We start from the raw sequence: 576716 nt of genomic DNA, 5'->3' as shown, positions 1-576716 counted from the left end.
AACAAAGGACAGCGGACATTGGGCTGAATTCTTGGACGGTCCATGTAAGTAGTGGACATGCTGTCATTTTAATTACAACTAAACATCATACAGAAAAGAGGAGTGGAATCATACACAGAGGGTTTATCATTATCAATGCATGTTTGCCTTGAAACAGCTGCAAGTTCAAAACACCCCGACACAACAGCCTTTGACATGAGAAAAACAAATCTGCATGTCAGCAATGCATTAATATTAACTATATGTTTGGGAAACGAAAAGCAGCTTGCTTCTTTTACACAATGAAGAAACATTTTGCATTTCTCATTCTAATAGTTGATGGAAGGTGCAATATTTGGTGATATTTTTGCATCGTGGCTATAAGGGTGTTTCTGCATAACATGCCCTATTACGGCACACATGGTCCATCTGGTGTACGTTCGGTAAGTGCCCCATGTCTGTCACTGGACACAGGTCTCCCGTAGGGGGGGCAGGAGTCTTGCTATGTTCCTGACCCTGTTATCGCACACTTGGGTCAGATGCGGCCATTCACTGCACACGGGTCACGTAGGAGGCAGCAAGGAGTTCACTGGGTCCTTGATGACAAATATGGGTAGGGGCATGTGTGATGGCAGAATCTCACCAGAGAAGGCACGCAAGGGTCACGGGGAGCCAGTAGGAGGCGATAATGGAGTTGGCTTGTGGCCTCGCTCTAGTAATGCACATTTGGCGGTGCCAGACATGAGAAATTAAGGGCAGAGCTGCACTGATCCCCTTAATGAGTGTCTGTAAACATTTACACAGAACAAGATACAAAAGCAACCTCTAAATACCAGACTCACAAATCATGACAGGCTCTGCTCCATGCCAGAAGCCCACAAGAGGTGCACAGCTCATCCAGGATAAGGCAGTCTCAGCGCTGTCGCTCATCGGGTGGTACGATATCTGCAGTCCACTGTCTTGTGTCGGTTGTCTCCTGAGATATTATGACTGTGTTTCCATTTTGCATTAAACACTAATGCATTTGGCTTAATCTAAGTGATCGCTGGCAATAATAGAGTCGCTCAGTCACATTCTCAGGTTTGCATTATTAGGATAGCTAGTAAACTCTGCTATGCGGGAGAGGATGGAGTTTTTTGCCAATCTTTGCAGTCCAAGCCGTACGCGGAGTGGCAAAACTCCATGAACTCTGCTGGCGGAGCGGAGTTCAACGCCCACTCCTAGACCTGGGAAGAACTCTGCTGGAGTAAAGACTGTTGTGTGCCACTTTGCTGTGATGGACTATTCTGAGGAACTGCCTCTCTGCTTTGCTGGGCTGCCCTGCTGCCTGCTGATCTCTGCTTTGTTGAAGACAAGAACTGGACTAATCTCACTTGAACCCAGAATGACGCCAAGGGCTTGCTGGCTTCCCTACTGTTTTCTGAAGTCTCAGGGACACAGAAGACTTCCCACAATCCTGCCGGTGCTGCTGAACTCTGCCATCTGTGAGTCCTACCTTTGCCTGAGGTGCCCACTTTAGTCTTGGGCCTCAGAGGTGGGTTTCTGCAGCTTTTTCAACATCGACGTTGACAGAGCAGCGGCTTTGCACCAATCGGATTTGACACACTGTCCTTCGATGCAGTGGCTGCTCGACTAAATCGGTTCCACAACCGACTCGGCTCAATGACGACGGACAGCACAGCTTGATTATGACGCAGTACCTGCAATGAACAGGAGTTCATCGAGGAAGCTTCCATTGATGCTCGGATCGGCACTCGCCTTCATCCATAGATTGAGGACAACGCAGAGCCTCCTTGACTCCTCGCTTCGAGTCCTTGATGTCGATGTTGTCCTCCATTCAAGTTATTTCTTCAGTGGGACCTGTCTGGGTCCTGTAGCCGGCCTGCCGTCGATCACAGTCAGTCCGAATGTTGACTTTGCATCTGTCCCTTGCAACTTCAAATAACCTTTTTGACCACTATTGGCTCCTAAGCACTATTTTTGGTTAATTCTTTAAAAATTCATATCTCAGCTTCTACTTACTGGATCTTTGTTGTTTTGGTCTTGTTTTACTCAGATAAATATTCTCTATTTTTCTAAACCTGTGTGGAGTCTTTGTCATTGCGTTACTGTAATTAAAGTGTTACACAAATACTTTACACATCGCCTCTTACGTCAAGCCTGAATGCTTTGTGCCAAGCTACTAGAGGGTGAGCACAGGTTGATTTGGGGGTGTATCTGACTTACCCTGACTCTAGTGGTGGTCCCTCCTTGGACAGGATGCAAACATCCGCCAACTAAAGACCCCATTTCTAACACACACATAAAACCAACTCCCTGCTGAGCATGGCCTTTGGCCGTGTTGCAGCAAGTGGTTCACTGCAGGGCCCTGACGCTAAACCTCCTCAGGCAGCCAGCCGCATGCTGAGCACTGCCTTCGGCCATGCACAGCAGAGGTTTGGCTACAGTGGCTAACCCACCCTGAGGCATCCGACCCCAACGCAGGCAGCCAACGTCACAACGCACACAGCCTTTCATAGCACGTCATGCAACGCCAGGCCGTTCATCCAACTCCCCTCAAGCAGCCAACCCCAGGCCGCATAAAGCCTTTGGTTGTTTGTGGCATGGGGTTAGCTGCAGGGCCTGTCTTGCAGCCAAGTGTTGCTTCAGGCTCCCCGCAAGCAACTAATTCTTTGCTGCACACAGCCTTTGACCGTGCACAGCAGGGGATTAGCCATAGCTTGGCCTGCCACCTGGCCCTAAACCCCCATCAGGCTGCCAACACCACACAGCACACAGCCTGTGGCGTGCACAGGATAGGGTTGGCCTTTGGGCACGGGTACCCCATCCCCTAGAGACAAAACATATATATTAACTGTAGGGGCATTCATCCTCCCTCCTCGATCCTTTATTGGCCCCGGGTACCCCATCCACAGGGGCCAGTTCCAACAAAAAGTGGAGGGGGTTGTGTGCCCCACATCTCAAAGCTTTAAAAGGCCCCAGCGATCCCGTCCACTGGGCCATAAACAATTAAACAGGAGATTAGAATATGCAGCCCCCCTCCCTGAGCCTAAATAGACCCTGAAACCTTATCCCCCGGTCCCAAATACATTTTAAAAAGGGGTGTAGGGTTATGCAGCCCCCGTACTGAGCCTTCTTAGACCTCAGCAACCTCATACTCTTGGGCTAAAATCTAAGAGGAAGGGGGCATGCAGCCCCTTACCCTGAGCCTTAATAAGCCCCTGGGACCACATCCTCTGGGGCCACATATAGTAACAAAATGGGGAGGTAGACCTTGCAGCTCCCCTCCCCGAGCCTTCTCAGTCCCCAGGTACCCTATCTCTTGAGTCCACACCCAATAAAATTGGGGAGGAGCTGCATGGCCACTTCCTTGAGCCTTATTATGCCCCACGGGGTCCAATTATAATAAAAAGAGGAGGGGGGCATGCAGCCTCTCTCCTTGAGCCGTCTCTGGCCCCATGGACCCCATGAGGCTGTGCATTTTATTTATATGGACAGAGGGGCTGCTCCCCCCGAGCCTTCTTGGTTAGATTTGATTTCCCACCAGATGGGAGCAAACATTTTCCCCTGGTGCGGGTGGGGAAATGATTGTGTTACAGGTGTGGCTGCCCCGGGACACAGCATATAAGCCAGCCCCGGGGATGGAGTCCCGAGGGCCATTAAAGGCTCTGGGAGGAGGCCCCTCCCTTTTAATTAAGTAGCAGCCCTGTGGCGGGTGGTCCCCAGCACCTTTTTAAGGCTCGGCATTGTCTTTTGTAAATGCTTGCTTCTGATTCATTAATTGGCTTGTTAGTCCCTCCTTAGTACCACCTTATCTTCATTTGTAACCTCCATGAGGACTGGCCCTTTTACTTCTGTTGTTACATGGTATGTCTTATTTAGTCTGTAAGCGCTATTTTCTTTAATGAGTTTCTCCTACTGCAGGCATGGCATGCTTTCCTGCAACATTCAGCATGCCATGCACGCTTTAATTTTCCCAGCAGCCTGGGGCAATGGCGGCCGCTTCTTTGAAATGATATAGGCCTCGCATTGAAAAGAGTTTGAGCTATTGGCATTGTTAAAGACAATGCCTTTTATTTATGTGTTAATTATCAAAACAGATAAGTAAAAGGTATTGTCATTTACAATGGCAATAGCTTAAACTCTTGCAAATGTGAGACCTATTTCATTTAAAAAAAGCATCCGCCATTGTCCTGTAAAAGTTTTCACATGTTGCTGGCAGCCAATCAGAGGGCTTGCTTCGGTGGGAGTCTGACTCCCAAAGGAGCAAAGGAAAAAACTCCCTGTGCCAATCAGAACACTGTATTTTTAAATTGGTGATCGCACAAGAATCTAGCTGTAGTTGCTCGGACCCAGCGATCCAGCTATACAAATAATTTTGCAAATACGTAAAAAAAGATTGAACTGATTTAAAAAAAAACTGAGATATGGCCTATAATGTTTTGAAGTCTACCTTCATAACCAGCCTGGTGTAATTCTGTACAATAGTTCTTGCTGTATTAGAGAGCAAATATTATTATGGGAGTGAAAAAGAGTACTGTTACTTTTAGATCACGCCAAATAAATTTGCTGCCCTACTGATACATTTTAAAACCAATAAAATAAGTTGTAGGTTTGAAATGACAGCCAACTTTTACACACATTCCTTCAAACCTACAATGTTTTCCACAAAACAAAAATCTATTTCTTAGGCAAAAGCAACTTAACCATAACTACAGTTACAAATGTTCATTCAGTAACATTCACTTAAACATAGCTAAAGGAAAGTTTGGGTTCTTAACTGAGATGTGAAAGGGAAAACAAAACATAGAAATCCACCTAAAACAGCTGAAATGACTGCACTTTGTCATCATGCAAAAGAGACCATTTCTCATTGTCTTTGGCTATGCATAATGGCCACTGAGTGCAGTGTGAGCCTTTAGCCATGTCTTTGACCCAGAGTCCATTCTCCCAAAAATCAAACTGCAGATTTAGAGACACTTTGTTTCGGGTTTGTGTTACTTTTTTAATTAAAACTTAATGCAAAGTGTAGTGGTGGGATTTACAATCCAATGTAAATCGGGATTTGAGTTGAATTGTAACCTAAAGTAACACAAAGCTGGGCAATGCGCTCCACTGCGTTACTTTGCATCAAGGGGGCATTCCCTGGGGGTTGCATTGGCTTTCTCATGCAACCACTATTGTTTTTTATGCAAATCCCTATCTACAAGGAATTGTAGACAGGGATTTATGCAAAACCCTCTGCCTCCATGAGGCAGGTATAACAAGGAGAAAGGTTTTTGTTTCTCCTCATTTTTCATTTTTTGCATGTATACTGCATTCTGCATTACACATGCAAATTGATAAATGCCTTAAAGAATAGTTTCTGTACTGGACGGAGATTCTTCCTGTACAATAGTTATGCTTACTACAACACAGACACCCTTGCACTATGGTGCTAGAATGTCTGCATTGGCAAGAGGCTGCCAGAAGTGTGCTAGGGCAGGCAAAGAGCAGACAGTGCCACATCTTGGTAGATATGGAGCTGTTCTGTTCTCTTCTGTTCAAGCAATGCAACACAGCACAGCAACTTTACTGAGTTGCATGATTTCTTTAAATTTAATCTGGGCACCGGTGTACCATGCTTTCCTATATGCACAGCTGACTCTGGACATAACTTTTCACTGTGCAATAATTCCATTCCCCAATCCACCAAAACCCGCTGTGCAAGGACTTCAGTCAGGCTGAGTGGGCCTGGAAGAAGGGTGTAGTCTGCCCAGGACTTGGTGTATCCCAACATCATTTATCAAGTTGCATTAGATGGCAATCTTTAAGAACTTTCTCAAGAAGGCTGACTATGATAGCACTTTTCACAATGCTAATGATGGTGGTGACAGTGAACATGATGGTCACAACCTTATTGCACATATCATAAATAGGGATGAAAGAGCCACACGATCAACATTAACTAGTACAGCCATGGAGAGATGGATCAGAGAAGGCGTATCTTGAATAATCCTGGAAAGAACATCAATTCTTCTTGGGTCATCATAGATGCATGTTAAGGGTATTCTACCAGACTACTGAATACAAAATATCATTCTACAAAAATGCAAAAATATGTATTACCACATTACTTTGTAGGTAAGTAAAGGTTGGTAGGCAGAACTTTACTATTGCTAAAGAGCGCATTTTAAATTTACTATCCTTAACTCCACATGTATGTACCTTGATGGGTGAAATAACATGTATGTGTCATGCTTCTTAACCATATGGCTCACATTGTCAAAGCTATCATTTTCAGTGTGTGTCTGTGAATCCTTTTTATTTCAGCGTCTTCAGCCATCAAAATTTGGCTAGAAACTTTTGGCATATTTACTAGGAACTGGTGAAGCTCGGTGTTATGCCAAAATTGGTAACGCTGCACTCCGTCAGTTTTCAAAATGCAGGGATGCGCTGTATTTACAAGAATGCGGTACACCCCTGCGTTTCCCCTAGTGCTGGCGCTAAAGAAGCTGCCAAGCACCAGCTCAGGAATCCTTGCACTATGTTGCAAGGGAGCCTGCACTGCAGGGGTGATTGTTTATGTGCAGAAAGGGACACCTTCCTGCACATAAACAATCTTTTCAGGTGATTTGCTGTTTCTATGTGTGCTGCAAAATGCAGCACACATGGAAAGAGCAATATACGAAGAGAAATGGAACATTTCTCCTCGTATCACCTGCTTAAGGCCAGGTATTACCTGGCAATATTTGAGGCGGTGCCTCAAACCTTAAAAATATGCAGCAGCATCGAAATGCAATGGATGTTGTGGCGGAACGCCCACTGCAACACCCACTGCACAGTCCTTTCACACTAAGTGCTGCATGAAAAGGGGCATTATTTACAAGGTGGCGTTAAGCGACGTTGGGTGGCCTAACGCCACCAGAACGTCAGAAAAAAGTGACATTCTGGTGGCGCCAACTCCTTGTAAATATGCCCCATTCGTGTCATTTGTCTAACGAGTTCAACTGAACAAAAGGGGAGTATTTTTCAATTGAGCCTCCCTGTAATGTGGCTAGGTAGAGTGTGCAACATCTATGTCTCACAAAGAACTCGAGTTTACTATAAGATTACCTTCAAAACTATGACTCAGGAAGATGTTCATGCCTGTCATAGAAAACAACTGATTATGAATTATTCAAGGATGCAATGGGGTACGCTATTTATCGGTGCAATAAATAACAACTAATATGATTTTATGGGGAATAACAGGTAAATTTTGGTGTTTAACACACCAAAATCTGCATGATAAGGTAAATACCCTGGGCCATATTATCAAGAACGGCGCAAACATTATCTCTGCTTTAGCGGCAGGAAACTGCCGCTAAAGCGGCAATAAGGAGCTTGATAATATGCCCAATAGAATTCCAATAGACGCCCAGGTTTTATGTCCTTGATTATAGAACCTGGGGGCATATCATCAAGGCGCTGCGATAAAATTATTGCCGCTTTAGCGTCCGTTTTCGGGCAAAAAGCGGTGATAATTTTAGCGCAATATCAGCAAGGTCACGCTATCGCGTGAATCCATGCCTCAGCGCCTGTTTCCTTAACGCCCAGCTTTGCATCTCTAATGAGATGCAGAGTGGGCATTCCACGTCAAAATAACATGGGAAATGTAACTAACCGACATTTCTCCTCTCATCAATCTGAATGCTAACCTGCAGAGCAATAAGAAAAGTAGCGCTAACCGCGCTTATCGCTACTTTTCTTACGCCTGCTTTTAATCTGACTTAGCCATTATATCCAATGGAAGGTGGATATAATGGCTAAGTATGCCCTGCCCTATCATCAAGCTATCGGCAAACGTTGTGCGATTATCGCTGGATTTCCAGCGATAATTGCACAATTGGCAGCTTGCAATTGGAATTTTATCGCTTTGGAGATAAGCATCGCTGATAGCGCGCTATCTCAGCGATAAAATCCAGCGATAGCCCGTTATAATTATCCTTGCGCTAAGCGCGCTTAGCGATAATTATCGCCGGCCTTTGCTGATATGCCCCTTGGACTTTTATTCGATTTCTAAAGGGCATATTATCAAACCCCTTATCGACGCTTTAGCGATAATGTTTGCGCCGTTCTTGATAATACGGCCCCCTATGTTTTCCCCTGTTAAATTTCAGCAGGTTTGGCCCGCCAAATTTTAACAAAGGTTGAGTTATCTTCAAACATCAAACTGGTAATTCCGATCCATGTGTTAACAAGGGTTAACGCAGGGGTATGAGCATTAGAGCAACTCGCAATCGGGCCCCAACACTTTATAAACGTTCAGATAAGACAAAATATATGATTTGAGCTGTACTGCCATCTAGAGGCAAGTATTCATACCAGTTTTCAACTCCAAATCAGTTTCACAAAACAAATGAAATACATCGCTAAAGCAGATGAACTTATTTGTAGTTATAATCAGCATTATATTTAGGCGTTTCATTTTTCAGCACAGTTTGAGTGTTCAGCTTTCTACAATTAAAATAAATCATAGCTGATTCCTTACGTTATGGTTCCGTAAAATACAGGAATCCACTTCATTCAAGAAGCTGCTGCCCCGACTTACCTCTCCGTCACCACGAGTGATCAGGGCGCGCCACGGGTCAGATTGGCGACGCTTCTGCAACTCTCCTGACAGAAGGCGTTCAGCATGATAAATCACAGAAAGAACGAAGACTTCTTGGGGCAAATGAAAGATCTTAACATATCCGGTGGGGGCAACATCATGTAAATACAAACAAATGTAGACAAAATTCACAATGCATAACAAAACATTACTCTAATTCTCATCGGAAAGTGAAGAATTCAGTGACTGGTCAGGAGGAAATATTGTTTTACAGTTGTGGACTAAGGCACAAATTAGATGCGGACACCAAAATAAAAATGCCCCCAGTTAGCAAATCAGCGCCCATGCTTTCAAATTGGGACAGTTTTGTCATTGTAAAGACATGGTATATAAGTATATTGCAAGGTTTAAAAAACTGCATGGTTTTGAACTTGTTGCAGGCAATGTTTGTTTTAATATCAGAGAAATGCAAGTTTCCTAGACTGACTAGCCTGCAAATAAACAACGTTTGAGGCCGTAGATAAATCTTTGAAAGATCTAGTCTTAATGTTTGTTTCAGGGAAGGATACTTGAATGGGAACCTTTGCCAAAAAAGTAGGGCAATTCAGGTGCAGTGCTGTGTTGGTCTAGGCGCGCGCAGGGTTACTCATAGTACGGCCCGCGGGCCGCCAGCGGCCCGGCAAGCCTTCCTCGGCGGCCCGCGGACCTTGTAGACACCCTACATGTGTTTTAAAATAAAAATAAAAATAGTGTTAGCAGCCCGGACTCTGAGACTCTGCTCTGTGGGGGCCGGGGGATTCCAGTGATTCTCAAAGTGGAGATGCAGGGGCCTAAGAGGTGAAATACAACAAAGCTTTATTAACATGTAAATGGTCTTTTAAAGACCTGTGAAGTACTCGGGTGCTGGCTGTGTGTGAGTGCTGGGAAGCTGTCTCTGCCTGGGCTGAGGGCTGACACACACGGGATGACAGAGGGTGACGGAGGGAGAGGGAGGGAGATGAAGGGAGACAGAGAGAGGCAGAGAGGGAGAGGGAGGGAGACAGAGGGAGGGAAACGGAGGGAGGGAGACGGAGGGTGACAGAGGGAGGGCGGGAGAGGAAGACAGAGGGAGAGGGACAGGGAGAGAGACAGAGGGAGAGGGAGGGAGACAGAGGGAGACAGAGGGAGGGAGAGAGACAGGTAGAGATAGAGGGAGGGAGACAGAGAGAGAGACGGAGGGAGGGAGACAGAGGGAGGGAGATGGAGGGAGGGAGACAGAGGGAGATGGAGGGAGACAGAGGGAGGGAGGGAGACGGAGGGAGGGAGATGGAGGGAGACAGAGGGAGGGAGATGGAGAGAGACGGAGGGAGACAGAGGGAGAGAGACAGAGGGAGAGGGAGGGAGACAGGGAGGGAGACGGAGGGTGACGGAGGGAGGGAGACAGAGGGAGGGAGAGGAGACAAGGAGAGAGACAGAGGGAGAGAGACAGAGGGAGAGGGAGGGAGACAGAGGGAGGGAGACGGAGGGAGAGAGATGGAGGGAGACAGAGGGAGGGAGGGAGGGAGGGAGGGAGAGGGAGACGGAGGGAGAGTGACAGAAGGAGAGGGAGGGAGACAGGGAGGGAGACGGAGGGTCACAGAGATAGGGAGGGAGACACAGGGAGGGAGAGGGAGACAGAGGGAGAGAGACATAGGGAGAGAGACAGAGGGAGAGGGAGGGAGACGGAGGGAGGGAGGGAGGGAGACGGAGGGAGGGGGAGGGAGACACAGGGAGGGAGAAAGAGAGACAGAGAGGGAGACAGAGGGAGGGAGACGGAGGGAGGGAGACAGAGGGAGGGAGATGGAGGGAGACAGAGGGAGGGAGGGAGAGGGAGGGAGACGGAGGGAGACAGGGAGGGAGGGAGACGGAGGGGGGAGACAGGGAGGGAGGGAGATGGAGGGAGACAGAGGGAGGGAGGGAGATGAAGGGAGACAGAGGGAGGGAGGGAGACAGAGGGAGACAGGGAGACGGAGGGAGGGAGGGAGGGAGATGGAGGGAGAGGAAGGGAGAGGGAGACAGAGGGAGGGAGAGAGAGACAGGGAGGGAGACAGAGGGAGGGAGACGGAGGGAGGGAGATGGAGGGAGGGAGACAGAGGGAGGGAGACAGAGGGAGGGAGATGGAGGGAGACAGAGGGAGGGAGGGAGACGGAGGGAGAGGGAGGTAGAGGGAGACAGAGGGAGACAAGGAGGGAGGGAGACGGAGGGAGACAGAGGGAGGGAGGAAGATGGAGGGAGACAGAGGGAGGGAGGGAGATGGAGGGAGACAGAAGGAGGGAGAGAGACAGAGGGAGGGAGGGAGACAGAGGGAGACAGGGAGACGGAGGGAGGGAGGGAGGGAGGGAGACGGAGGAAGAGGGAGGGAGAGGGAGACAGAGGAAGGGAGACAGAGGGAAGGAGACAGAGGGAGGGAGACGGAGGGGGAGACAGAGAGGGAGACAGAGGGAGAGGGGGAGACAGGGAGGGAGACGGAGGGTGACAGAGAGAGGGAGGCAGAGGGAGGGAGAGGGAGACAAGGAGAGAGACAGAGGGAGAGGGAGGGAGACAGGGAGGGAGACGGAGGGAGGGAGATGGAGGGAGACAGAGGGAGGGAGGGAGAGTTAGACGGAGGGAGAGTGACAGAGGAGAGGGTGGGAGACAGGCAGGGAGACGGAGGGTCACAGAGGTAGGGAGGGAGACAGAGGGAGACAGGGAGACGGAGGGAGGGAGGGACGCGGAGGGAGACAGAGGGAGGGAGGGAGACGGAGAGAGACAGAGGGAGACAGAGAGAGGGAGAGAGACAGAGGGAGAGGGAGGGAGACAGGGAGGGAGAGGGAGACAAGGAGAGAGACAGAGAGAGACAGAGGTGGAGGGAGGGAGACAGAGGGAGGGAGACGGTGGGAGGGTGACAGAGGGAGAGGGAGGGAGACAGGGAGGGAGACAGAGGGTCACAGAGAGAGGGAGGGAGAGGGAGACAGAGGGAGAGAGACAGAGGGAGAGAGAAAGAGGGAGAGTGAGGGAGACGGAGGGAGGGAGACGGAGGGAGGGTGAGGGAGACAGAGGGAGGGAGAGAGAGAGACAGGGAGGGAGACAGAGGGAGGGAGACGGAGGGAGGGAGACGGAGGGAGGGAGACAGAGGGAGGGAGATGGAGGGAGACAGAGGGAGGGAGGGAGGGAGGGAGGGAGATGGAGGGAGACAGGGAGGGAGGGAGACGGAGGTAGACAGAGGGAGACAGAGGGAGGGAGGGAGGGAGACAGGGAGGGAGGGAGACAGAGGGAGGGAGGGAGACGGAGGGAGAGGGAGGGAGAGGGAGACAGAGGGAGGGAGAGAGAGAGAGAGACAGGGAGGGAGACAGAGGGAGGGAAACGGAGGGAGACGGAGGGAGACGGAGGGAGACGGAGGGAGGGAGAGAGAGGGAGGGAGACGGAGGGAGGGAGATGGAGGGAGGGAGACAGAGGGAGGGAGATGGAGGGAGACAGAGGGAGGGAGGGAGACGGAGGGAGACGGAGGGAGGGAGAGGGAGGGAGGGAGGGAGACGGAGGGAGGGAGATGGAGGGAGACAGGCAGGGAGGGAGACGGAGGGAGACACAGGGAGGGAGGGAGATGGAGGGAGACAGAGGGAGGGAGGGAGACAGAGGGAGGGAGGGAGACAGAGGGAGACAGGGAGACAGAGGGAGGGAGGGAGACGGAGGGAGAGGGAGGTAGAGGGAGACAGAGGGAGGGAGACAGAGGGAAGGAGACAGAGGGAGGGAGACAGAGGGGGAGACAGAGAGGGAGACAGAGGGAGAGGGAGAGGGAGGGAGACAGGAAGGGAGACGGAGGGTGACGGAGGGAGGGAGACAGAGGGAGGGAGAGGGAGACAAGGAGTGAGACAGAGGGAGAGGGAGGGAGACAGGGAGGGAGACGGAGGGAGGGAGATGGAGGGAGACAGAGGGAGAGAGAGGGAGACAGGGAGGGAGACGGAGGGTCACAGAGGTAGGGAGGGAGACAGGGAGACGGAGGGAGGGAGACAGAGGGAGAGGGAGGGAGAGGGAGACTGAGGGAAGGAGACAGAGGGAGGGAGACAGAGGGGGACACAGAGAGGGAGACAGAGAGGGAGACAGAGGGAGGAGGGTGACAGGGGAAGGGCGACAGAGAGGGAGGAGGGTGTCAGAGGGAGGAGGGAGACAGAAGGAGGAGGGAGACGGAGGGAGGGAGATGGAGGGAGGGCGACAGAGGGAGGGCGACAGAGGGAGGGCGACGGAGAGAGAGACAGGGGAGAGAGACAGGGGGAGAGAGACAGTGGGAGAGAGACAGGGAGAGAGACAGGGAGAGAGAGGGAGGGAGGGAGCGAGGGAGAGGGAGGGAGGGGAAGAGAGGGAGGGAGAGAGGGAAGAAGGGGGAGGGAGGGGGACAGAGGGAGACTGGGAGACAGAGGGAGGGAGGGAGGGACGCGGAGGGAGACAGAGGGAGGGAGGGAGACAGAGAGAGACAGAGGGAGACAGAGGGATAGAGACAAAGGGATAGAGACAGAGGGAGAGGGAGGAAGACAGGGAGGGAGACGGAGGGTGACAGAGGGAGGGAGACAGAGGGATGGAGAGGGAGACAAGGAGAGAGACAGAGGGAGAGAGACAGAGGGAGAGGGAGGGAGACAGAGGGAGGGAGACGGAGGGAGGGAGACGGAGGGAGACTGAGGGAGACAGAGGGAGGGAGGGAGAGGGAGACAGAGGGAGAGTGACAGAGGGAGAGGGAGGGAGACAGGGAGGGAGACGGAGGGTCACAGAGAGAGGTATGGAGACAGAGGGAGGGAGAGGGAGACAGAGGGAGAGAGACAGAGGGAGAGAGAGGGAGACGGAGGGAGGGATGGAGACGGAGGGAGGGGGAGGGAGACAGAGGGAGGGAGAGAGAGAGACAGGGAGGGAGACAGAGGGAGGGAGAGAGAGAGACAGGGAGGGAGACAGAGGGAGGGAGACGGAGGGAGGGAGGGAGACGGAGGGAGGGAGACGAAGGGAGGGAGACGGAGGGAGGGAGATGGAGGGAGACAGAGGTAGGGAGGGGGAGGGAGGGAGGTAGGGAGGGGGAGGGAGGGAGGGAGACGGAGGGAGACAGGGAGGGAGGGAGACAGGGTGGGAGGGAGACGGGGGAGACAGAGGGAGGGAGGGAGACGGAGGGAGACAGAGGGAGGGAGGGAGGCAGAGGGTGGGAAGGAGACAGAGGGAGACAGGGAGACGGAGGGAGGGAGGGAGAGGGAGGGAGAGGGAGACAGATGGAGGGAGAGAGAGAGACAGGGAGGGAGACAGAGGGAGGGAGACGGAGGGAGGGAGACCTAGGGAGGGAGACGGAGGGGGGAGACAGAGGGAGGGAGATGGAGGGAAACAGAGGGAGGGAGGGAGATGGAGGGAGAGGGAGGGAGGGAGACGGAGGGAGGGAGATAGAGGGAGACAGGGAGGGAGGGAGACGGCGGGAGACAGAGGGAGGGAGGGAGACGGAGGGAGACAGAGGGAGGGAGGGAGACGGAGGGAGACAGAGGGAGGGAGGGAGATGGAGGGAGACAGAGGGAGGGAGGGAGACAGAGGGAAGGAGGGAGACAGAGGGAGACAGGGAGACAGGGAGACGGAGGGAGGGAGGGAGACGGAGGGAGAGGGAGACAGAGGGAAGGAGACAGAGGGAGGGAGACAGAGGGAGGGAGACAGAGGGAGAGATAGAGCGGGAGACAGAGAGGGAGACAGAGGGAGAGGGAGGGAGACAGGGAGGGAGACGGAGGGTGACGGAGGGAGGGAGACAGAGGGAGGGAGAATGAGACAAGGAGAGAGACAGAGAGAGAGGGAGGGAGACAGGGAGGGAGATGGAGGGAGGGAGATGGAGGGAGACAGAGGGAGGGAGGGAGAGAGAGACGGAGGGAGAGTGACAGAGGGAGAGGGAGGGAGACAGGGAGGGAAACGGAGGGTCACAGAGGTAGGGAGGGAGGCAGAGGGAGACGGAGGGAGGGAGGGAGACAGAGGGAGAGAAAGGAAGACAGAGGGAGGGAGACAGAGGGAAGGAGACAGAGGGAGGCAGAGGGGGCGACAGAGGGGGAGACAGAGAGGGAGACAGAGGGAGGAGGGTGACAGAGGAAGGGTGACAGAGAGGGAGGAGGGCGACAGAGGGAGGAGGGAGACAGAAGGAGGAGGGAGAGGGAGGGAGGGTGACGGAGGGAGGGCGACGGAGAGAGAGAGACAGGGGGAGAGAGACAGGGGGAGAGAGACAGTGGGAGAGAGAGACAGGGAGAGAGAGGGAGGGAGGGAGGGAGAGGGATAGAGGAAGAGGGAGGAAGGGGGAGGGGAAGGGGGGAGGGAAGGGGGGAGGGAAGGGGGGGAGGGAGGGGGAGGGAGGGTGAGAGAGAGAGGGAGATCTGTGTATGCTGGGTCTGGTGGCTCAGTGGACGAAGGCGTCTGCTGCAGGGACCTGTGTTCAACCCCATGGTCACAATTTTTTTTTGCTTTAGCCCTGCCCCTCCCCCTCTGACCCCGCCCCCAACGGTGCGGCCCTTGGCCGCAAACCACACTGTAAATTTGGCCCCCGAGAGAAAGTTTGTGAGTAGACTCTAGGGTGAGAGATCAGAGCAGAGCCATCTCTATTCTCCCGCTCTGACACACAAACAGCCTATCTAGCCCTATGCATACATATTTGCAATAGATACAAATTTGTGAGTATAGGGGCATACTTATGAGCCTCTTGCACCACCGTGGCATCACTTTTTGTGACGCTCCACCGGGGCAAAGCACCAAATCATATTTATGAGGCCACGCAAAGTCAGTTTGCATGGCTTTGAAAGGGAAGGCAGCACAAATCACTGCATTGCCTTACGAGCCTTTCGAAGGGGCAAGACAAGTTTTACCCAAAAGGCTGAAGGAACGGTGAGGCTAGGAGCTAAACAGCTCCACCTATCCTATTATGCATTAGAATCCTGCTTGTGGGTGGGGTCCCCCAGAGTCCCCCGTATAACATGGACAATCCTCCTAGAGAGAGACAAAAGCCATTCAGCCTAAACGCACCCCTGCCACACTGCCATACTGCATAAATAACCAGAGTTTTCATAGGGATTGGAATTACGAGTTACTCTCATCTTTTTTCTGATCGATTCCAGCAGGTCAAACATGCTGCACTCTGTCAGGGGAAAAGGTCTGTAAAAAATGAAAAACATGCAGAATTATGTATGTTAACAGCAGATTATGCATGTTAAGCCTATTTTCCGGTAAAAAACATGCAGAATAGGGGGTATTTACCACAAGTGGAAAATACCTCATCCGGTGGGAATGATATTTACTTCGTAAGTAAGGTAAGAACTCCTCCCTATTACACCCAACCTTTAGTGAGGGCCTATCTGTGACTATGTGAATGCTACAGTTTCCTTTGTTGCCCTGCCCATAGTTCCACTCACATAGGGCTGGGTACAAATATGAGAACAAACAAGTGGTTACTTCTTAGCCCAGTGACATGATGTGTGTGGGGAGCTCTCACAACTGTGGAAAATGCATGAATACCTGAAGCGATCTCTTAAAGATGATCTATTTGTATATAACTGGTAAGAGGGAAATGCTGTGACTACAGATATATGAAAGCTATACACAGTGGTTTGATTAATTTCCTGTGGATTAGCAAACATTGGTGCCTTGCTTGTAATAAACATAACTGCTGTGGCGTAGACCTTTTCTACAAAATGTGTATATCTGATCTTCACCTGCTCGTCCACTGAGGTCGCTGAATTTATTGGGTGCAATAAATAGCATCTATTCCGACTTCTTCTGCAATAATGTCAAACAACATGCACATTTAGATGTTTTGCGCAACAAAGTTTGAAAGTCTTGATAATTTCTGGACCTGCTCCCGTGTTACATCATGGCGGTCTGACCTGCCAAACTTTAACAAGGAGGAATTTATCACATCTGGTAAAGTGTGTACAACTCACAAATCGAGCCCAAGTGTGAACAAGGGTTTGCTCAGAGGTTAAAACTTTTGTTACAATGAGGGACTAAACAGGGAGAGCTGTCAATGTTTAGATTCGTTGCAGAATGATGGGTCACCCAATGTCTGGGCACTGAAGGCCCGATTCACAGAATTCACTTAAGACAAAATCCTAAACTTACTACCATGTTGGTATTCACAGAAGGGACTTACTCATTTTGGTATTCACAGAAGGTACTTACTCATTTCGGTATTCACAGAAGTTAGGAGTCCTAACTTTAGGACTCCTAAATGCCTTCTGTGAATACCGAAAGTCTTAAAGTTAGGATTTTTCTCAGTTTAGGAGTAGTAAAGTTAGGACTCCTAACTTTAGAACTCCTAAATGCCTTCTGTGAATACCGAAAGTCTTATAATTAGGATTTTTCTCAGTTTAGGAGTCCTAAAGTTAGGACTCCTAACTTCTGTGAATACCGAAATGAGTAAGTGCCTTCTGTGAATACCAAAATGTGTAAGTGCCTTCTGTGAATACCAAAATGGTAGTAAGTTTAGGATTTTGTCTTAAGTTAGTTCTGTGAATCGGGCCCAACATGCATGCTGCTTGAATCATATTTGAGCAGGTTGAGGCTTGGTGTGCAGATGTAGGTACAGGCTCTGCTGGTTGGTCTAATGGTGGTTGTGAGTGGGAAAGACCTTCGCCCCTCGTACCATGCTACTGCTTTGCTTCTGCTGCAAACACACTTGGGTTCACAATGAGGTTCCTTCTTTAGCGTACAAATGCAGGTGTTCGTAGCTGAGACTCTGAATTTGTGAGCTGTTGATTAATATTGGCACTAAGCCTACCGCATTATTATGAGAAAATGATAGTAGATAACCCTGGCATTCATTAATGTTTTTATACCAATTTGCCAGAGCAATTTCATTTTGTTTCCCTACCACATTAATCACTTTTTAACTTTAACTGTTAAAACACATATGTCAAGAGAATATCATTCCATGAATACTGTGACAGTTCACGCTTATGCCTCTTCTACTTTGATCCTATGCCTGATTTCAGTCTAGTATATGTTTTTAGAAAATGTGAAGTTCTTAGACACTTGCAGAAATGTTGGCATTATGTTTGTTTCCTATCTAGGCTGACATATTTTATTGCTTTCCATTATGGACGCTGCCATACTATCATGGACGCTCCCTGTATAAGATGACATTTGTTTATTGTTTTTAGTTATAGAAAAATATAATTATTCATCAAGATGATGCATTTATCGCCATGATTGTTTAGTCTTGTTCATACTTTAGTGTCTGCAAGTGCAATTATGTCTCAAAATATATAAGACTTGTGATGAGATACTGTAGGAAAGTAGAATCTGCTTTCATGGTACCACCACGTTTGTGCTGGTGTTCTTCTGTTTTTCTGACTAGTCTGACTAGGATCCTGCTAATCAGGACCCCAGTCACTGTGCTTCCTCCCTGAATGGGTTATGGTGAGTACCTTGGTACTTTCCTATTTTGCTACCGGGGCACCCTTGTAAGTACCTAATATATGGTACTAAGGTACTTATGGCATGGGTACCCCCGGGATCCCCTACGGGCTGCAGCATGGATTATGCCACCCATGAGGGACACTCCAAACTTCCACTACGGGCCTGCCATTGCAGACTGTGCAAGTTGGTGCATGCACCTCTCAAAAAAGATATGTTTCCTTATATCTTACATCTCTGCACTTGAAACCTATACGTCACCCCTCAAGCAGAACTTTCAGTCCCAAAGGCAGGGTATGCGGCTCCAAGTGTGAGGGTGAGCATGAGCAGACCACCCCTACAAACCACAGAGTCCATTCTCCGAACTTTGTAAGTGAATCACCCATTACGATAGAGAGGCCATGCGTCATCAAGATGACCATCTCTAAACTGGCTGGAACGAACCTGGGCATGTTTAGTATCAAACATGTTGGAATCATACCCCAACACCATATCTGATGTTGGAAGTATGATTCCATCCATGGTAGGGCCCCTCCGGGAAGCCCTCCATTCTCTCAGGACCGATCTTACAGAGCCTTACAGCAACCTAGGGCTGCTACCAATCACAGACACAATTCTGCCCTCCTGCTGCTGGGTCAAGCCAGAGCAGGATAAGGTAGGACAATAGGTTTCCTGTCACAGGGAGGTGTTACCACCTCCCAGACAGGATTTAGTGTATTAGGCCGGTGTGGGGGCGCTTGCCAGCACCACATAGTCTGCTAGAAGGGTCCATTTGGTGCCCTCCTTGCGTACTTCATTTCAAACCAGCTCAGGGAGCTGTTGGTTCCCATTCAGGTGCGAAACTGGACAAAGGACATGGGAGTATCCCCCTCCTGTCCAGCTCCTCCTCTGGGAGGAACCCTGAATCATCCCAACCCTCTCCTGAGGGTACTGAGGATACTTAAGGGCTCACATCTGGTTGGGACCCTAGATTCATCGTGGGATTCGATTCAGCTCCAACTCCACTTCAGCTTTGACCGTCTGGACATCCTGGCCCAGTTGTGCTGACCATGCCAGACTGATCGCATCGTCTTTTGTTTTGGGACCGAGACTGCAACTGAGAAGGTTCTGTCTGCTCCTGACCTTGTTGTCCTGCAAACCCGCTGCACCATCAGTGTCCGTGCTCCATACAGGTTCCATCCTTGGCATGTGGTTGTGGACATCTAAAGACATCCAAAGGAATACACCCTGGAGTTAAGGAGTCACTCCTGTGCATCCGCAGGCATCGTAACACAATAGACCGGTCTGCGGAACCTGGGGTCCACAGGTGGCAGTTCTGTATTCCCTTGAAGCCTGGAATGTCCTCTCATTGAGTTGCAGCCAGCATCCCCCCAGCAATTAAACCCCTGTGCGCCACATTGCTGCATCGCTTAATCACACGGTAACTGCATCGGTTACCATGACCAACTATCAACTGAGTCGGACGCATCGAAAGGTTCTGTCTACGAGTCTGTCCTGGCTATAACTGACTCGTGCCGACGCGGTTGGTTGGACGGACGGACTCTTTTGTCTTCAGCATCATGGTAGCTCAGGTAGAGCTACCGATTCAGTGTACCCGTACTTGAAGCCTCTTTACAAACTGACCTGTTCCATTGAACTTGAGTGGTCTTTGTCTTCCGTGCCTCCTGGACATCCTGGAGTTGCATAGACTCTGTCCCCTCTGCTTTCAGGTACTTTTCGACGCAAACCCGCACCCGGGTTCCAACACACCCTTTTGTCCTCCTGCAACAGCGGTCTTGTCCTGAAGTCCTGATTGTGCTTGACAGTGGTTGTAGGTATCCTGATTCAGAGGGTATCCACGGGTGGGGTGGCACCTCAGCATTCTGTCTTCCACAGGGTATCTTCAGAGTCTACTGGGAAGGGTCTTTCCTCTTCAAGACTGCAACCGCAACATACCCTGAGTAGTATTGAGTACGTAGTCATGTCTCCTCTTAGAATACGACTATCGTGGGATACCTAGACTCTCACCTGGGGTGGTATCTTGGTTCCCAGACTCTCTACACCCCCTGGGTCCAATCTCATCTATTATCGTGGTTCGCATTCCACTATTTTGACTTATGGTTGGTCTCCCCCTGGGGACCACTGTGTATTGGTGCTTCTTACTGTACTATTTTGAAGTATGGCGTGCATTGACAGTATATCAAAAGGCAGGAGATGTGTGTAGTGTTAGTGAGTGACTGTAATAAATAACTCTTTTTATAAGTATGCTGGTGGTTCTTTTTCACTTAGCCCATACTAAGTATTGGATATTGGTAAACCGAGCTGCTTTACAGCCCTCCTAGACTAAGCCCTAACCACTAAAAGCACAAGAAGGGTCATCTGGATTAGTGCAGGGTGCTACAATTACATAAGTGAGCATCATATACTAAGCCAGCCTCTCACAGATACAATAAAAAACAAGGTATCTAAATATATGTTGGAGGGACATCGCACTAGGACTATTAATCCAGAGAATGCACAGATATACAGCAGCGATTGGGGGCCCAGCCAGGAACAGTGCAGATAAGTAGTCTTCAGCTATGCACTGTTTGTCATTCCCAGGAGAACACTGTGTTAGAGAATAGCTAGGTTACCACATTTCTAGAGAAAACAGGTCCATCTTAAGAAATTCAGAACACAGGCATGCTATTTACTGTTTTTTAGCATAATACCTAGAAATAGATTTAGGGTGTTAAGATGTTATAACTCATTAACTATGTTAGAAATGGTCTTGTTGTTTCTCTGACCATGACATGCACTGTTTCTACATTTATTTTTGCATGCTGCATGGTTACCATTCATATTTTATGCAATAGACTAGGATTTTAAAATTAACATTTTAAAAGTTTCTCTCCTGTTTCTTGACTGTGTCCTTGTTTCAGGAGTTTGTCAATTACACCCCTGTTGTTTTGGGACAAGGAGCTCACAGAAGGTATCATTTTGATGGTCTTAGCAGTGCCCAGATTATTTGAATATTTAAGAAGTTTTGATGACACGCTCAACAAGCATTTGCAATGCAATAGGACTCGTATTTACGTGAGACCTATTGCATTGCAAACTGGACAGCGGGCAAGAAGGCACTTACAACGCAGTGCAGGGGGTTGCGTGAGAAGGCACGGATTCGAAGTAAAGGGGCCAGTAACCATGGAAGGATACAAATGACGACATGGCAGTCATAAGGAGGGACTAACAGCCCTAAAACCAATCGGAAGGCGGCATTTAGGACCAACCAAAGACACATGCTAATGAAAAAGATGGGCGGAGAGTGGGAAGAGCTTTTTCAGAGCTTTCACTCCATACTGAATACTGCTTGCCTCGCAAAGCGAGCAGCGCATGCGCGCTGCCGCTATAGGCTTGACCTAAAAAGCTGATCATCTGAAATATATAGAGATATCCGTTGTAATATTGGTTACCTCCTTCAAGTTAAATAGGAAACCCGTGTTTACCGTTGGTTTGCAGGCTTTACTCCTAAAGGATTAGTCCCCATTCTGTGGTTTCTAAATTTTGGATCTCTGGTTTATTGAATCTGTTCAATAAATATGGCAACTCTTGTTTCTATGGGAATAAAGTACAATGCAGCAGTAACAGAACATTTAAAAAACAGAGGTGTCCCTGATGTCGGGGTGCAGGAACATTTGTTGTATAAACACATGCTGCATATGCCTTTGACATTTTTTCCCCTCAGGTGGAGTTTGATACTGTAGATGCTGCTACTGGGCACTTTCATCCATGCACAGCTGCAGCAGTACATCAACATTAAAACGGGCTGGTGGTCAATTACCACATACACACCAGAATGTTAGACTGGGTCACCTACGAAATGATGGTGTCACCTGGCCTCTATTGGCTAGGTATAAACCATATCCTAATCTAGCAAATTTGCAGACTGATGCTGTAGTAAGAACATTAAATCAAGTAGTAGCTTTCTTTAAGTGACTCTGACAATACATACTGCAGACAACAGTAGGCAGTGCAGATACAATAAGACCTGCACCATTGGCACACAGGCAATGAGTCTACAGACTATAAACACCACTGTTAGAAAAACACTCCCACACTGGAAGGGTGGTGGTGTTCTCCCAGACATACAATGTGGTAGCTTGGCTCGAGTGGTCAGGAATCAGGCTCCGTGCTAAGCATACGACATACCCATACAATAACCATGCGTGCATCCGTTCCAAAAACGACTCTACACCGTAAAAATTATGAAAATATCTTTCTTTATCTTTTTCTCTTAGTTGCTGATTAGATAAATAAATAACAATCACAATATACAAACTTTTTAAATAGTGCAGGTCAAATAAATACTGGCTTAATGATTCAATAAACAGGGGTGATCATAAATAATGAAGGTATAAATATAAGTGCAATACATACAGGCAATTAAATATTCTGAGGCAATAAATACTGTAAACCAATAAATATTGTGCATCAATAAATAGGTTAAATACAATAAATACAGTGCCCCTAATAAATAATTAAAAGCTGACAGTGACACTCATAGAATCAGATCACATTTGAATTCCTAAGGGCTGATTTGGCCCAGGCACAGCTTGTGGGGATGTGGAAGGCTTGAGGGTGTCTAATCCCTGGCTTGGACAAGGCTGAGGCCTAAACTGAGGTAGTTCAAGGGGGGAATACCAGAGACCTGGCTCTCTCACTCCACACAACCCCTCTACATTAGTCTCAGCTCACCCCCTGGCACAGTCAGGTTGGTTCCAGCACCTCCCTAGCCCCTTAGAGCAGTCTCTCAGGTCTCCACAGGGCCTTAGGCGCCCTCTACTCCACTTACTGCCCTTTTTCTGATGCTCCGACGCCGCTGGAGTCGTGTCGACGCCGTGAGGTGGTTCCGATTCGATGTCGGCGGCCTCGGCGCAATGTCAGTTCTTGACGACGCCGGTAGGCGGTTCCGGTTTCGATGTCGGCGGCCTCGGTTCGATCTCGACCTCCGATTCGATGGCGTCGGGCAGTCTTTACTCGATGTCGACCTCGGGCGGCTCCGGTCCGATGGCGACCTCAGCTTCGATGACGTCGGCCGGCCTTGGCTCGATGTCGACTTCCGGCGACTCCGGAGTGCGACCTCCACTCCCGACCTCCGGCACGATTCTCTCAGGTTCCGGCGACTCCGGAGTGCGATCTCCACTCCCGACCTCCGGCACACTTCACCTCGGTCTCCGGCGACTCCGGAGGGCGGACTTCACTCCCCCGTCGACGCCGCTCACTCGACCTCGGGTGACTTCCTCCTCGACCTCTGGTACTCCTCACGACCTCTGACGGCGCCCTCTCTCGACCTCTGGCGGCTCCGGGTATGACGTCCGCTTTCCAGTCGGCGCCGCTTCTCCACCTCGGGCTCCAGGTCTCAGGCTACTCGACGTCGGACTCCAGGGAAACCAGTTTCCAGGTCAGGATCTTGCTGTTCTCTGTTTCTAAGGCCTGTTCCTGCTGTCCAGGTCCTTAGGATGGTTTTTCTTGCTTCTTCCCACACAGGGCTCCAGGCTGGGCTCAGTCAGTAGGGACTAGTATCAAGGGTGGGTTTATGGACCCCACTCCAGGCACAAGTTTCCACCCCTGCTGCTTCACTCCTTCCTCCTTCAAGTTTCTGCTGCTCTCTCTTCACCAGTCAGGTGCCAACTGCCAGCTCCAACTGCCAACTCTCTGTCTTAGCTTCCCAACATTCTAAACCGCCTCCAACTGTCACAGGGTTCTGGAACGTTCTGGAAGGTGCTGGTAGGTTCCAGTGGATGCTGGTGATGTCACAGGTGGCCACCATTTTGTGCTCCAGGCCCTCAGACAGAAGTTTCAGGGGTAGCTAAAATGGCTCCCTGAATCTGCAGCAACACGAAAAAGTCTGGTGGTTCCCAAAAAGGAAAAATTCAAACAGGGTTTGAGGCAAAAGTGGGACAAAATAAATAATGATGAGGAGGGACCACCCAAAGGGCTGACAGGTCTAACACGCGTCCCCCCAGCTGAAAGTGGGGAGAGCTACCCAACCCCTTGGGAGTTCTCATCACTAAGGCGGAAATACCTTGAGAGACCGTCTGCATTGGCGTGGTCCACTCCAGGCCGATGTTCCACCTGAAAGTCCATTCCCTGTAGGGAAATAGACCACCTCAACAACTTGGGATTCTCCCCCTTCATTTGCATCAGCCAACGAAGGGGTCTGTGGTCGGTCTGAACCAGGAAGTGCGAGCCAAACAGGTATGGCCGCAACTTCTTCAGAGCCCATACCACTGCAAAGGCTTCACGCTCAATTGCACTCCACTTCTGTTCCCTGGGAAGTAGTCTCCGGGATAGGAAGACCACGGGTTGATCCAGACCCTCTTCGTTGAGTTGCGATAACACTGCCCCAATGCCATGTTCTGATGCATCTGTCTGGACAATGAACTCCTTGGAAAAGTCTGGGGCCCTTAAGACCGGGGCCTCGCACATGGCTTTCTTCAATCTCACAAAGGCTTGCTGACAAGCCTCCGTCCAGACTACCCGTCGAGGTTGTTTCTTGGACGTGAGCTCCGTGAGGGGGGCCACGATGGTACCGTACCCCTTCACGAAGCGGCGGTAGTATCCCGTGAGGCCCAAAAATGCTCGGACCTCAGTCTGAGTCTTGGGGGGTTCCCAGGCCATGATGGCCTCGATCTTCGCCTGGAGGGGTTGCACCGCTCCCCTACCCACCAAGTGTCCAAGGTACACTACCGACCCCTGCCCGATCTGGGACTTGCTGGCCTTGATCGTCAATCCAGCTTGTCTCAGGGCCTGGAGAACAGCTTGCAGGTGACGCAAGTGATCCTCCCAGCTGTTACTGAAGACGGCTATGTCATCCAGATAAGCAGCAGAGAAACTCTCCATTCCGGTGAGGATCTGGTTTACCAGGCGCTGAAACGTGGCAGGTGCGTTCTTGAGCCCAAAGGGCATCACACAGAACTGGTAGTGGCCATTGGGCGTGGAGAAGGCTGACCTTTCCCTTGCTCCATCAGTCAAAGAGATCTGCCAGTACCCTGAAGTAAGGTCAAAGGTACTTAGATATTGGGCAGCTCCCAGCCGGTCAATCAATTCATCCGCCCTAGGGATCGGATGAGCATCAGTTTTGGTCACTGAATTCAATCCCCGGTAGTCCACACAGAACCTCAGTTCTGGTTGGGCACCTGGTGGTGCAGCTTTTGGTACTAACACCACCGGACTGGACCAGGGGCTGCTAGAAGGTTCGATCACTTCTAGCTCCAGCATCTTAGTGACTTCACTATGAATGCTGGCCTTCACCTTGTCTGACATCCGGTAGATCTTGGACTTCACAGGTGGGCTGTCTCCTGTGTCCACGTCATGGACGCACAGGTGAGTCCTACCCGGGACAAGGGAGAACAACGAAGAGTACTGCCCCAGGACCTGGCGACAGTCCTCCTGCTGTTCAGGAGTTAGAGATGGGGAGAGAATCACTCCCTCCACCGACCCATCCTTCTCTTGAGACGCAAACAGATCAGGGAGAGGCTCGCTTTCCACGTCCTCTCCTCCGTCCGTCACCATCATCAAGATGACTTCGGGCCTCTCGTGGTGGGGTTTGAGGCGGTTGGCATGCAGCACCCGCAGGGGCTGACGAGGGGTCTTCAGGTCCACCAAGTAGGTAGCCTTACCCTTCTTCTCCAACACCTCAAAGGGTCCTGACCAGCGATCCTGGAGGGCACTAAGCTCTCCTGGTTCGATCACCCACACCTTCTGGCCAGGCTCCAACTCCACCGGGTGAGCATTGTGGTCATACCACGCCTTCATCACTGCTTGGCTGGCTTCCAAGTTGTCAGAAGCTTGCTTCCACAACTTAGCCATTTGGCTCCGGAAGGCCAGCATGTAGCTCACCACATCCTGGGGAAGCTTTCTGGGAGTTCTTTCCCATCCGTCTCTCACCAGGTTGAGAGGTCCACGTACAGGGTGCCCATACAGAAGCTCGAAGGGGCTGAAGCCCACTCCCTTCTGTGGCACTTCCCTGTAGGAAAAAAGTAAACAGGGTAGGAGGACGTCCCATTTCCTCCGCAGGCTTTCAGGCAGACTTCTGATCATGCCCTTCAAGGTTTTGTTAAACCTCTCCACCAGACCATTGGTCTGGGGGTGGTAAGGAGTGGTGAACCGGTATGTCACTCCACACTCCTTCCACATCGCCCGCATGTACGCTGACATGAAGTTGGTCCCCCTGTCGGACACAACTTCTTTGGGAAAACCCACTCGGGTAAAGATTCCCATCAGGGCCCTAGCCACAACAGGTGCTGTTATGGTCCTCAGAGGTATCGCCTCTGGGTACCGTGTGGCATGATCCACCAGAACCAGGATGAACCTGTGACCAGCTGATGTTGGCGGATCTAATGGACCCACAATGTCGATGCCCACCCTTTCAAAGGGGGTGCTAACGACAGGAAGTGGTTCCAGGGGAGCTTTCAGCTTCACCCCTGTTTTCCCACTGGCTTGGCAAGACACACATGTCCGGCAGTAGGTATCGGACGACACTTTCATCTGAGGCCAATAAAAGTGTGGGACAAGACGGGCGAAGGTCTTGTCTTGCCCCAAGTGTCCTGCCAATGGTATCTCGTGAGCCAACTCCAGAAGGAAGGCTCGATAACGTTGAGGGACTACCAAGGCTCGTGACGATCCGTGTAGGGGTGCCTTGGGTTCACTGTAGAGGAGGCCATCCTCCCAGTAAACACTGTAGTTCCCTTCAACGTTCCCTGCTGCCTGGGCTTCGGCCTGTCGCCTCAGCCCCTCAAGGGTAGGGCACTCCCTCTGGCCCTGGCAGAATTCCTCCCTGGACGGGCCTCCCTCCACGTGCCACTCGGCCGGGATGGGTAGGTCCTCCAGGTTGGTAACGTCCCCCACCGCAGACTCCTGGTCCACCACCTCCGGTGGCCTATCCGTCCTACGGGGTGGGGACGCCGAGGCAGGCTCCTCCTGTCCTCGGTTCTTCCCTTGACTGGCAGCTGGCTGGGCCTTTGTTCCAGGCTCCAGCCGAAATGAACTCCCTCTTCGGGTAGTCGCGGACCTTGTGCTAACACAGGCCCAGTCAGGTGTACCCAGCATCTCAGTGTGAGTCCGGTATTCCACCTCCTTCCAAGCGTTGTGCTCCATGTCATTCCCCAGCAGACAATCGACTGGCATGGCAGGGCTTACGGCAACTCGAAGTGAACCTGCAACCCCCCCCCATTCAAAGGGAACCTCGGCCACTAGATAGTGGCCTGTTCTGCCGTCAGCCATCGCGGCTGGGTGGAGTACATCGGGAATTACCTGCTCTGGAGACACCAGTTGGCTACGCACCATAGTCATACTGGCTCCTGTGTCTCTCAGAGCCTCCCCTCTTTGGCCGTTGATGGTGACCCACTGCCCATACTTTGCGGTATTTGCGGGCACCTGGATCTTGGGAACCATCTCCCGTTCTCCCAGGGACACTAAAGTGACACCCGCCCACTCCCTTCCCTTAATTAAAGGCATCTCCTCCCCGAGCACTACACTAGCTACTCCGGGGGTCTTTCCTCCAATGGGAGGGGGTGGTCGTTTCAGACACTTCGGATCTCCTTTATAGTGTCCAACGCCACCGCACTCGTAGCAATGGACAACCCTTGGCTGCTGACTCTGGCCAGGATTAGGGTTTCTGGGTGGGTTAGCCCTAGGGGTGAATCCTGTTCCCTTCCCTTGGAAGTTATTTTGGGGGCCTTTGGAGAACTCCTTTTTCTTTTCCCCTCCCTCTTTCTTCTGGGGGGCGCCCTGTCCGGCCTTTTGAGTATCCCCTCCAGTCCCCCTTGTGGACACCCGGGTACTAGCCCAAATGTCCGCCTCCTCAGCAAGCTTCCGGGGACTGGTCAGCTTGCTATCCACCAGGTGTTGCCGCAGTTCAGGGAAACATTTCTCGAGCAGGTGTTCCTTCAGTACTAGGTCAAACAACCCCTCGTAGTTCCTCACTTCACTGCCCTGAATCCAACCCTCCAGTGCCTTCTTTGCATAGTCCAGGAAGTCCACCCAATTCTGTGTGCCCAGTTTGTGACTACCCCTGAACTTCTGTCTGTACTTTTCGGGTGTTAGTCCAAACTTTCTTATGAGCACCAGTTTCATGGTGGGGTAGTGGGTCTGCTCATCCTCTTCGAGGGCCAATAAAGCATCCCTACCAGCTGGAGGCATGTACTTGTACAATCCCCCTCCCCAGTACTTCTCTGGAACCCCATGGGCCCTTAACGAGACCTCATAGGCCGCTAGCCACTTGGCGATATCGTCACCCACCCCATAGCTAGCTACTATGTCCTTTGGCAGGTAGGGTTTGGGTTCCCTGGTGTACTCTCGTTCTTCGCTGCCACCGTTAGGTACAGGGTGTGCCCCGATTCTCAGGATCTGAAGATCTATTTCTTTCAGCCTTATCTCATGAGCCATCCTCTGTTCCTCCTTCTCCTTCTCCAGCCTTGCTAAGTCCCATGTGAGCTGTCTTTTCTCCCTCCGGTCTGTTAACTCCACTTCAGACAAGCCACCGCTAGAGGCACTGCTGCCCTTCCTGGAAAGTGTCCTGGGCCCCGATGACAGGTTCCCCACCTCAGGTTGGTACAAACCAGCTCCCTCACTGTCGGGCTCTCTATCCCTGTTCTCCTCCTCAGCCTTGCTTTCTCGGCGTGCCTCCCCCCAAGCCCTTAAGCTGGTTTGGAGTGCACCCTTCTTTGCTCCTGGGGGACAATACACCCCCTCCCGCTGGCAAAACTCCCTGAGTTGGGCCACAGTGTACGTTTCTAGATCTTCCAGTACAAACTCCATCTTGCCCACTCAGGTCAGAGGACAGTTATTTGCAGTAACAATGCAGGGGGGTACCTTTAATAATACCTCCTCCCACCACCAGAGTAAATTTGGAAAAAACAAAAACCCACAATTAGGAAGGCCGCTTTGAGAAAACTCCCGGTGTAGGCCTATGGACTACCCACAGTTATTGTTGAGTATACGTAGGCACAGCTCTATCCCACCGCTGAACACCAATTATGTTAGAAAAACACTCCCACACTGGAAGGGTGGTGGTGTTCTCCCAGACATACAATGTGGTAGCTTGGCTCGAGTGGTCAGGAATCAGGCTCCGTGCTAAGCATACGACATACCCATACAATAACCATGCGTGCATCCGTTCCAAAAACGACTCTACACCGTAAAAATTATGAAAATATCTTTCTTTTTATCTTCTTTTTCTCTTAGTTGCTGATTAGATAAATAAATAACAATCACAATATACAAACTTTTTAAATAGTGTAGGTCAAATAAATACTGGCTTAATGATTCAATAAACAGGGGTGATCATAAATAATGAAGGTATAAATATAAGTGCAATACATACAGGCAATTAAATATTCTGAGGCAATAAATACTGTAAACCAATAAATATTGTGCATCAATAAATAGGTTAAATACAATAAATACAGTGCCCCTAATAAATAATTAAAAGCTGACAGTGACACTCATAGAATCAGATCACATTTGAATTCCTAAGGGCTGATTTGGCCCAGGCACAGCTTGTGGGGATGTGGAAGGCTTGAGGGTGTCTAATCCCTGGCTTGGACAAGGCTGAGGCCTAAACTGAGGTAGTTCAAGGGGGGAATACCAGAGACCTGGCTCTCTCACTCCACACAACCCCTCTAAATTAGTCTCAGCTCACCCCCTGGCACAGTCAGGTTGGTTCCAGCACCTCCCTAGCCCCTTAGAGCAGTCTCTCAGGTCTCCACAGGGCCTTAGGCGCCCTCTACTCCACTTACTGCCCTTTTTCTGATGCTCCGACGCCGCTGGAGTCGTGTCGACGCCGTGAGGCGGTTCCGATTCGATGTCGGCGGCCTCGGCGCAATGTCAGTTCTTGACGACGCCGGTAGGCGGTTCCGGTTTCGATGTCGGCGGCCTCGGTTCGATCTCGACCTCCGATTCGATGGCGTCGGGCAGTCTTTACTCGATGTCGACCTCGGGCGGCTCCGGTCCGATGGCGACCTCAGCTTCGATGACGTCGGCCGGCCTTGGCTCGATGTCGACTTCTGGCGACTCCGGAGTGCGACCTCCACTCCCGACCTCCGGCACGATTCTCTCAGGTTCCGGCGACTCCGGAGTGCGATCTCCACTCCCGACCTCCGGCACACTTCACCTCGGTCTCCGGCGACTCCGGGGGGCGGACTTCACTCCCCCGTCGACGCCGCTCACTCGACCTCGGGTGACTTCCTCCTCGACCTCTGGTACTCCTCACGACCTCTGACGGCGCCCTCTCTCGACCTCTGGCGGCTCTGGGTATGACGTCCGCTTTCCAGTCGGCACCGCTTCTCCACCTCGGGCTCCAGGTCTCAGGCTACTCGACGTCGGACTCCAGGGAAACCAGTTTCCAGGTCAGGATCTTGCTGTTCTCTGTTTCTAAGGCCTGTTCCTGCTGTCCAGGTCCTTAGGATGGTTTTACTTGCTTCTTCCCACACAGGGCTCCAGGCTGGGCTCAGTCAGTAGGGACTAGTATCAAGGGTGGGTTTATGGACCCCACTCCAGGCACAAGTTTCCACCCCTGCTGCTTCACTCCTTCCTCCTTCAAGTTTCTGCTGCTCTCTCTTCACCAGTCAGGTGCCAACTGCCAGCTCCAACTGCCAACTCTCTGTCTTAGCTTCCCAACATTCTAAACCGCCTCCAACTGTCACAGGGTTCTGGAACGTTCTGGAAGGTGCTGGTAGGTTCCAGTGGATGCTGGTGATGTCACAGGTGGCCACCATTTTGTGCTCCAGGCCCTCAGACAGAAGTTTCAGGGGTAGCTAAAATGGCTCCCTGAATCTGCAGCAACACGAAAAAGTCTGGTGGTTCCCAAAAAGGAAAAATTCAAACAGGGTTTGAGGCAAAAGTGGGACAAAATAAATAATGATGAGGAGGGACCACCCAAAGGGCTGACAGGTCTAACAACCACTATGGGTAAAATTCCTTCTGGATTGCTCCAAACAGTTGGAAGCAGTCTCTCCTCTCACAACACCCCAGGATAAGAATAGAATTTTGAATATGTGTCTTTCATTTGGGATGGTGCCATCCGTAGAAGAGTGCAACTCATGCAGGAGCATATGTGTGTGTATATACGCTACCACGCATGGCACACTCTCATTGGTGGGGATATATTAAAATAAGTACAATATTAGAATGGAGCTGTATAAGCTCTAGATTTAGTAATGAAATTAATGGGACATTTTGAATTAGTTTCTTCAACCATTCTGCATCTTCACCTACACCCAGGATTTCCAGAAATGACACCAAGGACTAGTTTACTGGCCTTCTGTTCAGAGCCACAGGGTCATAACCGGCTCCTACCATCCTGAACCTGCACCTGGACCCAGCCTGAGTGAGTTCTGAACCCTCAAGTGGTCTCCATCCACTCTAGAACCCTTGGTTGTGGTGCTACAGGTGCCCATAAGACTAGTTTCCAAAACTAAGGACTTATTCAAAATTTGGCCAAAAAGTGCTCTTAGAACCAGGAGAAGCCTATAACCAACCTGCTCGCCTATCCGTCCGATGTGTGTCGCCCATCAGATTGACTTCGCTGCTTCTCCCACACATTCTTCTCTGCAACAGAAAATCCGTATGAGCGATCCTTCGCCAAAGTGGCTCGTCCCACTGGAGATCTTCAACTTCCATTTCGGCAACTATGTCCAAAGGTGCCACCTTTGGACGCTCCACCGCCATCTGAGGACAACACTCCCTCCTTGGACACTCCTGCAGCCTTGCCCAACTGAACTTCTACCTTTTCAGACATTTTTCTTCAAGAATCTTGCCATGTCTGAGGGTAAGCACTGACCGGGCCCAATCCACTCCTTGTGTCCAAACAGCACTCCATCGTGGTCGGCCTTAACTTTTGACTTTGACCCAGTCTTGCACGACCAGATGTCCGTGGTTGTTTCTTTGATCTTTTAGGAGCTAGATTTCACTTAAAACTTTCAAAAGTCATAGCTCTGGTCTGCTGATTAGATTTTTGTCATTTAGGTGTCAAATAATGTATTCAAATTGACTCTATTATTTCCAAATTGGTTTTGGATTTTTTTGTGTTGTGCTTTCACTTTATTACTGTTTATGTGCTGCATAAACACTTTACACATTTCCTCTAAGTTAATATCGAATGCTGTTTGTGCCAATCTACACAGGATTAAGCACAGGTTAATTTAATGACTTTTTGCGGCTCACCCAGTATGGGATTGTGGCTGGTGCTTGACAAGGCTCACACCCCAGTCAACCAACAACCCAGTTTCTCACAGTATTGTTTCAGCACCCTTAGGTCCCTATTACGATGTCGGACTCAACATGCAATCCTATTCTTTACAATGGGAGCATGCATTCTGAATGGAATGGATGCTCTCATTGTAAAGAGCAGAGGTGCAATTCATCCCTGCACCCGGTGGCTGCCTGCCACTGGGTGCAGGGATCAACAGTGGGGCACCATTGGTGCCCCCTAGGCCGCCATCCGGAGGACTTGCACCCATGGGAGGCCTGCTTGGGGCCCCCAAAGTCGGATTCCCACAGCCTTTCTGTGTTGGAAAGGCCGGAAGAAAAAGGCTGTGGGAATCTTCCATCGTAATCCCTCGGCTGGAAAGAGCCGCCCAAGTGATTGATGGAGGATTCCTGAACGGCAAAAGGGCTCTCCGAGCCCGTCGGAGGCCATTCGGAAATCCGTTTCAGATTCCTTTCCGACTGACCCCATTAAAATGGGTCAGTCAGAAAGGAATCCAAAAGGGACATTTTGATGTGGTCGGAACAACTCTGACCAACAGTCAGAGCCGTTTCCGACCTCATCAAAATTGGCCCCTGAGTCGGGCCCCAATGATCTGAATCTTTAAGGATTTTCAATGACACACTCAAAGAAACCATGTTACAAACATACAGTGATGTCCACTGTGATATTGGTTAAATTATTCAAGTGAAATAAGAAACCCCTGTTTACTGTAGGCCTGTCAAGCTTGAATTGATGGCAGTTTCCAAAGCCATAGTAGATTAAAAAAACAAACGGCTAAACCAAACTCATTAATACATTGGGCAAAAACCAAAGTGGATAGGAAGCTAGAAGAGTGCCTTTGTTCCCCTTTTATTGATAAACTTACACTGCTACCTGAGATCTTGAGTAAAATAGTAGGAGAGGTTAACAATCTAAAAAATAAAAACTCCACCTTTGATCTCATGTAGCCCATGTAGCAAGGCAGCTTAATCCTTACATTTTCCTAGAAAAAACATATCATCCATTACCATTTGCACACATTTGCATGCATGACAATTGTGGATTAGTTTCTTACTGTGTTTACACATCCAGCTTAACACAACATTATCACGATGCCTTGAACATCATGTACTAGGCCTCTCTACACACTAGGTATAAAAGTCATCTATCTTCAGCCACTGTACGACAGCACTATCTACATATCCATAACATCACTAATCTTTTTATTATAAATAATAGGCATCCCAATAGATTGGCAGAGAAGGCACTTCTGCGGACACCGAAGGTCCCTGCATGCTGAGAAATCCTCACTCACCGGTCTGACATTCTGTGAGGGGTGTTCAACTTGAGAACAAGATGGGGTCCTTTACTCTCTCCTATCAGGTATTGGGGTTGGAACATCCCTTGAGGGCATTCTTGGCTCTACACCCATAAACACTCTTGGTACACTCAAAGTAGGGTTCACATCGTAGGAGTACATCAGATTACTACTTTGCATATATGCCTGCATATATTCATTGCTTCAGCACCATGGTAGAAATATATATCTACTGTTTACTCTTTTGGTGCTTGTAATCTCCTTTATTTGCTTCTGTCTCCTAATCATTGCAGCCCATGTATTTTATACAAGAATACCGTTGGTTCAATAAATATATTATAGCACGTGCAACCTTACAAGAAAAAGTAAGAACATCACATTCATGAATGGCTCAGTCTGGGAACAAAGAAAATTCACAAACTGCAATAGCAGAAACGTGATATATATGATCACATGTCCGTGCAGACTGGCGTACGTCAGAATGACGACGAGACCGGTGAGGATCCGCATTGACGAACACAAGAGTAATGTTCGCTGCAAAAAGAGCACCACCAAGATGGCAACTCACTATCTAACCATGGCCCACTGCGTGGATGATTTGAAATGGACTATAATTGAGCAACTCAACAACAAAAATGGCCTACTACAAAAATAACAACGATGGGTGTTCCGTCTAGGCACCCACTTGACTGGTCTTAACGACGACATACCTTGGGCACAACTGTCTTGAATCATGAAGAAATCACCTCTGAGGCCCTGTCTTTAAACAACATTGTCTTTATGGCACACTGCTCGTTTGGTCCCTGAGTCCTGACTACTCCACAACCTTGCGTAATCTTGTCTCCCCATCGACCTATTTTATTGTTGGGTCTGCGATACGCCTCTTGAATTCCTCATCATACCACCCCACACGTGAAGGGGCATTGAAACATAGCCATTGTATTGAGGGCCATTAATAGCACCACCTTGCTATAAGCTAACCTCCACTCTTTCTCTATATATGGGTCCCAGGGGCACGCAGCATAGCCCGCATCACCAGCCACAATCTGGGGACGACGCCACACAGTTGCCGTGAGTGCAGCGAGCGAGGGGGAGGCGGGGTCATCGCGCTTATAGCGCTGTCTCTCCCACCGCGGCACAGGACGTGCGCGGGACAACGTCCAGACGAAGCCCGGACCAAGGGCGGGCCATTCTGAGCCCATCAGAGACCAGAGGAGTCTGGGCTGGGCCACGGTATTGACATTTATATTGTGACATCTGGACGTCATACTGTTTATATTGATTATATTGTGATTTTCCACCTAATTGTTAGTTTTTATACTGTGCAGCTCCCCCCAGAAACTTGGTTAAGTAAAAATCTGAGAACACACCGATCTGCCCCAGGGATATAATATAGTAAGGGGGAGAGGATGAGCAAGCGAAAATCCCTTACGGGGCAGGGGGTGGTTGGGACCCTTGATGCCTTCCTGCAGAGGGCTGAGTCGGTCCTAAGGCATGAAATCACACGTAGTCTATCACTCTGCACCCACTAATTCACCATTCAGAAGCATTAACTACTACTTTAACGGGACCCCCAAAATCCGACCCACTTAAAGAGGCCCCCTTGCCCACATCGCCCCTGGGGGAGGATACCCCGCTAATGCCATCAGTTCCATCCTCGACTGTGCGGGAAGTACCTAACCAGACCATAACAACTAAACCCAATGTTCAAACGAGAGGTCAAAAAATAAAGATCAGTCAGGGCAAAGGATTAGCGCCTTAATCAAAAAAAAGACGTGGGCAGGGACCTACTACTCATAAAACATTGTGCCATAGGCAAAATAACCCAGGGATAGAGCCAGAAAACGTAAGTTTAGCCACTTCAGCAGTGGCCCACGAGAGCATAGGGCCACCCTTGTAACGGGGAGACACCCGACACGATTCAGCTAGATTTCTGGGTAAAACTAGAGGCCATCTTTTCAATCCTAATTAGACCTGTGTTAACTAAGTTATCTGCCATAGAAGAAAGGCTACAGGGTCTAGAAGGGGCTGTCAAACGTTCACTGGAATTTCCACATCCACCTGTACAGTTATGCCGCGAGACAGAGCTCACTGCCAATAACTCTCTGGGTCTCTCTGGCCCGAGCACTCGGCACAACACACATGTAGCTAATACTGCGCCCGTAGTTAGGCACATAGTTAATTCTGAACGTGAAATAGCCCCAATGGCTCCCTACATGTGGTCCTCCCAACAGTCCCATCAACTTCTCTTAGAGATTGGTGGTGTGAGCTGCAGTGAAGTGACCCGCCCTGTGCGCACCACAACTCAGGCAAATCAGGTAAATTCTATCAGGCCACAGACCATGGAACAAACAAGGGAGTTTAATGGGAGACAGAAAGACAGCTATCTATCAGAGCCAACGTTTTTACATCTCCCACCAGAGGCTACACCTTATACTGTTGTTCTAACTAACGTACCCCCTTTACAACAGGGAGTTTTTGAGCATTGGTCTTCCCTGAAAAACAAGGTACTACACGCACTCTCCATCAGGACGGGCCACACTGATGTTTTATTTTCAGAGTTTAAGATGGCTTGTCGAATCCCTTGGGTTGGCTGCGCACCCAAAACGCTGGCAGGGGATTGTGCAGTAATCACTTTTAGATCTCCGGAATAGGTCAGAAGTATCCTTGAACTGTCCAGGCACCACATGGTCAGAAAAGGGGGGATGGGCGTGGTTCCTCTAGGTTTTTTCTACCTACCTTCTCTGCTGTCTAAGCAGGCCCCTGTAACTGATAACATTAGCGGTATTCCATATTACAGATATGGCATCCCAACATTTAATTCCTTTGACCCCCTATATAATTTGGACGGGGTAGATTGACTGGCGCCACCTTCAGATAACATCGAAGGTAAGAGGGAGCTACAAGATATTACTACCTCGGATATCACCCAGTATACGGGTCCTTCATGGAACGAGGAATTAACTAGGGCCCCAACCCTCAAGTACTTAGAGGGATGTACACGTGGGAAGGGAATCGCTGGGGGTTTTGTGTACTTTTTTGAGCAGTATGTGGATACTTTGGGGACACCAACAACAGCCAATCTGGATCTCCCTAATGTAGCAGGGCCGATTAGCAATATATCCTTGACAGTACCAGACCTTACAACTCGTACCGTGGTGTCCTAGAATATTTCTGGGCTGCGCTCAAAGGTTCAGAATCCAGTTTGGGAAGCTTTTGTTGGGAACATAGATATTTTATGTCTACAGGAGACATGGGCAACTGAACCTTTATATATAAACGGATATAAGACATTTAACACACCGGCAGTGAAAGGCCTGGGAGGGAGGCCAAAAGGCAGGATCTCGACATACATCTCAAATAACCTGCCCCTAAGCAAGATCACATTTCACCCGGGGGGAATTCATTTTCATGTTGTTGAGATAGCCACTACTGCAACTCACCGCATACTCTTGATCAATTTATATAATAACACCACCCAAAATGATCTTGAATCAGTAGTAAAAGGTATTCTGGCTACAGTCACAAAAATTTCTAAAGGGAAAAGCAAAGACACTATGACCCTGCTGATGGGTGATTTCAATTGTGGGTTATGTAATCATTCTGATAACAGATTGTGTGGTATCCTTAATGACGCAGATAGTTGTACACATTTCAATCACTCTAAGACGGGGGATATATTCAATGACCTCATCTCCAAACTAGATCTTGAGTTTGCAAATGAGATCTCAACCACCCCAGTTGATTTTCTGCCTACCTTTAATGGGAGAGGCTATGCCACCACCATTGATTTTATACTGATCTCACTCGTACATGCGCACTTGGTCCCTTCCTTTGAGGTTGGTGATATCGCCTTAAGCGACCACTTCCCCCTCCTCTCAAGACACATACGTACTTCCTGAACAAGCCGAAATTACATACCCGTATGTAGGGAACTGTAGAACTGAACAAAGTAAATGGATTCTCATTAAAGTGGTCTAAGGTTGATGCAGATCTACTAATTAAAAATGTTCTAGTGAAATGCAGGTCTGAGATAGAAACCTGTCTAAGTGAGGATGCTTTGGATGCAACGATAGTGAACTGCTCTGAAGATATTACCAGGGTGGCCAGAAATGTATTAACTGTACAATTCAGTAATAAACCGAAACCTCGCGGTTAGTTTAATAAAAAATGCTCTAGGGCGTATTCCAATTTAAAAAAGGCACTGCACACTAAGCCAAGATCATTACCCAATGTCCGCCAAGAAAGACTAGACTACAGAAGGGCATTAAAAGAAAGAAAACAAATCCTTTGTAACGATGCTTGGGACTCTTTACATAACGCTACAGAGCAGAAAGATAGTACTGCTTTCTGGAAGGTCCTGAGAACCCCCTTTCTAGCCCCAAGCAAAGGTCCCTCAGTGGAGATAGCTATTACAGAAGAAGCTTGGATTACCCACTTCTCCACACTATATAATGAACGAGGGAATTCAGGGAGTCATCCAGAGGATTGTAACACAAATAATTGTGAACATATTGATCTAGAAACACCCTGGAGGAGGTTACTAGGGCCCTGGCACAAAGTGCGGGCGGTAAAGCACCTGGGACCGACGGGGCACCCGTTGACCTGTATAAACACAATGTCCCCCTGTGGGGGCCCATATTGACACAGGTTTTTAATGCAAGCATAAGGTCAACCCTCCCTCCAACATGGGCACAATCAATAATAATTCCAATTTTTAAAAAAGGCAATTGTGAAGATCCAGGATGCTATAGACCGATTTCTCTCCTAGATTCTATGACTAAGGTCCTAGGGAGGGTCATACTGGAACATTTAGCAGACTGGGCTGAGGAAAATAAGATTTTATCCGACCTGCACTATGGGTTCCGAGACGGTCTTGGTACCATTGAGCAGTCCTTAAATCTCACAATATTGATAGGCAAGTACTCAAGAGCGAAAAAATGCAGCCTCTATTTGGCCTTTGTTGACCTCACTGCGGCCTTTGATTCAGTCAAGCACAATAGGCTGTGGGAGGTCCTTGAAGGGGTGGGGGTTGATCTACAAATTATCACGCTCCTACGTTGATTGTATAGTGACGCGTCACCAAGCGTCCGTTTTGGCCAGAAGGGAGAATGCACTGAAGCCTTCCCAATCAGGAGAGGGGTCAGACAAGGTTGTGTGCTGGAGAAGATTTGAAAAGATAGAAGCTCACCTACCTGCTGGGGGCCTGGTTTCCTGCATAATTGCCCAGTGTTGGTGCCATCGTTCCTGGGCTTCATCCTGCGCCGTGTCTCCCTCGCTGCCGCCAATACATACTGCGGCCGAGAAGCGGGGGAAGACTACAGCCCCCAGACTCCCTTGCGGGCCCTGACGCCAGTGACGCGCCCGGAGGCGCACAAAAGTCCGCGGCTACTTCCGCGTCACGGGACGCGCGCGGGCGAAGCCCGGGCAAAGGGCGGGCCCTCTGTGGCCCTCAGGGGACAGAAGGTGATGGGACGGGCCACCCCCCTTTCATCGCCATCATCCTGGGACACAGCACAAGGTGACAGAGTCAGTGTTTTCTCTGGTCATATTATTGCATGTGTGGTCTGTTATAGCTGCTAAGCTTAGCCCTTCATAAGTGCTCAGTATCCTATTTGTCCCCCCGGACTTCTCCTACATGATGACTAAAGTAAGAAAGACCCCTGTGGCTACAAGATCGTCGACTAGAAATAAGACTGTTCCATCTACACCATTACCGTCTCTTACAGCCATTGACTTGATGTTACAAAAGACTATAGGTGTAGTTGCAGATGCTATACAAAACACGGAGAGGCGTCTTTCAATGACCCCAAATATGTGCTTTCCTAATCTTTCATTGCATACTACTGCCAATAACAACACTGCGGAGTCCTCTATTAATTTGGAGGAATCACTTTTGCTGCAATCCTTTACAGGGTTACCTAGTGGCCAAAGTAGTAGGAAAAATGCATCATTAGCCTCACCTATACCATCAAATAGCATAAAAGGAAGCCCTTTGTTTATTTCTAATTCTGGGGACAATTTGTGCCTGTCTCAACCAGGAATTATGTCACTAAACTCCCCAGGGGAAGTACTTGCTGAAAGCTCACCTCTTGTAAATATAATAGCAGTAGACAAACCGCTTTCCCCAAAAAAGACGAAACGGCGTTATGGGAAAAAAACCAAATCTATTGTGAGGAAAACATATAGACCTCTAGGTAATCATAAGCCCTCAGCAAAGGATGTTTGGTTAAATTTTAGACTGGCTAAACCAATTACTAGAACACCCAATCTGATTACAACATCTTCTAATCAGGGCGTATTATTGCCCAATGAAACACAGCCAGAGTATACTAAAACCTATACAGACCAGACAAGCCAGACCGAAAGGGCGAGTACGTCAGATAAACTATACCTGACAGAACTGGAACATCTAGTCAGATCTCTTTTGCAGCCTATAAGCGAAAGAATCATTAGTATAGAGCAAACCTTAGTGAAGTTTGAGAAGTCCCAAAAAAAGGACACTACGAGCTTGTTAAAAATTCTTACTGCACCCACACAGAAGGACAGCCTTTTACCGGCCAACGGCAACCATAAGCAAACTAACACTAAAAAGACACAAACTAAGAAAAATACTGAAAATGATAGTTCTAATTCGGCATCTACCCCTTCCCTGGGTGTTATAGATCATAACGTTCCAAATCCGCCTATATGTGTAAATAACGAAACGGCAGTAGCGTCGACTCTGCCCACTATCTCAGATGGTTCCACAACTGGTAGTGATGAAAGTGAATGGGCTGCGGAAGGTTTACCCCCTGCCTCACTTGATGATCAGGCTGAGCCTGGAAGGCCTATATCAACAGAAAATACAGCCATAAATACACGACCAGCACAAAGACCTAAGCTGACACAACTAAAAAAAACCATTCACATTAATCTTCCTCCTGAATCCCACTTATACACCATAGTAATGATAGGTGTACCGCAATTAGAAGTAGGCAAGGTAGAGAGCTATGGGGATTTGAAAAACAAAGTGAGTCACTGGTTAACCGCCCATACACCGATCCCTCCCCACATTAGTGGTAAAATAACAAATGTTAGGAGGGTCGACTGGGTGGGTCACAGATTTAAATCCACTGAGGGTGACTGTATTGTTGTCAACTTTAAGGATAATCGTGCAGCAAGGCACATTACTAGCTGGAAGGATGGCCCGATTAGCAGTTTGATCCATACTATGGATCTAAGTTATTTCTATCCCTCAAGTGATCACAGATTAAATAAAGTGTATCCATACTCCATTTTAGAGCAGGAGAAAATCTATGACAATTGTAATTTATATCACAATGGAGTAACTCCAAGGAACCATGGACATTACACTGTAGGAGATCAAAGACAGTATAGGAGAGACATACCCTGGGAGATCAGACAGGTCAACCATCCAGTAACTTATCATGAGAGATGGGAGGCATTACATGGGTTGTATCATCACCGCGACCACTCTCAACTAATATACCCTAACACCTATTACAATGTACCTACTTCAAACAGGTTTGATGTTTTTTATGAGCAGAATGGCTTGGAGGGGGTCGACTGACTACATGTTGCCCCAGCCATACCAACGCATTCTGGTCACACGCAAAGTAATCCTGTACAGGGGGAAATTAGGGCTACACAAGCAGCAATTGTTCCCTTTTCAACCGTTGAATTAGATAACAACGATCAGGTAGAGCTAGATGTAGACTCTCTTACGGACAGCTCCGTATTACATGAGCACATTAGAACACTGCATGATCTGCCCGAGGCTTTTAATTTTCCTCCAACCCATGTAGAACCAAACTCTTCTACAATAGAAACTATGGGAGACACACACGTAGAACAACTTAATCGGTTATTAGAACCTATAACCACAGAAGTCGTCACTGGAATAGAGTCTGGTGATGCTTGTAATGCGAGTTTAGTCTCCTGGAATATAGCAGGTTTGGCTGATAAAATATGTGACTCTGCCTGGTTGGCATTTGTTAAGAAATACGCAGTTATATGCCTCCAAGAGACATGGATGGAAGATAATAATGCCTTCATTGAGGGCTACCAAAGCTTTCTTAGGCCAGCAGCCCCCTCAATTAGTGGAAGAGCAAAGGGGGGCTTGGCTATTTTTATTAATCTGGCACTTTCCTGCCAAATAAGTAATCGGTATCATGCAAATCGGAATATCCAAGTGCTCGAATTGAAGAGAGGCAAACATGCTCTGACTTTAATTAATTTTTACAATGCTATAAACAGCCAAGGGGAATGTAATATACTGCTTCTGAAAGAGATGCTGAGAGAGGGAGCAGGTACACTGTCACGTAACTTACTGATCGCAGGTGATTTTAATGTACACCCATGTGATAACCCAGGAGTTACCCCCATGGGATCTCTGGGGTGTAATAGTGTGAATCGTTTTCATTTTGACCACTCCAGGCGTGGAACTTGTCTCAACGATCTGTTGAATGAAAATAACCTATCTGTAGCTATGTCCATGGTGCCTGAGTCCAAGGTCTTTGATACCCCAACATTTAAAGGCCCAGGTCAGGGGTCCTTTATAGATCATATATTATTATCTGCTGACCTTGCCAATCAGGCCTCCAGATTCACCATTCAAACGAACATTTACAGTGACCATAATCCCTTAACCATCAGATTGGGTGGGGGAGTATTTGAACAGCGAATGAACTGTGAAGGCCAGGGAACTTTAAAATGTATAAATGGTAAATGTCGATTGAAATGGTATTTGGTAAATCATGAAAACCTGTACACTGAAATCAATAAGTCATGTTGTGAGGAACTTGCGGCTTGTGTGTTACCATCTACGTCCCCAGAGCAAACCTTAGCCATTTTTGAGGTTGTGGTGTTATCAGTAGGATCTATGTTAATAGTTCCAGTGAAGGGACAAGTTAGAAACAATCCTAAATGGTTTGACCACACATGCTCTAAGGCAAGCAGAGACCTGAGAAAGGCTCTAAAAACCAAACCCAGAGATTCAGGTCAAATTAAAAACCTGCGACTGATTTACAAGAAATCACTTGCTAAACGGAAAAAAGAAATTAAGGCTTGTACCTGGGAGTCTCTGCTTGACCCATCAGTCCTGGGCAATAGCAGCAAATTCTGGGAAATTATTAATAAACCCCTGTTTGACAATCCCAGTGACACTGCACTTGGTACAAATATCCCAGAGGAGGATTGGGTCACTCACTTTAGTGCAATCTTTAAAAGCAATGAGCAACAGGCAGAAAATGACTTTTTAACTCCTATGGAGAATCTTTTGTGCTTTTCAGTTAATGAAGTAGAAAAGGGCATTCAAGGGCTAAATAGTAACAAAGCTCCAGGCCCGGATGGCTTGCCTCCGGACCTTTTTAAATCTTGTATCTCATTATGGGCCCCTGTCCTTACTGCTGTAGTAAATGCAGCTGCGGCCTTTGGATGTCCAAAGTCGTGGGGGCTATCGACTATAGTGCCCGTGTTTAAAAAGGGCGATCGTAGTAGCCCGTTATGCTACAGGCCAATATCTTTAATCAATTCTGTAGCCAAAGTGGTAGGGGGTGTAATCCTGAACAGGTTAACTGCATGGGCAAATGAGAATAATGTTATATCCTCAATACAATACGGCTTCAGACCTAGTCACTCGACAGTAACTCAGTGTCTGAACCTATATCTGATTAAAGGTAAATACACCCTGGCCCGGCAGGGAACCATCCACATGGCTTTTATGGACTTATCGTCCGCATTTGATTGTGTGGACAGAGGCAAACTATGGGACACCATGTTAAAGATGGGCGTTGAGCAGAATTTAATTAACCTACTGGCTGACCTGCACTCCGATACAAGAGCTAACGTTCGATATACCCAAGACCTGAAAGTGACGGGGGATATCAGAATTAACCGGGGTGTTCGACAGGGGTGTATCCTGGCTCCATTCCTCTTCAACTTGTATATCAACGAGTTGGAGGAATACTTGCTAAGAACCGGAGCGGATTACCCCTATGTAGGCCGAAAAGGCGTTCCAGTTCTGCTCTACGCGGACGACGCTGTCCTTATTTCAAGGACAGCAATCGGCCTTCAGACACTTTTAAACTCCTTCTTTGATTTCATGGAGTCTTGAGGCCTAAGTATTAACAACTCTAAGTCCTGTGTTATGAAGACGGGCCTAGGGTCACGAAAATCTAATCTTTTTAACATAAATGGGGAAAAAATTCCAACCACCAAAACCTTTTCATACCTCGGGGTCCTTCTTGATCATCAATTATCTTGGGGCCCCGCTGTTCTTAAGAAGAAGGGCGAGGTAACCCGCGTTAACGCAGCCATACTTGGCTCCGCGAGAAAAATGGGCAATAGCCCGGTGGCTGCCTTGCTTAAATTATACCAGGCCAAGAGCGTTGTCGTTGCTTGCTACGGAAGCGATCTCTGGGGCTACAGCCAGACGCGGGACCTGGAGGTTGTAGAAAATAACTTTCTGAAGAAGATACTGAGGCTGCCAAGGGGAACCGGAAACTTCTCGGTACACGAGGAGCTAGGTGTGCCCTACCTTAGCGATAGAATAGCAGCAAATCCCCTATTGTGTTGGATGAACTGTTGGCTAAATAACGACATACCTCTTACCCATGATATACTAAAAGAAGCTTTAACATGGGATGGTAGGTTCAAGGTCCCGTGGCTGAAGTATATTAACGATCGTCTTATTGAAATAGGATGGCCTGACCTGTTTTTAACCCCAAATTTCATTACTAAATCAGATGTCACTTTTGTGAAAAATACATTCATGACAACCAGGTATTTTGCTCGGGAGGAGGTTGAGCTCCAGAAAGACAGTGTTAGGAAACATGTTCTACTTAAAACCTGTCTTCAAATGGAACCATATCTATCATGGCCTATGACTGGCTACGAACGTTACCTATTAACAAGGTTCCGTTTTGACCTGTTTCATCTCTTACTGGCGGTACCGAGTGGGGCCCATCGAGGTCAAGTGTTGCCAGCTTGCGGCTGCGACGGGAAGTCTCCGCAAAATCTGGCACACTTTTTATTTATTTGTCCTTATTACATAGTACCTCGGAGGCTAGATCTAAAACCATGCCTGAAAGAACTGAAATTCGCACAGATCAAACCAGCACTTTATTACCTTCAACTCCTGAAATGTGACTGCACCTTATTTGTATGCAGTTTTCTGAAATTAGGAATTACTTTCAGGAAAAGTATGGAGGGATAATTATGCTGCTACTGCCGTTAGGTATTTTTAACTTTTTTACCTTGTTATAATTATTTATATTCTTAACATGTTTATTCTGCCTGTTACTCTTGTTTTATATTGTTTATGTAAATTTTTGTCTCACAAATGAAATGGATGGTTTGATTTTAACTGTATGTTTATGAATTGCGCTTTTATGATTGTAAGGTTTACAATCTAATAAAGTCATTTGCACTTGCACTTGCACTTGTGTGCTGGCCCCCTTCCTTTTCAACCCCTATATAAACGGACTTGAAGATGCACTGCTTCTCCGGGGCAAAGACTTTCCCCAAGCTGGCGGCCGATTTATTCCCACACTTCTTTATGCGGATGATGCCGTATTGATGGCCCGCACCCAAAACGGCCTCCAAAGAGCCCTGGATATTTTTAGCACATTTATGAGCTATCTTGGTCTTGAAACCAATATAACCAAGACGTATGTTATGAGGTGTAAGCAAGGGACGCAGAAGACCCGTGAAGTGTTCATAGAAGGGAAAAAGTTAGCATCCACACAAAAAAAATCTTACCTAGGTGTACTTTTTAATCACCATGATTCCTGGGCCCCCGCCATATCTGCCAAAAAAGCAGTCTTTGCTAGATCTACTGCTGCACTATCAAACTTTGCTAACAAGTTAGGTAGGAAATCGCCTACAGAATTGCTGCATATGTACAAAGCAAAGTGCGTCACGATGGCAACTTATGGAGCCGGGGTGTGGGGCTTTGTGGACAATAATCTCCTACAAACGATCGAAAATGCGTTCACAAGGTACATCCTCTCTGCTCCTCCTAGTACATCCACCTTTATTTGCCACGAGGAGTTAGCTCTCCACCATATAGCAGACCTGGTGAAACTAGAGCCTATTCTTCTGTGGCATAGAGTCTGGTGTAAGGACCAGACAGAGCTGAACAGAGAGATTTTAAAGATACCCTAAGACAGGAAAGGGCCCTTACAATCCCTTGGGTTGAATTTGTACGTGACTTTATGAATGAACTGGGCCACCCTGAATATTTTTTAACCCCATCTTCAATGATGGAGATCCCAAGAAATTCATTAAAGAAAGAGGGCATCCAGTTTCTAGAAGCTAAAAGATTGCATGGAGAATCTGTAGCAAAAATAGCCATGAGATGTCATCAACTGTTACGTACTACCATAAGAATGGAGCCCTACTTATCTTTTGTCAAAAGAGAAAGGACAGGGTAACCCTACTCACTAACGGAACCAGGGTAATGGTTATATAAGGGGAAACAACGGTTCCTGTGGACTCATAAAAAATTATTAAAGCAATATAATTTGCACAATCGCAATAAAAAGAGGGTAGAATAATGTCAGCGGACAAGGAACCACCAACACATTTGTACAATTATGACTTGTTTTATAAACACAACAGACTTATTATATAAATTGTTAAAATTTACAATAGAACAGATATTTGTGCACTGTGTCCCAAAGTGAAAAATGGAACCTAATCGTAAGTGACAGGGTGTATATTTATATACAAGGTTTCCATAAATCTTAAAGGGCGACCATTCTTGTATTATTCCTTTTTTAAGAAAACTTGGGCTCAGGCAGTGTTGTCAAGCAATGCTTTTACTCCAACTATTAGAGAATGAGCATATAGCATGGAGGGTAGCTCAGTTCTTAAAAGCTGCACTTTATATAAGGAAAAGTATCTTACTGGAATAGTAATGTATGTATTATGTTTCTCCTCTTTTTAATTGTAAGATCATTTGTACTATTTATTATATGTAAATAATATGCTGTGTTTTTAATTTTTGTGCTTTTATTACTGTTTTATATAGCAGCCGAATAAAGCTTTCCTTGACTTGACTCTATATATAGTACTTCCCAAGACTAAGGTTTTCAGAAAAACCCAGACAATTTCCACCTTATTTTGGGGACCGGCTGCATGACCATCTCAGCACACCGCCCCGCGGTGTGAGGGCAAATAGACTGACATGGTACTACTTATTACATCTAAACACCATTGTGCAATATCACCAATATTCATTTTGATGTATTTTTTTTTATGTTTAACCCTTAACTTTTACTTTGTTTTAGTTACAAGGGCATATTCGTTTCGGTCTCCTCCTAATGGTCAAATCGTCAACAGAGATTACCCACTTCCTGTGGGACACCGTTATTGGCAGGTTACCGCTCCAAGGCTCAGCACTCCCTGCCATCGGAGGGGGGCAAATAGACTGCCATGGTACTATAGATTATGACTAACACTACCGTGCAATATGACCAATACTCATTTTTGATTTATTAATTTTAACCTTTAACTTTTTATTTTGGCCTCATTTTTAGTTAGACGGTTATTTCCGTTTCGGATTCCTTCTAATGGTTAAACCACCAACAGAGATTACCCACTTCCTGCGGGACACCCTTATTGGCAGGTTACTGCTCTAGCGCTCGGCACCTCCCTGCCACCGGAAGTGATCAGGCAAACACTTCCGGTTGACAACCAGCATTGACAAAGGTGCAATCTTTCTCCTAGTTGACTGCCAATTACCGGCAACATAAATAGAGCCCACCCCGCGGACTCATTACACCACGGAGCCGCGGGATGGCGTTACCTTGAACGAGGCAGTGTTGACTTCTCTGTAAGTACGGCATAGCCGCTTCTGAGATAACCAGTGATATACCCTTTCTTCAAGACCCCCTTGCCGCTCTTTAGCCACCAGTAATAGACAGTGACTTTTGTCTCCTTTTGTTTTCCATTGAACAGAATGTAGTGGCAACAACCTTCCCACCCGTTTTAGAGGCTCATGGAGCATTGTCTCCTACATATCCTAGTATATATCTACTCATTGTTTATTCTACATACTTAACAACTCTCCTCTCCATTCCTTTAGACGCTAGTATAGAGTGTGGGCTTTCTGTTCTATGTATGTGTGTCCAGTTCGTCTTTTTTTTCCACAGGTCACAGCAGTAATGTTTAAAAAATTCGACTATGGCTAATGACACTACAGTCACCTTGTGGCGCATTGTTCTTACAGGCAACACGTGTTTGCGCATTAGGAGGCGCAATTGTATAATGAATTGTGTTTTCACTTTTCAGATTAACATTTAGAAATACCAGTGGGTATTGTATAAAGTGCATGATAATTTGCATCTTTCACTTTTTTGTATATATCACTAACTTCATTTTATTGATAGCAACATAGTGAGTACTGAAGGGATCATTTTCAGTCCTGATGAAGAAACCCCGATGTTTCGAAACATGTTGACTTGATTAGGAGTATCCGCACATTACACGCAGGACATCTCCGACTCACCGTTTTTAACAGGAAAAGCCTCAGTGACCTATTAAAGTTTTTAAGTCCATGTGGCTAGGTCCTTTTTAATTCACCTTTTGCATTCACCCTTGACCCTTCCTCTCACTACCCCTACACCACACATAGTACTGAAAGATCAGTGCTCCCGCGTAGTCGCGCAGTGGGGCGGGAAGACCCCTATGATGAAGCATGACACCAAGTGCCCTTTTGGTGTGTGAGGGGTATTTAAGTAAACACTGTGTGCGTCTAACCAAGGTAGGAAACACACCTCTCCTGACATAGTGAGAAACTCAATCGATAGAACCCTCCTTACAGGTGGATCCTTGTGTTTTGTTATAGATTCTTAGAGGAGGACGTATCTACCTCCAGTGTCTGCATAGGGCACTACCTCTTCACTCCCTAATCCTGTTTTTTGTAGCAGCTTTGATTTGTCTACATGTTATTTCCTTCCACTTGGCATTTTCCTTATGACTTCTTTTACACCTTCTCCAGCAAGAGTCTTAAGGTACTTGACACTTTTTTGTTATATGCTTCATCTATCGCGTCAATGAAATCATCAAATTTCTCTATCCGGCAGTCCACCTGTCAACTGTATTCAGCTTTCTGGTGGTATCAAATGGCACTGGTAGTTTCAAAAAGGCGGCTGCATTGTAATCATTTACGAGATTGGCTGACACTAAGGGTGGAGTTCTGTCTGATACCATCAGCTTATAGCTAGGACCTGTTTCATCCATACCGTCTCCAAGGCCCTAGTACTTACTGTGCTGGCATCTGAGTCATCTTGGACAGTCTGTGGAACCTTGACCTCCATCTTAGTCTCCATAGGAGCCCTTTGCTTTCAGGAGATCTTTGGAGTTGTTCTGAGCTGCCACCCGGCAGCTTTGATGGTGTGCCACTTCGGGTATGGACAGCTGTGCAAGCACACCCCCAGGTGCTTCTTCTGGAGACACTTCCCCCAGGCTGTGGCACAAAGTCTCTCTCTTGGCTCAGTTCTGGAAAGCAGATGACTGTTTCTTCTATTGAATTTCACTGCTTGTAAGCATCTCTTTGTACTGCCTGACACCTGGCTGATCTCTGCCACGCAGTGCTTCTTCTTGCAGCATTACCACGTCATATGATGTATCGCTTTATGTTGCCTAGTTACGCTGTACCTCTCTTGGTGGCCTTCCTTGCAGGTTTTCAACCAACACTGTGTTAATGTCTTAGTGACGCTTTCGTTATTTTCAAATGTTTTTCACGGACTGGGGCTGCGCTTTGACTCCACATACGCCAAACATCGATTCTGCACTTTAACTGAAACATATTTGACATGCACAAGCAGTTTTCTGGATCACGGTAAAAGTCTCTGGGAGAGCACTGTTGATCTTCAGGTAACTTATCTCCTATTTCATTGCCAGTTGTAGCATCCTCCCCACCCTGGGTACTCAACAATGACTATGCCACACATATAGCTTAGTATAACACGTTTTTATTCTTCTGCGTGTAACTCAACATGTTAAACCAGCATTCACTTCACTACGCTTTAATGCTTATGTCACAGTTCTACAGAGTTCATCAGGTGTCACAAGGGTTCCGTCATTACAAACTCACACACATTACACCGTCATTGATGTGTACCCAACGCTAATATTTCCACTCAAATCTAAAGTTTCAAATAACAACACACAAACAATTTGGGTAGGCAATTACAGCTGCAAAGCTGCTTCTCAAAATAGATCAAGCTTAAAGAATGCCCAAAGAACAAGCAATCACTGTGAAGTGCCCACTCACAAACTTGAGATTAGGTTAGCTCACTCACAAGGCTACTATCACTGGCAGGTGAGAGTTTCAACAGGTGGAAATTCAAGTGGAAGATGGTGCTGGCTTCCTGTTTCTCGAAATTGCCCGAAGAACGGCTGAATAGAGGCCACCTCAATAGAGGTATGCTTGACACACATATGCTTGTGGAAATTAGGTGGCCTTGTATGATACCGACAGGATAGCAACATGGAAACCTTTTGAGAAACTTTTGACTTTTCACCTTTCCTCAAAACATGGTGTAGATCCGATATCCTTCCGACAGTCTTCCAAGCAAGTACAAAACAAGATATGAAAGGTCGTCCAAAGGGTGGCTTGGTCATATACATAAAACTAGACAACAAACTTAAAATCCCAAAATTAACAATAGATCCCCACTATATACAAGCCGTCCTACTTGACAACTGCCATTTAAGTGACAAACCTACAGCTATACTAATTTTCAAAAATGGTAGAAAAATCCCCTGTGTGCAGTTTAAGAGCCAAAGTTTTCCATAACATAGGTGCAGACGTTCTGTAAGTTGCAGCCTTAGGGAAAGTGTTTATCACTTAGTACTTCCGAAGAGGTACTGGAGTGTACTGTAGTGCATTGTAGAACAGGTAGCACACTACACCATTGTGATAGAGCGAAAAAGGACTGCTTGGCTGAAAGCATGTTAGATTGTATTTTGTCCAATGTGGTAAGTGATTCCATGCCCAAGAAGAGTACAGCTCTTATCCTGTTATGTGTTGCTGCGCCTGAATGTGCAGTGTTGTGAAAAGGAGTGAGGAACAGAACTCTTGAACTTTCTGGTGTCTAATCAGAGGGTTGTGGATTGTTAGCATGGGATGTTTGGGAAGTGCTTTGGTGCGGTGTGCAGAGTGTCTGATTGCTCGTGCCATGCTGTCATTGTGTAGCTGCGCTTATGCCTGGAGTGCAGTTGTTGGCTCACAGTTTCTGGCTAATTTGCTGGTTACGGGTCCAAATGATCTGTCGTGCTTACTCTTCCTGAGTGATGACACATTATCTGTTTGTGAAGAGCCAGATCCACATGTCATCTTGGATATAACCTCTCTTTCCCATGAGGGAATTACAAAATTGTGTTCCTCAAAGACAGAATGATGTTTCATCTGTTGTGTTCCTCCCTGCAGGGAGTGGTGGGGCGAGAAGCACGTGTGGCTCTCTGTATGCATTCTTTACAGCTGCTCCTGCGTTTCCGGCTTTTGCAGCATTTAAAAGGTGACAAAAACTAACATTGTAACAATATCACATTCTACCAGCAGATGTCCTCGAAGTAACTGAAGTTGTAATTCCTTTTCAAAGCATCATCGAATTTAATACCTAATTACGTTTTGCGGCTTTTTCTTTATTCTAAGCACTGCCTTCAGAACCATTCATGAGTCACTGTAGAGCTAGCATTGTAACTACCTGCTCCAGACTGCAATTGCTTCCGGTAAACACCATAAGGTAGAGAACATAAAATACAGAACATACACCCAGTACTCACCTGAACAAGTGCAGGCTTTCCATAACGCTCCATTTACGTCGCACACTATGCATCCGGCGGTGGGGTTGCTTCTATGAACTGTTGTGTGTAATTCCAGGTAGTTCAGCTGAAGCAAACAAAAAACTCAGCTTCCAGGATGCACCAAGCAAGCTTCCAAAAATAAGTTTCAGAAGCAGTGTTCGTCATGTGATCTTGAACAGTGAATTATAAAGAACCCCAGTGAATGAAACATGCACGATTAAAGTTCTTTCACCGCTTTATTTCCAGTCTCTATCTCTAATAACAGCCTGAGTGGCGTAATATATAACATGATTTGTGCTCGCAATTTAAAAGAACAATGACTAGTATTTAAATATAATTCCGTAAACCGAATCATACCAATATAAACAAGCACTGTCAACGGCAACGAGTTTGCCATTTTGTGATTGAAAAGATCCTTGGCAATCTTGAGTGACACTCAGATTAAAGTAGAATATGGGTAACAGAAGCAGATGTTTTGTTTTTTTCTCACCCAAAAAGGGAATCTTGTACTACTGCACATGTTGTATCTGTTCTCTAACAGTTTTTTCTTAAGTAGGCTAGCACTATTGATGCCCATGCTGTGCTTGTTTTCTATGTTAGTAAACGCTGATGCATGTACCTATGTAGGTATATGGGGACACATTTATCACCACTTTATCCTTGGTTTGCATCACAAAAGAGACCCAAACAAATTCAAATGCAATTTGTGATTTACTTTCTAGATCAAAACATGTTTTGCACTGGAATGTAGCCGTAAAGCACTACTTTACCCTGCTTTTCATCAAGGAGAAATACCATGGATGGCACATGGGCATGGTTTACTATCATTATTAGGCAGGGATTTGTGCCATAGAATCATGAAATGTTACAGAAAAGTTTTTATTTCTAAAAATGTGTATAACTTTGCATTTTTGCCATACTGCACAGCACAAATACAAAGTTATAAACATTTGAAACTATGTAAGAGTATAGTATTCTGTACTGGAAGAGTCCCCTCCCAGTACACAGCCTATGCTTGACATCACAAACAAGCCCTTGCACTATGATACAAGGGTGTGTACATTGTGGTACGGCAGCCTAATAAACGCCAGCTCAGGGGGAGAGAAAAACAGCACCATATCTTAGTAGATATGGCACTGTTCAGCTCTCCCCCTTTCACACATTTCAGATCAGCAACTTTGGTTGCTGTGCTGTATTGGGTGAATTCTTTGAAAAATTGCACCCTGGTATTTGGATAGGGCAAACCTAGCCAAAAGGCAGAGAAACATTGTACAGTGTCAAAGGCAAGATTACAGAAAATGAGTGTTTGTAGACATAGTGAGATTCTTGGAAAGGAGTGCACTGTTACTGCATCTTAATGAAATGTGTTTTTGAAAAAGGCGTATTTCCAACCTTTTCTTAAACTGGAGCAGACTTGGGGCAGCCCTGAAGGATACAATGATTATGTTCCAAATCCTGGGTGCAGAAATGGAAAATTACCGCTACCTTCCTTTTTTCGTGTTTTACTTCTTTTTCCCCAATCTGATAGAATCTTGACTGCAGGTGCACTGTAAACTACCAGGGATCGTGAGCTTCTCAGCCAGCTAAGCAGGGGTGCTGGTTGTTATGGCTTTGTAACTGAAGGTCAGGGAAAGTGTATTGCACACCAAAGTTTACCTGTGCTCACCCTCTGGTGGCTTGGCACAGAGCAGTAAGGCTAAACTAAATAGACAATGTGTAAAGTATTTGTGCACAAACACACTGTAACACTGTGAAAACACCACAAAAGTACTGCACACCAGTTTAGAAAAATAGGCAATATTTATCTGAGCAACACAAGACCAAAACGCCACAAATCCAACATACACATATCAAGATATGATTTTTTTAAAAATTAAATAAAAAAATGCTTAGAAGTCTATAGCTCTAACTGGGGCTATCTGGTCGCACTTCAGTACCCTGACATCGTGGAAAACCAAAAACACAGTGCTAGACCAAGGAAACAACATCGGAAACCAAAATGTGGCATTGTGCAGTGAAGGTGAGGTGTCACGGTTGCAGGTGAGGCGTCGATTCCTTAAGGTGGGGCAGGGTGATTGAATCTTTTTCCGCTCCAGGGCGATGCGTTACACAGAGGAGGCGATGAATCGGGTCGGTTGCTGATGCGAGAGATCGGTTCCAGAAGGTGATGTGGCATTGAGGCGACGTTGATATTGAGAGTGTGGAGCATAAATTCCTCAGCGTTAAATTCGAACCACTGGGCCCAAGATGCTGCGTCGATCAGGAGTCATGCAGGGTTTGGGATGCGGCAGAGTCAGGATGGGGCACCACAAACATCAGGTGAGCGGTGTCAAATCTCACACTGCTGTAGTTCTTCGGAGGCCCCATGGCAAGGTAGGGGTTATGTTAAAGTCGAGATTGTGGCATCGCACACCCGGTGAGTGTTGTCCGCAGCTTCTGTGCATGCAGCGGCGATGCATTGATTTTGCAGAAGGCGCCGGTTCCAACTGACACCCAGCATTGCGGCATTGATGTTTTTGGTTTGCATCCCTAAATTCACCTCTCAGAGTCCAGGACTAGGTTTTGCACCACTTGGCAGCTCAGGACTCACAGCAGAAGAATGGTTACATACTGCAGGTGAAGTATTTTATGTCCCTGAGACTTTAGCAACAGGAGGCAAGCTCCAGTCAAGTCCTTGGAGAGCCTTTAAAAAGCAGAATGCAGAGAGCAAAGTCCAGTCCTCTCACTCTCAGGCCAGAAGCAGGAGGCCAACACAGGAAAGCAAACAGCAAAGTGGCAGTCCCTCCTGGCTGCACAGCAGCTCTTCTTCCTGGCAGAATGCCCTTAATCCTGAAGTTTTCTGAGTATATGGTGTCAGAAGTCCAGTGCTTACACCCATTTTTGCCTTTGAAGTAGGAAGACTTCAAAGAAAGGTCTTTGTAGTGCACAAGACCCTGCCATTCCTGGCCCTGGCTTCAGACACACTACAGGGGGGTATGCAGCTCTTTGTGTAGGGACAGGTACAGCCCTATTCAGGTGTCAACTCCTCCCACCACTCTAGCTCATGAAGACCCATCAGCCTGGTGATGGGTCATCAGGATATGCATGGCATACCTCAGTTCCCTTTGTGTCTGACTGCCTAGAGTGAATTCACAAAGCCAAACTGTTATCCAACCCAGACGTTTATTCTAGGGACAGGCAGAAGCACAGAATGGCTAAAGTAAGAAAATGCCAACTTCCTACAAGTGCAATTTTCAGACTGGAAATTTAAAAACCAGCTTCACTGCAACAGTGTTTTTACAGTGTGAGTCCAGAGACACCAAACTCCACTTTCTATCTGCTCCAAATTGGAAGTTACAAGTCCATTTCAATGCTAACCTATAGGAGAGATAGGCCTCGCTGTAGTGAAAACCAAATGTAGCAGTTTTTCACTAACAGGACAAGTAAAACTTAAAAGCACATGTCCTATCTTTTAGGTACACTGCACCCTGTCCATGGGCTACCTGGGGTCTACCTTAGGGGTGACTTATATGTAATAAAAGGGAAGGCGTGGGCCTGGCAAGTAGGTGAACTTGCCAAGTCGACATGGCAGTTTAAACTGCACACACAGGCTCTGCAGTGGCTGAGACATTTTTGAAGAGTTACTCATGTGGGTGACACAATCAGTACTGCAGGCCCCTAGCAGTATTTAATTTACAGGTCCTGGGCACTCAATAGTAAATCAAATATACCACTGAAGGAGAAACAAATCATACCACGTTTTAGAGTAGAGAGCTTGTGCACTGATTATGAGTGGTAAAGTGCCCAGAGTCCTACAGCCAACAAAACGAAGGTCAGAAAATAGGCTGAGGGAGGCAAAAGGTTTGGAGATAACCCTGCAAAAAGGGCCATGTCCAACACATCAGACATTATGTGATTACGTTTCTTCGGTCCTTGGATGAGATGTGCTACAGCATGTATGATACCTTTTAAATGTGAAGGGGGCAGTGTGGAGTCGTGGAGGCCATGGAACAGGACATTTCCTCTATTGTGTAAGAGTACACGAGCTTGAATACAGTTCTGGGATCCCACCCTGGGAAGAACAATTTCACTTTCTTTATAAGGGAGAACTGGCACTATGCAGTCTTGGTGATGTTTTTGCAATGTTTTCCTTGAGTGTGAGGTTGTTGTCCAAAATTAAACCAAGTGATTTGGCTTTGGATTGATGAACCCTTTCTATTTGAAACCTAAAATGATTGTCATTATCAAAGAGTGGCATTGGTTGCATAATTGGAGTGAAGGGTGTAAAGAGTAGGAGTGTAGTGTGTAAGAGAACGAGAAAGAGTTCAGGGCACCAAAGATTGTAGAAGAGAGGACAGCAGTGCCAAAACGAGAAGAGAACACGGGAAAGAAGAGGATGGTGCAGGCTGTAATAAAGTGGAAACGGCTGCAAGAGGAGGAGTACAGAGTGCAAAAGGAATGCAGCAGGGGTACAGCACAACATTTAATGGGGGTGAAGGGTGCAGGAAAAATGTGAGGGTGATAAGGGGAGACCATGAAGGAGGGGCACCCAGTCCACTCATACACAGAACAGGTAGAGAAGAAGAAGCAGCACAGCATGTTTCCCTGTGCCACTGGAATCAAGCTATCCTGGCTGAAGAGGGGTGAAACCCCGAAACCGGTCCTAGGATGCTTGTTACCGGTCCAGGGAGGACCTGGCTCGGCAGTTCGGGCTGGACTGTTCCCATGAGGCACAGGGTCAAGACTGATTTGCAAATGACCAGGTCTAAACTGGGGTGGCATGGTGAGCAAAATAATGAATAGATTTAACCCAGATCTCTTGACTGGGGTGAATGTTATGATTTATTCTGCATTCCGTCCATCAATTGTGTGTCTGTTGCTACCTCACCCTAAGTGCGCCGGGTATGCCCAGACGTGGATCCCGGGCTCACTGTGCCACTGGAATCAAACTATTCTGACTGAAGAGGGGTGAAACCCCGAAACTGGTCCTAGGATGCTTGTTTCTGGTCCAGGGAGGACCTGGTTTGGCAGTTCGGGCTGGACTCTTTCCATGAGGCACAGGGTCAAGACTGATTTGCATATGGCCAGGTCTAAACTGGGATGGCATGGTGAGCAAAATAATGATGGATTTAACCCAGATCTCTTGACTGGGGTAGAATGTTATGATTTATTCTGCATTCCGTCCATCAATTGTGTGTCTTTTGCTTCCTCGCCCTAAGTGCGCCGGGTATGCCCAGACGTGGGTCCCGGGCTCACTGTGCCACTGGAATCAAGCTATCCTGCCTGAAGAGGGGTGAAACCCTGAAACCAGTCCTAGGATGCTTGTTTCCGGTCCAGGGAGGACCTGGCTTGGCAGTTCGGGCTGGACTGTTCCCATGAGGCACAGGGTCAAGACTGATTTGCATATGTCAAGGCCTAAACTGGGGTGGCATGGTGAACAAAAGAATGATGGATTTAACCCAGATCTCTTGACTGGCGGTGAATGTTGTGATTTATTCTGCATTCCATCCATCAATTGTGTGTCTTTTTCTTCCTCACCCTAAGTGCCCCGGGTATGCCCAGACGTGGGTCCTGGGCTCCCTGTGCCACTGGTATCAAGCAATCCTTGCTGAAGAGGGGTGAAACCCCAAAACATGTCCTAGGATGCTTGTTTACGGTCCAGGGAGGACCTGGCTTGGCAGTTCGGGCTGGACTGTTCCCATGAGGCACAGGGTCAAGACTGATTTGCATATGGCCAGGTCTAAACTGGGGTGGCATGGTGAGCAAAAGAATGATGGATTTAACCCAGATCTCTTGACTGGGGGTGAATGTTATGATTTATTCTGCATTCCGTCCATTCAATTGTGTGTCTTTTGCTTCCTCGTCCTAAGTGCGCCGGGTATGCCCAGACGTGGGTCCCGGGCTCACTGTGCCACTGGAATCAAGCTATCCTGGTTGAAGAGGGGTGAAACCCTGAAACTGGTCCTAGGATGCTTGTTTCCAGTCCAGGGAGGACCTGGCTTGGCAGTTCGGGCTGGACTGTTCCCATGTGGCACAGGGTCCAGACTGATTTGCATATAGCCAGGTCTAAACTTGGGAGGCATGGTGAGAAAAAGAGTGATGGATTTAACCCAGATCTCTTGACTGGGGTGAATGTTATGATTTATTCTGCATTCCGTCCATTCAATTGTGTGTCTTTTGCTTCCTCGCCCTAAGTGCGCCGGGTATGCCCAGATGTGGGTCCCGGGCTCACTGTGCCACTGGAATCAAGCTATCCTGGCTGAAGAGGAGTAAAACCCCGAAACTGGTCCTAGGATGCTTGTTTCCGGTCCAGAGAGGACCTGGCTAGGCAGTTCGGGCTGGTCTGTTCCCATGAGGCACAGGGTCAAGAATTTCATTTTGCTGTGATATTAAAGTACTTTAATTTTACTAAGATAAGCGCTGGTCTGGACAGTTGGTTATTGTGTCTGTTGTTTGACTGTTGAGTCTAAGTTCTTGCTGTGCCCACATAACGTTGGTTTGACTTCTATCCCTTGCTATTGAGAGTCATGTGTTAGGGGTGAAGTTCATGCAGTTTAAAGAGGTATAGGAAGAGCAGATCCCAGGAGAGCAATGTTTAATGACATCAACCCCCACAGTTGTTTACCCAGCAATGTCTCACTAACGTGTAGCGCCCCCAAAAGTGGTTGACACAAGCACACACCATAATTCTCCTAGAGAAGGACGAAAAAGAACTTGTCAGATGATATTAATAGGTGAGACCATCACATGGACACCTTTTGGGTCTTATAATTGCATAACAATATGAGATTTCTACTATTATAAAAACAGGATTTCATTTTGATCTTGACAAGTATGGAACATCTGCCCCAAACAGCCAAACGTGTGGTACCCCTGACCCACTTAGAAGTGGAGGGACCACAGGATTTCTTCCAGTGGTACCTCTGTTGGCTCCACTGCCGCCAGAAACACTTGACCTGACAGCCGCCAGGTCACAGTGGCTCTCACCCCATCTACATTTCCCTACCCGAGATTGTTGTCCTGTGCAAGGAAATCAATCCCTGGCAGAAACTCTCCTTGCGCAACCGGGCTATTGTTTTTTTTTCTTATTCTAAAACAAACTTTTGCATTTTGAGTTTATTTCGAAAAAAACTAAATGTTTGCAGAGTAATGGCAGAAAAACACGGATAACTAATCTGCTACAGTGGACGCACTGTGGGCAATGAGCTAAGTTAGGCAGACAGGGATCTGAAAATACGGCTGCTGGACACCCACCATGGTTTAAATGACCTACAGAATGTCTTGTCACTTTAATATTGTAGAAGCAAGACTCTCCACAACACAGTTGCTGGGGGTTTTGTGGAAGTAACAGGAGCGTTTCGCTAGGCCTCAGATAGGAACATTCATTTGATTAAACGTTGGTCTGCCTCCTGATAAATGTTTTTATCCGTCTATAAAACTACGCTTTCCTGGGCAGAAAAGACTATAAACTCACAAGTTTCCCAAGAGTGTAGGTAGCAATAAAAAAAATCCTTATTGGCATTACAAGAACTGATATCTGGGAAATCCTTTTAAAAAAGCCCAAACTATGTTTGACTACCATAAAAAGTACATTTGAGAGTCATTGGCTTCAATTACACGGGACGGAAATGCTCTTCAACATAAAAAACAAGCATTTGCAATGCAATAGGACTCGCATTTACGCGAGTTTAAGCTATTGGCATTGTAAATGACAATCCCTTTACTTTATGTTTTAAAAAACAAAAATAATACGCATTGTCTTTTACAATGCCAATAGCTTAAACTTGCGTAAATGCGAGACCTATTGCATTGCACATGCTTGTTATGTTTTTCTGTACTGGATGGAGGTCGCATTTAGTCACTGAAGGTAAGGGAAGAAGGAGACAAGGGGGGGAAGGACGATAGCAGAGGTGTGGAGGAGATGGTGAGGGGTTCAGGAAGAGGGGTGGAACTAAAGATGCGGAGAGGAAGTTTTGGGGGCACAAAGAGTGGGGTGGAACTAAAGATAGGGCGAGGGGGAATGGGCATGTCGAGGAATGAGGGTATCGATCGAGTGATGAGGGGAGTGGAAGAGGAGCAAGGGAGGAGAAAGGGGCGATTGAAGTAAATGGGGAACAGGAGGAAGGACAGGAGTAAAGGGGGGAAGTGGGGAACATGATGGAGAGGTGGCAATCTAAATATGGTGGAGGAGGCAGAAGGGGTGTGAGGGTTAGAGGGGCGTGCAAGCAAAGGTGAGGGTGTGCACCAGAGGGACAGGAATAAAATGAGAAGAGAAGTGAGTGGGGAGTAGGGGGAGGTGAGGAGTTAATGCGGAGGGGGTGGGAGGAGAAGGGGGCTTAGAGGGGCACAGGGAGGGGGTGCAAGCAAAGGTGTTTAGAGAAGGAGCAACAGGGAGGGACAGAAGTAAGGATGTGTGCATGTAGAGGTGGACACACCGAGGGACAGTGGGGTGTGGGTTGGGTGTGTGGCAATGAAAGGGATTGGGGGACACAAGCAGAGTGGTGGAACCAAAGGGAGACGAAAGGATGAGGGACAGGGGTGGATCGTGAAGATAAGGCGAGAAGAAGGGTACCACCTGCGGGATCACAGTAATGATGGGTTAAGGGAGTAGAGGGTTTTTTTGGGGGGGGGGTCAAAACCTGGGAGCTGCCTAGGCCAGTAGACATTCAAAAGCCGTTCTTTCATGACGATCCTCTTGTTTTTGCCCACCCCACATATACCACACACTCTCTGCAAGGTATACAATGCCATTAAGCATATGTAAAACAGATGTGCTCCCTCATATTAATTAAAAAGGCACTGAAATAGCTGGAAAACAATAATTGCATGAGGTAAAATATGAGCAAGGCAAGTTCTGCAAACGAGGCGCTATCAAACCACTGCAGCCCATTCGCTGAAATGTAAATCAGACTCTGTGGCAGAGGTGTCCAAGAGGGCGGGTATCAACGGAGTCAAGGGTTAATAGGCCGTTTATTGATTTCCCGACAGGTGATTAAAGGTGTGCAGAGAAGCCCGGCACCCAGGGCACCACAACTGTCAGAGATCCCCAGCCATCTACAAATGGAAGGATCGCCGCGCCTACTTTAATGAGCCTTAGATCTGATCTAAAAATAATACCCAGCGCAGCTTCAGCTGTGATGATTTGGGATGAGTTTGTAAAGGTTTGAAAAAAGTTGGGAGAAGCTGGGGAACTTTTGGGAAATGTTAGGAACTATTGAGAAGTAATGTTAAAGCTTGAAGAACTATATAATGAGCTGAAGAATTAAAAAACTGCTGTAAATTGGGGCTAGCAATGTTTAAAGAACGACGGTGAACGTCGACGAGCATGTCAATGCAGCCGGCTGGGGTTTTCTTTTTGATGTTCGAACCACTATTGCACGCAGTGGTGCGTAACAAGAAATGCGGGAATATTCAGACACATAATGAATATTGCTAAATTCCTAAATTCTTAAAATAAGATGGAAGACTGAAAACAACTAGCAATTCAAATAGTCAGAAAGTTTTGAGGAGCAGCGTCTGAAGGCTGGGCGGTGCGTCTAAGTTTGTGAATGACTTGGAAGCGATGGGGAACCTCTGTAGAGACAAATAAGAGACGTGAAAATGTAAGAAGCAGGACTCTTCCTTACCAGAGTACTCCCTGGGCGAGTGCACTTCGCTCATGCCGGAAGAGGAATGCGGCGAGTCGGCCTGCAGCACCTTGAAGATGGCAATGGAGAGAAGTGTGTCTGCTCGGAGTCCTCTTCCTGCTCCACCTGATCATTCTTCACAGACTTCCGCCTGCGGGGCTGGTACTTGTAGTCCGGGTGGTCCTTGTGTGCTGGACCTGCAGCCTCTTGGCTTCCTCCACGAAGGGACGCTTCTCCCCCTCAATCAGTAACCTGAGGCAAAACTAGAACAGCGACAGGTCAGCTGACCGCTGGTGGGTGCTACAAAGGCAAGCACATCATGCAACGGCACTGTCCGTGGTACAAGTGCTCAAAGGACACTCCAGTTAGCACACACAGACGAGTTAGAACATGCTCCCTCACTGCTTGCTCCCCCATAGTTACCCAGACATTACATGCCATGTTCTACGGCGTCTTGAAACAGCCTCGTCAGCATGCAGTGCTGCACGGCTAACTTGCATAAAAACAAGGACAACTTTTGAAGGCTGTTTGTTTCCAGTGTTTATTATTCTACTTCTGTCCACACACTCGAACACAAATGCCCCTAAATCCTTCCGACACCCACATGCATGTGTGCCAACTTTGTTCTAGTATTTATCTTTCAAACTGCACAGGGAAATATTTTGCAAGGATGCAGTAAAACCCGTTTAATGACTGAACGGTGCCTCCACCGTTTTCCAGTCCAGGGAGAGGAGGGTGCATTCAAAACAATGTCATAAAAGTAATCACGAGGACACCATTTGAGTCGTAACTGCGGGGTTGGTAGCAGGAGGTGTGGTCTTGAAACACTACGCTCGGTTTCCGCTCGCCATGGGGACCCACCCCGCATTCAAGTCCGCAGTGCAAGACAGAGCGTGCGCTTCTTTCTTTCTGTGCGCGGAGTTCTTTATTAACATTCTGCACAACGAGTGCGGACTGCCTACCTCCGCCACGACCCCCACCTTCCTGCACACTGCGCATGAGTGAATGCCTCACTCTGGCTGAACGTCTGCCTTTACAGTGCCGCTGTTTCGCTGTATATGCTGCCCTCGCACAGTCCTTAGAGTATACAAGCGCTCACCATTCCCGCTGTTTTTTTTTTGCATCACGCTTTCACTTTAAGTGAAAGCGCGATACAAAAATAAACGCACGGTGCCCTGTCTTTATGGGGCCATGTGTTTCTAATTAGAAACACATGGCCCCATAAAGATAAGAAAGTGCTTTGCGACAGCAGCAAAGCAGGCGACCCAGTCCGGATCGGAGGCGAACGGGTGTCACCAAAAAACCCTCATTTCCAATGACAGGCCACCGTTTAGCATAAATGGTGACGCTAGCCAATGGAAATGAGGGGAGGGTCTTCAAGCCCTCTTCTCAACCTCCTCATTCACAATAAATCACGCCGAGCGCGCAGCACATGCGCTGCAACGCTAGGCGAGACCTAAAAACATTTGTGTAAGAAGAGAAACAAAAATCAGCGAAACATTTTTGTAAATATATTATATAGGCATATCAGATCTACATTGCACCCATTGAGAAGCAGCACTCTTAAGCGCTCATTAAGAAATTGCCTTATTTTAATGATGACACACTGAGTCTCAGTCTGCTGTGGGATACTACTGAGTGGATTCTACCGAAAATATCAGGCTGAGACTCAGTGAATCTGTTAGTAACCTCAGGCTGCTGCTTAGTAGGTGATAGCAGTAACACCAGGATTCTGCACAATGATCTGATTGACGCATCATGATCCAACTCAGTCATTACTGCATAGTAAGTAGGATATCCAGTGGATGATGTAAGTTTTATAAATCTCCCCAGAGAAATAGCAACTGTCATAAAAAGGAAGGTGCTGTCTAATAGACGCTTCAGATGCATCAAGGCGCTGTTGCCAAGTGGATGTTTCCTGAAACTTTAGGGTGCTGATAGGTTGATGCTGTTGCTCATTGGGTGTTGTGCGTTTAGAAAACATAGGCACCTGCAGAAGTATCAGAGCTCTTATTCCCTGTAATACTTCCAGAAACTCAGGGAATTGTGCAGTCGGTGGTGCCAGTCATACAGAGACACTGCACCAGGGAAATGCCACTGCAAAGAGGAAATGCTCAAAGAGTGACACCACATACATTCAAATACCATGTTGAATAAGTCTTCAGCCCAAAGAAGGCATCAGTTATCGAATGACGCCTGCATGGACCTATACTACCATGCTCTGCACCATCTTGTAAAGTGTTGGCATGGGAATGCCCTTTGTTTAGTATATGAGAGTGTTCCCTGGCCCTATGTATCTGACTACATATGTATATGGTATCCTGACTTTAATTTTCGGCCTAGTGGCACGCTAATTTGAGTAAGTTAGGCCTGTCACTAACTATGCAAGGCCCTGGACCTGTCATGTGACCTCAAGGGATGCACCAAGAGTGCCATAATAATGGTCGGAAACTACTGCCCCTGTCCTGGGTAAACCATATGAAGCAGTAGTGGAATCATATTGTGTTTTTAGAATGGATAGTATAACCAGACCTTTTTTCTGAGTTACTAAGAGTATGGCCTAAAGGCCCCTCATGTGTATATTTCCGCTGTTATGAGAATGCCCAGAACCTTGAACTGAAGTACTGCATATATATTGAGTGTGCGTGTTCGGTGTGCATGTGGCACAAGTGTAATATCCGGACTCTGCTTGTAAATGAGTGTGAGTACTGAAGTCAGTGAGATCCATTTTGGATGCGCCTGGTTTGCCATGACAGAAGATGAGGATAAAGACAGCTTCCCCCGACAGAGGAAGTGCGTTTCCTGCATTCAAGTGACTGGAGAATGGAGATCCTTGCACTGAAGTAAGGAGAGCAGAAACAGGGCTAGCTTTATAAATTGCATGACGACATTTGTTAGCACAAAGCTGATGATTAGTTGTTCCTGAGCACTGCCATTTTGTTGATGGTAGAGAAATGGGGTTGGAGAGTAGTTTCACAGTTGTAGTACAAGGTGAGGATGTTTTTAAGTCCAGCTTGCTTTTTTGTTTAGCCCTGAATACTGCTCCAGAGAGGCTGCTGCCAGGTTCATACCCTCACACATCATTGCACGTGTGTTGTGGGTGTTCCAGTTTGGAGACAGCAACAGTGCTGTCTCCTGTGAGGAGCATCACTCTTCACAACAGTCTGAGAACACTAAAAAAAGAACAACCCCAAACTAGTTTTGACATTTGAGACAATGGATCCACATCCCCTATCTAGAAAATGCGTATAAAAGTGGGCTCAAACTGCTCCACTTTGATCCAGTTTCCGAATCCTTCATGAACAAGGAAGGGAATGCTCCACAGAGTACTCAAAGGACTGCTATATGAGCAGGGTTGGTGTCTGGCCCGACAGCCAGAGTCTCAGAGGTAAGGGGATATCTCCCGAAGTCTAATTTTCTGCTTCAGGAGCTGAGGGTCTGCTCAGTGCCTAAAAGCCAGCCAGCCTTCTGAGCAAGGGACCTAGCCCTGCCTAGCCATGCAGGAGGAGAGACCGTCCAGGAGAAGCCAACATGTTCCCTAGACAGTGGGACATCCAGGGAAAGTGGACTGCCTGAGAGTGAAGCCGGGAGCAACCACAGCTACAGATGGTTTTCTAATCTCACAGGAAGGTTCCTGGTGGAACCACTATAAGCCTTTGGCAATGTGGCAGCCCGATTGTGGCTGCAACTGCTATGGTGACTACATCAGCCTGATTGGGGATGCCACTGCTGTGATGACTATTCCAGCCCAAACTGAGCTTTAACTGCCCTAATGAGTTCAGCACACCAATCAGGGCTGAAACTGTCAAGGTGGCTATGATGCTGTTATCATCCTGTACCTCTTTCAGTACCAGATGCGTAGCCCAATCATGGCTAACTTCATTTCTGTGGTTGCGGACTCGAACCGGCACACTAGACACAGAGCTAGCGCTCCCACTGAGCCAAGCCTGGGCGGCCGCATGGCATAGCACACAGACCATGCCCTGCCTTCTCAGCAGCCCCCAAGACTGCCCTCAATCACCTGCGAAAGTATGGTGAGACCACCGGATTTGTACTGGATGAGCTCAAGAGTCGTACCAGTTACCCACGACACCACCAAAGGTAAGAACTTGTGAAACGTGATCTGTGTGCACATTTGCCTTGTGGGATACTGAAAACCCACATCTGAGCCTGGTTCATGTTTTTCCCTAATTACTGGGATGGTGGGGAAATCGGAAACAAGGTCATCAAGGGTATCCCAGAAATCATTAACACAAAGGAAAATCATTTGGTGTTGTTCCACAAGAGAGAATCCTAACCAGAATGACAGCAGATCTGCATTTTGAATTGAATTGCATAGTGTTTAGTACTTCTCTGTGATTAAAATGTAATTTGTTTTCTAAAAAGAAAACCACTGGGCTGGACATTGAAGTTATTTTCTCTACATTGAAGTTTTTGAGCCTGTGACTGCTCGCCCTCATTACTCTGAGATTCATGTTCACAAAGGGTTCTACTTGGTCCAGTTTGCACAGCTATAAAAAGAGAGGCCAGAGGGCACCAGTGGCAAATGACTTCCACTCCCACATTGGTGCCTGGAAGCAATGGTTTGCAACATTGCCCCCAGCAGTAAACACCAGCTACCACCACTTTCAAGAATTCAGGTTGCCTATGTGTCACATTTGCCTAAGTTGATTGTGCTTAAGTACAATGCTACTGGGCCTTGCATGTAACAGACTCCGAGTGACACTTTGGCCATGATTATGAGTGGGTTATTGTGCAGAATTTATAGCACCTAGTAATTATCGGGTGTCATAAAGTCTACTCTTTTCATAAAATGTTGGCAGGTCCAACATGCCGGAATTTAACAGAGGAAACGATACAACATTTACCATGTCATCTGGAATTTGTAGTGGTAAGCACCAAAATCTGCATGCTATTCCCCAAAACCTTGGAATAGGTGCAATTTATTACACCCAATAAATTTTGAGCTCGAGGCAGTCAGATTTTTTTGGGTCCACTAAACCGCATCTTTCCTAAGGGGAACTCATATTCAGGTCCTTCATCTGAATCTTAATCAACTACCAGCAGGAAGGCAAACATTTTCAGAAGGCCATGGCTAGGGAGAAGGGCACCATGTGGCTGTATAACTTTCTTGTGTGCAGGGCCGGACTGGCCGTAGTGGGCACCGGGCAATCCCCCGGTGCGCCGCAAGGGTGGGGGCCGGTTTTGGGCTCCTGGGGGCCGCTTTTGTTACAGGGTCGTTTTTGCAGCAGAGCTGCAAAATCGGCACTGTAACAAAATCGGACGAAAACCGGGCCTGGCAAAGAGCTCGACCGCACCCCCAACGGGAGGGTGGGGGGCGGCCGAGCACTTTGCCAGGGCCGGTTTTGGTTCCCAGTCCGGCCCTGCTTGTGTGGTCTCATGATAGTCTTGATTGCAAGAAGCTTCAAGAGGGCAAAACCATCAAAATGAACCTGCTGGGGTCATTTCGTTTTCAAGTAGTCTTGGTTATTCCTGTCCTTCAGAGATGAAACATTTTTATAGACACAACTTTTGAAAAAAAAATCCAGAGCTTTTGTTTCTCCATTTCTAAAGCCACAAAACATGAAGAGCTCCTTCCATCAACACAAATTCCCATGTTTGCAGGACGGCTCCTCACCACTCTCGGTTACATCCAAAGCAAAATGTCTAGTTCCAACTGATTCCTGAGTTTTTGTGCAGCAGTAGAGGATCTTTTGTACTCCTCAATAACAGGGAGAAATTTTCACATGAGCGCGCAGCAAAATTGTCCATTTGTAATTGGCCCGCAGTCTTGGAAAGGCAAAACTTTCTCTGTTTCCGGGCTGGAGAAACATCTCTCCTAATCATTTGTTAGGGAGCTAGTAAAATCTCAGTACAACTAGCATGGATGTTTTCTTTTTATCATCTGTCCCTGTCAGCTTGTTGATATGAGTTTGTCATTAGAGAAGGTTAAAGGCTAATTCCAACCACTGATTGGTGAGAACTATCCTATTCACCCCTTTTAAAAGTTAAAAGGTTTGGAGAGTTTCTATGTAGGAATTGAGGTTCCTGGCACTGAAACGTTTTTCTTTAATAATTCAAGTTCAACATGTAACTTACAATAGGGTCTCCAACTCTGCACCGAAATCTTCTTTTCTGCAATGGATCGTTGCCACCATTTATAATTGAGCATCAATAAAAAACATCTCAATAGACATCATCAATTTAATCATTTAATTCAGTCAATGATGAGAGTTTTGATCAGTTAGAAAACCTTTATTTATCTCCTAGAGTTTAGTATTTGTTTTGTCTTTTTATTCAAATTAGTAAATTGGATAAATCTGTTTAGTGAAATATCAAAAATATTCATAGGACCTTATTACAAACCTGGCGGTCTGGGAACCGCTGTAGCATTTTGGCGGACCAACCACCCACATACCTGGTGGTCCGACTGCCGGATTACAATGTGGGCTGGAAGACCACCACCAGACAGCCCCCACTACCAAGATCCGAGCTCCCACGGCAGTGGGGAAAGCGGCGGTCAATGCTGGCAGTACTGATAGATAGATAGATAGATACTGAGCTTTATTCGATATGTAAATACAATATCAAAAAAGTACACATGAATAAAAATCCTTAAAACAGCTAAAATTACATACAATTAATAACATAAGTAAAATCACAGAGATTAAAAAGATAAGTACAGCTAAGCAACAGAGTGTAAGACAGGTTAGGGTTGCATTGATGACCTCAGCCTCATCGTCATTTTCAGGTAAGATGACATGGCTGCCAGGACTAAAGGGGTTTCCAAGGTTATTAATTTGCAGTATGCCAGTTTGCATGTGCGTATACCCCAGGATCTCAACAGTGGTTTTAAAAAAGTAGTCCTTGGCAGATGATAAAATCTGCAGAAAAGGATGCAATGGATATTGGATTGGGGCGAGAGGCCATCGCAAGGACATTTTTGTAGGTCAGTGTCCCAGCAGTTTGGGTTAGGAAAAGTAAGGAGTCTAAAGAACGTGTTGGTGCGAAGACGGGTCAGGAGCATGCGGGTGAATGGAGATGGTTCTAGTAATAAGTATTGCTGTGTGCCAGTCACAGTGATCACATTTTGGTAATCAACAATGGTGGACGTCTGTGTTTCTAAGAGCCAGCGTTTGCGTTGCAGATGATTTAAAACGAGTCGCTTTAGTTCGGCTTTGGATATGTGAGTTAAGGTTGAAGGATCAGCAAAAAATTCCGGATGCCCGATGTCAGTGGATAACCCTTTTACATAGTTCAACCATTTAATGTTCCTGACCTCTGTCAATTTTAGACAATCTACTATAATTTCTCTATTAAATGGTGTTTCTTCATTAATCCAAATTTTATGCCATAGAATGAGGGGAGAGGAGTTGATTGTGTCTGCAATGTATGTAAGGCCCAGTTCTGTATGCACCATATGGGTAGAGGTGCCGGGGGGAACAGCCAGGAGATAACGTAGAAAAGCATTCTCAAGGCGCTGGAGTTGTTCGGCAGGTTCAATCCCCCAAATCCCTGACCTGTAGGTGCCGGTTGAGGTGCACTTCGCCCGATAAATCTGGAGTAAGGGGAGTATTGGGCGACCCCCTAATTTTTTTGAAAAGTTTGTCAGTGCACCTATTGCTTTAGACATTGCTGAACCTCTGGCTTGGGCCGCGGCTCTCCAGGTACCCCTCTTATTAAAAGTAATGCCCAGGTAAGGGAAACTATCGACATTGGATAATTTGTTGCCATTCAAAAAGATAGTACATGGCTTTTTCCCAATCCCTAGACCACAGGACATGCTATGGGTTTTGGAGGTGTTGACTTTTAGACCTCTCTTTGACATAAAGTCGGAAAATTCAGAAACAGCCCTCTGAAGCCCCATGGGAGTCTGGGACATAATTGCCGCGTCGTCGGCATAGAGCAAGATGGGGATCGATTTACCGTTAATTGTTGGGTAATCGTGGAAAGTTCTAGACAGGTGATGACTGACAGAGTTGATATAAAGGGTGAAAAGTAAGGGGGCTAATATACAACCCTGTCTTACACCTCGTCTAATAGCGAAACTGTCGGAACATTCCCCGTTGGTGCCATATCTCACGCGGGCCGATGCATCCCTATACAGCTCTCTAATGAATAATAAGATGGTAGGGTCTAAGCCAATCTCTGTGAGGGAGTCCCATAGCTGCCCATGATCAACACAATCAAATGCTGAACTGAGGTCAACAAAAGTTATATAGAGGTTTCCTTTTTTTGCCTGAGTATATTTGGCTATTATAAGAGACAGATTTAGACCCTGTTCAATGGTGCCTTTGCCTTGTCTAAAACCATATTGCATTTCAGAAATAATATCTTGGGTGCTTAGCCAGTCGTGTAGTCTATTTAAAATGATTCGCCCGGCTACCTTCATGAGGGAGTCTAAAAGTGAAATAGGGCGGTAATTGGCGGGATTATCCCTCGCGCCTTTTTTAAAAATCGGGACAACAACAGCCGAAGGCCAGGTGGAAATGAAACCGGTGGAATTCAGAGAGTTCAGAGCATTAGTAAGCAGTGGGGCCCATAAATCAGGCTGTGACTTAAAAACGTCTATAGGGACACAGTCAGGGCCTGGGGCTTTCCCGGAGGGGCTGTCGTTTAAAGCTGTTAGTACTTCAACGTGGTCGAAAACGATATTTAGGGGGAAAGAAAAGGAGGCAGTTGGGTCGGGAGGGGAATTGGATACAGAATCAATTTCAGATGATAGAGTGTCCGAATTAGTAGGATTATATAGAGTACTAAAATGAGTGACCCAGGTTTCGGGGGTGATGACTGAGTCCAAAGTCGATGGCTGAGAAAATCAGAAAAAGGGGGCATTGACTGCCCTCCAGAAGGCGGTATTATCTTTCTTTTCGGAGGCTTCCACCAGGGCTGCCCAGGCCAACAACTTCAGCTGGTTTTTCCTTGCCTGACGCTTGGTGCGGTAATTGTGTCTGGCAATCTGGATCTCATGACGGTTTCTAGGGTTGGATTTCAGAGCTGCTTTCAACACGCGCAAGGCTTTAGAGCAGTCCCTATCAAACCAACCGTGGGGGGAAGGGGCAGATTTCTTTGGCGCACGCGCAAGAAGGGTTTTAATTTCTGTCATTATTACGGAAAACGAGCTGGATATTATCTGTGGGTTTTCCGTGGGTGACAAGCAAATTTGAAAGTGATCGTAAGTATTAGTGACCAAGCTTTTGAGGAAAATGGAGGGGACTACTTTGTCCCACTTGAGGAAAAGGCCCATGGTGGTGCCCAGCTGCAGGGGAGGAGAATAAATGGTATTCTGCCTGACCGGGCCGTTAATATTCGGGGTTAGCTTTAAGGTAACCTCGATGGGGTAGTGGTCACTGATAGGAATTTCAAGGGTCTCCCAATTGGTAATCAAGCCTGAGTACCTTGTAGATATGAGTGACTAGTCGATCGTGGTGTGACAACCTCTCCCATTATAAGTGGGTTTAAAGGACTTAGGGGGAAAACATAAATCATTAACAAAGGATAAATTAAAATGGAATAATAATCCGTTTAACAAGTCTCCCAATTTAGAGTGGCAGAAATGGTTAGGGGAATCATCCATTTCAGTCATCCGACCACAAGTGCCTCTGATATTCTGAGAACAAAGCGGGCAGTTGAAATCGCCTACCAGGATAATTAGAGTATCAGAGTTGTTTTGGGACTCTATGTTTATTAGGTCGGATTTTAATCCGTTAAACACCGTGTCCAAGTATACATTTGGGATGTTATTATAAAGATTGACCAGAGCGACATTATGAATGGAGCCGCCGGACAAACTAATTAATTGGTAGTAAGAAGACTGTGTAATATAAGTTGGTTTTAATCGGAGTTCTACAGAGATGTAGGTCGTGAGTCCTCCCTTGTATCTGCCATGGGGACTGGGGGAGGCTGGGGTGTGAAAAGTCTGATAACCTGGAAGATGGAGCTCTGTAGGGGTCCAGGTTTCCTGGAGGCAGATAATACTATATCGGGAGACGATTTGAGTCCATGCAGGGTTAGACAGCTTGTCAAGGAGACCTGCCACGTTCCAAGACAAGAGGCTGTCTCCCTGCAGGGGCTCAATCGTACAGATAGTACCAGTCGGCGAGTCTGTTACAGCCTTGGCAGTTTCTATAAAATGCGGGGAATTTATCGAGAGGTGAAGGTCGCTGTGGGCCAGATGGGGGGAAAGGAGGTTGGTAGTCAGGACCGCCGGCGGAAACGGTGGCTCTGAAAGTGAAGGATGGGAAACGATGGCAGGAGGTGGTTTCCACCCCATGGTGGTACTAGGCAGAGTATGAATCATGATGTTAGAGTTGTCTAGTACTAAGGTGGGTGACAGAATACTCATTTGAGATGGATTGTCAGCCATCAGTCCAGGGTGAGAGAGTCAGTCCTATTCGTTCAAACCCGAGAGGGTAGCGTAGCTGTTAGAGGTGGGAATAGTAAAATGGGATATCTCGGGAGTAGCCCTCGATAATAGGTGTGAAGGTGTGGGATGTGTCAGAAGGGAACGGGGGTAAAAATAACTTAAATCGGCTGTTGAGATTCCAGAGCCCCTACACGGGGAGTACCAGTCCACAATGTGAGGTAGCACTCTATGATCACGAAAATTAATAATGATGACATCTCCCTGTTTGTCCTTGGGTCTAGGGCCCAGCCAATTGAGTCTCCTGACGTGTAGAATTTCGCCATTGATTTCAGGGGGGAGCGGTCTATTCTGAGTCAGCCAGTATACTACTTTATTTTTGAGTTCCTGGTAGCTCTCTTTTTTACCCTGTGCAAGAACTGGGACGCCAATGAGAGTGACTACATAAGGTGCTGCTTCAGGGGGCAAGTCAATGTGTGAGCTTCTATCTAATTTGTGAACTGAGGGGGGCTGCCTATTGAAATTAATGGGAGTTGGATCTTCTATGGTTGCTCCTTTGGCAGTAGATTGTATCTGTAGGGTAGGCAGGGAAGCTTGTGTGTTCTGTGTTTGATTGGATGTGTTAGACTGGGTAATCGTTTGAGTGTGAGGGAAAGAATGGGGGACCGAGGGGTTTTTACGTAAATGGGAATTCAATTCTGTGTTTGAGGCAAGGAGAGAAGCGTGCAAGACTTCCAAAGATGCTAGCTGTGATGCGATGTTCTTAACTCTCTCTATCAGAGGTGAGAGTAAAGATCTTACCAAATGCTCTATATCGGTAAGTAAGTTGGAATAAGGGGAGATAGGAGGCTGCGTGGGAGATACTGGGGGCCTAGTTCGTGTAGGGGACCGTATTAGTTGGGACATATTTTTAAGCGCATCCAAGTGGCCATCCTTTCTCCTTTTTCTTGATGGAGCAGACCGGATGGTTTTTGCTATTGCCTTCGAGTGGCTGGGTCTATTATTTGCCGGTTTTCGCTTAGGGGTCTTAGCAGTGTGGGTAGGTGATAAATCCACGGGAGGGGTGCCGACAGTGGATTGAGGGTTGGGGGGGCAAATTTCAGGCTCGGTGGAGATAGACGCTATATCTATTAAATCGCGGTGAGGCGCAGATGGGCCAGGATCAGGGATTGAATCAAAGTCAGAATCCCTAAGTGGCGGTGAAATGGCCTGTTGAATATGGCCCATTGCAGAGCGCTTCTGAAAGGCGGGGTCCAGTGATAATCGGCGTTCCGTGATGGCGATCTCTTTTTCTAGCACGGAAGCGGCCCTGGTAATAAAGTGGTCAAGTGTCCCCCTGACTGAGCCCCCAACCAGAGAAGGCCTTCGTTTAGTCGTATGAGAGGTCATATTGGTTAACTTGGTAATATCAAAACACAGATCATATATTAGCTAATGCAGTTATACCATATAGGGAGTAAGACGCATAAGCCTGTCGAAAGTCTATAGCGGGCAGTTCCAGTAAACCCAGAAGGAGACAAGACACAAGTCAATCACCTGGATCAGGGAAGATTGACGACGTTGGAGTGGACAGGACAGGGGGGGTGGCCCAGCCCAGCCTCGATCGGCCTTGGACGGCCGTAGACGGCCCGCCCTTTGCCCGGGCTTAGCCCGGCGTGTCCCGCGAAGCGGGAGGCGCGAGGTCAATTTCAAGGCCTGCCGGTGGAAGGGGAGGGGCTGCTGGTGGTGACGCTGCCCCTCGCTGCCTCAGGTCCCTCTGGTCTCTGTAGTTGCTGTAGTGGCAAGTCCGTATGCCGTCCGCTGCGCTGGCAGTACTGGCATGGGCACTGCCATAGGAATTATGACCCACCTTTCTGCCGACCTTTTAATGGCAGGGACACTGCCATGAAAAGGTCAGTGGAAAGGCAGGTAGAGGTTATTTCCCCCCATGCCTGCACTATTGGTGCACACACTCTTTGCCATGCACAACATGCTGCATGGAAACAGTAAGCCTGACTTTCATGAGGCGCAGCAGTGCGTCCGGCATTGGCTTCAAGCTTTCTCCTAGAGCCGAAGCAAGCTACCACCGTGGCTGCGTCACAACACACCGCTAGCCCACAGTGATGTCGTAATGCTGTGATCGGTATGCCGCAGGCTTGGCTGCGTGTATCCGACCGTCGCCTCAGCAGGCTGGTGGTCCTCCAGCCAAACTCCGCCCATAGTTAGAATCAATCAAGTAAATTACAGCATGTTCCATAAAGGAAATTGAGCTGATTCTATCCTACCAAAACCCATAAAGATTCCTTTTGGAAAAGAGCAAGATTTAAATGAGCACTGAAATAGAATCAGATTAAAGCTGAACTCCTCATGAAGAGCAGTTCCAGAAACTTGTCTGAGTCTCTTCTCTCAAATCAGCATAAGCAAATAGTTGTGGTATCAACTGTTCAAAGTTAAGCTAAGAAAAAAGTCACAGCAGTAGCCATAACCGTTAAAGAAAATAAACACCCACAAAGTAGTAGGCAACAGAGATCACCATCAGCAGTAGCTCACAGCAAACAGGGTAAAAAGTGTTAAGGGAGAAAGGGATGGTCACAGAAGAATGGCCTGGACCGGGCTGGGCTGCCTTAATTCTACATAGGAACACCAATACTATAAAACACAAAAATATATGTAACAATCTATAATGATGTTAGGTCATCTTAAACCAATGCGGAAAGATTGTCCAATGGTCTGCTGCTTCTTCCTTCATTCCTACGGTGAACGTACAACAAAGTCGGCAAGGTGCTATTGACAAGTGTCAACTTAGTTGCTAAAAGATTCATGTGCGTTCGCTTCACTCTGAGTTCCCACGAGAACCGTGCAGTCTAAACTATTAGCTATTCAGTATTTCAAGAAATACATTTTTAAAGTCAGCACATTCTACAGGAATGAAACTTTTAAACAAGTTCAGTGTGAATCATTTATCAAATCATATTGCACAGTTCAGCATTCCCTAAAAGCATTAATTTACTAAAGATGAAAATTAACTTAAAGGTAGAAAATGGAAGAGGCCTAGTGTGCCTAGTAGTGTAATTACAATAGGAATGAGTGCTTACTACAAAAATCATGCTACATGTTCATTTTGCACATTTAGGAAAAGGCACATTTTCGTACGTTTCATTCTATTAAGCATTTTTGTGTTAATGTCTAGTGTAAATTATGGCATTTATTTAAACTAAATGTTTCTACTCTCTCAAGGTATAGTGCGTTACCAAAAAATGAATATGTCACCAACAAAGCGTCTACAGAGTATTAAGTAATCTGTACTCGGGGTGCTGTTGTACACATGGTGGTTCTCAAACTACGCCATAAACAAGTTGTCATAGCATGGAGTACTGGCTGATCCCATGAAAGTACTGTTCAGCTGTAGGGAATATACTTTATTGTTTTCAAAATAACTGTGAAGCAAAAAGTATTATTGGCACATTTTGTATTTGTATTTTGGTATTTGTTAGGCGCGTATATCACCCGTAGGTCTCATAGCGCCAGCAGATACTCAGAGAAAACAAGAGAGGTGAATTGGCCGAGCTAGAAAAGCCACGTTTTAAGGGTTTTACGGAACCTCTTATGATCAGGTTCCAGTCGGAGGCATAGGGGCAAGGTGTTCCATTGTTCAAGGGCAATTTTGGAGAAAGATCTACCCCCATTCCTTACTGTACGAACTTTAGGTACTGTTAGAAGTTGTTTACTGGTAGAGCGGAGGGTTCTGTCTGGTTGATATTTTATCAGTTTATTTGCTAGATATTTTGGCCCTTTACCATTAAGGGTCTTATGGACTAGACAGCATAGTTTGAATTTGATCCTCTTTTTGATGGGGAGCCAGTGTAGAGTCTTCAGACTGGGCGCGGAGGAAATGCAGGGAGGGAGGTTTAAGACTAGCCTGGCCGCAGTGTTCTGCGAGACCTGAAGATTTTGTCAGATACTCTTCATTTATGGGTGCAAGTAGTGCATTTCCGTAGTCAAGGCGACTAATGATTAGTCCCTCAACTAGGGGCATGCGCGAGGATAGGAGAATTCATTTGAAGATTTATTGAGATTACGCATTATACCGTAGCTGGAATGTACTACATTATTAATGTGGTCCGCCATGGAGAGTTTATTGTCTATTATTATACCCAGATTTCGTGCTACTGACTTTGGTGGGGTGCAGAGTCTCAAGGCAGGCGGCCACTAGTCCTCTGTCCACAGTTTCTGTGCATGACCGAAGAGCATGATTTTGGTTTTGCTTGCATTATGTAATAGGTGGCTGTTTGTCATCCAATAATTTATGGCCTTCATGCACTGTTTGAACCTAAGTTTAGTGTCAGTGGGATCTGGTCCAAGGGTGATTAGCAACTGCATGTCATCAGCGTATGACACTGTTTTGAACCCATGTGCTTTGATTATTTTTGCCAATGGGGATATATATAGGTTGAAAAGTGTGGGGCTTAATATGGATCCCTGGGGGACTCCCTTATCAATTTTCTGGCTCTTAGGTGAAATGTTTCCAATTTGGACCTTGGAGGACCTTGGTGTTGTATTCTATCATTAGAAACATTCTATGGCCTCCAATGTTTTTTTTGTACATCAGATCAATCTTGAATAATGTGTTCTGTTCAGTCATTTGCAGTAGATATTGAAGTGCTCTTCTTTAATTTAAAAGCCTTGTAACTATTTTTGCTAAGAGGATACTGGCTTCCCATTGTCTATTGTAATAACGTTTCTTCCCATTTCTATGGGTTGGACCTGGCCCTCACTGCAGGATCATCCCCAAACATTTTGCCTGTACCCCTCCTATTTTGCTGGATTTGTTTCTATTGGCCTTAGGGCTCTGAGATCATTATCACTGCTAAACAGTGCTGCAATGCTGGTGCTCTCTCACTAAAGCATGGTACAACTGGCCTACACCTAATTGTCACATTTAATTTACATATAATACATGTACCCAGGGCCTGTAAATTAAAGGCTACTATTGGACCTGTTGCAGTCATTGTGCCACCTGATAAAGTAGCCCTTTAAAACATGTCTCCAGCTTGCCACTGCAGCTTGTAGTGCAGTTTTAAACTGCCATTTCGACTTGGCTAAATGCACCTTTTTCCATGTCTAGCCCTTCCTTTTTAATACTTATAAGTCACCCCTTAGGTAGACTCTAAAGGTTCCTAGGACAGGGTGCATTGTATTTAAAAAGCAGGGCATGTGGGTTTAAGTTCTCCCTGTCCAGGTAGTGAAAAACTCCTAAAGTCGTTTTCCACTGTGGTAAGGCCTATCTTTCCCATGGACTAACACTGGGTTACTTAATGCACACAATACTTGGATTGGGAACAGATAGAGATATGCTGTTTAGAATCAAATGAATTGTAATTTAAACTCCTCTTGTAATGGTAAAGTCAGATTTTAATTCACAATTCTGAAAATGCCACTTCTGCAAAGTTGGAATATTCTCGTCCCAACCATTTGTGCTTTCTGCTAGTGACTGTGAATGGCCCTGCTGTTGGAATTTGTGTAGTCCATCCAGACTGTGACAAAAAGGGCTTGAGTTTGGACAGGATGGGCCATCCTGGCAGGATGACTAGGTGGGACTGTACCCATCCCCACTTGCACTTCAAAGGGCTTTGCTGCACACACACTCAAAGGATTCTGACACATGGCCTGCCTGTCTGCCTTTTGTCACCCCTGACAGCTTGGAGACTTAAAAGGGTAAGGGGAAGAACTTTTTAGTATCATATGTGGGGGTAGTTCAGGGAGTACCCCCACACAAAGGCTGGCACTAGGTATAAATAGTGGACCTACAGGGCCACTCATCAGATCACTTCTGGAACTGGGAAAGACTAGGAAGATGGACTGCCCTGCTGCCCTGCTGTGGAAGGACTGTCTGCTGCCCTGCTGCCTGAGAAACGAAGTCTGGACCGGTTCCCATGAACCAAGGACCACCAGAGTGACTCCAAGGGCTAGCCTCTTGGGTGAGCTATAAGGACACAACAAGCTTCAGAGACCTGCCCAGCATCTTCCCAGCTGACAAGATCCAATTGGACCTGCCTGTGCCCTGCTGCTGGCCTCTGTGGGATTGAGTCTGGATCCTGAAGAGGTGCCTCCCAGGTCCAGGACACTGGCTGGCATAAGAGAGTAATACTCCTTGTCCAATGGAGGGTTCCCTCAAAACCGATACAGCATGATGCAACTCAACACAGGATCTCGCATCGCAGAACTATACAGAACCTGATGGGCAGTCTCATTGAAAATGACACAGTGAGATGCAATTCGATGCAGAACCTTGCATCCCAGAACCTTGTAGATCCTGAATGGTAACCTGATTGGGACAGACTAAGCGTGATGCAGCTTGACGCAGGATCTCACATCTCAGCCCCAAGTACAATCAGGTACACCATCCGGGGGCGTGTCTTGGACGGCAGAGCAGATGGCTGCCTAAGAACGTCGCTCCGTCGGATCGGAGATTAAAACAGCAATCTTGAGAGATCTACGCAAGAGAAAAGTGCTCAAAAAGGTTTTGGGTGCATCGGAACTGTAACAGCAACCGTGGGCACCGAAATATAGCGCCAGCAACCAAGCAATGGCTCAAAATCAGCATAATACGGAGTGAGGAAAGAGCGTCGGGAGGAGCAGTAAGATGGCGGACTGAGGAATCGCAGAACCGAAAACCCCCTCGATAAGGAAGCTCGACTGCTCGCTTGCATTTGTTGGAAAAGTGCCAGCAAGCAGATAACCTAACAAGTAAGCTAAGGCAGCAGACGAGTCAGCGAGCTTATGCCGGTGTAAATGAGCGATCGAGCGGGATGGAGAGTGGCTGCAGCGCGGCATAAGAATCAACACCCCTGTATCAGTCTGTGAAAAAAAGCCCCAACCAGACACGCAAGCATATGGGACTATGACCAAGGGATCCCGAGCAAAATTCCATAGAGCGGAGTGCCCGGGAGGTCCATCGTTCCACCGGCAAAAGGTTAAATTAGTGATTGAAAGCGAAACCTGCGCAGCACAAAATGGCACTGAGCCCAGCGATCCTCAATTAGATGGGAAGACAAAGGAAGTGAAAGCGAAACTCGCAAGCCCCAAAAGGCACTGAGTCCACCATTATACAAGTGGTGAGGGCATCACAGCCTAAACCTTCATACCCACACCCGGGAGCAGCAGGACGTGCGGTGCGTGGAAGGGGGCAGTAAGTGGGATCAGCGGCAGAGGCAGCAAAAGGTGGCTGTGCTCGGGCGGACCCCCCTTCGGGTGCAGGAGTCCGAGTGAGCGCCAAGCGGATGGTACGGTTAATAAAATAAAAAAAGACCTAATCGCACGCCAGATCCAGCGGGCATTCTCAATGGGTGGAAAGCCGGCATATACCACCAATAACAAAGATGGGGTTAGTCTGAGATCACCAACATCGCTAAGAGTAAGAGTAGGAGGGGCCAATAAAAGGTCCATAGAGAACGGTGAGAGAGGATTTGGTGGCAGCAGGAGGAGGAACACCCACTCGCAGGCCAGGGGTGACAAGGTTGCAGTGCTGAGTGAATGCCGGACACGGACACAATATCGACTCACGATAGGAGTCGAGGTGATGAGCCCTGAACAAGTGACCGCTGCCATATACACACAAGCTCGAGGGTAAAGGTATGCCCACGATGGGCAACATCCCGAACTGCTTTTAACTGATCAAGCAAGGCTAAAGGGTGAAATGACAATACCCCACGCCCTGAAGAAGTTTCCGTGAGTTTTTCCAAATGGCAATGAAACATGTCGGCATTTTATATATGAGTGGTCACACAGCATAGAATAAAAAGTAGAAAGCCAGTGTGAACCAACTCAAATTTGTGTACATACACTGTGGGGTCTATTACGGTGCACGGTTCTCTGCACAGCTTTTCTTCTTTCTGTTACACACCCTAGCAGTTTTTGCGTTTTGGGTTAATACCCAGTCTCTTGTCTACACTCTCTTACACACATTTTCTGTCTGCGGAGTGGTGGCAGCTGATGATGAGATCTTGAGGTAGCAGGCGAGTACCTTCCTGCTTTATCCTCTGTGGTGTTGCTACCGTGAGGCGCCATCACTCCTTTTCTACACTTTTTTCCACATGTGGGTGTTTTTTAGACATTATTGTTGGATAAAAAGACAGTCTTTTTCTTATCTCGTTTGAATAACCTTTATCTTTCCTTTGAATAGTGAGCCATACCTAGAAGTAGCATAGATGACATTAAAACACTTGCTCTACAGTTCGTCTAAAATCAGATGACAACTGCAATGGATACATGAACCAGATGCTCGCTGTGGGAACAGGTCCTTTATTGTGTACAGGGGTGACAAGTGACAACCGGATCCACCAGCCGGATAGACCGCACAATAGCTAACAGACCAGCCACACACAAGGGGAGCAATGCAGGGGGTGAAGTAAAGAGAGCGGTAAAGGGAGCTGCTTAACAAGGGCGCTCGCACTGGTGAGACGGTGTCGAGTGCCCCCACTACTGCACTCCGACAACACAGTGAATGCGTGGTGACACACTTCAACAGTGCAGGCCTCCAGCGACCCTCCCGCCAACCAGCAGTCCATCAGGCCAGGGATCAAAAAAATATTAGTGAGGTGCACCAACGTTTTGATTTGTTCAGCATTCCGTCCATCAATTGTGGGTCTTTCCACTGACTTTAAGTGAACACAGGCCAGGGAGGCAAACAGAGCCCACAAACCCATAGATATCGAATGAGAGATTTAATGAGGAGTCTTAGAGGTGCTTACAGAGGCTGACGGGCCCCGCTACCAAATGACCCCCAGAAGCAACAAAGGAAGTACCACAAGGGAAAGCCACAAAACAGTCATCTAAAATGGTTAACACGAAACCTAGGGAGGGAGCGACAACTGGAAGGCATAACACAACACCCACAACAAAACAACAAGAATCTCAGTGAACCAACACAAATTTATGGTAAAGTCGGAAGCCCTTAAGACACAACCATGACGAAAAGAGAGTCAAGGCTACAGCAGCAATTAAAGAAATACAAGGGAGATCCGGTAATATCAGACTCCCCCATTAAACAGAAGCCTGATATCAATAGCACCCTGGAGATGATCTTAAAGAAGCTAGCAGAGGTCCACGACCTGGCTAAATCCACAAAGAACACCACGGACGCTATACAACTTGAGATCGCAGCAGTCAGAGCGGATCTACACACTGTCAATAACAGGCTCGCTGCAGCCGAACAGAGAATCAGCAATGTAGAGGACGCATTACACAGCTCGATGCAGGAGATGAAGGCACTAACAAAAACCACCTCATCACTCCAGAAACAGACAGCGGAACTGGAAGACTGAAATAGGCGTGGGAACATCCGCATACTGGGCCTCCCGGAGGGGTAAGAAGATCCAGCAGGTTCCTGTGTGGCCTTTCTTGAGGATCTGATCCCCAAAATCACAAATCTAAAGTTTGACCGTCAATTTGAGTTGGACAGAGCGTGTCCCCACTTTTAAGTCCTCAACAACACAAGGGGCCCGCCCTATCATCTGCAGACCGCTAAGAGCTCAACACACGGAGGCCATCTTCGACTTTGCACGTAAAAATCACCAGATAACATAGAAAGGCAACAAGATCATCTTTACGCAGGACTACTCAAAGCCCACGGTCAATAACAGGAAAGGCTTTCTTGCCCTGCGCGGCCAAAAACATACAGTTCTCCTTTGTAGCCCCGGCCAAATTCAGGATAGCCGTCTCCAGAAGACAGCACTTCTTCAGCGACCCTAAGGATCTAGCTGCCTACCTAGATGGCCCTACTCCTCAACAAATGGAGAATGCACAACTGGGGTCCAGCAAAAGGAGAGCATCACCAGAACCGGTCATCGGATGAGCGCTGCTTACTAGAACACTCTCAGGGCTCACCCTTATACTGCTTGCAACGGGGTCAACACCACTCTAAGCACACCAACTACCTCGGAAGACCACCTTAGTCAAGACAGTTTATGCAACCTCTATCTACCTCAATTGACAAACTACAATACTCTCAGGGCTCACCCTTATACTACCTGCAAGGGGGTCAACACCACTCTAAGCACACCAACTACCTCGGAAGACCACCTTAGTCAAGACAGTTTATGCAACCTCTATCTACCTCAACTGACAAACTCGTCTACCTCATGGGAGGGTGCCTCAACTATATACAATTGTCTACCTCATGAGAGAATCCTGTACCCACCCGCAAGCCCATCTTGCAACTTGCAACAGCAAGACAACGACACAGGTTTTTCAACGCACAACCTAAAGATGATCCTTTGTATCCTTTTTGATTCAGACTATTTTCAGATATCTGCTGAAGGGCTCGTTAATCAGGTTTATTTTTTGTAATGCACAAAGAGGGGGTTACTTCAAGGAACAGAGTCTAGCGAATTCTATAATCTCTCTTGGGACTACAGATATGTAAGCCACATGATAGTTATTCTCCGAGAGATGGAACAACGATCCTGTCGTCGCACGTCCGATATACGAGATCGAGTAGTAGAGGGGGAGGGAGGGAGGGGGAAGAGCCAGTACTACGGTTTCTTAGTTCTTTGCTATCTTTCTTCTTGGCTTTCCTGTCCTTTTTCACCTCTTTACACTCTATATCCTGGCATGACCTGCTAGAGTATATCCGCAAGAGTTCTGACACAGACACACATCCAGACATGCTTGGTACATTGTTGGCAGATCACTGGGGAAGCACGGTTGCACTGGAGGGAATTGGTACAAATAGGACTGACTAGCTCCAACAAGACCAAGGTGTCTCTAAGAACGAATACATCCGCCACGCTACACCCTAGATGATGGTCAGCAGCAACACACTCAATCTCGCAGCAGACCTTGACATTGTGTCCCTCAATGTGAAGGGCCTTAACCACCCCATTAAACGCAGGAAGATCGTAGACTACCTGGCCAAAACTAAAGGGGATATAATCTTACTACAAGAGACCAAGCTATCCGGGGAAGATGCCAAACTAGTGAGAGGGAATTGGATCTCACAGACGGCATGCTCACCTGCCGTAAAAAAAGGGGAAGGGGTGATGACACTGCTTTCCAAGAGATCCAACTTAACAATAGAATCTTAATCCCACGATAGTGAGGGGAGGCTCTTGGTGACGCACCTGAGAAGGGGGAGGAGCTAATCCACGTGGCTAATGTATATGGGCCCAACACGGATGACCCAGCATTCTGGGAGGAGGTGGCTCGATCGTTAGAGAGCTTCCCCCAAACTGACCTCATGGTGATGGCAGGGGACTTTAATACTCCCTTAGACCACATAACAGATAGGCAATCCACCTGTCATTTTCACCCCACCAAATCACATGCAGCCCTCCAAAATATATGCTCCAAATACAACCTAAAAGATGCATGGCGCCTTCAACACCCGGACACAAAGGACTACACTTTCTACTCTAACCCTCACAATTCTTACACCAGGATAGATTACATATTACTATCTGGGTCCCATACACACCTAATCAAACACTCAGACATAGTCCCAAGACTAGTATCAGACCACTCATGTATCAGTCTAAAGCTGAGCGGATGTCATAACAAAGCCGTCCCCCGGAGATGGCGGTTTAACAGCGATGTGCTGTTAGACCCCGCGGACTAAAAAAGGGTTGAGGTGGCTATATCTGAATATCTCAAATTTAACAACTACCCAGAGACTAGCCCCAATACTCTATGGGATGCCCTGAAGGCGACGGTCAGAGGCACAATAATTGAGATTAAATCAAAAATAAACAAAAACGCAAACTCGAGAATAGAGCATCTGGAGCGGGAGATTAAAAACCTTGAATTATCCCATGCTAAGGCCGTTGAGGATAATAGACTATTAACTAAACTTACGAATACAACAAAATACTGAGTGAGAGGGCAGGACTGTGGATCAATAAATACAAAGCCCTTAATCTGTGCGAGGCCAATAAAGCGGGAAACTTACTGGCCTCCTAATTAAAACACAAACGTAGCCAATTCGCCATCTCTTCCATCACTGACTCAAATAACAGAACTCACACAAAACACAAAGACATCCTTAAGACCTTCCAAGAGTTCTACCGGGAACTATACAAGAAAGACCAGAACCTCAATACAGAGGATTGCTCTAGATACCTCAAAAGTCTCGGCCTACCGCAGCTAAACACAGAGGAGATGCTCAGGCTAGACCAAGAAATTAATATCACTGAAATTGAAATGGCAGTCAAATCTCTGAAAGACAATAAAGCCCCGGGGCCAGATGGGTTCACTGCCGCCTTCTACAAGGCTTTCCTAAACCAATTGAAACCAACTATGTAACATGTCTTTAACCACGCTGCAGCAAATGGGGGGTGTCACAATCCATGTCAGAGGCTAATATTATAGTCATCCCCAAGGAAGGTAAAGACCACTTATCACCAAAAAACAACAGACCCATATCCCTTATTAACGTGGACTGCAAGATATACGCAAAAATACTGGCAGTTAGACTTAATTCCATTCTCCCCAAGCTAATAAGTAACTCACAGGTGGGCTTCTTATGCACACGCATGTCCAATGACAACACACAACTTCTCTGCCATATCATAGAGAAGGCATCAACCAAATTGGAACCAGCTGTGGCCATTACATTGGGCGCAGAGAAGGCCTTCGACAGAGTCTCATTGGAATTCCTGGAGCACTATATGCAGGCCTTCAACCAAGTTAAAGGTTTTGTACGGATGGTGTTGGCCATGTACAGGGAACCATCAGGCCGAATAGTGGTTAATGGGTCACTTTCTGACCCCTTCACCTTACAACAGGGCACCAAACAAGGATGCCCACTGTCCCCCTCGCTTTTACTACTAGCACTAGAATCTCTCATCCAAGACATCCAACTAAACAAGAACATAAAGGGCGTAAATATCAACGGCATTGACATAAAAGTAGCCGCCTACGCTGACGATATTTTAATAGTAACAGAACAGCTGAAGACCTCAATTGTTGGCCTGATGCACACGATAGCAGAATACTCCGGGCTCTCTGGGTATAAATTAAATAAAGACAAATCTGAATGCAAACCATTAAATATTCACTGCACGAGTGACAGTCTAGGGGATCGGGCTTATCCTGACAAGCGGGATACATCAAATACCTGGGCATAAAATTTGGCAATGACCTAATCGACATACTACATCATAACGAGAAAATAATGCTAGAGAAGATTAAGAAACTCCTAGAATTATGGTCACCAAAGTTCATAACGTTGTGGGGCAGAAAAGAAACGATCAAAATAATGATCACGCCAATGATTAACTATCTGATCAGCATGCTCCCACTCCTCCTCACAGATGATTTCCACCGCAAAGTTGATATTCTGATCTCAAATTTCCTCTGGCGTGGAAAGAAAGCACGGATAAGCATTAAAAAACTAAGACTGGAGAAAAAACTAGGAGGTGTCAACCTAGCAGACTTCAAAACTTTCCAATTAGTGTTTCTAGCAAAACAAGGCTCTTACTGGATAGCGCCGCCAGATGGTTACACACCGGCATGGCTGCAGGTGGAGAAAGCCATCCTACACAACCTAAGCCCTCTCGCTCTACTAACAGCAAACAGATACCCCTATACCTCAAAGCCGATCTTTAAAAACACTAAAATCGCCCTACTAAAGGTAGATAAAAAGCTAGAAAACAGCATTATAGGGCCGAAAAGCGAATCACTCTGGGCCAATAGCAGGATTCTATACAAGGGGAAAAGCTTAACCTTTAAATCATTGATTGAGAAAGGGATCTGCTATCCCCTCCAATTAGAAAACGAAACCTACCCCATCACCTTCGCCGCACTTAAGGAAAAACACAAACTAAATGACATTGAATTTTATAACTTCCTAAAAATCAGATCGACTTTGCGCAACACTAAATTTTTAATCTCGCAATCATCAATCTTCCATCTCGTATCTAAAATAAATAAATTAGGTCACCAGGTCTCACACCGCTACAAACTCATCCGCCCTAAATCCACCAAGCTTAACGACAAGACAGTTGCCTACTGGAGTAATCAAAGTAAAGCCACTTTCAATGACCAACAGTGGGCCACACTATGGTCATCAGCTTCACGAAATAAGATTTCCCCAGTGCTATCACAAACTATGTTTTGGTTGCTTCACAAGGCTTTCTGGACCCCTGCACAATTACACTCATTAGTAGGGGTGGGCGGAATTTGTGAAATCCACTTTCGCAAATTATCGCGAAAATGTTTAAAATTATCGCAAACAAGCGGAAATATCGCGAAGATGCAGAAGTTTTTTTCCCGCATGTTCGCGAGATTTTCTGCATGGTTGCGAGAAGAAAGACGTGATCGCGCGACGCATGACGTCACTGCGGGCGCGAACTGTCGCGAGACAGCGCAAATGGCTAAAAACAATACAACATCTCATGGAGAACGCGACCGGACCAAGAAAACTTGTCGGCGAACGCAGGGATTTAGGTATGGCGATCGCGCGCACGCGAGAATGTATTATTTTACAGCGCGAGCAAGAAACAAATTATCGCCAAGCTGCGGAAAGCGGAAATTTTGACATTTTCGCGCTCTCCGCGGAAGGCAAAAATGTCAAATTATCGCAATTTCCGCGAACGGAACGAAATTTTAGCCCAGGCCTACTCATTAGGCCTCAGGGAGGAGGCACTATGCTGGAACTGTAACAAAGAAAAAGGAGATCTAGCACTCCTGATCCTGTACTGTCCAGCTCTTAAAACTTTCTGGGGTGAAATCTTTAGGTTTTTGAATAAAATGTTTTGCACTCTAACAAAAGAATTCTCCACTATCACCACGGGATTTATGAACACTGAATTGAAGTCAGCAGATTACAGGGACCTTCTGGACTTACTTCTGACAGCAGCAGTGAAAATGGTCCTCAAAAACTGGAAAGACACTACTAAGACATCGTAAAAAGGATGATTCAACTGGGTCACGCATCTTAGAGGAGCAGACAATAAGACACTACAGAATTCACCCTGGAAACCAGCCTCCAGAAGGATGTGGGGGTCCCTGGACACGTTCCTAGACTCTTTCGAGCCCCCATGAAAACGTGGCAGGCCGGAGAGACACATCCTGGCACCACATGTGAAGCTCCACCCTAGCAAGAATGTAATCGGGCCCTAATGGTCCTATCCAATGTCAGACGTAATGTATAAGCAATGTAACTCTGAAGTGCCTGTCCTATATCTCTTCTTTCACCCCTTGCTTTCACGCTCCTTTCTTTTTATTTTCTTTCCTTCTTGACTGTTAAGACAGGTAGGAAATGCACAGAATTATTTAGGCAAAAAGGGAGTGTATGAAACGATGCAAACCCTGTTACAGATTTACTAATGTGTTCTTATTTAAAAAATGTAATAAAACATGTTGAAATAAAAAAAAAGAAATAAAAAAAAAAACAATCAGGTACAAAATCCAATGGGCCGAACTCAATCCTGTATCTGTCCGTTACAGGATCGCGGTTGGCCAGATAACCGCAGTTGGCCATTTGTATTTTTGGGTGCTATTTTTCCTGGAAATTTTTAAACTCAATAACTCTGGTTCTGCTGATTGGATGTTAGTTGTTTTTGTGTTATTTGATTTTACTACAATTTACTAAATTTTTCTAAGTTGGTGTGGAATTGTTCTTATTTGGAGAAGGGGACCACTTTATTACTGCTTGTGTGCTACATAAATTCTTTACACATTGTCTCTTAGTTAAGCCTGACTTCTTTTTTTGCCGAGCTACCAGAGGGTTAATCACAAGTTAATTTAGTGACTTTTTGTGGTTCACCCTAACAAGGATTGTGTTTATTATTTGAGTGGGGCATTGCACATCTGTCAAATAATTACCCAATTTCTTACAACCTTTAATTATCCAAACTAAACCACATTTTTAAGGACTCCTCCTTGATAAGAAAAATTTATGATAGCAATTTATTAAGGTAATCAGTGCCGGCTTTTGGGTGGTGCGAGCGGCGCCACCTCATCGGGTGTCAAGGTCAGGGGGCGCCATTTGGGCTCTGAAATCAGCGCCAGTCGCATTGCCTAAAATCCCACACTGTTGAACATCAAGCTTTCTTTTCCAGGACGTTAATCTTCCTAGAAACATAAGACAGTGTTAATTAGATCAGGAGGCACACTTTTATGCCCACCAATGAGCTGCAGTAAAAGTAAACATTTGTTTTGCTTATGAGTCAGAAAATAAAATAAAAGGTTTCGTGTTAACATTTCAGTTTGTCTTCTTGCCGCCTTGATTGCTAGAGATAGTCTATGTCAGCTCAATTTTGTGTAATTCACTTTCAGTTTGTGAATTTAAACAAAGTAAGTTGTAGGCAGGGCTGGCTCTGTGACAGTGCAACATATATTATAGTTTTAAATGCACCTGCTGACGCATTCTTTGCTTCCAGCAATTTTGTAGCAACAATAACCCTGTCACGATAACTCTGGTGATTAATGTTTTTTCTGCAGAGAGAGATCGGAACTTTCACTTGTGAAAGTTGTGATTTATCGTAAGGTAGCACAGAGGGTTAATGTGCCTGCTGCAAAGAACGTGTACCATGCAGATCTCAAAGAACATATCATGTAAATACGTCTACTGCTTTTGTCAGAGACATCCTATTCTTACTTGCAGTTTTTAAGTTAAAATCCTAATGTAGAACAGTGAGCAATTAACTGTCATCAAAGAGCTGCGTGAAAACTGCATGGTATAGGTGAGAGCGTTACGATTTTATCCCCAGTCCTTTATTATCCTAATGTTTCAAAATGGGTTGATTGGGGCAGAAATCAATTCTTATTATTAAAGAGAACCCCCAATCACGGTGTTCAGTTTTATATTCTAATTTTGTCCTTCTCTAGACCAAGCAGTCTTAAACTAAACTGCCTATAAGTATGGATGACATGACTCCTATTGTAGTCCTCTGTCTTATGTAATGTTTCCCATACTGCTTTACACATGTATAATTGATTCAGTGGCATAGCAGGGGGGGGGGGGGATGGTCCGCTCCAGGTGGCATGATTTTTGGCAGCAGCGGCCTCTCCCGCTCTTACCTGCCATCTAGGGGTAGCAATCCCCTCCACACTCTTCAATCAATGCAACAGTGCGGAAAATGCAGTGACCTCCACGGGCAGCCAAAAGGCTAGTTACGGCACTGGATTGATTGTCTCTGTATAATATGTGTGATGTAAAAAGCTCTGACACCCTACACTGGTATGAGTGTTGCTATAAGACTAATTTAATGAATCTGTGAGAAAGTAGTTATGGAGACTCGAGGTGCACTGTTGAAGGGTGGCAGTGAGGGAATCCCTGACGGAGGTGGTCCTTGGGGGGTGCCAACAAACTGTCGCACAGGGCGCCACCAGCGCTAAAACCGTCTCTGAAGGTAATTCACTAATCAATAATTTTCTTGGCTAGCTGGTGCAGATTGAGAGTTTCAGCTTCCACTACATTGTTGAACATTTGGTGGTGTGTCAAGGTAGTCAAGGGGGTGATGGTTGCTATTGGAGGAAAATGGAAATGGCCTGTGTCCATTTCTGTTTTGGGATACAGTGATCACAACAAACAAAATATCTGCCCAAAGACCTCTCTTTAGTTTATTTACAGGAAGAGCTGTCCGTAGTTCTGTTTTTGGCAAAGAATGTCTTTGGAGGAAGTGTTAATTTGGCTTTTTGACAATATTTATGATACGTCTCCTGTTAGGCATGAGTTTCTGCACATGCCCGATTATACTGGGCCCACCAATTTTGGGTGCAGTGTTGCATATAGTACTACTGGGCCTAGTATTACTTGGTCAGTTTATGCACCCAAGCCCAGACTCATCAAGGGCTTGTGTTGCCTTTGCCTCACATAAGGTGGCACAAGGCAAAGCAAGCCCTTAAGTTAGATTTACTATGGCACGTAGAGCCACCTTGAGTGTCTCTGCGTGGCAATATGAATCTGGAGTAACACAAGGCAGTGCAAGCCGCATGGGTAAGGTGTCCCATCGGTTGAACGTGGGTGTTCCCACGCATCCACCAATGTTTTTTGGTGCAGTCACAGATTTACTAAGACATGTAAACCTGGAAATGTATCAAAACCCTACACCTTCCCAGGGGAGGCATAACGAGGAGAAAAATGTTTATTTCTCCTCGTTATTTTCTCTTTTTACATGTGCTGCCTCCTGCAGCACATATTGAAAGAGAAAAATATCTATGGGGATTGTTTTTGTGCAGAAAGGTGGCTGTAACGCAGACTCCCTTTGCACCATGGCGCAAAGGTGCCTGCATTGGCGCTTTGCAGCCACAAGTGCACCAGCGCAGAGAGAGACCAGGAATGCACCATATATTAGTCATTATGGCGCATTCCTGCTCTCTCCATTTGATGCAGTGCAGCATGTTGTCATTGTGCTGCTTCAAATGTTCGTAAATTTGAGCCCCGGTGTTTATGGGGCCAGTGACACAGGACACAATACCACACCCCGTAATTTCCGCACCATGACATCCACAAAAAACTTGAAATTTCAGATCTTGCACTCAGATTTAATTGCTTGAGTTGGCATTTCCAGTGCAGTGCCGCTCCAGTGCAGTATTTTAGTACTCATGTGCCTAATAAGAGGACACGCCCTATCAGAACTATGCAAATAAGTGAAGTGTAGATGCACATGAAAAATCTAAGAACAGAATATTTCTTCATGTTGCAGTACACTTGTAAGTTGTGAGTTCCTCTGAAAACATCATGTAATGAAATAGTATAAAGCATACATATATGCTGCATACCAAACCAAATCAGGAGAATAGGAAAATATCCACCACTGACCACAATCACAAGCAGAAATAAAACGCTATAACACTATTTTAAACTGCATCCTAAGTCCTATAATCTTCCACTATAGCTGCATGTTGTTGTGAAACCAGGTTGCCCCAACACCACTGAAGATTCAGACTATTTTGCTCAAGAGGAACAGGCACTTCATGAAGGAGGAGGCAAACATTGTGATAAACTTTGCAGTGAGGGAAACACAAAGGTGATGTATGGTTTGCAAAAACCTGACTGAGACCAGCCATATACAAATTAGCCCAGGTACAGTTAATCAATCGGATCGCAATACAGTCCATTGTGTTTTTTACCCACTGTGTCAATTCAGATGGAGACCAGCAACAGCAAATTAGTGTTGGTTCTAGTAGTACCAGTCGAGCCCAAACTACCTGGCCAGTTTTCCTATGAACAGGAACAAAAGCAACAAACAGACAACATAAATCAGAGACATAAAAAATAACTTCCTATTATACCTCTTTCATCCATCAGCCCATTAAACTGAAATATGGTGAAAAATATGTACTTGATTTTTATTTACAGCACAAGAGGCTGTGCGGGCTAGTAATGAGTAGGGCTGTACATCCAGTGTCCATATTCAAAATGGAAGAGTATTAAACAAACTCTAGGGAGAAGCCTAGAGGGCAGAATGATTGACGTGCTTCTATGAACCTGGTAGTCTCTATGGGACTCAGTGCCGGCTTTAGGACGGTTCGACCAGTGCTGCCACACCGGGCACCAACCTTAAGGGGTGCCATTTGCCTGATGGGCGGAGGCAAGATGATAACAACCTGCAGAGATCTTTCTGTATCTGACATTTATCAGGGGAGACTAATAGCAGCATGATAACTCTGATGGTTTTGCACTTGATGGAGAGATCTGTGATTTGTCCAGTTACACTTTTGACTCATGGTAAAGTAGCATAGCAGGTTAATGTTCCCACTGCAAAGCACAACGTGTAACAAGCAGAACACAGATTTGTATTTTATGTAGTAGATAGCTCATTGAGTTACTGCTTTTGTCACAGAGATGTTTTGGCAACTTGGAGTTCATAAATTACAATCCTTCTTATATAGCACAGCGAGCTATGAAATGACATGAAGGAGCTGCTATAGTGCATTGAGCTATGAACTGGCATCAAGGAGCTCCAGTCAAACTGCAAGGCATAGATTTAGAACCTTGTTCATTTTTCCTCTACCTTTCGTTATTCTAAAGTTGCTAAATAAAAGGTTCTGTTGGATAGTAATATACTTTTATAAGTATAGACATCCCCAGTCATTATGTCATCTTTAAAATTCTGAGTTTATGGGGTGCATACCTGGTTCACTTTTGTTTTTGAATTTACTTTCCAGCCAAATCCTGCATTGCACTGGAAAGTAGACCTACAGTAATGCGAAGTAGCAGTATGCCCTACTTTACATTAAGAAGGCGTTCCATGGGGAGTACATGGACATTCCCATGCACCCAGTCATCCGATTTATCGCTAATCTCTACCTATTACCTTTGGTAGAAAGGGATTTACATACATAATAGTCCTCTTCTAGGCAGGCGTAAAGTTGAAGAAAAGATGTATTTTCTCCAAACCTTTCCAAAATAGCATGTGCACTGCACCGTACAGGACACATACAAATAAACTTTGTCAAAGCATAGAATTATTTGCTAGAAGGGTACCCTTCCAGTATAAGAGCTGTGCTGGACATCACACACACACACCATTGCACTATGATGCAAGGGTGTGTACATTGATGCCAAGCATCCGAAGGTACATCAGCACTAGGGGAAATCAGCAGCGCCTATATCATTGTGGATATGGTGGTGTTGTGTTAACTCCTTTACACACAATGCAGAGCAGCAATTTTGGTTACTGCTGTGTGTGAAAACCTGTCCCTTTGTTTCTCCACACCAAGCAGTCTTAATCTATATTACCTACCTTTATGGATGAAATGTGACTCCTATATGTTGTAGCACTCATTGTTTTAAGTAACATCTGCTTTACATTGATGTATACACTTGTATGATTTATTGTCTCTGTATGGTATGTTTGTATTGTAAGGCACGCTCACGCTCTACATTAGGATGAGTAGTGCTATAAAATATACAAATGTGAAAGAGGAGCTACGGCGAGGTAGGGCGCATCATCGGAGCGTGGTAGTGAGGGAATTCGTGAAGAAGGGTGTCATGGGGGTAGGGGGCAACAACAAACTTAGTAGTGCCAGACGCATCCAGCGCTAAACCCAGGCCTGATTGTACTTTTATCATAAAACAAACAAAAAACAAAAAACAAAAAAAAAATGAATTGGCGTGGTAAAGTTTTCCAAGGATGCTTTCAGGGAAACAGATTTTTGAATAAACACATGAGCATGATTTTAGGGTAATGGTGCAGTTGCAGTCAGCCAAAAGGATGCCTACATCTATCCAGCTGTTGTAGATTGTGCAATGAACGTTGCTAGGCCGACCGCAAATATGGTTCATAGTTTCCACAAGGCAGTTTTTTCTGCATAAACCAAGCCACGCATGACCTGAGTACCATAACAGCATAGATGGGAAAAATGTGTATATTGATCCAAATTTTTAACGGAAGTAGGACTGTTTTATGATATGTATCTTTTATGGATATTTTTAATACCCGAATAAAGATCATTTGACTTAGATGGGAAAAATGAATTTATGTGTAATATACTTTGCCCATTTTCGTGCTTTATGGTCACTCTAAAAACAACGTACCAGCCGAGGTAACTCCCAGCGCACCATTAAGGAGGGTCACAAACGGCGTTGGTATTCGTCCTTATCAGGGCATCAACAAAAGTGTACTCTGTACTTCTACCATGCCTAATAATTCAATTATCACATGCCTCTGGGTTGCAAGATGAAAATACTTAACCTAAGAGCATTTCTCGGAAGGGACCCGCGTGCTCAGGCCATGCTCTGGTGTGGGCCTCGCTGACATAGGTACAGAACATTCATTTTCTGTCGGTTGTTTCTAATCATTTCAAGCACTGACGCGCTGATCCCTGGGTTCAGGATGAGTCATTAATCAGTGTTACTCCACTCTAAGCTGATTGAGATTCAGGCCCCCTCAGTTATGGGGATTTGGCGCAGGGCGGAGATGCAGGTCAGCTTGTTGCGCTGCTCTACGTCAAAGTGAAAGGGCAGGCAGGCAGGCATGCATCGTATTGATGAAATGCGGTGCATTCCTGTCCTGTCCCCCTTCCTAGCCTCAGCACAGCCCCCTTGCTCCGTGCGGTGCAAGGGGGCCTGTGTTGTCAGCAGAATTGTTTTAAACAATCCTAAGAGGCGTTCTCCTCTTTACATGTGTGCTGCAGAATGCATAGAAATAGGAAAAACAAGGAGAAATGAAGCTATTTCTCCTCATTACGCCTCACCTCGGGAGGCGTAAGGTTTTGCCACTTCCCCAGGTTTATATGCTCTCGTAAATCTGGATAAGTGGCAACATTTATGAGTGCTGCGTTGAAAAACCCACTGCAAAACCCATGGAACGCCTCCCGAGAGCATGGTAAGGCAGCGCAACGATTTGCACTGCTATGCCTTACTCCATATCTATAAGGCCATCCAAAGCCATGCATAGTGGCTTTGCGCAGCCTCATTGATAATATTTTGTGATTTGTGCCACCGGAGCGTGACAAAAAGTGATGCTCCGGTGGCACAAGGGCCTCGTAAATATGTCCCTCAATTTATAAAAGTGGTCTAAACCAGTTAGTCAGATGTGTCTTATTGATCAATTTAGCGTGGGCACTCCAATCAAACCCACTGTGCACGTGAGTTGTTTTTTTAATTTCTCACGGCCTTCTTAATGAGTTTTAACTATGATGAAGGCACAGAGGCACAAGTAAAAAAGAATCCTTTTTTATGAGAAAATATCATTTTGAAATTTAGAATAATAAATCTCGCCTGAAGGTCACTGAAAATTAGATTTTAATCTCAAATGTCAAATATTTACATACATTAAAAAAAATTATATGTAAAGTATCATTTTTGAAAATCATTGTTCTATACAAACACAGAGGAATTAATTAAACTCTTAGGAGCATGTATGAAAAAATATCGTATTATAGTTGAAGTGGTAGACGTATACAGCATAGCCATGACCCTATACTTTGTTGAACACCATTTTGCTTCCATTCAACCCCCTTAGTGCAAAAAGATTGCATCGTCCACAGGTAAAACCATGGTGTGACAGCACCTGCAATGGCTCTTGGCTACTTGCAAAAAGACAGGATTAATTTGTACGATATTTACTTTTCCTGGTAGCACACAGTGATATAAGAGAAACGGTCTCAAGGTCACAAAGTTACCAAGGGTTCCATCCCAGAGTCAGCTTATGTGTAGCCTATTACTTTGAAAGGAACAGAATCCCATGCAGTCACTTATCCCGCCCCCGCCAATGTACTTTCGCCATCCGCTCAAAACGAGCATTGGCACACACAATAGCTCACGCTATTTCAGGTCTATCTGTTTTTAGAGGTATTGCTTCATTTGAGCCGGTGGTTGCTGGTGGGGGCCATTGGCACTCCTTTTTGGAGACGGGCACTTACTTTAACTCATCAGACATTTACGGAGAAAGGAATACAAACAAACAAAGCATACAGATGGAGGAAGAGAAAGACGGGAAAACCCTCACAAAGCAAGAAAGCAGGAACCTGCAAAAGTGAAATAAAGGGACAGGGAGGGCCTGGTAGGCGATTAAAGAGGAATGAGGTGGATTTAAGATTACGCAGCCTTGGTATTCAGCTCACTGACATTTAATTGCACTTGCTGAGAAATTCTGAGCAGAGCTTTGGGCATCAGCACTCATTCATTTACAAATTTAGCACTGCTCTGATGTAACACACAAGGAAGCTTATGAGGTCAGTGAGCAGATTGAATGAATACTCTTAGTTATTGAGTGAGCATGCACTGTGACAGAATAGCTACTGTTACCAAGTGAGCTGACGCGAGGTGAGTAGAGAATAGGCCTTCATTTTGCAGACGACGAAAGAAGGAGAGATACTGTTCTTCATATGAACAAAATCAGAAGACAAGCTGCAAGCTCATGGAAATTTAAACTCATAGTGCCTTTTGCACTAGAATGACTAAACCTTTATTTAAAACAGAAGATTGTTAAAGAGGAAGAGAAACAGAAAAACAAAAGAGTTTGATAAGAGATCTTGGGGCTTATTTACAAGCCCATTGCGCAGCTCCAATAAGCCCCCGTGCTGGGTCACTTTCCTTGAAGGTTTACTGCTGCTGGCTGTAACCTCAGGTCTGAGACATATTTCTTGCAATTTTTTTCTTATGGCCCGACTGTTGACCAGATACCGAACCATGAGTCTTGTTGTGTCCTCAGAGGTATCAGTGAGCAGGTTGAATAAGGCCTCCTCATCTGTCTCTAGCTGTTCTGTCATTAGGATGTGCTTGACCGTATTACCTTTTATCTTTCACAGTGTGGGCAAGACAGCAAGAAATAGTGCGGGTCCTCTGTCTACAGGTGCAGTCAGCGGCTTTCATTTATGAAGCGGGGTCCTCAGTGGATGCTCTTCATTTTGTGCCCGGATGAAGGGTCTCTTCTGACTTGTGTCTGTAAGCATCTTCAAGTAGGGTTGAGCATAATAAAATACAACAAAGTGGCCAGATTGACTGGCTGGTTGAAATGACTCCAGAGCTCTAGACTCAAATTCCCAGTGGCGCTTAAGAAAAGACTTTGAGATTGTTGAATTGAGTCTTCTTTTGGGTTTGAGACTCATACTTTGGTTGGCGGCTGTCAAGATGAAGCTAAGACATTGGGCTTCTTTTTGCCAAGCCAGCGTTTATTTGGCTTTGATGTACAATGAGAAGTGTAACTTTCATGGCGTAAATTAAGTTTATCCCTGTTAATTTAAATATTTTCAGCCCATTTTATTGACGACATTTGACTTCTGTTTGGAATCGAGTTGCAACCAATGTTGTATTCCAAGATGATGGTGGGAAAGACTGCCTGTAGCAAAGTCTCTCAAAACTTTCCTGTCGAAGTGCACATCTTTGATGCATTTTTATACTGACCCCATTGTTGTGACACCTCAGGGACAAAATGCCAAGGATATATATTCATTTTAAATGGCAAAGGTTTATCCATGGATTCCAAGTGGATAGTTTCCTACTGGTGCCTGATATACCTAGTACACTGTTTGCAGATGTAATCTCGGTCGAGCTTTGCTGGTTACCAGTATTCACATAGGATTACAGCATCGTCTTGGCTTGGGCTTAAGCCAATTGTGGTGCAATTTTTATATTTTGCCTTTGCAGTAGTCAGCTATGTATGCAAGAGCATCAAAAAACAAAGTAATTGATGGAATGCTTGAATTAACGTCTGTCCAAGGAGATCACTCAACACCTCAGTTTGGACCCAGCCAAATGGAAATCAGTCTTGATCCTGATCCAATGAGAACAGTCCATCCAGAATAGCCAGGCCCTCTGTACTTGAAACAAGCAAACCAGAACCGATTTTGCCCTTATTATCAGCTAATCAGTCAGGGATAGCTTGATTCCAGATGTACAGGGAGCACGGGGCCCACATCCGAGCATACCCATCACAGTTAGGGCATCAAAAACACAAAGTAGACAATGGAATGCTTGAATACATTTCAGCCACTGGCGATCAATCAGGGCTGCATTCCAATCCATCATTTTTCACCAACCATGCCGTCTCGGTTTGGTCCCAGCCAATTAGCCTTGACCCAGCTCCAATAGGAACAATTCAGCCCGAACTGCCAGGCCATGTCCTCCCTGAACCGAAAAACAAGTAACCCAGAACTGATTTTCATTGAGCTGGGTCCAAACTGAGGTGGCATATTGTGCAAAATGACGCTGGACAGGAATAGGGCCCGAGTAATTACCAGTAGCTGAGGTTAATTCAAGTATTCCATCCATCAATTTATGTACATTTTATTATGTATGCAAGAGCTGCAGTGCTGTCTCCAGCCTCACTGCATACAGCTGTACACTAGAGTTTCCTGGCGGACCTGTGTGCAGAGTGTAGTGGGAGAAAGAGATTTAATAAAGCAAAATGCCAACACTCATATTGGGTGACATTCTGAATTCCAAATGGCTGTCCAGTGGACTGATCCAAAATGTGAATGACACACATGCAATCAATGGCTGGAGGAGGCATACCCAAAGCTCTCTCAGTGTGAGCTTGCATGTATATATGATGTAATTATTATTATTTATTTTTTTATTGTTACATAAGTCTGGATCGATAAAGCTCTCTGTGCACTAGATCTAAAAAAAAGGTCCAACTCAGCAAAGAATATACAAAATCATTGATGCTCTCCCCTCCAGCCTCAACTCTTTAACAGACACTGAGCAACTAGTAATTTACTGGAGGATATTTTTAAGAATGGATGCATATATGTTTGTACCTATGTACAGGGTATAGCTATAGTGTAATCCTAGCCAAAAGGCAGCAGAGCACTCTACAGGGTCAAAGACAAGCTTAAAGTCAACAAGTGATAGGAGAGATAACTGGATTGTAATTAGTCAATGCATTGCAATGTAGTGTTCATTAAAGGGTCGAACCTTCAACTATTTTGTATATTGGAGAAGCTTTAGGGCGATACTAATGGATTCATGGATTTTGCTCCAGATCCTTGGTGCACTTTTTATTCTGCAGTTTGATGGTGTCCTGGCTGCAGGTGTACTGGAACCACCGATGATGGTCTGATTGTCTGCAAGATAAAAGAGGGTTAGTAGTGATAGCTTTGAAAATTATGAAGATCGTTTCAAAGAGGAGAGAGAAAGGAGTTTGCTCAGCATTGTGATTCTCGGTTTAATTCCTCAGGCCCTGGATTAGACGTGCTTTGGCGTGTAGCATGCTATTGAGACTTGCCAGTGTTATTTTTGAGCTTCTGTTGTCTGGGAGGTTGAAGCCACCCGAGAGGCTTGTGAGGGCATGCCAGCTGCAGTAGGTGGTGGGGAGATCTGGAAATTCAGCAATGAAGTCATTGTTCTGCTTAGGAAGTCTGTAATTGAGATGGAAGGTGGTGTTCTGTGTTCCAGAGAGTGGGAAATTTCATGTTACTGTAGTGTCATGAGATTATGTGTGCTAGGTTCCTTGTGGTTCTGGGAGGACTCAACAGAGAAATGATGTAACTTGCTTGTTAAAGTGTGGTTACTAACGGTTATGACATAATGAGAGGGTAGTGTGTAATCGTATGCTGTAGATTAAAGACGTCTGTTACAGAGCTCTGTGTGTGGGGTATGTATTTCCATGCTCCCAGGCTATGGAGGGCGCTACAGAAGTTAGCAGTTCCATGGAGTTGAGAGCTAATTGCTCTCCCAGGGTGCCATTGCATTATTGAGCGAGAGTTGGAATATGGGTTCTATTGTTTGAGGGTGTGTGGAAGCTATTGGGATGTGTATAAGGTTGTGTCTATATGTTGTATAAATGAAATGGGAGTGTCTGGGTCGGCTATTGGGGGGATTGTTAGCATGGGTTACTGGTTTAGGCACAGGATTATTTTGTGCCTTGTACGTTTTAGTGGAACAGGGGTTCTGGTACAACACTGTTCCTGACCTTGACATGCACAAACAGAAGATGCTGTTATTTCTGTCCACCCTTTGCTGGGGAAGCCTGGGCACTGGGATGCCCTAAATTGTTGATTGATTGAAGAAGGGAGAAGAATGGATATGATGAATTTGGCCTGTACTTTGATATTTAATTTTACACCATCTCCCATTATAGAATCATCATTCACTACGTTACTAGAATTCCCCTTTTTGGAAGGGAAGAGGCCCCAAATAATGTGGCACACATCAGCCAACATATACAATTCTGTAGAAAGGTCCTTGCTCAAAGACCAATAATGCTATAATGTACCTTACTTTCCATGATACTTAAATCATTTTGCCAGTGGTTGTACATGTCCCAGTAACAGAAAGTTATCGTGCAGAGCTCAGAATAAATAACAATCCTTCGGCTGGACCGCAGAGGCTAATTATCCTTAATCAATCTTCTAACAACAGAAGTCTAACTCATGCCCTCCGTCCCTAAACATTAGCCCCCCAGAAAGGCTCTATAGCCCTCCCCTTCACCTAGCACATTTGAATTTATTCATCTATGAATCCTGTATCCACGTGGTTAACAACTCCAGTGCTGGGCCCCTTGCAGGACCCGGATACTTTCCTGTTCACTTCCTTGCTCGCCCTGTTAATGCCACCTGGTCTCCTAGCAAGCATCTAAATAGACAACTGCTTTCAATTAATGTCTGTCCTACCCCTTGCATCTTACATCGCCTTTGTGTTATTGTCCTCAATTTTCAAGAACACACGAACGGTAAGGTTAAGCAAGTAATTTACACCCCGTTACATCAAAATAATATTAGGATTTACCCTGCTCGTGCTAATTCCCATCACATGTTCAGCAGATGACTCCACTAATCCCCACTGCCACCTTGCTGTTTCCCAAACCCCCTTGCTGCTCATAAGTGACCAGATAGCTATACTTAATTTCTCCTTCCTGCTATCTTGTATATGCCTGAGAGGAAAGGCAGCCCATTTGTAAGTGACACCTGTCTGCTGCTCTTCGTGCCATTACCCCGATGCTTACCAGGCATTTATCCACCTGAGCCCTTCAGCCTATCCTCCTTCCAGCCCAATCTATGTGCCTCTGTCAATGCCCCTATCCTGAACAAATACATACTAAAACGCTCTTCACTGCTGCAGCCTGCCTCCAGAATGTAAGCATTTACGAAGCACCCCGAGAACCTGGAGGCCATTAAACCTTCCACCGTTCATGAATAAATGCCTTCCCTATTGTTCATACCCCGACTGCTAAGTAGCCACTGTAAGTCCCCACTGGACAGATGCCTTCCTTACCTGACCTGCCCTGTCTTACTCCTGTGCATCTGTCCTCGAAGCCTGCCCCCTGTAATCATATCCTCAGAGGCCCTCATCCCACCACTTCCGAAATTCTGAATGTATAAAAAAACATAACAAAACATATTCAAAAAAATATCTATTTGGGGGCTCACGCTTAACTCTCAGATGATTCATTATTTCTTTCAGTTTCCCCCGTTTGCCTGTCCTCTTAATCTGGTCCACCTTTCCAAATCCCGTTTCACAAATTCACCCCCACTCAGCACATCCCCAAAACATAGCTTAAAAAACTGTTCCGCCATTTCCCCAGTGTTAGGAAGCAGAGACAGCCTTCTGTCCACCACAGTTCGCAACGTTATGCCTCCTTTCCCTCATTCCAGCCATCATGCTTCTCATTCTCCTCTTCTCTCTGCTCCAAATAAGTGCTATCACTGCCATGCTATTTGTTGTCCTTGTCAATAGAGCGATTGAGTCTTCCACCAGACTCAACACTCTGCTCTCTAGCACCCACACACTCTCTGGCACTGTTTCTGCTTTTTGGTTTGCCTTGGAATCCAATCCACAGTACATTGAGCACTGAAAATGAACTAAAGGATCTACCATCTCATTCTCAAAACCTGGTTTGTGTTTGGGATGGAAAAATACTTTTATATGCAAGCATCTAAATGCCAGCTTTCTCAGCAACCTCACTCCAAATTGGCTATTTGCAGACAACTTATTAATCACTTTCACTGTTGCTTTGTTGTCTATCATGAAAGTCACCTTACTCTTGGTCAGTTCACGTCATCACCATTCCATTGCCATAGCCATTGGAAAAAATTCCAAGAAGACAATGCTTCGGTTGCATCTCTTCCTGTTGTCTGCCCACTGTTCAGCTTACCACCATCCTGTCCAGCACAAGGCAAAGGCCCCTAACCCAGACGCGCTTCAGTAAAAATTTCCACGGGCCAAGTTGGGTCTGAAATCATTCACATCATCACTCTGTAGCTGGGAAGGAGCCATATCCACCCATGCATGTGTTGTCTTATGCCCTCCATAACTCTCAACTTGTGGTGCAGCTACATCGTCCTTCTTGTGATGAAAGCCATGTGTTATGAGAATACTCTTCCGGTGCCACTACCTTGCCTGCAAATTTCAAGTACCTCAAGACTTGCTGCAGCTTCTTGAAGTCACATCATATCCTACCAGCCGCGTCCATACGTACCAACATTTTAAAACAGGAAACAGGAAGATTTAAAAAAGAAAATCTGGGGAATGTATTTTCCCGTAGACTTCTATCGAAGCATATGAAGTTTTAGGGGGGACATAGCTTAAATAAATAGATTTTTGGCTTAAAAGCTTGGGAGCCTCCTGCCTTAATTCGATCTGTTGGCTTGTATTCACCCCCTGCAGCTGGGCTTCCAATGTTGTCAGTTAATTATTTGGCAACCCGGATGCCATTGAATCTAGTGCGTTGCTTAGGAAGATAAGCGTTATTACCAGCCCCACTGTCTCTATCACGACACCAATTACTGGCCCACTTGCTCCATCACTCTCTTTAGGTGAGAACACATGAATGGTCCGCTTATCCAACTCACAAAAAAGAAGGTGTTGAGATAAGGTAGTGCAGCACCTGCTTAGACCCTACTACTGACTTTATCACCCGTTCCACGAAGAAGCTGACGGTCTTAATCCCCACAGAGAGCACTGAACTGCCTCTAGGCATGCCCCTGTCAACAAAAAAACTCCCCTCTAACTGTATCACAACAGATGAAAACCATGTGGGTCGGCTGGCAGGAGGTGGAATGCCAACTGTATGTCAGTCATCTCTCTTTTCAAGTCAACTGAGAAGATAAGTACTATTTGAGATTTGTTATGTACTGAGAATATTTGTTAGAGATATTGAGCTGTTTGTTTGTTTTGGCTTCTAATTTTCAGAAGCGATGTGGGTGCTTGTCTTAAAGCATATTCAGAAATGATATTTTGAGTATAGTAAAGATGCACAATGTTTAAACGTGTTTAATTCACAGTCAAAGTGTGTGTGTTTCAAATACATAATTAGTATTCCATTTTGTCTGTAGCAGGACTTTCTATTTCGATAGATTTATGGCCAATTTGTGAAATTTGCGGATTAGCTGCATTCGGAAAGGCTCTGTTTGAGCTCATGGAGCAGGTAAAGCAAAATTTTGTATACCTTCTCTATTTGCATAACAAAATACTAATGACGTAACTATTCTAAATATAAACCTGTATTAATTGTTGTAAGTGTTACTACTAATCAACCCTGCACCTTAATAAACACAAATTACACGTGGGACTAAATTTCTTATTGCATGGCTAATAATTCTAATGATGAACTGTGGAACGTATATTAACTGTAGGACGTGTTTTGATTGCATGATTTATGTTGCTTTTGTAATGGTTTGCGTTCCCGGTATGGCGGAATGGTGAGTATTATTGCTTTAAATGTTGCTATAAGCTAGGAAACTATTATTACATATTGGGATTAGTGTGGGTTTAAACATTAGAATCTTCATTTCCGTTTATTAATACTTTTATGTTTGTTTTGCTTAAGTTGGCATTCGGGGCTACTAGGCCACGATATTCAAAATGGAGTTCGGAAGTGGCCACCGTCGTGTGAGCACGATGTCTACTGAGCAGACTCGGATGGCTCTGAAGATCTCCAGGTGACCTCCAGTTTGGGCACTGTGTTCCTCGTCAAGGATAGGAATGTGGAGGATTGCCAGAATTCAGCTAGTGTCAATGACAGATAAGACAATAAGCAACCTGTACTCAGAGGTCCACATGTTGTTACTTCGGGACTTTTCGCATGAGAACTGTACAAACTAAAAGATGACATATTCGATTCCCTGAGAACCAAAAGAACCTGGGAACAACATCCAATATTTCAATTTTTAGGGATTTAGCCAATCAGAATGTTTCGATTGTTAGAGAATGTTGCCGAACATCTTAGAATTTACTATAAAAGGGAAACTTAGAAGAGGTTATAGAGGTGCGTTTGGAGTGCGTTTCCGAGATTCCGTTGGTGACTGCTGATCAACTTGCTTGCACGATCGCTTGGTCCTTTGGATACCTTTGGGACTGTGGCGTGCTGAGTGAAAGAACTTTTCCCGGACTTACGTGGGTTTTAGCCTGCATTCAATTGAGAATTTCACCAGAGGGAATTGATTTATGCAGGGCTGACAGGTTTTGGAAATGATCACCGATATCAAAAATGTTGGTAAATATACTTGTATGTCAATTTGTGCCAAATATTTAATGAAATTATGCAGATTTGACTAAATGCTGACTATGCCAATGAAAGTGAATTAATTAGATAAACTAAACATTGATTAACAAAAAATTAGTTTGTGATTCTTTAAATAAGGTATTGATTAGAGGTTCCAAAGCTTTAAATGTGTTTTAGCTGGTTCTAAATCACCATCAACCAGTCCAACTAATTGGTCCATCAACCAAGTGGTGGAGTGCCTTGATGTTAAAGTTAGGATTCTATAGGTACTAATGTAAATAATAGATATTGTAAAGAATTTTCCCCCCACATGTCCAGCGCTTCTGTCCTCCTGTGTGCAGATTTGGAATGAGACGTATGAGTGTTGGTGTTATGGGCCCCACCATTGAATGAGTGTATGAATGAATAAGCGTGATGACGGGTCTGTGACGCAGGGAGGATATGTAAATTAGCCCTTTCCGCTGGAGCAGTGCCACAGCCCTGCGAACCAGCATGTAACCTGCATGGGCTTCACAAGAATGGGAGTGCCTCGCCACGAGCTGAGCCATGCCGCACGTGAAAAGTCACGCGCAGTCGGAGACTGTAGATAGGAAAAGAAAATAAAGGGTGGTGTGAGTTCAATGTGAACTCACGCAAGACTTGGCAGCCATTTTACATAGGGATAGATTAGGTAACAAATAATGTAAGCACGTTAGCGCTCAAAGAAAGAAGACCCCGTTAAAATGACTGCGAGTATCAGACAGCGGATCGTATTATCTGGAGTTTGGATAATTGAGGTTTAAGAGGGATAATATGCATTTTAGCTTGGTTGACATTATATTAAGACTAGATTTTTAATTTAATAAGTTTATCCTATAATAATGGATTCAGAGCAAGGAAATAGTATCGAAATTTCTGTGGGAGATATAGGTGAAGGAGAATAATACAGCTGGAAATGAATGCACAGGTTAAGGAAACATTAGATAACTTGTTAGAGGACAAAAAAGGAAGAATTTGGTATCGGGTGTTGAATTGGTTTCAATGTGCAAGGAGGAGGAAATAAGAGGTGAAAGAGGTTAAAAAAGACTTAACACGTGGATTGGCTGGGCACCAGACAAGATGGCCGCATAACTTAAGAGCTCCGTGCTGTCCCTCTCTCCTCCACCCGAGAACCAACATTTTTCTGTCCGGTCTTGAAGTTCAAGACACTCTGGAATGTCCCCAACAACGAGGTGAGCCCCGCAGCAAAATCGCAGCACGAGGAAGACAAACAGTGGCGCTGACAACGCTGAGGCCTACACTGCCAAGGGCCGGACGACTGTGGGCGAGCCTGCCTAGCAGCCGGGATCAGCACTCCCAAGGTAGAGAGCCAGGGACGTGGAAGTGACTCAGAGCTGATCACAAGACAACGGCTGGGGCCGTCGCCGGAATAAAGACTCTTGAACGACAGGAGGGGTGCCCTGAGACCTCCTTTTGCTTCCCGGAGGTGAGCGCAGACTGCGGATCGGCTGGAGACGGCGGGAGGATTGGGACAGTGCGCAGCTCCAAACATCGGACTGGAGAAGGACGCCCTGCTCCAGTCCCTAATGCGCCCGCCGAGGCTCACACATCGCAAATGTGAGTGGGCGGTAAGTCGAGCACGGTGGGGCGTAGAGGAGAGGACGTCGGTTGTAGGAACCTCGAGGAGGCAGAGGAGGGGGGGACAAACTAAAGGACACAAGCAAGGGATCCAGTGAAGAAACTCCGAAGAAACTGAGGGCCCTGGTCAAAATCAATGCAGGAAAGACATAAGCTGGCCAAAACAGAACAGAAGGGGGAAGGGACTAAAGAGGCTGAGTGAGGGCAACAGAGCATCAGGTGCAGCTAACTGCATGTAACATCCTGGCTACGTGCAACAGAGGAAGCAGGCCAAGCCATACCAAGCTTACCCACTGAGAGGCTAGTGAGGAGAGGGCATGACTCCCAAGACGCCAGCGATGCCTAGAAATGACTGAGCATACCCAGAGAGGGACTGTACCAAGGACATCCGGAATAGCCCAGGGTTCTGGAAGTTGGCAAACAAAGGTTGCAAAACAACCCCACAGAATAGACATAATGCGACCAAAGGGGGCACCGGTTCCTCAGAGTAACAAACTAGACAAATATGCAGTACCCAGGAAGACAATGGCAGACGGAGCTAGGGCATCTGGGAACCTGGAGACAGAGGAGCCTTCATTGGGGCTATAATGACAGCGATCCACAGTCGGGGAGCGTCACTTGAAGCGTCACTTGAAACAAAAATCGCCAAAGTCACCATAGACGTAAATCTCCTCTGGACAGACATGAATAAAACCGGAGAAGGTAGAGATAGCAGAAACTAATATTGGGGATCTGCAGGCCATGACTAGAAGACTAGAAGAAAAGATGCAACGATCATCGCAACAACAGAAAGTAATGGCTGCAAAGCAGGAAAACCAGAAAGGGAGGGCCCGCAGAAATAACATCATGATGGCTGGGGTGCTGGAGGGAATGGAGGGACCCTCGGTGGATCTCTTTCTGGAGGACTTATTTTTAAAACATCTGAAACCTAACTGTCTCTCCAGATTCTTTTCCATCTAGAGAGCCCACAGAGCACCGGTACCTCCGCCTAAACCAGGAGCACTGCCAAGAACTATAATAGCCCGAATATTAAACTATCAATATCGGGATGCCATCTTACAGGCTGCTCAGACCGGTGTGACCTGTTCCATGAGAACACAACAATAAGGTTCTTTTCGGACTATACCCTGCTGGTGCAGCAGCAATGAAGGACCTTTGATGAGGTCAAGAGAACACGAAGAGAAGAGAACCTCTAATATGCAATGCTGTTACCTGCTAAACTAAGAGTAATGGAAGACAGCAAATCATGGTACTTTTCCTCGCCAAAAAAGTATGGGACTGGCTTAAAAGAGGAAAGAAAGGCGAAACAAGAAGTTGGCGAAACCGTGACAGAAGCCAACATGGAGAGCAACACGACAACCCATCTGGAGATGGGCAAGAACTTACAGCAAACAATGGGTTCACGTACGGACGAGGCCTGCCAGAAATGCAACCAGCTACTAAATAGGGGGCGGGGATAGCAAGATCGTTAACCCCTTCGATGCTGCGCAGATTCCGCCGCTGTGCTGACGGAATCTTGCGCGGGTGTGGTCATGACGGAATGGTTCCGTCATGAGCACAGCTCAACCGTGGGTCATGACGGAACCATTCCGTCATGAGCACCGAAGGGGTTAAAGCCGGAATTGGACTGACAACGTGACACTGTACTGATTCCTGAGCTGGAAAGACACTGAGGGGGGAGAGGTCGGAGACCGGACCTGGCTGTCCTGCCAGGAAGGAGTACTGTAAGTGCTGATTGCATAGAGACATAAGATAGGACATACATGATAGCATATGAGGGGAGGGTGGGAGGGGAGGGACGGCATGGAAACAAGAGACACGGTGTCAACCGACCCCATTAAGTAGAATGCTCATGAATGGGCGACAGGAGCTCTGCAAATTGGGCCAGTGGATAGTTTCAGATCACCGTGCAGGGCGTTCTTGTTGTTTCTACATCTGTTTGGCATATATAATTCGTGATATGTTCGAGTTAGAATTGGGGACACCAAAGAACACGATACACAAATCACAGACACAGTGGGACGGGGGGATGGAAACATACATTAGCAATGGCAACATGATCAGTTAACACAATGACAATCCTGTATAGAATGTCAATGGTCTAGGTAACAAAATCCTCCAATATTTGTGTAGACACTCCCCAGACCTAGTGCTGCTTCAAGAGACACATTTAAAAGGCAATCACCATAATTTGCATTGAACCGGTTTGGTTACACGCTAATAGCCCACACGGGATTCACATTGTGTTCAAGGGGAGTGGAGATACTAAGTAAAAATACGACCCCTTTTGTGGTTGGCCACGCCTGGCGCGACCCCAAGGGCAGATATGCAGCTCTGGCCGGGACATGGGAGGGCAGTACCATCAATGTATGCTCCAGTTATATACCGCCAAAACTCCACTCATAAACCTTTCAAGAGCTTAATAAAACACTGCTTGATATGCCCCAAGGGCTCCTTATACTGGAAGGAGCCATGAACGCAGTGATGTCCCTGGAGACAGACAGAAGCACAAGACCGGAAAGGGTCACAGGACCAGGACCGCTATGAACATTCGCAGTAGCAATAGGGCTAACAGATCTATGGAGAGCTCATAACACTAGGCAGTGCACACACATATCAGCAGCACACGCCAGCGGGTCACACCTACACTACATATTTACACAAAGTATATACGCAGACTTATTCAAGGAAGTGTGACACAAAGATAGAGGAATATCTTACCACTCACTGGTAGAGGTAGTGCTCAGGGGTTCTGTTAGGGATTGCACCCTCCCACCATGAGTACAAGCCTGGCAATTCAGGGACAAAGAGTTTGTGGACAAATTTAGGGAAAGAACGGAACAATACTTCGAAGAGAATACTGGGACTTTCAGCGCTCAATGTACTCTGTGGGAAGCATATTGGCTAGGGGACATGCTCATGCACTAGCTGGGGGCTAAAGAAAAGAAAGACGTGCTAGATATGAGGAGTTGGAGCAGGAGATAACAGATCTAAAGGAACAAATAGGGCGAGAGGACGCACTAAACCTCACCCTAGGTCACAAACTGCGGTTACGGCAATCCGAACTCAGAGATCTAGAAGAGAGCGCAGCCAGATTTCAATCAATAGCCACACAAAGGCTCATATACGATGTAGGGGACAAATCAAAAAAACTAATAGCATGGCTAGAGAGGAGAGATCAAGACCGCAACTGGGTTCTAGAAATACAGAAACCTAATGGCTCAATAAGCAAGTCAAATGGGGAAATAGCTGAGGCCGTCGCATCTCACTACAAGGCGCAATACCAGTCGGTCATGACCAGAATGGCAGGTGACAGTGCAGAGCTTTTAAGAGGGATATCCGACTAACGGAACTCTCATTAGAAGACAGGGACGATATAGACAGAGATCTGACAGTGTAGGAAATCGCAAAGACTGGAGTGTCCTTGGATTGAAAGGACTAACTCCATTGTGCATGGACTGAATTCAGCAGAAGAGTGGCGAGGGTTAATGGCTGCGTTACTGAATTGAATAGTGAATGCCAACACTGATACTGGACTGATTCTTCCATCTACTATTTGAAAGCCTGTGGTACCTTACCTAAAATGACTACCGTAATTTGTAAAACCATGTAAAAATCCCCTGGATTGTGTATTTATAACTGAATATTTACATGATGCATTTAAATATTGTGACTAGTTTGTGAATCGTATTTATTTTCGTTTCTTGAAATGCACGTGTGTACGACATTCATTATGATTTTTACTGTGGTTAAATTATTCAATATTGACCTGCCAGCACCACTATATCCAGAAGTGACAGCCGGCCTCATCCCTTGTCAGTTTCGCTCTACTTCACATTCCATTTTCCTTTACTTCCTTGCTTGCTCATCCTTATCTTACATCCTTTTACTCATGCCCCCATAGAATACATGGCTCTCTCCTCACGTGCACTGTATTATTTAGAAGTATGGTCCGGTTCCTCCGACTGTTTTCTATTTCCATTCTGCAACCTTGCAATAGAAGAGAGATAACCGGATCACACCGTCAGGCAGATATCGTCAAGTGATGTCTGCCGTGACAACCGGTTTTCGCAGGCAAACACACCTATTAATTTGCCAAAAGAGTTCCGGCCCCCTGTCACAGTACTGGGTAGTCGGACTCATATAGTTCTACCAGAGCGCGTAGCGGACGCACGCAGTTTCCACGTGCGCTTTAGGAACAAGGTTTCCTCATCACCGGTAAGAATTATTCTTCGTCTGCCATCCAGCCCACCACGCCAATATACTAGAGAGTATCCCTTGTGGCACTCTCCCCTTAACCACAGGTAATTAGGATATGGGCTAATTCTCCCATGGGCTATCTTCCTTATTCTGACCAAATAGAAAAAGGGAGGGCTAAGGGTCCCTTAGTTTGATCTAAGACTATACACTGGGTGTGGTGACCTATGGTCACTCAACACTAAGAGGTTGGACGTATAATCTACAGGTGATTCCGTGGAGAGCGCACCTTGACGAAAGTTTGACTACAGGGGCTCTCCTCATTCTAACTCCCATGGGGCAAGTAGGTTTAAAGAGCAGGGTTAATGTACCCTCTTAGTGTTGAGTGACCATAGGTCACCACACCCAGTGGATAGTCTTTGATCAGACTAGGAGCCCTCCCTTTTTCTATTTGGTCCTGATGAATGCCACGTACCTTTTTGGACAACTGGCAGAAACATGTCGACCTCTAACACAGCGGCGATGGGATAATTAAGGTCCCTATTCACCGCACTTACGTTTTTATTTCCATCTAGTCACCACATCAGAATAAAAAGTTGTCAGGTGCACTATTATGGCTTTTTAAACTCACATTACCCTCCGGGCCCCCACTTAGTTTAGAAGTGCATCCCTATCTTTAGGTGTATGCCCGCCCTCCACCAAACGTGGGTTTTGGAGGGCGAGGACTGGCAGATGATGAAGCATGACACCAGGTGGTGTGTGATGCCAGTCCATCACTTTTTGTAATGTGCCCACTTTAGCACTTTTCACGTCACATATACTCGGTCATACTCTAGAAGCGGTCTTCACTGTGTTATACATCTTTTACAAAGCATCCCTTGCAAGCCTCAAATTTTGTCTAAACAAACACATTTCCCTCACATTTCTGTAATGGAAAGTTCTGGAATCTTGTGGATCCACAAAATTCCACACACCCAGCATTTCAAAAAGTCTCCTGATAAAAATGGTACCTCACTTGTGTAGGCAGGCCTAGTGCCCACGGCAGGAAACCGACCAAAACGCAACATGGTTACACAATTTTACAGTGAAAACTGATCCTTTTTTTGCAAAGTGCCTAGCTGTGGATTTTGAACCCTAACAATGCCGGCACCTAGGGAAACCTAGCAAACCTGTACATTTTTGAGAAACAGACACCAAAATGAATCCAGGATGGGGTGACGTGTGTGGCTCTCACCAGGTTCTGTTACCCAGAATCCCTTGCAAACCTCAAACTTTGTCCAAAATCACATTTTCCTCACATTTCTGTGATGGAAAGTTCCGGAATCTGTGTGGATCCACAAAATTCACCTCACCCCGCATTCCCAAAGTCTCCCGATAAGAATTGTACCTCACTTTTGTGGGTAGGCCTAGTGCACGTGACAGGAAACAGGCTAAATCACAACATGGACACACCACATTTTTAACGTGAAAACTGACCCTTTTTAGCAAAGTGCCTAGCTGTAGATTGGGAACCCTAACTCTGGCGGCACCCAGGGAAACCGAGCAAACCTATACATTTTTGAGAACTAGACAACCAGGGCAATACAATGTGACTTGTATGGCTCTCACCAGGTTCTGATACCCAGAATCCCTTGTAAATCTCAAACTTTGAGAAAAAAAATAAGAAAACATTTCTGTGATGGAAAGTTCTGGAATCTGCGTGGCCCAAAAAAACTTCCACCCACCCCGCATTTTCTAGAGTCTCCCGATAAAATTGGTACCTCGTTTGTTTGAGTGGGCCAAGTGTCCGCGGCAGGGAAGGGCCCAAAATGTATCGTAGAGACATCAAATTTACCGGGAAAATATAAGGCCACATGCTACATACACACATACCACTAACACACTATTCCCAGAACACCAGGACAACTGTAAATAGATAAAGCAGAGTACTGTGTCTCAAAATAAAGGGTGTGCTTAGATCACCCTTTATTCACCAGGTCACCTAGAGCCGAGATATCTGAGAAGAAGTCAGATCTGTATACTCTTGACAATGGGAGAGGAAGTAACGGATACTGGGTTTAGTGAAATGTGAACAACATATACCTATTTCATGACAGTGCTTGAACTTTATTTAATGCCTTGCATGCATACCCCTTCTAGGATTCCAAAGCACTGCTTCTTTCAGTGAATGTTTTGAATAAAAGATGCACACTTTTCATTCATTCAAAAGAATTGTCTAAAATATTAATGCCATTGACTAAAAGCCTTAGCACATTTTACTTGTGGTACATGGTTTAAAACGATGGTATTAGTATTTCAGACATAACGGCGATAAACTTGAGACTGGAGAGGGTAGTATTACAACCTTGTGTTGATGTTTCAAGAACATGGGCAGCACTTTTTAGATCTGTGCCAATCATATGCTCACCTTGAGGCCAAGGTTTCATGTACCTCTCAATCGTTAAATCTCCCTTGTTCGTGGGTAGAGATTTTGTTGTTTGTAAGACTGCGCTATGCTGTCCTGCTGACAAAGAAGTAGAATACCCCCAAACAGGCACCTGCCTTTCTTTCCTAGCGGTCTGCTCTCCCTCTCCGACGCTACCCTCCGACAGAGAGGACACTACCCCTTCTCAGCACGCACATTAAGGTACCAGTTCCTTTTAATTTCATGTGCTTGGTTGAATACAATTATTTATTATATGAGATGTGCGGTCCAGGCATCTCACTTTTGGTCTCCCAAGCCACGGCTCCTAGCATGAATGCCAGCAGAAGACCATGTTCATTTTAGCCACATTGAGGCAGGGTTTCCCACTCCACCTCCACCGATGGGCATTTCCAGCACTCAATCACCTCTCCCTGAGTAAACTATGGAGCTGTAGTTCGATCCTGCTGCAACCACCTAAGCTAGCCACAGTGCATCCACTATAGAAGAATTATTTTCCCCTTTTACAAAGCGACCTTGCAAACCTCACCGCACTGGGTGCTCACAGGCCAATCAGAGCCCTGTAGGTTGGGAGCACACTGTGGAGTTGATGTCTGTGTGAATGGTAGTTCGGGCCAGGGCTTTGACATGCTAAAAAACTGGTGGGTGCCGGTACTCCGTAACATGGCGGTTCACAGAATTTGTACTGTGCTCCATACTCCAACTAGAGCGCGTAATAGCAAAACTCCACGAACTCTTCCAGCAGGGCAGAGTTTACCATGAAGGCCTAGCCACAATTCCTCAGTTAACTTCTTTTGCAATGTTGATTGTCCTTTCTTTGCGTCTCCAGGCTGGGAGCTTGTTGAGTTTTCACCTGTCTGTGCATTTGATTGTCTTACCTTTTAGATGTTCTTAAGGGTGAAGATTGATGCACACTTAAAGCATCGTCAGCACCAGTTACTCCAGGTTAACACATTTACTGTGTTATTTTTTAAGTTATGGGCTAGCCAATGGTGCTTATCTTAACTGTACTTGTGAAAGGGTGGGACAAGTGGAAAAAAGAATTGTCTGTCTGACGAAGGGATAAGCCAAACAGGTTCAACACAGTAGAAATGTGAGTCCTCCTGCTCCTTTGACTGCTGAGGTCCCCTGACATCCTGACCCTGTGCTAGTTCCTGCACCCCCAGTCCTTACTGCTCCATACCCCTTTTACAATATACAAAGTCCAAAAGCATTGACCTTTTCAGTGCTTGTTTTAGCAACACTGCACTCAGTAGTAATGTGAGAGCGGTGTTTGTTGGAGAGGTTTGTTTCTTCATGGAAAGGAATTTTGTCTAAAAATACACCTCATGCCAAAGTCAGTAAACCAGTTTAATGTCCTGCTGATAAACCATTGTCATGGATAAGAACATAAGTGCATACAATGTAAAAACAAGCATTAGCAGAGCCAAATTGTATGGTGTTGGCTGACAGCCTTTAAGCTTTGACTATGCTTGCTTTTTCATGGTTTTTGCACAACTTTATTGTTGGGTAAGCTTCCAGGCCCACATCAATCTGGATTGTTTTTGGGCTAAGAGCAAAAGTATATTTTTGGTCTCAGAAAGTAAGGAACTACTTAGGGTCTCATTATGATGTCGGTTGGAGTTCCCTCTGACCCACATCGTCGCAGATGAGGAACCGACCGACCTCTGGTCGTCGGTCATGAAACCACAATTAGGATGCGACCACACATTGTGCGGTTGCAAACTTCCATTTTACAATGGGAGCTTGTGCGGCCTTTGAAACCGCCCGCAGCACAAGCGCCCATTGTGAAATGGAAGTTTTTACACATCCATGCACTGTGTGACAGGCCCTCATGGTGCCTGCCACATGGTGCAAGGATGTGAAAGGGGCACCATATGTGCCCCCCAAGGCCTTAACCATAAGGTGAGGTGGAAAGGGAGCCTTCAAAGTTGTTCTGCACAGCCTTTCCATGTTGGAAAGGCTGACATGGGAAGGCTGTCGGAAACCGACATGATAATTTCAATGGCGCAAACACTGTCCGTCAGGGATTATGTGTGGCTTCTGACTGGCCAATGGGCTCCTTCAGCCTATCAAAACCCAGTCAGCTTGACCGGCTGATTTACACTTCAACCGCTCACATTATAATTCGGGGGTCAGAATGTAAACCTACAATGTCGGTCTGTAAACCTCCGACTAGCAGTCAGAGGCTTACCGCCCGACATCATAATAGGTTGATGTGCTCCTTGTGAGTGAGAAGAACACCATTACTCACAGTTTATTTAGCCAATGGCTGAAGTATATGGTCTATAATGTAATGGGTGGAGGACAAATGTAACTGACACAGTTACATGCCAATGGATTAAGACTGCTGACTGAAAGCCCCTTTAAGTATATTATACTTACAATTTTAGTAAGATTCACAGATTTTGGTGAACGATAATGCTATCCAACAGAATCACTGTAGCATTACAAACTTAGAATACATGTCAGATATAAGTAATGAAATACACATCAAAATCGCATGACAGTAGCATAATATGTAAAAACCAACAGCGCAACGTTTTAAAAATGTACTGCGTGTAAATTAACTGTAAAATACCTACCTTTCTCTTTCTCTTTTCTATAACACATTGATTGCCGACTTTATTAAAAACCTCAGCTCGCCCTTGATAGGCATTAGCACGTCACTGTGCATGACTTGCCGGTGTAGGTTACAAATTCCAGCTTACCCAGGCCATAAGTCGGGGATACTATAAATAGGACCCTGCTCTGCTAAAGCCTCCATCGCATGCTGCATGTAATGGTTCTCAGAGCGGATCACGGCCCAGAGGAGGAATGCTAAACGCTGTGCAATGAAAGCCAAACCGGAATCTCTTTAGGATTACCACCTCATAGCAATGGCGCATTTCCTGTATTTCTCATTTTGTCAATAATGCCTTTCACTGTCTGTTTTACTAATGAAATGCTCTCGTCGAATGCCCTTATTTTACTCAGGAGCGATACCTCTGGGTAGGGTTGAAACCTTTCTTGCAAATATTTTGGCTACAATTGTCAGAATACTTTATAATATGGTAAATATTCATCTGTTCGCTCTAATAAGCATTCTAAAGAGATTTAGACAGCTCTTTACCTGCTTTCTTTGCGTGTTGACTGTTTTATGGTTTGTTTCCGGAAAGAACAAAATACTGGATTTCACTGCTGTTCCCAATATGTTACGGACTGCATTCGAAAATACCGATCAGAGTCCTCATGGTGGCAGACTGGAATTGTTGTGTTTGAAAAGTAAGGACCTATTAATTCCGGAAACACAAGCCCTGTGAGAACTGGATGTGGCATAACGACCAGAGCTCCCGACTTTGCATCATGGGAACCAGGTTCGCGTCTCGGCGTCTGCACAACATCCTGCGCATGTAGTATCTGATCAAATCATTTAATATCCCCAGTGCCTGCACAACATAAATGTCTAATGTAACTGGTGGTCATGTAACTGCTGGGACTCCGGTCGAGTTCATGCTATATAAAACTGTTAAAAAAACATGGAGTCAGAGCAGGAGTTGTTGGCAGAAGGATTGCTGTCTCTGGGGTTGACCCTGAAGTAATCAAAACCTGGGTGTACGTCAACAGCTACAAAAAAAATGGTCGTGTTGGATTTTTATTAGAAACAATTAATTGAAGAGATCAACCAGTTACTCAATAACTGTCTGGATACTGCATTAATTGCTATATGGTACACATATATACATACAACATACAAATGGAAAGAACAGATGTACACGAGTCCGTTTTCAACCAATCCCAGACACTAGGACGATTACAGAATATCCCATTGCCTCTTATGCATCATTATCCGAGGCCCTTTGGGCAGGCCCAACGTACCTTGTACAAAAGACTGCCTCTGTGAAGTCTATATGTTGTATATACATTTCTTCTCTTGCTCCGATGCACTTAGATCACTGCACAAGCACTGTTTCACTGTCTTCACATATGATGCATCCCAATTGTCATGGTTCATCCTGTCCCAAGCTGAATGATAAATTATTTGAATATACTTTATGTTGACATCGGACCCATGTGTACGTCCTTTCTTTCCATTTGTTTGTCCTACATATCGTGTACCGTATAGCATTTAATGCAGATCCCGGATAGTTTTCAGTAACTGGTTGATCTCTTCAATTAACTCTGGTATCGCTGCAGCAAAGGTGAACCAACTAGTAACGAGCCCCTAAGTCACCTTACAAAGAACCTAAAGAGAAACGACAAGGAGTGTAAATGTGTACAATTATTTTGTCTGTTTGAGAGTTACATATATTTTAGTGCAGCAAGATTGTTTTGCCAGGATAGAGTTGAATTTAAAATCCATCAATACAATGAAGTTACTTGACTAACTATGACACTTGTCTCATTTCACCTCAGGCTGATATTTTATAGCTGATTTGTTTATAGTCAGAGGTTGAGGCTTCACATGAAAGCTTCTGACTCGCATTGTGTGATCCTCGACAACTCACTCAACTGGCCTATTTAGTAACTATGACAATTAGAGAGTCATTAAACAAATGGTGGTCGTTCTGGTCAGTGCTTGATGGGGCTACACCTAATCATAGGTTACTACTGGTCTTCGACCACTGACAGAGACCTTGTTGACAAGGGCTCCCTCTGCACCTGGTACGGGAATTTCGTATATTTCCGGAGAAAACATTGAAAACATCGCTATTTCACTTCAGGCCAAAATGTCGGATTGACTATGACTGTATCATATTTCTGCAGTGTGCGCTTCGGCACTGAGTGGTCTTCTAAGCTCATGACCAGGGTACAGGTCCTAAAAAACATAAGTGGGGGGACTAACCTAGTTAATCAGTATGCAAGTGACATCACAGCGCATGACATCACGGTGTGTGACATCACAGGAAGTGGCATCATAAAAAGTGACATCAGATCTTAAGCCCTCGCATATATGTTTAACATGTCAATCATGAGTACATTGGAGCAAATTTAGTGTATACATGCAAACCCCCTCCTAATTTAGGCAGAAGATTTACATTTTTTAAAGCTAAATATTAAAGCAATGTTGTCTTTTGTCAACGTAAACTTCCTCCACCCTTAGTGCTTTACAAGAAAAAAATAGTGATATTTAAATTATTACAGCAAAACCAAAGGGGAAGTTATGTGCCCAGAAAGAGCTAACGGAGTCCCTTAAAGCACAGCGCGAGGATACACGTTGGAAGATTTCTGACCTTGAAAATAGGTCTAGACGTAACAACTTGAGGGTGCTTGGGATACCAGAGGGAAAGGAGGGTTCAGACACGCTAAGGTTTATGGTGGGGTACTAACGGAGGCTTTCTCGGAGCTGGGGCACTGGGAGTGGCAAAAAGAGGTTCAAAGGGCACATAGATTTCCATTCGTGCAGAAGAAGGGCCAGGCAGAATTTCCCAGGGCTATCTTGATATCTTTGAATAATTTTAGGGCAAGGGAGGAGCTATACGATCTGGCCCTTCCGAATAAAAGAAGAAGTTCCGGGGGGTGTGAGTTTTTTGTACGGCCAGATTACTGTCAGGATACTGTTGAACGGCGCTGGAGGCTAAGACAGCTTATTTCAGGTTTTCAGGCAAAAGGGGCTCAGGCATTTCTACAGAATCCAGCTAAACTAAAAGTTATTAAGGGTGGTCACAGTCAGTTTTTTACGTCGGAAATTAAGGCAAAAGAATATCTCCAGTCAATCTGATCGTATTTTTGCACTGTATAGTTTCGGAGATATTGGGGGGAGGGCATGCTGTTGGAGGTATAAGCGAGGTATAAGCGAGATAAATTTGAGATAAATTGAGGATTACTGGTTATTATGCTTATAGCGATATAGCGATATAGCTATAGTTATAGTCATATGGTGAATTATGTTATGCGCTTTTTTACAGCTTGCCTGTATTTTTTTTTGTTTGTTTTTTTGGAGTACGGGGGGGCGGAAGAGGTGGTGCTTAAGCACGGGCTTACCATCAATAGGGAAATCCTTTTTCCCAATGCCCGATGAGGGAGGTTCAGGGTGGGTTGGGGTGGGTCAAGCTGGTGGTGGGGGGGGGGAAAGGGGGTGTTGGGGGTGGGTTGTAATCAATTCAGTGGGGTATAAGGAAAAAGATAGTATATTGTCCTTAAAAAATGTCGATTGTATCAAATATAAGCAGAGCAAGCTATCTGTTGATATTATAGTGCTGTTCTTTTGTAAGAATTCTTTTTTTCTTTTGAATGGTGAAATTAACTTGCTGCTCATTGAATATCTGTGGTCTAAATGACTTTAAGAAAAGGCGAGTATTAGCCAGAATTGTGTATGCAAGTTCATGGGACCTGCTCTTTTTACAAGAAACGCATATAGCATGGTCTAATAGGGCCTGGCTCGGCTCTTTAGGGCTCGAACTGTTGGCTTGTACTTCGCAGGCAGTTAATCAAAAGGGAGTTGCAATTTTGGCTAAAAGGGGATTGTTGGAGGTCAAAAAATATAAAGTGGATAAATTTGGTAGGTGGGTTGTAATGGAGGTAGCAATTTCACAGCAAGTAATGACACTGTGTTCAATATATGCACCAAATGAGGATGACCCAGATTTTTTTCAGGTAATTAATACAGAGTTATCTCATTATCCTCAGCCTATGTTGGTCTGTGGGGATCTAAACATACATATATATTCGCAGCTAAATATAAGGACAGCCAAATCCTATATGGGTAGGAAACCGAGAGCTTTTAGGAGCCTGCAGGCATTGGCTCAAGATCAAGGCCTCTATGATGCTTGGAAGGAGCTAAAATCAGGGCAAGATGGGTTTACGTATTTTTCTGCCCCACACAAGAAGATGGCACGACTTGATCTGTTTTTGGTCTCTGATGCTATACTAGTAAGTGCCTCTATAAACGTACCCCCCAAGATAATTTCAGATCACAGCCCAGTAGTATTAGAGTTTGAATGTGCTGGGTTAAAGGTCAAGGGGAGGAAATGGGCCTTTGATAGGAAGTTACTGATGAATCATGATTATTGTAGCTGGATGGAAAAATGGATCCCTGAGTTTATTCAGTTGAATATTGGATCTGCTAGGACGGAGATTGTGTGGGACGCTTTTAAAGCTGGTATAAGAGGCGAGACAGTAAGGTTTGCAGCAAGGAAGCGGAAAAAGGACCCTTTGAAATCTTTAAATGATCTGGTGGCCCTCTCTATGTTAGAGCATAAACTAGTCTCTGAGATAAAATCAGCTGGGAGGGTCAGTGAGGCTCAAGCGGAAGTGGCCACTTTTCGTTCAACTATATACCAAGGGTATGCCGAGGAAGCGGCCGCTAAATACCAAGTACACAGAAGGGAGTTTTATGAATATGGGGAAAAGGTTGGGAGTGTCCTGGCTAAAAGGCTACGACAAAAGGAGGTTTATTCTAGGATCCTAAAGATTAAGGATAGAGATGGAAATGTATTAGAGACTCCCTCCTTGATTCATGATTCTTTTAAAAAGTATTATGAAAAACTATACACAGCAGAACCGGTCAGAGGAATACAGCAATATTTAGAGGAAATGAGCTCTCTCGGATTAGAACAGGTGGATAAAGATGAATTGGTAGAAAGGATTTCTTAGGAGGAGATCGAGATGGCTATGCTCTCACTAGCCTCAGGGAAGGCGATGGGGTCTGATTCAATTCCGTTGGAGTTTTATACCAAGTTCAGGAAGAGCTTAGCTGGGCTACTGACCTCGGTTGTCGAGGCTGCATTTAGGGGGTCTCCTCCAGCCTCCTGGTCGGAAACAGTAATAATAATCTTTAAGAAGAAGGGAAAGGATCCCTGCGAGCACTCCTCATACCGCCCAATTTCCCTTATAAATGCCGACAACAAAATATATTCGAAATGCTTAGCAAAGAGATTGGGGGTGGTTATCACTCCCTTAGTCTCACTACGACAACATGGATTCATAGCCGGGAGAGGTACTACGGATCACGTTAGGCGGCTTATTTCTGTCCTCGACTGGGCGCAGGCAACGGGGGCTCCCGCTGGGGTGGCCCTGTTGGACGCCGAAAAGGCATTCGACAGGGTCTCCTGGGAGTTTTTATGGGCAGTGATGAGATGGAAGTCTTTTCCTAATGATTTTATACGAGCAATACAATCTATGTATTGTATGCCGAATGCAATAGTACGACTAGGGGGAGAAGAATCACAGAGGTTTATGGTTAGCAGGCGCACGAGGCAGGGGTGCCCCTGCTCCCCACTTCTATTTGCTCTGTATATAGACCCTCTTATAAATAGGTTGGAGGCTGACTTCGAAATCTGTCCGGTTAAAGTGCATATGTATTAAGTGAAAGTCTTGGCATATGCGGATGATCTCGCGGTGTTGTCTGCGGATATGTATAAGGCTATGGAAAGAATTGTGGTTGCTACTAGCAACTTCGGTACAGTATCGGGCTATAAATTGAATTTGGACAAGACACAGGTGTTACATACGGAGGCTGGCTTACCATTAGGGATGGACGTATCCACGGAGGCAATGTATTTAGGTGTGCTTATTTCTATTAAAATTCAAGATATACCAAAGATTAATGTTGAACCACTGATTATATCAGTAAATAACACTCTGGAGCAACTAAACAGGCTCCATCTATCTATATATGGAAGGGGGAATGTACTAAAAATGTCAATCTTTCCGAAATTTTTGTATCTGTTTCGGGCGATCCCAATTATGTTCCCTAATATATTTTTTAAGAGAATAGAGCGAATGTGCTCACGGTTTCTCTGGGGGTATAGGCGCTCTAGAAGGGCGATGAAATGGTTATATCTGCCGGTAGAGCGGGGAGGTCTGGCTATTCCTAACTTTTACGCTTACTATTGTGCTACGCTGCTCCAATTTATGGGTGTGTTGGTATGTGGGAATACTGAGGTACAGGAGGCCGCCTTTTCCCCTTCAATTTATGAGTGGTGTTTGGGTGAATCGGCGCGAGGATTGTTGGTAAAAGTACTGGAGCCAAGTTACTATAAAAAGACTAGATTTAAGATCATACAGGCAGCATATGCAGTATGGAAGAGGCTCAGGAAACAATTAGATATCCCTACCATCATGTGGTGTACACCTTTTGACTCGTATATTTTGCCTTCTACTGTATGTCATGATTCAGTTATGAGAAGGTGGTCACAGCAAGGTATAAGAGTAATAGGGGATCTATTAGAGACGGGCAATATTCTTTCTTTTTTAACATTACAAGAGAAATTTGGGGTTGGTAGGGCTGATTTTTTTAAATATCTGCAACTTAGAAGTTTCTTACAGGCTGAAATTGCGAGGGGGAATTGTCAAGTGTCTCAGATCCGGATATTGGAGTTGATAAAAGGGAAATCTAAAATTGGTCAATTATATAAAGAACTTATTTTGAAGGAGCCTGATGACATCCGTAAATTCGAGGTAATGTGGGAGGGAAAATTATTATTGACCAATATCGATCTTCAGCTTGTATGGAGGACTGCTTATGCTATTTTGCTTTCTGGCAGTTTAAGAAGTCAAGCCTATATGGCTATGTTTAATTTATATTATACGCCAGCAAAGATTACAAAGTGGAAGGCCGGAAGGGGGACGAGATGTGCTAGATGTGGGTTATATGGGGCAGACTCAATACATATGTTTTTCTCTTGCCCCTCGCTCTTCCAACTTTTATCGGATATTGAAGGTTTTATTTTAGGGTCTCTGGGTATTCCGATCTCTCTGACTGCACATTTGGTTTTGTTTGGGATAGAACATGGTACGGACTCGGGGAGGAAGATGGTACCGCACAGAGGCTTAAAGTTTATATGTATGGCAGTTCTGAGGCTATGTATAACATCTCAGTGGCTTGATCCCGAACCCCCGTCATTTGTTAACTGGAGGTCTAAGCTTATCTCATTGTATAATTTGGAAACGGCCCTATATAAATTAAAAGGTAGGGCAAGAAAGAAATTGGGGGTTGCAATTTGGGAGCCGATCGCTAATTGGGTATAGTAATATACTTTGATGATCAGTTTCAGTTTAATGTCTGTAAATCACGGATCATCTATGTTGTATATGATTGTATGCTTGTATATGTCCCTGATTTAAGGCTGTTTTCTGTATGTTATGAATTTTGTTTAGTATCTTGGCCTCACTGAATTGCACAAAAAATTAAAAAAATTAAAAAAACAAAAAAAAACAAAGGGGACGATGGACGGAGTGTTGAACATTGCAAGCACTCACCCCCAGTCAGCTGATCTGGGTTTAATCCATCATCATTCTTTAGCTCACTCCAGTTCAGACATGGCCATATGCAAATAAGTCTGACCATGTGCCTCATGGGAACAGTCCAGCCCGAACTACCAAGCCATGTCTTCCCTGGACCGGAAAGAAGCATCCTGGGACTGGTTTCTGGCTAATCAGCCGTCATCAACCAGGCTAGCTTGAATCCAGTGGCAAAGTGAGCAAGGGACCCACGTCTGGGGTGAATGTGTGACATTGTTCTGCATTCTGTCCATCAACTGTTTTTTTTGCATTTGTCACCCCGAGTGGGAAGGGTATGCCCAGGGGTGGGTCCCATGCTCTCCATGCCACTGGAATCAAGCTATCCTGGCTGAAGAGGGGTGAAACCCCGAAACCGGTCCTAGGATGCTTGTTTCCAGTCCAGGGAGGACCTAGCTTGGCAGTTCGGGCTGGACTGTTCCCATGAGGCACAGGGTCAAGACTGATTTGCATATGGCTGGGTTCAAACTGGAACGACATGGTGAGCAAAAAAACGATGGATTTAGGCCCAGATCTCTGTACTGGGGTGAATGTATGACATTGTTCTGCATTCTGTCCATCAACTGTTGTTTTTGCATTTAAATTATTACAACACCTTCTACGGCGTAGTAAGCACTATATAAATGCTATTTATTTTGTGTAAATACTGGGAAAGATCAACACATCTGATATTCTTACAGCGCATGCATATCTCCTAAACAGAGCCTGTACAAATAGAGAGGCGGGGCGGCCATCGGCCACGGCAAAGGTATGGCGGTTGTGCCGGCCCTGATGACCACACAGGGGCGGGCCTGTCGCGCACATTGATGACGCGACAAGCGCGCCCCTGCCACCATTGGTCAGGGTTCAGGAATGCGCCCTGGAAGTGATTACGATCACTTCCGGGTCGCACGATTGCCCAACGCCAGGCCTGTTGGGCGCTCCCGGGGGCATGTAACAGCAAGCATTTGGAGGTAACTGGGAGCGTCTGGGGGCAGGGCGGTAGAGAGTTTGCTTAATCTGGGTATTGTGCTAACGGGGGTGATTAACAGCAAGCTTTTGACCAGGGCCCAAGGCTGTAAGGAGGTTGCAGTGATCGATTATATTGTGCTACCAGGGGTGAGTGACAGCAAGCTTTTGACCGGGGCCAAGGCTGTAAAGAGTTTGCGGTGCATAATCTAGATATTGTGCTATCGGGGGTGATTAACAACAAGCTTTTGAGATAAAAGGAAGCGTGCTGCAGCGCGATCAAGGGCAATGCTGTAAGGAGTTTGCTGTGCTTAATTTCGCTGCTATATGTGAGTTTTAACATTAAGTGAATCATTGTGGCCAAGTGGCTATGGTCTGAGACTCTCACTCAAAGTTTAAAGTGTTCAATTCCTTGAAGTTGAGTGTTATGGTAATTTGTTAACAGACTCAAGTTGGGGAAGAGGAAGGCAGGACTGTAGCAGTTTCTTAGCCTTGGTTAGAGGCTTCACTTGATCTGTTTTTGAGTTACAGGCAACAAAGAAACTTCCTGGATCAGCAGTGGAGCAGTAGTGTGGTGTTTGGGATTTCTTGCGTTGATCTACAATACGTGGAAGGACCTCGAAGGGGACACGGACAGGCCAGCATTCCAGCGCTTCCGGGAGCAGCGCGGGTTTGAGTTCATCACCCGGCCCACTGGATTAGCTGGTGTGGAGTGGCTCTGGTCACGTTGGTGCTTGTGGCCTGTTGTGTATCTCCTGCGTTTTTAAGGTAAGGGCTTGGACAGTGTCCAGGCCATGCTGTGCAGTGGGGTGTGCTAAGCTAGACTGCTTGACGGGTTCCTCTGCTTAGTAGGGGTAGGCATTGCATGTAAATTGGGAATAGTAGCTCATACATTTTGGTAACTAGTGTTACAGTAACTGGTAAAGATAATGGCCAGTAAGGCAAAACGGGGGGAACAGCGTCCTCGCATGGAGAATATGCTGGAGTCTATGATATGCAAAATGATGGATATGGAGGATAGATTGAAGAAGGTGGACGAGATGAGGCTGGCTCTAACAGAACTCAGGGAAAAAATTGACAGTGATGGGGTAGAAGAAAGGCCTAGGCATCTAATGGTTGCTCCTAAGGCGGCCTTCCCTCCCCTTCCCAAGAAGAGTAGAGTGAAGAAGGGGGTGTCAACTGAACCTGTTATACCTGTGGTCCCTGTGCCAGTTCCCCGCCCCAGGGAGGAAAGGGGGAAATCCAGGTCCCTCTGGTACTGTCCCTCCGTCAGGAGCAGGTGGACATCCTGCACCAAGTGGGAGTAGCCCACAGGAGCCAGTTGCTCCCGCGGGTGATGCCCCTATGGGTAACAGTCCACAGGCCCCAGTGACCCCTATGGGTGGGACACCATGGGTAATAGTCCACAGGCCCCAGTGGCCCCTTTGGGTGGGGTCCCAACTGGTAGTAGCCCTCAGCCTCCAAGTGACCCCATGGGAGGTGGTCCAGTGCCACTTAATTTAGTGTCCAATTTAGCAGCGGTCCTCCCCTGGTTAGGGAAAATGGGGAGCTAGTCTTCAGCAGTGGGGACATCTGGTAATGGGGAGCATTTGCTTGCTAAAGCAAGACAAATCGTGGCCCAGTTAGACGTGGCATCGGGGGAAGAGCCAGGGGGGGAAGCGGGAGTATCATCCCATGTCATCCCAGTGGGTGGGGCCATCCCGGTGGAGACCAACAAGGAGCTGCCAGTGAACAACCCAACTATGGACATTACGAAGGAGAAGCCGACAGAGCCAGCTGGGGCAGCTCCATTAGGTAAGCAACAGACGTTGCCTGTGTTAGGGGTGGGGGAAGAACGCACCCCTAGAGAGCACTTGGCTAGACATGTCACACAAGAAGTTAAAGTAAAAGTGTGGAGAGGGAGCTACATCAGTATGTTCTCTTTGCTGCTAGATGAAACTGAAAGGGAGGAGGCCAAGAAAAAGAAAGATTGGATGCTCTCGAGGGAATGGGCGAGCGAACTGAAGTATAGGATTGAGGAGAACTTGAATAACAGGGTCAGAGGCTTCTCAATTTACATGGCAATTATGGCAGAACGTTTTCCCAATATGCAAGCAGAAATGGCATGCTATTAGAGCAGGATCACTGGGGCGCATGACAAATATGGTGGGGTAGGATGGAAGGAGTATGACAAGAGTTTCAGGAGAGCAAAGGCATCTGATCCCTCCCTCTCTTGGAATCAGATTGATATGATTACCTGGTTAGACCAGTTTGGCTGTGGGTCTCAAGATAATCCCAAGGGATAGTCCTTTCAGTCCTTTCGGTCACACACCCCCGAAAGTTCCCACAATAGTTCCAGCGGTGGGGGGGAGAAAAGGGACCTGTTGGGACTTCAATAGACGCATATGTACTAGAGCGGCAGGCACGTGTAAGCTCAAGCATGCATGCTCTTTCTACGCCAATACATCACACCCTGAGTCCAGGTGTCACAAAAAGTCAAAGGATAAAGGGAGAAAGAAACCAGAGTAAAAGTATTGCGCTGCAGATTGCATCCTCGTCCATTAAGGTAATGGCATTGACACCGTGGTTAAACAGATACCCTTATCCTTCAACCACCAAGTTGTTGTTAGATGGTTTCAGGTATGGTTTCAGGATTCCCGCCCCAGATTATGTTGGGACCCCAGAATGCAAGAACCAGCTCTCTGTAAGGGTTAACCCCAGTGTGGCGGCCACAAAGATTGAAAAAGAGCTACGCTTGGGCAGGATAGCAGGGCCATTTGAGTGCATCCCGGTGCAGAATTTTGTCTGTTCACCTTTGGGCGTGGTCCCTAAAAAGGAGAAGGGAGAGTTCAGGTTGATACATAATCTATCTGCACCTGGGGGGAAATCCTTTAATGAGGCCATCAGTGAAGACTTGTGTAGTGTAAAATATTCATCTTTTGATCAGGCAGTGGAGATGCTCAGGGGGTTTGGGTCCTGGCGCATTGCTGGCAAAGTAAGACATTGAATCAGCTTTCCGCTTGTTGCCTGTCCATCCGTTAGACTTTCATCTTCTTGGTTTTCAGTTTCAAGGAAAATTTTACATGGATATGTGGATGCCCATGGGGTGCTCGGTCTCCTGCGCCTACTTTGAGAAATTCAGTTCCTTTTTGGAATGGGTTTTTAGGCAGGTGATGGGGCACCAATATGTCCTGCATTACCTTGATGACTTCTTTCTCTTGGGGTCACTGGGCTCTCGGGAGTGTGGATGGGCACTGCAGGAATTTTGCGAGCTCATGCAGGCTTTTGGGGTCCCTTTGGCACCAGGGAAGACGGTTGGGCCTTCAACAACTATAGAATTTTTGGGGGATAGAGCTAGACTCCCTCCAGGGTTGTTTTCGATTGCCTGAAGAGAAGATCATTAAATTCAAGATGGGGCTGCAGCAATGCTTGACTAAAGATAAGGTCACCTTGCACCAGCTGCAGCAGACGAAGGGCAGCTGAACTTTGCTTTGCAGGTTATCCCTATGGCACGACCATTCTCACGATCCATCTCACAAGCCATGTCAGGCCTCAAGGAGAAACACCACCACACCAGATTGTCAGCAGAGGTTAAACAGGATATGCAGATTTGGTTAGCATTTCTGCAAAATTTCAATGGCATGGTAGTGTGGCCCGGTCCGCTCACCACTTCCGCCGAGTTGGGTTTAATGACTGACGCTGCGGGTAATGAGGGATTTGGTGCTATACTCGGTCCTGAGTGGGTGGCACAGCAATGGCTGGCATGGTGGATACAGAGCGGCTTGACAGAAAACATTTGTTTTTTGGAACTGTTCCCCATCTGGGTGACATTGTCGGTGTGGCCTGAGAAATTGTGTAATCAATCTGTGGTGTTCTGGTCAGATAACATGACAGTGGTGGAATGCATCAATCAGCAAGTGGCACGGTGTAAGATGATCCTTCGCTTATTGAAAGAAATAGTCTTGTCATACATGAGATTAAATATGCAATTTAGAGCTAAACATGTGCCAGGTGTGCTGAATCATGCTGCTGACGCGCTCTCTCGCTTCAAGATGCAGGTTTTCAGGGCTAACCTCCCGAATGCAGCAGAGAATCCCACACACTTCCCAGAACTACTTTGGCAGATTAGTGCCCCCAACTACCGGACCTCGTGGCAGCTAGTCTAGCACCCAGGACCAGGACAGCATATGAAGGGGCGTTTTGGTCATACTGTACCTTTTTGGGAAGAGAGTGGGCGGAAAAGTGGCATGACACGGGGGCGGTCCTTACTTACTTAGGGGCTTTGCAGAAGGAAGGACGCTCAGGGGGTAGTGCTTCACAGGGCACGTGGTAATCCTTGTTGCCCTATTACTAACCTGGAGGCATTTCTGAAGGGAGAACCAGGGACAAGCGGGGGGCCATTGTTAATTCATGCTGATCGTACCCCACTCACAAGATTTCAATTCAAAAGAGTTATGGATATGGCAGTACGGAACACAGGTCTGGACCCTAGTCGCTTTGGAACGCATTTATTCAGGATATGGGCTGCCACTGAAGCGACAACAAGGGGTTTTCCTAGGAGTGACGTGCAAAGAATTGGCAGATGATCCTCCAATTGTTACAAGCGCTATGTGTGACTAAATATGTTATTAATATGGCGTGGGCCTTGTTCTGATGCTTGTTTTTCTTCTCCGCTCAATTTCCAGTTTCTCCAGCCTGTCACGCAGGGGGGAAACCGACTGCAACTCAGCAGCTGCATCGATCAGCGCAAGACCGGCTACACGCCCTCCAGCAAGGACCACAGGTTGTGTGGGTTGTTGGTCATTCTTATGTAAGACGTTTGAATAATTTTTTCCTTTCAGGCAATTATGAGTCTAGAGCAAGGCAAGCTGGTTTCAGGGTGTTGTTTCATGGACAAGGGGGTCTCCACCTCAGTGAACTCATGGGTTTTATGTTAGGCTTGCTAGACAGGAGAGGGGATCTTCCCAGCATTATTATCCTACACATGGGAGGGAATGACCTGGTTAATTTGGGTAGAAGAGGGCTGGTGGAGACCTTAATCAGCGAAGTGGGTTGGTTAGCTAGGAAATGCCCTGGGTGCACCATAGTTTGGTCACAGATGGTACCAAGATTTAAATGGCGAGGGGGGGAGTCTGTGAAGGCACTGAATCATTCAGTAAGGAGGATTAATAATAAAATAGACAGACTTTTCAGGGCTCCACACTTGCAAACGATCGCCCACGGGTGCATCAGGGGGGAACCGTGCTTCTTAAAAGACGGCATCCATCTGTCTAAGCTAGGTAACGACATCTTCATGGAAAATTTGCTGGCCTGGTTGTTTTTTTTTTTTCTTTCTTTTTGCATATTTATGTAGCGCGAACTCGACCCGAAGGTATTGGAGCACTTTACATGAGCACCGTATTTACATTACACATTTGGACACGGGGTGATTAAGTGATTTGCCCAGAATCACAGGATGTGGACGCGACCCCGAGGCTCGAACTCTGGCTTCCAGCACCAAAGGCGGCAGTCTAGCTGACAGACCACATCCTCTCTCATGGGTGGTTTTAGAGGCAGGACATGACCTTTCAGGTGAGCATTTAGGGGGGGCCTGATAGTCGGTCAACTATGCAGGCCTGTGGCGGTAAGGTCATGATTGGTGAGCAGTAAATTTAAGGTCCTTAGAGGGCGGCGCCATTCTTGAATGGGGTCGTCCAAGGGGGAGGGACAAGTGGTCTCCCATAGAACTCTAGGGGCAATCACAGCCGGATGGATGGGTGCGGGGGAGTGGCAGTTACGCTTTCCAGTAGACTGGTTGGCCATCCCGCACGTGCCCAATGGCGCAAGTAAACAGCGCATAACTGCAAGGGCCCCTTTATGAAGATAAACTACAGAGCGTGCGGGAGTGACCGGGGGGGAGGACCCTCACGGTGAATAGGCCCACTGCGCATGCGCACTCCGGTTGGAGGGCGGGCATAATTTGATAAGGACACCAGTTATTGACCTTGCCGTACGCTCAAATAGGGATACGCAGAAAATTAAAGGATATTGTGATATTTGCCTATAATATGTTCAGATTCGGGTTGGAATATCTTTGTATTAGAGACATGTTAAGGTTAGGAATCTGACATCTGTACATATCCATGTAATCAATGTAATACAATGGTTTCTGCGTATTATGTAAATAATGTATATACATTTTTGTTAAAATATTTGTTAATAAATACGGCCGGGGGTTTTACGACTCCCTAATCCAAAAATGTCCTTCTCGTGTTAGACGTGTACTCTCTGGGTAATGAGAAGGGAGGAGGGGGTCTAGGCCGTACCTGGCCATAGAGAAAAGCTGCCTCTCTTAAGTATGTGTGTAGTGCAACCAAGGTGTGAGCATTTGTTCCCCCTCTGCTGCATTTGGTTCTAGGTGTGAGGTTCCTGACTGCTGCCAGCCAGGAGACAAAAGGAGGCCTGATGACCCTTCAGATTCGGCCATTGTTATGGGCCCTGCAGGAGTCTGTACTGAGAAAGCCCCCTCCTCGCTTGCACGTTGTTGTGGATCGAAAGCAGACAACAACGTGCAGGCACTGCTGAATGCATACCCGTGTTTGAAAATTACACCGGCACAAATTCAGCATATTTTTCAGTGGGGCCCAACTTCTTGGCAGGGTGGACGGCATCCCCCCTGTGAAAACAGTGGATGGATGACGTCCACCCGCATGTAACCCCGACTCCTGCGCTGCTCTTGACGCTGTAGGAAGCAAAAGGGGTCCCTTTCATCCGAGGGGGGTGGGGCATTGAGGACTCGTCCCATTGAGGGGAGGTCACATGTGTAGACATTTCACCTAGAGGTCTAGTTGAACATCTTGCAAGCAGTTAGGAAAACAATCTGCTTTTAATTTTTTTCCCACAGAGACAGTTTTCCCTTTGAAAATTAAATAGTCCCCACTCCAACTTGGAGGTTAGTAACTGATCAATGGTTTGCAATTCCTATTGGGGACCCAAACCCTTGATGCATCCCCTTCCAAGCAGCAAATAGGATGGAGATGCTCCCTTCATACCCCTTCTATTCTAATAAAGGAAAGTGGCTAACCCTCTCCTGATTAGGAAAAACATTTCCAACTCATAAATGAGCTTTGTTACAGTTTCGGGTCGCAAATCCTGTTATTTGTGACTCGTGCTTTGTACACACGAAAGAGCGCAGATACTGGCGTTGACCAATGCTTATAAAATGTGGTATCAGAGCCTGCTGCCAGGCAGAGATCTTCTGTATGAAGGGGGACCCTGCAATGGTGAGGGTTAGATTTATTTAGTTAATGGATGGATTAGAGAGGCTACTAAGAAGCAGCATCACACGGACATCTGGCAGGCTTGATCCGCCAAGTGACTCCTCAGAGGGCACTGGAAACCAATAGAACTGTAGGGCCGGGTGGCCTGCAAAGCCTTCTTTTATTTTGTCACAGTATTGACAAGGAAGTTTTGCCCCTGCCAGGTTTTAAGCATTGGTACTGTTTTAATGGTTTTAAATGTAACGCCATATTTTTTAGTGACACGTGAGCCAGTAAACGAGGATATAAGTATTAGCCTCTTTTAGTTATAGCATACATACGTACCCACATGGAATTTAGAATATTTTATGGTTTTAATTAACTGCAATAAATATTTACTTACTTACTTACATGCTTTGTACATTTGTACCTTTGTGTAATGCTGACAGTTAAAAAAATCTGGCCTATTATTTGTTTTAAAATATTTTTCAGCATCTTTTTTTCAATTTTTTCCGCTGGTCATTTGCAATTAGATTCTCAGACATACGAGTGAGTCACTACATAGAAGGAGTATGGCGAACAAAGCAAAAGTTATGCAAATCTCACAATCACAAGCCATCAACAGCAGAGCTACACAAATCATACAGGCACTTACATCATACTACTGCTCAATCACAGAACAGAGCAGACAGATTACACTAATCCTTAATGCTCAGGGCTCAGATAAAAAAAAAGAGATAGCATTAATATAAATTTTCAATATACATAATGAAATGCATTCACATGTCCTTAATTAACAGCCATTTTAGTAATTAAGTTCCAGTACCCAGCAAGCACAATTCACAATAAATCTACCGAGCACAACATGAATTATCTTTAAAATATCAGATTTAAGTGCATCCTAAAAGAAAGGCATAGTTAGTGTCCATAAAAAAAATACTATTTCAGATAAATAAACTTAATTCCACCGCACAAAAGGTTCTCATTGTCACAAACACTCACATGCACTCCTGTGCATTCATGGGCAGGGTCTGCTTTACAAGTCCATCATCATCACATACCAGGGATGCGCATCCTGTGGAAGGCATTATGGGAGGCATAAACAGCCACAGTATACTGTGCCTCAATGATTTAAGAATGGGTCATTATTATGTCATGGATAATGATGTTAAAATTCTTAACAATTCCCCCGACCCACTAACATCATTAAGGACCGCCTTGGAGGGCGACATAGGGACTATAGAGGATGAGGAATGGGCGGAAGGGCTTCAGGGCCCCTGGAAGTAGCAGTCCGTGCCAGATTCCGTCTGATCCAACTAAAGGTCCTACATTGTGTTTACTACCCCAGGCAACTACTTCACAGATTAGGCCGCGCAGAGAGTGGCCTCTGCAGTGGGGCTGTGGACAAGAGGGGCCCTTCCTGCATACACTGTGGGAATATCCGAAGATACAATGTTATCGGAGTAAAATAAGAGATACCATGGCCGGGGTGGCGGGAGTGGAGATCCTCCTGGGACCCAAGTGGTTTCTGTTAATGATTCCAGGAGATGAGGACTAGCCCAGGTATACGAGAACATGGTTGACCCTGGTCACGGTGCTCGCTAAGCGCAATATAGCAAAACATTGGGGAGCAGTACGACCCCCCAAACTGTCAGAGTGCAAAACTGACCGGGACTGGCGCCAACAAGCAGAGCAGACTATATACAAGGCCCGGGGTGGTCCACGGAAATGGGAAAAATTGTGGGGTCCTTGGCAGGCGTATCATGGTCTGTAGGCCTGGCGGGGGGTAGCATTATCATATGTGTAACAATGATTATTCTGATATGAACCTCGCCTGGCATCCTCCTATAACCGGAGAAAGACTCAGACATTTGTGATTCATAATGTATCTGTCAAGTTATTTACTGAATGCAAAATAATAAAAAAAGGTTTAAAAAAATATTTTTTACAAGAGCAATAGGGATTTCTGTTACCAGGGAAGATTTTCTCTGGTGCTTCTCTACCATCAACTGGTACTCTCCGCATCGAAAATGTCCAAACTGTTTCATTGCTCTCACTCTCTCTCAGTAGCGAATGAAAATAATCATATTGCGAGCCATGCACCTGCTTCGGACATGCTCTTCCTGGCTTACGCAACACCTTTCCTGCCATTTTCTGCTCGTGGTGAAGTAGGTTGTACAAGTTTAAACCTCAAGGGGTATATTATCAAGCATGGAGAATTCCAATAGAAGCCCATGTTGACACCAGAACATGGGCTTCTATGGGAATTCTCTGCGGCATATTATCAAGCCCATTATCGCCGCTTTAGCGGCAGTTTTCTGACTTTTGCAACTCCTGCCTTTAGAATACTGCTAAGGTGTGATACTCCCAAATGGAGTCTCACTCACCATATTGCTCTGCGCACAGTAGTTTTGAACGGCAAACTCCAGTGCCCACCTTCTAATATAAAGGCAGCCCCTTATGGCAGCTGGCACAAGGAGCTGAGAGCAGGTTGGATGACATGTGTTAACATACATGAATTTGGTAGGAAGGGCTTGAGCAGGTACAAATTAATTCTGGCACATCTGATTCTGTACGTCCGGTGTAAATAGGAAACAGCATTTCTGTATGAGCATGTGGTATATATCTAGATGTTATTTTTTACCCATGAATATGAGCTTGCATTACTATTGATTTTCTAATTTGCCCCTTCTAAATACAAACTCCATTATACAGTATGACAGAGAAACGTCACTGAAGAAGCAAGATGGAATAAGACACTTAGATGCCATGTATATTTTAGGGAAAATAATTGTGCATGTGGTAAATAATAATAATAATAATAATAATAATATTGGAGCTTGTAGAGCGCGACAGCTACCCCAAACAGGGGTGTCCCGGCGCTGACAGTAGAGGGAGCTAGATAGCATACAAAGGTGAGATGACCGGCCTCCAAAGGAAACCAGTTAAGCTAAGCCAAAGAGCCAAGTTTTCAGAGCTTGCCGAAAACAAGATTCTGAAATTGCCAGTCGTAGATGGCTGGGCAAGTGGTTCCAGAGTGAGGTCGTATTGGCCGTAAAAGATCTTCCACTCCGTCGTGATTTTCTAAACCAGCTATAATCACCAGATATATTTATTTGCTGTGATATATATATAGCTCTTCGGCCAATTTCTATAGGAAGTGTTCTGAGAAATCCATTATTTTGCCATCATTTTTTTCAAAGTTTGTTGGGGGAGATTGAGCCACAACACCTGTGAGCTGCGTAAAGCTTATCTAGCATATCACAAAGATTTATGAATAATACATTCAGAACAGAGGGGTTAAACGCAGATCCAGGAGGACTGGATGAAATGCCACTTTTCCGTGATAAACATAGATTCAATTATAGAAATGTGTCTTAGTTGGATATCTTGAAGCATGTATCTTGCTCTCCTGGACCTATGTTGGATCCCACTCTTATAGACTGTCAGTATTTTTAACCATATTCATTTGAAAATGATGCTCTAATATTTCTAATTGCCTTTTTCTCAATTTTCTGAGGTGGAGAGACTCCCCTCCAATTCCCGTACAGGGATTCAGGCTTCCCCAATTTCAGGTATGTATTTACACACTATCTCTTTCATCCTTCAACAGGCATCACTATATCTTACTTGAATTGTCAGTGAAGTCCATCAGATTTTAATGATTGAATAATGTACTACATTCATTTACTTTATATTCTGAAAACAGTTTGTAATTGAATTATGGACCTTTTATATACATGGGATTTTTGTAACTTACCACAAACCAGCTCAGACGCTCTTCTTCTACATTTTTTTCTACTACTGCATCTTATGTATTTCTTTTCATTTCAAATGGCTGAAAGCAGAGATAATCAATATCATTTAAATCTATATATGTTTGACAATCTGAGGTGGCATTAAAACTGGAACATTAAACAACTATTATCCGATTTGAAGTATGAGATGACTGGCTCAGACAGTCCAAGGACATTTGAGCTATTCCACACGGAAGCAATTTTTATGAGTTGTTTCAAAGTACATTATCTGCAAGGTACATTGTTGGACACCTTGGCAGTTTTGTTTTCACTGAAACTGCTCTGTACCTGGCACAAGATTCTGCAGGGCTAAAAGTTGGGGAGGGTTGTTATGTTCCCCTGTGAAGGGGTGCTGTAGGCCACTAATGTCAAGAGCTTCCAAAAGTCGTGTGTTTCTGTTTTAATTCACTGCATTGGAGACAATGGGCTAGATATACAAACCCTTTTTCAGGTCCCAAATAGCCTGATTCGCAGAATCGGGCCGGGTGCAAATGCAAAAAGGCATTTCAGTATGTTCCAAGCCCAAAGTGTGATTCGCTATCTTGCTGCCAAATTGCAATTTGGGATTGCGAATCGGTGTTGGAAGGGGTGTGTTTAGGTTGTCCCTTCCAAATATCGATTCCCATTGGTATGTACGAATGTTTTGCAACGGAAATGAAATCGCAAAACATTTGCACTTTACCGCCAAATTTAAAGTTGGTGGTAACCCATTCGCAAATGGTTAAAAGCATACTTTTTAAAAGCAGGCAGTGGTCTAAGGGACCACTGTCTGCTCTTAAAAAATGAAACTTAAATGTTTCATTTTTTCTCTTCTGCGTTTTAAAAAAAAGATTGCTTTATTTAAAAGCAATCACAGACATGGCGCTCTGCTGACCCTAGCAAGCCACCATACCTGTGATGGCAGCAAATCGTAGTGGGTCACAAATTGTGACCTACCTCATTAATATTTATGAGGTAGGTCTATTTGCGACTCACTACGAATCGCTATTTAGAGAATAGGCGGCAAATGACCCGTTGTACATTAGTTTTAGTGAGCTAGTTTTAGTGAGCATCAAAAAGCGATCACTAAAAATTGCTATTTGGTAATCACTATCATTATTGTTTGCACATCTAGCACAATTTCTTCACATTGTGTGAGGCGGTGATAATACTACTTCCCAAACCGGGTCCTACCGATCCCTTTCACTCCTGAACTTAGATTATAAAATCTTGGCCAAGATGATTGCATTAGGTTTAGCTCTCCTGTTGACAGAACAATCTCCCCAGCTCAAGCAGGATTCGGCCCTCATAGATCTACGGCCCTTAATTTGAGGACACTCTTTACTGTCCTTCATAGAATATCGCCCGATATTCCCGCGGCCGCTGTACTACTTGAAACTGAAAAGGTCTTTAACTGTCTTGAATGGCCATTTTTTCTAGCGGTAATGCGCAAGATGGGTATGCCGAAAGGATTTATTGCCCTTACTGCATTACTATATAATAGCCCCACTGCCAGACTGAATGGTACCTTATCGCATTTCTTTCTTCTTACGCACGGTACCAGACAGGGATGCCCACTTTCACCTGTTGCTTTTCATTATCGCAATGGATCCCTTGGTCAGACATTTTCAAGAACGTCATCTCCACAGAGGACTCCAGTTCAAGACGAGCCCCTTACTTGTATCCCTCTATGCGGATGATATTTTATATGTTCGCACGCCAGAGAAGAACCTTGAGCCCCTTATTAGGGAGATTATTCGATTTGGGACACATTCTGGTTTGTGAACAAATTGAGGCAAGTCGGTGATTTTTCCACTCACCTCCAGCACCAAGAGATGGGATTGCGAATTCCCTCTGACCTGGTGTTCCGACAAGACTCGAAATCTGGGAATTCACATCAACTCCGATACTGACCAGATTATTAGATTGAGTTATGGCCCGCCATGCATACCCTTGAGGAGCAAGTCAACAGATGGGTACGCCTCCCCCTTTTACTTGCTGGGCGAGTGGCGTTGAAAAAAAAAAAAAGAAGAGGAAGTTTCATGTGTGGGTTGAGACCTAAGGAGGAAGGGACCAGAAACAGCCACGCCCGGTACAGGTAAGAGCGGTGGGGCCGGGTGAGGGAGGATTTCAACAGACGACGAGGGAAAATTAATTATTGTTTTAATTTTCCCTTGTGGTCGTCTGTCGAATACCTACCCCCCAACCCGGCCCCACCTCCCTACCGCTCTTACCTGCACGGGCCACGACTGACCAGAAAGAACTTTGGCAAGCAAAGGTCTATTTCAAAACTCTTCCCTTTCCATATACAGAGATCGAAGAACGAGTGTGGCAAAGTCTAAAAGAGGCGAGATTTTTAAATACCCTTTTGCAATTTAGTAGCTAATGCTGTGGCCTCTGAAAGTATTCGGAGATGACATGTTGAGCCATTATGTGTGTTTCACATAGGTGTGTACAAGGCTGATGATTGGATAGAAATCCAAAAGTTGCAGGAATGCCCCAACTCCCTTTTTTGAACTGTATGAATTTAGTGGAGCACTGATTGAACAAAAATATTAGTATTGGGCAGCAGCAGTTTTTAATAATCTTCCTCAGCCCTGAGTTCCTTTAATGTCAAAGTATCTAATGCTATACTTACTACATGAGATGTTCCAAACTGATCGCTGCAGGAAGTGGTAGTACACATTTACAACAAGCATTGCCAAATACAATACGTCTTGCCTTTAAAAGGCTTAGCTACTGGCATTGACAATGCTTGATTGCATTAGCACCAAGGGAAAAAAAGTGATTCCATGAAAGCTGCCTGGTGTGTGGCAATGGGGGTTTGTGCATGAGCATGCACAGACGGTCACCTAGGAATGGATATTATAGTTTTTTCTTAAATTGAAAATGGCTGCTGCTAATTGCTCATGTGTGTGCACCCACCTTCCTTGTGATGCACTGGTAGCCATTTTCTCATAATATTTGAAATGTTTATTTTCTGTTCCAAGATGGCCAACGACCATTTTACAATGGTAAACAAAAGAATGCAAAGTATCTGCATTGCTGGCAAAGCCAATAGGTCTTAGCTCAGATTTTGCAGAGAACAGGTCCAGCTCACCCAACCACCTGAGAAATCTCTTTGGTGTGCACATTGGAGAGATTTCCATCATCTCAGGCTTCAGGAGGATGAGTAGGGCAGGAGTGATGATCCCCTGTAAAGACACTTAACACTAACGCACCAGCAATTTTCTTCCTTAAGGGAAGGGCACCAGCACATGGTTTGGCTTCCCCCATGGTACATCAGACATTCTGTCCCGCAAAGTGCCAGATTGGGAAGTAATGTGCAACAAATATCACTAGTCCTGCAGTGCATGGGGTGATCCCCCAACCACAATTCAAGCATCAGGGAGAAGTGAAAGAGAGCGAGAGTAGTAGGCTCACCCACATAATTGGGGGGTGCCATTTTTTATCAAGAGGAGTGAAGGAACACAGAATAGGCAGATTAGCAGACCATTTGTTATTGCTATTGGAATTCTCTCCGTTTTGGTCTTTCAAATGTATGACAGTGGGCAGAAAAGAACACATTTTGCAAAACGCTCTTTGAATCACGATATCATGGATAACTGCAAATCCAGACTCCTACAATTAATATCTGTTCATAAACTCAAGATTCTTGATCACATTTCAAAATTCAAAGCTTTCTCTCATACCCATTTTTAGTTAAATAGATTTCACTTTATGAATTGAACCATGGTTGGCACACAATAAAAAATGATTACGAGCTGCAGCTTGGTTAATGGCTCCGGCTGTCACATCTTTTTGGACTACCAACAAACACTTTAAATTCCTGGGACAAAAAGTGGCTGATGGACATTATGTTACATTTATTTTGTACATCAGCCACCAATGCAAAAAAATGAAGGGGGATATTCTCAAGAAAGTGTGTTGACCACCGCAAAAGTAGCTTAACCCAACTCTTCACATCGCAGTCTATCGCGGGAAAATAACACCGTGGTAACACGGCATTTCCAAGCCAGCCGTACCATGCGATAGGCACACAATTACGTGTCAAATGTCTGCGATAAAGTCAATGCGACGCCGCAAAAATGCAAAACACGAACGCAAAAAAAGCTGCGATGAGGCCAAGCACGATACAAAAATCAACGCAAACCAGCCACAGTCCTGCAATTCCCATGCGTCATGCTGGAAAATGCACAATAAAAGCAACAAAAAAAAAACACACCAAAACCAAATCAAACTACGTAGCACCATGGATGCACCTGGACTGAGTTCAGAGGACAACCCAAACCCCACAAGCCCCACGGAGGACCAGCCAGGAACCCCATGCTCGGAAAAGGGCAAGGAGAAGAGGAAGAGGAAGACAGGGTTCAGTCCGCAGGAAGACCGGATCATCGTCATGAAGATGATAGAACACTACCAACAACTGTTCATCACCTCCACTGCGTCATTGGTAACACAAATGGAAATATGGCAGACCATCGTCAACAACGTGAATGGAGTTGGAGTGTCGAGGAGGTCAATGGAGGAGGTCAAGAGGCACTGGCATGAAGTGCACAGCCAAACCAAGGAGAAACTCGCTGCCAACAGGAAGGCAGCAACGGTGACTGGAGGTAGGACTCCTGCGCCACAGTAGGAGCTGGATGAGCTGGAGGAAATGGTGGCCACAGTCATCAGTGCAGACACGGTGCAAGGAGTTGGTGGTCTGGACACTGCTCAATATGACCTGACCCAACAGTTACAGGGTGAGTAACGACCAGGGCCTGGGGGGACGGAGGGAGATGGGACAATGGCACACATGCACAATCATGTGCAGCACACTGCACACCCACAATGAGTGTGGAACATGTCCCTGGTACCCTTGGCACACTGCAGCACACATAGAAACACCAAGTAGGCCCCCGTTCAAAATGTGCACAAATGGACCCCCCTCAATGTCACCAGTGCCACAACCTACCCATGCACATGTGCTGAATCCAGCAAAGCAGCGGCTCTCTGAGCCACACGGACTATGCAAGTGACACTGCATGACCGATAGCATGGCGGCAGTCACAATACATCACAAGCATGCGACGACTTTGAGGTGGCTGAGTGTGGACCACATCCGTAAAGGAGCAGGTCACACCCTGACACATCCACATGCACCTACAGCACATGACATCAAAAACACATCTGCAGACAAACAATGCACAAGAGTACAAAATATGTCCTAGTGCACCAATGACCCAAGTCGCAAACATCACAGTATCCGAAAAGCACACAAGTCAAAGGCACACCGACTCAAAGGGATAAGGGGCCACCAAATCAGAGCTGCAGGGCCGACTCAGCAACAATGCAGCACACACACATAGCAATCACAGCACATCAACATTGACGACAATGTGGTACAAAGTGCAACACTTACACCACAGGACAGCGGACACAACTGGTGCCGCCCGTGCATACAAACTGGCCAATCACATCTGGCATTGCATGACACTGTAAGATGATTATGTACGAGTACAACCTCACATACGTCATGTAGTCGAAATGTCCACTGTCTCCCATCAAATCGCCAGCTCCTCCAAAACAGTCACAATGTACATTGTCATGCTGTCTGTATGTAAACATGTACAATGCGTCAACATACACGGAACAATCTGTTAATCTGCATCTCCCTGTTACATTGCAGAGGGACAATCAACACCTGCTGCCGAGCAGACCACACATCTCTACAATGATGATGAAGAGGACACCCTGCACATTTGCCCAGACACCCTCCAACGGCTCGTGGACAGCCGCCGCACCCCATCCACAGGAGCAGGGCAGCCTAGCTGCATTGCTGTGACCCCACACCCTGCACAGACCTCACAGCAGGAAGCAAACACCACCATGGCTGGCCCACAGGACCCCCACGACCAACACATGGAATTCCAATGCCGTGTGTTAGCCTGCCAGGAGGATATGGCTGATCAGCTGCGGGTGGGTTTCGGACTCGTGGCAGCCAAACTCGATGCCATACGTGGGTGTCTGAGTCCCATCAGGGACTACGTGCAGTCCCTAATGGACACAGACTGTCCGCACCATGCTCACCAACAATCGTTGGCTGACCTCGCTGGGGCCATTACTCAGATACAAGAACTGTCTAGTCAGACAGGCTCCAGCGATGACAGCACGGAGTAGGCACAGATGCGAAGGACAATGGAGACCATGGAGCGGATGCAGGCTGGAAGTAGGGCTGCCACGGCTGAACACCAGCGAGATGTAGCTGGGATCTTCCAGGCCTTGCAGATCCTCATCTTGCCATTGCTGCCACAGAGCCTGTCCCAGATAACTGCTGCTGGAACTTCAACACACACATCTCCGCCCTCTAATGTGTCATTGGCACACAGTGATGCGGTCATTACTCCTCCGCACCCTGATGTGTCAGTGCCCCACAGTGATGCCGCCATAACACCACCACACACACCTGACACACCGGACACAGAAGACGTCTCAGAGGAGTAAGATGTGGAGGGTAATGACTGTGTGAGGAAGAAGGCAGTAGCATCCGTACCTGCCACATGGCCTGTCCCTGCCTAGTTTAGCCCTATGCATCATGCCCTGGAACAACACATCCCACTGTTCCCCGTATCACTCTGCGACATTCACCTGGACCCCGACATGGACTGCCATATCTGCTCTTGTACCAATGACACAGCAATCCGGCTGAGGACTGAACTCTCCCTCTTCAAATTAACTTTGCATTCCCCCAAGGACTCTGGCTGGCCCACCACTGGGCAACCATTTAATGTGGGCTTGAACTGGCCATGTACCCCTCCAGCTCCGACACTCCCCAGAATGTGAATAAAACATTCCAAATCACACAGATGTATCATGTCTATGTTCACTCACGAGTACAAGTATGGATGAATGTAGGGACATTGATTGCACAAAAAGGTACACTCTGGTAAATGTCATCAATGCGAATGTTTGACCCTGACACACATGGCCAATTAAATGAATGTGAAGGTGTGAACTAGCTGTGGCCTCACTGCACATGAACAACAATCTTGCATCCCCCAACGTAGCCCAACGTCCATGTATCATATAGGGCTGTGTTTGTAAATGTCAGAATCGGTAGCCCGCCTGAAGTAGTGTCCCCCATTGAAAGTGGCTACAGAATATCTCTTCTCATGACGTACTCACACACATCAGTGTGGACATCATATTGATCCACATGGCAAGAAGTTGGACACCATACTCACATTGCTGAAGACACGTAAGAGCACAGGTCTACCAGCAACTATCCCAAACACAATGTCTGGTTCACAGAGGTGGAGCTGCCAATAGTGATTCACCACCTATGTACCAGAGGCAGTCTGTCCCTCCCTGTGTACGGACAATGCTCATTTAGGCACACGATTTGTCATACTAATCAACACTCATCACAGTTGTACACTAGTGAAGTTGCGTAGACTTTATTAGCATGTGCGTGTCAGTACGGGCACATAATGGGCCACAACAGGCAGGCAAATGCTTAAGACACTTACAGGCAGAATGGGAATGTGTCGCGGTGCAAGAAATGGGGAGGCAAAAATGAACACATATCCTTACGGTTGGCAACGGTCTCAGCCCACCTTGCCTTGCTGGTTGAGTCATGTGATGTTTGGCGTCTGCTCATTGCCCCGTGTCAGGGGACACGACTCACAGCCCATGGGATCTGCATGCAGCTGTACCACCGTACTGCGCCGACTGTGTGCTATGCTGACAGTGAGCAGGTGAAAGGGACCAACATGGTCACATGTCATGCTACAATGCCATGTGTGTAGTCTCCTTCCAGCAGTATGTCAGATTTAGGAACCTTGCCAAACGACGCTGTGCAGCTACACCCATGGGGCTGCAGTACCTTGCACACTGTGTGACAACACGTGTAGGTACACGCACATGCATTCTGAGTCCGAGCAAATGCAGACATGTCCACTGTTGTTCTGGCTTATGGGACCATTCCTCCACAATGCAACACAGGGTTGGGACCTGTTCTCTGGGTGTCAATCAGTTGTGGCTGCAGGAAGGTAGTTACTCGTCCATGAATGCAAGCGCTGCTTTATAGGCAATCAGTTCCAGAAGTACGTCGTTCTCGAGTTCAAGGAACACCAGGGAGAGCCAATCCATTATCTGCTCCGGACAGATGTCATTTTCATCAAAGACCATGGTGGATTTACTATATGTGATCTGCACATCATAGTGTCTCCAAAAATTACTAAAACAACACTCTAATACTGGGTGCAATCTCAATGTTAAATTTTCCTTGTGCCAGAGCAAACCTGACTAACAAAAGACACAGGAGCACACCATATACAAGTCACTCTAATCCCATGTGTATCTATACACTCTCCATAACCATTTCATAGTATTATAAAGGAGTTTCCAAATCAGCATCCACGTAGCTGTAGATCATTCAGAAATCATTTTATTTCTCTTTTAGGAATGCAGCACCATTTTAATTAGTGAAGCCCTACCAGCCATGGTGAAAGGTAAAGAAATCCACCGTGTAACATCCTCTGCCAGTTTAGTGATTGCAGTGCCATAATTCAGTCTTAACGTCTCCTCCTTCACCGTCGATATCTGGATCCCTAAATAACGGAGGTCAGAGTCACACCATTCAAGCGGATAGTCCAAGGAGAATCGGGCTACCGCAGGGGTCAGGGGAAAAAAATGTGATTTTTTCCAATTGATTTGTATGCCAGACAATCTACCGAACACCAAGAATTCCCTGAGCAGTGGATTGAGGTTAGTCTGCGGATCCACCACATACAACGTTAAATCGTCCGCATAGAGTGATTAATCTATCTGCCGTTGGAAACATTTAAAAGCACTTTGTTGGTGCAGTTGTCGGATACGGCATGCTAAAGGTTCAATCGCAATCGCGAATAATAATGGAGACAATGTACACCCCTGTCTGGTACCTCTGGTTAATGAAATCGGGTACGACAGCTCACCATTAATTAGTACTCTCGCCGTTGGATCAGTGTAAAGTAACTTTATCCATGCCACGAATATTTTCGAAAACCCCATCCTGTACAAAATGGCAAACAGGTAGCTCCATTCAACCGAATCGAATGCTTTTGTGGCATCAAGGAATATGGCAGCTACAGGTAGGTCTGGCGCTATCGTTTGGATCAGAGAGAATAGGGTACGCAAATTACTGGCCGTGGATCTCCCGGGGACAAACCCTGCCTGATCCGGAAGGGCTATCTTAGTCATAAGCAGGGAGAGCCTAGTGGCAAGCACATTCGCCAATATCTTAGCATCACAGTTTATCAAAGAGAGCGGCCTATACGAATCGCATTCAGCGGGGTCTTTACCTGGTTTCAGCAAAGAGGTAATCACCACCTCCCTCATCGACCCTGGCAAGATGCCTATCTCCAACGACTCCTCAAAGACCTCTTTGAGCACCGGGGCCATTATATCAATATAACATTTATAAAATTCCGCCGGCAGACCATCCAGGCCAGTCGCCTTACCATTATTAAGCGACATGATTGCATCTCGTATTTCATCCAGTTCGAACGGGGCTCCAAGGAACTTCCTATGTGCGTCGCTCAGCCAGCAGAGCGCCACATCATCCAGGAAGTTCCCAAATAGGACCTCCCCAGCGCGTTGTGTAGCATATAACTCCTTATAATGTACTGCGAAGAGGCCTAGTATCCCCTTCGTATCCTGGTGTATTTCACCCTCCGATGTACGTAGTTCCAGTACGTGTGTGTTGCACCGCGGATGTCTAGTGATCTCCGCTAAGGCTCGACCCGGTCTCTCTCCCTCACAGTATCTTCGAGTCTGCCAATGTTTACCTCTGAATTTGGCCTCTCTATCTGCTGCCTCTTCATATTGCGTGAGCCTGTCTCTAAATTCCTTATGAATGGGGCCCATCGGCTCCCTGGCCATCCTGGATTCCATCTTCTTAAGGCCTGTCTCTAGTTTCTTAAGCGTCCCTCGAATGTCTCTCAGTACCCCAAAGCTCTTTGAGATGTAGTACCCTCTGACCGTCACCTTAAACGCCTCCCAGATGGTCTCCACACTATCCACCGATCCTTTGTTGCGAGGAAAAAACTCTGCAATGTCCTCTCCTAATTCTGTTTTAAACTGTGTATCCAGAAGTGCCGTGGAGTGCATACGCCAATTTGGTGTAAGGAATCTGAGGTCTTTCTGCAGGAGCGTCAGGAACCAGTAGAGTATGCCTCAATCTTCCCCTGTGGTTCTCCGACTCTATCAAACACTAGAGTGTCGGATGACTCAACAGGGGAAAACAGGGAAACAAAACAAGGAAAGAAGGGGGTCCGGTTTATGGATGGTTGAAGAGGACTTCGAGAGATGGCAACACTCCGCTGTAACATAAAGAGTGGGTTAACCATGAACAACATACAGCCCTCTCATATCTACAGGAAATACATTCTGTATTATTGCCTACCAAAGCACAGGTACTTCTGATGTGGAACAGGATGGGGCAACACTCCGCAAAGTTTAGGCACTTCGAATGTCGACCAGGATTAATAGATGGCTTCACTCTGGAACACACTATATCACAAGCAGTAGAGGATTATTACTAATTCTTCCTAAATGTATGTATTGTCCCTCTTCCCACTCCGCTACACTCACATGTTCTTTGGAAAGGTTCTCCTAAGAAGGGTGGAGTTGTTGTGTGGCTTAGTGTTGCATTACGACAGTGGTTTGTAATCCTAGGAAAGAAACATCACAAATTATGTCCCCCTCTTTACCGTCCAAATGAGAACAAAATAGAGCAGCGCACAGCGCTGTTACCGTTTTCTTCTGTCGCTGAAGAGTTTGTGGCACGGTGGTTCACGCTAGATATCCCTTTTGCCCAAGGGGCGACAGAACCATGCTAGCAGTAAACTATCAGGAGACATTGCGGAAGAACGAGCTCCTCCAACTCCACTTCAACAAACTTGACCCGCAAGCATAGGGAAGGATAAGGACTAACTAACATAAACCAGAATAAGGGGAAGATAGGGATGCTACCAAAGAGCAGACAAAGAACACCAGACAGGGAACCAACCAAGGAACTAGGTTAAAGTGGATTCTGCAACGACGGAATGGCGCAGATACACTCACTCAGGTGATGGGGATGTGAGTGGATCCACGGTGCAGCAGGAAATTCGTGGCAGCGGCGAAACACGGAGATGAGGATCTTGTGACACCGGGAAACCATGCAGCTCAAGGCACAAGTGAAACGAACTGCAACGGCGTCGCAAACGCCCACAACAATGCCGCTGCAACTTTTCTCTCTACTCGCTAGATGACCGATACGGGACTACGACGCCTCCGGGACAGGAAACAGGAAGTCTCAAAAACGGAAGTCAGGCAATGGGAGCCAAAGACGGAAACAGGGCTTGGAGCTAGAACGCTAAGCGCGTTCGTCCGTGTTTCCAGTCCTTATATACTGGACCTGCGCACCCGTCCGTTCTCCAGGCATGACATTTGGTACGGCCCTATCATAGCCCGGGACTGATATCTGAACCAGAACTGGGCATTGGTCCGAATAAGACCTCGGTAAGTGCTTAACTCTGCCTAAATTAACCACCAACCCTCTAGACAGAAAACAGTAATCAAGTCTGGCCCACGTATTGGCGTATGTGGTAAAGTGTGTTCCCTGCCGAAGCCCAGCAAGCACAAACCTCCAACCATCTATCAGTCCCCCTTCCGCCATTATACCCGCTAAAACATCCCTTGCATGTCTATTATATTGAGGGCTGCCATCTGACCTGTCCAATCCTGGTACCATTGCAACATTAAAGTCTCCCCCCCATATAATATGCATTGGCCCTGTGTGCAGTATCTTTCCCCAAAGCTGTGTGAAAAATTTGGGCGAATCTACGTTAGGACCGTAACAGTTTACTATTGTGACTGTGTCCGTACCAAGCCTGCCCCATAACAAGACAAATCTCCCCTCTGTATCCGTATGCTCACCTAATTTCACAAAAGGCACCGTTTTTTAAATTAAAATTGCAGTGCCCCTAGCATACGCTGAATAGGAAGAGAAACTCGGTACCGCTGCCCACTTGCTAGCCAAGGCATAAGTAGAACGTGGACTCAGATGCGTTTCCTGCAATAATGCGATTTGTACCTGATGCTGCTCTAGATATGCCACTACCCTCCTGCACTTTCTTGCATCATTTAACCCTCGCACATTCCATGATAAGACTGTAAGTTTCGTTATCCGTTCAGTACCCGCCATCACTCATCAAATCCCCATAATCGGAATAGCCACATATCATAAAGCATGTTACATTTCCCATGAACGCTCAATCGTGTCAAGATTAGCCATAGCAACCACAGCAGTGGACTTTCATTAATAAGCAAAACAGCATTCCAATAAACTTCTCCCACCACCCTCCTCTGTAGGAAAAAAACCCTCAACTGTCCCAAGTCTCCCACCCCCTTTAACAAACTCCAAACCCCATTCCCTTCGTCTAGCACGTTATACCCTCCCCGCTCCCACTGAAGCAAACCCCAACCTGCCAGCCATGTACCCTCCCCTTCCCTCCCACAATTGCCCCTAGAACTAGTGCTAGTAGACTCCCCACACAACAAAGATACTCAAGGGTATTTCCCTTCGGGGACCATTTCTAGGTGGCAACACTAATTCCCCTCATTATCGCCAAAACCACAATGTTACTTGTAGTCCGGCCTGGTGACCCAGAGGGGTGTCCAGCGTTATAACCATAGGCAACATAGGTACCGCACTACCAAGCAGTACTATCAGTAGACAACATAAAAGAGAAAACACAAAGTACGGGCTGAGGAGCATCCAATAATGTGGAGTTCACAAAATTACACATACACCCCTGTGCTCACAGCATTAAGGAACAATCAGAATGCGTACTCCAATGCAATGTCTTTCTCAGCCAAGATCCTCATTCTCATATCTCTTGCCCCATACTCGTATACTGAAAAAAAAAGGGAAAACCAGAGTCACAGTATGCAATCAGTGTTCACCCCACTCACTGTTCACCTTCCTCCATCTCCTCGTGCAGTGGATCCGGACCTTCCTACGACCCCTCAGCAGGCCTGTTAGCACGCTTATAATGTTTGAGAAAATCCTCTACTTGCTGAGGAGTTGTGAAAAATTGTTGTCGTCCCTGGTACGTGACTCGCAAACGAGCTGGGTAGAGCAATGCGTAGTCCATTTGCAAGTTGCGCAGTTTGGCCTTTACAGCTAGAAATTTCCTCCTCTCCTCCTGTACCATCGGAGTGAAGTCAGGGTATAGAGTAAAGGAATTGCCATCATATGATAGTGATTTCGTGCTGCGGGCCGCCCGTAGAGCCGCATCCCTATCCCTATAGTTCAGCAGCCGGGCTATGATTGGCCTGGGGGCCGTACCTGGTTTTGGTCGGGGCCCAAGGATCGATGCGCCCTTTCCACTATAAATTGCGGAGAAAAAACTTCCGAACCAATCGCCGCCAGTAACATCTTCTCAACGTAGTCCTCCATTTTGCCCACGTTGGTCGTCTCCGGAATACCTACTATACGGACATTATTACGTCTACTTCTCGCCTCCAAGTCCTCGTTTTTAGACGCAATAACTCGCAGCAGGTTGTCCATTCTGGAGAGCTGCGAAGTGTGCTGTGTCGTAGTGTCCTCCGAGTCCGATATCCGTTGTTCCGCTTCTTTCAGACGGTCTTCGTGGGCATCCAATTTATGAACCACTGCATCCATGCGCGATGACATTCTGTCAACTTTGTCAGCGATCGTCGCAAACCCTTGACGCATCTCGCGCAGAACTTCTTGTAGGTTAGCTGCTGCGTCTGTTGAATCCCCCGCGACTCCACTCGTTCCAGCCGGGCTGTGATGGACCCCTCCAGGTCCAGTCGTCTTCTTGTTAGAGTCAAACGTGAGCTTGGGCTGTCTCGTGTCAGGCCTGCCCATCCTTACTGTTAGCCAGTGCAGAATATCGCACTTTGTATATGACCACTCTCCAACTCTCCAGCCAGCAGGCCCAATATGGTACAATCAGCATGTAGTGTTAGGGGGGGATAGGATGCTCAAAGAGCGGTTTATGATAGGAGCACAATACGCCCCCCAGTCTCAAATCTCTCGTCCCTGGGCCAGGCAATGCTTCGTACCCCTTTGCAATCAATGCTACTGAATCTCCGGACAATACACTATGCCGATTCTGTCAGTGGACTTGAAAGGATGCAGTCTCCTTCTAACCCAAGATGGCGCCGATCTCCTCACTCAAACCCTTGGCTCTGCAGCCCAGATCCAGCAGTTCAGTGCACTCAGCTTTATGTAATGGAGCCTAGTGCAACACTCCTGCCGACTCAGGCGGCGCTGTAGAATCCCACAGTATGTCGATTCTAGACAGTTATAATCCCGACTATCGATTCTGGGGACAGGCCACGTGCGCAATCACCAGCGCAGCCCAACAAGAAATACACGCTCCCCCGGTAGCGCTAGTGCCGGCGTTGTTGATCTCCCATGGGGGAGTATGGTCAGCAATAGTCTATCTGTGCTGGACTCAGCATTAAGTTCCAATATAGCGCCAGCACCCCCGACCCCCAGACACCACGTCACCAGTCTGCCACCGGGGCTCCTGCTCACACTCCTGCCGTGGTCCCTGACGATGCACAACCCCCTCGCGTGGGACCTCTTCAGTTCGCCTTTGCCTCTTGTAAGGGAGGGGGGATCGAAGAAGCACCTTCCCGATCTGCCAGTCGGGTAAATTGCTCACAACACACTTGCGCCTCCAAAAAGGATAAATCAGTACCCTATATATCCTGGGCAGCCTCGGCATTCCCCAGCACCAACCCCCGGCCTGCTGATGGCTTCCAACACTCATAGGGGGGGTGGGGGGAAGCCATGTCGTTACCACCCCCGGCAACCCCCTCTTCAATGTCCCGGTGCTCCGCTTTTTCCCCCGTTTGTCTTTTCCCTTCTTTGTACCTGAGGGCGCGCCTCGCGACTCACTCGCTCTGGAGGCCTAAGGTCGTAATCACAGCCCCGACCTTGCCTGGGAACCGCAGCCGGCCGAGCACCTCGCTTCCTCCACCCGTCCTGACCGCTGGAACTTCCGGAGCTCCTCTCTCCTGCAGCGGCGCTTCAATTCCGATCAAACTCGGCAATCAGTGTTCGGGTCCCTTGCTGAGTCTCTGAGTGCAATGATAGCACCAAATATTGCCTATTAAAGGATATTTATACGGATATTTGTCGCCGGACTGCGGGAGCCTTACACGAAGGCTTCCATTCGCTAGTGCGCCACCTAGCGTCCCCTTCAGCACTCTTACTGGACTATCACTCTAGTCACTCCTGCTATGTAATCCTTACATGCAGTTATGTCTATGACACTTGCGTTAACATCTACACCTATAATATCGTGACCCATATTACTTGCCCTTTTGAGCTTACTGGCAATCATTCTTCTCCTCAGTTTGACGGCATTACCATTGATCCTTGGACTGGCGCCTGAGACCAATATATTGGAAGATACTTTGACACTATCATACAGGTAATTAACATAACCTGTACCCTAGTTAGACACCGAGTATCTTAAATGGACATCGTTCTCTCTTTATTCGTAGTAGTATTTACATTTTATTCATTTAAGAGAATGACATCCTTTCTCTCCACCTAGACCTTGACCCATGGGACACACAGCTACGTTAACTAGCAGCCTTCCCTGGCACTCTCCAGCGACTCATTCGTGAGCGCTCCCAGTGACTGATCTATTGACAGCCACGCAATAAGAGGCTACTTAGGTAATCACTAGTACTCTTTACATTTTGTTATTCTCAATTTTTTTTATGTATGCAGTCAATTATTTAATTTTTCAGACTTCTGTTTCTTGCAGAAGAGTTCAGTTATCATTATTATCCATACTTGAAACAGAGAGATAGGATTCCAGACTATTATCATACAGTTGGATTATCAGGTACAGCTAGTTATCATCAGTAACTATTCTTTTTCTCACCTTTTTTTTCTCTTTTTATTCCTTTTCTTCTTCTTTTTCTTTCTTTTTTTCTTTTCTTTGTGTCTTTTCTTTACTTGGTTTTGAATCCTTCTCTACATTTTCTTTCTTGTCTTCATAATTATTACTCATTTTCTATGTCTAGTTATTGAGAATATCTCTCTCTCTTTTATCTTTGTCCCTTTCGAGGTCTTCATTTACCCAACTTAAGTTCTGGTTACCATCCTTGGTTGTCGTCACGCTTGATGTCCAGTTGTGACCTAGAAGGTGTCATTTCAATATAGACCATTAAGCTTGCTTTATCCTTCTATAAGAATTTAAACTTTAGTTATAATCATACTGTTCTAACACATTCAGTAATATTCTCTTTTCACATATGTGGTTATTCATGGTCTCTTGATCACTTTCAGCTGTTAATGTTTCTTTATTCTCTTTCTTTTTTCTATTCAACATAATGGAAACTAACGGTTATTTCTGAATCTCTATCCATTTCTTGTCCCATGACAACGAACTCCTGTTCTTATCATTCCGTCTATCTCTATTACCTATAGACACCATACGGGGACGTGGTTTCCCCCCCCTCTTCTCTTTTTCCATATATCCTCCCTTCCCTTTGTGACAGCCCATTATTATATTATACACACCGATATTGTTTCAGTGTACTCCATTAATATTTTTAATAATGTGGCCACATATGTCGATGATCTATATGGTTCAATACAATAGAATGTACGCTATCTTGTTATGATAACCTATAGAATCTATATCCACAAGTGCCTTATGTATATATACACTGTCTGTTTTCATTTATTTTTTTGACACTTAGGAACCATTTTGGCTTTTCCTGAAGAAGGCATTCTTACATGCCGAAACGCGCGTCGAAAATCACATCGCTCTTCTGAAAACCACACTTCAACCACCTCTTCAGCCAATTTTTTGCTGTATTATACACGTTGTTGTGTATTTATTCTTTGTGTATTAATGTTCGTCAAAATGATGAAATTATGTAATTATGTCTTTGTTATATGTGATTTATATGTAGTACATTATTGTACACAAGGCTACATTTTTATTTAAAATTAATAAAATGATTGACATTTTTATTCTTGTTTGAGTACATTGATTAAATTCCTGGTGCTATGTTTATTTATACTTATGTACTTTCATTCATTGCTGTCTAGATATGTTGTTTTTTCATATATACAGAATTGATCCATTGTATCATGGTGACTGCAAGTAAATATAATGTAATCTAGGGCTTGTAGGCTACCACAAGAAGCGACAAATTGGTCCCGCAGTGGCCCACCCAAATGCACCCTTGGCCCACCCAACTAAAAATTCCTGGAGCCGGGCCTGAATTTCGACAACTTTTTGAACAAAGGCACCTTCAAATTACAAAAAAAAGTAGGGTGAACTAGTGCCTAATGTACACTATAGCAAGGGCCACTGGAATTTGGCAATTCTGCTGCTACCGCTCATTTCATTAAGTAAGGAATTTGCCACATAGTCCATCATCTGCTGCATAACCTGCATATTTTTTAAACAAATTGTTTCTAGCGCCAACGTTTCAGAAGTTATTAAAAATGTGGGATATGTGTTTGCACGCATTGGAAGATGCATCGTAAAGGTTAACCGGTCATCTTTCAGTTGCTTATTCATGGATTTGGCTGCTAAACTGATGCTAATGAGGTGAAATCTTTGCCCTTGCCGTATTACCATGTGTGAAAAATGACAAACTAATAAAGTAATGCTATCAAAAATGTGCTGCATTATGCAGAATTATTTGCCTTTTCTTACCTCATAATTTAGTCAGCGTTGCCATATAATTTGATGCTCCCCTGCTGCATAATTCCAGTGGCCCTGACCATAACATGCTGGGATCAAACGTTTTGTTTTTAATTGAGGAGAAGAATTATTATTCCTGTCGGATGGATTTATAAACACTGCAAGTTCCTAAAAAGCCCTAAATTCCCCTAGACCCTGAATACATTCACTAACTCGCTGTTCAGATGCAGAGAGGGCCTCTGCCAGCATCGTGGTATTAAAAGAAGGAGCTTAAGTTATTAAACTGAGCAGCTTTAATCAACCAGTTCAGAGAAATGCAGTGCTTCAGGGGTGGGGAGGATTAGTAGTATTTTTACCGCAAAGCCAATCCATCTCACCCGAGCAGTGCCGCGCTGCTCGCTGCCTCCCCGGGTGTTCGAGGCGCTTCAGGCTGTGCTTCACTTCAATAGCATGGGATCAAATGGAGTTTTACCTGGAGATCGACCCTGTCACCTTAAACCTCATCATTCTGGTCGCTAGTTACGTCATCCTGCTGCTGCTCTTCCTGATTTCCTGCGTGCTCTACGACTGCAGAGGGCGAGACCCCAGCAAGGAGTACGCCCCGGAAACCCCACCGGCCAGCAGGTCGCCCATCCGACTGGTGGTGATGCAGCAGGGCTCGGCCTGCAACCACTGGGGGAAGGGACTGGTGCCAGCCTACACTGACCCGTCCGAGCTGATGGACAAGCGGAGCACTATGGTGTGAGGGGAATGCCTCCGCCGCGGAGGGCCACACACCGTGTGCAGGCCGGCTTTTTGCACGGGTTCATTCCCGCTTTAAGAAGCCTCGAGCACCCGAGTAAGTACCAATGATTGTTTTTCATTAGCATCTCTAGGGTGGGTGGACATGTGATGGCTTTACATTGTCAATACTAATAGATTAGTTATAGGAACTGAACCCATGGGGTAATGCCCTAGTAATAATCGGCAAAGAAGTTCTGAAAATGTATCAATCACGTCTTGAATCACTCTGAGGTCAACAGTGTTACAGACTTTGGCACACCTGCAAGTCCGTGTGATATTCACAAATGGCAATGCATGTGGCTGTACAATGACACATGCCTGCCGCTGCCTAATTAATCACGTTCTGCTGCAGAGAATGATGCGGCTGAGAGTATACCTGGCGTACTTGGAATGTTATGTGGTACTTATAAGCACGCTGATTTACAGGTATCGTATTTAAGGCCCCCAGATATACCTTGAGATACCCAGTAAAACACAGCGTAATACATGAATCCAGAACTGCTTTTAAACACAGCACACATTTCACAAAAAAAGGTGACCTCTACGCTCTACTGCCAAGTTGGCTTCTCCTGCAAACGTTTAATTTGTAAGTTATAATAAAGTACAAATATATAGTACAATCGATTCAAACGACTATGGTTAAGTTTTACAGCAAAAGTTGATGTTTGTACAGTGCTAAAACCACTTTGTGTCGATTCCCTGTTCATTCGTGGAAGGAGGTCGGTGTTTGGGGTCGGGCAGCACAAAACCTATAGGTTTTGTGGCAAATCCATATGTAGTAAAGTAACATAGCCCAATTTTGTTACCAAATCGTAAAACCAAAGCAGTGTATTGTGTGATGTACATACTTGTAACACATGGGTTTAGCTCTAAAGCATATATTTGACATCTTTCCTCCGTTTGTTGTCTACACTAGATAATTTGAACTGGAGGGTGTACCTCAAGTACAAATCCTATGCTAGCCTTTTCATTGTGAGGCTGAGCATCACACAGAATAGCCATTTTCTGCAAGAATGATGTTGATGCCATCATTGGCAGGCAACAACCCCAAACCCAAATGCTATTTAATACAGCACTATTACCACCTAAACATGAAACGATATGTTGGACCCCATTTGGGGGTGCCACAAATCAAGCAGCAGCTACTGGGCTACAGCCATGGGGGGCTGGGGTCATTTGCCTCTTATTTCCGTCCTTGTATGACTCTGAAAACCCAGCCAAATACAATCCTTTCACCCCTTGACTCTCAGTTATAGTGATAGTGAGCAGTCACACGCGTGTCAGGGAGATGAGTGTAGCGGTACATCAGACTCAAGACTCAACAGACACACAACAGTACAACAACTGATTGTACAACCCAAAGTTTATCTTTGTAAAAAGAAAATATGTTAATACACAGTTAAACGTAATACCACACAAACGTATTAGCTACTCAGAGTCGCTTGTGGATGGTTATGCCCCCTTGGGGAAGATGCCTTTCTCTGCCTCCTTCCACCTTCCCCTTATCTAAAGGTACCCCTGTGTTGGCTTCAGCACAGGAGCCTCCCCACCCCAGGTCTGGTAGGCAATCACAGAACTTAGTCCCTTACTGTTAGTTTCACCTTTATTCAAGGATCACATAGGCCTCGCATTGCTTCCTGCTCCTTTATCTTGGCTTTTCCATGGTCAGGCAATCAGGTGCCAGCTGCCAGTGTGTGATGCCACCGCACCCCTCTGCAGCACAGATGCAGCCTGCAGCAGGGTCCAGAGTCTGCAGCAGCTATCCTCAATTGGAGGGCCTCTACTGGGCACTTAGTCATTTGATGGGCTCAAATGTTGCATCAGGGCCTCCTCCTAGACTGAAGTGAATAGGATGAGTTAGCAGCTTGGCCCTCCCTGGTCGATGACGCAATACAGTTAACTTCTGGGCGCAGGTTCCGGGATCGCAGCTGAGTCACTTCATGGCACTGCAACAGCGGCAGATGAGTTCCACTCCTCAGCAGCCACACAGCGACACGGGCACACTCTGGCAAGTGCTTCAAGGCAGCACTTTTTTTCTCAAGGAGTAGTCCATGTGGCCCCACAATTGGCAAGTGCCACACGGGCAGTCATCATGCAAGTCTGTTCCGTCACTTTTGGGACACGTTCCATGGTCTTACCAAGGTCATTTCTACAGCTCCACAGACCGCTTGGGCACATCGTGGAGCAAGTGCCACGGCTGCAAGAGCAAAAATTCTAGCTTGGTGTGTATTTCAACTTGGTAGTATTCTTTTCTTCAGCAGTGCCGGCCACTTGGGCACATCGTGGAGCAAGTGCCACGGCTGCAAGAGCAAAGATTCTAGCTTGGTGTGTATTTCAACTTGGTAGTATTCTTTTCTTCAGCAGTGCAGGCCACTTGGGAATATAGTGGAGCAAGTGCCACGGCTGCAAGAGCAAAGATTCTAGCTTGGTGTGTATTTCAACTTGGCAGTATTCTTTTCTTCAGCAGTGCCGGCCACTTGGGCACATCGTGGAGCAAGTGCCACGGCTGCAAGAGCAAAGATTCTAGCTTGGTGTGTATTTCAACTTGGTAGTATTCTTTTCTTCAGCAGTGCAGGCCACTTGGGAATATAGTGGAGCAGTGCCTTCACTGCAACAGCACAGTTGACAGGGTAATTCGCTTGGCAGAACTTCCAGTATGACAGTGATGACCGTTTCCGAGCTTAGAGCATACAAAACTTGCTTCCATGAGTCTCTGTCAGAAGGACCCACATGGGGTCACTGCTCTTGCCTACACCAGTAGACCATTACTCCTGCACCTGTTGGTTCATTCTTTTGTTATTCCTAAGGAATGACCCTCCTGGCGTTTCAGAACAAGGAACAGTTCTGCTTTCAGGTCAGACTCCAGGTGTTTTCTCCTCACCTCTGGAAAGCTGGCTGTCAGGCAGGCACAGTAGTGCCCTGGGTACCCTGTGAAGCCCCCCAAGTGATTGAAGAGAACATGGAACTGGAACAACAAATGGGTCACCAGTTTCTAGGCTGACTCAGGTACATCAGACAGGGTGTGTGTATTCTCTGTCTGCATTTTCAGAACCAACTTGAGGTAGTTCTTCTTTCCTGTGTCCTTCTCAGGGTGTTTCAGAGACTCAGCCTTTGTATAGAGCACTCTTTCCCGAACTGTGGGCCGAAACCCACTGGTGGGCCGAGAGCTTATTTTGGGCGGGTCACAAAAGTCAGAACAATAAATAAAGATGCCTTTGACTTCTGTGTTTAGCTTGTCACATTTGCCATGATTCAAAGACAGAGGTCAAATGTCTGGCTGTTTTATTCTTTTTTACATTGGAATAAGTGTTTACATTTCTTTTTCTGACTGTAAAGTGAGAGGAGTTTCTAAAATGAATTGTGTGACAATTTGGGATACTGTTTTTGCAGCACACAAAAAATGTAAATAACTAAATGAACTGTATGCATCCTACAGCTAGGAAAGCGAAAATGAAGCACGATTTTAATATGATCAAAAAATCGAGATACTCGGTGATGAACAAATGTTGAATATACACAGAAACCAGATTTCTACACATTCTCATTTGTGTGCTTTAAAGTTTTATCAGTAAAACTGTATGTCTGTGCAAAGTTAGTGGCTATTTCAATGGATAATGTGTTGTCTGTAAATAATAATGCCCTTCCACATTATGGTTTAGTTACATTCAAAATCGCCCCCTCCTCATGTCCATTAAAGGTAGAGGGGTCAGAAAAATGTGTTATTCTAGAAAGTGGGTCATGGTTCTTATAAGTTTGAGAATCACTGGCCTAGAGTGATGCCCCTTGCAATAGGGTTGCTTCCAGACAAGGGCACCCTTTGAGATGGTCAAAGAGGTATGAGCAGTCTGCACCTAGCCAACAAAGCAATATCTAATAGCGATCAGGGAGTGAAACTAAGTGCTGACCCCTTTCTAAAGGTCCTCTCCCACCAGTCCAAGGAATGTCAGCATACACTTTCACTGTCTGGGGGAGTAATCTCACCACCATCATGAGCACACGTGAGTGCCAGGGGCTACCAAAACTGAACTCACAGACGTCCCTTATTCTGGATCAGGCATAGAAGTATAAAGGGTTTACCACGCAAAAATACACGCAGATAAATACACATGAATATGCTAGCCTTAGGATATCAGCACAATGATCTGGATATCCAGGTACACCTTGAGCAGTGGAGCTTTACACTAGTGGGCCAGCAGGCCACCATCCTTGTGATGCATATTAAAAGATCTGGTCATACTAAGAACACTACAAAAACATGGTATGCTGCTACTACTATACTACACATGTGAACCGCCGACAGGGCAGCAGTCCTCTGTCTGTTTGGAGAACGTGCTTGGTAACCTCTCCAGTTCCATGATACATCCAGGCCAAGAAACTTATCAAGGGAAAGGCCTAGGCCTTTGCACATGTCCTAGATAAGGGTAATTCGAGTTCCAAATCCAATAACAAGGATACAAGATACTTGCAGTTGGGTACTCAGGAAAAGGGACATGACTGTACACCATGTATGGGACATTGCCGTACCACAAAAGGCAATGTTTGCAGTTCTTTTAAAAAAATGTAATTGATGCTACATCTAAATCAATCTCTGCAGTGTATGGCTGCTTTCTAAATGAAAGGTTTCCACTTTTGGATTAGTCATGCTTCCACTGTTGCAAGATGTGTCTTTAAATGAATAAGGTACAATGATATTCCAGTGGATGTGGTGAATTTCTACAGATTTTTACCCAGCCATGTGTCTTTAGAGAAGTGAAACATTTGAGATTTTGGAGGTCTGTCTGCTAATTTTTAGGTTGTGGCTATAGACAGATTTATGTGTCTGTTGTATTACTTCCTCTATGGTACATATACATATAGTAGTAGGCTTTGAGTCAGCTCCTTTCTTGTCTTTTTTGGTCCATCTCAGGTGTTTGTTCTTTAGTCAACAGCTTTACTCCCTTATCTTATGTTTGTCCCACCCAGGAGCACTTCGGTATCACAGTGTTCTGACTGAATAGGTTGCATCTATACAGTGTTGACTTGAGGGAACTCTATACGGAAGTGCTACAGACAGGAATAGCCTTCTATGGCAGATACTTGTTAACAATTCTTTAACATTTATATGGGTCTGCCTCTATGTCAGGATTCACAGGCTTTCTCCTCTATCTCAGTTCTCGACTCCAGATTTGATGGCTTTTCTTCATGTTCTTGTGCTTGTCCTGCTCAAGGAGTGTTTGGGTGTCACCATAATTCATTGAATGAGATGTATTCTTCCACTGCTGATGACAGGGAATTATTTTTCTGTGTGCATCTTTCTGTAGTATTTGAGTTTTAGCACTCGATGGAATCAAATGGCTCTTCTCTTTTGTCCTATGCATGCACAACTGCCTGCTCCCTCCCTGCCTTTCTGTCAAGCTTTGCTCCCTTTCTTTCGATTGTTTGAAACAAAGCTGTATGTTTTCCCACTGACTTCACCTGTTAGACATTCTTTCTGTCATTTTAATTCTTGTGACTTGTTGATGGTCTTTGCATTTTCCTCACTCAAGCTGTGAGTTACTTTCATTGAGTCAGCGGGTAATAACTGGAAATCGAGTGCTTTCCTTCCCTAGAGGGAGCTTGCTGAGCTATCATGGGTTTCATGAACACAGGCTGTTGTACTATATTTGATGAGGTAGTTATAAGTGTCTTCATGACCTACTTGATGTTTTAGAAAATGAAAGCACACACCTCTATCTATTTCTTGGCCGTCCATCTGAAAGGATGAGCTGCCTGTGAACTTCCAACGCTCCATTCCACTCTATCCTCCACAGTGGCCACCCTCTTAATCGCCACCGCCATGTCCTGCAGATGACTCATTCGGGCATCTGTAAAGCCACAATGGATGAGTAAGGCACCTTACTACCACCGCACAGTTCCCCACCTCGACTTTCAGCTCCAGATATAAGATCCATCATGTGCAAACTGACGCGGGACACTCTGACTTCGTTCGCGATGTATGGTCTACCTCAGAGGGCCAGGTTGCACTCACTGTGTCCTAGGATGGCGCCAGGAGATTGTGCGATGCTACTGCAGGTACCATCCCCCATCCCTTCAGGGGACACAGAAAGGGTGTTCTGAGTGTTGCTGATAACCGTCCAGCTGTTTCTGGCTCCTATGACTCGACCATCAAGTTGTGGAACACACTGATAGTCTGCAAGCACACCAGAGAGCAAGTTCGAGCGGTTTGTCTGTCTCTTACACACCGAAGGGTAGCAACACCATCATTGAATCTTGAGACCAGCGCAAGATGGTTAAGGTGTGGAACTTGGCTACCTACAAACGGAAGACCAACGTCATAGGACACACTGGTCTCCTGATCACCATCAGTGTCTGCCCTGGCAGCTCTCACTGTGCCTGTGGAGGGAAGATCTGAGTATGGGATGAACTCGTGTACACCCTACATGATGGCCACACAGTCAGTCCCACAGCACAAAGCAGCCACAATTAGTTGTGTGTGGCCACTGGTCTGACCATCAATATTTGAACCTAGAGGAGAAGATTTGTGTGGATGAAGTGAAGTCGGAAAAGATGAGCAACAGTAAAAAACAAACAAGCATTGGCATAGCCAATAGGTCTCACCTTTGAGACCTTATAAGTGTTTAGCCATGCAACAGTTGCATAACTAAACACTTATAAGGTCCCAAAAGCGAGACCTATTGGCTATGCCAATGCTTGTTTTAACTGCTTCAATCTATTGAAGCCTCACAGAGAACATCAAAGCGGCCGCGCGGCCGCGAAAGTTAATTGCGGTCAAGCGCGGCACGCGCGCCCGCGCACATGCACTGTAGCTCTAGGCTGGCCCGGTAGCACTTTTTGGAGCCCTCACAAAATGTCTCGTCAGACCAGCGCATGCGCTGTGTCAGGCGAGACCTAAAAGGAAGCAATTAAACAAAAAAAAAAGAATATGAACCATACCGCAATCATGTTCGGATACAGGAAACAAAGGAACAGCGTATGTTCCCTGCGTGACAGAGCTCAGCAGATCAAAGGAGTGACAAAGGTGACTTGTGTGGGGGTGACACCAGTGGCACAATCTGTGCCTGTTTATTGGAGTTGTGGCAGTTGGAGTTATGTTTTGTTTCTACAATATTTGCACTTTTGCTTCTTCTCTCGTATTTGGCAGTTTAAAAATTGAGCTCTCTCACTTCACAAAATTACACAGGGTCATTATTATTTATGCTCCAACAACCTAAAAACATCACCTTCAGAGCGTGGTCTCGGCGGAGAGTTTCCAAACTTTGGTATAATGAGTCTTTTGAAAATGCCCACACAGTTTGCACGAGGGCGGCCACAAAGACCTGGCGACCCGGGACTGCTGTTATTTACGCACCGCCAGCAGGTCTCCCTTCACCAAATGCTACATTTGTAAACATGGAAAAATAGCAGGAGGCGAGAGGCTTCCAGGATCAGATCGCCCTTGCTTCCTTCGTTTCCTGTTGCTTTCCATGTGGAGTCGACTCCAGGAAAAGCCCTGCTGCCCCACTTTCAGTGTTCATACTACAGATAGTAGTAAAGGCTCCTTCTAAATTAAATTTTCTTTTTTTATAAATCTTTTTAATAAACCAAAACTCAGGCTTCGACCATCACATGACAAAAACATGTTTGAGTAACAATGCTTATGCAATGGGCCCCATCAGAGCACACTACTCCTCTGCACTGTGCGTGATCTTACATACGGCGCTATTACGGCCAAGCACAACCGTGCTTTCGTTGTATCTCTCCTACACCCCCATCCTGTTGTCCCTCCTACAGTTCTCTAATCCCTTTACCCTCTGTACGTTCTCCATGCCCCAACACCTATTCCCGTTTTTTAGGGCACCCTCTTGCTTTGTAGACCTCACGTTCCGTCCTCTGGCACCAGTACAGGTCCATCTCCCAGTCAGTGTCTACCAGAGTAGCAGTGGCCCCCCACGCCCTCGGGATATTGTGCTTAGCAACTCCAGCTGCCAGTTTCAGCCAAGTTTCAGTGTACCCAGACCAATCCTGCTCCCCTTTTATTCCCAGAAGTAGCCATTTTGCATCTAGCGGGACTTCCATCGCTACAATCCTGGTCATTGTCGCAGTCACCCTTGCCCATTATCTCTGTATCAAGGGGCAGTCCCACAGGGTATGAATAAAGTACCCTTCGCTCCAACACCCTCTCCTGCACAGCTGGGACTCCGCTCTTTATTCTGTGCATGAATGCTTGTGCATAATAAACCCTGTGGAGTATTTTAAATTGGACTAGCCGGAATCGCACCCCGATAGCCACCGCATGAGGATCCTGAAGGGCCTCCACCCAGTTATTATCTTCTAGAACCACCCAAGTCTTCCTCCCATGCAGATCTCAGGGAGCCCAGTAGATTGGGGGAATCATTTTCCTATAGATTAATGACACTCCTTTGTGCGATAGAATCTCGGTCAGTATCTGGTCCTGCAGCGGTGAGGACTCAGGCAATTGTTCCCCCTCCATCTGATGGCATCGCAGAGCGTACCTTAGGTGTAAATACCAGAATCGCTCAGTCTCCGCCAGGTTGAATTCCCTATAGAGGTCAGCAAATGGTATGTGGGCCGAATTCCTCGAAATATCCTCCAGATGTACTACACCTATGAGCTCCCACCTCCAGAAACCTGTCAGCCCCCCTATTTCAGATAGCAGTGTGCTGTACTAAAGTGGTGACTGACCGGTGAGCTTCCCCTTCCAACCTAAAAGTCGGGTGGCCTCCTTCCACACATTGACTACTACTTGTATATGGCATGGCCGGCAGCCATCTCCCACTGAACCGTATAGGAGCCCTTCCATACCCGCCCCGACCAATGGCCTCCCTGTCCACCCTGTATGCTGGTTCTTGATGGTCGGCAAACACCCAGTCGTTCACGACCAGGAGTTGGGAGGCCCAATAGTATTTTACAACATCAGGGACCATCAGTCCTCCATCGTATACCCCTCGCTGTAGTTTAGTGGATGCTAACCGCTTACGAACCCTCCTGATCAATGCACCTAAATACTGCCGGTGGAATCCGGTAAGGTGTATTCTGCATGATATAGAGCGTCTCGGCAGGCTCATCATCTTAAAAAGGGCTGCTCTACCTATTAGTATCAGTGGCAGAGATCTCCATTGTGTTGCATCTCCTCCAAGCCTTTCCAATTGTGGCGCAATGTTCTTCCTAACGAACTCCAGTGGGTCCCGCGGTATATAAATCCCTACATACCGGAACCCCTCCCAGCACACCGGGGCTAGACAGTCCAGAGGCAGGGAGCCTCCCTGGACAGAGGGAATACCACGGACATGGACCAATTGATCGTATACCCAGAGTGATCACCAAAAATATGAAACTCCTGCATAACCCGGAAAATGGAAAAGTGAGGGCGTGCAATGTACAAGAGAGCATCAGCTGCGTAATGGGAGATCCGTTCCTCCCATTCCCCTGGGGCCTCTATACCCCAGATCAATGGGTCCAGTCGAATCCATGTCACCAGGGGTCCAAGTACCAATGCAAACATCATTAGAGACAACGGGCACCCCTGTCTCATACACCTCCGGTGTTCAAAGCTCTGTGACACCGTGCAATTCACCATGACTCTGGCCATAGGAGCCCGGTAGAGCAATCCAACCCACACCCTAAATTTAGGGCCACAGCAGAGCCTCTCCAGCACCGGGAACATGTAATTCCACTCCACTGAGTCGAATGGCATTCTTGCATATAATGCCATTGCCACTGTCTGCGCCTCCCTTTCCGACCCAGTGAGGTGTAGCACCCCATATAGGAACATCAGGTTGAGCCGAGCACTTCTTTTAGGGGTACGAACCCCGACTGATCAGGGTGGACAAGTGAGGGCAGGGTCCCCAGCAGTCTGATAGCCAGGGCCCTGGCCAACACTTTGTGCCTCCACATTCAGCAACGATATCGGTCGGTACGACCTACAGTCAGTGGGGGGCTTACCCTCCTTTGGTATGACCACAATTGTAGCTGTTCTTTGATCAATCGGGAGGCACCCTGTGGAGTTAGCTTCTTGGAACATTGCTAGCATTGGCCCAACACCCACTCTAGTTAAACCCTTGTACAATTCGACCAGTAGGCCATTAGGACCTTGTGCCTTACCCTACTGAAGCTCAGTCAGTGCTATTGCTATTTCCTCCTTGCTTAACCTAAAAGAAAAAAGTACAAGCAGTGGAAGACAAAAGTAATACATCCATGCTCGACGGGGGGACAAACACAAAAATGGGAAGTAAAGCCCACACAAACCAACGAATAAGGAGCAAGCAAATGAGAGTGACACTAAAGTCAGCCAATAGTAAGCAATTGGCAGGCTCTAAGCCCACTATAAGATGAAAATACGCCTCGCAACAGAGAGCGCATGTGCTGTCTATTAGGCAAGACCTAAAAAGGTTATTCGGGTCTCAGCTGCAAAGTTATCCAGGTGCATGCATGGCTAGCTGCACCAGTCCAGGTTTTTAATTTCCATTCAACGACTTGCACTCCTTTTATAGTGGGGGAAATAAGGCTACAAGTCCCAGAAGTCAGAGAAAGAAACATGGCCTGCAGCAGCTAATGATGCATGAAAATAGGAAAGATAGCAGGGCTGTGACCAATTTTCTCTTATTTAAAAGGAATAAATATTTTCTTCTAACTAGCAATGAGCAACCGATGACCTCTTGACAAACAAACAAGCACTGGCAAAGACAAAAGTCCTGGTGGTGTATGCCAGTCTTTTGGTAATTCTTGTTTTATTTTAGCACGATTTTTGGAAAACTTCATTGTTCAGGAAGCTACCAGGTATTTGTCAAGCTGAAATTTTTTTGGGACAAAAAGCATATGTTTTTAGTCCCAAGATCCACACATTTCCATAGTACTCCATTGGACTAACGACTTTGGATGTGGATGTTCTCATTGTAAAAGGGCAGCATGCTGTAACTCATAGTAAAGTCAGCTAATGGCAGAAGTGGACTGACTCATTGCCCCTTGAAGCATGCTTGACTGGGTTGGAAAAATGTGTGAATGATACAACCACAGACAAATGGATGAAGTGTGGCTGAAAACCCCTATACATAACTAGGCCATATATATAATTACAGTAAAATTAAAAGGTCTTGGCTAACACAGACCTAAAAATGCCAATCTTTCTGCCATTGGCTGCAAGCCTCTTGACTTTGAGAAAGAAAGAAAAAAAGAAAGAAAGAGAGAAACAAACAAAGATACAAAGAAAGAGAAAAAGAAAGAAGGAAAGCAAGAATGGATGGAAGAAATAATAGAAGGACATAATGAAAGTAGGAAAGAAAGAAAAAAGGAAGGAAAAAGAAGGAAAGATGGAAAGAAAGAAGGAAAGATGGAGAGCGAGAAAAATAATGGAAAGAGAGAAAGAAGTAACAAATGCAAGGGAAAGAAAGAAAAAAGAAAGAAAGGCAAGAAAGAAAGAAAGCATGAAAGTAGGAAAGAAAGAAGGAAAAAGGCTAGAAAGATGGAAAGACAGAAAGAATGATAGAAAGAAAGAAGGAAAGAGAGAAGGAAAATGGAAGGAAGGAGAAATGAAAGAAAGAAAAGGAAAGAAAGAAAGGAGGCATGTGTCATGATGCATGCGTTTGGATGTGGCTCCCAATCAAAAATGCATTGCCATTGTAGAGTTGAAATTGTAAATGCTTGTTTCTAGTATAACATAATTCGTTTTTCTGGATTGCTAGACTTATGTATATGGGTTTTTACATGTTAAAGCTAACACATATTTTGAGAATTTCCTGTTGCAGAACGTCTGTTTTTCAACCACTTTATCATTCTTCCTCACCAATAAAATTCGGATTCACCCCATTCTTGTCATCACAGGTAACACTATCTGAGGAGCGATGATGCAATACAGTGGCAACATTTATAACGCCCTTTGTATTCACTTTGTTTTTAGCATTTCCGAAAGAAATATTCCCTCCTTAGATGGTTACTTCTGTCTAACGCACATTGACGCCAGTTGCTAGCTCAACAGGGCCCGGTTACTGAAATGCCTGTCAGGTGATGATCACATTAACTTAAACCGGCAGCAGGGCAGAGGATTACTTACATTCGCCCGTACTGCTGGTAGTTTCTCAGGGTGCTCCGTCATTCCATAATCTTCCCCTCTATAACCATGCGCCGGACAGTAACGCTCTTTAGTCACGTTTCATTTGGTGACGTCATCGGTGCAACACATCTTGCTGTAACTGGTAGAAAAGCAAGCTGTTGAATAATTAAAGTAATAAGTCAGTTACGCCGCATGTCAATTATTGTGTGACGTGCTGAGCAGCTGGCAATATAACTCAATATTAATCACTTGATGAAGTTCTTCCCTTTGGATATTTTGTTGGCATTTTCTGCCCTTTATGAGGGCGGTGCCTCAGTTGATTTCAGAGCATGAACTTTGCACAAGTTGGGTGAACCTACTTCAAATCTTGTTGCTTCAGAAAAAAGTGGTCTGTGAACTTGTGTTGTGAAATTGGGTGACTTACAAAGGATGTGGGGAAACTGAAATACATGTTACACAACTAGGTAATATACTGAGCAATTTGTTCGTCGCTTTGAATCATCCGGTGTGTCTTGGGAGCCACATGTACACGCTCGTCTACACTCTAGAGCCAAGTTAATGGTCTGCTTGGATCAGCGCCAGATGAGGAACGCAGCCATGGTTGGCTGTCACAGGCGCACCTTTTAAAATCTGTTGGTGACGTGCAAGTTCCAGAAAGAACACAATGTTTTCAGTTAAGAACTCAAAAAAAGAACAAAAAAAGACAGTTATATTTTGGAAAAATGCATTTAACCTTTCTATAGTAAGTCTGTTTGGTAGGCGCCATAGAACGTGCGGACGGTATTTATCACATAGTACGCGCACAAAGAAACACTCACTCCCCCTCACTTCCGACACCCCTCATCGCCCACTGGGCCCAAGAATATCCAAACATCGGTTATGTTGTCCAAGGCGTAGATTTTTATTCACATCAAATCATATAAATCTACACAACCACTACGGGAGTAAAGTACTACTTGTAATATATCATGAACCACAGCAACAGACTCACATGTTACCAAGCACTCTGCCTCCAGGATTGTTAAGGCCTGCCATAGGAGTGACTGATAGGTACACATGTGTCTATATATAAGGGTAGATATAGGCATACTATATCTAAGCAAGGGGTGATTACACGACCTTGCCCCAGCTGAGTGATCAGCCAGTTGTGTCTGATTGGAAGGCCAGACCAGGGGTGGCATAATACATGCTGCAGCCCCTGGGAGGCCTAGGGTACACCTATGCCCTGGGTACCTAGGGTACACTGTACAGGGTCCAATAAGGTGATCCTTACCAATTGGGAATGTACCTAGGGTACATGGAGTCCATTTTAAAGAGAGAGCAGACAGCCTGAGACCCTGAATGGCAGGATCTCAGGCCAACTAAGTCGAAAAACCAGCTAGACACTAGGCAAAAAGTTGGGGGTAACCATAGTCAGATATCCACCTTCCTACACTGAGTTTACTCCACCACACACAGCTGAGGGCGTTCTAGGAACCAAGGACATATAACTAGCAGGGTATCGTTTCTTGCTGTTTAAGAGATGAGTTATGAACACATTAGAAAATGGTTCTGTTGAAATGTCAGACACCTGGTCACATGAGTTTTCAGATCTTTGCTACATGGTTTTATGGGTCCTATTAAGCTGGTTTACATGTTGGTTGGTGGATAGGTGTGCAGCCATTAAATGGTGCAGCATTTGTTCCATTTGTTTGTGATGTTCCTTCCTCCGAATCTTCCTGGTCATAACTCAAAACAGTTTACTTGGAAAATCTGTTCGCCTGGTTATCAAACGTCCATCACTTTATTGTCTGTATTGGAAACTCAACTTACATGACTCATTGGATTTGATCACTAAATCCGTGAAACACCTGACTATTATCCTTCCAAGTCATCAACTAGCAAGAATGGTTGTCACTTGACTCCTGTTTCAAAGATATCACCAACAACTTCTCATATCCCTTTTTTAGGCAGATCATTTTTGACTGCTGTTGATCTCTAATGCTTTCTCTTATAATCACAGAAGCCTTACAACATACTCATAATACTAATTGCCTTCATGATGAGAAGAAGTGTATGCAAGTATTAAAATGAGAGCAAAACCTAGTTCTTCAAGTTGGTGTAGAGGAAGAGACCATCTAATACAACCAAAGATGATTCTGGAAAGACAGTGGATGGAGAATTGAAGGGTTGATATATGGCTTGAAAATTGCCTAAGGGATGATAAAAGGGTTTTACCTTACTTTTAACACAGCTAATGGTGCGTAATATTGTTTTATGAGCAATGAATGGAATAATAAGATTTCTGATTGTTTTTGCTAGTGACAGCTGAGTAAAGTACATGTAGATGTCAAACAATAGCAGTTTTCAGTTGAAAGAGAAGTTGTAGTATACTGTTCCAATGGCCAAAAGTAAGAAACACGTTTCACAGCAGATTGAAGCTACATACAGTGCTAATAAACTGATCTGAACTGAATTAATTATTAAAATCTGAACAAAAGGGATTAAATGAGCGAAGTTAGTTAAACTCTCACTGCACAAACCTGTAGTTAGAAAATCAAGTATAGGCGCAGGAAACAGCATCGGCAAATGGTCTGCATGACAAAAATGAGAAGGCACAAAACAATCTGCTATACAGATCTCAGTGACTAGGAGCTGTGCAATGGATGGAGAAGTAGAAGACAAAGGCAATGATCCCCACAGACCAAACACATTAGAAAAGCCCAAAATTCCCACCAATTTAATGTGAGATGTCACCATAATCAGTTGCATACAGCTCACAGGGCCTATAGGTGAATAAGAGAACTACAGCAGAGCAGTTGATTGTTGGAGGTGATGGGAAACTTGGTGCAGACATTTTCATGGGGCAACACACAAATTAGCAAACAGACACAGTAATGTTGATCCTGCTCCCAAAGAATGACAATAGTGCACAGGACATCAGAACTGTGTCACTGTGTGATGGAATAACAGTGCATAAATGCCAAAAAACCTTGCATAACACAATAATATCTTTAAAGCATGGTTAATCAAGCTGAACAGTAAGGTGCAACAGTATAATACTTGCATTCATATTGCAAGCATATACAGCATGTAGCACTTACAATTTCTTTGTAAAGAATATTTAGGGCACAATATTTGGCATTCCATATTTTTGTCAACAATATTCTGGCATACAACCAAACACTGTTATCACAGCAAATGCAGCCATGCCACACATCCAATTTCACTGGTTATTGCTAGATATCTTCTGCTTGAATAAGTCTCCTTCAGGCAAGAGCTATTAAAAAATCCTACACGGAAGAAACACAGAAGTTACGTCAAGTACATGTGACCCAGTAATGTAGAAATCAGGTTATTGGTTGAAGGGGGCAATACCGTACACAAGTAACAACCACAATCCTTGACAGGGTCAACCCCAAAAGTCACTAAATTAACCTGTGCTTAACCCTCTGGTAGCGTGGCACAAAAGTAGTCAGGCTTAACTTATCAGGAATGTGCAAAGCAATTATGCAGCACTCGAACAGTAATAATGGGAAAACACAGCACAAAAAAATCCCACACCACTTTAGAAAAATAGAGAAAATTCAAAAATATAAAATGATACCAGAAAAACAAAAATCCCATAAGTACAATTGGAGATATGCAGTTTTAAAGTTCTAGCACTCGTCGTTATCTGGTCGTACCAGACCGGGGGGAAATCAGAATCTCAGGCTGACCGCGATGGATATTGGGTCGGATACAGGGATGAGTTTAGACCCAGTGAAAAAGTAAATTTCTCAAAGTCTGGTGTGAAGAGTTCTGCTAATGGTGGAGGAGGTAGCAAGGAGCAGGGATAACGTTGCAGATGGTTGTGATGTAGCACGAAGAGCAGGCCTGGCATTGCGGACAGACATCGATGTAGCATGAAGATCCAGTCGGGCATCACAGATGGTCATTGCTGGAGCTTCACATTGGCAGTAACCGTGGGCTGTCGTGGCAGTAGCATGAAGTGCTGATCTCATGTTGGCAGTCGTTATGTGTGCCAGAGGTTTGGTGCAATTGGACCCTTTAACAAAGAGTTCAAAACTACAGGATCACTCCATTTCTTTCAGGGTAGTGCACTCTGATGCCAGCCAAAGGGCCAGGACCTGGGGAGGCACATCTTGGGGATCAGCAACTCACACCAGCAGAGGCCAGCAGAACTCTGGCAGATCTAGCTGCAGGTCCAGTTGCAGCAGGTCATCTCTGCAGCTGCAGGGAGGCCTCTAAAGCGTGTTGTGTACCTGTAGCTCACGCAGGAGGTTAACCAATGACCATCAGAGTTACACTGGTTAGCCTGGAATGAAGGCAAGCAGATCCAATTTTCTTTCTCAGACAGGAAGGTAGTCCTTCTAGCTGCAGGGCAGTCCATCTTCGGTAACTTCCACAGGTCCAGGAGTGTTCTTACGAGTGGCTCTGGAGGGCCAATATTTATACCTGGTGCCAGCCCTTGTCTGGGGTGAGTCTCTATCCTACCCCCACATCTGATTCTGGAAAGTTCTTCTTCCCCTGTCCAGGCTCAGAACTGGCTGGAAGAACAAAAGACAGGGCAAGCATAGTGTCAGATTCCTTTGTGTGTGTAGGAGACAACGCCTTTAAAGTGTACATGGAGCTGGGTACAGTCCCTCCCAGTCATCCTACCTGAATGGCCCAGCATGTCCACCCCATAGCCCCCCTTGTGTTGCAGTCTGGAAGCAATATCAAACCCCAACAGCAGAGCCATTCACAGTGTTGTGACCCAGGCCAATGGCAGAAGGCTTTACTATTAAAGAGAAATTTAAATATCAATTAATTTGACGGTAAACAGCATATCTCTATCTGGTATAATCCAAAGGTAGTTTATATGAAATGTAATAAGGTAATCCAGCATTAGTCACTAAGGGAGATAGGCTTTACAGTAGTGAAAAATTACATTAGGAGTTTTTCACTGCTAAGGTGCTTTATAAGCATTAAAAAGAATGTTTAGGCTTGGCAAAAGGTTTATTTTTCCAAGTTGAAATGGTAGTTTAAAACTGCACTACAGATTGCAGTGCCATGCATGAGAATTGTTTTAAAACACTAATTTTGTGATTGGCACAATGGTGCTGTAGGCCCATTAAGCAATAAATTTACAGACCCTGGGTACATGTAGTACCATTTATTAGGGACATACAAGTAAATGAAATGTGCCAATTAGATGTAGAACAACATTACCATGTTTGGAGAAGAGAGCAGAAGCACTGTACCACTGGTTAGCAGGGAAAAAGTGCACAGAGTTCTAATGCCAACAAAAACATGTTCAGCAATAGAAGGAAAAATTGTCGAGGAGAGAGTGCAAAATGGGCGAGGTCCAACAGTGTGGAAATGATATGAAGAATAAACTTCATTAACATCAGACTTACTGTGTTGAGGAATTTGACATTAATGTTTGCTCCCTGGAAATATACACACAATTTCTATTTCTAACCAGAGAAGTCTCTAGACCAGGTGTTTGAAAAATACACTTTTATAGACAGTGCAATTTATAGATAATTTCATTGGAAATGTTCTAGGCATTAACTAATTTGAGCATCCATCCTGTTGTGTACTAGCACTGCTCCAACTATTACCTAAAATGTTGACTAACATGCAAATCCCATAGCTAATCAAGTAGTTTATAGTCTTTCCAAAGCTATTCACGCAAGCAGTAATGGTGCACAGATTATAACACTCCTGGCAAAATAATGTTTGACATCTGGGGTGCTATTTTCAGAACTTCTGTAGCAGTTTGACATCACATGGTGAATTCTTGAGGGATTACCGTACCATATGGACCTACCAGCGCTGCACATTGGACATCTTGGACAACTTGTAGGATCCAAGCCTTATTAAATGGAAACCCCTATCAGTCCATAGAGCCCACTTCACTTCACTAGAGATCCAAGCACCATTAGGTTAGAAAGCTCCTAATGTGCAGAGGTTGTATTACCTGTGCAGCTCTTTATGGAGAGCTCACTCCCTTCATATATTTAAACATTGTTACATACCCAACAGAGACTGTACAATCAATCACCCCGAAGGCACATATGGGTCCAACAGTACAGTTCGCTTTTCACTACTTGTGGTTATTCATAAAAAAGTCTTAGTTATGTACTGCAAACCTTTGTCTGCTATTCAGGCTCTCAGAACATTCCCAAGCCATGCAGTTACCTACGTCTGGGAGTTCTTGTCTGGGCAGATGTGAAAAGGAAGAGTATAGTAGCTGTCTTGCACATTCAGTGGTAACTTCTGGGCTGGGCCACACCAGCCTTAATTGGAACTTGAAGACTTTCAGAATTTAAGCAGAGGAGCTCCCTGAGGCAGTTCTCCTCTTCCATAATTCTGAAAACCCAAGTCTGGATGCAGAATTAACACTTGTAGGGAAGGTGTAGCCTCTGGGCTGATCTCAAACTCATGGCTGACTTCAGCAGTTGCCATCTTGGTTCGATCAGGGTGATCACCTCAGTGTTGAGGGAGCACTTGGGCTTTGATGTCAGCCGCACCAGTCTCTCAATCACGACATTCTGCAGATCACACTTGATATTAGATGTACATAAAAGGTTTGATAAGATTTATGAACAGAAACATTTAGTTAGACCAGATACACCTTGCACCATGGGTTTGCTGCTGGCTTTGGTCCCTGGCAGCTGCTGGCTCTGTTTGGCTATTCCCTATGCCAGAAACATGCCGGCTTCTCTTTCTGGACAGCTTCTCTTCCTGCAGGGTCAGGCACACTCTATCCCTCTTTCAGCATGCAGGCAAGCATCTATGAAGACCCTCTGCCTTTTGAGCAGAAAGTGCAGACTTCAGGTGATGTCTCTCCAGCTATGGGAGACTGCTTGTCATGAAGACACTGGTACTGAACACATGGACTTTCGAGTACTTTATAGAGCACTCCCATCCTTGGTTATGGAGAACTTTGATGTAGAACAAAGGGACATTGCTTGGATCCCATTTTTATACCCATTTTCCATACGGGTGATGTCTAAGATATCAGAACCGGTTTGGGATGGTTCTTTTTCAGATGTCATTTTCAGGCTGACCCTAAGACACCTCCTTTGTTAAGGACGATGGCTCTCACATCAGTAAGCAATGATGCTGGCTCTACAGAGGAATATCCAACACAAGGCCACAATGAAGTGTGACATCTCTACACGTGGCTGCCATCAGCCTTCCTGAAGCAGTAACCAAAGACAGACTAAAGGCTAGGCCATTCCTAGAACTGTCCTCCCCTTCAACAACAGAAACTGCAGCCCTATATCTCACCCTTACCATCTACCAATTGGTGATGCTAACAATGAAGTAATCAGCAGCACATTGTTGAGAAAGGCCTAATTTAATTTGTAAAGGCAGCCGTTTCCATCCTCCTTCACTTCAGAGCCCTGGTCACCATCTTTCAGCCACAGTAACTCAGACAATACATTTCCACTGCCTGAGGAAGCTGTATTCACCCTCCATATTGTGCCATGTTAAACCAGGGAGCACCCAAAATGGACCCCACTGGTGCCAGTATTTAAACTCTCACCACTCTACAGCCACATATGCTTCACACACTCACATACACGTACCTGACTGGCACATAGAGTGTAGGTGCAAGGATCTGTGATTTACATAACAATGGAACATTACACAAGAAGGGTCAGTAGGCCACACTCTCCATCGCCCTAATGATTGACAAAAAGTTGATATGCTGCCCCCACCAATTTGTGCTATACAACCACAATATGGACAGTGGTGTCATACTTGCTATGAAGGAATATCTCAGTGGCCCCTCCATGTCACAGTAAAGGGCAAAGGCCTATGTCTCTGTGCACACTCTAGATCAGCATGACACCAGTGTCAAACAAAAAGGTCAGCATACCAGTTTCACTTGCAGTCTGGCTGTCCGGGCAGGGGTACAAGCCCGTTCACCATGCAGAGGATTTACACATTACCAACAGAGCACATAACAAATTGCAAATGATTACCTAAATGTTTCGTTGGTACAGGAAATGTGTCTTTCATTCCTCAGGTCAGACAACAACATTGTCATGGCTGAGACAGGCTATACTCTCCAGTCATGTATGGGTGGGGAGATGAGTTTCAAAACTTCACATCTATTTCCTGCTCTCTGCTAACAACATATTGACCATCAAAGTCCAGTCAATTCAGACAAACCTTCCATTCCCTCAGAGCATAGATTCAAGACTACCATTTTTAGTTTTCTTTTGTATGGTAATCTACAAAACTCTTGACATGGCTGAGCATCTCTTTCCACTAAATGTATTTTACTGGGCAATTCTACCACAAGTGCATATCATCTACCATCAAGCTACATTGTTTCCAGTAGTTTGTATTTATTCCAGGAAATATCTTTCCCAACCTGTTTGAAGTATTACACCAATTAAACAATGTTTTATATAGTATTTCTCCATTGTGCACTCTGCTGATGATCTTTGGTATCTCATACCACAGCATCTGCAAATAGTCTTCTGTTATTTCTTTCTATAATGCTTAACTCCATGCTTTCATGTAAGCCCACTGAGTTGTGGTTGTCCTGATAGATGTATGCTGGAAATGAGGTCTCTCACTGATTGATATGTTGTGAATAGGTTCTTGAATGCTTTACATCACTTCTGCTTGCCTCACGGATAGTGGAAGATACACCCCAGCATTTTATGTGCAAGTAAGGAAGCCTTTCTAGTTCTCCTATGAAAGATGCATTTTTGCTCAAATGTTTTGCTCTTTTATCAGTTAAGAGGTTTCTCACCCTAGAGAAGTCCTGGCCTTTCCATTTTGCAAACAGATCTTGGGAAATGATTGAAAAACAAATTGGATTTGTATGTACTGAATGGAAAAATAACAGCCTTGGGCTGTGATACATCATCCCAGATATCCATCAGTGGGTGCATGACCTCAGATATAGAAGGCATGGCTGGCCTGTGTTGCTTTGGTAGCCATAACAGATCCCAGGTTGTTAATTCATTCAGGTCCTTTTAATATGCAGTTAGTGATTTTCTGAGAACTTCAATGACACATTGAAGTTTTACATAGCAGTGTTTCCTTGCTGTCAGTTCCTACATAAGAGAAACCATGCCGTCCCTCCCCTCTACCTGTTTGCAGTACATTTCTGAGTGTCTCACCCTGCCCCAGCCTATTTCTGTTTCTCATCAACGTCGTCCACAGCACAGGCAGATTAGTTTGTAATCTCATGTTACTTAAAAGAGTTATTAGCAAAAGGTTATAATTTTCCTATGGTTAGGGGCAGATACATGATGACTGCCAATTTGTTAGATTCTTCTCTGTTATACTTTTTCTTAGTAATTGTGGCCCCACCATATTCCTCTATTCCTAGTAAAAAATCTGTTGTCATCAGATTGCCAATTCGGAGATTCATGCTCAGAACCTTTGTTCTTTCCCCAGGGAACCTGACTTTATCCTTCTTGGAGTTATATTGTAACAATAATGTAAAAGGAAAAAAACACCTGTATGTAATCCCATCTTAATGTCTTGCAGGATAGAATATTCATCAAATTTGTATGCTGTTTGGCCGTTATGCTTCTGCATGATTCTGTCTTTCATGGCAGAGGTGGTCAGTTTTGCAAGTGTATCTCTCAGGCTGGTCCAGGAGGCATTCGTGGAGTGCCAGCTGTGTGGGCTTGTAGTTTTCTTTGTCATCATATGCCGCTGCCTCCTGCAATTTTTTCATTTTCTTGGTTCTTATATTATCTCAGCATGATCTGTCTTCTAGGTCATCACACTTATTTTTCAAGTCTTTGTCTACCAAAATATATTTTGCAGTGGAAAGAACATCATCCAACATCATTCCCACTGAATGACATTTCAATTTTCATGGCAAGCAGTTGCTTGAAAAGATTGCTTAGTTTCTCTTAGCAGCTAAGTAAGACTTCCTTCATCAGAGGGACCTTTTCTGTTTTTTTCAAAGCATTGTGCGGCCCAGTAAAAGTGGTGGGTTGCTCTGATCTCAGCTCCTGGTGTTTCCCCAAGTAGAACTCTGTCTCCAGCAGGATCTAAGGTTGTTATCTTTCTGCATCTGCTTCACTTCTGGGAAAACACTGCTCCCCTGAGATGGTGTACAGTTGCTTGCCCCTATGTTCCACAAAGTTTCACTCTAAACATACCTCTCTAAGGTCTTTGCTTTCATCGGGATACAGAATGGGAAGGGTTTCAAAACACCTCCCCTGCGGAGATGGTGCATGCTATGCTGAAATTAGAGTGAGTGTTACTGTTAGTCTGTGACACAAAACTAGCCAACAGGCCCTCCCCCATATTCTAGTTACCTCCAAGTGTTTTATCTCCTTTCTATGGTCACACTGGACTCTAGGGACATGCCTCTGCACTTATGTGTCAATCACTATATCAAGTTTCCCTTATGAGAGATCGTTGTTCGCCCCTTTTTTCCACGTTTGTTGCAGTGCTGTTGCTGTCAAATAATTAAGGCCCTAATTAGGATGTCGGTTGGTAAGCCTCTGACCGCTCGTTGGAAGTTTACCGACCGACATCATTGGTTTGAATTGCGACCATCATATTTACTGTAAGGCGCTTGGAATTCAAACCGCTGGTCAATCTGGATGGCTGTTGACCAGTCGGAAACTGAACATAATCCCTTAAGAACGGCGTTTCTGCTGTCGGGATTATGATGTAGGTTTCTGGCAGGCTTTCCATTTCAGGCTTTGCGACATGAAAAGTCTGTTGGAAAGTGACTTTGGTGGCCCCTAGCAGGCCCCCTCTTCTTTCGCGGCCTCCAGTTTGGGCCAAGCAGGTACCTATGGTGCCCCCCTCTAAATGCCTGCACTGTGTGGCAGGCACTGTGAGGGATTTACAGTGACTCGCATTTCCCTATGGGAGCTTGTGTTACAGCTGGTTTCCGACTGCCGCACAAGCTCCCATAGGAAAATGGGAGTCTGCAACCGCACCATGTGTGGTCGCGTCTTAATTGTGGTTTCAGACCCGAGGTTGGTCGGTGCTGAATCTGCAGGGATGTTGGTCGAGGCTTACCGACCCTCATACGAATTAGGGCCTAAGTATTCTTATTCTTAAGGGGTTTTTTTTGTAATATCATCGGAATCACATCCACTTTGCAAACAACCACTCTCCTCATGGTTGTTCCCTCAGTGGTGCCGGAGCCTCAGTCCTTCGACTTTCTGCACTGCAATGTGATAATAGCACTCTGGGTCTTGTCTCGGCACTGCCAACAGCCTCTGTTCCCAAAGGTGGCCCTGGATGCCACAGGAGTCTGGAGCTACCTATTATTTTGTTAGACAAAATATGGCCACCAACATGCTTCACCTGTTCGTTCCCTTGTGTGTTGTTCTTTCTCTGATGACATCCCTGCCTGACTCTATTTGGTCTCAGGGTCTATCCCATTCATATTCCCATTAGTGCAGTTGTTTTAAGTACAGGTTTTTTCTATTACATAGCAAAGTGCATAGCATTGCAAAGCCGAGCGAAAATGCAATGAAAAGGCATTACATTGCTGTTTCCTGGCCCCGTGTAATACATGTTCTACAGAAATTATAGTTATGTGATCCTGTGCGCCATAACAGAAGAAGTACTGAAAAAAGAGAAGGGGAATATCCACTGTATGTGGATGATTCTATGGTCATTGTGAGAAATGTAAGCACCCTGAGAGCACTTCTGAAAACTATTGCATCAATGACAATAACTCCATGTCACTAGGGACACCCTGTTCCAGTCTCGGACATTTATTTAACAAATCGTTTTTATGAAAGTTAGTCCAAAATGTTTAGCTGAAATGAACCAGAACTCTCAGAATGCATTAGTATATTAGATGGTAGGCTAGAACTGGAAAACAGTATCCCTGACAACATGGAATCATCAGGTCAACTTAAAATAGGTGATATTGTTTTATTTTGTGAACCTTTATTCAGAACTTTTCCCCGTCAAATATCTAATGAAATGTTTCACCTAAAGCCAGAGGAATTCACTTAAGCACTTCTGCAATGTGAACAAGTCTTCTTTTAATCCCCCTGATGGCAAATATGGTTACTCCGGGCAAGGTGCAAACCTTTTCCACATCTGGTTTCTCTATTTACACATCATTGTTTACAGGTATTTTAAGCCATTGCTAGAAATAGTGTCTCTAGTTGGCAGAGGTATGCACCAAGTAGAGACCCACACTGTTGTCAGGGTAAGTATAGTAAACACTTAAAGATTGCCTATAATCATCCTTCGGTAGGTTGGCACAGAGCAGTCAGGCTAAACTAAAGAGGCACTGTGTAAAGTATTTGTGCACACAGTAACATAGTGAAAGTACCACAAAAGCACTCCACACCAGTTTAGAAAAAATAGCCAATATTTATCTGAGTAAAACAAGACCAAAACAAAACAAATACAACATACACAAGGTATATATTTTTTAAGATGAAATCAAAATTGCAGTGCTTAGAACGCTTTAGCTCCAACTGGGGCTATCTGAGAGCGCTTCAGTCCCTTGGTGGCATTGAAAACCAAAAACATAGCGTCAGATCATGGGCACGGTGTTGGAAACCAAGGACGTGGCGTCACGCAGTGGAGGTGAGGCGTCGCAGTTGCAAGTTTGATTTGATTTTAGGTTTTATAAAGCGCTCTTATGCCTGGAGGCTTCATGGTACTAGCCTGTGATCTAAGTGGAGAACAATTAATTACCATAAAGCCAAGCTTTTAAAATGTTTCTAAAGGCCAAGAGCATAAAGGGGCAGATCATTCCATTATTGAGCAGTGCCTCTAATAAAACTTCCACCTTCTCAAGAAACTTGCTTATGGGGGGGGGCAGACAAATGGTTTGCGGAGATGGATCGAAGGGATCCACTTGGGGTATACCATCTGAAATTATTTTGCAAATAGTCTGGGTCTATGCCATTCAGAGCTTTTAATGCTCTGCACTGCACAATGCTTTAAAAGTGGTTTGTTTGTTTATAGGGAGCCAATGAAGCTTATTTAGGGCCTGAGTTGCAGAGTGAAATTTAGGTATATTTAATAGCATTCTAGCTGCTGAGTTTTGCATAGTCTGCAACTTGGTTAACAACTTCTTTTGTCGATTTAAGTAAAGTGCATTGCAGTAGTCCAAGCAGGAAACTGACTACTGTCTTTAATAGCTCGAATGGAATGAACAATTTTCTTTATGGACTTTAAGGCAAAGAAAGATGAGGAAATAGCTGTATTACCTGGTTTTTATAAGTAAGTCTATCGTTTAGAGTGATACCAAGTTTTTTAACTTTTTTTGTAGGAACTGGAAGTGTCCCTAGTTCTTAATTTAAGGCAATTCTTGCCCATCCAATCACTGACTGCAGATATGCAGTTTCGGAAGGATTTATCTATGCCATGATCAGTGTTGGAAAGAGGCACCACAATTTGGGTGTCGTCATTGTAAGACATTAATAGCAATCCAAAGGATTTAATTAGGACAGCCAAAGGGGTGACATACATATTAAATAGAGATTGACTTATTGATGAGCCCTGTGGAACACCACGGAGCAAGATGTATGGTACCGATGTAAAATCGCTAAGAGTCACCAATTGTAACCTGTCAATAGGAAAGGAGTGTAGCAAGGCAGGTTAGACGCGGTTCCTTAAGGCAGGGCAGGGTCATTGGAGTTTGTACTGCTCCGGGACGATGTGTTGCACAGAGGAGGTGATGCGTCAGTTGCAGGTGCAAGATCTTGGCTCCAGAAGGCGATGAGGTGTTGATGCAGCATCGTTGTGTAGAGTTGATTCCTCATCGTTGGAGTCAAACCTCTGGGACAGGCATCACAGACTTCGGTGCTGCAGTGTCCAGACTCACACTGCAGTGGTTCTTCGGAGGCACTGTGGCAAGGTCGGAGCTCCGTTGAAATTGCATTTGTGGTGTTGCATGCCCTGCGAGCAGTGCCCACAGCTTTGGTGCAGGTAGCCACGATGCAGGAAGGCGCTGGTTGTGACAGCGTTGAGGCATAGATTTTCTTGTTTTGCAGCACCAAATTCACATCCAAGGGCCCAGGACTCGATTTGTCACCACTTGGCAGGTCAGGACTCACAGTAGAGGAGCTCCAGTGCTGATTGCAAGATGCAGGTGAAGTCTTTGATGTCCCTGAGACTTAAGCAGCAGAAGGCAAGGTCAGCCAATCCTTTGGAGAAGCTTTAAAAAGCAGGATGCAAATAGTAAAATCCAGCCCTCTCCCTCCCAGGCAAGAAGCAGCAGGCAGCAGGCCAACAGAGCAAAGCAAGCAGCAAAGTAGCAGTCCCTCCTGGCAGCGAAATGACTCTTCTTCCTGGCAGCATTTCCTCAGTCCAGAAGCGTTCTGTGTATATGGTGTCAGAGGTCCAGTACTTTTACAAATGTTAGCCTTTGAAGCAGGGAGACTTCAAAGAACATTCTTTCTAGTGCACAAGACCCTGCCCTTCCTGGCCCTGGTTCCAGACACACTACAGGTTGGTATACAGCTCTTTGTGTGGGGACAGGCACAGCCCTATTCAGATGCAAGTGTCAGCTCCTCCCACCACTCGAGCTCAGGATTACACATCAGCCTAGTAATGGGCCATCAGGATTTGCAGGGCACACCTTATCTCCCGTTGTGTGTGACTGTCTGGAGTCATTTCACAAAGCCCAACTATCATTCAACCCAGACGTGTATTCTAGGGACAGGCAGGGGCACAGAATGGTTAAAGTAAGAAAATTCCAACTTTCTAAAAATGGCATTTTCAGACCTGAAATTTAAAAAACAACTCCCCTAAAAGATGTGTTTTTGAATTGTGCGTCCAGAGACACCAAACTCCAATTTTCTATGTGCTCCTAATTGGAAGATACACCTGTAAAGTGTTACAAGGCAGCTCCAGTGATAACCTATGGGAGTGATAGGCCTTGCTGTAGTGAAAAATTAATGTAACAGTGTTTCACTACCAGGACATGTAAAACTCAAAAGTGCATGTCCTACCTTTTAAGTACACTGCACTTTGCCCATACCTTAATTGTGCCCTACATGTAATAAAAGGGAAGGTTTGGGCCTGGCAAGGAGTCGAACTTACCAGGTCGACATAGCCATTTAAAACTGCACACAGGCCCTGCAGTGGCAAGCCTGAGACATGTCTGAGGGCTAGTGGATGGGTGGCCCAATCAGTGCTGCAGTCCCACTAGTTGTATTTGATGTACAGGCACTGGCACATGTAGTGCACTGTACTAGAAACTTTCCAGTAAATCAAATATGCCAATCATGGAGAAACCAAACATACCATGTTTTAGGGTAGAGCGTTTGTACTTTAGCAATGATTAGCAGTGGTAAAGTGCCCAGAGTCCTCAGGGCAACAAAAAGAGGGTCAGAAAAATCGGATGCAGAAGACAAAAAGTTTGGGGATAACCCTGCAAACAGGGCCAGGTCCAACAGCCATGCTTTGAGATTAAATAGCAAGAAAAAAAATACACACACACTGTGGCACACACGGTTATCTCAGGATGCCAGCTTTCTTCTTATTAAACAGAAACCATGTTTTCAGCTGTATTATGTTCTGTTACAAGTCATTGCTATCAGGTGTGTTTAATCAAATTAATATTGTTGACTCAAAATAAACTACACACCCCAGAAAACATTGATTAACCTAATGAAAGACCTCTAAAGATGCTGACTTGCCCACAAGACGTTACCTAGCAATCTGCTTTGTTCTTACTTATAGTGTGCACTGTCACAATCTTTTGTGCAGGTCTTAAATGCAGAAGATTATTCCATAAATTGAGGCCAAAAAAATCAAAGGATGACCCATCTCTCCACACTAGTTACCTCCGAGGACTCCTTAATAAGAGCAGATTTCTTTAAGTGGAAGCATCAGGTAAAGACATGAGGAGAGATGTGATTGGCCCAGCCTTGCTGATAACGGACTTTATGAGTTAGGTAGAGACATTTGAAGTGGAGCCTCCGCTCTTAAAAGGAACCAGTACAGGGTTCTCTGGACTTCAGTTTCAAAGCTGAAGATTGCACATACTGATAAATGTTGTGCTCCCTGCAGCTTGGCCAGTATATAAGGTGGAAGTGCCAGATATAACCCACTTTTATAGTCCAGTCTGGGTCGCAAACAGGAAGCAGCCGCAGTGACATAGGACATCATGGGAACGTTGGAGAGGGCCTTTATGGAAAGGCACAACAAGCAGAAATGTGAGCTACTGATGGCTTTAATCTGAGCACCAAGTCCTAGCTCCTGAGAAAGTACAACTCCGAGTAAGTTCACTTTGAGAGCCGTTCGATGGATTCAGTGAGCCTTAATAGACGCATCCTGATTAGCCCTTCTATTGCTGCTGAATACAAGGAGTTCAGTCCTATTCAGTGTCGGCTTTAGGGCAGTGCGACTGGTGCGGCTGCACTGGGCGCTGACCTGCGGAGGGGGCGCTGACCTCAGGGTGGGGAGCTGTGTTTAGCAATAACTTATGATTGGAGAGATGAGGGGCACTTTTGGCCAGTGGTAGGGAGAGAATCCGAGGAGGCGGTCATGGGGTTTAAGGGCCACGAAAATAATTGTGGCACCAGGCGCCATCAGCGCTAAAGCCTGCCCTGGTTCTATTAGCATTCAGCTTCGACGTTGCACAGCAGCTTGACAGTAATGCATGTACATGAAGGGACTCTGGGATCTTAATATTCTGCCATGTCATCAGCTGTGTGTCCTGTACTTATGCGAAATCTCTGCACTCAAAATATTGTAGACGGTGAGAGAGAGGACTCACTCAATAGCTGAATACATTGGATGACGAGTACAACCCCAGATGCTGCACAGTGATTCACTCAGATCACACAGGGGACAGCAGAAGGACTTTACAACCCCAAAGAAAGATCCCCTCAATTAGTGCCCCTCTGAACACTCTTTGACTCGAGATAGATGCATATATGCTTCCCAATTTGCTTAGTAACTTTTACTTAGGCATTACTAGGTATCCTGCATTGTCCTCTTATCAACTCGTTTCTTGCAATGGCAAACAAAGTGGCATGCTCAGTTCCAGTTTGCAGTCTGAGGCTAAGAAAAGACCTGTGATCCATGCTCATCCGGTCTGCGGGTAGCAGATGGCAGCACCGCGAGCACTCAGCAGCTTCATTATGCTGCCTGCCCTGCATGCAAGCTGTCCGCGTGCTTACTCTCTGAACCCTCTGAATGTCAGTACCCAAACAATAGCCAGCTGAACATTCAGTAACATAAGGATCTGAGCGAGGTGTAAGTAAATCGGTAATTGAGAAACAGCATTACGTTATTAGCATGTTTTCTTTTATTCTGTGTTTGATTTTCCTAAGTCAGCTTTCGCATGTGACCATGCAGTGTTTGCAGTGATGTGTTATCCTTGCAGTACCGGAGAAATAACAGACCACAGAGACCCATTATTGCTTGATGGCAATACTGGTTATTTACAGTCATTTGAAATGGCAGGAGTGCGGTATGAAGCACTCTGTAGAAAGCACATTATTTAACCCCCTTAACTGCTGGGCCTTTGCCCACACGGTGTTGAGTCCTTTTTTGGCTATTTGGAGTGGTTCACACTTAGGGCTACACAATTTTGTTTTCACATAAGGTATTCACTCCACATTTGCGCCATTTGTTTTCCAAATCCTGGGGATTTCAAGGTCTCCGCTTTTGGATTCCCCTTGAGGGACCCGAGAAAATATGCAAAATAAATCACAATTTTGAGTTTTTGGGGAAAAATAGGAAAAAAAAGTGCTGCAGTAATAGAGTCTGTTATTTTTCCTAAAAAAGGAAAACAGTTTGCTGTGCTAAAGGCACCATCTTCCCAGCTTTCACAAACATGCAGAGCTGACGAAAAAAACAATTTCTTTACCACAATTTTGGCATTTTTCAAAGAGGTAGCCCAATTTTTTTATTTTTTTGTACTTCCAGTTTGTGGTGGAAACCAATGTGAGACCCATGGCTGATCCAGCAAACCTATAGATTTCTGAAACATAGACAAAATCCTGAATTCAGCAAGTGGTTATATATGTAGAACCCTCCAGGTTTTCCCAAAGAAATACATTGTTGAATTAAAGAAATATTTAAAATGAGGAGAAAAAGACAATTTGTGACAACATTTTCATTTACAACTTTTTGGCACAATGGCCGAGTTACAAAAGCAATATACTATTACGTCCACTAGACCCTGCTGGTTGCGGGGATATATTATTATTGTTATATCATATTATTATATAGTGTTTGTTTGTTCTAGAAGAACCCAAGGTACCCAGAGCCAACATCTGAGCTTCATCGCACAATGGTTTGTCATTGTGTGCCAAGCACAGATGAATGCATATGGTGAAATATGTGAAGTGAAAAATGGGGTTGAAGGAAACTTGTGTATTTTGACATGGGCACAAGATATGGAGTTTAGGAGTTGTGGTTATTTGTACATCTCTGAATTTGTAGGCATATGATTTAGAGGATATTTTTCAAAATGTCTTCTATCTTACAACCTGACTTACATTTGCAAGGCACAAATGCATCAAAATCCATTTGATAGAAACAAATGTTCTACTATTCTATGCTCCCATATGTCTTCTGGTGAAAATGATACTTCACGAATACGGGTAGACCTAGAGCCTGCGAAAGGAAGCGGCCCAAAAAGCAACATGGATACATCTCATTTTTCCTCTTAAAACAGACAATTTTTTTACAAAGAGGGTTGCTTTGGATTTTGGGCCTTAACTTAGTTGGCACCTAGGGAAACCTAGCTAATTTGCATATTGTGAAAACTAGACACCTGGGAAAATCGAGGGTGGAGTGACTTGCATGGCTCTCAGTAGTTTCTTTTTTACCTAGAATCCATTGAAAACCTCAAACTTTGACAAAAAAAACCTAAATTTCCTCACATTTCTGTGATGGAAAGTTCTGGTATCTGCGGGAGGCCACAAACTTCCTTCCAACCAGCATTCCCCCAAGTCTCCTGATAAAAATGGTGCCTCACTATTGAGGGTAGGCCTAGTGCCTGCAACAGGAAATAGCCCAAAATGCGATATGAATACATCATATTTTTTCACGGAAAACTAACCCGATATTTGGAAAATGGGTCCCTCATTTGTTTGGGTAGACCTAGTGCCCTCTACAGGTAATGGCCCAAAACACAACATGGATACATCATATTTTCCACGCTAAACTGATCCTTTTTTTGCAAAGTGGGTAGCTGTGGATTTTGGGCCCTAGCTCAGCTGACACCCAGGGAAATCCAGCAAACCTATACACTGTTTAAACCTAGACACCAATGGGAATCCAGGGTGCGGTGACTTTTGTGGCTCGCAAGAGGTTTTTTACCCATGATTTCTTGCAAACCTCAAACTGACTAAAAACATACATTTCAATCACAGATCTGTGACACAAATTTCTGGAATCTGCAGGGAGCCAAAAACTTCCTTCTGCCTAGCATTTCTCCAAGTCTCCTGATGAAAATGGTACCTCACTATTGGTGGTAGGCCTAATGTCCACAACAGGAAACATCCCAAAATGCGATATGGATACATCATATTTGTTCACTGAAAACTGACCTGACTGGTGAGATACACACAAGTCACCCCACCAAAGATTTCCCCAGGTGTCTAGTTCTCAATAAATATGCAAGTTTGCTAGGATTCCCTAGTTGCTGGCTGAGCAGGGGCCCAAAAACCAAGGCTACCCAATTTGCAGAAAAAAGTGTCAGATTAGTGGAAAAATGTTATATATCCATGTTGCATTTTGGGCAATATGCCTACCCACACAAGTGAGGTACCATTTTTATTGGGAGACTTTGGAAAATGCTGGTTGGTAGGATATTTGTGGCTCTCCACAGATTTCAGAAGTTTGCCTGACAGACATGTGAAGAAAGTGAGTGTTTTTATTCAAAGATTGCAGTTTATAGCGTATTGTTGGTAAGAAAATGTTGTGGGATCCCCATGAACCACATCACCCTGGACTCCTCCGGGTGATTGATTTTCAGAACGGTCTGTCTCTGGTAGGTTTTCCCATGTGGTAGCCTACCCACGCCCAAAAAGTGCAGCCATTCACTATTGCAAGTGGTACGATATTGACAGTTAGCCATACTCTCCTGTCCCAAGTGTAAAAACCACACTCTTAAGAAATCAAGTGTCCATCGCTTGCCACTGGGATGGGATTTCTTAGTCAGCAGAGGAGCAAAAAGATTGAGGCTTTAGGGGTGAGTGTGGGATGATGTTCGGATGGGCCAGACCTATCCCATTATTTTATTAAAAATGTATATTCCTGTCATATGGTGGGCTTTCTGGACCCCATGGTTAAATGGGGGCAAACCTCCCATGGGGGGGGGGGCAAATAGGCTGGTTTGTCCCTTTTGGGGTGAGTGCGTGGACAATGCCAGAGTGCAACACCATATTCTTTTGCTGCAAAGGCAAAATTCCCAGGGTCAGGTGGACTTTCTACCCCCCCCCCCCAATGGAGGCATCTTTGGGGCAAACTCCCCAGTAAGAGACAAGCCTCCTACCTGCCCCCAGTGCGCAGTAAGACACAATTGCCCCTTCCAGGTCAGGGGTATGGCTTAATGCCAGGTTAGGCAGCACACTCCTTTTGCTGGGGTTTGGCTCTAATTTGAAATGTCTTGTGTTTAGTGGGCTTTCTTCCCCTTGGGGGTGCGGGGCACACAGGGGATGAATACCCCTGCCCACACACCCGGGGCAGAAAGTCTATTGGGCTGTGAGGTGGAGAAAGTACAGGCCCATGCCCATGGGGGCCAGCCCCCCCCCAAAAAAAACCAAATACTGCATAAATGCAGTCCCTTGTGTCTAGTGGGCTTTATGCCACCTGAGGGGGGAATTAGAGTAATTGCCCCAATCCACCCCCAGTGGGGCAGAAAGACTACACCCTTTTGGGTTGGGGCCTGGCCATGCCCATGGTGGGCTGTCCCCACCCCTACATTATTTTGTTTCGCTGGTGTTTACTGGGCTTCCTGGCCCCCGGGAGGCGAATCGGGGGTAATCATCTCCATCTACCCCCAGGGGGTTATAAAGACTATCACCATATTTTTGGGGGGGTGAAGCCATGGCCATGGTGGGCAGACCCTACCCCAACCATATATGTTTTTTTTTATAATATGTCCTTGTGTCCAGTGACTTTTTGCCTACCCGGGGGCAGATTGAGAGTAATCACCCCCACCAGCCCCAGAGGGATTGAAAGTCTAAGGGGCCTGATTACAAGTTTGGTAGTCCATGCAGTCCAACTACAGCCGCACTGCAGGACCACCTGCAGTGTTCGGACTGTGGCAGTCAGACTGCCACGAGACCGCTGGCATTGCTGGGATCAAGGATCCTGCTGGGCCGGCTGTCTGCAACCAGCTATAATATGCTTGCGGTGCCACTGCCAGCACTGGCGAGCATATTACAATTTGCATTTTCGTCACCCTTTTCATGGCAGTGTTCCGACCATGAAATGGCTGGTGGAAAGGTAACAAAGGGAGACCTAACAGGGCCCCCTGCCAAATTTGGGCTGGGGGTGCATGTGGAGGGGCACATGTAGTGCACCCCTGTATTTGCACCCCCACTTCCTGCACGGTATGGCGTGCATCCATCTGCATTATAGGTTCTTCTATTAGCCTTGCAGACCGCCACAGTCAGAAAGCTTGCCAGACCAGGATTTAACTCCTGATCTGGCGAGATGTCGCACCACAGGTTTGGTAGTCCTACAGCGGATTGAGGAGGACCGCCACCACTGTAGGACCCACAACCTTTTAATCAGGCCCTAAGTCCTTTTGAGGGGTGGACAATCCCCACTCCTTTGTTTTATTTTTCTATATAATTGCTCTCTGCCTCCCCAGGGGGCAGATTGAGGGTGATCTACTACCACCCCCCCTCGCCGGGAAGGGCAGAGAGACATTGTTGCGGCCGGTTTCGGAGTGATGGCATGGCACGGCCCATGGTGGGAACCCCCTCCCCTATATTTATTTTTTATTTTATATTCCAAGGCTTTCTACACCCCCCCCACCCCCCCCCAAGGTGGCAGATTAGGGGTAATCCCTGTGGGGGTCAGAAAGACTTAAATATTAGCTGGGGAGGGTGGAGCACAAGCCCTTGCACTGTGCACTGATCATCATTACAAATCAAAAAAGCCCAGGCATCTTGGGAATCTCTTCCTGAGGAACCCCAGCAAAAATCAGAAATAGGTAATCCTCTGGTGCAAAACACCAGAGGGGCCTTCATAGCCCTCCCCAGTGTCGGCTAATGGCCGACAGGCACACTGGGGGTTAATAATCATGACAACAACACCATTTTATTAATAATATATGTTAGAAATTAGGGGGTATTGTTTTAGCGTTTTCACTTTCTTTTTTCCAGTGGCCAGCTTCTGGATAGCCACATTCCAGTCACAAGAATGCAGACACTTCCTCAGCCTCGGGATGTTGTCCTGATCCTCCATCTTGTGTCATGTCAAGCCAGATGTAACCAAGATGGATCCCAATGGCCTCAGTACTCAGCTCACTTTCACGTAAAGCCCTACTACTGCACATGTAACACTCAACATACACACTGGATGCCAACACGAGGTTCTGGGCATACATGCAACAGAAGACCTTTACACAAGCGAGATCCATAAGCCACACTTTCACTGACACAGGTAAACATGTCCAGTCACACTATCAATTTCAAAAACACTGTATGCTGTCAGCACCTCTTAATTTACTATACCTAGAAAAGCAACAGTAGTCCTTTGTTTTCCATGAGTGTCTGCTTTGTTTGTTGCTTCAGGTCACACAACAGGTCTACAACCTCTTATAGTCAGGGACAGGCTGATGCCTCTGCACAAACACTTAGATAAGCATGACACCAGAGCAAAAATAAAAGTGAGGATACTTGATACACATATAGCTTGGTACTCATGGTAGGGAAACACTTCCATACATCATGCAGGAGGTGTTCCCATCCCAACAGATACCCCTCTCTGACCTGACTTTCCTGATTCTTTGTTCACCATTGGATAAGCATGCTCATTTGACTGGCAAAATCAAGAGGAAAAGTCCATCTTCATTCCCAAACTCTGTGCTGTACTGTGCAATCTAGGTCTTGTAAAGAGAAAGCCCATTTCAGCCATTTCGGATTGACAACATTCATTGCCATCAACTACGTGAGTGGTTTGTGTTCGGTCTGGCAGCCTACTTGGTAACAAACAAGTAACGCCAGAACCTGCTCAATGCCCATGCTATGGCAAGCCAATCTTTCTCAATGGCTTCCCAGTTCTGTTCCTTGATAAGCAGTCGGCTGGATGCTCTCTACCCTTGTAATCAAGTTGAGCCAGTATTGTTCAACTACCTTATCGGAGGCTTCAGTCTGTACAATGAAGGGCTAACTAATGTCATGGGCCTTCAATACAGGTGTATTGAACAGTGCTCTGTTCAGGTCCTCAAATACCTTCTGACATTACTATGTCTGTTATGTTGCCTGTTTTGTCTGTTGGTTGACTGTGTAGGTCTTAGCTCATGCCCCACTCTACCTCCCTGAGAAGCCTGTGTCTGCTTGCCCTCGTTACAGTGAGTGACCAGTGTGGAAAGGGTCAATCAATCAATTGATCAGTTTTTATTAAGCGCTGTGCTGTCACCCCTAGAGGTATCTGGGCACTGAGGATGTTGGAACTCATTTGAAAAACCAGGTCTTAGATCTCTTCCTGGAGCCTTTCAGGGTGGGTGCTGTCCGGAAAGTGTTGTACGTGGCCCCGTTTGCAGAGCCATGGCAGGATGGTACCACCACCAAACGACTTTAACCACCATGATTGGGATCCAGTAAACCCTGTCTGCCCTGTGAGTCCCCACATACTCCAATCCGATTGGGTCTGACAAAAATTCCAAAGAGCTTTTGTAAATCATACATTTAGTCAAAAAAGTATACTTAAGGAAAGACACTTAAACCCTCATCTTAAGTTGTCAAGAGCCATATTCTCAGAGAGATACTGTTTCAGGCAACTACAAGTTTTTCTTCTGGTGTCTCATGGCTCAGAATTATTGTTTCTCAAACTCTGCATCCAGGTCTGGAAGCTCAGGACCCAAAAACATGTGAGGGTCTGCGAGGCTGCAGGCGGTTGCTGCACTCAGCCCCTGCCCACCCCCATACTTCAGAACGGGGGAGCTACCCCCACAGAAGAGAAGCAAACCCTGCTTCAAATAGGTGGTAAATGTGCACATATTTGGACCTATAACTTCCCCGGTATTGACTGGTTCACATGTTGTTTCCCGCTCCAAGAGATGTAGTTCATAATCCCTTTTAATGCATGGGATATTGACTGTACAGAGTTGTCAATAGCTGTCCTGGTCTCTCTGCTAAGTAAATGGGAAACTCATAATGAGGGCCTAAATATAGCATGCATGGTCGCCAAATCATTTTTAATTCTTACATTTAGTATGGTCATAAAATGAGGGACGGAGGAAATTTGTGATAGGCTGGCATCATTAGCATAATTCTGTGTTATTCTTGCTACGCGAAATTCCTGAAATTATGCTATTACAGATGTAGGAACACACTGCGAGTAGTCGGACAGCTTTGTGCAGGAGTTGCATTTGTTTATACGTGACTAGGCCCCGCACAACACATTTTCTTTCTCAGATTTCCATTTAAGGAGGCAGCCAACATTGAGCAGCTGGGATTTTGACAGCTGGAAACGATTTCTAGTCAAAAGGTTGAGAATTTTAGGATGGAGTTCACAGAAAACTCACTCGGTTCATAAACATTGTTGCAAGTGTGTCAGAGTTGCCAAGAAGTGTCTACAAATAAATAAATCACAGTGTAAGAAATTAATTGCTCGGCTGTCATTTATCTATCTAAAAAATTGACAATGTTCCCTTTACCCTGCTTGGTCGCATTAGGCTCAATTCAAGAGCTAGAAATTGAAGCAAAAATCCACCATCAATAAAGATATACAGAAAATATATCTGCCTTTTGTCATTATCTTTTGAAAAACAGAAATAAAAAAGATTTTGACATCATCTTCCTTGGCTGCCTGAACACAGTTCCGGCCTCTGGTAGCTCACCTATGTTCTTTCAGGGCGCTATAGAGAGCATCTGCTAGGACTGCCTGCAGCCAGGTGTTGACATAGGACTCCTGTGTGGTCCTAAAGATATCCCTCAATCAGACGCAACAATACATTAAAGTCAAGAACATTAGCTCTATCTCTCACACCTTTTTCTACGATTACACGCATCAACCGCAACCCTGTTCAGTTAAATACATCACAACTCTTCCGATTTACTACAGTTCTAAGTAAGTGACACTCCCGCAGCGTGGTAGGCTACCTGTTTACTAATGAGTTCATATAAATGCAACTAAAGGCACTTATTACCAGTTTGTTTTCATTTGTCCTTTGTCCAGTTTATATACTGCTGCTAGGAAGTAGTTATTATTGTCTGCTTTAATTGCACTCAATGTATGGCTCGGGCAAGAACAGAGAGGTGACAGGGCTTATCAGGATTACACCGTGTGACCTCCAGGTACACCGGAAGGCAGCACTGAGCACTTAGCTAGCCAAGGCGTCTTGCTGCTGGTAAAGTGGGGCAGACTGACAGATGAATGTGGATGTTGCATGCGAAAACCAATGTGTACATTTGGGAGAGCGGTTTAGTTGGCTGTTCAATAGAACACGCCAAGATTTAAAAACATTCCGGTGGAATGCACGCTCAAGTACTTATCAGACATGCGTTGCCATCGCTGAAGAGTTACCGAGATCTGACTGTTTGTAAAGCCAGAACAGGCTTTTATTCACAACATTCCTGCAAAGCAGCACAGTATTTTCACAGGTGAATACAACCAGCTATTTTTTGTTTGCACTTAATTTAACTTTATTTAACATTTTCCTAAGTCTCTAATGGGAGTTTTTGGATATTATTTCCAGACGGTATATCCTTTGGTAGGAGTGTATGCAATGTTCATTTGTTTTTTTCAAAATATGTGTAATTATCTTGAAATTAGGTTTATTTTTGGGAATATGTCATTGACATGTCTAGTAATGTTTTTTAAGTGTAATCCTCTTGCAAAAAAAGTCACGGGCACTCTCTTGGATCTTGGTGAGACATTTTGTATTCGAACCAGGCTCCTGCAGGCAAACATCAAGTGATATTTTGCATTCTGCAAAATGGTATACATTTTGCACATTTTAGTACCTAAGAACCATAAGCTTTCTGTTGATAGAGCTCTCTTTGACTTCATCGGCAGAAAGATTCCACTGACGGTTAAATGGGGTAGGAACTGTTGGAGAAATGGCACCACACCGCCCCCTCTATTTAGAGATAATGGTAAAATGTATTTTTACGTTCACTAAAACAATATTGAAATCATAAATATCATGATACCAAAAAATTGTGTCAAAAATATAGATCGCAAAAATATATATATTTTTATAAATATAATGGTAAGCACAAATATATAAACAAAATATCATTATACATTAATATCGAAAAATATATTCAAAAAGATCGTTTGTTACTATATATGTAGTTTACATAAGTAAAACTTAAATATTTTAACATATAACAATATTGATCACAAAAATATATATATATTTATAAATATAATGGTGAGCACAAATATATAAAAAAATCATTGTACATTAATATCGAAAAATATATACAAAAAGATCGTTTGTTACTATATATGTAGTTTACATAAGTAAAACTTAAATATTTTAACATATAACATTAATATAATGTACATTTCCTATGTTTAAAACTATGTAAATTCTTTTCATTACTACTCCTAATTTTATAATTGTTTTATGTTTACTAAAACAACAATGATATATATATATATATCCCAAAATCAACGCTCCTTCTGACCGCAGGGGACCCAAGAGAGGTGGCGCATACGCCGGCGGAGCACACCGGCTGTAAATGTCCCAAAATTGTCACAAATTAATGCGCTCTCAGTAACTAAGGACTCCACATCCAAATCACTTCAAGAGGTGTTTAATTTTACAACGCGTTTCAGCTTATTGCAAACAATACAAGGCTTTGCAATAAGCAGAAACGCGTTGTAAAATTAAACATCTCTTGAAGTGATTTGGATGTGGAGTCCTTAGTTACTGAGAGCGCATTAATTTGTGACAATTTTGGGATATATATATATGTTTACTGTAATATATGTATATATGTATATATATATATATATATTCACTGAAAAAACCATAGGTTTCACACACGTTATAGTTAGGAATTAGCATTTAAAAAACCTTGCAAATTCACTGAAAAAACCATAGGTTTCACACAAGTTATAGTTAGCTGTACATTTCACTCGTAAAAAACCAATGAAATTCCACGTTATAGTTAGTGCAGGCAACTATAACTCACGCGACCGCAATCCTCTGCTGATGCTAATACTGTATTTAGACACTTATTTGCCCATGTCTTCTTCCATTAAATTTTAGCTATACATATATTACAAATATTTTTTTTTCATAAAGACACATATGTCATTAGCAGAGGATTGCGGTCGGGTGAGTTATAGTTGCCTGCACTAACTATAACGTGGAATTTCATTGGTTTTTTACGAGTGAAATGTACAGCTAACTATAACTTGTGTGAAACCTATGGTTTTTTCAGTGAATTTGCAAGGTTTTTTAAATGCTAATTCCTAACTATAACATGTGTGAAACCTATGGTTTTTTCAGTGAATTTGTATGGTTTTTTAAATGCTAAGTTACTTTACGCCGTTCGTGCCGTGTGCGCCCACTTCACGCAGTTCGTTCCGTGCGCGCACGGTGCGCTTCGTGCACCGTGCGCGCACAGTGAGCACGCGGTGCGCTTCGCGCACCGCGCGCCCACTTAATGCAGTTAGTGCCGTGCACGCACGGTGGGCACGCGGTGCGCGCTCCGCACACCGTCCGCACACGGAGGACATATTATGCGCTTCGTTCTGAAAGGTTTTCTATTAAATGTTCTCTGAATAATTGATATGCCATGCACAAAAGGTGCACTGCAGGCACCTTTTGCACACGGGGGGGGAAATATGGATTTTGTTTTTTTAAATTAATTTTTTACCGTACGCGTACGGTCAGCGTATTCGGCGTTTTTTAAAAAAAAAATAAAAAAAATGTTTTGGCCTTGGATGGCCTTCTGGCACACCATAACCAAGGCTAGGTGGTTAGGAGCTGTCTAGCCTGCCCTCTTTTTATGATATCCAACTTTGTTTTTCCTCCACCCCTCCGAGTGCGAGAGAGAAAATGGCGGCCGACACTTCCTGGTTTCGACCGATTCGAATGTTTACTAAGATCTAACAGCCAATCAGAATCGCGCTCGCGCACGGCACCGTACGCGTACGGTAAGCTTACGGTGCGCGCTCGGAGCGCGCTTACAGATATATATATTGATTTAAATGCTATTTTCTCAGGAACTACTGAACAGATTTACACCAGACCTACAAAAGACACTTCCTTGACCTGAGGACTACCTCTCTGCCAAATTACAAGTAATTCTGTTCAGCCGTTCGGGCTGTAGCTGTGTCTAAAGGTCCTATGGAAAAATGCATGGGGAAAACGTGTTTTGGGACCCCCCTTTTTTCTCAGCCCCCGCTTGACGAATCCCCCCGAGACTTTCAGGGTAGGAGCGGAGCGTAGCGCCCCATTAGTTTTGAAAATTTCGCGAGGATTCGTCGACCGGCGCCAAAGTTATTCTAAATAGAATGTTGCGGATTTCCTATGGAAACAGGGTCCTAACTATAACTACCTACTGGCGACCGCCAGTAGGTAATATATATATATATCAATTTCACTAAGCACCAAAGTACTGTTTGCACTCTCGTCAGGAAACAATCACCGCTACGAGTCCATCCATTATTGGAAGATCTTGTTTTTATTACATATTATGGAGCAACAGCCAGAAAATTACCCTACGCGTTTCGGCGAAACTCGCCTTGTGTGACCAAGGCGAGTTTCGCCGAAACGCGTAGGGTAATTTTCTGGCTGTTGCTCCATAATATGTAATAAAAACAAGATCTTCCAATAACGGATGGACTCGTAGCGGTGATTGTTTCCTGACGAGAGTGCAAACAGTACTTTGGTGCTTAGTGAAATTGATTTAAATTCTTGGGTTGCTTCGGACCCTTGGATGCACCGACGCAGGAAGTGTCCCGGTGTTCTGAAGAAGTGAAAGTTTATATATATATATATATATATATATATATATATATATATATATATATATATATATATATATATATATATATATGTTTACTGTAATTTTGAAAACAATATTTCTATTGTAATTATACATAAAAAATAAGCAATATTTAAAAATACGTTTTTACTAAAAATATCTTTAATATTACATAAATAATATAAATGTATATACACAAACATAATAATAACATATATTTAAACAATATGAATACAAAACTATATAAATAATCAATATGCTATTCCCACTCCAATTTACACAACAGTAGAGTAAGTGTTAAACTCAGAAGAGGTAAAATTAATTTACTATTTCCACTCCAGTTAGTGCAACAGTAGGGAAAGCGTTGGAGTCAGGAGGGGTTGCATTTACTATGCCATCTCCAGTCCGTGCAACAGTAGGGAAAGGGTTGGACTCGGGGGGGGGGGGGTATCATTTACTATTCCCACTCCAATGGGTGAAACAGTAAGGAAAGCGTTGGACTCAGGAGGGGTAAAATGTACTATTCCTACTCCAGTCGGTGCAACAGCAGGGAAAGCTTTGTGCTCAGGAGGTGTAATATTTGCTATTTCCACTCCAGTCTGTGAAAGCATTAAACTCAGGAGGGGTTAAAGTTACTATTCCTACTCCAGTCGGTGCAACAGTAGCGAAAGCTTTGGACCCGGAGGAGTAAAGTTTACTATCCCCACTCAAGTCTGTGCAAAATTAGGGAAAGAGTTGGACTCAAATGGGTTACAATTTACTATCCCCACTCTAGTCTGTGCGACAGTAGGGAAAGCGTTGGACCCAGGAGGGGTACAATTTGCTATTATCTCTCCAGTCTGAGCAACAGTAAGGAAAGTGTTGGACTATGGAGGGATACAATGCACTATTCCTGCTCCAGTCTATGCAACAGTTGAGAGAGAGTAGTTCACTTTAAATAAATAACATATTTTAACAACTCTATTAAATAACAAAAAAAATATTTAAATTGTAAAATGATATATCTAAATAAAAATAAAAAACAATGTACATAATTATTACTTTTTTTAATTATTATCAATTCCAACCAATACTAATTTCATTAAAATACCACACTATAGGTCTCATTATGTTGCCGACTTCCACGGTTCTGTCGGAGGCGGTCGGACCACCGTGGTCTTATCGGAATCGGTCAGTCAGACCATCGGATTACGATGCATGCATCGTGTACTCTGACTGACCACTAACAGACCGCCGACTCCAACAGCCTTTCTCCGACCACTGAGAAGGCAATTTGAGAACAGCAGCAGCCATAGAGCTGTACAGGAAGTTCCAGCCGCCGTCCGGATTACGATGTGCATTTTTGGCGATCCGACCGTGGCGGTCCAACGGCTGCCTCGACTCATCGGAAACTAAGGATTTGGGGTGCATACTCACCCAAATCAGCTTCTCCCCAACAGTCTCAGGGATGGATCTCTTTCTCCAGGTGCCCCTACACCGTTGCAGCTGAACCACGAAGACTATGACTCTATGGGCACCAGAATGCAGGTAACTCCGTAGGTGATAAGAATCCCCATTGACAGGACTGGGCGCAGATTGCCACACTCCACCAATGGGGTACATGCAGAACAAGGCATATACCCACACATGTTTCATGTGAGTCTGCAAGCAATTTCAGCGACATATACAGGGGTATGTTTACCGCTGTAGATGAGACTGCCGTGGTAGCAGCGGTTGCATCGTAATATGATGGGGGAACTTACATGGCCTCGGCGGTTGGAATCGGATCCCAGCCGCAATGGTCGGTACAACCGACATCTCATTGAGGCCCTATATTCTCACAATCATAACAGGCAACAATTAAAATTTAAATGCAGAACACAATTAGTACATTACATAATACATAACACAATGTTTTATAAATGAATAAATAATTTTACATTTATTATTATTTAAATAACTTCCCACCATCTACCTCTATAAACTAAACAACACACACCTAAAATATAATTTAACAAATAAGATTATTTCACAATTTACATAATTACCAATTGAATAATTATTAACAAATTATTAATAATTATCAAAAATGATTTCTTAATCAACTTCCCACCCTGTACCCCCAACAACCCACACCTAAAATATATCTTAAAAATTATAATAATTGACCAATTTACATAATTAATTATCAATTAAACAATAATTAAATAATTATTTTAAATAACTTCCGACCCTAACTCCCTGCAAACACAATCACCGGCACCTTAAATATAACTTAAAAAATATCTTAATTACACAATGCACTTAATGAACTATCAACCCCACAACCCACACCTAAAGCATAACTTTACAATTGACATATTTATCAATTAAATAATTAATAATTAAAGATCATTATTCATTAGAATTAATTTACTTCCCAGCCTGTACCTCTACAAATTCTACAACACGCACCTAAAGCTTAAGTTAAAAAATAAATTATTTGCGCAATTTCAATAATGATTCTAAATTAACTATTCATTAATTATAATTAATTTACTTCCAACACTGTACCTCTGCAAACCCTACATCCCACCAAAACACTAAAAATTACAAGAAATAACTACATTCAATTTTAAAAGAACAAACAATTTCCAAACTATATAAAAAACATTACAATCATTATACAAACGATTTATAACATACACAGTTAAAATATATACCAAAATACATACTAATCATTAAAAAACAATATTATTACAAACAATATTTTTGTAAATGATAATTAAAAACATTGATATTTTTAGCATTGATATTAAAAACATAGATATTTCTGTAAACGCTATTAATAGCATAGATATTTTTAACATCGACATTACTTACCTTAGAAAATCAATATTCTTGTCAAAAATATTCCTGCATCATGATATTTGTGGATAATGATATTAAAGATTCTATATTTCTGCATCTTAATATTTTTTACTAGATTTTTTTTTTAATACTGTATTTTTATTCTTTCTGTCACCACCACGATGGTTAGAAAAAACAAATGACAGATAACTTCTCTCAAGGTTTTGGAGTCACTTGTTTCTTGTTTCTTCAGAAATAAACTCCTGCTTTTGGTGTTTGGTTATGAAAAACAAAAAAAGCTTAACATTTTGGTGAGTGGCTGTCAAAACTAACAATGGCCATCCACCAAACGTTTTGCACCATGAAAGGAAGCACAGTGAAAGTGGTTCCTTTCATAGTACAGAGATGACCACTGGTTCTCTCTTAATGCGACAGATGGATTAATGTTGGTTTGGCAGAGGTAATAATATATCACACAGTATTCTAATTATCGGAGGGTGTGCTACATTAATTTGCTTCAAAGATACTCAGGATGCTTACCCTTAGTTGTAGCGTTATTACAGGCTCCTGTTAAATGACCACTTTCAAGACACTACCTCTTACTTTCATTTATCTTTGCTGAAGACTATGGATAAGGAAAAAGGAGAAAAGTGTAGATGGTAAGAATGATAGAAGAGGAAGGAGACCAGATATACTCTGCCATCAAGTATTGGACATCAGTCTTGAAGTGAGAGGGAAAGAATAGAACATTTGAAATGATTTCTGCTTCTTGTGTAATGGCACAGTATCTCTAAGCTAGTCAGGGATGTGCGGACATTTAAGCTGATCATCCTCTTAGCCACTGCATTTTTTTACCGAAACCCAAGCAGGGGAAAGTTATGAACAAGGTCACACTGGCTCAACGTATTTAAAGGATTTTGTTTTGGTGTTTCATGCGTAGATCAGAGAAATCCTTGATTTATTTGAATTGTTATGAGGTTGATGTCATGTCATTTCAGATGCAAATAAGCCAACTGCATGATAGATCGAGTTCTGAGTAAATAGCAAACAATTCTTTGCACTTCATGCGCAGTTTAAGGTTTTACAATGCTTTACATTTAGCACCTACTGATGCATGGTTTTCATAGAGAAATCAGTTCTTTATATACCAACCTATATTGTGGTCATAAAGGCTGTGATCCACAAAATAAGAGCATTTTTCAGACGCAAAATATGTGTGCAATATGTACTAATACCATTTTATGAGTCAACAAACCTTTACCAACTCCTAAAGTGAGATTGTGAATGGATACTGATTCACAGAGTGGAATGGGCAGGTTGTTATTGACTCCTGACCTGAGTTGTCAGCCATTCACAAAAAGGAATGGGTCCCCAGGAGATCCCATCCTCTGCAAACATTATATGCCTCATTACGATGTCGGTTGCGGTCCAACTGACATCTGGTCCCGCAGTCCGACCGCCGCATTATGATGCGGGCAGTCGGAGGCAGGGGTCGGAGGGACAGACCAACACGTCCGATGGGATCAAAGAGCCTGTCCGACCGTAGGTCGGAATGTAATACCCTACAATAAGGGTGGTGGCTGCTTGCTCAGACATTGCCATAGGGATTAAGATGTCCCTTTCAGACAACTGACCGCCATTGAAAGGCTTGTAGAAATGGATTTGGGGGCCCCTAGTAGCATGGCCTCTGCTATGGGCCCTACGGTGCACCTATGGTGCCCCCCTAAACATCCATGCACCGTGTGGCAGGCACCACATGGTGCCTACCACACTGTGCGCATGGATGTTAAAAAAGTGTATTTTTCATATTGCGGCTTGTGCTGCAGCCTTCAGCACAAGCCACAACAGTACAGTAAAACCAATTTTGGTGCAAGGACACAGCCCTTAAGGACCACATGCTCTAATGCAAATGAATTAACACACTCCCCTCCACTCTACATCTTACTGATGCTGTAACCAAAGTATGTAATGTGCATAGAAAATCAATTAAGATCTGATCCAAAGCAAGTTGATCAAAATAGCCCAAAGAGTTGACCGGTTAACCCAGTCAAAGGCACTAGTGAGGTCCATAAGGATAAAAACAGCTGGCCCCGCTTAATCATCGTATCTTTGCTTACTCACAAGAGGAGATTTAGACATTGTTCATGGGTGCCTAAGCCAAGTATGAACCCTGATTGTACTTCGGGTAAATCGTTAGTTGCTTTTGGTCAATTTCATGATTCTGTGCAAGATAACTCAGACAACCACTTTCACCACTTAGGGCCCTATTATGATCTCGCTAGAAAAATCCTCCATACGACTCGGATCCGGAGGGCTTTCCAAGCGAATCGTGCTGTGCAAGTCCGATCGAACGAGTACGATGCAGTCGTATGCTGACGGACTCGGTTCACTCGGACTGCCATTGAACTCTACCGACGCGTACACAGGCTCCCATGGCAAAAAGGGGTTGGTGGGGCAAAGTGTACACCCTGTGGCGGGCACCCCATGTTGCCTGCCAAGTGTGTATGCTAGGATCGGGGGGACTCCCATGCACACCCCCCGTGATCAATTTGAAGGGATCCGGGTGAAGGGGGGCCTGCTATGCCCCCCCAAAGTCCAATTCCAACAGCTGTTTCGTCTTGCTGAGACTGAGGCGATACAGCTGACCGAATCGTGCATGCATCGTACTAACTCCACAGTGGCTCTCTTAATTTGCTCTGCTCACCTCCTGTATCTCAAACCTAATGAGAAGAGGGTACATTCATGGGAATGTAAAAACATCCGGCTTTGTACAGCCCATCCAGAAGGTAAATTGATCAGAAGTAGTCCATCAATAGCTCGGCCTTGATATTCAAGCCTAAATTCAACCCCCCTGTATTAAACTTGAGTTAATTGACAGTTTTTCAGAACAATCCGGTGTCCTTGAAGGAGCATGATGAAACCAGGTTTCCCAAGATTCCTCTTTAAGCATTTTCTTCCTCTTTTTTAAGGTTAGTTTATAGATGTTTCTGCAGCTCAGAATTTTGTCTTAATCCTCTGGGCTCCTATTTGGGGATTTTTGCAGCAATCTGTTAGCTCCCCTGCAGGACTTACCAAACCACTACGCTTTGTCAGATTAGGTGCTTCTTGACGGAGTTAACAGGGCTTCCCTGATTAGTTTCCCTACAGCGACAAAGGCATCGATAATCAAATGTCCGTAGTTAATGCCATAAGCTAAACACTTGTTGACTAAGGTTAGGTTGGCTCTAATGATAGTTTAAACAATGAAGGGATATCTGAAGTCTTTCTTCTAACCCTAGGCCCCTTGTCCCTGAGTGCTAGACCAGTAATTTCTTTCTTGGGTGTCTCATATTTTAATGGGTATGTTCAGCGCTAGGACATTAGCGTTGTGATTGCTGAAACCGCTCTCCATTTTCCCCCGGACTGGGCTAAAACAGATGTTGATCAAGAGAGGAAAATTATAGTCCTATGGCCCTGGCCAATGAAGGTAGAAAGTTGATTATCAGCCCTCAAACATTTCAGCTTTGTTGCACAGGTTAAATGAGGACAAATGCATGCATTGTGCCCACTATCTGAAATCTGGGTTCCTTCAGATCCTGTAGTGAAAGAGGCACTCTTGTGATTTGGCACCCTATGATGACCTTCGACTACCATAATTTTAACTGACTTTAGTGTGTTATTTTACGCTAGCCTTAATGTAGGACGGTCCTGCATATGCCTGAGTCTCTTCTTTCTTGTAATCTAGCTGTCTTTCAGTGGGAGCTGTCACGAAGTAGAACAGTCTTGCCAAGAATAGAAGGTGTGGGATGTGCATTTGAAGGCATGAGACAGAGAGAGAGGTGTGGAATGTACTTTTTGGTCTCGAAGTGCAGTGTTGTGGATGGTGGTGCATACATGTGCTCGGTGTTGTACATTGAGAGATAAAGTATGTGATGCTATAAGCAGTTGTGCAGAAATGTGTATTGTGTTGTACAGTTATGAGAATTATGAGTTCTTACTATTGGCTTTGACATGGCCTCATGTCATCTTGTTTTCTGGCTTTACCTTGCTTCAGCTTTTCTGCGTACACAACAGTGCTTGTAAGTTGTTTGGGTTACTATTGGCTTTTTTCCTGGCTTTGCCTTGCTGCAGTTTTTCTGCATGCACAGCAGTGCTTACAAGTTGTTTGGTGTTGTATCCTAATTGCCTCAAGTGCATCCTCCCCTTAGCTGCTCAGCCAGGATGAATGTGATGTCTGCATGGAATGTTGGAATGCTTGATGAGAGAGAGAGTGGAATGTTGGTGTGCCTGCTTGTGTGGTGAGAGTGGCAGTTGGAGAGAGTGGGCTGAGCAGCAAAGATGCCGCTCCTGGTAGGACCTGTAATATACTTCTACTGAACCAACCAATAAACCTACTTGCATTATACTTCCTGGCTACCTCTGGTCATCATTGGATCCAACATTGTATCATTTTAACATTAGCGACGATCTGGAAGAAACCCTGCGTGATTTGGCCACAAGACTACGGCAGGTGAGGAAACTTACAATTTTACAGAACTTTATATGTTCAAGAAACTACTTAAAGCAAAGCAACTTTAAAACTAAGGAAAAGTACGCCCTCCCGAGTCCCACCAGTGTCCTCCACCATCTGGACAGCCTGCCCAGGGCGCTTCACGTTCCTTACATCAATAGTTGTCGACTTCAAGAAAAATATACAGCGCTAACCACTTCACTTTCAAGATTGACAAATCAAAATACTGATCCATCTGCACCGGATGTTTGTTTTTCAACAGAATATGGCAATGTATTTAAAAATGCAGAGACAACTTTGAGAGTCAACGTTATTTATGACCCTCGATGACTGTTTGCCATGAGATCGGGGGGCCAATCTATCGAAGATTGCTCTGTGTACTTTGCCAAGGGAGTTTGTGAGCCGCACGTGTGGTGTTTACTTGAGTTATCCTGATCTGATATCCGGCAAAACCGTTCCTTCATTCATCAAACTGCTGTATTTTGGTGACTATTTAACTATTATTTAAAGCCCGCAGTTACACTCGGCGGCATTTGAATGGCTGCCGCGAGCCACAGCACTTCAGTGAGAGCCGCGAGACTGATGCAGTCTGTTAGGAGCCTGCCATGCTGTCACAGGCTCACCTTATTGTTCTGTGTTGTCCTGGCAACTTTACGATGTTTCAGTCCTTCACGTCATTGCCTCCGCATTTCTCAAGTCTGCTGCTCACTGACGCCTACATGCATGGACGTGTTGAGAGCCACCCGGTTCTCCGTTGTGCTGCGTGCCTCCATTTTGGATCTGCACAGTTATTCATGCTCAGCGCTGTTGCCAACCACGTTTGCTTATTACAATTAAGTCGGAGCATTTGCCAACCATGTTTTTTTTTGTGTATACTCAGAACAATAAAGATTCAAGCAAGCCTCGCCGCACCAAGACTCTTCTAGTATCCAGTAGAACTTATCGCCTTACAACATGGAAGTGAAGTGATTTCATTAATCACCCTCGATGCCTACTAGCAACTTTCTGAAATGGCGCTACAATTTTTCGGTAATCATAATACTACTGCAACAATTGACACTGTTCCTGACAATTTCGTTAGTTTCTTGTGTGGAACTAAAAGACTGTTTAACTGGCCTTTGACTCATACACATGTTTCCATTTACGTTACTCACAGTATTTCTTTATGCCATACATGTTGAGTCATCATGCCCTGTAACTTGTTTACCTTTCGCTTCGCTAAGTAAGTTGTTTGGGGTTATAGTCATGGTCTTGTTCTACTTTGTTGATTTTGTTGCCAAATATGTTTATCTCTTATTGGTGACGGTTCTACTCTTATACCTTTGCTCCATTTTTAGAAGATTGCTTTTCAAAACATTTTCGATTTTAAAATAAGTTGATGTGTTACCATTTAAGCACGCTACTCTGTTAATTTGTTTTACTATCACCTCATAGAGATTCATGCTTAGGAGTATATATTATTGACTGCTTCCACAGTTACTTTCAGGGTATTAGGCTTCATCTTTAGGGTATTTATTGTATAGGAGCTGGCCTCCATACACTTGTTTTTTATCTTTCAGTGAGAGTTGTGCACACCCTTTACACTGATTTTACCTTATACAGCCTTTTGTGTGCCCAGCATTAGTGTTACTATCTCACTACCCTTTACATTTTTATCTGGCTGTGCGGATAGTCGTTCACCTCCGCCTTCCTTTATTTTATTTTTTTGCATAGTTTGAAATGCGCAATGGGCAGTGCACCCATCTTTAGTTTTTATGCGCAATGGGCAGTGTACCCATACTTTATTTAGAAATGCGCAATGGGCAGTGTACCCATCTTTAGTTTTAATGCGCAATGGGCAGTGTACCCATACTTTGTTTAGAAATGCGTAATGGGCAGTGTACCCATCTTTGGTTTTAAAGTGCAATTGGCAGTGTACCCATACTTTATTTGTATATGCACAATGGGCACTGCACCCTACACATTTTGGGCAGTGAACCCTATACGTTCAATATTTTGTGACGTTTTTCTCTATCGCCTTGCACCTTTCACTTACATCAATTTTTCTGCTTTCTCTTACTAATATATCACACTTATTATTCCTTTATATTCTGTTTCTCTTCTCTCTTTACTTTTATGATGCTATAATCGAATGTTTTACACGCAATGTTTTACATGCAATGTTTGAATTATTTCTATTAATTGTTTTTCCAAGGGAAGGGGATGTGCTATCTTGAAGCTTTTCACACTGTCTCCTTACATTCTAGTCACTTTTTACTACTTATTCACATCTTTCTTCCCTGTCACTGGACTTTCATTATTCCTCTGATATTTATTGTGTGCAACGATGCAAGTACCATCATTCATACTTTCTTGCTGCATGGTTGCAAATTATTGTTGTTTATTGTTGTCCAAGGGAAGGGGATATGTTGTATCTTAATTGCCTCAAGTGCATCCTCCCCTTAGCTGCTCAGCCAGGATGAATGTGATGTCTGCGTGGAATGTTGGAATGCTTGATGAGAGAGAGAGTGGAATGTTGGTGTGCCTGCTTGTGTGGTGAGAGTGGCAGTTGGAGAGAGTGGGCTGAGCAGCAAAGATGCTGCTCCTGGTGGGACCTGTAATATACTTCTACTGAACCAACCAATAAACCTACTTGCGTTATACTTCCTGGCTACCTCTGGTCATCATTGGATCCAACATTGTATCATTGTAACATTTGGGTTATTCACATTCAAGGTCTTTCTGTTTTTCTGAGCGATTGCTTTTGTTTAATGTACTCTGGCAGGCCTTGTGGGAGCTTCATCAAGATAGATGCTGGAAGATGTGAGAATGTACAACTCTGCCTCAGAGTCAAAATATGGGAGCTTGGCCAGCCTTCGTCTTGCCCTTGATGCAGACTGGAACAGCCAGCTCGGTTTTTCTAATGAGAAGGGGGCAAGGTTTTCTAGAAGCTTCGCCTCACATATAGTAATGGTATTTAAGCTGGGAACCTTCGAGGGCCAGGTGGAAGCTTGCCACAGAATAGATGTATTGCTATGGAGGTGACGGAACTTGAGTCCTGATTGAACTCCCTCCTGGGCTGTTGAAGGGCTTTCCCAGCTTGAGTTGGCAAGGATGATGAAAATTCAATCAGTGAGGTGTTCCTAACCATTTTGTAAATATTTTCTACTCTTTGCTACTTGCATATACTGCATTTTAATCTACTTGTACATTTTAGCCCTTGACATTTGTGAATCTGCATTTATGATATATTTGGCCTACCGTTCTAAAATGTTGCATTAATAAACTTGTGTGTGTTATTTTAAATGCACCTGAATTTGTTTTCTTGCCTCGCCTAAAAGGAGTTCTGCGTCCTTTCCTCATCTTTCGGGAGTGCTGCTCAAAGTGTGTGTTACTATAAATGCACCTGAATTTGTTTTCTTGCCTCGCCTAAAGGGAGTGCTGCGTCCTTTCCTCATCTTTAGGGAGTGCTGCTCGAAGTGTATTATTTAAATGTGCAGTGCTATTTTTGCCCCCAATGTGGGAGTGCAGGGTTTGGGTGTGTCCTTTTAGCAAAAAGCACATTCATTACAGATCCTAAAAATTAGGATCCAGAAGGGGAACTATGAATACTAATTTAATGTTAAATTCACCCCCTAAAATCAAGTTAAAACAGTGCAAGGTTACTGGCGTCGGGTTCATGGGGTCATGGGACAAGTCACCGGGGTTGCGCTGCTGCCGGAGGTGCGTCGCTGTGTCTTGAATGTGTGGGAGCCCAATGATTATAACGCGGCCCAGACTCGGTGGGCGGCCCTGGGATACATGATTGCCAAGAGGGATATTGCGCAGCTTTGGGGCTCCCAGCGGCCACCCACCGTGTCAGTATGGAAGGAGAACATGGACTGGTGTATGTTCAGGGAGAAGACTGTGTATGTGGCCCGCGGTAAACCCGGGGCATGGGGTAGAATTTGGGGGCAATGGAACGCGTATCGTGGGGGTATCTGTACGCCCCCCCTAGTGGACACCGATATTGCCTTGTCCCCCTGACCCTTGATGGTTCCTTGCAACTGGATGTAATAATCGAATATAGATGTTCCTCTCCCGTTACCCCCCCCCCGATCTTTCAGTACTCCCTCCTGTTGATAGCTAATTGAAGGTTTGGAGTAGAGTCCCCCGGAGGTGGCCTGACCCACGCTTTTTGCCCTTATGCCTCGCCTTTTGTTTTTAGTTGTTATTTATGTTAAATGTATGTCTCCTGTTTCTTTCGAGCTATCCTGAGCCATTTACAGGGCTGGGCCCCAGGAGTCGCCTACTGCCTTAACTACTGTAAGATCCTTTCTGAATCTAGCGGCCGGCCCTGGTGGTTGTAGGCCCATGCCTGTAACTGATTTATTGTTTCAATAAAAAATTTAAAAAAAAAAAAAAAACAGTGCAAGGTAGCAGACGCCCTTTCTCTCAAAATCTCTGCTACGTCAAGTAGCTTCACTATTTGTCTCTGGCATTAACACCATGAAAAAAATGTATAAGGAAAAACATGTAAATGTCCAGACCATATGGATAAAATAAGGATACTTCAATGACCTTACATTACAGTGAAACCCTAAATTGTGTCACCAGGCCAAGCCCAGCTCTGCCTGAAGGTGAAGGAACAGCGGGCAAGCAATAACCTAAATAACTTTCCCAAATTATACCATCCAGAGATCAAATTTCTTCCAACAAACTAATATCAAAATTATTAATAAAAGGTACCCTGTTCTCATTACAGATTTTTGAGACTATACCTGATGTATTCCAGGAAGTCATATTGGAGTCAGATGCAATAATTGAAACGAATGGAACAAACCGTCCAGTGACTTGTCGCTGTTATATTTTGGGTTGACTGGGTTGCAAGTTAAGACAAGAATCTGGGAGCAATTATTCTTGGTATTTGGACTCTGTCTATCCCCCACCATGCCCTGCTCCCTTCTTTGTCAACCCAATTGACTCAAGTCAAAGAGTGATTGAGACAGGTATGATTTAAATACAGTTAAGTGATGATGGGGCTGGGGAAGTGGTCTAACACCTAGGCCCATGTTCATGTTATCCTGTTGCAGTTTAAAGGCTGGGCGGTACGTGTAAGAAAAGATTCCTAGCCAGCCTAGGAAACGTAAAGTTGATAACTTTGGTAGTAACTGGAAAACACCCCCAAGCTAGTGGCAATGTAGGGGATGGGAGTTCCCCACATGAAAAAAATTATTTTCCCATGGAGCAAGAAAGGAAAATATAAGTTAGCATGTTTATTTCCACTTAAACAGAGATTTTGACATAGGCAAATTTACATCTGCATGTTTGGTCTCATGAACATTGAATTCACAAAAGATTGCAATGAATACATCTAAGTAAACTGTACAGTCACAACTTTGCAGGCATACCTGTGAAAACGTTTGTGAATAACAAAACATTTACCTAATTCATAGTAAGAACCCAATATTTGAAAATTAAGCATGCATATTTTATTGGATTGTTGAATGAAAGCACTATTATGGCATGTGGATACTTTTGAAACACTCTATAGACAGTGGCGGTTGGTGACATTTGAAAGTGGTGACCATGAAAATTGGGCGTGACTTTTATGTAGTGACCCAGACATGAGCTCCCTGAGCCAAAGGGCAACTTTAACATCATACAACAATGACATGCTCAGTGTGCAGAGGCTGAACTAGAATATTTCACATAACGTTTGGACTCTGCTGCCAAACTCAAAAAGATTTCAATGCTTGGATAACAGTCCTTTACAGCTGTTTAATCCAAGACTTACTGCACACACCGTCTCACTTTAGACAACAGGCACAGTAGTCAGCTACTCCTTCAGTCTTCTGCAGCCAGTGCTTCCAGCCGCTGTGCTGGACTTAAAAGCATACACAACAGCACTTTGCCTTATAGCCACTGTCCTAGACTGTGATTCAGCCAAGTCGTGCTGGCAGTGGTGAGGTTATAGTATTTTTACTTCGCTGCCCAGACAGCCTTCAGTTTTCACTCCTCGCCACCCATTCTAATAAAAAGATGCACTTTCACATTATCTGTCCGACCAGCGAGCATGGTCTGTGTACGCACAGTGGCTATGGCTGGCTGTGAATGCCTTGTATCTCTGCAGTCAAAGCACTGCACAAGTTGAAAGCCATTTCATTAACTCCCTTGCTGATTTAAAAGGGCATATTTCAGCAGCGGATCTTCTGATGAAAGCTAATGAAAAAACCTGCTGTAATCTTGGGGCAGCCATGCTGACAGGGTCTGCAGTGAAGCAGTGCGGCAGTGGCGGCCACCACACATAAAGGTAGTGAGGCGGGGGAAGAGGGGAACGTGTGGGTGGGGAAGGGGAGAATGAAAATAATACAATTAAACTATAAAACTTACCATATGTTGATCGCCGCGTCCCGGGTGCTTCTTCTTCATGTGCCAGCAAGCACTGGGGCTGCATCAGACTCCTTGTCCAATCCCCGTGCTGCAGAGCAGCGTGGGGATTGGTCTGAGCCGGCTAGAAAGATGCTCTTCTCAGACCAGGGAGTCTATGGGCTTTCTCCAACCCGGCTGCTCAATGCAGCCGAGCTGGACCAACCTAAGTGCCCATGTGTGTTATGGTCTATGCTAATGCGCATGCTATTTTATGTTATCGAAACTTGCACTGTGGGGGTCTCTGCCGCTCATCTGGCTTCTTCACACTTGTAATCTCTCAAGGGAGCACAGATTCTTGAGCTGCATTAGTGTGTATTACTGCACCTATCTAGAGAGCTGGCGGCAGATGGAAGGTGCCAGGTCCACCATGTACCAACTACAAAGGCTTATGACATAAAAAACCTTATCTGCGGATCACCAAGTCATTCTCCTAGTGGCGTCAGCATGGCCACGGTGATGCCCCCGGAGCCAACTCCCCTAACCAATCCAGACGCTGCTTCATGCTGTTAACCAGCATGAAAGCAGCACCAGGATTGGTTGGAGCGTGATGACTCAGTGCTTATACTGAGCCTGTGCTGTCTATCCATCCGGCTGTTTAACACAGCTCGGGTTGGAGCAGTTTTAAACTGTGCAGGTGAGGCTGGCCGTCACAAGACAGCTGGCCAAAGTGACATACGCAGTTTAAACTGGTGTAGCCAGGCATCCCTGCTCCCAGTCTGCATTGCTGCAATAGCCCCGCCCCGCAATGCCCTCACATGACTCAGCATTGGTGGCTGGCAGAGCAAAAAATAAAATGCTAATAAAGTTACTTTATTACCGCTTTATTTTTCACCTTTGCTGTGCCTGCAGCAGAGGGGGTAATGCTTCTATGCCTAAATGGAGCAGCCGCCATTGTATATAGAATCAGAGAAGTTTGGCAGATGACTAAATACAGAGTAAACTCTTTTTTTAGTGCTTTGGAGTTTTTATATTGTATTTTAGGAGGCTAATTGAAGGACATTTATTAAATTAACTTCTTAGTGACTATACATTCAGGTTTTGTTAGGGGTAATCATGTGGCATCACCATACCAAGGAATCCTCTTGCTCATAACTTCCATATACCTAGGAGGCGGTCATTAATTTCATTTGCCACATGTGAGCTGAACCCTTCTCAACTCTTCTACTTTTTGGTCTAATAGTGTGAAGGGGGTGCCACTACGTATTCATATTGCTGCTCCTCTAGCGAATGTGGGGTAAGATGTATAAAACAACTGTCCCCTCCATTTCTTTTGTAGTTTAGTAGCTTCAGGATGCGTGAGGTGAGATTCCCGCAGTAAAGCTATATGTACTTTCCTGTGATTAAGTTGTGCTAAAATCCTATGTCTTTTATGTATGGAGTGGTAGAAATGAAAGTCCCGTGGTGCAAATTGATTTAAGAATTGGTGATATTAAGAAAACAAAATGTTGTTTTAAAAGACACAATCATAAGCCCATGTGCTAGGATTTGTCTAGTTAATACAAATCATACCCATATACAATTCAGTACAAACATAATATTTTATTAAAAATCAGTTAAAAACAGACAAAAGCACTTTATGATCCTGTCACAAATGCATCTAAAACATGCGAATGTCATCTATAGTCAAAGTGAATTCCACTAAATTAAGGGGCACGACTTGTACACCTGGCTAAAATACAATATTTGGACCTTACAAAACACAATGGCTGTATCTAACAATTAATGATCCCACACACTTGAAACAGAGAGATAAAGACAGACAGTACAATTTGTCATTTAAATAACACATCCGTTGATAAGTTTCAAAAGCTTTTCATACACACAATTTGTTAATACAGTGTCTACAAGAAAAGCTGTTCCCACAGATTGTGTCACAGTAATGCGTCGACGCGTTTCGATGGTTAGATTGAATTGTCCATCTTTTTCAAGACGAAAGATATTTCATCGTCTCTCTTATTATGGGCACTGTTTGGTTGCCGTGTTCAAAGACTCCTGTTGACAGATGTATCAATAACACAAAGTTATATTTATAGCCAACACTAATTGATACATTGCACCTTCATTGTGTATTCTATAAAATAATCCTATATGAAGCCATATTGTTATCAATACATATGATCATATTCTGAATTCACTTCATATCCAGTTCGGTGATTTGGTTATAACTAAAACAATATCAATAATATTTTCTTGGGGGTGGTATTTACATCCACATCAGACTATTTCTAATTATCTCCTAGCAAATGGGCTACTCGGACTAGGGAAGTTAAAGATATTATTAAATATATGGAGCAAGATGTAAATTCAGGACAATACCTTATAGCATGTCTCAATTTCCTCTGATTCCTTGTTGTCTATTTATTCATTATATCTTTTCAAGACCATCTGGAAATGCAACAATATGTGAATCAGCCTTCAGTTTATGTTTAAAAATGATGTCATGTGTTTTTTTATATAAAAGAATTTTTTATTTTATCGACACTATTGTCTCTTATTCACGCATGAGGCAGATATTCCTCCTTAACTTATCTCTTCGAGATAGATAGGTTGTCATGTTCCAATATAAATGAATCTTAAATATTTTCTTTGGATTATCAAATCTAGTCACCTTATTCAATGATGAAGTTAGTATATTCCGAGACCCTTTCCAAACGTCATTGCAGAATGGGGCAGGATGTTTCTTGCTTGTGAACTCGTCCTCATATGGTTTTCAAGTAGTTTTACCTAAAATACGAACCGTTATCATGAGTCTAGAATTTAGATTGTCGTTGCTAAATAATATCACAGAACATAACAGTTCAGATGCCTACCGTTTGATTTGCAGAGAGCTACTTGGCGTGTTTGTTGTAAAGTCGCCGTAGCAGGCAGACACGTATCATTCGCTGGTCGCGGTGTTAGCCCCTTTAGTTGGCCTTAAAAGTGCCTGCAGCAAACAGACAGAGAATGCCGATATATCACCCAAGAGATCAAAAAAAGGTGCCGTAAACTATAGTCAGTTAATATAAGGCATGGAGATTGTGACTAAGATTGTGACTCTATAATAGGGGCAAGTTTAACCCGTTCAGCTCACCGTAGCGTATGTCTTGGAAGGTTTTCAATGGGTTCTTCTTATCTCCGTATCCGACAGCGTAAGGCATACTGTTGACCTAACATCAATATATACCCAGAGACACACACTCTGATTGGCCGGTTTTATGTATGGAGCCCAATCCCCTCACATTCCAGGACGTGTATATATACTTACTAGGTTGTGTCATTCTTCTCTGTATAATGTAACATTTCTCGGGTCCGTGCCCTACTCTGCTGTTGGGGTGAATAAGTGTGTGCAGCTGAGTATGCATTGAGATTCCCCATTTGAATTCCCAGTACTAGGTTCCCCCATATAACATTAGAGGACCAAACCATTAACAAAAATACAACAATAAAGCTACAAAAGCTATAACACAGTGCAGTTGCCACTGGGAGGGGGGGTGGTAACCGCCTTACTTCCACCGCGCATCTATGGACGTGCCACAAAAAACACATTCTGAAAGCTTCGGCTTGAACCCCATTAGTATACATATATAGGGGGCATGAGAGTTTTTCCACGGCACAAATAATACATTCATACTCATTTGATACATCCAAGTACGTCCATTTAAGGATCAAATCGCCCAGTTTCAGAAGTCATTCGCAGTCTGTGGGGTTACCACAGGGAACAGTGCTAGGCTGCCTTCAGAGTCCGAGTGGGCATCCGGGTCCTCCGACGAGTCTACCGTTTTGACAATTGAAGATGTGTCTTGTTCCATCAGCGCCACTGCCGTCAGCATAGCGTCTTTCTAACTTTCTGAAATTTGTTCCCTAGTTGAACTTTTCTCCTGGTCTTTTCCCGCTCTTCTGTAGTTGTTTATTTTAGTGTTACCAGGTTTGTGCAGTTGAGGGTGTTGCTATTGGCTTTCCTGTGATATGTTTTGAGACAAGTGTGGAGTTAGTGTTATTTCGACCCATTCTATCGCTTCCCATGGGTTGTCAAAAAACAGCGATTTTTGTCTGTATATCATCTTCAAGCGAGCTGGATACATCATGGCATATTTCAGATTGTGGGTCTGGATTGCCTTCTTCACTTCTCGAAATGTATTTCTTGCTTTCTGGACCGCTAACGGGAAGTCTGAATAGATGGAAATACGTTTATTTTCAAAATAAAACAGTGCTTGTTCCCTGTCTGCGCGTAGGATTGTATCTCTATCTTTATAATTTAAGATTCTTGCAATTATCGGTCTGGGTGGTGCCCCGGGTGTCGGCGGTCTGGGAGGGACTCTATGTGCTCTTTCCACACTGTACATCTCAGACAAGCCTATCTGTGCAACGTGATCCCATAGCCATCTTTCAACGAATTGTGTTGGGTTATTACCTTTGCTTTTTTCTGGAATACCTAAAATTCTCACATTGTTGCGGCGAGACCTTCCTTCCGCGTCATCCACTCTGTCCTGCAACCCTTTTAGTTGGCGCTGTGGTTGTTCTAGGTTTGAGGAGGTGGTTGTTTGTTGTGGTACCAGATCATCTAATATTATTTTGTGGTTTTTAACTTTGTCGACTAGTTTGGCATGATCAGCCCTAAGGAGAGTGAAATTGGTAGTTAACGTGCCTATTTGCGCTTCTATTGCTATGCACAAGTCCCGTATCTCTTTGAGTATCAGGTCTAGTTTGTCTCCTTGAGCTCCGATTGCCGTGGGTAGTATCACGTCCTATTCGCTATTCTGGGACGAGTCATTTTGTGTTGTGCCATCTGTTTCTCCAGTTGGGGAGGTCTTGTTGTTTCGCTCTGGGCCGCCCCATTATGATCCAGCTCAGGTAGTTTTGTTGTGCACCCGAACCTCTGGTGTGCTGATCTCACCTCACTTCTGCTCTCTCCCTTGCGTTGTAACTTGCGGTCGTGTCTCGGTGGATGCCAAACTAGCTTCCCTGCACGGTCTTGAACAAAACAGCATGTAGGTCGAGGTTACCGCCCTTCAAGTGACACTGTTTCTCAGTTATGCGCCTCTGAGTAGGGCGTCCAGTGGCTTTCCCCACCCTATTCACACCTATGTTGTTGCTCAGCCTGTGGTGCTACCCAGGGCTCTCTGTATTATTCTAACCATGGGTGTCTTGGAGATCAACACTGTGTTACTTGACAGTCTTTCTCGCCCCAGAACAGCGGTTCATGTCAGAGGTCTACCCCACTTCACCTGTTCATGCCTTTTGTTTTGCCTACCTCCGTAGTCTCTGGTAGACACCTCCCGTATTGAGCGTATGGTGCACCAGGTGCTCTCCCAATGCTGGCCTTATTGTTAGGTGGATACATCTGCTTTTATCAGGCGCAAACATGCCTTACTGGCATGCTGTAAATTGTGGGGGAAATACCGACGTGTACACTCACTGTTTTAATCTCAGTCCCCAGGCGTTGAGAGACGGAAGGCACTGTGTTAGGAAGCTTGGTTGCAGCCTTCTTTTGTTTCACAAAGCTGCACAAAGCCGCTCAGTCTCTCACTGTTGATCGGGTTGTACAGACCCCTTCAGTACAATTTGCCACCGTCCAGTCCTAGTCTCGACCCTGAGCCTCAGGGCGCCTTTGTTACATTTCCCACCGTTGCACCAGAAGTGTCCGCTATGCGGGGGCGGGTGCCACAGCAACTCTTATGTCAGGTCAAACCATGCTCCAGTGCTAGTACACCCCCGCCGGACTCCTACGCTGTGAACGCGCCCACTTGCCTGTGTGATTGCCCGATGGCGTTGTCCCCGATCAGTCTCCTGCTTCGGTTTCTTGCAGAGTTATTCCTGTTCCCGGCCTCACTGTCCGTTCATCTGTGTGAGCAGAGCTTAATTTGTGCCGGTGCTTGCATTTAGTGCACGTCAGTAATTGACAATTAGTGGCACTGGCACAGAGAGCGTGTGCTGCTATACGTCCGTAAGTGCTGTTGTCACTTTACCGTGTACTGGTTGTGTTGTTCATGACAGGACTGATGATCATGGTGAAGAACTTAACTGAATGGTGACGTGACTCCGATTCTCATTCTCACTCGTCTCTTTCACAACTCACAAGACTAGACTTCTGCTCAATCCGCCGGCCGCGGATCAGTGTTGCCGGCCCAGTGGGCGGGACACTGAGTTGGGCAGGGCTTTGCCTGGGCTGGTCTTCTTCTGCGGGGGTTGGGGCTGTGCGCGGCAGAGGCAGCAAAGCGTGCGCAGATTTTGCAATTGAATGCGCGCGCATTCGCTGCTTTAATTTTGCTACGGCACGCCCCAGCATACCTGCGCGGCCGCATCTCACCACCGTGGCCGGCACCGCATCTCCAGCACCACCGAGTATCCACACTGGTGGTTGAACTCCAACGGCGCCACACTCGTGGTTGAACTCCAACGGAGCCGGCGGACCAGGTGAGGGCAAGGCATGGCCTGGGGTAGGCCGGCGGCCTAATCATGATTAATGATATAAAAAATAAAGCTGTGCAGGTGAGGCAGGGCAGGGCCTGGCAGACGCCGTGATTACTGTTTTTTTTAATGTTGATTGGTCTGACGATAAGTGGCCGTGGCCCTTAGTTTGATCAGATGTTGCCAGTAGTGGATGTTGCACAGTTGCGGGCCGGCCCGGCAGTGCTGCCTGGATGGGTCAGTACTACAGTACTACTGGGATGGATTCAGTTTCGGTTCAGGGCCAGGCTCAGCAAATCTGTGGGGGCTGGGCGCGGCAAGCAGTGTGCGCATACTTTTTCACATTGCAATGCGCGCGCATTAGATGCTTTGCCACACCCCAGCATACCCGCACTGCCTCAGGCTCACCACCACACCGTCCGAGTCATCGTGGCGAGCCAGCCGCCGTTCAAAGTAGCGGGACCTGGACGACGTTGGCTGCATTGAGGTCAGTGGACTCGGTGGAGTAGACTACTGGTCTGGACTGTGCAGTACATAGAGTTACTTAAGCGCCACCAGGTGAGGCATGGCCTGGGGTAGTCCGGCGGCGGCGGGCGGCCTAATCATCATGAGTTTAAAATAAATCTGCGCAGGTGAGGCAGGGCAGGGCCTGGCAGGCGCCGTGATTATATGTTTTTATATTGATTGATGCAGTGTGTGATGATGAGTGGCCGTGGGTCCGCGGCACTTAGTTTGATGATGTCATGTTGCACAGTTGCGGGCCGGCCCAGGCTGCCTGGATCATGGATTCAGTTTCGGTTCAGCAAATCTGCGGGGGCTGGGGCTGTGCACGGCAAGCAGCGTGCGCAAATTTTTTTCACATTGCAATTGCGCGCACATTCAGTGCTTTGCCACACACACCGCAGCATACCCGCACTGCCTCAGGCTCACCACCACCACCGTCCGATTCGGAATCGTGGCCATTCAGTCCAGGCCTTCAGGGGTGAAGTGGCAGACAGGACCTGGCAGCAGGGCCCAGTTCTGAGCATATTCAGGCATAAATTAAAATGTCAAGATAACTCTGGTGATTATTCGTCTTCCTGGACCTGGAGAGAGACAGGAGTTTTATCTAGGGGAAGTTGTGACTGCTTGAAAGGTAGTAAAGGGTTATATACCTGCTGCAAAGAACGTTTACCATGCAGATCAAAAATTGCATATAATGTAAAATAGGTCAGTGTGTGTTACTGCTTCTGTCAGAGAGATCCTTTTGTTACTTGCAGTTTGTAAGTTAAAATCCTATCATAGAACAGCAAGCTATTAACAAGTCTGTCATCAAAGAGCTGCATGCAAACGACAAGTTATATATTAGAGCTATGTGTTTTTTTGCCCAATCTTTCATTATCCTAATCTTGCAAAAAGGGTTAATTTGGGTAGGAATCAATTCTTATTGAAGAGAACCCCTAACAATGCTGTTATGTTTTAAATTCTGAATTTGCGCTTTTCCAGACTTCGAACTCTTAAACTATATTGCCTACAATGACAATCATGGGTGACATGTGACTCCTATACCTTGTAGTCCTGCCTGGTGTAACATTTCCTATATACTGATTTACACACGTAGGATTGTATCTATGCAATGTGTGAATGATGCAAAGTGCTCTTACACCTTACACTGTTCACAGGGCAGGGGAACCTCCTATCAAAACCTTACTATGAGGAAGGCTCCCTTGCTGAAATTCGGATCAGGTATATATTACATCTGACTTTTAGCAGTGCCAGTTGAAGATGTGGGTGGAGCTAATATAGTAAGTGGGTGGAGCCCGTGGAGGGAGTGGGTGGAGCCAGAGAAAAGTAGGTGTGGCCTCCGACAAACATTTGAGCACCTGCACTTCATATTTTACAAATTAAGCACTGTGTGTGAGCGCTACCGCCCCGCAACACCAAGGTGGGTCCGCCGCTTCCCTGCAAACACCCAGTCAACATGGCTAAATCCAGTCCCTCTGGGCAACGCCCTCCGCCATTTTAGTTTGGACCTTTTTGTTTCATACTTCCACCTCTACTTGTCGCTCGGCCATAGGATGTCGTCCGCCTCGTCTAGTGTATGGTTGCACTTCCTGGGAGTTCGTCTGGCTCGTCCAACTCCTCCTCGCTGCCCAAACAGTCTCAATAGGACAGTCGCACGATCTGTCTCGGGCACCACAGCCGCTCACTCCCTGACGCGTTCACCAGTTTCGCTCACCTCCGCGTCAGCAATGCATAAACTTGTTACTGCTCTGTAATTCTCTGCACCTTATGTGTTACGTAAGCCATTGCGGTGAATTTGGGTCTTCGATGCCCCCTCGATGACCGCGTATTTTGGCGCAGTGTCGAGGTTCAGTCTGGAACTCCGCTATTCCGTGTCCGCCATGCTTGGTGGTTAGCCACGCCCCCGCAAAAACATCTGTTGAACATAATAACATAAAGGTGAAAGTGCCTTAAGTGTCTTTGGAGGAAACCAGAAAAGGAGCCCAAAGTGACTGAAAACATCTCCAAGTCTGTTAAAGACTACTGCTGTCCTTCACCATAATGAGAATGAGCTGTCATATTTCATAAGACAAAACCATCACAATAAGAAGCAGAGTGTGCCACATTAATTTCGACATTGCATAACATTCTTTCCTCACCTAACATTTTCAAAGCATTCTTCACTGTGATTTATAATGTAAAAGGAACACCAGAACATTGTAATTGTAATTGTAATTGTAATTGTAATGGTATTTGTAGAGCGCGATTGCTGCCCGTGGGCGTCCAAGCGCTAAGCTGACCAGAAAGTGACGGAGGAGGTGCTATGGTACAGTGGGTTTGTCAAACAGCCATGTTTTTAAGTTTTTGCGGAATGATAGAAGATTTGAGTTGGACCGGAGTGAGAGGGGAAGGTCGTTCCAGAGCCTGGCGGTATTCAGCGAGAACATTCTTCCCCCTGCTCTGGCTCGCTTTACTCTGGGAATGACGGCAAGGAAGGCCTCCTTTGATCGTAGGTTCCTGTTGGGATGATAGGGGGTGACAAGATTTCTGTTGATCGCTGGGCTTGTGTTCCAGAAGGTGCGGTGCGCCAGGCACAGTGCTTTGAAGGCTATCCTCTGCCTCACTGGCAGCCAGTGGAGAATTTTTAGAGCAGGTTTAGCAGACTGAGTGCGCGGGATTTCTAGCAAGGAACGAGCTGCACAGTTTTGAACAACCTGCAGTTTTCGAAGTGTAAACTCAGGTGCCCCCATGTATAGGGCATTGTTCGAGTCAAGGCGAGACTGGATTAGCCCTTGGACCGCAACCTTTTTGGCTTCTAGTGGCAGCAGCGGAAGAACCTTCCTCAAGGTTCTTAGAAGGCCAAAGCATGTGGCAGATAGTTTTGTGGCCTGGGTGGAGAAGGAGAGTTTGCTGTCCAACCACACTCCCAGGCTCTTCACGCTTTCCTTTGGGGTGGGGGGGGACCCAGTGCATTAGGCCACAGGGAGGTGAATGGGACTGGAGAAGGTGGGCCTAGGAGCATGAGCTCCGTCTTATCTCCATTTAATTTAAGGGAGGAGTTGGTCATCCAACCCTTTATGTCCTCTAGGCAGTGTAGCAGATCGGCAGGGGAGCACTTGCTGTTCTCGGTGGCCAGCGAGACCACCAGCTGGGTGTCGTCGGCGTATGACACGATTTTGATGCCATGCGGTTCGACGACACTTGCCAGCGGCCTCATGTAGACGTTAAACAGCACAGGGCTCAGGGAAGAGCCCTGTGGTACTCCGCAGCTCAGGGGTTTGCTTGAGGATACTGTTACACCGTCGAAGATCTGAAACGACCTCCCAGACAGAAAGGATTCCAGCCACCTTAAAGCGTCACCTGAAACTCCGATGTTATGGAGACGGTCCAGCAAGGTGGAGTAGCTGACCGTATCGAATGCGGCACTTAGATCAAGGAGGATCATTGCCACTGATCCTCCTTGGTCCAGAATCCTTCTAGTATCTTCGGTGACTGCTAATAAGGCGGTTTCTGTCCCGTGTTGTGGTCTAAAACCTGTCTGGGATATGTGTAACAGCGAGTGATCCTCCAGGAACTGCACCAGCTGTGCATTTATGTGCTTCTCTAGCACCTTGCTCGTCCAAGGAAGGAGTGAGATGGGACGGTAACTTGACAGATCGTTTGGGTCTAGGCTAGGTTTCTTTAGCAGTGCCCGTACCATGGCCTGCTTCCAGGCTGTAGGGACAGAGCATGCAGAGATGGACGAGTTCAAGAGATCCAAGATTACAGGCAGGGTGGCTTTGCTTGCCTGCATCAGGATGTCTGGAGGGGCAGGGTCACGGGGAGATCCTGACTTGACCGCACGGGCCACTTTGCTTAAAGTGTCGAGGTCGAGGGGGAGAAAGTGCTCGAGCGACGGCTGGCCTGGACGGGGAGGTGGTCTGAGGCGAGGTGGTTTGAACGCTTCCGGGGGGTGGCTGCAGGTGGAAAGGTGGAATAGATTTTTAAAACTTTGTTATGGAAAAAATCTGCAAGCTCGTTGCATTGCTTCTGGGATTTGATAGGGGGGGGAGCCGTGGTGGCGCTAGAGCATTGTTTTATGATTTGGAAGATTTCCTTGGGTTTGGACTTCGCTTCCATTATTTTCTCTGAGAAATAGGTAGCCTGGGCTGCTCTAATCCCTTCTTTATATACCTTGATGGCCTCTTTATAAGAGGTCTTCTTTTCTGGGAGGAAATCTAGGCGCCAGGCTCTCTCTCTTTGTCTGCAAGTGCGTTTGAGCTGTTTTAGAGAGTCAGAAAACCAGGGGGCAGATTTATGAAGTCTCTTAGAGGAGGATTTACGCATCGGGAGAGTGGAGTCTAATGAGCGGGTGATCCATCCTAGGTCAGCAGATAAATGTAACATTTTTGCAGATTTATTTGGAAAAAATATACAGGGCATTAAAGACCCTCAATTTGACCTCTGATTAAATATTGGCTAACAAATGTCAGTACCGCCCACTGATTAAATACAAATAAACATACTAATTTTATTTATTTATATTTATTATAGAGGAGTGTGTGGCTTCGATTAAAAAAAAGTAGGTGTAGGATTCACGTGTCATCCATACTGGTAGGCATTTTATAAGAGTGCTTGGTCTGGGGAAGTACAAATTTAAGATTCAAAACATAACACAGTGGTTAGAGTTGACTTTACAAAAAAAATATTTATTTTTACACAAACAAACCCTTTTTAGTAAAATTAGGATAATGAAAGCCTGGCCAAAAAACATAATTTCTCAACCTACACTGCGATTGTAACTTATGAACTGTACAGTAACAAATGGATCTCTGTGACAAAATCAGTAACCCAATGTGCTATGCACATAAAAAAACTGTTCTGTGATCAGCGTAGTACATACTCTTTGCAGAATACATATTAACCTAACCCTCTGTGCTACCTTAGATGAGTCACAACTGCCACAAAACTCTGATCTCTATCCAGCTGGTACATTAATCACCAAAGTCATCTTGGCACTTTTATTGTTGACTGAAAGCTGTTGGATATACAAGGAACTCTGTAGTGCTTTTAAAACTGCTGCTAACCAGGCCCCCAGTAACAAAAGCGCCCCTCCACCCCCCTCCCGCCCCCCCCCCTCCCCGGGGAAATGCCCGATGCCTAGTACAGCCTTGTCTATGACCCCCCCCAACCCGCCCCTTGTTTGTAGATTTTATTTTTACAGACCAAGGAGGAGACTAAGATCAGGAAAGTTATTCCTACTAAATATCCTAAAGATTAGAAGGGTCACTCTGAGAGGCAGAGCTTTTAAAACCACAGCAGCAAATCTTTGGAATAAAATGCCTCTGCAATTATGGAAAGTGACACACTTTTCCAATTTCAGGAAGCTATAGAAGAACTGCCTTTTTCCTGTTTCGGAACCTACTAATGCGTATTCTCAATAAGTTTTAAGTGGCTGTCACTTCTTAGAATCTCAGCCCCAACATACCTTTGGGTGGACTTGAGCATTATCCTAAAAAAAAAAAAAATGCAGAGAAAACTGCCAAATCTCATAAAATGATCTACAGTTTTTATGGTCTGGCTTGACAGAGCAGCTGTCGTCAGTCAATTTTATGATAGTATCTGTGGAGCGGCGCTTGGCTCCCTCCACATGGTGGGAGCCAGGAGAACATGTTTTCGTGGGCAAAAGTTGTGAGCTTCCACAAAAAAGTGTTTGCTCTCCATGTAGCTGTGATCATTTTGTTTATTTGGTTGAACTTGGGGCAACCAAATGACACTGTAATGCTGTCTAAGTGTCATTGTTAAGTAAATAATGTATGGTATTTGTCTTTCTCTGGCAGCAGCATAGATGGGAGAGGAAGGCAGTCATTAATTTACATGGATTTTTAGGTCTGCCCTGACAGTGCAACTGTCACCTAACCTTTAACCTACATCAATATTATTTTACAGCTCTTTGCTTCCACCCAAATACATATTCATTTCCATGCTATTTTCATGTAATGCTTCACATTAGCATACAGCATTCTTTTAAAGCCTGACCTATTGGCATTGCCAATGCTTGTTTATTCTCGGCACTTCAACAATAGGATGGCTTCTGCCATTCCAAAAAGCAGTCACTGCACAGACCGCAAAAACACAGTAATGATTACTGTAACAAACGTGGAAGAGAACTAGTTCATGAGATTAACTACATATATTTTTAATGCTAGTAATTGCAAAGTGTTTATCTACAGCTATTTCCAACTTAAAGGAGCATAAATAACAGTGATATCCGTGTCACCCCAAATCAATTGGGCTTATGCAGTCAATTGAACAAATATCATTTTCTTAGCAGCTGAAACTGTAAATCAAACTTGTAATAGTCAAGGCTCAATCAGATTCTGGCAAAATGGGCTAAGTTACAAGCCCCTAAAGTTCAACGTAGGAACCACATATAAAGAAAACTAGCTCAAAGAGACATTATTTCTGTCCCGCATTCAATATGGACAAGAGAGAACACTTTCGACATAAGGTAGGGCTATGAAATCTTGCTCCATGAAAAGATCTTGCCGACATCTGCTTCATTGTCGTAGGGACCCAGCCTCCCATAAGCACATTCACATCAACCGAGACTACAAGCCACATGGTGCGCTAATGCCACCACGTTGTAATTACAACTGCACAGCTAGGCCCTAAATAACGTTTTACAATATTGCCTGAAGGATCACTGAACATTAATTACATATTACCTAATAAAAACACAACTGCATTACTAATGGCCAAAAGGAGAGGCCTCCATGATCTTCGGGCATAAGCAGAGCACCGCCCAGCCAGCAGCGCAGGCCCGAGTGTCTGTGTTTAGAGTAACATTGGCATTCGCAGAGTCATAGACACGGACCCTGTTCATTCAGCTGTTGTATTCTGTTCCTGAGAATAACTCTCTAAAGGCACATATGGTTGTCGGCCATTACTCACCTCACAAGAGCGATGCACCTCAACCTAGTAAGGATTGAAGAATACTCGACATCCAGCAAGCCCAATGGTTTCAAGAACATCTATGTCTGGATAAATATAAACTGAAGCCTCGCCCACTTCCCTAGAGCTCGAGCATCTGTGCTTTTCTCCGGCGGAGTCCTGCCTGGCTGGGGACTGTTCGGACGGGATCGCCCGTGTGGCCCCCCCATCATTGCCGCAGAGATACATGGTGAGGGCGCCGGTACCACGAGTCTCGCAGCCTTCCATTACTCGTGGGGGGACCCCTCTTTTCTCTGGAGGACTGTGTCGTGCCACGCATCGGTGGCGGGTCCCCTGCTGTGCCTGTGTGCACTTGTTCAGTCGGGTGGAGGCTGGGGGTACTGAGTGAGTTGCCGACGCCACTTGCCTCCTCCCTCCCCCCCCCCCCGGTGCAGCGAGATCTCTCAGAGCTTCGGGGCCAAGACACATGGTGACTGTTACAATCTGCCCGTGTCTCTGCAGAATTGGCCCGTATTAACAGCAGTGCACGGTTGCTGGCCGCGGGTTGTGGGTGAGGACCACGGCGACTGGTAGCCGTTTTGCACTGCCGTGACTGGAGGCGCAAGGTCTGTTCATCCTCCCTCCCCCCGCGGGCGAATATGTACATGGCCATGCTTCAGCCTGTTTGAGACGCAGGATCCCCCCACCTGGAGTCGGATAGATAGCTCTTCACAGCCCTGCTGCAGTATATAGAGTATGCCACCATAACCCCTTCGCACTGCTCTTAAGCTTATAAGAAACGTCCATTACTATGAAGGGACTTCATCCGTGAGTGCAGACTTGAGTGAGGCTGGCGGCTTGGTTTTCTACTGATGGCTGGGTTGCGGTGAGGTCCTGTGAAGCGCCATTAGTTCTGTGGACCATTTATACTGGTAGAGAATCCGCTCCAGTTCTGTGATACTGCATAGTGCGTGATTTACTACACTTCTCAGTCCTTATTGGTGGGTATTGTGCCTGGACAGACGCTATGATGTTGTTTTGTGTGGGAGACACTTCTGTTAAATAGCGTAATATTCATGAGCCTGTTGAATCCAATATCCCCCAGCGCTCCTTATGCCCTACAGTCACCTACTTACCTGACCTGCATCACTGTCTTGCCACTGTGATCCTCGGCTGTTGGTGCTTGTTCCCTCTGAATTTCAACTGTACTTATATCTGCTGCTCGTATTCCTCGCACCACTGTGTAATCCACTGGCATTTCATTGTCGGTCTTACCACCAATCATGGGCAGAGGGAAGCCCAAAGTGACCACTAGGTCGGGGAGGGCAGGTTCACTCTCTTCGGCTTCAGAGCATTCACCTAGCCGGTCACATTGCAAAGAGGGAAGTGCCGATACCAATGCTTCAGGGGATAAATTGGACATGATTTTGCAGGAAATCCGTGATTCCCGCTCTGCACTAGAAGTGCAACTGGGCATGATATCAGTTGATCTCAATTTATTGAAAGATGATCATAGGAAATTAGCCGATAAAGTAAAATCTGCTGAGCAAATTGTGGAAACCATGGTACCTCAAGTGAAAGCCCACGAAGAACAACTCTGTCAAATGCACCAACAGATTGATTCCTCCAGGCCCGGGTTGATGATGCAGAAGGTCGGGCATGTCACAATAATCTTAGAATTGTTGGATTACCGGAAGGAATGGAGGGCTCTAACCCAACAGTGTACATAGAAACCTGGCTGAAAACTAATGTGGCCCCTATAGGACTGTCTGCACACTTTACAGTTGAGCGGGCACATCGTGTCCCTACACGTCCGCCAATACCTGGTGCCAACCCACGCCCAATATTGGCCAGGATTCTGAATTATAGGGACCGGAACACTTGTTACAGGCAGCGAGGGATAACGGCCCATTACAGATCGACAACGTGAAGATCTCGATCTTCCCTGATTATACTCTGGCTGTACCGCGTAAAAGGTTTTCATTTATGGAAGTAAAGGCGCGGGTCCGGGCAGCGGGCCTTACATTTGCTTTATTGTTCCCAGCCAACCTGTAAATCATATATAACCAGTGCTCATCATTTTTTGATACACCAGACAGTGCTTGGGACTGGCTGGACAGGACCTTTCCCGATGTCCAGTCCACCAGACGAATGGATTCCTCACAACCTAAGTCGCAGTGCCTCCCGGAGGCGTAAACGAGGACTCCTTACCCAAAGTATGCGCTCTAGTCCCCCACCTCGACAGCAGGTGATGGAGAGCAGGCAGGGGGTCCTTCGATCTGCCTCTACCTTCCGTACGTCTTGCCCATCCATTAACACCAGTCCTTCCGATGAGGCCAATACGGACTCAGACTCTAACGGCAGCATGGCACTGTTCCCCTCAGTGGTCTTGCAACTTAGCAATGATCCTTTGGCATGAATTGTTTATGTATCATATGACACATTGCTCTGGAACGTGTTTGCTGTGCACTACAAGATACTTGTATGGGTTGAAATGCTGTCATTACAGTCATGCTTGTCACTTTTCAATACTGTGAACATTTTTATTATTATACTTGAACGACAGGTAGGGATGGTTTAGTATGTCCCCTGGCCCGGCCCGCGTTTTGGGCGTTCTCATGTGTTGCTCACTCTTTTTGTTTGGATACCAATAGTATTGGCGTCCTTCCCCACAGACGTTAGCAACTGTTGAATGTGAAGTATGTAACTTTTGTTTACACAGTTTGGTTTAACGAAGTTTGGTTGTTGGACCCAGTATTGGAATGATGTTGAATTATTAGTACTTTTACCGCATGGTCTGGGGTCTGGGGAGGGGGTGGGTGGGGTGGCGGTGGGTGGTGAGAACTGGGGGGGTTTGTTATTATCTCCTGATGATGTCTATTGCCAAATCTTATACTTTCATATCTTGGAATGTCCGGGGAATGGGAACTATCAATAAACGGCATAGATTCGCTGCACAGTTATACCGCCGTAAAGCCCAAATAGTATATTTCCAGGAGACCCATTTGCTACCCTCCGAAACTATGAAATTACAGAAATGTTGGCGGGGTCAATTTTATGCGACAGCGTATTGCGCCTTTTCTAGGGGGACTTCAATATGGATTTGGGCGGGGATCCCCTTCTTCCTTAGCGAGAGTAAAATAGATGACCAGGGACGGTTTGTCCTTCTATTTGGGGCATTGGATGGTAAACAGATGGTGCTGGGATCCCTTTATGCTCCGAATACGGATCAAGAAGCATTTTTGACACGCGTCTCTTGGGCGCTCTCAGACTGGTCACACTACCCATGGTTATTGGGAGGGGATTTAAATGCAGTATTTGATGTCTGTCTCGACAGCTCCCATCCTCCCTTATCTAATACTACAGCGTGCTCACAGGCTGTTACCTTGACATGATGGGCCCAGGGCTGGAATTTATTAGATGTTTGGAGATCCCTGCATGTTAATATTCGGGAATATTCCTTCTATTCTTATACACACAAGCTACATACTCGCTTAGATTATTTCCTTTGTTCCCCAGACTTATCCCCTTCTGTTGCACAGTGTACTTATCTGGGCAAGACCATATCGGGCCATAATCCAATAGAATTAATGCTGACCTGGAGCGTGTCCCCTGCTCCTATCCCGACATGGCGAATGCAGCCTATACAATTAGAGGATCAGGTTTATCGAGCCACATTGGCTACATCTATTACTACTTATTTTATGGATAATGAGGGCACTGACTTGTCCAGGTCCTTTGAATGGGAAGCCTTTAAAGTAACCATCCAGTTTCCATGGGTACCTTGGTGGGATCTCGGAGGGAAACGAGCAGGGATATAGCAGACCTGGAGAGAGAATTACAAGCTATGGAGGTGGCTGCCCAGAGGAGCGACAAAGGCATAAAGCCTCTACAGGCCACCACGATAAAATACGCTGAATTATTGGAATGCTTGAGAATGATTGACTTTAACGCCTACACACTGCACATGCATTATGAGGTGGATGGAGCAGGCACATTGTTAGCGAGGTTGATTAAACCTTCTACAACTCCCACTCCCATATTAGCGATACATAATGTTCACCACGCATTGATTACTTCCCAGGCTGAGATAAACGCTGCATTTCAGGAATACTATGCACGCGCATATATAGCGCTCCCCTCTTAGACGTGTCAAATGCTACAACATGCTTTCTGGAAAATGTAACACTTCCCACTATTTCGGACTCGACCGCCAAAGACTTTTGCGGCTCCGATTACTACTGCAGAGATTCGTATGGCGCTTAATGCATTAGCCTGTGTTGCAGGGATTCTGCTCATGCACAGAACTATGCGCAGAAAACCAGGACCTCAGTGAATTGCGGTGTGCCAAAAACTCACCTCAGTACCCAGAACCCCTATCCGACCAGCATCAGTGTCTCATTCGCTCTTCATACCATATAGAAGCTACCAAAGATTAGACAACCCAGAACATGCGACTTTAGAGTACTCTCAGGAATGGTGGGAATCTGAAATACCTGTTTGGTATTATTCTCATATCAGTCCACAACAAGAGTATTCAGAGACACAGTAAAGTTTAAAATGTTTATTTTATAAACTACGTGTCCTAAGATGCAGTACTTTTGCTAACATAAGCAGACACATGATTAAAATTAAAACCATCAGCATTGTTACAATACCATAGAAAATGAAGGGAGAAATCATATTACAAATGACAGTGGAATACAACCACCCTCCCTTCAATAGTAAGCTAGTATTATTATACTAATAGAAGGTCTCTAGGTTTGAATGGGGAACCCCATACCATAAAGATCAGCTTAGATGAATCACATCACAGGATCAGCTTTGCTCCGCGCCTGGAAAAGTTCTTCTCCAGAATGTGTCTAGTGCATGCAAACTGCAATATTAAAGGCGCTTGACTTTCAGATATTTGCAGCTGTGTGCGTGTTATGGCTAGAGCATGGGCCGATCAACCTGAACTCAAAAACATACATTGTTTGGTGACCCAGACTGTTTCTGCACACAATGTGCAGACCAAGGTCACAGTGCACGTCTAGGTATGTGAACAACAGACAGTTTTCATGTGAAGAAAAGGCAAGCAAGCATTTTTCAAATAATAACATCTATCTGCAGTGTCGTGTGCAAAAGCAGCAAAGTGGCAAGATGGCGTTTCAAACATCTAAGACGCTTATGCTAACTTAACAATGTATGCCATCTAAAACTCCGCCTCCACTACACCTGTAATAAAACGCCGGGCTCAGATGGCCTCCCTGTTGAGTTTTACTCAACTTTTGCAACTGCACTGATTCCTAGACTATTGCAACTTTATACCTCCTCCTTAGAGGAGAGTACCCGCCTCCGACTACCAGAGAAACATTGGTTACGTCCCTATTGAAACCGGACAAGGATCCAACCGAACTTATGTCCTATAGACCTCTCTCAATTCTTAACACAGAATATAAGATACTCAGTAAGGTTTTGGCCTCACGGCTTCTCCCGTTGTTTCCCCAGTTGGTCCATACTGATCAATTCGGGTTTATACCCAAATGCAGCACCTCACTAAATATTTGTTGGCTTCATGTCTTGCTACATGCATCGTCAGTAACTGCACCGCTCGCTGGCTGTTTGTCATTAGACGTGCAACAAGCTTTTGACACCTTGAGCTGGCCCTACATGTTAGCTGTATTGTCCGAATTTGGCCTACCTCGGTGCTATTGCAATTGGATCAAAGTACTCTACACTAACCGTACTGCTCGTGCTAAGACGGGGTCGAACATCTCTCCCGCTTATACTGTTTATCGGGGAATGCGCCAGGGCTGCCTTCTATCCCCCTTGTTGTTTGTATTAGTTCTCGAACCTCTTGCACAATATCTGCGTCAGGTTATGATCCTCTACGGTATTCCATTACGGGATGTGATTCACTCTGTATCACTCTACGCCGATGATATGCTGTTGTATTTCCGAGATTTGAATGAAAGTAAACACACAATAGCCGCTGTTTTCTCAAGTTTTGGGGAAATATCCGGCTTATGTCTTAACGCTTCCAAATCCGTTGCATACTCCTTTTATGATACATATGCCTCTCCCCATTTACAATTTGGCCAGATGCAATTTAGAGTAGAGCCTGTTGCCTTTAAACATTTGGGTATTCACATCTATGGAACCAGTGTAGATACCAGTGATGGTAATTTGGTGTGACTATTAATTCACTATGTTCCCAGATTTCCTTCTGGAATACGTTACCATTGACAGTGGCGGGCCGCTTGGCTGTGTCTAAAATGGTTATGTTGCCCAGACTCCTTTACCATTTTGTGAATCTCCCGGTTGTACTACCGGCCTGGATTTTTAAAATGTTGGATACCCTGTTGTCCTCTTTACTTTGGGGGTCGGGCAGACATAGGTTGGCTTTGGCTAAGTTGCAACTACCTAATGATGTGGGCGGGCTGGGAGCACCTGATTTCAAAACATATTGTATAGTCGGACAGCTACAGTGGTTAGCATATTGGTTGGCGGGCCAGAATTTATTTGAAATTGGGCATTTCCCAGACGTTTTAAAGCGTGGAACCCTTCAGTCGCTGCTACGTCCGGGAGCAGATAAGTTGCGTGATCCTCCTTATCTCCTACATATTGCACTACACTATTGGAAACAAGCTCAAAATTTAGCAAAGCTGCCCTTCTCATATGCACTGAATATCCCACTCTGTGGCTTGCCTGCTAGACGAGAAATAGTATCAATGGCTCGGATAAGGGGGTGGACACAACTGGGTATAGAGACAGTTGGTGAATTCTTCCTGGATGGAAACCTGATGCCCCACGAGGAATTCGTACGCACTCATTCAGTACCTGACATTTTGTTTCTCACTCATGCAGCAATAGTGCATTTTATTCGGAAATATTGGCTCATAGACCAGAAGGAACCTCCCACTTTCCAATCATTGAAATCCCTTCATATAATGGGGCATGGCCGTCACCTGGTACGTTGGCTCTATCGGGGATTGAGGGAGCATCTACATACCCCATTACAACATCTTAGGCAGAATTGGGAAACAATACTACTACGTGAATTAGAGGATAGAGAATGGGGCCTAATGTTAGAACACCCTAGGTGAGTCTCCCGTAATTAAAAACTATATAATTATTCATATTACACAAAACATATCTTGCCCCGACGACATTATGGAAGATGTTCCCTACTGCGTCTTCGGTCTGCCTGAGATGTCCAGCACAGGATGCTGATTTTATTCATATGTTATGGTCCTGCCCAGTATTGGGGGGTTCTGGTCAGAAGTTACTCAGAGTCTAATGGTACTGACAGAACGCACACACTGGGACACGATGGAGGCCTGTCTCCAAGGGTTGTTTCCGCTCCCTAAGAAGGTGAAATATATTACGCCGTTTTGCAAGATTGGCCCTGATGTTTGCCAAAAGATTGTTTTTCCAATGCTGGAAATCCCGCGCGGTGCCCCGTGAAGGCAAGTGGAGAGAGGAGGTTATCAGGTGGGCGGTTGCAGCGAGGGAATCACTACAGCGTGAAGAATATAGGGGACTACAAAAATTTTCAATATCCTTAGACTGGGCACACCTGATAGAACTTTTTAAAGCAGACACAGGGGGTGAGTTGGAAGACTTGCAGGCTACAGGGATAGAATGCAGTGCGGAAACTTGATTACTGCCTGTGTGTTGGCTGTATTTCTAAGGGATGTTCTGTTCCCCCCATTCTCCCTGTTCCCCGGACGTTCCCCTCCTTCCCCTTTCTCCCCCTCCCTGCCCCTCTCCCTCCTCCTCCGTGCCTCCCCTTCCCTTTCCCCTGTGATTTCGGACCTGACAACCACCCAATAAAAAACATCTGGTAGGGTGATTTGTCTCCATAGTGGCAACAGTTTTCATTGTTTCGTTTTAGTTTTGTTTGGGGTGGGTTCTAGTTGGTAGGGGGATAATGGGTACCGGTACTTCTGACATTAATCACATTGTTACAGTTAATGTACTTATAATGTGTCCACATTCATATCTATGCAATGCTTCCACACCTAATATTAAGTTGATAATAGTGCTGCATAATGAAAACGATGAACATGTATGCGACTATTACCATCTTGTCATAGAAAAAAGGAAATCAAAATGTCTGCTTATAATCATGTATGAGTATGTACCATCTGCAGTACTCAATAAAGGTTGTGTTTTAAAAAAAAGCACAATAAACAATAAGAAAATGTGCTTGGGGTCAAGGAAAAAAGTGGAAACGTTCCACAAACCCAAAAGGTAACGAATGGCGAAACATGCATTAGGAAACCCTCAAACAAGAAAAATGCACTCCAGCTCACCCACAAATGTGGAACCATGTCCTGCACGCCCACCAATGTGGAAACATTTATTATGGAGCACATGACGTTCACACAAATAGAAATGTAACTTTTTGTGCTGCCCAAGATCTGAGCATCAGGACTCACTTCCTGATGGTATGAAGTTGCAGAACAGGCATCTGAGGAAGTCTCCTTTGACTAGCACTTCCTTTCATTGAAGTAAGACTTCCCTCCCCTAATTCATTATTGCCATGGAGAGTGAAGGGATAAGGCCCAGGTTGCTGTTTCTAGATATAACCTTAGTATTGGAGCTTATTAGAACGGGCCCATCTTGCCTACCCACTAATTCACTTGTGCACTCCAGTGCTGATCATGTCAGTTGTAAGGAGTCATGAACAAACAAAACCAATGGCATGCCCAGGATCCTGTATGCCTGGTACTGGCCCTGCTTGGCAGGGCATTTCAAGAAAGTCACTTGGAGCAATTTAAAACGTCTGCTGCTTGAAACCAAGAACACCTCCAGCCTCCAACAAGCTCAAGCACCTGAACTCAACTTTATTCATCCAATGATCCACGCCCCTCCCTCTAATCAAGGTGAAAAAATAGAAGACATTCCTGATTCCAAATTCACCATTAACACACACATGTCCTCAGTTGTCCACCACTACGTCTGCCTTCTTGCACTCCTACTCTCCCGTAGCCATCTTGGAGAAGTAGTCCACCTTCAACTGGCTAAGTTAATTCTTTCTACTCTGGACTGTCAGACAAATTACCTCCAACCTCTAACAGAACACTGCTACAGAGCTGATAGTGTGAAAGCAGCAGCAGAACGCCTCTCAGATGACACTCAAATTTCTACTCTAGCTTCCCATTAACTCATGTGCCAGCTAAAAAATATCCCTGGATATGCCATTTATTCCTCCTACAAAAGCCTTATATAGAGCCCATGAAACCACAGCAGGAGGCCAAAACTTTGCAGGTTAAGAATCTGAACTATGGTATACACTGTAAATTGACATTTTCAACAATGCCAGTAATCTCACTGCAAAGCTGCTCACCCAGTAAGAAAGCCATCCATCTTGCAGCAAGGGTAATCACCATGCAATCAAGCCAACCACATGGTAACAAAACCAATTCACAACCTTCCCTACAAAGCTGACAATTTCATAACAAAGCTTGCCACCATGCAACAAGACCAACAACCTTGCAACAAGACCAGCCATTTCACCAGAAAGTCATGCACCATACAGAAAAGCCACTCACCATAGAGGAAAACCACGCTCAATGCAGCAAAGACAACCACCTTTCTACCAGGTTCATAACCTCGCTCCAGGCTCACCTTCATACAAAAGCTCAAAAACTTGTTTTCAGAGCCATATTTTCCAATTCCAGCTTCAGAAATGCAGTGAGGTGGTGCAATTCACAGAGCCATGCTAATTCAGTGTTTTTATATTTATTTAGCTATTTTCTTTTAATCATCTTGGTGACCTCCTTTGTACAAAAGCTCTTGAATCCACATTCCCAGCTAACAGACTTAAACACCACTGCTGTAAGAGAGATACAAAAGACAGGAAATTAAGGAAAAAAGTGGAATTTCAAAATGAAAGGCTGAATAAATAAGATGTTTGTCCAACTTAAAAAAACAAACTAGGACCATAAAGGCCTCATGAAGTAAGGTTGGATGGATTAATTTCTAATATCTTTTACAAGACAATTGCAGATACCACTCTGCAGAGAAAATAGCACGGGTGAAATCGAAAGGGGAAATAATTATGGTGTGTCGACCGTGGAAGGCATGGCGTATCTGTGTGTCATTATTACTCCTAATCTAAGTTGAATGTAGGTCCTTAAGGGCTTTTTGTAGTATGAAAAAGATTAACAAACCAGTGCATTATGAGAGCCATGGCTGGTACTGCAAAGTGAGGTCAAAAGCTGGCACTGCAAAGAAAGGGTTCAGTGCTGCTACTGCATGCTATGGGTCCTGGGCTGTCACTACAGTGTGTGTGTTCTGTGAGATGAGAGGCTCCTGGTGTGAACACAATGTAGATCCCTGGAGCCCCAGTATGTTATAGGAAGAGCATAACCAGTGCAGTGTGAGGGCCAAAGCTGGTACTGGACAGGGAAGGCCCAGTGCTGTCACTGAATCCTGAGAGCACAAGCCTGGCACTGCATGTCAGGGGCACTGGATGGGAACTTCAGGGTAAGGGCAATCTCTTAATTCTCCAAGCTGAGGGCTAAGTGCTGGCACACCCTGTGAATGATCTAGTGCTGGCACTGCACGGTAAAAATCAAGTATTGGCAATTCCTGCTGGGGGTCCCTCTGAAGTGGTAGTGGAGGTGCACCACTGGTTGAGCTTGTTTGTGGTGAAGTGGCAGTGCACTGCTGGTGGTGTGTGTGGAGAGAAAGCAGGTGTTGGTTGCATTGCTGCCTCATTTGTCTGGTCACATGAAAGGACAGGTCCAGAGTACATCAGCTCATCGGCCGAAAAATAAATGGAGGCCAAAAGGAGGCTCAGAATCCTGGAAGAAAGTCCAAGCCTGCCATCAAATGACCACAGGATTGACTCTGCAACTTAGGAGCATATTTACAAGGAGTTAACGCCACCCTATTATACATTTTTTGATGGCACAGCAGCTTTTTTGATTGCCATGTTTACAAGTTGCCACAAAGTCTTGTTTGCAGCATTTTTTCAGCGTTAACGTGATTTTTTCAGAGTGGCACGTTAGCGTGACTTACCGAAAATGAGATGCAAGGTAGGCATTTTGTTGTATGTCACAAACAATGAAAAACTGCAGCTAAATCCGATTAGCTGCAGTTTCTTAACGTCAGAAAATAGCTGGTCTTTAAAATGGCACAAACACACTTGGGGTCTCATTTAAGAGGTACTGGTGCGTGCAGGACAGCACTGCAAGGAATCTTGCTGCGTTGTCCTGTGACAAAACATAAGGGGAGGAATGTGCCCTATCAAAAAGAGAGGGCGCATTCCTGTCTTTTTCCCCTAGTAGATGCACAATTACTGCATGCGCTAATGCAACACCCTTGCTTCATGGTGCAAGGGTGCCTGCATTGCAGAGCTGATTGATGTTGTGCAGGAAGGCGTCCCAGCCGATTTTCTCTTTCTATGTGTGCTGCAGAATGATGCACACATAGAAAAAGGAAAAAAAGGAGAAATGAAAAACATTTATCCTCGTTGCATTTCCCAAACGCCACCCTTGGGGTGGTGTTAGATCCTGATGTCTCTCCAGGTTTACGGTTTCTTGTAAATCTGGGAATGCTTCCATGGGTTTTTTGTGGGAACGCCAACAGCAACACCCATGGAATGCCTCTTTCACACAGTCTTATGCGTGAAAGGGGCACATCTTCACAAGGCCAAGAAAAGCCACTTAAAGTAGCTCTACGTGGGCTTGTAAATATGCTGTGGAGTATTGTGCCACCGGAACGTCAAAAAAGTACAATTAGGCCCTTAGATAATTCATCCTTAGCAAGGTTCACAATGCCATGGACCTCCTGCCATTGCAGCTAGGAGCACCAAGGTGACAGCCACCCCTGTCATGCATCACAACTGCTCCATTCCCTTTGGGTGATGACTGGACCAGATTCCCTCTAAGTGCTGACTTTGGTAGACCAGAACGTCAGCAACAGGAAGCTGGACAACCATAACCACAGAAAGCCATAAACTCTCCAGAGCCGTCTGGAACCGTGGAAGAAGGAGAGACGCACAACCAGTCAACCTTAAATTTGGTCATCTGCCTTCTGAGGAGTCACAACTGGGGGCCGCCCGTCGCAGTGGAGCCATGATCGCTGGGGGAGCATTCAGGGGTAAGTGTTGGAATCCTGTCCCTGAGTGCAATCGTGCATCGTTGCCGCCGCATGCAGTGTCTTCCGCCTCTCTTGGATAACCTGCACCGGATTGGAGGTGGCTTACAGTTGTGATTGGGGACGCCTGCTCCTCCTTCGCCTCCCCCTATGACTGGCTCTGCAAATGACAGCTTGTTGCACAGACCCTTCACTCCCTGTCTGCAGCACATGGCGACTAGTAGATTCCAGGCAGGTCCAGACCTGTTCAGCAGCGTCAAAGAATCGCATGTTAACTTCTTAGACCACTCTCAGCCTTACAGGGAGGAGGAGGTAATATTTGATGAACAAGTCTCGGAGGCATTGCTTAACTACTAGAAAGGACCCCCTCTGCCTCTTCACCCTGTGGCGTAGTCAGGGAAGAAAAGTACTGTGGCATTATCCACTTTCACCTCCCCAGCGTGCGTACCTCCCTCAGGACAGCATCACGATCCCTGTAGGAGGCGGAAGAGAAAGGGTCTAGGACTGGTCCCTGGCTGTGGATGGCTTGCCGGCACTTGATGGGCCCGCTCCACAACACAGAATGAGGAGAGTGCACCTGCTGGCAGTAGGTCACGCAACCATGTCTCAGTATATGCCACTGTAATCGCTCCTTCTGCCCCACCACACGTACATTGTTCCGCATCCTATGCTCTTTTTTCTAATGACTTCACATGTGCCATTAGCTGCTGTACCTCCAACACTGTGGTACGGGTTATACGGTGGACTTCGGCCAGTTCTTGCTCAATGTCGTGTACCTTGCCAGTGAGCTTGCGATGATCTGCGTGCTCCAAGGAGAAGTCGACTGTGATTTTGTCGATGTGGCCTGCAAGGGAAGTGCACATTTGTTAGAGGGAGGAACCTATTTCTCCACAGCCGCAAATACAGAGTCTAGTTTGGAGTCCAGGGTGTCCACTGCCACCTCTCCAGCCGCTTGGTCCACCAACACGGAGGAGCAGCCAGGTGTCGACGCAGCCCCATTGTGCAGATGGGCCATCATTGCGCCAGACACCCAGGCACTATGTACGACTTGCGGTGCAGTGCAGTGTGACCAGCCGGCCCCTCTCCTCAAGTCAGGTGTATGCTAGCCAGGAGTCTTAGTTCGGGCAGCACCGAGGAAAATCCCCCGTACACCCAAAAGCGCACCAAAAGGGGGTGAGGAAAGCCAGCACCAGCCGATCGCCTCCTCCGATCTAACAGTGGCAACCAGATTCCGTGTTCCCCAGTGACCAAGCGAGTAACAGCAGATCAAGCTGCATGCCCAATAGCCTGGGCCCAAACCAACCGCTATACCCCTGGCACCTGCTGCCACCAACAGCCGATATCAGCGACTTGAGCCAATTAGTGGAGTACACCACCAGTCTTGTGCGGTGTTCTCGGCGATGTGGGTCTGCCCCAGCGCAGGGATTGCTCAGGGTACAGTGTGCGTCACCCACAGGCGCTAGGCCTGGGCCCGACACGACCCTCGCACCTGCTCTGCTGCCCATCCCACCTTTACCTCACCTGGACATTGTCACTGGGGCTCAATCTGCTGTGCTGTCTCCAAATCTGTGCCTCAGCCAGGCTGGATTTCACAAGCCTGGGTACAGCAGTCGCCACCAAGTCTACTGCGGAACAGCCCAATGCAGGTGATGCAACAAGGCTACACAAGTTTGGTGCAGCTCAAGGGCCTCACCTTTCACAGCATCCAGGCAGTGCCACCTCCCCCGTCCTGTGATACAGAGAGGCACGGCCCCATATTGGCAATCTCCTCCGTGCACCCCGGTGTAGTGGTGGCATGTGTTATGCAAAGCAGACCTCCCTACGTCATTGCGCAGGAGCACCTCTACCGATCACAGCTCCAAGGGGCACCAGGCGGTCTTCTCACAAAGATCAGTAATGTGATTCCATCCAGACTTCGCCACCAGGTAAGGGCTATCACCGATGCCTCAATGTATACCGCCACGGGCCACAGACTCGGGCCCGATGCAGCCGGCCTGCATGGTCAGGCCATAGTAACTCCACAGCACCGACACCTCCCACTCCGGGTCTCAGACGCAGGCCCAGCAAGGCCTCCAGGCCCTGGGGACTGTCTGCACTTCCAGGCATCAGCCGCCATGGTGCTGCATCACTGTTTGTCCCCAGCGATGCGCCACTTTTCATAAATGAGGCCTTGATTCTGCATTTGCTCTTCCCCTGGGACTCGGGCTGGTCATCCTGGCTGTTGGGGGGTTTGGAGGGGTTGGTGACCTGTGCTGAACTTGGTCCTGGCTGCTCCGTTCTGCATTCTGGTGTTTTTATTTTCTTTTTTCCTTAGAGGGGTATTTGCAAGCTCTTTTTGCCTCTAGAGGCTGAAAAGTGACATTGGGTTGACAACGTGAATTGTTTTGCCGCTAATTGGTCAGCTGTCACTTTATTCATGCTAGCGTCAAGAATTTTAAGACCATGACACTAGAGGTAGTGGCAATTTTTGCTTAACGCCATGTAACAATGTACTGTAAATACGTAGCAAACATGGCTAAGAATTTCGGCGATCGATAGCGGTAAAAGTATTGCTGCTTAGCAACATCAAAATTGCTTAGCGGCAATTCTTGTCAATATACTCCGTAGTAACCAATTACAGGTCGGGTCAGGGTGGCCTCAATGCAGAGTGGTGATTGAATGGTTTATACAGACACATGATTGACAACGTTGCTGAAAATGGAAAATAATTACTCTTGAGGCCCAAATATTGTGTGTCATGCTGTGGCAGCAGAAAGGAGTGGAGTCACAAGGGGCAGAACAATGAAAAGTGGAGTCTACCAGTCAAAGTACACAGTTCTTAAAAACTCTGCTACGATTGAAATTGGTAACAAGGACACATGTGCTAGTAAACCTGTTCTAGCCACTTAATAGAGCACGTGCAGTCTGCATTTTAAAATATCTTACAAGGTTATGGCACCTGCTGCAGAGATCTTTGCGTGTCCAGCAATTTTCAAGGGAGAATCATAATGGTAAAACAACACTGGTGATTAATGTACATGTTAGAGAGGTGTGTGTGTGTTGCCTAGTCACTGTTGTGACAGTATAATGTAGCACATAGAGTAAATGTGCCTGACATAAATCCCAACTGTTGCTGGTATTGTCACAGAGACAGGGCCGAACTGGGAACCAAAACCAGCCCTGGCAGAGTGCTCGGCCGGCCCCCGCCCCGGGGTTTGGGGTTGCCACCAAGCTCTTTGACAGGGCCGGTTTTCGGCCGATTTTGTTACAGGGCCGATTTTGCAGCTATGCTGCAAAAACGGCCCTGTAACAAAAACGACCCCGAGGGGCCCAAAATCGGCCCCCACCAGTGCGGCGCACTGGGGGATTGTCCGGTGCCCGCTACGGCCAGTGCGGACCTGCACAGAGATTATTTTATTGCCGGAGGTTCGTAAATTACAATCCTTCTAATATACAACAGTGAGCTGTGAAGCGACATCAGGAAGCTGCATGCAAACTGCAAGGGTGGCTTAAGAACTTTATTGTGTTTTTTCCTCAAACTATTTGTATTCTAGGGTTGCTAAAATTTGATCCCTTTGGATAGTAATAATGTCTTATTACTACAGACAAATGTTACTTTCTACATCCTGACTTTGGAAATCTCCAGGCCAAGCACTCATATCCTATAATGACTACAAATATGGATGCTGTGTGACTCCTACACCTTGTATACCTCCTTCTCTTAAGTACCATTTTATGCAAATTGATGTATACACCTGTATGATTCTTAGTGTCTGTATAATGTGTGTGTGATGAAAAGTGCTCTTACCTCTTAAATTAGGATTAGTAGTGCTATAAAAGAAATTTAATAGAAAACAATTTAGTAAGTGCAATTGAAATCATATTCATGTAGTTACACAGTCACATACATCAGATAGATCACAATGCATGCATATCTCTAACATACAAGGGTTGAGCAAAGTCAAAAACCTAACTCCAAGTCATAGTGTCTCTTGAGCAGTTGAAAGGTTGGCAACACGGCAAGTGCCCTTGTTTCCCTGCCTGGCACTGGACTCTAGGTGGTAGTCTCCAGATAACACCCAGGCAGAATGAGGCTCCAAAATTTGGCTGATGGGCTTTTACGTGAGGTCTTTGTATTGTGCCTAGCTCCAAGAGAAAATATGAAACATCCCTCACCCCTGCAGATTGCCGCCCCTAATGGAAAGCAGACAAAGTGCAAGCACTGCGGAATGTATTCAGCACATTTCACTGGGGCCAGCTAGATCCAGCTAATTTCTTGCACTGATTGGCTCTCAGCAAGCCGCTCTCATTTTAATTCAACATCTTTAAAATTATGGACAAACGCTGTCCATAATATGACCATTTACGGACAATAGGCACTGATATGGAATCATGGACAGTCCATGAAAATAGCAGACAGATTTCCATTCTAAGGCAAGACTTCAAGTCAGAGTTCACTTAGAGGATTATGTGCCGATTATGATGATGAGCGGACGTCCATCAGCCTGACAAGTCTCGTAAACGGGACCAACCGACCTCAGGTCGGCGGTCCTGACCTCCTCACAAGATGCATTCCCACATTTCGCACATGTGTTACGGCCGTGAACCGGCCGTAGTACATGCTCACATAGTTAAGTGGGAGGTGGTGTTAATCCCTGTACCCTGTGGCAGGCACCTCAAGGTGCCTGCCACAGTGTTCAGGAATTAACAGGGGGGGCACTATAGGTGCCCCCTCAGCCCCCAACTGGAGGGATGACACAGAAGCAGGGCCATAACAGGGCCCCCAAACATGCTTTCCATCAGGGTTTCCATGTCGGAAAGGCCGTCATGGAAACCCTGCCAAAAACCATGCATTGTAATGCCAAGGGTGGAAAGGCCACTCTATGGGATTATGGGCCAGCCGGTTTCAATTCTGACCGGCTGAATCATAATCAGCCAGTCGAGGTTGAAATGGACGATGGCGGTTGGAGGCATTCCGACCGCCCTGGTAATAAGCCCCTTTGATTTCACTTAGAAGCTCAATTTAGAGACATGAAAATATTGCCACATATAATGAATGTGTGTCTTGTTGTAAATAATTACCATTAGGTGATAAGAACACTGGGCAAAGGCCTCACCATGGCACTTCCACTTCCTGACCTTGCTACTTTTGGAGATTTGTACCACATCAGGTGGAGCTGGTATGCAAGGATCAGTGTCATGGAATCGGAGGAGGCATAGGCTGTGGAACAGCTATGGTGACTGTCCCCAGTCTGCTGAGTTCTAAGGGTATCATAAACCACCTGGAAACATTTTATAACCAGAAAGTTTATCTCTCTCCAATAAAATTATCCCAAGGTGTCTTTGCCAGTAATAGCTGTCTAGGACCTACAAAGGGGAAGTAATTCAGATGATTGCAGTGCAGCAATGTAGGAGGAAAATATTTTTTGTTTGGACCATCACACACCATTTTTAGTTTTTGTCCCTTGGCAAGCCTTTTTTACTGGGTCACAGTAAGAAACAGACTGCAGAGAGATTCAACAAAAATGGTTGGTGCACATTTGTGCTTGACCATGTTTGCATATCTTAACATTAAAATCAGTCTTATTTTTGTTTGGCAATGCTTGTTTATAGTATCTCGTTACTGTCTCTAGTTTAACATGGGAATTATGTTAAGGTGAGGATTTTGGAAGGAAGGAAAAAGAAGTCTGACCAATCCTATTTGAGAGTGTTAGTGGTTTAAATGTGGTATTACCTTATGATCTTCAAATCTGGGGTCGAGCTCCTATCGTGGATAGTATAGGTGAATGTTTTATTAGATTGCTCTCCAGTAAAAAGGATTAGCAAAGTCATGTTTGGGCGTCTTTATCTTTTTCACAGCAAGGATGAAATCTTCCTGGGAAGTCTGATCAGAAGAGGAGGTGAATTGAGCAGTGCTGTAATCAAGGAAACCATCAGTAAAACTTGCTGCCAGGTGGGTATTCAGCGTCACAAATTTAGGTGCCATATTGCAACCTCCAGATTGAGGAAATGGAACAAGTTGCAATGTATTAAGTTAATTAATTTGCACTTTTGTGACTCCTCGTGGATAAAGCTCACCCCTTCCAATTTCTGCTCTATAGTGGTGGGGAACATTGCATCATAGGAGCATGATATTGGCATGGATGACTAAGAGTGCAGTAGCACTAATCTTGCAGTGCTAAATGAAAGCAGAAATGAGAGATGCATTGGGGACCAAAGGTCAGAAGGGCAAGTGTTAAGTTATTTGCAGGCTACTGGATTGCGAGGTGGCAGTTCTTCTGAGGTTAATTAGGTAGATTGATCTTTATATTTAGGATATCTAGCTCTGTAGATTGTGGGAATTAGATACATTGTGGGATCTATTATCACATAGCATAATATTCACTTGCACAGGGAGTTTTAGTGGTATTTATTTATTTATTTATTTAAACAATTTATAGAGCGCACAAATACCCGTGGGTGTCTCGGCGATACGGACAGAATGAGTAAGAAGTTATTGAGGTGCTCACTGATTAAAAAGCCACGTTTTTATAAGTTTCCTAAAAGCAGTTAATGTTGGGCATGTTTTTAGGTGTTGGGGAGAGAGTTCCATAGCTTAGTGGTGGCAATGGTGAACATCTTGTCACCCCAGGATGCCTTATATGTGCGAGGAACCTTGAGCAAATTAGCCGTTGAAGAGCGTAAGGTTCGATGAGGCACATGGGGCCGGAAGGCTTTTTTTAGAAAGTCTGGTCCTGAGTTGTGAATGGCCTTAAAGGCAATGCAGAGGGCCTTAAACTTGATGCGGCTAGATATTGGTAGCCAATGCAGCTTGCGGACCACCGGGGAGATCGAGTTGTACTTGGGAGTACCTGTTATCAGTCTGGCCGTGGCGTTCTGCACCATCTGCAATTTCTTAATGATCTTTTTTTGGGCATTCAGGAACAGGCCATTGCAATAGTCAATTTTTGAGAATACTAGCATGCTAACCAGTGTTTTTCCTGCATTTGGGGGAAGGAACGGGAGTAGTTTTTTATCATTCTGAGAATGAAGAAGGATGAGACAATGGTGTTTGTGTGGGCTAGGAAGGATAGCTTGTCATCGAATATGACCCCTAGGTTTCTAGCTTTGGGTACAGGAGTAGGTGGAGGTCCCAAGGTGGTTGGCCACCAAGTAGGGGACCAAGCTGGATGTAGTTTGCCAAATAGTACTACCTCCGTTTTGTTGGAGTTCAACTTTAGGCAATTCTCATCCATCCAAGAACTGATGGCAAGCATGCCAGTTTGGAAATTGGCTGCAATTGCTTCTCCGTCATTGTTAATTGTGAGCACCAGCTGTGTGTCATCGGCATAGGTTGTAAGTCTAATTCCATGGGTTTTAATTACCTTGGCCAGGTCCGACACATAGATATTAAATAGTGTCGGACTCAAGGATGATCCTTGTGGCACTCCACACGGGAGGGTAAATGGAGGAGAGTTGAAATCGCCGAAACTCACCGACTGTGAGCGGTTAGATAGGAAGGAGGCCAAGAGTTCCTTTGCTTTGGAGTTAATACCTAAGTTTGAGACACGGTCGATCAAGGTGGTATGATCGACCATGTCAAAAGCCGCTGATAGATCCAGCAATATCAAAATTGCTGATCCACCATGATCCCTAGCGGCTTTGATTTCATCTGCAGCCTTAATAAGGGCAGTTTCCGTCCCTTGGCCCCTTCTGAAGCCAAATTGTGTCTCATCTAGAAGATTGTTTTCCTCAATGTAGTCGACCAGTTGCGTATTCATAATTTTTTCAAAGACTTTAGCTGGGAAAGGGAGGTTTGTGATAGGTCGGTAGTTCTTGGTGTCTAGTGGGTCAAGATTTTGCTTCTTCAGCAGCGGTTTGATGGTTGCCCTTTTCCAGACTGTGGGGTAGGTGCCTGTATTAAACATGGCGTTTCAAATGTCTGTGAGATTAGGAGCTAATAAGTCAGGGATGAGCTTTAAGACCGAGGGAGGACAAGGGTCTGTTGGAGAACCCGATTTTATTGTTTGGATGTGATTTTTAATTAACTCAGTTGAGACCTGATGAAAATGTGAAAGAGAAGGGGAGTTGTTGTTATTTCCCGAAAGGATTAAATGATTGTCTCTTACTTGCGTAGTGAAATTGTTGTATATTTTGCTGACTTTATCTTGAAATGCAGTGGCCAAGGCATCGCATAGATCTTGGGTAGGCGCGGGCAAGAGATTTGCTGTAGATCCAGATAATTTAAGAACTACTTGAAAGAGACTCTTATTGGAGTCTTGGGCTCCTTCTATCTGATTGGTGTAATATTTACTTTTCTCAGAGATTAGGAGGAGTTTGTATTGGTGTATTGCCTCTTTATATCGTATTTTATCAGTGATGTTGTAATCCTTGCGCCAGTGTCTCTCAAGATTCCTGCAGCGTTGCCTCTCCAGTCTTAGGGTCTCGGAAAACCAAGGCGCTGAAGGAGAAGTTCTGTTTTTTGACAGATTTTTTAGGGGTACCAGTACATTAATTGCATTGTTTAACCAGTTGGAGTATTTAGAGGAGGCTAGTGTAGGATTGGCTATAGGCTCGTAGTTAGATGCTGACAGTTGAGCACTAAGGAGCTGCTGATTTATTTGGCTCCAGGCTCTGAATTGTTTGGGCCTGCTATGAATAGTGGAAGGGGCGTTTTTTTGTACCTGGATGGTAAATAACACTGCCCAGTGATCAGTCCAGGTCAGGGGTAATGTTTTAGTGATGGATAAATTGGGGTTGCTAGTGAAGAGCCTGTCAAACGTATGACCGGCTTTGTGTGTAGGACCGGTGATCAGCTGTCGAAGGGAGATCGTCTCTAGCTCAGTAAGTAGGGTAGTTGTGTCTTTGTCAAGATTTTCCAAATGAAAATTAAAATCACCTAACATGGTGAAATCTTTTTCTCCTACCACGGGTTCCAACAGGCTGTCTAAGGAGGTGAGAAATCCTGAACGAGAGCCTGGGGGGCGGTATAGAAGGGTTCCTCTGACAGTATAGGAGTTATTAATTTTTGTAGTATGCAAGGATGAATACTCTGAAGCATTGTGGATGGTGTGTGAGAGCTTGGCTCTTCAGAATTAGGCGTGGTGATTGCGGTGTACATTAGAAGGCTAGGAAAGCAGGAAGGTGAGTGTGTGTGGGAAATAGAGAGATGTTCAGTGTGCTTTGACTTTGTATCATTTCATGCAGGTTATCTAGCTTCAGTTTAATGTCAAGCCAGTCTTTTTAGATGTGGATAAGAGATTTGTGACATTAGTCAGTGGCCAGTGAGTGTAAAGTGTAAAAAAAGGTATGAGCTGAGCAGTCACATTTCTCATGTGAATTATGCCGAGCGGTAGTTAAGTTTTCTATTGAGAGTCAGTTTATGTGTTGAACTGTACTGGTGGAATGGTTGGCAGAGGTAGGCTGTATCGAGGGAGATGGTGGCAACTGTGAAGTATTGATCCTTCACAATATTTTGGTTTGTGTTAGTGTATGACTAACCTTGTACCAGGTTATGATCCCTATGACCTTGATTTACGCAAGAAATATGGTGTCTAGTTACATTCCCTGAAGGCCGAATGGGTGATAAATGAGATATGGGGTAATGGCAGAACATAAGCTAGTACTCTTGTAGTGAGTAGAAGTTGCAGGTATGTTATCAGTGTTAACATCTACAGCCACCGTGTAGCCATTTAGGCATCAAAACAAAGTGGTGAAGAAGTAAAGAAAGATACACCAGCATTGGCACTCTCTGCAGGTCACCCACAAACCATTTGCCTTTTTGCCTTTTCCCTCCATTTTGGTAGGCTGAAATCATTTTTATTGGCTTTAGGACTCTGTGTAATTGTGTTCACTCACCTAAACATGGTAAAATTGGCTTACACCTCATTGGCTTATTTAACTTACTGATAAGTCTCTTGTAGAGTGGTATAACTTATACCCAGGGCTTGTTAATTAAATGCTACTAGTGGGCCTCCAGCACTTATTGTGCCACCCACTTAAGTAGCCTCTTAAAACATGTCCCAGGCCTGCCATTACAGCCTGAATGCAGTTTTGACCTGTCAATTTGACTTGGCAAAATAACCCCTTTCTCAAGGCCAAAAATCCCATTTTATTACATACAAGGCACCCTAAGGTAGGCCCTAGGTAGCCCAGAGGGCAGGGCACATTGTAATTAAAAGGTTGGATATGTCCCTTTAAGGTTTACATACCCTTGTAGTGAAAAGCTCCTACATTTATTTTTCACCAATATGAGACCTATGGCACCAGGTTACCTTATTACATTTAATAAGTGCTAACATTTGATCGGGGACAGAAACACATTTCATGTTTCGTATCTATGAATTGTAATTAAAATTCCTTTTTAATGGTATAGTCAGATTTTAAAAGAAAGTTTACAAAACAGTGATGGATGGAATGCTTGAATTAATCCCAGCCGTTGGTAATCACTTGAGGCCACATATAAATCCATTGTTATTTTGCACACCATGCCACCTCAGTTTGGACCCATCTATATGCAATTTGGACCCAGCTATGGCTGAAGATCCCATAACAAAGGCAAAACGGGTTCTAGGTTGCTTGTGTTCCAGTTCAGGGAGGACCTGGCCTGGCAATTTGGGCTGGACTGTTCCTATGAGTAACATGGTCAAGATAGATTTGCATATGGCTTAATCTAAACTGAGGTAGTATGGTGGGTGAAAAAGAATGGTTTGGGATGCTACCTGAGTGATTGCCAGTGGCTGAGATAAATTCAAGCATTCCATCCATCACCCTGTTGTTTTTGCATTTGATGCCCTATGTGTCATGCACTCACCTAGTTCCAACCGCGGAGATGACAGTGGACTGATGCTGGACCTTCTATCCCTACAGGACCTGGCCCCTTCAAGGAAAAGCTTCACCCTAAACAAGGGGCAGCCCTTGTGGGTAAGGGGGGTTGGGATAAAATAAGAAACAACAGACTTATGGTACTGTTTCCGGTCAGCAACTTTGCGGTACAGCATTAACTGGTATTTTCTCTTAGTGTGCTCCCTTGCAGTCTTTGGTTTGCTGAAAATCATAAAGTATCACCTTTTTGGTTCTGTGTGTCCCTATGTTTACAAGGTATCTCCTAGCAAACGTTTCTCCTCCATCATTTTTCCTTGCTTCCCCACAGGAACTGGGTTATCAAAGTGTTGAAAGGAGCTGCAAAGTTGAAAGATGGACGCATGTGGAACTTTAACAGGTTATGTGTGAATGGTTAAGGCACTTGCTTCGTTAGCGGGTTAGTTGTTGCTTGTTTTGTTGGGGGAAAGATGTGTGATATATGTCATTTCTGTACGCATAATTGTATTAGTTTAGTGTTTGCATTTGAATCTGTGCCTCTGTCTCCTGCCTGCCAGTTGGAATGTGGAATGTTATCTTTCAAATGCCTGTGGGGTGTGGTAGCAAGCTGGAGATAGGTGTGGATGGAGTTTCTGTTTCTCTAGGAATAAACCTTGATGTATCTACTTCCTCTGGTCCAGGTCTTATGTGCATTGTGCCAACTTTTCATAAACATTTGGCTTACATGATTATTTAATTTTTGTTTCAACTGTCACATATTTACAACTTTAGGCACAGGGAGATTGAGTGATTTGGTCAGCATCTATTGGCACTGAAGTAAAGTAACACGAAAGAGAGAAACTTCTCACTGAATCAGCTGGAATGTTTACACAACTAGCCCCCAGTTGCTGATGATTTTTCTGCCCTATTTCACAGCCATTTTTTTTAATGCTTGGCTCACTTTCTGCTTCACCTGCAATTCATGGCAAATTTCATCCTTTCCCACAAGTTGGCAATTTTAACAGTATCCGGGTTTGCTATGCTAAGTTCATTATCTTCCTAGCTTTCAAGAATGCCAAGTGTTAAAAAAATAATTTAAAAAAAACAACAACAAAAAAACACAGTTCCTTCATTTATTTAAGTGCTTGTGGATTTTCCAATGTTTTTATGGTTTGTACCTACTTGTAATTTGTGGTAGAAACAGGTGAGAATCTGACCAGTGAACTCGTTACGGTTAAACATTTGTTAAAAGTTCCAAATTTATCAAGAGGTCATTTGAGTAGATCACTCATGGCTCTCACAAAGAAACTAAGAGCCTGATTATGATAACGGGTGGACGCAACCGCCCGACCATAGTTCGGTGTTTCCAATTGCACTATTTGGATGCAACCACCCTATGGGCGGTCAGAAACATCAATTTTTCAATGCCAGCTTGTGTGGCAGGCTGAAAGGGCCTGCAGCACAAGCTGCCATTGAAAAATGGATGTTTGTAAACATCCCTGCACCATTTGGGAGGTGCCATGCGGTGCCTGCCACACAGTCCAGAGATATTTAGGGGGGCACCTATGCCCCATGACAGGGTCCATGGAGCGACAGGGGCCCTGCTAGGGGCCCCCAAATGTACTTTGTGTCAGTATTTTCATGTCGCAAAGGCCGACATGTTAAGGCTGACGAAAAGTGACATCATCATTCCAGCTCTGCCGTCTTTATGGGATAATGAGTCCTTCCGGCGCTCCAAAGGGCTCAGCGGAATCTCCCTATGGGTTTACCTCCAACCACCGGTATTGTAAGAAGGCGGTTGGAGGCAAACCATTGATGTCGGGCAGAAAGCCTTCGACTAGCTAGTGGATGGCTTTCCGTCTGACATAGAAATCTGGCACTAAATGTTTGAATAAAAAATACTACCTCTTATGGTCACAGGGGTGTGTAGAGTTTGATAAATTGCTGTGTACCAACCATGTAGAACTACAACAAGTAAAACCTAATGAATGAAGACTAGGGATTCAGGCAACCTATGCATTTTAGAAAATTGCCCAAGATACTGTGTTTAAGAATAGTGGTAAGTGTTGAACTCTGAATTTACAGTTACTCACACTATCATTTGATTTCAGAGGGAATTTTGCAAAGTTTATTTTTCTAACTCACTGACTTATGTTTGAAGCCAACAATGATGAGAAATTTAATTGAAATAACAAATGTTTTACTTTCCTCTATTACCACACTTCTCCCAGTCTCCACACCATTTTGAAAAACATACCTGGCATCCAATGGGCTTTCTGCCACCCTGGCAGACTAGGGGTTGAAATCCAATACTCCTCAAGGGGGACAGAAATACATTTGAGACTGTAGGGGTGAGAATATGGCCTTGTACAGGCCGACCCCACCCAGTTCTTTAAAAAATATCTGTGGGTACAGTGGGCTTTGGCTCACACAGAGAGTGGCAGATTAGGAATAAAACCACCCATGGGGTGGGGTCAGAAAGACTATTGGTGCTTTAGTGGTGAGGCTTAGGCCCCAAAGCTGGAAGAGCTGACACACTCTATATTTCTTTCTGAAGTAAACATGATCCTTGGTGTCTATAGGGCTTTCTGTCTCCCCTGAGGAGCAAATTGGAGCTAAATCATCAAATCTGACCTGCTGTGTATCAGAAAGACTGCTAGGTCTGTTATGGATGGGAGGCAAAGCCAGGTGCCTGGGTTGTCCACTTCCTCACCTTGTTTTTTATTGATCTTTTTTCCATGCTGTCTAATAGCTCCCTACCACCTGGGGAGGCAGATTGGGGTAACCACTTCAATCTGCCTTCGATGTGGACAGAAGGACAGCTGGGCTCATTATGGGCTGAGGCACTTTCTGATGTACGGCTTTGACGTTCCCATCCCTTCTGTTTGTTTTTTTCTTTGCTGGTGTATAGTGGACTCTATGCTCTCCTCCCCTCAGCAAAAATACTGTTTTGCCTCTTTTGATGGGAGGGCATGGACCAGTGCTGGGTTGGGTCACCACATCCCTTATTTTTACAAAAATAAATGTGGATTGTGGTCTAGTGGTGTAATGCTCTAAATAGCTCACTCCTTAGGGAGGCAGTTGAGCACTTGCCCTTGGAAGCCTCCCCTCCCCCCACAAATGAAGCCCTGGTGTCTAGAGGGAGGATGCTGTCTAGGTGCTTGTTGTCCTGGGGCGATCGCTAAGCAGAGAGTCCCTAGAAAGATATATTGCTGAAAAGAGAACATTGTCCCCTTTCCACTGGTACACTCCCACACAGATTGATATTTTGGGGGTAGAATTATGCCCCTTGAGTTCCAATGAAAGTGAAAGCAGAAAGCGCCTAGAAACTTTAACTTATGTTACGATCTATTCAACTAGGTGCAGGAATACGGAGATGGTATTGCTGTACTCCTCACTATGTGGCAGTACCACTTTTTATTAAGTATCGCACAACTTCCAGAGATATTAAGTGGGCAATCCTAGAAAAGTGAAGGGTTATCAATGAGAGAGCCAGCTGAGGCTCAGCTGTCAGAAATAAAACTGCTCAATTGTCTGGGGAACTGAAGAATGTGGTGACCAGAATCTGTATTTTTTGACAGATTGCCCATTCAGGGTCATAGCTTAGTCAATAACGTTAGGGGTGTGTGCAGGAACGTAGCTTCTGGGGGTGTGTATAGGGTGGGAAATACCTCTAAAAGTTCCTTAATCAGGTTTTGGCCTGTCAATGTCCGGTACACATTTTATAGTGGAATGGTACCTTTCAAGCATAATGCTTAGCCCAACGTTAAAACTTTTCCCACTTTGGATGTGTGCTATATAGTCCAAAGTGGGGAAAGGTTAAGGACATAAAAGCATTTCTTCTTTTTTACCAGCTTCAAAGAGGAGTTAGTTTTGGCTCAAATCCCTGCCTACTGCTATTAGCAAATAGGGCTTTGGGTCAAACGCAGTGCATGGTGGCACCAGAACCCCCATATACCACCCAGAGACGTTTTAAGGGATGGGCAAAGTGATTATTTGCCCAGGAGCCCCAGCAAAAGTGAACATTTTCTCTATCTAGCTCGCCTCTGTCTATTCTGTTATCTAAACCTCTCTGCTCTCTGTCTACCTCTACCTCTGTCTCTCTTTGCCCAGTGGATTTTTGGAGGCCCTTGAAAGAGAAATTTCAACTGTTTTTGTGTGACCTCCATTTCCGAGAGTTTGGTTGGGATCATGTGGGCTTCAGTGAGCAGAAAGTTGGTACTACATTTTCAGTTGTTACTTGCTCTGCCCCCCTAAAATCCTTATCCCAACACTGGTAGCAGCCATAGAACACACCCTTAATGTGAAATAATAATGGAAAGCAGCATGAACAGACAGGTATACAACAATGTGTGTGATTAATGCGTCAGAAACATGAGAGTACAAGCTTTCTTCCCTCACAGAATAGTTGCAGCACATCATCTGCAGTGCAAGTATCACTCACAGAACAGGCACAGCCAGGCATTAGCAGTACAAGTTTACCTCCCTCACAAAACAGTTACACCATGTACATGAGTTGACAAGTTTTCCATCTTCAAAGAAAAAGTACAGCACAACATCGCCCACATCAAAACGATACAGCAAGGCATCAACAGTGCAGGCTTCCATTCCTCATGGAGCCACAGGGACAGAAGTACAAGCTTCCCTACTTCATGGAACAGGCCATCATGGTAATATTAGTGTAAGCTTCTCTCCCTGATACTACTGCTAGCCGTACAATCTTTCTGCTGTCACAGAACACATAGAAACAAGGAAGTATTAGTGAAGCCTCCTCTCTCAAATAACAAGTACAGCACAGTCTACAGCGGACACCCTAACCTATTTGATCGGTATGTTTCACTACGGTTGTATGGATTGGTAAGTTCATAGATAGTTAAGCAAGTAAAATGGTTAAGTATGGATGATTGCGTACAAACATCTGTTATTTCCTCAACAATTTAACCTTAGAGGTGAATTTTGTTATGTTATGTGTGGAGGGGTGAATGGCTGTACTAATCACAAGTAAATTGATGAAGATATGAGTGGTGGTGTCAGTTGGTGGACAATTGGGTGAGTGGGAGGCTTAATTTATGTTTTGATGAACTCTGAATTTGAGTGGTAAGATGGCAGTGCACATAACTAAATGTTTATGAGACTGCACGTGTAAGGAAATTGTTTGTGGATTTGTGTTATTTGTGCAATGATTTTTGTTGGTTAGTTTGTGAACATGGGTGGAATAAACATCACCTTGTGTACATGGTTAAAGTGAATGCCTGTGTGTCTGTATGGATGTCTGCCCTTATAGATGGTTTTTGTGTGTGAGTGCGCGCACGTGCCCAGATTGATGTATATGCGAATGGAAGTGTGTAAATTACCTTTATTATTATTATTTGGAGCTGGTTACCTTGGGCACATGCTGAATTGTAAAAAAGAGCTAGAGACTTTGAAGGGCATGTACATCTAACTTGCTGAGCGACAAGGCACAAGAATTCTCCGTGGTAGGGAAGCACTGTTACAGAGTAACACCAAGAAACCTTATGCTGCACAGTTACTTGGAAGTTAAAGGGAATTGTGGTATGTGCATGTAGAAGTCATGTGCCAGTAATGTAAGATTCTACAATGACAAGCATGAGTCTTTGAGAAGACACTGTGATTTGGCAACTGTTGGCTGTAAGAGAGAAGCCTACAACAGAAGTAATAACAGTGAGTCATCTCAAAATGATACACAACATGTTGTTGACATGTAGGTGGCAGTGGTATTCGGACAAAATATCGAGAAAAAAAATATTGTGCTGCACAAATATCATGTGCAAAAATATCGTTTTAAGAGAAAGTAATATCGATGTTAAAAATATAAAAGGGCCTGCTTTCGATGTCGGGCAGAAAGCCTCAAACAGTCTGTCGGAAGGCGTTAGTCCCGACATCGAGGGTTTTCCTCCGACCGCTTTATTACGATGATTGGGGTTGGAGAGAAACCCGTGGGGGGGTTCCTCTCCTCTTGCAATGGGCTCACAGAGGCTGTTAGAAGAGAAGCGGAATTACAATTCCTTGAAGGACGGTGGGGCCAGCCTCGGCTCCTCTGTCGGGATTACATTATCGGTTTCTGACAGCAATTCCATGTTTGCCTTTCCGAAATTGAAAGACTGGCAGAAAGTCATTTTGGGGGCCCCTGGAGTGGAAATACTACATTTTACCCCTACTGAGTCCAACCCTTTCGCTACTGTTGCACCGACTGGAGTGGGAATAGTAATTTGTACCCCTCCTGAGCCCAACGCTTTCCATACTGTTGCACAGACTGGAGTGGGAATAGTGAACTTTACCCCTCCTGAGTCCAACGCTCTCCCTACTGTTAGACAGACTGGAGTGGGAATAGTAAATTTGACCCTATATATATTTATTTGTTATATTTTTTATGTTTACATAAAAATGTGTAAATTATAATATAAATTAAAATTATTATTTTAATAATAGTTTTCAATTATATATCTTTAACTAAACACTCACAGATATACATGGTTTTTTAATTAAGTATAACATTTATACATATTTTATAATTATTTAAATATATTTAATTATATTACTGTTAAATATTAATATATTTAGGGCCTTATTACAAGTTTGGCAGTCCAACCGTGGTAGGACCGCATCTGCCCCAGCTAGCAGCCCACGGCGCTGGCAGTCCAAAGACTGCCATAATACAAGTTGACCACAGGGCCGGCGCTGTGGAGGTGGTGGTGATTTTTTTCACAAATATATTAATGCCTGTGTGTGCATTTGGACTGCACGTGTCGGATCCATACATATGAATGAGAAATGTGGAAAAATACCATGTACCCATTACCATGGTTTAGCCCATATGTGGTCAATCCTGTTAATGGGAATATGGTTCGAAAAGGACTCACCTGAAGATCAATGCAAACAGTGTTGTAATCCTGTGGATGAAGATCCTCCTGTGAAAGGGGGACTTGGAGAAAGGGATCCACGTCGGATTCTGCCTGGAACAAGAAGAAAGGGGTGAGGACGTACCCTAAATCCTTCATCTCTGCCAACTTGAAGCATGCAGTCGGACCGCCGCAGTCTGCTTGTGGATCAGGCAACTCGAAATATGCACAGCGGTGCAGCTCCCCTGTACTGCCCTTTGGTGGTTGTCTTTCCCCCACCGCGAACCCGGCAGTCGGCCGTCTGCTGGTGGTCTCGGCTGTCCTCACAAAGCCAATCTGCCCAACTTATAATATGGGGGTCAGACCGCCATGCTCACCGTACTCAGACTGCCATCGCCGATACGGCTGTCCAGTGGACCGCCAAGCTCATATCAAGACCCTTAATGTTTATTATTTTCAACTATACATATGTTATAAAACTGTATTTTTGTCTTCGATATTAGTGTATAACGATATTTGTTTTAAATATTTGTGTTAATTTCATTATAAGTATAGGATACAGATATTTTGTGTGTTATATTTTTAGCACAATATTTATATACCACGATATTTGTGGCTTCGATATTTTGTCACTGAATCGGTGCCAGTTCTAGAGTCAGACATGCAAATGTGACTCCAGCAATTGTGCTTACCATGAGCCCCAATTTATAAGAACATTCATTATTTACACTGCTTCAGAACGAAACAACATGAAGCGCTATAAGAGCTAATCTTTGTTATGCTAATGACCTGTCAGTTATGGTAACTGCTTGCTCTGCTGTTCTCTGAGTAGGTACGGAACCACCACAAACAGTGGCACCAAGACATACTGTCACACTGCAGAGACAGATGGGTGTCAGACAGGAAGAGCCGAAGGAAAGTAGGTGGTGATGCGCTGGGGGCTTAGAAGATCCAAATTGAATCTGGTGAAATTCAATAAGGCTGGATTTTGTTAGGACCCAACAGTGCCAGATAAAATCACTGGAATGCTGATCCTGTATCTGATACTTCTCATGTACACCCGCAGATTGTGATAGAAGAAAACTAATGCTTTAGCAAGGAACACATAAATCAAGACCTAACTTCAATTGCTGAAGCACTGTGTTTAAATTGGTCACGCACACAAACACGGCCTGAGAGGGGCATGAATCTACAGCACTGTGCATTGATCCGAATGCAAGATGAAGTTGTAATGAAATTTGAAGAGGGACTGCATTATTGCTGTGGATTAGCTCAAGGCTTACCACAGTTGCATGTGGGACCTGGCAAAACCCAACCCACTTAAAACTGTGCAGCTGGCACAGTGATGTGGAGCGAGTAATGGGCAGGGACCAATCATATCCTTGCCTGCTTCATTTTTGTAGGTCACTCTGCCATCCATGGCCCAATATTTGAGCTTTCATATGCCATCTGCCGGCGCCCACGTTCTAACCTCATGTGGAAGAGATACCCTGATCCTAGGCAAATATTTTATTTCACCTTTTATTTCGCCTCCTTCTTCTTGATTATCACATATGAGATCACTTTCAAATGTGTTAGCTAAAGGAGTGTGCTGTACAAAAATCTTGTGTCTGTTTAAATGACTATGATGATGCTCCATTTATAATTTCTAAGTTCGTGTTTTACAACTATCATTTTAATTAATGCCTCTGTATGCTGTGTTACAATCTGAAGTACTAAGGAGAAACGCTTTTGCATTTAAAGAAATACACCTTTTTTCATTTTAAAATTTGAAGCTATATTATCATATTTTTGCATGATGTGATTTACTTTGCAACAATTTTCTTCCCTGATCTGACAATCATTGTCAGGCCAAGACCCGACTAGGAAATTATTAGGATGGTGTTCCACCCTATACACCCCCATTAAGCTACGTCCCGGAGCCCACTTCTGTCGACTCTAAGGGTCTGATTATGATGGCAGTTGGACCACCACTGACAGACCGTCGGTCCCACCGACATACAGGCCATCGGTCCAACCTCCGCATTACAATGCAGGCGGTCGGACAGCGGAGGCCGGGGGTGAAATAGCGCTGATCCTCCAAAAGGCGGTCGGACTCTATCCCTTACATCGAGGTGGCGCCTACGCAGGCACTGCCGTAGGGATTAGGATGTCCCTTTCCGACTGCCTTTTCATGATGGTCCGACTGCCATGAAAAGGCAGACAGAAACTGACTTTGGGGGGCCCATACAGGGCCCCCTTGGGCCACTGCTAAGGGGTCCTGGGGGCACATGTAGTATCCGCACACACATCCATGCAGCTTGTGCCAGGCACCACATGGTGCCTGGCACAAGTTGCATGGGTGAGCACAAAGTGCTTAATCCACAGCGGCTTGTGCTGCAGCCCTTTTCCTGGCCCGCAGCACATGCCGCATTGCAAAAAAAGCACTTTCCGACCGCCACCACAACACTCACATCCTAACTGGGTGGTCATACCGCTGCCTGTCTGTCTCCTGACCAACACGATGGCGGGCGCTGGTTCAACCAACTGTATCGTCATGTTGCCATAAATTGCTGCAAGAATGCAAATGGACAAAACAGATGTGTCTGGATGTTCCTATCTGTTTTATACTTAATATACTTATAGTCGAGTCTGTGGTGTTTTAGAAGACAAGCGAATGTCCAGGGTATTGTTCAGGTAAAAGGTTTTACAATAAAATGTATTTTAAATGGTCGTGGCTGTGCCAGAAGAATTAGATAAACATCATATACTTCAGAAAATATATATGCATTTGCAGTAGAGACAAGGAGACACAAAACTGGTATGAAAAGGAACATTTACATGGCACCTTTACATTAAGAATGAAACACCATGAAAAACAAGGAAGCTCTACTAACAGGAGGCAATGACTGAATAAAAGGTGCACGTTTTCTTTGGCAAAAGAGTGTAAGGGAGGATAGGAGTAGGCTTTCATTATAGTTCCAAAGAGCACACAGCTGTGCTTGTTCCTGAAAAGCCGTATAGCTCATGCACATAGCTTACATTACAACCCAAAACAAAAATATATAAAAGATCCATAGAATATACAAATATAATGAAATATAACATGGGCAATTGTGCCTTAGTAAATACAACAATACTTCTAGACAAAGTAGACTGTGTATATTAGTTCGGATGATAGCATATAAGAAGTGAAAACAATGTATAAGATGAGAAATTGGAGCAAGATGGATCTCAAATAAGAAGATGCACTGAGCACCTTTAACAGAAATATGGATAAAATCATCTGTTACCACAGTTTTTAGGTCTGGCTCAAGAGAACTTTCAGTTTTAATGTCCCCTATGTGATTAGCCTGAAATCTCACCAACTATAAGATAACGTTTGCATTGAGTAAATTGGGTAAGACACAAAACGATATATTAGGAGGTAAAAAGTCTAGATGATGGAAGATCTCATATCATTTTTAGATCGAGCATTCAAGACCTTTTGTATATACTTTAGTATATACTTATATGTGTATGTACTTTGTGGGCTCTAGAAATCAGCCCAAGGACTTGTCTCCTTCCACTTAGGGAATTTTTGTTTCTGTTCAACTGCCTCTATTTAACTGTCTTCATAGAAAACGACCAGTAGAGGTCAGTAAAATACCAGAATTGCTTGTTCAACTGCCTCTATTTAACTGTCTTCATAGAAAACGACCAGTAGAGGTCAGTAAAATACCAGAATTGCTTTCTACTGAGGGACTTTCTTTTTAAAATTTTTCTGGCAACTGCCTCTTTTTAACTTTCTTGATAGAAAACGACCAGCAGAGGTCAGTAAAATACCAGGATTGCTTTCTACTGAGGGACTTTCTTTTTTTTATTTGTCTGGCAACTGCCTCTTTTTAACTTTTTTGATAGAAAGCAACCAGCAGAGGTCAGTAAAATACCTCAATCACTTTAGCGTTTTCTAGAATACAGTCCATAAAAAGTGTCATCCTCAAGCACCCGTAGACAATTATATTTTTTTCAAATCTTGTATTTTCAGTGATATGACCACCGAAGGCCCTGATTTAATATTAAAAACAGAGGTTTGGACTATACCATTTCCCGCTGAAAGGCAATATTTCTCTCCATGTGTTCCCATACCTGGCGTGTCACACAGTTTGGTGCTTACTTTCCCTCCATGTTAAAGAACAGTAGATGTTTCAGCATCCAGGATAATGTGCTGCATAGCTAAATACGTATAAGACCCAAAGGCGAGACCGATTGCATTGTAAATGCTTGTTATATTAGCATCCTGCATTTATTTAAGGTTTGTGTAGAGGACTAGAGAGGGGTTTTGTTCAGGATGTTTTTTTTTTAATGAAGTTCTTGTAACAGTGATGCTCAACGTAGGCCTAATGGCAAAGTGAAAAATAAAGAGTTGTGTCCTGAGGAAATGAGCCCTGCATTGGAGGAGCTTAAAAATAAATGACTGTGATTTCCAAAAGGAATAAAAGAGCGGAGGAAGCTGAAGGCCACAACAGCTGTAATAATGTCAGTGTACTGGGCCTACCTAAAGGCATTGAGGAGAGTAATATGGTATCATACCTGGAAAATCGTTTTTTGGAACAACTGGCCCTACACGGACTGTCTTCGTTTTTCACCTTGGACAGGGGTCCTCTTCCGGGGGAGTTTCAGCGGTCGGTGATTGTTCAACTTTTGTATTACAAAGACAGAGACAAGCTCCTGCAAAAAGCTAGGGCTTTGGGCTAGCCCTAGTAAGAGAACAGTCCTGCTGCCATTTTCCTGGATTACAACTTAGAGTGCAACATAAGAGCGCGTTATAGCTGAACGTCAAGGAGGATTGGAACTCCAGTACATACTTTTGTCCTCAGCCAAACTGACAATTATCCTAGATGGCCGCTAACTGTTCATTGATGATCGTGCATGCACATGGGAATAGCTAGAGAAACACAGAAATGTTTCTGAATATGCACTGTTGCAGCAGCCCCTATGCCCTAAAAGGCATAGACTGCCCCGCAAAGGCACGCTAGGCTTAGACAACCCTCCAAGAGATAGGTGAACCATGGCAGTGCGGCAGCTGCTAACGCAGTGGCCTCAATACGGCAGACAAAGGCATAGGAGTTTAGTGGGACTTTGTCAGAATCAACAGATGAGAGTATGGACTCTGACTCAGCCCTGGGGGGAACCTGGTCTCAGCTACACTTAGCCCAAGAGATAAAGATGTACTCATATCTGAAATGTAGAGGAGTGGATTTTGTGCTCTTCCATGTGACACACTTGATGAAGAAAGAGGTCACCAGATTAAAAAAGAGATGGAGAGGTCAGGTATTTGTTAGAAATTATTAATTTTACAGACTTGGAACATCACCTTGGTATGGGCGGGGGTGCCCTTTCTGTGTTTTGTGCTGGACATAGTTGTGAGGGGAGGCAAGTATACTTTTATGAGAGGTACCCCAGATGGTTCTGTGTGGATGCTAGGTGTTGTATATGTCCCCAACACAGGCCAGGTGCAGTTTTTGGATTCTTTACCCCCACTGCTACTGAATGCACAGATACTGGGTGGCAACTGTCATTGTGTTACATATGTAGTGCTTGATCACTTCAACCCACCATTAATAGATTCTCTATCCCACAGGATTGCGCATCTCTTTAGGGAAAACTGGTGTTTTAAAGATGTGTAGAGGCACAGAAGCAGGGAACCCAAAGAATGGGAGGGGAGAGTAGCCCGGTGAAATATTTAGCTCATACGATATCTCATCATTCTGATCATTACCCACTACTTCAGCAAATGAATTGAAGGAGGCAACTTGCCCTAATCTCAATTCGGAAACTTCGCCCAAAACCACTGTATGACCCCATTTTTTGAGAGCCAGTGGCAGGTACCAAACGAGATTTCTTCCTCCACAATAGAGAATATTATACACATGCAGAATGGAGGGCATTCAAAGTGGTGATCTGGGCCCATTGCATAAACTTACAGGTTTGGGTAAAAAAATAATTGGAAAGGGAGTTATAGCAAATGCAAGACTCACTTCTGCATTAGAAAGTCAAGTATTGGAGGATTTTCGTTGAAACCAGGGGAAACACACTTCAGTAACAGACTGTTTAAGGGCAATCATATATAAAAAAAATATGTGGCGACCATATATCTGGAGGGTGGCCAAGCAGGGGAACTACTTGCCTGGTTGGTTAATTCCGAGCATCAGTCTGAAATCATAGAGGTGATTAGAAATATTAGGTAAGAAGTGATGCACTGACAACCGGACATAAATGAAGTCTTGGTGCAACACTACAAGGAGGTTCAAAATGAAGACAATGATGCCATGGAAGCTTCAATTGAGGCATTCTAGGATAGTTCTGCACTAAAATGAGTCATCGATGAGGTTAGTGATTAAATGGGAGGGTCAGTAACTGAGCAAAAAAAAATCGATGTGGGCAATAAAGATTTAGCAATAGGGAAGACACTAGGGACGGACAGAATTCCCACAGAAGGTTACGAAATATATGCCTCCCTGATTGCCCAACAATTAGTTGAGGTGTACAGGGTCATCCTGGAAGATGGTTATTTACACCTCCCTATTAGGAAGGTGCTGCTGATTTCCATCCCCATACCACACAAACACTGACTGGACGCATCTTCATATTGGCCTTTATCCATGTTGAATCTTGATTAAAAGATACTTAGAAAGGGTCTAGTAGACCTAATACATGAAGATCAGAAGGGTTTTATTCCCCACTGTAATACATCATTAAATATTCAGCAGTCTTTTTTACTTTATGGATGAGACTCATCCAATATAGTTCCCAGAGGTGGTAGTTCTCTCTATTGACCTGCACAAGACTGTTGACACTTTATACTGGGTATATATGAGCTGTAATGCAGCATATAAAAGCTACGTGCTGTTTAAGACAGATGTATAACTCTTTTATATGTGAGGGCTCGTGATAGGGTGAAGACAATGCAGAACATATCTGATGCCTTTGGTATCAGAACTGGGACCTATCAAGGATGCCCAATATCGCCCATGATGGTCACAGTGGCCATAGTGCAATTAGCAAGCACTGCATGATAAGGTACACAAAATTCACCTATTTGTGGACAATATGATCCTCCTCCAGAAGGATATTTATTCAGGGGTGAAATGGAGCTTCCAAATGATGAAACTGCTGTCGACACTAACTGGGAGAAGACCTATGTGCTCCCACCCTCAGCTGATTTATGACACATCATTCGAACGGTGGAGAGATGGAACATCCAATGGGATAAACATATATTTAAATATTTGGGTGTCAAAATATACCACAGTGCAATGGACGCCAGGGGAAGTAACCAAAATGCCATTCTGCATGCCTAGAAGGGCTGTGTAGTCTTTTGACACATGCTAAAGCTCCCCATAATGGCTTGAGTGGCATTAACTAAGATGATCATGCTTCCCAGGGTTTTGTATTTCTTTGTATGCTCCCCGGTTTAGATACCCCAGACTTGGTTTCAAATTTTGAGCATGTTACTATGAGATTTAATTTCAGTTGACAGACAATGACGAGTGTCATTGCATGTTGCCCAACATACGACAAGGGAGGAGGGACAGGGTGTCCCAGACTTTGAAATATACCATATAGCGGCCCAACTTTAGTGGGTGGCAAGATGCGTGGAAGGGGTGAGTGATGAGGATATGTTTTACATGTGTGAGCCTTGGCAGGAGGGAGCATTGATTGTCCTTTTGACTAGAATACGCATTACATGCACTGAAATTGCATAAACCATTAGTTCTTGCAATACGTTGCTGTTAGAAATTGGTTAACACGACACAGCCGGCGTGGCCAGGCAACATGGCCGACCAACCACTCCTCGCGGAGCTCCTGCCATCATCTGGGGTGGAGGCAGCCCCTATACACCCTTACTAGTGAACAGAGTTCGGAGGCAGACTACTAGAGGTGCTTTGCTTGGCTGGGACACCTGGGGAGACAGATTATGGTCAGCCCAGTGGACCGGCAGGGCCGCGAGGGAGAAGGCCTGCATGCAGCCACTGTGGCCCCTGAACACACTTAGATGAGAGCCCCAGAGTGGAGGAGCGGGCTCTACTCTGCAATGCTGAACCGACTCCGGACAGTGGGCCGCCTGTAGTAGGAGCCAGAGCAAGGACAGTCCTCGCTGTGCGTCAGCTGCGATTGGTGTGTGACCGCTGGTCCAATCGCTGTGTGCGGCACCTTGGAGGACAGGATTCATGGTTGGTGAGCCCTTTCAACTGCTCCGCATGGTGGTGTAGGGCAAGCCAGAAGATGATCTGGGGCCCAGCAGGCCTGCCACTGAGTGGAGGCACTGACCAGGATAATGTGCCGACTGCACTATCTTAGATGAGCCTGGCCAGGTAGGAGAGGCCAGGTCTGACTCTGAGCAATGAAGAGAGGCCAAATGAGGTGCCGCCCCAAGCCCTCTGGACTGCAAGTGAAGACAGCGGTGGGGTGGTTGACCTGAGAGAATGCTGGGCACTGGCTAGTGGCAATCTGGCTGACACCTGAAAGAAAATCGAGATGAGCTCTAGCTACGAGGCCTAAGAATAACGATCCTGCAGAAGATAAACTGGCTACAACCACTGGGAATTTCAGCCTGCAGCCCGAGGACAAGATTACATAGGAGTGAGTACTGGGTGCAGACAGAACAGCTGACATCTGGCCAGAGAGGGACTGTCGACCCCTGAATGGTATTGGTGGGGAAGCGTCAGCAGTGGAGCACAGGACCAGGTCTGTAGGGGTAGGACCTTGGCCAGAAGGACTGGACAAGTGGAAATGGTGGAATCCAACCCCCTCTGGGGTCCCTGCAAGAGGATCAGTGTATCTGAGATACGTTAGAGGACCTGCACTGCGATTGTTGCTTGAGCAGTGGACATCATGGGGAAAGAAAAATTCACCAAGATCAACAAAATCATGAACTACACACACAATATGCACACTGTGGGCACAGCCAGAGAGGAAGCAGCAAAAGACCAGGGGGGTAAATGGGGGGAGCCTGAAAGACTTGCAGACTTAATGACGGAATTACTGGGCTGCCGAAAGGAATTGGTTTCCAGGATTGACTTGGTTGCGATTGAGGTCAATCTCCTGAGAGCAGACCTAAGAAAAGTGGTGGATTGGGTAACCATGGCAGAGGAAAATGTCACAGACCTTCAACAAACGGTGCGCATCCTCAATGACTGTATCGACTCTACAGAAGCTGATAGCCCGGTTAGATGAAAGGATTGAGGACACAAAAGGGAGGTCCCAAAGAAATAATTAAAGATTTTTCAGGTTCACGGAAAAGGCAAAGGGGCAGTCGGTGGAACGGTTCCTAGAGGACTGGATTACTAATACCCTACTCCCTTTAATTAGGCTAAATTCTTCACGATTGAGCAGGCCCATTGGGAACTGGCTCCACCACCGAAAACCAGGGGCGCCCGAGTACCCTGAACGCACACCTGTTCAATTTCCGGGACCAAGATGCCATACTGCAACACATCCAGATGCAAGGCCCACCACAGATCGAGAGGAAACCAATCTCCCTTTGTCAAGAAGCATATGAGGGACCTTAACCTTAAATATAGCCTGATGTACCAGGCAAAACCGCACTTTCTGTGAAACGGGAAGGTGCTGTTCTTTTTCAACTCAAAGGAGGCAAGTGACTGGTTAGATAGACTAGCGTAGTACCTTCACAAGGCCCTGTGGAGAGGGAATCGATGACCTTGAGTATGCAGAGGCACTCCGCCCACCTATGAAAACAGAGTGGCTACACAAAGAGTCTGGAGGCAACTCAGAGGACGAGAAGAATTGTAGTCTGCCTTGATGGTACCCTAACGGACACTGATGTTATGCCGGACTCAATAGACTTGTTTCAGAGACGGCGGAGTGATCCTGGAACAGGCAGTGACAGTCAGATGTGGGACCATCCTGAACTAAGACTGTTGCTCTGTGAGTACTGAAATTGCAACCTGGATGGGCGTGGGAGGGAACTGATGTTGCATTACACTGATGAAGATGAGAACCTGGCCTGGCACCTCTTCAACTGAAGACTCCGAGGTGATGGGCTTGAGCCTTGTAATGCTTCTGGATGGTGGGGGAATGGGTGGCCTAACTGTGGTACACTGTTAATATTATTCTTGAACAGTTTCATATCCCAGCAGAGGGCAACAAGTAGAGGTGTGTGGACTTGGCGGGAAGTTTGAGTGCCACGTCCTCACAGTTCCCTGAAGGCCCTGCCCTTTAGCAAAGCAAAGTGTTGGTTACAAAAGAACTGTTTATTTCTTGATATATGGGAATGGACATGACTGCCACTTTGGTCTTTACAACCATTCATTAAAGTAGCCGAGACTATATCTGTAAAGAAATGGAAGGATGGGCTGTGATATGCTGAGTGATCCATACCCTGACGGGCAGTTTTTTTTACCAGAGAGGATGTCACAAAAGCCTTTGCACAGAGGTTGAGTCAATATTTGCAATACATAAAGATTTCGGCAGCAGCTATGGCTATGCTTTCTGAAGGCGCTGCGGCACTCCGATACACTAACAGCAATGCTGCTCATGGCAGGAGGACATAAATTGATATCCAACATGTACCGAGCACTTCGGGCTGATCTTGCATACTCGCAAAATGGAAGGAGCTCCTCAAGGAACCCGTGACTGATGGAGAATGGGAGCTGGTGCATGAGGGTGTGAAGATGGTCAACGCAAACACTAGATTTAAATTGATAAAGTACAAAAACGTACATCAGATATACCTGTCCCCAAAAATACTCCACACTATACACATCACAACTGCTACGCCCAATGTGGGAGCCCTGTGGCAGACTTTTTGCATGTGGTGTGGCACTGCCCGTCTCTGATGACCTACTGGTAGGAGGTGCTGTAGACACTTAAGAGAGCCATTGGCTGGACACTGCAATCTACAATACTACAGGTCTTGGGGCTGATTCTGTCACCTGAAAATAGAAAACTTAGCGGGAAGTTTCTGCTTCTCGGTTTATTTTGTGCAAAACACTGCATAGCAATAAAGTGGCTGGGGACAGAGGCCCTGCGATGCAGAGACTGGCTTAGGGACATGGCTGAATGGGCAGTAGCGGAGGAAATCCGTATGTAGCACACCAGACAGGCATACAGGCTGGAGGACGACTTACAAGCATGGGTCGCTTTGTTAGCGGACTTAAAAGGACACCCGGGTGACGACCTGCCCTAGAGGGGCTGGGAAAGATATCAGGGCAGCTGAGTTGTTGGAACGTAGAGAATAACCAACACGGATAGAGGCTGGTATATGGTATGAAACTACCCTTGGACAAGCACACCTACCTTAGACCGTTTAAAAGGGACTGGTACACACATAGGACTCCACTGATACATTCAGGATTGTGATGGTATGAGACTTGGACAAGGTGGGACTTAGCCTCAAAGTTTTCCTTGTATCAGCGAGTGACAGGAGCGCTGATATGTTCAGAGGGGGGAGTTTTGTTTTTTGAGGGGTTGTTAATAGTTGCCTATTTAGACATAACAGGGTGGAATGACATAGCTACTATGATTATATATCTATATATCTTGTATTCAGTAAAACTTCAATAAAGATTACTATATTTAACATTTTAAAAAGAAGACACCGAAGCACCAGGTGCATACCCATATCTTACGAGTGGTTGGTCTTCCCACCTTAAGTTGGGGGTTTTTCACAGCACAAAGATAAGCAGGGTGGTCCGCTGCAGGATTACTCACAAATGGAGACTGTTTCGAGGATGAAGCATTGAGAAGTCGCGATAACCTGAAAAATTAGACTGGGCTGCAGATACTCAGTTCTTCTCTAATGTAGCTTTAACCTAAGTAATGGATATTGGGTGACAATCCAACTAAACCAGATGCATGGGAGTTTCTCCAAATTCTCCTCACATATGGCAGTGGGAATATTTTAATACCCTGGGTTTATAAATCAACATTGTTAATGAACAGGATAGACCTAACTTCTGTCAAAAGGAAATTGGAAGATGATTCCAGTACCAAGAACGAATATGAGTGTGTTTAGCAAGAAACCCATAATGTCTGCAGAAACATGAAGTTCTGATACATCCAATTTAACCACCTCCACACAACCTACCGCATTGTCTACAATTTGAGCTATATAGCTGGTATAGCGGACACAGTGTGCCCCAAAATCCAATTTGGTGGCTACAGGATTTGCACAAATGACATAGTCTTGCTCAGGGATTGACCAGTTTTGTAAATGAGTGACTAGGAAGCTGTAGTCAAGTGTACTCTGAACAAAACACATTTATTGCAGATGGAAACAAGCTGGTTGGGTCTTTACCCTAGGCAAAAGGGGGCTAAGTGAGTGCCAGATGTCTTGATCTTGTGGTGGTGTTTGCTAAAAGAGCCATGGATGTGCATTGGAAAGCCCCCTGGAGGGTGTCTCACAGCAGCTGGAAAAAGGACGTAGAAAAATAAGTGATAGCTGAAGGGATGATCCTGAAGATGGAAGAATGGAGAGGGCTTCATAACAAACATATATTGGATGAATTGTCTGACATTGTAATGTTGTACTTAGGGGCTAAAGATAATGAATAACTGGGATGATTTGAGAAATGTGATTGAGGTCATGGAAGAAGTGTTGGATACCAGGGTGCTTAGGTTGTATTATGAAAGGTAAGGACAAAAATGAAGGAACCACACTTGGAACCATTTCTTAAACAAAAATTTCTCAAAACCAGATCTGGTGGTACCATGGCAATCAGAAGTGACTGTGCCCTGATTATGCCAACTGCAGTGTTTTGATGTTGGTGCCCCTGGACTCACATATTGTGAAGCTTCAAACCGGGAAACAGGCACCCCTTCAAGCGCTTGACTGAGAGCAGGAAGACAGCGGATTGCAGGGCTGGTGCTGGGTTGTGCGTGGGGCACAAACTCATAACTCAGCAGTGCGAAACACAAAACGCAATACCCGGGTAGTGCTTTTTCTTTTAAAAGGAAAAGTACTTTAATACACAAAAACCGAATCAATCAGGATTTGTAGAGCGCGAGTGCATTACTCATGATGGTGTCCAGGCGATTGGAGAACATTCTGTGTGCTCTCCTATTGGTTGAACATCCAGGTCTTGAGGTGCAAAACTAAATACTATGCGAACAGCTCCAAATATGTACAAAATGACAGGCTGAAAACAAGTTGAAAACCCTTGAAAAGGAATAACAAACTGCGTGAGTTGCCCAATAAAGAAAGTTCACAGTGGTGAGCTAATACCTTAACAGCATAATAGAGCCAGTACTCAGAAGCAACATTAAAGGTGTGTGCGGCAGCAGAGGCTAAACCCTAAAACCACAAGACCCCCATTTGTCTACAGAAACTCATAAGGTATGCAGTCACTGAAGGTCAGAAGGTCGTCTTGCTTCGTCATACGGGGCTCACTTTAATAGTAAATACAATTGAAGTTTCAAAAGCATTGAAGATTTGATTGTGTTACAGAAATATAAAAACATTTCACCTTTCAATAGAAGAAAGCCAGACTTATTTGGTTTGACAGTCTTCAAATAATGAAAGCTTCATAACGAACATTTCATTGAAAGGCCATATTTCTGTTTTTGTGGCTCTCTTTTGTCATGCAACCTGGCAGGGAATGACAATTTCTCTCTACATCATTCAGATGTGTGTAGGAAGTGGGGTTAAGTGCAGCCGATGCTCCTGCCCAGCCCAGGCCCCAGGCTTCCACGTCATTTTCAGACAGCCCAATTTCTGCTAAAATAGCGAGTACATTTGATTAGACTTGCATTTTTACTAGTAAAACTATGTATCGCACAAAAGAGAATGTGTGGAAATCGGGGTCAGCGAATATTTATAATTTGCGCAGCACTAAAGTAAAGTGTCTTGATTTGTTTTAATCGGATCAAAATCTCAAACTTCAGTATTACAAAAAAATGTGCTTCATTTGTTCTTTCCCAATTGCTAATATAATGTAAAATACTTGTAGAGTTCATTTACAGGTATTAAGATTGTGTATATTACAAAAAGACTGGCATTTTGCTGTCTTTCCTTTCACTTTCTGTACCGCACCAAGATTGTCACCTGGGACACTTTTACAAAAATCCTATCACTTTGCAGCCAGAAAATAAGAGTAAATACCATTTTGTCAGAAGACATACCCTGACTTTTGATCTGTGCTTCTGAACGCACAGCAAATGTGACAAGATAAACACAAAATGTAAAGGCATCAAAATAGCTCATTCACCTTGTGAACTCTAGCAGGGTTATTTACGGAGGTGCTCATGCACCCCCAGTACCCCTAAATCCAGAGCATGTGTCCTGGTGGCATGCTTCAGCCAACAGGTATGCACAAAACTCTAGTTTGTTGAACACCAGAGCCTCTTTATAGCCGCTGACACTGCTGCTTCCATTTTCTCCAGAACAGTGAAACTGGAGGGATATCTTGATGTTCTGTGATCTTCCTTGTAACATTAATGATGGCTCAGGGAAATATGCCCAATTTTATAAGTGCCTGATCAAACTCATATATGGTAAAATTGACCCTGAAATTTAGAATGGAGGAATTGATTGAAAGGACAAGTAAACGTTGTGGCAATCAAAAGTTATATCTTATGCCCCTTTTACCAGTTTAAACACTACAAGTTTACAGTTCATCTAAAAAGTGAAGCCAAATTTATTCTCAGATTCCCAATTGAATTATTAGGTCTCAGCAGTAAAGAGACAACTTAATGTAGGCCCCACCTGAGACAGTGACATTAAAGAGCTGTAGATAACATTGCCACCTGTTAAGTAATTCAGCGGCGGATCCTATGCTAAGGTGGAGGAGCGTCATCCCCCCCCCCACCAGCACCAGCAGGTTTATTATCGTTTTATTCTTCATTCCTGGTCGAGTCTTGGGGTGGAGTCTAATCCATGATCATCGTGGAGGAGGAGTGGTAGGTGCACTGCTATCAGTACGCATGTGGGTTTGGCCGTCCGTGTCAGGTCGGCCAAACTGACATATGCACTGAGCTGTCCCCAACCCGAGCTGCGTTGCCGGGTTGAAGACAGCAGGCACAGGCTCCCAGTCTCTCTGAGAGTGCAAATCAAGGGCGCTCAGGCCAATCCTGACGCTGCTCTCATGGTGCCAGCAGCATGACAGCAGCGTTAGGATTGACTGCAGGGGAGTCCGGGAGCCTGTGCTGTAGTGGAAACAGAAGAGCAGCAGCATCCACGTAAGTTTTTTTTTTTGTTGAGTTTTTTGGGTGTTCTTATTGTTGTCTCCCCTACATTGACCTTCCCCGCCACTTTGCCCCAACACCACCTGCGAATTGTATGTATGCCTTTGGGTGGTATTTCTATGACAAGAGCCTGGCCAAAAAGCTAGCGGAGTGTTGAACAGGGACAAATGGAAGCATACGTAAGTCAACAAGGGAGAAGAGTGGAAGTTGGTTAGTGGATTGTCACTATTGTATTGTAGTCTTCATTAAAGAGGTGTTTTATTTACTCTTTCCTTAATGGGTGTATTTGACATTGTTAAGTCCGAGTACAAGAACACTATTTGCAGTGTATAACTGTCCAAACGTTTGAGTCCTGGTTGCTTAATCAAAGCTAAAGCATGGATATATTGTATGAACTATCACACAGGTTAGTTTTTAGTTCTGTCCATTTATAGATGGAGGTTCTCCGTTACTGGTATCCTTTTTTTTTTTAGAACTTACAGGTATAGACTGCAGGTCCTTAAACCACAACCACGATAAACTAGGATGATTTGGAGCTGATTGTGTAGATTGTCCAACCAATGTGAAAGATCGGAATGCTTTGTACCGTAGCACAGTGCAATGCCATACTGTCATCTCTAAATAGGTTGTGGCATCTATTCTTCGCAATTACGTCATGCATGTCCATTTAATGCTTATTAGACGATTGGGCATTATTTATGTTCACATTTTTTAGATTGCCAAAAACCACTGGTGGCTCACCTTTGTTTGGGAGCATTGCTTTAATGAGAGTATGGTTCTGTTGAGCTTTCTGAGTATTCCGAGTCTAGGGAGACACTCTTAACAATTTGAGGTCTGTTGTAGATTGCTATATAGTCCCTCTGAGGATGAGGTGAGCAATCTATTGAGTGTTTATGTTGTGTGACAATATACCCAGCAACAGTAATTAAACTTCCCTGTCCTGGGGTAAACACCCATTATAACGAATCTGTCACCCCGCATGCAATTACAACTCGGTCGTTACATCGACCGCGTTGTAACAACGCATACCATTACCCCCACGAGTCGCAACAATGACTTGCGGAGGGGGTGAAGGTGTTGGATTTAAAATCCAACACCTTCCCTATTGTCCGCACAGACTGGAGTTGGAATAGTAAGTTATACTATTCCAACCTCCAGCGCCCCCCTCCGCAAGTTGTTGTTATGACTTGCGGGGTAATGGTATGTGTTGTTACAACGCGGTCGTTGTAACAACCGCGTTGTAATTGCATGTGGAGTCAGGCATGTGGAATGAGGAGGCATATTCCTGTCCTGGATTTCTGGTAATGTGATCCTGTTCAGCCTCTCAGTTGAGATCAGTACAAACTCATGGTCTGCTCATCAAAAGGCTCACATTGCCTCAAGAGTATTCCTACCTTCCCCTCATTGCGCAGACCTTGTTTCTGTTACGGTAGAAATCGACTGTCAGCCTTGCACATGACTAGGGTGCAACCAGAGTACTGCACTGGACCTCCTGAAGCAATTTCTCCTTGCATCTCTTCCCGAGAGCATCACTGTAAACCTTAGATAGTGTCTCCAAGCGTGAGTTTTAAAATATGTTACCCAGACTTTTGGAAACGTGTTGGGTTCTTTTAGTGGTAAGGAATGGCAGGTCCTGGCTCACCAAAAAGGAGACAACGAGGCACAGGGCCGTCTCAAGTTGTTGCACATGTGTAACTGCTGGTGAAAGAGATAGCGCTGACAGAGCTCACTAGCATACACTTGATATAATGAAATAACAAGTGCTGCATTCCAAACTGTGTGATGAACGTGCAAGAGAACCCGCCTGCTATGTATAGACCACTCTATGCTAGAGGTTTCAAGTACCATTGTAGTGCCAACATAGGAGTTCAATGAAGATTGTAGGTTACCATCTGTGCGGTCCTCATCCCTAAATTGCACCATGCAGATGGAGAGGGAGGCCTGCAGCTGTAATCCGCAGCCCTAAAACATGGAGTTTGAACCCAGGAGTGCTGCATAACCAGCACTTACCAGTACATATGAGACATGCACCTATCCTCAGAGAGGCCACAAGCGGACCTAATTTCTGGTGTGCAACTTACACAAATCATAACTCATCCCTGTAAATTTTTGAAATTCACAAACAACGTTAGCACTTGTCTCATCTCACTTGAGCAAACATTATGCTGTGCAAGCAATACAATTGTCAGGGTGGGAAATGTATTTTACTTTTACATTTTGTATGGCTTCATTCTTTTTCAATACACGTTTTTCCTAATAGGCTACCCCTTTTTATAATTAACGTGCTATTTAAAATACTGTCGTGTACTTTCTCACACTTTTTGCAGCACTTATTTATTTTATTTTATTTTAAGCAATTTATTGAGCGCGCAAATACCCTGGGATGTCTCGGCGCTTTTAGGACTAGCTTAATCAGGCAGTAAGGAGAGGAGGGATATGTTTATTGAAATAGCCATGTTTTTATTGAGCTGGATCATTCCGGTTTGACCTGCTTCGATCTGTCAGGGAGACCTGCAGGGTAGTGATCATTCTCATTCAACTCCTAGTTCTGATTTCTGTCCAAATAAGAATGTGCACAGGAGACGAACTCAGTCCTTGACTTATAATGAGTGTCTAAGTTAAGGTAAAAATCATTTCAACAGGAAGACGTTGAAAGCACAGACACGTTCACTCAATGTTTTTGAATGAGTAGTCTGGACAGTTAAAAAAAAAGTACTTGTTCACTTTCCAAGGTTTACTGACGACGTCAAGCACAATTAGTCTTATGAACAGCAGGGAATGTTTAGCGCCTTCTTGAGTGCAGTTTATGAATACTCCTGCTGCGGTGAAAAGAAAATGTCAGAATGCATTTGTCAAATAGTAGTAACTTAATTCTGCATGCATCTGTTTGTGATTCACTAGACAAAGTCTCTGAACGAAGGAAAACTCCCACATATTTTCTAAAACACAAGCATGGAGAATTGGTTTCTTTAATAAAATAATGAATCCTGTAACATTTGGACTGGATTATGAAAGTTGGAAAAGGACATACTATTAAGGGAGTCAGAGGAGAAAAATGAGTGCTTTCAATGTTACCTCTAGTGCTAAGTTATTCACATGCCTGTGTCATCCCCAAGCGCTTCGCAGGGCGTGTGTAAAAGGGCCCTTTCAGAGGGAGAAGAGTTGTGCACTTGTGCCTCTGATAAGCTGGAGGGAATGGAGATGAGACTGACATATGTCAAGATCATACTTCTGAAAGGCTAGCAGGGCAGGAGCACAGTTACGCACATCTGGTGACCATCTGATATGGTGTATGACATAGAGATGTCATTCGTATGTACGACTGCACTGCAAAACCTTGGCGACATGGGTGTCCCTGAAGAGTCCGTAGCATGCTAATTTCACCTCTGGTAGGCCAATAGCACTGGCATGCTGTTAGAAATGGGGGGGGACATTTACAATAAAATGTCAGAGTGCGGTGTTACTCCAAAATTGGTAACGCCACGCGCTGCCGTTTTTTAAAATGCAGGGATGCACAGTATTTACAAAAATACGGCTCACCCCTGCATTTCCCCTAGTGCTGCCACTAAAATAGCAGCCTAGTGCCAGGGCAGGTACCGTTATGCCATAATGCAAAGGTGCCTGCGCTGCAGGGGTGATTGTTTATGTGCAAGAAGGGACACCTTCCTGCACATAAACAATTTTTAAAGGCGACTTGCTGTTTCTATATGTGCTGCAGAATGAAAGGAAAGAGCAAAATATGAGGAGAAGGTAATAATTTCTACTCGTATCGGCTTCCTAAGACCATGCAGTGCTTAATTTGAGGCGGTCCTTTCAGGTGCTCAGCACCAGCACTTAATTGGTTTCCAGTGCTCGGCACGGCACCTAATTGTCAACACCATACTTAGAACAGTCTACCACATGGGGGTGCTGCTCATCTAATTTAGAGATGAGTAGAACGGTGGTTGTTTATGAATACAATATACATTAAACTTGCTACTATCTGCCTGGCCAGCTATTCCTTTAGCTTTGGGGACCTGGAATAATCCGAACTGTCGCATTTATTTCTGAGAGAGATGGTTAGTAGTTGTTTTGGCTGGAATGACTAGGACGATGGGTAGTGCAAGCTGCATTGGCCTCCTGGTCAGAGTTCTGGCACTTTATATTTTACAAATTAAGCACTGAGACCAGGTTTTAACTGGTCTTAGTTTGTAGCACTGCCCCATCCTTGTAAACATGGAGCAGCATCAAAAAGCAAAGGGTGTTGCGGTTGACGCCCACAGCAACACCCATTGACCGCCTCTTTGTCGCAACGGACTACTGCGGCAATGGTAATATTTACAAGGTGGAGTTACGCCACATTATGTGGCGTAACACCACCTTGTGAATATGGGGTAGAGAGATTAACACCACTGTAAAACAGTTGCCAGTGGTTTGCACCCGGTCCAAGTAGGGCCCTCACTGGAGTCAGGATAAGGAAGTCCCACAGCTAAGAAATCCCCTGCTAACCCCCTTGGTATCTTGGCACGAGCAGTCAGACTTACCTCAGAGGCAATGTATAAAGCATTTGTACATACACACAGAGTAACACCGTGAAAACACTACAAAAGGAGTCCACAACAGTTTAGATAAATAGCCAATATTTATCTAACTAAAACAAGACCAAAACAACATAAATCCAACATACACAGTAAAGATATCACTTTTCAAAGGTTAAATAGGTTCAGTCCGTAGAAATCTATGATTGCGTTTCTTTTAGCACAAAGTACCTTAGATGCATCAAAATTTAAAGACAAAATAGGCGCAGGAGAGGTGACACGCCGAAATATCAAAGCGACGTGTCAGTTCCTTATTACCAGGGGAGGTGATGCATCAGTTCCTTACTGCCAGGGGAGCTGATGCGTCGATTCCTTACTGCTACACATGGTAGGTGATGCATTGGTTCCTTATTGTCAGGAGAAGTGATGAGTCAGTTCCTTACTGGAAGGGGAGGTAATGTTTCAGTCTCTGGACATGCACCCTCTGTTCCTTACTACTGGGCAACATCGATGAACAAATCGGCACCAAGGGACGATGCATCAAAAATCCAGATGTGCTGCATCGCTTCCGCAGCAATGAAGTAGGCACTGCATCAAAGTTGGAGCGGTGCGTCACGGACTTAGGTGATGGGGTGTCCAAAACTCACACTGCAGCAGTTCTTCCACTGCAATGGAAAGCTGGGGCCTTCGGTGAAAGCCGTGGTCGATGTGCCGATCCGGATCAATGATCCAGTGCTGGCAGCGCTGATGCGTCAAAGTTTGTAGTGATGCATCGATAAAAGCAGATGCTGGGTATCGCTGCTTGGATTTTCTCCTTCAGTTCACTAGATTCTACTTCCAAGGGCCCAGGAACTGGATTTGGCACCATTTGGCAAGTCAGGAATCTCAGCAGAAGAGCCAAAACACTGATAGGTAAAGTCTTTGATGGTCCTGAGACTTCTTAAAAGGAGGAAAGCACACACAAGCCCTTAGAGACCCTTGGATACAGGATACAGAAAGCAAAGTCCAGTCCATTCACTCCCAGGACAGTAGCAGCACGTAGCAGACCAGTAAAAACAAGGCACAGGTAGAGCGGCAGTCCCTCCTACAGCACCTAGCTCTTCTTCCTGACAGAATGTCTTCAGTCTAGAAGTGCTCTGAGTTGAGAGTGTCAGAGGTCCAATCCCCATGTTACCATATGGGAGAGATATTCCTTGCAATAGTGAAAAACTAAATTAGCAGTATTTCACTATTAGGGCATGTAAAGCACAACAGCACATGTCCTACCTTTTAAATACACTACACCCCGTCCACAAGGCTGCCTTAGGCCTACCTTAGGGGTGACCTACATGTAGTAAAAGGGAAGGTTTGGGCCTGGCAAGTGGGTGTACTTGTGTTTCAATAATATGTAAGTGTATTGTGCACACTTATCATATCAATTAATAACAAACTAATGTTACCTTCTTATCAATTGCATGCTTGACTGAAAAGTTTGCTGCCTACCATACGCGTGTCAAAATTACTGGATTAGCCAAGAACTCCTGATGTCCTGGACTCAGGCAGCACAGCTAAAGGAATTTATCATTCAATAAATTCACTAGCAACACATTTATCAGATTAGTTTGTTAATAATTGATAAGATAAGAGTGTACAATACACACCTATTATTGAAACACAAGTTCCTGTCCTTAGTATTGTAGCACCTAACACAAAAATGTCATTTGAGTCCATTTCAAGCATCACAGAAAATAGAGCAAATACAAACGTTTACACACCAGACCAAGCTCTAGAAATATATTCACTCATACAAGAAACAGAGTTGTTCAATGCACAAGGAGGATCAATATCACAACCATTGAAACAGCTAGAACTCGACGTGAACTAAACAAACAATTACATAATCAAAATTAATACAATACCACAAAGTAAAGAGAATTCGCAGGGGATTATGACTACCAGTAAAGTCCATGCTATTTAGATTCCAGTACAACAAAGAATTCATGGAGTAAGGGCATGCAATTTTAAATAAATGCTCTGTGGATCTAATTTTAGTACTGATTGAGGAATTATCACGCACCATCAAAGACCTAAAAGATGGAATCTATTATATCAAGTTTGAACTAGAACGCAGAATTGAAGATGAAAAGCCACTTTGGGAGGCTTGAACAAAAATTGGAAACTTATGGTAAAGAGCTACAGGAAAGTAAACTGTGTATATTCACGCCTGATGCCATTGACTATAAATTAAATAAAACATACTCATGGGCTGAGGTATATGCCCAAAGGAGAAACATAAAAAAAACCAATCCATCTTAGGACGAGAGTATTGTTTTTGACAAAGAAAGAGACCCATCAAGGGCACCAATATCAGGAACTTGATCAATACAAGAAAAAGCACCAACAAGTGCAGAAACAACAGAGACAAACCGAACAGTAACCATACATGTTTTTTTATCCATGGGCCACGATTCAGGGCAACCACCGAATCAAACAACCACAAAACAATCAATGACAAAAGGAAAACCCGCGAGGAAAAAGAAAAACTGAGAAAGAACCTGAGGAGTCAAGACAAAGTTCAGTGCTCAGCATCTCATCAGTAACACTTATGGCTCAACAATTGGCAGTGTTAAACAAAGGGACATCATTTGTTTCTACATATAACTCCAATGTTCTTGATTGTGAGGTTTCCTTCTTCAAATTTATGAGAACTCTCAGATTGAGACAATTTTTTATCAATGTGTTGTTCCCCTCCCCCCCCCCCCCAATAACCCACTGAAGAACCAGAATTTCTGGAATTTAAGCTCAAAAGCACCTTTCCAGCACCTATAAAACATAAAATTCTAGACGCATTTGAAATATTGTTTAAAAAGGACTTAGGAGAGGTATATTTCCAATCAAGCAAAAGATCTAATTTAAACAAAAATTAGCAAAATATTTTGAGATCTCTAGCAGAAAATAAAGGAGTGGTATTTCAAAAAGCGGATAAAGGGGGCGCATTAGTGATGATGGAAGCTGCTTTTTACTCCTCAAAAGTGAAAGAACATGTGAATGACTAGTCCACATACATGGTATTGGAACAAGATCCTAACCTTGACTTAATAGAGACTCTATCCAAAATATTAGACAAGGCAGAAGAACTAGGATGGATCAGTTCATATATCAAATCCTTTTTAACTACCCCACATCCAAAAAGACCTTATGGTTGAAGTATTGATGTTGCACAAATAACAATGTAAATAAGCGATATGTTAGTTGTGAATTACTCTAACTTGATGCATAATTATTCTTTTTTGTTTAGATACTTACATTTTATTATTCACAACTAACATATCGCTTATTTACATTGTTATTTGTGAATTTCTCTAACTTGATGCATAATTGTTATTTTTTGTTTCGATAAGTCCCTGAAGAAGGGATCAAATCCCAAAATGCATTGGGCATGGCATATTGCTATGTGAATGGAATGTAACACTAACATTCATTGTTGTTATATTTAGCAAAAAGATGTTATAAATCAATGTTATAAATTAGCAATAGGTTTGATCTCTGTATTACAGTGGGAGCATTGCATTAATATACTTTAAAACAAATTATAGAAGATATAATCATGAAAATTGAGTTGATTGTGAATAAACTGAATAATAAATTCATTTAGCTGTACTGACTGAGTCCAGGACATCAAGAGTTCTTAGCTAATCCAGTAAGTGGGTGCACTTGCCAGGTCTAAATGGCAGTTTAAAACTGCACACACAGACACTGCAGTGGCAGGTCTGAGACATGTTTGAAAGGCTACTCATGTGCGTGGCACAATCAGTGTTGCAGGCCCACTAGTAGTTTTCATTTATAGGCACTGGGCACACCGGTTGCACTTTACTAGTAAATCAAATATGCCAATCATGGATAAACCAATCAACAATACCATTTACACAGGGAGCACTTGCACTTTAGCAAATGCTCCCTGGTCAGCAGTGGTAAAGTTCCCAGAGGCCTAAAATCTGAAAAAATTAAGTGCAGCGCACATACAAAAACAGGAGGTCAGAAGCAAAAAGACTGGGGAAATCACACCAAAAGATGCCAGGTCTAACATATGGCAAATCACATACTGGTCATCTGGTTCTGAAATGACATTGTGAAAGGAGCACTGACAGATAAATATCTAGTTAATATCTCTGAAAAGCGAGAGGACCTGGGGTGTATTTTGTGGCACTTGGCCAGTGATGACGGTGGATGTGCTTAGAGCATGTGCATCAGCTGCAGATATTTGTGGGCTAATTGCTGCTGGTTTGGGAGTGGAGAGACAGTTTTGTTTTACCTCTCAGTGTTCTGTGTCTGGTGCTGAGTTGACAAACACACCTGGAAGACATTGAAGGTAATGGACATGGGTCCTGTAGATGAGCCTAGTGGGGAGCACGGTTTGCTGTCTGCCTAACAGGGCCGGACTGAGAACACATGGTAGCCCTGGCAAATTTTATTGGAGCCGCCCTGTTGAGGAGGGGTGGGTGTTGAGCCAGCGTGCAAGTAAGAAGTACTGCTTCACACTAAACTGGTCCAGCACTGCTGCTTTTGTTACTCTGTGACAATATAGTAGCACTGCTGCAAGACCTGCCAAAAAATTTGCCCCCACCACTCCAAAGCCTGCCCCCACTCTTCCAGCCTCCTGGGGAAATGCCTGATGCCCTCTATGGCCATTCCATCCCTGCTAACAAACAACAGCTAAGTGTGGTAGCAGAAAGTGTTGGCTGAGTAGCTGCTTCCCTGATGCCACCTTCATACCCTTCCCAAAAGTGGGTGCTGGTTTGGCCATGGAGCAAAGATGTAGCTCAACAACACCGCTCTTGAGGGAGAAGGAGCACAGAAGAGAGATGTGAGCCATTGTATGAAGTTGGCAGTTTTTAATTTGATCACCAGTTATTCACAATGTATATGACTCGTTACTACGCAAATTATTACCTCACGTGCCTTCACAGCGCAGTCGTTACAATGACCACATTGTTACCGCACAATTTTATTACTACGCAAGTCATTACATCAAACTTGCAGTAGATGGAACGTTAACATTAGGAATGTATAATTTACTATTCCAACTCCAGCCTACGCAACAGTAGGGAAGGTGTTGGAATAGTAAAGTGTACTATTCCTTATGTTAGCATACCATCTACTGCAAGTCGATGTAATGACTTGCGTAGTAATGGCATTGCGTGGTAACAACGTGGTCGTTGTAACAACCGCATTGTAATGGCATCGCGGTCTAATGACCGCGATGTAAATGTTGTTTCCCATTGAGAACTCTCTATCTTTTATTAAAGTCTATGTCTTATGCGTTTGGATTTTGGCATTGCTACCCATGCGGACAAGGGCCCATCACTTCACCTATTGCAGAGAGGGGTGTTAACTTTGACAGTGTACAAGACATGTCAGAAGACTGGCAGTTGGTAGAGCCCACAGAGTCTATGGTGTCTTTAAAGTATATAGAGTCAGTAGTGTATGCAGTGTTACCATCTGCTCTGATCTTCCATGTATCTCCCAACTACTCGCGTGAGTAGTCCATGAAATGAGGATAATTTGCTCATGATATGGAGAATTCAGTTGTCCAGCTTAGATCTGCCTGGCCGATCAGGGGCAAAACTATGGAGTGCTTCCCTGGAGAAAAGATTATTCTTAGCCTATTATATGGAGAGTAGGCTAAATTCGAGAATATTAGCTTCATGCAGCTGCAGTTGGTTGCAGGGCAGTACAGGGGGATACTCAGGTTACTCCAATGGCATGGTACCGGTTGGTCTTTCAGTCAGTAATAATGATCGAAAAAAGAGGTTTAGGCTCCCCACACTTCCAATTAGCCTTTATCAGAAGCAGAATGCCTATTTAAAGTTGAATATCCTTCTAATTAGGATCTACAAAGTATCAATGGTTGCATGTGGCCAAGAGACTCCATGTTTGTGGATTTTGGTGACCCCAGGCATGGCCCTTGGTGTAGAGCCATTAGAAGGTGAGTTAGTTTGTATAGGCAAATACCAAATAACACACTCATGAAGCACAACCTTGAAGAAAGCCTTTTTATCACAACTCCAGAAGGTCATAATAATTTGGAAGAGCGTGAGCCATTCACATGCTATTTTTGCATTCATGACAGAATTTACTCACCCAAGAATGTTCTTATGAGCAAACCTACAAATAGGGTTGGGTAGTGGGTAGAAAGAAGTCTTTCTCTAGCTGGAGTGCTCTGTGAGTTCATATAGGCCATCAAGTTTACACATATATGAAAATGTGCACACTTCTCTCAGACACATTCCCTTCATGGAAAAGTTCCGAATTTTACATCTGATAAAGTGAGGAGCAAAACTCCTCCCAGAGGAGGAAATCCTCCTAAAATTGCTAGATACATAAAGGAAGGGGGTTTTACATGGGGAAAGATGGGTTTTAAGTAGTTAAAAAACAAGTTAACTCAAGCATTTATATTTTCCGGGCAGATATCTGCATGAGCAAATATCAGTGAGCATATTTGCTTGTGCATACATTTAATTTACAAAGGAACTCCAGGTGTACATTGGAAAAGTGCAACTCCTGCAGGTGCACTTGTATGAGGGTAGGTATGTGGTACGCTGTAAAGGATCAAAGACAAGCATAAAGTCAACAAGTGATAGGAGAGATAGCTGGTTTGTGGACTATTAATGTATTGTGATGTAGTGTTCTTTAAAGAGGTGCATCTTCAACTCTTACCAAAATAGAAGAAGTATTGGGGTATCAGGGATGATGTTCCAGATCCTGGCTACATACATAGAAATGACCTACTGCCTAGTTTTTTCTTTTTTACACTTCTTAGTCTGCAGTCAGATGGTGTCCTGGCCAAGGGCATGCCAGGAATCACCAGAGATAGTGAGCTTATCTGCAAGATAAATTGTGGTTCTAGTTGTGATGGATTTGTACATGATGCAGCTGGGTTTAATGATGTTCCAGGCTGACAAGAGGAGCCAATGGTGTTTCATCAGGATGAGTGTGATGTGATCATATTTCATCAGGCCCTAGATGAGATGTGTTGCAGGTTGCAGGTGCCTTTATTGAGTGCAAGAGTGGAATCTCGAAGGCCATGGAGCATAGTGTAATCATTATCCTGATGCGAGAGCGCTGAGGTCTTGAACAGTAGTTCTGAAGTTTTTTTCTGAAAGAATTGGCTTCACTTTTTTTAGACGAGAGAGCTGGTAACAGGCAGCAGGACTTCTGGAAACGTTTGTGAATTCCTGAAAGAAGTAGATCTGTTCTACAGATATACAACTTTCTTATAAGAATCTGGTCCACTTAATTTAGACTTCGCTTTTCAGTGTAAAATATCAGAAAAGCTCTAAGAAAACTGGTCTACAGTAAACAACTAGACTGTAGGATGTTTCTCCTTAAAGTATTCTTCCGATTGATGGTCTCCATTTTTGGCATATTGTGCCAAATACTTTGCAGCAAGCTGCAGTTCCCCACATCCTAGTTCAATAGTGCTATTATTGCCTTGTACTCAATAATGCTATTATTGCATTGTCGAAAGAAGGTTGATGGAACTGGGTCAAATCACATAAACTGTTCAATCTCATAGATGTGGTTGGCAAAATGTGTCATAAAATAGGTTATGAACCTGACACATTCAGGGTTTTAAACTGGCCTCTGTACTATTGATCATATACAACCACATCTTGTCAATGGCGTGTTCATATCCCTTACGTTCATCAGTTTCTCTCAAAATTGGAAAATGGACGTGTGGTACTGCGCCGACTTCATCAAGTTTTGCAATGAAATTGTACACAATTTTGTGAAATAAATGAAAGATATACCTCCTCTCTCATGGTCTGGGACGTTATGAGTTCTGTTATTATGGTGAAAATCACACATTTTCTAATATGTATAGCAAAGAGAAGGTAAAAAGTGGAAGTTTACCATATCTCTGCAAACTTTTGCAACTTGTCCCATGGTTCTCATTTATTATGCCATTGACAATGTTTTAGGGTGAAAGGTACAAATGTGAAACCAATATTCAAAGATGCATGGTATACAGTATAAATTGCTAACTGAATGGTAAAATAGGTTATGATTTGCTCTTGAAATCAAAGTAGCAAGAAAGTAGCTTATGTATGGGATTAACTCCACAGCTGTGAAAGAAAGCACCTTAACCATGATTTCTCAGAGAAATTGAGGAATCCAGCTTTAGGAAACTTCTTCTAATTATTAATGGCCTAACAAGACAAAAAGGATGTGGCTCCTCACACGCTCACTGCTGAGTTCTGCAAATATTGAATAAAGGAACAATTCCTAACTTTATCACACTGTTACTCTACATGAAGCAACTGTGATAAATGCAACTTTTGTAAAATGCTGCAGATTTTTAGTAAAAATTACAAACCAAAGACAGCCCTTACATTTTATTCAACTGATCGCTTTGCTAAATGCAAATTCAAAGATGTAGGTAAAAGTGTCAGTTGTTTTCCCAAACTTGGGACCAAATGTACTACGGCTTTTTGAGGTTGCACAGGATCCGATTTGTAAAATCAGACCATGTGAGCCCGCAAAATGGCTTTTTTGTGTCTACCATACTGAAATTGTGATTTGGTAATAAGTTACCAAAGCACAATTTGGATTTGCGCTTGCGACTATGTACCGAATTGGAATTTGGGATTGTCAAGTTTAGGGCATCCCTTCCAAATAGCAATTCAGACTGGTATGCATTCAGTCCTGCAACCAAAACCTGGCCACAAAACATTAATGTTTTACTGACCCATGGAAAGTTAGGATTAGACTATTCGCAAATGGGAACGGGTCAACAAGAACTACCTCCACTTTGTGAATATTGACAAGAGCAATTTTTATTGGTAGGCATGGTCCTAACGCTACTACCTACTTTTACAAAAATGTTAGTTAAGCTTTGAATTTTTTTTAAACACACTTGAAAGCAGGCTGTACTAAAAAACGATTGCTTTATTCAAGAGCAATCACAGACATGGTGGTCTTCTCACCCTCGCAGGCCACTATCCATGTGATGGCAGCGAATCATAGTGGGTCCAAATTTGGAATTTACCGTATTAAAATTCATGAAGGAAGTCAAATTGTAACCCACTTCAATTTGGTATTTTGCAAATTGACCTATCAGTATGTAGGTCAGTTTACAAAATACCACACTGGTTGCAAAAATACTGGTTGCCTATGTGTACCGCAGATGCATTTCAAGAACAATGGATCGATACTGGAGTATCGAATAAGCCAGCATTGCAATCCTGTCAGCCAGTGGAACAAGCATTTGCAATGCATTAGGTCTCGCATTTACGCGAGTTTGAGCTATTGACATTGCAAATAACAATGCCTATTGGCATTGTCATTTACAATGCCAATAGCTTTAACTCGTGTAACTGCGAGACCTATTGCATTGCAAATGCTTGTTTTGTTCACCGAATATTTCACCTATGCGTTGGACCTCAATTCGATTTGTGACAATAAAACAGAATAACGGGCAGAAAGTGGCGCGCGGGGTGCAGCGAGGGCGTTCATATTGAATCTAGTCAGGAAGCAGTGGCAACATTTCTGCCTTAATTGCGCACAATTGGTGCATGGGAAGCCTTGATAAAATTGATTTCCGGGTATGTCAAGTTAAACCGGTCACCGTTTAATTGGTGTGTTGTGACTGCGGAACAGAGAGTCCGGTGCGCGCGTTTCAGTGTTTTCAAAGACGGCTGCGAATGGCGCACATGGCAGTCTGAAATATTTACAGGATCGGATCTGCAATCCCCGGAGGGGTGTCACGCTGTGAGATGTGCTGAAAGCAGTCTGGTCAAGAGTGATTAATGGCCCGCTGGTCAGTGTAGTAACACGGTCCACCGAGGAACAAATTGTATCTCAAAGCTATTATTATGAAATTCATTGACAACGCGAGCAGCCTCCCGAGGGCATGTCGGGAAAAAAAAGATGTTATGGAATTATATCACACGAATCAAACATAAAACAAGCAGGAAGTGGGATAAGGGAGGGGGTGGCAAATGGTGTGCACTTTCGCGGCCGCTTTGATGTTCTCAGTGGCCGCGCGGCTCACTGAGAACATCAAAGCGGCCGCGAAAGTGATCAGCAGGCTGCCAAATGGTGCGCGCGCCCGGCGCACATGCACTGTAGTTGGCGGCCTGAAAGCACTGGTTTGCACTTCCAAATCCCCCTTTTACAAAAGCTCTCGCAAGAGCAGCGCTAAAGCGCTGGCTCAGGCGAGACCTAAAAAGCACATTGGTGAAAACACACCACCCTGCTGTGCAGGAGCTCTCTCCAGGGGTTGGAGCTCATTCACACGCGTCATATTGCATAAAACTAGCCCCACCCGCTTCCTACACCGGTGCAGCCTTCTCATTGCAGCGCCTGCAGACCTGAGGCATAGTGCATCTACAATAAACAGCCTTTTTAGGTCTCGCCTGACCAGCGCTTTAGCGCTGCTCTGGCGAGACTTATAGTAAGCGCGTTTTGGAAGTGCAAACAGTGGCTTTGCAGGCCTCCAACTACAGTGCATGTGACCCGTCCGGGCGCGCGCACCATTTGGAGTCCTGCAACCACTCGTTTGCTTTCACTTTCGCCGTGATGGAAACCCTTCTCCAAGCCCTGCCAAACATACCCCGTGCACCTCCTTCCAGATCTGTCCTTGCTAATCACCTCATCAAAAAAAAAACATTTGGCAGCCTTCGTGCCCGACTCCACTCCCCCCTCCCACTCCCTCTTCATCAGCTTCAGAGCACCCCGTGCACCTCCTTCCAGATCTGTCCTTGCTAATCACCCGAACGCACTCGGAGAATTTAAAGCAAAGTTGTATATTTTTATTATAAATGACACGCTCCGTCAGGGCACCTCCTTCAAGATCTGTTTTTGCTAATGTAATGGACTTTAATATTTTCTTCCGTTTCATCAAAAAAAAGAAAAACCATTTGGCAGCCTGCGTGCCCGACTCCACTCCCCCCTCCCACTCCCTCTTCGTCAGCTTCAGAGCACCCCGTGCACCTCCTTCCAGATCTGTCCTTGCTAATCACCCGAACGCACTCGGACAATTTAAAGCAGAGTTGTATTTTTTTATTATAAATGACACGCTCCGTCAGGGCACCTCCTTCAAGATCTGTTACTGCTAATCTAATGGACTTTTATATTTTCTTCCGTTTCATCAAAAAAAAAACATTTGGCAGCCTGCGTGCCCGCCCCCACTCCCCCCTCCCACTCCCTCTTCGTCGCATCAAACAAATTCCTGGCTGGGGTAAAAAGCAGCGTCAATTAGCCCTACAACTGAAGGCAGAACTCCAGCAAAACCGCTTACCTCAGTCAAACTAGCACTGAATAATTGCATGAATTCTAATGCACTCTCAGAATCATCCTGTATATGACCGTGCTCATTGTGAGTCAGTAACGTCTACTCTAATGCTTTTTGTATCTCGTCCGAAATTGAAATGTCATCATCTGCTGTTCGATTTTCGATTGTTATGTAAAATGAAAATAAAGTTTGAAATAAAAAACTTCTCATTTGGCATTGAACAAAGCCAGCTGCTCTCCTGGCGAGAAGATAGTCTGGTTTAGATTGTGCACTCACGCACGGATGACCACCAACTCATACACTGAACCGAAGGCACAAACCTACATGAACGCCGTCATAAGTATATAAAAACACAAGTGCGCCAAGCCAGAGTCGGGAGCAGTTTGGTATTAGACAAACGTTTGCGCAAGTTATTGTTAATGGCAACTAATCAGTCAGGAGGAGGCTTGTGCGCGAGCTCGGTTGTATTTCCTAAAGATTTACTTGTGGACAGCATTTTCGCAAGTCCTCGTGCAATTAACAAAGACATGCACTTTGACACCCTGCAGGGAAGATCTCAGCACGAATGGGGCCAGTACTTGCATCGGCGAGGGGGCACATCCCCGTTAGTCACCGCGCTATACACAAGGAAGGCACGTCAGCACATTCCCTTCGGTTAGATTAGGACCATGCCACACACTGCTGCACACCACACACTGCTGCACGCCACACACTGCTGCACGCCACACACTGCTGCACGCCACACACTGCTGCACGCCTCACACTGCTGCACGCCTCACACTGCTGCACGCCTCACACTGCTGCACGCCTCACACTACTGCACGCCTCACACTGCTGCACACCGTACACTGCTACACGCCACACACTGCTGCATGCCGCTGCATGCCACACACTGCTGCACGCCACACACTGCTGCACGCCCCACACTGCTGCACGCCCCACACTGCTGCACGCCCCACACTGCTGCACGCCCCACACTGCTGCACGCCCCACACTGCTGCACGCCCCACACTACTGCACGCCTCACACTGCTGCACACCGTACACTGCTACACGCCACACACTGCTGCACGCCACACACTGCTGCATGCCGCTGCATGCCACACACTGCTGCACGCCACACGCCACACACTGCTGCACGCCGCACACTGCTGCACGCCGAAAACTGCTGCACGCCACACACTGCTGCACGCCACACACTGCTGCACACCACACACTGCTGCACGCCACACACTGCTGCACGCCTCACACTGCTACTCACTGCTGCATGCTGCACAACACTGCTGCACGCAGCACACTGCTGCACGCCGCACACTGCTGCACGCCACACAGTGCTGCATGCCTCACACTACTACACGAAACACTGCTGCACGCCACACACTGTTGCATGCCGCACACTGCTGCACGCCGCACACTGCTGCACGCCGCACACTGCTGCACGCCGCACACTGCTGCACTCCACACACTACTTTTATGCGAGTTTATGCTACTGACATTGTAAATGACAATGCTTTTTATTTGTTTTAAAACCAAAACATAAATAAAAGGCATTGTAATTTTACAATGCCAATAGCTCAAACTCTTATAAATGCGAGACCTATTGCATTGCAAATGCTTGTTGTTGGTCTTATTTCTGCAAAATATCCGTAGAGATACTGGAGTCTCCTTCAGTCTTTGGAGTGAGCGATTGCAAGGGAATCCATCCTCACCAGGTGAGAGGCTGTGCCCCAATCTGCTTTTTTGGCAATAAACCACACCTCAGCCCTCAACCCAGTGGGGTTATTACTACAACAGCATTCAAATGGCAATGACACCATATGGCAGTTGAAAGGCTAAACTGCTCATTTTGCCACCCACGCAGACTGAAAAGGATTAGAGATGTCAGTGCAGCCTGTGCAGGTAGTTTCTATTCCTCTTGTAATGAGGCCCATTATCTTATTGAATGATATCATATAGGACCGTCACAGAGGCTGCCGCGTTTACCGCGGCAAAAACATTTTGTCAACTTTATACCATCTTTTTTTTTTTAATACAAATAAATATTGCCAGTCTATCTGATTCACTTTTAGGTTTCGCTAGAAACAGCTTTAGCTGTAAGCCAGAGCTCCGGTTATCAACCGTAAAGACATAGACAACGAGGGGCTTTGGTGTAGCCCCCTTCAGCAATTGGTTCTCTTACGTCTGCAACCTTTGGTCGTTGCTTGAATAAGGTGTCAATCACATTTTTGGATCAGGCAACGTGATGTTTTCAGTCCCATTGTTTTCCATTGGGTATTAGTTGTGCCATTCTTCCTGCCTACAGTGATTCACATTGCTATGCCTGGACAGGGAGTGAAAGTATTCGTGCACTTCAACTGAGGTGCATTTTTGCTACTGAAAGCGCCTCCTCGCGTCTTTAGATCTGCAACAAATATGAATGTGCAATTGAATGCGATTTTGCACCTAAATATGATGTGTGCTCCAGTTTCATTTTCACTCTAACGAGGATGTTACACGAAAGGTGTTTTTGTATTGTCTATTTCTCTCCCTTCTATGTCAGTGCCTCTTTGTATTCCGCTGTGGTGCTACCCAATGCATCACTACAAGTGTGGTAAATATGAACAAGGCACAAATACAAGCGGCATAGAGAAAGGTTGTACAGAGACACAGGCCAAATAGTCTGTGTGCCCTCGTGCATACCTGTGTGTGCAGGGCTGAGCATATCAAACGCGGACGGACTGGCTTGTTAAGAATTTCCATCCACGTTAAACTACTGTATTATATCTTTACCTCATGTAGGATTTTTTCGTATCAGCTTCCTGCATGTCAAATGCTACTATGCCCTCGATTGTCATTTAACCATACTGAGAGGTGTCAAAGGTCATCTGATGTAACTTCCGGCAATCTCCCCAGGCTCAAAGGCTTGAAGCCATGTCCTGCAATGACATCATGGGCAAGGTCCGTGTCATGCCACTTCTTGCCATGTCATTAGAAAGCAAGGTAAACCCATATGGCATTTCTTCATCAATACACATATGGATTTTGAAAGAAGTGTGCTGCTGGAAATACTTCTCACCTTCTATATCCTTAGTTTTCTCGTGCGTTTTTTCACCTAACATAATTTAGCACTTTTCTGTTCTCATTGTAATGCATTATAACTGGCGTTCCCCATTTTAAAGTAATTTCTTTAAGACATCAATTCAGTGGCACAGGTATATTTCCACTGTGTGGTGTTCTTCATACCACTTTCTTCCACACGCCGATACGTTCCTAATATTGCAAACTTCTAACTGGCATTTATTCTTCGTGTTCACTTACACAGGCAGTTGAAAGGAAACTAGTTCGTGTCCCCGTGTGTCAGTGGTCCTGTAAATATACCATCTAAGCCTTAAGGTTTTACTTAATCCCCCATAAGCTGCTACGAATGAGTACAAGATTACACTGGCAGGCTAAAACCTGACTCAGAGAGGAAACAGAGAATTGTCTTTTGTAGCCAGTGTTTTTTGCTTTCTAATTGACAGCATGTGCTGCTCATTGCACATATCACGATTTGGACCCACATTTCTGATGGCAAATATTGTGTGGAAAGCTGTAGTATCCCTTTGCTACTCTTTGGTATGTCTCTCCTACTAGTCAATCGTAGGTTCTCGGAGTAGTCTTACTTTACACATTTCAGAATGCATTATTAGAGCCCCAATTCACAAAGGGCACTTTGAAACCTGTAAAGTAATATTCTAGTAGTAGTTATTAATGTACTGCAAAATGAAGTTTGGCTGGGGGTCTCCACCCCTCTTATCTTTTCTTCGCAGAGAGCTCAGCCCTTGTGGCAGAGATCTCCGCACATGTGATTAGAGGATTTAGTAGTAAAAGGAAGGGTCATGTGGAAGTGTTGGGGAAACAGAGAATAATTTGTACAAAATGGGTGGTGTTGAGTGTTAGAAATGGGGTCTCTAATTGGCAGTGGTTTGCACCCTGTTCAAGTAGGGACCATCACTTCAGTCAGGGTAAAGGGGGTCATATAGCTAAGATAAGCCCTGCTCACCCCTTGGTAGCTTGGCATGAGCAGTCAGGCTTATCTCAGAGGCAATGTGTAAAGCATTTGTAGATACACACAGTAACACAGTGAAAAAACTAAACAAGCAAGTATTGGCATAGCCAATAGGTCTCGCTTTTGTGACCTCCTAAGTATTTAGGTTTGCAGCACAATATCCTTGGTGCAACCACATCAGCTGTTGCATGGCTAAACCTTGTACCTTATAAGTGTTTAGCCATGCAACAGTTGATGTTGTTGCACCAAGGATATTGTGCTGCAAAACTAAATACTTATAAGGTCCCAAAAGCGAGACCTATTGGCTATGCCAATGCTAGTTTTTACAGTCTTCTAAAACCATATTTTCATCTTCCTCTCTGCATTAGGTACTAGTGCCACTCAATAATGCTTTATTTTGTTAAACTTTCCTTTTGCTATTTCTCATCAGTTCTTTGGTGAAAGAATTGTAACTATTGCATTTTAAGTGAAGTTGATCCTGCAAGGACTCAGACCCAAGAGCAATTTAAAAGTTTAAAACTTTACAGCCAAAAACAGAGACCAATTTTTCAACATGACTATAAAAATCCTTGAGGTAAACCGTGCCAGTATTGCAGTATATTTCACGTTTTACTTTATCTTGCTGTCCCTAAGAGTAGTTGCTTTTGTCAGATGTAGTGTTTCTGTATTATTTTTTCATGCGACAACATAGGACTCTTGTATAGTGTATATTGTGATCTGCGCCGCTTCTAGGTGTCTGGGTGACTTCAGATTGTGGGATGGTGTTCATGATAGAACACGATTGAGAGCTCTGAAGTGGGAGGCAGAGGGCAGGGTGTTTCTTCCAGTGCCTGTCAGTGGGTCATAAAAGGTGTTCAGACAATATGCTTATCCAATCATTGGCCTTTCTGGAAAGCGCACTGAGTGATGGTCACAAATGTACTAATTGTAATCACCATTTCATATGAAAGCGTGTGAAGGAGCTATACATACCAGTGGCAATATTGGCACTGCTTAAGAAAATTCTCTGTTTTCAGGTGAAGAGAGAGACTGTGAGAGAGAGAGAGAGAGAGAGAGAGAGAGAGAGAGAGAGAGAGAGAGAGAGAGAGAGAGGGCATCGTGAAGGAGGGTAACTCAAAGAAAAGCGAGCAGGGCAGAGTGAAAAGACAGATGGAAAGGAAGGCGCTGACGTGTGAGATGGGCAGATAATGTCAGGAGAAAGGGGTGTAAGTATCTTCCAGAGTGAGAGACAGCAGAGGAAAGTGGTGAGAAGGGTGAGATGGAGACACTTAATACCACTACCACACCCACAAACCTAAAGAATGGTAAATTCAGTCTCATATTTCCACTCATAATTATTCATACAAAAAACATTGCTCTTACCGCTTTATCTGATACAGCTAACAGGCACTATCAAAGTCAGTAGGTCTAGCAAAAGTTCAGTTCAAGTGTTTAAGTCACATCCTAAATTCCTCTCCCTCTTCAGAGCCCCCTTCCCCCTTTAGGTAACGTGTGTTCAGTTCATACAAACGAGTGACTATATCGTGGAAGTAGAAGTTGTGAGTAGGGGTGACAGCATCAAATTGCTGGACACCTAAAAGAAACTCGGCGAGTAGTTGCCAATTTTAGGTCGGGGTCACTGGAGACATTAAATTAATAGTCCTGGGTAAATAAAGTAAGTGAGGTCTAGTGTTTAATAAAATAAAAATTATTAGTATTGTTTTTTAAATAAACCGAGGGACTCATAACGCTACCTCCAGTCCCTGGTAACAGAAATATCATGATGTTCTAAGTAGGAAGCAGTGCCAGCTTGTCTGCTTGAATGTGAAAGGACAATGCACAGGAATGGTTATGGAAAGGAGTACGGCCATACACGTCTCCGTTGTTGCCCTTAAGTACTAAACAGCGACAGTTGTGATTCAATTTGCTAAATCCCTCAATGTAAGTGTGTGAATGTGGGCAGTTGTGCCACAGTGGTTCGCAATGCTTCCTTCAGTAAGCATTACCTGATTAGCTGTAATTCAAGTTCTCGAAGGCATTGGGATATCAGGCAAGGCACGGGATCGGCTGTACCGATCCCTGCTGGTCGGCTCACCAGTGCTAATTGCTGAATAACTTGATCACGTTGCATGAAAGTCTACTCCAGGGGCCGCCATCTTGCACCATGAACTATGCTGCTTGGAGTCTCTTTCTGACGCCATCACAGGGCTCGACGCCAGGCTCGGCCGGGGAGGGAGTACATCCCAGCGGCCATCTTAGAAAGGCTTTGTCTTCCTAGAGGTTAATCATTAATACCATGCCCATTTGTACATATAAACAATATTGACTACTTACTTTTGCAATAAAGCCATAGTGGACCATATCCTATAGTATTTGAACAATGGACAGTAGTTCAGACAATAACAATTTACTTCCAGTTACCTGCATAAACAAGCATTGGCCGCAATATGTGGTGGGGGAGGGGGAGAAGCGCAAGTGGTGCGCGCACACGCGCAGCGGCAAAAGTGAAAGCCGCTGCGCGTGTAAGTGTTGAAACCCAGATGGCTCTGTAAGGCGCGCACCCGCGCACATGCACTCAAGCTCTAGGCTCATGGCAGCATTTTCTGAAGCCCCCTTACTAAAGGTCTCGAGAGCAGCACATGCTCGCTGGCTAAGCGAGACCTAAATAAAAGGATCCCACGCCGGTTTAGAAATATAGCCAATATTTATCTGAATAAAACAAGACCAAAACAACAAAAATTCAACATACAGAAGTCAAAATATCACTTTTAAAAGGTTAAGCAATTTGAGCCCATAATAATCAATCTATGAGTTTGTTTTAGCACAAAGTACCTTCAAAGGTCAAAAACGGTGCAAGGGAGGTGAGGTGCCGGAAAAGTAATGTGATGCATCGGTTCCTTACTAAACAGGGGAGGTGATGCACCGGTTCCTTACTGGCAGGGGAGGTGGTGCATCGATTCCTTACTGCTAGGCAGATGAGGTGATGCATCAGGTTGTTACTGACAGAGGAGATGATGCGTGAGTTCCTTACTGGAAGGAGAGGTGATGCATCGGTTTTGGGACACGTGTCCTCGGTTCATTATGCGGTACGGTGTTGATGAATAATCCGCGCCCAGAGACGATGTGTCAAAAATCCAGACATGCTGCACCGATTCCACAGCTTTGAGGCAGGCGCTGCATTGATCTACATCAATAAAACAGGCCCTGGGGGTTGATGCATTGTGCATGGATTTTCTCCTTAAGATCACCAGGTTACACTTCAAGGGCCAAGGAACTGTATTCAGCACCATTTGGCAAGTCAGGACTCTCCAGCAGAAGAGCCCAGGCACTGGTAAGTGCAGTCTTTGATGGCCCTGAGACTTCTTAGCAGGAGGCAAGCCTGTACAAGCCCTTGGAGAACCTTGGAAGCAGGATGTAGAAAGCAAAGTAGGCCTTTTACAACAAAGCAACAGGCAGAATGGCAGTTCCTCCTACAGGATCCAGTTCTTCCTGGCAGAATGTTCTCAGTCCAGACGTGTTCTGATTTTGGGGTGTCAGAGGTCCAATACTTATACCCCCTTCTGCCTTTGAAGTAAGCAAACCTCAAAGGTAAGTATTTGTAGAGCACAATACCCTACCTTTCCCTGATCTGGCTTCAGGCACACTACAGGGGGGTGGAGACAGCTTTGTGTGAGGAAAGGCATAGCACTATTCAGAAGGCAGCGACAACTCCTCCCACCACTCTAGCTCAGGTAGACCCATTAGCCTGGTGATGGTCTATCCGGATATGAAAGGCACACCTCAGTTCCATTTCTGTGACTGTGCAGAGTGAATGCACAAGAACCTAACTGTCATTCAACCCCAACGTGCAGTTTACAGACAGGCAGAAGCACAGAATGGTTAAGCAAGAAAATGCCCACTTTCTAAAAGTGTCAAAACAATAGTAAACCTTGAGGATTTATTCAACTTATATTAATTAATTAAATAGTCACCGTAGTGAACTTCATTTAAAAAAACTCAGAAAAGGAAGAAAATTACAAAAAGATCACAATTCATCTTTTATATTGATTTTAACTGAAAATATTATTTTTGTTTGTTTCTGTAAATTTCATTAATTTGATACAAAAAAGTAAAGGAACATACGATTTTCATTTAAACACTGGCAACACAAAACTACTGTCTCGCTCCAAAACACATAAGCAGTAGTTGATGACACTTTTTCACAGATATGTACCAAGAAGCTTCTCGGATTGGTTTGGCGAGTTTAGCAGGGGAAGCTGAGTCGTAGGAGTAAGAAATTTAAGAAGCGCAGACAAGAGTTGCCGCTTTCTTTGCTTCCATGGTAGAAGATCGCTAAAAAGTAAAAAACGAGATTGAAAGGTTTCGTGTTAAAGAGGGAATACGTGGTGCAACTTTGGTCCTGAGGATGGTCTCGGTGATTGAGCTTTCAGATAGGAGACCGAAACGTCGACGCTGTGACACTTCTTTGATGCAAATAATTTTCATTTGATGTTTGCGGAAATTACAATTGTTTAATACCAATTGTTTTTGACATATGACCAACTGTGGATGGTACATATCTGTGAAAAAGTGTCATCAACTACTGCTAATGTGTTTTGGAGCGAGACAGTAGTTTTGTGTTGCCAGTGTTTAAATGAAAATCGTATGTTCCTTTACTTTTTTGTATCAAATTAATGAAATTTACAGAAACAAACAAAAATAATATTTTCAGATAAAATCAATATAAAAGATGAATTATGATCTTTTTGTAATTTTCTTCCTTTTATGAGTTTTTTTAAATGAAGGTCACTACGGTGACTATTTAATTAATTAATATAAGTTGAATAAATCCTCAAGGTTTACTATTGTTTTGACATATTATACCCAATCCCTTGGGGTGAAGTGGGTTGCTCTATTGTTGTATGCACTTTCTAAAAGTGGCATTTTTAAACACACAATTTAAAAACCAACTTCACCAAAGAAGTATTTTTAAATTGTTAGTTCAGAGACCCCAAACGCCAAATCCCTAACTGCTCCCAATAGGAAATTACACTTAAAAGATATTTCAAGGCGCTCCCTGTGTCACCCTATGGAGAGATAGTCCTTACAATGGTGAAACATTGAATTAGCAGCATTTCAATATCAGGATATGTAAAACATACCACTACATGTTCAACCTTTTAAATACATTGTACCCTGCCCATGGGGCTGCCTTGGGCCTACTTTAGGCGTGACTTACATGCAGTAAAAGGGAAGGTTTGGAACTGGCAAGTGGTGCACTTGACAGGTCAAAATGACAGTTTAAAACTGCACTCACAGACACTGCAGTGGCAGGTCTGAGACATGTTTGCAGGGTTACTCATGTGAGTGGCACAATCACTGCTGCAGGTCCACTAGTAATATTTGATCTACAGTCCCTGGGAACACCTGGTGCACTTTACTAGGGACTTACTAGTGAATCAAATATGCCAATCATGGACATACCAATCACCAATAATTCTAGACAGACATACGCAAGTTACCACTAGTTAGCAGTGGTAAAGTGTCCAGAGTCCGAAAGCCAATAAAAACAGGTCAGAAAAGGTACAGAGTTAGGCAATACGTTTGGGTATAACCCTGAAAAAAGGGCCATGTCAAACATTAAGGAATATGGAAGGAAAGACTGCTGGATGGACATGCTAATACAAAGTACACACCCACATAAGAGTAAGATAATTGCTATTCACAAACTACACTTTTGATTCTGCTACAGTGCTAAAACTTGGAGTAAATCAAGAACCACACATGGCCAATTGCTGCTACTGTAACACACTCCCACAGAACACAACTTAGACAGCCTATATCATTAATAACAGTAAGGAAAAATAAATTAATTTAAATGTAATATATGTATGTATATATGTGCATTAGTAAGTACAAAACCTCAGATATATTTCACGCTACATTTTATTACTTTTTGTAATGTACTAATGCACTTGTGACCAGTTGGGCTTCACCCAACTGGTCACCGAACCCAAGCACAAAGCCTGAAACACACTAGACCCCATCTTCATCACCTTCAGCAACAGACTCAAATTTAGCAATGTAACAGAACTCATGTGGTCCGAGCAGGCGCCACTAGGGTGGAGGAACGTCTCCCCACTACTTCTCGCAGTGCAAGAAACAGAAACATAAAATGGCAATAACTTCAAGTTATTACCATTTTATGTTTGGTTGCAGGTGGGAGAGTTGGCAGGGCTGCTCTGCAACCAGGGCAGGGGAGGAGTGGTGTGCCTGCCCACCCCGAGTGCGCAAAGACTGTTTGGTCAGCCCCCTTGGGCCACCAAAACCAGTCGTGCACACTCTGCCCTCGCCATGTAGGCTGCATTGCAGCCTGCATGGAGAAGATGGCCTCACCATAATCCGCTGGCTTGGCGGCGTCCTACTCAATCACAATGCTGCTTAATGCATAGTGATTGGCCTAGGGTAGGGAGCCTGGCTGCTTGTATCCTGTTCCTACTGGAGGCAGGAAAGCAGGAGAGCAGGAGCAGTAGCAGTAAAGATGCGGGACCTGGCCGGCGGAGAGGTAAGTTTAATTTCTATAATACTTATTTTTAAATGAAACCCCCCCATGTGACCTCCCTGCGCAATGCCCCCTCCCTGCACGACCCCCTGCCTCCCCAACCTCGAGTCATGCCGGCTGTGACTGGGTCCGACTCCGAGCACATCATCATTCACTCAGCCATCTCTGGCGCACAGCACATCATCACCAGGCACCACTGCTCATCTCACCTCATCTGGGGCAAGGTAACAGAAACACAGTGGCCTCAGGCCCCATTCACCTCTCAACCCAAAGTGCTTCAGACCTAGAACAGGCCGTACAAAACTTCACCAACTAGATCATCGAATATGGGGCCGCCCCACTGAAGCCAGCAAGAACCAGAAAAACCTCAAGACAAGCCAGCTGCTTCAACCCAGAGCTCAGAACCACCAACTGCAGTGTGCTACCGACTTGAGAAACCATAGCGTTCCACCAAGAACCCATCCAACAGGACCGCCCACAATGCAGCCCTCAGGAACTACCACACCAAATCAAAGAAACTAAGAAAGCAGCCATCAGAGGCCACATCAACATAGCAGCCAACCACACAAAAGAACTATTCAAAATATTCAAGGGATACGTCAACCCCGCAGCCACAGAGTATACTATCCACCCTTCCCAAGAACTCTGCTTCACCCTCTCAGACTATTTTCACAGCAAGTATACCAACATATACAACAACTTGACCCCAACCCACAGTCCTCAACCTCAACAGCCTTAATCAACCAGTGCACACCTGTCAAAAGATCACACCTGGACTCTGCTCACAACACAATCCACATCTGCTATCTATCCCCTCTGCAGCATCCATGACCAACACCCCCACCACTTTTTCAACCTTGGAACCAATCACATCAGTGCTGAACTCACTATCATCCTCACCACCTCCATCACCACAGTAGTCTTCCTAAACTGATGGAAACATGCAGAGATTAGACCACTCCTCAAGAAAACATCCGTCAACTCCAGCAAACTTTCGACCAATCTCTCTGCTCCCCTACCCAGCCAAAGTACTGGAGAAGGCCTTCAACCAACAACTCACTGAATACCTGGAACAAAACAACCTGCTGGGCATCTCCCATTCAGGATTCCGAGCCAACCACAGTATGAGACAGCACTCATTGCAGCAACAGACGATATTGGATCACTCCCGGATCACTTGGAGACTGGGGCCCTGATCCTCCTCGACCTCTCAGCAGCATTCAACACCGCATCCCATTACACCCTCATCAACAGACTCCACAGCATCAGCATAGAGGAGAATACCCTCAAATGGATCGCCTCCTTCCTTACAGGACATACTCGGAGCAACCGGCTGCATCCCTTTACCGCCGAACCCAAGTACATCATATGCGGCAAGGATCATCCCTCAGTACCACACTGTTCAACACCTACATGACACCATTGCTGACATTGTCAGAACCCACAGTCTCAAAATCATATGCTAAGCAAAATCATATGCTAAGCAGAGGACACATTGCCCATCCTCTCGCACACTGAAGTCCCCTGCCCCGGAACAAACTTTCACAACGCCATGAACAACGTAGCCAACTGTACGAAATCTAACTGCCTCAAACTCAACTCTGACAAAACAGAAAGAATGCTCTTCGGGAGACACACATCCATTTGGGACCATAGCTGGTGGCCAGCCAAACTCAGACCCACTCCCATGCCAACAGACCACGCACACAACCTTGGCAACATCCTCCACATTGAACTGACCAGGAAGCAACAAATCAGTGAAGTTGCCTCCTCCTGTTTCCACACCGTCCACATGCAGCACACGCTGTCAGCACCAGGAAGACCGTCATCCAGTCCCTCATCACTATCCACCTCAACTATGGCAATGCACTCTACTCCGGCATCTCCACCCAGCTCCTCAAAAAACTCCAGACCATACAGAAAAATGCAGCCAGACTCATTCTGGGCATCCTCAAATGGTCCCACATCACACCTACCTCAGAAACCTCCACTAACTCCCCACCCAGAAGAGATGCACTTGGAAGATCGTCACTCACACCTACAAGGCCCTACGTGCTCAAGGACTGGCCTAAATTAACCACCGACTGAACTTCCATCGACCCACTAGACACCTGTGCTCCTCCTATCAAGCCCTCGCGCACACACCCTGAATCTGTCGCAGCTGCAGCAGTGGCCGCTCCTTCTCCTACATCATCACCAGGACATAAAACGACCTGCCCCTCCACCTCCACGAACAGCTTTCCCCTTTGTGGACTTCAGAAAGAAACTCAAGAGCTGGCTATTTGACAGAGACCTTGCCCCCAGTGCCAAGATACCCCCAAGGGTGATAGTGCTGCGCTGTACAAATACTGATTGATTGATTGGTTGGTTGATTGATTGATTGATATAAACTGAACTAAATTACATGTCTTTCAATTTAAAAAGTAAAACATTGAATAAAAGTAACTAAAATATAACTTATAACTAAGATTGTTCCAAATTGAATACAAATAAAAGTGCTAGTAAGCGTGACAGATTTTTTTAAAAACTATTGTATAAACAAAATAAGCGTCCATCCCGATACTACAGCAACAGAATGTGGAAGTGCACAGAGTTAATTCCCAGGCTCTTGTTATATTTGTTTTTTCCTACACGTGATATATCCCACTGTTAGATTTGGGGGTCTCTAGTGGCAGAGGTAGGTACCTTTGACCAAATAGGGGCCCTTGCGTCTAGTCAGGGTAAGGGGTGCACTCCTAAAATAACCCCTGCTCACCCCCTTTGTAGCTTAGCATGAGCAGACAGGCTTATCTCAGAGGCAGTGTGTAAAGCATTTGTGAACACATACAGTAACCAAATGACAACACTACAGATGGACACCACACAAGTTGTAGTATAAAAATAAGTATTCTTTATATAGACTTATCACAAGACCACATACGACAAAAATCCACAATACTGTACTTTTAAAATGGTAGAATTAGCTTAGTTTTCTTTAGATTTTAAAATGCGACACTCTGAGTTCATTGTACCTTTGGATGCCTAACGCTATACAACGAAGTTGGAAAGATCCGGTGCGATGAAACAAAGATGCCGTCTGCTTCTTGATGCGACACGATGCGTGCACGCCCAATGGCCATGCGGCGACTCAACGATTCTTCTGAGCCACAACAGGCCCTGTGACACGCTTCTCCGGTGATGCGAGACGCTTCGGGGATGCGATGCGACAACTGCAGCGGCGACACCCTTCTTCAGTGATGTGACGACAGCAGCTGCGGCGGTGACACGCTTCTTCGGTGATGCGAGACACTTCTGCGATGTGATGCGACAGCTGCAGCGGTGACACCCTTCTTCAGTGATGCGGCGACAGCGGCTGCGGTGGCGACACGCTTCTCCGGTGATGCGAGATGCTTCTACGATGCGATGCAACAGCTGCAGCGGCGACACCCTTCTTCAGTGATGTGGCGGCTGCGGCGGCGACATGCTTCTTCGGTGATGCAAGACGCTTTTGCGATGTGATGCAACAGCTGCAGCGGCGACACCCTTCTTCAGTCATGCGACAACAGCGGCTGCAGCGGCGACACACTTCTTCGTGAGTTTCGCTTCCAGCTCTTTGCAAAACTCAGTCCCTCTGAAAGCCCAACACAACTCCAGGCACTTCCAAAGAACTCTTGGGGAGCTGGTGGTTGAAGTCTGTTATCCCTGAGACTTCAGTAGGAGGCAAGCTTTTTCTCAAGCCCTTGGCAAGTTGAATAAAGTACACACAAAGTTCCTTTCTCCTCTCTTTGGCAGTCAGGCAACCACTGTAGGCCAATTCCTCAAGTTTAGGGATAGTCTCTCCTCTGTCTCTCTGGTTCCTCTCCTCAGCAAAGGTTTCTTCTTGTTTCCCAAAAGTGATCTAAAGTTCTGGGGTCTGGGTCCCGCTTTTTATACACAGTTTCTCTTTGTTCTCTGAACGCAGAGAGGCCTTTGCCTAGTCCAAACCAGTTCTGGTCAGTCCTGGAGCACTCTGTTTACGTGACTCCTTCTTTCCTTTCACAGTGGAGGCCAGGGACATCAGACGCACCACAGGAGGTGCAGCCAGCATTGTGGAGGGAAGGCACAGCCCTATTCAGGTCCCAGGTGCAACTCCTCCCACCCATCTACATGCAGATCTCTCTATTCAGCCCTGGGCTGACTCACCCTGTCTCCTGGAATCCCCCAGCCCCTGTCACTCAAACTCCAGACAAGGAAAACACAACCTAGCAGAGGCAGGCTTGGATGGTTAGACAAGAAAATACCTACTTTCTAAAAGTTGTATTTTCAAACGCAGAATATTTAAACCAACTTCACTAAAAGATGCATTTTATCTTTCTGAGTTCAGGCATACTAAACTCGAATTTCTACCTAGTTCCCTGAGTCAGTTAGGATTATAAGATGTAATAATCAAACTATCCATTCTGGCCTATGGGGAACGGGTAGCCTTGCAATAGTGAAAAACGAAAATGGCTGTAATTCACTATTAGGACATGCCACACACATCAGGGCATGTCCTACCTTACACTTACAATGCACCCTGCCCTTGGGCCTACCATAGGGGTGTCTGATATGAAGAAAAGGGAAGGTTTAGGGACTGGCAAGTGGGTGCACTTGCCCAGTCTGCATGGCAGTACCAGACTGCACACAGGCTCTGCAATGGCAGACCTGAGACACACTTTACAGGCTGCTTCTGTGGGTGGCACAACCAGTGCTGCAAGCCCACCAGCAGCATTTGGTTCACTAGCCCTGGGCACCCCTGGTGCACTGTACTAGGGTCTGACAGGTAAACCAAACTAGCCAATCATGGAATCCCTAATCCATACATTAATTTACCTTAGGGAGCACTTGCACTGTGGCACTGGACAGCAGTGGCACAGTGCCCAAAGCATCTATAACCAGTAAAAACACATGAGGCAACATCAAAAAAATGGGGGAGTCCCACACCAAGGTGCCAGGTCTAAAACCCACTATTAACACCCTCAACTTCCTGAACACTAAAATAATGATATGGATAAAATAGTGATAAGTACCAATTATGTCATTGCTTTTGAGAGAAGGTGATTTGTTTGCTCAGAAGTACCTTTGTTGTTAATGGGAGCCGGGTTACAGGTTGAGACGATGCAATAAGATGAACATTGTACAATGCTTAGGGAATGGACTCTTGAGTCAAAGCTCACACAAGGAAAAATGTTCAGATAAAATAAGTCACCTTTGTCTGCCACATTTTCTCCTACCTCCACTGATGATTGCTGATTCTTGCCTCAAAAGTCAGTGACTTGTTTCAAAAGTAAGAAGGTTCAACTAAGTGTCATCTTAAGGATTCTGAGGGTCCTGGGAAATACATATTTTGGGGGCCTCTGTACAGAACAAACTTTTATATCATTACCCATTTCCCACTAATTCAAGCCAGCATGATCCCAAGGTCACAGACAAGACCAGAAATATGTCTTGCCTAAGACCCCAAATAACCTATCCTCAAGATGACCCATGGTAGAAAAAAACAAGAGTCGGTTGGAGCGGTAGACAGAGAGTGACAGTAGTTTAGATATGAGAAATTTAAAAAAACAGAGGTCAAATAGAGAGTAAGTTGACTTTCCCAGGTGATCCCTTGGAATGTGGAGGCCCTAGGGATTTCACAATTTGCCAATGCCTTAAGAGGTCTCTGCCAGAACTGTATGTGATTGTCAGTGGTTTCCATAGTACCTACGGTGATAGCGTATTTCTCTTCTAAGCATCAATGGCAGAAGGTGCATGATGCTAGAGTGTGCTACTACCACTTAAAGACCCAGGTTAGCACTGGTGGACTGGACTTCTTGTGTACGGACCAGCCTGGGGCACATGTTTGCACTGTTCAGAGAAATTCAGAAAGTTTGAATATGAATCTGCACAGTTCAAACATGTGCAGAATTGAGCTCCAAAAATTATACCTGTCTCTACTCTCTCTTCCACCCATGCCAGCCCAAGGGCTAGAGATAATTGAACCAATATTGTAGGGTACAAAGTCTGTGCTTTCCTTCTCTTCTAGGTGCCACCTAGTGAAATTGGTATGCTGTTGAAGAGGAGAGGCATGCAGGCCTCCCTTTCTGTTTTTTCACATGTGAACTGGTCGCATTTAAGAGAGAACAACAAGTGTTTCTGTCTGAGCTTGTTCAGCCTGCCTTTTTCTTAGCACTTTTTAAAGCTTTTGTGCTGTTGCTCTGTTGATGTGGTGTATGTAGTGTGAGGGTGAATGGTCACGGCTCCTTGGCTGCAAAGTAGGCAATTATGGTAATGCATTGGGATCCCTTGAACCAATGCTTAGGGCTGAGTAGGCGAGGGAAGTTGTCTGGTGCAGTAGATGGTTGGTCTTTCAGGTGGAGTGTGAAAAAAAAGTTCTAAAATGACACCAAAGCACATTTTGAGGAAAAGCAATTAGTTAGTATCTGCAAAGTGAACATTGTAGTCCTTTCAGTGCCCTTATGATGTAAAAGTATTTAAAGTTTCCATTGGTCAAAGGAGATAGAACACCAAGTGTCTATGTGTATGGAAGACCTTGTGGTCTTTCTCAGTGGGCAGTATGTCTTGACCCCCCAAGTGATGAACATCCTGGACATCTTCACATTATTCATTCAGTCCAAGGCTCCTGTGAAAAAAATATTTGGGCCGGGGAGCTTTGAGTTTTTGAATCTGCTTGCTTCAATTATGTGGAAGGTTTGTGGCAAGCTCCTTGAAAAAATGTTGAGCCAAAAATATCCCACACTGATTGAATCCAGAGACTTAACTCATTGGTCCCTCCTTCCTCTGTCTCTCAGGGAGAAATTAGCAATCTCAAGGGTGATATTCCTACCAATGATTACATATGCCTTACAGAATTCACCATTTCATACTTCCTTCACCCTCTTTTTTGGACAGTGTTAGACCTGACATCCTTGGGTGGCAGTCCCCCAAACCTTTTGCCTTCACCCCTCCAGTTTGGCTAAATGTGTTTGTGTTGGCAATCAAATAAAAAAACAACACACTATAAAGCGAACGGATCAACAGCACAAAACACACCCTAATACGGGTTGTTGTGCAGTCGTGTCTGTTTGCTGTTGTGATACAGCGGCGATGTATTATTTTAATGTGGTAGTCTTGCTAAAACCTCACGTGGCGTGTGTCTGCTTAACTTCGTGTCTCTAATTAGCACCTCTACTAATCTGCTTCCAATGTACAGCCATGAAAGGCAACTGCATTACAGACAGCACTATTTAACTATAAGGGCGCATAATAGTGTCCACCCATGTCTAAATTAAGGGCTTCCCTCGCTCACTTTAAGTGATGCAGCTATGGCAGAGTAATTCTCTTGGTGATTGGTCCGTTGGAATAACTGTGTCTGGAGCAGCTGCGTCTCGCTTCCGTGCCACCAGGGCGCCACTACGCAGTGCTTTTATTGTACCCGAGTGCCTGACGCCGTGTGTTTTGCTGAAGCTGCCTGACTCATAAACAGAGCTGAGCCTCACCTCGGGGAGCCTGGCGGTGCTTTGACGCGGATTTCCCTGGTGTGCTATCCTCTCCTTTTGTTTTGTGTATCTAGTGCTTTAGCTCTAATTGCTGTGGTTGAATGACTTCCCTGGTGCCTCGAGAAAGGTACACAGAAAAACTCTTTAGAGCATTGCCCGTGGGCGTAGCGCGCGGAGCAGACTTTGACAGTGCCAAGCTGCCTGTCCTCAGCGGTACAACTGGCAGGGCCGCCAGCACCGAGAAAGCACGTGCTCGCTGACTGGCAGCCAGGCGTGTGGAAGAACCGGTTTATACGCCTCAGGAGTGCGTTCAAAACATGGCGTGAAACATCCCCACTCTAAAACAGGGTAAAACACGAAACCCTTGCTAAAAAAATTGGAGCAATGTGTGCCCGCGGCAATAACTGGCAGACATAATTAACATTCACATGTCCATTTCACACATCGTGATCCTACCTGAGGTATGTTAAATGTTGCTCAACTCGTTGCAGACCAATCCTGCTGCTACATAGCAAGCACTTTAATGTTTGGGGTGGTGATGAGAGGGCGGGGCTGGAACCCACCATACTCCCTACCGCTCAGTTTTTTCCACAACATGAAAAAATACGAAATCGCACACATAAACCTGAGAACACAAAATCACGTCTATGCCACCAGTAATTTAAGTCGGACAAAAAAGGTGGGGAGGAGAGCTCAAAGAAGGGGCTTGGCCTACAAAGCGAATTTGAGAAACCTCCACAATAGGTGTGGCGTGGGTAAGTGAGGGCCTTGTTTGTTATATGACAAACATAATCCTGTGCTTGAAGGATGCATAAATAGAATCTTGTGAAGTAAAACGCGTTGTTTTATGTTGGCCTACTCCAAGCTGCTGCAGCCGTGTTTTCCTGTTCACAGCCCCTCCCAGAGAATAGATGATTTGAGCACTGGCACCTGAGACGAGGTATCTGCAAAGGAGCTTGCTCAGATACAACATTCATCGTTTTTATTACTCTAGAAATCAATATACTGTTTCTCATGAGCTCGGCTAGGCACCTCATTATTCATATTCTTGGAGCGAATCTGGCCGTGTGATCGATACTGGAAACCGTGCAGGATGGTGTATATATATATATATATGGGCTTTGCTTTTTCTCAAATGCCGGCATGCAGGGATCCCGTCCACTAAGCTCCCCAGTGGTGCACCGATGCTAATACAAACGTGCACAACACTAAAACTGGACACAGCAGATAACCGTGTGCTGACAAAAACACAAGAAAGAAGGTTTTGGCTTACAATAGGACAAATAGGTCACAAATGCCCCTGTTTTTGGAGAGAAATCCAGATTAGTACGAGAAAACACCTTGAGTTACCTTACTGCATTCCCTGACCAAATAGGCAGAGTCTTTAAGGCTAAAACATCGGGGCGGTTGTTGTTCCCCAGGACTTTGCCTGTTGACCACAATATATGTCCCCACACTTAGGTGGATTGTCCCACAGGGCTTTGCCCCTTGACTATGATGTACGCTCACACAACCTTTGCCCCTGGTTAACCCATGACAGCTGTCAGTTTCCTTCCCAGCCTTCATTTGCTCCAAAGAGATGATCATACCCTATTAGTTTAGGCTACCATTTGACCCATTTGGATGTGGCACAAACACACTGCCCTCAACGCAAGAATGGCACCATCTCAAAGTACCAGGACCTGAATGACGACCTGGATGAGCACAGCACTCAAGACCACGTACACACATGCTGCTTGCTCCAAACAGACCTCCCTCGGCCCTGACTTTGACATGCCCTTGGTAGATTTCATTGTGCACAGTAAGAAAATAAAAAGAATTGATTGAAAAAATAGAAGAACTATAATGCACGTGTCACACAGTCAACCCATTTGCACTTTATCCACCAGTGTTTTCTTGCATGCTTTGGCCATGGGGGATTGAATAGCACAGGCAATAATGCTTTTGGGTGAGAGAAGGGCACGTCTCCCAATTATTTATATACACTAATACAATTAAATAAAGCGATTTAAACAATTTCATAACTAAAAAATTCTCCTACTAAAAACACAAGTAAAACAAACAGATTCAGTCAAAAACACTACAATAAATGAATGCTAATTAACACTTTTAATTGATAGTACATACAACATTTGCCATCATCACATTTTTTATAACAATATTTAAAAAAAACATTTAAACCAATATTTTACCTTTAATATTTCTGTCGACAATATTTTTGATGTCCCAATATTCTTGACACTATTTTTGTAGCACAATATTTTTTTGCCAATATTCTACCCAAACACTTGTGATCAAAATAAATGTACAAATGTATGAATAAATGTGGTTTGTTTTTTCACGTTGCTCTGTATACTGTACATTGCTATTCTGTATGCCAGGGAAATTTGGAATAACTTTCTCTTGCGAATGAAATCTATGCACATAAAACCCTGATCTTCACACTCCTACCTACCTTATGAGAATAGTAGATGAGAGAGGGAGAGTGAAAAGATAGATTTTGGGGGGCGCTCTTTGTTGTGTGAATAGGAATTCAAGTGCTGGGGAAAATGGAAAACTAAGACTAAATGCAGGGGAAGGAAAGGCAAGAAACTACGCAAACCATGTACTGACTAATTAATTGGGAACAAGACAAACCTATGCTTGCATAATACAAACTTTGCACTCTCCTACTTAATATTTGTTCTTTAGGGAATTACTTAATAACGTCTGTGAAGCATGGTAGGTGCAAAGTAGAAGTGAGAAGCTTCCGCTTAGTACCACCGTTATTTTTCAGTCTTTGATAACTGAACTTGCATTGTTTTGACTCCTCTGAAGTCCCACGTCTCATATCCCGGTAACTACAGCATATTATATTTGTACATACAACGAGTCAGTTGCTCAGTATTGACATTCATGCTGTGCATATATACCTCTGCAGACGCCTCCGCCATCAGAATGAACCATCATTTCTAGATCTGTTAACTCCCTGTGGAGATACTTGTAATGACTACATTTTTAGGTCTCTCATACAGACAGCTGTAGATGTCTGTCAGAGACCCCATGACACCAACGCATATTCACACAAACAGACGCATGCATACTTGCATACATACAAACAGTGCAATAAAAGTTGCCTTTTGGTCAGTCTCTAAAGCCATTGCATTTTGTGGAAGGTTACATGGGTATGATAAATACTCCCCCTATAATCCCATCACTATCTGCCGCCCCTCCCCCTGTATCTGTCCGAATACCAATATTCCACCCAGCTCCAGGATGATGCCACTGCTAACTCCCTGCAACTACCCACTATCCGGGCCAGCACACTAGTAGTAGTTTGGCTTTGACTAAGCTTGTTGAATTGCTTCACAAGCCTTGTTCAGAGAGTTAAAGAAATACAAGACTCTGTTAAAAGAAGGGTGCTGCGCATGCAAAGTAGCCATCTTCTAATGTTATATTTTCTTTTGTTGTGATTTATAAATCACCTGTACACCAAAGCCTCTTGTTCTAATAGAAACAACACAGTACATGAACATACATTTTGCAAGAAAGGCATCCAGTAGATTAAGTCAGTTCTACATAACGGCACCCCTCCTCTTAACTATTTAGATCCCGGACTAGCCCCTGGCATTTTTATCTATTAGTCTCATTCCAGGCTAGATAGTAATGACTGGTCCTTACAAAAAGATGCAGATGCTCAGGTACTGATGCATTTTACTCAAATAGGACTGCAGAGGCATCTGGAAAAAGTGGAGAAAAGTCTCCAAATTGTAATACTTTTAGTATAAATACAAGAAAACTAAAGTTTAAACAATTTCAAGAGGAAGGAAGAAATTAAAATGTGGCATATGAATAACGAGAGAGTAATACTTTACTCATCTTGGAGTTTTTTGTTTTTTTTACTCAGAACTTTATGGTGGATCTCATACATTACGGCAGAATGGCCAAACCTGTTTTGAAGGAAAGGGTTAAACAGTTTTCTATAAAGAGTGGGAGACAACTACTTAGGATGCCAAAACAAGCATATAAAGCCAGAATTACTTTATACTTTTTAGATATGAGAGAATTCACTAACTAAAACATCCCTGAAGGGTTGTGGTGGAAGCCGCTGGGACAGTGGAAGTATTGTCAAAGTCATTGGCACTGAGTCCGGCCCCAATAGAAACAGTTGGAAGGCTAGCCTTTGAAATCAAGTAGGACGTACAGAGCTATTCAAACAAAATGTTACTTTATCAATGAATACCGTTTACATAACTCCTGAAATTGTAACTCTGGAGTATTCAAAGGGCACATAAAAGCAACTATTGGAAATGGCAATGAAAAGCAACAGTTACTTCTGTCAAGACATGGTGTTATGTAGTTTACTGATGGGGAATGTCAGGGTAGCTGACACATGAAATGTTTAGGTTCAAGTGGTAAGAGTAATGTTGGGGTCAGTTGGAAGGTGGACACACGAAGGGAGGTTATGTCTACCTATGCTCCTCAGCTACAATAAACACGTATTCTTCTACTACTGCATGAAAGTGGCCAACTTTCTCAGTGTGGTTATGTACTATTCCACACACTTCCCTTTTCTCTGCATACGTCTTCCAAAATGATACCTCTCTAGAACTGTTGAAACCTTTGGGAGAAAATGGTAATCCATTTTTTTCACACACACACACTTCATACTCATTCGAATCAACTGCCTGTTCAGCTGATATGGGAGGAAAATGTTCATAGAGTTCCGAGACTTCTGGGTCTTCACAGTGTAAAAGAAGTGAAGTCTTACGCTCAACTGACAAAGATGATCTACAGACACGCAAATGATAAGATTCTACAGGAGGTATTCTCGTACATGCTGAGTAGATGGCCGAGGAACAGTCCTTTGAATGCTTCTGTGAGATTGGAATTGGCTGCGGAGGAAGGTACTTTATCTAGAGGCTAGGGAATTATTCCACCTGAAGATCTGCATGGCATGATTGTGGAATCGTGCTATGAAGGGCATTCTGATGTTGTCAGAACCAAGTCTGTTTTAAAAAAAACTGTTCTGGTAGCCTAGAATGGATTTGGCGGTGCAGGGAGTTGTGTGAGATGGGTGTGCTTGCTCTACTGCTGATGAATCCTTGCACACCTTGCATCCACCCATGGATGATGGATTCCATCCTAAGGAACCATGTGAAATGGTTGCCATTGAAATCATCGGACCGGTGGGGGAATAACATAAGTATTTAATTCTATTGATTTTTTTCTAGGTGGCCCATGGTCAGAGTAGTTGAAAAAGTGGAAACTCATTCTGTTTTAGAATTTTTGACTGACAGTTTCACATGTGAAGGCATTCCTGCTTCCATTGTAAGTGACAATGGTATTCCATTTTTGTCCAACAAGGTGAAAGCACATTTTGAGAAACTGGGAATAAGACACAGAACCACATCTTTATATAACCCAAGTGGGAACCGAATGGTGAAGAGATTTAACTGGTTGCTTAAAGGTACCATTCAGTTGGTCATGAGAGATAATCAGAATTGGATTATACAGTTGGGGAAGACGGTGTGGTCATATCGGGTCACATGTAATGATGCAACTGGGTTACCCACTTTTGTGATTATGAGAGGAAGGAAACCTAGATCAAAGTGTAGCACGGGATGGTTCTTTTATACAGCAGTGGTGTTATGGTCAGACTGGATGGAGGTTACACATAACACAAATAAAGAATATTACGATGCCAAACATGGGATGCAAGCTGCAAAGGTAGAAGTAGGAGACTGGGTGCATGTAAAGAAGCCAGGTATTGTTGTAAAGGATGCCAGCCGAGTCTTTGATCCAGAAGAAGTGGTGGAAGTTTTTCAAAATGCCGTGAGACTGAGAAATGGAAAGGTATGTCATTTTGATTGGATTGCACAGGGGAGAAGGGAGGGTGAATTCGATTGGCTGCATGAAGAGGTCGATGGGAATAATTCTAGAAGAATGTCTTGTACTGGTGGACATGTGGTGCCGAATGATAGCAAACAGGAGGTTGTGAGAGACGACTCTGGGGAAAATGACGAGCGGGGTGGTGCGGACACACTGGAATTCTAGGAGGCTGTGCGAGCTGGTCCCGGGGAGGAGGAAGATTTTGACTCCCATCAAGGCTCTGCGTGGAGGAAGGCTCCGAGTTTCATGAAGGATCATATCGTCAGCAATAAATAAATGTTGCAATGCATACAGCTTTGTGAACCATGCATTGTTTCAGGACAAGGAGCATGTCACTGTATTACGTTATACTGGATAATTGGAATGCATCAAGCTCTCTCAAGTATGTTAGTCTGGTTTAGTTATTTTTCTTTTGTCACTTGTGTTATAATTTATTTTAGTTTTTTTTTCAGTTTCCTTTTAATTGAATTTATCGTGTAAATGGGGGGATATGTTATGTTGCTTAGTGATGTGAAATGTCCGGGTAGCTGGCACACATGGAATATTTAGGTTTAAATGGTAAGAGCAATGTTGCAGTCCATTGGAAGGTGGACACATGAAGGACAGCTGTATCTACCTAATATCCTCAGCTACAATAAACACTTATTTTTCTACTACTGTGTGAGAGTGTTTAATTCTCAACACAAGGGTACCATGATTGTTAATGTAGAATTTGATGAGACGCTGTGTTTTCCATTTGTTTTAGATGTTGTTTGCCTGGAAGACCCAGACAGATTGAATCAGAGTAGTGGAGATGAGATTGCACTAAAGTCATGACTACAAATATATGATGTTCAGAGCTAATACAGGGTTGGATTTTCTTTCTTAGTGGACCTTGCCAAAAATAGGGCTATCTCCGCCCCAAATATGAAACTCTAAGAAACAAAAAAATCAATGTAAACCCCTATTGCCAATAAACCTTTAGAAAGAGGTGGTGAAAAGCCCAGGACCTCTGGCAAGCGAGAAGAAGAGCCGGTGATAATTCCAACCCGGCTGGGCTTGGAGAAAATGGGGTAAATCAGGTCGGTCTAAAATATATAACGTGCGGTAGGATTTAACATCCCGCACGTATTAAACTGATTCTCGATCTGTTGTGGACACAACCCGGAACTCTGTGATCCGTCGTGAGGGTTTCAAGGCATACTCGCCTCAAGGTCAACTGCACTGCTGGGATAATCCGTTCCACTTTCCAAAACCCCCCTCACGGCGCCCCGCCACACTGACTTCAACTTCATCCGTTTGTCTACTTTTGACCGTTATTCTGAAGTTTAAACAATCCTTTAATGACAGATCGAGAATTGGTTTAATACGTGCGGGATGTTAAATTCTACCGCACGTTAGATATTTTAGAACAACCTGATTTACCCCGTTTTCTCCAAGCCCAGCCCATTGATGGCAAACCTCGAGACACTGTTGTAGTGATTTTTACAAAATACATCATGTTTCTCACCCCTTGGTATTAGAATAAGGACCACATATTATCAGTGAGGGCACTCGGGAACTGTGGATGAAAAGAGGCAAAATAATTAGTGTTATGAGGCTTCATTGTTCCCCGCTGTAGAAGTCAATAGAGTTTATTGAAAACTAAAAAACTAAAGAGCTGTTATGCAGAGTCCAGGACGATCCCCGCATGCTGGAGGGATTTACCCTATACAGTGAAAAGAAAGTGACAGTGCACAGAGTTGTAAAGCTTCGTTATGCTTTACTTTTTATATTGAGGTAGTGTAGCCTAATGACGTTCTCACCATCAACCCTTTCTCCTCCCAACCATGTAGACAAAATTATCACAATGATGTGTAAACTATAGAGACACACAAACACACATATGTCGCCTTTCCAGAATACAGGCCATCTCAGACACTCCTTTTGCGAGTAAAACCCTGCATATTAAATAATAAAAATGGGGCTTCACTATTCACAACTCATAGTGACAGAGAACACATAACCTTACCACTCAAAGGAGGCGCCCATGGTCTAACAACCTATCTGCCTACATCTACGAGTATGCCTTTACCACCCTAACCACCAATGATCACTAAGGTTTCCTCTGAGACACTAAAAAAACATTATAGGACACTCGCTATTAACAATAGCTTGATAACTATAAGTATCAAACACTAGATCACTCATACTACCCCACTACAAGATGGCGCCCACGTATCACATCATACACTCTCCCATTAACGTACAATTAACACATTGATTGGAAACACACCTCCGCTATATAAGGGGTAGGGGCCACCCTCCCATTACCGGCGGAGACGGGGAGAGGCACGCAGGTGGATCGGCCCTGCAACTACGGGACAACCGTGAGTAAAATGGAAAGGGGAAACCCTTTCAGAATGCAATGAGGCATCTCTCTGGCTATTAACGCTTGGCCTGTGAAAACAATTGCCTCTTACAAACGAAGCCTCATAAATGCATGTACTGTCGTTTTCTGTTTTAACCGTTCCAAACATGCGAGGAGTGTTTTGGCTTCCACATAGCTCACTGGCTCACATATAACTATTTTGATCTGAAAAGCGGGGCAATGCGAAGCCTCATCATTACCCGCAGTGCTCCTTTGTCTTTTCCCACAGGTCTCTAGCCTTCAAAACCAATATAAAAAGTAAAGCAAAACGGAGCTTTACAACTCTGTGCACTGTCACTTTCTTTTCACTGTATAGGGTAAATCCCTCAGCATGTGGGGATCGTTCCTGTACTCTGCATAGCAGCTCTTTCGTTTCTTAGTTTTCAAAAAACTTTTTTGACTTCTACAGCGGGGAAAAATGAAGCCTCATAACACTAATTATTTTGCCTCCTTTCATCCACAGTTCCCGACCTGTGGTCCTTATTCTAACACTAAGGGCTGAGAAACATGATGTATTTAGTAAAAATCACTACAACAGTGTCTCGAGGTTTGCCATCAATGGTGGGGCCCACTTTGTGGTATTTTCTACCTAGACAACTATGGTTCATCTCCTTACTTTATGAATGAGCCTTTTTATAAAATCACATATACATGTATACTTTAACCTGGGGCACTGTATGAACGACTTAGTAAACGTATGGATAAAGAACTACCCTGGCACAATCTAATCATTGATCTTATACCTATTTATGTATGTCTGTCACTATGCTGAGAAAAACTGTTTTGATTATTCACATAACTGTTATTATACGCGCACCTACGCCAACCTACAGAGATAAGACTCACGCTAAGGGTAATGCGCACCAGGCCCTCCAATGGATGACCCGGACAATATACTCTACCATGACAATATATCCATGCTACTATACTTTTGTCCTACACTCTGTTTCTCATTTCAGAAACGCTACTCCCTTCTACAAATCCGGCGACACTGGTTAGTTTATGCCACCGCTGATACTATAATAGAACTTTCTTTGGTCCTGAAGAAGCGCTTAGGATCTCCTTCTGAGGCCACATACAGCGCAAAACATGTAGATTGTTATATATGTCCATTAGAGACATATTCCCAGCGACGACCGTTATATGTCCATTAGGGACATATACCCAGCAGCACCACACATTTTGTTTTAACAATGACAGAGGGATAAACCCTAATAAACAGTACCCACTCTCCCTTCAGTCATTTTTTAACACCACTTTGGACTTCACTTCCACTTACACCCACGCACCCAAACGGCTTTCATCAAAAGATCTCGATAAAGAGACCCTTCAGGATCCCGTAGGGTATTGCAGCGCCGGACCGACGAGGAGCAAAGCCCAATGATGAAGCATGACATCCTTCGGGGTGTGTGAGGAGATCATGATGAGGACACACTGTCCCCCACAGACAGAGTAGAACAGGACAAAAGTTCTTTTCCTTTTGGGCACAGTGGCCCACAAGGGGAGAGAAGGGGGAATTACACTGAATGAAATAGAAAGGTTTTCAGCTGCTTGCGGAAGGCCGTGAGATTAGGGTTGACTCTGAGATGCAACGGGAGGAGGTTCCAGGCCCTGGCAGCATTATGGGAGAATGCTCTACCTCCAGATCTGGCTCTTTTATTTCTGGGGGCTATTGCAAGGAAAGTCTGACTAGAGCGTAGGCTTCTACTGGGCATGTAGTGGGTAATTAGGTCCCGCGTGATCCTGGGGCCAGTGTTCCAGAAAGCCTGGTGAGCTATGCACATAGCTTTAGACATGACTCTCTGGCGCACCGGTAACCAATGAAGGGACACCAGTCCGGACCTCACTGACTGTCTACGAGGGAGGTCGAGTAAAATGCGTGCTGCGCAGTTCTGGACTGTCTGAAGCCTACTTAGAGTGGATTCAGGAGCGCCAAGATAGAGTGCATTGTTGAAATCAAGGCGTGACTGAATTAGGCCTTGTACAGCCACTTGTTTGGCTTCCAGGGGGAGGAGAGGGAGAATTTTCTTTAACATCCTCATAATGCCAAAACAGGTGGCTGAGAGTTTTATGGATTGTACGTTAAAGGACAGAGATCTGTCCAGCCAGACTCCGAGACTCTTGATACTGTTTTTAGGAGTTGGAGGAGATCCCAAACTAGGCGGCCACATGGAAGGGGGGAGACTACAATCCGAGGGGCCTAGGAGCATAAGCTCAGTTTTGTCCCCATTCAGTTTTAAACACGAAAGGGACATCCAGGTCTTCACTTCCTCCAGGCATTCTCTGAGCCCACCCCGAGCAGATGGATTGGCTGCCTGCGACATAGAGACCACCAGCTGCGTGTCGTCCGCATAGGAAATTATCTTAATTCCAAATGGGCGGACAACGTCAGCCAGCGGCCTCATGTACAGATTGAAGAGTGCAGGGCTCAGCGAAGAGCCCTGAGGGACTCCGCAATTCAACGGTCTGCTGGTGGACACAGACTCGCCTTCGAACACGCGAAAAGATCTATCCTCTAAGAAGGACTGGAACCAAGACCAGGCTTTATCTTTAATCCCGGCCTGAGATAAGCGGTACAGCAAAGTGTCATGGCTGACCGTGTCAAAGGCCGCGCTGAGATCAAGGAGGATCACTGCCACTGATCCTCCTTGATCCAGGATTTCTCTAGCTTCTTCTGTGACCATAAGAAGGGCGGTCTCGGTCCCATGTTTTGGTCTAAAGCCTGTCTGGGTGGGGTCCAATAGGTGGTGATCTTCCAGGAAGTTTATTAGTTGTAGATTTATATATTTCTCCAGAATCTTGCTAGCCCATGGGAGCAGGGAAATGGGGCGGTAGTTGCTCAGATTGGTAGAGTCCAAGTTAGGCTTTTTCAACAAGGCTCTCACCATAGCCTGCTTTCATGCGGTCGGGACCGTGCCAGAAGAGATGGAGGCATTTAAGACCTCCCTAACAATGGGTAGGATGGTCTGCGAGGCTGCCATTATTATGTCTGGAGGGGCAGGGCCATCAGGGGAACCGGATTTTACTTTATGTGCTAAGGATTCAAGAGTGGCGAGATCCAGAGAGAGGAAGTGAGTCAGCGTGGGTGGCTGTTGGCTGGAGGGGGGGGTCGCAGGATGGTGTGAGGGGGAAGGGTTTTTCGGGGGAAAGGTAGAGTAAATAGAGCTTATTTTCTGATGAAAAAATTCGGCAATATTATTGCAGTGGGTAATGGACTTATCCGCCTGCAGGCTAGGGGGCTGTTTAGTTAGTTTTTTGATGATGTGAAAAATTTCCTTGGGTTTAGATTTAGCATGCAGAATTTTCGCGGAGAAGTATGAGGCTTGTGCCGCTTTTATCAGCGTTTTATATTCACTGATGGCTTCTCAGTAAAGGGTCTTATTATCCATAGAATAATCAGATCGCCAGCGTCTTTCGGATTTCCTACAGAGACGTTTCTTGTCTCTGAGAGTCTCCGTGTACCACGGGGCGGTTTTGCGGGAGCGCTTAAGCGTGATTTTCTTTTTAGGCAAAACAACGTCAAGAGATTGGGTGATCCAGTTGACATAGGCCTGGTTAGCTAGGCCGGGGTTGTCATTGATCATAGGTGGATTCTCAGTAAGTTTGCTGGTCCACTTGTCAACTGCTAGGTGAGACCAAGCTCTCTTGAGTTTCATGGTGGGTGTTGGATCAGGGATTTTAAACGCAGTCCAATTAATGGGGATCAGGAAATGATCCGTCCAGGGCAGGGGAATAGGTGGACTGGTTAGAAGGCCAGGGCAATTGCTAAAAACCGGGTCCAACAGATGGCTCTTCGCGTGGGTGGCAGAGGTGACCCGTTGGGAGAGTTTAAGAGCTGCTAGATCCTCTGCTAAGGTCAGGGCTATGTGGTCTGAAGATGACTCAAAGTTAAAGTCACCTAGCAGGATGAAGTTGGATGAGGTATTAAGACGTTCAGCCACACTAAGTGGTAGACTCACATGGAACTGCTTTGGAGGGCCAGGAGGGCGGTAGACAAGAGTGCCGGAGAGGCAACTGTTGGGTGATAGTTCAATGTTGAAAGTGAGACTCTCACAGTCCGTAATGGTATCGGAAACCACTCTGCAGTGGAGTTGTTCTTTGTAAATTATCGCCACGCCTCCTCCTCTCCCTTTAGGTCGGTCTTGGCGGGAGATTTGGAAGCCTGTTAGGAGGGCTTCTATGACTGCTGGATCGGCCTCCGGGGATAGCCAGGTTTCTGTAAGGAACAGAATGTCTGGTGTGTGTTCCTCTATTAAAAGCGCAATTTCAGCCGTATGTTTAGGAAGAGAGCGGCAGTTCAGTAAAAATATACGGAAATCGTGTAGCGGATCCATAATTAATTTGGGTTTGAAGGAATGGTGGCATTCAGGACAGGTAGGCGGAAGGGTGTCAGCTTGATAGCTGTGTCGACTACAGTTGCTGTTGGGTGTCCTGAGACTGTGGAGGGTTTCAGCACTGTAGTATATGTGTTCTGAGGGCTGGATGGCAGAGGGACTAGCCTTAGGCCCTGACTCGGTGCAGACGAGCTGCATGGCAAAGCTTATTCCAATGTCCCCTAGACCAACCATCCCTGCAGTACCTACAGGGTTACAGTGACAGAATATCAATATAAAAAATATAGATGAAAAAAATGTAGAAAGCAAAAATATCGACTTCCTATACTTAAACAGGTAAGTACAAAAATATCGAAAAAATAACATCGATGTAAAAAATATTGTTGTACAAAACATCGTTTTATATATATAATAAATATATTAAATCCTAAAATTAATTTTTGAAAAAGTAAAGTAGATTTAATATACATTTTAACAAATACATTTTTAAAAGTGAAACACATATACATAATAATTCATATATCTATTTACTTTGAAACAATTAATAAACTAATATTTTTAATTAATTGTAAATATATATATATACCAATAACATAAAATCTAAATAAAAAAAATCAATTATAATTTAAAACATTAAACTATTTAAAAATCTTCAAACATACATTTCCAACTCCAGTCAGTGCAACAGTAGGGAAAGTGTTGGATAGCCGAGGGGTAAAAATTGCTATTCCTGTCAGTACAACAGTAGGGAAAATGTTGGATAGCAGAGGGGTAAAAATGACTATTCCCACTCCACCGAGTGCAACAATATGTAAAGTGTTGGATAGTGGAGGGGTAAAAGTTACTATTCCCACACTACCAAGTGCAACAACAGGGAAAGTGTTGGATAGCGGAGGGGTAAAAGTTACTATTCCCACTCCACTGAGTGCAACAATAGGGAAAGTGTTGGATAGTGGAGGGGTAAAAGTTACTATTCCCACTCCAGTAAGTGTAACAATAGGGAAATTGTTGGATAGTGGAGGGGTAAAAATTACTATTTCCACTCTAATAAGTGTAACAGTAGGGAAAGTGTTGGATAGTGGAGGGGTAAAAATTACTATTCCCATTCCAGTTAGCGCAACAGTAGGAGGGCAATTGTTGGATTGTGGAAGGGTAAAAATGACTATTCCCACTCCAATGAGTGCAACAGTAGGGAAAGTGTTGGATAGCGGAGGGGTAAAAATTACTGTTACCACTCCAGTGAGTGCAACAATAGGGAAACTGTTGGATTGCGGAGGAGTAACAAATAATATTCTCACTCCAGTCAGTTCAAAATTAAAAACAAACAAAATATTAATAACAACAAATATTAAAAAAACTAATAAATAAAATAATATATAAATATATAAAAAAAATTAAATACAAAAATATTTCTTATTAAAAATAAAAAAAATATATTATAATGTTAAATACATATGACAAATACCTACGAATATTATATTAAATAAAATAAAAAATACATTTCAAACAAATACATATTTTTAATTAGAAATTATTTAGAAATAAAAACATTAATTATTACATACATCTTTTTTAATATCTTACCTTATAACACCACACAATCCACAACCCATATCTAAATTTCTAAAAAAAAATGTACTTCCATCATTAACATAATTAATTACCAATTGAAGAAATATTATTAATTAAAAACAAATTAAAACTCATAAAAATTAATTAAATTCCAACACTTTACCACTAGATTCCCCACAACCCACAGCTAAAATTAAACTGTCAAAAATGCATTACTCAATCAAAACTTATTTTCAATTAAAAAAACTAATAGTATTTAACAACTAATTTTATAGTAAGTAAAATTAATTTACTCCTCATCCTTTACCCTATAAAAGTAAAACACAAACACAAAAAATATACACAATTACCCTATCAATTAATTAATATTAATGATCAACTAATTAATAATTAATTAAACATAAATTACTTCCTAACCTTTACCCCTAGAAACCCCACAACCCACACCTAAAATGAATTACACAATTTCCATATTTAATTTTAAATTAAATTAATTAATAATATTAATTAACAACTAATTATTAATTAAACATAAATTACTTCCCACCCATTACCCCACAACCCGCACATAAAATGAATTACACAATCTCCATGATTAATTTACAATCAATTAATTATTTTAAATTAACAATGAATTATAAATTAATTAAATTAATTCTCTCGGGCTGGCCCAGGGTTGGAAATAGGGGTGCAGGGTGTCCTGCAGCACCCCTAAAATAACCGTGCCGGAGTCCCAAAGGTGAACGATCATTAGATCATAGATTTCAGGTAGGTCGCTCCACCTGTGTGACCGTGTCCCTCTGCTCTCTGCCACCGCCGTGGGCTCTAGGCCTCTCTACCTGAGTTGTGTTTCACTGTAATCTGTTTTTCGTTGATTTGATGTCTCCTGTTTTTGGCTCCTTTTGTCCCCCTTGCCTTGCCTTCTGTGCCCCTCACCTTGCCTCCGCTGGTGCCCTTCTCTCTCCATGCCCCAGTGAGTTGTGTTTCACTGTAATTTGTCATTCATTGATTTGTTGGCTCCTGTTTTGCTCCTTTGTCTCCCTTGCCTTGCCTTCTGTGCCTCTCACCTTGCCCCCGTTGGTGCCCCCTTTTTCTCACCTGTTTTTTCCTGCCGCAGCGTCCCCTGCGGCTGGCCCCCCTGTTTGCCCATTCGTCCTCCCACTCCCGCCTCCCAGCTACTCCTCCTCCCCACCTCCCCTTATAATGGCGGCCACTGCGTGGTGAGGAGAGCGACCGTTGACCCTGATTTCAGGTAGGTCGCTCCCCCACAACGCACAACACCACCTGTGTGACCGTGTCCCTCTGCTCTCTGCCACCGCCGTAGGCTCTAGGCCCCTCTGCCTGAGTTGTGTTTCACTGTAATCTGTCATTCGTTGATTTGTTGTCTCCTGTTTTTGGCTCCTTTTGTCCCTCTTGCCTTGCCTTCTGTGCCCCTCACCTAGCCCCGGCTGGTGCCCTTTTCTATCCGTGTCCCTGTTTTCTTGCCCATTTTTTCCCACCGCTGCATCCCCTGTGGCCCCCCCTGCTTGCCCATTCATGCTCCCGCTCCCGCTGCCAAGCTGCTCCTCCCTCCCACCTCCCCTTAAAATGGCGGCCGCGCGCCTAAGGCAAGCCCGTCTGCGCCCATTAGCGCCTGGACAGGCCCAGCGTCAGACCCTCTGGCCCCCACGAACACCACAACACCAGACGCCGCTACGACGCCAGCACCCTCCATGCACTCAACGCCGGCCGATCCCACACCTGCTTCCAAGCCACCCCTAAGCGGACCCATGGACCCTTCTCCTGCCAGAACTGCCACTACACCAGCCTCCAAACCACCACCACACCCACAGGGGTAGATTGCAACAGCCTCCGATGCCTTCTACTCAACAACCGCTCTGCCCGCAAACACGCCATTGAACTCTGGGACCTTCTCAACTCCACCTCCCCAGACGTCGCCTTCCTGATGGAGACCAGGATGAACCCCTCCTCGGCACCCGACATCACCATAGCCATCCCTGACGGCTACAAGATCACCCGCAGGGACCGCACCAACAGAAGAGGAGGAGGAATCACCATTGTCCACAGAAGCACCCTCAGAATCTCGACCAGCACCAACAACATGCTTATCACTGCCAAACACCTGCACTTCCAGATCCACACCGAACCCCAACACCACCCTCAGAGGAACCCTCATCTACAGACCACCCGGTCCCCGGCCACAGTTCAGCAACTCAATCGCTGACTTCGTCAGCGAGCACGCCCTTACGTCTACGGACTACATCCTCCTCGGAGACCTGAACTTCCACCTCGAGAACACCAACGACAGCAACTCCACCACCCTGCTCGACAACCTCACCAAACTCGGACTCAAACAGCTCGTCACTACTCCCACCCACTCCGCCGGACACACGCTCGACCCCATCTTCTCAGCTAGCAACCACGTCACCTTCAGCCACACCACCGAACTCCACTGGACCGACCACCGTTGCATCCACTTCAGCCGACAACACATCACCGCACACAACGGGCCCCCCACCACGGCTGGAGCAAAGTCACCGAAAACCAGCTAGTCACCACCTTCGCCCGAAACCCACCAACGGACACTACCGACACCGACTCCGCCAACCTCAGGCAATGGATCAACGACTGTGCCAACACTCTCGCCCCGATCAAGAAACCCTCGAACAGACGCTCCGGCAGGAAAGCCATCTGGTTCACCACCGACCTCCAGGCATACAAGCAGGCCTGCCGCAGGCTCGAGAAGAAGTGGCACCACAAACAGACACCAGACAGCAACCCAGCCTACAAGAACGCCATCCGCAGACACCATCAACTCATCCGTACCGCCAAAAGGACATCCTTCAGAGAGCGCATTGACAACAACGCTCACAACAGCAAAGAGCTCTTCAACAGCGTGAAGGAACTCTCCAACCCCAGCTCCAACTCCAACGACATCCCGCCATCATAGGACCTCTGCGACTCCCTAGCCACCTTCTTTCATCGCAAGATCACAGACATCCACGACAACTTCAGCAACAAGGTCTCCCCGACTGACACAGACACCTCAGACTCACCACCCCCCAGCCACATCAACATCGACCCCCTGCTCTCCTGGACCCACGTCAATGACGAAGACACCATCAAAACCATGAACACCATCCACTCCGGTTCACCATCCGACCCCTGCCCGCACCACATCTTCAACAAAGCAAGCTCCACCATCGCACCCCATCTCTGCAAAATCATAAAGAGCTCCTTCGAGACCGCCACCTTCCCGGAGAGCTGGAAGCACGCAGAGATCAACGCCCTTCTCAAGAAACCCAAAGCTGACCCCAAGGACCTCAAGAAATTCCAGCCCATCTCCCTCCTCCCTTTCCCAGCGAAAGTCATCGAGAAAATCATCAACAGGCAACTGACCTCCTTCCTCGAAAAGAATAACCTCCTGGACGCGTCCCACTCCGGCTTCCGCAGCAACCACAGCACAGAAACAGCCCTTGTCGCCGCAACCGACGACATCAGGGCCATGATGGACAACGGAGAAACCGCGGCCCTCATCCTCCTGGACCTCTCAGCCGCCTTCGACACCGTCTTTCACCACACCCTCTGCACACGCCTCCACAATGCAGGGATCCATGACAAAGCACTGGACTGGACCACCTACTTCCTCACCGGCAGAAACCAGAATGTCCGCCTCCCCCCATTCCGCTCTAAAGACACCAAGATCATCTGCGGCGTACCCCAAGGATCATCTCTCAGCCCAACACTCTTCAACATCTACATGTCACCGCTCGCCAACATCGCCAGATTGCACGACCTCAACATCCTCTCATATGCCGATGACACCCAGCTGATCCTCTCCCTCACCAAGGCCCCCGTCACCGCCAAATCCAACCTCCACGAAGGAATGAAGGCTATCGCTGAATGGATGACGATCAGCCACCTGAAACTGAACTCGGACAAGACGGAGGTCCTCATCATTGGATCCAGCCCCTCCGCCTGGGACGACTCATGGTGGCCGACTGCACTGGGAGCTGCACCGACGCCCACTAACCACGCACGCAACCTGGGAGTCATCCTGGACTCCGCACTGTCAATGACCCAGCAAGTGAATGCCGTCTCCTCCTCCTGCCTCAGTACCCTCCGCATGCTCCGCAAGATCTACAGATGGATCCCCACAAGTACCAGAAGGACAGTCACCCAGGCCCTTGTCACCAGCAGACTGGACTACGGCAACGCTCTCTACTCAGGAACATCAGCCAAACTCCAGAAACGACTACAACACATACAGAACGCCTCTGCACGCCTCATCCTCGACATCCCCCGCCACAGCCACATCACAGCCCACCTGAAAAACCTTCACTGGCTCCCTGTCAACAAGAGGATCACCTTCAAGCTCCTCAACCACGCCCACAAAGCTCTCCACAACACCGGACCAGCGTACCTCAATGAACGACTCAGCTTCTGCACCCCGAACCGCCAACTTCGATCCGCCGACCTCGCCATCGCCACTGTCCCCCGCATCCGTCAAGTGACCGCGGGCGGCAGATTGTTCTCTCACCTTGCCACAAAAACCTGGAACACCCTCCCCATCAGTCTACGACAGACCAAGGACCCACTGGCCTTCAGGAGACTCCTCAAGACCTGGCTGTTTGAGCAGTAGCAGCACCCCCGCCCTCCCCAGCACCTTGAGACCCTCACGGGTGAGTTGTGCTCTCTACAAATGTACTGATTGATTGATTGATTGATTGAAAAGTAAATTACTTCCCACCATTTACCCCTATAAACTCCAGAACCCACACCTAACTTTTTTTTACACAATTACCATAATTAATTACCAATTAATTAATTAATATTGATTATCAACCAATTAATAATTAATTACAAATAAATTACTTCCCACAATGAACACTGTAAAATCTCAATTAAATAAATATTAATAAATAAAAAATAATCATTATAATTAAATTACTTCCCACCCTATTCCCTTATAAACCCACAACCCGTTATGGAACTAAAAAACGCAAACTTGAATTAAAATAAAATTTATAACTAGTAAAAATTGAACACATATATTAAAAAACATAAACAATACTTATACCGAAAAATACATGTAAAATATAAAACATAACACTAATTAAAAAAATCAATATTTTAAGCAACTATATTTTTGTAAACGATATTAATGATGTCTATATTTTTGTTAAACCAATATTTCTTACCTTAAATCCGATATTCTTGACCACAATATTCTTGCTGTAAATATATCTGTGTCGCGATATTTCCAACTCGATATTTGTGTAAATCGACATTTCCAACTCGATATTCTGTCTGAATACCCAAAATGTTCTGACCAGCAGGGCCAACCAACACAGAAAGGACTTCTTGGATGTGAACAATATTCCAGGAGAGTCGCTCCCCATAGAAATTCAAGTCTGACTCGACACACACACATTGTATTCAAAAGGTGAGGATAGTCTCATCAAAGACAAAACACTTCATGACATTGTGTATCAGGCATAGGTGTAGGAATTATGCTTTTTTAAGAACATCAGCAATCTGTTGTAGAAGATTTTCACTCAATTTCACATGTACACGCTAATATAGTGCTGTTTAAACAAAATTTCTATGATGAGTAGAAGTACAACTTTCTGATTTATGTTAACCAGGCCGCTGCTTAGACAAAATTGCCATCTTTTCCAAGATTGAGGTCAACTCTGTCACTCATGTTCCTTCACTACCACCCATTTCTCTCCTCGCAAACTCTGCAGCACACAACCAAGCTGAAAAGTGCTGTTTTTTTTTTTAAACATATTTTATTTGTCAAAGTATCACATATAATGCAGAGCTCTGTGTCCCAGAAACTTCTGGCAGCATCAATATACACCAATTGAATTTGACCATTTTCATGTGTATTCAGGAGAAAATGAAAAGCAATACCAATGAAGCATTTACCCTAAAACTGTAATTCCAACCCACCCCCCATCTCACTGTCGTCCAGTCCAGAGCAACACATCTTAACAATAACCTCATTTATACAGTTGTGACATGTCATCAGAAAAGTAGTTTTAATTCCATTGGATTTGTTATTTGCTCTCGATAAACTTACCCCAGCTCCGTCACAACCCGCAACATTTCCAAGGTACTTCCATTGATTCACTGTGACTAATTCACACATACTTCACGTTGTTTTGAATCTAGATTTGGTCTAGAATCTTTGAGTGACATTACATAGAATATGCGGAATAATTATTCATGATGTGGGTTCGTGTTTAGGTGTTAAGGCAATATGATGTTTATTTGTAATGTCCTCTGATTAGCTGATGGAATGCTATAAGTGCTCACATCACAGTAAGTCTGCAGATCCTGTAATTTCATATGCGACAATAATGTATAAAAACACTCGATTTTGAGGGTGAGCCAAAAGACTTTCCTGTTCTATTACAGGTGCTGTCCATTACTCTCTTGATTTTGCTGCCCACTTTGGACTTGAAATAAATCAGATTGTTTGCACTCTGTATAATTTTTACTGAGAGCCTTTATGGCATTGACTCTGCATCACCTATTTTTAAATTTGTAATGAAACCCTTTAACTTTTATTTGATCTAGAACTCAATTATTGAGTAGGTCCATTAACTTAAAATGGTATTTTCTGATTCTTGATGCTTTGAGAGGTGTTTTAATAGGGGACACATTGCCTCATGAAACTTATACAAGGCTCTGTGCATAAAGCTTTAAAAATGGATGCGCTTCTCTACTCTGAGTCAGTGAGGGCAGCTAATCTGGGAGGCAACTGAAAAATGCCACGGGATGTAGCAGGGCAGCCTTGACGCAAAATGTTTTAGAATTTTTCATTTTCTTTTGCAACACACAACTGACCTCAGATAAGCCCCAAAACACTTTTGAGATATTTGTGGTTTCACTACATCACTCATGACATGCTTAGTGACATCACTGATGACATCTCAAATAACATCACTGATGACATCATCTACAGAAGCACATACACACCCACTCACACCCCTATAAAACCTCTCATACACCTACCCACACAGCCACACAATCCCTTGCATAGCCATTCACAGAACAATACAAGTGCATAATCCATAGAGCCACTTACACAACCACTCACTCACCCAAACAGCTACTCATACAACCAATCACTTGCCCATACAGCCTCTCAACAAAGCCACTTAGTCACCCATACAAGCACTCATACAATCACTCACACAACCACTTACATACCCATTCGTACATCCATATAAGCACTCACAAACTCACTCACACAACCACTTACATACCCATTCACACATCCATACACTCACACATTCACTCATTCCCCCATACATCCATTAACACAGACACTTTCTCTACAATACAGCCACTCGCACACCAACTAACTTAACCAAACACCTACTCAAACAGCCACTCACTCACCCATACAGCCACTTACACAGCCAGCCACTCACTCAGACAACCATTCAGACACCCACTCACCCACCCATGCATTCACTCACACAGCTACTCACTCACCCATACAGCCACTGACACACCCACTTATTCTCCAATACAGTTGCTCACGCAGTCACTCACTCACCCACACACACACACACACTTATACACCCATACAGCAACTCGAACACCTACTCACAGACCCATACAGCCACTCAGACAAGCACTTACACATGGATAAACAGTCACACAGCCACTCACATAATATATGTTGGAAGTAGTATCACTCATTAGTAGTACATCTAGTATACTAGTTTTACTGTTGTAGTACTTTGTTATATATGTTTTAAACTTACAAACTTTTAGAAAACACACACACACTCAGTGATGATGTCATCAGTTATGTCATCAGTGATGTCATTTGAGATGGCATCAGTAATGTCATGAGCGATGTAATGTGAGGGGCCACATTGCAGCAAAGACCACCACCTCACTTCTTGAATTCCGAATGGCCCTCAAGACCAGGTTGTTCGAATAAGCCTTCGGGACCTGCAAGTGTCTGGAAACCCCATCGGGTGATTTGTTGTGCTTTAAAAATCCTAATTGATTGATAAGCAGTTCATTGCAGTGGTGTAAGTTATAATTAGCTCAGGTAACTATAACTGCTGAATTTCACTGATTTTTTATGACTGAAATCTGAGCCTAACTATAACGACCCGTTAACATCTATATTTTTGTGTGGATATATATATATATATTCACAGAAAAAACCATAGGTTTCAGGCACGTTATAGTTAGGAATTAGCATTTAAAAAACCTCAGAAATTCACTGAAAAAACCATAGGTTTCAGGGGTGTTATAGTTAGCTGGACTTTTCACTTGTACAAAACCATTGAAATTCCCCCGTTATAGTTAGTTCAGCTAACTATAACTCGCGCGCCCGCAATGCACTGCTGATGACGTCACATATTACATCACTCATGACATGGTCAGTGACATCACTCATGACATCACTGATGACATCTCAAATGACATCACTGATGACATCACTGATGACATCATCCAGTGAATGTGTGTTTTTCTGAAAATTAAATATGTTTTATATATGTATATCTCAAGGTCGATGGAAGAATAAATGGGTATATAAGTGTCTAAATGGATGATTTGTTTTTGAAAAATTGATTGTGTAACTGACTGATTAAGTGTATCATAGTGAATACATGGCTTAGTGAGTAATGTTTAAATATGTAAATATCTGTATCAGTCTCTCACTTTGTGTATAAGTGGCTGCATGGGTTGGTGAGTAGCTACATGGGTGTCTATATAGGTTATTAGTTGGTTTTTTGAGTATCAGTCTGAGTGTCTGCATGGTTCGGTGGGGGGTATTACGTAGTGCATAGGTGCATGAATGAGTGACTCACTGTTTGTATGTGTTGAACACAGCATGTGTGCAGGACTGTATGGGTGGATGAGTGTGTGTATGGGTGTGTTAGTGAGTGAATGACTGTCTCAATAGTGTCTTTATGAGTAACTACATATGTTTTAAACTAGTATATGTGACTATTGGTGTATATATGTGAGTATATGTGAGGGTGAGAGATTGAAAGAGTTCCTGTATGAATAAGTATGTGTTTCTGTAAGTGATTGTTTAAAAGACTAAGTATGTGTAAGTTTCCGTAGAAGTAAGTGTGGTGGTGTGTGTATAACTGTATATGCAAGTAAATGTATGTTTGATTCTTTATTAGCATGAGTGACTATGTGTGTGAGTAACTCTATGGATGAGTGGCATTGTGTAACAGGATGTATAGGTGTATGAGTACATATGATGAGTGAGTACATGTATGAGTGACTGTATAGGACTGTTGGTGAATGAGTGGATGTGTATGTGGATCTTAGAATTACTGAAGAGGTTGTTGTAACTGGTATTGGTATGTCCATTGTTTTGAAAATTTTAGTCTCTATTTTTGAATGTGTGTATCAAAGGTTATATTAGGGTGAGAGGAGGTCTGCCACTCTATCACAAGGATGATGTCATCAGTGATGTCATTTGAGATGTCATCAGTGATGTCATGAGTGATGTCACTGACCATGTCATGAGTGATGTAATATGTGACGTCATCAGCAGTGCATTGCGGGCGCGCGAGTTATAGTTAGCTGAACTAACTATAACGGGGGAATTTCAATGGTTTTGTACAAGTGAAAAGTCCAGCCAACTATAACACCCCTGAAACCTATGGTTTTTTCAGTGAATTTCTGAGGTTTTTTAAATGCTAATTCCTAACTATAACGTGCCTGAAACCTATGGTTTTTTCTGTGAATTTCAAAGGTTTTTTAAATGCTAATTTCTAACTATGCCTACAGAGATAGGACATGTGAAGAAAGAAGAAAAAATGCACAGAAAGAAACAAAAGAAGTGCAGAAAGAAGCAACAGAAGTCCTCAAATACGAAGATAAGTGCAGGAAGAAGGATAACGTGCAGAAAGAACAAAAAGAAGAGCAGAAAGAAGCCTTGTTGCAAAATCATCCTGTACCCTCAACTTTTTCAGACGGATACTGGTGGTAACTGAGTCTGACTAACCAGTCCTAGAGCCAGTGCTATGTTAAAAGACACTTAGAATACAGTGAAAACACCTACATACACTAGGGAACATTATGCGTTGGGGTCCCCCTGTGATTAGCATGACCTCCTCTGTAAGCCCCTAGTGTATAATAGGGCATGGGGATTAAAACTACCTCTTAAAACAGGCCACAGGGCGTTTTTGCACACGTTAACTCAGGCCCCGTCCCCTCCCTTCACCACTGTGTAAACACGCCCTGTGTCCATTTTTAGTTGGGAGATTAAGTTCATTTGAATCCTGAGGGTCCCTAGGGTCCAACTAGCCCACTAGGTACCTCCAGTAAGTGCCACAGAGCTGCGTTGCAGAGAGGTGTAAAAAGTGGCACGGCCTGGACCACCTCTCTGCAATGCAGCTCAGTGGCGCTTACTGGAAGCACTTGGTGGGCTAGTTAGCCCCCAGGGGCCCTCAGTATTGAAGGGAAATTATATCCCCAATTTAAAACGTGCCATAGTGCGTGTTTGCACTCGTCACCTCAGGCCCCGTCCCCTCCCTTCACCACTGTGTAAACGCGCCCTGTGGCTGTTCTAAGTTGAGAGATTAAGTCCCCCTGAATCCTAAGGGTCCCTAGGGTCAAACTAGACCACTAGGTACCTCCAGTAAGCGCCACAGAGCTGCGTTGCAGAGAGGTGTAAAAAGGGGCTTGGCCTCAGAACACCTGGCTGCAGCGCAGCTCCCTGGCGCATACTGGAGATGCCTGTTGGGGGCGCATTTGCAGAGTGCTGCACGGAGGGGGCATGGCCTCCGGCACGATGCCAGTCTTTTATTTATTTTAGTTTTTTAAGAAGGGGGGCTGTTTGGTTCCCCTTCTTATTCTAATTTATTGGCCCTGATGACCCCATCCCCCAGGGCCAGTCTCCTAATTATATTTTTTTGACCCCAATCCCCAGGGCCGGCCACTGTTTTTTATTATTTTTAAAAAATATATATATTTATAGACACACCTAGGACATGCTGGACAAACCGTACGTACCTATCACCATGACGATTTGCGTGATATTCATTAAAAGGCGACTATGCATGCAATGAATCCACGTGGAATGTATTTACAACACTAGTGAAGCTCTGACATGTCTGATGCCCTACCGTGCCTAATCCTGGTAGACACCCTTGTCGTTTATTTATACAAACATGGGTAGTTATTGACGGGCACATTTAATACACATGCACACCAAGCCATTCAAAGGGGATTCGACAAAAATTCGACAAACTATGCAAGAAACCCCCCTCACGGTTAATAAAACACACATCCACTGCCGGATGTGTAATACTTTTTATTTTACTCTCTGGAAAGGGGACGAACATCACTTGAGAGTCACAGCGTGCTCCTGACAGAGCCCAATGCTGTGTTACACCCACCATTGCCTGCCGAGTGCCACACACCTCTGTGTTGTATTCCACTAGCTAGTGCATATGCTATGACACTCTCTAGCCCATGTGCACTGTAACACCACTCCGTGAATATGTCATGCCACACTTGTCTTCGCACGGGTTATATTGCCCCATCTAACGTGCCTTTCTCGATGCCTATGTTATAACGCACAGTGCTATGCCATACATATTACAATCTGGGATCCATATCTTTGTCACAGTGCATATGCAACGTTACACTCCCCAGCACATATTTTATATTACAACTTTAGAGACTAGTTAGGTTACACAACACTGCCCTGTGCATATTACACTCCAAGGCGCATATCGCATAGCACGCGCTAGTGCCTGTGCTATCTCGCGCTCTCCAATGAATCTGTCATTGCGCACAATGTATTGCATATTATATTTCACGCCCGGTTCATCTTATATCACACTTTTTGGTGCATAGTTTATACCATACACTATATCTAGTTTTCATTTTCAATCGTGCTCTCAGGACTATGTTCTATATAACACTGTGTTCACCTACCCTTTTCACGGGCATTACATTTTGCGATAGGGGGTGGAGGGTCAGGGGGTGTTTCTGCCAAGTGAGCCCGGAGTCACAGTCACAAACGTCCTCTTCTTCCTGAATAAAAGTGAGATTATGCTGCATACTTGTTCATATTTTAAGTAGTTCGCACAGACACAATGTTTTAAAAACAATAAAGTTCCTAATACCCGCCTTCTCTGAACAGTTAGCTTGCTGCCCCATCCCCTTCCTCCCTATCCTCTGTTGTGTGAATCCATTGACTAGCCTCCTCCCTCCTGCCATGCATGGTCTGATGTGCTGCCACTGCCCTCAATTTAGTATGATGTACAAGTCCACTCCTCCTGCCCTCCATTGCCCAATTCTATGCCCCATCATTGACCTCCTGCTTAAACTCTGTGCTTAGCTTGCTGCCCCTATTCTCCTTCCCCCTGCCCTCCGATGTCTTTGTGCATACCCCTGCTCCGTCCTTTTTGCCCACCATGTCCCATGGACCTGCCACTCCTATCTACTCTGAGTGTTCTGTTGAGCTGCCACTCCCCTCCCACCTGCCTAGCATTGTCAGATGACTGTAACCTGTCCCTGCCACCTCCACCCTGCCTGTCCACATGCCATGCCCCTATCCTCTTCCTCCTGTCCTACATGGTCCATTGTACTGCCACACCCTTCTGCCCTCCCTGGTCTGTTGTGCTGCAACTGCTCCTCCTGCCTGCCCCGTGTGGTCTGTTGTGAGGTCCCTTCCCCTGAACTTTCTTGTCTGTGCCCAGGTCCTGACCCTCCCTTCTATCCTCCATGGTCCTTTGTGCATGCCCCTCCACCCTCCTTCTTGCCCATCATAGCCATTGTGCTGCCACTAACCCTCCCACTTGCCATGCATGGTCTTCTGTGCTGCCATGGCCGCTCCCACCTTCCCTGTGTGGTCAGTTAGCTGCCCCTGACCCCCTCCCACCTTCCCTCCATGGTCTGTGTGTATGCCATCACAGTCTCACTGTTGCTCTTCATGGTGTGTCTTGCTTCTAGTGCCCATCCTGCCTGACCTCCATGGCTATCTTGCTGCTCCTGCCCTGCCCCCTTGCCCCCAGCCCTACTCCCTCCCTCCTGGCTTGTCTGTTCCATTGTAATGCCCCTGATCCGTCCCTCCTGCCCTTTATGGTCTGTTATGCTGCAGCTTTCTCTCCTGTCTGTCCATTATGGTCAGCTAGCTACCATTGCCTCTTGCCCCTCTGTTCTCTGTTGTCCATGTGCATGGTCCTGTCCCCTTCCTCTTGCTTTCTATGGATTGTTGTGCTGCACTCCCGTCCTGCATGCCCTGTGTGGTGTATTGTGCTGCTGCAAACCCTGATGCCTGCCCTGCAGGGTCAGTTTGGTGCACCTCTCCATGTCCCTCCTGTCCTCTGTTATCCAAGTCCATGTCCCTATCCCATTTCCTTCCATGATCCAATGTACCATACTTGCGAACATTTTGAACTTGGTAAGAGGGAGATTTTGAAAAAAAACTGGGGTATTGATTTTCCCCTTTGAGTTACATTGAAAAAGAGGATATTGTAGACAGGAGACAGATCAAATAAAGCCCATTTGAGCTTAAAAACATTGGACGTTTCCTGGCTGAATCGGGTCTGTTGGCATGTATGGTTGTACTACCATTGCCTCTTCCTTCTGCCCACAATGGTCTATTACATTGCCACAGCCTTGAAGGAGGGTAGATTTTGTATCACAGGGGGCCCCTGGCCCGTTCTGTCCACACCTGAAGTATGAGACCCTTGTCCTTGCCCTGCCAGCTGCATTTGTAGGCCGTATTAAATTGACCAGCGGGTCCTGTGTTGCTATATAATTATCCTGAGACATCCTTACCACTCAGCCAGCATAAAACCCCTGTGTAGGCCCTTCTGTTCAATATGTAGGCCTCTTTGTTAAATTGACCATAGCTCTGCAATTTTAGTGTATAGCAGTCTGAAGGCAGGTCTGCGAGGCCTTCTGATCCAAACTAGTAGCCCCCACCCTACCCGAGTGCTCCGTGCTCGGTATCAAAGTTCAACATCCCCCTGAAGCTGTTGACATACAGTAGGCTGCATCCTGGACTGGTACTTGCTTCCTGGGCAGGTTTCCCGCTTTTAAGGAAGTGGCAACCGCAGAGCGTCAAGTTAGGAGAACTGAGGAGATTTTATACATGAATATATTGAATTCCCGTACAATACCCATTATTTTCTGCTTGCTCTATGGAACTTACGATAAGCGATTGGCCTGAGAGATTGACCTTTTCACCCAGTCCATTGTCAGCATTAAGTGGGTAAATGACGAAATGTCTGGTAAAATCTGCAGACGAAGCTTTTGGGTAGCATACGTAGGTAGATGTAGCGTGCAAAGGAGCCCACAAAATGATATAAAAAGGGAGCACCCACAGATATCGACGGACTACCTCGCCGTCTGTATGTAGGTTAACAGGCAGTGCAGGTTTTCCCCAAGAGCTGGGAGCTCTTGTCTTCCTTTGCTTAAAATGTCTTGCTCTGCTTTGCTTGAAGTATCTTATTCTATTTTACCTATATGAAATGTCATGTTATGTTTAACCATTGTTCTCTTTACTTTTGCATTTAAAAGATTTTGTATTGTAATTGCAGGAATGCTTGCTCTAAGAGTAAACGTGAGTGTTCCTAGGTAACATTTTCCTTGGTGTAACTTGTTTCTCATGATGCATTTATAGATGTGTTTTCTCTCTCTCTCTGTCAGTACATTTATTGAGATACAGAGAATATTATGACAGCTGTATGATTATCTGGATTCTGTATTTTGTACTTTATGTCTCTATTCTGCGGTTTCTTTGAAGTTGCATCTTCTCATTAAACTGCCATTGTATTCTGCCTCCAATTCCATGTCTCATATGTCTGTTTTCTTCATTTTTGGAGCAAGCGTTCCTAGGCACCCCGGCTCAAATTAAGGTGCCCCTTTTGTCCCTGACTCACTCTCCTGCTCAGTTCTGTGGTGGCTCCCGGGGATCTGGGGACCGCCCCTAGCTTCCTTGACCCGTAATAGATCTTCCCTCCAACAGCCTCTCTTGCAAGTCCTGTATTGTTGGTTTGTTGCCCCTGCCCCCCTTACCACTGCCCTCCATAGTCTGTTGTGCTTCCACGGCCCTTCCTGCCTGCTCAGTGTGGTTAAATTGTTGCCTCTGCACCCTCCTACCTGCCTTCAATTTTCAGAGTCCGTGCCCCTGGCCTCTGCCTCTCAACAGTATCCTAATGAACAACTAGATTGCTAACATTCTATATTTATTACAAAAGTGTGGAACGCCTGACATCATCTTGATGTAATCAAAACTGTAATACCTAGAGCATTTCCTTTAGAAATTACATATATGAGAGGGTCTTATTGGCATCAAAATTATGGTTAGTGCTCTAAAAGACTAAAATAAGGACATATTTTCTGAGTTTTCAAATAGCGACAAAGCACTTTTAAATTATTTGTTATCTTTATGTTTTTTTATCCAGTTGACCACTTGATTAAATGTTGCACTTAGGGGAGAGGATGTGGTGTTACTTCCAGAACTGCAGACTTTGCAACTGGGTTTTCCAGGTTGAAGTTTCTGCTTCAGCTCGACATTCTGTGATTCTGGTCAAATCACTTAGTCTCCCCATGTCTACAACCAAAATGAATTTGTTCTTGTGTGATGTAACCAATGCTCATGTAAAGCACTCCAATACCTGACAAGTCTGCACTATATAACACTGCAAAAACACAAAATAATAAGTGTTTTGCACACTTCTGTCATTGGGCTATATTTGGGCTACATCTGGGTGATTTTGGGCTACATTTGGGCTCTTTTGTCTCCGGTGGCCATCTTGGGAGATTTATTTGTTATGAAGTTTCCTAATTTCCTCATGTACTGCAGTCTCCTCAGTAGGAAATGCTTTCAGTTTTTTACTTTGATTCCATCATGAAGGTATTCAGATATGTCACACATTTGCCATAAATTCTGAATGTTAGCACTCTAGTTGCTCATTAGATCACTGTAGTAAAACTACTGCACCATGGAAGTCTGCTCCTGGTATTAAAAGTGCATGTTTCAGTCTGCATGTCAGAATTTTTTAATGAAATAGAAGAGGATTTGAGAAGTCACTCAAAATGTGCCCTCATTTTCTTTCTTCAGCATTAATCATAATTTCTATGGCAAAATGAACCTCCTCATTGTGTTCCTTTTTAAATTAAATGTTTTAAGTTTTACCAGTTTATTCCAATCAAGATGGCTTCAGGTGTGCCATACTTTTGTCATAATGAAGACAGTAAGCGCTCTAGTTGTTTTTAAGAACATTCTGGGACATTCTGTCATTGGGCTATACTTGGGCTACATCTGGGTGATATTTGGGCTACATTTGGGCTCTTTTGTCTCTGGTGGCCATCTTGGGAGACTTATTTGTTATGAAGTTTCCTAATTTCCTCATTTACTGCAGTCTCCTCAGTAGGAAATGCTTTCAGTTTTTTACTTTGATTCCATCAAGAAGGCATTCAGATGTGTCACACATTTGCCATAAATTCAGAATGTTAGCACTCTTTTTGCTCATTAGATCACTGTAGTAAAGCTACTGCTCACCAGGGAAAACTGCTGCTGGTATTGAAAGTGCATGTTTCAGTCTGCATGTCAGAATTTTTTAATGAAATAGAAGAGGATTTGAGAAGTCACTCAAAATGTGCCCTAATTTTTCTTTCTGCAGCACTAATCATACTTTTTATGGAAAAATGAACCCCCTCATTTTGTTCCTTTTTAAATTAAATGTTTTAAGAGTTACCACTTTAATCCAAGCAAGATGGCTTCAGGTGTGCCATACGTTTATCATAAGTAGGACTGTTAGCGCTCTAGTAGTTCTTTGGAACACTCTGGGAAGCTGCAGTAGAACACAAAGGAATCAACTGACAGTCAGGGTAGGAGCGGAGCGTAGCGCCCCACCTATTTTGAAAATTTCGCGAGGATTCGTCGACCGGCGCCAAAGTTATTCCAAATAGAATGTTGCGGATTTCCTATGGAAACAGGGTCCTAACTATAACTACCTACTGGCGACCGCCAGTAGGTAATATATATATCTTTAAAGCTCCGTGGGGGTCCAACGATTTGAGCCGCACTCGAAACCACAGACGCTTTTTTCATCATAAAAGCATTTATTGGTGCGAGCTGTAACACACTCCAGTCCTTTACAAGCAGTTAGCCGCCACCTGACGCGTTTCGAGATTTACTCTTCTTCAAAGGTAGTCGCGGTTAAAAAGGAACATGAGGCTGCAGCGTCCTAAATAGCACTATTGTGCGCCCTGATTGGGCCACTCGTAATGAGGCAGCACGTTGGATTATGGATTATGCAGTCTTTTACTTTCCTTAGATGGATGTCCCTTTATAATCCCTGCTGGGATAGAGCTCGCAATGAGCCCCAGAGTGCCTTCCAACTCCAATCCAAAAGTCTGTGTTCCACTCTGAGTCCCGTAACATCGGGCTCTGTGGCCCCCTGCTTCTAGGGTGGTGCTGGCTCGACGGCAGGACAGCCGCCTAATAATTAAAGCTCCGTGGGGGTCCAACGATTTGAGCCGCACTCGAAACTACAGATGCTTTTTTCCCCATAAAAGCATTTATTGGTGCGAGCTGTAACACACTCCAGTCCTTTACAAGCAGTTAGCCGCCACCTGACGCGTTTCGAGATTTACTCTTCTTCAAAGGTAGTCGCGGTTAAAAAGGAACATGAGGCTGCAGCGTCCTAAATAGCACTATCGTGCGCCCTGATTGGGCCACTCGTAATGAGGCAGCACATTGCATTATGGATTATGCAGTCTTTTACTTTCCTTAGATGGATGTCCCTTTATAATCCCTGCTGAGATAGAGCTCTCAATGAGCCCCAGAGTGCCTTCCAACTCCAATCCAAAAGTCTGTGTTCCACTCTGAGTCCTGTAACATCGGGCTCTGTGGCCCCCTGCTTCTAGGGTGGTGCTGGCTCGACGGCAGGACAGCCGCCTAATAATTAAAGCTCCGTGGGGGTCCAACGATTCGAGCCGCACTCGAAACCACAGACGCTTTTTTCCCCATAAAAGCATTTATTGGTGCGAGCTGTAACACACTCCAGTCCTTTACAAGCAGTTAGCCGCCACCTGACGCGTTTCGAGATTTACTCTTCTTCAAAGCTAGTCCCGGTTAAAAAGGAACATGAGGCTGCAGCGTCCTAAATAGCACTATTGTGCGCCCTGATTGGGCCACTCGTAATGAGGCAGCACGTTGCATTATGGATTATGAAGTCTTTTACTTTCCTTAGATGGATGTCCCTTTATAATCCCTGCTGAGATAGAGCTCGCAATGAGCCCCAGAGTGCCTTCCAATTCCAATCCAAAAGTCTGTGTTCCCCTCTGAGTCCCGTAACATCGGGCTCTGTGGCCCCCTGCTTCTAGGGTGGTGCTGGTTCGACGGCAGGACAGCCGCCTAATAATTAAAGCTCCGTGGGGTCCAACGATTTGAGCCGCACTCGAAACCACAGACGCTTTTTTCCCCATAAAAGCATTTATTGGTGCGAGCTGTAACACACTCCAGTCCTTTACAAGCAGTTAGCCGCCACCTGACGCATTTCGAGATTTACTCTTCTTCAAAGGTAGTCGCGGTTAAAAAGGAACATGAGGCTGCAGCGTCCTAAATAGCACTATCGTGCGCCCTGATTGGGCCACCCGTAATGAGGCAGCACGTTGCATTATGGATTATGCAGTCTTTTACTTTCCTTAGATGGATGTCCCTTTATAATCCCTGCTGAGATAGAGCTCGCAATGAGCCTCAGAGTGCCTTCCAACTCCAATCCAAAAGTCTGTGTTCCACTCTGAGTCCCGTAACATCGGGCTCTGTGGCCCCCTGCTTCTAGGGTGGTGCTGGCTCGACGGCAGGACAGCCGCCTACTAATTAAAGCTCCGTGGGGGTCCAACGATTTGAGCCGCACTCGAAACCACAGACGCTTTTTTCCCCATAAAAGCATTTATTAGTGCGAGCTGTAACACACTCCAGTCCTTTGCAAGCAGTTAGCCGCCACCTGACGCGTTTCGAGATTTACTCTTCTTCAAAGGTAGTCACGGTTTAAAAGGAACATGAGGCTGCAGCGTCCTAAATAGCACTATCGTGCGCCCTGATTGGGCCACTCGTAATGAGGCAGCACGTTGCATTATGGATTATGCAGTCTTTTACTTTCCTTAGATGGATGTCCCTTTATAATCCCTGCTGAGATAGAGCTCACAATGAGCCTCAGAGTGCCTTCCAACTCCAATCCAAAAGTCTGTGTTCCACTCTGAGTCCCGTAACATCGGGCTCTGTGGCCCCCTGCTTCTAGGGTGGTGCTGGCTCGACGGCAGGACAGACGCCTAATAATTAAAGCTCCGTGGGTGTCCAACGATTTGAGCCGCACTCGAAACCACAGACGCTTTTTTCCCCATAAAATCATTTATTGGTGCGAGCTGTAACACACTCCAGTCCTTTACAAGCAGTTAGCCGCCAACTGACGCGTTTCGAGATTTACTCTTCTTCAAAGGTAGTCGCGGTTAAAAAGGAACATGAGGCTGCAGCGTCCTAAACAGCACTATCGTGCGCCCTGATTGGGCCACTCGTAATGAGGCAGCACGTTGCATTATGGATTATGCAGTCTTTTACTTTCCTTAGATGGATGTCCCTTTATAATCCCTGCTGAGATAGAGCTCTCAATGAGCCCCAGAGTGCCTTCCAACTCCAATCCAAAAGTCTGTGTTCCACTCTGAGTCCCGTAACATCGGGCTCTGTGGCCCCCTGCTTCTAGGGTGGTGCTGGCTCGACGGCAGGACAGACGCCTAATAATTAAAGCTCCGTGGGGGTCCAACGATTTGAGCCGCACTCGAAACCACAGACGCCTTTTTCCCCATAAAAGCATTTATTGGTGCGAGCTGTAACACACTCCAGTCCTTTACAAGCAGTTAGCCGCCACCTGACGCGTTTCGAGATTTACTCTTCTTCAAAGCTAGTCCCGGTTAAAAAGGAACATGAGGCTGCAGCGTCCTAAATAGCACTATTGTGCGCCCTGATTGGGCCACTCGTAATGAGGCAGCACGTTGCATTATGGATTATGCAGTCTTTGACTTTCCTTAGATGGATGTCCCTTTATAATCCCTGCTGAGATAGAGCTCGCAATGAGCCCCAGAGTGCCTTCCAACTCCAATCCAACTGCTTTGAAGAAGAGTAAATCTCAAAACGCGTCAGGTGGCGGCTAACTGCTTGTAAAGGACTGGAGTGTGTTACAGCTCTCACCAATAAATGCTTTTATGGGGAAAAAAGCGTCTGTGGTTTCGAGTGCGGCTCAAATCGTTGGACCCCCACGGAGCTTTAAATATATATCCACTTGGTGTTCGACAGCCCTTCACTTTACGGGTTGCCGCTTGGACTCCATTGACCAGCATGCCTCTGGCCCCAATCTGGAATGCAGGATGCACTACAGCTGAAAGAAGGGGGCGGAGTGAAATACAGAGCCAATGAGAGCGTCACAGGACTAATAACAACCCCCAAGTAAGAGACTCTGTGTGGAAACTGAAACCGGCACTGAGGGAAGCAGTAATGCTGAAACGCGTCTGCCTGGCGTTTCCTGAACCCTTTGGATTTTTGCATGTTTTGTGCCTCCGTGAATTGTGGAATAAATCCTGGTATTGCCCTAGCATATGTCGGGCTCATTCGTTCTTTTGAGTGGGCAGTGGATTTTATAATTTGCCGTTTGGCACCGGCTACCGGCATGCCCTCTCGGTCTGGTGTGACACGCAAGCCAGCACTTTTGGACGTTGTACGAAAATACAGCGTGTCACCCCCCCAAGTGGCCTCAAAAGCATTCGCTTCAACGTGCCGCATAGGGGAGAGAGGATGCAGTATTTTACTGCAGGGGCAACACTGGGTTCCTGGTATTACATCGGCGCAGTTGGGAGCGGAGAATTAAAGGTCTACGAGACACACCACTTGGTGTTCGACAGCCCTTCACTTTACGGGTTGCCGCTTGGACTCCATTGACCAGCATGCCTCTGGCCCCAATCTGGAATGCAGGATGCACTACAGCTGAAAGAAGGGGGCGGAGTGAAATACAGAGCCAATGAGAGCGTCACAGGACTAATAACAACCCCCAAGTAAGAGACTGTGTGGAAACTGAAACCGGCACTGAGGAAAGCAGTAATGCTGAAACGCGTCTGCCTGGCGTTTCCTGAACCCTTTGGATTTTTGCATGTTTTGTGCCTCCGTGAATTGTGGAATAAATCCTGGTATTGCCCTAGCATATGTCGGGCTCATTCGTTCTTTTGAGTGGGCAGTGGATTTTATAATTTGCCGTTTGGCACCGGCTACCGGCATGCCCTCTCGGTCTGGTGTGACACGCAAGCCAGCACTTTTGGACGTTGTACGAAAATACAGCGTGTCACCCCCAAGTGGCCTCAAAAGCATTCGCTTCAACGTGCCGCATAGGGGAGAGAGGATGCAGTATTTTACTGCAGGGGCAACACTGGGTTCCTGGTATTACATCGGCGCAGTTGGGACCGGAGAATTAAAGGTCTACGAGACACACCACTTGGTGTTCGACAGCCCTTCACTTTACGGGTTGCCGCTTGGACTCCATTGACCAGCATGCCTCTGGCCCCAATCTGGAATGCAGGATGCACTACAGCTGAAAGAAGGGGGCGGAGTGAAATACAGAGCCAATGAGAGCGTCACAGGACTAATAACAACCCCCAAGTAAGAGACTCTGTGTGGAAACTGAAACCGGCACTGAGGAAAGCAGTAATGCTGAAACGCGTCTGCCTGGCGTTTCCTGAACCCTTTGGATTTTTGCATGTTTTGTGCCTCCGTGAATTGTGGAATAAATCCTGGTATTGCCCTAGCATATGTCGGGCTCATTCGTTCTTTTGAGTGGGCAGTGGATTTTATAATTTGCCGTGTGGCACCGGCTACCGGCATGCCCTCTCGGTCTGGTGTGACACGCAAGCCAGCACTTTTGGACGTTGTACGAAAATACAGCGTGTCACCCCCCCAAGTGGCCTCAAAAGCATTCGCTTCAACGTGCCGCATAGGGGAGAGAGGATGCAGTATTTTACTGCAGGGGCAACACTGGGTTCCTGGTATTACATCGGCGCAGTTGGGACCGGAGAATTAAAGGTCTACGAGACACACCACTTGGTGTTCGACAGCCCTTCACTTTACGGGTTGCCGCTTGGACTCCATTGACCAGCATGCCTCTGGCCCCAATCTGGAATGCAGGATGCACTACAGCTGAAAGAAGGGGGCGGAGTGAAATACAGAGCCAATGAGAGCGTCACAGGACTAACAACAACCCCCAAGTAAGAGACTCTGTGTGGAAACTGAAACCGGCACTGAGGAAAGCAGTAATGCTGAAACGCGTCTGCCTGGCGTTTCCTGAACCCTTTGGATTTTTGCATGTTTTGTGCCTCCGTGAATTGTGGAATAAATCCTGGTATTGCCCTAGCATATGTCGGGCTCATTCGTTCTTTTGAGTGGGCAGTGGATTATATATGTATATATGTATATATGTATATATTCACTTAAAAAACCATAGGTTTCACACATGTTATAGTTAGCTGGACATTTCACTCATAAAAAACCAATGAAATTCCCCCGTTATAGTTACTGCAGGCAACTATAACTCACGCGACCGTAATCCTCTGCTGATGCTAATACTGTATTTAGACACTTATTTACCCATGTCTTCTTCCATTAATCTTTAGCTATACATATATTACAAATATTTATTTTTCAGAAAGACACATATGTCATCAGTGATGTAATATCTGACGTCATCAGCAGAGGATTGCGGTCGCGTGAGTTATAGTTGCCTGCAGTAACTATAACGGGGGAATTTCATTGTTTTTTTATGAGTGAAATGTCCAGCTAACTATAACATGTGTGAAACCTATGGTTTTTTAAGTGAATTTGCAAGGTTTTTTAAATGCTAATTCCTAACTATAACGTCTGTGAAACCTATGGTTTTTTCAGTGAATTTGTACGTTTTTTTAAATGCTAATTTATTTATGTATTTTTTTTATATATTTATTTTACAATAAACTACGTACTAAAAATTATTTTTTTTTTTTTGGTTTTCACCCTGCGAATTATTTTTTTTTTGTAAAAAAAAATTATTATTTTTTTGTGTTTTTCAGGGTGCGCGCACTGTGCGCGCACCCCCGCGATTTAAAAAAAAAAAAAAATGTTTTGCCTTCGGGGTCCTTCAGGGACCCCCTGACAAAGGCTAGGGGGTCAGGAACTCTCTACCCTGCCCCCTTTTCACGTTCGCCACCTTCCTTTTTCACTCTCGCACTGAAAACAAACAAAATGGCGGCCGACACTTCCTGATTTCGACCGATTCGAACGTTGACTAACATGTAACCACCAATCAGAATTACGCTCGCGCACGTTAGGGTGCTCGCACGGTGCTCGCACGGTGCGCGCACCCTGCGCGCATATAGATATATATATGCTTTTAAATGCTATTTTCTCCGGAAATACTGAACAGATTTACACCAGACCTGCAAAAGGCACTTCCTTGACCTTATGGCTACCTCTCTGCCAAATTTCAAGTAATTCTGTTCAGCCGTTCGGGCTGTAGCTGTGTCTAAAGGTCCTATGGAAAAATGCATGGGAAAAACGCGTTTTGGGACCCCCCTTTTATCTCAGCCCCCGCTTGACGAATCCCCCCGAGACTTTCAGGGTAGGAGCGGAGCGGAGCGCCCCACCTATTTTGAAAAATTCGCGAGGATTCGTCGACCGGCGCCAAAGTTATTCAAAATAGAATGTTGCGGATTTCCTATGGAAACGTGGTCCTAACTATAACTACCTACTGGCGACCGCCAGTAGGTAATGTATATATGTGTGTATATATATATATATATATATATATATATATAATGTGTATATATTTAAAGATACACAATCCTAACACGCTTATTTCAGCATTTAGCAGGTATGGACCACAACGTGCCTTTAAGGTTTAATGTGGAGATTTATTGCATCCACGAACAGCTGCATTTCACACAGCAAGTGCTCGGCATGACGCGTTTCGACAGCAGGACGCTGTCTTGATATATATAAATATATATGCAGATATCTCGCGCTGCAGGCAAAGGTATTTATTGACTTGACGCGTTTCAACAGACAGCTTTGTCAACAAGTCATACTCTAGATATATATATATATATAGAGAGAGATAGAGAGAGAGAGAGCGATAGACAGACAGACAGACAGATAGATAGATAGATATCTCTCCAACCTCCACAAAAGAATGGCATGCACTCACGGTGCGTTACGATATTTTTCTTTTAATCGCCGGTTCACCAACAGAAAAATTATTACATAGACAAACGCGTTTTGCCTTGCTCGGCTTTGTCAATGTCAGTTTGTCATAGGTTCAAATTGCACAGTATATCATATATATATATATATTTTTTTTTTTATTGGCATTTGTAATTGTGTACAAACAGAAAACAATCATAACATTGCGGTCACGTCACAACAGCATCCTTCATCCAATTTTGACTATTCATTTCCTAAGCAGAGGTCTCCCATACCCACCGCCTTTTAACACATGTGCTAATCGCTTATTAAGTCTGTTGCTGCATTTGCAAATATTGGTTTAGATACACCCAGTAGTCCCTGGGCTGCGATCCGGCAGGAAGTTCTTCTTCATAAGTCCTCAGGGTATCTCTGCAATACGTTAGGTCCGTAAGCCAGTCCTTAGGCTTCGGGCTCCGCCTGCCATTCCAACAGATCGAGACCCTCCTTTTGGCCATTAGCAGCGCAACCATACAGAATCTACGCTTTAGGGCTCGAAAGTCAGGCAGCAGCCCCAACAAACAGGTTTTGACCTCGCAGCTCACTTCACCGCCCACCATAGCCCCAAGCATCTGCGTCACCTGCACCCAGTATTCTCCAACTGCCTCACATGACCAGGCCAGGTGAATGAAATCTGCCCCGTCTGCCCCACAGCGCTCGCATCTAGAGTCCACCCGCAGCCCATATCGGTGTAGTCTGGCCGGTGTGTAGTATGTCTGGTGTAAGTATTTGAAATGCAGAATGCGGAGATTACCATTAGGTGTCAGCATGCCCGTTAAAGTACAGGCAGTAGCCCATTCATCCTCTGTTAGCGGAGTGTCCAGACAGCCATTCCACTTCTCCATGGAAGCATTCGTGGTTGCCGCTATGTCCTCCTGCATCTTCGTATACAGTGTGGACACCAGGTGTTTTCTCGCAAGTGTGGTGATTAGCCACTGCAACGCGGTTAGCCCCGGAGGTTCCAGCGGGTACGTTGGGTACAGCCGCTTCACAGCCCTTTGCAGTCTATGATAATTAAAGCGAAATAAGGCAGTCATGTTACACATGAATGTCAGTTGTTCTAGCGTTTTAAAAGTCCCGTCTTCGTACAAGTCCCCCATGGTGTCAATGCCCACTTGGCGCAGCAGTTCCAGTCCCATTTTTTCTTGCGTGACCGATATTTCCGGGTGCCATTGAAGCCGGAGTGCCGGGGCATACAGTGGCAATTTATTAGCTTTTCTGCCCATGGTATGCCACGCTTTGTTTGTGGCATCGATGGTGTTTATGTCTTTCATGTGCAAAGGAGGCCTGCGATGGGTGATAATCGCCTCAAGTGGAACTGGCACAGCATCCCCCACCTCAATCGCAGTATGGGTGAGAAACGGGACTTTGTGATACCAAAAATGTGCATACTGTGCTTGTGCGCAGAGGTAGTATAGGCAGAAGTCAGGGACCCCGAACCCCCCCCTACTGTAGGGCAACGTCAGTGTCCGCATCTCCACCCTAGCCGTCTTTCCCGCCCAGATAAGTCGAAGGACCATCGAGGTAATCCGTCGGAACACCTCCGCTGGAGGGTGAATAGGGATGTTAGTGAATAAATAGAGTAGCTTCGGCAGTACCACCATTTTAACGATAGCGATTCGATCAGCCACCGATAGTGGCAGTTGGATCCACCTCCCCACCTTCTCCTCCAATGCGTCAATCACCGTCCCGTAGTTAGTCCTGATCACGACTTCCGGGTCCCTGTGGTACCACACACCCAAATATTTTATCGGGTCCATCTTCCATTCCAGAGGATAGTCCATTGGGTGTGGTTGCGTGCTGTCAGTTAGGGGAATGATCATGGACTTGGCCCAGTTTATAATGACACCGGATTGCCGCGCAAATTTTATATACTCCCTCAACAATCGATTCAGATTGGCCTGTGGGTCCCTCACAAAGAGTAGCATATCGTCGGCGTACAATGATATGTGCAATGGCCGCTGCGGGAACTGCAGGGCCGAGTAATGGTGCCCCTGTCTTATTTTGCACGCAAGGGGCTCCAACGCCAGCACAAACAAGAGAGGGGACAGGGGGCATCCCTGCCTCGTCCCCCTCCGAATATCAATGGTGCCTGAGATGTAATTATTCACCCTAACCCGTGCCACAGGTGCATCATATAATAAGTTGATCCATTGGAGGAACATGGGCGGGAATCCCATCCTCCTCAGCACCGTGTTCATTTAGGTCCACTCCAAAGAATCAAAGGCTTTGGCTGCGTCCAAGAATACCGCCGCCGCCTTCGTCTCAGGCGTTAGATAGTGCGTGAGTGCAAATAATGTTCGCGTGTTGTGTGCAGTGGAGCGTTCTGGTATGAATCCAGATTGGTCGGGCAGGACCAATCTGGGCATGAGCGGGTTGACCTTGGCCGCAAGCAATTTGGCCAATATCTTGTTGTCCACGTTTATAAGGGACAGTGGCCTGTAGGAGTCGCAAAGTTCCGGGTCCTTTTGTGGCTTGGGTAGCGCCAATAATATCGCCTCTCGCAGGGTTGGCGGTAAGTGTTGTTGCTCGTGAGCATTACCATACATTTCCACCAGATGTGGGGCTAGTTGGTCAACAAACGCCTTATAAAATTCGCCAGTAAATCCATCAGGACCCGGCGTCTTACCATTCGGCAGCGACTTAATTACTTTAGTGACTTCCTCTACCGTAATAGGCTGGGATAGGTATTCGCGGTGTGTGTCCGATAGCCACGCTATCGCCACGTCCTCGAGGTAGTCTGCGACTTCGGCCTCATTGGCCGTTGGCCTGGATTCGTACAGTTCACCGTACGCAGCCACAAATTCACCCAGTATTGCTTGTTCACCATATTTCCGCTCCCCTTGGCGCCCACGAATCACCTGTATGTTTTGCGGGGCACGTCCCTCGCATATGGTAGTCGCCAGGCGCCTGCCCGGTCTGCCGCCCTCCCCATACGCCCTCGCCACTTGTCTTTTAGTTGTATATTTAATTTCGTCTTCCGCGAAGCTCTGAAATTCAGACAGTGTTTTCCTAATGTCCCCTAGTATCCGAACATTCTGTGTGCTCTCATACTCCCGTTCTAGAAGTCGCAACTTGTCTTCCCTGGCTCGTATCTGCTGTTGAATGTCTTTTAGAATACCTGCGTTAGTGCTTATGCAGACTCCTCGTATGGTGGCCTTGCAAGCCTCCCACAGTACTCCCGAGTCGGTCGCAGAAGTCGCATTATTGTCAAAAAAGTCCCGTATCGCCTGCCCAATTGTATCAGCATATACGGGGTCCATTAGTGCTTTGGCATTAAATCTCCAACTGAATGGAGGTGGCGTGTAGTTCGGGAGCTCCAGAGAGAGGAGCACCGGGCTGTGATCTGAGAGTGTTCTGGGTAAGTGCCTAAGCTCCCGTGTCCACAGTGCTATATCCCCAGTCACTAGCCAGTAATCTATGCGGGACCAACTGCCGTGCGATGTAGCTACATGTGTGGCCTCCAACTCATCCGGGTGTCTGCTTCTCCAGATGTCAGTGAGTGCCCTGTCAACCATTATATCTTGGAGGACACGTAGCGCGCGCCTGTGTGGTTCCGTTGTCGTTCCGGATCTATCGACATCCTCATAGAGCGCAAGATTAAAATCTCCACCCCAAATTACGTGAGGGGCCTGCAATTCACGCAGTTTACCCCACAGTAAGTGGTAGAACTGCGGGTCGTCCACATTAGGCCCATACACATTTACCACAGCTAGCCTCTGTCCCCGCAGGAGATCTGCCAGTATTACAAATCTCCCCATGTCATCTGTCTCAACCTTATCTATCATATATTTCAGCCCCTTTCTGATCAGTACTATTACCCCCCCCGTGCATATGAGGAGTAGGATGAATGGTGTACCGATTCAGCCCATCTCCGTCCCACATTCATTCGGCGTGTCGGTGCACAGTGTGTCTCCTGTATTAGTGCAATGTCTATGCGCTGCCTGTCTAGGTATGCCAGCGTTTGCCTAATTTTCTTGGGGTTGCCCAGCCCCCGCACATTCCACGTTAGCAGTCTAAGATACCCCGCCCCTATCCTGTTCTCAGCCATCGATCAGTATCAACATGTGTGTACCAGTCACCCCCACCTTTAGTGAGTGCGCCCCAGTATTTGTCGCAGCGGGCAAGGGCCCCATTAGTCCTCATCAATGGTACTTGGAGTTCAGCGATGCATCTCATGCGCAGTGACCAACAGTTCAACTTCCCAACCACAACCCATGTCCCCCCACCCACTTTAGCACCCCAACCATGCCAAAGACACACCCCACAATTCACATCAAACATCAAATTAACTGAATTCGGGGATCACCCTCTTCGGGGGACCGCCTAGAACACACCCCTCCATCCAACTCAATGGATGGGGACGGGATCATATTATGTTTCGGAGCTCAATAGCTCCCATATCAATGCAGGCATCATAACAACCCTCCCCAGGGCCTAGCGCAGCAGCCATTATGATCCATTCCATCCGAATCGCAACAGTATTTTCTTGCTATTTGACGGGTAGCAAACAGTCCTTTGCTTATCATCCCTCCCATGTCTGACCCTCAGGCCCCTGATCCAGCCCTGACTGTCAGGGACCATGTCTCCTGTTACCCAGCTATCTGGGCCCTTCCCAGGCCCGCGACTTACACGGTATCTCGTCACAGAGTGACTATGTCCATCATTAGGTGGGCTCTATCGTTTTATGGAATTGTCCCTCCATAGTCCCATAGACAGAAGCCAGTGCTTCCCCCCCCGCAGAGCTGCAGTATTAGTAAAGTTACCAGTCACCAGGCTGGCACAGGCCTGAATATCCTTGTTCGCAGCGGTCGCACTCACCGTCCCTGACAGGCCGTATGTCTAATTTTCATCCATGTCGGTCCCCACAGTCCTCGTCAGGGCCGCAGATGCACCACTTGGTGGGGAGTGTCTTCACCAGCCTTCCTGTATCTCACTTTGCAATACATTAGTCAGTTTCCGCACCTTGATCAACCCTCTGCTTCTCTTTGCGCTTGGCTCCGATTTTTTGTGATGAGTTCATGCGCCTCGCGAGGCGAATGACACAGCGTCGCGCGCCCTCCATGCGTTATGCGCAGCCGGGCGGGATAGAGCATGGCGTAATCAATCCCCAGGTCACGCAGTTTCTTTTTGACTGGATTGAATTCCTTCCTCGCCTGTTGGACTGCGAACGTGAAGTCTGGGTAGAATGCCAGTGTGTTTCCCTGGTGCGTGATCTGTTTTTTTTTTCCCGCACTATGCGGAGGATGGCATCGCGGTCCCTGTAGTTGAGGACCCTGGCGATTATAGGACGCGGGGATGCCCCAGGCTTCGGTCTCGGGGCCAGTGACCTGTGCGCGCGTTCAATCAGGAACAATGGAGACAGGTTCTCCGCGCCCACAACGTCCTTAACCAGCTCCTCAACATATGTTTCCATCCGGCCAGTGTTGGTGGATTCCGGGACCCCCGTAATTCTCACGTTATTACGCCTCAACCGCGCTTCCAAATCCTCCGTCTTGCTTTTCAACGCCTCCAGCAGCCTTTCCGCCTCAGCACATTTTTGGGCAGTGTTTTGCGAGACGTCTTCCACCGCCCCAAGTCGGGTCTCCGCCTCTGTCAGTCGCTCACCGTGCCCCTCCAGCTTGACCGCCATGTTGTCGACCCGCAACGTGATGGTATCCAGTTTACCATGGATGTCGTGCAGGCTTTGCTGGATGGCCCTCAGCGCCTCCGCCATGCCCGGAGGTGGCAGCTCTCCCACGTCCGTTACTTCGTCTGGCGGCGATGTAGCGCCTTTGGTCTGACGCTTGGTTTCAAATGTCAGTTTGGTTTGCGACTTATCCGGCTTCCCCATCTCGTCCGAATCCCTCGCCGGCCACCAAAGGTCCCGCTCGTAGAGGTACTGGGCGGCACTTTCCACCCCGCAGTTGCGATGTATGTCAGCTTAGCAGAACAGTGTGTGCGCAGCTCACCGTATCTCCCCTGGCTGGCACCTCAGCGTTTCGTCGTCTCACACCTCGCGTTTTTCACCGTTGCCACCCAGCGCCACTGGTTTCCAGCTGATGCCCAGCATTCATCGTCTGATTAGCAAATTCATGTGGCCATCTGCGTAACGCCCGCAGTTGCAGCGCTTCATCGGTGTCACGGGGAGCCGGCCACCTGCATTTCACCGCGCATCAACAATGGTGGCCATCATCACACTGCCATGGCGTTGCTGGCATCCACGTGTAGTGGCAGGCGCTCGATCCAAAGATCCCGGGCTAGCGCCCTCCACAGTCCCGGCTTTTCAAAGGTGCCTCATCCGCCACTGCTAGCTGCCCCCAGCCACGCAACCGTGCCGCAGCCAGATAGTCAGCACTCACCACTGCAGCAGGTAGTCAGATAAGCGGGCATCTCGCAACTCCCATATGATACGATCTTGTTCCCCCGTGAGGCTCCAGCAGCAGTCCCATCACGGGGCTTACGGTGCCAGTCGTGGCCGTTTTCGTGTCCCGCCGTATTCGTCCGACTCACCGGATCTTCCACGGCAGATCACCGCATGTAAGGGATACGCAGCGTCTTAAACGTATTCTTGGCAGGCATCCGTTCAGTCAGGCACAGTGACCGCCAGCAGCATCTCGGCTACGTACTCCCGGGCGCCGCCATCTTGGGAGCCGTTACTCGCGCTCGCCGCCGAGTGAAGAAGTCCGTATTTCTGGGGCTAGCAGGTCACTGGGTCGGCTCTCGCACTCCATCTGTGGAGCCCACCTTCCGATCCTCTCCGTGGTATTTGCCGGCTGCAGCGCTCCTTCTATCATGCCTCTCGCGCCATTTATTTCTCCCGTCCGGCGGAGCTGTCTCAAGAGGCAGCCATTCCGCTGTGCGCCCTCTAGCGCCCCCTCACAGTATATCATATTTGCATTGGATTGGACAATTATGGCCACATGGCAATAGAAAGCAGACTGTGCCTATTAATGTACATATGCTCTATGGTGAATTTGTCGGCCATTTTTAGGTCTCGCCTGAGCCAGCGCATGCGCTGCTCTGGCGAGAAATTTAGTGAGTGAGCTATAAAAAGCTGACCACAGCTTTTTGTGTGGCCTGGAGTGTGCGGTTACGAGCAGAGGCACCATCTGTCTTTCCTCGTCATGGCTCATTAAGCGCATCACTCGCGGCGCACGATCACTTTCACTTTCGCGGCCGCGCCACTTTCACGGCCGCGCGGCCAATGCTTGTTTTTACATGCTTGTCTGTATCTGATTGTAGCCTGTCGCTCATAAATGGTGTATTTAAGCCTGTTTTCATATGCCTGCCAGTAGGCCCACTTCTTTCACACTGAATGTCCGCCTTACTGTTTAGCTATGCCTACCCTTGTGTCTACCTGTCTTTTGGTATGAATTTCTCTTTACTTTTCAGTCGTCCATCTATGCCTATCTGTGGCTCTATCTGTGCTCTGTTACCAACTAGACTTACTGGGCTCTGTTGGTCTGCCTGTCGTCTATCTGCCTGTCAGACTGTCTTCCTTTCTATCTTTCGATCTTCGTACATGTGCTTCATACGGTGTGCCAGTTTGCATATTTGTCTGTTTACATCATTTCCCCGTATGTGTCTTGTTTTCTCCATCTCTCGATTCACGTTCGTTTTTGTTAACCCGTGCCCCTGCCTGTTTGCCTCTAAAGTACAAGTTTATCTGTCTGGCTAGTTGTGAATAAATGTATGGCTTATTATGTTTGTGTTTTCATGTTTGCCTCTCTAATGAGCTTTCTGATAATCCTTGATTCTGACTTTGTTGTTAACTATATGTTTTATCCACTTTTCTGCTTCTCTATTATCTTTCCTAACAATCCGTACGCGTACCTGTCTCTCTTGCAATCTTTCTTGCTATCTTTTACTGCTTATGTCCTTACAGCTATCTTTCTGTCCACCTGCCTAACTCTCTAACTATACAGGTTTTTCATTGTTTAGCTTTGTGTTTATTTTTCAGTTCTCCCCCAGCTTCACATGAAGGCACCCTTTTTAGTGTAAAGCGGCCATGTCAGCTGTATCTTGAACTTCGGATTTGTTTCTAATTACACACTTCGCCTTTTAAGTAGATTTTCGCAAATCATTCCTTTTTAGGTCTCGCCTGACCCAGCGCATGCGCTGGTCTGGCGAGACTTTTTGAGAGGGCTCCAAAAAGTGCTACCAGGCCAGCCTAGAGCTACAGTGCATGTGCGCGAGCGCGTGCCGCGCTTGACCGCAATTACTTTCACTTGCACGGCCGCTTTGATGTTTAATCGCGATTGCCATAGCCAATAGGTCTCACTTTTGGGACCTTATAAGTATTTAGTTATGCAACTGTTGCATGGCTAAACACTTATAAGGTCTAAAAGGCGAGACCTATTGGCTATGCCAATGCTTGTTTTATACTGTCACATGACTACTGCAATTCAGGAAAGTTGACATTTTCCAGCAAAATAACATTTGCGGAATGCTTTGCGGGGGAGCAGGCAATGACTACTTTCAACACATTTTTAAGCATTCTAAGACATGCAAAACCTTATTCTTTAGCACTCCCGGGCTCTCTCTCTCTCGCTCTCTCTCTCTCTCCTCTCTCTTTCTCTCTGTCTCTACCGCTCTCTCTTTCTCTCTCCCCCTCTCTCGCTCTCTCTCTCCCCCAGCTTCGCATGAAGGCACACTTTTTAGTATAAAGCAGCCATTTCAGTTGTATTTTGAACATCGGATTTGTTTCTAATTACAAGCATCGCCTTTTAAGTAGAATTTCGCAAATCATTCCTTTTTAGGTCGAGCCTAGCGTAAGACTTCACACATGCGCAGTCTCGCTGGCGAGATTTAATGATTTAGGGTAGCTTTCACTAGCGGGGTTTAAGCCCGCCCCCCCCCTCCCCCTCTTTTCCATTGGCTGGCGTCACCGTTTATGCTAAACGGTGGCCAGCCATTGGAAAAGAGTTTCCAGTGACATACACTTTTTTTTCTTTTAGAACCGTCCCACTTGGACTGGCTCGTCCGACATCCTCCATTCGCAAAAGTTTTCTTATCTTCATGGGGCCATGTGCTTCAAACACATGGCCCCATAAAGACAAGCTACGTTCCATAGAACTGCTGTAACCCACCACGTCTGCCCTGCTGCCGACTCCCAGCGTGGCGCGTTGGCTGTCCTGTTGCAGGCGAAGAGTTTGCGTTTCTGAGCCCCCTGCTATTGTTGCCCATCGTTGTCTGTTTCTGTGCCTGCGCCCTCTCTCTTTTGTTGCCTGTTTCTGTACCCGTGCTCTGTCATTGCCTCTTTTTATACCAGCGCTCTTTATCGTTGTCTGTTTTTGTACCACCCTTCTCCAGGCTTGTATAAGTGTGGGAGGTAGACTGAACTCCATTCGCGCCTACTTTGGTCGGTTCCTAGCGCACATCTTGCGTCTGCCTTCCTCCTTCCTGGCGTATGAGCAAAGAACAACACATCCTCCTTTGCAGTGACAAGGTGCCCAAATAGCTGGCTTCCGTGCCAAGAGACGCCACGTTCAAGCCTTAGTTCCTGGTTGGCATGAGTCTCTGTGCTGAGGGCGGGTTCCAGTCAGCGTGCTGCATGATGCAATATTTATAGTATGTGAACGCGCAGCGAAAGTGTTTCCTGGCTGCATCCGGCAGCAGGGCGCCAAGGTCGGCAATGACTGCATCCCTCACGCCGTGCTGTTCTTTATGCAAACAAAAGATAGGGCACCTCTTGCCCTGTACTTACAGAAATGGCTTTTGAGGTCTTCATTGATACAGTAAAAAATAATTATTTCATAGAGCACGGGTTAGCAATGCAGGGGTTTCCTTTTGTACATTGTCTTTATCGTTATACATTATATCTAATAATCACACTGGATTTATTTTGTGCGTATTAGGAACCGCAGTGCCTATTTTTGTTTCCATTGTTATAAAATGCGCAGTAGAGTGAAACATTATTCCAAATAACGTGCCTCTGTGTTGACATGCTGTTCGCGCTCTCCCAGCATCCGGGAAACAATCCATCTTTTTCTGAACCTTAAGAACTGATGTGTAAGCCCCCTCCCTCCCCGCTTCCACCCACACAAGGGAAGGGTAGTCCAAAGTGTGTTCCACCCAGGAAGCTTTGTTTCTATACCGAAAATAAGATTATGATAACCCTTGTGCACGCAGGCGGCCCTGCAGGGGCTGTGTGGACCATGAGAACTGGTTCATACCACATTCCAGAGAAGCCTTGTCATTTTACAACCAGAACCTGTGCTTTCATTTTAAGAGCAAAAGATTATTATATTTTCACTGGGAGAAAAAAAACGAGATCAATGCACTAGGAATTTCTTTTTATATTGTGACTAAGAAGGTGCCTCATGTAAAGGCTGTTAAGGATTTGTGGAATTAGTATTTTCCACGTAAAGTGGTTAAAAAGATTAAAGCCCGATTAATAAATATGGGTGCATGCAAAAAACTTGTACGAGAATGTCAGGTGGAAATCGAGTAGGAGGAAGAACAAGGTTAGTTATGAAGTGCAAGCACTTGTCTAAGACATTGCTTTCCCGCCACACAGAGCTTTCAGTGTGTGTATTCCCTTGCTGAATCATGCATATTATAACGCTGGGGAGCTCTCAGTTTAGAACGAATATTGAAAATGCAATAGGTCTCGCCTTTGGTTAAGTTAAAGCCATTTGCTTTGCTATACAATACCATTAGCAAAGCAAATGGCTTTAACTTAATCAAAAGCGAGACCTATTGCATTTTCAATGCTTGTTTTATATTGTCACATGACCTGTGCAATTCAGGAAAGTTGACATTTTCCAGCAAAATAACATTTGCGGCATGCTTTAAGGGGGAGCAGGCAATGACTACTTTCAACACAGTTTTAAGCATTCTAAGACATGCAAAACATTATTCTTTACATTTATTTTGCAGCGTCACAAAAAATGGGAAGATGATCTAATTAATCTATAGGTGTCCACAGTCCGCTCCTGCGCGATTAAACCACTGGATATTTTCTCCAATAGAATACCTCCAGATCTATTTCCCACATGAACAAATCTTGCTGAATCTCTAAGGACCCACGCCATGACGTATATACAATGTCCTTCGCTGCACTGCACAGCATGTAGCCAGTGGAGGCAAAATTCAACAAGCATTGGCATAGCCAATAGGTCTCACCTTTGGGACCTTATAAGTGTTTAGCCATGCAACAGTTAATGTTGTTGCAGTAAGGATATTGTGCAGCATGACTAAATACTTATAAGGTCCCAAAGGCGAGACCTATTGGCTATGCCAATGCTTGTTGACTTTGTCACCTATTCCATGATTGGTAAACTTTTCTGTCCACAATGGACTCATCCTCTTTCTTCATATAATATAAATCTAATTCAAATTAATTTTAATTTCATTATAAACAATAGCAGCAGCTTTGGTGATCTTAAAATTTAAAAAAAAAAATCTCCCAAAAATCAGTTATAATACACAATATATCAAATGCATTCAATATTTCAATACATTCAAATTGTAATTATTAAGCCCTCAAATGGGCTCTGGAGCCTTGGGTTGCACTGCAAATCTGCTTTCATTGAGATCAATTGTGTTTGTTTATACAATAACATTCTAAGACCCTCAATGGGCTACCCCCTTGTTGCTAATGGGTTTCCTGTTCTCTCGTTATCTTCTCCCTGGATCTGAGGAATGTTACCAGTGTACCAATCCATTTACATTGTAATTATTACACCCTCAAATGGGCTACGCCTTGGGTTGTGCTACAGATGATCTGCTTTCCTTGGAATCAATAGATACCTCCATATATATTTTTTTTCACTGAGGAAACTAAACTTTACATAGACATTGTAGTTAGGCTCTGATTTCCCTCATATAAAACCAGTGAAATTCAGCAGTTAAGGTTACCTGAGCTAACTATAACTTACGCCCCCGCAATGCACTGCTTAGGACCATTCATATTACATCACTCATGACATGGTCAGTGACATCACTCATGACATCTCAAATGATATCACTGTTGACATTATCAAGTGAGTGTAAGTGTTTTTCAGAGTTTATGGGTGTTTAGTTATATATACTAAAGTTATATTAGTATACTAGATGTAATACTATTGAGTGATTATGCTTCTAACATATATTATGTGAGTGGCTGTGTGACTGTATATCTCCTTGTGTGTATGGGTGTATAAGTGTGTGTGAGTAGCTATGTGGATGAGTGACATACTGTGGGAGTGGGGGTATTGATGAGTGAGTGTCAGTGGCTGTATGAGTGAGTAGCAATGTGAGTGGATCTATGGGTGGGTAAGTGGGTGTGTAGTGACTATGCATGAGTGAGTGGGGGTCTGAATCACTGTATGAGTAAGTGGCTCAATGTGAAAGTGGCTGTGTGGGTGAGTGAGTGGGTATTTGGTTAAGTGAGTTGGTTTGTGAGTGACTGTATTGGAGAGTGTCTGTGTGAATGGCTATATTGGTGAGTTAGTGGATGTGTGAGTGATTGTATTGATATGTGAACGGATAGTAAGTGGTTGTGAGGGTGTGTGAGTGAGTGTGTGAGTGTTTGTATGGGTGAGAGTGGCTGTGTTGAGAGGCTGTATGGGTGAGTGAGTGTGTGTGTGAGTGACTGTAGGCAAATACATGGGTGTGTGAGAAGCTGTATGGGTGAGTGTGTGGCTATGTGAATGGCTATACTGGTGATTAATGGTTGAATGAGTGGCTGTATGGGTGAGTGAACAGTTGTGTGGGATTGGCTGTATAAGTGAGTGAGTTGGGGTGTGAGTGCCTCGGTGGAAAAGTGAGTGGGTATGTGAGTACTGGTATGGGTCTGTGAATAGGTATATGAGTGGTTGAATGGGTGTGTGAGTGAGCGCGCACAAGGTTGTATGGGTTGTGTGTGTGTGTGTGTGGTCAAAATCTATTTCCTAACTATAACATCCCTTTAACCTTTGGTTTTTAAAGTGAGTTTCTATGGTGTTTTTTAACTGGTAGTCATGTTTGGAGAGAAAGGGGACGGGACCTCCGACCAGCTCTTAGGATCCCACTGTAAGGGACTTATTGGAGGGTACAGGAGGGCCAAGGTCCCTCAGCACTCAAGAGATCTTCATTCCCCAACCAGTATTGCACTAGCATGCTGCATTTGTAGAGTGGTGGAGAAAGGGGGTGTGGTCTCTGAATTCCTCTCAACAATTGCACTCTGTGGGACTTCCTGGAGGTAGCAGGAGGGGTAGTTAGCCCTCAAGGACCCTCTGGAGCCAAGGGGACTTCATCCTCCAACCAGCAGTGCACCAGAGGCACGTTTGCAGAGTGGTGGGGAAAGGGGCTTGGCCTCTGAAGTCCTCTCAGCAATCAGGCTGTGTGGAACTTACTGGAGGTAACAGGAGGGTTTGTTGGCCCCAAGGACCCACAGCATCCAAGGGGACTTCATTCCCCAACCATAATAATGTGGGGCTCTCTGGTTCCCACCACAGCCCTGTGGACCGCCACATCCCGGGGGTAAATATGAAATCAATCCTGGGTCATGGGCCCGCCTCCCTGAGACCCGGGGACTGCCACCTCCCCAGGGTAATTGTAAACAATGAAAGTGTCAGCAGATCTGCCCCGGAATCTTGAATAACCTAACCACTGAGAAAGGGTACACCATTTTCTAGGTCTGCATGGGGATTCTGGATCCTGGGGAACAATACTTGTAATTAGTGAACTTTTATGGAGACATAATGGCAGATATTGTTAATTTCAGCCCAAGTTTCTCCATGTTACAGATTCACCATACTTGTAATGGCACTTCACATTCAAAGTTGCTGCTTAAGCAAGGATTTATCATGATCAGTATCTCACACTGCAAAGCAAGGTCACCTTATCATGTGATACTGGAATACCACAAAACTTTCCCTTTCAATTTCAGTTCAAAGAAATTGTTATTCATCAGTCAATTGTGTTGAGAATTCCCAAAGCAGGAACCAAAAGGAACAACCTTTCATCTCAGACTCATATTCAAATAAGTGCTTCACGTCTGATTTACATAACATTAACCATTGCATGCTTCTTGAGTTTTGAGGTTCATGTCTGTTGTGCACGCCTGTCACTTATGCTGCTCCCCTCTCACCTTTTGTAACTTTTTGTGAGATTGTTCCTAACCAATGATATAGCCTAAATGTAAGGGACACTGCAGCTTCAATATCTACAGTTCCCATCCACAGTTCATGACATACTACTGAATATTCCCTAGGACATAGCATGAGGCTACTTTCATTGACAGCAATTGAATTTCCATAACTATGCCTGGAAACATAGAATGTTTGTGCTGTCGGGGTCCTTAATGTACTCATTAGCGTGAGAGGAGTGGTGCCTGGGGGTGCGAAATGTAGATGGCCCGTTGAGTCTCGCAACTTCCCTGACCGCCACTGCCAACCACCGTGCGTCCCTCATAGAGTGCCGATGTTTGTCAGCTGTCAGAGATCTTATTCTACGACCGAGGAATTCAGCCACTCATTGAGTCCGAGCACGAATGTGGCAGCTCTGCGGCAGGTCGGTGTACCATGTGTGAGACTTGCTGGCTGGCTGGCCTAGCTGAGTTGCAGTGTTATAGTTTCAGCCCCACATCTGTAATCTCAGTCCCTATGGCATGGTGCCAGAGAAAGTGAATGCGCTTCGTGGGGGACGGGGACCCATGGGGAAGCAAAAGGGCCCATTCTCGAAGTGCAAGCACGGCAGCAATTGGAGGAGAGTGAGGTGAGCCGGCAAGTAATGGCTTCTGACTCAGGACTTTTGCAGGTTGATTGACCTATTTAGAAATTATATCAGTATTGCATTGTGAAGGAGTATATTCAAGCAGATGCTAAAGAGCAACCAGTCTTTGGCAAGGAGACCCCATTGGTGGATGCCTTGATGGTGGCAGCTACAATAGGGGGAGCCCCACAGCAGCTCCCTCCCCTCCCTAGCTCAAGTCAGAGACAGTGGCAATTTTGTTGCACATTCCTTGGATTTCCCTGCTCTGCAACAATGTATCAGCTCTCAGCCGAGGTGTATCAAGGAGCCATGTACTCTTCCCTCTCAAGAATGAAACGGAGAACTATGGCCCCTAGCAGAAGCTCAGGTCACCAAAACAGTGAGTACTGCTTCAGATATTTTAGGGGAGCCGGAGGGCTCGGCGAAGGGCATAACAGAGGCTACAGAGGCTGCAGATTGGGAAGTAAGATCAAAAGCTCTAGAAACTAAGGTAGGAGCGGCAGCACATCACGGGAGCTACCTCAACGCACCACTAAGGTGTACGCTTGGGATCAAGTCCCTCTACGCCCCTTATGTTTCTGGCCAGCACATGGACAGTACCTTTAGCGGTAATTCTGCAGGCGTTCAGGGTAAGAGTCAGCCGCGGTCAGTAGTAGGAGTTCCAGCAGGGCGGTGACGTGGGGAGAGGGAAGGGCAGGGTGGGGGTAGTAAACTATGGATTACGGAGGTTTACAGGTAAGTTAACATATAAATTAATAAAATAAATTTTGTTGCGTGCACTGCATCCCCAAATGCGATGCAGTGCACACAACGAAATTCGTTTTATTAATTTATATGTTAATTTACCTGTACACCTCCGTAATCCATAGTTTACTACCCCCCACCATGCCCCTCCCCTTCCCCACGTCACTGCCCTGCAGGTACTCCTACTACCGACCGCAGCTGGTGAGAGTGGTCAGCCTGTTCAGGAAGGTGGGGAAAATTCTAGGAGGAAGCTTATGGAGTCGGCTAAATCACACCAAATCTCTAAATCTCTGAAACAGCAGCAGGCAAGTAAGACGAGCGACTGTGGGGCTAAGAGTAGGCTGCTACGTAATTGGAGTAAATTAAAGCAGCTATCTCACGCCCATCTGCAGTCCAACCCATGGGTAAACGAGGACAAATAGCTCACAGAACAACACTTTCCCCCTAACTGTTCTAATCCTAACCTTGGCTCAACTTCTGATACATCGCCGGGCGCTCTCTCTGACCATTCTATACCATTGATTACCAAGGAGATCTGTTCAGAGGATAATCCTCAGGAACCATTGTTGATAGCAATCTTGCAGATACTTCAGGCTCAGCGTTCGGAGGCTTCGTCACAATACGACTAGGCAAGGGCAGATAATTTGAAAACGCAGTAATAGCTGGGTGAGGTCTCCAGAAAGATCACCAGTCTCACAACAGAGATCACAGAGCTGCAGCAACGAGTTGCCCATGTCGAGCAGGTGGTAACAGCAATAGTTAAAGCAACTGGGAATCATAATGGTCAGTTGGACTATCTTCAAGCCAAAGTTGAAGACATGGAGAACCGCCAGAGGAGAAACAACCTTAGAATATTTAGAATTCTGGACTGGAAGATGGGGTCCGACCATCGGCAATATATTGTGCAACTGTTCTGTAAGGCTTTCCCAATCTGATGGATTGCGTCTGGGACTCAGCAAATTCAGCGTGACCATTACCTTCCCCACTAATCACAATGTGTCTAACTCTAAATCAATGTAGTCTTGCCCAATTTTAATCTATGTAGGGAACTTTCTCCTTAGGCAGGTGATTTCACTTAAGGCACATCCACCTACACCTATTTGGCTGTTGCAATGTCAATTGTAGCCCATTCGGATCTCTGTAAATCTACAATAGATTGATGGTGGATGATGTGCCAGTTTATTGAACCTCTGAAAGCTCTTGGGGCCCAAGTACTTTTTGCAAGAGCGAGCAAGGATGGGTGGATTTATATGTGCTATTCTGAGGCGGTCGTTATGCAGGCTCTGAGCCTCTTGAAGGGGGCCACTACTACCACTATGTAGAATTTAAGTCTCTGGACATTCTTCACTTTCACCCTTTTTTCTAGTCGTATTTCTTTTTTTGTGGCTCTCGACTTCATGCTTTAGTCTCTGCTTTTCCCATTCAAAAATTATTTGGCACTTCTATCGCGAAAATCAAGTACTGTTTATCTGCGTGGTGGGCGGTTGGTGGTTAGGTGCAGAGGGCTGCGCTCTCACAGGGCTGTCAATCCACCAACAGCCAGAGGTTGGGGTGATTCCTTCCCAAAAGGAAGGGCAGTTGATTTGGGGTAGGAGAGGGGGCTGGGTGGGGAGGCTTAACAAGATGGTCTTATGAAGAGGATAACAAGGCTCTTCTTAGGGGGCATGGGGATGTAAAATAAGTCGGAGTGTTCCTAATCTGCTAAATGCACATATACTGCGTGTCTTAGTTTGTTGAAAATATGTCTAGAACATGGATAGATGGTTGGCAATATCTCTCAGGCTTATGGGTTAGATTAAATGCATGTGTTGGAATGTTTCTGGTATTAATGCATGAAGTAAGCTGCATTTGGTTCAGGAGGAGATAGGGATGTATAAACCCCAATTGGTAACACTTATAGAGACCCATCTGGCACCACAAGGACCAGTAATTACTTAGGCATCTGGAATATGATATAATTATTTGTACCTCACAATCTGTTTCCATTTGGAGGGTGGCCATACTATCTGCTAAGAATGTTCAATGTAAGGTTCTGAAAATGGCTGCAGACTCAAGGGGGAGGTAGGCGCGCCGCTTTCACAATTGGCACTATACTCTCAAGAACATGTCATATGTTTAATCTGTGGGCCGAATATTGACTACTCGTAGGTATTGGATATGTTCTCTTTGTAACTGTTGGATTAGGTTGGAGAAGTGATTCTAATAGGTGATTTTAATTTTGTGATGAACTATAGCGTTGATTCTACTAATTGTACCACCACCCCCCATATACTCAGAACTCGGGCTTCAATTAATGACCTGACCCAGTTGCACAGGCTTTGTGATGTTTGGCGGACCCTACATCCGGCCAACCCTGGATATACTTTTTACTCATGCCCACACAAGCCTTATTCCAGTTCGATATGGTTTTTGCTTGGAGGTCCCTAGTAGAAAGTGTAGAAATAGATGTATGTTTCAGGATTGTTTTGGACCATAATCCAATTCTGTTCTCAATTGGCCCCAATGAGACTAGAGCTATTCATTCTAAGTTCTCATCTCCTCAACATCTTTTGTCTAATGATGATTATAGAAGACATGTTTCGGGGTTACTTAGGGAGTTGTTTTTTTACCAATACAGGTACAGCGTCACTCCCAGCAATCTGGGATACAATGAAAGTGTATATTCATGGTACTACTCTTTAGTATATTGTCAAGTAAAATAGAGCTGCTTTGTAGGATATGCACCTGTGTGCCAAGCTATTCTGCAACTTGAAATTTTACACCATGCGAAAATTGTCCAAGGAGAGGTGGATGAGCAGATAATTTTTTTTCAACTAATATTGAAGCTAGAAGCGGTCCTTGCTTAGATGTGGGCTGAAAGAACAGATAGCAGACAGGTACAATATGAGTATGGATAATGGGTAGGTTGAGTGTTAGCTCATCAGATTTCCAACAGACAGTCTAAATGTGCTATCCAATCCATCAAAGGCAGAGACCTATCCAGCCAGACTCAAATAATTGATCAGTCCGAGCTTAAGTAGTATCTTCAGCGATGCAGCTTGCCCTGTATTGGGGAATATCAGATAGACAAGATACAGGCCAAGTCCTCCATGGGCTAGGTCGAGGCTGCTTTGGTGGCTCTCCCCTCAGGCAAGGCAGCGGGTGAGGACGACATACCTACGGAATTTTATAAAGTATTCAAAGATATAATAGCCTCCGAATTTCTAAAGATGATTGAATACATTTACAAAGGGGGGGGGGGTTGTTCCTGATACCTGGAATAAAACCAATAGTGTGGTATTTTTAAAGAAAGGCAAGCCAGTAGAGGACATGGGGTCTTACAGACCTATCTCTTTGATCAACTAGGATGTAAAATGGTTTGCTAAAATGTTAACTATGTGCCTTGCCCCCCAACTGTCAATGCTGGTATGCCACCAGCAGCACAGGTTTGTCCCAAGAAGGGATGTCACTAGTCATACCAATACAGCGAGGACGGCATTTGACACAGCTGGGAAATTGAACACCACGTGACCTGGAGATTATGTTGGACATGATGGGTGCCTTTGGCATTGGTGATGGATTTATCAAACTGGCTCAGGCATTATACAAGACCCGATGTGCCAGACTGGCTTATGCAGGGAGATATGCAAATCTGTTTCAGATTTGTGAGGAACCCGACAGGGGTGCCCACTCTCGCCCCTCTTATTTGTCCTGTAGATCATGCCATATTTACAATCGCTCCACATGAACACAGGTATCCAGCCTGTGATGTTTGGAGGCCAGCAACTTAAACTTACTGTGTGCGTGGACCATGTTGCAGTCTTTGGATATCTGTACCAAATATTCAATAGCATTTTTAAATAAAGACACACAGCTCTGGTACAATCCTGCGTCAGTGTTTCACGACTCAATAGGCAGTGCTTGGGCACAACAAGGGGTTTAGACACTGGGCCAGCTGTATGATATGAATGGCTTTTGCTCTTTTTCAGGATTACAGGCTATTTATGAGCTTCCTCATCACTTTTTCTTTAAGTATTTGCAAGTAAGGGATTATCTTCTGTCTGGATACAAATACTCATTCGACATTAAAGGTACTGACTTAACATCATATTTTTTATAAACTAGGCAGGAAGCCATCAATTAGTTTGGTGTATTAAGGCTTCGTCACTAGGCTCCTGATGACAGTGTTCTATCGACAGCGAAGTGGAGCCAGCTGCTCTCATCTGAGAGTTTGGTCTCAGGGATTCAGAGGGCAAAAGAGCTTGTGGACCACTCGGTACACTCTATTAACTTGAAACTACAACAGCTTAGGGCAATCTACCTCCTGTATTATACTACGGAGAAAATCTCTAGATGGGGGTCGAATGCTGCTACTGATAGAACTAGATGCCCCAAAGGCAGTTTGTCAGCGGTGCATATTGTGCACATGTTTGCTTTATGTCCTGTCCTACAAGAATTCTGTGTCCTGGTAATCAAGCTCATGTCCTCTGGCTTGGGATGTCAAATTTCAATATCTCCGAAAGAGAGGCTGCTGTGAGCTAAATTTGAGTATGATGGTTTGATAGAGGTATCAAGGGGCAGATCTCCAAGAAATGAAAGCAGCGTGATGCCGCAAGTCATTTTGCTGAGCCGTGCTGAGTTAGTTTCGAAACACAGGGATGCAACATATTTACAACAATATTTTGCATCTCTGTGCTTTCCCCTGCACTGGCACACAAACTGCTGCCATGCGCCAGCACAGGCACCCTTGCACCATGGTGCAAGGATGACTGCATCGTGGGGAGATTGTGTTTATGCAGGAAGAGGCACCTTCCTGCACAAAAACAATCAATTGAAGTGATTTCCTCTTCCAATGTGTGCTGCAGAATGAAGCATGCATTGAAAGAGGAAAAAAAACGTGGAGAAATGAAAATATTTTTCCTCGTTGCACCTCGCTACGCCACCCCTAGGGTGGCGTAGCATTCTGACGCATTTCCAGATTTAATATTTGTTGTAAATCTGGAAATGCATCAGAGGATATGGATGTTTTGTGGGAACACCCACAACAACACTCATGTCATGCCCCTAACATGCAAAGTGTTGAATGAACAGGGACGATATTTACAAGCACAGGTTAAGTCACGCAGGGTGACTTTACCTGTGCTTGTAAATATCACTCAGCAGGCTGCGTCACCGGTGCGTCACGCAAAGTGATGTACCGGCGGCGCAAGGGGCTTGTAAATTTGCCCTTAAATGTTTAATGACAATGTTAGTCTGTGCCTGGTTATGTATCGCTAGGTCATAGGTTTCTGCAATTCCCCCAAAGCCAGTCGAATGGTGGGCTCTCATTTGGCAGATTTACGAGTCTGAATTAGCCTTGGCTAAAGTCAGAGGTCCCTCCTTGCGGAAAAAGTTCGATAAAATTTGGATAAACTTCAGCTGGGATTTTTTAAGCTACAATGATGAATGATTCTGTGTTTCTCTTTTGCATGTGATTTGATATGTGTTTTTTTTTCTTATCAGTTCTAGACTATACAATAATTTTTTTTACAAATACGTTTTTTTTCTCTTTATACCTTTTGTTATTTTTTCTCGATTCTGCCTTGCTGAATACTGTGGTTATCATGTTTGGAACATGTCTGATTTTAAGTATTAATTTAAAAAAATGAATGTTTGTCCTGTCAGGTATGGCCTGCATCAATGCACACCTTACCTTGCATACACAGAGATATCGACAAGCTCCCATGACTTCTATCCTGTCATCAAAATTCACTGAAGACACATGGCATTTGTATCATCAATAAACCAGGAGTAGTGTTTTTCGCATGGGCGAAATCTACTCCTTTAACATTAAGTGGCAGTTTGAGGATTGCAATGCATTTGACTTTGGTGCCTTGCTTTTTTTGTGACACAGTCCATAGCAACAGTTCGGCCAGAAATGCTACAGTTTCTCCTTGGAAATGTTGCATGTGTATTGGAAGCTTTGGCTGACTACTTCATTTCAGCGTGTGTGCACACACTGGTCATGTGGACCGTTGATCGGTGTATTCACTTTAGCCCTGTATGCAATCTCACCTGTCGCTCCCCAGCCGATATATCCTGGAACCATGTAGCCATGCATATTCTCTTGGTTGAAGTATATTGCTTGAGGAGAATAAACAGATGCCCTGATATGATGAACCCAAATTTTAAAAAACAAATGTATTGGCAGACACCAACTGCCCCCAATGTTTAGTCACTAACTCTGCTTGCACACTTCCCCTCATAAAAAGGTCTTCAAAGAATTGTATGGCATTCTGTTTGATAAACCTTCCTTCCAGCCAGCGCAAGTATTAGTCTACCACTACCATTCCACACTTATAGCCAGTACCCAAAGTGTGAACTGGACTAGAAATCTTTTTGGCTATTTTTTCCATGGCCCAGTGATCACATTACTCTTTCATGGGTGAAATGTGATTGGTTACTGTGATTTATCACTCCAAGTGAAGGTTGCAGATTGTAATACCAGACCTTCCACATCCCTGGCTAATTCAGGCGACAACATATCCTCCCTCAACCTTATTTTCATGGCGCTCATATGGTCCTCAAAACATCCATGACTCTTTGCCTTAAGCCTACTAGAACTACCAGTGTAACACTCCTTCAAAACATGACCTTGCCAAAATAATTCTACTTTCACATTTTCATAAGACCTTTCTTATCCATCAAGCTTCCTTTTCCTTGCACATCCCACCTGCCCATATTCTCCAACTTTGCTCAACACACTATCCAGCTGTGTTTCTCTTACCCACTCCTTCTAGGACAATTTCCTTGCTGTTATCATAACCAGATTTACCACAACACTTTAATATCCTTATGCTCTGTAGTCTCTAAAGGGAAAGACGTCAGACAATTGAGAAGTACAAACTCTTGTAACCTGAAACGTTACTCTGTTATGCAGTGTGTTGCTTTATTGGTGGTTGTAATGGATATTTGGTCCACTACTGCTTATGATCAGTGAGTACTGTAAATTCACTTCTCCACACATATCACCTAGAATGCCACACCCAAATAACAGGCCTAGTTTTACTTTTGTACCATGAAGTATTTGTCTTTATGAGTGACTTAATGCCCTTGAAGCATAAACCATAGTTTTCCTGCAAAAGCATAGGTCGAGCAACGTTGTTTCTAGCATTATTAACTATAATAGTGGAGAACCCTGTGGCAAATAGTTTTAGATATGGTGCATCAAACATCTCTGCTTTTAACCTTTCAAAATCATTCTTACATTTTTTACACCAAATATATCTTGCATCTTTCTTGAGCGGCTTCTGCAAACGTCACTCCTTATTGTCTTCACCAAACTTCCTTTAGATTTGATTCCTTCTCAATCAACACTCTGCCCCAATGTCACTTCTACGCCTGTAGAAAATGTAAACATCTTCCTTATCAATATGAGATCCCTGCCAAAACAAGCTGTGGAACTTTGGGACCTTCTTTCTTCCTCCTCTTATGATATCGGATTTCTAACTGAAACCTGGTTAACTCCCGCCTCTACCCTTTCCATCCCTGTAGCTCTCCCAACCAATTTTAAAATGCTCGAAAGGGTCAACAATGTTGGCGAGGGTATCACTATTATTTTTGACAAACAAATTAAGGCGTCAATAATTGAGTACATCTCTGAAGATTGGGTGGAATGTTGTGTTTTCAAATTGGACATCTACCCCAACCCTCCTTAGAAAGGTGCCTTGGTTTATCGTCCACCTGGCCCAAAAATAAATTTTTGCCATCATCTTTTGGAATTCTTAGCCCGCACGTTCTCTCCTCCCAGCAGTTTCTTTTGCTGGGAGATTCTAACTTTTATGGCGATGACATTATGAATTCCGACACTAACCAACTTTTTTGGGACTTAGGATCTTTGGGACTACATCAACAAGTCTTAGGTCCCACACACTCGGAAGTCCACACCCTTGACTTAAGTTTTTCCAATGACTCCTCTAGTTAGCATCGACCACCCCTAAACCCGTACTCTGGTCCGACCACGTTTTTTCTTTATCCGCGCACTTGCCACCTGTGTTGCCGTTTTTGTTGATTCATATTTATTCATATTAATTCTTTCATACTCTTCTACACTGTCTTTTTGATGCCATTTGGGTTCCTGGCATGATTACAGGGTTGCCCTATATGTTTTTATCCTGTTTCTGGTATTTGATTAGGGGCACAAGCCAACTCATTTTATGGCGACCACTACATACCTTTACAGAGCTGTAAGGTCACTCTAATGACTACATTCTGCAAAAGGTATTATAAAATAGACATGATAAGGGGACACTTTATCAAATGCTTAACAGCTCAGCATGCTGAGCATATTATACTGGGGGTAGCTGCTAAAAAGACTGCACTGTATACTCCAACTAAACACAGTTTTTGAGGCCAGTTACTGAAGGTGAATTGATTCTTGAGAAATTATACAAGCTTATCAAACTATCATGATGCTATGCATTGTCGATTGCTGATGGGCTCATAACAAAATGGCCTTTCTTTTTTATTTTAAATGCGTTAAAGCTTGATAAAAATAGTCTTTTAGAACTGGCCCGTGTCATAGTTCCGTTCAATCACCTATATTTAAAACCAGCCACAAATATGTCAACAAGCAGGGGTCTCCACAGCTTGATGTTTTTTCATACGAAAAAGAAACGTGTTTTTTTAATAATAGACTCCATAGAATTTCAGCAGTTATCTTCAAGATGTCAGAAAGTGCATGCGTCAAATTTACCCAGTACCATACTAATGATGTACAATTGACAAAATTAATAACGATCCACACATTTTTCACAGTACCCTTTTGATACTGTACATTTTCTCTACCACACTTACAAGCGTCAACCTGATTCCCAACTATTCAGGTTGTAAGTGTAGTAGAGGAAATGTAGGTGCAAGTTCTCACTCCTAACCTGAAAGAGTGACTGCTTGGAGGTGAAAGTGTTGCAGAAGTTCCACAACTGAGCATCTCATGTCTTATCTCCCATTCCATGTCTTTGTTTCCTTCGCCTTAGTGAGACTATGCCTTCTAAATCCTGACCCTTCATTGCTGCCCTCCTTGTCCCATTATTTTTCTTGCACTTCAGGCACATGCGTCTTTCCCAGGAGCCCCAGAGTAGAATGAGAACAGTGCTAGAAGAATACAAAACACGCATGCAAGGCTTAGAATGATACAATGAAAACAGTGCAATAACACATCAAACAAGCACTGGCATAGCCAATAGGTCTCGCTTTTGGGACCTTATAAGTATATTTACTTTTGCTATAATCGCGGCATGTAAAGTGCGGGTGCCGCGATTTTAGCAAAAGTAAAGAAATAGAAAAAAACATCTATTTCTTTACTTTTGCTATAATCGCGGCACCCGCGCTTTAAGTGCCGCGATTATAGCAAAAGTAAACAAACTAATAAGGTCCCAAAAGCGAGACCTATTGGCTATGCCAATGCTTGTTTACTTTTCACGCAGGGGAGGGGGCCTGCCAGACATGCACGCGTTGCCATTGCAAGCAATGCAATGCATGCACGTTTTTATCCCCAAAGCTGTGCCGATGGCATTAGGTCTCTCTCCTAATCAGCGCTTGCGCGCTGCGTAGGCGAGACCTAATAAACCACCGTTCAGGCAACAGTGGAAGCAGCCTTTCTCCCTGGCCTTTCAGCTGCTGAACTGCACGTACACCAACCAGCAGGAAGATACATCTTCGATCAAGTAAACGTACAACACTGCTCTAAGAAGCAAGTCTCAGATTTTGAAATGTTTTGATAAGAAAAACAAGCACTTGCAATGCTTTTTTAAAACATAAAGGAAAGCACTGTGTTCAAACATAAAGTGCAGTGCCAGTGTTGTGAATATAAAAGCGGGGGTGTGCTAAAACATAAAACGTGGCGCCCATGCACTGTAATTAAAAAATAATAGTGGCGCCCATGCACAGTAATGAAAAAATAATAATGAAAGTGGGCGCTGTACTAAAGTATAAAGCGCAGTGCCCGTGCATATTTAACTTATGAGCATGGCAACCCATAAAGCGGGCACCATGGTGAAAACAAAAACATGAAATCCGACGCAGTGGTGACAAAATATCAGTAGCACAATATAAAACAAATAATACCGAAACACAACACATGAACCCTTACATTGTAATAAAACTGTTGTTGGTCAGTGCTCTTTCCGATAGAACGGAAGTGGTGTATCGAAAGCACCAATCAATAAGGAGATAGGAAAGAAGAGTAATTCAGGAGTTAACCAATGGCAAGCAGCAGGCGGGATTACACTTGCTATACTGCTTACAGCAGGTCTTGCAGACAGCGCATGCCATCTGCCTAGGCTCGACCCACAAAATACTGCAGCTGAGATAAAGACTACCGTTGATCTGATCTGGCCCACAATAAATCACTGAATGAGCCTTAAAATAGTAACTGACACCACAACCTTCTTATTTATGGTCTGAAAGAGGGAAATTGTTTTGTTTTCCTGCTTAATCTTTTCAAATAGTCTCACTTTTTTATGTGTTTGAAAGCTTTATTAAAGAATTGATAACAAAAGGAAGATATCAGCATACATTGCAATAATACAGAACCAGTGAAAAAACTTAACACTGCTAATATCAATGTTAGAAACCCACAAAGCATTTTAAGAGAATTTTAACATTGAGGGAGACAAGAGAAGGGATAGGATACGGGAGGAAAAGAGGGGGAAGGGGAGGGGAAGATATAAAGATAATAATATAGACCATACATTATCAAATAATTACGGCATATATTCAAACTATATAAATCAGCGATGCAAAATTACCATCATAAACAAGCAATAGTATTAAATAAACCTATACGGGATAACAAAAGGAGAGAGTTCCAGACATTCAAGGGGGTCTAAAATTTTCTGCATCGAGACGTATAGGTTTCTTTAGGGCCAAGCAGTCCAAATACGTGGTGAGAGGCAACCAGAAAAGATCAACATTACGAACAGGTTTACAAGTGGAGGCAAAGGAGACGTCCAGTCTGTGAAAATGGCATAAAGAATTCCACCAGCCTTGTAAGGAAATAGAAGCTAGAGATTTCCAGTTGGAAGAAATGTGTTGGAAGGCAAGAGCAAGCGTCAGGTCAAAGAGACCGTGTAGATGAACAGGTAGGTTCAAAGGTTCAGAAAGGCTACCCAAAAAGAGAAAAGAGTTTGTGAAAGAGGAAGGGAGAGGGAAGATACGAGAGAGGCATGACCACACTTTCCCCCAAAAGGTAGAAACAACTGGGCACAGAAAAAACATGTGAAAAAGGTCAGCATCAGAAGAGCCACAAGTCCAGCATTTAGAGTCAGAGGAGGGGGAAAAACGGGATAAAGAAAGGGGAGATGGGTAGAGTCTGTGATACAGATAAAATAAGGATTGAGTAAGAGAAGCAGAGCGGGAAATTTTTAAAGATCTGGACCACAGCTTATCCCAAAGGGCAATCGGCCAAGTACAACAAAAATCTGTTTCCCAAGAAAGCTCCACTTTAGTTTTGACACGATTAGGATTAGGAGATACAAAAGATTTATAGATGAGAGATGCTTTAGGGAGTGTAGCAAGAATACTAAGAAGAGGAGGGGGAGGTGACGATGATGATGTGGAGGGGAGAGAATAATAACGATCAAGGATAATTGCCATGAGGGTTGTGAACTTCCGCAGAAAGGAACGAGCTCATCGAAATAAAAGTTGAAATTGGGGAAAAGAGCAAGGGGATATGCCGTCAAAAAGTTGGTTGACCCACATTACGCCCTTTACCCTCCACGATCTCCAAAAAATGGGTCTATTTTTTAGAAGAATAAGAGTTATACCAGATAGGAGAATTCAAGAAGGAAGTACGTGTGACCTCGGAGGGAAGAACCAAAGGATTTAAAAGAGAAGAGGTATGTTTGAATAGGGGACAGAGAGAATAGGGATTCCTGGCAGAGAATCGCACCACCTCGGCAAAGGAGAAGGGTAATAGTAAAGAGTGTTCAATGAGAAGCCAAAGGGGCGTGAAAGGAGAAAGAGTTGATGAGATCCATCTCGAAGCCTGACGTAAAGAAAAGGATCTATGATAAAGACGGAAATCAGGGAAGTTAACCCCACCATTAGATTTGGGCCTACGGAGGGTGGCAAGAGAAATTCTGGATTTCTTACCTTTCCAAAGAAATCGAGAAAGAAGAGAATCGATTTTTTTAAAGTAAAATGTAGGGATATGAACCGGCAACATAGAGAAGGTATAAATTAAAATAGGAGCAATCATCATTTTAATTGAATCCAATCGACCCCACCAGGAAAGAAAGAGGGGATTCCAGGCTGAGAGCGACTGATCAATCCTGGAAATAACTGCCGACATATTTAATTTAACCGAGGATGAGATGGAGTTGGAAAACAAAATGCCAAGGTACTTAATCTTGGAGCTACTCCAGGCAAAACCAGTAGCAGAGGAAAGATGGGGGAGACAGGATGAGGTGAGAGGGAGAATTTCGGTTTTGTCCGAGTTGATCTTATAACCTGAAACCAAAGAAAAAGAGTTAAACTCGGATAACAAGGGGGGTATGGAGGATTCAGGATCAGAAATAAACAATAAGATATCATCCGCATAGGCAGAAAGTTTCAATTGATTAGAACCATATGGGAAACCAGAAATGGAAGTGTTATTGCGAATGGAGGATAAAAAGGGTTCAAGAGATAAGACAAAAAGAAGTGGGGAGAGAGGACAACCTTGGCGAACACCCCTCTGAAGATTAAAAGATGGAGAAAGTTGTCCATTCACAAGTACCGAGGCCTTGGGAGCAGAATATAGGAGAGAGATAAGGGATATAAATTTGGGACCAAAGCCATGCCACCGCAATGAAGCAAACAAAAAAGACCAGTCAACCCTATCAAAGGCCTTCTCTGCGTCAACAGAGATAGCAGCAAGAGGGGTTGAGAGTGAGGGGGCTTTATTTAGGACGTTAAGAAAAAGGTGAGAGTTGTCCGAAGTAAGTCTGCCCTTAACGAAGCCACATTGCTCTTTGTCAATGAGGTGAGGCATAAGGGGGTCTAGGCGCATTGCAAGTAATTTGGCAAAAATGTTGTAGTCTACATTGACTAACGAAATCGGCCGATAATTTTTACAAAATTGATGATCGCGACCTTCTTTGGGGATCAGACAAATGGTAGCATCTTGAAAAGTGCCTTCTGCCTTACCAGATGAGGAAAATGATTGAAAGAGGGTTAAAAGTTTAGGCAGTAAAATGTCTGAAAAGTGCAAATAAAATTCCACAGGAAAGCCGTCAGGGCCAGGGGTTTTGCCTTTAGTAAGGGACGTCAAGGCTGCAGAGAGTTCATGTAGTGAGAGATCGAGGTCAAGATCCGGAAAATTAAGGTGAGAATTAGACGGTTTAGGGAGATTCTCAAAATAGCTCTGAATAAGAGAAGGGGTGGGAGGGCATTCTGGGGTGTAAAGATTCTGGTAAAACAATTGAAACTGCTCAAGGATTTCTTTGTCTTTGTGGAGAAGACTGCCAGCAGAAGGATATATAGAGTCTATAAGAGTGCGCTCCTTACGGGATTTAAGATAGTTGGCCAAGAGCTTACCAGATTTATTGCGACCTCCGTAATACCGTGCACTACTGCGAAGAAGAACCGAAGAAGCATTGTCAGTAGTTAATTTGTTGAATTCCAGTTTAGCTCGCAGGAGATCCGGTGACATAAATTTATCAGAAGAAGTGTAGAACTGGTGCTTCAAAAATTTTATATGGGCCAGGGAAGATTTCCGCTTTTGAGTAAACTGTTTCTTCTTCCGAGAGACAAAGTCAATGATGAATCCCCTCGCAGAGGCTTTAAAGGAATCCCACAGAGTGTGGGTAGAAATACTAGGATCTGAATTAAGAGAAAAAAATTCTTCAACAAAAGAGCGAAAGGAAGAAGAAAAGTTGGGATCAGTAAGAAGTGCACTATTCAAGCGCCACCGGGAGGGTTTAGGATGCGGTGGGAGTAGGTCAAAATCTGTCACGATGGGAGCGTGGTCCGAGATGACAATAGGTTCAATGGAAGAAGACAGAACATTCTGAGATAAAGATTTAGAGAGGAAAATATAGTCAAGGCGAGAAAAAGATGAGTGAGGAGGAGAGAAAAAGGAATAATCCAATGTGTCAGGGTGTGCAAGACGCCAAGAGTCAATAAGGTGTGATTGTGAAATAGTATTAAGGAATTGTTTGTGGGGTTTGTGCGGTGTGAAACGGACTGTGGATTTACGGTCAAGGAACGGGTCAACAATCTGGTTGCAATCACCACCAAAAACAAATGAAACATCTTTATATTGAATACATTTCTTTGTAATTAAAGGCCAAAAAGAACAATCTGCTTGTACAGGCCCATAGACATTAAAAACAGTCAAAAGAATAGAGTTCAGCAGTAATTTGGCTAGTATCCAACGACCTTCAGAGTCCGTCTCCTGGGACAGAACCGTACATTTAAGCCTTTTGTGACAGAGGATAGCGACTCCATTCTTTTTGTTGTCAGAGGGTGAAAATAAAACTGTACCCACCCAACTTCTTTTTAACTTCAGAGATTCAACATCATTAAGGTGGGTTTCTTGCAAGAGAGCTATATCTGGATTGTAGGAGGCCAAATGGGACAGAACTTTCTGCCGCTTAATAGGGTTAATGAAACCTTTTACATTCCAGGTAACAACTTTGAATTAACAAATAACATAGAATCAAATAGTACAGAAAAAATGAAAAAGAGGAGGCATGCGCAAAAGACAAGTCGAAAAAGAGAAAACTTTGAGAAGTATCGATAAAGTAGGTTGAAAAAAGGAGAGGGGTAAAGAGAAATAAAGGAGAATCGGAATTGATCAACCAGAACAGGGGAGAGAAAAGGAAAAAGGAAGCGGGAAAGGAAAGCGAATACAAGGAGAGACAGCACATATCCCAAAGGGATGACTGAAGAAAATATACCTGAGGGGAGTACGAAATAGGACAACGGGGAAATGGCGACACTCAACGAGACAGATCCCCCAGGACGGGAGACCAGGCCGGGACGCACCGGAACAAAGAACATAACCGAAGAGCCAGGTGGAGATAAGGTCGGTCCATCTAGATGAATGAATAAAGAATGGGTAACATTTGAGAATAGGAAAAGACACTATGACGATCAAAGGGTAAAAATCCAAGAGCGACACATAGAGGAAAGAACTGAGGGAGCAAGGAGCAGAGAAGTCAAAAAGGATTGTTGAAGGACAAAAACAAAATACAATTGTTAAACAAAGGATAGAGGGAGATGAAAGTTAGATACAGGGGAGTAAGAAAGTATATTTATAATCTAATACGGAAAAACTACTACACGGAAACAGAGACAGGGACAAAAATGGATGACCTGTAAGGGAAGCAAAAGTTAGACATTTCAAGTAATCTGAAAGTGTAAAACAATTAAACAATCAGCCACAAGAAGAGGAAGAGGTCTCCATAGCAGAATTAGAACGGATATGAATGAAATTTTTGAGTTCATCAGGATCCTGGAAGGTCCAAGTCTGATTCTGGTGCGTAACTTTGAAAGTGCATGGATGAAATAAACCATATCTAGCACCAAGGGACCTCAAAGGAGCTCGTAGAGACAAAAATTCCTTCCGACGAGAGGCAGTAGCATTTGAAACATCTTGGGAAAGATACACTCTCTGACCCAACCAGGAGATCTGACGCTTGGCTCTGGACGCTGAAAGAACAGAGAGAAGATCTGTGAACTTCAAAAAAAGAATAATGACTCCCCTTGGCCTGGTTGATGTAGACGAGCGAGGACCAAGTCTATGTGCTCTCTGAATGTTGAGGGAAGTGGTGGACGGCATATCCAAAAGCTTCGGGGGAAAGGAGGAGAAAAAGAGCACAGGATCATCCCCTTCTAAAGATTCCTGTAAACCATAAATACGAAGGTTGTTCCTCCTGTTTCTGTTTTCCAATTCCTCCGTATGCTGTTGAAGCGCCAAAACAGATTTTTCCAAGGAGGAGACCCTCTGGGAAGTAGATTGAAGATCCGAAACCTGTTGCTCCACAGCTGTAACTCTGTTGTCCATGGAAGACCATTTCTCCTCAAGGAACTGCATCTTACTATTGGTCTCCTCAACAAATGGCCGAAGGGCACGAATTTCCTCAAAAAGCATCTCCATGGAAATAGGGGATGGTGACTTCTCTGATGAAGAGGCGTCTTGTTTGAGACGCTTAGAAGATGTTGCTGACGGAGGTGAGGATTTGTTTAAAGGCGATTGTGATGAGGAAGAGCGAGGGAGGGCTACTCCCGCCATTGGCGCTACCTTGGGAGGAGAGTCCGCCGTTGAGTGAGGGGAAGAAGTTACCACAGGAGAGTTCCCCGAAGGGGTAAAGACAAATTTTGGGTTACGTAACTTGCCCATAGAAGCCAATCAGGAATGACAAGCAGCAAGCAAGAGGACGACTATGAGGTAAGACCAAAAAGTGAAGGCATTCAGTCACATAAAGGTGAGGCAGTAACCATAGGAGAGCTTGTGGAGTGAATAAAGAAATGTTCCCGAAGACAGTCCAGAATAAACAGATAGTGACAAGCCAGTGCCGGACTATGCAAAAATGAAGAGTGCAGGGTCAGTGACCAACCAGGTCATGGACGCTCCCATCAGAGGCAATGATGAATGTAATCAAAAAGGAGGCAGGAACATAGCATGGAAGACATTATGAGAGGTTACCTCATTCCAGTAGCGTGAGGCAGCACAAGCAATAAGGTAGTCATATGGCAAGGCAGTGTCCAAAAAGAGGATGAATCAGCATTCAGGAGGCGTAGGACCCTAAAAAAGGGCAATGTAGAGCAAATGCAGGCAAGCCAGCAGTAAGAATGAGCATCGCGCCTCAAAGAAAATGGCGGCCGCTCTCTGAGGAGAGAACGAACGCGGTGAAAAAAGTGACAGCCCGGCCCTAAAAATGTGTCAAAAAGCGCTCACCAGAAGTGCGCTGCATTCCAACATCGAAAACTGATGTTCGTGATGTTAAAATCCTCTCCGGACGAGAACCGGCATAAAAGAGAAGCTCCGGTGCGTCGGAGGTCCCGCGTCAGGCGGCCATCTTGCTCGGCGTCGTGGCCACGCCCCCAGTCTCACTTTTTTAAACAGATCAGCCCTTTGAGTTCCTTCCCAAATAACAGTAGGGCAGAATACGCATCCTCAGCTATTCTTAAAGTTATACAGTAGAAGCATGTCACTTACAAATGGCATTTGGGACTAAGATTTTAATTATCAGCCAAGATTTTTCAAGAACATTATAGCCAAGATCAGGAAATACTTTTAAGCTTTGAAACCAGATCTAAAGTCTGTGAGATACGAATTCTGGTTCTTGGATCCTCCAACAACTCATTTTACACTTAATGTCTCAACTTCTCCTTTTATTTCTGGGCAGACCGATGTCAGCATGCTTTATACATTCTTCTCCAGTTCCCATATGTCTCTCTCTCTCTTCCTCACGGTTTCCAAAATCTTGAATTTATTACTTTCCCAAAATATTAGGCACATATCCGATCCTTCACTAATAGATAGTTTGATGAATACAGACATGATTCTCTTGGGAAACAACCTTTACAACGCAGTCATTACATCGCACTACCTTTACAACGCAGTCATTACAACGCAACATCCTTTACATCGCATGGCATTACAACGCATGTCATTAAAACGCATGTCACTACAACGCATGCCATTACAACGCCAATATAAGGTAAGTAATGCGGAATAGTAATTTTTACCCCTCCCCAATCCAACATTTACCCTACTGTTGCACTCACTGGTGTAGGAATAGTAATTTTTACCCCTGTACTATCCAACACTTACCCTACTGTTGCACTCACTGGAGTGGGAATAGTAATGTTTACCCCTACACTATCCAACACTTACCCTACGGTTGCACTCACTGGAGTGCGAATAGTAATTTTTACCCCTACACTATCTAACACTTACCCTATGGTTGCACTCACTGGAGTGGGAATAGTAATTTTTACCCCTACACTATCCAACACTTAACCTAAAAGTAATATGTGCCGTAATGGTATGCGTTGTAATGGTATGCATTGCAATGGAATGCGTTGTAAATGTAGTTTCTAAAAATGTGTTGTGATGGCAAGCGATGTAAAATCATGCGTTGCAATGGATGTTGCGATGTAAAAACTTTGTTGTAAAGGCATGCGTTGTAAATGTTTGCGTTGTATCATCATACATTCGATTATCTCTAGCAAATACAGATCTCAACTATTCTGATAGACTGATCTTTATTTAGTGAAGAATCAGGTTGAAGCAAATGTCCCTCTAATCTAATTGACACATTTTTAAAACAGTAATGAAAAGGTTATCAGTTTTCTGTTTCAGCCGAACATAATAAATCAGCCAACATGGAGATGGAGAATTTAGAGTTAGACATGGGGACTGAAAGTGTGGCATGTTGGTTCTTGCTCATCAACCATTCTTGCAGACTTATAGTTGACTAGATTTAAGTATAACAAGATTCTTACAAGAATATGATATTTAGTATGAAATGAGAAAAAGAATCATGTGTAATCAGAAATAGTCCACCAGCCACACATCTTCAAGCAGGGCTAAGAGTTCTACGCCCCTACCTGTTCAGACCATTGCTATGTATGTATCATCTAGTGGTATGAGGTAAACTGGGCTTTCTGCTAGAACTCTGAAAATGCATCGTCCTCACATGGGAATTTCATGGGGCCACTGCATTTGTATTAGGCATGCAACAGTCCAAGTCTCAAAAGGAAAAAAGCTTAATATGAATGAAGGGGGGAGTGTCAGGTCGATTTATATTCAAGACATCATATAGGTGCTTACTGCATTTGTCAACTATGAGATTCTATTTAATTATGAGGTATTTATATTTAGCAGACACAGGCAGGTCTGCAGTAAAGTGCTCAGCTTTGCAGTACAGCATACAACGTTTCACTTGAAGCAGGGTGAGGGGATTTATCTAGCACCAGAGGTGTCATACCTGACCCCACAGCAGCAGGACACTCTGCCCTGTATCAATATCACTGAGATACAAGACATTTTACTAGATCTCAGAGCGACCCTACGGCCCGACAGAGTTAGGATAGGTCAAACTTAGCAGCAACTGAACTGTTGGAACAAAGGTATTCCGTCTTTACAGACCATACTGGGAAAGGATGGCAGAAAGGCCTCGACCTAAAGCAGACATCAAAAACATTCAGGGCTCCGAATCTAAAAAGCCAAGTCAAAGCACACAAATGCAGATGTATTCGTTTAAACCTTTCATGGGCTACATAGAGGAAGAAGAGGAACGCAGCTGTTTTTCGACTCTGTCAAATGTAATTAGGATTTTGTCTACTGCTCGCCAGGTGCGGGTTTTTTCATTTCAGTGATCTGAATCCAGATTGGTAGTTGTGAAGAAAAGGGTGTAAATGTATATATTTTTGCAATTGACCACATATCACCACTTTTTCCACCATATTCTTGGCATAACAGAGGGTGAGGAGAGAGGCTGGTAGTTCATTGGGATTAGCAGAATGGCTTTAATGGTTGTAGTAGTGAAGTGTTGATGTCATGCTTCAGCCAACATGGAAAACAAACTTTTTGGGAAGGACGTGTTTATCAGATTAGTTTTAGCAGCTGCAAATGTTGTAAAGCGGTCCAGGCAGGCAGCAGCGCCATGTTCTCCTGAATGGATTCAATATTTGAAGATTTATATCCTAAGATATTTTTGCTGGAATCCCCATATCCAAAGGCCTTAATGTCATTGCCTTTCAATTTCCTACCCATCCATCATTTTCTTTAAAACTTGTCAGAGATTAAAAAAAGGCGAACCAGAGTCAACCAGAATCATAGATATAATTCCATCAATGGTAATCACACAAGATGGGATTTTACATGGCTCTTTATCAACAATAGTATACGTCTGTGCATTTTCCACAACCAGATCTATGCTCTCTCGCTCAACTTCCTCGGAGGGGTATTCTACATTATTCTCCTGAATAGCATGAATAGCATATTAAGATCTGCATATGTTTGAAAAGTTTCCAACTTTACCACGCTTAAAGCAGTCCTTATTGCAATCCGGACATGTAGACTTGTTTGAATGAACATTGGAACCACATTTGGAACACTTCCCTTTGCTCCCATTAATATAATTCTTGTTTTTGTAGAACTTGCTCTTGTTAGGATTGCAAACTATTATATACTTCAACATAACTATCCTTGTCTTCTTTTCACACCTTAAATGATCTGACAGATCTCTTAATCCCCTTTTCAACCTCAATTACTTCATTGAAAGATGAATGGTTTGTCTCTGAAGATGTTGTTGGATTTTTTTTTATGAAAGGAGTGCATGATTATTGCTTTGTAAAAGCCACAAATTCACAATTTGCAGCCAACACCCTCAAAGCTGCCACATAGTTTTCAATAGGTTCCGTGGAGATTTAAGGTCTTGAATAAAAGTTACATTGTTCCATAACAATATGTGATTCAACTGTAGAATGTAATCTAAGTCTGTCCAATGCCTCCATAAACTCATCACACTCTTGTACACCCTGAGGTGTATGTAGTGCTGGAAGATGATCAAACATTTCTCGTACCTCAGTGCCAATTGAGTTTAATAATAGGCCCTGCTTTCTGGCAGTGGTAAATGAATTACCATCTATAGCTATCATAAAGTTATTATATTAAACTAACCATTTACTCCACTTCATGAGTTAGTCACCTGGATTTTGGAGAAGTGGAGGTGGAGGGGTATAACACTGCTGCATAATGCTAAAAGTGTGTGAGCAGAGCAACAAAAAATAAAACACACCCAATGAAGCAATCAAGTAATGAATGACAGTGCCTAATCACAAGAATATAGTTCAAATGCATGATCATTCTGTGGTGCGAGTTCACTCAGTGATGTCTGTGGGGTAAATGACACACTGAGGAGGCACAAATCAGTTCAGGGCCACACGGAATAGGAAATGAACTGTGTGTGTTTTCATGACAATGGCAAGATGACAGCACTTTGGCTCATGGCTGGCGTCTGCACCCAACCAAGTGCTGCCACAGTGAGGCAAGAGCGTTAACCGATGATGGTGGTTGCTAGTCATTGGGTGCTCGATCTTCAAAAGCACCCTCCGCAGTAATATGCTGTTGAGAGACCACAGCAATCTGACGCCACAGATGATCGCTACATGTGATCACATCAATGAAGCCGATAGCAGCCATGCTGTAAATGCGGCATGCCGACTGAAATTTGGGCGGTGGTTGAAAATCCACGCCTGGGGACCAGTTTAGCTTGTTGTGAAACTGAACAAAGCTCTTGGAAGCAAGGTGACTTAATAAAGTCTTTGTTTAAGACAAAAGGTCCCCAGTAGTGGAGGTCGTGTCCTGCAGTCAGGTAAGTCGCAGCAACTGAATCCACATTTTAAAACATAACAATCTAAATGGAATGAACAGAACGGTTACATGACTCAGAGTCACGGTAGACCGCCTAGCGCTGCTACGAGATAACTACAACTCTAACAAGGGCAAGTAACTGAAAACAGTAAACGTAATATGTAATGAACACCACACTAGTCTTGTGATCTCTTCCTCTTTCATTCGTTTGACGACATCAGTGGCAAGGAAGGATAATATAGTGTATATTGATTTCCCGGACCTATTTAAAATACTTCGAATAGTTTTATGAGTTTTTGTAGATCTGAGTGCAAGCAGAATCTTTATGCATTGCATTGCTGAATTTCATAAGGAATGTGGCAGAGCAATTTTGGGTGGGTCATTTGCTAAAGATATAGAAGATTTCATCTGTCTAGCTTAGGGCAATGTTTATGCACTTTTCAGTTTATGCTTTTCTTACTCTTATATTGTCTTGCTTATCTTCCCACATGACGTGGTCTCGTCGACTGAGTTATGTAGCTGTAACGGAAGTTCACAAAGTTCTTTTAATAGTTTTGGTTCTTATCCGTGTCGGTGTATGACTGCAAAAATCTCCACTTAAAAAGAATAACTTGGGCAAGTAAAATCTGTTGGATGAACCAATGCCGCCCCACCCCCCTTCTGACTGGCCTGTTTTAGTACTTGATATTGGAACACTAGAAATCAGGCCATTAAAAATAGCAGTGCAATCTTCTACAAACCAGATGTCTGATGTGAGAGGTCAGCAGTCTGGTGCTATTTTTTTTTTTTAAAACGCACTTTATTAAGTTTTTATACAAACATCCACAAATCCGCACCCAATAATTAGCAGCATAATTCCTGAGGAGCAGTCAACAACCCCCCACCAATTAGTAGTCTGGTGCTATAACGATTGTGTTATGGAGCTTATGTCTGGTTAACACTGTTTAGGTCCGGTTAACATTGCTGATAAACCTCGCATTCCCTTTCCATCTGAACAACTTCTGTAGGCTTCATAGAAATACTGAGATGTTTGTGAAGGTCAGTGAATTGAGTGTGGAATATGAGAGAAAATAGGTGCACCCTCCACAAGCCAATATATTCTCAGTGTGTGTTTGTGTGAGGGTGATTATTCAATAACTTACCATCTGGTACTGGTCAGATGCTATGTTTTTTTTTTTAAAGAGCTCACTCTAGTTCATGGAGCATTTCTCAGTGCATCTGAGAACCTTCTATGGTGCTCTGAGTAACTCTGCTATTTGAATAACCACTGTAAAGTTCTACAGTTTGCTGTGCTGTTACCTGGAAGGAGGATTCGCTGCTGCAGAAGGGAGGACCCAGTCAACACCTCGCGGGTCCCGCATCGCCAAGGTCGCCCAGCCGAGTGTTGTTACCTGCAGGGTGTGTGCGCGAGTGACAGGGCTGCGAGCGCTGGGAACCGGGACTCACTCTCCCAGGAGCCCCGGCGATCCCGAGGCCAAGTCACCTGGCCCGCTCTCCCTGACCGCCCCGCCCTGCAAATCAGCTGAAAAGGAGCCCGCCCAAGCGGGAAACCAGGAAGTTCTACAGTTTGCTGTGCTGTTACCTGGAAGGAGGATCCGCTGCTGCAGAAGGGAGGACCAGTCAACACCTCGCGGAACCCGCTTCGCGGGTCCCGCATCGCCAAGGTCGCCCAGCCGAGTGTTGTTACCTGCAGGGTGTGTGCGCGAGTGACAGGGCTGCGAGCGCTGGGAACCGGGACTCACTCTCCCAGGAGCCCCGGCGATCCCGAGGCCAAGTCACCTGGCCCGCTCTCCCTGACCGCCCCGCCCTGCAAATCAGCTGAAAAGGAGCCCGCCCAAGCGGGAAACCGGGAAGTTCTACAGTTTGCTGTGCTGTTACCTGGAAGGAGGATTCGCTGCTGCAGAAGGGAGGACCCAGTCAACACCTCGCGGAACCCGCTTCGCGGGTCCCGCATCGCCAAGGTCGCCCAGCCGAGTGTTGTTACCTGCAGGGTGTGTGCGCGAGTGACAGGGCTGCGAGCGCTGGGAACCGGGACTCACTCTCCCAGGAGCCCCGGCGATCCCGAGGCCAAGTCACCTGGCCCGCTCTCCCTGACCGCCCCGCCCTGCAAATCAGCTGAAAAGGAGCCCGCCCAAGCGGGAAACCGGGAAGTTCTACAGTTTGCTGTGCTGTTACCTGGAAGGAGGATTCGCTGCTGCAGAAGGGAGGACCCAGTCAACACCTCGCGGAACCCGCTTCGCGGGTCCCGCATCGCCAAGGTCGCCCAGCCGAGTGTTGTTACCTGCAGGGTGTGTGCGCGAGTGACAGGGCTGCGAGCGCTGGGAACCGGGACTCACTCTCCCAGGAGCCCCGGCGATCCCGAGGCCAAGTCACCTGGCCCGCTCTCCCTGACCGCCCCGCCCTGCAAATCAGCTGAAAAGGAGCCCGCCCAAGCGGGAAACCGGGAAGTTCTACAGTTTGCTGTGCTGTTACCTGGAAGGAGGATTCGCTGCTGCAGAAGGGAGGACCCAGTCAACACCTCGCGGAACCCGCTTCGCGGGTCCCGCATCGCCAAGGTCGCCCAGCCGAGTGTTGTTACCTGCAGGGTGTGTGCGCGAGTGACAGGGCTGCGAGCGCTGGGAACCGGGACTCACTCTCCCAGGAGCCCCGGCGATCCCGAGGCCAAGTCACCTGGCCCGCTCTCCCTGACCGCCCCGCCCTGCAAATCAGCTGAAAAGGAGCCCGCCCAAGCGGGAAACCGGGAAGTTCTACAGTTTGCTGTGCTGTTACCTGGAAGGAGGATTCGCTGCTGCAGAAGGGAGGACCCAGTCAACACCTCGCGGAACCCGCTTCGCGGGTCCCGCATCGCCAAGGTCGCCCAGCCGAGTGTTGTTACCTGCAGGGTGTGTGCGCGAGTGACAGGGCTGCGAGCGCTGGGAACCGGGACTCACTCTCCCAGGAGCCCCGGCGATCCCGAGGCCAAGTCACCTGGCCCGCTCTCCCTGACCACCCCGCCCTGCAAATCAGCTGAAAAGGAGCCCGCCCAAGCGGGAAACCGGGAAGTTCTACAGTTTGCTGTGCTGTTACCTGGAAGGAGGATTCGCTGCTGCAGAAGGGAGGACCCAGTCAACACCTCGCGGAACCCGCTTCGCGGGTCCCGCATCGCCAAGGTCGCCCAGCCGAGTGTTGTTACCTGCAGGGTGTGTGCGCGAGTGACAGGGCTGCGAGCGCTGGGAACCGGGACTCACTCTCCCAGGAGCCCCGGCATTCCCGAGGCCAAGTCACCTGGCCCGCTCTCCCTGACCGCCCCGCCCCTCATGTTCCTCCTAACCAACGCCTACAAGAAGTGACGTGCCTCGCTGCGCGGGAGCGCGCGGGAGTGCCCGGGGCTAAGCCCGGGCAAAGGGCGGGCCCTCTGTGGCCCTCAGAGGCACGAGAAGGCGAGGCGAGGCCACCCCCCTAAGGTTCGCCGTCTGGGATTAGTAAGGTACAGAACTTTATTAACCCTCATTACCCCCAGGTCTTCTGCCATCTGCCTGTGGATCCTGACACATACCTTGGTCAATTGGCTCGGTCGTTTGTAAGAGGTAGGCATTATGGTAAGGAAAAAGCCCGCATCTGCTGCGACGGAGCCCCTCAACACAATGCTCTCATATGTGGTTCAAAAAGTCAATAAGATCAACAATGAGAGGAGGCAATCGCTAGGCTTGAGCCAATCGCCAGTTCTTCCGTTAGAAAGCCCGCCCGCAAGGGCATCTGCTCCAGAGTTACTGACCACACCGCCAGATCTTCCCCAGTCGAATAGCCTAGTTCATATCCCACAAGACTTGGCCAGCGATGCAGAAGATCCTCATGTTTTGGTTAACTCGTCGGCCAATAACGGCAATACCTCAGAGCATAATCACCAGTCATTTTCCATCGAGGAAGTACCGTCACCGGGGCAGCCCGTTCCACGGCCAGTGAGAACCTGTAGAAAATCTCACTCAAAGAGAGGGGGGAAACAACAAGGCAGGAGAAAGGCAGCTACACCACCCCCAAGACGTGAAGGGCAACAAATTGACTTTGATACCGATGCAGAATCCAGACGTATTGTTGATGATGAACTCTTTAATCGGATCCAAGATATGATTGATATAAAAATTAGGACAATCATCAAGCCCTTGATTGGTAAACTGGATAAATTAACTTCGGAGGTTAAGAAGGCGGGGGGTGCACAAAGTAATCTGGTGGTAGAGGTGGCCAATCTATCTGCTCTTGTCACAAAATTGGCATCGGGAGCCGTAGAGGCTCTACCAAATGAGAGTGTCCCACAGCCTACACTGCCAGAGGGGCCCTTAGCAGTAGCTTCAACTCTATTAACGGCTCCCAGTCAGGACCTAGCAGGCGGAGCCGCGCCGACATCATCATCAGGGGACATAATTGGGACAATACATGAGGATATATCAGCCCAATTTATTTTGGAAGCCTCCCCAGTTGTGCTAGTACTAGCAAATGTCCCAGTCTTAGCACAAAACAAAATAGAATCGAAACAGGACTTGAAGGATAAAGCTCTTCATTGGCTTACTACAAACATGACCATGGCCCCCCAAGGGATGGATAGTTTAGCAAGGGATATTGTTATGACCAGGAGGGTACCTTTGATTGAGTCCAATCCCAAAAAATTTAAGGGGGACTGTGTGATTATAAACTTTGCCAACACAGAAGTCCTCCCAAAAATTTTCAATAACATCTTCCCACCCCAAAGGCGAAGCGGTTCTATAGTCCCGCTCACCCTAAAATTCTTCTATAGTGAGGCTCAGCTCCCTACCTTTTCTAACCCTACTAGAGTTAGGAGAGCGAATAACGCCCCAAACTGGGAAGGCGGTTTTAGACATAGATTCCCCAACGAGCGCCCTGGGCCTATATTTAACTTTGAGCACGGAAGATCTAACCACGCGCATGAGTCAAATTTGTGGCCTCCCATGCCACCAGACCCTGCCGTCAATGGTTGGGGCCCGGGTTGGATGGGCCAAGATCCCATTGGGCGAATCAATAGGTTCGTACCATGGGCGAGAAACGATTACTTTCCGATACGCCCAAATACCCCTTTACCTATGTGGAACATCGCAGCTATGGGTCAAGGTCAGGCAGCTACCCCTTTTGATTGGGGGGGCGGATTGGGGAATAGGTATGCTCCCTTAGCGGATCTAAACAACTGCGATTGACTTAAACCTTGCAATGTCCGAGCAAGTGAGTCCATAACTAGACCCGAAATAAACCTTAGCCAGTGTTACACCAATGACGGTCTCCGCCTGCTTACATTTTATGAAACACTTGAGAGTTATGTCCCGTTGGACAACCCTGGGCTATCATACCAGGGGGAGGGTTGCATAGCGTCAACCCTGAACATCGTTCCAACACAGAACGCACCTGAGGTAGCTCAGAACAAGGCGGTCAGATCCTTAAGCTTAGCTGAGGGGTGTTTGTTGGGGGAAAAAGAGCTGAGGTTACCTACCAACGCCTGTAAAATTATAACATGGAACATAGCTGGCTCATCTGCAAAACGACAGGACAAAGCATGTGTGAGCTTTATTTCTAAGCAACATATAATTGCCCTGCAAGAAACGTGGGACATATCGGCTAATTTCTGGTGGGATGGATTCACCTGCTTCTCTATCCCTGCAGTCCCTAGCCGCATGGGCAGAGCTAAAGGAGGTTTGGCCATTATGTTTTCTCTAGATCTGAAGGGCACCTATAGGCAGATAAATACAGATTCCATAAACATCCTAATGGTTGAAAGGACGACTAGTATCAATTGCAGGACGATATATATTAATTTTTACAACTCTAGGAACAGCGAACACAGTGGGAGTAATGTCGCTAACCTAGATAATATCTTAAATAAAGTGTCTCAGAATATCTATTTAGTTTATGAGTTTATCCTATTAGGAGATTTTAATATTCATTTATGTAATCTGGGTTGTATGGGAAGAGGTGACAATGTAACTGAGGGGGGCGAGGAGGCCCCTCGGGGCCCCCACTTTGAACACTCTACAGAGGGGCTTGAGTTAGAAGAATTATTAGCAAACCATGACCTTTATGAACCCGATAAGGGCGTTAGGGCGCCAACCTACATTGGCAGTCACCATGGCTCAGTGATAGACTATATCTTTGTTTCACAAGGTATTTTAAACCGGTCTATGGTCTATTGTACAGTCATAATACCCTACAGTGACCACAACCCTGTACTACTTGAAGTGGCCTGGGGTGGCCAGATGGGAGCACCGCCAAAAGCACTTAAACCAGCACACCCCCTGAAACCCTGCGACCAAGACAGACGACTGAAATGGGCCAAAGTGATCCCGGATAATTTCTATGAAATAAATTTTCCAAAAATAAAGGACAAAGTGGCCATCTGTCAAAAATCGGGGGCGCAAGGTAAAGAAATTATAGAGGCTTTTGAGGAAATTTGTGGCCAGGTGGCTAAGGATCTTTTAGTCAAGCCAAAAAAAGGATTTTCTGGAACAAAACGTTGGTTTGATTCTGCTTGTTCAAAAGCGCACAGAGCATTGTTGACAGCGTTAAAAACCTCTCCCAGGGCTGGGGAGGATATTGTTAGATTAAGGAAACGCTATAAGGTTGCCATTAAGAACCGCAAAGAATCCCTTAAACGCGAAGCATGGGAAAATCTCCTCTCAGCTGCAGTACTGAAGGACAGTAAAAGATTCTGGGAGATCATTAGACAACCGTTATTTTCTGAAGACAATAATGCTCTTATGGACTGTGTGATCACCGACGACAAATGGCTAAACCACTTCAAAAATGTATATGAGGGTGGGTCCAAAGGAACTGCAGATGTTTCAGTACCTGCTATAGTGGCAGACCCGTTGGTCTTCAACCCCGAAGAAGTAGAAAAAGCCCTGATGGCCACAACAAGACATAAAGCTCCCGGCCCTGACGGTGTTCCCGCTGATTTTTTCATGTACTCTCCCAAATTGTGGTCGGTGGTATTGTCGAAAGTGTTTAACGCAGCCAACAACCATGTACCCAGTTCTTGGGCCACATCCACCATAGTCCCTATCTATAAAAATAAAGGCCAGCGAGATGATCCCGCCTCCTATAGGCCCATATCTCTTTTGGACTCAACGGTAAAAATATTAGGCAGAGTTCTTCTAGCCAGACTTAATGACAACGTTGAGAGCCGTGGAGGGTTGTCTGAACTACAATATGGATTCAGAGAAAAAAAGGGGACGATCGAACAATGTATAAACTTACATCTATTAATTTCTAAATATACAGTGGCAAAGGAGGGCTTCGTGTTCCTTGCATTTATGGACCTCTCCTCTGCCTTTGATCTGGTGAATAGGTCGAAATTGTGGCAGTTATTGTTGGAGATGGGCATTGATGAGTCTTTGGTTGTGTTTATGGCTAAACTGCACCAGGAGCTTTTTGCAGCTGTCCGAGTCACAAATGATGGCAGACGTACCCCCCTGTTTAAATCCCTTAAGGGGGTGCGGCAAGGCTGTATTCTAGCCCCTGTATTATTCACCATCTACATCAACAGGCTGGGCAGTCACCTGCAGGGACAGGCAGCCGACGTTCCGCATGCAGGAGATGTCAAAATTCCAGCGCTCCTGTATGCGGACGATGCAGTGCTGATAGCCCGCACTGGGGTAGGCCTACAGCATCTCCTGGACGCTTTTGGTAGCTTCATGGAGACGCTGGACCTTAAGGTCAATGCCTCTAAATCACACACGATGGTCATGGGGCGTGAATGCAACAAAAAAAGACACAAAACATTTTTTTGCAGGGGAGTCCCTGTCACTAATGTGTCCACATTTCCATATTTGGGGGTAATATTTGACCAGAAAGGAACTTGGGGCCCTCAGATAAGAGCAAAAAGATTGGCGGTAATAAGATCCTCCTCAGCGGTTTTGGGCTTTGCTGGGAAGCTAGGGGCTAGGCCCATGCAAGCCCTTCTGAAAATCTACAAGAGCAAACCAGTGGCCATAGCGGCCTATGGTTCCCAACTGTGGAGTTACGTAAACCTGGCTCCAATTCAGAGAGCAGAAAATAGATTCATTAGATCCTTGCTCTCAGTCCCGCAATCCACCCCAACGTATTCCATCCATAAGGAGGTGGGTCTGCTCTATCTGTCTGATACCCTGAGCCTTGCTCCGCTAACTTTGTGGCTGAAATTGTGGACAAATGATGACCTACCTCTGAACCACAAGATTTTGCACGATGTCTTATCCTTGGATAAATACACCAGTATCCCTTGGTTGGCATATGTAGCTAAAACCCTTGCAGATCTGGGTCGCCCAGATCTTTTTTCATCTCCGGAAAATATTAGGAGACAGGACATAGTAACCATCAAAGAGTTATTTAGGGATAGGCAGGAAGCACGGAGGGAGGATCTCGAAGTGTTGAAACCCGCAGTAAGGGCACATAACCTCCTGGTTTGTACACCCTCACTCGCCCCCTACTTGAACTTTGTCACATTCCCATATCACAGGTTTTTATTATCAAAGTTCCGATTTAATTTGATACATTTTTATCTAGGTTCATTTAAGACCTGGCAGAAGCCTGAGCAGGCCCCACCGTGCTGCTGCGACAATTTTTCGGCGCAGGATACTCTGCACTTTGTTATGTTTTGTAGTATATACCATAAGCAGAGAAAGAAATATTTGTTGCCTATTTTGAAAAAAGCTGGTTTTGTCCAAGTAAGACCAGCCCTGCTCTTTCTACAACTACTACCTAACATACATGTTACTTTTTGTATGGCAAACTTTCTGGTAGCCGCAATGCGGGCGAAACCTGTTAGCCATAGCTTACTTTAAAACTTCTCTTGTTGTTTGAGCATGTTTACGTGATAGATTTGTATAGAAATATTTTATCCATGTCTAAAATTTTTCTTCTGTTTGTTTATTAGGTTTTTTTGTGTGGGAAATGTAAATAGATGTATAGTAGGCATTGCATTGCAAAGTAATTTTTTTGTTCTTTGTATGACTTGTAATAAGTCGAATAAAGATATTCTGACTGACTGACACTGTACAGTGCCCCTGTTTCCCCTCTGATCCCTGATTGGGGACACTAATCTTTCTTTTTTGTCTTTCAGGATTGAAGATCGACTCACTGGGAAACTGCAGGTACGCTCAAGACTGGGGGTTATGAAGATTCTCTACAAAAACACAGGACTAATAGGTAAGTGAAGCACCCTCATATGTAAATGTTAAGTGGACTATGGCTCAGTTGTGTGATCTCTTGCTGCACAACTTTCTTGTGTTGCGCAATATAGCACTTTAGCTGTGAAGTACTTAGGATCCTACTGCACTTCAATGAGCAATCCATTTGATCTCTGTATTTGGCAGCTTAATCAGTTTAATTATTTTTTTGTGCCAGGATTGGCTTTCTTATAGTTTTCATCCATTTTGAGTGGCATTTCTGCTAAAGCCTTAAAACTGTAAGCAGAAATGTATCCTTTAGTTCTGCCAGCTCTAGCAACAGGTATTTTATCTGCTGTTGAATATAGGTTTTATCTTGTTTCTTGGGCACAATATGGTGATGTCGACCAAGGGTCGTGACAGACATCTATGCATGATTGGTAGTTAGGCCCAGTATAGTACCTGGATTGAATTCTAAACCTGGTACTGGTAGGGAGTTTGGGTGTGGTTCTGGAACAACAGTGGGTTTCTTAGTTTGCTGCCATGGTAAGAGGTAAGGCAAGGACGCCTTTGGTGGGTTTCTGGATGAGAGAACATAGGGGCAACTCCAGGGACTAGTCCAGTGGTTGAACTAATATTTTTCAATAAAGAGAAGGTTTAGTTACAGGAGAAGTAGAAATAGGTGGGAGTTATGAGTTAGAATGTCTGTTGGAATTTGGTGTGGGGCACTAGAATTGTATCGTGGTGGCGTCCTTATTGAGATGATCTGAGTTTGGTTACATCTCAGAGGCTTGGGTTCTGTCGGACTACACTGCTGAGGTTTCAGAGCTGTTTTTTCGTAAAGTGAAGGTACTGTTTGATTTGTGGGCAATAGGCGTCTTTCATTCCTGACATACGAGGTTACAGATGACTTTAAAGGATTGGATGGTTTCTTAATTTACGATTACTATTCCTTTAGTGTATATTGCAATAGTATATTTTCTATGTGCATGGAATCACTAGCTGTGAAAGGTATCTGGCTCATTTGATCGCTGATGAGTGAGAGCAGGGGTAATATCTCATTAATATTACTTGCCAACATGGCTTGGAGATGTGGTAAAGAAGAGGTCTGTTTTGTAATACTAGATTTGAGATGGTGCATATGTTTGAGATTACAAAATCAGGGACCCTCATTCGAAAATGTGTACAGGATTTGTATTCTACTAAAATAAGTATGAGGGTTGGCAAAAATGAGCAGCAATCCAGGGAGATTGCATAATTATACAAAAGGCATACAGATCCCTATGAAATTACAGTAAGACCCATGAACCCATAAAGCTTTTAAAAAACTTGTAATAAAAAAATCCTGTTAATAAACCATTATTACAGTGTATTTATTTAAATCAACCCTTTCTGCACTTCTGCCCATTTCAGCCCATTTCAAGATAGTAACTATTCTGGAGAAATCTGGAATTCATGTAATATCTGTGCATGGCCACCATGTTATCATAGTTGCCAACTAAGGAGGACGCATCACTGAAAGTCTCTCATCTCCAGAAGGATGAACTATTGTGGGTGCAACTGTGTCTATTAGAATCTACATATTTATAAAGTGAGATGATTAGAATGGCTATATACTGCTGATGAGGCATCTACACACCATTAGTAAATGTGATATTTCTAAAGTGTGTAGCTGCACATGGTCTAAATCCAGTATAAAGTCACTAACTAACAGGAGAGGTAGCTGGTTTGTTGACTATTTATGCTATGCAGTGTAGTTTTTTTTTTAAAGAGGTGCATCTTCAACTCTTTCCGTATTTGGAGCAACATTGGTGTGGTCCTGATGGACACGGGAACGTTATTCCAGGGGCCAGGAACACTGGTTCTTTTGCCCCAGCTCGGGTGATGTACTTTTCCAATAAATTAAGTGCTCTATGCCCTGCAACATTGGAGGTATGTCTTTCATCTATGATCCTGAAACTTGTCCTTCTGGCTGCTGCTACTGTGAGTTTAATAAAATAATTAAATCTGTAACTTCAGAATCTGGGATTAAGGATTATATTTCCCTTCTAGACATCTCCACTTGCAACTCTAAGGCCACTGATTTGTCAGATTCCAGACTTACTATTTATCACTTTTTTAATATTAACTGTCGCTTCCTGATCAATCATCAGTTAGAAGTTTTTAACTTTGATAACTCACTGGATACTGTTTTTCTAACAAAATCCTGGCTCAGTGATGCCTCTACACCTGATATCATTGTTGCATTATCAGTGGATTACCATGTGGTAAAACAGAACCATTTGGACAGGAAATGTGGTGGGGTTGTGATTGTTTTTAAGGCACACTATCAGTATGAAATGGATAAGTTGTCATTTTTAGATTGTGAGTCTATTATTTTCTTTTTGTGGCTACCCAAAAAATATGCTCTCTATGGTGCTTTGATCTATCGTCCTCCCGACCAGGCAGGCAGTTGGTGTTCTCTGCTGTTAGAAATCCTTCCCCATTTATTCTCAAATGTTCACATTTCTTTTCTTTAAAACTCTTTTTATTAACATTTGTATTTGCAACCAATACTGCAATACCATAGCATTCTTCACCACGTACATTACATCTTTCCCAAGAAGCCTAAATGTTCACATTTCAATGTTGATTTTAATATTAATTTTGACAATCCAAACTGTAGTTGTGCTTACCCTTTGGTGAATGGCTTTAAGGCTTACGATGTTCATCTACTAAACGACTCTCCCACTCATGCATCAGGACATTTGCTTGCTCCTCTCTTCTCCAATGTGAGGGAATTGTTGGTAGACCACCTGATCTCTTTGGTGCAGTACGATCACTTGGTGATACCATTTTCTATTTAATTGTCTAACATCTCCAATTCTCAGTCTTATGGTTTTGCTACTAGGTCGAAAAACTGGTCCAAATTCAATCCGACTGCTCCTAGCTCACTCTTACAGGCTGTTCTACCTGAATTGAGTCAATCAGTAGATGCTGATTCACATATCATTGATAACTGGGTTCAGTCATTCCTTGATTCCGTGCTCCCTCTTAAATCCAATACCAACTCGAGATCTCTTCCCCCTGCTTCCTGGTTTGATGATTCTCTATGTGGGTTTCGAGAGGGCCTGGTGCATAACCTATTGTGGTGAGGGTACGTTGAAAGATAAGCTGGCTTTGAGAGAGTACCATAAGGAATGTCGCTTTAGCAGGCCCCACCCATGACTGCCGCCAAATCTCAGATTACTTCTAAATCTAGCAAGATTCCAGGATAAGGATCATGTACCAAAGGCAGTATGCTGTGTTTAAATCCAAAAGGATGATGGGCACACCTTAAAGCAGCTGCACTGCATGGTTTTATATTTGACGCCCCAACGTGACCTTGCACGAAATGAACCCACAGCCTGCTGCTGTCTGATGGGGTATAAATTGCCCTTTTGCTGATGCTTCAAGGGACACAATCCAGTCTTGGGTTTGGAGGACACTGGGTGATGTCTGCTTGTCCTAAGATTTGAAGGTTGCTGGCAATACCATAGCACTAATAAAAGACCCTAACATATTTTCACCAGTACACACACACACACTCCCAACAGACTCACTCACTATTATGTCAGTACACACACACCAAAACACATTCTATTACAAAATAGATAAAACTATACTCACACACATCATACATACCATCAAACGCACACTTCCACATACTCTACACATTACACATGATTACACACACTTACACACAAACACCATCCCACAAGTATACACCATCACATCACCACATCAACACACATCACATAATATTCATTACTACCTACACCCTTATGCTAGTACACCTTTACGCAAGTGGACCATCAAGCATAACTGAAAAACAACATATCTTTACAAGCACCATCACAAACACCATCAAACCAGCATTCAGACCTCTCATACCAACTCACATCATTACAAAAACCATCTTACAGAAACATGTACATCATATATATCACATTTGCGTCAACAGTTTTGCACATTCACACACCATGAGTGAATACACCAAAACATGCACTATCACAGATAACATCTTCCTTCCCATTCACACACTAATCTGCTTACTAATTCATCCTTTCACACAACCATTACTCTTTAATACATTCGCTCTCTCATCTACATACTTCTGCATCCCGCATCCTTCGATTCAACAACCAATTAATTAATCTACCCAATCTCTTGCTAATTCTTATCCATCCACTCCATCAATAGTCCTTCTTCTTGTCATACACACACTTGCCCGCTGGTACGTATTCTTACCCATCCATTCCAGTAGCGGCTGGTGGCCCCATAAAGTGGTGAGGCAGAGATCCCCGACCCGAGTGGGACCCGCGCACAAACCCAGCACATGCACTCCACATGTGCAGATGGATACAGAACCACACACACAGAGTCTACAAGAACCTGTAAAAAACACCAGTACCCATGCAGAGAAACCGTCACGCTCATCCACATACACCAAACCCTGTGCACACCCATTTTTCAGAGAAGATCCTGAGACAAATTAGGACATATATAGTGGTAGCTGCTGAAAACGAGACAAGGAAAGGCAGTGATTAGGCTATACATACTGGGTTCATTATGTTGCAAATGCAAACAATACTTAGGGACCGATTCCGATCTCGCTCGGAGGGCCTCCTGACAGCATCCTTCAGGAGCGACTCCGTCCGGTACACGCGATTCCCGAACGACTCCTAATGCTTTACGAACGAGCGAATACGATGCGAGTATCACCTCGCGCTCCGACTGACTCATATCCGTCAGTGACACTGTCCGGACGACTCCGACTGCATCGACGCGCACCACACAATGGGTCCGATTCCCCAGTGACCATTATGATGCGCACGTCGAGCAGCCGGATCGACTCGGACACTCCGACTCAAAATAGCACCGGGAAGCGGACTTTGGAGGTCCGTGGCAGACCCCCCTTCACCCGGGGCCCTACAACTCGATCACTGGGTGGGGGCCCAAGGGTCCCCCCTACACATGCATGCATCGTGCGGGCGGGACAGAGGCGTACCCGCAACAGGGGGTGCCCTTGTCCGAGACGTGCGTTTTTTGTCTATTGTAGCCTATGTACTCAATGTACACCAGGCTCCCATAGACTTCAATTGGGTTCCGAGCGAGCCGGGTCAATCAGCACTGCAGCGCATCGTACTCTGTCACTCGGAACCCAGAAGCACGAGTCAGTTGGAAAGCTCTACGGGTGCTAGTCGGCCGTAGGGCTTTCCCAGCGAGATCGGAATCGGGCCCTTAGTGTTATTAGACAGAAAACTTGACTTGGATAGTCATCATGAGTACACAGTGGAGATCACTTGGCTGGAGTTGGAGTAGTATGCACAACTCTCTAACATTTCTCTATAGCGCACCAGCACACAGAGGTATCAAAGTGCATTGCATATACCTTAAACTCAAAGCATTTCATAATAATGTAGGGGAACATGAAATAAAAGTAATGTGAAGCACAGAGAACATTCAACTGTTTTATAAGAAGCGTAATATATTTCATACCATTATAGCAGTATTAAGGATAAATATCATCTGTCTGCAGTATTGAAAGCAAACACGCAAATTAGTGTCTGCTAAAAAAACAAGTCCTAGATAGCAGTTCATGAGATGTACTGGAGGCATGAGGGTGTCTGATCATCGGCAGGTACACATGCGGTCACTGAGCACGAGCCAAGACCCCTGCCAGGCTCCCAGAACCCACACTTGAGCCGTGCTCAGAAAATGCCCACTTGTAAAACACATAACCTTCCCCAAAATATTACAGAGACCCCCCCCAAAGTCCAAAAACTGCACCTCTTCAGCACAACGAATACCCAACACCAACATGTCACACCATAGATTTCAGTGCACTGAGAACCATCCACCACAAAAAAAGGATGACAGAGATCAAACCTATGGTGAAGATAGGGCCTGGGGTGCGAAAGTCCCTACACGCGATGCCTTCATGACTCAGAGAGTCCATCCTCTGTGGTGTCTGCTGGCCCAGGCTCATAGCAGTGGTCACCTCTCTTGACCAAATCCAGACACTTTTCTCATCAGCATGAGAGCAGTGCTAGGATTGGCTTGAGCAGGCCAAACCAGCACTCCTTCTGAGACTGTGGCTGTAATTCCCAGCTTGCTAGGTGTTTAGATAGGAGAGGCTTCAAGTGCACATGTCAGGTTGGCCGTAGAAAGTCATCCTTCCAAACTGACATACACACTAACACTGCACGTAAGTGCAGAACCAGCCAGTTTGTATGCTCATGCTGCCATAATTAAGACCCCCCTCCGCTCGCAGAGCTCACACAGCTCACACTCATGATTGGCCTATGCCTGCAGTGTGTGCCCGACACGTCCGTCGGAGAGCAACTGAAATAAAAAATTTACTGAACCCCGGAGGAGGGGGGAGGGGGACATCTAGACTCTCTTTGTATTTAACATTTTTAATATGGGGGCAACAAATCCAGAGGGGCGACGCCCATTAGCCCTCATAGAGCAAATGCCCCTGATCCATTAAGCACTTAGCCATGCACCCAGCTGTAGGTACATGCAAACACTTGCCATCAATAATCAAACACTTTCAGACACTGCTTAAACAATGAAATTTAGACATCGTACAATTAAGGGTCTGGAAAGTGAACCCTCCCAAAGGAGGGAAGATGACTTTAAGACCATATGGGATGCTAATCTTGACAATTTCCTGAAGCTGGCTATTCTACCCAAAAAGGGCAGGACATCTTGCTACATGGAAATGCATGTCACAACACTGCCCTAATATGACTCAGGATAAACAGAATGTAGCATAATCCCTATACTAAATTGTTCCCTGGGGTTCAGGCTTTATTTATATAAGCACCTCTATCATTTTGTCAATTTGTCAATATTATCATTGTCCTCACTTACATTTCATAACGTAAATTGTCATTTAATATTTGGGATTATGGGTAGCAGTTCAGGTTACGGCTCTGCATTGAGCTGTAGGTTAGAATTTTAAGTTAGACTTGGAGTTAGGGGTTGAGGTAAAGTTTGGGGTCAGAAAAAAACATAACTATATAATGGTGTTGGTGTAGTAAGGACATGAAGTATTTAGTGGATGTGTAATGGTATAAAAATATCTAGAGAACAATGTTGATGTTAACAATGTAAAAGTTGTTGTTGAAGCAATATGTACCCTTTTAAAGTCTGGCCTAGAGACAGTTTTAGTTTGCCCTGATGAAAAGGAAGTCAGTTTTCCATTGGCCTGTTCGTCTTCCATTCACATTTTGCTTCCGCTCACTACTGAGCACGTAATAGGGCAATGGGTAATCCCACTTCAGTCATTGGCTCTCTAGTGCTGTGAGTAACAGCATTCACCTTATTACATGTGCATGTTCGTCTTAAAAGAAGTGCATCTGATTGCCAGGGTTGATGAGCCAGTACTTTTTCTCATCCATGATTATTTTCAATTCTTCAGCCTTTTATATTTTTAAGTTGTCCTTTTGAGCTTACACTATGTTGTCTGGTTACTGTAATCTAAAGCAAGTAGCTCCATTTCTTTATGTCAACAAGAACCATATTTTCCTGTGATGTGCATTAAAACTAAAAATTATTTCTGGAGGAAGCTGGTTTCCTATATAGTGTAATAAAAAGACGTACACTCTGCAGAAAGTCTAAGGAGTCCCCAATTGGTTTACAGAGGCTAAAGTAGCTAATACTAACACTCTCTTTTGTGGTACTGTGGGTGCATCAGTGGATTGTGCTAAGCATTTTTTGTACTCACAGAGGCAATAAATGAAACACACACTCAAAGAATAAATTTGAGACCAATTTAGAAAAATAACACTTCATTTTATATATATTTCAAATTCAAGAACTTAGTTTCAAGTTAAGTACAGTTTTCGATAAAAATATTCACAGGTGAGTAAATGTTTCAAACCTGCGCTCTTTTATTCACAACACAATCCTATGAGAGTAAAGTCAAAGGTGCAAAAAGGTAGGTACAGTTGGTTTCAGGGGTTCACCTTCTGGGATCGGAATAGTAGTGAGCCAAAGTTCAAAGTACCACCAGCAGTTCTTCTGGCGTCTCCCTGGTTCTACCGGGAGCAGGATGCTGGGAGAAGGTGGGCCACCTGAAAAGCGGTTGCACAGGGGGGCATGCTGGGAAGTCTGAATGCTCCCAAACGGGGGCTGAGGTTGCAAGAGCTCTTGGAGCACGGGCACAGCTGGTTAGTCGGGACTCGGGCAGGGCATGATGGGTGCACAGTGCAAAGGTCAACTGATCTTGTGCACAAAGATCCACCTCATGGTCAGGGACAAACAGCTGGCAGAGCAAAATTAAAGAAGCTGGGCCACTCTTGAAGTGGGTCTCAGTGATGCTGACATCCCTCAATGGCTACTTGGTCCTGGTGCAGTGAGGATCGGGACTGGATACTCATGGTTGGTGTTTGGTGCAGGATGTCCCGTACCCCAGGGTTTGGTACGTCAAGGCTATGGACCGGACTCTGCTTGTCGGTGCCTGCAGACTGCAGGGAAGTAGCTTCTCTACTCCAAGGGAGATTTCCAGTGTTTGTCGGAATGCTTCCAAAGGCTTTGGTAGTTCTCCAGCTCACAGGACGAGTCACTCTGTAGCGATTGTCGATACAGGGCTGAGGACAGCAGGGTTTGTGCCTAAGTCCAAAGTTCTGTCGCAGTTCCTGCCAGGCAGTGACTCTTCTTTGTCCTTCTTCTGTCATTCATCGAATCTGAATTCTTGGGATCCGGGGTGCCACCTAAGTACTCGATTTTGGGGCTTTATGGGGTGTGACAGGTAGTAGTCAATGGGCTACCTATCTTTAGGTTGTCTGCACCCTCTAGATGACCACTTCTTGTGGGAAGTGGGCGTAGCACTGACCCTAGAATGTTAATTCCATTCAAAACAACATGGAGGAATCTGAAAAGTGGCGTCCACATCAGCAGGCCTACCCTAGGGTTGGTGCTGGCTGAATGTGAGCACACCTCCTAATCGAACTAATTTTCCTACCTGTCTTGCGGCCAAAAAGTGAAGGCACGACAGGCGGTGGCAACTCCACTATCTGGAGAGACATGGGGTTGCATGACAAAGGTGTCAGGCCTTTGAAGCTTCCTGTCCTGGAATGCCAATCCTGCTTGGAGGTGGAAAACCTCTGCCCAGAACAAGCTATGTTCCTATCCTCCGAGAGGCTCTCACCTCACCTGATCAGAAATCTGTCTATGGTGGCGGGCTGGTCGAGACCCGTCAACCAACACACTAGTAGTCGGTAGGTTTTCACTAGGCACATCTAAGGTGTCCTCTGTGTTAATTTATTTATAAATCCTGCACTGGCATTAGTGTGGGTTTATTAAGATGAGATGTTTGGTACCAAACACCTTGGGGTACAGTGAAGCCATCATGTAGCTGGGGAACTCGTAATGACGTGTGTCCAGTCCATGTATTTGTTATGGCTTTCCTGTGCACTAGCAATATCTAAGGGTGAACTTAGCTATCATCAGGATATATCCACTCTCACAGATATGCCCACGCATGGGTATAGTGCAGCCTGCCTTAGGCCTTTAAGGCCTGCCATAGGGGTGACTTACCTATACCACATGTAGTGCTGGCAGGCATGGCACACAGGATTGTGTGCCATGTTCACCCTTTGGTTTTGTCTGCACCAAGATATGCAGGCTGCAATGGTAGTTTGCATGAGCTTGGTGTGGAGTCACTTAGGGTGGCACAATTGGTGCTGCAGCCTTTAGGGACCTTCCATAGGTCCAATGCCATAGGAACCAGGGGTACCAAATACTAGTGGCTTGCATGGATCCTAAAGGGTTGCCTATTGTGGGACAATCGCACAGTTTAGGGTAAGAACACTGGTGCGGGGGACCTGATTAGCAAGAACCCAGCACACTTTCAGTCAAAATTGCACCAGATACCAGGAAAAAAGTGTGGGGTACTGCAACAAAAACCCAGTTTCTTACAATTTCCATACCTTTTCTAGGTACACTTGCCTGCTTGGAAGTACTCATCCTGTTCAATTAACAATATATCCAATGATTAATTTATTTTTAAATGTAACATGTTTTTGCAAGCATACGGTTGATTTAGATGGAGCATAGCTCATTATGTTCTTTTTATTTTGCGGCCTATGCTTTCAATAGGTTTTTTTTTTTTTATGTAAACATTGCACCAACCTGCCTAGGGCAGACCTCTTTGCTTTATCAACTCTTGTTTTAGATTTAATGGGGGTCTCACACTGTAATCCCATATACACAAGAATATATTTTAAAGAAAATTCACAACTAGTTTAGTGGTATTCGCATTACAAACAGGCTTGCTCCCTACAGTTACTTCACACTACGTTCCTGTGTATAGTTCATATTTACATTTTGTATAATCTTGCATTTCATGTTCAGTGATATCCTTTCAGTCACAACTCCTCCTGACATGTATAAACGTATCGCTGAAACTCTCAGCACGTTGTAGTTATAAGAACAGAAGATATATGGATACATCTGTTAACTCCGGCTGACCCGCCGCCAGGATGCGTGCCACTTGTCGAACAGTAAATCGCAAGAAACGCTGATAAGATTCTTGGAACATGTTTTATCAGGACTGTAGCTTTCTGTAAACCACAAAGGGTAGCTCTAATCTTATCAACAGTATGTGCATACAGCAATTTCACTATCGCCATGCATGTTATTTGCAGAGTCAATATGTGAGCGCTTAAATGCGTGTCGTGTATATTTTCTAGACATTCTCCCTGACTGGGTTTAATATACAATTTACTCATTACAATGCCAATATTAAAGAACTGAACACAATTACAAATGCAGGTAAATAGTCATGTGTCCTGTATTGGACTATGGTTTCTAGGGTGACGTCATACATTGCCTTTTCTTATCGCATGGAGATAACTAGAACTTGTGAAGTTAGCTGAGCAGCTTAGGACGACACTTCCTTGGAACTCCGAGGCACTAGACAGATAACTAGTGTCATGCGAATCCACATATCCAGAGTCAAATAAAGATTTTTACTTTCACGTTTGTAAATGAGAATATTTACTTTTTTAGTGGTCTACAAGTTTTTTTTAGGTAGCACGAATTTAGCCCCTTTAACCTGAGGAGCGTTTACCGAAGAACATTGTGTTGAGTCGGTGTGAAGCCAGTGTTCCATCTGTTGGTGCTACCCATCAGCCAGTCACCCTTATTCTATGACGCACATGCGACACGCATGCCCACAGACATTCCGAATTATTTCATTCTCCCAGTTTGCAGAAAGTGCGACAAGACTTCTAAAACAGAGGGGTTTATTTTCAAGCCACCAGTGCGTCCCTTTTAATATGGGAAAAATCGACGAACCTGTGGCGCAAGGGGCTTGTAAATAAGCCCCAGACTCTTTGCCCAAATGAGGGTCAGGATAAACTAGCATTTGCAATGCAATAGGTCTCGCATTTACAATAGTTGTAGCTATTAGCGGTGTAAATGACAATGTCTTTTACCTAAGTGCTGTGCAGTGCATTGGCCTTTGGGACCTTTAAAGTGTTTAACTATGCAATATATTTTCCTGGGTGCTGTGCCGCCAGGGATTGAATAGCTATACAATCACTATACACTGGGACATGCAGTCTATATATTCCCCACAGGCATAAATGAAGACAATGTCACGCATAAACATACAAATGGAGTAACATAAAATGTAATACTAAACACCCAGGGGCTTATTTAAAAGCCCCCTGCGCCGAAGGTACGACCCTTTTTTTCATGTTAAAAGTGACGCACATGCGGCATAAGGGTCTTGTAAATAATCCCCCTAGTATATGGACTTCGGTTTTACGTTGGTAATTTTCGGGGGTAGTGGAGTGAGCTAGAGTTGATGGGTCAGTGAGGGCTTTATTTTACCAGCACCGACAGTTAGCAAGCACAGTCAGCCGGTGTACTGCGCGCAGAAGTCTATAGTGCAAGGCGGAAGTCAGCAGAATAAGGCAATTGTGTTTTCAGGGTGTTGGAAGCCAAAACAAGCCGGTATGCGTGACAAGACATGAATGTGACAAAATCAGAAATAAAGGGGGTTGGGTACAACCATGTGAGAAAGGAATGCCTACAAAATGCAGTGCACAACATTGAATACAAATTATGATGACAACTGCAGCCAATCCTTACCTCATACCACCTCGGGCGTTAAATCTGACCAGCTGTGACCTCGGTGCTCAGTGGAAGTTCGTACCTCATCCACCTGCGCAATAAATATAAAAGTGCCTGCCTGTACCGGCACCAGGGTGGCTGCTCACCGAAGTGAAATGTCACCGGCTGCAGGCTTTCATTATTACTTCCAGCTATGCAATGGCAGATGTAATAACAATGTTGTTGTAGGCGCTGTTGCCAAGCGCTACAGTTGACACCCAATTCATTGCACATGTGTCCCGTGTCAGCAGAGGTCCAGTTGTTCTCACAATGCACACAACAATTTTACAAGTTGTTCTCACAATGCACACAACAATTTTACAATGCCAAAGTCAGCCACACGAGAAATCCAGAAGTCACATACAAACATTTACTGCAAGCTTAAAAGACTCTCAGGCATAGGATTCAGGCTACGGCAAGATTTTCACATCTACACGATCCTTGGAGGTTATTAATGTTTGTGTCTTGCATGTGCTGCTTCTACGGGAAGATTAAGTGCTTTTCGCAAAATCACAAGATGCTGTACCGATGCCAAGGTTCTAACCCGGCTCCCCAGCTCCAAAAGTCGGCAGCTCTAGCCGTGAGGCTACATCCTCTCCCCATTTAGGAGTTTCTTACTGTTTGTTTAAGGATGCGTGCCCTGGAGGTCAGAACACACATTACAGTACACCGCGTGTGTTCAGTGTATGTAAATTGATACTTGTATAGCGCACTACTCACCCGCAAGGGTCTCAAGGCGCTTGTACAAATACCGCTGTGGAACCCATCCTGGATTTCCCTGTGAGGCGTCCACTCCTGGGCACCCCCAAGGTGGAGGCCAGGCATCCTTAGCGTTGTGGGGGCCGTTGTGGAGATTAAGCAAGCTATTGCCCAGAGTTGCAGAGTGGGACTCCATGATTGGAATAGGCACCGAGGCGAGAATTATCAGGTCCGTGGAATTTTTGAGCCCAAGACCCGCCGAGACAGGGAAATGAACCCTGGTCCCAGGCTAGACCTCTGCATCAGGGTCTGTCGCTCTAATCATTGAGCCACACTTCTCCACGTCATTCCTTTTGTCAATGTACTAGTGTACTATATGGTGTCCCATTGAGGCAAGATCTATTTACAAAACGGCCTGCATCACCCACAAAGCCTTGCACACTTCCTCCCCTCGTTATCTGGCGAATAAACTGAAATTGTCTGGAGGCTTGAGACCTTCCGGGATGCGGAAAAGTTTCTGCTTTTAGCCCCCTCCTTCAAAAGGGAAAAATCAATGGCTCAATCGGTAACGCGGTGAGAATTTGGAACTCGCTTCCTCCATTGCTCCATGCCACCACCTCTATCGGGATCTTCAAAGCTGACCTCAAATCTCTTCTATTCCAAAGACACTTTCAGAACTAATACCTTCATTCTCAGACCCCTCTAGGAAGTTCGTTATTCATTGTAAATTTGTAATATTTTTTTGTACATTCCTCACCCTTGCTTGCTGTGTTTGATATTGTGTTCTTGCCTTCTATGTTTTCCCCTATCTCTTCTTGCTTGCTGTGTTTGATATTGTGTCCTGCTATTTTTGTAACATTCTGTTTTGTAACATTTCTCTCATGTAACGTAACTGGTTCTATTGTTCAGCACTCTGACACCTTCGGGAAAAGTCTGCGCTTTATAAAAATGCATTAAATAAATAAATAAAACACCAAATCATCCTTTGACCAGTGTGACAACAGATAGTAAACGGATGAGTCCATATTTTCCTGCAATCCTTTCAAATCCCTTTATGTGTTGGATGTATTTTGCAAGTGCCGCGTGTTCTGTTGAAAGAATGTAAGTGGCCTTATGATTAAAAATCTGAAATGGTGGACGTGATCATTTGCGAAAGACTGAAAGCTCGAACTCTGCAGAGGAGCGCCGGTAGGTTGAGTGCTGCAGACAGTCGACAACTGCGCAGAACCGGCCTGCCTGGGCTTGTGTGGATTTACTGCAGCCATTGTGAGCTTCAAGTCGATAATCTGTCAGCGTCAGCCTATCACAATATTGATGCGTTTGCATGTGTTGCTGGCCTGTCTCTCTCTTACCCCCAACCCTGCCTGCTTCTTTTTGCATATATTAAGGGCACGCAAAGGCAATTCCGCTGATGGCGGCTGTGCAACCCAGTGAATTAATGAAAGCGGGTGCTGTGCTGTAACGTGAAAGCGGCACCCGTGTAAATAAAAGTTAGTCCCAATGTAAAGCAGGACCACATGTTATGTTATGTTAAATGTTATGTTAAATCCTTTTATAGCGTGCAATAGCTACTCCGAAGAGTGTCCTAGCACGGAGCAAAGAGGAACTTCTGACTAGAAGCCAGCAATTACGGGAACAGATGAGTTTTTAATAGTTTCTTAAATGCTAGCGGGTCCTGAGTATTGCGCAGAAAAAAAGGGAGGGCATTCCAAGCCTGAGAGGCCTTGACAGCAAGAGAGCAGCCCCCCAGTTTGTAACGGGAGAAGCGAGGCACCCTCGCCAACAAAAGGGCAGAAGAACGCAATTGTCTAGGCGGGACATAGAAAGAGAACCGTTTCCGTAAACAAGTAGGCCCAAGATCGTACAGTGCACGGTGAGCGATCACAAGCGATTTGAATTTGACCCTCTCCACTACAGGCAGCCAGTGAAGGGCTCAGAGATGAACACGCACACTACTCCTCCTAGCGATTCCCAAAAGCAGCCTGGCGGCCGCGTTCTTGTTCACCTGAAGTCTATTCATAGAATAACCAGGGATGCCAATATACAGGGCATTAGCATAATCCAACTGAGATAGGGCTAGTGCTCGAATGACCGTCTCTTTGGCAGACCTAGGGAGGAGAGGGAGAAAACTCCTCAGTGTTTTAAGGAGGCCAAAACAGCTATCTAAAATCTTTTTCACCTGAACAGAGAACGAGAGGTTGTCCTCAAACCACACTCGAAATCCAGGAGGCCAGATTGTATTTCTGAAATCCGGGGAAAATGTGCCGTAGAGAAGGATCTCAGATTTGCCTTCATTACACTTGAGTTGTGCCCTAGCAAGCCACCCAAAAACCGAAGACAAACACTTCTGTACAGACAATACTGAGTCCTCATCCTTACCCCACGTAAAGAGGAGCTGGGTGTCATCAGCATATGCTATCACCTTAGCCCCCAACTCCTCGGCCAAGAAGACCAAAGGAGTAACATAGATATTACAAAGAAGGGGGCTAAGGGAAGACCCCTGAGGGACACCCGTGGTGACCGCCAGCGAAGTAGAGGCAGCCGGTGGCAGCAAAACTTGTTGCGCACGCCCTTCCAGGAAGGACCTCAACCATCCCAAGGCCACACCAGAGATGCCAATCTCCGTGAGACGGGTGAGCAACTTGGAGTGCGGGACCGTATCGAACGCAGCCGACAGATTGAGCATGACCAAAGCTGCTCTACCCCCGGTATCTAAACAATCATGGATGGCTTCAGAGATCTCAACCAGTGTTGCCTCCGTGCTGTATGAGGCATGAAACCCAGATGGCACTGGATGCAAAGCGTCAGATTTATCAACAAACTCCGTAAATTGTCTGGTAACCACCTTCTCACAGACCTTGGCTAGGCTAGGAAGAAGGAAATAGGGCAATAGTTCCCTGGAATCAAAGGGTCGAGGGTAGGCTTCTTCAAGAGGGGAAGAATTTTTGCCTGTTTCCACTCACACGGAACCCGGGCCTCGCCAAGGGAGGCGTTGATAATAGGATTAACCTCAGGGTTAATAATCTCCGCTACTGCTGCCAGCAATCTCGCCGCACAGGGATCAGTAGGAGAGCCGGACTTCAGGCCCTTGAGGATCTTCAAAGAACTGAATAGATCCACAGGGGCGAAAGCTGACAGCGCGTGTTTTGGGACACCCTGCGGTGAGGCAATAGGCCCTGGGGCAAGAGGAGGACCAGAGCAAGAGGTGAAGGTCTCCTGAATCAAGCGTATTTTATCTGAGAAAAAGTTAGATAAAGTATTGCACCAACCCACTGTGGCCAGAAGAGCACACGTTTGAGCCGCAGGAGACGTAAAGCTCTGAACTATATGTAAAATCTCCTTGGAGTTATTACGGTCCTGCTCAATACGGGCTGTAAAATATTGGTTTTTTGCCTGAAAAATGGCCGCATAGTAGATTTTTTTGTCTGCCCCAAAGAGTAGCCTTAGCCAGGGGGCATGACGAGCCAATCAAATCCAGCCTGGCCCTGACGAGGGTGGGAGGGCATGTGGAGGCAGAAAGAGGACTGAAAACCCATTGGAAGTCGGGAAAGATGGCGACTGCCGCAACCCTGTGAAGGAAAGTGGCGCTCGTGTAAATGAAAATTTGGGGCACGGCCAACATGATGAAACCGTATTATAATGGTGGCACTTGCGCTTTAGATTTAAACATGTAAAGCTAAAGCGCGGTGCCGCGATTGCTTCAAAAATAAAGCAATAGAGACATTTTTTTATTTTGTTTTCTATTTCTTTACTTTTAAAGCAATGGCGGCACCGTGCATGAGATTTACATGTTTAAATCTAAAGCGCAAGTGCCACCATTGTAAGCTAAGTAAAAACTAAACAGAAAAAAAGAGAAATGAGTATGAAGGATCGGGTCCTGCCGTGATTACTGATTAACAATGGCCCTGCTGGGTGATGCGTGCGAGTGTATCTGCACTAGGAACACTTTAAGGAAAGTAGTGGCTCGGGGCACGTGAAGAGAATATGCTCGCTGACGCTTAGTGCTGCTGCCTGATGCGCACAAACGTGCTGGCTTGTGTAATGGCGTACAGAGAAAAGCGGGGGTAAGCACAATAATCCTTGCTGCCAGTTCCTTGTCTCAACCAGGTTTGCACATAGCTAATTAGATAAAAAAGAGTTCACTCAAACAACACATCATGAATTGCAGCAAAAGGAAACTGAAGTTAGGCGGTACTGCTCTGCCAAAAACTGAAGTGATGTTCCGGTCTGTGAACCAGTTAGGATGCTGCAACAAAGACAGACACTGCAGTGAACCAACCCAATCAGCAAGCGGGATTACACCCCGTACAGTGTTTACTTCAGGTCTTCCAGACAGCGCATGCGCGCTGCCTAGGCTGGACCTAAAAAAGCAAAAATATAAATATACTTCCGGCACCGGCAGGTATAGACTGACGGGGGGGATTTGGATGGTAAACACTGTGGACCATAACAAACAAAATATTATGGGATAGTGAAACAGAAAGTAATGAAAAACAGTTATGTTTTTTTTTTTTTTTAAATTGTTTTTATTCGTCAACAAACACATATATTGCCGGCCCCTGTAGCCCAGAGGTATCGGCCCAAGCAGCACACTAATCATGACATTGACAGTTTTATCATAATAGGATACTTGGAATGCATTTCAGATGAAAACCAAACACCAAACTCTCCCCCCCACCTCCCAACTCCCTCCCCCCGACCGCACCATACTGTATTCAACTAGCGACAGCGTGCATGAGCATAAGTCAGACAGTTCCATCCCCATTCCCTGCGTGTACCCGCCCCCTCCGGAGGAAACTAGATGAGCCCCTCCTCCCGCTCCTCTGGAACTGGCTCCAGGGGGAGACCCCTATAGTCTGCCCACCTCTTCCATATCTTGTAGTGTTTACGGGGGCACCCCCTAGCTGCAAAAATAGGGAGCTCCAGGCCCATATTAAAGTCCAAGCCCCTCTTCCACACATTCAGCGAGGGGGCAGTCGGCGCTTTCCATGCCCGAGTGATATCCACTTGGCCAGTGTGAGACCCAGCAGCAATAAGTGCCGCTTGTATATGTTGCGACCAAGGTCCTCCATAATGTGCAGGAGAGTCAGCTTGGGGTCCGCGAGGAGATCCCAACCCAATACCTCGGATAAACAAGCCAATACCCCTCTCCAAAACCGAGACAAAGACCCACAAAGCCACACGGTGTGAAAGAAGGAACCCTCCTCCCGTCTACAGCGGAGACACTCCGGAGAGACAATCAAGCCCGCCCGCCAGAGCCTCCGCCGGGTAAAGTAAGCCCTATGCAGATATTTAAATTGTATAAGACGGAGTCGGATAGCTATGGCTGCTCCCTGAGGTGAGGCCAGTGCATCCGTCCAGTCCGTCTCATCGAGGGGCCCAACATCGTCCTCCCATTTCCCTTTGAGCTGCTGGAGCGAAGGGGCGCTGTGGATAACAAGCGATCGATATATCTTGGAGATTTTCTTGTCATGGAGGTCTCCCATAAAAAGCTTCGCTTCCACTGGGCTAAAGTCAGCTATGGAGTCCAAACCCACCAGACTGGGGGAGAGTGCGTGACAAAATTGTAGATATCTATAGAACTGCTTCCGTGGCATGCTAAACTCCTGTTGGAGATCCTGGAAGGACTTCAGAACACACCCACACATCACATCACCTATGGTGGAGATGCCAATCCGATCCCACCCCTCAAACCCTGACAGGGCCGCCAACTGCGGTAGTCGCCCATTGTGCCACAGTGGGGTCTCCCGCGTGAGCACGCCCCACCACCCAATGCGCGTCAGCGCCTGACGCCAAATTTGAAAGACTACCTGCGTCACCGGTGGCAACCGCGCCCGATGGACGGCGGAATAAAGCAAGGTGTGAAGTGTGTGTGAGGCCATGAGCCGCCGCTCCACCACATACGCCGGGTCCCCCCCCTCCCATACAACCACTTGTTCAGCACCAGCAGGTGGGAGGCATGATAATACGAGAGCAGATCTGACGTTGCCAGACCCCCAGTATATGTTGAGAAGAAGCACGTCCGTAAGGCTATACGCACTACACCTCCCTCCCACAAAAACGGACCCAGGGTCGGGTTCACCCGACGGAACCATTCCGGTGGGATCATATAGGGGTGATTCTGCAGCTGATACAAAAGGCGGGGAAGAGCCACCATTTTAAAAATCGCAGACCGGCCAAAGATAGTAAGTGGCATGCGAGTCCACAATTTGATGTCCCAGCAAACCTGCTCCCACACGGGCACCACGTTTCACCCCCAGGAAATTGCCGGAGTAGGTGATAAGAATACCCCCAGATACTGAAGCCCCCCCTCCGCCATCTGCACCGAGGACGCCCACTCTTGCACCGGAGTCGGACCCCCAAGTACCTACAGCGTGGACTTCCGGGGATTCATAAAAAGACCCGACGTCTCACCGAATATCTGCATGATCCGGAGCAGCCGGGGCCCCGTACGATCAAGGTTCGTCAGAAAAAAGAGGACATCATCCGCGTAAAGGGCTATCCGGTTGGCCAGGCCAGTTTCCCACTCAAATCCGGAGATCTGCGCGTCCATTCACACCCACACCGCCAACGGCTCCATGGCCAGGGCAAACAGATACGGGGACAGGGGGCACCCCTGGCGTGTCCCACGCCTTACGGGGGAACGGCCGCGAGGACGCCCCCACCACCCTGACCGAGGCCTATGTTTTTTTTTAATAGCAGATATTTTTAGGCACAGGTAGATGAAATGATGTGTTAAGAATCACAACTTTTTTGGCAGAATCAGAAATTCAGTAATCTAGAAGGAAGAAGAACTAAGCTTTACTAGACCAAATCTCCCTTCTTCTCCTCCAAGCAATGTACAGGGAAAGAGAGAAAACGAACCTGAATGTGTAGCTTGGCTGCCGTGAATAAGGTGAGCTGCTTTACGAAGCCACAAGCAGTAGAGATGAGGGGTGGCAGGTTACCGATCGCGGCTATTATTAGCAAGGCCCTGTTGCGGTAAAGAGGAAGTGCAAAAATGCCAAATTAACCTATTCATGAGGTCCCACTTCACTTCTAAGGTTTTGAATTGAATCAGCTCATGTTGATGCCTTGTTTCTGCCTCTACAGCGCGGTGCAGAGTAGAGTTGGTGCAGGGTCGGAAGTCCCATTGGCTCAGTCTCCATATGACAACATGTTCATCATTTTATTGTTCTGCCTGAACCGGTATGTTTTGCAGCGTGAAAGATTGGAACTATATGTTTCCTGAACGGTGCTCTACGTGAATATGTCGGGGTTCTCGCCAGCAGTGTGATGGACTATTCCGGCTGTGTGGGATCCACTCCTTTTAGGATGGGTGCTTACCATATGCATGATCAAGCCATGACACAAAGTGATCATAATAGTGGGGTACAGGCATTTCTTTCTGAATCCCAGTGTGAAGATTGCCATCTGACTCTCACTGATAAATCCATGAATTACGTCATGAATGAGCTCTTTGTTGCGCCGTACTAGGTGCAGATTATAAATTAGATTCCTGAGTACAGGTGATGAAGGTATCCCCTCCTGTATATGTAGCATTACTGTTATAGTGTGTTCCATAGGGTAGTGATAGCCAGAGTCTAATTGCATGTCCCCCTGTGCTGCCCCCCTTCCTCTAGAATTATTGTTTGAAACCAAGAGCGCTGCCTGATTCAAATCATTCAAGGAAATAAACAAACAGTTCCACTGAAAAAGCACCAGTTGCCACAGGCCACAACGTGATATGACCAAGCAGCATTTGAACAAAGACTTTGGTCAGGAAACATGCCCATTAGAAGGCACCTTCCATAATGACCAGGGCTGCCTACCATTATCCTATTTCTTGTGCTTTTTGCTTAGAATAGAATGTGCCTACCTGGAATTCACAAAAGAGAAGGTGGCAATCAGCCGCGGCCCGTGGATGGAGTTCCGTGGGGCGGTAAGGCGGGGCGGGGGAGGGGCAGGGTGGGGGGTTCTAAAAACCGGAATATGGATAATTGCAGGTAAGTAAACAATTACGTAAATAAAACGAATTTCGTAGCGCGCGCTGCATCGCAAAATGCGATGCAGCGCGCGCTACGAAATTCGTTTTATTTTTTTAATTGTTTACTTACCTGTAATTATCCATATTTCGGTTTTTAGAACCCCCCACCCTGCTCCTCCCCCGCCCCGCCTTACCGCCCCACGGAACTCCCTCCACGGGCCGCGGCTGGTGGCAATTTCATCTACTGGACCAACTATCTCCTGCACTAGATATAACCTGGCCCCAACATCATATAACTGTTCACCTTTTTACATACAACAGCTATGCTCACCAGAGTAGGGAAAGGGGACCATAAGACAGAAACATTAGATGTTTTCCGAAAGGGATAAGAAGTATATTTCTAAGACCAGCCGTGGTCCGTGCAGGTAAAAACGGTGGGTGGTGGGCCCGGGTGGGGGTGGATTTCGAGGGACGATGTTGAGGTAAAATTAAAGAAATATTAAATAAATAATTAATTTCCCCTAGTCAACGTCCGTCAGAATCCCCCCACCTGGCCCCACTGCTGTTACCTGCACGGACCGCAGCTGCCCAAGACTCTGGTTAAGATCTATGCTGGGGAGGCCATCTGAAAGGATTTACAGTGCCTTGTTGTCTTGAAAGTGCTCCGCATGGCCAGAAGCTGAGATTAAGTGTGCCTGTACCTCCATGAGATACTAAGTGTTGGCAAGCCAAACCAAAACCAGAGTTGAGGCTCAGCTTCCCAGACAGACCTGAAAATCCAAGCACCCTTATTGTCACTCCAACACTGAAGGAATGAGGCTGACGTGCCTCACAAGTGGCAGTCTATCCAATGGCCCCTCATCATTCTGAGCATCTGCACCCACAGCATGAAGGCACCCTGAGTCCATTTCAACCAGATGCACAACACCCTATAAGTAACACACAGCCCTTGAAAATCTGACCAATTTGCAGTCTCATCTCCCCAGTATAAGTCCAATCCCCATCAAAGCCAGCATGTGTCCAGTGAAACTGTACTCTGTAATTGTGAACATTGAATGACAATCCCAGTCAGCACACAACTTAAAGAGTTCACATCACTAAACGCCTGCCCTGACCTTGGAAAGCCATTACATGCACCTCTGCTTCATAATGCAATTCCAGGTGCCTCCCTCCTCTCTATCACATGTGTGGCTTATCTCCATGGCCCAAGGCCCTCCGTGGCCCTTAAGGATCAAGCCTCATGCTTGGGTGGCATCATACTGGGGACCCCATATCTTTAGGGTTCGAGGGGGAGGCATACCTGGGTAGATCTTCTAAGGCCCAAGAGGAATAATACAAAGTGCCCCCTCTTCGGAGAAAAATAGAAGTAACAGGTGTCTCTCACTCCTCGCTATAATGAGTTATGCTCATTCAGCTAAAGCCAGACAGACGTGCAGTTTGTGGATGGATTTATTCCATAATACATACATGTGTTGCCACACCATACAATAATATGACAGATCTAAGTTCCAACCTCCTGGTCACCACCAAAATCAAACAAGTGAGAGGCAGAGGCCGATCATTTGGTTATTGTTAGAAAGTGGATTATTAGTAGGGGCAAATGTTTATCTGTCACTAGCAATAAGGCCACTAACACAGTATAGGGCTCAGAATAGGTCTTAGAAAATTATTCCTATGCTCAACCCTTGGTAGCTTGGCTGCGAGCAGGCAGGCTTAACTTCAAAGACAGGTATGTAAAGCATTTAAAAGCACCAATTCTGTAAATAATTAAAACACAATGCAGAGTAAAAATCCAACACCAATTTATAAAAATAGGAAATATGTTTATCTTTAAAATGACACCAAAACGACAAACATCCAATGTAGGGAACCAGAGATATGAATTTCTAAAGATTTAGCATTATCTAGCACATAGAAACTGATAGCGCCTTATCGGGACATCTGGTAGCGATAAACCGGGTCAAAGTTTCAGGCCAACCGCGATGGAGCCCTGTTCGGCTACCCCTCACGGTAGGTCTCTGTCACAGTTTTTACCTTCAGACTTCGAAACGTTTCTGGAGCGTTTCTTCCCGGGGTCTCTCGAAGCTCTCAGCCAGTACGGATTAGGTGAGGGTTTGCCGGATTGCCTTGTGACAAGCTCACGGTCAAACTTATGGAAGTCTGACCTCTGGACCGTTCCAGCGGGACAAACCATGGATCCAGGCTGAGACGCGGTTGAAGGCAGGCGGCTTGGCTTTTGCGTTTGCTCCCGGTCACCTTTTCTTCGTTCGGACTTAGAAACTTTTACAGAACTTTTTCTCGGGAGGTCCCTCGATGCTCTTCACCAGGCCAGATTCAGTGAGGGTTTTCCGGCCTCGGATTTCGACTACTCCCAGTCAAACTCTGAAAGTAGGACCAACGGACCTTTTTAGCGGGACAAATCTGGACGGCAGGCGGCTTGGGGTTGAAGGCAGGCGGCTTGGCTGGCCAGGTTGAGTCGGTCCCCTTATGGAGCTTTTTTTCAAAATTGCTCCAAAGTTCTTCCTGAAGTTCCCCAAAGGGTCCGAAAGTGTCTCAAACTTACTCCAAGGGTCTGGAATCTCCAAGGTGGTCCTTAAAAGGTGAGGACTTTAGTTCCCAGAGTCCAATTGGACAAAACCCTTAGAAATCCACTGGTAGTTCTTCAGGTTAAGGATTCTTGGTGGTTGTTGGAATTCAGGGTTAGCGGGAGGGATGTGGGGCTCATTTCTATCACTTTGTTGTAAATTGAAACAATGACGTGATTAAGCATTTACTAAAGACATTAATCCCCTTCCTCTAGATCATGTTTTCTCTGTTATGTTGACCGAAGTTCGGACTCCATTTTGTATTGTCATGCTTCCACGTGTTCTCCACGAGAAGAGTCCAACCTCTGTGTTAGTTGCTCTTGTAATCTGCCTAGTAACAGTCTATAAATAGCTCCTTTGTCCATCTGGCACATGCCCAGACTTGACCACATCTGTTATCAGTTAGCCTTGCTTGACCATGTTTTCGCGGGCTCAAGGAGTATGTCAGCTCCGCCCACATATTGATCTTGTATTGAAAATGTCCATAAAAGGTAACATTCCTTGCCTCATGTTGTATCCACCCACTTATGAGCCCCTCTGTTGTGTATAAAAGGGGACCGTGTACGCAAGTTCTTTGTGCTACTCTATGCAATACTGAAGAGTGTTGTGTGGATTGTAGGACCACCCTTAAGGGTTAATAAATGCTGTCTTTGTACTTTGCAGTTTCCGTGCCAACTTCCTTATAGATTCCATTACAGGAGAGCGAACCCTTGTGTCCTGCGGGCCTAGCTGGGGCCTGTACTCATCAATTGGCGCCCGTCACGTGGGGCTCATCGGCGACTCGGATGCTCGAAGGACTGGTCGCGACGAAGGTGAGGAACTTGGCCGGGGACGTGATCACTGCCAGCGGCGTCTTAGCCCTGGCATCCCGAGGTTTTTCTTCCTTCCCTTCCGAGCTGACCGTCTGGGTGGCGCCGGTCCTCGACTGAGACCTCTTCTGTCGGTCCTGCCGTGAAAGCCGTTTGGGCGATTGTGGAGCTTGGCAGTTGGAATCTGGACTCTTGATTGGTAAGAACCGGTGTACGGTACTTGCTCCGAGTTTTTGAAGCCTGGTCCGGCTATTTGAGTTTGATTTGTGATGACTAGTCATATTTTGTATTTGTCTTTGTGAAAATATATGCGTTGCAACACATATAGGCAGGTAATGTGGAGAGATTTCTCCGGAGCTGTGTAACTTTGAACGGCGCAACGATTAAGTGCCATTTTCTCTATAATATTGCATATTTTGCATTATTCCTGAGCATGCCTGCTTTTAGCGCACTCCGTAAGTGGTGTTGCTGTTTTGGAAACCGGTTGAACCTCGAGGAATCTGCTCCAGCTCCCCCAGAGGGGACTCCTAATAGGGATATGTATGTGAAGCATGGTCTTTCTTCCATAATGTACAGCACAGTATGGAGGAAATATACTAAAAAAGATCCTGAGTTACGATGGCCTTTGTATGGATCGTTTGATATACGTAAGATTGAGTATGTGGAACAGTGTATGTGTAAGCGGCGTGCTCGTCAGGATATGTTTGAGTGTGTGCGGTTGTGGGTGAAGGAGGTGCGTGAGCGAGAGAAGCGTGAGAAAGCGCTGTTTGATAAAGAACAACGGAAGAATGATCATGTGCGAGCTCAGGAAGCGAGGCGTCGGGAGGACAATGAACAAACGGAGAGACAAGAGAAAGAGCGTAGGCTGCAAGTCTCGGGTCAATATGCTGTTCGGCAGCCACTTTATCTTGTCCTTAATAATCTTGATGATGATTTTTATTTACTAGATCGCTCTCCGCCCCCTTATGTTGGCGCATCTGCTCCGAGGCCACAAGATTCTGTCCCGGGTACGGGTAAGGTAGATACGCGGTCCATGTTATCGGCTGAGCATATGGCTGAGCTTCGGCAAATTTCCTTCCGTGCACTTAAGGGCAAGGTGTCCGTGGATGAATTGTTCCATACGTGGGGGTCGTGGCAGGATAGAGAGAGATTGTATTTTTTGAGTCATTTCGCGGAGGAAGTGATTGCTGCTTTTCGGAAATATTCTAGTGTCTTTGAGCCTGAAGAAGTGACATCGGATGCTAAAGCATTGCATGATGGTGTTTTTTCTCCCTCTAAGGCTCCTGATACGGCTCGGCGGCTATTCGCCTTGCGGGACGCAGTGCTGGCCCATAAAGAAAAAGCGCGCCAACGAGCAGGGGAGGAGACACAGTCGGATTCGTGTACTACAGAAGGCCACTCATCCACCTCTCAATCAGATAAGAGCGATCTAGTGCATGCTAAGCCAATGCGCGAGGCGGCGCCTTTGTATGTTCCTCCTAAAGGAGCGGGGACTAGCTCGGACATTACCTCCGCCGATGCTAAGGGATATTTTGTGTATAATTGGGTTTATACTCCGTGGCATAGAGCTGATGTGATGGCATTAAAGAATGCGCTGCCTGACCCCTGCAAGAATCCAGCGGCCTTCTACGAAGAAGTCGAGGGGGCCTTGAATTCTTGCGTTATGACTTTAGCAGATATAGACCTGTTCTTTGGCCTTATTCTACCACCGGATATGTGGCGATCTGTCCGAAAGGTAGATGATATAGTTGCCTTTAAGGCCCGGTGGTCTGACCTTGAGGATGAGGATAGGGAGCGGAAGCCCCGCAGAAACCGCCCCAGAGTATTTTAGATCTCCCTGCTGCTATTGTGGCTAAGTTGAAGACAATTATCCCCCCTAAAAAGATTGACTGGAATATGTTAGCTGCATGTAAACAGAAAGTTGACGAGTCAGTTGCGGACTTCTTTACGCGCTTTGAGGAGACGTTTCATGATTTTAGTGGCCAGTCGCTTACTGACGATACGGGCCGCCACCTTTTTGCGGATAAATATGTGGCTAATCTGCTGCCGGCAGTTGCGGCCCGTTTAAAAGCGAGTGAAAGTTCTTGGTCTTCCGCTACACCGACAGCCCTCCTGACTATCGCCCAGTATTATGAGCGTCAGGAGCAAGAAGCAAAGGGCCAGGAGGAAAAGAAATCGAAAGATTTGAAAACAAAGGTGATGTTGGCACAAGTCTATGGCCCGCCCCGACGGGGTAGTAATAGAGGTAGGGGAGGATCTTATGGTCCTCCCTCGGGCCGATCTGATTTAAATAGGAACCAATGTGCGTATTGTAAGCAATCGGGTCATTGGGCTAGGGACTGCCCGGTGTTGCATGCATCGCGTCAGGGGCATACCCACGGTGGCCCGCGAGATAGAGGGGGTTTCTCGAACTTTCGAGGGAATTCTAACGAACAGGCTCGTTTTGACTCTGCTGGGCAGCACCGAGACAGATCAAATGTTTTCGATCGTCAGCATCAGTATCAAGTGTCGGGGATTGACCGATTGGGGTACCATGACTCTCAGCATGCATAGGAATGCGTTGGATGGGGGTTAGAATCAGTTGAGGTGCCGGTCGATCAGAAGGGTCCTTATGTATCGGCTGAGGTTTTGGGCTCTACTGATCAGTTCCTAGTGGATACAGGAGCGACACGTAGTGCGCTGTCTAAGCAATTGGTTCCGGGGGCTCCCCCATCCGGCTTAATGGTCACATCGGTAGGGTTTGACGGTACACTCTCCCGAAGCCCTCTTTCGCAGCCCCTCATGTTTAAAGTTGACTCTTTTTCTGCACCCTGTCCGTTTCTGCTTGCCCCGTACACACCGGACAACATTATGGGTCTTGATATGTTAAAGCATTTTAGGGCTACGATCCGCTGCTCCCCTGCTGGTGTACGGGTAATATTGAATGACAATTACCCCCGGTCTGAACGGATGTGTACGATGTCAGAGGATGCGCTGTTAGCTACCCTCCCTCGTGCTTTGTGGGCAACGTCGGATACTGATGTGGGACAAATGGTGATTCCACCGGTCCACATTAGTGTCCAGGAGGGGGCGGTGTTACCACGCCACCCACAGTACCGTATTTCCCAGGAGGGCGAGGAGGCTCTCATACAGATAGTGCAGGATTTGATGGCGGTAGGGGTAGTGGAGGAAGTCCCCTACAACATTTGTAACAGTCCGATTCTTCCCATACTGAAAAAGGATACGGATGCCAGAGTTTATCGGTTTATAATTGATTTGAGAGAAGTGAACAAGATCGTGATACCTCAGTACCCAGTGGTTTCCGATATCACGACGTTGCTTACTTTGGTCCCGCCTACGGCGACTATGTTCTCAGTGATCGATTTGAAGAATGCCTTCTTTTCCATTCCCATTCACCCGGATAGCCGATATCTTTTTGGGTTTACATTAAATAATAGATCTTATCGTTTTTGTAGGATCCCCCAGGGCTACACAGAAAGCCCTAGCATTTACAGTCAGGCTTTGAAAAGACAATTGGATTCCTTTGTTCTGCTCGAGGGGGTCGCCCTCATTCAATATGTCGATGACATCTTGCTGGCGGCTGACACCCTGGAGTTGTGTGAAAAAAGTACGTTATCCTTACTTTCCTTTTTAGCATCCCACAATCATAAGGTATCTAGGAAGAAGTTGCAATTCTGTAGACCAAAGGTGACTTATTTGGGTCACCTTTTGTCTAAGGAGGGACGTGCGCTCACACCGGATCGTATCCAAGTAATTTTGGACACACCGAGACCGTCCACGCAGAAGGACGTGCGTGCATTTTTGGGTCTTGTTTCTTTTTGTAGACAGTGGATATTGGGGTTTTCACATATAGCTAAGCCATTGTTAGCCCTCTTGACAAAGGACACGCCTATCCCAATCCCTTGGTCAGATGAGTGTGATACTGCTTTTCAGCAACTACGACAGGCCCTTTGTTCAGCGCCAGTGTTAGGAACCCCTGATTATGCAAAACCCTTTTCGTTGTATGTGCATGAGAAAGATGGATGTGCATTGTCAGTTTTAGTGCAGATGCACGGCGATAAGCAGCGCCCTTGTGCATATTTTTCGGCTGTACTTGATCCTGTCGCCCGAGCATTACCAGGGTGTTTTCGCTCGGTTGCGGCGACAGCTGTGTCAATACGCCAAAGTGAGGGAATTGTGTTATCTCATAAGTTGTTGGTATTAGTCCCCCATGCTGTCGATGCCCTGCTCAATCAAACAAAGACGCAGCATTTGACCAGTGCCCGTTTAACGGGATATGAGTTGACGCTTTTGGCTCCTCATATTACGTAAAAAGGTGCGTAACGTTAAACCCGGCAACATTGTTGCCATACCCCGAAACCCAGCCTGAGGCGCGGAAAGCGCATGATTGTATTCTCGTGACTGAGGAACAAACAAAGGGTCGTATTGATCTCCAGGATACGCCCTTTCCAGATGTAGATGGAGAACTGTGGGTGGACGGATCATGTCTGAAGCTACCAGATGGTACGACTTCAGCAGCGTATGCGATTACCACATTGCAAACGATAGTGGAGACAGCACGCATACCACAGAAATCAGCTCAAGCAGCGGAACTGATAGCATTAACACGAGCATGTGAGCTCAGTACAGGACTATGTGTGAATGTTTATACAGATAGCCGCTATGCCTTCGGAGTAGCGCATGACTTCGGCCTACTCTGGAAGGAGAGAGGGTTTTTAACGTCACATGGAGTACAGATAATGCATGGAGAGTTAGTTCACAATCTTTTAACCGCATTGACATACCCAAAGAAAATTGCCATCGTTAAGTGTAGCGCCCATAGGAAAGTAGTTGATAAAGTTGGAGAAGGGAATGCGTTGGCAGATCGAGTAGCACGGGAGACTGCGATGCAGCCCGGTGCTACTGCCGTGTATGTAGTAAAGTCACAGGTGGAAAGATGGCATGATACGAAGGAGGAAGTGCGGGAAATGCAAAGAGCCGCTTCTGACAAAGAGCGGGAACAATGGGCTAGTGAGGGAGAACTGGATGATGAGGGCTGCTGGAGAAATAAGCAGATGGATAGATGGAAATTACCCACGGCTTTTGTACAACCTATGGTTCAGATGGCACATGGGCTAGCACATGTTGGAGCTTCCGCAATTGTAAAATTGCTTACCCAAGTCTGGGAGCATCCAGAGATTGCTAGCACGGCAAAGAGGGTGGTGCAGACTTGTATGATCTGCTTGAGGTATAACCCAGGAAAGGGTACTCGAACTCCGGCAGGAGGATTTGTGACACCTACTGCACCTTTCGAGGTTTTGCAGATGGATTACATCCAGCTTGAGCGCTGTAACAATCTGAAGTATGTTCTAGTAGTGGTCTGCGCTTTCAGCAAATGGGTTGAAGCGTACCCTACGAAAGACAATACTGCAATGACTACTGCGAAGTTGCTGCTGAAAGAGTTCTTCCCTCGATATGGCGTCTGTAGACTCCTGTGGAGTGATAATGGGCCTCATTTTGTAGCGGATGTTATAAAGTACGTCTTGAAGGGCCTGGGCATTACCCAGAAGTTTCACGCGGTATTCCACCCTCAGTCTGCAGGACTAGTCGAGAAGTATAATGGTACACTGAAGCTCAAGATCGCTAAAATTCAAGCTTCGACGTCCCTGACTTGGCCAGACGCTCTGCCACTGGCGTTATTGTCAGTTAGATCGGTACCGCACTCTCGAACTGGCCTTACACCGTACGAGATTGTCTTCGGACGCCCAATGAATATTTGGGGTCCACCAAAACCTAAGGCTGTGTATGATGTACCTTGTGTAATGATGAACGATTATCTGGCACAATTAACGGATAACTTGGTTTCTATTCATCAACAGGTCCGAGAGGCGCTCCCTGATCGGTCTACCGGTGAAGGACATGGTCTCCGACCTGGTGACCACGTGATGGTGAAAATATTTGACAGAACAAACAGCTTGGAACCGAGATGGGTGGGTCCTGAGCAGGTCCTCCTCGCAACGAGGACGGCTGTGCGAGTCTCCAACAGAAAGAATTGGATCCATTCCCTGCACTGTAGGAAGGTGCCGCCCGGATTGGTGGAACCTGCCGTGCTGACCGATCAACGAGACATCTTGGCTGCAGAGACAGGCCGTGCTGTGGAGCCAAACGCCACTGAGGAGCTCTTTCCGGACCACGCGACTCCTGGAAGAAGGCGATATCATCTTCGACCAAGGAAGTGAGTTCTCCAGTACCGGGACATACTGTCAGAACGGCCCTTGGGTTAGTGAAACGGAGAGCCGATGAGGCAAGGGGGGGGGATCAGCCCTGCATTAGTGTAGCGACACCCGTCTTGGCCCGCTGGTGAAGAAATCAACCGCTGCCCAAGGGGAAGAGTTCTGACAGACTTTTAGTTTCAGGAAGATATTGGGTTTTATTTTTTACTTTGACATGGAGAAAAAGAAAATCCTTTGTGCATTAGGGTTCATGTTGACAGTAACTATTGTTGGGATAACCACATGGTTTGTGGAGGATGTAACTCCCGCTCGGAAAATACTTGTGTTGACAACTCCGGTGCCTGAGGAGCACTACTTTTATACATTACCGTATCAAGAGTTGAAGCATCGACAGTCTTATTTGAATAACACTTTCATCCAGATGCTGCATCATACCCACGTTGCTACGAACGCTACGAACTGTTGGATATGTGGGATGATGCCAGCCCATCAGAAGAAAGGAGGAACGCCATTTATACCACTTCCTTTCTCTCATAATGGCTCTTGTAGAGCATGGTATACTTTGCTTTTTGCCACTCGGAAACCGACAGTGGGACGATTGCTCTTCAGACTCAATAAAGAATGTCACCAAGATAAGAATGGGTATCCGCAAGCGAATGGGACAATTTGGGAGTGGGAAGAGTACCGACCAGACAATGAATCCATTCCCTACATCTTCACGAACACAAGAGACACTGTGGGAAAGGACAAATTTGTGATTCAAGTAGCACAAGCCCAAGCGGACCTGTGTGTCCAGAGTGTGGGTTTTATCCCTGTTGGTGTTAGTGATTGTATTACTGTTCTGAACATTGACGGGTTGAACAATAGTACCTTTTTAGCCTCCCATAATACGTACTTTGTGTGTGGAAATAAAGGTTATTACCGTCTGCCGGCTGGGTGGTCTGGGGTATGCTATGTATCATTTCTATTACCTCCTGTATTCCTAGCTCCCGCATCTTATCATAAGGATCTGAAATTATTGAATAATGTGACTGTAAATAGGTATAAACGTACTTTATCAATTGACGATGTAGATCAGACTGATACCAGTCTGCAGCAGTATATTGATTTTAACTTAGGATTGTTTTTCTTTGTTGGAGCTGCCCTGAACAGTAGGAAGATCCGAAGATTAACAAGAGTGGTAGAAGCTGTGACAAATCAGACTGCTGCTGCACTTGGGAATCTTACGGAGGAATTGCAAATTACTAGAATTGTTGCATTGCAGAATCGTATGGTATTAGACGTTATGCTAGCTGACAGAGGAGGAGCATGTAAAATTATTGGAAGTAGCTGTTGTGTGTTTATCCCTGATCATACGCCATCAGTTTATAATGCCATCAATAAACTGCATAAAATTGCAGCTGAGATCCATACAGAAAACGGCACTTGGTCCTTTTCCGGATGGTTTTGGGCGTTAATTACTGCCTGGGGATGGAAGGTTCTAACTGGTCTCTGTATTATTGTAGCGGTTCTGTTTTCGTGCTGTATCTGCGTTCAATGTGGTCCCTTACTCTGCTCATTATGTATATCATTCTGTATTCCTGATAAGAAAGCTATTGCCGATGTTGCTCACCAGAAACGTCTAGCTAAAGAAGTTGAAGAAATGATGACAATTGACATATATGATGATTATTCTAACAAACCGGATGTCTTCAGTAAATGCTGAAAGGGTCGTCTGTTGTAAATTGAAACAATGACGTGATTAAGCATTTACTAAAGACATTAATCCCCTTCCTCTAGATCATGTTTTCTCTGTTATGTTGACCGAAGTTCGGACTCCATTTTGTATTGTCATGCTTCCACGTGTTCTCCACGAGAAGAGTCCAACCTCTGTGTTAGTTGCTCTTGTAATCTGCCTAGTAACAGTCTATAAATAGCTCCTTTGTCCATCTGGCACATGCCCAGACTTGACCACATCTGTTATCAGTTAGCCTTGCTTGACCATGTTTTCGCGGGCTCAAGGAGTATGTCAGCTCCGCCCACATATTGATCTTGTATTGAAAATGTCCATAAAAGGTAACATTCCTTGCCTCATGTTGTATCCACCCACTTATGAGCCCCTCTGTTGTGTATAAAAGGGGACCGTGTACGCAAGTTCTTTGTGCTACTCTATGCAATACTGAAGAGTGTTGTGTGGATTGTAGGACCACCCTTAAGGGTTAATAAATGCTGTCTTTGTACTTTGCAGTTTCCGTGCCAACTTCCTTATAGATTCCATTACAGGAGAGCGAACCCTTGTGTCCTGCGGGCCTAGCTGGGGCCTGTACTCATCAATTGGCGCCCGTCACGTGGGGCTCATCGGCGACTCGGATGCTCGAAGGACTGGTCGCGACGAAGGTGAGGAACTTGGCCGGGGACGTGATCACTGCCAGCGGCGTCTTAGCCCTGGCATCCCGAGGTTTTTCTTCCTTCCCTTCCGAGCTGACCGTCTGGGTGGCGCCGGTCCTCGACTGAGACCTCTTCTGTCGGTCCTGCCGTGAAAGCCGTTTGGGCGATTGTGGAGCTTGGCAGTTGGAATCTGGACTCTTGATTGGTAAGAACCGGTGTACGGTACTTGCTCCGAGTTTTTGAAGCCTGGTCCGGCTATTTGAGTTTGATTTGTGATGACTAGTCATATTTTGTATTTGTCTTTGTGAAAATATATGCGTTGCAACACATATAGGCAGGTAATGTGGAGAGATTTCTCCGGAGCTGTGTAACTTTGAACGGCGCAACGATTAAGTGCCATTTTCTCTATAATATTGCATATTTTGCATTATTCCTGAGCATGCCTGCTTTTAGCGCACTCCGTAAGTGGTGTTGCTGTTTTGGAAACCGGTTGAACCTCGAGGAATCTGCTCCAGCTCCCCCAGAGGGGACTCCTAATAGGGATATGTATGTGAAGCATGGTCTTTCTTCCATAATGTACAGCACAGTATGGAGGAAATATACTAAAAAAGATCCTGAGTTACGATGGCCTTTGTATGGATCGTTTGATATACGTAAGATTGAGTATGTGGAACAGTGTATGTGTAAGCGGCGTGCTCGTCAGGATATGTTTGAGTGTGTGCGGTTGTGGGTGAAGGAGGTGCGTGAGCGAGAGAAGCGTGAGAAAGCGCTGTTTGATAAAGAACAACGGAAGAATGATCATGTGCGAGCTCAGGAAGCGAGGCGTCGGGAGGACAATGAACAAACGGAGAGACAAGAGAAAGAGCGTAGGCTGCAAGTCTCGGGTCAATATGCTGTTCGGCAGCCACTTTATCTTGTCCTTAATAATCTTGATGATGATTTTTATTTACTAGATCGCTCTCCGCCCCCTTATGTTGGCGCATCTGCTCCGAGGCCACAAGATTCTGTCCCGGGTACGGGTAAGGTAGATACGCGGTCCATGTTATCGGCTGAGCATATGGCTGAGCTTCGGCAAATTTCCTTCCGTGCACTTAAGGGCAAGGTGTCCGTGGATGAATTGTTCCATACGTGGGGGTCGTGGCAGGATAGAGAGAGATTGTATTTTTTGAGTCATTTCGCGGAGGAAGTGATTGCTGCTTTTCGGAAATATTCTAGTGTCTTTGAGCCTGAAGAAGTGACATCGGATGCTAAAGCATTGCATGATGGTGTTTTTTCTCCCTCTAAGGCTCCTGATACGGCTCGGCGGCTATTCGCCTTGCGGGACGCAGTGCTGGCCCATAAAGAAAAAGCGCGCCAACGAGCAGGGGAGGAGACACAGTCGGATTCGTGTACTACAGAAGGCCACTCATCCACCTCTCAATCAGATAAGAGCGATCTAGTGCATGCTAAGCCAATGCGCGAGGCGGCGCCTTTGTATGTTCCTCCTAAAGGAGCGGGGACTAGCTCGGACATTACCTCCGCCGATGCTAAGGGATATTTTGTGTATAATTGGGTTTATACTCCGTGGCATAGAGCTGATGTGATGGCATTAAAGAATGCGCTGCCTGACCCCTGCAAGAATCCAGCGGCCTTCTACGAAGAAGTCGAGGGGGCCTTGAATTCTTGCGTTATGACTTTAGCAGATATAGACCTGTTCTTTGGCCTTATTCTACCACCGGATATGTGGCGATCTGTCCGAAAGGTAGATGATATAGTTGCCTTTAAGGCCCGGTGGTCTGACCTTGAGGATGAGGATAGGGAGCGGAAGCCCCGCAGAAACCGCCCCAGAGTATTTTAGATCTCCCTGCTGCTATTGTGGCTAAGTTGAAGACAATTATCCCCCCTAAAAAGATTGACTGGAATATGTTAGCTGCATGTAAACAGAAAGTTGACGAGTCAGTTGCGGACTTCTTTACGCGCTTTGAGGAGACGTTTCATGATTTTAGTGGCCAGTCGCTTACTGACGATACGGGCCGCCACCTTTTTGCGGATAAATATGTGGCTAATCTGCTGCCGGCAGTTGCGGCCCGTTTAAAAGCGAGTGAAAGTTCTTGGTCTTCCGCTACACCGACAGCCCTCCTGACTATCGCCCAGTATTATGAGCGTCAGGAGCAAGAAGCAAAGGGCCAGGAGGAAAAGAAATCGAAAGATTTGAAAACAAAGGTGATGTTGGCACAAGTCTATGGCCCGCCCCGACGGGGTAGTAATAGAGGTAGGGGAGGATCTTATGGTCCTCCCTCGGGCCGATCTGATTTAAATAGGAACCAATGTGCGTATTGTAAGCAATCGGGTCATTGGGCTAGGGACTGCCCGGTGTTGCATGCATCGCGTCAGGGGCATACCCACGGTGGCCCGCGAGATAGAGGGGGTTTCTCGAACTTTCGAGGGAATTCTAACGAACAGGCTCGTTTTGACTCTGCTGGGCAGCACCGAGACAGATCAAATGTTTTCGATCGTCAGCATCAGTATCAAGTGTCGGGGATTGACCGATTGGGGTACCATGACTCTCAGCATGCATAGGAATGCGTTGGATGGGGGTTAGAATCAGTTGAGGTGCCGGTCGATCAGAAGGGTCCTTATGTATCGGCTGAGGTTTTGGGCTCTACTGATCAGTTCCTAGTGGATACAGGAGCGACACGTAGTGCGCTGTCTAAGCAATTGGTTCCGGGGGCTCCCCCATCCGGCTTAATGGTCACATCGGTAGGGTTTGACGGTACACTCTCCCGAAGCCCTCTTTCGCAGCCCCTCATGTTTAAAGTTGACTCTTTTTCTGCACCCTGTCCGTTTCTGCTTGCCCCGTACACACCGGACAACATTATGGGTCTTGATATGTTAAAGCATTTTAGGGCTACGATCCGCTGCTCCCCTGCTGGTGTACGGGTAATATTGAATGACAATTACCCCCGGTCTGAACGGATGTGTACGATGTCAGAGGATGCGCTGTTAGCTACCCTCCCTCGTGCTTTGTGGGCAACGTCGGATACTGATGTGGGACAAATGGTGATTCCACCGGTCCACATTAGTGTCCAGGAGGGGGCGGTGTTACCACGCCACCCACAGTACCGTATTTCCCAGGAGGGCGAGGAGGCTCTCATACAGATAGTGCAGGATTTGATGGCGGTAGGGGTAGTGGAGGAAGTCCCCTACAACATTTGTAACAGTCCGATTCTTCCCATACTGAAAAAGGATACGGATGCCAGAGTTTATCGGTTTATAATTGATTTGAGAGAAGTGAACAAGATCGTGATACCTCAGTACCCAGTGGTTTCCGATATCACGACGTTGCTTACTTTGGTCCCGCCTACGGCGACTATGTTCTCAGTGATCGATTTGAAGAATGCCTTCTTTTCCATTCCCATTCACCCGGATAGCCGATATCTTTTTGGGTTTACATTAAATAATAGATCTTATCGTTTTTGTAGGATCCCCCAGGGCTACACAGAAAGCCCTAGCATTTACAGTCAGGCTTTGAAAAGACAATTGGATTCCTTTGTTCTGCTCGAGGGGGTCGCCCTCATTCAATATGTCGATGACATCTTGCTGGCGGCTGACACCCTGGAGTTGTGTGAAAAAAGTACGTTATCCTTACTTTCCTTTTTAGCATCCCACAATCATAAGGTATCTAGGAAGAAGTTGCAATTCTGTAGACCAAAGGTGACTTATTTGGGTCACCTTTTGTCTAAGGAGGGACGTGCGCTCACACCGGATCGTATCCAAGTAATTTTGGACACACCGAGACCGTCCACGCAGAAGGACGTGCGTGCATTTTTGGGTCTTGTTTCTTTTTGTAGACAGTGGATATTGGGGTTTTCACATATAGCTAAGCCATTGTTAGCCCTCTTGACAAAGGACACGCCTATCCCAATCCCTTGGTCAGATGAGTGTGATACTGCTTTTCAGCAACTACGACAGGCCCTTTGTTCAGCGCCAGTGTTAGGAACCCCTGATTATGCAAAACCCTTTTCGTTGTATGTGCATGAGAAAGATGGATGTGCATTGTCAGTTTTAGTGCAGATGCACGGCGATAAGCAGCGCCCTTGTGCATATTTTTCGGCTGTACTTGATCCTGTCGCCCGAGCATTACCAGGGTGTTTTCGCTCGGTTGCGGCGACAGCTGTGTCAATACGCCAAAGTGAGGGAATTGTGTTATCTCATAAGTTGTTGGTATTAGTCCCCCATGCTGTCGATGCCCTGCTCAATCAAACAAAGACGCAGCATTTGACCAGTGCCCGTTTAACGGGATATGAGTTGACGCTTTTGGCTCCTCATATTACGTAAAAAGGTGCGTAACGTTAAACCCGGCAACATTGTTGCCATACCCCGAAACCCAGCCTGAGGCGCGGAAAGCGCATGATTGTATTCTCGTGACTGAGGAACAAACAAAGGGTCGTATTGATCTCCAGGATACGCCCTTTCCAGATGTAGATGGAGAACTGTGGGTGGACGGATCATGTCTGAAGCTACCAGATGGTACGACTTCAGCAGCGTATGCGATTACCACATTGCAAACGATAGTGGAGACAGCACGCATACCACAGAAATCAGCTCAAGCAGCGGAACTGATAGCATTAACACGAGCATGTGAGCTCAGTACAGGACTATGTGTGAATGTTTATACAGATAGCCGCTATGCCTTCGGAGTAGCGCATGACTTCGGCCTACTCTGGAAGGAGAGAGGGTTTTTAACGTCACATGGAGTACAGATAATGCATGGAGAGTTAGTTCACAATCTTTTAACCGCATTGACATACCCAAAGAAAATTGCCATCGTTAAGTGTAGCGCCCATAGGAAAGTAGTTGATAAAGTTGGAGAAGGGAATGCGTTGGCAGATCGAGTAGCACGGGAGACTGCGATGCAGCCCGGTGCTACTGCCGTGTATGTAGTAAAGTCACAGGTGGAAAGATGGCATGATACGAAGGAGGAAGTGCGGGAAATGCAAAGAGCCGCTTCTGACAAAGAGCGGGAACAATGGGCTAGTGAGGGAGAACTGGATGATGAGGGCTGCTGGAGAAATAAGCAGATGGATAGATGGAAATTACCCACGGCTTTTGTACAACCTATGGTTCAGATGGCACATGGGCTAGCACATGTTGGAGCTTCCGCAATTGTAAAATTGCTTACCCAAGTCTGGGAGCATCCAGAGATTGCTAGCACGGCAAAGAGGGTGGTGCAGACTTGTATGATCTGCTTGAGGTATAACCCAGGAAAGGGTACTCGAACTCCGGCAGGAGGATTTGTGACACCTACTGCACCTTTCGAGGTTTTGCAGATGGATTACATCCAGCTTGAGCGCTGTAACAATCTGAAGTATGTTCTAGTAGTGGTCTGCGCTTTCAGCAAATGGGTTGAAGCGTACCCTACGAAAGACAATACTGCAATGACTACTGCGAAGTTGCTGCTGAAAGAGTTCTTCCCTCGATATGGCGTCTGTAGACTCCTGTGGAGTGATAATGGGCCTCATTTTGTAGCGGATGTTATAAAGTACGTCTTGAAGGGCCTGGGCATTACCCAGAAGTTTCACGCGGTATTCCACCCTCAGTCTGCAGGACTAGTCGAGAAGTATAATGGTACACTGAAGCTCAAGATCGCTAAAATTCAAGCTTCGACGTCCCTGACTTGGCCAGACGCTCTGCCACTGGCGTTATTGTCAGTTAGATCGGTACCGCACTCTCGAACTGGCCTTACACCGTACGAGATTGTCTTCGGACGCCCAATGAATATTTGGGGTCCACCAAAACCTAAGGCTGTGTATGATGTACCTTGTGTAATGATGAACGATTATCTGGCACAATTAACGGATAACTTGGTTTCTATTCATCAACAGGTCCGAGAGGCGCTCCCTGATCGGTCTACCGGTGAAGGACATGGTCTCCGACCTGGTGACCACGTGATGGTGAAAATATTTGACAGAACAAACAGCTTGGAACCGAGATGGGTGGGTCCTGAGCAGGTCCTCCTCGCAACGAGGACGGCTGTGCGAGTCTCCAACAGAAAGAATTGGATCCATTCCCTGCACTGTAGGAAGGTGCCGCCCGGATTGGTGGAACCTGCCGTGCTGACCGATCAACGAGACATCTTGGCTGCAGAGACAGGCCGTGCTGTGGAGCCAAACGCCACTGAGGAGCTCTTTCCGGACCACGCGACTCCTGGAAGAAGGCGATATCATCTTCGACCAAGGAAGTGAGTTCTCCAGTACCGGGACATACTGTCAGAACGGCCCTTGGGTTAGTGAAACGGAGAGCCGATGAGGCAAGGGGGGGGGATCAGCCCTGCATTAGTGTAGCGACACCCGTCTTGGCCCGCTGGTGAAGAAATCAACCGCTGCCCAAGGGGAAGAGTTCTGACAGACTTTTAGTTTCAGGAAGATATTGGGTTTTATTTTTTACTTTGACATGGAGAAAAAGAAAATCCTTTGTGCATTAGGGTTCATGTTGACAGTAACTATTGTTGGGATAACCACATGGTTTGTGGAGGATGTAACTCCCGCTCGGAAAATACTTGTGTTGACAACTCCGGTGCCTGAGGAGCACTACTTTTATACATTACCGTATCAAGAGTTGAAGCATCGACAGTCTTATTTGAATAACACTTTCATCCAGATGCTGCATCATACCCACGTTGCTACGAACGCTACGAACTGTTGGATATGTGGGATGATGCCAGCCCATCAGAAGAAAGGAGGAACGCCATTTATACCACTTCCTTTCTCTCATAATGGCTCTTGTAGAGCATGGTATACTTTGCTTTTTGCCACTCGGAAACCGACAGTGGGACGATTGCTCTTCAGACTCAATAAAGAATGTCACCAAGATAAGAATGGGTATCCGCAAGCGAATGGGACAATTTGGGAGTGGGAAGAGTACCGACCAGACAATGAATCCATTCCCTACATCTTCACGAACACAAGAGACACTGTGGGAAAGGACAAATTTGTGATTCAAGTAGCACAAGCCCAAGCGGACCTGTGTGTCCAGAGTGTGGGTTTTATCCCTGTTGGTGTTAGTGATTGTATTACTGTTCTGAACATTGACGGGTTGAACAATAGTACCTTTTTAGCCTCCCATAATACGTACTTTGTGTGTGGAAATAAAGGTTATTACCGTCTGCCGGCTGGGTGGTCTGGGGTATGCTATGTATCATTTCTATTACCTCCTGTATTCCTAGCTCCCGCATCTTATCATAAGGATCTGAAATTATTGAATAATGTGACTGTAAATAGGTATAAACGTACTTTATCAATTGACGATGTAGATCAGACTGATACCAGTCTGCAGCAGTATATTGATTTTAACTTAGGATTGTTTTTCTTTGTTGGAGCTGCCCTGAACAGTAGGAAGATCCGAAGATTAACAAGAGTGGTAGAAGCTGTGACAAATCAGACTGCTGCTGCACTTGGGAATCTTACGGAGGAATTGCAAATTACTAGAATTGTTGCATTGCAGAATCGTATGGTATTAGACGTTATGCTAGCTGACAGAGGAGGAGCATGTAAAATTATTGGAAGTAGCTGTTGTGTGTTTATCCCTGATCATACGCCATCAGTTTATAATGCCATCAATAAACTGCATAAAATTGCAGCTGAGATCCATACAGAAAACGGCACTTGGTCCTTTTCCGGATGGTTTTGGGCGTTAATTACTGCCTGGGGATGGAAGGTTCTAACTGGTCTCTGTATTATTGTAGCGGTTCTGTTTTCGTGCTGTATCTGCGTTCAATGTGGTCCCTTACTCTGCTCATTATGTATATCATTCTGTATTCCTGATAAGAAAGCTATTGCCGATGTTGCTCACCAGAAACGTCTAGCTAAAGAAGTTGAAGAAATGATGACAATTGACATATATGATGATTATTCTAACAAACCGGATGTCTTCAGTAAATGCTGAAAGGGTCGTCTGTTGTAAATTGAAACAATGACGTGATTAAGCATTTACTAAAGACATTAATCCCCTTCCTCTAGATCATGTTTTCTCTGTTATGTTGACCGAAGTTCGGACTCCATTTTGTATTGTCATGCTTCCACGTGTTCTCCACGAGAAGAGTCCAACCTCTGTGTTAGTTGCTCTTGTAATCTGCCTAGTAACAGTCTATAAATAGCTCCTTTGTCCATCTGGCACATGCCCAGACTTGACCACATCTGTTATCAGTTAGCCTTGCTTGACCATGTTTTCGCGGGCTCAAGGAGTATGTCAGCTCCGCCCACATATTGATCTTGTATTGAAAATGTCCATAAAAGGTAACATTCCTTGCCTCATGTTGTATCCACCCACTTATGAGCCCCTCTGTTGTGTATAAAAGGGGACCGTGTACGCAAGTTCTTTGTGCTACTCTATGCAATACTGAAGAGTGTTGTGTGGATTGTAGGACCACCCTTAAGGGTTAATATATGCTGTCTTTGTACTTTGCAGTTTCCGTGCCAACTTCCTTATAGATTCCATTACAGGAGAGCGAACCCTTGTGTCCTGCGGGCCTAGCTGGGGCCTGTACTCATCAACTTCTCTTACCTTTGTGTGTTTGCCCCGTACATGATTGGGTGCACTTGTGGTGAAAACAGTATGTAGGCGGCAGTTACTTAAACCCCGCCTGTCTGCACATATTTGCTTGGTTTTGCTTCCGGTTCTTGTCACCGGAAAGTCTTTGCCAACAGCATTCTTGGCATGCTCCTTGCCTCCCGGAACTTCGCCCTGCAGAGGATTTTCTCATCTGGATTTGGATTCTGCTGTGCTTTTGGACCTTTGTTCAGACATTTCCCCCCCCCCCCCCCCCCCCCCCCTATTTTTCCCTGGATTTCGTCCATTTTGGGTCTTCTTCCCTCTAGGGTGAGTATGGGCTGACTACGCTATTGCGTTCCCACCTCCTCTAGGTTTTTGCTTCCTGTTCTTTTGTTTACTTGTCACTGTCGTTATGGGATTGTTGGGCGCTTTCACGTAGTGTGTCGCAAACCCATGGCGAAAGAGATCCCTTTTTAGGTCTCGCCTACGCAGCGCGCATGCGATGCATAGGAAAAAGGCCTTTAGCAACTGCTTCGGTTTTTGTCCCAAAAACGTGCACGCGTTCCATTGCCTTCAATGGCAACGCGTGCACGTTTGGCGATTCCCTTGTAGGAGCGAGCTGGACACCATATATTTGTAATTAACTTACAAACACATGGTGCCCCTGGCTCACTCCTGCAAGGGAAACGCTTTGTGTGCTGTTGGCCGCACTCCCCTCAACCCACGCGCTTGTTATTTCTGGCTTGTGGAGGACAAAAGAGCCAAGTTAGCAAATTTGTGACTGTAAACTGCTGTAGCAGCGGCGCCACCTACTGTCTGTTCGAGCCACTCAGCCTCTCCGTTTTCATCATAGACGGGGCTTTGGTGTCAATTTGTCGTGACTAAGTTCTGACCGTTTCATATCGTTCGAGTCAAACAACTCATCCAGGGTAACTGGTTAAGCAGCGACCCTAGCCATATCCAGTACCAACCAATCTTTGTTACTATTTTAAGATTGCCTCATGATTGCACCTTTTGATACTCACAGAGTGGCTTTAAAAATTGTGTCATTTGCATTACTATTAAAGTTTCAATACCCTAGGCTAGCTTTTCCAAACATTTAAAAGGTATGTTAACCAGGCCACGCCTATTGGTTTTCCCAAGTGATTGATTGCTTTTTAATTTCTTTTGGCAATTAAAATGTGTCTCGGAAGAGCTCTGAAGGTAGCCAGCTCCTTTTCCTCCCAGTAGGACTTTTCCACAGTGGGGATGACTTTCAACTAAATCTGTGCTTTAACTGCAGCCAGTGAAAGGATTTCAGGGGAGGTTTGATGTGATGTCGACCGTTTTAGATTACAAGCCACTCTTGCCTCTTCAGGTCTGCACTCTCGGCCTCTACTGGCCTCTTTGTGGGTCCATTTACAGTAGTCCAATGAGACCATAACTAAAGATCTAATTATTTCCATTTTATCACTTGGTTGGAAGAAAGCAGACATGAGAGCCGAAGACGATGTGGATTTGTGGAGAGACTGACTAGTAAGCATCAAGTAAACACCTAGTTTCCTTGTCTTCCAGGCATGGTTGAGAGTAGGGCCCTGGAGGTAGGTTACTTGAATTAGGAGTATGCTCTCTTTTTTGTGCAGGTCTTGTCTGATGCTTTGAGTGGAGTGTGCGTGGGAGTAGGTTGAGGCTAAGCAGCGTTCAGCACTCTGCTTATTCAGAGGCTGGCATTGCTCCATTACCTTGCTGCGATCGGTTTCTGTTACGACTACTTATATACTTAACTAGCAGGTGCAAGGGATTAGGATATGTTTTTATGTGCTGCAAACACCTTGTACGCCCATCGCAGATCAGGTTAGGGCTATGATTGTATCAGCGATCGCGCTCTTCATCCTCAAGGAAGGCCATGCTTGTGATCGGCAAGTTGCCTCACCCTACGCGGAAGACCGGTTTCATATGCACCGGCGCCCATTGCCATTAATCAGCTTCTTGACGGGAATCTGTCGGCTGCACTAATTGAAGTCCTATACCCCGGACGCTCCTTCAACGCTTTCCTGTGGATTCCCTCCAGGAATCTATCCCTTCGTGTCCACGCATGGACAGGCCGAGCATCACACTCGCTCACGGCATCACGTTCTCAGGCTTGTTATTCATTAGTCCTGATGATGATCTAGATATTATGTAATAGATCGAAACGTCGTCGACTTGTTGCAACAGCATGCATGTTAAACACATGAGTTAAAAGTTGTGCATGACCTTCTAAATAGCTTGCCCCCCATCTCTCGATCGGCGTAAAGCTTGGTTGTTTAGCCTGAAAAAACCTTTACAAATGTGATTGTTCTTTGTATGTTCTATATGTTTTGTCTGTTGAAGGACACAGGACTGTGTCCCACACTATTCGTTTTGCTCTATAGCCAATTCATTACGTTGAACATTAAATTTACATGTCCGGCTGGACATTTCTAAGTAATATAGTACTGATTCTGGGCTATATTTATTTTTCCTATACTAAATTGATTTCGAAGGACCATTTGTTTTTTGAAATAGTAAATACCCCAGGTCCTTCTTACCTAACGGGTTCCCCTTGTTTACAAGTACTCTTTATGTGCGTGTCCGGCTTAAAAAAAAAGTCACTGAGCTATAGAAGGCTTCTGTACTTCCCACTTAATTAAACTTGAGCTGACAGCGTTAGGAAAATGTATCTCGTAGATGTCCATTATGTTAACTAGTTGCATCTTGGTTGTTGAAACTTAATTGTGCTTAAGTACTTTGCAATCCATGCGATTTACCAATCTGGTGGCGGTACTTTTAGGATTAATTACATATTTAACTTTCAGCTTTCATATCAAGGTTTTGTGTCTAATAGGTCACTGTTCAGTAGAGTGCTGCAGTCACAAGTATGCGGTGGGCATTGTTAAAACAAAACAAGCATTGGCATAGCCAATAGGTCTCGCCTTTGGGAACTTATAAGTGTTTAGCCATGCAACAGTTGATGTTGTTGCACCAAGGATATTGTGCTGGATGATGGACATAGATCTGGGTTGAATCCATCATCATTCTTTAGCTCACTTTGCCACCTCAGTTCAGACCCAGCTATATCAAAATCAGACTTGATCCTGTGACTCATGGGAACAGTCCAGCCCGAACTGCCAAGCCAGTTCTTCCCTTCACCGGAAACAAGCATCCTGGGACAGGTTTCAGGGTAACACCCTTCATCAGCCAGGCTAGTTTGAATCCAGTGACAAGGTGAGCAAGGGACCCAGGTCTGGGCATACCCTGCCAACTTAGGGCGAACAGAGCAAACACAAGGAGATGATGGACGGAGCGCTGAAACTTTTCTGAAACTCACCCCCAGTCATAGATCCGGGTTGAATCCATCATCATTCTTTAGCTCACTTCGCCCCCTCAGTTCAGACCCAGCTATATCCAAATCAGACTTGACCCTGTGCCTCATGGGAACAGTCCAGCCCAAACTGCCTATCCAGGTCTTCCCTGAACCTGAGCTGTTCTTTTTTGTGTTTGAAAGCTTTATTAAAGAATTGATAACAAAAGGGAGATATCAGCATACACTGCAACAATACAGAATCCAGTGAAAAAACTTAACACTGCTAATATCAATGTTAGAAACCCAAAAAGCATTTTTAAGAGAATTTTAACATTGAGGGAGACAAGAGAAGGGATAAGATAAGGGAGGAAAAGAGGGGGGAGGGGAGGGGAAGAGATAAAGATAATAATACAGACCATAAGTTATCAAATAATTACGGCATATACTATATAAATCAGCGATGCAAAATTACCATCATAAACAAACAGTAGTGTTAAATAAACCTATATGGGATAACAAAAGGAGAGAGTTCAAGTCATTCAAGGGGGTTTAAAATTTTCTGCATTGAGACGTATAGGCTTCTTCAGGGCCAAGCAGTCCAGATACGTGGTGAGGGGCAACCAGAAAAGATCAACATTACGAACAGGTTTACAAGTGGAGGCAAAGGAAACGTCCAGTCTGTGAAAATGGCATAAGGAATTCCACCAGCCTTGTAAGGAAATAGTAGCTAGAGATTTCCAGTTGGAAGAGATGTGTTGGAAGGCAAGAGCAAGCGTCAGGTCAGAGAGACCGTGTAGATGAACGGGTAGGTTCAAAGGTTCAGAAAGACTACCCAAAAAGAGAAAGGAATTTGTGAAAGAGGAAGGGAGAGGGAAGATACGAGAGAGGCATGACCACACTTTACCCCAGAAGGTAGAGACAACTGGGCACAGAAAAAACATATGAAAAAGGTCAGCATCAGAAGAACCGCAAGTCCAGCATTTAGAGTCAGAGGAGGGGGAAAAACGAGATAAAGAAAGAGGACAGAGATAGAGTCTGTGATACAGATAAAATAAGGATTGAGTTAGAGAAGCAGAGCGAGAAATTTTTAAAGATCTGGACCACAGCTTATCCCAAAGAGTAATCGGCCGAGTACAACAAAAATCTGTTTCCCAAGAAAGCTCCACTTTAGTTTTCACACGATTTGGGTTAGGAGATACAAAAGATTTATAGATGAGAGATGCTTTAGGGAGTGTAGCAAGAATATTGAGAAGAGGAGGAGGAGGTGGCGATGATGATGTAGAAGGGAGAGAATAATAACGATCAAGGATAATTGCCATGAGGGTTGTGAATTTCTGCAAAAAGGAACGAGGGCATCGAAATAAAAGTTGAAATTGGGGAAAAGAGCAAGGGGATGTACCGTCAAAAAGTTGGTTGACCCACATTACGCCCTTTACCCTCCACGATCTCCAAAAAATGGGTCTATTCTTTAGAAGAATAAGAGAATTCTACCAGATAGGGGAATTTAAAAAGGACGTACGTGTAACCATAGAGGGAAGAACCAAAGGATTTAAAAGAGAAAAAGTGTGTTTGAATAGGGGACAAAGAGAATAGGGATTCCTGGTAGAGAATCGTACCACCTCGGCAAAGGAGAAGGGTAATAATAAAGAGTGTTCAATGAGAAGCCAAAGAGGCGTGAAAGGAGAAAGAGTTGATGAGATCCATCTCGAGGCCTGACGTAAAGAAAAGGACCTATGATAAAGACGGAAATCAGGGAAGTTAACCCCACCATTAGATTTGGGTTTACGGAGGGTGGCAAGAGAAATTCTGGATTTCTTATCTTTCCAGAGAAATCGAGAAAGAAGAGAATCGATTTTAATAAAATGTAGGGATATGAACCGGCAACATAGAGAAGGTATAAATTAGAATAGGAGCAATCATCATTTTAATTGAGTCCAATCGACCCCACCAGGAAAGAAAGAGGGGATTCCAGGCTGAGAGCGATTGATCAATCCTAGAAATAACTGCCAACATATTTAATTTAACCGAGGATGAGATGGAATTGGAAAACCAAATGCCAAGATATTTAATCTTGGAGCTACTCCAAGCAAAACCAGTAGCAGAGAAAAGATGGGGGAGACAGGATGAGGTGAGAGGGAGAATTTCCGTTTTGTCCGAGTTGATCTTATAACCTGAGACCAAAGAGAAGGAGTTAAACTCGGATAACAAGGGGGGTATGGAAGATTCAGGATCAGAAATAAACAATAAGATATCGTCCGCATAGGCAGAAAGTTTCAATTGATTAGAACCATATGGGAAACCAGAAATGGAAGTGTTATTGCGAATGGAAGATAAAAAGGGTTCAAGAGTCAAGACAAAGAGGAGTGGAGAGAGAAGACAACCTTGACGAACACCCCTCTGAAGGTTGAAAGATGGAGAAAGTTGTCCATTCACAAGTACCGAGGCCTTGGGGGCAGAATAAAGAAGAGAAATAAGGGATATAAATTTGATACCAAAGCCATGCCAACGCAATGAAGCAAACAAAAAAGACCAATCAACCCTATCAAAGGCCTTCTCTGCGTCAACAGAGATAGCAGCAAGAGGGGTTGAGAGTGAGGAAGCTTTATTTAGGACGTTAAGAAAAAGGCGAGAGTTGTCCGATGTAAGTCTACCCTTAACGAAGCCACATTGCTCTTTGCCAATGAGATGAGGCATAAGGGGATCAAGGCGCATTGCTAGTAATTTGGCAAAAATTTTGTAGTCTACATTGACTAACGAGATCGGCCGATAATTCTTAAATAATTGATGATCTCGACCCTCTTTGGGGATCAGACAAATGGTAGCATCTTGAAAAGAGCCTTCTGCCTTGCCGGATGAGGAAAATGATTGAAAGAGGGTTAAAAGTTTAGGCAATAAAATGTCTGAAAAGTGCAGATAAAATTCCACAGGAAAGCCGTCAGGGCCAGGGGTTTTACCTTTAGTAAGAGAGGTCAAGGCTGTAGAGAGTTCATTTAATGAGAGATCAAGTTCAAGATCCGGAAAATTAAGATGAGAGTTAGACGGTTTAGGAAGTTTTTCAAAATAATTCTGAATTAGAGAAGGAGTGGGAGGACACTCTGGGGTGTAAAGATTCTGGTAAAACAATTGAAATTGCTCAAGATTTCTTTGTCTTTGTGGAGAAGAGTGCCTGCAGAAGAATAAATAGAGTCAATAAGAGTGCGTTCCTTACGGGATTTAAGATAGTTAGCCAAGAGTTTACCAGATTTATTGCGACCTCCATAATACCTTGCACTACTGCGAAGAAGAACCGAAGAAGCATTGTCCGTAGTTAATTTATTGAATTCCAGCTTAGCTCGTAAGAGATCCGGTGACATAAATTTATCTGAAGAGGTGTAAAACTGATGCTCCAAAAATGTTATATGGGCCAGGGAGGATTTCCGCTTTTGAGTAAACTGTTTCTTCTTCCGAGAGACGAAGTCAATAATGAATCCCCTCGCAGAAGCTTTAAAGGAATCCCAAAGAGTATGGGAAGAAATACTAGGATCAGACTTGAGAAGAAAGAATTCTTCAACAAAAGAGCGAAAAGAGGAAGAAAAGTTGGGATCAGTAAGAAGTGCGCTATTAAAGCGCCACCGGGAGGGTTTAGGATGTGGTGGGAGTAGGTCAAAATCCGTCACAATGGGAGCGTGGTCCGAGATGACAATAGGTTCAATGGAAGAAGACAAAACATTCTGAGATAAAGATTTAGAGAGAAAAATATAGTCAAGGCGAGAAAAAGATGAGTGAGGAGGAGAGAAAAAGGAATAGTCCAACGTGTCAGGGTGTGCAAGACGCCAAGAGTCAATAAGGTGTGATTGTGAAATGGTATTAAGAAATTGTTTGTGGGGTTTGTGTGGTGTGAAACGGACTGTGGATTTACGGTCAAGGAACGGGTCAACAATCTGGTTGCAATCACCACCAAAAATAAATGATACATCTTTATATTGAATACATTTCTTTGTAATTAAAGGCCAAAAAGAACAATCTGCTTGTACAGGTCCATAGACATTGAAAACAGTTAAAGGAATAGAGTTCAGTAGTAATTTGGCTAATATCCAACGACCTTCAGAGTCCGTCTCCTGGGACAGAACCGTACATTTAAGCCTTTTGTGACAAAGAATAGCGACTCCATTCTTTTTGTTGTCAGAGGGTGAAAATAAAACTGTACCCACCCAACTTCTTTTTAACTTAAGAGATTCAACATCATTAAGGTGGGTTTCTTGCAAGAGAGCTATATCTGGGTTATAGGAAGCTAAATGGGAAAGAACTCTCTGCCGCTTAATGGGATTAATGAAACCTTTTACATTCCAGGTAACAACTTTGAATTAACAAATAACATAGAATCAAATAGGACAGGAAAAGTGAAAAAGAGGGGGCATGCGCAAAAGACAAGCCGAAAAAGAGAAAACTCTGAGGAATATCGATAAAGTAGGTTGAAAAAGAAAAGTGAGGGGTAAAGAGAAATGAAGGAGAATCGGCATTGATCAACCAGTAAAGGGGAGAGAAAACGAAAAAGGAAACAGGAACAGAAAGCGATTACAAGGAGAGACAGCACATATCCCAAAGGGATGACTGAAGTAAACATACCTGAGGGGAGTACGAAATAGGACAACGGGGAAATGGCGACACTCAACGAGACAGATCCCCCAAGACGGGAGACCAGGCCGGATCGCACCGGAACAAAGAACATAACCGAAGAGCCAGGTGGAGAGGAAGTCGGTCCATCTAGATAAATAAATAAAGAATGAGTAACATTTGAGAATAGGAAGACATACTATGACGATCAAAGGGTGAGAATACAAGAGCGACACATAAAGGAAAGAACTGAGGAAGCGAAGAGCAGAGAAGTCAAAAAGGATTGTTGAAGGACAAAAACTAGACACAATTATTAAACAAAGGATAGAGGGAGTTTAAAGTTAGATACAGGGGAATAAGAAAAGTATGTTTTATAATCTAATACGAAGAGACTAATAAACGGAAACAAAGACAGGGACAAAAATGGATGACCTGTAAGGGAAGCAAAAGTTAGACATTTTCAAGTAATCTGTAGGCGTAAAGCAGTTAAACAATCAGCCACAAGAAGAGGAAGAGGTCTCCATAGCAGAATTAGAACGAATATGAATGAAGTTTTTGAGTTCAGCAGGATCCTGGAAGGTCCAAGTCTGATTTTGGTGCGTAACTTTGAAAGTGCATGGGTGGAATAAACCATATCTAGCACCAAGAGACCTCAAAGGAGCTCGTAGAGATAAAAATTCCTTCCGACGAGAGGCAGTAGCATTTGAAACATCTTGGGAAAGATACACTCTCTGACCCAACCAGGAGACCTGACGCTTGGCCCTGGACGCTGAGAGAACAGAGAGAAGATCTGTGAACTTCAAAAAAAGAATAATGACTCCCCTTGGCTTGGCTGATGTGGACGAGCGAGGACCAAGTCTATGTGCTCTCTGAATATTAAGAGAAGTGGTGGACGGCATGTCCAAAAGCTTCGGAAGAAAGGAGGAGAAAGAGAGCATAGGGTCGTCCCCCTCTAAAGATTCCGGCAAACCATAAATACGAAGGTTGTTCCTCCTATTTCTGTTTTCCAATTCCTCCGTATGCTGTTGAAGCGCCAAAACAGATTTTTCCAAAGAGGAGACCCTCTGGGAAGTAGATTGAAGATCCGAAATCTGTTGCTCCACAGATGTAACTCTGTTATCCATGGACGACCATTTCTCTTCAAGAAACTGCATCTTACTGTTGGTCTCCTCCACAAACGGCCGAAGGGCACGAATTTCCTCAAAAAGCATCTCCATGGAAATAGGGGATGGCGACTTCTCTGATGAAGAGGAATCTTGTTTGAGACGCTTAGAAGATGTTGACGGAGGCGAAGATTTACTTAAAGGCGGCTGTGCTGAGGAGGAACGAGGGAGAGCTACTCCCGCCATTGGCGCTGCTTTGGGAGGAGAGTCCACCGTTGAATGAGGTAAAGACGTTACCACAGGAGAGCTCCCCGAAGGAGTAAAGACAAATTTTGGGTTGCGTAACTTGCCCATAGAAAGCCAATCACAAATAACCATGCAGCAAGCAAGAGGACGACTATAAAGGAAGACCAGAATGTGAAGGCATCCACTCACATATAATGCGACAGCAATAACCATAGGAGAGCCTGGGGAGTGATTAAAGAAATGTTCCAGAAAACAGTCCAGGATAGTCACATAGGGACAAGCAAGTGCCGGTCTATGCAAAAATGAAGAGCGCAGGATCAGTGACCAACCAGGCCATGGACGCTCCCGTCAGAGGCAATGGTGAACGTAACCAAAGGGGAGGCAAAAACATAGTATGAAAGCCATCGTTGGAGGGTTACCTCATTCCAGTAACATGAAGCAGCACAAGCAATAAGGCAGTCATAGGGCAAGACAGTGTTCAAAAAGAGGATGTATCAGCATTCAGGCAGCGAAGGACACCAAAAAAGGGCCATGTGGGGCAAATGCAGGCAAGCCGGCAGTAAGCACGAGCATCGCGCTTCAAACAAAATGGCGCCCGCTCTCTGAGGAGAGAACGATCGCGGTGAAAAAAGAGGCAGCCCGGCCCTAAAAATGAGTCAAAAAGCGCTCACCAGAAGCGCGCTGCATTGCCACAGCCGAAACCGATGTCCGCAGTGCTTATAATCCTCTTCGGAGGGGAACCGGCATAAAAGAAAAGCTCCGGTGCGCCGGAGGTCCCGCGTCAGGCGGCCATCTTGCTCGGCGTCGTGACCACGCCCCCAACCTGAGCTGTTCTGAGCCGGTCGCTCCACACACCGCGCACACTCCCCGTGAGTGAGCCCAGGCTTCCCCCGCTTCTGCCGAGTTTCGCCGCTGCCCTGCAGCTGAGTTCCTGGGCCTCTGTATTTTGTATTCTGCCTCTGTATTTTGTTTCCTGCCTCTGTATTTTGTTTCTGTGCTTGTTTTTTCTCCTTGTTTGCGCCGTTACTGTGTCCTGCCCCTGCCGCGTTTCCCGCCCTTCTCCCCGCTCCCCGCCGCTGCTCCCCTGCGGCCCGCCCCTTTTTCTTCTGTTTCCTTTCCCATTCGCCGCCCCGCTCCCGCCTCTCAGCTGCTCCTCCCTCCCACTTGGCCATTTATGGCGGAGTGCACACGGTGGTGAGCAGTGACCCTTGACCCTGTTCTGGGCCAGTCGCTCCACGCACCGCGCACACTCCCTGTGATTGAGCCCAGGCCTTCCCCGCTTCTGCCGAGTTTCGCCGCTGCCCTGCAGCTGAGTTCCTGGGCCTCTGTATTTTGTATTCTGCCTCTGTATTTTGTTTCCTGCCTCTGTATTTTGTTTCTGTGCTTGTTTTTTCTCCTTGTTTGCGCCGTTACTGTGTCCTGCCCCTGCTGCGTTTCCCGCCCTTCTACCCGCTCCCCGCCGCTGCTCCCCTGCGGCCCCGCCCCTTTTTCTTCTGTTTCCCTTCCCATTCGCCGGCCTGCTCCCGCCTCCCAGCTGCTCCTCCCTCCCACTTCGCCATTTATGGCGGAGTGCACGCGTACGCGCAGCGAACACGCGCAGCGGGCGCACGGTTGCGCGCCAAAGGCAAGCCCGTCTACGCCCGTCCGCGCCTGGACCGCGCCTGGACCGCGCCCAGCGCCAGAAACCCTGTTCCTCACCGACGCAAACCCGCCCGACTGAGCTACGACGCCGCCACCCTCCTCGCTCTCAACACCGGCCGGATCAACGACTGCTACTGAGCCACCCCGAGACGCACCCACGGACCCTTCACCTGCCAAGCCTGCAAGTTCACCTGTCTCCGGACCTGCACCGCACCCGCCAAACCCAACACCAGCAACAACCACCTCAAGTGTATCCTGCTCAACACCCGCTCCGTCCACAGGCACGCCGTCGAACTCTGGAACCTCCTGGACACAACTTCACCAGACGTCGCCTTCCTCACAGAGACCTGGATGAACGCCTCCTCAGCCCCCGACATCGCCATAGCCATCCCGGACGGCTACAAGATCACACGGAAGGACCGCGTCAACCAAACCGGAGGAGGCATCGCCATCGTCCACAAAAACACCCTCCGCATCACAACCAACTCCGACAACAGCCTCACCGACGCCGAACACCTCCACTTCCAGATACACACCGACCCCAAGACCACCCTCAGAGGCACCCTCATCTACAGACCCCCGGGACCACACACACAATTCAGCGAAGCAATCGCAGACTTCGTCAGCCCGCACGCACTCACCTCATCGGACTACATCCTCCTTGGAGACCTCAACTTCCACTTGGAAAACGACAAGGACCGCAACACCGCCGCCCTGCTGGACAACCTCGCAAACCTCGGACTCAAGCAACTGGTCAACACCCCCACCCACTACGCCGGCCACACGCTTGACCCCATCTTCTCCTCCAGCAAGCACATCTCCTTCAGCCACTCCACCGGACTACACTGGACAGACCACAGCTGTGTCCACTTCACCTTCAGGAGAACAACAATCCACCACCACCCGCAACAGGCCACCCGCAGAAGCTGGAGCAAGATCACCTCCGACCAGCTCACCACCGCCCTCAGCCAGAACCCACCCACCAACACAACGGACCCCAACGAAGCAGCCCGCAACCTCGCACAGTGGCTCACCAGATGTGCCGATGACCTCGCACCACTGAGGAAACCTCCCAGCAGACCCGGCAGCAGGAGAACCCGGTGGTTCACCGACGACGTCAAGAACTCCAAGAAAACCTGCTGCTCCCTCGAGAAAACCTGGCGCCACAACCCGACAGCAGACAACATGACAGCCCTCAAGGACGCCACCCGCAAACACCACCAGCTGATCCGCACCACCAAAAGGACGTCATTCAAAGAACGGCTGGACAACAACTCCCACAACAGCAAGGAACTCTTCAGCGTCGTTAAAGAGCTCTCCAACCCCAGCGCCAGCAACAACGACATCACACCCTCGCAAAACCTCTGCGACTCACTCGCCACTTTTTTCCACCAGAAGATCGCAGATATACACAACAGCTTCGGCGCCCAGACTACGCACCCAACCACTGAAGCAACGCCCCCCACTACCACCATCGGCACCTGGACCCCCGTCAGCACCGAAGACACCACCCGCAGGATGAACACCATCCACTCCGGATCCCCTACCGACCCCTGCCCACACCACATCTTCAACAAAGCCGTCTCCATCATCGCACCCCATCTCCGGGATGTCATCAACAGCTCCTTCGCTTTCGCCACCTTCCCGGAGAGCTGGAAACACGCCGAGAACAGCGCCCTCCTGAAGAAACCGACCGTGGACCCCACGGACCTCAAGAACTTCCGCCCCATCTCGCTCCTCCCCTTTCCGGCCAAAGTCATTGAGAAGACCGTCAACAAACAACTCTCCGCCTTCCTCGAGACGAACGGCTACCTCGACCCCTCACAGTCCGGCTTCCGAGCAAACCACAGCACCGAGACCGCCCTCATCGCTGCCACCGACGACATCAGGTCCATGCTCGACAACGGGGAAACAGCGGCCCTCATCCTCCTGGACCTCTCGGCAGCCTTCGACACGGTATCCCACTGCACACTGATACAGCGACTCAGCAACTCCGGCATCCAAGGAGCGGCCCTAGAGGGGATCATCTCGTTCCTCACCGGAAGAACCCAGAGAGTCCGCCTCCCACCGTTCCGTTCCGAGGCCACCAAAGTCATCTGCGGCGTCCCACAAGGATCCTCACTCAGCCCCACCCTCTTCAACATCTACATGAGCCCTCTCGCAGCCATCGCACGTCAACACAACCTCAAAATCATCTCCTAAGCCGACGACACCCAGTTGATCCTCTCCCTCATTAACGACCCCGCCTCCGCCAGATCCAGCCTCCAGGAGGGCATGAAAGACGTTGCGAAATGGATGAAGCTCAGCCGTCTGAAACTGAACTCAGACAAGACGGAAGTCCTCATCCTGGGACCATCCCCCTCCGCCTGGGATGACTCCTGGTGGCCCCTCGGCACTGGGCACCGCACCCAAGCCTACGGACCACGCACGCAACCTGGCCGTCATCCTGGACTCCTCCCTCACGATGACCAAGCAAGTCAACGCCGTCTCATCAACTTGCTTCAACATCCTGCGCATGCTCCGTAAGATCTTCCGATGGATCCCCACCGAAACCAGGAAGACAGTCACCCAGGCCCTCGTCACCAGCCGCCTGGACTGCGGGAACACCCTCTACGCCGGAACCACTGCCAAACTTCAGAAAAGACTCCAACGCATACAGAACGCGTCAGCACGTCTCATCCTGGACGTCCCCCGCCACAGCCACATCTCCGCCCATCTGAGAGACCTGCACTGGCTCCCCGTCAACAAGAGGATCACGTTCAGACTCCTCACCTACGCACACAAGGCCCTCCATGACATGGGCCCGAAGTACCTCAACAGCCGCCTCACGTTCCACACACCCACCTGCCATCTCCGCTCCGCCAGCCTTGCCCTCGCCTCCATTCCACGCATTCGCAAGACCACCGTCGGGGAAGGTCCTTCTCCTACCTGGCGGCCAAAACGTGGAACTCCCTCCCAACCCACCTACGGCTGACCCAGAACCATCTCTCCTTCAGGAAACAGCTCAAGACCTGGCTGTTCGAGCCCAGCGCCTTGAGACCCTTGCGGGTGAGTAGCCCGCTATACAAATCCGCTGATTGATTGATTGAACCGGAAACAAGCATCCTGGGACCGGTTTCTGGGTAGCTAGCTTGAATCCAGTGGCAAGGTGATTAAGGGACCCACGTCTAGGCATACCAAGCCAACTTAGGGCAAACCAAGCAAACACAAGGAGACGATGGATGGAGCGCTGAAACTTTTCAGACACTCACCCCTAGTCATAGATCTGGGTTGAATCCATCATCATTCTTTAGCTCACTTCACCACCTCAGTTCAGACCCAGCTATATCAAAATCAGACTTGACTCTGTGCCTCATGGGAACAGTCCAGCCCGAACTGCCAAGCCAGGTCTTCCCTGAACCGGAAACAAGCATCCTGGGACCGGTTTCAGGGTAACACCCTTCATCAGCCAGGCTAGCTTGAATCCAGTGGCAAGGTGAGCAAGGGACCCAGGTCTGGGCATACCCTTCCAACTATGGGTGACAGTGATTGCGGTGTGGGTAGCGGATTGGGATATTCTTCGCTCCTGCAGTGTTGGGCACGAGACAGAGTGGTGGCAGAACAGTGGTGATGTTCCAGGTGAGCTCTGTTAACCTGTAGCTTGCAGGGAGTCCAGTCTTTAGTCCTTTTACAGCAAGGTAGTCCACAGGACTGTAGTTCTAGATGGTGCAGTAGATGAAATCTTCAGAGTGCAGGCCTTAGGAAATGCACATCAAACTTCTCAGCACGGACCGTCTTTCTTTCTTAAGTTTCAAGCAGCAGATCTGAGAGGCTGTGCCCCTCTCAGATACTTATTCCAATTTCTCTGGGTCAAGCAGGAGGTCACTCTTGTCCAATGGGGTGCAGCGTACCACCCAAAGGTATGACCACATCCTGCAAAGTGTGGCTCTATCTTGTCCCAGAGTGCACCAATTCTTCCAAAGTCATAATGGCTGATTTTCCAGCAGGGAGTACATAACATATGCTTGGGAACCATATCCCTACATTATCGGATAGCTATATCAGTACATTTATGGTCTTATTGTAATCCCCTACTGTACGATTACAAGAACGTGAATATGATGATCTTTGTACTCCCCTCCCCTCATCTTTCTCTGTATCTAGGCACCGGCAGTTTTTGCACTACCGCATGTTCACTCAACAATGCGCCACATTCACCACAGTCACCGACCGGATCCTTTACCTCTATTTTAGAGGAGCCCACCCCCTGCACAACGTATACTATGATCTCAGTCCCGTTTCACACTGTGGCCGAGCCATTGCTCCACACGCACTCACGCCATTTGGGATCAGCCGTACACGTCTTTTTTCTAATCAATTTTTATGCGTGGTTATTACCAGAGCGGAGCTCCCTATTCTTACAACATATGGAAGCGGGTAATCGGGCAGATGGCCTTCTGACTGCATTCCGATGTGCACGCATACTCCGTTCATTTTGGATACAGTTACAGCGACTCTGCTGTTTGGGTTAGCTGTCCTGTTTTTCTGACACGCGTCGGTTAAAGAGAGGTCTTTTCGTGGCCGGGTCTTTCACTTCCGGTTTAATTTGGAACCTCGGGGTTAGCGTGACAACGGCCGGCGGACTCGCTCTCAAGTAAGTTCTTTTACGAATGAGAGCAATATATAGGGGGGCACCTTTATCATATTTTCTGGTCATGTGGACTGACACAGGATTTGGAATCTTTATTTCAGGTACTCGTACTCGGAGTACAGATTTAATAAATACCATACATTTTGGACACTGTGCAGATGATTTTATTTACGCAAGGTGAGAGTCAGGGGTTGGTCTTTCAGGCCTTGATATAGTGGGATGGGGACTGTCGGTAAATCACAATGCCTATTCTGATAGTCTTTCCACTCACTCCAATTAGGAATTGTGTCCATCACTAAGATTTCATTATAGATGATCTTCGTTATCTACTTACCAGCCGGGAATGAACTACAACCTGTGAAGAGGTGTGATGATTTTTCTCACCCTCTCACCTAATACTATGACCACCACACATGCTGGTCTCATACTTACACTTGTTTCATTTGTTTGTTACCCTTGGAGCCCATATAGATTGTTTTGTTGCCAGAAGGTAGGATACTCCCCACGATAATACAGCATTAATCACTTACTCCTATGCATGAATCACGGATGAGGAGGGCCAATACACCTCACTAAGGGTTACGGTGTTTGGGTACTACTGCCGAACCATATCCAGATTGATGCTTAACTTTATCATAGGGAGGTTTTCTCCTCGCCGATACTTTGCATGATCACAGTACTTGTGACACAATTGATTAGACCTCTTCCAGGTTGACATTGAATATTATTATAGGAGTATTCTCCCTGCCGCACCACCGCATTATCACTTGATCACATGCATGAGTTTTCAAGCAGTGAGGGCTTTTGTCCTCACTTTCATCACTCTAAACCATTTGGGGCTAGTATTGGACCCCATTTCACCTCACATTGTCTTCTCTTCGTGAGTATGAAAATGTAAGCAAGTGTTTCTCTCTCTTTTCTTTTTACCCGTTTCTCCCTCTGTACTGTTCAGATATTTCTCATACCTCTGTACTATGTACGACTGTCAATGTATAGTTTTATAATCATGGTCACCCTCTCAGGTCCTCAGTATTGCTAATGTCTTGGACCTTCCTGTGACGCCAGTATATGCATGTCGTTCTATTGAACCGGGAAATGTTCTTTCAAATACACATAATCTTGAGTGCACTATGAATATGCAGGCGCCTTTGGAACCCAGGGTTTCCACGCGTTTGGTGTATGGTATGTTGGTTAAACATACCTTATTGCACAGTTCTTTGTCAGGACTCCATGATATATTATGTCTTATTGTACATCTTTTCGGCCCTGAAGAAGTCGTGGGGTACTTCCCCAGACGAAACACGTGTTGGCTGGGCAACTGTTCGGATTAAAAAAGAACATTACATTTACGATGGCACTGTTTGGGAGTTCTTTGCATGATATATGCACTCTTGATTTTGCGAAGGTTGCATACTATGTCGCAATAAGCTCTGTAATTCTAGCGTGTGCACAGGCTTGCGATAATACACCTAAAATCAGTCCAAGAAATGTCAGCATATTCAAACAGGGGTGGCAGAAATAGGTTGAATTATGTTAAAAAAAAATAACATCCTTACAGCGTTGGATCAGCCAATTCAAGCTGGCCTGGATTCAATTCGTCTTGTTAAGAAGCGGTACGGGTCCCATAAAATAGAAGAACATATATCTAAAGCTCGAAAAGGTGCCATAACAGCAAAATAATTCGCCCAGAACATGGCCCTTGGGACCGGATAGTACTTGCTTGTTATATCCGCAACTGAAACGTTTCCTATATATCAGCCTTAGGCTCGGGACCTTCCCAACAAAGGAATATTTAATACAGTGAAAAAAGCACAAAAACGGGGAATAATAGTTGTGATTTTTCTGTTGATGGAACAGTTACTGTCATTCAGTTTATGCCATTTTCCACAAAGTATTGTTAGGTGAGTTGAGATTGCATAGCCAGAAGTTATGTACCTGGTGGTGTCATAGATTGCTAAATATGTATATAACGGAGTTGTAGCCATGCAGCAAATTGTTTAAGTTGCCTGAATAAATTATTATTCTATGAAAATATGTGAATGGTTTTATCAAAGGAACAACCATATGGTTTACGGTGGTTTTAAGCAATTAAATATCATTATAATATTGTTTTAAGTCCAGAGTTTTCCCGTTTTAGTATTTGTGCTATAAGCTTCTATACATCTTGGACAAGCCCCCAGAGAGAGAAATTCTCATTATACAGGCACTGGGTATTTTATGCAAACGTTAGGACTGTTAGTATTACGTAATGTTGTGCGCACCTTTTCATAATACATTTTTAATTGTTTATAATCAGGGCTGGCTTGAAGGTGGTTTGACTGGTGCAGCCGCACCTAGTGCTGAGCTAAGGGGGAGCTGTGTTTAGAAATAACTAATGGGTTTAAACATACCTGCTGCAGAGTTCCTTGTATATCCAACAGTTTTCATGCAACAATAAAAATGTCTATATAACTCTGATGATTGATGTTCCTGCTGTAGAGAGACTGAGTCATAAAGTAGTGCACAGGTTAATAATATGTGTGCTGCAAACACTGTGCACCATGCAGATCACAGAACTGTTTGTTATGGGGATAGCTCAGTGGGTTAGGGTTTTTGTCGCAGAGATCTTTTTGTTACTTGCAGTTCATAAGTTACAATCCTAATATAGGACCGTGGCTTATGAACTGTCATAAAAGAGCTGCATTCAAACTATATGGTATAGGTTAGAACCTATGGAGGCAGCCTTTCATTAGCCTAATGTTGTTGAGAAGGGTTCGTTTGGTAGAAATACATTCGTATTAGTACACCCAACCTCAGCCACTGTGGTACGTTTGAAATCCTGACTTTGTGCTTCTCCAGACCAAACGCTCTTAAAATATACTGCATACTAGTATGGATGACGTGTGATTCCTACATCTTGTAATCCTCATTTTCTTATGCAACATTTCCCATAGACTGATTTACACATGTATGATTCATTCTCTCTGTATTATGTGTTTGTGAGGTAAAGTGCTCTAACATCCTACAATTGTATGAGAAACGCTATAAAACAAATTAAATGTATGTGAGAGGAATTTTAGAGAAAGGAGGGGCACTGCTGGATGGTGACAGTGATAGGAATTTTAGAGAAAGGAGGGGCACTGCTGGATGGTGACAGTGATAGGAATTTTAGAGAAAGGAGGGGCACTGCTGGATGGTGACAGTGATGGAATTAATAGAGAACTAGGTCATTGGGGGCACGCCATAAAAGATTGTCGCACCGGGCACAACCAGAGGTAACGCTGGCTCTTTTTCTTATGTAACATCATGGTGATATCATCTACAGAGCTTTTCTTAAACTATGTACAATGTAATTTGAAAATTAATTTGATTTGCATATTGTAAGCCAATTTGCTGGATTGATTGATCCAAGGATATGGAATTATCTTTAGCTAACTCCTACACCAGTCTCCACTGGGGTAAACTAATCGTTAAGAAGACATTCTCAGAGCTAAATTAATATGGTGGCTTGAAAGATTAAACACAGTGGATAGCAGGCTTATCTGTGATAGAGAGTTGCATATTTTATTAGAAGGATGATTTCTGTGGCGATATTGACATGTTGTTTGTTACCTGTGCCTAATATCAATGTGTTTATATTTATCTGAGGACACTTGTTGTTTATGGTGTTATTTGTTACTATGTTTTATGTGATATTGATATATATATATCGGAGGAGGCCTAATGCAATAAATGACTATTGAAACCTAGCACTCTTCGTGTGCGTGCCCTTTTCTGTCAGGAGTAGGGTTGGTTTGGATACTTTCAAGTGCTGGCGGTCGGCGCTTTACATGCATCACCAGTCGAAATGTTGGGGCTTTTCAAACGACCGCAGTTGAAGGAGTTTGAGCATGTGAGTGCTACTGATCAGCCCCCAGGGCCTTCGCTGGAACGAGAATAATGGATGACAGCAGTGTGGATGGTGGCGATCCCGACGCAAGGAGGTCTTTAAGGCATTAGTGCGGGGTCTCTAACTTTCCCCTGGCTCTAAATGCCTCGCACCCTGACCATGGGATCCCTGGTGACTGGGCACCGTGTCAGCCGACGCTGGTATGGTGAGCTTTGCTTGGCGATTTGGATTTTGAACATTGCTCTCCCCTGACCCTGCATCAAGTTGCATTTTACTGTCTGCGCATTTGTGCACTTAATGAAATAGGTTTGACATTGGTAAGAGTAGCGGTGTCTCTACTCCTTTGCCTTTTGACTTTAAGAAATTCGATTGGGAGCCATAATTGTGAGCTCGGTGGCGTAGCTGAGGCAGCACGTGCATATGCCAGTCAAACACCGAACCATGCCGATTGCCTGCTCGACGGGGAGGCGAGATTTCAAGGGTCCATGTGGGCGTATTGTTGGTTTCCGAGGCTCTAGACTGACTGCCTTCTGTTACAAGCTATACATAACTGAAATGAGGCATTGGTGGACAGGAAGTCCTGTGAAGTGTTTGCTGAGCAAATAAGGGACATTGCGCTTCTCACCACAATCATTGTATTGATGTATATTACCAATTTGATACCTCTGCATGACCCATCAGATCAACACGCGCACGTGCCGTTGCATATTCTCAAGTCACGGCCACCAGTAGTGCTTCAAATGGCTTCCCATACCGATCAAAGGGATAGTCATTTACAATTATGTTGATTCTCTTGTTGCACTGCATTTGCGCAATACATTAGCTAGCTATTCAGTAATGTTTTAACTTTAATGCACGTGCTCACTGTCAAATTATAAGTTATTCTTTTCCAGCTGCTTTAAAATTATGACCTAAGGTATATTGAAAGCATTTGAGCTACGAGTGGGGACCGCAGGCAATTAGGACGGGTCCACAGACGCATTATTTCGGTTATAGGTGCAATTCATTGCATCAGGCACTGGGCAATCAGACTATCAGGACTACATGTCGATGTTATTTTACGTGACCACCCTTTATGTCCATTACATATGTTCCTACATATGTTCCACATTCTCAGTATTTACACATGAGGGCTCGTGCTTTCTGAGTGTGTCTTTTAAATTTCTACAATGTAAGCAGTATGTCTTTTGTGTCTATACATTTTAGTAGACTATAAATGATTTTAACAAAATGGCGCTCAATAGACTGACGAAGGCTGCTGTGACAGCCGAAAACAAGTTCTCTCTGTGCTGCTGCATCGGGGAGGCCTAATGCAATAAATGCCTATTGAAACCTAGCACTCTTCATGTGCGTGCCCTTTTCTGTGAGGAGTAGGGTTGGTTTGGATATATATATAGATGTATATAGAGAGAGAGAGCGAGAGAGATAGATATAGTTATATCTATCTGTGTGTATCCATATATATATATATATATATATACATATTACCTACTGGCGGTCGCCAGTAGGTAGTTATAGTTAGGACCACGTTTCCATAGGAAATCCGCAACATTCTATTTTGAATAACTTTGGCGCCGGTCGACGAATCCTCGCGAATTTTTCAAAATAGGTGGGGCGCTACGCTCCGCTCCTACCCTGAAAGTCTCGGGGGGATTCGTTAAGCGGGGGCTGAGATAAAAGGGGGGTCCCAAAACGCGTTTTTCCCATGCATTTTTCCATAGGACCTTTAGACAGGGCTACAGCCCGAACGGCTGAACAGAATTACTAGAAATTTGGCAGAGAGGTAGTCCTCAGGTCAAGGAAGTGCCTTTTGTAGGTTTGGTGTAAATATGTTCAGTAGATTCTGAGAAAATAGCCTTTAAATCAATATATATATCTGAGCCAGCTTACGGTGCGCTTACGGTACGCTTACCGTACGCGTACGGTGGCGAGCGCGATTCTGATTGGCTCTTAGATCTAAGTAAACATTCGAATCGGCCGAAACCAGGAAGCGGCGGCCGCCATTTTCTCTCTCGCACTGAGAGTGATTTTTAAAATATAAAGCCCAAAAACATGTAAAGGGGCTGTTTAGACAGCTCCCACACACATAGCCCTGTTGAGGGAGTCCCCAAAGATCCCCCAAGGCCAAAAACGGAATTTTAATTTTTTCGGTAATTTCGGTATTACGCTTACCGTACGCGTACGGTAAAAAATTAAAAAAAAAAAATTATCCACACTCTCTCCACCCCGTGTGCAATTGGTGCCCGAAGGGCACCAATTGTGCATGTCTTATTACACATGAGATAAACTAAAATATTAAAAAAAAAATAATAAAAAAAAAAATTATCCACACTCTCTCCACCCCGTGTGCAAATGGTGCCCGGAGGGCACCATTTGTGCATGGCTTATAAAATATACGAAAAATTACAATATTACCATTCAAAACGAAGTGCATCATATGTCCTCCATGTGCGCACGGTGCGCGAAGCGCATCGTGCGTACATGGCCCATCTAGCGTAACGTGGGCACGCGGTGCGCGTGGTGCGGTGCGCGGTGCGTGGTGCGGTGCGCGCGGTGCACGGCACTAACTGCGTAAAGTGGGCGCGCGGTGCGCAAAGCGCACCGCGTGCTCACTGTGCGCGCACGGTGCGCGAAGCGCACCGTGCGCGCACGGAACGAACTGCGTTAAGTGGGCGCGCACGCCACGAATGGCGTAAAATAACTTAGCATTTAAAAAACCGTACAAATTCACTGAAAAAACCATAGGTTTCACACACGTTATAGTTAGGAATTAGCATTTAAAAAACCTTGCAAATTCACTGAAAAAACCATAGGTTTCACACATGTTATAGTTAGCGGAAATTTTACTGATAAAAAACCAATGAAATTCCCCCGTTATAGTTAGTGCAGGCAACTATAACTCACGCGACCGCAATCTTCTGCTGATGACATATGTGTCTTTATGAAAAAAAAATATTTGTAATATATGTATAGCTAAAAATGTATGGAAGAAGACATGGGCAAATAAGTGTCTAAATACAGTATTAGCATCAGCAGAGGATTGCGGTCGCGTGAGTTATAGTTGCCTGCACTAACTATAACGGGGGAATTTCATTGGTTTTTTATCAGTAAAATTTCCGCTAACTATAACATGTGTGAAACCTATGGTTTTTTCAGTGAATATATATATATATACACACGTTTTACATGTCAATTGTTTACATTATCAAGTACTGTACTTTGTATATTCACAGGCTACATTTCATGAATATCAAAGAAGTTACATTTGCACAGTTATGTAATGGTATTTATACCTGGGCGTCCACATGAGCTATTATTTATCATGGGATCTATCTATTTTAGGAAAAACAATGTTTTTTTAAATTGCATTTTAACATCCGACAGTACTGTAATGATTTTATGGTATAGTTTTAGAAAATAGGTATACAGGTTTTGAACATGTTATTATATGTTAAGGTATTTGTACCCGTTTCACTTCATGTATTGTTTAAACCTAAAAACCGGCTCTAATTTGCACCTTGAAATCTTTTTTCTATTTCCATGTTTTATACCTTAACCGAAATTGTTCTCAACAAGGCAGAAAAACAACTACTGTCTCTAGGTCTCTCCTACTGCCCACAAAGCTCTTTCAACTATGCTAAAACACGAATTGATATCTACAGAAGTATCAGAAAACGTAAGCACAAAAAACGTTTTATGCAACAAAATAAAGGACGATCTGAAGAGGAAAGTATTCAAGAAGAATTACAATCAAACATATCCTCTCAATTAAATCTAACTGCTTTTGATCTGCCATTACTGCAAGATATGATCAGTGAAAACAGCAATACCATCCAGGATACAGACAGGGATACAAATAACAGCGAAACAACCAAAAAACCAGTCGAGGGAACTCCATTTAAACCTCACTTAACGTTTAATCCGATCATGCTAAAAGACAATATCGTTATGTTTCATGAACAAGTTATAACTAGCCATAAACAACTTATGACAAACAACATTATCAAACGCAGAACTAACAATCAGGATTTAAAATATCATACCCTAATGTCCAAACTCAGAGCAAACCAAGAAATCGTGATAAGAAATGCCGACAACGGAGGCACTTTGGTACTGTGGAACAAAAAAGACTATATAAAGGAAGCAATGAGTCAACGGAAAGATACCGAATGTTATAGACGCAGTGAGTCAATAACATTAAGAAGTGTTTATGATAACTACAAAATGAAACTTTTAGCATGGAAAAATGCAGGACTATTAACATTGGATGAATTCAAATACCTAAAAAAACAACAACCCTGTCACCCCCATTTTGTACTTCATCCCCAAAGTCCACAAAAACCCAGAACAACCACCAGGTAGGCCTATCATATCAGCTCGAAACAGCCTCCTCGAGAATACATCAAGATATGTAGACTTTTATCTACAAGAGCATGTACAACAGCTCACATCATATATCAAGGACACTGGGGATTTCCTTTCCAAGATGTTGAACTTTACTTGGCAAAATGAATATTTGCTTATTACTCTTGAAGTGACCTCGCTTTACACACCTATAAATCATCTTGATGGGTTAAGAGCAATGAAGTACTATCTAGCACGTAGAGGGGCAGATTTTAGTCAATGCATTACAATGCTGACATATATGGTTGAATTCTGCCTGAGTAACAATATATGCTTGTTTCAAAATACCCTGTACCAGCAACTTCGAGGCGTGGCAATGGGGGCCAGCTTCTCCCCCAGCTATTCCTGTTTGCACATGGGGTGGTGGGAGGAGCTGGTCCTACTAAAAGAACACACACCAATCATGAGAAACAATATCAAAGTTTGGTGGAGATTCATTGATGATCTCTTTCTGATATGGCAGGGATCCAAAGAGGATGCTGAAGATTTCATTGTCAGTACATTAAACAACTTAACTTACAGTTTACAGGAACAGTTAGTGCAGAGAGTGTGAATTATTTAGATGTACAGGTTTTTATTAAAGAAGGAAGAATGGAAACCAAACTTCACAGAAAGCTAACAGCTGGCAACGCAATATTACATGCGGGGAGTGCACACCCCAGGCATTTAATCCGAAGCATTCCATTTGGTGAAATGCTGCGTCTAAAACGAATCCTCAGTTGCGAGGAAGACCTCATACAAGCACAAAACAAAAGCAGGAGCAGATTCTTAGACAGAGGCTACACATTCCACTGCATTGACGAAGCCATCAAACGAAGCAATAATGTCCCCAGGGAAACCCTCCTCAGGAAAACCACAGAGGCAAGCAAAGATAAAAGACAAAAAACAAAAAAAAAGATGTTGACACCTTTAGGTTTATTTTAGGGTACAGCAAACAAGGAAAAAAACTATCAGAAATATAATCAAAAGAAATTGGCCCCTATTATTAGGAGATCCTATAATAGGTCATCAACTTCCCAAGAGACCAGCCATTACCTACAGCAGAGCACCCTCGATGAGGGATGCCCTTGTTCAAAATGACCCTGGCGGTCAAACCAGTGGGACATGGCTTTCTCAAAGAAAGGGGTTCTTCAAATGCAAGACATGCAAAGCATGTCAATTTGAAACCAGTCGAACTACCTACAAAACACTCTTTGAAGAAAAATAAAGACCCATCAATAAAGCCCTCACATGCAAATCTAACTTTGTGGTTTATGTGCTGGAGTGCCCTTTTGGCCTAGGTTACATGGGCAGTACTATAGTGCAAGGACACAAGAGGGTACTCCAGCACACAAGGGCAATCAAAAACAAGGGCTCATTGTGGCATCGTAGAATGTTCCTCACGTTGCCAGGAGATAAGGAATGTTTGTGGTTGATAGGATGGAATGATGTTAGGAAGAGGGGCAGTTGAAGCCAGCCTTTCATGCTTGCAGGAGCTCCTGGTGGATGGGATCTTTCATCTACAATAAACCTGAAGAACCTACAATTATCTCTGACTACAAAGTGCTTTATTACACTTGGCGACGAGGATGGGATACGAACCCACGCGTGCATAGCACAAAAATGCATCAATTGGAAAGGAAAGGAACTCTTTGAGCGCACTGCTTTCCTGCAGGTATGGCACAATTTTGAACCTCACTCGACATTTTAAATGGACTCTATGGGCTTTTGAAGCGTTGTTTCATGTTGCCAATTTAAAAAGAAGCAAACTATGAACTGTCTGGCTAATTGGCTCGTTTGAAGGGAAGTGATCGCATCCTGTACTCAGCGCTTGTGTATTGTAGCCCGGAATAGCGTAACTTGAAGAACCTGTACACTGCGAGCAAAAGCCAAGCCTGTCGCTGTGTGTGCAGCTGACTGAGGGTATTGTGCACGGCAAACAATTTGAAGGGTCTACAAGTCTGACTCTGAGTCAAGAAAAGCTTGGAGCTGTATTTCTGTCAAGAAGAGAAGGGAATCTCTTGGCATCTTTCAAGAAGGCACCTCTCACCGTTTTCGAACGCCGACAGTGATCCGCCATTCTGCCATTCAGGTCTCGCGTTCAAGTGAGACTACACGCACTAACGCGTCGCGTCATCAGCACTCCACTCGCACTGCGCTGGTTGTCAAGAGGACAAGCACGTTGCGTCAGCAGTACTTGTTGAGAGCTGGTTGTCAAGGAAACCACAATCAACACGAGTGGTTACTGGACGCGTCGCGTCTTTCACGTTTTTTTACACATGTTTGGAGTTGCTGGGCAATAAAGATGAACATAGGCAGCGCGTGATCGGCAGACATACAGAGAGAAAGGTACATTTAACTGGCAGGAGTAAAGATTTAAAAGTGTACTTCCTCAGTGATACACACATTCTGCTTCAAGAACATGCACAACTGCCCAGGAGAGCACAGCTCAGACTCGCATCTACACACATGTTTGATACTGAATATTTAAAAAAAAAAGAGGAAAGGAGGTGAACCATTTCTTTTTATTTCAACCTTGTAGTAACCAGTTTGGTGTTTTAAAAAAAAAAAAGGGGAAATTGTTAAATTTTCATTTGTCTCACGTTTCCAGTTTTTGAGAAGATACAATTTAATCTGGGATAAAGTGTTCAAGTTAAAGTATTACAATGCAAAATGTTACGGCACCCCCTTTCTTTCTGTCATCACCGGGGGATCCTCCCATAAAGTGGCAAAAATGGCGCAAAGTTTTTGAAAGGTACGCCAGAGTGTGCGGTGCGTCTCTAAGTGCAGAAAGGAAGACTGCTTTGCTATTGCATTGCCTAGGCTCAGAAGGCCAGGAAGTCTTCGACCATCTTCCTGAACTTGTTGATCGAAGCCTCAATGAGTACGAAATTTGCATTGCCATGTTAGATAAACATTTTTTACCCAAAGTTAGTACCATTTTGGAGAGATACCACTTTGGCAGAAGGTCCCAATTAGAAGATGAGAGTGTTGAGAACTACATCACCTCTCTCAGGAAATTGGCTTCCTCATGTAAATTTGCTGCAACACTTGACGAGAGAATAAGGGATCAATTCATGTTGGGTTGCAGCATTGAACGCGTCAGAGAGGAATTGTGGCAAAAAGACGAACCGGATTTGGAAGAAGTTGTTGTCATTGCCAAGAGGATAGAACATTCTTTAAAATGCGTAGATGTCATAAAGAAAAATGGAGAAAGTAAAGAAAAAAACTCTGTTCAAGCCATCAAGACTACCTCTAGAGGAACGGTTGATCATAAAGAAACCCATAAAAATGAAGTGTTAAAGGAAACTCCCAAGAAGTTTAATATATCTTATGTAAAATGTTTTCGGTGTGGGAAAAATGGTCACTTTGCAAATGACAGGCAATGTCCAGGGTGGAAGGTCACATGTAGCAAATGTAAAAAAAAAGGTCATTTCTCTGCTATGTGTAAAGGTAAAAATTATAAGGGGAAAGTAAGCGAAATATATTATGATGTAGATGATGATTATCAAGGCCAAGTTGAAGTGGATTGTGGGCAAATTCAAGTACAGGTAGTACAAAATGGCGAAGGGAAAAATTCTCCCATAGATGAAATCCTAGTTGAAGGAAGGCCCACTAAAGTTCTTTTTGATTCGGGTGCAAAAATAACCATTATTTCCAGAGACTTTTACAAAAAACATATTATGAGTAAGGTAAAGGTTTTTCGTCCTGACATAAAACCTGTGGCCTATGGGGGTGAACCGATTAAACTTGTCGGGTATTTTTGGGGTTTAATTGATTACAAAGGAAGATTAGCCAGTGCAAAAATATACATCTCACAAAAAGGAGACAGTATTCTTAGTTGGTTCCACCAGGAGGACTTGGGGGTCATGTTAGACCCAAATTCGTCTCCCCCCATTATTTTGAAAAGTAATTTCGTGTCTAAGTCGGTATCTGTTGTCCAAGACTCTACTAACGAGGAGTTTTCAGATGTTTTAAGGAACAGATTTCCAAATGTGTTTTCAAGTAAATTAGGTTGCCTCAAAGGGTACCTTCATCATATTAGAATGATTGACAATGCTAAACCCGTTTGCTGTAAAGTTAGGAATGTACCTATTGCAGTTAGGGATCTGGTCAGAGTAGAATTGGAGCGACTCAAGGACGAAGGAGTGATTGAAGATGTAGAGGCGACTCAGTGGGTCGCTCCGGTCGTCGCAGCCAAGAAAGGTGACGGGTCTCTTCGTTTGTGTGTAGACCTTCGCGAACTAAATAAGTGTGTAGTCATTGACCGATACCCTCTACCAAAGATAAACGACATGTTGATGTTCTTAAAAGGTGCAAAGGTTTTCAGTACCATTGACTTACGGTCGGCATACCACCAGATTAGATTAGATGATGTTTCTAAAGATCTAACGGCGTTTGTCACCCCTTTTGGCACGTTCAGGTTTGCTAGACTTCCGTTTGGGCTGGTATCAGCAGCCTCAGTTTTCCAAAGGGCACTGGAGAAGGTTTTAAAGGGTTTAACAGGTGTGAAGATTTATCAAGATGATATATTGATTTTTGGATGTGACACGAAAGAACACGATGACAGGTTATACAGGGTGTTGGACAGATTACAAAACTTTAACCTCACTGTTAAGATTGAAAAGTGTAAGTTCAGGAAAAGCTCAATTGAATATTTAGGGCATACCATCTCTCAGGGTGGGGTGTTACCAAAGGAGAGTCTGATTAATGCGATACAGAATCTAGCTGCACCTACGAGTAGAGAAGAACTTATGAGTTTTTTGGGTATGGCCGAATACTATAATAAGTTTATAAAGGGTTTCGCGTCATGTTGTGTGCACATGAGGGCTTTGCTACGTAAAGGTTGCGAATTCTTGTGGGATGCTGAATGTGAACAAGAATTTTGTAACCTTAAAGAAAAGTTGAAAGCTGCTCCCAAACTGTATAGTTTCGACCCTGAGAAAAAATCAATTTTGATCACAGATGCAAGTTTGAAGGGACTAGGAGCAGTTCTAGTACAAAAGGTCCAGTCCCAAGAGCAAGTCATTCTTTTCTTATCCAGGAGTTTGCGAGATGCTGAGTTTCGCTACTCTGTAATAGAGAGAGAAGCTTTGGCGGTATATTGGGCCATAAGCAAGTTAAAAACATTTTTGTGGGGTGCTACGTTTGAAGTCAGGTCTGATCATAAACCTTTGGTTGAAATTTTCAAGAACAAAGGGATTGACGCTGTTTCAGGTAGAATCACAAGATGGGTTGTCGGGCTCCAAGATTACAATTTTGATGTAAAGTATCTACCTGGGGTGGAAAACAAGGTAGCTGATGCTTTGTCCAGACTGGTTGTGAAAGCTGATGTCAACTTTGACGATGAGTGTGAACGAGACGACGAAATGGTTTGTCTGGTGGAAGATTCCACTATTGATAAGGACACTTGGAAAAAGGAAGCTCTTCAAGACCAAGTATTATTAAAGGTCTTAGAAGCCATCAACAGTGGTTGGAAGAGAAAACATAGAGATGATGTAGAATTGGAGAAGTTTTGGCATGTCAGAGACCAATTATCGGAACGTGATGGTCTACTGTTCAGGGGTTTGAGGCTCATTCCCCCAAGTAACGTTAGAGTAGATCTCATATCACTTGCACACAGTACACATCAGGGTATTTCAAAGACAAAAGAGAGACTTCGTCTCAATTATTGGTGGCCTGGGATGGATATACAGGTAGAAAGGAAAATAAGAGAATGTGTGGAGTGTGCCCTGAGTGAGAGGGTAGCAAAGCCCAAGACACAACCCATGGTGATAAGGGAAAGACCTGAGGCCCCTTGGAAAGAAGTGGGTTTAGATATTTTGGGCCCTATACAGTCATCGGGAACTGACTGGTATGTCTTCGTGTTAATTGATTTTTTCTCAAGGTGGCCTGAAATAGGAATTTCAAGAGGGGTTGAAACCAAACATGTGATAGGTTTCTTAAAGAAAATTTTCTCTAGAGAAGGAATACCTTCTAGTATTTTAACAGATAATGGGGTGCAATTTGTATCCAGAGAAATGCAGACGTTTTTTGTAAAACATGGTATCAAGCACAAAAAATCGTCATTGTATCACCCAGAAACCAATGGCATGGTTGAGAGGTTCAACCGTGTACTAAAAGAAACTATTAACATGGCAAGGTCAAGGGGTCTGGATTGGCGAAATCAAGTTTGGGATAAGGTTGAGGCTTACAGGGTTTCGCCACACTCTGTTACGAATAGGACTCCTTTTGAATTATTCAGGGCCAGATGTCCCAATACTCTGGTAGCTCCCCCGTGGGTAAACAATATGCAACCTGAGTTAATCACTAAAAATGATAAATCTAATTGGAAGGTGAAAGAATCAGAAAAAATTCTATCTAGGAAAAAGAATTTTGATGTGAGGAAATCTGTGAAAAGGACTGCTGTGAAAGTGGGGGATTGGGTTCTCATAAAGAACCCAATCAAAAAGAGATCTGGAGAACGATTTCTGAAACCCATTCAAGTAATAAAAGTCTTCAGTAATGCTATTAAAACTGCTGACCACCGCATTTGGAATTTGAACAGGGTGGTGGTGGTAAGGAAAGGTATGTTGACTGGTCAAAAGTTGTCCGGTTATGATGATGCAAGCAGACCTCCCCAAGGCATTTGCAGATCCTCCAGAGTTTCCAAGCCTCCCATGTTTCTAAGAAATTTTGTTAAATAGGGTTTTGAACATTTTTATGTTGTAATATAGGTTTACATTCCTGATGTAATTCATACACTTTCTTTGTAAGGGAAGGGGATGTGTGGCATCGTAGAATGTTCCTCACGTTGCCAGGAGATAAGGAATGTTTGTGGTTGATAGGATGGAATGATGTTAGGAAGAGGGGCAGTTGAAGCCAGCCTTTCATGCTTGCAGGAGCTCCTGGTGGATGGGATCTTTCATCTACAATAAACCTGAAGAACCTACAATTATCTCTGACTACAAAGTGCTTTATTACACTCATCCTACCCGGTGGCCAGACACTTTGGTGAATTCCACAACGCAGACCCTAAAGACCTAAAATACTATCTGATTGACTCCATCCTTCCCCATAAAAGAGGAGGTGATAGGGAGAAAGCCCTCAGACAGTTAGAAACATGGTATATTCTCAACCTCGATTATAAGTACCCAAATGGGTTGAACACTACAGAAGAATTATACACATGCTTGTAAGTCCAATAAAAGGATTGGTTTTCAATTAGAATTTATTCAAAATATTAAATATCAACAATACCTTTTAGATCATCTAACTGCAACAAACATGAAATCACATGGTTTTTACAGCTACCGCCAAAGTCAAATTCCCCAATTTTTTTTAATTTACACTGGATAGATAGGTTTTACACACATTTTATATTATGAAGTTATTGCACTGAGCACTTTTATACCCTACACTAGCACTTTCTACTTTTAGTCAAAAGGTTTACATGTCAATTGTTTTCATTATCAAGTACTGTACTTTGTATATTCACAGATTACATTTCATGAATATCAAAGAAGTAAAATTTGCACAGTTATATAATGGTATTTCTACCTGGACGTACGCATGAGCTATTATTTATCATGGGATCTATCTTTTTTAAGAAAACTGATGTTTTTTTAAATTGCATTCTAACATCTGACAGTACTGTAATGATTTTATGGCACTGTTTTAGAAAATTGGTGTATAGGTTTTGAACATGTTATTATATGTTAAGGTATTTGTACCCGTTTCACTTCATGTATTGTTTAAACCTAGATACCGGCTCTAATTTGCACCATGAAATCTTTTTTCTATTTCCATTTTTTAAACCTTATGGCATCTGGCACTTTAAGAAAATACGTAAAAAAATGTGAAAGAAAAAAATGATTTAAAAAGGACCTACCTCCCGTCAAGCGTGTCATGTGATCAAGATCCTTCTTGGGTCGAAATGCGTCATGGCTGACGAAGCTTCATGACTGACAATAAAGAACTGTTTTCCTGCACCTAATTGTGGTCCGTGCTCCATTCTCCGCGTGGTACTGAGGTTTCAATGGAGTGCTGCTGATATAGATATATATATTCACTGGAAACAAACAAAGGTTACAGGGATATTATTGGTAGGGTGTATGGGTGAGTGAGTGGCTGTATTGTTGAGTGAGTGGGTTGGTGCATGAGTGAGTATATGGGTGAGTGGGTGTATTGGTGAGTGACTGTATGAGTATGTGAGTGGCTGTATTGGATAGTGAGTGTCTGAGTGAGTGGTAGTATATGTGAGTGAGTGGTCATCTGAGTGCTTGTAGGGATGAGTGAATGGGTACATAAGTGGTTTTGAGATTGTGTGAGTAGATGTGTGAGCAGTTGCATGGGTGTGACAATAGGTCAGTTGAGAGGCTGTATGGGTGAATAACTGGCTGTCTGAGTGATTGTTTGATTGATTATGTGGGTGTGTGAGTAGCTGTATGGGTGATTGTATGGCTGTGTAAGTTGTATGGGTGAGTAAGTGGTTATTTGAGTAGCTGTATGAGTGAGTAAGTGGCTGTATGGGTGAGTGAGTGGGTATGTCAGTTGTGTCATGAGTGATGCCACTGACCATGTCATGAGTGATGTCATTTGTGAGGTCATAAAGAGTGCATTACATGGGTGTAAATGATAGTTAGCTCATAACTGCTAAATTTCTATGGTTTTATAGGAGTAAAATCTGAGCCTAACTATAACGTCCCTGTAACCTTTGTTTTTCTTCAGTGAATTTCTAAAGTTTTCAAAATGTATTTCCTAACTATAAAATCCCTGTAACTGTTTTTTTCAGTGAATGTCTAAGGTTTTTTAATGATAATTTCGAACTATAACATCCTTGAAACTTTTGGGTTTTTTAACTGAATTTCGTAGTTTAAAAAAAAATGATATCCTAATTGTAACCTGTAACCTTTGAGAGTGTGTGTTTGAGGGGCTGTATAGGTCTGTCACTGGGTGTGTGAGTCGATGTATGGGTCTTTGAGTGTGGTGTGTGAGTGCCTGAGTGTGTCTGTGAGTTGGTGCATGAGTGTTTGAGTGGGTGCGTGAGTGAGTGACTGAGTGTCTGAATGAGTTTGTGAGTGAGTGCATTATTCTCTGAGTGGGTCTGGGAGTGGGTGCATGAGTCTCTGAGTGGGTCTGTGAGTGGGTGTGTGAGTCTCTGAGAGGGTCTGTAAGTAGATGCATGAATCTCTGAGTAGGTCTATGAGTGGCTGTGAAAGAGGATGAGTGGTTCTGTAAATTGGTACCTGAGTGTCTGAATGGATCTGTGAGTGGCTGTGAGAGTGTCTATGTAGGTCTGTGAGTGGGTGCATGAGTGCCTGAGTAGGTCTGTGAGTGACTGTGAGTGTCTGAGTGGGTCTGTGAGTGCATACATTAGTGTCTCAGTGAGTCTGTGAGTACGTGTGAGAGTGTCTGTACTGCTCGATTTTCCCGGCCCTATTGTGTTGATGGGTGATTAGGGTGACTTCAGTCTCTCTACCATTCAAGCCTAAGGGTTAGAGTAGTGAATGAAGTCTATTTACTAGGCACTTCGACATGATCCTGTGTTCTTCCCCATAGATTAGGGCTTGCACACATATCCTAGGGGATAGATTCGTTAGTATTAGGGATAACCTGCCCTGTAGTGAGGGTATTTCATGGAGCCGTGCTGAATTCAGGCCTGGTAGGCCTCAAACGGGAGAGACTCCATCTTTCTTTCTGCTCCGGCAGCTTGAGATGCTTCTAGGTTAAAGGGGATGTTTTAGTTATGAGGTGTTATTCGCTTGGAGAGAACCGGTTCAGACCGGCCCTTATCGAAGGATTGTATTTTTCTTCATGCCGAAGACGCTACATCAGGCCGGCCGGCTGGGAAAGTGTCCTTGGCACGGGGAGGTACAAGAATTTGGTGGGCGGCAGGTTACGGGCTGGAATTTTCCATGAGGAAATGCACCTCTATATTAGTAAAAGTCTGAGGCAGTTACGGGGCACTTACTTCAGTCCGTAGGCGGCATCTAGCCGTTAGCAGTAAAGCTACTACTTATTCCAGGGAAGACAGATGACAAACTTGAAGGCGGAGAAAAACCGAGAGACAGATACTCTTCTAGCAGAATTGCCAGAGAGGAGAGAGTAGCCGATGAGGAAGAGGTCCCAGTGACTCGGAGAAGGGAGCTACGGAGGTGTGATCTCCAGGCGAGCCGAGGCACAGACGAGAAGGGAACCTAGATGAACATTGAGTGCAGGCTACACACGACTAAGGTGATGTCGACCCCTTTCTTATTAGAGTGTACAACCTAATCTTTCACTTTTCTTTGCAGGTTATGTGTTACACAGTAATGTTATGTGATTGCGTATATAATAAATAATAAAGTATTCAGTTTGTAGTGAATCAACATGTGCTGCGTGTTCTTGTATAAGAGGGTAGCCTATTCTTCTAGTCAGCTGTGACTTGACATGAACAGATGTTAACCCTGATCAGGTAAGTGGTAACTGAATAAGGGAGAGAGGAACCCCTCGAACCAGAGAACAGGTTGTGCTCAAACTGGCAGTTCTTGTGTGATCTGGTAAATAGTAGAACTGATTCCCCTGCTGTATGTTATGGTAATCATAGGATGAACTTGTGCTGAGGCTGCCGTCTGGGTAGGAAGTCCTGGGTCCGTCTGGGACCGCGAGGCAGAGGCTGCCGTCTGAGTAGGAAGTCCTGGGTCCGTCTGGGACCGCGAGGCTGAGGCTGCCGTCTGGGTAGGAAGTCCTGGGTCCGTCTGGGACCGCGAGGCTGAGGCTGCCGTCTGGGTAGGAAGTCCTGGGTCCGTCTGGGACCGCGAGACTGAGGCTGCCGTCTGGGTAGGAAGTCCTGGGTCCGTCTGGGACCGCGAGGCTGAGGCTGCCGTCTGGGTAGGAAGTCCTGGGTCCGTCTGGGACCGCGAGACTGAGGCTGCCGTCTGGGTAGGAAGTCCTGGGTCCGTCTGGGACCGCGAGGCTGAGGCTGCCGTCTGGGTAGGAAGTCCTGGGTCCGTCTGGGACCGCGAGGCTGAGGCTGCCGTCTGGGTAGGAAGTCCTGGGTCCGTCTGGGATCGCGAGGCCGCCACTTGTATTATAAGAGGTCTAGATATATATATATATATATATATATATTAGGAATTCCCTGTCCTTAGGTGGTATATATCGGTGGTTACTTGTTGTGAATAGGCCCTAGGGAGAGGGTAACGTTCTGGCTGGGTTAGAGAGGCTCTGATGAGCGGGTTCTATCTGATCCGAAAACCCAAGCAGAACATTTGGCGTCACGAACCGTTTTCGAAACCTGTGTGCATCGTGTTGTCTCGTGTTTGCTTTCGGCGTGTGCGTGGTTTTGTTTGTATATTATTTGTGGTATAATTGTGTGTATAGTTTTTCTTCTTCTTTCTTTTCTTGTTCTTTCTTTTCTTCTTTCTTTTTCACGATGTTTTCTAGAAAGTCAAAATCTACTTTTAAGTTGCCCGTTGATATTCCCGGATGGGATTCAACGCCTTATGAAGCCTTAGCCCGTGAGTGGGCTGATTCTACTGGTTTGAGTGAGAATTGGAATTCTTCTTTGGAGCTGGCGGAGCCGGCTAATGTGATTACTTGTTTACAGAAGGCACCCATCTCGAAGGGTGAGGAGATTCCCATTTTGGGGCGCAGAGGTTGGATTGTTCTGTCTGCGTACAGGATTCTGCATGAGAGGTTGTTGAAGCTACAGATATCTCTTAAGGATGTGGAAGCACACTTTGTTGAGATTCAGAATTCTCATACTTTGTTGCGGTGTCAAAATAAGTTGCTTGCTGACAAACTTGAGACTCACCAGACTATTGCCGAGAGGGCGGCTGTGCGAATTGCCCGTTATAAATACAAGAATCGGCGCGGTCGGGTTTCGACGCGAAAGGTGCGTCTGGTCGTGGCGAAAGCCGGACTGGATTGGAATCCTGATGAATGGGATGTTAATATCTGGAATTCGAGTGATTCTTGTTCCTCGGGTGAGGAATCTGTCAAGCGCGAGTCCTCCCGCTCCCGCCATGATTGTAAGCCTGCTTCTCGCACCCCTGATGGTGCACCCCGTGATTGCGCTCGTCCTTCGAGTGGGGTTGATGCTTCTTCCACTGATTGTTCCTCTACGTGTACTGGTCGAGCTCCTTGTGATGCTCATCCCGCGGTCTCGGTGCATCCAGTTTTTCGTCGGAAATTGCAGCAGTCTCCCGCTGCTCCGCAGGGTGTTTCTTTAGACTCTTTAGAGGACTTTACTCAACAGGAAATTAGTGATATTTTGCAGCGATTTCGGCAGCGAGCTGGTGAGACCTTACTCACATGGATGGTGCGCCTTTATGAACTGGGCGCTGCTGGCATTATGTTAGATAATGGCGATTGTTTGAAGTTTTGTTCCTTGAGTTCGGATTCTACTGTACAGGATCATTTTCGTAACTATAATGGTGGTGGTCAAATTTCTTTACTTCAATTGGCGACTGAGGGTTGTAATATAAAGTACCCTACTGAGTCTGATTGGCCTGTGAATGACAAACCGTGGTATACTTTGCGCGACGCTGCACAACGTCTCAAAGAGGAGGTGATGAAAACGGCAATTTTTCTGGGTACTGCTGACAGGTTGCTTGATGGTTCGTTGACATCTTCTGTGCGGAATTGTATTATTCGTTCTTCCCCTGTTGCTTATAAGCAGGTCATGATGACTTTATTGATTAATCAAACTGGTAACGTGTTATCTACGGTACTGGAATCGGTACGCCAACTCGGTGAGTTAGGTGAGTGGTTTAAACCTGAACGTCAGTCCCGGCCTGACACTCGTACTCCTGGTGATAATAAACTTACTAGACGTGATATCTTTTCTGGTCTTCTGGCCGATGGTGTGCGGAGGGAGGACATTGACGGTGAGACTACTGCTCGTTTGTGGGAGTTGTTTCGCAAACGTGGCTTGGATCGGAAGGAGTGTGCCCGGCATGTTCGGATGTCGGAGTGTGATCGTGGTGGTTCTGACGGTAGCGGTGATGACGACCGCCGTGGGCGCTCTGTTCGTCGTGATGACCGACGTTATGTACGTGATATGTCCCCCCGTCGAGAGAGAGACAGAGAGAGAGAAGAGGAAAGAGAGAGGGGAAAAAATGATTATATTTACGGCAGACGTAGAGATGATAGGGATCAATCCCCTGAGTTGAGGAGGAGAGAGGATCGTCATAATTTGGCCGATCGAAACCAGCAGTGTACTGCAGAAGACACGAATCCATTTCGTACTGGGAATGGATATGAACAGGAGGTACCGATACCTAAGAAACGTGAGAGTCTTTATCCTGATTTATCCTGGTACACAGAATGCAGTAAACATGACTAGGAAATAGGTCAAGCTCCAGTACACAGATGGGCTCACAGAGATAATAGACCCTATGTAGATATTGAAATTTATTGGAGACATCGTAATATCCAAAGGGCCCGAGCATTGGTAGATACAGGAGCGGAGGCCACTCTTATTCATGGAAAATCAAAGAAGTTTAAAGGTCAGCCTTTTACAATTACCGGATTAGGTGGAAAGGAAACTCCCGCAGTTCAAACCTTACTTGAAATGAGAATAGGTAGAATCCCTAGAAAAGAATACTCTGTACTAGTGGTGCCTCTCTTGGAATTCATAATTGGAATTGATATTTTGAAAGGAATGACTTTGCATTTAGATGATGGATGTTACCAATTTGGAACTACGCATTATATATCGTCCAGGCCTATACGGGTTGGTCGTTTACGAATGCCCCCCATAAAAGTTCCTCAGGCGACAAAAGTGGTTTGTCAGAAGCAGTATCGTATTCCAGGTGGTCATGAGGAGATTAGTACCACTATTCAGGAGTTGGTGGATGCAGGTGTTATAGCCCCAGTTACTTCTGCTTGGAATAATCCTGTTTGGCCTGTACGTAAGAGTGATAATTCTTGGCGTATGACTGTTGATTATCGAGAATTGAACAAACACACACCCTCTTTGACCGTTGCAGTACCGGATGTCATTACTCTACTTGAAAGAATCCAAAAACATCCAGGTACATGGTATGCGTCCATTGATATTGCTAATGCTTTCTTTTCGATTCCGATTGCCCCTGAGTGTCAGGAACAGTTCAGTTTTACGTGGAATGGGCGTCAGATGACGTTTAGAAGTCTTCCTCAGGGCTATGTGCATAGCCCTACGATATGTCACCGGCTGGTGGCAGAGCATTTGGCTGAGGTACCGGTTCATCCGCAAGTTCAGATGTGTCATTATATTGATGATGTTTTGATCCAAGGCGAAACACAAGAGGAAGTTCAGACCCAATTGGACAGAGTCATTGGGTGCCTGCGTGAGAAAGGTTGGGAAATCAATCCGTATAAACTACAAGGCCCGTCCCAGGCTGTAAAATTTTTGGGTATTAATTGGCATGAAGGGCACCGTGAAGTGATCCCTCAGGTTAAACAGAAAATTCTTGATTTTGCATTTCCGAGGAATAGGAAAGAAGCCCAAAGCTTCATTGGTTTATTTGGTTTTTGGCGTCAGCATATTCCTCATTTGAGTCAAATATTGGCCCCCTTGTACCGTGTCACCCGTAAAAAGAATGCATTTGATTGGGATAAACCACAGCAAGATGCGTTCAACCTAGCAAAAGAGGCAATTCAACATGCTTTGGATTTATGGCCCGTACGTGATGGTGAGGTAGATTTGAATGTGTCTGTACAGGGCCTTTATGCGAATTGGAGTTTGTGGCAGAAGCAAGGCAGGAGTAGAGTGCCGTTGGGTTTCTGGACCAAAAAGTTACCTGATGCTGGTGAGCGTTATACACCTTTTGAGAAACAGTTACTTGCATGTTATTGGGCTCTGGTGGATACCGAGCAATTGACTTTGGGACATGATATAGTTTTGCGACCTGAGATTCCTATTATGCAGTGGGTTATGAGTGCGCCGAAAATTCACCGAATTGGACACGCTCAAGAGGCGAGTGTGATTAAATGGAAATGGTATATACAAGACAGGGCACGTGTGGGACAAAAAGGAGTTGCATCTTTACATGAGCAGGTGGCGCGAGCGCCATCGACTGAGACTGAGAGTGTATGTTCCGTACCTTTAGTACAGGAGTCTCCTGTCAAGTGGGGTAGACCTTTTGATGATTTGTCCGCGGAGGACAGGAACCATGTCTGGTTTACGGATGGTTCAGCAAGGTTCATAGGGCCGAAACGGCACTGGAAAGCGGTGTCCTATAATCCGATCACACAAAAACTGCTGAGCACAACTGGTGAAGGTAAGAGCAGTCAATTTGCTGAACTGTATGCTGTTTATCAAGTCCTGAAACAAGAATTACCAGGCACATGTCATATTTTCACCAACTCTTGGTCTACTGCCAATGGACTGGCAGTTTGGTTACCGACTTGGCATTCCCATAATTGGGAATTGCATTCAAAACAGTTGTGGGGAAAAGAATTATGGCAGGAGATTTGGGAGATGCTCCCACAGAGTACTGTTACAATCTTCCATGTGGATGCTCACACCCCTATAGATTCTCTTGACAAATTTTTTCATAACATTGCAGATGAGAAACCTAAAATTGCTGAGGCAGTGGTGGACAGGCAAGATTCTGATATTGCGGGATTGGCGAAATGGGCCCACCAGAAGGCAGGACATTTTGGAGAGAAAGCCACTAGCAGGTGGGCTGCTGATCGAGGAATTTATATTCCCTTAGATTTGATCAAGAATGTTATTTTACATTGTCCCATTTGTCAGCATATCAGACTGCGCAAAGTGCCCCAAATTGTTAAAGGTCATTTACATCGCGGGAAACTGCCCGCTCAAATTTGGCAAATTGATTACATCGGTCCACTTCCCATGAGTAGGAATTGTCAATATGTTTGCACTATTGTTGATACATACAGTGGCCTGTTGGAAGCCCTTCCCTGTAAGCAAGCTACCCAATTGAATACCATTAAAACATTGGAATTGATTATCATGTATTATGGTGTGCCATTCCAAATTCAATCTGATAATGCATCCCATTTTCGTGGAAGATTGGTACAGGAATTCTGTGTGGAAAACAATATTGACTGGGTGTTTCATGTCCCATACTATCCACAGGCCTCGGGTCTTGTGGAGAGATTGAATGGTCTGCTGAAGGGGCAGCTGCGTAAATTAACTGATGACAAATATAAGAATTGGCGAGACTTTTTGTCCCAAGCGCTATTAATTTTGAATAATCGTCCTTTTCTAAATGCTGAATCTCCACTTATGCGTTTGTTCCCTCCGAATGTTAATGCTCAGCCAAATGAAATCAGAGAGACTGTGATGTACTGTGAGATTACTCCCGGAGCTTTGGCTCCATGTAGAGCGACCCCAGGGTCGGCAGGTTTAGACTTGTATGCCATGGATGACACCGTTATAAAAGGTAAAGATCGGGTCATCATCGCGACCGGTGTTGGTGTTCATATACCACCCGGGAATTTTGGATTAATCGCCCCTAGATCGGGGCTGACTGTAAAGGGCATTCAGGTACTTGGAGGGGTCATTGACAGTGATTATCAGGGAGAGATTAAGGTGCTCCTGCTAAATAGCAGTGAGGCTGATTTGCTGATCCATCGAACTGACCGAGTGGCTCAATTACTCATAATGCCTGTCTTCAGTGGTGGGATGGTAAAAGGCACTGCCCCAACTTTGCTAACTGTACGAGGCCAGAAAGGTTTTGGCTCCACAGAGAACCCTGGGGCCAGGGTTTGGGTGCAGTCGCCTAAGACTCCCCCTGAACAGGCAGAGGTCATCGCCACCGGTCATGATAACACCATTTTAGTTATGAGACCAGGGAAAGATAGCTGGGAAGCGGTCCCGGCTGACAAATGTTACTTACGAGAATGATTAATGCCTGTATTTGATTCTCTTTCAGATCATTCTTTGGACTGTTGCTGCAGGATGTGTCGTCGCCGGACTATTTTCGGGTTGGTTCGACGAGAGAGGAGGACTCCCGTCAACCCCGGATGAGCTACGCGCCCGAGTGTCGCGTTCCCTCGCTGCGTGGGATTCGTCATCGAACTTTTGGACCCTACTGGCGAAAAGGGTGACCGATGCCCCTCACTTTTGTTTGACGCCGATGAGATCTGTATACGACATCTTAGCGACCTGTCTGGTTGCTGTCCCTGCTTCGCTGGAAACTCTAACTAATATTTTCAACATTTCAAAGGCTCGCCCCAATGTTCTTCTGGGCGATTTTGCCACCCATGCGTATTGCCCCTTATGTACTGAACTACCGGACCAGATACCCCCCGTCCAGTCCCAAATAGTTACCTATAATATCACACAAGGAGATATGTGTTTTTTCCTTACATGTAATCCTAGTGCAATTTCTGAATGTCTACGTCTGAAATTGAAAGGTGCTACTTCCTTCACCCTTCATGAGCGAACTTTGTGCTTTCAAAGGACACCGAAAACATGTGCTTCGGTCCTGAACAATATGACTTGCAAGAGTTTGGTAGTTACCCCTAGTCATTATCGCACGATGTTGCTACCTGCCGGATGGCTTTTCTCATGTGGTAATACTTCTTGGCCATATGTCCCCGCAAATATTTCTGGTGGCCCCTGTGCCATTACGAGACTCAGCTTACTGATGTTCTCGTCACATCCGAATGCCAATTCTCGTGTGATTCGAGATACAGTGATGTTACAGGAGGATTGTGACTCAACTTTGCATTTATATTCCAAGTCTGAATACCTTAGCCTGGCTATTTCAATTATTGGTGTTCCTGCTTTGGCGGTTTATAATGCTAAATCTATTGAGAAAATGGCCTGCTGGATGGTAAAATCCATTAATCATACTTCTACAGTCCTGTCTGACATGCTGTTAGACGCCCAGGGTGAACGGAGAGCCATCTTGCAAAATCGAGCGGCCATTGATTATCTTTTGCTTAAACATGGACACGACTGTTCCGATTTTGACGGTCTTTGTTGTTTTAACTTGTCTGATCATACACAATCTATTCGCGCTCACATTGACAGGCTACATGACTTGACGGAGGAAGTTAGAAAACACATTGACCAGGGCTGGTTTGACTGGCTCTTTAATTGGTTACCTGACCTGTATCTGTTACGTCGAATATTAGGAGGTATTCTAATTACCATCGCTGTTTTGATTTCTATTTGTTGCTTTATTCAGTGTATTCCTTCACTACTTCAATTTTGCACATTTGGTACTAGACATAGATCAGTTAGCTTTGTTTCATATTATTCCTCCACAGATGTTAGTTCTGTTTAATGAATGTATAATAGACTGAAGTCAAGGGTGAAATGTACTGCTCGATTTTCCCGGCCCTATTGTGTTGATGGGTGATTAGGGTGACTTCAGTCTCTCTACCATTCAAGCCTAAGGGTTAGAGTAGTGAATGAAGTCTATTTACTAGGCACTTCGACATGATCCTGTGTTCTTCCCCATAGATTAGGGCTTGCACACATATCCTAGGGTATAGATTCGTTAGTATTAGGGATAACCTGCCCTGTAGTGAGGGTATTTCATGGAGCCGTGCTGAATTCAGGCCTGGTAGGCCTCAAACGGGAGAGACTCCATCTTTCTTTCTGCTCCGGCAGCTTGAGATGCTTCTAGGTTAAAGGGGATGTTTTAGTTATGAGGTGTTATTCGCTTGGAGAGAACCGGTTCAGACCGGCCCTTATCGAAGGATTGTATTTTTCTTCATGCCGAAGACGCTACATCAGGCCGGCCGGCTGGGAAAGTGTCCTTGGCACGGGGAGGTACAAGAATTTGGTGGGCGGCAGGTTACGGGCCGGAATTTTCCATGAGGAAATGCACCTCTATATTAGTAAAAGTCTGAGGCAGTTACGGGGCACTTACTTCAGTCCGTAGGCGGCATCTAGCCGTTAGCAGTAAAGCTACTACTTATTCCAGGGAAGACAGATGACAAACTTGAAGGCGGAGAAAAACCGAGAGACAGATACTCTTCTAGCAGAATTGCCAGAGAGGAGCCGATGAGGAAGAGGTCCCAGTGACTCGGAGAAGGGAGCTACGGAGGTGTGATCTCCAGGCGAGCCGAGGCACAGACGAGAAGGGAACCTAGATGACCATTGAGTGCAGGCTACACACGACTAAGGTGATGTCGACCCCTTTCTTATTAGAGTGTACAACCTAATCTTTCACTTTTCTTTGCAGGTTATGTGTTACACAGTAATGTTATGTGATTGCGTATATAATAAATAATAAAGTATTCAGTTTGTAGTGAATCAACATGTGCTGCGTGTTCTTGTATAAGAGGGTAGCCTATTCTTCTAGTCAGCTGTGACTTGACATGAACAGATGTTAACCCTGATCAGGTAAGTGGTAACTGAATAAGGGAGAGAGGAACCCCTCGAACCAGAGAACAGGTTGTGCTCAAACTGGCAGTTCTTGTGTGATCTGGTAAATAGTAGAACTGATTCCCCTGCTGTATGTTATGGTAATCATAGGATGAACTTGTGCTGAGGCTGCCGTCTGGGTAGGAAGTCCTGGGTCCGTCTGGGACCGCGAGGCTGAGGCTGCCGTCTGGGTAGGAAGTCCTGGGTCCGTCTGGGACCGCGAGGCTGAGGCTGCCGTCTGGGTAGGAAGTCCTGGGTCCGTCTGGGATCGCGAGGCCGCCACTTGTATTATAAGAGGTATAGATATATATATATATATATATATATATTAGGAATTCCCTGTCCTTAGGTGGTATATATCGGTGGTTACTTGTTGTGAATAGGCCCTAGGGAGAGGGTAACGTTCTGGCTGGGTTAGAGAGGCTCTGATGAGCGGGTTCTATCTGATCCGAAAACCCAAGCAGAACAGTGTCTGAGTAGGACTGTGTGTGGATGTGTAAGTGCGTCTGTGAGTGGGTGTATCAGTGTCTGAGTGGGTCTGTCAGTGGGTGTGTGCGTGCCTGAGCATGCATGGTAGTGGATGTCTAAGTGTCTATGTGGATTTTCAGTAGCTCTGTCAATGACTGGGCCACAACGGAACAGCACCTGTCCCTTTATCCAACAAGAGTCCATGACTTTGCACAAAAGATCTACTCTAGTACTAGGTACCTTCTTTTGGTTAATTAGTAACTGCTACCTTGTTGGGTAAATGTCCAGTGCGTATTCTACACTACATCTGTGTAATGGACCATGAGGAAATGTCTCCAGTGATCTTGTGCGCATTTCAGCAATGTGACTGTTCTTTCTGGGTCTTTATCCAGAAATCTGTGATAACATGTATCCTCTTATAGAAAGGACATCAAGACTATAAAGAGGTAAATCACCACCAAACAAAGGTACTTCCTCTTAGCTATATAAAGTACTTTTATGATGGAGATGCCCTCATATTATTCGTCACCAAAATCACTGCAAACTGTGGCCCTTTTGGTAAATTGTATATAATCCTGGCAAAAGGCGGGAAGACCTTTGAATACTATTAAGGTGTGTGTGGAGGCCCAGGCTGATTTCAGCCCAGGGTACCGCATCTCCCAGAGCCTAGCCTTCAAATGTTGGGTGCCATGGAGCTTCACAGACAGGGAGCTGCTAAACATGCAGCTCCCTCTGTGTCAAAGCAATCGTTTCGGCTGATTCCCTGCCTGCTTGTCAGCGGGCAGGCAAACTAATGAAAATTCCGCTCCCAAAAGGTGGCAGCAGTTTGAGAGCTCCTGCTTGCTGGGAGTGGAGTTCTTGTTTGCTCTGACTTAGCTCCCACCAAGTCGGAACAAACCACTATATCCCCTGGGTTGGCACCCCAGGACATAGCAGGAGCCATTTCTGGGGGGTGGCACTCCCCAGAGCCACTTTCACAAGCCTGCACCAGGAGGTGGTGGTGTCCGGAGCCGTATATGGCCCAGGAGGGGGGTCGTGTGGAGCCCATCCAAGTTTAATATATTACATGGCCCCAGGGAGGTGATGGTGTTGGGGCCCAGGGGGTCCTGTGGTACCCCTTTAATATGTTTTTTATTGCCCCTAGTAGGTGGGGGTCCATGGAGGAGATCCGTCCTACAGAAATAAAGCCCTGTGAAGGTGATGGTCCCCAGGGCTTCAAAGGAGCCCAGGAGGGGATCTGATCAGCCCCCCTCCATTTGGAAAGATTAGCACCGGGAAGGTGGTGGTCCCCAGGACTCATATAGCCTTGGAAAGAGGGCCCTTGTGGCCCTCCTTTTTTTTTAAAAATGCCTCCAGGACCTGGTCACCCAGGGGCTGTTTTCAAAACAAGCCCTGGATCCCGCACATTTTTTTGAGGGGAGGATTCGTGAATCCAGCCACAATTCCAGCAGGACAATAAAAAAATGCTTTTTGGCGCAGTAGAACTCCAGGACCAAGGCTATGGGGTCAGGGTATTCCTACCCTGTCCCTTTTCTTTCTTTTTTTGCGTTTTATGTGGGACTCGGGAGAAGTATATATTCCCCACTGGCAGTTGCTAGAAGGAAGTTATATACACATACATATAATAATGTTATATATTAAAATATTTATGATTTACCATGTTAAACTATATATATATATATATATATATATATATATATATATATATATAGTTTATCTATATTCCAACACCTGCCACAAAATCTACCGAACTCCTTTAGTGACGGGTGCTTCCTACGTGCATGTGGCATGCACAAGTTAAATTATCCAACAATTGTCCCTCCATTCAAGAACGCCATCGGAGCACTCACAGCCTTTAGCCTTTAGAGTAAGCTTCCATTATCTTAATGGGAAATATGTTCATACCTCACAGATTGCACTGTATCTATGCCACTGTTTGTTTTATTCCGGGAGCAATACAGTGCAATCTGCGAGGTATGAACATATTTCCCATTACGATAATGGAAGCTTACTCTAAAGGCTTGTTTATCATGGATATTAAAAACTCCACTATGGGACTGAAATGAAATCTACATACACTCAATGATGGCGGCGTGAAATAATGAATGGACTATGGTGAAAGTGCAGTCCTTTCTTGCTTGCCACTATGGAGGGGGAGCAAAATGAGTTATTTAAACATTCTCAATGCTATTGATCTGTTTCACTTAACAGCATTTGATAAAGGCCTGGCGGCTGAAACGCGTCATGCTGGATGAAATAAATGTTTTAAAAGCAAAGCCTGTGAGTGCTCCGATGGCGTTCCTGAATGGAGGGACAATTGTTGGATATATATATATATTTACTAAAAACAATATTTTTGTATGTTTTTCAACAATATTAGTGTAACACAATATTTCTTTCTATATTTTTGTTCTTACCACTATAAATATAGGGAGACAATATTTTTGTAAACAATATTTTTGATACAATATTGTTGTTACACGATATTAGTGTTATTAATGTTGCATAGTTTCATAAGTTCAAATCTTGCAACTCAGCCTTCCATTTCTGGAAAAAAAAGTGAGACAGAATACGAAATCTGCCTTTTCTCCATGGTCACCCCTGATTTGATCGCCTTTTCTGAAAACAATTTTATTGTTTTTTTAACTCAGTACAATTTACCTCTGCTAAGCAAGAATAAGGTGCCTGTGTGTCCCCTTAAAACATGGCTAAGTTGGCTTTTTGCAGGTTAGCACATTTAACTTGCCTGTCAGACCCTACTGTATGATCTAGAAAATGTACCTAGGGCCTGGCAGTTAAAAGTCACTTGTGAAGTGTAGCACCTATTGTGCAATCCACATATTAGGCTGGCAAAACATGGCTTCAGGTCTACCATTGTAACGTGGCTGCTGCAGTGTAAAACATAAGTGCAGCCTGCTAAAATAACACTTTAGACAGATGTTATTACTTAGGCCTTGTAGCCCACAAGGTAGAGTGCATTGTATTTTTAAAGCGGGAGAAATAGAAAATCAATGTTACCATGTACCTACAGTGACCAGGCCCCAAAAGCTATTTTCCTTCTGGCAGGTCTGGCTATCCCTTACAGAAAACCAGCATACAGATTATAGTATTAACACTGCTATCTTGGGTTTGGGACCAGCAAGGAAAAAAACAGTTTTAAATAGGTATTAAAAATCCAATTTAATTGTGAAGTTGGATTTTTTAATATTATTAAGGAAAAGTAACTTTTAGAAAGTAACATTTACCCAGCCTGAAGCTCTTGAAGGCTGATTTGCATTACCTCTCTAGTAGCTCCCCAGCAAGTACTTAGCCTTTAACAAGGTTTGAAATTCTTCCCAGGAGTCACACACTAGCCCACTTTGATAGACATGATGACCTGAATGGCCAGTTATCACTTCTGTGAGCACAGCTGGACAGTCAGGGTGAGGACTGCTGCCCCTTCTCTTGGCACAACAATGTCACATTCTACCTGAGGCACATTTAAAGATGTTGCACCCTTGAAAGGGATCAAACATGATAAGATCACAATTCTTATATATACTCTGTCTGGTTGCTGAAGGATGGTGGTTTGTCTTCCCAGACATCTGTCTAATTTTTTGTTGTATGTCCATGGCCTTGTTTGAAACTGGATTTTAGCGTTAGATGAGGGAGGACACTAGTCATTTCCATAGCACACTCCCATACACACCCTCAGCTATCATAGTTTAATGTGGCTGAAGTCCATCTTGGAATTGCCGAGACACCATTTAGGGCCTCTTTGCAGTAAGGCAAACAGGAATTACTAAAAATGTAGGTAGTCCAGGGCTTGCCAACTTTTACCCCACCCCAACCTTTATCTCACCCAGGAGTCACTCCCATCCACTAACAAGTGCCCGACATACATTTGGCACCTCAAGGCACCGTCCCCAGAATACTCTCTGGACCTATGGAGGATCAGAAGAGGACTGGACTTGGTGTCTGTGACCTTAGTGGAGCCCTGAAGGACTAGAGCTGCTCCCTCTGGCACCCAGGACAAAGAAGTGAACTCCAAGGGTCAGTTTGCTGACCATCTATATGGCTACCGGCACACACAAGCCGCAGGAGGTCTTTTCCCTGAGGTGCCTAACTGAGCAGAGGCAACTGTCTGACACCCTGAGAATCTCTATTTGTCTTCCCTGAGGTCTTGGGTGCCTTAGAAGTGTGCTCCCGCGGTTGCTTGACCCCTGAACTGGTTTTAAACTTTTGAAAACTTTGCCACCATGACACCAGGGGGAAATGTTGAGGTAAGTATCAGACTGGCACCCTCACAGCATTGGATTGAATTCCATCTTCATCCCTCCACAGAGATCTCTGCACATACAAAAAAACAACCAACTCCTATTCTGGGCCTGGGTCTTGAAACTTTTCTGCAATAAATCTCAAAAGCTTCAGAGAGTCAACGGGGCTAACCTGTTTCAGGTATCCGGGGATTCAGTTTCATGGCAGTGGCTACAGTTTCAATTACGCCCTCATAGAGAGGAGTTTTGTTCCAAAAAAGTGATAAAGTCCCTTTCTGAAGTTTTGAGACTTGTCAACTTCCAGACTTTCACCAGGACCACCAGGACCAATCCACTTGGGTTATCTGATCCGAGCTTCACCGATGTTTGCCTTAAATCACGCCTACGTTCCAGTCTGCTGCAGCCATTGACTTTCACTAGTGCTTTTTGGTGCTGTTTTCACCTAAAAACTTGAAAAACATGTCTCCATCTCTCCTCATTGGATTTTAGTCGTTTTGGTGTCATTTTGGTAATAAATGTTACTCTATTTTTATTACTTGGTGTTTTGCCTTTACTGTTTTGGTGTTGCATAAATACTTAACACATTTCCCTAAATTTAGCCTGTCTGCTCTGTGCCATCACTACAAGGGGGCTGAGCTCAGGTTAATTTAGTGTTTGTTAGGTTGCACCCTAACAAACAATGTTATTATTCTTTGAGGTGGCAGCTGTCCACTCCAAATAATCAACTTTCTTACAAACAGCAAAAACTATAAGAAAACAATTGTGATGTCCTACCATCAATACAACATTCCTGAAATGCTATGTTTCCCTGACCTGAATAAACAACACAGGTATATAAGCTTCAAATAATTGTGATGTTTTTGGGCATTTCGAATGGTAGAGTGTATAACTCACTTACAACACTGATGATATTAGCTGAAGATTAACTCTCACCTGTGGAAGTGGTGGTGTCCTTTCATCTGAAGTCCTGAAAAGCCCACTTCCACCTTCCGAACTGTGACCACAATGAGTAACACACACAATCAAAGAGTTTAAAATCTTGACAAGACAAAAAGGAGATGGGGTACAGAGATGAGAGGTGGAGGTTGACTAAAGGAGAGCATGAGGCTAGAAAATATAAGTAAGTAAAAAAGAAAAGGAATGATAAGACAAAAGAATAGAAAGAAAACAAGAGGATGAAACAAGAATAAAGAAGTGATTAAAATGGGAGAAGAAATATGACAAAGGCTGATCAATGAGGAGTAGGGAGAATGAACACCAAAAAGTAGAGAAGGGGAAGAGGATGATGTGAGAGGTGGATTAAAGAATAGTCTGAGGAAGTAGGATGGACAGGGCCGGGTATTGATTAGCAAAATGAGTGATGAAGGTAGGGGGATGAGTAAGCATGTACTGAGGCAGGGCTGATAAGAGAGCCAAGGGCTAGAAATACAGAAGAGTGAAGGTGGAGGATAACACTCGTGAAGGATGAGGATGATGAGAAAGGAAGGTGGTCACATAGGAAGGTCATCAGCAAATGATAAGTGGTAGAGGAGGGGCCAGAGAAGGAGTGTGAAGAGACTGAAGGATAGTGGTAGAAAAAAGAGGAGAGATTAATGGACAGGTAGAGTGACTGGTAAAGAGGGAATGATGGCAATGGGATAGACTGGTGCGAGACAAGAGAAAGGGAAAGAAAAGGAAGCATGCCAGTCACTATTTAAGAGAGACGACCCAATTTTGAGGCACTAACACAAGCTTAGGATACATTCTTCTCCTTAGGCTGGAAACAAAATAGTGGTTGAGAAACAGCAAATTACAAGTCCAGCCGTCAACCTTGTCATATATACTTTTGGCACAGTGGGCAAATAGGGGTAAAAACAGGCCCACTTTTTATGTCTCGTTTGGTTTTGATGCTTAAGTTGCTACATTTGATTTCTCTTTGAATTGTAACTTTGCAAATTTAGTTAAAATACGCATGGCCCCAGGTCTTTGTAGATCCCATGTGTGCTCTGGAGTATGTGCTATATAATTTAGGCCTCAGTGCTGCCACTGTTGGGAATGTGGAGAGCTATCTGTGAAGAACAGATACAGAAATTTGCCAGGCCTAATTACACACACCCATGCACCCACACAACAACACATGCATCACCCCTTAGGCAGCAGCAGTGAAGGTGAGGTTCACTGAAGAGGGTGAGGTGGAGATTCCAGGGTGAGGTGGAGAGAGAGAAGGGTGAGGTGAAGAGAGGGGAAAGTGAAGCAGAGAAAAAGGAGGGTAATAGAGAGGATGCTGAAGCGGGGAGATAGTGAGAGAAAAAGGAGGATGGTAAGTGGATGAGAAGGCGGCACTTTGGAAAGACAGTGAGGTTAAGCAAGAGTGAGAAAAGGGTGAGGAAGAGAGAGGGACGAGGAAGAGAGAGAATGGTGAGGTGGACAGACAAGGGTGAGATGGAAATAGAAGGGTGAAGTCAGAGTAATTTGACGACCAGTAAGAGGATGGCGAGGTCCGGATAGTGAAAGTAGGATAAGGCGGAAAGAGAAGAGGGGGAGTTGAGAGAAATAATGCGGTGAAGTGGAGAAAGATAAGGAACAGCAGGGAAACGGTTGGGTAAGTTGGAGAGAGTAGGATGAGGTGTAAAAAGAAAATAATGAGGTGGAAGGATGTGGAGGGTAAGATGAACGGGACAGAGGGGGGAAGTGAAGAGAAAGTAAGGTGATTTCAGATCAGGAAGGAGAGATAGAGACAAAAGAGGGTGACATAGACAGACCTGAAGAGATCAGGCCCATAGATTTAAACCTCTCAAAATACACAGTTAAAACTAGTAGAGAGGACCCAGCAGTAAGTATGGTATGCAGCTTATATCTGCACAAGGCCATCCAGTATACACAGACCCAGTTCAGACACCTGGGAGACAGACTCTGGGCCACCCCGCACATCTTTATGTCCCACTCATGCTTTTTCATGGCCCTCCCAGATCCAAAATCCTGGTGCTGGGACTGATTGCCAGACCCAGGCAGTCTTAGGGCCTGATTATGAGTTTGCCGGTCCGTGGTCTGCCAAACTGACGGTGGCGCTGCAGTGGTGGTGCGGTCTAACCACTGTATTACAATATTAGTGGTCTGACCACAAGGACCACCGTCACTGCCGGGGGTCCACAGTGCCTAGATGGTGGGGCAATGGTCCGGGGCAGCAGTATGCTGGCTGTGCCACTGCTTCACCGCCACTGCCAAGCCTATTACAATTTCCAGACCTCCACACTTTTCATGGCAGTGAGCCAGCCATGAAAAGTGTGGCGATCAGGAAAGTAAGGGGGATCTACAGAGGCCCCTGTGCATGGGGTGTATCCAAGGGGGCACATGCTGTGGCCTCCTTTGTACATGCACCCCTGTTCCTGTACGGCATGGACAGCACAGTCCATTCCATGCAGGAACGTGCTTTGGCACTCCCTCTGCACTGCAGTTCTAAGGCTCACATATGGGCCTTAGAGCTGCACCACCTCGGGACCACCAAAGCACCGCCCGCCAGACCACGTGAAAACGGTAAAACAAAATATAACTTTGCTGTTAAATAAGCCCATGTAAATGGCAAGTGTTCATAAACGTTTCACCAATTCTGTAACTGGTTTGAATAAGTGAGAATTAAGAAATGTTTCTATTTACTGAAATCAGTAGCCTGGAAACGAAGCAGCTTTGTATGGGTACTCCCAATTTTGTCAGGAAGTGAAGGGATCTGGCAAAAAAATAGTTTTCCTAAAGGCTAAGGAGAACAAAAGTTTACCTTTCCCATATGACGGTTTGTGGTCATCCGTGACATTTCATATGCTATCTAAGAAACAATGGGTTGTTATTTTGCTGATAGCATGATAATTGGAAATCATTTCCTACTGCAAAATTGAACACTTTTGCTTACACCAATCTTGAAATATCTAAATTACATTTTTACGTTGATCATTTACTCTCTTTAACATGCTTGGTCCTTTAAATGGAAATATTTGTAATTGATGTTTATTTGGTCTTTTTTCCACAGAAACAAAAATTCCAAGACGATGATAGTGATTCTCATTTCTGCAAGTCTGCCTGGTACATCTTGTGCTATACGTGTGGGTGCGCTCTAGCTGATCGGATCTAATTTGGGATGTGGCTACAACGTGCTGAAAGGTGACATTAAACAATAAAAGGTGCACAACATCACCTACAGCACAGGGTAATCTTCTCCACATCTGGATGAGCGAGATTCATCTTGCCAACCATCTTCTCAACCTGAAGGAAAAGAGAAATGATCCTCCCAAGATCATGCTTTTGATACATTGCTAATCAGTGACACCACTGTGATAGCCTGTACTAGATTCTCATTTCTGTTTGCATGCATCACTTATGCTAACACCTATGCGTTGGTCTTTGAGAAAATGGAACGGCGTAATGTGAGCACCAATCGGACTTTGCATGCAACCTGAAAACCTACGCTGCTCAAGGAGAGGATATGGATAAATAATCCTGGCTTATCATCTTCTACCCACTGGTTGTGCCGAAGACCAGTGTTTCTACAGAATGGCAGGTTCAGTGAGCGACTGTCTTCCACGGTCTGTGAATGGGGTAGCAGATAAACATTCGGAATTACAACAAGTTCACAAGGCCCTTCTGGAGCTAATGCTTCCTGGCTTCTCAATTCTAAAGACTGTGCCCCTCTTTACAGGAAGCTTCTTGGCACCAGGCAGCTGAATATCATAATGTGAACCCAATGGTACTAAACTGTCATTACTGCACTGCAGTGCAAAGCGTTGAGACTCCTGAACCCTTGGCAATATTTATGTGGTAAAGACACAATTTATGCTCCAAATTAAATTTCACCTGATAGGATGAAGAGCTTATTTTGGTAATCTCAAAGAATGGTTGACATTTCTGAAAGGTTATTCAGCATTACATCCTAAGCATTTTAGGAAAATGGTGGGCTGCACTTGGAAGCTTCTCAAACAAAGTCCTCAGCCGAATTGTTACCTTTGAACTTTCCGCAGTTGGTGGATATACAGAATACTTGTGTTTCATGTTAACTCATGCACTGGGACTATACTGTTGCACATCATTTACAATGGGGTTTTCTTTCCAGCATGGATCCTGCGTGTGACTTTATTAGATACAGATCTCTTTAGGCCTACTGAAATCCAGATAGCAGGAAAGATCTGAGAGCGTATAAAGCAGCGTATGGACCCATCTGTGCCTCGACTGATCCGACATTTTTTATATGATCTATAGAGTGGATGGGCATTGCGAAGAGGGTGCAAAACTGGAATGAACAAAGGAGTAAAGTGCTGAGGTATAGCCTGAAATGAAAGCGGAAAGTAAAGTGCAAAAAAGATACACAACTTTATCTGTGAATCCATGAGCAAGTTGATGTTGTGTTTATAAATACTGACATACCCATAGCCATACTCTCCTTTGTGTGTGAAGGTGTGCTTGTCAAAACATTATTCATCCCAATCAAGCAGTAACAGTCAGTGATCTAATTGTGTAACAATAACTCCACAATCTAATAAGCATATGCCCCTAACACTGAAGGCCCACTTGTATTTAATGAGAGACTCATTAGTTAGCGGAACATCTTGACACATTTCAAGCCTGGGGACACGCATTTTATAATGGACTTAGCAAAGAAACTTTGCCATAATCCTCGCACTTCCGTGGATTCAATTATCTTGCGTCATAGTATAACTTCAATGAAACGTGGATTCTTGTCCGATTAGTAAAAATACTATTTATACTTCATTCGACTGTCCATGTCACATCATCAATTATTACACGTTCTTCATAGCACAATGATACATTTAATGTGTACCAATGAATACCCCACAAACTGTGAGACCATATGCATTCTGAGCACCACGAACCATCCTTCTAGAGATTCAAAGGTCCATCAAATCTAACAGGACAATGCTCAGTCCATAAAACACCGGGTGACTGTCTCTTCATCATTTAATATATAGAAGCGATTGGTGCCACCAGTCACAAAGGATCAACTTAATTCAACTTAATCATGCCAGAAAAGTAACAGAGGCAATCAACAAATCCAACCTCACAAGTTTAGTTGAATAAAACAAAACAATGTTGATCTTATTGTAGAGAAAGAAAATATATTCCCAATAAGCTGGGGCTGAAAGATGTTGGCTCCTTATATTTGCCTGCACTATTCCTATATCAATTTCATGATGTCTTCCAAAGGTAGACCTGTTTTGAAGAAATTACAGTATAGATTTGAGATTGGTACCAGGGTGCACTTTATGTCTCTGGGATATTGTTGAGATCTTTGCATTGGATCCATCCTTGTCTCAAGGGTGCAGTCAGAACAAAAAAGATTCTTGGTTTCAGATATCATGGCAGGAAATTAAAACACTGAAGTCTGCCAATGTTACTGAATCATCGATTGCTGTAAAGAAATGTCCGGATAATGCAGGGATAAAATAAGCTTGTTCTCAGCTACTTGAAAGCTCTGCAACTGGAGCTATACCAACTGAGCTAATAAGGGCATGAAAAAATGTAATTGTGCAATGCACTTTGCAATTTAGTTTGCATTCAGAGGCTAGCTAGAACGTTATGCACACATAGGTGTCCAAGTCAGAAAAATGTAAATAGGATTCCTAGACATCAGTACAATTGTCTCATACTGCCTTTCACTGGATATCAAATTTACCCAGGGGGGTAAGCAAGTAGGTTACTTGATTAGACCGCCAAGAAGAGTGCCAATTTGTGCCAATTAGAAAGGCAATTTTGTAGGTAGTAGACATCTGCCCACTGAAAAATGTACTAAGGTATCTGACCCCTTTCACGTAAGCTAATGAACAAATCCGCAGAGAGTCATGAATTACTGCAGTGAAAGAACAAATTCGAACCAAGTAGTAAAAGGCTCTGTAACCATGTGCCAAACCATTGTGCCATCAATTCTAGCATAACCTTACCGTCTTATGTCTTTGGTTCTGTTAGATAGAATAGCTCTAGATTCATGGATTAAGTCTATGCAGATCAATGTAAATGTGGAAACCTAACAAATTTAGACACACTATTGTAGAAAAAGATTTGTAAGAAACGTACTTGTTAGCTGGTAAGATAGCTCAGTGGGCTGAATGCTCACTTTGAAATCTGTGTGTGATCTGCAGGCCATAGGTTGTATTCCCAGCAGGGTCAGCTTGCCTTTCATCCTTTGTAGGTGATAAATGAGTACTTCTGCCTGACGCAATGTGGTGACTGTCTACAAAGCAGAAAAAACTGTGTGTTCTATACTCTAAAGATAGCTGGCACATCGAACCAGGTCCATCTTCAGAGTTTAAAAGTTTAGGAAACAATGCTGCATTAAGCATCTTGCATCACATAATGTAGCCACCATTTTGAAAGTATAGAAAACAATGTTTCCAAATGTTTTCTATACTTTTTTGCATGGGCAGTCGCCACTGCTGTCCTTCCCAGTGCTGGTGCATTAAAAGCACCCAGCATTGCAAAGTCAATTGAAGCGGAAGAAAAGGAGCTGTAGGGGAGGGAAGAAAGGCAAGGTTGCACCAAGCCGTGGGGCGCGAGGGAGCAATAGAGTTGATGAGGGAGAATATTAAATCCAAAGCTGTATATTACATAGAGTGGTGGAGGGGCAACAGAGGAGAAGGAGGGTTGGGGGTAGCAACTGCAAGCTGCAGCCGAGCAGCAGCAGAGACCAGAGAGGGGTGGCGGAGCATCAACAGGGTGGAGAAGCATCATTGAAATTAAAGAGCTAAGCAGGACAGGGATGAGAGAAGCATCATGCAAGCTTGGGCAAGGGAGAGAAACATGGAGAGCAAAGGGCCGGAGAGTGAAGGGGAAGCAGCGTACAGGTGAGATCAGGAAACACATGCACTCCCATGGAATACTACAATGAAGAAAAACATTAGTTTCCTGACTAAATGCAGTGGAAGACTACCAGTTACACAATCAGAAAGATGGTAAAGAAGCTTTCCTCCAGGGAAGTAACAAACTCATAATATGCAATAGGATGAACAAAGTTCACAGTAAGCATTGACAGTGCCCACAATAGGTGTTTTGACAAAGCAAGACATACATTGTCCTAAGTAAAACACGCTGGCTTAAAACACAATGTAGATAGCAGATTATTACTTGCAATATGGTTTCTTGTCCTCCATTTAGAAATAAACGTAACCAATACATCAATAATTTATGCATTGTGAAGCAAATAAGGTTTAATGCTGAATACAGATGGATACCTACACTCTTAACGGTAGTATATTTACAAAGTAAATAATGGAGTTGGGTAAATCTATGTCCTCAACAGTGATGAGCAACATTGCCACAGGAGCTACCTTATTTCCCACGTAAATGCGTCAGAGGAAAGCTGTTAACACTAAGTAGAGTAATAATGCAATGTTGAAAGATATTATTATAGCTGGGTCTGGTGGCTCAGTGGACTAATGCACCCAGGAAAGGATCTGCGTGTGACATAGTCCCAGGTTTGAAACCCAATCTGCCTGCTCATCCTTTCAACCTGATGGGGACAGTAAAAAGGGGTAACACTGAGTTGATGAACAATAACCATCTGCTGTTGAGTGCCACAATGCCTGAAAGGGTGCTTTACAAATGCATATGTCATGGTATCCCTGCCCTTCATTACTTTGAAATCCATTTTTAGGAATTGCACAGAAAATGTTTTCATTTGCAGTTCACAGTACTTCAAAAGGGGCTACAAAGTTGGTGCTTCACTTGAAACAATTCAGATTTCATTGTGAAATTAGCTCATGATATATGACAATGCTCTCAATATCAACTAGAAACAGGCAAACATATTTTCATCCCAGTATTCAAAGAATGAGAATATTCGGATACTAAATTAATCAAGAGATTCTGTTAATAAAGAAATGATAAAGTGCCAGTATGTCAAGAGCATATATATAGTGAAGGCTTCTTTTTCACTTTATCTTCCCAGGACTACATAACAGAAGAGACACTCCTTTTTAGGTTTCGCCTGCAAAGCTCTTACGCTGTGCTTGTGAAATCTATTGTATTTAATATAAATCTTAAAAGGGGTTTACATCCCGCCCTAACTTTTCATTTGCTTATTTCCTTGCCACTTACATTTCCTCTGTTTTATTGGTTGTAGCATACTATTTCCTGTTGTTCTTGCACAGCTTTTGTCTTATCAGTGTCCTATGGCCCAAGTACTCCTATTCATCCGCAAATGGCTTTGCTATTTACGAGCAAGCTCTCTCATTCTCCTCCTTCCACTCTCTGCGATGTTTTTTATTACTTAGCAACATGCACCCTTGTTTACTTTCCCTTCTTCTCTCCCTCCTTCACCCACACTCCTTTGTGTTTATTTTTTTTGTGAGCGTGTGTGGGTGTATTCCTTTTTCTCCCAAATACATTGTTGCTGTGCATGCTCGTGTACTCCTTTCTCACCCCCTCCCCGGCAAGCTTTCTTAGCAAAGCACTGCTGGAGGAGGCTTGCCAGTGAACTGGGGGAGGCAGTGCTTGTGGAGCGGGCAGGGCCGGGGTTTCATGCTCCGTTCCTCGGTGCTCAGTGCAGGCTTGCTCATTGCTCGGGTTTGGGGCTGCAGGGACACATGACACCCTGACTACGCTGCTGTATGGAGCCCAGTGTGAGTTGCCTGCTTGATGCCTAGCAAGGCCCGGCATTACACAACATTTGCATGGCACGAGTGCTCTGAATGGGTTGATCGTGGGCTGTGCTGCGGATTAAGAACTTCTTAATGGCTCACTTATTCACGCAATTGCCTGCAGCATGTGAGCGGTTATTGAGGCGAGAATGCAGCCGTCCACTTACCCAGATCATCTTTTACAGGTGTGTGCCATAGGGAAATGTTGGGGGGGACTTGATATGTTGCAAATAAAGCTGTATGCATGGCATGGCATTGAGTGTACTGGCTGGCTAACACGTACTTGAGTTTACGAATGCTGCTGTGTTAAACACACAGCTTTTCAGTTCTATTTGTCTGTTTATTTCAATGAAGTGTGCACAATAGACACACTGTCGATTCTTGTGGATCAGTCCTTTCTGGTCTGTGGACAGAGAGAGCACATCAAGCCTCACTGTCCTCGTTCTGTCTTTGTATTTACAGTGATTCCACGCCTTCATGTGCGTTCCTTTCACCGAAAACATTTAGCCCACTTAGGTGCAAGATGCACCTGCCTCTTTACTATCAATAACATGCTCAGGTGTTTGCTGTTTTGGCCATCTGCCATGAGAGAAATGTTGCCAAGATTACGGCTTTATCCTTTTTCCTTTGCTGTAATATTTTCATTATATGGAAGTGAATATCACTAATGCTGACAGGTGCATCAAATGCTTGTCTGTTGTTTGTTTCTCTGACATCTTGCCATGGCATTCTTAAGGATTGGTTTCGGGACGTTTTTGAATCGTGAACTTACATCCCTTGGTAGCTTTTTTTTCTCAAAGTGCCATTGATTTATTTACTCTGTCCTGCATAGGCAGGAGGGCGGGGAAATTATTATGATAGTGACATGCAATTGAATTCATTTGTTTGTAGAGCATTTCTTTTAACGCTTGGGTATATCCGATGTGTGCCCAACATTTGCTCACTCCAGCTAAAATGATGCAGACGTGAGGGGTTTGTTCAATAGTTCAGCACTTCACTGGTTGCCAGTGTCGCATTTTTCCATGGTACTGCATGTTTTCATTTAGCCGCATGGGTCAGCAGACACGTCTTGACATTTTATCTGTCACCTATGCCATGCATTCTTAATATTGTCATTCCCTAAGTGCAGTGCTGTACCATGTCTAGACATAACAGAGCGTGCACTGAATTTACATTTGTTGCTAGTTTCAGGCTTGCATGAGAAGCCGCCATATGGGTTAATGTTTTGAAAACTGAATACTTTTGTTGGCTGCATATTTTTGGTTCCAATGTCTTTTATTGAATGTCCTTATGTCAGAACGCATTCTTTGAGGTCTTGCCTGCACTGCCCGTTACCTAATCTCCCAATAGCTGCACACATTTCAAGCGTATTTGTCGAAGGGAATGTTTTGTTTTTCCTTTGTCCCCCGCCCTTTACCTAATCTCTGCGGATTATAATACCAGCAGTTACAGCACAATATATAATCTTTCTCAATAAAAAAGTCATATCACTTTCACAGAGTTTCAGTAACTTATATTGCACACCTGCTCACCAAGTTACAACTTACAACAAAAACAGCTTAGTATTAATTACATAAGCGAAAACTATTGCATTTACCATTGCTTGTTCACAATGTTGCTTCTGGCTATGCAGCCCATTCGAGAGGTCCTGAGTCCAGTCAGATTTTCTCACTTGCATTGAGGGGAACAGAAGAGAAGAGACATTTACCTATTCATTAATTTAGATGCACAAGAAATCCTTAATGCCTAGAAAGGCACAAGGAGAATAATCAACTTAAAGACCTTTCGGACATGAATGGCATTAAAGTATTCTGGGTAATGGCTCAGATGAGAGAAGTCTGAGGTTTTTCTCATGATTGCCACCCATTCTCAGAACACAGTTAGTTGCTCCTTTTCTCAGATGGTCAGCAAAACGAAAAACAAATCGACATCAACATTGAAAGGGTCTGTGAAGACCTTTTGAATTCCACAATTGACAGCCTGGTCCAATGTCTGAAGAAAACATCCAGAGATTTGAGAGGTTCTCAAATATAGCCTGATTAATTTGTATATATTTGGATATCATTTTCTCAAACAGTCAGTCACCTCCCTGCACACATTTCTAATTTTGCCTTTTTACTTAACTTTGACTCCCTGTTCCCGTCACTATTCTCCATACCATTCTCCTTTCCATGTGCTCGCCCACATTTTCAATGCCCACGATTCCTGGAAGAACCGATTGTAGCAAGGTGATAAGAGCCCCTTCCTGTATTCCAGTTTCAATAGAAAAACACAATTTGCTGTTGGAGTTTGATCTCACTGTTAGTTCTGCACTTTGATGTACTGTTGGTTTGACTCCAGTGATGAATCTCAAGCAAGAGTGCAATGTATGAAAAATAAACAAATAAACAAATCAAATAGCAATTGATCATCGTGCTATTGTTTAGTGAGTTGTTTAGTGAGTGAAAGTGTCAAATGCAGTGTTATTACACATATTAACATTTTAATATTAAGATTTACGTGCTGGAAGTTCTGGAGATGGAAAGAATTTATAACTGCATATTTAAACAGTATCACATTGGGCATAACCTGACACCTAGTCTATCTGAGAGCAAGATAACAAACTGTTTTTGTTTAGTTGCAAGATATGGAAAATAAAAGAATCTTCGAAATTGTACAAGAAGTTATTCAGTTTATACCCGTATATTTACAAATTATTACATAAACCGCTTGAGCCTTAGTGACAGTATCTTAATAGTCTACAAGTACATACTAATGAAGAATGTGGTTAGGTGCATAAAGAGAGTCTCTATAGCAACCTGGGCTTGGTAACATGATTAATCGTATCATTAATATTTTCATATTGAAATAGATAACATTCTGGCATAATTTTCAACTTGTGTATCAGAGCAACAAGTGCTAATGCATGTGCTAGCTGCCATCTTCAGACGAGACTGAAATTTTTAATTTAAACCCATCTACTGATAAACATTTTTAATTTAAATCCATCTACTGATAAAACATTCTTACTTGTGCATAATGCATTTCACACTTAATTTTGCAACCTTTGACACCTCATCCATTTTTCCACCCAGTGACCATAGAAAAAACTATAATATTCATTTTCTGATAGACCACTGGGGAGTCCACTACATTCCCGATCAGAGAAATCCTTATACCAGGTTCAGTTCTGATCCCTAATATTGTGCTGTTCTGCCAAAAAACTTTCATACAGAATTCCTCTGACCGTGGGTAACTCTATAACATTTGCTTCTATGTCCCAGGGTCAGAACCACGCCTTGTGCAAGCCAAGGAGACTTTTTCAGGATTTCTGGAGCTGCTCCTCTTGGTTCTTTTTAAGGCTCCCATGACCTTAGCGACAGCACTTAGGGTTCAGGACTCATACCATCAGAGGCCACCAGTTCCGTCCAGGGCCAGTTGCAACTGGTATTCTGGTCATGCAAGGAAAAGCGCATCTTGGAGCTTGTTGTTTCCCTGTAGCCACACTTGGGGTCAGCCAACTGATCCTTGGAGTCCCTTCTCAGTCATGGGTACCAGTGGGAGCAGGTCCAGTCCCTAACGTCTCCACACAGGTCACAGACAGCAGGTCGAGCCCATTTGTCTTCTTCCTCTTCTTCCACAGGTCGAGAAAGTGTTAAGATGAGCTGGGAGTGAGATGCTACTTTTGTAGGATTCACTATTGAGTGGATGGAGATGACTACAGGAAGAAATCCAGGGGCAGCCCCTCCCTCTATGGCGGCACATTGCAAACCTTCCCACTGTGCACTATTCTTATGGAATTCCAACATGGCAGACCCCTAATGTCCTTGTGTCTAGGTAAATAAGCAGTCCCATACACCTCAACCACACCAAATGGATTCTGGAACCAGCCCCCTCCCAGTGGGTTGGTGCCAGGATGGCTACACTGTTCTCTGAGATCAAATGGACTCTCTTCCACTTACCAATGAATGAGCATGCCTCATCCTGGTCCCTTTCAAGTTAATTAACTTTCTAAACTCTCTCCAGCTGCCCTTCTTAAGAGAGGTTGAGTCATATTCCCAACACCAATACCTTCCTGCCAAAGTGAATAAGCAATTGTTTCTGCTCTGAAATCAGTTTTCATTCTTCATTAAGAGGAAAGCAACAACAGGGTCCAGCAGATGACAGGCTAATGCTAATTAGCTGGCTGGAGTTTCAGGCAGGCAAAGTCTAACTATTTTCACTTTACTTTCTATATATACGTATCAAAAATCCAACTTCAGCACAGATGTGGATTTCAATAATTATTAAAAACAGTGTTTGAATTATCACTCAAACTAAAGTTGCCAAAATAGTATTTTAATTGCACTTTATTTTTTTCTAATAGAAGCAGCTACAGTCCTTTACAGTGACAATATCTTTTGGGCAATAGTCACTATATTGCCAACATGGAATTCTTATGTTCTATTTTAAAATACTAGCACCCTACCGTGTGGGATACAAGGCTGACAGGAGTGAATTACATAACATTGACAAGCAGGGTTTCTTCCTGTCAAAAAGGGTTAGGGTTTTGACAGGTTGCCTGAAAATTTGAAAACAGTAGCAATCAAGCTACATATGTTTATCTAAACCATGTTGTGATTGTCAGTGACGTGAATGGCACAACATGTGCTGGAGTCCATCTCATTGGTTCACCTTCAATGCCATCGCTGTGTTTTTTTCCTGCACCATATTCCAGGGCCCTACTGGAAAGGTAAATATACCAATTGGGGATTAGCCAATTTTTATCATGATTTAGGGGTCAGAACACATACACTGGTGATTAGACAGCAGTGCAATGTGCAAAATTCAAAACTCCCCAATACCAATCAGCAAAATATGAGGGTGAAGACGCAAAAAGGATTATTTTCTAACACAGTATATGATTTTTGTAAGGGGCACATGGCATGCTTCCATGCAAACCAATTCATTATCTAAATTGTTCTCCATGAATAGATACTTATTTGAACAATTGAGCGATTTCTACAATATATGGTGTGATACTGGGTTAAGGTGTCAAAAATATGTAAGGGTTTGAATCGTACATTTTATTTTTCTGAAAGTTATATAAAAAACATATACTACATAAAATTATCCCAACAGACAACCAGTATTTACCAAGTGAGCTGCACATGTAGTGACATTCTTCTGTTTAACACAGACCTGTCCAGATATAGAGCAGAGTGGTTGATAGATATGTCCAAAATGTAAATATGCCACTACAGTTGGCACCAAAAGCTACTTTTTGGAGATAGCAGCATTCAAAAGCAAGAATAAGATTCTCTGGGAGAGTGCCTGTGTTTGATGAGCAGCAGACAAACACAAATGAGAATGCCCCAAACAGATGCTAAGCTTGCTGGCCATCTGGGAGATTAGCACACTTTTATACAAGACCTAGAGCATCCCATCCCCCAGAAGAGCGATCCCCTTGTAGTAGACTTTGGTTTACTGATATTTTACACACAGTTTGCGTTATCTAACATATGAAAGAATGATCCCTGATATAATTCATGATAGCCCTTCTCCAAATATCGATACAGTTTGCACACCTGATGCTTGATTATTGAGCAGAGATATGGCTAAATGGAATCACATCATCATATTTATACTTTACATTCAGTTTTATCCAAAAATGGTAATTGTTGGGGTTTGTTTAGATTGGTAAATGCACATAATAATAAAAATATATTTTTAAAAACTGTACTTCCCCATCAGCCACAAGCTCCAGCTGTATTCACAGGAGGTTCTCCAGGCAGATAATTTTCAGGAGCAATGTTCTTCTAGTGGACAAAATAGATCGCCCAATTATACCATTGAATTCGATACTTGACCAGTTCCCATGCCATACCCTGCTAATTTTCCTACACTACTGTCAAGAACTGGATGCTGAGATGGTTGGTTATGTCGCTTTCTTGACTGCTCCCAGTAGCCATAGTATCACCCCGCAACCTGGCGTAAGGAACTTGTGGGGGCCCCCCTGCAAAGTACGTGGACGGGCCCCCTCCGGAATCATTAAGGAGCTCACTGGGCAGAGGACTGTGCTGAGGGAGCCCCCTGGAACTTGGGGGGCTGCTGGGCCCTGTTTTAAGCCACTGACCCTGCACAGAAAGTATACATGAAAGGTATGAAGTTTCTTTATAACAAAGTATTATTTAGGAGGAGGAACACACAAACTAGAAAAATCTAATTGCAAACTTAGAGGTTTTGATTGACAATGGAGATTAGTATTAGAGAATTAGTAAGGCAACAAACTGCTTCTAGCATCAGGAAGGAGAAATGAGTCGAGCAGAAACCAGGCATTGAATCCACAAGAAGGTCGAAGCAGCTAAGAGAAAAAATCAAGGCTAGAAATATTAGCAAGGGTCAATAAACACAATGAAAAACAAAGGAACACATTTCTTGTGATGGGATTAACAGGAACTGATTTAACTGGAAAATAACTCTGTCCCATCGTAGATTGGAGCATCCATTAATTTTTTATAGGTAACCAGCAATTAAGGAGATGGCTGTAGTCTTGACCATGTCCTTTCCTGGAAAACATGCAATTAACCAGGTTCAAAAAGAAGAAGGCCAAGCATCTCTTGACCAATGCTGCATTTTGCAGCCCTCTACCACCACACACACAGCATTCTGATTCTCTCACAGAAGACCTCTCAGAGCAGCCGTGAGTGCAGAGACACTGACACATTACAGGCAGCATGGGGGGTCAGCATGACGAGCACAGCATCTCATTTGAAGCCAACTGTCAATGTGGAACGTGCATCCTACACCGGACCTCAGGTAAGTTCACAGCTTAATTTTCAGTACAGCTAAAAAAGCAGTTATATAGTTATTGTTCTAGAAGAGTATCTGGAAGAGTGTCTTGTGGCAATACAGGTCCACCAACCCTTTGATCAACAGAAATGAACAAGTGGATTTAAAAAAAAGCTGAGACACAGCTATTTCAAATCATGATATTTTCCCCCACACCACACCCACAATAAAACAAACAAACCAGTGGTCAAAGTTAATAGTCTTTTCTCTACTCTCTGCAAAACCAACTCCCAAAGAGCACTTGGTGCTCGAGAGGCTAGAATGGTCACTTTAGTGAAACAAATCTAAACAGAGTGTCTTTGTGTCTCAATGCCAATTACTCACTGGAATACCACTGAGGTTCATATTCCTTGGTGTGTGATGTTTATATGACTATCCTACTGACATGACTCTGAGCACACAAAATGGAATTGCAGCTAAGAGTTGAGTGGAGCGTTGAATTGATCATCTTTACATCTTTACATCAAGAACCAAGGCACAGACCATGTTTCATATAGGTTTCTTTTTTTTGTACCTACAGAGAGACAGGCAACCCACTTACATGGTAACAGCTCAGATTCTGCCTCCAAATGCCTCACAAGCACTCTAAATACTCATTCATCATAACATTTAATAGAGATTAGGGATGCACAGATATGAACGTAGAAAGTTATACCACGCACAAGAGACCACAGACATTCCCTCTTACAAAAATAACCTCAAAGACAAAATACACAGGCACATCACCACACCCCAACAATTACAAATATAACCAGTTCTCCCTCAAGCTAAATTACCCTAAATTAAATAAAATGTAGTATATAAAGGATATACACAAAGCAGAAATTAAATTTGAAAAGCAGTGGCATAATAGAACTTCACAGGACCCACCAGAGAAGACCAGGTAGAACCTCCACCCCACCAAACAATGCACTTTTCCCACCACCACAATATACTGTATATTTCACAAACCATTAAAAGTTATTAAAATACCTACATATTTCCTTGGCCACTTTCAGGACACCCATAAAAATGATTACCCATCAAAAATACTAAATAGATGGTGAGCAACACATTTAAAATATAAACCAGTGCGTTTGAAGACATTTTTAATTGGTGGTGGGTAAAGACCTCTCCCAAACTGGGTAAAACAAGCAAGTAAGACCAACTCTTACAAGGAGGGTAGGAGAGACTTTGAAAAATAGACAGTCAATTTGTGCATTTTATACCACATTTTTCCTCTAGAAATTTGCTAGAAAGTTGCTCATTTAAAAGTATTTTAAGTATCTAGAGCAACATGATGCTAATTTATTTATGCTAATCTTGACATCATTGGCATTCTTTTGCTGACCTAAAATCATTGAATTCATAACTGTTTCATGAGCAAAACCTTTGCTGAGCATTTTGGCCCATAGAGTGAATAGTATTTTAGTGCCTCGTGTAAAACCAAAGACTGCAGTAAAGCCTCCAGAATACAATCACTCAGCAGGGGCGCCTTTAAGTGCGTAAATGTGTAGTGGAACAAGCAGCATGTAACTAGGTAATGCGGAGGTTTTCACATGTCTGCAAAGCATATACATGACCCTGCAGCATGCAGGGTCATGTATATACAAATGACGGTTCCCCCACCCTCTTCAGGGATCCTGTGCACCTCTAGAGCTACCCCATTTGCCTGAAACCATTGATGTATGTCATCCCCTCCTTGAAGCTAGGCACCACGTCTCTGGGTGTATGGGTGGTATCTTTAACACTGGATACAACAGTTTTGCTGCCACCACTGGACTCTACTTGCTGGGCTTGTAAGTCCAAAACCTTCAAACTATGCTCATGGGACAATTTCTTCTCAAGAACAAATTTCTCCCTGGCAAAGGCCCTTTCCGCCTCCGCCATCCTCTCCTCAATTAGGGCTCTGTCAGCCTCAGCTCTCCTCCTTTTTACAGCCAGCTGGGCCAGCGACAGCCTCAGGTCCCTCTCAGCCTGTCTGTCCTTGAGCTCCTCTGGGGACAGGGTTTGAGATATGACACTGCTTCCAGCAATTGACCCAGCAAAGGCTTCCTATCCATGTCTCCACTGGAGCCAATGACCAGTCATTTTCTTTCTCCTCCTCAGACTCCACCCAAGGTCACTGCCCTCTTGGTCCTCTGTTGAAGATTTTTCACAGTGTGCCTTTTCAAAATCATACAAGATTTTCTAAAGTTCGAGTTTAGTGGATTCCCCACTCACCACTAGCACCCTCTTCATGAAGGAGCCTTTCAACTCCTCCAAACTGTAACACAGGTCATCGAGATCAATGGTTGACTCCATTCTGGCAAGGTGCTAATGGGGCACACAACAAGCATCCCAGATGTAAGAAGATGAAGCAGGAGTAAATAAAAAACAAATGGCCAATGTGATAGAACAGGAGAAAAAAACACAGCTGCAGTACACTTCTGCGGGGCCTGGCCACCAAAGGGAAATCGCTTTTCCGACGCATCAGCTCCACTCATATGAGCACTTTCAACGCTGTGCGCCGGCATCAACGGCTTGCCTTTGACCAGCTCAGGTCAGCCTGTATGGCCCAACGCTGCACCGCCTTCTTATTTTTAGATTCCCAGTGGCACAGACTCTGGTCTCCATGGCCGTTACCCCATTGGCTCCTCAATCAAAAGGTACTGTGACCCTGTAGCTGCACTGGGCTCTCGTAGGCAGCTGGATATGAGATCACGGTAGTGAGCGAGCGACCGATGTCTCTCGCGTGCACCTTAAGATTGTGCCCCCTTTTCCTTCATACAGGATTTGGGGGCATTGTTCGTCCTCTACGTTGTGGGGTGGAACCTCTGTGGAGGACCCGGGGTACTGCGCGGAACCACCACTAGAGACTGAACGGCTTGAGGTGACTCCAGTCTTTTTGGGAGCTCACAGAAATTACCAGAAAAGGAGCGCAGGTGCTCCTGTGCCCTATGTTTTCTTCCCGATGCAATTATGGTCAGCCTATGGGATAGGGAACACAGACCACATTGAGACAACAGGAAACATTCCATAAGTACAATTAAACTGAAGTTTTCAAGAAATATTGGGCAAAATATAAAGAGGATAAGACAGAACCAACCACCTACATCTGGCCCTATGTGCCCAACACATATAAATGCACATGTCAGGGGATAGAAGTCCACGGTATCTTGAAACTGAGCAGTCAGCGAGCTCGGGGGTCTGAGATGGGCAGATCGGCTTAGCGAAGGCCGTGGCTTAACTGCTGGCATCACCAGACAACTTCAACCACAGAGGCTGCTGAATGGGCCTATGAGGCTGGGGGAGGCTCGGACCACCAGTGAAATCACCAGCCCAATTACTAGTTGCTTTAGAGCCATTGAGACCGTGGTGGTCCAAGCACCACATCCGAGACGGTGGAAAGGGAGGAAAAAAGGCCGAAACGCACCTCTACTTGTCTACTACAATCATGTAGTCCATCGCACATGTCCTGCCGCTGCTGAACCTGCTCGACCATGTTCAAAGGCCCCTCTGTCACGGGCAAAATTGGCAGTAAGTCATACAATATCCAGTTTCCATGGAAACCTTTGAAAATGATGCCCCGCCATAGACCAGGTCCTTAAGTAATTTGCACGTATACATGGACTCTGTTTCATATCAATAATCCAAAAATACATGTGTAGGATGCCCTCCAAGGTCAATACACTGGTACTGCATAGGCACACTGTACACAAATGCACATGTGTTTACAAATTATATTCAGTGATAGTGATGTGTGCATTATTTTGTGTTCAACAACATTACCTCCTCATCAATATCACACATATTAATGTCTGTAGCACGCTTCTTTTGCTCTTTATCCCTTATCTGCCACGTTACTACTGATCTAGATGGCATTCAGGACTGCAGTCTGACCCACAGTGATGCTCCTCAGGCAGTCAATAGACTCCTTGCTTTGGGCAGCAGGGCTAACAGGGGTAGGGGCTGAGGTGCCTGGAGTGAAGGAGACTGCTTCCCTCTCAGGGAAGCGGGAATGGCCAACTTGTGAGGGGACAAAAGGGAGGGTGGCGATGAAATTTGGAGTGGCGGACAATGATGAAGGTGGAACTAATCATGCTGGGTCTACCACCACCATGGAATGTCTACAGGAGGATGATGAGCTTGAGTTGCTGTCCTCCGTGCACTCCTCACACCCTCCTGGTCACTGGGTCCCTCCATATCTGACATCTCATGTATGAAACCGATGTGACCAGCTATATCACCGCCAACGTTGGCCCCTTCTCCTCTGCTTTCCCTAGATGTATCCGAAAAGACATGTAGCATGGGTTTATTGCAACATCATTTTCACACCTGACCATCACAAATCAGCTGCAAACATTGGAGAAGTCCACATATCACACCACCTTCATAGTTCACTCCACATGCTTTAAATGTAGCATGAGCACATGCATGCTACATAACCTGCAAACAGTTGGGTCCACTTATGTCATAATTCCAGACAGGCCCAAATCCATTGATGGAATGGTCTACACTCCATCCTTATGTCCATACTAGGATAGTTGATTACTTTGCATACTTTGGCACTTGTTGTATACCATTGTATAAAATGTAAGTAGGATGGATCCAAGTGTGAGATTTACACAATGCGTACACAAGGCCCAGAATCAAACAAATCAAACTATTACTCATTACACATCATGATGTCATGAAGGTCAAGTTCAACGCCAGTGACCCATCAGTTACTGTTGTGGCAGACACAATGTCACATACAAAAGCTCATAGCACACTGATGACACTTTGGAGTCCAAATCACATCATATTTCAACTACCTGAAAAGTAAAATGAAAGCTGTACATGTGTAGTTTAGCAATGTATCACATTAGCAGATAAAGTTCCCTGAAAACATTGAGGTCCAAACATATGGGATATAGATACTCTGAATTCTCACAGCACAACACTCCATATAGCCATCTGAACATCCCCCATCCTGCTTGGTACAGGTGATGATGCTAGTCATAGATTGCATATCCACAAGCCTATACAACTTTGAAGGTTTTGGGTGTCCCTGAACATCAATGACATCCAGATGTGGGGTTAATAAAGTCCCAATGGGCAGGCACATCACACCACTCTTTGGTATTGCTTACTCAGATTGCCTTGTACGGATCAGTGTAGATACTCGCATATGATCGTCACAGTTCTATATCTCACCTCCTCATGCATGTCACCAGTCAGTAAATTAGTGTTTTGAAACACTGTTGCAGATGAACCATCAACTGGCAAATACACCCTGGCCAACATGTAGGCACTAATGCTGATGGCACAAGTGATGTGTGCACTCTCATTTCACTGTGAGATCAGTACTTCCCAGTGGTAGCTGTTGTACAGTCACTGCATTTACTGTGAACTCTATGTCATGTCACATGCAATAAGGCCACCATCAAATAAGAGACAGTAGGAAGGGAACATCACTCCTCACACAAGCAAGACCAGTTGCCTGTGTGGTACAATTGTCACCCAGATTGACTGAGAACATGAGATTACTCACTTCTCTCAGCCAGGTGTCTGCTCAAAAGAAGAGAATTGGATGTGGACAGGACTCTACTGTGTTCCAGGTCAGAAAGACAATGGCCAGAGCACATCAGCATGCACCTACTACCGCACTTTTACTAACAATGACTCATCTTGTATGTGGCACATGGGTCACCAGAAATATGGTTGGCGAAATGCCTGTTTGTGGCACTCAAAGTTGCCAATATGACATGTCTAACTCTGGCCAGGACTTACTCCAGTGTCGCTGATTTTGGGCCCTCATCTGCCCATCAAATGTCTGGGTAGGCCACTGCCAGTATGTGGGTAATCAGGAGGGTCAGGGTTTGCTGCACTTAACTTCCATGTTAGGAAGACTTACCCAGTTGGACCTCCACGATCTTCTGGGTCCAGCATTGCAGGTCTCCCCACCTTTATCAGCAGTGGGAACTGCGCTGGCTAGAGACCCCCAGAGTCTGCACCTTTCAGATGATGGCTCTACAAATGGCCTTCTTCTGATGGATGTTGACCTGTATGGATGCAATAGATGTAAAAACAGTTTGTAACTGGAAGTTTGAGGATAACTGTCAGCTTGATATACATTAATTTGACATCTAGCACAAAGCCTTCATCAAGAGTCAACATATTGCATATGTCCATGTCACATGCTAAGCACAACTACAGCATGGATACACACTTTTGTAGTCCTCTGATGACTAGATTTAACCCTGGTCATAACTTACACTGACTGAGGCAGCCCACTAACATCTATCTTGTAGGCCAGGACCATCCTACATGGAATTTGATGTGAGGTACAATGACACACAACACACCATTTTTACCTTCTAAAGGGTAAACTAACTGTGCATGACAGTTCAGACACATTTACTGCCAAGCCCATTGCATTGCTGAATTTGGTCCATAGAGGTGAAAACCATAGTATACACAACATCCGAAGACTAAGGTCACAATGTAAGGGCTGGTATGTGTGACACTGAAAGCTACCTCTCTAGGAGCTGTATGGACATGTGGACTAATATTTGAATATCCCAGTAGGTAATAATAAGTTTGTGTTGTTTGTAATGCCATCACAGGACATCCCTTTTGCCATATGTGGCACTGTAACAGGGATGTCAATAAACATACCATTGTATGTGTAGTGTGATAGGGAATATTCTAGCCAAGCAGATTAATCACATTTCTATGTCTATTCAAATGTAACCCACTATCTACACTGTTCATGTCTCAGATGTGCAATAGGCCTGTACAGTGGAAGCAACACTATTAGAAAAGTGTCAACCGACCTTTGTGTGTAAGGGGACACTCATTACTGACAGACACACATTGACAATGTGGGTTAATGGAAAGAGGTATCGGGTCAGGGGATCACCTCAGTCACCATGCCTCATATTATCCAGGTTACAGCTATCAGAGCCACGAGTGTTACAGATAACTTTTTCTGTGAACATATATGGATCAGCAGGTCTGCAGGGATATTATTACTCTGTGCATCAGTTCTCCTGTCATGGTCAGGCTTTGCTCTCTGCAGGCTGAGGCTACTATCCCACTTGAGCCTCAATGACAGCTACCATTATCTGTCAATCTATTCTCATGCTAGAACGAGTGATTGCAGCTACGGCAGCAGTTCGCACTGCTGCCTTGGTGGCTTCATCAGCCAATGAATTCCCTTCAATGTGAATGCCATCACGTTGATGACTCAGCGTATGTATCACGTGAGCTCATGGCAAGTCTTTTTTCAGCTCTGCCACTTGTTCCCAAAGCAATTTGTGCTTTATTGTGCAAGTGTGGGGAATTCCTGATCCATTTGTATTAGTGCTAGTAATAGGACTTTTGGATCACTGACATAATATCGTCAGTTAAAATATCGAGGTACCAGAATATCGTATCCAAAATAACGATGGACAAAATATCGACTTCCTATCTCCATAAAGGTAAGTACCAAAATATCGAAACCAAAATATCGTTGTTAAAAATATAGTTGTATTAAATATTGCTTTTTTCAATGTCTTAAAAATAATATAAAATGTATTTTCAACTATAACTATAATTAAATAAAACATAGTTAGAATTATTTAAAAAAATGTTTAAATTAATAAATAATAAGGTGCCGATTCCGATCGGGTAAAACCCGGGTACGAATGGTCGTACGGAGCATATTCTCCGTACGACTCGTACTCGAGAAATCCTCCTTACAAACCAGCAAGTACGATTCATACAGAAATACCATTTCCGTACGAACCGTAAAAAACTACGTGCGGCGAAAAAATACCCACAATTCCAATCCGGGACATCGCGTACGTGACGTCGGACGGAGTCAGGCAGCGTTCTACGGACCAGCAAGTACGATTCGTGCCTACGTCACTCCGCACGGATCATTTTTTACAGCAGCCAAAAATTCCTGGGAAATTGAGGACGACGTGAAGAAGGAGCAGCTGTACGTGACGGACAGCCATGGACCCCATCCTACGTGTCATCCCGCCCCTCCTAGCCTACGACCTGGTGCACCGAAACCGTCGCGCACGCCGCAGGTCAGCACAACACCCAGGGGCAAAGGGGGGGGTGAGGGGCAGGAAACATAACCTCTACCTAATTTTAAAAATACCATATACTGTCCATACATTACCTCCAGGGTCTGGTCACTTCGGGGGGCGTGTCCACCAATCCCCACATACACGTACCCATCACCACTACAATGGTGGTACGGGCCGTACCCACACCCTCAGAGCGTGTGTACGGCCCGTACCACGCGTACCCCCACATCACCACTACAATGGTGGTACGGCCCGTACCCACGCTTTGAGGGCGTGGGTACGGCCCGTAGCACCATTGTAGTGGTGATGTAGGGGTACGCGTGGTACGGGCCGTACCCACGCTCTGAGGGCGTGGGTACGGCCCATACCACCATTGTAGTGGTGTTGTAGGGGTACGCGTGGTATGGGCCGTACACATGCTCCGAGGCCGTGGGTACGGCCCGTACCACCATTGTAGTGGTGATGTATGGGTACGCGTGGTACGGGCCGTACACACGCTCTGAGGGCGTGGGTACGGCGCGTACACCTACATCACCACTACAATGGTGGTACGGGCCGTACCCACGCTTTGAGGGCGTGGGTACAGCCCGCACCACCATTGTAGTGGTGATGTAGGGGTACGTGTGGTACGAGCCGTACACACGCTCTGAGGGCGTGGGTATAGCCCGTACCTCCATTGTAGTGGTGATGTAGGGGTACGCGTGGTACGGGCCGTACACACGCTCTGAGGGTGTGGGTACGGCCCGTACCACCATTGTAGGGGTACGCGTGGTATGGGCCGTACGTATGCTCTGAGGGCGTGGGTACGGCGTGTACACCTACATCACCACTACAATGGTGGTACGGGCTGTACACACGCTTTGAGGGCGTGGGTACGGCCCATACCACCATTATAGTGGTGATGTAGGGGTACGCGTGGTACGGGCCGTACACACGCTCTGAGGGCATGGGTATGGCCTTTACCACCGTTGTAGTGGTGATGTAGGGGTACACGTGGTACGGGCCGTACACACGCTCTGAGGGCGTGGGTACGGCCCGTACCACCATTGCAGTGGTGATGTAGGGGTACGCGTGGTACGGACCGTACACACGCTCTGAGGGCGTGGGTATGGCGCGTACACCTACATCACCACTACAATGGTGGTACGGGCCGTACCCACGCTTTGAGGGCGTGGGTACGGCCCGTACCACCATTGTAGTGGTGATGTAGGGGTACGCGTGGTACGGGCCATACACACGCTCTGAGGGCGTGGGTACGGCCCGTACCACCATTGTAGTGGTGATGTAGGGGTACGCGTGGTACGGGCCGTACACACGCTCTGAGGGCGTGCGTACGGCCCGTACCACCATTGCAGTGTTGATGTAGGGGTACGCATGGTACGGGCCGTACACACGCTCTGAAGGCGTGGGTACGGCACGTACACCTACATCACCACTACAATGGTGGTATGGGCTGTACCCACGCTTTGAGGGCGTGGGTACGGCCCGTACCACCATTGTAGTGGTGATGTAGGGGTACGCGTGGTACGGGCCGTACACACGCTCTGAGGGCATGGGTACGGCCCGTAACACCATTGTAGTGGTGATGTAGGGGTACGCGTGGTACGGGCTGTACACACACTCTGAGGGCGTGGGTACGGCCCGTACCACCATTGCAGTGGTGATGTAGGGGTATGCGCCGTACACACGCTCTGAGGGTGTGGGTACAGCGCGTACACCTACATCACCACTACAATGCTGGTACGGGCCGTACCCACGCTTTGAGGGTGTAGGTACGGGCCGTACCACCATTGTAGTGGTGATGTAGGGGTACGCGTGGTACGGGCCGTACCCACGCTCTGAGGGCGTGGGTACGGCCCGTACCACCATTGTAGTGGTGATGTAGGGGTACGCGTGGTACGGACCGTACCCAACCTATGAATGCGGAGGTACGGACCGCATCACCCTTACGCCTAGGGCACCAGTACATTTGTAATACAAGGCGTACACACGCCACGAATGTTGGCTTAGGGCCTGGTGCAGCATATAACCAGTATATTGGGGTGTGTTCATGGCCAGGACAGCATTGTACAGCACCAAGGGTTAGTTTGCCTAGGAGTCCCAGCTGTGGACAAAGACATGTGAGGTGTGGGTGCCTATCACTCCCAGCAGTGGACAGAGACATGTGAGGGGTGGGTGCAGAGGAATACCAGCAGTGGACAGAGACATGTGAGGGGTGGGTGCAGAGGAATACCAGCAGTGGACAGAGACATGTGAGGGGTGGGTGCCTATCACTCCCAGCAGTGGACAGAGACATGTGAGGGGTGGGTGCAGAGGAATACCAGCAGTGGACAGAGACATGTGAGGGGTGGGTGCCTATCACTCCCAGCAGTGGACAGAGACATGGGGGTGGGTGCCTATCACTCCCAGCAGTGGACAGAGACATGTAAGGGGTGGGTGCAGAGGAATACCAGCAGTGGACAGAGACATGTGAGGGGTGGGTGCAGAGGAATACCAGCAGTGGACAGAGACATGGGGGTGTGTACATCGTGATCAGATGACCACAACTCCATGGGTGTATGTACGCATCCCTAATGTTCGACTATGTTAACACATCACTGACAGCAGTGTCCCACTCCCATGAGGATGGATGTCTTTCCCCCACTGCATGACACACCACATGTGGGTGTGAGGACAAATGACAAATGCATACCCACCCCTGGCGGATGCAGCACAATACACACACAGAGATCATGCCACAAGACTGTATAGTCATGTCAATGCCTACTAAACTAAGAGAGCCAAAGGGAACACACACTGTCACGCACATCCCAGGACTGATAGGAATGTACAGGTGCTGGGTCAGCCACCAAGATGTTGCCTCTCATGGAAGGAATAGGGTGGAGTTCCCACAGATACAATGCCCACAATTGTCAGTCAGGTGCCCAAAATACCCTGCAGAACAAATACCAATTGTGTGCTAGGCTGGGATAACACACATGCATAGTGCGGAAAATTGAGAATTTCGCCATTAAGGCATTACAACATACTCAATACACAAGTACAGTGACTAGCAAGGATGGCACAGACGATGCAGCGGGAGACATTGCTGAGCAGGCATGGCCATAGTTGAAGGGATCCGTCACCAACAAAGGAAATGTAGACAGAGGTCAGCACAACAATTGTACAACTCCCTGCAGGGAAGATGTCAGGTGCCACAGAGGAAGGAACACTCCTTGGGACAATGTCTCCAACCACAAATAGCACACACGACCAAAGATTCTTTGCAGAAACCTTGTGATGGCACGCAGATACCATGGTCCACCCCATGAGCATCAGACTACAAAATTTCCCTGAAACATAACACATTACCACAACCCCAACTCCTGGAGCATCAGCACCCACATCAATACCTGAAATGAAATAGTGTTCAAAGTGAAAAGAAAATGCTTTATTCAGCATTAAAATCAAAATGATAAAAGGACACTATTTACAAAGGCACATGGCCAGTCCAGATCAGTAGTCCTTGTGGGGGGACACATGGCCACGTGTCTCCCCTAGCTTGCCTGCACATTAGAACCCTCAGGTTCGTCGACTGGGGGGGGGGGCATCATGTGGGGAAGGACCAGGCACCGCAGGGACAGGAGGTGTAAGGGTAGGTGTGGTGGGTGCAGGGACGGACGCCTCCACCAAGAGGGGGGGGGAGCGCCAAAGGTGGAGGTGAGCTCGGCGCTGCACACTGCTGCCAGGTTGTCCAGCATATCCCCTGCACCCGAAGAAACCACAGGCTCAAGGGAGGGTGGGGGTCGGAGGGATGGGGTGCAGCGCTACTGGGGGAGGGGGTGGACAGGGGGGGACTCAACTCCCCTACCCATGGAGTGCCGTTCCCATTTGCGGGCTGGTGAGCCAGAGGGGCTGAGGCCCAGCACAGCCAAGTAGGCCTCCTTGTCAGATTGTGTGGTAGGGGAGCCGAGGGGAGTGACATTGGAGGGACTGGGTAGTGCGGCATGCGGACTCGGACTGTGGCTGCATGTATGCCTGTGTGCCCCAGACCCAGTGGGTGTGCCTTCATCACCCTAAGTGTGCGTGCCAGGAGGTGTGCGCTTGCCCTTACGTGTTGGTGTGCTGCCTGTGTCTGGTGGGGTACGTGCTTGGGAATGTCTGGGTGTGCTTGGGACAGGCATGGGAGTGTGAAGTGTGGATGGTGCAGGGGTAGGGGGGGACGAAGCGCTGCAGGAGACTCACTGCTGCCGTCAGTGAAGAGTCCATGGACCTCAGCAACACCCGTTGGTCAGACATCGCTGATGACATGCCCTCCATGTACGACACCATCTGTGTCATCAGTCTGGTGTGGCCATGGAGGACATTTAGCATCGATGTCTGGCCAACCTGCAACTGCCGCAGAATGTCTACAGACTCTGCAGTGAGGGCAGCAGGGGGGACAGGGGCAGGGGGTGCGCTGCCTGGCACGAAGGAGACACAGTTGTGCCTTGCACGGACAGAAGGGACCGGAGCAACTGGGAGGGCGGTGATGGGAATGGAGGGGGCGGTGACAGATGTAGTGCTGCTGCCAGGTGTTGTAGCAGCCTCTGCCCCCTCGAGGAGTTCAGCCTCGGACCCGTCAGCGTCGTAGTCAGTGTTGCCACTAGACAGGTCCTCCGACTGACTCCCCTCGCCCTCCGTGCCACTTGCTCCTGCAGACTCGCCAGCAGTGGTGGCAGCGGTGCTGGATCCCTCCTCCAGGTCCGTGCAGGTGTCTCCCTCGGTGTCCTCCGATGATGCTGTGGGGAAGGTGAAGATACAGAAAATAATCAGTCACCTGATCAGACACATGAGTCCAAACAAAATATGTCACAGTGCATATCAGGAAATGCATCACGAGTAACATCTAGAATACTCCGCACATATGTAACCCTGCACTCCCCAGTTGGTTGACCCACCATGCCACTTGGAAACAATGGAGATTATGACACAACAGCAAATAACTTGATATCGAATTATACTGAGAAGCTAGTGTCTGGGAACAGTTGAGCACAGCAAGACTATGAAGGCATGCCACCTCTTGTTCACTGTGAACGAAACAGTATTGGTGCACCCAAGGCCAAATAACAGACCTCAATGCTGAAGGTATCCCCACACTCAGAGACCTGTGAGTACTTTGGAAACCCAAACGAAAAACATTGTGATCCTTTGGGACTCACAACACTTTACACAATGTACATGTTTAGAATGTGTGAATGTGCCACTTTGTGAACAGAACACACATGTGCCTGTACAACATAAGTCACACAAGGAGGTGCACACAAAACTACATTTACACAGTCATTGTATGAGCTGCCAGCCAAATTCAAATAAGCCACTGTAAAGAGGAAATGGGGTATTAGTAAGTACATATACATGGCACCACGGTGGTCTGGATGACTTGACACTCGTAAGTTGGTATCAGCAACGACCAAGGACTTACCCAAATGCAAACACACTGTGGGAACATGGATATGTATAATCAGAAAACAAGTGGTAATCGAACTGTGCCTTTCTTTAAAATGTGCCAGCGTGTCCCCGGAAAGTGTAAAGGTACTTTCTTTTGCACTTCCTTGGGAGACATCTGTCATGCAGGCACATTATTGTCCTTCACAACAAAACATCAAAGTCAAGCATATGAAAAATTGAGACATGTTGACAAGTGTAGTGAGTGCCAAGGTACAATACTTCTTGACTAACAAGTTGAATCATGCCACCTGTCACATGGCCATCCGTACCATGATGACACAGTTGGCAACACATCTGACCCACTGCCTGTCATGTGGAGTGGCACACATGTCCAAACACAGGACAATGCATTAGCTAATGGGCCTGCAACTGTGTCGGGATAAGGAGCACCTGCACTGAGGAGACACCCTCATGGGAACCAAGAATGTCCACACAGATGTCAGCACACACAGACCAAACTACGTAGCATATTGAATACATACTGGTGGCAAAAATGGATGAGCATGAACCATGTATTTTAACTTTTGACACATGCTGCAAAGCACAAATATTACACCCTGCACAACATGACTGGGTCACTGCATGTTGAGTGTCTGTCCAGACAATTATCACACACAGGTCAGACCTGGCAAGGAGACATAAGGTTTGGACATGTAGGCCTTGCCCGCACAAACCCCCCATACCTGAGACAATGTGATTGAGACAGAGCAAGTACTTACACCTCTTAATCTGGGTTTACTAAAATGTGCATCAAGAATTCCTAAATGTACTCCACATCACCTTGTGAGGCTGCCAACACATATTTGTGACAAACAACCATCAACAGATAGTTGTACATAGACACACAGGCACTGCCCAGTGTGAGGATGCACAAGCCAAATGGGGTCAGCCTGTACAATGGACACATGTAGCACACTTTAGATAAATACAAATGAGGCCGGGGAACAATGCCACAGAGGCCAACCTATGCTGAACACACAGAGAATGGGCACAGTGTTGGATGACACACATGATTCCGAGGCAAGGGTGTCTTAGGGGACTGTAGTGGGCACACTGCTCCATGGTCCTGGAATTATCTGACTGTAACATGAGGTACCGTCCCGGCACTATGCATATCTCCCACTCATGCACATCATGTCTGAGGCCACAACATCGGTCATGCATGCTGCAAGTCTGTTCATTTGAAAACTCACACTCCTATGTTGAGACTCAGCATCAGTGCCAACTAATATGGACCCCCAAATGACTGAACAGGGCAGGGCAGGGCAAGGTAACAACACATGTCTCAGACCCCCCCCCCCACATGATGCAGAAAGCAATTTGCACTTGGATTAACTGGCAGCCTAGATGACCATGTGCAATAGTGATTACACACAGACCAGGGAACACATGTCAAGGAGGGGAAGGGAGGAAGAACAGCACCGGTTGACTTTGGGGAACAGGATATGCACTGCACATATTAACCCTCGCAGTGTATCCAGGCGACTGAGCACTTCCAAAAGCTGGTGACACACAACAAACAACACATGTACATACCCCCTTCCAGCTGCTGCAACTCCTGTAACCGCCTATCCAAGTCAGGGAAGACCACCGACAGGACACGCTTCATCTGGTGGGTCAGGCGTCGGCACCCGCCGAGCTTTCGTGGAGGTGAGTCCTTCAGCTGGACCCGGGCGATCATCCGGGTCCAGCACCGGATGTCCTGCCAGCGTTTCCTCACTTGGGCTAGGCGCCAACTGCGACCCTCCACCGATCTCACGGCCCTGACGGCCCGCTTCCAGATCTTCCCCTTCTCGTAGGCAGTTACCTGTGAGGATGACAAAGTGAGACAACATCACTACACCTGCTCCATGTCACAGAGACACACATTTGAACATCTTTGATATGTTGAACAGGGCATAGTATGCTGGCAACAAATAGCACCTTTGTCATAGGGACATTAGCCTCTGTGGAAGCCCCAATGCACTACATGTATTGAAAGTACACAGGTGGCATGAGGGGTGCAACACACTCCCTGATCATGGCACACACTGTGCATCACATGCAACACCAGGCTGATGGACAGCACCTCCAAGCAGTTACATGACCCAGGCCACTGACGCAACCTCAGAAGAGTACACAGACACACACAGGCACAGATCAATCACCTGCCATTGGCAATAGCGGATACAAACCTCACTCTGCACATGTGCCACTTGCCTGTGGGGTGTCACAGGTGTGGTGCTAGCTCAGCAAGTCAGACACTCCACACGCCTTACTTCTCACATCAGATGGGTGGAGCTGTTGCCTCCTCCATGCAGCTGTGGTGCAACACTCCACATAGACACTCACCCACATGACAAGGAACATTCACACACATCAATGTCCAGGGGGCGTACACATCATTTGGACACTCTCACCACAGCTCCCCTCAACTCATACACATCTGTGGGTACAGTCACCTGTCACACTGGGGGGGCCACTGAATCACCTCAGGACTATAGAACAAAAATGGCCCAAAGGATTGTGCAGGCTAAATGTGCCATGCACTATGCAGTGAATGTCACAGTAAGCACAATGCAAGTGAGGAGTGCACACATGAACTACATCATGCTCTGCATGAGAGACATAAGCCATTCCCACCCCTGGGACCCACTCTAAACAACATTGCATGTCTGTCACACCTGGACAAAATGCCTGAAGTGACAGTCACAAAAAAGGTGCACAGTCAAAGGTAGTGGAGTCAGCACTCACCCTGGTCTCCCATACAGGTTGGGGTATAGTGGGAGGATGACATCTAGCAATGCCTCATTCTCCTCTTGTGTGAAAGGCTGGGCCCTCTCCACAGACCTTGACATGGCGCCAGAGGAAGCACAGGCAGCAGCAGTGGTGTCGACTGAAAGGTTGTGCAGGCAAGTGCCCTCTCATGGGTTCTGGCTGACTTATAGCTGCCTTGCTGGGCTGTTTCAGTTACAGGAGTACAGAGTGATTGGTCAGACTCATTTGCATCCTACGTTTCCTCCAATCCCTTTAAACATACACCAGTGAGTGCCTTTGCATGGTTCAAAATTTGAGCATCATGTGAAGTCAACAACCACTTTGCAACATTGTATTTAGTTGCCAACTGACTTTTACAGGCCACCTGATGGAAAAATTAGAACTGGAAACTCGGTATCCATGACAACCAGCATGCATTTAGGCCCTAATACTTGTCCCTCATGTGTCCCTATGTAATTTAGCAATCCACACACAGGTACGGTGCATTTCACACGTACCCCTACGGCACCAGTTGCACAGTGCATTTGACACGTACGTGTACGACCAGTGTGTACACGTACGTGTACTACGGTCATACTCGTGCATGTACGACCAGTGTGTACACGTAGGTGTACACACTGGTCGTACACGTACGTGTGTACGGTCCGTACACACACCCGTACTCCTTCGGCAACACCAATATAATGATACGGACCGTTCACACGCCCTCAGAGCGTGTGTACGGGGCGTTTCACAGCTTACACTGGTGATAGGAGGCGCACACGAAAGGAATGGAGGTGTCAGACTCGTGCACGGCTGTACATCAAGTCATTGTCATTGCAGTCCTTCATGTGCCTGGCCTAGGTGTGTCAGGCAGTGATATGGCACATGTCTCCTCATGTTTTAGCACAATAGATGTGTGATGACCTGTGTACACACTTCCCCTTCCCACTTTGCACATGTGTGCATGTAGTACAAACGTGTCAAGCACTGCATCACTGGTATGGCACAGTCACCAACACCCGCAACTGTCCCCTGATGCGAGGGACAGGGACACTAACACCTGACATCTAAGTACCAGCTTGCCCCAATGTGACTATGTCCTCTGTGTGTCATGTCTTCCCATGAGCTTGATGTTGGTGTTCCTTCAACTGCATCTGCTGTTGCTGCATCCAACATGTGTCTGTGGATAGATGAGCATGGCACACATACATGCACACCATGCCCCATGTTGATTCACATGTTACGTGTGTCTGGATGCTTCGAAGATGGTTTCTGTGACATGAGGACATATTTGCGCCGTATCCATGTCTGTGTTTTCGTTTTTCACGTGTACCCCTTCATCGCAATGTGTGTGATCTGTACATTTTCTATGACATGTGACCTGTGCGTCTAGCTTGCCGCCAGCTGTCTGTATGAGATGACATCCTTCAAATGCAGATATGTGGATGTATGTCACTCCTGTGATGTCTCTGGCTGTTCACTTACACTGGCCCACAGCTAGTTTCGGGGCATGTCATGTAGAACTTGACAATCAACGGGTGTAGCTGGCTTTTCGTAGGAGTATCACCTGGCTGGCATACGTGTCCTGGATGTATTGCACAGACCAGACTCTGTATTTAGCAGATGTGTAGTAGCAGTTGAGCATGTGCTCAGTTCATTGACATTGATGTTGTTATGTACTCACTCTTCGTTATTCCTTCCAATTTTCTGCAGAGCACCGCCTCTCCCCCGACCAATGCCAGACTTGGGTGCCATGAGGGAACGTGACTGCATAAGACGTTACCGCTTCTCACAACAGTTGATTGAGAACTTGACCGCAAAGCTGGAACCACACCTCCAACCGCGACACAGGTATCCTACTGTGCTGACCCCCAAGATGAAGGTGATGGCAGCCCTACATTTTTTTGCCACCGGTACGTTTCAATTCACCATAGCTGATGTGGGTGGCATGTCACAGACCATGTTCAGCCGTGTCCTGCATGATGTTTTAGAAGCCATGTTGGAGCACCTGGATGAATTCATCCATTTTCTGACTCGTAAGCAGTTGACAGGTGTCAAGGGTGAGTTCTATGCCCTGGGAGGGATGCCCCATGTAATTGGGTCTATTGATGGGACACATGTGGCTTTGGTACCACCACAGGCACAGGAGGTCGCCTATCGCAACCGTAAACATTACCACTCTATAAATGCTCTTGTGGTGTGTCTTGCTAACATGCTGATTTCCAAAGTCTGTGCACGTTTTCCAGGGTCAGCACACGATGCCTACATCATGAGGCGTAGCAGGGTGCCAGAAATGATGTTGCGGCTGCACAACGAACGAGCATGTCTTGTTGGTGGGTATACTCTGTTTGTCCTTGGTTTAGCGCTATCTTTGTATCTTACTATCAAGAAAGTCTACTGGGGCATACCCAAATAACCCTCCCACGCCTGGGTAAGGAACATCTAATAAGAATAAAGAAACGTGGCTAAGAGGGATCAATCTCTTATTTATTTTTACTCAAGAAACAATTAATTTTCTCGGTAATAACTTATTTCTTATAAAAAACTATATTCATCATTATTTATCAGGGACGAATATCTTTTGGTGAACATCAGAACACTTCAACACATAATATATACAAATTTGCACAAACATGAAACAAAACAACAACCTCTATCTACAATTTCATTAAATCATATGAATACAAATACACATACACTTTATGTACACAGAAAATTATCAAGAATCAATTCCCCTAATCGTGGTTCCAAATCAATGTATACTTGTTATTTACAGTAATACATTTGGAGGAAATCCTTTTTGGCATCCGAGGTATTACTCCTCTCCTATTGTTTTATGTGTCTGCCAAACAAAAATAATTCTTAGATCAACACAATCAGTGGATTCCTCCTACGTCAATATGTCGACGCGTTCGCGTTTCAGCCTCCAAATATTTGGCCTCTTCAGGACGGGGATAACAAACTATCTACAAAATGGTATGATAAAGTAAAAATAAATTAATAACGACAACTATTTATCTCAAGCTATCCCAGATTAGCCCATGCAGTGCTCGGAAGGACCACGCGTGAAGGACTCAGCGAAAACACGGGAACACAACCTTAGTTCCAATCAACTTATAATGTGATGTTTTAATTCAAACACGGCGGGGTGCAACAGCAGGGGTTTTAGGGAAGTGGGTGAGGGAAGGATAAATTCTCAAATGGTAGTGATTACTACCTGGAGTGCGAGAGACCCACCACCACTAAAGACACTACCAGATTATTTTGTACCTGGTTAAAGTCTGGGCGGGTATCGCAGGGGCAGTTACGCAAAGAACAAAGTCTTCTCAGTGTCTCAAATAACTAATGCCTTGTTCAGGGTCCGGATGGACCTCTCATGTAGCGTTACGCAACCTCAATATCTTTTCCACATCTAAAGTAGAGTATACAAAAAAAACACTCGAGTTAAAAGTTACAATGAGTACGTGGGAGAGAGTCGTCTAACCTCATCGTGCGCCTAGGGGAGGGAAAATCAAGATTACCTGGTCCATAGCCTCAGCATGTGAACGTCACCATACGTCTGGTTCAACACGTTAAGGGGTCGCTTAAAATTCTTCCACTCGATCCCCACTCACTCATCCACTAGAGGAAACAACAACGACAGATCTAATTTCACTGTCTACTCCAATGCTCAATAACGATACACCAACAAGTTCTACTCGTACCTTGATATATAGGTACGGCGCACTCATATCGAGTCAACTTAAAAGATACATATATATTCAAGACGATGTCGCACTCGTGCTCTAAAACGATGACTAGAAGCTATTCACGCGAGAATATTACTACAAATATGCTATCAGGCCTCCTCAGCACATTACCAAACGGAATAAATCATACACACTTACATGATGCGAGGGCTAACGTACACGCCTCTTGCTCCGCCGCTACTGTTCCACCAAATCAAACCGCGCGGACGACCACAAAGGCGGCTTGTTTATTAGCGTGTGCGTACGTCAACACGCCACGGGCAGCGTGCAGAATATACGAAAGGGAGAGAGGACTGTTCTCCACCCAAAAATTAACACGTCCAGTCTACCGTATTCCACTTCAACGTGCTCTTGTCAATTACATAGTTGAGCGAAATGGAGTATAAATCAACATGCGTGTCCAGACAAGGGACCTTATTAAAACGCTGGGAGCAAAATGATGGTACAAACGAATTCCCTCTGTTGTTGCCTATTAGAAATTACGCGCCTCGCCGTGCTCAGAGTTATAAGACCGGAAAGCGTAACTCACACTTCGGTTATCTGCAACCATACAGCTCAATGGCATCAAGTGTCTCACAGAGAACGGGGAGGGTACATGGAAGGACCCACTCCCATTCCACCCTAAGATCATTCCGGGTCACTGCATGAGCCAACCAGCAGGCTTACATTCTCACCATGTTTCTTGGTCAATAACACGTATTATTCTTGCTATTCAAACTAAATTAGCATCTTCCTACATCCCACATGCCCTGCTTTCCTAACTGGAAATCTTAGATCAAAGCCCATAGTTCATCTCTCTCGTTAAGGCCCTCTATCACAGTATGGTATCTTTCAATGAGGCGGGCTTCTATTCGGTTCAATTTCATCTCCAATTCTCCCTTGTTGTTTGCCTTAACAACAGCTAAGACTGTCCATTCAATATCGTTCTCGTTATGACCTGCTTCGACATAGTGCTGTACCAGGGGTGCTCCCTGTGTTCTACACCTAATACGCGATTTATGTTGTAAAATTCGCGATTTTACCATCTGTGTCGTCTGCCCGATGTACATTTTCCCACACGGACAGGTTACCGCATATACCACATTTTTGGTATTGCAGTTGGAGAATGTTTGCATCACGTGCTCTTTGTCGTTAATCTGCAAACTTTTGGTATCAGTCGTATAGGTGCAGGCCACGCAGTTATTACAGCGATAGTGACCTGTCACAGCAGGTAAACCCAATAGGGATCTGGTGTCATTTCTCTGCATTGGCTCCCTCATGGCTCTCACAAGATATGCGTGTAACAAGAGGGAGAGAGAGGACTAGAAAGCTAGTCCATGTCCCCGAGGGATTTATATGTGATTAAACAAAGAAGACTAGCTTAAGTTGACCAAAGTGATGCAGTACTCAAAGTAGTTCTGTCACAGACACCTTGTAGGTGTATTCATGAAGCCCTCACCCACCAACCTAGTTGGTGGCATGCTTCATCATCGGGCCCACCCAGTGACACCTAGTATGTCCCGGGTGTGCTACGACGCCTGATTACAGCGGAGCTGGTATATTGCTGAGAGTGCAGTGAGGTTGGGTGAATTGTGATTTAAAACGGCTTGGTGGTGGTCCCAGTACCCAAGGGTAAATTAAATTTTAATAACTGGGCCGACACCAGCGGTTAAAAGTAAGGCTACAGGACGTGTAAGGGTGTAGAGTTACTGCCCCCTGCGTCCTTCAGATGGTTGACATGTTTCAGCCAGTGCCTTAGAGTATTCTGGCTTTCCTCAGGACCGTTTTTAAAAGGGTGTGGTGAAAATAAAACAGACTTAGTGTTGTGGTACAGACTATGTGATACACTCACTAAGGCGTTTTTCTATGTGTGAGAGGGGGGATTCCCTTCTCATGCATACCTGTACAAACAAACATTAAAAACAAGGACAAAACATTTGTAGAGAGAGTCAGTAGTCAATTTAGACATCCGGTCAACAATGCTTAGGTGGCCGGCACTATAGTGCATGGTGAGAGGACTATAGTCGGCTAGGTGTGATGGTACTGGTGGTGCCATCAGAGTGAAAGTACGCAACTAATTAAGAGCGTCGTGTGGCTAAAACACGGAAATCACACTGAAGGCAGGTGACTTAGTGTGGCAGGGGGCAAGGAAAATGTTCTTACGCTTTGGGTTATTAGCCAAGGCTTCCTGGAGGGAAGCGGTAAGGGGATGACCCTATGAGAGAAAAAGAGATAGGCTGTGGGAGTTAGGAACCTGTGAGGGAAAAAGCGCTTACCCAGTTAGTTGTTTGGAGGCTTGTCAGGATTGTCATACTCACAGTCTTTCTGGTCAGTGCCTGCCTTGTACCTGTTGTCCCGCCGTCGTCCTCCGGTAGAAAGAGCCTCTCGGCGTGTGGGCTCTTTATACTGAGGTTAACGAGGTAGCACCGCCCCTAGATGTAGTTGCTGCTCATGCTCGTAGTTTGCACACTAGTCTCTCGTGCATGCTCAGTGTATCAGCGGGTTATTGCTCATGCTCATGAATTGCACACTAGTTCCTCGCACATGCTCAGTGTGAGTGCTTGATTTACAATGTAGGAGATTTGCACACTAGTCTCTCATGCATGCTCAGTGTATCAGCGGATTGTTGCTCATGCTCATGAATTGCACACTAGTTTCTCGCACATGCTCAGTGTGAGTGCATGATTTACAATGTAGGAGATTTGTACTCCTGCCTTTGGCATACGCTCAGTTTGATAGCGCGATTGCGTGAAGGTATATGTAAAAACTAGATTATGAAAAAACTACAATATGCCGCCAATGATACGGGGTAGGGGGCAACACCAGTGTTAGGTGTGGCGTGGTCTTATATGCGCAGGCGCTAAGGGTTCAGTGTTGGTTATGTGTGCGTTAATGCTGGGAAAACATGCCTGCGGGACGCGCCGCCTCCCAGAGTGGTTCGGCCCATGAATTACTGTTAAGTGCGCGCAGCGCGCTAAGGTTGACATGGCAGAATGGGTGGGGTTGAAGCATGTGCCCAAGATGTTAGCAGTTTGGTGGTACACACAAGAGGGAGCATGATCAATAATTGTGTCCAGGGGGACTATGGCACGGGGGGCAACTGCGCACAGGCCAGGTGATGTGTGGGTCTCGGGTGTGACTGAGTTCCACGGTATGGCATCGTTGAGGCCATTGGTTTGGGTGGAAAGACGATATATCCAACGTTGTTCCTTGCTGAGTAATTTCTTCTCATTATCCACTGCCAGTTCCGGTAGTTGTTCAATGATGGTCCAGGTCAGGTCATTGGGAGTGTGTCCCTGGGTGATGAAATGACTGGTCAGTTTGCTAATGTTCTTCTTGCACCTGATTGTGCTCCTGTGTTCTGTTATTCTAGTTCTTATTTTTCGGGCGGTCATCCCAATGTATCGGAGGCCGCAGCTGCATGTAAGTAGGTAGATCACGTTACGTGAATTACAGTTTGTGTGGCTGCGTTGAGTCCACACTTTGTCTGGTTCTAATATCAGTGTTTTCGTATGGCTGGTGAGATGGCACACGCTACAATCATTGCATGGGTAGTGTCCAGAGATCTTAGGTAGGCCCCACGCATTCAGGATAGTATTGGGTTCTCTGTTGGTCAGGGGTCTGGGGCGGGTGCTCACAAGTTGGTCTTTCAGGTTGTTGCACCTTTTGTAGGCAAACCTGGGGGTTTCCCATTGTCGTTGTCCAGAGTTTAGAATTTTCCAGTTTTTGCGTATGAGTTTCGCCACCTCATTGGAAGCTGTGTTGAATGTGGTGACACACGTGATGGGTTGGTCACTTTTGTCCTTGGGTACCGTTTCCAGGAGAGCCTCCCTATTTTGGTTCCTGGCTCTTTTCTTGGTTTTGTTGATGATGGCACGGGGGTAGCCTCTTTCCTCCAGTCTCTTAGACAAGTCTGCCGACTGATTTTTGTAGTCAGTTACTTGAGTGCAATTTCTGCGTATACGCAGGAATTGCCCAAATGGAAGGTTTTCCCTTAGAGGGCGGGGATGGAAACTTGTGTAATGAAGGAGTGAGTTCCTTGAGGTAGGCTTGTAATAGGTCGTAGTGATCAGTTGGCCATCTTTGGCCCATATGTTCAGATCAAGGAATGCCAGGTGGCTTGCACTCGAGGTGCTTGTGAATTTCAGGTATGGGTCTCTTTCATTGAGCCAAGTGAGGAAAAGTTGTAGAGTTGTTTCTGATCCCTGCCAGATCATAAGGATGTCGTCTATATATCGACGCCAGGTGAGAATATTCCCGGTATAGGGATTGGTATTGGGAGTGATGTGGGTCTGCTCAAAGAGGTGGACATAGAGTCCTGCCACGCTAGGAGCGAAAACGCTGCCCATAGATGTTCCGTTGGTTTGGAGGTACAGGCTTCCCTCATACTCGAAATAGTTTTCCTTTAGTGCTATTGTGGCACATTGGAGGATGAAGTCTCTAGGTGTGCGGTGCGGCCATGGGGACTCCATAAGTACCTGTCTCAGGACTTGGATGGTGGCGTCCTGGGGGATACTGGTGTAAAGACTTTCGATGTCCAGGCCCACCAGGAGTTGGGTTTCAGGGTTGAATTCGATGTTGTTGATGACTTGTAGTAAGTGTTTCGTGTCCTGGATGTAACTAGGTGTTTGCTGGACCAGTGGGTTAAGAAAGAAATCGCAGTAGCGAGAGAGAGGTTCCAAAAGGGAGTTGATGCCAGACACTATAGGTCTGCCCGGGGGGGGAAGAATGCCTTTGTGTATTTTTGGTACAGTGTAAAAGTATGGTACTTTTATCTTTTGAGGGCAGAGGTACTCTGCTTCTTGTTTGGAGATATGTTCCGCCTGGTGGGCGGTATTCACTAGGGCCTGAATAGTGCCTTGTAGTGAGTTGGTTGGGTCATGTTCTAGTTTCTTGTAGTTTCTTTGGTCGCTCAGTAGTCGGCGGCATTCAGTGTCATAGTCCTGCTTGTCTAAGAGCACAATGCCTCCTCCCTTGTCGGCAGGTTTTATTATGATAGAGGGATTGTTTTTGAGTTCCTGGATGGTTTCTCTGTCTTCCTTCGACAGGTTGTTGAAATGGTTGGTTGGTTCTAGATTCTCGACATCATTGTAAACAGCCAGTTCAAACGTGGTGATCTCAGGGGGCACTGTGGATGGTGGCGGGGTGAAGGTGGATTTGGTCCTCAGGCCTGTGATGTTAGGGTTTTCCGTGGGGATTGATTCATCCCTCGAGGATTTCTCGAAGAAGGCCTTGAGTTTTAGTTTCCTCATGAACTCCGCCAGTTCCACGTGCAATTTAAATTTGTCCAATCTAGTCGTGGGTACGAAGGATAGTCCCTTTTCTAGTACTGAGACCTGTTTAGGTGTCAGTGAGATGCTTGAAAGGTTAAACACCATGGACTCATGGGTTGCTTGATGCATGGTTTGCTGGTTCCCGGTTGGCTGGGTGCCTTCTGGCGAGTGTTCGCGCTCACTGGGTTGCCGTCTTCGGCCCAGTGTACTTGTGGTTGTGGGTTGTGTCTTCTCCTTCCGCGTGTTCTTCTGCCCTGTCCTAAAAAAGGAGGCCTGTGGGGTCCATGGTTTCCTGGGAATAGGGGCATGGGGCCAGGTGTATACGCTTGTTGGTATCCGAAGTAGGGGTTTTGCATTGGGCCAAAGTTAGTTGGAGGCCCGAAGTAATATCCAGGTGGTCCTCCCTGCCAGTTGTTTTGCCAGCGTTGTCCGCGGCGGCCTCTGCCACCCCGTTTGTGTGAGCTATTGCTAGAGTCACTAGATGCGGAACTGTCATCTGCTGAGGAGTCTGAGGCACTGGAATTATTGGCTGGTGGGGTGAAGTCTTCTTCAGAGTATGGAAAGACTTTGGCATAACTGAATTTTTTGAGGTCTTTCTCAAATTTCTTGATTTTAGCTTGAGTCAGGTACTCCTTGTACTCGTTAATTTCTTTATTTTGATCGTCTAATTTCTTTTTGTAAGCTGTCAGGGTTGTTTTGAAGTGGCTTTCTGATAGTTGGATTTCAATTACAATAGCTTCTGAAAGACGTTTGGCAGTTTTTATAATTAGTATCATCCAGTCCCTGGTGCAATGCCAGGCGATCTGGGCCCAATCCTTCCTGAAGGTGGGGTCATCTAAGAAGATCCTGGGTGCGTTGGTGACAATCAGACCTCTTGGGGCCGTGTTGGTTTTGACATATTGGGCTAGGATCACTCCATGGAGGATGGTGCGGATCCTGTTTCTCTTTTTCTCAGTGAGGGTCTCCCAGTCAGTTGTTTGGGCTATGGAATTAGCGAGGTTGAAAAATAATTTTTTTGCATTCAAAAATGAGTTGTTCCTCCAAATAAAGGGTGTGGCTATGGGTTGCTGTTTCGCGCCCGAAATAGCGAACCTTGTGATGGACCAATTTGAGAAACGATATATCTTCAATGAAACCACTCCTTTCTTTAATAACATCAACAAATGGGTTCGTTTCATTTACGACATTTTTCTCATTTGGAGTGGGAACTCAGAAGAATTGGATTGTTTCCATAATTGGCTGAACGATCGTACACCAGATTTAAATTTCACGAAAGATGTCAACAATACGAAGATTAGTTTCTTGGATGTATGGATCTGTGATAACGAAGGAGACCTGGAAGTTAGTCTGTATACGAAACCTACAGATAGAAACACCCTTTTAGAATTTTCATCTGGTCATCCTAGAAGCCTGAAAGAAAACCTGCCCTATGGTCAGTTTCTTAGAATAAGACGAAATTGTACTAATAAGAACGACTACTTTGAGAATGCTAATACATTACAGGAGAAATTATGCGCGAGAGGATACCCGAAAAAATTGGTACGAGCTGCTTTAAAAAGGGCTTGGTTTACACCGAGGGAAAACTTACTAACACCAAAAAAACCCGAAAAGAAGGAATGCATGACTTGTGTACTTACATTTAACCCCAAAGCAAATACAGTTAAAAAAATCATTCAGAGAAATTGGAGGCTGATCGAACAGTTCAATATACCCAAACCACTCTTCGCCTTCAAGAAAGGCAAAAACTTGCGGCAATATCTTGTGAGAGCCATGAGGGAGCCAATGCAGAGAAATGACACCAGATCCCTATTGGGTTTACCTGCTGTGACAGGTCACTATCGCTGTAATAACTGCGTGGCCTGCACCTATACGACTGATACCAAAAGTTTGCAGATTAACGACAAAGAGCACGTGATGCAAACATTCTCCAACTGCAATACCAAAAATGTGGTATATGCGGTAACCTGTCCGTGTGGGAAAATGTACATCGGGCAGACGACACAGATGGTAAAATCGCGAATTTTACAACATAAATCGCGTATTAGGTGTAGAACACAGGGAGCACCCCTGGTACAGCACTATGTCGAAGCAGGTCATAACGAGAACGATATTGAATGGACAGTCTTAGCTGTTGTTAAGGCAAACAACAAGGGAGAATTGGAGATGAAATTGAACCGAATAGAAGCCCGCCTCATTGAAAGATACCATACTGTGATAGAGGGCCTTAACGAGAGAGATGAACTATGGGCTTTGATCTAAGATTTCCACTTAGGAAAGCAGGGCATGTGGGATGTAGGAAGATGCTAATTTAGTTTGAATAGCAAGAATAATACGTGTTATTGACCAAGAAACATGGTGAGAATGTAAGCCTGCTGGTTGGCTCATGCAGTGACCCGGAATGATCTTAGGGTGGAATGGGAGTGGGTCCTTCCATGTACCCTCCCCGTTCTCTGTGAGACACTTGATGCCATTGAGCTGTATGGTTGCAGATAACCGAAGTGTGAGTTACGCTTTCCGGTCTTATAACTCTGAGCACGGCGAGGCGCGTAATTTCTAATAGGCAACAACAGAGGGAATTCGTTTGTACCATCATTTTGCTCCCAGCGTTTTAATAAGGTCCCTTGTCTGGACACGCATGTTGATTTATACTCCATTTCGCTCAACTATGTAATTGACAAGAGCACGTTGAAGTGGAATACGGTAGACTGGACGTGTTAATTTTTGGGTGGAGAACAGTCCTCTCTCCCTTTCGTATATTCTGCACGCTGCCCGTGGCGTGTTGACGTACGCACACGCTAATAAACAAGCCGCCTTTGCGGTCGTCCGCGCGGTTTCATTTGGTGGAACAGTAGCGGCGGAGCAAGAGGCGTGTACGTTAGCCCTCGCATCATGTAAGTGTGTATGATTTATTCCGTTTGGTAATGTGCTGAGGAGGCCTGATAGCATATTTGTAGTAATATTCTCGCGTGAATAGCTTCTAGTCATCGTTTTAGAGCACGAGTGCGACATCGTCTTGAATATATATGTATCTTTTAAGTTGACTCGATATGAGTGCGCCGTACCTATATATCAAGGTACGAGTAGAACTTGTTGGTGTATCGTTATTGAGCATTGGAGTAGACAGTGAAATTAGATCTGTCGTTGTTGTTTCCTCTAGTGGATGAGTGAGTGGGGATCGAGTGGAAGAATTTTAAGCGACCCCTTAACGTGTTGAACCAGACGTATGGTGACGTTCACATGCTGAGGCTATGGACCAGGTAATCTTGATTTTCCCTCCCCTAGGCGCACGATGAGGTTAGACGACTCTCTCCCACGTACTCATTGTAACTTTTAACTCGAGTGGTTTTTTTGTATACTCTACTTTAGATGTGGAAAAGATATTGAGGTTGCGTAACGCTACATGAGAGGTCCATCCGGACCCTGAACAAGGCATTAGTTATTTGAGACACTGAGAAGACTTTGTTCTTTGCGTAACTGCCCCTGCGATACCCGCCCAGACTTTAACCAGGTACAAAATAATCTGGTAGTGTCTTTAGTGGTGGTGGGTCTCTCGCACTCCAGGTAGTAATCACTACCATTTGAGAATTTATCCTTCCCTCACCCACTTCCCTAAAACCCCTGCTGTTGCACCCCGCCGTGTTTGAATTAAAACATCACATTTTAAGTTGATTGGGACTAAGGTTGTGTTCCCGTGTTTTCGCTGAGTCCTTCACGCGTGGTCCTTCCGAGCACTGCATGGGCTAATCTGGGATAGCTTGAGATAAATAGTTGTCGTTATTAATTTATTTTTACTTTATCATACCATTTTGTAGATAGTTTGTTATCCCCGTCCTGAAGAGGCCAAATATTTGGAGGCTGAAACGCGAACGCGTCGACATATTGACGTAGGAGGAATCCACTGATTGTGTTGATCTAAGAATTATTTTTGTTTGGCAGACACATAAAACAATAGGAGAGGAGTAATACCTCGGATGCCAAAAAGGATTTCCTCCAAATGTATTACTGTAAATAACAAGTATACATTGATTTGGAACCACGATTAGGGGAATTGATTCTTGATAATTTTCTGTGTACATAAAGTGTATGTGTATTTGTATTCATATGATTTAATGAAATTGTAGATAGAGGTTGTTGTTTTGTTTCATGTTTGTGCAAATTTGTATATATTATGTGTTGAAGTGTTCTGATGTTCACCAAAAGATATTCGTCCCTGATAAATAATGATGAATACAGTTTTTTATAAGAAATAAGTTATTACCGAGAAAATTAATTGTTTCTTGAGTAAAAATAAATAAGAGATTGATCCCTCTTAGCCACGTTTCTTTATTCTTATTAGATCTTTGTATCTTACGGCATCTCCTGACCCACTTATTTACATGATGTTTCCATGTAGGGGACTCTGGCTATCCCAACATGCCATGGCTGATGACGCCTCTCCGCAACCCCAGAACAGCTGCAGATCACCGTTACAACGCACATGGGCAGACCAGGCGAGTGATCGAGAGGACGTTTGGCCTCCTGAAGAGCCGATTCCGGTGCCTTCATAAGACAGGCGGGTCCTTCTCATATGCACCGGTGAAGGTCTGCAAAATCTTCCTCGTGTGCTGCATGCTGCACAACATGGCAGTGGAGAAGGCTGTGCCACTCATCCTGGATCCGGATGAGCAGGAACATCCACCCGTGGAGGATGAAGGGCTTGGTCACGAGGCAAGTGAGGATGAGGAGGAGGAGGAGGAGGACAACGACGACATCCGGAGTCAGCTAATACGCAACTTCTTCTCATAATGGTGAGTCCATGGGTCTGAGTGTGCACACTTGGAGCCTTGTGTGGCATGTGTTGCAAAGTGTGTGTCCAGCTGACTGTATGCTAAGTGACTTAGAGGTGTGTTCAGATGTGTCACTCGAGTGATGATGTCCTTCCACACATTTTAGCTTAGACACTCAATTTTAATATAGCATGGTGACACACTTATTCCTGTAGAGTAAATGACCATGCATGCGGATGACAATCTTTTGCCTGACTTCTTGTGTGTCTGTCATCCCCAGGTAGTTGTGCATGCTGTCTGCTCGTGTCATCCTTGGCCTCCCGCTATTCCTCATGAGTATTGCAACGTGTGCTGAATCAGCGTCCCATGCACGGACATGGTGAAAAGTCTTTTTGGTTAAGGATTGCTGCAAGGCATTTTGGTGTTGGTAGGTGTTTGGAATGTGTGGGCACTGCTCCTGTGCATGCTGTGTTACTATACATACATGTCGACTCACCATGGGGCACATGACATGTTGCATGACTCCCATGAATTGATAGTCACCCTTCGTAACAGTCATCTGTAATGGTACTGTGGATTCTGATGAAGGCATCAATGTGTGTACAACTTCCCTCTGAAACATACGGGATGCTACGGGTGGACATAGTGTGGGACATCCCCATGAGAGGATCAATGGGGAATTGCAGCCCCTCCATGTGCAGCAGGGGGTGTTTGGCTCACCCCCGCCACTTGTGTGCCAGTTCAATGGATTTACAGCATCTGTGTTGTGAAGGGGGTGTCCAGTGTATGTGCCACTTGTTCAGCCAAATGACCTGTGAGTCTGTTCATATTGATGCATTTCCCTAGGTGTAAACCTGAGTAATAAAGGTGATCCTCACCCTCCAAGATGCCTCATCTCTGTCAATGCAGGTCTCTTGCCACTTTGCATGCGGCATCTCTGGCATAGTTGTCAAAGATTGTGTATATGAGTCCATGTGTAGTTTAGCAACATGCATGCAGTTCTTCAGGGATTAGAATCTCTATTGTGCATGATGTCAATGGTTGTGTATGTATTTGGGCATGTTGGTGACTACAACGGGCCGTCAACACCTGCTGAGGGTGTGTATCCTGTGCGCAGCTCGGCCTTCAGTTTCCTGATCCTGTGTCAGTCATCTTTGGTGATTGTGCATCCATTGTCTCTGGGTGTGCCATGGGAAACCGGACACTCCTTCCTTTACATACGCCTGTTGCAGTTGTCCTTTCTGACATCCTTGTCTTTTTGTGCAACTTGTGGCATAGTTTCCAAGACATGCCGCCTGCTGCTGCGGCCCCTGCAGCAAGGGCCCACAAAGTTTCCGGATTCGGCAACACACACACACCTCAAAGATGCTCCTCCCTTCCTCCCTCCACCCATTCATTTGGCTGTCATCAACTTGTCTGTGCCACTGTTGCGGCCACGCGGTGCCAAAGACTGGACCGCCAGCGCATGCAACGTGCACATTGCATGACCCTCATGTCCTTGCATGACCCACATCACACTACTGTCTGGTGTTGCAGCCACCCTCCAAGCATTGTCCATCCGAAAAGCTACCGACTGCTCTCAGGCATACCCTAGGCGCACACACGACACCTTTGCATGATGAGTGTGCAACTCCAACTGCCTACACAGCGCTGCCCCGCCTTCCAGGCCCTGTCACACCAACCAGGTCATGTCCCTCCTACTCCCCACCAGCTCCGTACACCAGCAAGGCCATGGGAATGGGACTCAAGCCTTCAGCATGTAGTATAGTGGCATCATCTGGCACATGGCCCAGGTATCATCTCTCAGCGTGTCAATCTTCAATGTGTCCAGGTCCCCCTCTCCGGCATCACATGCGCACAGCACCTCATCATCAGCTCGTATGCCATTGACAGCCAGGTGCTCCTCACCCTCACCAAAGACGCAGCCATTGCCAGTTCCAACATTCAAGAAGGCATGAGATCCATTGATGAATGGCTGAACATCAGCCACCTGAGGCTGGACTTGTAAAGGACTGAGGTAATCATCTGAGGATTGTCCCCTTACAGCTGGGTCAACTGCTTGTGTCCCACCCGCAAGAGCCCTGCACATGCACCCAGTGCCCACGCACACAAGATGTTGTGCATCATGGATTCGTCACTCACATTTGCCATGCTAATCACCAGCATCTGTACCTCAGGGTGCAACACCCTCTGCATGATGCACATGATCCACAGATAGATCCACTCCAAGGAAAGACAGACCATCCCCCAGGCCCACGACACCAGCCGTGACAACTACTGCCCCGCCCTCCCGGGAAACTTGTCCACATCCAGGCTGCATGTGCACACCTCAGCTTCAACATCCCGCGCCCCAGCCACATCACCGTGCAACAGAGATAGCTGCAATGGATCACTGTGTGCTGCAGGATGACCTTCAGACTCCTCACCCACATTCAGGAGGCAGGCCACAACCCCAGACCCCAAACCAACCTTGTCCGTCTGTCATCCGAGACCCCGTTGTGCCAACTCCGTGCATCCAACCTTGTCCTGGCCACCATTCTTCACATCCACCGTACTCCAGCATGCAGGACATAGTTCTCCCACCTGGCAAGACATACCTGCTACTCCCTCCCCGGCAACATTCACATGAGCCATGACCTCTACGCCTTCATGATACTCTTCCCAATTGGCCTGTCTGCACAGTATTGCATGCCCCCTTCAGCAGCTTGAGGCCATCATGCGTGAGTATTGTGCTCCATGTCTGTATTGTATGATACATTGTGACCCATGTATGTCCTGTACCAGACTCAGATTCCAGGGTATGGATGGCTGGAGTTAGTTCAACACTCAGGCATAGTTTGACATTTCCCCACACGTAGGTTGTGTACTCATGCAAAATGAATGCAACATCTAATTGAAGAAATTAAGATTTATTCTCGGTGGGGGGCCTGTTTAGTGTGGACAAATAGGTGCTATACAGTGTGCATGGAATCCAAAGGTCACAGGGGGAGATGGGATCCTTGTCATTTGGAGTCATCAGAGTCCAGACCACAGTGTTGGTCATCATTGGTCAGACTGTGACCAGCAAGTCCATGTGGCAGAGAATGTCAGTGGATGAGGTGCTGCTGTTGCGCATGAGGGCCAGGTGCCAGGCCAGGTGACCTGGGAGATGTGGATGGTCCACTGCCTCTCACGGTCTTTTCCGTGGACGACCCACCTTCCTCGGGGGACCCTCAGATGCAGGCCTTGACGATGTTTGTGACGCTCCGTCGGACGATTCCTCCTCCTCCTCCCTCCCTGTGGCTGGTGGTGGTCTTCGCCTGGGGGCACAGGGAGGGTTGGCCATGTTGTCGGCGATCTGACGGAGTGAACGGCTTATGTCCGTTTGCACCGCCAGGAGCTCAGCCAGTCTTGCCTCCATCCGTTCTTGGTGCTGTTGTTGACTGGCGTGTTGCTCGGCCTGCTGGTTCTTAATCTCATTGTGGGTCGCCACTACCTGGCTGATGCCCCTGGTGTCACGCCGGTATGTGTCCAAGATGTGGCGTATGTGTGACATACCGGTTCCCTCAGCTGGCTGGTCAGGTTTGCGCCTCCGCCTCCCTCCACTCCCACCACCCCTGCCCACACGAGCCTGGCCTGCCGTTGTGGGCACATCGGGTCTACGGGACCCCTGAGGGATGGCATTTGCAGGGTTGTCTGCCTCCTCCTGGGTGGCCGGAGAACCTTGTCCCTCCAGGTCAGACTGGCTCAGTTGTTCTGTGCGGGCAGGGCTCCTGGGTGTCTCCTGGGATGTGGCAAGAATGGGGGTGGTGGTTGGCACAGATGTACCTGACGCAGGTGCTGCAGGGGCTTAGGCACCAGAGGGTCCAGGTTGGTTGGGGTCATCCACAGAGTGCTGAGAGTCGTCGCTGCCTGTGGGATCATCCTCTGCCGAGCCTGGGCCTGTGATTGTTCCCCCCCAGTGTTGGGGGGAGATCCATGACGTTGCCCTGTGCGTGAGAGAGAGACAATGTTAATGCTGTTTCATGCGACATCCATGTTTCATACATGTTCTAGTTGCCACAGTTCCTCCAGGTAGTTGTATGTGCCTAGCATTCACATCAATGTTCACTTGTGGATGGGTATGTTGCAGGGGACTGATTGAAATGTTATCCAGGGTCTTTGACATGTCGCATTTGGCCTTGGATGCTTTTTTGGCTGTGGCTTGATCTTGTTGTGTCACATGTCCATTGTGAGAGTGTGTGACTCCATTGGCTGCCCCGGGGGTGTGTGCTTGTGTAAGGGGTGAGTGATCATCCCTCAGCCCGACGCTGTTCAACATCCACATGGCCCCCCTCACACAAGTGGCCCGCCACCACAACCTCAAAAACATCTCCTACGCCGACGACACCCAGCTCATCCTCTCCCTCAACAAGGACCCTCACACCGCCGAGACAAACATCCACGAGGGTCTGAGGGCCATCGCCGACTGGATGCGGAGCGGCCATCTGAAAAAGAACTTGGACAAGACGGAGGTTCTCATCCTCGGACCCACACCCTCAGCCTGGGAAGACTCCTGGTGGCCGATCGCTCTGGGGACATCACCGACACTCACCAAACACGCACGCAACCTAGGATTGATCCTCGCATCCTCCCTCTCCATGTCCAAGCATGTCAACGGCGTCTCCTCCTCCTGCTACGACACCCTACGCACGCTCCGCCGGATCTACTGGTGGATTCCGACCTAAACAAGTAGAACAGTGACACAGGCCCTCGTCAGCAGCTGACTGGACTACGCCACTGCACTCTACGAGGACTCCCATCCACACACCAACGGCGGCTACAATGCTTCGGAAACACCTCGGCACAACCGATCGTCAACGCCCCTCACCACAGCCACATCACCCCCCTCCTGAGAGACCTGCACTGGCTCCACATCGACAAGAGGATCACCTGTAAGCTCCTCACCCACGCACACAAGGCACTCCACACCGCCGGACAAGCCTACCTGCACATCAGACTCAGCTTCTACACCCCCACCCGCCAGCTCCGCTCCGGCATCCTCGCCCTCGCAGCTGTCCCCCGCATCCAACGTACGCCCGCCTGCAGCAGATCCTTCTCCTACCTCACCGCCAAGACCTGGAAGACCCTCCCAATCCACCTACGACTGACCCAAGACCTACTTGCCTTCAGGACACTCCTCAAGACCTGGCTCTTCGAGCAGTGGTGGAACCCCCCCCCCCCCCCCCTCAGCGCCTTGAGACCCTCACAGGTAAGTAGCGCGCCTTACAAGTACCCTGATTGATTGTTGATTGATTGACGGTGCCTGCTGGTGGGTGTGGTGTGATTTGGCAGTGGGTCTCCCAGGTGATGTATCTGTCCCACCATGGCGCATGCTGCCATGTCAGTGAGTGTGAGTTCCTGTCCTAGATTTCTGAGCTTGTTGTGTTTGTGTTCGAGTTTGCAGTTGTCACAGGAGGGCCTTGTGCTGCCTACAGCAGGGCCAAGTGTCAGCTACCTTGTCAGTACTTTGCCAGTCCCTGTGCATTGCGCATGGTGCATGGGTATGTACCTGGGCCATATGGGCTGAGGGCAATGGTGTCTGTTTCTGAGTTGTACAATATGTTTAGTGATCCCCACCCTCCCAGCATCCCGGACATCCTGTCTTGGGTTTGGAGTTTGTGTAGGCTGGGACATGGCATGGCCTTGCTTTGTGAATGGGGCATACTCATGTTAGTGGCATGAGCGTTGTTTAGAGTGTGGTTGTGTCAGGTGAGGGCTTGGGGGTAGGTGAGTGCATTTGTTGTAGTTGGGGAGTGGATGCCATTCCCCCAGTGTTAAAAAAGTTGTTTGTGTACTCACCAGGCTCTCGAACTCCTTCGACTCCGTGTACTCCCACCGGCGGAAACAGGGCCATCACCTTCTCCTCCCAGGGATGGTAATGTACCGGTCTGCGGGGCAGCCCACCTCCTGTGATGTTACTCTGGGCGTAGTCCTCGTTCATTTTGCGCTTGACTGCCCTCCGCAGATCGTACCACCTGGCTTGACATTCATTCCTGGTCCTTCTGATGGGCGCAACAGCATTCACCCGATCGACGATCCTCTGCCACAGGCTAGTTTTTTGGGATTTTGTTGTAACGCTTTTCGCCCTAAGTGGGATGGGTATTCCCAGACGTGGGACCCGTACTCACTACGCCACTGGAGTCAAGCTATCCTGGCTGATGACGGCTGATAGCCAGAAACCGGTCCTAGGATGCTTGATTCCAGTCCAGGGAAGACATGGCTTGGCAGTTCGGGCTGGACTGTTCCCATGAGGCACAGGGTCAAGACTGATTTGCATATGGCCATGTCTAAACTGGGGTGGTGTAGTGGGCAAAAGAACGATGGATTTAACCCAGATCTCTTGACTGGGGGAGAATGTATGCATTGTCATCATTCCGTCCATCATTTGTTTGTTGTAACGCTTTTCGCCCTAAGTGGGATGGGTATTCCCAGACGTGGGACCCGTGCTCACTACGCCACTGGAGTCAAGCTATCCTGGCTGATGACGGCTGATAGCCAGAAACCGGTCCTAGGATGCTTGATTCCAGTCCAGGGAAGACATGGCTTGGCAGTTCGGGCTGGACTGTTCCCATGAGGCACAGGGTCAAGACTGATTTGCATATGGCCATGTCTAAACTGGGGTGGTGTAGTGGGCAAAAGAACGATGGATTTAACCCAGATCTCTTGACTGGGGGAGAATGTATGCATTGTCAGCATTCCGTCCATCATTTGTTTGTTGTAACGCTTTTCGCCCTAAGTGGGATGGGTATTCCCAGACGTGGGACCCGTGCTCACTACGCCACTGGAGTCAAGCTATCCTGGCTGATGACGGCTGATAGCCAGAAACCGGTCCTAGGATGCTTGATTCCAGTCCAGGGAAGACATGGCTTGGCAGTTCGGGCTGGACTGTTCCCATGAGGCACAGGGTCAAGACTGATTTGCATATGGCCATGTCTAAACTGGGGTGGTGTAGTGGGCAAAAGAACGATGGATTTAACCCAGATCTCTTGACTGGGGGAGAATGTATGCATTGTCAGCATTCCGTCCATCATTTGTTTGTTGTAACGCTTTTCGCCCTAAGTGGGATGGGTATTCCCAGACGTGGGACCCGTGCTCACTACGCCACTGGAGTCAAGCTATCGTGGCTGATGACGGCTGATAGCCAGAAACCGGTCCTAGGATGCTTGATTCCAGTCCAGGGAAGACATGGCTTGGCAGTTCGGGCTGGACTGTTCCCATGAGGCACAGGGTCAAGACTGATTTGCATATGGCCATGTCTAAACTGGGGTGGTGTAGTGGGCAAAAGAACGATGGATTTAACCCAGATCTCTTGACTGGGGGAGAATGTATGCATTGTCAGCATTCCGGCCATCATTTGTTTGTTGTAACGCTTATCGCCCTAAGTGGGATGGGTATTCCCAGACGTGGACCCGTGCTCACTACGCCACTGGAGTCAAGCTATCCTGGCTGATGACGGCTGATAGCCAGAAACCGGTCCTAGGATGCTTGATTCCAGTCCAGGGAAGACATGGCTTGGCAGTTCGGGCTGGACTGTTCCCATGAGGCACAGGGTCAAGACTGATTTGCATATGGCCATGTCTAAACTGGGGTGGTGTAGTGGGCAAAAGAACGATGGATTTAACCCAGATCTCTTGACTGGGGGAGAATGTATGCATTGTCAGCATTCCGTCCATCATTTGTTTGTTGTAACGCTTTTCGCCCTAAGTGGGATGGGTATTCCCAGACGTGGGACCCGTGCTCACTACGCCACTGGAGTCAAGCTATCCTGGCTGATGACGGCTGATAGCCAGAAACCGGTCCTAGGATGCTTGATTCCAGTCCAGGGAAGACATGGCTTGGCAGTTCGGGCTGGACTGTTCCCATGAGGCACAGGGTCAAGACTTATTTGCATATGGCCATGTCTAAACTGGGGTGGTGTAGTGGGCAAAAGAACGATGGATTTAACCCAGATCTCTTGACTGGGGGAGAATGTATGCATTGTCAGCATTCCGTCCATCATTTGTTTGTTGTAACGCTTATCGCCCTAAGTGGGATGGGTATTCCCAGACGTGGACCCGTGCTCACTACGCCACTGGAGTCAAGCTATCCTGGCTGATGACGGCTGATAGCCAGAAACCGGTCCTAGGATGCTTGATTCCAGTCCAGGGAAGACATGGCTTGGCAGTTCGGGCTGGACTGTTCCCATGAGGCACAGGGTCAAGACTGATTTGCATATGGCCATGTCTAAACTGGGGTGGTGTAGTGGGCAAAAGAACGATGGATTTAACCCAGATCTCTTGACTGGGGGAGAATGTATGCATTGTCAGCATTCCGTCCATCATTTGTTTGTTGTAACGCTTTTCGCCCTAAGTGGGATGGGTATTCCCAGACGTGGGACCCGTGCTCACTACGCCACTGGAGTCAAGCTATCCTGGCTGATGACGGCTGATAGCCAGAAACCGGTCCTAGGATGCTTGATTCCAGTCCAGGGAAGACATGGCTTGGCAGTTCGGGCTGGACTGTTCCCATGAGGCACAGGGTCAAGACTGATTTGCATATGGCCATGTCTAAACTGGGGTGGTGTAGTGGGCAAAAGAACGATGGATTTAACCCAGATCTCTTGACTGGGGGAGAATGTATGCATTGTCAGCATTCCGTCCATCATTTGTTTGTTGTAACGTAGTTTTTTGGGATATGCTGGTCTGTCTGACCAATGTTCCAAAGAGCTGTGGCTCGACTCTGATGACTTCGTTGACAAGGATGTCCAGCTACTCCCTTGTGATCTTTGGATTCTTGTCTGTGGGCATGGTGTGGGGTGTGGGTGTGGATGGTTGTGGGTGTGTGGGTGTGAATGTGTAGGTGTGTGTGTATGTGTAGAGGGGGTCTGTGTGAAGGAGGTTGTGTGAAGGTGTGTAAGTTAAGGTGTATGGGTGCAGTTGTTTGTGTGTGATGTCTGTCAGCAGTGGGTCTGTTGCAAAGGCTCATGGTTTGTGATTGTGGGCCCTTTTTATTGGTCCATTTGTGGGTGTGGCTGGGTTTGAACTTTTGGTGGGTGTGTTATAAGAGGTGGTTGTGAGTTTGGGCCTCTGTTTGCCTGTTTGGATGTGCCAGGTCAGTCTTTTAGTTGTTTTTTGTCCTGTAGACGTGTTTTGTGGTGTTGTGCGAGTCAAATTGACCCTCTTTGGGCTGTTTTACAGTGTCCTGGTTCAGTATGAGTCGTTTTCGCGTATGTAAGGTGCGTCCATAGCTATGTTGTTGTACAGTGATCACATATGCAATGGTGTTGTACGATTCGTACATACGCGATGCTGGGGTACGATGTTGGGGTACAGTGTGTCCAAGTATGGGGCTGGGGTGGGGGTACATACGCGGGTGCTGGGGTGGGGGTACAACGCTTACATACGCGTGTGCTGGGGTACGGCGCGTACATGCGCGGGTGCTGGGGTGGGGGGGTATGGCGCGGACATGCGCGGGTGGGGTGGCCATACGACTCGTACCCCGGGCCCAAGTGTACCCGGGGCAGGGGTCGTACAAAGTTCGCTCCATACGGGACGTTTTCCATATGCTTGTGTATTCGGGACGCCGGTACGGATCGGACTTGTGCGCTCGGACTTCAGTTTTACAACGTAAAACTGTCCGGGGACATCTCGTAGACTTTTCCCAATGCAATTCGTATGTATTTTTACGGTACGAATCGTACTTCCCCATTTGTACGTGTCTTGTACGACTCATACGGAAAAAAATACGGATACGAGTCGTACGGGAAATAATTTTAACCGATCGGAATCGGCACCTAAGTGTCATGTAAAAAAAATTAAACATGCATAATTATTTTTTGTATATATATATATTATCTTGATAATATTGATAAATAATTATTACATTTAATTATAAAATGTTAAAAACATAATTTAAATTATAATTATCTATATATCTAAATAAACCTGTAATATAAATACAAACATTTATTTTATATATAATACATTGAATTATTAAAATTATTATTTAAAAAAAAAAATATTTCACACTACATTAATTATAACAGTAGGGAAAACATTGCATAGTGTAGGGGATACAATTACAATTCCCACTCCAGTGAGTGCAACAGTAGGAAAAGTGTTGGATAGCGGGTGGGTAAAAATTACTATTCCCACTCCAGCAAGTGCAACAGTAGGGAAAGTGTTGGATAGCGTGTGGGAATAATTTACTATTCCCACTCCACCAAGTGTGACAGTAGAGATAGTGTTGGATAGCGGGAGGGTAAAAATTACTATTCCCACTCCAACGAGTGTAATAGTAAGGAAAGTGTTGGATAACGGGTGGGTAAAAATTACTATTCCCACTTCAACGAGTGTAACAGTAGGGAAAGTGTTGGATAACGGGTGGGTAAAAATTACTATTCCCACTCCAACAAGAGTAACAGTAGGGAAAGTGTTGGATAGCGGGTGTGTAAAAATTACTATTCCCACTCCACTGAGTGCAACAGTAGGGAAAGTGTTGGATAGCGGGTGGGTAAAAATTACTATTCCCACTCCAGTGAGTACAACAAATGGGAAAGTGTTGGATAGTGGGTGGGAATAATTTACTATTAGAATAACACTAGGGAAAGTGTTGGATAACGTAGGGAATTAATTAAGTATTCCCACTCCTGCAATATGATTAACATTAATTAACAATTCATTAATTTAAAAAAAATTATCTACCTCCCACCATATTCCCCTAGAAACGTCACCACCAATATTGTAAAATATTAATCAATTAACATAATTAATTATCAATTAATGTATTAACTAATAACAATAAAATTAATAACATCAAATATAAATTAATCAACACAAATAACACAATAAAATAACTTTAAAAAATATTATATAAAAACATTTTAAAAAATTAATAAAAATTAAATTACTTCCCACCCTACTCCCCTATAAACCCTCAACCCACTCCTAAAAACAGTACACAATTAACATATCAACAAATTAATTATTAATAACTAATATCAAATTAATAGCTAATTAATAACTGTTTAACACAATTAAAATATTTACCAATAAATTATTGATTATTATTAATCAATGTATAATTAATTAATAAGCATTTAATTAACACAGTTAACAATATAAATTATTAAATACAAAAATATTAATCGATTAATTTATTAATTAGTTAATTTAAATTAAATTACTTCCCAAGCTATTCCCCTATAAACCAACAACCCGCTACGAAATAAAATTACGCAAAAATTAATTAACATATTATTCATTAATTCAAACAATTCTTAATTAATATATTAGAATTAAATTACTTCCCACCCTATTCCCCTATGAACCCGCTACAGAACTAAAATACGCAAAAATAATTTAACATAAGATTCATTACTTTTAAAAAATTCAAACATACATTACAAAAATAATATATACTTTTAACACATATACTAACATTTAAAACACTAAACAAATTCAATATTTTTAACAACTATATTATGTCTGACAATATTACTAACTTCAATATTGTGACAATCGATATTTCTTACCTGCATTTTAATATTATGTACCACTATATTTTTGACAGTCAATATTCTTGTCACTCTATTTAAAACTCGATATTTTGTCCACTCGATATTTAAAACTCGATATTTAGATTGTTTACTAGGGCTTTAAATTCTGCCAGCTGTGCCGTGCATTCTCCTAGAGACTGTGTCTTCACAAAGCTAGGATGGTACTTGCCTTCCTGCATACGTCCTTTTACAATTGCAAAAGCTGCGCTGTATTGCTGTTTACTTCCTATGGCTGGCTGAGCAGAATCGTAAGTGTAAAAAATGTATCCATACTGATCCAGAGGCATTATTTAATCCAGGAGAAGATATTCTTGTTCGTGCTGCAGAAATGCTTGTGTTTTCAGTGTAGAATCAAATTTGTACTCTACATCTGTTGCAGTAAGAGAATTAGCCCATTGTATCCATTGCGAATGTAACGCTTTGGTGTTCGGACTGCTAGCTTTTGTAACAGCCTCTAAGGCCAGTACTGGAGTCACGACGATTATTCGTTTCCTGTGCTAGTGCTCCTTCTCTCACTACAGCAGTCTGTACTGCCAACACAATTTTTCTGTAGAAGCAGAGCGCATTTCAGTGTTTCAAGTGTGATTTGTATGCTATGGGTACCGTTTCGCCTTCATTGAAGGTTAAGTTAGTGTACCCTGATTGATCCGCGATTACACGTATCACCAGATTTGAGGTATTTACACGTGTGTGTCGGTGTTTTGAACCTATTGTGCCAGCTTGTAAAGATCAAAGGATATCCTTGTGTTCCTGTGTCCAATGTCGTACTGAAAAATCTGGTCTGATTAAATCGTAGAAAGGTATTATTTTTTTCTGCGCAATCCAAAATGTATATTCTGCCAAAATTTAGGAAGCCCCATACGGATTGTTAATTGTTCAGAGTTTTTGGAGGTTGGAGCAGTGCACATTTTTCTAAAAAGTTAGCTGCTAGGCTTTTTCCTTCACTTGATAACACGTATCCCAAAAATAGGGCATTGAGGTGGGCTATTTTAGATTTTTTAAAGTTGAATTTGTAGCCCTCAGAGGCGAATCCCAAAATGATGTTGCTCAGCCTGTTCAAATGATCCAATAAATCATCATCCGTCAGATAAATATCATCTACATAGGACAATGCCTCCTCATCAAAATTTTGAAGTAACTCTGTTACCCTAGCTGAGAACAAGCTGGGACTATTCGTACATCCTTTGGGCAGTCAACAGAATTGGCGCTGAGAAACGAGGGCTAAGAATCCTGTAAAATATCTGCTCTCAGGCTATATATTTTGGCAGAAAAATCCATTTGAGATATCTAGTGTTGTTTTGTATCTTTTCCGCATAATGTTATTCATTAATGCGGCACTGTGTGCATTCTGTACAGCAAATGTCTTTGTGCATGTGTGCAGATATCCGTAGTTTAAAACTAGACGGTATGAATTGTCAGGTCTCATTAAAGGAAACAAAGGATTATTCATTGAAGAGGTGCAATTCTCTATTACACCTTGGTATTCAAGTTGATCTAAGATTTCCCTGACTTGTTTTTTCACTTCGTGTTTTATTGGGTACTGTCTCTGTGGAGTTGTAGTTGGTTTTTACTGGGATTACATGGTGTTGTGACTCAGTATCCCACCCTACATGATTGCAATATAATGCTGGAGCAAGTGCTACCGCCCACTCCCACGTGTATGAATTTTTTAGTGATACTGGAACGAGGTCGGAGAAGGCCGGTAAAATTACTGTTTCTCCCTTTGGGCACTCCATAACAATCACAGGCAGCCAATCCTTTTCAGCCAAAAGGATGTCATAGCCATAGGTCAGGTTCTTCCAAAAGAGACTTTTCGTTTTTCTGGGTTTGTCCCCCTCCATTTAGAGTATTATTTCGTATAACAGGTGTGGGACACTTACCCTCGTCTCTACCGTGATATGTTCATTCAATGCCGCTGTCACCAGAAATTCCATCAGGTTCTGGCAAGCTATTGTTACTTCTGCTGCGCTGTCTAGCATTGTCAGTGCACATACCCCGTTCAGAAGTTGAGTCCTCAGTATCCTTGGCATTTCTTACTTTAAGGCCAGCTGCCTCTCTTTTTAAGTTGAGGTTTTGATTTAGGTTTATCTTCTTTTTTGATTTCATAGTCTGAAGTACGATGTTATCTTTGGACTTTGTTCATTCATCTTGTCTGTGTTCTGACCGTCCTTCCCTCTCAGAGTGTTTTGATGAACCCTGAAAGGAACAAGAGGAACGTGTATCAGTATCCTGATACCTGTCATGTTTTTTTATGTTATCACCATTCCTAAGGTTGTACCTCTTTTCGATGGGCTTCTGTTGACAAAACCCACCCCTTTATTGTGATCTAGTCTCTCTATTGTTTTGTTTTTTATTGTCCCATTTCTTCTTGGAAGAATCAGGTGCTTGCTTGGAGTTAGTTATCCTTTTCAGGACCACCCATGAGTTGAGGTTTTGTTGCTCTAGCTCCCTAATTTGGCATATATATCTTCGATAATTTTAGGTAATTCACGCTCCTCTTGTATAGGAGTGAAATCCCTCAAGTGTTGACGTATCACTACCGCTGCTGCCTCCCCTTTTATGTTAGCCAACATATTAGTTGATACCTGGGCAAAATGTCCTAACAATTTCATCCCTAAGTTTAGAGTAGGTTCTGCTCCATACTCATTCTGTATCTGTCGCAATCCATCTAGTATTACTGCTATAGAAGGGATACCATGAGTTCTGTTATAGATGGCAGTGAAAACTGTACCCCAAGAGGTACAATCCTCTGTCTGGGTAGCTATCCCCATTGGCAAGCAGATTGTAAGCATTCTATGTTTTTCTTGAGGGCTTGTGTGTGGAAACACTACCTCTAACTGTTTTATTTTCTGAGCTATCCAGAATGGCATTTGCTCACGTTTAGTGGGCACTTTAGCCATAACTGCGTTTAGTGTTTGTGGAGTTATTTTAGTTGCAGACCCCTGAATTTGTCCTGCTGGTGTAGCCTTTGTTGGCTGGAGTGTGAGTGTTCTCATATCAAACTGTGTCAGATTTCTGTAAAGTTTTATTATTTCTTTGTGTAGTGGACGTAAGTCTGCTACCATCATTGTGTCAATGTCTGGATGTGGTCTGTAAGCCGATAGGACCGGCCAAGTGGATCCATCTCTTCCGAGCAGACCAAGTCTCACTTAATCTGTTGTGTATGGGAGGGCACCTTTAAATCAGTTTATGTGCTCCTGGTAGGTGAGCGGAACTTGTCCTCGTATGGACAATATTCCTCTGGTATTTCACCTTTAGTGTAAGAATGAAATGTATTTGTGTGTGCAAATGCTGGTGGAAATTTGACCACTGAATAGAATACCTCTGTCCTGTATGACTCGTGTGCCTCAATCACAAATGTAACAGTTCCACCTCTTGCTGTGACTCCAAAATCTGCTAATTTTAAAGTAAGGGCAGTTCTGACATTTTCTGAAATGTTTATAGCACCTCCTGTTCTCCTTCCCCTACTGCATTTGTACGTAGTGCAACAGTGTTTTCTTCTCCAGTCATTGTTGAAAAAGTTTCATGTAAACTAAGCTAAGGATTATTCACAATAGGGATCTATTTATCCTTAAAGCTTGAATAAACCTACAGCCAATACATAGGATATGCCTACTTAGCTGCGGCGGATTTCCCCTTCCCACTCCAGACGTCTCTGGGTATCTCTGAGAAAAGCACGAATGAAGTACTCAGATTTGACCATTAAATAGGAACCAAACCAACGTTGGCGGCGCCATGTCATGTAGTTCCTATGAATCTATATAGGATCTGCACGTTTAGACAACATAAACTGGGGGATTTGTGTCCAGACTGATTCCAGACCCTCCCGCCGGATTTGTTTGCCTGTATACAAGCTACCTCACAGTGCCCCTGTAAACTCCTCTTACCAAAGAGAGAATAGTTCCTGGCAACTTTCAGACATGACAACCCTGTCCCATCAGGAATCGTAGAAACAGTACAGTACTTTTTGCTTAGTCAGTCGTGCTCACTTTATCTCAGAGAGACACACAGAATAAACGGTCGGGACGCTTTCAATAAGCATGTATTGAACTAGCGTCATTCTAGTGTAAAATAGGTGTTCTGAAACAACCAAAAGACAGAAACAGATATAAATGATTATAAGCACCAACAGAGTAAATGGATGGTAGATGTATACCATAGTGCTAAAACAATGAATATATGCAAGCATATAAATACATGGCAGTACTCTTATGATGGAACCCTAACTAGATGAACCTAAGTGTACCTAGCCAAGAATCCCTCTAGGATGAAGCCAACCCCATTACCGGGTGTGAGAGATTGAAGGACCCCGTCGTGGTCTGGAGGTCAACACCCCGCAAGGGATGTCAGACCACTGCATGCTAGGGTGTCTGCATGCAGGAACCTCAGCATCTTGCGTCAGTGTGTCAGCTTGGAAGTCTTTCTCCTCTGCCTGCCCCAGCAAAGATATGGTGTATATATACCCGAAAGGTACCCTCAGGGGTTCTACCTTGTTGTGTCATGTCGGCCGAGAATGACGGAAGAAATGGCCCTTATACATAGTTACTGTGCAGAAGATGGTAATCCTGCTGTGAATCTGAGAATCCTCATGCATAATAAATGAGGCTAGTTTTCTAGAGAAAACACACATTTATGCAGCACCTTAACTAGGTAAAAGGTAAATTCCAAAAACCGTTATGTAGTACAATGGCCGGGAAAATGTAGGTGAAAGGTTAGGCGACTACCCAGGCCTATATTGGGATACATTACAAAACATAACAATGCAACCTTTGAAAGTTTCACGCAAGTGCAATACAAAGTCAACATACTTCTGCATACATAATTATCATACTTTCAGGGCATTAAAACACATTCATATTTATAAGTATGTAGTAATATATCGGGCAAACAGAATGTATACAATAATGTACCTACAGAAACAAAATACTACGGTAACCACTGTATTTTAAAGAAACAAGGTCTAATTTATTAGCAGCAATTTTTTAAGGTAAAGACATTACGAAACATATAAATGTCAAGGGGTTGCTCAAACAGAAAAAAGGAGTGAGGAAAGAAAGTGCTCTTGCGAAATAAAGAAATGAAAGGAGGCATAGAATTGAAATAATTCAAACACATTTTTTTTTTAACTAGTTTGTCATATGCAACTGGTTAGAACATTTAACACTAGTTGGCTGTGGCCTGTCCAAGGACTTTCATTTATTATTGATTCATGACAATTAACAAGAAATGTAGCAGAGACAGCTCCCTGGGGCATGCCACACTGGAGACGACCGGCCGCTGTAAATCATCTCAGCTACTCTAAGAACTTTGCGATTGACTCGCCATCTGTGTATTTCCATAATTGAATTGATCCTTTGTGGACTCTTCCTAGTGGATCGAACTTTGTCATCCTACACCGACCCTCTGGGGTCCGGTTGGCTCCTTCACCGCAACTGGGATGCGGACTACCCATCCCAGGGAGCTGTCATAAGGGCCTTTCCACTTCAGGCACCTGGAATTGGTTGCTCTTCTCCCCTGTCCTGAGGAAGACCCGCAAGTGGAGGTTTAAGCTACCCCTTGCACCATAAGTCGGGTCGAAACGTCGAGAACAGATGATTAATCTCTGCTACATTTCCTGTTAATTGTCATGAATCAATAATAAATGAAAGTCCTTGGACAGGTGACAGCCAACTGGTGTCAAATGTTCTAACCAGTTGCATATGACAAACTGCACTGCTCCAGATTTACGAGAAATCGTAAATCTGAGACAGCACCAAAAACGTACACCTCCCCAGGGGAGGCGTAAGGGAGGCATAACAAGGAGAAATATCTTTATTTCGCTTTGTTTTCTATGTTCTGCACAACACATAGAAAGAGGAAAAGCCTCTTGTGATTGTTTTTGTGCAAGAAGGTTTCCCTTTCTTGGCAAAAATAATCATCCCCTCAATGCAGGCACCCTTGCACCCTGGTGCAAAGATGCTTGTGTTGGCGCATGGCAGCCCATTGTGCACTGATGCAGGGGAAAAGATCAGGAATGCGCTGTATCTGATAGAAATGGTGCATTCCTGCCCTTTTCTTTTGCCGTAGGGCAACGCAGCAGGAAGGCCTCGGCGCTGCCCTACGGCAAAAACTCATAAATGAGGCCCTGTATGTTTACAATGCAATGACTGAGTTACCAAAGATCAATTACCTTCAGGATAAAAGTGTCTCTTGTAAAGGACCTGGAGCCTTTGAATCACTGTCATCTACTGCATTTTATAAAATTGCATAACATTAATGCATAAAAATAGATAATTATGTTAGCTAAACAATAATAATAATATCACAATCGTATGTAATATCTTCCCCAATTCACTTTTACAATTTATCAGAATCAGCCCCACTGATCAAATATAAAGCGAGACAGCACTGTGATTAGCTATACATACATATATAAAAAGATCGGTAATACCAAGAGGGCAGACAAGAGGACAAATTAGGTACTTGGCTGCCGAATTATGTTGTTATATTTTTACAGGGGGCTATAATATCAAAACTAAAAGCACCATAATTCACCACCAATGTCAATTAATGGATCATACAAATTAGATGTAGGGTAACTAAATGTGATAAAGTACCGAAACTATAATCACTTTAAGTTACCACCAAATACATTGTGATTCTCTCTGTAGGCTACTTAAGTCAAAAGTGTTCTGCGCGAGGTCAAGTGGCATGAACTTCTTGTCACTTGACCATGCCAACTGGCAGACTATTGAAAGACTTTGTGAAAGGACTGGACTACTCAGATTGATGTAGCTGTACAGTATGAAGATTTGTTTATGCTCATAAGTTCATCAAATGTATTACATAAGCACATTCTTTTAGTCACTCATTGTGGCTTGAAGTGGTCACACAAGAATTATTGACATTAGCCAATATCATTTACCTCTAACTCAGCCTATGCAATTAGTCCTGCAGTTAATCTCTAGCTGAGAAACACATGAGACCTTTCAACCCCCATATAGCAGAAAGTAAAATAAGTAATCCAAAGCAGGCAAAATCACCAAATCCTATTGTCCCTTGGCTACATTCGTACTATAGAAATACAATTTACAGAAATATGCAATAAGGTTATCTTAATCACTTCCTCTCACAACAAGACATGAATTTAGCAAGTCATTGAGATTTCCATATGTAGAAGAACACTTTTGCAGCTTGACAGCCTGTGTGCTAATACTTTACATCACAAGCACAGATCTAGATTATGCGTAAAACAGCCATATTTCACAAACCTGAATCACACTTTTAACATGTGCAGACCCCGCTGTTCTTTATTTCTTAACTTATAATCAACCTGATATCTATTAATATTTCCCAGTGTCAGTCTAGTTGCTTTACTTCACGTCAGGCCAGGACCACAAATAGGGACGCACTTAAGGTAAACGGATATGCCATTTTACAGAGAGCCTACTGTAGCTGAGACTTATTTTGCACTCCTCAGATCAACAGCACAGATCCAAACCATAGGTGTTCAGAAAGGAAATAAATGTGGAGATACACTAGGGCTTTTGGATTTTTTTTATAAGTGAGTGAACAAATAGTTGGCTTTTGGCTACTGCATTAAAAGCTGCTAGATTTTATACTTTTCTCCTCTCTCCTGTAAAGGAGCATACATTTGGGGGCCGATTCCGATCCAGGTCGGAAGGGCACCGAACGCGATCCGGCCGGAAAAACTATGAGCCGTACGTGTGTTTTCCGGCCGACTCGTACAGCTGTACGTGCGAGCCAGTATGATGAGAGCTACATGAAATTCACCGACCGAGTCGTTTCCGGGTCCGAACCGCTCCATACGTCTCGGTCGTAAGCTAACCGTGGCGTGCAATGGACGCGATTCCCGACCGAGCCAGTACAATGCACGCGTCGGACAGCCTGTGCGAGCCGGAGTGTCCGGCTTGCAAAAGCTCCCGGAGTCGGACTTCAGGCGTACACGTCGGACCCCCCGACACCCACAGCTGTGCAACTCGCACACAGGGGGAGACCTATGGGTCTTCCCAACACAGGCATGTACGGTGTGGATGGCACTGACGCATGCCCACTGTAGGGGGCGCACTTGTTCGAGACGTACCCATTCAGTCAATGGGAGCGCATGTATGCATCGTACAACTGGCTCCCATTGACTTCTATGGGAGTCCAACCGAACCGAGTCCGACAGCATATGTGCGCATCGTACTCGCTCGGTCGGACTGTAGGGGTCCGGCTCAGTCGGAAAACACTTCGGATCCGACTCGGTCGGAGTGCTTTCCGACCCGGATTGGAATCGGCCCCTTGGTAGTGAAGCCACTGAGATGGAGTTGGACTGCATGTGACATTAGAACCTTGTTAGACCTGTCAGCCTTAGCGTGGTCTTCCCCCAAACATTTTGCCTCCCATTCTTCATTTTGCTGAACTTATTTTTGTTGACCTTTGGACTCTGTGCACTTTACCACTACTAACCAATGCTATTGTGCTTGTGCTAACTTCCCTCAAACATGGTTACAATGGCTTATATTACATTGGAATATTTAATTTATTTATAAGTTCCTTGCAGAGTGGTAGAATATATACCCAGGGCCTGTAGATTAAATGCTACCAGTGGGCCTGCAGCAATATTTGTGCCACCCACCTAAGTAGCACTTCAAAATATGCCCCAGGCCTACCATTGTAGCCTGAATGCAGTGTTAAACTACCATGTCGACTTGCCATTTAAACCTCCCTGCCAAGCCTTAAACGCCCCTTTTATTACATATGTCACCCCTATGGTAGGCCCTAAGTAGTCCATTGAGCAGGGTGCTGTGTTAGTAAAAGGTTGGACATGTACTTTTAAGTTTTACATGTCTTGGTAGTGAAAAACTCCTAAATTCGTTTTACACTACTTTGAGGCCGACCCCTCCTGTAGGATAACATTGGGGATTACTTATTACATTCAATAACCCATAATTTCGAAATGTGAGACGGTGGATATGTCATGTGTGATGTCTTTGGAATTGTGGTGAAAAGCCTTATTTAATGGCAAAATCTGATTTTTGATCACAATTTTAGAAATGTCACTTTCAGAAAGTAAAAGGAACAAATGATAAACGGAATGCTAAACATTGCAAACATTCACCCCCAGTTCCAAAGATCTGGATTTACTTTATCATTCTTTTGCTCACTACACCAGCCCAGTTGGGATCCAGTCACATGCAAATCAGTCTTGACCGTGCTCCTCATGGGAACAGCCAAGCCCAAACTGCCAAGCCAGGTCCTCCCTGGACCGAAAACAGGCGCACTCGGACTGGTTTCGGGACATCACCCCTCATCAGCCAGGCTAGCTTGAATTCAATGGCTCAGTGAGCACGGGATCCACGCCTGGGCATACCGTTCCCACTTAGGGCAACAAAAGCAAAAGAAACAAATGATGGACAGAATGCTGAACAATGCAATCATTCACCCCCAGACAGAAAGATCTTGGTTCAATCCATTGTTCTTTTGCTCAACACGCCACCCCAGTTTGGATCCAGCCATATGCAAACCTGTCTTGACCCTGATTCTCATGGGAACAGTCCAGCCCAAACTGCCAAGCCAGGTCCTCCCTGGACCGGAAACAAGCATCCTGGGACCGCTTTCAGGGCATCACCTCTCATCAGTCCAGTGGCGCAGTGAGCACTGGGCATACCTTTCCCGCTTAGGGCGACATAAGCAAAAGGAAGAAATGATGGACAGAATGCTGAACAATTCAAACATTCACCCCAGTCAAAAATATCTGGCTTTAATCCATCGTTCTTTTGCTCACACCAACCCAGTTTGGATCCAGCCATGTGCAAATCAGTCTTGACCCTGTTCCTCATGGGAACAGTCCAGCCTAAAAATCATTTGTTTCAGAAAGTTGGCATTTTTCTGTCCTTAGCCCTTTTGTGCCTATCGCCTGCCTTGGGACACATGACTGGGTGTAACCGATAGTTACTAAGGCATCAGGGTATAAAAAAGGGACCTCAGGCACCAACTCTTGAGTACGCATCTGGACCTGTGGATAATCTGCCAGGAATGACTGCTGTGCTGCTGGAAGGACTGCCACTCTGCTGGACTGCTGCTCTGAAGGACTGCTGCTCTGTTGTATTGCTGCCCTATTGTCTTGCTGCTCTGCCACCTTCTGCCTGGGGACAAAGGTTGGATCTTCAACTGTCCCAGTGATTCACAAGGGCTAGTATGATGGCCTCCTGTTCAGAGCCACAGAGACACAAACCGCTTCTTACATCTTGAACCCACACGAAGACACAGCCTAGTAAGTTCTGACCCTCCAGGCGGTGCTCCTCCAATCCCAGACCATTGGAAATGGTGTTAAATGTGCCCATATAGCCAAAATCCAAAAGTGGAGATTTAAAAAACATTTCGGCCTAGAAACTGCTTTTAGAACCAGAAGGAGACAGGGACCAACCGGCTTGCCTAACTGTCCAAGGTGCATCATCGGTTAGATTGACTTTGCGGCTTTTGTCACTACGTTATTTTGCACAACATCAAATCTTTTCAGTGGTCCTTCACCAAAGGGGTATCCAGCCTCATGCAACTGTCTTCGGCTACAGTCCTCTGCCTTGTACTGCTGGAGATTTTCGACTTTCACTCCAATGACTGAATCCGAAAGTGGAAATCTTCACCGACCCAAGGCCCTCCGACAATGAAGCTTCCTCTTCGGACACCACCTCACTGAACTTTACCTTGTCAGAACATTTTACTCAGAATTTTTTTTAAGTCTGTAAGTAAGCGCTGACCAGGCCGAATTCCCTCCATGTACCTAAACCGTGCTCCAGTACGGTCGGTCATATTTTTCAACTTTGACTCTGTGTCGCATGACTAGATCTCAATGGTTGGCGCTTTGAACTTTAAGCACTCATTTTTACTAGAAACTTAAAAAAATCATATTTTTTGTTCCACTGATTAGGCTTTTGTCATTTTGGTGTCAAATAATCTATTAAAATGTACTCTATTTTTCTAAATTGGTTTGGGTTTGGGATTTTTCTTGGGTTGTGTTATTACTGTTTGTGCTCTGCATAATACTTTGTCCATTGCCTCTAAGCCTGACTGCTTTTTGTGACAAGCTACCCAGGATTAAGCACAGGTTAATTTAGTGACTGTTGTTTGACCGGGGTCACACCCCAGTCCACCAACAACCCAATTTCAAACAAACTGAACTGATCCTTGTTATCTAGCTGCTAAAGACTTTCGCACAGACGTGTATTTACAACATGAGATTTATGGGAATTACCCAGCTTCGCATTTATATACTTATTTATGCAGAGCACTGGACCCCTAAAACACCCCCGAACACTTCATACCAAAGCTGTGACTTCTAGTGGGTGCAAACCGAGTTCATATCTTGCTGGGAGTAGGTGGCATTCCTGGGCTGTTTCGTCGTGCTTGCTTATGCGATAAGTATGTGCCAAGATTCTTGCATGAACAGATACTTCAGGCGATAAGTTTACAAACCAGAACACTTCCATTGAACTCGAGTCATAAACTCCAATGAACAGTATCCCTCCGGGGCATAAGCTACGTCATTCAGGGCAACTGTTTCCTGTGTACAGCTGCCTTTCCGTGCTTGTCATCGAGCTGCCTCTTGAATTATATGTGCGATAATGCATTGCACCCTTTTCTGTGCGATTTATTAAACCGGGTGACATGGAAATAGACAGTGGAATTGCAGTATTTGTTAAACGCGTTAACCACTGACAGACAGTCTGTGCTTCAGACACTGTTGCTTCCAAAGAATATATGCATGATATGTCCTTGGTACCTGGCCGGCTTTAAGCATGGGCGAGCTGGGCCAGAACCAGGGAGGCTGAATTTCAGAGGGGCGCACTTAGCTTGCCTCCAACGAAATGTGCTTTTCCCCTTTTTATTAGTATTTCTTCAGCGTGGCAGGCCTTTGGAACCCGCCCTCGATACTTTTGAAGTAGGAAGCCAAATCCTCTTGACAAAGGTATTGAAATGTCGAGGGCTAGCTGCTTGTCTTTATGGCCATAAAATAAGCAAATTGCTGCAAGAACTCTGCATTTTTAAATTGTTCATTTTATCAAAGAGAGAGACACACACAAGGAAAGAGAGATCCCCAACTGTTTGGTACGCATGTTATAGCTCCGAGAAGGACGAATTAATGAGTTGGCTTCGCTGTGCGTTGAAGCTGTGGTGCTCAGCCTCGTGAGCTATCTTACATCCTAACACTGCCTTAAAAGTGAGTGCACGTCTCTGTCGCACGTAAGACTTTTCAATTCCAATGTTTGGAAGGTCAAAACGTGTTGTGAAAGGTACAGGGCTCTCTGAATAATAGACTACTAGAAACTGATCTGATTTAATGAAATCTAATAAGAGACAGATATTGCTTTTGAAAGTAAATCGTGAGGGTTTCTGCCGACAGCTAGAGATTGTGAAAAATCCACCTTTCCCCTTTAAACTACAAAATCAGGATCTACTTGAAAGGACAGGTTGAAACAAATAGGTGAAGAAGGATGCTCCATACATTCTGAGATAGGCCATGTGAAATTGGGAGGGCGAGCATCAGTATCCATGGGGAGTGCAAGGCCTTCTACAGCACAAGAGTAATGGAATATTTCCTTAGTGTCCCTTCAGAACCTTTGAGTTTTTGTTGAGCACTTATGAGACAAATGTGCTGTAAAAGTCACCATTTGTTGCTGTTTTTTTTTTCTCAGGGTGAACCCCACCGAACCTATTTAGTAGGTTTACCAACAAATATGACTTCCAAGCTAACATGGTATTAGCACTGAAGACAGTGGGCGGTACAATGGTGGCCCAGTGGTGCCTGTGGGTCACATGAGTGGTGAAAGTGAACCACAACCTCCTTAGAACAATTTTGGGCAATTGCACTTATTTATTTATGTGTTGAAAACATTAAGCACTGTGCCAAATAGTAACTCCTGTTAAATGTAGCACTTAGAAAATGTTGAAGGGAAAACCTTGGGGAGAGAGGAGGAGGAGTAAGAAGGGTGCAAAATGAAATTTCGCCCAGGGCACAGGATTAGCAAAGGCCGGCCCTGCCTTGGTATTTCCCCTTCCAATACTATTGATTCTTTCCCAAGGCTTACACACAAATGAGAATAAATGAGCTTTTTAGACGGTGTTTTTCTAAGATAATTGCCAACCAAGCAAATTATGTTCCCTGAGCCGAAGGCGAGGGTGCTTAATAAGGGTAAAAATGATTATCTCAATGACTATGCCCAATAAAACATTCGTAAGTGACATTTTGAATTCCCTAGGAGTAAAAAGCCTCTTACTCTAAATTAACTTTGTAGCTCTAAGTAAAAAAAAAAGTGTGTGTTGTTGTGTAATGATAATTTTATGCTGGCCAATCAACCTGCTCAGAATGAGAGCACTAACTTAGTGAAAGCCGTCATTTATCATGCTGTAACAGCCCTCCACCGGCCAATACAAAGCTTTTGCTGCTATTACTTTACTTTTCTAACATACTTGTAGTGACAGCATGCCACATTACCTTACAAGTGGCTTAGAAAAGGTCATACAGCCTGAGGCCCAGGGGAATCGACTGACCATGAATGGCAGGAGGAGCAGCCACAGCTGAACCCATTAGAGCCAGGCAGGCACTTTTAAAAGGAAATTCATACTCACACACAGGTGCCGATCACGATCCGGTAAAAAATTCCCCCGTGCGACTCGTATCGGGTCTTCTTACCGTACGAATCGTACAAGTGCCGTACGAACTGGCAATCACGATTCGCATGGTAAAAAGTCCATACGAACCGCACTGGGAATCATTCCCCACACGTCCTCGGGTCGGAAAATGTGTCCGACACGTCCTCGGACGATTTACCTTACAAACGTGAAAAGCCAAGTCCGACCGAGGAATCACGATCCATCCCGTGCGTCCGAGCGTACTACCGTATGGAAAAAACACCGTCCGCACCGAACACCTATAGCAACCATGGAGACATGTGCCCGCATACGCGCCCAACACTCCCCCCAGCCCCCGTACGTCCGACACGTACCCCCCGTATATGTATACCCCCACCCGTCCATGTACACCCCAGTACGTTCCAGTCGTACCCCCACCCCAGTACGTGTCGTACCACCGTGTACCTACACCCCAGTACGTTCGAGCCCCACCCCCACCCCAGTACGTGTCATAGCCCCGTCTACCCACACCCCAATACGTTCCAGTCGTACCCCCACCCCAGTACGTGTCGTACCACCGTCAATGTACACACCCCCACCCCTGTACGTGTCGTACCACCGTGTACCTACACCCCAGTACGTTCGAGCCACATCCCCACCCCAGTACGTGTCATAGCCCCGTCTACCCACACCCCAGTACGTTCCAGTCGTACCCCCACCCCAGTACGTTCCAGTCGTACCCCCACCCCAGTACGTGTCGTACCACCGTCAATGTACACCCCCCCACCCCTGTACGTGTCGCACCAACGTCAATGTACACCCCCCCACCCCTGTACGTGTCGTACCACCGTCCATGTACACCCCAGTAGTTCCTGGCGCACCCCCAACACAACCTCCTAAGTACGGAGCGCACCCCATGCCCCAACATCACAACCGCATGTACGAGTCGTACAAAGCCACACACAAGGACATAATCGTACAACCAAATGGCCCATGTACACACCGTACACACGCTCAAAACGCACGTACACAACAAGGACAAAACAAAACAACACAAGAATACACCATTCGAAAGGCACACAGCCACTAAACATGGCCAACAACCACTAAAATAACACAATCACTGACCTGCAACTGTCAAAAACAAACAGAGGCCCAATACACCACCACTCCTTATAACACACCCACCCAAAATTCAAACACTGCCACACCCACCCATGGACCAATGAAAAGGGCCCACACACACAAACCATGAGCCTTTGCAACAGACTCACTGCTGCCAGACACCACAGAACCAGACTACAAGCTACACCACATCTTACACTTGCACACCTTCACACGACCACCCTCACAAACACCCTCTCATCACATTCACACACACACACAACCATCCACACCCCCCCCCCAACATCCACACACCCCCCACACCCACACCATCCCCACCCACACCCCTCACCATGCCCACTACCAAGAATCCAAAGTTCAGTCACCGAGAGTTGGAGGTCCTTGTTGATCAAATCCTCAGAGTCGAGCCACAGATCTTTGGAACATTGGTCAGAAGCACCAGCCAGGCAGCCAAAACAGCCATGTGGCAGACCATCGTTGATGCTGTGAATGCCGTTGCGGACACCAGGAGGACCAAGCAGGATTGCCAGAACAGGTGGTACGATCTGCGGAGGAGGGTCAGAGCCAAGAGGCAGGAGGAACACGACCAGGCCAACGCCACCGGAGGAGGGCCCTCCCGCAGAGCCGTACAGTACCATCCCTGGGAGGAGAGGGTGATGGCCATACTGCCGGTGGAGGCAGTTGAAGGAGTAGAAGGACTCCGAGACCCGGGTGAGTACACAAACAACGCACCTCACATGGGGGGAACTGCAACCACAACCAAAATTACTAACAGGCACGCAACCACCACAAGCCATCGCATGACTCAACCACACTCCATGAGCAGGCACATGCCACTGCTGCCACCATGCCCCATGCACCCAGCTGGACAATGGCAAGTCACAGGCCACAGAAGACAACAACACATGACACGGTAACCCGGATGGCGGGAGGCTGGGCACCAAAAATCACATAGTGCGACTCCAAAGCAGACAACAATGCCCTCTGCCCATATGGCCTAGGTCACAGCCAGACAAACACTGTGTCCCAACACAGGAATGACTTGCCAGCAAATGGCGGACGCCGTGCATCAACACATGGGGGTGAAGGCACTGTTTTGCACATGACAGCAGCTAATGAACAGCCAACATTGTGAAAGAGTGGCAGCACACACCACCACAGCAGCAGCGCACAGACACACAGCAGACAAAATGGGTGCCTGGAGATCAGAAACAAACTCACCTCAACAGGCCAAGGGCCACTCAAAGATCTGCCAACAGTGTGTGCCCAGGAAGCTGGGCCAAGGTGACAGAGGGTGACACACGGAGGGAGGGAGAGGGGGACAGAGAGGGAGGGAGAGGGGGACAGAGAGGGAGGGAGAGGGGGACAGAGAGGGAGGGAGAGGGGGTCAGAAAGGGAGGGAGAGGGGGACAGAGAGGGAGGGAGAGGGGGACAGAGAGGGAGGGAGAGGGGGACAGAGAGGGAGGGAGAGGGGGACAGAGAGGGAGGGAGAGGGGGACAGAGAAGGAGGGAGACACAGGGAGAGCAAATCAGTCCTTTGGTGTGTGGGAATGTCTGCTCGTCAGCAGGTGGACTGCGTGCATGTAGACAAGGGTGGCCAGTGCCAGAACCCCCCCTCTTCATCATGTCAAAACGCAGGGCCATGTCACAACCTGTACACGAGCACAAGGACAGCCACCTGCATCATATAAGTGTGTGGATCCACTCCATGTGCACATGTACAGTGCTACAAGGAAGGCGCAAATGCATGGCTCGCCACACCTGCACACTCCACTGCTGACTGCAGTCACACTTGACGCAGCAAGTAAGACTGTGCCACACATAGTTAAAGGGGCCAAATTGGTGCCCAAGGGACACACCCATGCACAAGTGCACTGTGAGTGGAATGCAAGACAGATCCTAATTCCAAGAGGAAATGTGCCAACTTTGAAACGGATGAAACATGGATGTTGCATGGACCAAAATTAACATTTTCTCTCTCACACACAGGTCAACGTCGTGCTGCACCCCCCAACACTGGGGGGGAACACTCACAGGACCCGGATCTGCAGGAGACCGATCCCACCGGCAGCGACCACTCTCACCACTCTGCGGACGACCCCGACCGACCTGGCCCCTCTGGTGTCCAACCACCTGCAGCACCTGCGTCAGGTACAACCGTGCCAACCACCACCCCCACTCCTGCCACATCCCAGGAGACACCCAGGATCCCTGCCCCAACACCACAATGCAGCCAGGCTCGCCAGGAGGGACACGGTGTCCCGGGCACCCAGGAGGAGGCAGGCGACAACGCCAATGCCACCCCTCAGGGGTCCCGGAGACCCGATGTTCCCACAAGTGCAGGCCAGACGCAAGTGGACAGGGGTGGTGGGAGTGGAGGACGGCGGAGGCGCGAGTCTGACCAGTTGGCTGGGGATCCGGTATTTTCCCATGTCCGTAACATCCTGGACTCATACCGGCAGGACACCACGGGCATGGCCCAGGTTGTGTCCGTCCTCGAGGGGATCAAGGTCCAGCAGGCCCAGCAACATGCGGAGCTAATAGCCTGTCTACAGGTACACCAACGGAGGATGGAGGACAGACAGGCTGAGCAAGTGACGGCGTCCCAGGGGATTCACGCTGCACTCCGTCGGATGGCCGACACCATGGCCGACCCTCCCTGTGCCAGAAGGCGGAGAACATCACCACCCACAGGGAGGGATCATGAGGAGGAGGAGGAAACATCCGACGGAGCATCCCAGACGTCGTCACGGCCTGCTGCTGAGGTTCCCCGCAGGAAGCCGGGTCGTCCACGGAAAGGACCGTGAGGGTGGCTGCTACATCACCATCTCCCAGGACACCTGGCCTGGCACCTGGCCCACTGGAGCAACAGCATCACAGCATCAAGAGACATTCTCTGCCACATGGCCCTGCTGGTCACTGGCTGACCAATGTTGACAAAGACTGTGGCATGGACTCTGAGGATTTCCAATGGCAAGGACACCAACTCCCCTACTGAACTTTGGATTCCCTAATCCCGGAAAGCCCCTCACTTTGTCCCCCCCCCCCCCAATAATAAATCACACTATTAAGAGTAGATGCCTGCTGGTAGCATTATTACCTAACATGTGTCTTGTACAGTCTAAACATGCCTGAGTCATCTGTTCACTTCAACCATCCACACCCTGGGGCCTGAGTCTGGCACAGGACACATGGGTCACAGTTTATTAGGCAAGACAGACATGGAGCACCATACACACCCGTGATGGGCAGAACCAGCTGAGGGGGTGGCCGAACAACCGTGCTGACAGACACATTGAGTACAGCAACAGTCATGCGCAGAGGTCAGGGATCCTGGCCCGTGTCCTGGGGGGCACCCAGGTATGTGTAGACAGGTGGCAGAACCATGTCCTGCAAGCTTGAGTCCGGTGGATGCAGAGAATGGGGTCATGGACAACGTTGGATGCATGGGGATGGCACATGTCACAATACCCACACAGTCATGGACATCATGCCCAATACACAGTCTCAGCACACACACACAGCTTGCATCTTGCCACTCGACACATTGACACATAGCCACAATCAGGGAATACCATGCCAGGCATGCAGGATGCTCCGTGCCAACACACCAGCATTGACTGAGAAGAGGCACCTTGGAGGCATAGGGACACCTTTATTAGTCATGTTTTTGGGATTGCAGAGGCAACTTGAAGTACACATGAACACATCATGTGGAGTAACATGTGGCTCCAACACTGGCACCCCCCTTCTGCAGCACAAATGCGTGATAGCCATGGAACTGGCACACAAGCGTCGGCTAACAGCTAAACACCCACAGCTGCTCACGGAGAGCCTGCCATACACCATAGATCCGCTGATGTGGAAGTCCCACGCCATGTCAAGACAATGTTAACCGTATGTGTCCGAGGGCAGTGTCAGACACATTGATGCCATCATCACAATCCACTATCCCATCACTGATGACTGACAACCAGGCAGCCCATCTATTCAGGTGTACCCAGCTGCATGTCGTGTCCCATGGGGATGCCACATGTCTGCAGAGGAACCAAACCCCGACCGGGGCAGTGTGCACACATCGTGAACAACTGCCACACCCAATACACCCCAGATGCATCCCTTACCCCATGGAGACTTCCAAACGTGTCCGTGCCTGTAACGCTGAGTCAGCCCACGATGTCATGTCCATGAGGAATAGCAGTGCCACAACAATGCAACCAGCAAACGGCATGCGCAGGTACCTGGGGAAGAGAGACACACAAGAAGTCAGCCACAAAAAGCACAGCCACTTGCATGTGCATTTACTCGACACATGTATGGATGACAACATGCTAGGTCACAATTATGACTGGGGAAATACTACCATCACTGCCACCATCACTCCAGTGACACACCCACACACACCTCTGACCCACGTGCCATACATGCAGGTGGAGACACACATCACAACGCATGCCACACGGGGACCAATGCGTGCACACTCAGACCCTGGTACTCACCACTAAGCAAAGAAGTCGCGTATGAGCCGAGTCCGGATGTCCTCTTGTGGCTCCACATCCTCCACATCACTAGCCCCATTGCCAAGCCCTTCGTCCTCCACGGGTGGATGGTCCTCGTCATGTTGATTCAGGATGAGTGGCACAGCTCTTTCAACTGCCATGTTGTGCAGCATGCAGCAGACCATGAAGATCTTGCAGACCTTCGCCGGGGCATAAGGGAGTGCACCGCCGGTCTTGTGGAGGCACCGGAATCGGCTCTTCAGCATGCCAAACGTCCTCTCTATCACTCGCCTTGTCCGGCCATGGGCGGTGTTATAGCGGAGCTGGGCCGGCGTGATGGGGTTGCGGAGAGGTGTCAGCAGCCAAGGCATGTTGGGATAGCCAGCGTCCCCTACATGGGAAGCACATGGACATCGTTAGAACTGGTGTAGCGGTCGTGCTGGTCTGCTATACAGAATACAGGACAGACAGACTGTACCCACCAACAACACATGCCCGTTCGTTGCGCAGCTGCATCATCATATCAGGCATCCCGCTACGCCTCATGATGTAGGCATCGTGTGCTGATCCTGGGAAACGAGCACAGACATGTGAAATCACCATATTGGACAGACACACCACAAGGGCATTGATGGAGTGGTAGTGCTTCCGATTGCGGTACGCCACCTCCCGTGCGTGTGGTGGTACCAAACCTACATGTGTCCCATCTATGGACCCAATGACATGGGGCATCCCTCCCAGGGCATAGAATCCACGCTTGACCTCAGTCATCTGTTCAGGGGTTGGGAACTTGATGAAGTCATCCAGGTGAATCAACATGGCCTCCAAGAAATCATGCAGCACACCGCTGAACATGCTCTGGGACATGCCACCAACATGAGCTATGGTATTTTGGAAGGTACCCGTGGCAAGAAAATGTAGGGCAGCCATTACCTTCAGCTGGGGTGTCAGTGCCGTAGGATACCTGTGCTGCGGTTGCAGGTGTGGTGCCAGTCTCGCCGTCAGCTCCAGAATCAACGGTTGGGTGAAGCGGTAGAGCCGGATCCTGTCATTCTCCTGCATGGTAGCCAAGTCTGGAATTCTTCGGGCAACAGGAGGCGCTCTGCAGTAATTTGGAATTGACAAGGAAGAGTGAGTGCACTACGAGAACAACTCATGTCTACTGAGCACATGTAAATCTGGCAATACACACATGCCACATAGGGAGTGAGGCATGTGCTACATGCCCAGGACACGTATGGATGCAAGGTGACACTCCTTCCAAGACCCAGCTACACACGGTGATTGAGAACCTCCCCATGGCACGCCATGGAAATAGCTGTGTCCCAGTGCAAGTGCACTGCCCGACGCAAGACAGGAGTGACATACACCCACACATCAGCAGAAGTGGGATGCCGATTGCAGAGACTGGTAGCGGAACACTGGAGCCACAGGTCACATGACATTACACTAGTCCAGCCCACACACCTTGCCATGAAGGTGCACATGTCATGACTCACCACACATTCCTTGTGAGTTTGCTGACATGGCCTTGTCACGCTACTCCGTGTCCCATGCATACATGTGCACCTCACATCCGATAACACATGTGGCATGGTATGCGGAACAGTGTGCAATGACAATCTACACACAGCCACATGTTGGTTGCTGCAACGGCTGCAGCTTTTGAGGGTGCTACAACATCAACCTGATGTAAATCCCGGACACATATATGACATAGTCACATTGTGCACTGTGGGTAGTGACAAGTCATGTGTCATGACCCCTGTACCGGGCATCATGGGACACTTCCGTGTGTTGGTGTCCGTGCCATGCCAGTGACGCTCACCCCAAGTGCGCAGTCCCACATGCACACATGTCAAAGGAGTCAAGGGCATGCCTGGCACACATTGCACCCTCACACAGTACACATGTACACATCTCATCATACATCTGGTGCCTTCTCCACTCAGGAGGCATGTTCCACATCACAGCCTGTGACACCTGTGCCCCACACATGTAGTAATGCACAGACGATGCCTTGATGTCCATTCCTGGACAAGTATGTCCATCCATGGACAAGTATGTCCGCCCTATTCCTACATGTGTGTCGCCTATCACCACAGTGATGTGTAAAAACCGCCGTACTGCTGCTGAGAGGGCCTGTGCATGTTCCCAAATCACTGTGGGAGTGCTGCCGTATGTGTACCCATCGTGATGGCGAGCGTACAGTCATTTGTACGGTCCGTAGCACTACGGGTACGCATACGCGTGCAGACCCATAGTGATAGTGAGCGTAGATGCGTGTGTACGTTCCGTACCACTACGGGTACGCATACGCGTGCAGACCCATAGTGATAGTGAGCGTAGATGCGTGTGTACGGCCCTATCACTATGGGTCTGCACGCGTATGCGTACCCGTAGTGGTACGGACCGTACACTCGCATGTACGCTCACTATCACTATGGGTCTGCACGCGTATGCGTACCCGTAGTGGTACGGACCGTACACTCGCATGTACGCTCACTATCACTATGGGTCTGCACGCGTATGCGTACCCGTAGTGGTACGGACCGTACACTCGCATGTACGCTCACTATCACTACGAGTACGCATACGCGTGCATACGCGTGCAGACCCATAGTGATAGAGAGCGTACATGCGTGTGTACGGGCCGCACCACTACGGGTACGCATACGCGTGCAGACCCATAGTGATAGAGAGCGTACATGCGTGTGTACGGTCCGTAACACTACGGGTACGCATACGCGTGCAGACCCATAGTGATAGAGAGCGTACATGCGTGTGTACGGTCCGTAACACTACGGGTACGCATACGCGTGCAGACCCATAGTGATAGTGAACGTAGGCATGCATGTACGGGCCGTTGCCATGCATTTGGGGTGCCCTAGGGCCCCGAAACGCACCGTACCTGTGTGTGATGCTCCAAATTACCTAGGGGACAAGTATTAAGGCCTACATGCATGCTGGTTGTCATGGAGACCAAGTTCAAATTTCGAAATTGTTCTGGAAGGTGCACAGCAGAAGTCAGTTGGAATTCTTCTACTTTGTTGCAATGTGTTTGTGGGGCTGACATCATGCAGGAGAATGAAACCGATAGAGAACCCACAGACTGCTAGGTTTGAAGGGATTGGTGGAAACATAGGATGCAAATGTGAGTGACCAATCACTCTGTACTCCTGTGCATGAGACTGGGCAGAAGGGCACATATAAGGCAGCCAGGTCCCATGAGGGAGCACTTGCCTGCACATCTTTGCATTCGTCGACCCAGCTGCTGCTACTGATTCCCTGGAACCATGTCAAGGGCTGTGGAGAGGACACAGCCATTCACCCTGGAGGAGAACATGGCTCTGCTGGATGTGATCCTCCCACAGTACTCCATGCTGTATGGGCGACCAGGGTATCAGGTGAGTGCATAGGCCACTGCCACAGACTGTCCCTATGTTGTGACTGTGACTTCTGCCATTGCGTCCAGGTGTAACACACATGCCATGTACTGTCGGGGGGGTCCCAGGGGGGGGTGCCAGATGTCTCCCAGCAGTGCCCTGAGACAGGAGGGGTGGGGGCCTATCACTCACAGCAGTGCCCTGAGACAGGAGGGGTGGGGGCCTATCACTCACAGCAGTGCCCTGAGACAGGAGGGGTGGGGGACTATCACTCCCAGCAGTGCCCTGAGACAGGAGGGGTGGGGGCCTATCACTCACAGCAGTGCCCTGAGACAGGAGGGGTGGGTATGATGCACAGTGTGAGCCTTGATCATTGATTGTGACATTGCCATCATTCCACCTGTGTACCCACTGTGGCACGTACTGCTTTTTCCCTCACCAGGGGATGATGTCCCTATGACAAAGGTGCAATGCGTTGGCTGCATGACATGCCTTGTTGTGACCAGCTAATTTGTACCCATATGTCTCTCTGTGACATGTGGCTGGTGTATTGATGTGGTGTCACTTGTTCCTCCTCACAGGTAGGCGCCACTGCCAAGGAGCAGATCTGGCTGACCGCCGTCAGTGCCGTGAGGGGTGTGGATGGTCGGAGGCGGAGCCTGCCCCAGGTGAGAAAACGCTGGCAGGATATCCGGTGCTGGACGCGGAGGATTGCACGGCTCCTGCTGGGGGACTCACCTGAGAGCCACAAGAACCGCGGCCGCCGCCGTCTGAGCCACCTCCACAGGCGTGTGCTGCCGGTGGTCTTTCCAGACCTGGAGAGGCGCTTACAGGCGATGCAGCAGCCGGAAGGGGGTAGGTACATGTGTGTTTGTTGTGTGTCACCGGCATTTGTAAGGGCACAGTAGCATGAATTAACTGGCAGGGTTTAAAGGTGCTGTGCAGATCCTGTTTGCCCCAGTATAGCGCTGTGCCCCTGCCACCCTTCCCCTCCTTGCAATGTGTTCCCTGGTCTGTGTGTAGTCACTCCTTCACAAGGTGATGTAGGCTGGCGCTTTGTCCACGAGAACAATGACTGTAGCATCATGTGTGGGGGTGGTGTGTAACAGGTTGTGGGACCTTGTCTGTGCACTGTCAAGTTCACTGCATGTGGGTTCCATGTCAGTTGGCACTGATGCTGACTCCAGACATGGGAGTTGGTCTCTCATGTGTCATGCCTTACAGCGCGCATGTCCTATGTAGTGGCCTGTGACATGATGTGCATGAGTGTGCGATACACATAGTGCAGGGATGGTGACGTGTGTTGCAGTCATTACCATTCAGTAGCATGTAGTTGCGTGCCCACTACTGTCCCCTGGGGCACCTTTTCCTCAGTGGTGTATGTGTCATCATTAACGTGGACAATCTCAGTGTCTACAGCGTAGGTTGTGCTCTGTGCCATTGTCCCCTGTCACCATGTATATAGACGTGCTATTTTGTACAGGTGTCCACTGTGCAGCCTGACCTGATTGTCCTTCTACATACTCACAGTTGCCAGTGCCTGTGTGTCTTCTTATACTCATCTGAGGATGGGCACTGGTACCTCATTATTTGTACAGGCGCACCTTGGCTGTTTGGCGTACACTCTTGCTTTTTGCCTGCCCCTGTGTGTATCAGCCAGACTATGAGATGTTGGTGCCACCTGTGTCTCAACAATTTGCCTCGTGTAGGGTCTTGTTGGTGCAGGCAATGCCTATGTGTAAAATCCTGATTTCTACTTGCTGGGTCTGGGCAGTGTGTGATGTGTCTGGACACACACGCAATGTGCAGTGACCGAGTCATGTTGGGCATGTTTTCAGCATTACCTATGCAGCATGTGTCTCAAGTTCATGGATATGGTCCCTGGTCATCGGTATTTTCGCCAACGCTGTGTGGTGCAGATGAAGTGCTGGATTGTCCCCAGGGCCTGGGTGCTATGTCAGACTCCGTTTCCTGTGTTTAGCTATTGTCTCATGCTCTCCATGGTATTTCAGTGGCATGGTGGCTCAACCAACTGTGTGTTTCATGCCCTACATCGGTACCTTGTTTAGTAGATGTTAGGGATCTTCCTTTTCAGGCTATGCAGTGTTACCTATGTCGATTGGACTCATGTGACTGATGTGTACAGCTGTCTGATTAATTTATGTCTCTCCACCCTGCCCACAGCATCGTCGGGGGACACAGAGGGAGACATGGACACAGGCAAGGCGGAGGGACCGAGCACCAGTGCCAGCCGTGACATCGGGGCTGGCACATCGAGTGGGACAGAGGTGGAGGATAGTGCGGCCGAGGACCTGTCGACTGGCACGTCAGAATACGAAGCTGACAGGTCCGAGGAGGATGTCTCCGAGTGGGCGGTGGCTGCACCAGCAGCTGACAGCGGAACAACACCTCGCACCGCCCCCTCAGTTCCCACCAGCCGCCTCCCACTTGCTCGTGTCCCTTCCCAGCGTGCCCGGTCACAGCATGTCTCCTTCCTGCCAGGCACCGCACCCCCTGCCCCTGTCTCCACTGCTGCCGCCAATGCAGAGTCTGTGGACATCCAGCGGCAACTGCAGGTTGGTCAGGCTGCGATCCTTAATGTCCTCCATGCCCACGGCAAAACCCTCACCAACATCGAGGCTTTCTTGGAGGGCATTCATTCATCGCAGGCTGACCAACGCAACTTGCTGAGGTCCATCGACTCCACACTGACTGCAGCAGTGGGTCTCCTGCAGCGCGACCTCCCCCCACCTACCCCTGCCCCATCCACACTTCCCACTCCCATGCCTGTCCCACGTACACCCAGACGTCGGCATGCACCCACATCAACGGACACGGGCACCACACCAGCAGGGAAGGTCCACCGCACTCCTCCTGACACGCACACACAGGGTGAGGTAGGCACACCCACTGGGTCGGGGGGCAAACGTGTGACACGCAGCCATAGTGGGAGTCCGCATTCCACCCAGTCCACTCCCTCCAAATCCCCTCCCCTCAGCTCTCCTGGCCACATCTCCCCCAAGGACTCCTTCATGGCCGCTCTGTCCCTGAGCCCCACAGTTACACCACCACGCAAGCGGTCAAGGAGGTCCACGGTCAGGGTGGTTGAGTCTCCCCCCCTGTCTCCACCCTCCCCCGGTGGCGCTGCGACCCATCCCTCTGACCCCCCCCCCTCCTTGGGGTCTGAGGACCCTTCGGGTGCAGGGGACTCCCTGGAGGACCTTGCAAAGGTGTGTAGTGCCATCCTGGCCTCCGCCTTTGGCACTGACCCACCCCCTGTGGTGGAGTCCTCCATCCCTGCACCCACAACGCCGCCCCTTTGCCCTGATGTCCCTGCGGTGCCTGTTGCTTCCCCCCCCCCGATGCCCTCACCAGTGTGGAAGACGATGCCATTTGACTGTGCAGGCAAGGTAGGGGACACGCATCCCACTGTGTCCCCCATCCAGCTGAGAATCATTGACTGCCCTATGGGCTTTGTGAAGATTGAACTGCCTGCGATCCACGGACATTGTGCTCATGCTGAATAAAGCTTAATTTTGTTTTCATTATCACACTACTGCTATGCTGGTATTGGTGTTGGTGGGGCTGCTACATGGTTTTGGGTGGTGTGTAAGGGTTTGGGTGTGTGGGATATGTAGTAGTGTACTGCTCATTGGTGGGACCCTGGGATCTGTGTGCCATCACAAGGTGTTGGCTAACTTTCTTTGTTCATGTAAGCAGTTACTGCATGGGGCACTTGTCCCAGGGTGTATTCCTTCCTCTGTGTACCCAGCTTTCTTCCCTGCAGGGTGTTCCCAATGTTTAGCGCAGAGCTGTGTCTACATGAGCTGTGTGTGTGACGGAGCCCTTCTACTTTGGCCATGCATGCAGGGCCATGTCTCCACCTGCAACAATCGTGGCATCCTTGATGATCACTGTACTTGTGTGTGGAGTCTGTTGACATGAGTTCATGGGGACATGTTCCCTTGTAGCCAGTATGCATGTGGATAATTCTGGCCTCACACACATGTGTTACACCCCTCCTGTCTCAGGGCACTGCTGGGAGGACTCTGCACCCACCCCTCCTGTCTCAGGGCACTGCTGGGAGTGATAGGCACCCACCCCTCCTGTCTCAGGGCACTGCTGGGAGGACTCTGCACACACCCCTCCTGTCTCAGGGCACTGCTGGGAGGACTCTGCACACACCCCTCCTGTCTCAGGGCACTGCTGGGAGTGATAGGCACCCACCCCTCCTGTCTCAGGGCACTGCTGGGAGTGATAGGCACCCACCCCTCCTGTCTCAGGGCACTGCTGGGAGGACTCTGCACACACCCCTCCTGTCTCAGGGCACTGCTGGGAGGACTCTGCACACACCCCTCCTGTCTCAGGGCACTGCTGGGAGTGATAGGCACCCACCCCTCCTGTCTCAGGGCACTGCTGGGAGGACTCTGCACACACCCCTCCTGTCTCAGGGCACTGCTGGGAGTGATAGGCACCCACCCCTCCGGTCTCAGGGCACTGCTGGGAGGACTCTGCACAGACCCCTCCTGTCTCAGGGCACTGCTGGGAGGACTCTGCACACACCCCTCCTGTCTCAGGGCACTGCTGGGAGGACTCTGCACACACCCCTCCTGTCTCAGGGCACTGCTGGGAGGACTCCACACCCACCCCTCCTGTCTCAGGGCACTGGTGGGAGGACTCCACACCCACCCCTCCTGTCTCAGGGCACTGCTGGGAGTGATAGGCACCCACCCCTCCTGTCTCAGGGCACTGCTGGGAGGACTCTGCACACACCCCTCCTGTCTCAGGGCACTGCTGGGAGTGATAGGCACCCACCCCTCCTGTCTCAGGGCACTGCTGGGAGGACTCTGCACCCACCCCTCCTGTCTCGGGGCACTGCTGGGAGGACTCTGCACACACCCCTCCTGTCTCAGGGCACTGCTGGGAGTGATAGGCACCCACCCCTCCTGTCTCAGGGCACTGCTGGGAGGACTCTGCACACACCCCTCCTGTCTCAGGGCACTGCTGGGAGTGATAGGCACCCACCCCTCCTGTCTCAGGGCACTGCTGGGAGTGATAGGCACCCACCCCTCCTGTCTCAGGGCACTGCTGGGTGGACTCTGCACACACACCTCCGATTTCAGGATATGTACGCTTGGCACATACACGGTGGGGGTACGCTCAATGCATTCGAGGTGAGGGTACGAGTCTACTTACACTGGTGTGGTGGGGGTACGCTCCATGCATACGCGGGTGAGGGTACGGGTCGAACTTACACTGTTGGGGTGGGGGTACGCTCCGTACGTCCGCGGGTGGGGGTACGGGTCGTACTTACACTGTTGGGCTGGGGGGTACGCTCCTTGCATACGCGGGTGAGGGTTCGAGTCGTACTTACACTGTTGGGGTGGGGGTACGGTCCGTGAGTCCGCGGGTGGGGGTACGGGTCGTACTTACACTGTTGGGCTGGGGGGTACGCTCCTTGCATACGCGGGTGAGGGTTCGCGTCGTACTTGCACTGTTGGCATGGGGGGTACGCTCCATGCATACGCGGGTGGGGGTACGGGTCGTACTTACACTGTTGGGCTGGGGGGTACGCTCCTTGCATACGCGGGTGAGGGTTCGAGTCGTACTTGCACTGTTGGCATGGGGGGTACGCTCCTTGCATACGCGGGTGAGGGTTCGAGTCGTACTTACACTGTTGGGCTGGGGGTACGCTCCTTGCATACGGGGTGGGGGTAGGGTCCGTACATATCCGTCCCCATGCTATGTGATGTTTGTGCGGCCCGTACCCAGGCCTTTGCCACGTGGGTGCGATCCGTCCCGCCATTGTTGGGGTGACGTGTGTGGGCGTGGTCCGACTCGTACCCACGCTCTTCAGGCGTGGGTACGGGACGTACCTGTCTGGTTGTGTTGCCGGTTCGCGTGGTGACGGACTTCCGTTGTGGCGGTCGCTGGCTTATCAGGACACGCCCCCACCCCCTCGTGCTGACCAGGGCATGGGAGTCAGGTATGTCCAGGCCATGTGTGGTGTGTGACTTATGTGGTTGTTTTGTGGCCTGCCCTGGTCCTGCCACCCCCACCCCACCCCACTTTCCCCCCTCCCTTAGTTATTCTGACCTTCTGCGGTGTCTGCATCGTAACCTGTAGAGGAGGTGTACTGCTATGAGGGCAGGACTGACTCGTAGGTTCGGGTCCATGTCTGTCCGTCGCGTACTGGTACTCCTTGCTCGCGTCGTCCTGTCGCGTACGGGTCCTCCTTGATCGCGTCGTCCTGTCGCGTACGGGTCCTCCTTGGTGGCGTCGTCCTGTGTGTCCGTCACGTACTGGTCCTCCTTGTTCGCGTCGTCGTCTGTCCGTCGCGTACTGGTGGTCCTTGTTCGCGTCGTCCTGATTTCCCGGCAGTTTTTGGCTGCCGCAAAATATTCACCGTGCGGGGTGACGTCGGTGCGAATCGTGATTCCTGGGTCGTGAATGGCTGGCTGCGAGCGTCCCGACGTCAGGTCGGCGCTTTCCCGGATCGCATTGGTAGGTGTTTTTTTGTTCGGTCGGGCTTTTTTACGATTCGTACGGTAATGGTGTACCCGTGCGAATCGCAATTCCTTGTTTGTGAAAATTGACGACCGGGTACGCGTCGGGTGGAGATTGTGCTCCGTCCGACGGTTCGTACCCGGTTTTTGCAGGATCGTGATCGGCACCACAGTGTCGGATCCTCCGCTGAGGCGGAGGAGCTTCTCCCCACTGTTTTTTACAGCAGTATAAGAAAATATTAAATGACAATAACTCAGTTATTATCATTTTATTTTGTCCTTTTTGCTAAAAGCAAACGAGATCGTGCAGTCATGGGTCTTGCACCGTATTAATAAACAGAAGAAACCAAATGCTGTGAAAGTAAAGCTCTGTGGTATTTAAAGAGCAACACAAAAGCCCACTACACGTCTGTTCACAGAGAGCAAACTTGGTTTTAATATGCTGCGGGGAAGGTTAAATTGCTCCATCTATAAATGTAGCAAGTAATATCCCACCTACTTTTGAAAAAATATCTGCTGGATTAGTAAAAAAAGAATTAATCACATTTCAATGTAATTTTAAAAGAATACCAAGATCTGGTAAGCCTCACTTTTAGAGTGACTAGATAGCTCATGTAATTGGGTAACCACATTTCCAGTCCTGAGTTTTAATTTTGCATAGTATTTCCCTCAGGATCATCACTACAGTTTGTTCAGTCAAAACAATCCAGGAATACTAAATGCACTTTTGAGGAAGTGGATTATTCGTTGAATGGTATGATAGTCCTCTGCAAGTAGCAAGTAGTAGTGGCACTATTTCTTGACAGGTCCAGTTAGGCCTTAATCATTTAAACCTTAGCTAAACCCTTGGTAGCTGGAGCACAGAGCAGACATACTTAACTAAGGAAAAATGTGTAAAGCATTTATAAGAACCAAAACAGTTAAAAAGTAGAAAAGACGACACAGTAAAAATTCCACTCCAATATGTAGAAAGATAGAGTACATTGTAATAAGCAAATAGACACCAAAACAAGAAGAATCTGATGTAGGGAACCGGAGATATGATTTTTCAACATTTTCGATGTTTCTTGGCCCAAGCAGCACAAAAAAAACAATTCTGGTCACACTTGACAGGATCGGAGTCAAAAGTTAAGGTAGACCGTGATGGAGTGCGAGTTGGATACATCGACCAGGGTCATCCCGGGTGAAAGTTTACCTTCGATTTTCTGGAGATCGTTCCTTGTCGCGAGGCTGACGGTGAGTCGGGCCGCAGGTTGGATCCAAAGAAGTGCTTACCGATGGCAGCCTGCTAAAGCACAGGACCTTGGTGGGAGCATCAGCTCTGGTGGGAAGCTCAAGGCTATCATGGTCGACGGTAGGAAAACTCCAAGTGGACGAAGTCTGGGTTTCAGGAAGGTGACATCATCGACAGGGTGCTGTTTAGCATTGGTCCCAGTGAAATCCTCCCATGTATGGACTTAGATACTTTTATGGCAAACAAACCAGCAAGATGAGTCAGACCGGTAGTAGGACATCTGCAGGTGCAGCTCGGCAATGATCAGGTGGTACCCTCTGGTTCTTTTGGCAGAAAGTCCTGACTACTCCATATCCAATGGGTAAAAGTGCCCAGGGGCACCCCTACCCACTATTGCAGCCCTTCCTGTGTGTTTTACTGTAAACTATCCCACAGCGTGCCTCTCTGCCTATAACCAATATGGAAGAATCGTTCTTCCCCTCTGCAGAGCTCTGGGCACAGCCCTCAGGTGTATTGAGGAAAATGAGAGACCTTCTCCTGTGAAGCAGTTCTGGAATGCCCCACCCGACTGGAATTGATGACACAGCCTACTTGGAAAATGGCTGGGGTAGTTCTTGTTATGTTACATCTGCCGGTGACAGGGTATGCCCCTTCGAAGCCTGTGCAGCTGGTGGGCACACTCCCTCAGGCCATCCTGTCACAAAGTGGTCCCACCTCCTCACAGCTAAGGCCCTTTTGTTCTCTTTCCTGGAAGCTAGTCACACATCCCTGCATCGGGGCATCAGGCAGCCAGATAACAATTGAGATTTACTAGAGACTTTAAGTAGGAAAATGTCAACTTTCTAAAAGTGGCATTTTCAAAATAGGAATTTAAAATCCAACTTTTTAGATTAGATTTTAAATTATTAATAATTTAAATCCTTGACTCATGGTTCTAGATATTCCTAAACTGAAGTTATGCATGTTGGTGTGCTATTTAGTAACCCAGCGCTTTTCTATGGAGGAGCAAGTAGGGCCATAGTGAAAAAATTACTTTGGAGATTTCATACTGCTAGGACATGTAAAACTTAAGTACTCATGTCCTACTTTTTACATACCCTTCATTCTGCCCTAAAGGCATTAAGGGCCTACCTTAGGGGTATCATGTACACATTAAAAAGGAAAGTTTAGGCCTGGCAAAAGATGCATTTTGTCAGGTAGAATTGGCAGATTTAAACCTGCACAGGCAGGCGACAGCTGCATGTTTGAAGACATGCTCTGCATTGTCACTTTTATGGTAGCACAATACATGCTGCAATCCACTAGTGACATTTAATTTAGAGGCTCTGGGTACACTGGGTATAATATACTAGGGACTTATTGGTAAGTTAAATGTGCCAATTATGATTTATAACACACATTTGTGGTGCTTAGAGCACATGAACTGGGGCCTGGGTAGCAGGATCCCAGTGGGCAAAATCCAGAAACCAACAGCATCAATTTAAAAAAAATGTAGGCGAACGTGCAAAAGAGTCATTTCCCACAACACTGATCTGTAAATAGAATGTTCAGAACAGAAATACTTATGTGGCAGTGACTTTGAGTTCATCAAAACTTGCTACTCATGTTACAAGGTAAAATGTATATCACACACAATCTATCTCAGTGGTAGAAACCACTGCTCTTTCACATCTAAAAATAATCTTATATGTGGACAGGGTCTGACTATACACCAGGCATTCCGCCATGATGCAAACCTAGCTTATTGCACCCTGAGCAGATGTAAACAGTACACCAGGTAAAACCTAAAAAATCATGGTGTTTTAAGCAGAGGGATAAGCTCTGACTTATCCTGCCCGCGCTGAGGACAGTACATTAGTGAAAGACTGATCTGTGGTTTCAAATTGTGGCTCTGTATTTCACTATGGGCCAACAAGGTTCAGTGTGAAGTGTTGATAGGTTATTACTGCACAGGGTGTACCTGAAGTGGGATGCCTCATAGGCACTGGGACCCTGATAAAACCCTCCCAAGATGCATCCCGGGGGAGCAGACTGATTGTACACCACCTAATTTGTGGCTTATAATCCATGTGCCTTCTGACATGCCTTTGCAATCAGATCTGTGATACAGTGTGGATGAAGTGGCAAAGGTTCCTTCAATTGCATATGGCCAAGCCTTCTTGTGCTAACGTGATCAATGATAAAGAACGGGGCATAGCAAGGCAGCTGCAGGCTATTCTGCAATAGCAAGCCCTTTGCACCTATGGAGCACTTTGCACAACACAGTCCGTAGTGTACTTATTACTGACTGTGGTGCAATTAGTGACTCTGCTGATCCCACACAATGTGATGAAATGCTCTTTGAATAAGGGTTGCCTTTGACTTACTTTCTGGCCTTATCACCTTGGCTATTCCAGTATGCTCTTCAACCTCGGGTACCACTTTGAGCTAGTGGATTTCACTCTAGTCTAACAGACTCACACTGTTCCTCATCTCTGTCTTTTGAGTGTTGACATTGGCAATGGAGGTCTCCTCCTTTAATCATTTTGGTTGTGTGGGTCTTGTCTCTTCTGTTTGTCCCTGAAGAGACTGCCTGAGGTGTCTCAGTTCTTTCACTTTTGATGTGCTATTTTTGGTTGTATTTGCATGCTGATTTCCAGAACCTGAGTGTTGTAATAGATCTTCTGTGTCTTGTTTTCTCCTCTCTCCTCCTGGGGAGGCCATTTTTTTGGGAGGTGTGCGACTTTAACCCGCATGTGGCATATGACTCCTTTGTGTTTTATCTGCTCGTTTTGCACTGTCACTGAATGAACAGGTATTTGCTTCGCTCTTGACTGGTGTGTGCATCTTTGAACAATAGTACTGAAAGCCATGTAGGGTGGGGGGCTGTGTGGGTGTTTTGTTGGGAGGGGTGGGAGGGGAAGGGGGGAAAAAAATGTGTTGCAAAATGAGCAGATCTGAGAGTACTATAAGATTATGTATCGACATTAAACTACTATTTACGCTTCATGTGCAGTGTCTAAAAAATAAAACAATAAAATCGGGAAGTTAAAATTAGGATGTTGGAATGTGGCAGGACTTAATGACAAAAGAAAGAGGGTTCAATTTATTCAACTAGTGAGACAAAATTCCTGGGATATTATATGTATATAGGAAACCCATATTCCGATCGGGGAGATTGATAATTTGAACATCCCGGGCTTTAACCTATTGGTTGCAACCACACAAACCTCTAAAACTAGGGGGGTCACTATTTTTGCAAGAACAGGATTCGGCACTCCAATACGTAAAAAAGCTGACATTCATGGTAGGTGGGCCATTGCCCAACTTAATATAGGAATTGTCATATGTTCTATTTATGGCCCTAACATTGATGATCCTACATTATTTATTGAGCTAGACTCAGAATTAGCATTATGGACTGGCCCTCTAATATTATGTGGTGATTTCAATTTATCAAGTGACCCACTACAATATAATCAAAACCAACATACTTATCTGGGTCGAGAACCAAGAGTGTTCAGGGCACTACAAAATTTGATTCATAGCCACAATCTGTGTGACATATGGTCATTAAAGAATGGCGGAGATCCTGGATATACGTATTTTTCCTATCCTCATCGGAAATATGTACGGATTGATTATATATACACAACTACCGATATTGCTTCTAATGCCTCTATTGTTAAATCCCCAAAGACAATATCAGACCACAACGCACTTTGTCTAATATGTGATGTCCCCAATTTTAAGAGGGCCTATCCACAATGGACATTTGATCGCAAACTTCTAGTCAATCAAGCATACATCGATCATATTAGGCAATGGGCCCAAGAATTTTTTGATATTAATCAATATAGTGCATCTCGGTTCAATGTTTGGGACTGCTTCAAGGCTGCATTAAGGGGAGAGACCGCTACCTTTGTCGCCAGCCGGAAAAAAGAACAGGAAAAATTACAAATTCAATTGACCAATAGACTCATGGAATTAGAGTATTTACATGCTAGTCAGTTGCGCTTGGGGATTCCGGCTGAAGACATACTAAATAAAATCTTAGTGCTCAAAGCTGAGTTTAACGATGACCTAACTCGTAAGGCAGCCGAAATTCTCCAATCGAATCGGAGTAAGGTCTATGAGACTGGCGAGAATGTAGGGAGATATCTTGCCCTTAGAACTCGGCAATCACAATCTCGTAATTCCATCCAGAATATCAAATACGAGGGAAGAGAATATACCACTCAAGAGGACATCACTAAATGCTTTCACGATTATTATCAAAAATTGTATCAAAATGAAGATCATGGCTTAGCCGTTGATACCAAGGATTTTTTAGAGAACTGGTTGGAAGAGACTAATTTGACTAATTGCCTCGATGATGGTACAAAAGATGAACTTGAAAAAGACATAACCTTAGCGGAAGTAGAACTTGCCTTGGCCGAATTAGCAGCGGGAAAGGCGGCGGGGCCAGACAAAATACCTACTGACCTTTATAAAATACTGGGCAATGTAATTATCCCATTTATGCATGATCTTTTTCTGGGGATACAATGGCTTGGTAAATCTCCTGAATCCTGGAAACTAACGAATATTGTCATTTTTATCAAAAAAGACAAGCCACCCGAATTAACAACTTCATATCGACCAATATCCCTGATTAATTCAGACTCAAAAATATATGCTAAAATCTTTTCTAATCGCTTGAGCAGGATTATCGAACGTCTGGTCTCTCCCTGGCAGCATGGTTTCATACCCGGTAAGAGCACTACAGATCATACGCGTAGAGTGATCTCCCTTTTTGACATCGTGGGAGCAAGGGGGGACCAGATGTCGTTGATCTTGCTTGATGCTGAGAAAGCTTTCGACCGCGTCTCTTGGCAGTTTCTTTGGGAAATATTAGCCGTTAACAACTTTGGCCCGGTCTTTATAAAATCTATTAAAGCCCTTTACGCAGACCCCAAGGCAAAAGTAATGACGGGTGGAGGTGAGTCTGCAATTATTAATATACAAAGGGGTACACGACAAGGTTGCCCGTGTTCTCCATTATTGTTCGCCTTATATATTAATCCCCTAATCCTCAAATTATTAATTTCACCATCGATTAGACCTATCAAAGCTGGCATATATGATACTAAAGTTCTTGCCTATGCCGATGACGTTGCGGTTTTAACAACTAACCCCACTGAGGCTATAACTAATATTGAAGAAATCACCCGTACTTTCGGTTTATACTCTGGATACTCATTGAACCAAGACAAAACAATGGTGCTATCTACTGCTAATACTCCTTTTATAAGCCTCTATAGAGTTAAGTCGGCAAAATATCTCGGAGTGACCATCTCACCAAAAATAAGCGAAATTAATGCAATAAATTATGACCCCCTAATTAAAAAAATAAAAACAGACTTACTTAGAATAAATAATCTTCATCTTTCTATAATTGGTAGAGGTAACTACGTTAAAATGGTGGTATTCCCAAAGATCCTATATTTATTTAGAGCAATCCCCCTTCTTGCCAGTATCGACACAATTAAAACCTTAGATCGTGCGATATCATCCTTTATTTGGAGTTATGGGAAGACAAGGCGAGCGCTGGCAAAAATGACATTATCATCTTCAAGAGGTGGTTTAGCTATTCCAAATCTAACTTATTATTTATGGGCCGCTTTCCTACAACCGATGATGGTTTTGCTTATACCAGGTACTAACAGTAACAACAGTAACAATAACAATCATGATCAATATATACCATCAATTTACGAGTTGATGCTGGGCAGTAAAGCAAGAGGTCTGCTTCTGAGACAAGTAGAACCATCCTACTTCAAAAAAATCAAATTTAAGACCTTTATAGATGCCCGGAAAATTTGGAATAGAATTACTAAAATGCTCTCTATTTCAAAATTCACTTCATATACACCGCTATGGGATAGCGCAGTTATACCGCAATTCCTCAATGATAATATAACTAGGCGGTGGGCGAATCTGGGCATCAAAACTATTGGGGATTTTCTGGATAGTGAGGGTAAAACAACATTTGATGAAGTATATCCTAAATATCATATTCAACCCACAGATTATCTAAAATTTATTCAAATTTATACAAGTCTTAGACAAATTAAATCCGACATAGAACTGAAACCCATACCACTTCTTGACCTTTTAGGAAAACACCGCACCAGAATAAGTCATCTATATGATATTTTCATAAGAAATCACCCCGACGACCTTGAACATATAGAAACCAACTGGGCTAATAAATTGAACAATGTTAATGTAGATATAGATATGACTCTTTACCTGTCTTCCAAAGTTTTACTTGCCTCTAACTTAAAGGCCCAAGTCTATAAAACTACATTTAATTTATATTATACCCCCTCCAAACTGTTCTCCTGGGGTAAGGCAGAACATGACAAGTGTCCCAGATGTACTCTAGGTCCGGCTGACCTTATACATATGTTTTCGGATTGCCCCAAACTGGAACAGCTTAAAATTGCCATCATTAAGCATTGGGTCGAAATTTTTGGGCATGAGATAAAAACATCAACTACTTTGTTTTTGTTAGGATATGATGATTCTCTCGGTCACACCAACTTAGAAATTCCTGTTATTTACATAGGTACTGCGGTCTATAGAATAATCTTATCAACAAGATGGAAAGATCCCGAAGCACCAACTTTCCAGGGATGGCTAAATAGACTACTGGCAATATACAAGCTGGAAATAGCTATCTATGGAGCCAGAGGGAAAAAGTCTCGACTTCATGGGGAACAAGTTTGGTTACCAATAACTAATTGGTATGAGTCGCTGAGGGACTAATTTGAGTCTCCTGTTAAAACATAAGTATATATGTATACTTGAAGGCTATGTTCATTATAAATATTTTATTGGGTCTCAGGTGAATTTCGCCTCAATGTTAATTTCTAAAAAAAAAGGGCTTTTTTTTGTTTTTTTTTTTTTATCTTCTTTCCTTGCTTTTCTTGCTCTCAGAAATGTAATTGGATTCCCATTGATGTCTACTGCGTTATTTAACCGCCTAGTATTCATTATTTGTTCGTCCTGCCACCCTAAAGTTTCTACCATTATTGCTTTTTTGTATTTCTTGAATCTGCTCAATAAAAATTTAAAAAAAAAAAAAAAAAGGAAGCCATGTCCGTGATGTCTCATTATTGACCAATCTTTGCTCTCTGAAGACCTTTCTTTGCCCTTGATGTTTCTCTGTCTCCTTTGCTATTCTCTATGATTTGTGAGACATCACTCCTTCCTTGGTATCCTTTCTTTCACTGAAGTGTGATGCCTTGTCTTTTGCCAGCTTACCAGCTTTGGCTCTCCAGTTTATGAGCGGTGTCCACAGCTTGGTTGCAGGGCGCAGCATTGCTGGCCAGCATCGGGTTTGCAATTCTCCTCTGTGGCAGCTGAAACAGCAGTTCCAGATGCAGGAGGACAGAGGAAATTAAGCCTTTGTGTTCCTGAGACTTCAGATCAGTAGGCAAGCACTACACCAAGCTCTTGGAGATCTTCTTCAAGCAGGATATGCAGCACACAGCAAGGTCTTGGTCCTCTCCTTGGCAGAAAAAGCCACTGCAAGCCAACCCCATACAGCACTCAGAACAGGTACAGTACTTCTCATTCAGCTTTCCCAGCTCTTCTCTTTGTCAGTGGTTCCTCTTGAGTCTAGATGTAATCTAAAGTTCTGGGGTCTGGGCCCCAATATTTAAACAGCATTTTCCTTTAATCTATGGTGGCAAAGAGCCCCTGTACTTAGTCCAAACCAGTTTTGTCCTCTTTGGCCTAGCTTTTCAGCAGGAGGTGGAGACAGCATTGTGTAAGGCAGACCAGGCCAATTGAGGATCAAGGAAATCTCCTCCCTCTACTCTAAATGCAGCCCAGGTCAATTTAGCCCAGCCCTAACTCATTCAGGGAAGGCAGGACACACATCAACCCCCTCCCAGTGGCTGTTTACAGTGAATGCACACCCTCAGCCCCTGTCATTGCAAAGCCAGACAGTCAATCCACAAACCAGGCACACAGGACGGCTAAGCAAGAAAATACCCACTTCCTAAAAGTGGTATTTTCAAACCCACAAAATAAAAATCATCTTTACTAAAATATGCATTTTTATATTCTGGGTTTAGGCATACTAAACTCCAACTTTCCATCTTGTAGCAATGGGAAGCTATACTTATAAGATGTTATAAATAAACTCCCATGTTATCATATGGGACAGATAACCTTTCAAAAGTGAAAAACGAAATACACTGTATTTCACTATCAGCGCATGTCACACACATCAGTACATGTCCTACCTTTCCCATACACTGCCCACTGCCCACAGGGGTACCTTGGGCCCACCGTAGGGGTGTCTTATATGTAAGAAAAGGGAAGGTTAGGGCCTGGTAAGTGGGTTCACTTGCCAGGTTGACCTGGCAGTAGAAACTGCACACAGACACTGCATTAGCATGTCTGAGACCCTTTTAAAAGGCTGCTTGTGTGGGTGGCACAATTAGTGCTGCAGGCCCACTAGCAGCTTTTGACTTACAGGCCCTGGGCACACACAGTGCACTGTACTAGGGACTTGGCAGTAAGTCAAACAAGCCAAAAATGGAATCACCAATCCATATTCACACTTTACAGAGGGAGCACTTGCACTATGGCACTGATCAGCTGTGGCACAGTGCTCAAAGCATCTAGACCTGCAAACACTAAATCCAAAACACAGCAAAAATACAGGAGGCAGAGGCAAAAAAGACACTGTCTGCAGAGTATATAGTCTGTTGAACAGCAATTTCTAGAGTGCTCAAGGCCCCTCTGCCATGTCCTAGTGTTCTGGTCTGGCATATAGAGTGTTGTCTATAATGCACTGCTGGCCTGAGCGACCACACACTCATCTGTCTATTGTGTGCCCACCTTGTAGGTTTACATAAACCATGAGGCAGCTTACCCTGCACCGATGGTGATATATTCTGGGTAGTATCTCTTTCCCACTAGAGTTCTTGGCAGGATTGCTTTGCAGACCACTGGAGCATCCACCCAGTGCATACCACAGTACTGAACCCTCTCACCCCCATGAATGGCTTTGGATACTTCCTCCTGATTTGTGCTACAATGTCCTTTCTAAGTTGTTCCCTTCTCTTGCACACTGTTCCACTACATTTGTCTCTACCAATGCAGTCTACCTTGCTTTGTAATGCTCTGATCCTTCCTACACTCCATGCCAGTCCTCGGGGCAGGAAGTGCTGTCCAGTGCCCTGGTACTGAACCTGGGAGGATTCTGTACTCCAGGGTCGTAATGCCCTACTCCTCCTCACATGAAATGTATGTGCATCTGTGTATGAGTACATGCCAGTTTGGAAGCACATGTGCACATACGCACGTGTATTTTGCATTATGTTGAGCAGCCTGTTCCTTGCCGCAGTTCGTCTTGTACTGAAGTTGTATGGGAATATGCAGGGAGCAGATTTTTATTTGTCTCTAGATCATCTACACTGTTCTGTAGTAAAGCAAAAGCGCCTAAAGAGTGCCCATAGTAAGGTAACAGTACACTGGTAAGTGTGCACTCTTCTAGTTTTTGCTTGTGCCGCTAATTGTAGAATGTGGTCTTCCCTGTATCAACGTGGCAGATTTCTTTAAGCCTTTCACAAGCCACATATACATATAATTCATATGCAAATGTGTTTTATTGATAAATGCTTAATGTGTGTTTTTGTCTTTACTTGTTAATAGGCATGCTTCTCAGCCTGAGTTTAAAAGCTGTTTGCCACTATCATCCAACAGCAGTGGCATCAGAAGACACACTAATTGGAGTTTTTACTGAAAGTGCTGGACATACACCAGAGAGAACATTATGAGTAAACATTAACATTCATCACTTCATGGTGCCTCCAGAGACTCAGGGGAGTCAAATGGGACCTCAGTTGGAAAGCCCTTTGCATTGGACTTAAAAGCCCAGAATATACTCTTTTTTTGGTCGAAATCATGGTGGCCTTGGGAATATAAATCCCATCCTAAGTCCTATTAAATTAAATTACATGAATTTACAGGATCAGAAAACTGACTTGAGGCATGTGTGAGTGCCTAATTCACATTAGTTGTATAAGGAATAAAGCACTAACTGTGTTTATTCAGTTAATAGTTTGGCTGACTCAGTGTAGCTCCATACTTTCTGACTTCCAAATAAGATTCCATCCATGAAGAGGCACAGAATTTGCCCTAATCGCTATCTGGGATGACCTCAAGAACTCCGTAGACCGGAACGGGGTTGCTGCACTACTTCTTTTGGCCCTCTCAGCTGCCTTTTACACAGTTAACCATGACACTCTAATACAAAGACTCTATGAAGCCAGCATAGAAGGGTCTGCTCTTGGCTGGATCACATCCTACCTTCGAAACAAAACAGATGTAATCTATTCTGCTCCTTTTTCATCCAAAACGTACTTTGCAAAAGTAGGGGTCCCTCAAGGCTCTATTATCTCACCCATGCTTTTCAACATCTACATCAAGTCATTAGCAGCAATTTCCCCTCACATGCTATAACTTTGCAGATGACACACAAATACTCCTTAAACATGAAAGTCCCAAAAACGTTGATCAGTGAATGACATGGAGCCATCTCAAATTGAATGCCTGCAAAATGGAAATACTCACATGTGGTGATTAGAAACATTATGACCCACTCGCCACCTGACCAAACTATCTGGGAACACCTCCTAAAGTATCTAAGGAAGTAAGAAACCTTGGAATTAAAATGGGTTCCAAGCTATCAAGGAATGCCCAAGTGGACTAATTAGCAAGATCAAGCTTCATTACTATGAAAACTCTGTGACACATCTTTCCCCACCTGGGATTTCCACACAAGGTCAAGGCTACTATCTCTCTTGTACTGTCTAAACTTGATTACGCCAATGGCCTCTACCATGGATCATCTTTATCAACTAGGAAAAGATTACAACAGAATCAGAACTCTGCTGCCAGACTACTTCTACATGTAAAGCCACAAGCCCACATCTCCCCTGCCTTGAGAGCCCTTCATTGGTTACCGGTTGCCAGAAGATCCAATTTCAAGCTGCTTTGTATCACCCACAAGTGATACATGGACCAGGGCCACTTCTCATCAGGAATAAAATCACCAAATACATTCAACAAAGGAACCTCAGCTCGAGATGGGCACCTCCCCTCAAAATACCACCATACAGGGAAAAAACCATAGGTGGCATATTCTTCTATGTTCAAGCAGTCAAACTATGGAATTCATTACCCCATCATAAGATTCCTGCATAACTATCTAACCTTCAGAAGACTACTTAAGAGTTGGCTCTTCCCTACATGACCAACAAACTCAAACATAAATGTACAGCATATCCCTGTGTATATGAGAATTTAATTTGACTATATGTATGTATCTAGATATGTGTATTTCTTTGTATAAATATGCATAATAATTATGTTTATAAATATATAGATATTCTGCTTAACAAATGTACATATTACTTATGGTTATATTATTCTATGTTTAACTAGTATATAGGTAACTGCATAGTTTTCATATAAGTTATTTAATTAGATACTTATGGTTCTCTGTTTATGATTATATCACAATATGTAAATTATATCATAACTATCTGCAATTGCTTCACTATTGAATTAGTGAAAAGAAAAAAACACACACAAATAAATTAGCTTAAAGTACAGCAACACTTGAAAGTTTGAGTTTATTAAATACAACTTACATCTTGATATATTACCTTTCTTATAAACGTATACCTAACATGTACTTATGTATCTATGTATTTATTACTTTATTCCTACTGTTAAAAAAAGACACATTTGCATCTCTTCAATGCACTACTGTTAGACCTGGCATCATTGGTGTGGGTTTCCCCTCTGTTTTTGCCTTGCTTCCTGTTATTTTGCTGTGTGTTGGACTTTGTTTTTGCTGGTCTAGATGCTTTGGGCACTGCTGTTCAGTGCCAAAGTGCAAGTGCTCTCTTTGTAAATTGTTGTATGGATTGGTCATTCCATGATTGGCATATTTGATTTACTAGTCAGCCCCTCGTACAGTGCACTGTGTGTGCCCAGGGCCTGTAAATCAAATGCTGCTAGTAGGCCTACAGCACAGATTGTGCCACCTACACAAGCAGCCTTGCAACAAGGTCTCAGGCCTGCCATTGCAGAGCCGGTGTGCAGTCTAGTACTGCCATGTCGACCTGGCAAGTGCACCCACTTGCCAGGCCCTAACCTTCCCTTTTCTTACATGTTAGTCACCCCTAAGGTAGGCCCAAGGTACCCCTGTGGGCAAGGTGCAGTGTATGTGACAGGTAGAATATGCCCTGATGTGTGTGGCATGTCCTGATAGTGAAATACTGCCAATTTCGTTTTTAGAATTGCAAGGCTACATGTTCCCTTTGGATAGAATGAGGAGTTTGCTTATAACATCTTATAAACATTACCCCTGGGATCAAGGTAGGAAAATAAAGTTTAGTATGCTTTAACTCAGAATGTGAAAATGCATATTTTAGTGTGGGTGATTTTAGCATTCTGTGTTTGAAATTACCACTCTTAGAAAGTAGGTATTTTAGTGTGCCTCTACTAGGATGTGTATTGACTGTCTGGCATTGGAGTGACAGGGGCTGGGGATGTGCAGTGGCTGCAGGGAGTCTGGATGTGTAAGGGCTGGTCTAAATAGACCTGGGCTGCATTTAGAGTTGGGGGAAGAGATTTCCTTTCACCTGAATGGGCCTGGTCTGCCTTTCACAATGCTGTCTCCACCACCTGCCAGGAAGCTGCACCAGAGAGGACAGAATTGGTTTTGACTGTGCACAGGGCTTCTCTGCCACCAGAGAACAAATAATTTTGCTGTATAAATATTGGGGCCCAGACCCCAGAACTTTAGATCACTTCTGGGAATCAAGAGGAACCTTTGCCAAGGAGAAGAGCTGGAGAAACTGAGGAGGAATACTGCCCCTGTGCTGTTTGCTGTCTGGGGTTGGCCTGCAGTGGCTACTTTCTGTCAAGGAAAGGGAAAAGGACTATGCTGTTTGCTGTGTCCCCTGCTTGAGGAAGATCTCCAAGGCTTGAAGAAGTGCTTGCCTCCTGTTCTGAAGTCTCAGGCACACAAAGACTTCACCTCCAGCTCCCCTAAACTTCCTTGCTGGGAGTTCTGACCTGACAAGAGGTGCCTGCAGCTGGTCTGGGCCTCTGGAGGTTGTTCTGGCTGTTGACAGCTGGAAAAGCACTGCAACATTGAGAAAAATGACGCATCCGCACCTGTTTCCAACGCATCGCTGAAGAAATCGTCGCAGCGCCTGCCCGCGGCTCGAGAAATCACTGCACGCCGCATCAAGTGCACCGATCTAAGAAGCCCGAGATCACTGCACCGATTCTGACACAAGCCCTGCTGTGTGGCTGGAAGAACCCACACATCGTCCCGTATCATTGCATCGCATCGAGGCGCCAAGTTTGTCGCATCGTTGGGGACGCATCACCTCCCCACTCAGTAAGAAACCGATGCATCACCTCCTCTCCGGTAAAGAACCGACGTATCACCTCCCCTGCGCAGCAGTAAGGAACCAACGCATCACCTCTCCCGGAGCAAGGAACCGATGCATCACCTTCCCTGAGTGTAAGGAACCGAAACATTATCTTCCCTGCGACCCTTTCTACCATATATTTTTATTGCTGTATTGTAGATTTTGTTGTTTTGGTCTTGTTTTGGTTTTGATAAAGATTACTTAATTTTCTAAAACTGGTATGGTGTCCATTTGTAGTGTTTACACTGTATTACTCTATGTGTCCACAAATGCTTCACACACTGTCTCTGAGATAAGCCAGTCTGCTCATGCCAAGCTACCAAGGGGGTGAGTAGGGGTTATTTTAGAAGTATATACCCCTTACCCTGAATAGGAAGAAGGGTCCCTACATTTACAAGGGTGCAAACCATTGCCAACTAGAGACCCCCATTTCTAACAACTAACGTATGTTTCACCCTATACTCCTCTCGGTACACCCTTTACCTCCACTCTCTGACTTATCCCAAACTTCATTCTACTACTATGATCTCCAAAATAACCAATTCTAATACTATGATCCCCATAATATCACTTTCCAGACTCTTCCCTCCTCTATCTCTACTGGCATCACCTCAAACCTCATTTTACTACTAAGATCTGCCAAACAACCTATTTTCAATTCTTCCCTTGTGTATCCTTCTTTAGACTCATCTGAGACATCATTTTACCACTAGGACCTCCCTAATCAATTTCTAGAGACTCTTCCATCCTCCATCTCTCCTTTACTCATCCCAAACCTCCTCCAACTACTATGAACTCCCAATAAACACTTTCTAGTCTCTTCTCTCTTCTATCCCTCAATTATCCTTTTCAATCCAACTAACAGATTCACATGTCTACAACTCAAATTAATTAATATTTTCCTTTACTATTTCACCACTAATCCTTTTTGGGTTCCGGAGTAGTGTGCTACTCACAGAAAAGTGCTTTGATGCCTCGCCAAGGGTAGTAAGCACTGTATAACTACAATTACAATTCTGTTGTAATGGAAAGATTGAAATAGCATGCAGACATCAAGGGAACTGTCCATTAGTGAAACAATGCACTCAGCTAATCAAATTAAATAACTCGACCTCTAAAGCAACACCAGTCACACAGGGAGTCGCACAAGGATCAATCCTATCTCCTGCTCTATTCATAGAACCTCTTGTAATAATCCTGAAGCAAGCCAGAATTGCCTACCACCTCTATGCAGATGATACGCATCTCCCTGCACATCACTCTACTTTCGCTGCTTCCGAGGGTGTATCATCCACATATATCATGATCTGTCAAAAAAGGCTGTTAAATGGTAGCGGCAGTTGCAGTCGATAACCTTTCAAGATTTGCCCGGCGGTAATCGCCTCTTATACCATTCGATGATTTAACCAACAAAAGAGGCAGGCGCCGGAGACTGGAAGGCAGGAAACAAAGTTTTATTCCGTCGGAGTAGAACACATCAGATCAGACAGCAAGGTATCGTCACGAGGTGCTCTAACCACATCTCTGAGGCCTGGCCTCTTATACACAGGTTTATGACTTTATTGCAGGTTTATCATACATGGCACATTCTTGAGATCGCTTTGATACATGAAAGAACATCCTCAGAATCCCCACTTCAAGCTCGTTCCCACACATATCTACAGTGGAAGTCCCCACCCCAATCACAGTAGGAGATGGCTATCACACAGCTGGACATTCCGCCAATTCCCGGGGGTGTGTGCGACTGGTCGGGTCTCAGGGGGTGGGGGGGGCCTTGATCTACTGTAATCCCTTTGATGTGGGGTGTTTCCCTTATAGTAGGGGCAATAAACTGCATCCGCAGGGCTAGGTGATGGCCTGGGATCGGTCCGGACAATCGGGCACAGAGGAAGGGGGTTATCAAAGAGATGTATGACCATGTATGGGATGTCAGTCAGGCGTGGGATGTGGTTCCATGGCAGGGTCGCGCAGAAGGAGAGGGTTTATGGCCCGTGTATGAGAGAGCGGGGGTGGTCAGCGCGTGGGGGGATGTTCGCAGCGCCAGGGGGACGCGCTGGCGATCGACAATGAGCAGGGAGAGAGGACATGGTGCCTAAAATGGCTGCCGTGTGTTTTTGCGTGTGGTGCTGGGGAAAGACAAGATGGCGCAGATAATGTTCAGATACGAACTAAATTTCCACAGTCCTCCCTTTTAACATATC

General features: G+C 45.4%; 1 protein-coding gene, 1 long non-coding RNA gene and 1 pseudogene across 5 annotated transcripts; 2 read left to right on the top strand and 1 right to left on the bottom strand.

The window, feature by feature from the left end:
• The first annotated feature begins 151606 nt into the window (after nucleotides 1–151606).
• Nucleotides 151607–484859, top strand: SMIM36 (small integral membrane protein 36). Of its 4 annotated transcripts, none has more exons than XM_085617169.1 (3): nucleotides 151607–152044; nucleotides 238490–238583; nucleotides 383509–383594. In XM_085617169.1, the coding sequence occupies exon 1, from the start codon at nucleotides 151667–151669 to the stop codon at nucleotides 151949–151951; it is 285 nt and encodes a 94-aa protein (XP_085473295.1). In that variant the 5' UTR covers nucleotides 151607–151666; the 3' UTR covers nucleotides 151952–152044; nucleotides 238490–238583; nucleotides 383509–383594. The 4 variants fall into 4 exon arrangements, 3 of the variants coding, with proteins under 3 accessions (XP_085473295.1, XP_085473296.1, XP_085473297.1); XR_014966559.1 differs by lacking the exons at nucleotides 151607–152044; nucleotides 238490–238583 and adding exons at nucleotides 307375–307466; nucleotides 476670–484859; XM_085617170.1 differs by lacking the exon at nucleotides 238490–238583.
• On the top strand, nucleotides 156096–158592 carry LOC146810189 (small ribosomal subunit protein RACK1-like; annotated as a pseudogene).
• LOC146810188 (uncharacterized) lies at nucleotides 209410–250379 on the bottom strand. Its single transcript, XR_014966560.1, has 4 exons — nucleotides 250291–250379; nucleotides 236439–236461; nucleotides 209584–209696; nucleotides 209410–209497 (listed from the first exon to the last, which is right to left on the bottom strand). It is a non-coding gene; the product is annotated as an uncharacterized LOC146810188 (long non-coding RNA).
• Nucleotides 484860–576716: the final 91857 nt, after the last annotated feature.

The sequence above is a fragment of the Triturus cristatus genome, chromosome 7 (genome assembly GCF_964204655.1).
Source record: "Triturus cristatus chromosome 7, aTriCri1.1, whole genome shotgun sequence".
Lineage (NCBI taxonomy): Eukaryota > Metazoa > Chordata > Amphibia > Caudata > Salamandridae > Triturus > Triturus cristatus.
This window is presented reverse-complemented; position numbering and strand designations above follow the sequence as displayed.

Bases quoted from the DNA above. Each gene is read 5' to 3' on its own strand.
- SMIM36 (XM_085617170.1), top strand. From the start codon at position 151,667: ATGGAGTTTTACCTGGAGATCGACCCTGTCACCTTAAACCTCATCATT.